General features: G+C 33.7%; 23 protein-coding genes, 5 long non-coding RNA genes and 1 pseudogene across 71 annotated transcripts; 9 read left to right on the top strand and 20 right to left on the bottom strand.

The window, feature by feature from the left end:
- Positions 1-10,302: 10,302 nt before the first annotated feature.
- On the bottom strand, positions 10,303-102,274 carry LOC105154724 (uncharacterized). Its single transcript, XM_011070433.2, has 4 exons — positions 101,598-102,274; positions 51,757-51,884; positions 18,923-18,980; positions 10,303-17,185 (listed from the first exon to the last, which is right to left on the bottom strand). Exons 1-4 carry the CDS (start codon positions 101,656-101,658, stop codon positions 17,046-17,048), a joined length of 387 nt encoding a protein of 128 aa, XP_011068735.1. The 5' UTR covers positions 101,659-102,274; the 3' UTR covers positions 10,303-17,045.
- A 5,238-nt stretch (positions 102,275-107,512) lies between these two features.
- Positions 107,513-122,523, top strand: Snx27 (sorting nexin 27). Of its 2 annotated transcripts, none has more exons than XM_011070438.2 (7): positions 107,513-107,918; positions 115,557-115,694; positions 116,333-116,557; positions 117,316-117,626; positions 117,695-117,933; positions 118,020-118,301; positions 118,845-122,523. In XM_011070438.2, the coding sequence occupies exons 1-7, from the start codon at positions 107,569-107,571 to the stop codon at positions 118,911-118,913; spliced, it is 1,614 nt and encodes a 537-aa protein (XP_011068740.1). In that variant the 5' UTR covers positions 107,513-107,568; the 3' UTR covers positions 118,914-122,523. The 2 variants fall into 2 exon arrangements, with proteins under 2 accessions (XP_011068740.1, XP_011068741.1); XM_011070439.2 differs by lacking the exon at positions 107,513-107,918 and adding an exon at positions 115,000-115,461.
- On the bottom strand, positions 122,519-123,363 carry LOC147911004 (uncharacterized). The gene is made up of 2 exons (XR_015546623.1): positions 123,275-123,363; positions 122,519-122,853 (listed from the first exon to the last, which is right to left on the bottom strand). It is a non-coding gene; the product is annotated as an uncharacterized LOC147911004 (long non-coding RNA).
- Positions 123,364-123,385: 22 nt separating this feature from the next.
- Positions 123,386-139,867, top strand: LOC105154725 (alpha-galactosidase MYORG). Of its 3 annotated transcripts, XM_011070434.2 has the most exons (10): positions 123,386-123,563; positions 127,057-127,340; positions 127,754-128,281; positions 128,841-128,929; positions 130,913-131,118; positions 134,363-134,499; positions 136,226-136,444; positions 136,611-136,721; positions 137,168-138,163; positions 138,273-139,867. In XM_011070434.2, the coding sequence occupies exons 1-10, from the start codon at positions 123,519-123,521 to the stop codon at positions 139,177-139,179; spliced, it is 3,522 nt and encodes a 1,173-aa protein (XP_011068736.2). In that variant the 5' UTR covers positions 123,386-123,518; the 3' UTR covers positions 139,180-139,867. The 3 variants fall into 3 exon arrangements, with proteins under 3 accessions (XP_011068736.2, XP_011068737.1, XP_011068738.1); XM_011070435.2 differs by lacking the exons at positions 123,386-123,563; positions 127,057-127,340 and having other exon boundaries at positions 128,141-128,281; positions 128,841-128,925; XM_011070436.2 differs by lacking the exons at positions 123,386-123,563; positions 127,057-127,340; positions 127,754-128,281; ... (1 more) ...; positions 130,913-131,118; positions 134,363-134,499 and adding an exon at positions 135,411-135,598.
- LOC105154727 (nucleoside diphosphate kinase 5) lies at positions 128,772-130,400 on the bottom strand. Its single transcript, XM_087411051.1, has 5 exons — positions 130,141-130,400; positions 129,644-130,024; positions 129,412-129,550; positions 129,207-129,295; positions 128,772-129,106 (listed from the first exon to the last, which is right to left on the bottom strand). Exons 1-5 carry the CDS (start codon positions 130,375-130,377, stop codon positions 128,996-128,998), a joined length of 957 nt encoding a protein of 318 aa, XP_087267177.1. The 5' UTR covers positions 130,378-130,400; the 3' UTR covers positions 128,772-128,995.
- LOC105154726 (uncharacterized) lies at positions 132,530-133,841 on the bottom strand. Its single transcript, XR_847233.2, has 2 exons — positions 133,755-133,841; positions 132,530-132,702 (listed from the first exon to the last, which is right to left on the bottom strand). It is a non-coding gene; the product is annotated as an uncharacterized LOC105154726 (long non-coding RNA).
- Positions 134,180-135,099, bottom strand: LOC147911003 (uncharacterized). Its single transcript, XR_015546624.1, has 2 exons — positions 134,951-135,099; positions 134,180-134,465 (listed from the first exon to the last, which is right to left on the bottom strand). It is a non-coding gene; the product is annotated as an uncharacterized LOC147911003 (long non-coding RNA).
- Positions 139,868-140,004: 137 nt separating the features above from the next.
- LOC105154735 (uncharacterized) lies at positions 140,005-201,599 on the bottom strand. 3 transcript variants are annotated; one of them, XM_087410744.1, is made up of 10 exons: positions 201,241-201,599; positions 200,742-201,034; positions 197,713-197,840; positions 197,193-197,328; positions 164,577-164,675; positions 164,239-164,411; positions 163,962-164,119; positions 163,364-163,775; positions 147,383-163,235; positions 140,005-146,645 (listed from the first exon to the last, which is right to left on the bottom strand). In XM_087410744.1, exons 3-10 carry the CDS (start codon positions 197,836-197,838, stop codon positions 146,476-146,478), a joined length of 17,127 nt encoding a protein of 5,708 aa, XP_087266870.1. In that variant the 5' UTR covers positions 197,839-197,840; positions 200,742-201,034; positions 201,241-201,599; the 3' UTR covers positions 140,005-146,475. The 3 variants fall into 3 exon arrangements, with proteins under 3 accessions (XP_087266870.1, XP_087266876.1, XP_087266887.1); XM_087410750.1 differs by lacking the exons at positions 200,742-201,034; positions 201,241-201,599 and adding an exon at positions 200,345-200,488; XM_087410761.1 differs by lacking the exons at positions 200,742-201,034; positions 201,241-201,599 and adding an exon at positions 199,657-200,022.
- Positions 170,648-260,948, top strand: LOC105154729 (atrial natriuretic peptide receptor 1). 4 transcript variants are annotated; one of them, XM_087410836.1, is made up of 22 exons: positions 170,648-179,672; positions 180,725-180,783; positions 245,405-245,516; positions 245,593-245,906; positions 247,101-247,269; positions 251,591-251,756; positions 252,149-252,223; positions 252,839-253,118; positions 253,659-253,768; positions 253,888-254,076; positions 254,226-254,446; positions 254,742-254,981; positions 255,191-255,317; positions 255,453-255,661; positions 255,833-255,983; positions 256,174-256,333; positions 256,559-256,719; positions 256,799-256,965; positions 257,203-257,349; positions 257,428-257,620; positions 259,728-260,001; positions 260,151-260,948. In XM_087410836.1, the coding sequence occupies exons 4-22, from the start codon at positions 245,828-245,830 to the stop codon at positions 260,435-260,437; spliced, it is 3,405 nt and encodes a 1,134-aa protein (XP_087266962.1). In that variant the 5' UTR covers positions 170,648-179,672; positions 180,725-180,783; positions 245,405-245,516; positions 245,593-245,827; the 3' UTR covers positions 260,438-260,948. The 4 variants fall into 4 exon arrangements, with proteins under 4 accessions (XP_087266962.1, XP_087266966.1, XP_087266964.1 ...); XM_087410831.1 differs by lacking the exon at positions 170,648-179,672 and having other exon boundaries at positions 245,403-245,516; positions 259,716-260,001; XM_087410840.1 differs by lacking the exons at positions 245,405-245,516; positions 245,593-245,906; positions 247,101-247,269 and having other exon boundaries at positions 259,716-260,001.
- On the top strand, positions 225,904-228,151 carry Ho (heme oxygenase). The gene is made up of 3 exons (XM_011070448.2): positions 225,904-226,220; positions 226,740-226,938; positions 227,125-228,151. Exons 1-3 carry the CDS (start codon positions 226,124-226,126, stop codon positions 227,582-227,584), a joined length of 756 nt encoding a protein of 251 aa, XP_011068750.1. The 5' UTR covers positions 225,904-226,123; the 3' UTR covers positions 227,585-228,151.
- Positions 228,318-231,209, bottom strand: DCP2 (decapping mRNA 2). Its single transcript, XM_011070446.2, has 7 exons — positions 231,081-231,209; positions 230,908-230,994; positions 230,631-230,776; positions 229,728-230,375; positions 229,472-229,649; positions 229,120-229,390; positions 228,318-228,927 (listed from the first exon to the last, which is right to left on the bottom strand). Exons 3-7 carry the CDS (start codon positions 230,672-230,674, stop codon positions 228,686-228,688), a joined length of 1,383 nt encoding a protein of 460 aa, XP_011068748.1. The 5' UTR covers positions 230,675-230,776; positions 230,908-230,994; positions 231,081-231,209; the 3' UTR covers positions 228,318-228,685.
- Pmvk (Phosphomevalonate kinase) lies at positions 231,700-233,343 on the bottom strand. The gene is made up of 4 exons (XM_011070445.2): positions 233,171-233,343; positions 232,716-232,921; positions 231,956-232,105; positions 231,700-231,876 (listed from the first exon to the last, which is right to left on the bottom strand). The coding sequence occupies exons 1-4, from the start codon at positions 233,326-233,328 to the stop codon at positions 231,752-231,754; spliced, it is 639 nt and encodes a 212-aa protein (XP_011068747.2). The 5' UTR covers positions 233,329-233,343; the 3' UTR covers positions 231,700-231,751.
- RpL29 (ribosomal protein L29) lies at positions 233,532-234,656 on the bottom strand. 2 transcript variants are annotated; one of them, XM_011070443.2, is made up of 4 exons: positions 234,542-234,656; positions 234,246-234,305; positions 233,964-234,028; positions 233,532-233,708 (listed from the first exon to the last, which is right to left on the bottom strand). In XM_011070443.2, the coding sequence occupies exons 2-4, from the start codon at positions 234,280-234,282 to the stop codon at positions 233,589-233,591; spliced, it is 222 nt and encodes a 73-aa protein (XP_011068745.1). In that variant the 5' UTR covers positions 234,283-234,305; positions 234,542-234,656; the 3' UTR covers positions 233,532-233,588. The 2 variants fall into 2 exon arrangements, with proteins under 2 accessions (XP_011068745.1, XP_011068746.1); XM_011070444.2 differs by having other exon boundaries at positions 234,521-234,628.
- On the bottom strand, positions 235,803-241,571 carry LOC105154730 (calcium-independent phospholipase A2-gamma). 8 transcript variants are annotated; one of them, XM_087410902.1, is made up of 10 exons: positions 239,910-240,530; positions 239,649-239,778; positions 239,067-239,469; positions 238,495-238,858; positions 238,017-238,229; positions 237,861-237,884; positions 237,541-237,749; positions 237,225-237,423; positions 236,942-237,142; positions 235,803-236,694 (listed from the first exon to the last, which is right to left on the bottom strand). In XM_087410902.1, exons 3-10 carry the CDS (start codon positions 239,367-239,369, stop codon positions 236,441-236,443), a joined length of 1,767 nt encoding a protein of 588 aa, XP_087267028.1. In that variant the 5' UTR covers positions 239,370-239,469; positions 239,649-239,778; positions 239,910-240,530; the 3' UTR covers positions 235,803-236,440. The 8 variants fall into 8 exon arrangements, with proteins under 8 accessions (XP_087267028.1, XP_087267047.1, XP_011068743.1 ...); XM_087410921.1 differs by having other exon boundaries at positions 240,083-240,530; XM_011070441.2 differs by lacking the exons at positions 239,649-239,778; positions 239,910-240,530 and adding an exon at positions 241,182-241,571.
- On the bottom strand, positions 260,654-269,233 carry LOC105154739 (zinc finger TRAF-type-containing protein 1 homolog). Of its 3 annotated transcripts, none has more exons than XM_087410990.1 (7): positions 269,060-269,233; positions 266,132-266,415; positions 262,664-262,902; positions 262,150-262,361; positions 261,738-261,898; positions 261,374-261,576; positions 260,654-261,267 (listed from the first exon to the last, which is right to left on the bottom strand). In XM_087410990.1, the coding sequence occupies exons 2-7, from the start codon at positions 266,390-266,392 to the stop codon at positions 261,240-261,242; spliced, it is 1,104 nt and encodes a 367-aa protein (XP_087267116.1). In that variant the 5' UTR covers positions 266,393-266,415; positions 269,060-269,233; the 3' UTR covers positions 260,654-261,239. The 3 variants fall into 3 exon arrangements, with proteins under 3 accessions (XP_087267116.1, XP_011068756.1, XP_087267114.1); XM_011070454.2 differs by lacking the exon at positions 269,060-269,233 and adding an exon at positions 263,293-263,312 and having other exon boundaries at positions 266,132-266,303; XM_087410988.1 differs by lacking the exon at positions 269,060-269,233 and having other exon boundaries at positions 266,132-266,539.
- On the top strand, positions 266,533-275,278 carry LOC147911002 (uncharacterized). Of its 2 annotated transcripts, none has more exons than XR_015546621.1 (3): positions 266,533-266,789; positions 266,989-267,328; positions 273,637-275,278. It is a non-coding gene; the product is annotated as an uncharacterized LOC147911002 (long non-coding RNA). The 2 variants fall into 2 exon arrangements; XR_015546622.1 differs by having other exon boundaries at positions 266,533-266,804.
- Positions 270,336-284,014, bottom strand: LOC105154736 (uncharacterized). Of its 10 annotated transcripts, none has more exons than XM_087410956.1 (10): positions 280,994-281,096; positions 280,800-280,926; positions 275,335-275,733; positions 273,652-273,874; positions 272,838-272,974; positions 272,527-272,748; positions 272,262-272,444; positions 272,049-272,177; positions 271,783-271,984; positions 270,336-271,709 (listed from the first exon to the last, which is right to left on the bottom strand). In XM_087410956.1, the coding sequence occupies exons 3-10, from the start codon at positions 275,461-275,463 to the stop codon at positions 271,636-271,638; spliced, it is 1,299 nt and encodes a 432-aa protein (XP_087267082.1). In that variant the 5' UTR covers positions 275,464-275,733; positions 280,800-280,926; positions 280,994-281,096; the 3' UTR covers positions 270,336-271,635. The 10 variants fall into 10 exon arrangements, with proteins under 10 accessions (XP_087267082.1, XP_087267080.1, XP_087267072.1 ...); XM_087410954.1 differs by having other exon boundaries at positions 280,839-280,926; XM_087410946.1 differs by having other exon boundaries at positions 280,800-281,105.
- Positions 284,015-290,911: 6,897 nt separating this feature from the next.
- Positions 290,912-296,356, top strand: LOC147911001 (uncharacterized; annotated as a pseudogene).
- Positions 296,357-303,187: 6,831 nt separating this feature from the next.
- LOC105154742 (endoplasmic reticulum metallopeptidase 1) lies at positions 303,188-324,428 on the bottom strand. Of its 3 annotated transcripts, XM_087410866.1 has the most exons (15): positions 324,340-324,428; positions 308,971-309,442; positions 308,107-308,659; positions 307,906-308,033; positions 307,681-307,812; positions 307,491-307,611; positions 307,103-307,408; positions 306,765-306,994; positions 306,437-306,617; positions 306,124-306,308; positions 305,861-306,016; positions 305,556-305,761; positions 305,373-305,485; positions 305,055-305,230; positions 303,188-304,820 (listed from the first exon to the last, which is right to left on the bottom strand). In XM_087410866.1, exons 2-15 carry the CDS (start codon positions 308,971-308,973, stop codon positions 304,656-304,658), a joined length of 2,655 nt encoding a protein of 884 aa, XP_087266992.1. In that variant the 5' UTR covers positions 308,974-309,442; positions 324,340-324,428; the 3' UTR covers positions 303,188-304,655. The 3 variants fall into 3 exon arrangements, with proteins under 3 accessions (XP_087266992.1, XP_011068760.2, XP_087266995.1); XM_011070458.2 differs by lacking the exon at positions 324,340-324,428 and having other exon boundaries at positions 308,971-310,324; XM_087410869.1 differs by lacking the exon at positions 324,340-324,428 and having other exon boundaries at positions 308,107-308,653; positions 308,971-310,324.
- Ttc1 (Tetratricopeptide repeat domain 1) lies at positions 311,185-313,500 on the top strand. Its single transcript, XM_011070456.2, has 4 exons — positions 311,185-311,736; positions 312,346-312,522; positions 312,595-312,780; positions 313,223-313,500. Exons 1-4 carry the CDS (start codon positions 311,476-311,478, stop codon positions 313,400-313,402), a joined length of 804 nt encoding a protein of 267 aa, XP_011068758.1. The 5' UTR covers positions 311,185-311,475; the 3' UTR covers positions 313,403-313,500.
- On the top strand, positions 315,119-332,272 carry LOC105154740 (putative sodium/potassium/calcium exchanger CG1090). The gene is made up of 9 exons (XM_011070455.2): positions 315,119-315,731; positions 321,907-322,323; positions 324,407-324,638; positions 324,993-325,105; positions 325,352-325,527; positions 325,612-325,838; positions 325,915-326,244; positions 326,323-326,556; positions 326,650-332,272. The coding sequence occupies exons 1-9, from the start codon at positions 315,714-315,716 to the stop codon at positions 326,847-326,849; spliced, it is 1,947 nt and encodes a 648-aa protein (XP_011068757.2). The 5' UTR covers positions 315,119-315,713; the 3' UTR covers positions 326,850-332,272.
- Positions 332,273-332,347: 75 nt separating this feature from the next.
- On the bottom strand, positions 332,348-338,216 carry LOC105154743 (hypothetical protein). Its single transcript, XM_011070460.2, has 4 exons — positions 337,575-338,216; positions 334,899-335,232; positions 333,898-334,377; positions 332,348-332,967 (listed from the first exon to the last, which is right to left on the bottom strand). The coding sequence occupies exons 1-4, from the start codon at positions 337,787-337,789 to the stop codon at positions 332,656-332,658; spliced, it is 1,341 nt and encodes a 446-aa protein (XP_011068762.2). The 5' UTR covers positions 337,790-338,216; the 3' UTR covers positions 332,348-332,655.
- Positions 338,217-338,358: 142 nt separating this feature from the next.
- htt (huntingtin) lies at positions 338,359-349,988 on the bottom strand. 9 transcript variants are annotated; one of them, XM_011070461.2, is made up of 16 exons: positions 349,419-349,988; positions 349,203-349,341; positions 348,957-349,137; positions 348,127-348,405; positions 347,907-348,048; positions 347,254-347,826; positions 346,572-347,170; positions 346,180-346,493; positions 344,784-346,091; positions 340,674-344,709; positions 340,396-340,601; positions 340,109-340,283; positions 339,621-340,034; positions 339,365-339,525; positions 339,203-339,290; positions 338,359-339,133 (listed from the first exon to the last, which is right to left on the bottom strand). In XM_011070461.2, the coding sequence occupies exons 2-16, from the start codon at positions 349,295-349,297 to the stop codon at positions 339,035-339,037; spliced, it is 8,670 nt and encodes a 2,889-aa protein (XP_011068763.2). In that variant the 5' UTR covers positions 349,298-349,341; positions 349,419-349,988; the 3' UTR covers positions 338,359-339,034. The 9 variants fall into 9 exon arrangements, 8 of the variants coding, with proteins under 8 accessions (XP_011068763.2, XP_087266916.1, XP_087266906.1 ...); XM_087410790.1 differs by having other exon boundaries at positions 348,957-349,140; positions 349,212-349,341; XM_087410780.1 differs by having other exon boundaries at positions 349,203-349,337.
- A 145-nt stretch (positions 349,989-350,133) lies between these two features.
- On the bottom strand, positions 350,134-354,955 carry MSBP (membrane steroid binding protein). The gene is made up of 3 exons (XM_011070464.2): positions 354,178-354,955; positions 352,327-352,476; positions 350,134-351,711 (listed from the first exon to the last, which is right to left on the bottom strand). The coding sequence occupies exons 1-3, from the start codon at positions 354,518-354,520 to the stop codon at positions 351,542-351,544; spliced, it is 663 nt and encodes a 220-aa protein (XP_011068766.1). The 5' UTR covers positions 354,521-354,955; the 3' UTR covers positions 350,134-351,541.
- A 5,248-nt stretch (positions 354,956-360,203) lies between these two features.
- On the bottom strand, positions 360,204-368,540 carry Oseg6 (intraflagellar transport protein Oseg6). Its single transcript, XM_011070465.2, has 19 exons — positions 367,930-368,540; positions 367,180-367,559; positions 366,205-366,415; positions 366,007-366,119; positions 365,502-365,919; positions 365,208-365,438; positions 365,011-365,136; positions 364,642-364,939; positions 364,374-364,572; positions 364,196-364,293; positions 363,770-364,052; positions 363,082-363,560; positions 362,694-363,004; positions 362,452-362,601; positions 362,078-362,174; positions 361,810-362,016; positions 361,422-361,708; positions 361,259-361,335; positions 360,204-360,844 (listed from the first exon to the last, which is right to left on the bottom strand). The coding sequence occupies exons 1-19, from the start codon at positions 367,945-367,947 to the stop codon at positions 360,718-360,720; spliced, it is 4,110 nt and encodes a 1,369-aa protein (XP_011068767.1). The 5' UTR covers positions 367,948-368,540; the 3' UTR covers positions 360,204-360,717.
- A 314-nt stretch (positions 368,541-368,854) lies between these two features.
- On the bottom strand, positions 368,855-385,376 carry Rae1 (ribonucleic acid export 1). Of its 2 annotated transcripts, none has more exons than XM_011070468.2 (7): positions 385,200-385,376; positions 371,537-371,849; positions 370,598-370,771; positions 370,176-370,247; positions 369,820-370,101; positions 369,243-369,437; positions 368,855-369,168 (listed from the first exon to the last, which is right to left on the bottom strand). In XM_011070468.2, the coding sequence occupies exons 2-7, from the start codon at positions 371,792-371,794 to the stop codon at positions 369,082-369,084; spliced, it is 1,068 nt and encodes a 355-aa protein (XP_011068770.1). In that variant the 5' UTR covers positions 371,795-371,849; positions 385,200-385,376; the 3' UTR covers positions 368,855-369,081. The 2 variants fall into 2 exon arrangements, with proteins under 2 accessions (XP_011068770.1, XP_011068769.1); XM_011070467.2 differs by lacking the exon at positions 385,200-385,376 and adding an exon at positions 371,927-372,201.
- On the bottom strand, positions 373,610-378,696 carry LOC105154773 (fidgetin-like protein 1). Its single transcript, XM_087410880.1, has 3 exons — positions 378,571-378,696; positions 375,617-376,064; positions 373,610-375,534 (listed from the first exon to the last, which is right to left on the bottom strand). Exons 2-3 carry the CDS (start codon positions 375,802-375,804, stop codon positions 373,758-373,760), a joined length of 1,965 nt encoding a protein of 654 aa, XP_087267006.1. The 5' UTR covers positions 375,805-376,064; positions 378,571-378,696; the 3' UTR covers positions 373,610-373,757.
- Positions 378,706-404,020, top strand: LOC105154749 (uncharacterized). Of its 5 annotated transcripts, none has more exons than XR_015546607.1 (7): positions 378,706-378,789; positions 379,263-379,316; positions 379,576-379,656; positions 380,401-380,448; positions 389,583-389,734; positions 395,920-396,102; positions 401,635-404,020. It is a non-coding gene; the product is annotated as an uncharacterized LOC105154749 (long non-coding RNA). The 5 variants fall into 5 exon arrangements; XR_015546608.1 differs by lacking the exon at positions 401,635-404,020 and adding an exon at positions 400,618-400,707; XR_015546617.1 differs by lacking the exons at positions 389,583-389,734; positions 395,920-396,102; positions 401,635-404,020 and adding exons at positions 381,509-381,651; positions 382,135-383,530.
- LOC105154748 (neuropeptides capa receptor) lies at positions 395,377-434,541 on the bottom strand. The gene is made up of 7 exons (XM_011070466.2): positions 430,189-434,541; positions 419,102-419,192; positions 417,796-417,995; positions 404,131-404,373; positions 400,430-400,772; positions 398,704-399,276; positions 395,377-395,521 (listed from the first exon to the last, which is right to left on the bottom strand). Exons 1-6 carry the CDS (start codon positions 430,463-430,465, stop codon positions 399,027-399,029), a joined length of 1,404 nt encoding a protein of 467 aa, XP_011068768.1. The 5' UTR covers positions 430,466-434,541; the 3' UTR covers positions 395,377-395,521; positions 398,704-399,026.
- Positions 434,542-436,089: the final 1,548 nt, after the last annotated feature.

Here is a 436,089-nt window from a genome sequence, read left to right as displayed (position 1 = left end):
ATAAAATTCTTATTTATTTGTGATAAAATTAATGTATATAATTTTTTCTACAGAATATGTCGAAGTATAATGTGATAATTTATTTTAATTGCTAATTTAGATTGAGTATTATCATTAGAAACCGTAATTATATTTACAGGTAAGTATGTATTTAATTTTCTTCAACAAAATACATTTTAACAATTAGCTATTAATTACCGAGGGAATAAACGTTAATTAACAACAGTAATAATATTCCGAATTCTGCGTTGGCAAAACTTCTTGTTGGTCGGAATGCTCAGGATTTCGTGAGTCACGAGCCACCGCGTGTTTTCATCGCGAAGTATTCAGCATCTCTGCAGTGTGTTGTTTTGCGCGTTAAATAATTCTGACGAGAGATCGGTGACCGAATGAGCACGGTTAATTGCATTAACTAACGACGCTAATGGTACACTTGGAGGCTTCGGGGGTTTCGTTACACAATGTGCCAGAGTGAAACAAGGTGGAAACTGTGATACGGGTCAGGTGTGTGTACTGAATACAGAGTAAGCACAAAAAACGTAATCAGTGGAACTAATTTGTATTTAGTATTCATTAGGGATTGTTTTTTAATCTAAATTTAAATTTATATTAAAACAGAAATTTTCATTAATGGAAATTATATACAGTGGCTGCAAAAAGTTTCTAGTCAATATATAATTTTATTTAAATAATTTTTGTCAATCTGTTTTTTAGTTTATATTGTAAATTAACAACACTCTTATTATAATCAATTTAACACGTTATTATTATTATTTTAAATATTCAAATGTATTAAGTAGGTATTTGTAGATTTTTATTTGTAAAGATTCTTTATTAAAGTAATATAACATTATAAAATTACATGGGAAACATTTGGCACCTACTATATATACAAGAGGAAATTCATGTTAATAAAAAATTACACGTGTAAAATTCCTCTGTGCATCATATAATAAAAATTGTACACATCAATTTCCTCTCCCTTGCGAATGCATAAAAATTAGCTTACAAATGTGATTTGTTCGCGTTGGAGTATTATATTCGCGAAATTTAAAAAGAAATTTGATATGCCTTTGGATACTTGTCTATCCCTACGGTATAATAGAGCTACAGTGAACGATGTATTTTCATGTAAAACATCGCTTTACGTTGTTTTGTCGCAAATAAAGATCCCGAGGGGTCGGATAAAATACTGCGGCGCGCGTAAAGACGGCGAGGGGCAGCGCTAATTGGCGACGTTAATGACACTCGCAGCCTGTGCTCTACTTTAATCTAATAACGGGAGTCCGCCCTGTAAAAGATAATCATTCCGCTTGTCCCTCGGGCAACGCCAATCTGTCGCGGCCATGGAAAAAGTTTGTACCCACAAAGCGGCGCGGTCGAATGCGGACATTTCACCGCGCGACAAAGCAGCTCAATTAAAGACACTGCGCTGTGCTTTCGCAAGTAAAATTTATTCGACATACAGGATCGTGATTTACATAGATTCATGTGTTGTATGAACTTTATTTAATTTAATAAATTGTCTGTAGATAAAAGTTCTATGATTCGGAATGACATTTGAATATGAATAAATTTGCTAAAAATTTTTTTTTTAATATAGAAGATTATTTATTGCAACAAATATCTGAATAGCTACGAACATCGCAGAATCTTGTATTTTTTTCCTTTTCATTTTGCTTTCTAGAAATGAATTCGAGACAGCGCAACGATATCTGGGCGATGTTATTCTCGCTTAATCTCCGATCACACATAAGATGAACATTGTATCATCCATGGTAGAATCATGATGGAAAGAAACATCATGGGTAAAACCATGGTACCGTCGTTGATGCGTTGACATCGATTTAAAATCAATTCCACGTGCTTTCGATAACGGTGACGTGAGTTTAACATCGGATGCTCCCGAGCGACGTGCCAAACCACCTACTGTCGTCACCAACAATTGCATTGACATTCATAACTGGTCAACGTCGATCCAGTCCGAATTAGGGATTCGCCTGGTGACCCGTAATGCTAGGCTACAACGATTGTTTCGAACCGATATGCTTCGTCATGGCCAGAAAATGTCAAAACGTGTACCGTTTCGTGCGAAGCTGTCATAAATGTGTGCCTCAGCATTCATTACGCGGCATAAACTGTATAATCTGTTGAAAAAAATGTCTTCTAAGTTGAGCTTTATCTTTTTAGATTTGTTTCTGTTTTATATATATATATATAAAGTGTAACAACGCGTGTATCTTTTTCTTTGTCACGCCGTTTTTGATCATAACTTTGCAGCATCCGTCTCTAAAACTATTAAACTGAAAGACATTCCCCGTGGCAGCCGATATTCCCGTCGGACGTAGGAATGCAACTACGACAAATCGAAATAACAACGGCGCAATTTCACGGTGGGTCGGCCGTTGTCGAGGTGCGCGTCATATATCGTCCGTGGAATAATTACTGTAGCGGAAGGACCGACGTCTCTCGCTGTCGAACGGACCGTCTGGAATTCCTGGATCGAACTCGCCGAGGCGAAGCGTCCATTCTGCGGATGCCAAGGTGAACGTACATCAACGGCAGTACCAGGGTGAGCAGTTGAGTACATGAACGCACAAACTCGCGCGCGCGCGCGCCCTTGTATCCCCTCGACGATTCCTGGAGAGGAAGTAGAGTTACGGCAGGTCGGATACACACGGCACCGGTCTATAAAGTAATAAAGGAGTCGCGATATGCTGCGGAACGCGCTGCAGGAAATACACACGCGCCACTGGGGCACAATCCTGGTGTATAATAGCACCGCAACGCGACAGCAAAGGCGTAAAATACACGTGGGAGCGGCCGTGGATAGAACGGGATTACGTAGGTCGGGAATCAGAGGCTGAATCGAATTATCTTTCAAAGAGTTTGGAGATTTCCGATTGTGATACTGTAAAGAAATTATTTTGTATATTATTTTTGATAATTAATATCATTACACTCTAAAAAATATCGGTATGGATTTAACATTATGCGGTACCTACATGTACCTATTTAATTCTCGTGTTGGTTTTATATTAAGGATATATCGGGAGTTATTTTATAAATGTGTTAATATTTATAGTTATTAACAAACTATATATGTATATATAAAAGTTCATAACATTCTGCTTTATTAAACAACACATTTTTATATTTATTTTATTTGTTATTTTTATTGTTATAAACACACTAAAATTTAAAAAATAACAATAAAAATCTAAATTCTTTTTATATGAGTACTTGAAGTATTCAAAATAACTTATGCAAAGTTTCATTGCAATTCCCTGATTAGTTACAAAACTTTTGAATAAATAAATATCTTGTTTATTTACTAGACAACTACTCCATGCATCGCTATGTAATCTTATATAAATAATTTTGAATATGTAAGATATTTATACTAAAAAATTGAGATTTTTGTTATTTTATAATTCATTACCGTGGAATTCATAGTATAGATTTAAAACCCATGATGTTAAATCCACATTATGCTAGTGTTAACATAACACAGTGAAGGTTATACAAACATCGCATGATGGTAAATCCACATCGATATTTTTTTTAGTGTACCAATAATTAATTAATCTGAGATTGAATGGAAATCAACTTCGAATGTAGCTATTATTATACGTATGCTATTTTAACATTAAACAGACTCTAAAAGTAATTGTTATTTTTAGATAAATCGAAAATTTTTCGATAAATCGTCTGCAATCTTTTTTGTCTAGTCCAAATTTTTTATTGTTTTAGGCTTACAAAAAAAATATGGAAAAATTTAGAGGTTTACTTTTCCACATCTCTATTATATTTACTAAAAATTTTTTGATATTTTAAGAGAGGAAACTGAACTCCGCTCTTCTCTTTATTCCAAGACATTTAAGAGAGAAACTTCTATCAGAAAATATCCCAGATTCACTGAAAAAAGAAGTGTTTAACTTTAATTAACATTAAAATGTTTTATACTTGTCTCTATTTTTTAAATACTTAAAGATGTTTTATTTTTAAACTTTTTGAATAAATACTGTTTATTCGGATTAAAAACACCATGTATTTTAAATCCAAATACAGTGTTTTGTTTATGGAAAAAATTTAAAACTAAAACATCTTTAAGTGTTTAAAAAATGGAGATAAGAACAGAATATTTTAATATCTAAAAATTAAATACTTCTTTTTTCGATGTTGTAGACAGTTAATTATCGCGTGCAATATCTTTTTATTGTTACAACCGTGTCGCGTTGAGATTAAAAACTTCTACAGGCAATATCATTTTGTCCATTACTTTTATACATGCTTAATGGTCAATTGAGTCTGACTAGAATTTTACACGAATCTCTTATCAACGTTTGAGATTACGTTTTTATAACAGTATTGAAAGATCAGAACTAAATGAGGATTCAATAATTTTATCGCGCAACGCATTCTCGCAAAATACGTTTTTTCGCACCGAGAATTTTAAACAAACGGTCTTCTCGAAATCTATTATTAATTTGGCAAAACGCACGGATTTCAAAATAGCGAAACTATTTTCCATTTCTCCTTCATGTATAATAAATCGTTGAATGTGAATAATATATTGGTATTCAATCGTATCCAACATTCATCATTTAGCCGGAAGCGTCATTAATTAATTAGCTGTCGAGAAGCAATGATAGTAGCGAAGCTGCGATAAACTAATTTGAATGTCGGTGTGGCGTTGAATATGGATACCATTATTCGACATTCTTCGCGATTATTAATCGGTGGTGTGTTTTTCGATCGCGTGCCAGAGATTAATTAATCCCTTTTTGTTGTTAATAGCGCAGAGGAGAAGCGTGTAAAAACACCCTCTGTGTCAAGTTGCTTCCAGCGTGAAAAAATAACGCTTACGGTGCTGATAGGTCGCCCGTTGTATAAAGGTACGCCATCAGTTTTTGCCTCCCCGTCAGCATTTTGACATTCACCGGTGATGTGTGCGGCGTGAAACATCAGGCCGCGACGTTTGTACACAAATTTTTATTTGTTTTACGCTGAAAAGTCAAAGCTGATTCTCACACTTTGTCCCAAAGCGTTTACTAGATTTTTCAAGTGTCTGTTTTTTGCGCGAACAGTTTCCGCTAACGTAGCCACCTGTCATTCGTTTCGAAAAGACAGATTTCGAACGACACACGCAAGATAATTTCGCCGATGTTGACTCGAAATAACATTGTTTTACAACTCAATGACGTACCGCATTCCAGGGAGGCGTGTCGGAGGCTTTTCGTATCCTCGCTTTCAACAATGTCTTCGCAATTCTCCTTTGTTACCTATTATATTGCACTGCAGTTACGGAATACAGCGGGGAATATACACGCAATACCGTAGATACAGTGCCACAGTTATTTCAGTTAACGATCTCCATTTTACGTCGCCACGATTCATAATGGCGAACGTGGAGTGCAGGGACATGCAAGAGTGTCAGAAATCCCAGATGAATTATTCTAATAATAGTACACTGAAAAAAATGTTTTGATTAATCTTTACAGGATGAGAACGCCATACAGTGGCGCTGTTCCGTTTTTCATTCCGTTTTGTTGTCATTTCTATATTTGTTCTGCCGGACTCGTAATACTAAAATTAAGTTAGATGATTACTAATAGCTACATATACTTGCAAATAAAAACTTACACCTCATTTTTATATAGATATTAATAAGCCTTATTCGCTCTATCGTATATTGCATATTGTAGAGTACACATCTTATTCGATTTATCATTTTATTCCATACAAATCCTCTCAAAGCTTTATACATACTTTATTATTATTATTTTTTAACGTTAAAACCATTTTAGTTAATTTCACAAAAATTAATTTTTTTCAATTGTTTTATTTAATAAAACAAATAAAGCATTTAAGCTATCATATTGGATCCATTTTTTGTTTAAATACCAAATTTGAATTTAGCTCCCGATAATTCCTTATAACAAATTTTTAGAAGATTTGTTTAGTTTTAAATATTGACATTACTGTACACTGTTAAAAATTTTATAATGAATTTAAATAACATGTAACGAAAGTTATATGGTTATGAGGTAAAAAGTGAATGGTTTAACTAAAAAACTAAGTTACAGTAGTAACTTAAATTATAATGAACGTGTGCATTAAATTTCATGCAAATCCACATAAAATTTTATGGAAAATACATTAAATTTTATAAAATTTTATGAAAAACATTAAATTTCAATAAAAAGTTTATTTGTGTATACAAATATATTTTTCAGTTACAAATACGTAAGCATAAAATTTAATGTAATATAATGTCATGAAAATAAATTCAACTTGTGTAACTTAAAAGTACACTAAATTTCATGATACTTTTAACAGTGTAGTGGACAACAAACCACTATAGTGACTCTTAAACAGGATTTTGCAAGGAATGCAATGAATTATAATAAATTTTGCTTAAGGAAAAGCTGTAGACTTAAAAAATAAACCCATCTGTCCTCTAAAGATTAGCTAACAAATGGATTACCCAACAAGAATTTCATTTTGATAAGACCAAATAGAAGAATTTCTAATTATCACAACCAGAAATTCTGTTATGATGACTAGAAATTTTATTTGATTTCAAAATACCATTCTTGTTGAATCCTTTATTTGTTGGTTTAATCAGAAACATTTTTTTCAGTGTAAACGTATACGATTAGACTGCAAGTTAAATATTCTCAAGATCTTTCGAAAATCATCGAGAGTGATAAATTATAACTGAGAAGCGAAATCTTGATTCTGTCCGTACGACGGACTGACCGCAGAATCCTTCGTCGCAATAAATTTCCGTGGCTTAGGATCAACGATCGTTTTACTCAGATTGGGCAGAGTGCCACGGAAAGACACGTAATTTCTGATAAAGATAAGACGGAAATATTAGCATATTTATTGAACGTCAGTTGTCATCCTTGGGATTTCGATTTTCGACACTAACGCGTCCCTGTCGCGTGGCGATTCTCTTTTGACAGCATGGACGTGTTCTCGAAGAGATATAATAATTTAGCGATTTTGAAAGAAAATCTCAATCTCTTCGCGTTGAAAGATGATCCGTCACTTTGTATTATCTAGCCCTAAGCAGTCTAATGAAAATATTCTTGGAGGCATAGACATACCTCGAACTAATATTTTGACTATAAGTGTATCGATTATTTCTGCGCATTTTATATTGTGATACTGTTTAACTTTTACTTGTTTGATCAAAACCGAAGAGATCGCAGAAATTAATTTCTTTTAATTGACTGCGATTTATTAATTTATTTTTCTATATTTTGTGACTTTTAGCTTTATATCGATGATATGTATTTTATACAGAAAGGAACAAAAAGGAAATTCCTTTGTAAATGATTATTATTTCTATGAAGAGACTGAATTCGTCTTGTGAAACTTTTTGCTTGGTATTCATATATTTTCATCACCTTTGGCTATGTCTTTGATCTACAAGCGTTAGGTAGCTTCTATGTGCTACATTTTTAATGTATCTTCATCGGTAAATTTTACTAAAATTTTACAATCTCGATGTACAAAGGGACTTTTATTAAATCGCTTTTTAGCAAACTTATAGCCGCTAAAAAGTGCGCAAACGCTGCAACGTTGTGTTACATCATTAATATGAACCGCTTATTTCGAAAGTGATATAAGCTTAGTTTTGAAACTGTAAACATCGGAGAGAGAGAGAGAGAGAGAGAGAGAGAGAGAGGGAAGCGCTAATATATACAATATAGTGCATTGGTTTTGGCGAGAATTCCTGAAACTTTAAAATTGAGTTTCCAACAGACTGTATCCAGATTTTCAATTTTGTTTACTTTAGGTTTTAGCATTGAAAAATCTTTGATGTCTTACTGCACTTAACTCGTTTAACAGTGCATTAGGAAATTGAAAAAAACGTCGATTTGTAGTGTTCTTTAACATTTAAACTGTCACCCACAAACATTTCCAATTTAAATGTAATCTTTAGAACGCACTTGTTAGTATGCATGCTGACTGAGGAAAATGCTTACTTTAAATACGTTTTTTTTTTACAAGCGATAGCAATAAAAAATTAAAAAATTGGAGAGGAAGGGAGAAAGAAAGATAATTGAAAAATGACATTTTTTTAATCGAAGTTTTTAATTAACAAATTTGCATTTGATCTACACGGAAGCACTTTTTAATGAGTGCACAGCGCAATTGACTGAATCGAAGATTCAACTCATCATACTCTTTTAGAATACGGAAATAATTTTTAATGAGCTTCATTACTTAGTACTAATATTTTTTGTTGCAATAAATATATAAGATGAATCTAAAATTAACATATTTATGGTATTGATTTTTGTTAACTCAAGTAATTAATTATTCAACAAGGAAACTGACAAATACTCACGTCATTTAATTGCTATATATAATATTTATGATCTTTATTTTCTGATCCCGAAAATCAACTCAGCTTACTACCAAAAAGCTTTCGCAAACACCCTTCGAGGAAATGATTAATTCGTTGGGAAAGCCAAAGGGGTTGAGATCGGTGTGGTAATACAGCGAATAGTTTATATCCCGAGTAATTCTTAACGTCAGAGTTAAGTGTATTTGACTAGGATGTCGATTAATCTCGGTTAAGTTGCTGCTGCGTAATGGAGAAGTACGCAGTGAGTTAGCATAGATCACTTAATGAGAGTGACGATGACAAATCCGGTTTAAAGGAGAATGCGAAAGTTAATTGTATTCATTACACGAATAGAATCATAACGAAGAAGACGGAAGTTAATTCTTTTCAGCTATTAATAATAAATTTTGCATTCGATAGCTGAATTAGAAATTGTATTTAAAGATGTTTGTTTTTAATTGAAATAATTAAGATAATAAATAAAAGATTTAATATAATAATTAAAATTGTATCTCCATTAGCAAGCAGATTTCGTCGCGTTTGAGGACTTACCAAAATAAACGATGCATTTCGTTGTCAATTGTTAACGACACTTATTAAAGAATCGGTACGCTCTGTGAAATCGTTCATGACAACAGAGCGTACAAATTCTAAAATAAATAACGTAACATTGCTCTCGATAGTGAAAGTTAGATAGCGTCGTGTCTGCCGCTGGTTTCCGCTGAAAAAACATTTTACAGTCACAAATCTGCTAGAAAAAAGTCAGACGAGTTCTAACAATTAAATTAATCCTCCGCCACACTACTCTTTAAATTCTTTGAAGTGAAATCTCACTCTAAAAAGTGAAAATTGAATCAGTCTTGAAAAAGAAGAGCTCAATTTTCAATCTTTAAGAGTGAACTTTCACTCTTCAGAAAGACAGTTTACTCTAAATGTTTTAGAGAATTTAGAGGATACAGAATGACATTATACTTGGCATACTAATTTGATTGCTTTTAACTTTCACAAAAATAAACGTAAAAAATGTTTTCAATGGAAACGCTAGACATTAAAGAACATTACAGTATCGAGCAAATATATGTATTTTTGTTAATAAAAAGATTATAAGCAACGGAAAAACATTCGAAAAAGAAAACCGAGTATGTGTCATATCTTTATACTAAAGAGTAGCAGCGGAGGATTAAGAATCTTTTAAAAATCCTTACCTTGTAATTGTATGTTCACCATGCTTATCGAGTGCAAATAATTTTCTGCATGGACAGACTGCTCCAGAAATTGGCTAGAATTTTTTTAAAAGGATGGAAAGTGATAATTTACAATTCACACATATATATACACACACATACACACACACACATACAAACAAGAATTAGAAGCTCCGGGTCATGTACGTTTTTTCGGAAAAGGGTAACTTTCTCGCTGCTTGATTTCCAGCATGTGTGAATTCTCACATGCTAGAAAAGTCGTATTGTTGAAGGCCACCGTCCTCCTCTAAATAAATCGCATCGGCCGATTTCACGAATGAACGATCAATCATGTCCGAGTGACGCTGTGCTTTCGTCGAGCACTTTACCGCGCTTGAAAAATAACACGATGTCGATCGTAAATAATCGTCGCCCTGATGGAATGGGAAAATACGCCATGGCGGTACAGCAATCTGTGTTAACTGTGAGCACATGGATGTTGGTGTCGAGAAAGGGAAGTCAAATGGAAATTGCATTAAGGCATCACCTCTCGATCGCGACTCGGAGCGGAGATCGATCGAGGGGGCGATATATAGATATCATTGAATAAACTTCAAATTGATTACATCCAACTATATCGTAATATACAATAAATTTATGTTTGCCTGCGTATATTTGCTGTCATTTCCGATAGAATGAGTATCGTGTCATTATTTAAGGCTAATAAAAGAGCATCGGGACATTCGCATATTCGGAGTATAGGTTTTATTATTGCTGTGTGTGTCTAATATAAATGTACAACTCGTCATACATATGATTCTGCTTACGTAACTAAATAATATAATGTAATATAATATATGTAATGTAATGCAATATGTGTGACGTAGTTTTATATAATATATCATAATATATAACATATGTATGTATATATATGTACATATATATATATATATATATATATACACACACGTATTTATAAATATATGTATATATATGTTTATATATAACTCTAATAATTATCGCGGAAATCACTCGGCTTAACAATTATTATTAATTGTAACTTTACATTATGTAGAGCGCGTTCGTGTCAATTTGATGATATTTTCCTTTCGATATCGTCGTGATCCAATCATTGATGTATGTGCCGTTCCATACATTATTTTGAGTTACACAAGTTATTTTGAGTTATACAATGATTGCAGCAATACTTTTTTTATCAACTCGATATCAATTTAAACTAGTGGAAATGTTCGATAACGCAATTTACTGCAAAATGTGTTTATCTCTTATGGAAAGGTCGCGGTTGAAGGCCGAGTGATCCGACAGCGATATTTTCTCATGATCCTTTTGCCGGCAGAAGCTGATAGAACTCGCAACGATTGAAGAGTTATTATCGAGCATTCCCTTCGCGATATAGTATAACCTTAAGTACTAAGAAATCACCTATGAATCGTTACAGTGTGAACGTTCGAGAGATTCTGTATATCAGCGCGCGTGTAGCTTGTTTCTCGATGACACGTTTCGCTATCTCTACAGAGTTTTGGAGCGAGACGAGATTCGAAACGTTCGAAATACGAGAGCTCATTTCGGGAAAGGAGGATGCTCTGGCAATTACCAGCCAATTTCGAATAATCCGTAATTTCTGGCACTTGTCAAAATATCTTTCGCGTAAAACGGGCTCTCGCCTCGGAACTCCAATTAATTATAAATTGTTATTAAAGAATTATGCTTCTCTGTGTACAGAATAAATTTGGATGCAACTACTAATGGGATAATCGCTCGTTGCAAAGTATTTTCGAATGAAGCCGTGATAAAAATTTAGTTCGCATAGCTTTAAAAATAGTCGCAGGAAAAATAGTTGAGAGGCGATCCGCGGGTGATGGTGATCGATCTTGGTGCTACCTTATAGTTTATAAAAATATATAGACGAGGCTTAAGCAAGACGTATCGGCGTTAAATAGATTCTCGATCAGCGCGGCTAATGAATGGAATTTGAACGACTTAAAGTCTTCTGATGTAATCCAGCGACGCGTATCTGACGTAATCCTCCCCGCCGAGGCGCCTAATCGCGCATGATTCGCGCGATTTCGCGATCGGAGTATTAATCGTCGGCGAAAAGGCCGATTATCGATCCTACGCTAATTATACTAAGTCGATGCGGGCCGGCGCTTCGTCAACGATTAATCTCGAACCGCAGCCGCCGATGGCTACCTTAATGCATACCTCTAACAATAACAATCGACGTTTAGATCGGCCGACGTTCGAGACGGGAAATAGATTAGCTTTAACGGTTATCCTAGAGACTCTTGTAATCTAACTTTAGATAAATCGTCTGCCTTTAAACTGCGAGAACAGATATTTCGACCCCGGAAGCAACACGAATGTCCAGAAGATATCTTGAAGAACGAGAACTGAGAGACGCAGTCTCGTTATTCGAATAGCGAATCGGATTATTCATTATTCGTTGTATGTATATATAACGCGAATAAAAATATGTAATATTCGTTTGCGCGACGAACAATGACTATTCGTTACTCGCTATGCGGATTGTATTTTAAATATTCTGTGCTGCTGTCTTTGTCTGTCTGTTAAGGTGCTGTCATGACTGTCGGAATTTCGGAGAACAGAATCTCAAAAAAGTAAATCAGTACAACCAATCAGATTAGCGCGTTACACGAATGCGCTAAACTTAAATGATTCTTAATGGTCATATTACTTTTCCGAGATTCCATTTTCCAAAATTTCAACGGGGAAGCAGCCTTAATCTTTAAAATACGATGTCTTTCGGATATTCGTGTTGCCAGGATCGATCACTAAACCCTTCCTCCTGTGAACAAACAACAGATTATCTGCTACTCGTGATCGCCCTCCCTGCTTATCCGCTAAGATGAATCTTGCTACTTGTTAGGAATTTTTTTTAGTTTCTTGCCTACCTGCTCATGATCCATTACGTTGATGTACGTACCGAGTGACACAAGAGGAACAGAACGAGATTCCCTTCTTCGTTTCCCAAACGGAAGGACTGATCCTCGTAAGTAAGTGTATCGTTAATTTCGATGGGAAGATACAATACGAATCGAGAAAAACGGGATTAATTCACGGGATTAATCATATATATAAAACAAACTTTCACCAATATGAAAATCTGGCTACGTCGAGGATAGTGCCGAGTCCCTTCGCGCCACCCGGTGTAATAGATTATCCGCGCTTTTAATTACAATTTATAAGGCTACTTTAAAGCAGTTACATAATAATCGACAACTCCGCTTGCTCGCATTCGCCTAATCGGTCGTAACTACTATATGTGTACTCGGTGTGATGCACAGTAGTTCATAATAGTAATGGTAATTAGTAGCAATAGTATAATAATAATAATAATAATAATAATAGTAGTAATAGTAGTAATAATAACATCATTATTGTTATCCTCACTGTTCCTCTGTTGAACGTTATCTGTATGTAGGTTATCCACGTTATTTATTTGTTCGATCCTCTTCTTTTCTTTTTTTTTCTCTCTCTTTTTGTGTGTTTTACGGCTAGGAAGTGCTTGCCGAGCGACAGAAGCAACCATTTTTGTTCGCGCTGTCGCTGCCGCCGGCTCCATTGCTGCATCAGCTCCCTTAAGTGTTCGATCTTTAGTAACGTCGATGTCGTTGACAACAATTATGGTCCAATATATCGATATCGATTTTCGCGCGGAGAACGTCGCCACGTCGTTTCCTTCTGCTCGAGCTATCGAACTGTCGGCGCTTTCTTTCACGAATCAGTAAGCTAAAACGTCCGTCTCAAGTCGTCCTAAAGAAATAGGATATGTCAGGACACTGTTGTCCCCTTGTTGTCAATTGACTCGATCAGATTGTGATTGGAATATTTCAATTGCGTATGTAATACTCTCCCGAACTCGTTGTAAGACAATGGACGAAACTGACTTGTGAACAATTCTTATGGAAAGTTGCGTTTAATGTTCATTAAGTATATGTGCAAAAATCCCATTAACTCTTTTAAAGTAGGTATCATAAACGTTCAAAATTGACTCGACCAGGTTGAAATTGTGATTGAAGTATCTTAATTATATATACTTCTCCGTATTAATCTCGTCGTAGGAATGTGGACGAAAATGACTTCTGAACAACTTTTGTGGAAAGATGCGTTTGATGTCCGCTAGGTATGCGAAAACCATCTAACTCTTTTAAAGTGTCACAAATATCCAAAAATGTACAAGGAAAAGGAATTAACTTCTGATAGATGTTCGTTTTATTGAAAGAGCTTAATGCATTTTCTCTGTAGGTAACACATCCTATTCCTAATTTATTAAAACTAATAATTTATTTGGTATGTCTCGAGACTAATGTCTCTTCCTTATTTCCTTCTGGAAAATATCTTTTATGTGCATGAAATGACGAAATATCCTTGCGAACGATGCAGAACTGACGAGTTTGAATTTCTTAATGCGTGCTTCGTCTTTCTGATATAATAAAGTTTTTATTATTCAAACGATAATCGGCTTTGCTAAAATAAAAGGATAAAAAACGGCATCGCGAAAGATCAAACTCTTTTTATCATCATGAATCAGTGAATTTTTCTTTCTAATGGAAGCTTTATATTGATACGATCGCTAGTATACAATCAATAACATCGCTATCAAAAAAGATCATAGGGTTTAACTGTTTTTAAAAAAATTGTCCAGGAAAAAGCAATGTTCCTGAATGATATTGGCATCCTGACACCTTTTTTGGGCATCAATAACTCATTAAATCGCATGGGTAACATTAATTGTCCTGACTCTTCTTGCTATGCCATTTTTACTTCCATTTTTCAAATATTCAAGATACTTTTTAAAAATTTATTATAAATCAAGTGAGTTATGAACTTCGCTTTTTAGAGCTATTTTTCAATATAAATGTGATTAATCCTTCTTTTAAGATAACTTTATGTCTATTTAAAAACATTTCAAGCATTGTAAATTATTCAAATTTATTGCTAAAATCTTTTTTTTTTTTGGCCGGCTATATTTTCATCGATAATTTCACTTAAAATCGCAAAGAGCCACGTTTTAATGGTTTAATAATAATTTAATGATTTAATAACAATTACGAGGCGGGTATTCTCCTGTGTGGCTTCGAAAAATAATAATATAATGAAAAGAGAGCGCATGACACGTCAAAATATTTATGAAATTCAAACACATCGTGCGACGTTCGTACGAAATATTGATATATCGGCGCCTGCATTCTTTAGTCGTCGCTTTTTCGGCTCACCAACCTATCGGTCGTCCCGATGTTATTAAACTCGCATGTACGAGGCCAGTGGGCGGACGGAAGAAGCGACGGAAGAAGCGTCGATAAAACGTCCGACGAAAAATGGGACGCCGAAACTTTTTGAATAAATTCAATCCGCCGTTGAAGGCCGACAGAATGCTGTCCCTCAACAGGGAGTTGATCCAGAGACCTCGGAGAAAAAAAAAATCATGATATAGGGAACGATGTACGATTCTCGTATCTGCTCTTTCATTTGAATGTTTTCTACCAGAAGATTTTTTACGAAGAAGATATTTTAACAATCTTGCTTTTTCTTGATATATTTTTTAAAATTAAAGTCATGATATTCTCTCCCAAAGGTAAACCCAATACGATATCATTATTCTCTCATCTAAAAGTCCATTTTTTCAAGCAAAGTTCTGTGGATCCATTGAAAGGAAGTGTTTAATTTAAGTAATTAAAATATTTTATTCTTGTCTCCATTTTTTAAACACTTAAAGATGTTTTAGTTTTAAACTTATTCAATAGACAAAACACTATATGTTTGGATTTAAAATACTATGCGTTTTAAATCCAAGTATGTAGTGTTTTGTTTATTGAAAAAATTTAAATCTAAAACATCTTTAAGTGTTTGAAACATGGGAATAAGAATAACATACATTACTTTTTACAGTATCGTAGATCGATTAGTTCGTGATAACTAAAAAAATTACACCGTAAAAAAATGCAGTCTGATAAACAGTAGGGAAAAAAAGCTGATCGTACATGAGAAGTCTCGCTCAAATGTGCGTCTGCAAAGTCGGATCGCACGAAAGCTACCATGAAAACGGATAAGCGCGGTACAATGATGATGGTGGCAACTATTTTCGGGCTCTTTGTCGTTCTCGAATCGCGTGTTGTACAAATATCGTCGCTACCACCCCGACTATTTCATCATCGGCAAGAAATCGCGTGCGGAGCGTGTATTTCCGAAGTTTTTCGAGACATTGCATTGGGTTAGATATTTTTTAAATAAAATTCCACACACGATTGTCTTGTTACTATATCGGGATAATAAAAAAATTATAACGATTTCGTTATTGATAACGATAGTTTTATGCGAGATATCACCTTATCTGTCATAAACGAGTTCTCGATTCTAAACGAGATTTGCCAAACGAACTTTCACTTAAATTCGATCAAGAGAACTTTACTGTCGAGGGCAGTCGATCCGTAAAAGCATGCGGAAGCGTGCGAATTTAATAGAGTGAGGGAGAAGTTGGCGTGATAACGCATCAAATTTAACGAGCCGATTTCTCCGCGTCACTTAACTCGGCTCGAGTTTAGCAAGTGCATTCAACGTTCACTGAATTGAGTCGGCTGTGATTGTACGACGTGGACACCGTCGCGCGAAATGGAAGGCGACAGTATGAATCGGTTAGACGTGACATTTAATCAGAGAGTAAATGCTTGGAAATAATTGTAGCATTTATTACATATGCATTACTTATAAATTTGTTATATTTTCTTAATCACTCGTAAGATTTCCCTCAATAAATTGGATTCTTTGGAAACAGAATAATTATTCTCAATGTTGGATTTACCTTTCAATATTATAGTTCCAATAAAAAAATAATATTTTAAAAAACGGACTGTTTGAAAAACGTACAGCGAGCATCTTAAAGATCGGCTTTGTGAACAGGAAATATATCTACAATATTATACGAACAATAAACGTACTTCATGAGATGTCAACTTTTAAGTAAGAAATACTACTTCAGCGTTTAATAAATCAATCCTTTGTCAGTTGATAATAGCAATAGGAATAACACATCAATGCTAATTTCCACAGCTGATCTGTTATGCAACTGATAAAGTCAACAGAATTGTTTTTCAAGAGACATTATGCATTCCAACGTTCGCTGATCACGAGTTTTAACTTTATTTTGATTAAGCACGTTCAGAGTAACCGATATCAAAAAGCACATCGTCGCAAAAGGGAAGATATGTTCAATTATAAACGATAACATAAAGTTTTATTGGACTTTCTGAAAGGACCAAAGGACGACTATCGACGTCTCCGTATAGATTCGCATATAGAAAGCCTCGATCGTTCGGCACAGATGTCTGAGATGCAAGTTGCAACGTTCCCTTCCCATTTCCCTCCCTAAGTACAAGTTTTTGTGATTCAAGTTTTGTGAAGGATGGCGTGTGACGTCCGCAGCGCAGTTCCATCGTCTTGCAGGACGACACGTATTAGCCACGAAGGCTTCGGCACACCACGAAGACCGCCAACGAGATCGCTAGGACGAAATACGTGCTGCTCGACGCTGTCAACGATGGGCCGGAATTGCAGCCATCCTGCTGGCAACAGTACGTCCTCGTGCTCCAGGCCTCTGAAACAGCCGATTTGTCGTCAACTTAATGTTCAGCAACTTAATCCGACTACCAAAAGTGTCCTTGACGTTCAAATCTCTTATCGACATTTTTATTTCAATATTTACTTTGTGTTTTATTCAATATTTATTTTGTGATTACTGAAAGAGAAACGATCCTTTTGTCTTAATTCTCTCGAAGATAAAATTTTAGAGGTAGCTCTTAATTAAGATGAATCCAGAATTTTTTTCAAAGATAAGAGATGGATTTATCAATTTCTTATCACATAAATTTTTTGATGAACACATCCATATTTTTAATAATGTGTATTTTCGTAATTTATTTACATATATATAATGGACGATAAATCTCGAAGAACAATAATAATCTTTAAGAGAATCATGGACTCCGAATTTTCTCAGCTAGGTTTAATAGTGGCAAATAATAAAAAAAGAGGAAAAGAGAAAGAAAAGTGAAGCATGCCATCAGAACGGAAGCGCCGCAAGATTAATCGCGGCGCTTCCGTTTCGCGATATGACAAAAAAAGAAGCGAGAGGAGATATAGAGAGGCAGTATCGAAGGACGAGTGGTGGAGAAATACGACGAGCAAGGAAAGGAAAAGTATGAAGCCTTCATCCACAGGGGAACAATAAAATGACGCGGCCCGATAACATGGCCACTCGCTGTTCGTCCGTGGGACCTTTAAGAGCGCGTGATTCGTTCTCCATCTTTTCGGCAGATCCTCTTATATTCTCTCTCAAGCGGTGGATAGAGCGAACAGAAAGAGTGCGCGATACGATGCGGACCATACGCCACTATATCCGAAATCGATGACGTGGCTCGGTCGATTCTTGTTTAAAAGAAAGAGAAAAAGAAAGAGAGAGAGAGAAAGAGATGTTCTACGTGTTTCTATCCGGCGCCACTTCTAGATATCGCTGTTCAACGGTACCGCCTTTTAGATAACAAACCTTGGCCCGAAGAAAACCGATAACACCCCGCGTCGTTTCACAAATTTTTTAAGACCCGTCGTTTTATCCACGTAAATTTCGGTAAATTTCATCGAGCGACTACAGAATAGACGCCGATTGGCCATCGGGCGACCGCGTGGTGCCAAAGAATTTACGAGCGGACGAATGGATTTAGTATCGCTGATACCGCGTGAAAAACATGCAAAACAGCTTCGCAAAAATGGATTGTAACGTTTATTTTTTTTTTTTATGACTACAGGCTTCGTTCAGAAATTTTATCCGAGTGCACCCAGGTATTATCTTATTCTTGTTTAACGGTGAACAACAAAGTAAAATGACACCTGCAGAAAAATACTGTACGCAATAATTATTTGTTTCAAGTCTACATATTCGCAAATCTATCGTAAGTTCACCACAAGCATCAAATTTATTTAAAATGTTCTAAATCCTAATAAGTTTAATATTTTTTTATTAATTTTAAACTGAGATTATTAAATTAAAACACATTCGATTTGCTATTACACCTACAAAGCCGTTTCTTCGATCAATTTGATAATATTCTTTAAAAGAAAATTAACTTTTGTTTTGAGTACATAATAAATGTTTCTTCAATTTGTAATAAATGTATTTTAAGATTACTAATATTCTTTATTAAAGACAACTGTTATTTAAAAGGAAAAAAGTAAATTGAACACAATCACTTAGCAATAAAATATTTTTCTGTCTGAGTGCATCTGGAATTTCTGAACGCGGTCCAGAATCTGCGATAATGAATCATGTCGCATTCACCTTTTTCCACGCACTTGTTCACGCAGTCCCGCACTATCGATCCTTCGCTGACGTATTTCTGAAACAAATGATAAAAATCGTTAGATCGACGTGAAACGACCGATAAAATGGCATTGAGCGCCAGTAATATATAACGGAAAAGCGGAAAGCGATGAGTATTGATAAATGTCGTTGTGCAATTTGCGGCTTTTTTTTTCGCACTACGCGCCACCGGAGCGGCGAATATTTTATCCGCCGCGGTGAAATGATACGCGCGTTTACGCATCGCTCACACACATACGACCAATAAATCTTCACCAGTTATCGAGTGAGAATCAGAGCGAACGTTTCATCTGTCAATATTGTTTTGCGAGATTCCCCAGCGTGCCCTGTAGCCACGCGCAAAAAAAAGAGGGGGAAAAAAGACACCCCCGTATTCGAAATTTTTTCGACGAGGAATGAAATATAACTCACGTGTCTGTAATGAGAAAGGAAATGAACGATGACAGTACAATTGCACTATAAATGTGCGAAATATCTCGCAACGTGGTTCTTTGAACGATTTCGCAGCAACTGATCGTGAGACCAAATTTCGAAAATTCCTACGCGTTTCGGATGCGGATTATTCTGATTTCTGCATCGCTGCAGAGTGGTGCAGAGTAGTCACATACGAGGCGGAGTTACAGAACGATCAGGAACGACAAGTACGTGGCTATGATCCTTCAGCAGGCCCTGATTGGTCAAACGGAAGTCCCTCGAAGTGGAGTATGTCATGTAGCACGGGATGATCGATACTCAGCGATTATAACGCCCCGAGGACGTCGTACATATTAAACCCTCTAACTGTTTCCTCTGCCCCCCCCCCTCTCTCTCTCTTTCTCTCTCTCATATATTTACCTCTCTATCTGTGTCCTCCCTCTAGTTATTAAACTCCTTTTGCTGATCAAGAATTTCGCAGTAACGAAACTCGCTATTAAAATTCCCTGACGTGACTGCTAAAATAATATGAGAATGAAAACGTTGATCGATACTCTTCTTTCCAGAGTTTGGACAGTAATCCTTTATGTCTTCTTTGTTTCTTTGAACTCTCATTCGCAGAATCAATCAGTATTTCTGGCTTTATTACATCAGCCGTATTGCGAGTACACGAGCGAAAATAGTACAAAGTATTCACCGATTATTAGTTTCATTTTGTACGAGTAACGATGATCTTTTGAAGATCGAACGTGTTTACTTGTCTGTATAAAATACGGATTTTTGGTGCCGCAGAAAATCTGGCGAGAATTTTTGTAAACTAGATCCAACGAGTAATAAATTCTTAATGAAGTCGTTCACTGCAAAGAATTTATGAAACCGTAAAACAATTTCGAAATAATGATGAACTTCGTATCGCAATCATCGATATATTGCGATGACTACAAACATAATGGCGGAATATTTTCGCAAAAAAGAAAGAAAAAAATTAAACAATGCAAGAAAAAGAAATCGATATTGAAATTTGTATAATCGCGGTTGAAATATAACCACATTTAGGGAGACATCACAAATGCATAATTACAAAATAATGAGCGGTATTTACCGAAGAGATTAACGAGAGTGAAAACCGCGGTAATAAATGTTAAAATCATGAAACTGTTTTAATTGCGAGTGTTTCATTGTGGCAATTTTCAAATAAGAATGAGCAGAAATTGTTTCGCACGTACATTCGTTCTCTGCGAGAGCCTGCGAGCAAATTCGCAATAGATATAGATTGTCGATCGATTTTCATCTCGCTCCCGCGAGACGCGATGGACTGTACATCGAAAAAACTTGTAGTCAGCACGTAGAATTAATTTATCCTTTAACTGTTCTGATGGGCTAGTCTACTATAAGAAATGCAAATATTATTCCCGAGGGATAGATTTACTCCTAAATGCCTCATCTGACAATTTCTTGTCCTTAGCAGGGATTATTGTCGGGATATTTAATTAAACGGGGCAAATAATTAACAAAGAGAGTCTTATTTTATCACAGAAAAATTAGATTTATAATTTTTTTGATACACTTAAAAATCGCGATTGATTCGAACAATTTTTATTCTCAAATCAGTAACGATGAACAAAACAAACGTGACTTATATAACGATTGCCTTCTTCTTTTTTCTTAACTTTCAGCCATATGTTTCTTTAACTAGAGTTTTCTTCAAATTATAATTTGTTCAGTAACACCTCCATAGCTCACCAAGAAAAATTTATGGAATAAATTCGTCTCTGCGTCGGAAGAATCTCCATTTCTCCTCTCGTGAATATTTAATCTGGAGATGCAAGCAGAGCAGAAAAAAATGAGAGAGAGAAGCGAAAAAAATGTTAAATGACGAAAGCAGGCGACGTTATAAGCCAAGACGAAATGTCTTCAGAAGAAAAATTCGCAAAGTATTTTTCAAGAGTTATTTTTGTTGCTTTTTTGTACGCGATTGCATGAAAGTAGATACACTTGGTGGCGAAACACAACCGGATTGGCTATGCGATACCAGTTTACTGCGTTTTTTTATTTTCACGCAATAAACTTTATCGACTCAAGTTTACAGCACAGATTTGTGGTTTTTCATGGCAAAACGCAAGTTTACAGCAGCCACAAGAAATCTATCTGCTATTACGATTTCCAATCCTAAAAAATGAAGATCGTCGATCAATTTTCTTTATTCGTTAATGATAGCATATCCTAAAGAGTTAAAGTTTAAAAGATTTAAAGAACAAAAGTAGAGATTAAATCCATAATCCAAAAGCTCTTCTTTTAACTCATCTATTTTATTAAATTGATCAAAAAGTTTTTTCATATTTCTGCGTAAACCTTTTTGCAAAAATACGAAAAGACTTTCTGACCAACCTGATAAAAATATCATAAAACACGCTTTGTTTAAGAATTTATTTAATCCACCTTTGTTCCGGATTCTTAATTTTGTATCAAATACCAAACTCGAGAGACAGAAGCAAGAGAGAGACAGACAGAGTGAATAAAATTTTTAAGTTATAAGTTTAAATTGTTTGTTAATAGCAGAAAAACACAAGTAATAAATGAATTGGCACAGTAGAGAATATAAAACACAGTAAAGAATATAAAACAATAGCAGGCAGAAGCGAATTCAAAATGTTGATTTATTTATGACCTATTTTTAAATTTTTTGTGTACTATTGTTTTTAATTATTCACCATTTCATTATTAAGGCTATGACACGCAAAAAAATTAAACAGTAAGATGTAAATTAATCAATATTTTAGATTTGCTATTGCTTTCGTTATTATCTTAAGCCGTAATCATATTAGCAATTTCGCAATAGTGATTAACAAAAATCGTAAATCACAATAGCGCAATCGCTAGTATAATTATGTCTATCTCTATTATAATCGATTCGCTTACTGCTTACGTCTTTTACTGCTTTATATTTTTTTTTGGTGTGCCATAGTCTTTATCAACATTATAATTGACATAAAAAAAGGTTTAAATATCAACAAGATATTGCCTGATAGTCGAATGTACAGCTAACTCTTAACTATCTATACTTCTCGTATATCAGAAAAAAGCTGTTCTCGAGTCTCGAGTAAAGACGCGAGTAACGATACCTGAGAACCCCGGAAAGTTGCCTATCACTATTCCTTATCGCTTCCTACCGGCTTCAAGTCACAGCTTTTAAGTGCTTCTCAGACACTTGAAAGGCGATCGCACCCGCTTTGCGTCGACGGCCGCTACTTGGAACCGGAAATTGAGAGTCGGCAATTGCATCGGCGGCCCGATAGAGAACGAAGAGGATGTAGCTGGAAAAGTTCGTCGGAGCATCCGGTGTGCGAGAATGGTTTTTCTGCTTATCTCGCGCTTGCCTCACGAACGAGTACCGACGTAACGCCAACACGAAGCGTCATTTGACGAAAGGAAGAAATTCAATGGGAATAGGAATCGAATTTCTCGAAAGCACTTTGCACCACAGTTCATGTTAAATTTCCATTTACGAGGAAATTGCTATAGATGAAAAAGACAAAGTTATATACATATATGTATAATGAATTAAGATGTAACAAATTATTCATATATCATTTTTTAGGAACTTTTTGCAGATTTTAAATATAGATAGAGCAAGATTCAAGAATAAAAATTAATTAATAAATAAATAAGTAACACATTTCGAAGAAACGCGTTTTATGACGAGACTTTTAAGATTTTAGACTTTGACAGTTTTATAAAACATCTATTTGTCATCAAAACTGGTCTGAGACTATGTTTATAATTGAAATAGAAATTGAATTTTAAGAAAAAAAAATTTTATATCATTTTTCTCATAAAAGAATAAAAAAGAAATTAAGTTTGTGTCAAACTTATTAAAAAATAAACACAAAACTAAATTAAAACTAATACATGAAATATATATAATATATATATATATCATAATTAATTTTTTTTTAATGATTCTTACTGGAACGTTACTAATGGCAAATTTAATTGGAAGCACTATTGAAGCCATTGTACACTGATTTAATTTGATACCAAAGTGAAATGCAAATATTTTGAATTATAAAATACATATTTTATCTAATAGTACAATAAAATGTATTGAATATTTCAGAATTTAATGGATTTCTATGTAAACTATGTTCATATGTAAACATATCTTTTTATCTTTTATTTTGTGTACAACGGTTTTAATGTGCACCAGTGCACACTGAGTGCATCTAATCGAATTCGTTATTAATTTTAAACACGTTTTTCTCAAAAAGTTTATTTTCAGTTAGATTTTTTTATACATATATGTGACTTTTTGTAACAATGGGAGTTATAAATCCGCTATTCTTCATCGGAGTGAATTGACGATAGGAATGTCTCTTAAATGTATAACTCCTGCAAATTTCACTTCTCGAAATTACGAGGTAACTGAACAATAGACAAGGCTAACGACACGCGACAAGAGTGCGAGCTACTTCGCACGAAGTAAGTGCGGGTGCCGCCGTTGAAAATTTACTTATGGGATAAGGCGATAAGTAGCGGCGCATTTGTGTCTTGGATAACGAGTTGAGTGCTCGCTCCGTTGGCGCAATTTATCGACTTCATCGATCTGAGCCATCATGCATCAGGCGACTTTCTTGCCGCTGTCGTCATTGTTTAGAAGTAACGATAAAACAATCCTTTTTTTACGCTATAATTAAATTTACATCATTCACATCACGTTTACTCAGCGCTTTAATTAATCTCGCATTATCGACCTGTTCTTCTTATTAAACATTCGTCAACATTTGCGTATCAGTAAACGCAAAATAGATTCATTATTCATTATATTTTCGGGCAATAATATCTAAAATAATAAATTAAATTTATACAACGAAATTTAATCTTTTGATGTATAAGCTTTTATACATGTATAAATATATGTTGTATGTACGTATTAATACATTTATATATATATATATATATATATACAAGGTGTATCTGAAATAACGCCCACTAATTAGTGTTATTCCTAATAAAAAACTGAGACGAAAAGTCCTCTACCATTTTGCAATTTTCGCAATATTTATTTTAATTGCTCAATGAGCAAAATGTCTAAAATCGATATAAAACAACTTTAACATATTTTTAAGAGTTTTTTAAGAAAAATCTTCAAAATATTTTACGGAAAGATATTTTAATATTGTCTTATACATCGACATTTTATCTGTTTATTCGGCAATATTTAGAAATTAATATCTCGTTAACTATTGCGAAAATTGCAAAATGGTAGAGGACTCTTCGACTAGTTTTTTACTAGGAATAGTATTGTATGGTTATTTCAGTTACACCTTGTATATATATATATATATATATATATATATATATAAAAGCTATTATAAATTGGAGGTACAAAATGTCCTCCTATTATTTAAGTAGTGGGATTAATTTTGTATTTCTGGGATTATTTTCGCAAAATGCTGGTATTATTCGCTTTAGGCGCGTTTGTAATTAATCCATCTTCCATAATCCTATATCAAATTCTCTTCCTTGATAATATTTGCGACAACGTTGTGTTTCAATGCTTATTAATCGGTATATCAAAACAAACAGACGTAACATGAGACTCGACCTACTTTAGAACTATGTATTTATTACAAAATTAGAAATCGCTCGCCTAACGACGCAAGCATAACGATTGTTGCGTTATGTTGCATTATGTAGGAATATTGTATTCTTTTACCCAGGTTAGCGTCGAAGATTACGTGGCATAACTCCCAAATAATAAATTATATTTAGTTACGCGCGTTATGACATTTTGGGAAAATGATGATGCCGCCAGCACAATCGGAGCACTTCCTTTTACGAGTATGTCAAAACAATAAAGATGGTTTATCATCATCGTTATTAATATGATCACCATCACGACTACGTGACATAAACGACGAGTTACGACAGCTGTAGCAAAATTATCATAAACGGTCGGATTCTGTACGTAAATGAGTACGAAAGACGTTTGCGTGAAGTAATGAAACAAAAATATCTGGGTAATGATAGAATTTAATTTGCTCTCAATTTCGCGTTAACGGCGAGAAACCTCGAAACGCACAAAAGAATGCATTTTTTAAATTATCAGACACCGTAAGTCGGTAAGAAAATATTTTTTTTAATGTGTAGACGTGTAATTATTCATTTAATTTTGTTGATCTGTTTAAATTTACTGTGCAATCATATCGTGAATATGATTCACGATATGATCAATATAATTAAAAAAAACAATTTTTTAATACAAAAATTTAAAAGAAGATCTTATTTAATAAGCAAATAGAAAATTCAAAGGGCGAATGAGAATCAATATATAAAAGCTTTTTTTTTTAATAATGAGTATAATTACGACCACATAATTGTACAAAAATAAAAAATTTGTTGTATATATTTTCTTACGGATGAATACTTAATGAGAATGCATTACATTACATTACATGTTTCGGTTGCCAGGTAGGATTGACACGGCAATCTTACATTTACAGATGAAATCAAATACCAAAGAAAAAATTTTTTTAATAAAATGTAAAAATAAATTACATCTTGAATCAAATCAGGCCCAAACAAATCAGGGGATCAAACATAATTTTTTCCCTAGAACGGAAATGTGAAAAGTGAAAATTTTTTATATGTGTGTAGACATATACATGCACGTATGCATATATACATGAAATACACTTTTCACGTTTCTGCTCTACAGAAAAAATTACATGATCGATATCTAGGATTAAAATGTTTTTATGTTTTGAATAAAATTATTTATTTGATAATTACATATCGTCTATTTCTGATCAGAAACATCGATTGTTAAAATAGCAAATAATGATTGGAAACTAATGAAACATCATGTGTCTCAAATTAGATAATAATTAAGGATGGAGAAATAGAAATCGAGAATAGAATTATCCACCGTGAAAGACATAATAGAAGTTTGAGACAACTTGGCAGACAGCTAGACAACGGGAGTTCAGGCTCAAGCAGTTTAGTTGTGCTGAAATCTTCATATGTTGTACGACATAATACAGCATATTCAACAAATCTCTTGTACTTGTCAGTTATATGGATCAGCAATAACAGTAAGATACGTTTCGCGTAAAATTATCGAGATGAATTGATCGACATAATTTCGTTTGAATATCTGATTCTCAAAGACAGAAAGGAATTATATAATAATGCACATAGAACATTTTCTATTCGTTCGCAGAAAAAATGAAACACATTTACATCTCAGTGAGCGTACCTCTTAGCTTGGATCGAAGCGTTTGTTGTTTTCGGATTTCATAAAGAGCGTCACGACTGTGGAGTGGAAACACGATCGTAAAGAGCATCGAATAAACTCGAGAGAAAAACCCGTAAACGAGTATTCCGATGGAAAAGAGCATTAAGAGCAAGTAAGAAGAGAAGCATCGTTTTATCCGACATGTAAAGGAGCGTAGGAGAGAAGATTTGAGAAAGAAACAAACAGATAGATAAAAGTAAGATAACATCTAGCTTGTCGCAGCAGACAAGCTATGTTATCTTACTCCGATTTTCTCCGACATGATGTCGCGAGCAGTATATAATGCGCCTCTGGTAATAAAGATGTACACTTGCAGAAAGATGTACCTATAATAATCGAATTCTGAGATCTCCCTTCAGGCATTATTTTTTTAATAATTAAATACATCCATCAATTTAGTAATTTCTATAAAATTTAATATAAATATATATTAATAGTAAAAATAACTAGTATATATAATATAAAATATCTATAATAACTATTTTATAATAAAATACTTATAATATTTAAAAAAAAAGAGAAATTCTATAAAGCAGATCTTAGTGCTTAAATCTTAGTGCACGCCAAAATCATTTTCAGTCTTGAAACGAAATATTATGAGAAATATAATATAAAATTTATATTAAATCGATAAATGTACCTTGTTTAATTAAGAGCGCTATAAAAAACTATCAGTCTCCTATAAAATCTCAAAGCGATTGCTCGCTCCTCCCGACCGATTTCGAATGAATGAAAAATCGAGATGAGTCATGTATCACGCTTTTATATCTCGTAAATCGTGAATACCGTATTCTATCCATATTCTCCATCAGCCTGTCCATCAACTATCAACGGGATATCGCCTGCAAATGGGCGCGCCCAACGTTAACGACGTGAATAACTAACTGACGAAAAAAAGGATAAATAAAATCAATCGGCGATCCGAGACTAGCGAGACGATAAACGAACCCATTCGGACGATGCGGTGAAACGCGACGATGATATCAATCTGGCGCGCAAGCCAATCGATCCTTTTTTACGTGCCGTCATCGTTTCTTTTTTTTCTCACCGCAACGGACGATAATGCGACCGCGTCAGAAACGCACGCCGAGCGTTGCGTCTCTATCCTCCGGGGATCGTTTATCTCGTTTTCGCGTGTGACAAGCTATAAAGCAGGGAGAAGTGTACTCAACGATGAATGCTCGACTAAACGACGGCGTTCAGCGATTTGTCATCACGCCTCGTTTTTGACTCCCGTGCTCTCTCTCCCACCACGATACGCCCGAATCTCGTTCGCTAAATCACGTACGTGTTAAACCCGAATCAGATTATGCATGAAGATTGATAAGATTGAAGATTAAAGATAGAAATTTGATCAATGAGGACAAAGAAATTTTAGTTTTGATTGGTCAAATTTCAATCTTTCAATCTTCAATCTCAATCTTCAATGCGTAATCTGAAAATTGCGAATTAAGGACAAAAAATCAGCCAATCAGAATCAAATGGATTAATATTAAAATTATCTGATTGGTCAAATTCTAATCTTCAATTTGCAATCCTCAATCTTCAATGTGTAATCTGATACTGATTTTATGCCTGTGTCATACTATGCATTGAAGATGAGGATTGCAAATTGAAGATTAGAATTTGACCAATCAGAACCAAATGGATTAATATGAAAATTATCTGATTGGTGAATTGCAAATTGAAGATTAGAATTTGACCAATCAGATAATTTTAATATTAATCCGTTTGATTCTGATTGGTTGAATTTTTGTTCTTAATTCGCAATTTTCAATCTCCATTGCATAGTGTGATACAGGCATAAGGCCAGTATCAGATTATTGAATCAGATTATTGAAGATTGAAGCTTGATCAATGAAAACATAGAAATTTTAACTCCCTTTGTTTTAATTGATCAAATTTCAATCTTTCAATCTTCAATTTCAATGCATGGTCTGATACCGACTTAATATCGATATTATATTAGCGATTGGAGATTGCGTGTACGTTCGCTTTTGCGTCTCTTGACCGATCAGAAAGGACTTGCTGGTCAGCAACTTTTTTTTGATTAATCAAGAAACCAAACGCGAACGTAGACGTAATCTTCAGTCGCTGGTATGATATCGGCATTGCGACTTGAATCGATCTTATTGATGAATTCGTGCGTCATCTTATATCTACTTTCGTTACGGCGTAAGATACCCTCGGGGGTAATTATAGAGGCTTTGTAGTACTGGGAGCAATTACTGGAAACAAACGATGATGTTACGCGTCACGAGTCATCGCGAGACACCGTATCGGAGCTTCGAGAACGATAATGTTGCTGCCAAGTCAAGCTTGTACATATTACGGTGACATTAAATGATACATTAACGCATCATTCCCTCGTGGAAACAGAATGATAAAGCGTTGCAGCGTCCGACGGTGCTTTAGTTAATAACAGCCAGGCACTTGGAGGTTTGCTATGTTTATATAGATAATCTCGTTGCTGTAATAGCAGCAAGTCGTTAACCACCTTATCCTTGTTGCTTTCCACCTTATTCCGCGTTTTCTTTACAAGCGACAAGATACGAGCAATTTTCCTTAAAAGGTGCGCACCGAACTGTGAAATTGCGATTCTGACGGGAAGAAAAGCGGCTATAATTGACGCGCTAACCGGCCAGGTTTATCACGTCGATAATACGATCCGCAGCAAAAACAGCGTTTGCTTACCGTATAATCTAATCTTAAATAGCTTATTTACAGCTTCGAAAAACTATCAGTTTTCAAAGGCTAGTATTCATAGTCGATTTTTATATTTAACTCTCCGCCGACAATATAAATTTTAACTCTTCCGTTAGCAATAGGTGTCTTTACGAAAGCAAATTTTTACATTTTTTTATTGTTCCGGATTCTATAAAATAAAAATTTGAAAAAATTCTGATATATTTGTCAAAGCTTTAATAACGAGTTTTCATCATCATAAAAGGCGGATTGTATTTTATTTATTTTTAGATTGAAATTTATCTACTAAAATTTACAATTAAAATATCGATACCTTAAAGATTTCTAGTTGTAAGCGAAAGGTTGAGAGAATATTTCAGCCAATCAGAAGGATGGTGATTCTCAAGATAAATAACAACATGTCACTATGTGACTAGTCAGTCATAACGTAATCTAAGTTTTAAATTATAAGAAATGAAATTTGGCATTTCCAATCATTGATTATTGACTCATTATTGCCTTATGATGACACATTACTAACTCACTTATAATTCGCTTTTGACTCTTAATCTATTACTAACTTATTGTAGAAAGCCTATTAAGTACAGTGAGATGTCATAAACTAATCACAGACTAATCACCATCTTAAGACATTATAATATAATAACTTTAGCTAAATGTTTTAAGATACTAAAGCTATTATATTATGTCTTAAGATGCTAATTATTGGGATAAGGAGAAAATAAAAATACATATCAATATGTCCAGAAAGACAAAAGTACAATCCAAAAATTACAATCCAATCTCAAAAGTCTTTCTTAAGACAGTCTTAAAATAAGAACAGACTATGTATACCGACTAGAATCTGTTTGATGTGTTTGCAATATTGACAGGAGTTGAAGACTTTCCTGCGGATAAAATTATTTATTCGATCTCTCTGTATATGCTATCAATTACGACAAGTCAGACAATAGCGCAATAGCGAACGATATTAATGGATTTACGATTATTACATTGAGATACGGTTATCAGGTCGAAGCGTTGACGTCCACAACTAGCGGCTGATTTAATCGCGGGCGATTCTACTGTTCGCCGGCTGACCTCGACTGTCGTTACTACTGCGCTTCGCCTCGTCACTCTTTACTCATCCGAATTGATTCTTTTCGTTCGATTATCTTTTATATATGCAAGTTAAAAAATATTTTATTTTATATATAATAAAAAGAGACATTTGCTAAAAACTACGTATTTTAAAAAATTGACTTTTATTATAATTATAATCAAAATCATATTAAATTTATTGGGTAATATAATTAAAATTATATCCAACAATATAATAATATTTATTTGCCGTGTAAAAATTGGAAGATGAATAAGATCGCGATTCACGCGTACACGACATTTCATATTTCATCCCAGTGTAAAATTAATATAAATTCACAATAGTAGAATGTAATATAGTTATATAATGCCTTTGTATGAATCTCTTTCACATTGTTCAAAAATGCGCATAGAAGCCACTGTATTCAGCGATTCATAGTAACTTATAGGAAACACGTATTGCGATCATATGTATCTTAATGCATATAAAGTGCCATCGGAAAACTCAATACGGTAAAGGGAAGGCCACGATACGCCTGGTGCCATATGATAAGCAATTTTAAAGTGGCTCGTGATGCATTATTTCGAGGATTTGCATTCGCAATATCGTTGCGTACAAACGCATGATTGCGCGAAATCGCGCCATTTCAAATATATATTTCCGCAATGCAAATGTTGCGACAAAATTTTTATAAATACACGCTTTAAAAAATGTAATAATGCAGTGGATTAGTTTAAAAATGTTAAAAAGGTTAAAAAAATATAACTTTTAGTCGATAAAAAATCGTAAATATAATAAAAATAGATTCCTATGTGGAGTCATCACTATCGATTTAGAAAAAGTGAGATAGCTTGAATCACATTTCTCTCTCTCTCTCTCTCTCTCTCTCTCTCTATCAAATATTTAGTTGAAGGGAGATACTGATATGATTCAATTTTTTCTAAATAGTGTATTTCTGTCTCTGTTGAAATAATACGGAGTATTATAAACTCGTTTTGTCATTTCTTTTTCTTTTGTGATGCGAAACAACTACATAATGTTCTGTTTTTGAAGAGAATGACGAAAGTTGTATTGTCGATTCGCGAAAATGTGAATTTTTGCAATGGTATTTGCTCGCTTCAGCTGAAACAGTTAAGTCTCTCCTAGTTTTTCGCAAGTTTTTGGCGGACTCACATTTTTCCGTTTCCGCGAAGTTGACGGTAATACTTTGTCGCCGATTTCCTCTGGGACTTTGAGTTTTATAGACGCAATGTACATTTCCCCGCCAACCAATGCTCAATTTGAGGATATCATTCGCAAATTGTATCGCGCAAAAATCATTCGTTTTATTACCTATACATTTCTTTCAAATATATATGCAGCCTATAAAGTCAGTCGAGAAGTTTTCTGAAGACTGCATCAAATTTAATATTACCAGATCGCTCATGTTGTACGGCAAACTTTCTATGTAAATCACTTTTGACATAAAATCGAATGTTATGATCATTTCTGCATGTGTATATATAATAATGTTATTAAAAGTTTCCGTAGAAAATAATTTCTTAACGTTACGATAAAATCGGACTTTAATATTTCAATAATTGCTTTATTCACCTGTTCCAAAGTTTATATACTTATTCTCGTTATCAATATGCGAACTTATAATAATTTTGTAACAATATACATTAAAAAATTAACACAATGTCATGACTTATTTCGAGCTATAATTAAATTAACTTTAAATTAGTATAATTAACAAACGTTTTGGCTTACAAATCCTTTTTGTAATATACATTAAGGTAATATTACATAATTACGGAATTGCAGAAAATCTGATCGATATATTTGCTTTCATGAATTCAATGAGTTTTGACAAAATATTAAATTTTATCATACAGCTACATTTTAAAATGGACACGGTACTGACAAGCGTTTACGAAATTATTAATGTACAATTAATTAACAAGCTGTAGACGTGATTCCCGTTAAATCGTGAAATGCGCCGGTTGGCAGACGAATTTCATTTTTATCTATATTCCGCTTGAAATTGGACATCCATCGGGACAGTTGCTAATGGACGTATAATTTTGTCGCTGCAGAGACAGAAAGAAAAATTGCCACTAGCAGAAGGCAAAGACATTTAAATATTCAGAAGTCATGATAGTCATCTTGAATACCTAGATGAATGGCATTTTCATGACAAACGAAATTTTTTCTTTATGAGATAAAAAAAATTGCTGTCAACATAAAAAAACGAAGACGTTTCGTTTAATGAGAAGAATAATTAATAATAATTGAACATAGAAATCAAATTCTGATAAAGAGATGAATGTTTATGTTCGATATATTGATTTGTCATCTATTATTTACATTATTATTTATATATTATAATTTTTATTATAAGTACAGATAATTTTATTTATTGATTTTTATTGCTCTGTTAATTTTAACTTTTTTATGCTTTATATCAACTAATTGACAAATTACTCGCTAATAGCAAATTTTAACTGTTACGCGTAAATAATTTCTAGTAAATAATCTCTGAAATTTTGTAATAAAAATTTGAATAATCTATTAATAACTGTATTTAAAAAAAATTATTAAATCTGAATTTAAAAAGCGATATCAATTTTCATTTTGATAAAAAAATAATAATTAGAAATTTATATAGGTATATATCATTATCGTAAATGAGAAAAAATAGTAATAAATTTTAGTTAAAGTTTATAGGACGTCCAAGCTATATATAAGTGCGATCGATCTTTCGAAAAATAACTTGTTGTTAGTATGCAAAAACGAGATAGGAAGAGAATTTTCATCAAAACGAAATAAAACTGATAACCAGCTCATCCGACATTATTTTCTACTTTAACATAATGGACTGACAATCTCCCTCTATTCTTATGAAACAACAGCACCGGGATGAGAACCGGTTTTTTGTGCAGAAACGATCTATCCTAGAAGTGCTACAGTGAAACAGCTATTAATATTGTCGTGACCCTGCTAATTTCCTGCCATATCCGTTTCTCACTCTACATTAACCACATTCCCTTATGATGCTTGGCAACGTAGATCTCTCTTTTAGGAGGGGAAAATAAGCAAGAATAAAGAAACACGATGCCAAAAAAAGTTTGAGCTTTTTCGCAATCACGTGATACTCCGAATCTTTGAAAAGATCAAAATAATGCACTTTTCTCTTCATAACGAATATCAAGAAACGCCAACTTCAGTGAAACTGTTGAGCAAATTCAGTTATAATTGCGTTTTAAGTCTGTATCATTCCCTTCATATATCATTTCCTTACATTCCAAAATAAAAAGCTTTCCCTACATTTAACATAATGACACTTAACTAGCAAACTATTAATTTTCTCAACCGACTCGTGCTATGTCACATGATAAAAGATAAATCAGGTAAAAAGAATTTCGTCAAGACATATCTTTGATTTATAAACTCTCGATGTATACAGGGTGCGTCACCAAAATCCGGACAATTTCTTTAAACAAAATGTTTATAATGAAAAATTAAATATTACAAAAAATCCTTTTACATGACACTTGGGGGATCCCTGTAGAGCACAATTATTCGATGTATCCCCCATTAATTTAAATGACGGCCTCTATTCTCGGTCTGAAGCGTGATGCATTCGCACCCTGTAATATAGCGCTGTCCATACCGACGAATGTTGCCTCAATAGCGGTCCTTAATGACGTCACATTGGGATGCCGAGATTTGGTTGAGACCTTTCAGCTACGCTCCATACGTAGTAGTCCAAGGGATTTAAATCTGGGCTGTTGGGAGGCCAGAATTCCTTGGACCAAAACATATCGACGTTGTCTGAGAGCCAATTTTGAATCAAATGACTCGTATGAGCCGTCCTGCTAAAAAATATATGACCTTCCGGACGCTACAATTTCCGTCCACGGCTTCATTACATCCATCAGAACGCGCAACGATTGCCCTGGGTCATTCGAAATCAGCGCTTGAGCCCTTTCAACGATTGCGGGGGTTCTCGCGGTGCATTCTTTCTCGCTGGCATAACCTTCGTTGGACTGTTTAAAGTATATTTTGCCACAACGTCATAAACGATTGATCTCGAGTATCCAAAGAATCAAATTATTTCCATTGTTGAGCGTCCAGCGCGAAGGCCTTCGATGATTGCGACTCTTCGTTTATACTCCGTACTTGGTTTCAACGTGGCCATTTTGAGAATATGACTGTTTACTAGAAGCATCAGGCTTTTCTTCGAGCACTCATCGCTTCATTTGATTTTTTTCCCTTTTCTTTAAAGTTTCTTTTCTTTTTGAATAGTTTTCAACATCTTCTCTGCATTTAGCGACCTTTCGCAGCATTCAGTGTGGAAACACGCCCGTATTTTATTTAACTGTATACTTAATTGTACTTTAAACTTATTAGAACAACAAGCCTTTGACGAGGACTCCGCAAAGAGCTATGAAACGTAGACGTTTAATTCTCTGGTTTCTTCTTAATGAATGGTGTTGTTCCATGACCAATAATTAACAAAAATACCTGTATATGAAATCTGACTTTCTCCTCTTTGCATTTTGAGGATATTGCATTTTATTTAATCGTATATTCCTGTTTTAAATTATGGGTAATTGAATTAATAATCAAGACATTTACTATTTTAACAACTTGCTCGTGCGTGTCCTTAGACCTTACTTAAACTTTATATTTAGGGATAATTAAATTTTATATTCTTCCATATTTTGCATATAATATTCATTTCGTTCTTTACTTCCACATATCTGTATAAACTCTTCATTATTTACAGATTAAACTTTTCGCCTTGATTAAAGGCAGTAATCAATTTCGTAAATTATTATTCCGTATCTTACTACAATTGTTAGATTGCAAACGATATTAATGACGCGGATTGAGTTTTCGGGAGCGAGAACGTGATATTCGACGCAAACAGCAAAGGAATAATGCACAGCAAAGATCTTGTGAAATATCACTGCGAGATACCGACTCACGTTCCTTGATATTTCATCCGGTTCTGGTATCCAGTAATGCATCTGCGGATCTCCAAGTATGCTTTGATACTACACCAGCCATGATACTCTTATGACGGTTTGCTGCTAATTGCACAATAGAATTTTTCCACTAAATAAACAATAATTATTGCATAATTTCTATTGTAATGTCGTGTTTTAAAAATTTAACACGCAGTGAGTGATATAAAGAATGCATATTATAAAATATAATAAAACAGACGCAAAATTTTATATGATCAGTGTCAGTTTAACACATACAGTACCTAAATATATAAATATACACAGAAATATATTAATACTCTAAAAAAGCGATCTCTATATAATTTTATTCTTATTGTGTTGATGTTAATATTAATACGAATATATAATTATGTGAATTTAACATCATGGATTTTATTACACCACACGAGATAGTATAAATTTTAAACTCTTAGTATTTATATTGACACCGTCATAGTGCGGATTTAAAATCCATGGTGTTAAATCCACATCATATTGGTATTAATATAACATTAACACAATGAGAATTATATAAACACCGCATAATGTTAAATACACACTGCAATTTTTTAGAGTGTGTATATATTCATATTTATATTACTACGTATTAAGACCCGCTTTGACCAAAAGTGGCTTTCTTCTTTCTTATTTATGTTTATACATTTCTTGGTCTATTTTTTTATTTAATATTGAAATATTATATATAAAATATTTCATCACCTACGAAAGATCGCGAACGTCTTTCAAAAGTGTAACGTCCAATGAACGGGAAGAATCTTCCGTTTCACTGATATAGCACATAATTGTATTACTTAATTAATAATAGAAATGTCAGACGCGTAATGAATCGACTTAGCTGGATAGTTAAAGTCTTGGACGACGTTCAGAGCCAAATTGTCTCAATTGTAAAGCCGGCATAAATATTCAAAACCTCAAGATGTCGATGAAACACTTAAGCTTCCTAAGGTAAGATTGCGTTTCGATAACGCTTAATGGTGCGACAGCGGCAATTGTGAACGATCGATTATCGTGGAACGGAGCGAAGACAACCCGTGAATACCTGTGAAGCAAGGGTGTTGTTTTACAACGTAGCTTCGCCTTCATGCCCCCGACGCGAAGTGTTAAATAGAGCACATCGTTTTAATCAAATGTTTGATCAGCGGATTTACAATCAAACGGAGGAGCGTGAGTCGAATCGAGTACCACATTCGTTCCATTTGCCTATCCCATCGAATATACAGGCGACATCTCGATCGGGCACGTCACGTTGGCTGGGAAACGTTGCGCTGTCGGATTAATTTACGTTAAATCGAGATTGATGGTCCCATGCTTGACGTTCAACATTAAAAGAAAACGCGTAATTTAAATTATCTTATTGACATCTATTTCAATTATTCTCTCTATCTTGTTAATTAAAAACACTAACCTTATAAGTTAAGTTTATTTCGTAGTTTATTTTGTAGTTTGCAACTCGAGAAGAGCGAAGTTATTAATTTTAACCGTCACCAACTCCAGAACAAGCTACATCATTTTGTCATCATTTTGATGTCAAATGACGTCATTTTGCAGGGACGTTTGTTTTATAGCTTTTTCCGGAACGTTAGAACGTTCTCTCTTAGCAAGAAAATAATCTTCATTAAGAATATGTCTCAAAATTTCATTAGGTACTTTCTACAATCTTGTAGAACTTGTTATGACTTTTGTTACAACTTTAATCATAATTAAAATTAACACATAATTAATATTTGATCGTAATTAACAACAAAATCTGAATTAATTTCATTTATCAAAGATTCGATTTCTAAATATTTATTGGATTTCAGAGTATATTATTTTCCAAAATAGAGATAAATTTAATGTGCGCAATGTAATTTTTAAATATTTATTTAACCCTTAGATAAATATATTCAAGAACATTAATAGCTTAAGTCGATCGTTTAAAGTAGATATCAGAGATGCCATGTCCTATAAAATTCTTTTATAAATACGAGAGAAGAATAATAATTGAATTTTAAAGTTGCACGTCTATTCTCATCTAAACGAGAGCATTCAAAAATGTCGAAGCATTTCTAAGTATCAATATTTTCACTCAAAAGTATTGGCTGACATAAGACATATGCTTTTCGAAGACGGTATTGACGCGCTTCCTTTTCAAGATATTGTCCCAGTAAAAGTGCCTTCGCATCCAATACCTCGAAGTTCTACTCACAAAATGAAAGAAGCTTCTGCAATCGCATTCATACAACAGCAGATTGGAATATTTTTCGAGGATTCATTTTCATTTTCTCGGAAATTTAACCAAATTACAAAAAATACAAAAGGTGTTCTTAGAAATTAAAAAAAAAATCTATTTATTCAAACGTTTTTTCTAAACATAAAAGATATACACATGCAAATATCTACATTTTATAAATATCTTTGTATTTTTACGTTTATATTGGACTCCTACTATTGTGATTCGCGGCGACATAGATAATTTGTGGAAACTTTCATTTCCATCCTGTAGATCCAAAATAAAAAATCAAGGTTCATTTCACTTATCAAACGTTTTTTTATGAATCACTAAAATGCCTTAAAATATGAAAATAACAAAATCTATCAAAAATCGTATGAATTTTTAATAAAAATCGATACTTTTACTTTAACAGGCTTTTCGTTATTTTTGCATTTTTAACAATAATTTAATATAAAAAACGACATTTAATGAGCAAAATAAACCTTGATTCTTTTATTTCAATCCTATAAAATGATAATGAGAGATCTCATAGATCACTGCGAACCATCATTAGTTGAATCATATCATAGTAACAAAAGCTTAATATAGACGCCAAAAGTCATTATGAAATATCTATAATATTTTTTACGTATAAAAAATTCAAAACGTTTGAATAAATAATCTTTTTTACAAAACAATTCCTTTAAAAAAAGCACCTTATTTTTGAGATTCTTAAACGAGAATCTCACCTTAAACGATACAACTATTTCGATGACAGAAAGCTATGTATGTAGTATCGTCGTGATTGACAAATGGATTTCGCTTCAGGTTACACGTTTTGTTTTTGACGTAGCTGCATTGACTGGAATAGCGCATAGACGAACGCTCACTTATAAGTTCGAAAGTCTGTCTCTTTCACTCTCTTTCTCTCTGTTCAGACTTATCGTCTGTTTTTGCAACTGACAGACAAACACATTACTCAACGAACTACACGAGCGCGTCCACGCGTATATGCAGCTAAACCTTTCGTTTTATGACGTGGAACCCGCGTTTGATAAAGTGCGCACACCCACTTTATATATGTACCTACCAAGCTTTTATTAACCCTTTCTCGTAAAATTTTTATTCCTCCAGCTATGTAACTCGCGCAACGAGAAAACGTTTGAAAGCTATTGATTATTCGCTCACCAATGATTTCATTTTCTGTTTACATATCGACGTTTCAGTAATGTGATCGAAAAATCGAATCGTAATTTTTAAAAACGTTATACTGTACTGAAATAAAATACTGTACAAATTGAGATATAAATCTTATCTTTATTTATATAATTCTAGAATAAAATCGATACGTATACTGAGAAAAATTTCTGATTGAAAATGGACGAATTAAAATTTTCTGCTTAAGTCTATTCACTCTAAAACAGTGCCGGGATTTAGTTGCACATTTCGGCCGATTTTTATTTAGGTTGCGGGTTGGTTAAGTAAGGGGTAGGAACCAAGTTAAAAATCAGATGAAATGTGCAACTAAATCCCAGCACTGTTCTACAAAATATCGGTGTAAACACTATGAGCTTCTATAGACGAGCGACTTTGTACGGAGCTATTTTCTGGCGCTACAGAAAAGTGTCGCGAATATGTTCATATGAACCAATCCGTGACGCGACAAGAAATGGATGCGTTCAGATGGGCGAATTCGTAGCGTGACTAACGCATTCGCAGCACTCCTCTGTCACGTCACAAATTAGCCCTTATGAACATATTCGCGACATTTTTCTGTAACGCCAGAAAATAGCTTCGTATGAACAGATCGGTGCTACAAAGTCGTTCGTCTGTAAAAACCCTATGGATACGTTCCACTTAACGTTCGCAATGCTTGCAAATATCATTTCTTTGTGTCATCAAATTAAACAAGGATGAAATAATGCATGCGAATGTTGCGAACGTTAAATGAAACGCACCCTATGCGGTGTCTATATAATTCTTTTCATGTCAGTATTGCTATTACTATCAACATGATGTGTATTTATAATCCTTGCTGTTTATATTAACACCATCATGGTATGAATTTAAAGACATGATGTTACAGTACAATAAGAGTTGTGTAACACTTTAATCTACATAAAAAGTATTAATTTAACACTTTACACAGATATTTTTTAGAGTGTTATTTAATTCTAATTAAGATAATCAGATGTTCAATTATGATCGATATGATCAGAATCCTATTAATTCGTTTTTAACAAAGAAATTTTTTTATTGCAGACATTGTCTTATTTTAGAAAGTTTTTTTCCTTTCAGACGCAATATTTCAGCGGTTTATTTTATTGTTTATTAGGAGATTCACAAAATTAATTACAGTAAGTTAGTAAAGTTGAGAACACAGGTGAAGCCCGATAAAATAATTTGCTCATTTTGAGACGTCACGTTCTTGTTCCCCGAACAAAATTGTTTTCGTCGAAGGAGAGGAGGCGAGCCGCATTAAAATGTCGAAAGTGTCTCAACGTCTTCGCGGTTTCATCGTCGCCGCGCGACGGCAAAGTATCATTTCTGTGGCGGTTAAAATGCATCGAAGCGCATCGCAGATAAGCAGCGCACCAACGGCACTGACAACTTTTTAGAATGTCCACTTCGCGAGACGGGAAGTGTAGATATTATGCGTGGATATTATTTTGAATTGCACATATGTGCGCAACGCGTGCCTTTATACATGTGCAAATGTAGACTGCACATCCGATAAGGACATAGGATAAAGGGAATGTTTTATGTATAAGATATCGTCGAGGGTGAAAGGCGAAACATCACGGAAGGAAGGAAGCGCAACAGAAGTCGAGAAAGTGGCATCGCGTCCAAGGAAAACGAATTCGACGGAGCGCGAAACCGCGAAAAAGCGGAACTAAGTCGGATGGGATTCTCGGATGGGATGTCGGCGAGTTGTACAGAATAGATGTGGACGTAGCTTTTCTTTTCTAAAGACAACAGTGTAACTGTGACATAGAGTACTCTTAATCAATCATATTTTTTAATAGGCTTTTCTTATTATCTTTAATATATATCTATACAATTAAATATTGTTTTGTAGATTTAAAGAATTAAATATTATTTTTTAGAGAGATCTTTATTTTAAATACGGAAATTTATAAATGACTGATGAAAAGGCGGAAAAAGAGAGAAAGGAAAAGCAGACTTGAAACTTTGAATCTATTTTACAAAACATTATGCGCTATCGTTACAGTATCAAATATTTAAAAGCTTTGCTGTAGAAAAACAAATTCTAAAAATGGTTAGGAGAAAAAAAAAGTAATAAATATTCTCTACTGCGGATATTACTTTTTGAATTTTAAGGTTAAAATAAGAATTCTATATTTTTCTCCTCAATGTATCCTACTTTTACTTCAGGATCTCACAGCGTTGGTTTTCAAAAAGAACCAACCAATCTCCCTGTTAAATTATTGAAAATAGAAAAACGGATATTCAAGGATATTCTAATTCAAAGCACTCTGCCGTTCGAATGCAGATGCAACTGAAGGTATTTTCTTTATTTTGTAAGTAAAGAAATTCAACGTATTGAGTGCCAAAGCACTTTTACTCCCACAATATCTGAGTTGCGCATCGATTCTATCTTCAAAAAATCTTATGTCAGCTGATATTCTTGAATGAATAGAATTGAAATATAGATTCTTGAGAATATCAATATTTTTCAATATTCTTATTTTGTAAATATAACTTTAATATTCAGTTATTCGTAACTTTGTAGAAATACATATTTATAAGATATATTATAGAATCTGATATCTACTTTAAATGACTGATAATTAACGTTCTCGAATATGTTAATCTAAGAAGAGTCATCAAACTTTTTGAGAGTGCAGGGACGCACACACACACACACACACACACACACACACACACATACACTTACATTTATCCATTCCCTTAGAAATTTTACAAATTTAAAACCAACTTTGACTTCAACCTACGGTTTTAGCCAAAGTGCGACACAAATAATTTATGTTTCACGTATCGTCCCTCATATTTCACTGTGAAGGGACGCAAGGGATTTTTCTCTCCCTCTCCCCTTATCCCTCTACTATTTTTCCTAATACCGGTAGGTTCATCAACCCGCGATATTTTACGGCTGTTATGTACTCTCGCGTACGTCATTTCAATTTCTGTCATGGTTGTTACCCACATACATTTCGGCCGAACAAACAGGTCGCGTGATTTACAGTTTAATATCTACGACTATCGTATGTAGAGAGGACTACATTTATTATTGGCCGGAGAGTAATCAGGAACTAGCATTAAGTTTATGTATTATGTCTGACCGCATTACATTCGTCGTTACGAACCGACCACGTTTTTATTATATATTCAGATTACGTACAATTTTCATACATGAATGATTTTATTATACCATACGTAAAACTCTTCTTGTTGACGAGTTATTGCGAACAACATCCAAGATAAATGTACTAGATAGTGGACAGTTAATGGACATGACTCAATTATTGGATGAAATGATAAGAATTTTAAATATTAAGCTTTTAATGATATGCACGACTTTACACTGACAAAATAGATTAATTGGAATTAATTGGATTAATTGGATTAATTGGAATTCTGGTTGAAAATGGACAAATCAGAATTTTTTTAGTTAAACCTATTAAAATTCTAGTCGAGATAACTGAATTAAATTCTGATTGATGTCAGAATTTTTTAATTTGTCCATTTTCAATCAGATATTTTTTTAGTGCAAATAAATTCGTTGTTTATAAAAATTTAATAAGGCGAATTTATTTCATACATATCCATTGAAAAAAAGGAATGTTTAATTTTAAGATATTAAAATGTTTTGTTTACTAATTGGGGTCATGTCCACTAACTTTCTGATACATTTACCTCATCTCCTTTATTTAAGAGGAAAAATGTACAAATTTTATCTCCTTGCCACGTTTACGATGTTCGTGCAACTACTATGCGTTTTCCGGGTTCTTTCTTTCGGCCGTCCTATCTCAGCAATTCCTTAGGAAACTGAATAATGAGCGAGCAAGCATTCAATTTAGCGAGGAATACCACCGGCAACGACGTAAGGATGCACTGTGTTGCTAGATTAATGGCGCCGTTGGGCGCGTAAGCGAACGAAAAGGTTGCCTCTGCCAAAGTTCTATTTATTCTGAACGGAATTTTATTTGTTACTGCCTGTGAAGTTGCGGAGAAAAAGTTACGAGGTCTGTAAATGCCGCTCTCGCGAAACGTCGGTTAATTTTAGCTCCAGTTCCAAAAACGGACCGAGAATCGGTTAAACTAAGGTTAAAGTTAACCGACATTGATAAAACTCGCTCTGATGGAACCAAAATAAATTCCTATGTGGTGTGTATGACATCTCATAATCCAGGATATATTTCTTCGGCATTAAAGAGACCGTTTCGTGGAATTTTGCAGGAGATGATTTATGTGCAATCTGAAAAAAAAGCTTCTATAAACAAACGACCATGTTGTACGCACATGCACAGCTGTTGGCACTCATATAATGTTAAATTATATGGTACTTGCGCCAATATAATCGATAACAGCTGTGATTTGGACAATGCCGTACTCAGCGTGGCGGAAAACGAATTCGATCATTTTCACCCTACATGACATTATATTCTGTACCGTTCATCCTTATCATCTTATAACGTATCGTTCATTCTATATCCTATAACATGGACGTAGAAATACTAGGCTATCTGTTCCTCCACGGCAGTGATTTTTCCGAGCAAACGACAATTTCGGCCGATTCGAAAATCATAAATTCCGGCCGCACCGTCGCCGATCGAGGACCGCCGACAAGGAGACGATATATCACGAGTCAAGAGGAGATCGATGCCACCGACGGTATCACGTTCTTCCTCCTTTTGCCAGGCGACGACGTAGAAGAAGCACCGCCCGTTTTCGCGGCGCAAACGAGCGAGAAAAAAACGAAGGGAGCTGCGAACTACCACGGAGAAAATCAAACAAAGTGCTCGCCAGTAATGTCGACGGAGGAAAAATAAAGTCGAAAGCGAGAATAGATAGAGGTAAAAATCGAAGGCACCGCTGCGAACAACCAAGGCAGCGCGAGCTGCCAAAAATATCGTGCAAACGAGTTTCTTCCGTGCAAGAACGCTCGTTTGGGATTTAGCATGTCGAAAAGACTTTCGGATCAATTCTCTTTCAGACGCAAAATGGATAAATTAGATTTGACTTGTAATAATATTTTCGTTTCCGCGATCTATTCGTAATGCCGGCTACTGCGCTATAAAGAAATGAAAAAGTGCATAGAAATGCGTTGCATAGAAATTATATGCAAACAAGTTGCTTGCACTTTCGAGTCCTTTTTTTAACGAATGATTTATGGTTTCGTTCTTTCTTCTCTTCAAGGCAACGTATCAGAGATATCATCGCAACGGGCAAAAAATTAAAATCGATTGCGGCATGAATCGCAATTAAATCGGCAGAGGTTGAATTATAGGTATACGTGTGCGTGTGGATGCAATTCGTCTGTGTGCAATTCTGCCTGTCATCTCGCCGCGCGCCTCGTCACGTTCGATGCAGTTTAAGCGCGCAAACTGTTACATACTTCCGCACAACGATTTATTGGCTCGAAAACGGCAGGCCGAATTGTTTCCTTTTTTTAAACTCTTTTTTTTTGCGATAAAAACGCCAGCGCAGAGGCGCGTTATGAAAATCCGATGCGGCAAGCGCTGCGGTGGTCGTTGCTCAATTATCGCAGTAAAGTTTCAACCCTTTGAGTCAGAAACATTCACTAAATTGGATGCTTCCTCATTACGTTATTTGTTGAATACAAGTATATTAATATATTATTAATTTAATCGTATATAACAATAATCGACACTTTCAATTACATTTACTCTTTCAAAGAAAGAGAGAGAGAGAGAGAGAGAGAGAGAGAGAGAGAGAGAAGTGTAAAGCTTTTAGTCATATTTAACGTACAGCAGAATGTAATTATGCTTGTCTATAATATGTTGCAATTATTCCCAATTTGCTTCTCAAAGCTTACTTCACGTGTCGATTATATTACTCAGAGACTTGCTGATGCACAAAATTGTGGGCAGCGAGCCATGGCGTCGACTGAATCACGTTTAATGAAGCGAGTAAAAAACTCGAAAGGGGTAGAAGGCATAAAAGCGGCAATTTAGTATTAACAATGCAGCAAGAGTTATGTTTCCGTTATTCAAAACTGAATTTCGAAAAAAACTCGTACTTGAAAAATAATCGCTAAAACTCCGCGAAACTCAATTATCGTCATTTCGAATATCGAATCTTTATTTATAATATTTAAATATACTTCGAATTGTTAAATCCAAAATTCATTTGAATAAGACGTTCCACCAATGTAAGATTAACTTTAATTTATTCTTCTAATGCTCGTTTCTAGCAATGTAATGCAATGTAATGCAATGTAATTTAATTTTAATTTACTTTAATTGTTTATTTTTTCTAGTTCTAAGAATTAAAAAAAGATGGAGAGAAAATTGAACTGAGATTAAAAAATCTGTATTGATAAAAAGGAGCATAATTTTAAGAATTTTAAAATAAACGGTAAGTTAAATCGAAATTAAAATTTATTTTACATGATAGAACTGAGTCTAACGTTCATCTCTATCAATATACATAGATTAACTTTAATCTCAGTTTAAATTGCTTTTTATTTTCTTATATATAGTTCTAAAAATTAAAAAGAAATAAAGAGTAAATGAACTCAAGATTAAAGTTTATATTGGTAAAAATGAGTCTAATATCCGTTTCTATCAATGTTGATTAACTTTAATCTTGGTTCAACCTACTCTTCATCTTTTTCTAATTCTTAGAACTAGATCTAGTTTCTACCAGACTAGATTAAAGTTAATCTACTTTAATAGAAACCGGTATAAGGATTTTTTTAATCAATCTCCGGTTAAGCAAATTGACAAATTGTTAATTCGCAGTAGTGCCATTTATCTTAGAAAAGGAAGAAAGAGATAAAACAAGTATAATACAAAAATTGGTGAAAGAAACCTTAAAGATTGAGAGATATGCCGATATATTAGATTTGTTCGCACTACTTGCACTTTTTGCATTCAGAATATTTCTGAAGTTCCTCTTTTTTCAGCTCTTTTTTCAGAATATATATATTTATTTTGTTTGCTTTAAATGCAAACATTTTTCGGAATTTCAAGCAACGCGATGGATAGGATAAATCTATTAGCATGCGAAGTCAACGGTGCTCGCGATTGAGTCGAGGCCATCGAGTCGAGAGACTCGTGAGAAATAATCACGCGAGATGATGAATCGCGGGAAGAACGGCATTTTAAGGGAAAAACGTACTCCATTTTCCGGCGGGACGATCGCGGTTCGAAAAAACTGGCCCGTGCCCGATCTCGCGGAACTCCTGACCGTGCACGTCAGCTGCAGTGCATGCCCCGTTTCGAACGTCTGTCGATTTATCATTCTGACCTTTGTCGTGATCTTATATAGAAAAAGAATGGCACATAAATGAAAGATGACACGAAAAGACATTTCAGCTTAGCATCTTGACGAGATTGAACGGCGACGTTGATTCAAAAATATTGGAAATACTTCCAAATTCCGTTGTGCTTCTAAATGTTTAATTCGGCGCTGTTGAACTTAAATTATAATAGCTGATTATCCTTCCACTTTGAAATCTATTAAGCCAAAAATCAATTGTTAATTCTTATCGAGGTTAATATGCTTCCACAATGACGAACACAACATTAAAGTAGAAAATCCAATGATTCATCGTCAAAGCTATAAGTCTCAACGTTGATTAAAATCTTGCGGTTTTCAAGAGAGTGGTATACAAAGAAATATAAGTGCTACCCTTCTCTTTCTCTTTAATTCTCTTTAATGAGAAAGCTCGATACGCAAACCGCCTGACGAAATCCACAAATAAGAGCTAATCAGAAATCAGCGGTAAAGCTTTGAATGTTCGAGAGTATCCCGAAAAAGATTGCTTATTCAAGAATAACAGGGTTGACTCTCTCTTTGCGAAGAATCGAAATATTCTCAAACGGAAATTGCGGAAATCTCAGTGGTCGTTTAGATCCAAGATAGTATTTCGACAATAGCACTATTCGGCGGCTTAATTGAATAGTATAAAGATACTATTATAGATTAATGATTCGGCACGTATCATTGATAGAAAAAGCTTCCCAAATTTTTTATGGAGCATAACAATTAATCTCGCAAACTATTTAAAAAAGAAATAATGGATACGTTTTTTCCCATTCGTAAATTTTGAACGTTTATACAAATTCATCAAATCAGAAAGAAATACAATGCTCGGCATTTACCAACCCGGTATTGCGAAAATCCGCCAATTATGAAAACGATCACGCTTCCCGTGATAAAGAAGATTCGTGAAAATGATCATGACTTTTAACCCTTATCCTACTAAGAGAGTCGTCAATTATCGAGCGATTCCTGTTCGTGCAAGTTTCTTTGCGTCTTTTGGTAATTATAAATTATACTATATTTTATTATTTTCCAAAATGAAGTGCCAATATTTATTCTAGAAAGTTGAAAGTATATTGGTGAAATTTTAGGGATTTTTTTAATCATTCTGAATAGGTAAAAAAAACGGATAGATTTTAGTGCCCCTGTTAGTATGGATGAGACACCAAATTGTACCTAGTAGGGTAAGAGTTAAATCAGAAACATCGTAAATTCACCTTGGGACCTTTTTGCGATCTTCCTCTGACGCTTTTCTAATCAAGGACAAAAAGAGATAATGCTTTTATATTATAATGTCTTCGAGAACGAAAAATTTCTTACGCAACTTTCCGTTAACTTCGTTTCATTCGATCCTGCGATTTTCGCCGGTGGACGAATATTAAGCGTTCGCACCCTCAAACTGAAATACACCACCGCTATCCAATCTCTATGCAGATGCGAGACGAACATGTCGGATAATGTGCGAGAAAAAAAAGTGTGCCATCGAACGGCAGATAAAGAGAGCAGCCATCCGATTTCGGTGGCAAAGCCAACCAGTGAATTCCCATATTCTTCCTCGCATTTTCGATACCCTCAAATTTATCTGTGGTACTTTCGTCAATACTCTGGGGCGTGAGTATCTTTGAAACAGAAAATCCGAATAAAATAGAAATATTGTTGTGGACTCTTCTGCAGGAAGAAAGTCGCACGATCGTAAAGACGTAGAAACTGCTGACTCTTTTAGATTGTTCTATCAACGAAACAAATCGAATGAGGGACGTTTGTATTTTTAATTTAAAGTAGAAAATGAATAGGGGGTTTATGTTACCGGGTAAGCTTGACAGTTCAAAAATAATTTTATCGAGACATATTCATTTTATCATATTTATTATAGAAACGGCCGCGATAAAAAGTTGATCATAAGAACGTTGATCATAACACTCAGGTATTCCATATCAAGGCTTCTCATATATAATAAATAGTCTCATAATAGTACATGCCTCTGCAACGTGAGAAGTATATTCATCATTAATAAGTAACGATGGCTGTGCAAACGCGAATGTCCTCCGTTATTTAAAAGAAGATTATTTTTACGACGAAAATGACATCACCAAGCTCAGGAGAGGAGTTAATAACTAACGCGGCTTCTTCGTGAAACTGTGAAATAGAATTTTTTAAAAATTCTCGAACAATTTTTCTTCATCATAATAAAACAATTTTTATTAGTAAAAATGTCATAAGAAATACTATACACATACAATCTCAAATATCATTAAAACTTTCACCAAGAACTTTAGACACTAAAGACTGATAAACCATTAAATGAATTTCATAAAAAATAACTCTTGTTATTTTGTTTAACTTATTTTGTTTAATTTTATTTAAAAAAATAAATAGTTATTAATGCATTCTAAACATCTCTATTTTTAGACAAACGCGTTGAGCAAACTAAATTTGCCGATTGGAGCTTCAGAGTAGCATTTGTTTATTAGATAATCAGCAGAAAAGCTATTATTTAAATATGACAATCATTATGATGGTTTACTTTTGCAACACAAATTTCAAATTTTAATCCATATACTCCCGTTTTAACTTGATTCGAGATAATTACACATCCATTGCGCGTTAATGGGACGTTGGATGATGATCGGTTTTTATCGATGTAATGGATCAAATAATTGGATCGAATTCAAAACATTAAACGTGCCAAGTTTCATCCACCAAATCGTTACTGATATCGTGGATTTTTGAGAGAAAAAATGAGAATAGGAGAGAGACAGATAGATGGATAGATAGATAGATAAAGCGTTTATTATAACATTCTAGGACAAATTTTCCAAAAACAAAAAAAACAAATAAAAGTAGCAATGGATCCAAAAAAAATAAATCAAAAATACATATATATAAAGAAAATAGAACAAACAAATACGTAGCAATAAATTACTTTGAAATTACAACAATTTCAAACAGCATAATACAAAAAAAATAATATAAAATAAAAAAAATGAAATATAATAATATAATGAAATATAATAATATAATAATATAACATAAAATAAAAGAAAGAAGAGAGAGAGAGAGAGAGAGGGGGGGGGGATACGTCTACAACAGAGCCGTATAGACTAGGTCTGTCACAGTCGATAACGCAGCTAAATGTTAATTAATACGACATGACATATGCAACTGGCACTAATTTGAAGGCCAAATCGGAATGCCCAACGGGGAACTAAGGGGGAGCAACACGAGCGTGAGCATAATAATGCAGCGCCTGCACTGAATGCACCTCAACGGCCCGGAGGCATCGAACTCCGTTCAGCCGCCGGGGATTGTCGGCTACATCGAAATCGAAGAGACTTCGAAGGCCGCTATCGCGTGCACGGAAAGCATTTAATTACTGAGCTCCTCGCCTGGCGGAACTCTTGAATTCAGTTTCACCGAAAAATAATCGACGAAACGTCAGCCATCACGAGACCGATGATCAATGTTTCTTGTCGGGTTATGATCAAACACAATAACATAGATCGTGTTATTTTTGCATCCTCCTTTGCTTTGTTATTCCTTTGGGAAAAGTGAAAGCTTATACAACAGCGGGATCAAAAGGGAAGAGACTAAAGCTTGAGATACAATTGAAAAGCATAGGCAATAGGAATAGGGAATAAAAGATTTCAATTTATCAAAAACTGTGCCTATACCAGAATACACAGTATGTTAAATTCTAGTTATTCTTTATTCTTATGCTTTTCAATTGTGTCTCAGGCATAAGACCAAGCAATTAGATATCGGGAATGGTTGTGACGTGATAATTCGAGCTCTTGATTGCGTACGTACACACGCATTCAAAGGGAATTAATGCCAAAGAAAACCTTATAATTATTATTTGCAGGATATAGTAAATGGAGAAATATAAAATAATTATACTGTGTAAATGAACATCAAATCTCGTTGATCCTTGTTGGCTGTCTCTTTCATTGGATGACTCTTTCATTTTTATTCTATTGAAACGAGATCGTAAAGGATAACTCAAATCGTTATTGGTCAATTTTTTTGAGTATTATACTGTTCGCGGATTCGGTATGTGAGCTTTTATGCCAGCACACTGAATCTTAAAATGGAATGAGGAGATAGAAAGGGATGACTAGGAAAGCGATAAAGAAAAGCTAAAGAATAAGGGATTTTTCGCGGATGAACGTCGCCTTACTTAGCTCTCGACAAAGCAACAAGAGGATTCTCTATCTATTATGCTTATTAAATCGTACCATTTTATTAAGACGATGAATGTAAACTTCGAAATTCATAGAGCCGCGAGAAAATGGTCCCATGCCATTTTACTCTGAAACGAGACGAGTTTCCAATCATTTCCTATTGTCGCAGACACAGACAGACCATCATCGACCTCCACCTCACTTCCCAATTCCGTAGAACATTCGAAGCAAATTCCAGAAGATTTCAGGAGATTTTATTATACTCAGAAATCTCATTTGCGTTCTAAACGTACATACATCGGCCATTGATCCCCTTATTCAAATCGCGAAGTAATATCGGTCGTCCTTATTCGAATAAATTCCTCGAGTTTATTCCTCGTTTTCACCTAGTCGATTTTACTTTTCGATGTGACGCAAATATTTTTCTCCCCTCATATTTGCTTTGAAAACGTATAATAAAATATTCAAGTTAATGAATGGATGGGCACTAGAAAGAGAAGCTGCGGTTTTTCTGAACAAAAATTACAACACAAAGTTATGTATTATTGAACAGAGAATATAGCTTTGTTTCCATCTCGAGCAGACATTGTTCTCTCTGTTGCGCGATGAGTGAGAAGGATCGAAAGGTTTAATAATGCAGTTTTACTTCAAGGTGAAAGAAGAACTTGTCTATCATAGCCAGCTTAAATTTAACATTATAATAATGAACTGTTCTAAAATTGTTAATTTCATTGTTTTACTATAAAATAACGATATATTGAGTAGGAACAGTAGCGACTCAAATTAGTTAAATTTGAGTCACTTTATTAGATTTAACAATGTAGTTATATGACGAAAAAATTCTTCAAATATTTATAACTCTGTCGCAAGTACTTCCCATGTGGAACGCAAGTTACTTTTCTAAATTAAAAAAATTCCTTCGATAGCATGACAATATATACCGAGCTTCTTCACGTTAACCGAAGAGAAGCCGGAAGATATTCTTCGAATAGATGTGCAAGCTTGCAAAAGACTCTCGAATCAATTTGTGCGGACTCATCTCATAAATCCGACATCAGGGAGTCTGCGAGAAGTAAATAACGTCGTTATAGGCAACTACTGGAAGAGTGTCAAGTGATCGTTGGCGCCGTATTGACGCTTATTTCCGCGAAAGAAATATTTATCTTTTCATGGAATATTTGAATTCGGCGAGCTTTTCCGTTTCCAGCTGTGCAAGTGTTTCAGCAACGCTACAATATTGAATGTAAGACCGTATGTAAAATAATTTTATTTTCTTTTTTATTTTCTTCCGACAATACTTGGCAGCGTTCTATAAAATTTACGTCGGCGATCGCAATCACAGTCCACAAAATATTTCATGTCACTTTTTTTCGGCGAATTAAATGGAAAAATAATTTATACTTACGATACACCAATCGTCCGAGGATGGGCATTCTATCAGCATGTGTGCGGTGGAATTAATGCACGGTGTAATGCTGCCAACTCCCTCATTGTACTGTCCACATTTGTAACATCTAAGACCGTGCGCGACACCTGCGATACATATATAACATTTAATCGTCAAGTAAAATCACATGGGAAGCGCGCCGTTGCCGCAAGAATAATTAGAATAGAAAGCTGAATGACGAGCAATCTACAATCACGAGATACTATTAAAGACGGTCGGCGTGTATGGAAGTTCGCGTACCTGTTAAAATTTAAGTGTCAGAAACTAATAATTCGGTACTAATTTCATGATTTATTACACTGAGAAAAAAATGCTGTTGATTCAATGAAATTCTATATTAAAATTTTATGTTAGAATAGTCTGTCAGTAACATAAGTGATTAATTCATGTATATTTTTATTGACATAAAGGCCTTGATTATTGAAATAATAACTTATGTCTTTATGTCAATAAAAATATACATGAATTAATGTTAGTGACAGTAGACCGTAATATAGACTTTAATTGAATCAACAGCATTTTTTCTCAGTGTAGTTTCATAAACATGTACATATGTTTAAAACTTAATAATATTATCGATTTTTATTTAAAATTGTGATTTTAATGTTATCATCCAAGTTTGATTATCAATAGAGATAATTGTAGAGAAAAAAGTGTAATTTTTCGGTAATATATAAGATATTATAGCATTAAAAGTATGCATACTTATTTATACAGCATTTATATATAAAAATCACAAATTTAATAATGTATTATCGAAATATTTATATTATCAATATTTATATAGTTAATAATCGAATTTTTATTAATTGTTGATAACATCATCGTTCTTCAATTATCCCGGGGCCCATTAATTATAGTCACGAAAATTTCCAGAACCGACAGTCTTTAACAGTATCTCAGTGCTACAATACAAATCGCACAAAAATCTACACTATTAAATTCATAATATCAAATTATACCTAATTTGAATTATTTTTAATTATTTCTATAGCTCGCCACTACTCTTACTCGATATGTCATTAATTTAAGTAAAACAATAAAATTAAATTAACAATTTAACTTAACTCAAGAAAATGTATTCCCTAAATCTGAATTAGTGGATATATATAATCACTGATTACCTAATGGCAATAGATAATAAATGAAATTCAAAATACTAAAAAACAAAGTTTGAACATTATATTGTATAATTGAAATACCAATATTTTTGTATGCCAGTTTCAATCTTCAAACAATGTTAGGGATTTCATGTTTTATTGGCTGCGTTCAACAGAAAAAACTTTGCAATTGTTGTAAAATTCTTGAATATTATTGGTTTCTACATTTAGATCAAGTGAGGAATTAAGGACAAGACCAATATATTAAAGAAGTTTACAACAGTTGCAAAGCTGCTTTCTCTGCCGAACGCAACCAATTCATTGATTATCAGTGGCATACTAAGGACTGATGTCAATAATTATCCACTGATTCAAATTTAGAGACTATTACATTTAATTGAAATTTAATTTATTATTATTTACTAAACATAATTAATATGAACTATATTTACTTTGTTTAGTAAAAACTAATCACAGAAATGGATTAATTTACATTTTGACACACATATTATATGTTAGTTAAAAATAACAAAATGTTATTTAATTTAAAGAATTCAGTTACCATTGCCGTTTTCATATCTAATAGTGTATTTTCCTGATTCTTCATTTGCTCTATATTGACTATATCGAGACGAAAATAATTTGCGACAGTTAAAATGCAGATTCGCAATTGGCTTCTCAACTCGACATTCACGATCCGATTCTTAATCCCGTATGTATGCTATAAGATTCGAAAATTGATGGGACCCATAAAATGCTTAATCGCGCCTCGTAAATGCGAAAACTCGGACGTTCTTCCCAGCGCATATTCCGTGCGCGGCGCGAGTAATAGCGACTTGGCTCGTTTCGCGAAGTTCGTCGAGTTTCATAATGCAAGCGACGCGCGAGGAAAAGTTTTACCGTGCTTTTTCGCGCCGGACCGATCGAACTCTTTTTCGCCGGCGAATATAATGCGCGTCCGTAAAATCAGAAATTTATGAGGTGGTACTAAGCGCCACCGTCGATTCCAGATGAGACGCTCGCTAGCAGAGGTCGCGGAAGATTCGCCACTCGCTAGATTAAACTCGCTCGCCTCTCATAATAAAAAAAAAAATAGAAATAAAAAGAACCAATGAAACAACACTACATTTTACGTGTGTCTTAAATGAAGTCCGCCAATTCAACTGCTTCTTATAAATTTCAAATTTATTCAATTTTCAAATTGCTTTAAAAAATTTATATATACCACATTTATTTATTATTTAAAAATAATTAACGTGTATAAAACTTTGATATCGTACGCTATTAATGAGAATTTTTCAATAGCCGATAAGTTTGCTCGACAAACTTGACGGACCTGGGTTAATTATTTCTCCGTTCACGAAATAAAACTTGCGACAGTTTCGCATTGAACGTTTTTTTTTATAAAAAGCAGAAAAACAAGCAGGATAAGATTAATAGAGGTAATGAAACGCTTTAAGTGTCCGTCGTACAAATATGCGGTGGTGGGTCCTTCATCGAACTTCAACAGTTCCTAACGCAGTTTGTGAGAGAAAGAGAGAGAGAGAGAGAGAGAGAAGGGGGGGGGGACTCTCTCAGCATATGGTCCTCTTAAGAGGTGAACCACCGTGAACCTCGTTAGAACTTTATGAACTTGCGAGTTCATCCAGGCCGATGTGTTTCGCAACACTGCTCGCCACAGTGTTGACTCGGTCCTCGACAAAGTATTAAGATCGTCCGTTTGCACACATTTATATGTCATAGTGCATTAAATTGAAACTGTAAGATAGACGAGAAAATGTCAGACAGTCTGGAAAAGAGATATATAACTCGAATAATCTTATCTGTACTATATCTTATCGCAAAGCCATGTACCTATAAGAATAACAGGATTTTATGTCAAACATCCCGACTTGTAAACAGGAAGCTAGCACAAACATAAAAAGAAAATTGCATTTCTTTTCATAATCTTATTTCTTTATTGGCTTACCGCAAAACAATGCAATGTAAAATACGCAATATACAGATCTGGAGCATAAGTTTCAGATCGCATAAGTTAGGCCGCAAAAATGATCCAATATAACAAAAAGCGAAACGAGCTTGATCTTAGCGACAATGCTATTACATGTAAAACCGCAACAAGAGCAAAAGAATGGATCAGCGTACGCCTCGTATTAAGAATCTTTCTGTCTGCCAGTGTTTTTCTATCTCCAATAAAATATTTTTACCGTATCTTGACTGAATATCCGCCTTGCGCCGAAATCGACTCAATAAAGAGGCAACTTTTCCAATTTTCTACGAATCGACTGTTCGGAATTCGATACACCAATCCAGCAAATCCTTAGCTCGATTATACGCTAACCGCTTTCCCTTAATCTCCCGGAAAACGCTTCACTAATACACCCCTTGCATATCAATAGACAATAGATATTCAAGAACATAATTCAGCAATTAATAATATGAACTTCAGCAATTAATAATATGAGTTTAGCAATAGTAGATAGAATAATAATAGTAATAGATAGAATAACAACAGTAGTAGATAAAATAATAACAGTAGTAGATAGAATAATAACAGTAGTAGGTAGAATGAATAATACAGAGCAGATAGAATAATAACTTTATACAAGAACACATGCTCAATCTTCTCATCCTATTCTTCTCCCCTTCTCATCCAGACCTACATTGCATAGTCAACGTTAAATAGAGTTAAAATTACAGCGATACAGAGTAACTTTCCTTATTAATATACTTTTCAGCCAACTTACTCATTACTGAATTAACTATTATAAGCTTTAATTTTGTTTGCTTCATCAAATCAATATCGATTTTTCAACTATTTCTTTTTCTTGTAATATTTTTTAATTTAAAAAAACGGTAATGTTTTATAATGTTTTTGATAAAAATAAAGAAAATGTTTTTGTTTCTGTATTATAATATGCCCCTAATTTATGTGCCTAACTGTATTTAATTCATTTTAACATATATATATATATATATTCAAACAAATAATAGATATAATTGTTTAAGTCAATATTGCATAAATCATTATTTCAATTATACATACAATTTTAATATACTCATTATATAACGCTCTTAGCTCCAATATAGGGTACACTAATAGGAACAAGCTTAAAATCTCACGGTATTACTGGACTCAATAAATCCTCTAAATTGTGATATATATCTTTCAAAAAATGTTTACTATATTTTAAGTTAAAAAAGAGAATATTATTTTTGGTATGATATACCAAATTATATTAACAATAATTTAACTTGATAAAAAATATATTTTTTCTTACTTATTTGTGTTTTTCTTTAAGGCTTATTTAAATACAAAGGATACACTAATAGGAACAGTTACTCAAGTTTATTCAAACTTGAATAAAATTGTTCCGGTGGAGTTTCGCTTCTGGGAGATTGGCAGATCTTTCGTCGCACTGGAATATAGATAGAACTCTGAATGGAATCTGCTGCAAGGATTCGGGGATTGTTTCGCTCAATATTGCGGACACGCGGGCGTGTGACGGCGTGTGGTACAGAGATATATCCGCGCCCTGGCGTACCTCCCGCCACGCGACTGCGAGGCGCGCGTTCGGCGGTGGAGACGCGACACGTAGATTCGACCCCGTTTTCAGGGCGGAGAAAGAAAAATATTGGTAGTAAATTTCACCGAGAGACGGACGTGCCTGTATCTTCCTGCTCGCTCGCTTGCGCGATCCGGATGATTTATCTCGTCTCGCTCATTTTTTCCGCGACGCGCGATAGAACCCGCATTCTCGCCGGATACGGCGCGTAGTATTGATAGCGTGACCAACGTGCCGAGAGATGTATTTTCCCCGTTGTCATTATTTCAGGGAGGGGTGAGACGTACGTGGCCGATGTGATCGGCCAGTTGCCGAAAACCGCGTTCGATACTCTAGAGATTGAAACGGTCGTCCGATGCAATTTCACAGACCTCGAAGAATTAATTGCCTTTTTATAACGGTATTGAAGTTTGCTGTTTTTTACAGTAACTTATACATTTTTACTATTGTATTTTTTTAAACACTAAACTTTTACTATTATATTATTTATACTTTTTTTATTATATTATTTATTTATTCATTAAAGATGCAGCTTGATTGTTTAAGGCCTTTATTTCCTAGCTGTTGTGTATTCACATTACGATCTTAAAAGTTATTTTCTTTAATAGTGTAATTTTTTTACTTTATATATTTTTTTACTTACTGAGAAAAAAGAAAAAAGATATGGCTGAGAATTAATTAAGCAGAATAGATGGGAGTTATAATGTTATCATTTTTGGACATGAATAATACAAAACCGACGGTATATCTCAATCAACGTCAAAAGTTATAACATTGTCGCAACGTACAATATCATAATTTTCACGCAACGTATCAACTATCGCGATACACTTTGTCATTAACCATTCATTAACTATGGTAGAACATCAAGATAGTTTACGTACATTTATTCGGCTTTATTATACGAACTAAAGGTTAGTTGATGTGCAACGATGCGATAAGATAAACTATCTACATTCCTCTGCTCTGCAACTTTGATATCCTCCCGCAAATATTTGCCTTCGATCAGACATAATGGAGTCTGTACCGACATGCAGCTTTACTGTGTGGAATATGTACGCAATGAACAATTTTATCGCAAATTTGTCTGATTTCTCAAGAGAGATTTAGACAAAAAATCCCTTGGAGAAAATATTCTAAATTATTAGATATATTTTAATATTTATAATGCTTGATGTAAAAAATTTTCTATGCTTTTTAATATGCTTATTAGCATATCATTATTAAATTAACGATCAATGTAATTTGTGATGTTATTTCCAACTTTATGATTGCATTTCAAGACAAACTGTATTCGAGCGCAATTTAAAAACTGAAAAAATATGTATTTGCTTTGCAAATTTACATATAAATATTATTAAGCATCAAAATCTGAAGAGGTAATCACTAGATGAAATATTGTCTCACAAATTACATAATTTCACTTGATTACAAATAATTTTCTTTGTTACACGTATAAAGTCATTTGCTAAAATAAACGATTTTATTTAATATTACGTAATGATTTTCGTGATTGCATATGTAATTATCGGATTATATAATGCATGAGGATGTCATATGAATTTTATGATTTCGGAGACATTGCTTCACTATTACATTAAGATGATTACCCCTCGCCAAAATCCTTTAACCAAAAATAGGACTCTTTTTTTTATCTGATTTTAAAAATTTATGTAATTATATTAGGTGTTGGAATTAATTCGTAGCGTTTTTTAATGAAAGAATGTTATTTATTTCACATGAGCATTAAAAAATACATTAATGAAAGTACTTCCCATCTCTTGTAAAACGCTACGAATTAATTCCGACACCTAATATGATTTACATTGATTAAGATGAAAATGATAGTGATTAAAACTACAAGATAAATTGTCTTATATAAGTGGTTGCATCAAATATTCACTTCGGCAATCGCCGACAATGGAATTCGCCGCTGTTTCGAAAACAATTTAAACTTCGTCGCCCGAAGTAATCTCAAGCGATCATCGAGGAAGAACTCGAACCGACGACGAGAGCAAAGTCCCTGACGAAGTCCGCGAGGATTTTGTTCGCTATTGACATACGAGTTAATCTGCCTGCTGATATGAAATAAACACATTAAAATTTCATAAATGGGCCGAAATTAATAGCTTTTTGCCCAAAATTATCATAATTACTCATGAAATATTCGAAAACCCTTGCAATATTAATATCTTTTGTATAATTGATTATATTGATGTTAATTGAAAATTCTTTTTTCATTTAAAAGTTAAGTATTACATTTTTATATTAAATATTAAGGAGATATACATATTTTAATAATTTTTGTTTTACGAAAAGATAATTTCAAGTATTTTAGCTTAATTTTAACTTATTGCGCTACTTCTATATATGGAATGGAACCAAAATTATTATTTTCCACATTATGTTCTATTTATAGTAGAATAAAAATATGATGTGCTTTTATGAATCATGTCACTCAGATGACAACTTCAAAGTTCAAAGAGGAAGAGTCACGAACGGAATTCTTTGCGGGAGAGGAAATTCGCAATTCGCGAAGGATCGAAACTTATAGTAGAGAGTAACATCATTACGCAAGCGAAAAGATTTTGTCGTCGTCGCAAAAGTATCTGAACGGAAATACCAATATCAATGCCGCAATCGGCTTTATAGTAAGCAACTTGCATCAAACGATGCTATCACATAAAGTACGTTTGAGAGAAAAGTTAGCCTTTCTCCGGCCACTAAAATTGCTGGTGTATCAACGCGCGGAATGAAACTGGATTATTGCTCTGACCAAAGAATGAAAGTAATTGAAGAAGTAAGTTTCGAGACGGAATGTCTTTCGCGGAAATATTCGCGCTCGTTATATTATAGAGGCTAGTCCTTACGGAAATGCAGAGAGCCAATACAGTAAACGCTTTCGTCAATTTCGGAAGTAATCCTCGAGATGTGATTTTACAAGTATCTTTCCAGATTATCGGATTCTTTAATGAAAAATCACTGTAAGTAGATATGTACATAATTAATGACGTTAAAAGTCAATGATGATAAGAGCAGAAGGTACTAAGAGGAATAACAATTGCACCAAAATGTTCATTTGAAAATGAACGAGCGATGGTCCGTAACTTTAATGAAGACAAATTGCTGTTATTTCTTCATTATAAATGTCCGTTGAGTTAGTTGTGCGGCTTCGTATCTTATAAGGAAGTTCAAAGAATTCTGAAACTGTTGGATTCCGAGCGAAGCATCTAAATACTCTCGACTCTTGGAATTTCTCTATCGAGAGCAAAAGCCCATCTCAGACTCGTCGACGTGGTATGACGCTTTAGGTATCCTGCTTGTAAGTTGCATCTCGACACGATAGAATTTCCTCTTTCGACCGATCGATCGGAGATTTACAGCATCCAATTTCCGTTGTCAATCAATGTTCTTTCCTATCATAATTATATTACTTAAACGTTACTTAAAATTCATAAAATATGTATAAATCTAATTTGAATAAATTAAAATTGCATATTAGATATGATTGAATACAATTAAGTCGGACAATGAATCTGTATATAAAGTTCAGAATTTTGTAAAAAGAAAGTAAAATGTAAGATAATACACTTCCTTTTAAAAAAAAATCAATATAATATACATTTATAAACTGCAAACGCTTCCAAGGATAGAGATATTTTTCTGAGAATATTAAAGACATTTTGACAAACGTACGTTGAAAAATAATCTCGCCATATCATTTTAAAGTTCAGTACACTAATAAACAAAAGGCAGACAACATAATTTATGTGATAATATAATTCACAGATGCGACAAGGTACAGCATATGATTCTGAAGCCATCGTGAGGAGGCTCCACAAAGCGGGATGTAAATGATCTGCAAGCGGAGAAACGGCGTCATTTCACGGGCAGTTAAGCCAATCGGGTATTCAGAGGCACCCAGATTCGATGTTAGTAGAAACGAGGAGATATCCGCAAGATACATCGTTGGCAGACGTATTTCCGTCGATAGAAATCGCTTTGGAGTTGCAGATGAATCACAGTGTGCGGCTATTGGAAATCTATTGGAAGGATCCTTCTATCGTTTGTGGGTTTACATTTTAATCAAAATTACGTCAATCTGATCCCGATTACAATGTCCTAGAAAGCTTAGCAAAATTCGCGTTCACGTTTTACAAATTGTACAAGATTGCAAGTAAAGCAACGATGCAAAAAACCATGTGAATTTTTATTTAAAAAATCATCGTTTACATAACCGCTGTTTTTCTTTTCTTCTTCCTGTTTTCATTTATTACATATTAATTGTTATATTAATTACTGAAGTTAAGTACCTCGATATTCATCAAAGTTAAATCTATTTCTGTACTCAAAATCAACCAATTTCGCGATAGGTGTCAACGGTAATGGCCTTAAAGGCAGTGATCTTTTAGTTAAAATCACCGAGACGTTGGTTGACCCTTATATTCAAATATGTCGATGAAGTGGTTCTTGGTAGGTCTGAAGCTTTTACATGGCGATATCTACATATAACCTGACCACCCATGTCAAGAGTCGTCCTTTTCTGAATTGAATTTGTCCTCCGAGAATTTCTCGCCTCAGCGCTCAACTGACTTTCGAGACGTGCCAATATCTAGCTACTTCCACATTTCTCGAGAAAAAGAAAACAGGTAATTTTGCAAACCAAAACGAATAATTAGCTGACTAAGCACTCGTCACGAAGAATCCTCGAAGAATGCAACGATGGGAATTAAAGAGGAACGAAGGAAAGGGTAAGTATCCCGACCGAGTTAGATCCGTGACTAATCTAAACCTCTGGAACTCATCCTTGGAGCTGCATGTGAATGCGCCCAGCAGCCACTTCAATAATTCCCGCGGGCTTTCCGAGGTGATCTTCATACTCTTCTTATCAAGAGTCCCTTGCATTGCCATGTTTCTCTATTTTCTACGCATCCTAGTTTTGTGCGCTTTAATAGTCGTAATAGTTAATAATAGCCGACTGCGGTAGTCTATTCTTTCGAAGTATTAATGTATTATTTGTAAAAGAAAAAGGATCACACAACAAGTTAAAAAAAGTCCACCTAGTTGGAAAGATATATTAGATAATAATTAATATTTTCTTGAAAGACTCAGCAAATTTTAACAAAATGCAGAGTTCTGAATAATAATAAGTTAATCCAGATCATTATAAATTAATCAAATAAATAAAGGAAGGACCAATACTAACTTTAGGTGACTAATAATATTTTAATAGTATCATTATCAAATCGCGATCATTTAATTTTGTGATATTATTATTTCAATTTTAGTCTATTGCATTTCAAGTTCGACATTAAGCGCAGTTTATATAATTAAAAGATGTATTTTTAGAATATATAAAAATATTATTAGGTACTAAGATCTGTAAACTTCGACCATTAGTCCTTTTCTTACCTATTTAAATTCTGCATATTTAAAAACTTTGTGTGAAGAAAAATGTGGAATAAATGAAGAAGCATGAAGAAGGAAAAAGATCTCTTTTTATAGTTACCGATTTAATTTGTTTCTTAGTCACAGTGGTTTCCCAAAATATAATAGTTGAAACTTATTTAACGGAATCTTTGTAAGATACGGTTTTCTCTGATATTTTGAAGAACTTGTAAAATCCATCCGCATTATCTCGATAAATGCATCGAGTAAACGGTATGTTTAAATCTGTAAATGTTAAATGCGATGCATTCGAGTAGTATTAAGTTTGCATCCAAGCGATATAAGATTAGCTGCGTCCGAGGCGCCATAAGCTTATCAGACATTGGGAAAGCAAGAGCACCCATAAAGCAACAAGGTTCCAGCATGACGTTACGAAAAAACAGTCGAACAGTGAACTATCCTTTCAGAAAATCTTGGAATTGTGAATTACGACATTTCCACAAGAGTAACACAATTTTTTCAACCGTTATTAATACGCATTTATTATTATATATCAGACGTTGGTTGATCAGATTTGAATGTTATTCACTTCGACACCCGTCTGATCGCGATCGGGTGAACCACTGGTTTAATGTCTGACTATACTCGATCTTGTACTACTTCTCATAATATATATACATATAATCGTCAAGTTTTTCACATAATGATATTTTGTTGTGATGGATCACTGGATGTTTCTAGATGTTAATCCTAGACACACGCATTATATTCCACACCAGTTTATGGAACATACACATTTGTCTGGCATCGCGATATGAATCGTTCCGAGTGTAAAACGACTCTCGTACACGTCTTTGTCCCGTTTGTGCTCGTACTGTTCGCATAACACGGTGATACCGCAATAACCACTATGCAAGGGTGCTATGCGATACCCCCTTCCGCACTACTAAGGATCGGGATGCACTCGCGTGCGCGTGCAATGCGACGATGCACGCGGACACATTCTGTCCTCTTCTCACGTGGAATTCCACGCGAGAAGTATGTTTACAACCCCAGGTTGTCACCGTATTATTATTCTTTGTGATAACGTCGCTTGCGTGCATTGCAGTCATTTATTAACGCTTTCTTCATTAAATTCATATTGACTAATAATTTAGTCAATCTTTTTTTCTATATCTTGCGACTACGTTATAAATAGAATTTATTTGTGTGTATTATGAATTTGGAAAAATTTCGCATTAATCATGTGGGAAAAGTGATTTCAGTCAAATTAGCTAAAATTATAATATTTGGTAATTTATAAGATGCTGGTGAAAATCTTCACAAACACAACCATAAAAAATGGACAAATTTTGTAGCATTAATAAAAGTTGCAGTTTTGGGTCTAATCGAATTAGAAAGTACCTTCACGTACATTGTTTGTTTTTTAACTGTACAGACATTTATACATATACTTACCATATGTATGTCTATACGTATTAGGTGTTGGAATTAATTCGTAGCGTTTTACAAGTGATGGGAAGTACTTTCATTAATGTATTTTTTAATGCTCATGTGAAATAAATAACATTCTTTCATTAAAAAACGCTACGAATTAATTCCAACACCTAATAATATTGTCAGACATATTAATGGAACAGCCATCGACATACAACGTTATGAAGACTCATATCACCCCTTCCCACCATTACACACATTGATTGTGGGGATATAAACTTCTCACTAATAGACATACATACAGTTATGTGTATAAATACTTATACAGTTAAAAAACTATCTGTGTACTGTAGACACAAAGAGATTTTACAGCTAGACCTAAAATAACAACTTTTAAATAGTGCTCCTGCAAAATCTATTTATTTTTATAATTACGCTTACTTTTTAAATTTTTTGGAGTTAGAATCTCATTCTAAAGAGTGAAAATTGAGGCAGTCTTGAAAAAGAGTTCACTCTTAAAAGAGATTCACTCTAAAAGTTTTAGAGGATATAAAGACTTAAAAATTAGTCTCTCATAAATCATAAGATATCAGTTCCAGTCGATTTGACTGAAATCACTTTTTTTTTATATGATTAGTGCGCGGAGTCTTTTTTAAATTAAACTTGTAAAAATTTGAAAATCCCGTTGCAATCAGCAGCCAGTATTCTTTAGTGGTAATAACTATTTATTACAATTTGTAGTGCAATTAACATCGTTGGGAAGTATACTCGACCATGGCACAGAAAGGTTGCAACACTTTTTTTCAATAAATTTTGGAATTCAGACTTGCTCGTAGAATTGTTGAACTGTTAAATGGTTAGAATTATTAGATCCATAAGTAAGAATCAATCACTCGGTGAGCAAGTTGTATTTCAAAACCCATCGAAAAAAAGTGTTGCAATCTTTCTGTAATCGGCTACACTTACATTCCAATTGCTTGCGAATTATATCTTACCACCTTATAAATTTATTGTTTAAGTACCAATAATCGGGGATACTCATATTGCCATTTTGCTTACATTTATTTTAATCTTGAAATCACAAAATTAAAACTATATTTATTTTCATATTTATATGCGCTTACTTCGAATTTATAACTAATCTAACTAATTCTGTATTCATAGAATGTTACATCAAATCGCGGTCCCACAGGGAGTTCATATGGAAATTGTCGTGAAATTCAGTTGATCGAAATGATGGATAATCATGTACCTTATAAATACGTGACACATCATAAAATATTCATAAGGCAAACATGTGTAAAATAATATTTACATAGTTAAATATCACTTATCATCTCTTCTTTTTGAAGAATCACGGTTCCGTGATGCATCATCGCTCTATATGCTTCAATTTTACTTCTGTCATTATCTTTTCCATCGCAAAAATAGGGCTCATGCAAATAACATTTATCCTCGAGATATTACATTGAAATTATTCAGCGATAGCACATAAATATCAACTCTTATCGACAGCAATTATTTCGCTTGGATGATTAACGGGACATAAAATGAGAGAACTGAATCGAATCGGACACAATCTCCCGAAGATTCTGAGCCGGAAATCCTTGCCAAATAAAAGCATCGTTAAGATAACTAACAAGATGCTATGGATTGCTGGGTGGATCTCATCTAGTTGGAAGCGAGATGGAGAGAGTTTGACGAAGCCGAGGATTTCGGGGTGGGTCGAGGCCTGGGTTGGGCAAACCGACCTAGATAAGTGAATAGTGAATGCACTCGGTGCACTAGGCGCGCTTCTCCATCCTGCATGTGTCCTCTGTGCCAAATGCCCTCTCTTGTGCCTTCTGCCATCGGCTCGCGGCAAGATAATATGATTTTGGAATACAAGTCGTTGGCACGATCGCTCAATGCGCATGTGACGACAGGAAGTGAAAAATTATGCACGAAAAATTGTGTGGAATTGAGAATACGATGAATACGAGAGAGACCTTAAATTCCGAATGTGAATAATTGAAGATTTGAATTATTGCAACGTGAAAAAATTATTATAAACAATAATAAATTAATCTAGATCGCTATATATGTATAAGTAAATTAAATAAGTAAGGAAAGGAGCCAATATGATTAAAATTAAATTTCTGTGCCCAATATATTTTTAATATTTTTATATATTTATTATCGGACTACAAACACAATCATAAATTAGTAACATTATTATGAAATCAATTTAATTATGATATTATTATTTTGGTTTAAATTTATAATTGTGCGTTTCAAATCCAGTATAAAGCGACATATAATTTATTTTACTAAAAGATATGTAAAATTTATAATCATTTAATATTAATATTATTAAGCACCAATCTCGTCTCGATCATATGAATTCTTTTCTTATTTAAATTATTATAATAACAGATTTTATTGTTGTACGTAGGTTTGTACAGTTTGCATTTGCGTCCTCAATTGAACATTACAATTGAAAATTACAATAATTAATCAAGAACAATATTAATGGCTATATAAAGTCAAACGCTGTTTTCAGTGTGTCAGTTATGAACAAATATATCTTTGATACAAAAAATTCGAACGTTTCGGTCCCATTATTTGGACATCATCAGCAATAATATAATATAAATGCTACCTAATTGGAGAGAATGATGTTAAAACGCTACTAATTGATTAATTATTGTAATTTAACATAAGGAGTCTTTAATTCAATTAATTATTGTTATTCATTTATGAACATTGCGATTTGCTTAAGAATACTTTAGCAAATGAAATATGACGGTTGAAAACTTCAACTGTCGGGCGATCTTCCTTGTGATGGAAATGGAAATGGATATGTTGAAAATCGTGGTGATCGCCGACGGCCAAGATAATCTTCCCGAGATTCAGTCAGCGATGGTAAATTAAGCACGGTTGGAAAAGATAAATGGTATGAGGTAACCCCCAAGAGATAAACTATCGAACGGCTCGAATGGAAAAGATTTATCACGCAGAATAGAAATACAATTGAAAACGCGTGACAGGGATAAAAAGATGTACGTCGATGGAGTGCAAAAGACTATAATACACCTCCGAAAAACGCGTTTCGCAGCGTTTTCAATTTCAGCAAATAATCAAATCGTGAATCACGTTTTATCAGACGATTAAACAATTCTTTTAAACATACGCGCTCGAATTTTCCGACGCAATAAATTCCCGATTCTGACTAATAAAAAAATCGTTTAACTGTTTTATGGCGATGCAACGCTCGTTCCTATACGGATGCAATTTGTTATACGTTTTTTTCTAAAATTACCGGCAGCCGAGCCCATAAAAGGGCTCTCTACTTTCACGGATTTATACGAAAATTGTCCGTGTTCCTCGCTTTAAAACATTTTACTCACAGCAACTTCGATTGTACGAGTTTGGCAAGATCTCCGAACGAGGCCTTGCAGAGGCGTCTAGGGGTTGCATTTCGCGATCGGTGGCGAAATCCGTTTGATCTCCGTTCCAACCGAGATGCGTCTGGCACATTCACGAGTAGAATCAGGGATCGCGAAGCCCTGAGAAAACATGAGCCGAAACTCCGGTCCGGATTGAATATAATCAAATCTGGTCGGTTGCACCTCGCGAACATTCGCGTCGGAACAAGTTTCACCGGGGGCTTCCCCCTGCTCCTTTCTCCGTGTCCGAAATTCAAAGTGTCAGATGGGAGGATATTATGGATACGAGGCGCAATAAAGTACGAGAGAAACCGGCGCAACTTCTCCGGCGCGAGACCAGCGAAGAAACAAATCGCAACTTGACGTTTATCTTCCGCGTCAGCTTGTCTAGCGCGCCATATTGTACGGTATCATCTTCTACGCTAGACAGAATCTTTAGAGAAATATACTGAATCTCCCTTGGCGTAGCTTGACCCTTCTCGCAATCCGAGACATTATTCTGAGAGGATCCATGAAAAATATTTAACCCGTCCACTGTTGGCACATGTCTAATAGGGGTGACCGCGAACGGGAAAATTACGTCTCCTTATGCGATTTGTCATAAGCCACGTAACTATCTCCTGGTCGTTCATTTCTAAGATAACGTGATATGAATTGTAATTTTAACATTTATTATCTTGTGCGCAACGCTGTCACAAGCAATATATTATTGAAATTGAAACGTCAGACATATTCGAGATTGTTAATTGGCCAAGGAATATATATAATATACAAGGTTGTATCTTATGTTTCTTGAAAAAGAACTTTGTTCAGACAACGCGGCCAGCCATGGTTCTGTTAACTATTAGAGGAAGGGGGCAATTAAGAACTGTCGATAATTAACCGAGTGACTCCCTTTGGAGATCTTTCACGCACGAGGAAGATGCGGCTGGAAGCAATTCCAAAGTACCGCGCTCATTAGAGTCGCCCTTCGGGGAGATTCTTTGAGAATGGTTCGTCTCTCTTCCTCGATTAACTCTCGCTTAGTTAATTAATCGCGATTCAACCGCCGAATATTACTGTACTTTCATCGACGTCGCATTTTCCTTATACTCGTAATTGATTCTACTCCTCGACACGTTTGAACATCAAAGTTTGCAAGAAAATTGTTCTTTCTATCAAAATTTAATTTTATTCTTAATTATATATAGTTACTTAATTATAATATTATATAATGCACAAAATGTAATGTAACGTAATCGAACCAAGAGTGTATAAAATTTTAATTGTAAGAAGAAAATTTTACTTTGTGTCGATTGCTAAATTTAGTAATATTAATAAATTAAAATTTATTAATATTAATAAATTAAAATTTATTATATATATAACAACAGACTTGATGTTGAGTTTTCAAGTTCACTGCACACTTATCACAAAATGTAATATCTCTTGCGATTGTCGAGAATGTCAGAAATCCGACAATAAGCACGTGTTTACAGATCGCTACAACAAAGCGGCAGAGAAAGGATAATCAGTTTGTAGGATTAACTCGTTTTTCAGTTGAGGGTAATTTGCATCGTGTATTTCAAGTGTGCGGCAGACTTTCTCGTTCCCTACGCTGTGCTTCGTTGCATTCTCAACGGAATTAATTAATGGCATTAGAGGGACAACTTTGCCTCGCAACGCGAGATACAGCTTGCGTTTACGATATTAATGGAGTTTATAGTGCCTTCGCGTGAGCGATGGTCGAGAAACGGAATGACACAAGTGCAGAGATGGCAGCGATACAGCCAGAAATCTGTTTTGCGCGCTTGTACTTCGTAAAAAATGTTGCGTAATGTTCAAAAAAATTCTGTTTGTCAGATAATCCCAGTCAGAAAAAACTGGTAACATTTATTCAATAAAAATAGCAGAACAAGGCTATTCGTTTATGCTTTCCAACGTCCATGTTTTTAATATATTTATTCTATCTGAAATTTCACTTGGAGTTAAATGAAAAATACAGCTATTATTAATGTAAATAATGTGTGTGTTGGGTAAGAAAAACATCTATATTTATAATAAAAACGTTTTCAAAATCAAATATTATTCAACAGGAATATATGTAAAATTAATAGCGGTTACGCACTCTTGAAATGTACGAGATGCTCATTACTACAATGTAAAAAGCTTGGTCGGTTTACATAATTTAATGAAGCGAGTGTTCCGTATGCACTTAACTACTCATTTCATTTTAAAAAAGATAAAAGTTACTTCTCTCGAATAAAAAAATTAGTAACACGCAGCACAGAATTCTATGTAGTAGAAATAAATTTTTTACTGTCATAAGAAATAAATAATATATCTATGTATAAATTTTTTAAATATATAATCTAAATAAATAATATTAATATTAAACTAATATTAAAATTATTATTAATAATAATTTTATTTTGTTTACGACTTGAACACAAAATTAAATCCCGCCTCAAACATTTTGTAAATTTCATTATAAAGTATTCATTATTCTAATTTAAATGCAATCCCGATTTAATGCAAAGCATATACAAATGGATGTCGGAAATCTCAATCAGACACAATAAGTTATTCGATTTGAAAAAAATCAAATTCTCTATACAATACTTACTTCCTTGGAAATTGACGGAAATCCAGAGTTTTTTCGAAGGAAAGTAGTATCTGGAAAAACTTTCCTCCGGGAAATTCTCCGAGAATCATTCCGAGGAAGACAAAATTTCGAAAAAGATCTTTCAGTTGACCAACGAGAATTTCACGGTGACGCGGAAAACGCGGTGCCGAAGGAAGTCGGTTCTTGAAGATACCAAGAGGTATTTTCAGGAAGATCAAATTCTGAAGGAAGAAAGCAGCTTTCTGTGAGCGATTTCTACAAGGACTTCTCTGTCACGAAAGTGATTGAATGTTTAATACTCGATATCCGAAATTCGCATGGACACTAAGAGGAAGATTCCAGAGCTACGATCGATCTTTATCTTCACGATTTTCTTCGACGGAGATTGTTATACCATCAAGCATCAAAATATGTGATACGTCTATAACGGTGATGTTGCGCGCGTCGCCGGCAATTTTCATTTTCACTTTTCAGAAATGCACGAAAACGGTAAGGACGAGCTGCAGAAGAAGGACACGAGTGAGAAGGGATAACAAAGAAAGGAGAGGATAGACGGGGATAGACAAATTAGCTCTTTACTGCGGCACGATTTAATCTGTGCTCGCCGCAGGCCTCTCAAAACCGCCCTCCGAAATTCTCTTCTATTTCGGTTCTACCATTCTCATCCTTTGGTCTCTCCTGCACATGCCTCTCCTTCTCGACCCTTTACACAATTCCTGCGGTAGAACTACGACGTGCAAATCTCCGTTTGAAAGTTCATCTTTCATCGGGTCGTTCTCGAAGAGAACATCGAAGACCAAGCCGATTCTCCTCGCTTTCTTCCAGAATGATTGATATCGAGAAGTGGACAGGTGGCTTTAGATCTCAAGCGCTATGGCGCAAAAAACCTCGGGGCAACATGGCATTTGCTCAAACGCTTCAAGACTTGAAAATCGCTGAAAGTGATTTTCAATCCCCCAGTTGTTTAATCTGGATTATGTATTATTCATGGAAAGAGACAAATGGAGACGGTGATCTTTCCAGTTTGCAATATTAACAAACGTATGTGAACTCACGACCTTTCTACTTTTCTAATAAAAAATGCATTTCGTAGGTAATATTGAAATGCTCCGAAAATATGAAACTATCCCCTTGTCTCTTTTCTATTTCCTACGAGGAAAATAATACGACCTTCCCATTATATTTATTGTGCGGTGACAGAAAATGCTGTCTAAACCTTGCATGAAAACATAACTTTTCTTTTACTCCAAATGATTTTTGTAGAGACTATGACTTACTGTTGTTTTATATCTCGCGAGTTATTAAAGTGATTCGTCATCTGTATCTTCTATTTTCTTTCTGTTTTTACTTTTATTTGAAATTCTCCTGCATCTTCTCATAATTATAAAATCGAAATATATTGTAATCATACAAATATATGATTGTATAATATATAAAAAAGGTAATATCTTATTCTACATGTAATTTGATACAGAATGTATATGCATATTACAGAGCATACTACAATTATAAAGCAGAGCATACAATTATAAAGAAAGAGATATAAATAATATTCCTCTGTTATGAAGATAAGAAAACGAGAAAAAACTTCCCCAGCATGTGACGCGCGCAAAAGATAGATTGTCTGGTCTCTAAAGACAAGGTCGAAGTTGCATCATCTGTCGCCAGAGAAGAAGCAGTGAAGCAAGCGAGATCGAAGTTGACATTGTCTGCTCGCTCGACAAGGAATCTGGTTCCATGATTGCGCTCGCATACACCGGAAGGAAACTTCCAAGGCTAATGAAAAATGAGTCGAACGGTCGGGAAAACCGTGGCCATTCTTCTCGCAGTCCCTGTCTATATTGCGTCCGTCGGGAGCTTCCCGTGCAAAAGTATTACTAGTAAACGACTGCGAGCAAAGATCGATGATTCGGTGATGTTTTTCCGACGCGCGTGTAACATCGCGAAATAACGTCTGTATATAATCAATTACGACGTCTCGAAGTCGCGACATCGTAATGAAAACAGTCGTTCGCTTCGTTATTCAACTGTAGTCGCATCTTATTGCTTGAGCAAAAACGAGAGCAATGATGAGAATAAGATCAGAAATGATCGCGAAGAGAAGAACATATTAATCGTTCAATGCTTTTGTACATTTTAAAAAATATCGATGTGGATTTAATACTATGTTTATATAATTTTCACCGTGTTTTGTGTGTGTGTGTGTGTGTGTGTGTGTGTGTGTGTGTGTGTGTGTGTGTGTGTGTGTGTGTGGTATTAATATTAATTAATAATAATCCCTGATATTTATGTTAATACCATCACGGAGTGGATTTAAAACCCATAGTGTTAAATTTATATTATGTTAATGTTAATACTAATACCAACACAGTAAGAATTACATACTGCATGGTCATGTTAAATCCGCTCAGATAATTTTTAAAGTATAACAAGAAAAGAGTACTAATCAAGTTTACAAAAAGAAAGAAATACGATCTGAAACTTTCTCGCGATATTTTCGACTAACTGGCGATGCAATATGTGTTTGTCAATGATGTGTTTGCCATGCTTGGCAGAGGTATCGTAATAGCCATAATTTTGAAAACATCTTAAGTACCCAGGTCACGTTTCATGGAAGAGGGACGCTGTGAAGAATGTCAAGCTTCTGATAGATCGGTTTGGAAAATACCGGAAAAGCCTATATTCTCCTTACAAATCCACTGCTTGAATCACGAGGAATCTTCGTTACTGGCAGCGCAGACTTGTAGTTAGTCTGTTATAAACCAAATGCGATCGATCAAGCGGACTTCGTACTGACAGCGCGAACCAAGAAGGATTGTCCGCGAATATTGGTAGCGTTACGAATGGGAACGATACATGGTTCAGACATCGCTTCGAAAGAGAAATGGTTGTGAAGCACGTGAGAATATTGGTAGCGATGATAGTCTACTTCTGTTGCAGGTATAAATCATTAATTAAGTTTCTGATCGAATTGGAAACAGATTGCATCGTGCATCATCACGATCGTATCTTCCGTCTCGAAATAACTTGAAATATTTTGTGAACATAAATCGTTAGCTGAATCGAATTTTTTATTGTGTCAAATGTCGAAGTAAAAAATGTTTAAGAATCTTATATTCGCTTTTTATTCGTCTTTATATATATAAGAGATAGTAGCGGAACTGTGAAAATCTGAGGAAAAAATTAAATAAAGTCCATTATTTATGAATTAATAGAAGTTTATTTAAAGAGTACTCGTTATTTGATTTGAAACTACAATAACTACATTCATATATTATTATGTACAATATATTATGAACATAAAAAGACATATTCATTTTAACACGCGATTGGATCGTTCGTGTTCTGCGCATTTCTTTTGAAATATTGGGAACACCTGGTTAAATAATATTCTCTATCCTTTTGTTTTTTTTAATATATAACATTACAAATACTTTTTAAAATGTTAGTATATAAATTACTTATTAGGTGTTGGAATTAATTCGTAGCGTTTTACAAGTGATGGGAAGTACTTTCATTAATGTATTTTTTAATGCTCATGTGAAATAAATAACATTCTTTCATTAAAAACGCTACGAATTAATTCCAACACCTAATAATAATTTTTGTATACTTATAAAAGAGATGAAAATTAATTCAGGGCATGACTCATTGTGTAGTAAAGGATCGAAAAATCATTGTGTATACAAAGCATAATAAATATGAATAAAAAAATTAATTTTATTAAAGCAATTTATTCACATATTTGCATGGGAATATGTTCAATTTTTTCATCTCGTCTTTTTAAAAGAGTTAACACAGTGTATCGCACGTATTTTTAACAGAATGGAAATATGAAAAACAGACTTTTATATATTGTATTTGAAAGTAATACAAAAAGTTTGGCGGTAATTTAGAACTTTAATCAAAAACTATTTTAATAAGAAACAAACATTTAAAAAAAATAATTAAAATGAAATAAAAATATTTTCATTTAAGTTATAAAATTGTATTGTTGAATGTTAATGAACTGAACTACTTTATATGTATATAACATTTACTTTTATTATATGGAAAATACAAATTTCCAATTTTAGTTTACAGAGAGTACACCTAATACCTAAGATTTGAAAAGTTATTGATTGTGTATTTACACACGGTCCAATAAGATTCTTATTGTTTGAAAAGTTAATGTTTTACTAAATATGTATTTTATATTTTCTATCAGAATATATTAAAATATAAGATTTCAAATGTCCGTATAAAATGCACAATACTACTAATTTTTCGATTAAATATACATTTTATACAAACAGTGATGATTTCCGTAATTGAAGAACTTCGTGTTAACTTTCGCCTGTGTGCCCGCCGAATCCGAAAGTTGGCGACGAGACCGTCGCGTCGGTACGTTGCGGTGTCACGGCACGTCGGAGAGAAGCGTCGACACAGTCATTGTCGGTATTGTGCCGGTAAGTCTGTCCGTGCCCTCGTACCTGCATACGGAAGTTGCCTGGTACGGCCTGGTGGTTAGATTGCTGAGATATTCCCAGCAAGCCACCAATGTCTCGCGCGAGTATTGTCGGCGACACGGGTAACAATGCTGAATGCACGTCGGATTCTAACACTCAAATGTGCTCTGTGTGCTAATGACTGGTTGTATTCGAGTCTTCAATTATATGATCATTAATTTTTACGGACTAATCGGATCGGGCTGTAAAAATATTTAAATATCAATGCAATAGCATTGCTACATAATAGCTTCAAAATGATATCTAGAATTAGATCACACTGTGCAATCACGACAATCAATCACCGAATAAAATTGATGTAGAATTGGGAAAGAGTCTCTGTTTCCTTTTTCAACGTGGATCTCGTTAAAGAGATACGTTCTATTGAACTTGCAACTTTATAGGAAAGAGAGCTACACTTGATATGTGCACATAAATCTCTTGATGAGCTCGATATAAGTATGTACCAAAATAAAATGATAGATCGTTTTGATATAATGCAATACATTCATTATATTAAAAGTCAGAAAAGCATCCCTCTTGCTTGAAACATGCAGGAACAAATACGGAAGAAAGAGAGAGAATCCGCGAGATTTAGTTCTTGCGGTTGACAATCGGTGAAATATTATAACCGTTTCTACTTGGAGTGTCAAACGGATGGTGCACACACCTTTTCATCGTGGCAAACAATCCTTCCTTTCATTCCTATTAGATGTAACGTAAAATACACGTATCCTCCACGTACCGTCGTCATTTTCCCACCGGCTATTTACGCTCGGCTATTGTTTGAGGCTGCTGTGGATTAATTTCCCGGTGCGCAACGGAAGAGACATCAGACAAGCGGCGGGTCGAAGGGCACAATGGATTAATTCGAGATTGTCTTATTCCGACAGCCGTAACGCGGCCGAAACGCGGCCCTCGCAAACATCCAATTCTGTTCTTATTCGTACCTTGAATTAATTGGATTTCTTTATTTGACAAGACGAAACTGGACACCATACGTTATTAGGCAGCATCCACGCCTAAAAAAGTAGTTCCTGCGCAAGTGAAGATGACATTTGTAAATAGCGCTTTCTAGAATTGGCTGCGTTCAGCAGAGAAAGTAACTTTACAACTGTTATAAAATTCTTTAATATGATTGATCTTTGCCTTTAATTCCTTACTGAATCAAAATGTATAAATCAATCATATCAACAAATTTTACAAAAATTGCAAAACTGCTTTCTCTGCCGCAGCTTCATTCCAGCAAAAGTATCTAACAAGAATAGCCCGTCTTCTTTGACGAAGGAAGGAATGTGATTATCAGAGAAGTCGTATACTGCGGTTGACACTCGCAAGTGCTTTCTACCGTTTTATCGCGCAAAGGGACACACCAATCCCTTCATACATCCCCGCATCGTGTCCTGAATTTAGAAGACGTCGTTTGTTCCCATAAAGCGACATAGAAGTATCGTCGGTGGAAGGAGCTTCGGATGTCGCGTTTGAGATATGCAGAATGCCGGCACGCAGCTATTCAGCGTCTCGCGGAATGTACAGGGGATGGCATCGGGACACCCTATATTTGGTAGAGAGGCAGTGTATCACGTCTTGCTCGAATATTTCCGTAATGATGTACGAGCGAGATACCACGAGGGGCGCACACCAAGACAGCACTTAGAAAGCTATTCGCCTAACACCCATGATATACTTCTCGCGCCGCATTGAGAATGTTCTTCTTCATGGTAGATCCTGCAGGAGATCCTCTATTCGAAACTGTCACTTCGAATATTCTTGCAACGCTCCCTTCAAAGCTTCCGTAAATGTATACAGTAAGTATACATTTAAACGAAATGTGAAATACGTAGCAAATGCGTAACGAATCAAAACGGGGGAAGAGGGACAATAAAAATTCTCTAACAAGAAATTCCGTTATAAAAGCGCAAGAAACACACACACGATCAAGTTCGTGTGTTCATTTTATATCTTGCGAATGAATATGTATGCGTACAGGCGTACACTTAAATACATTTACTATAAATATATACGCGCAGCATGAGTAGTAAAAAAAAAAGTTTTCTACCGAAGCAATCGCGTCGCACTTCGCGGCTTTAAATTCTAAAGAGCGAATTAAGAGGATATTGAGAGTAATGTGAAGTGGTTTTATAGAATTGAAAACATCCTTTCACATATTTAAAGTATACAACATATATAAACGGTAAATTTAAAAACGCAGGGAATTAAAAAGTTATATATATATATATATATATATATATATATACATATATATAATTATATTAAAAATTATATATATAATTTTTAATTTTTCTTTGTTTTTAAGTTTAAGTAGAAAGTATCTCGAAATTTATTCATGTGTATTTTAATCTGGGAATAGTCACATTTTTTTTTATGTAAATACCTGGAGTGTTTTTACCCTAAACTATTATTAACAACATAAATATTAGTGTGTGATTATACATTATATATTATTAATAGTTTTTCAATTTATTAGTATTTAAAAACTTTATGGATTTTCTAAAAAAAAAAGTAGAAACCAAACAAATATTAAATGAGTATGTTAAGTAACTTATTATGACATTATTTTAAAAAAATGATTTTAATGAATATAACGCTTTTTATTGTGAGTTTTCGATGGAATTTCATATTTAAATGTTCGTGAAGATTAGTTATTAGAAAAGAAAGAAAATATGTTAAACGATATCCATATAAAACAATATTTTACAATTAAAGAATCTTTCTAATCTGTAACGTCGATAATTTCGCGTTACGCTAATTATCTTATAATAAGAAATCGCATATGCCCATAATTTTAATATTGCAGTATCGCGGCAAAGTATGGATTATCGAGAGAATCTATCTGCCAGCTTTTTTCACTTCTCTCGCACATCTATCTTTTTTTCTCTCCGATTCCCTTGGCGGTACTTGTCGCCTGTCATTCCGAACGCGCATTTCCGCTATCGTTACTGTTGTTGACAGCACTTGAGGTAATAAAAGTAAGAGACAACCGCACGGCTTTCTTCGACTTTGCACTGGAAACGTCGAAAAATTCGGAAACACGCTATCTTGCCAATACACTCATAAAAACGGAAGAGTATCACATTTGCGACAAAATGGAACATTGACACGATTTCAACTTACAAACATTACGCTTGCAAAGTCAAATTGTGCCAACTTTCATCGTGAGAAGACGAAATTTAAATTTTTGACAGTATCTTATGCATTTCCTCGTTTGCATTCGAGTAATAACGTAGAACATCCCGGAGATTTTTCTTTTTATTCATATATGTACCTTTTACGTGAATCTTATCGCCAGATTAATTTGCTCAACTAAAATGACGAGGTACTTTCTTGAGTTACGAGTACACTGCGAAACATGATAAAATTTTAAAATAAATTTCTATAAATGGTTATCAAAAATTTCCAGCAAATTGTCGAATAAACTGCGATTTATAGAAACTCCAATATAAAAGATGGCATTCCACGAATATGTGGTACATATCCTGTTTTCCGCCTAAATGAATTATTGCAAAACTTTAAAATTAACAAATAACCCGCAGTATCGGGAGTTTTCAAAAGGAATGGAAGGAAGTGTTTAAACTTATATATGTGTATATATATGTGTATATATATATATGTATACGTACAAAGTAGAAGATCATTAAAATGTCTGAATGTTGAGCCCCGTATAAAGTCGGCGCATTTATCATCTGGCTCAAACTTCACCCAATTCTCGCGCAAAATCCCGCATGCTGTATTTCGCAGGGATCGTTAAAGATAGCCCCGGGTGTACGGATCAACTTTTAAACATGATCGCACAAAACCCGCTGATGTACCTCCGAGATTATTAACAAGCGCGCGTGCGCGAAAGGAGGCATAAATAGATTAATCGGAGCAAAACTTTACGACTATACCCTTGTGCCGCACATTTATAACGCCGTTTTACAAGCCCCGTGTGCAAATGCGACCGTGAATCACGCCGCATGACAACAGCGTGTCGTACAAGAAAGCACTTCATCGTCGACCTCATCGTTGATTTTCACTCCTTGTCGCTTCTAATTGCGCTATAATTGCCGACTACGAAGTCACCGTCGCGTTCAACTCGTCGCGGTGCGAAAATTACGATGCGATGTTCTTTTTACTTTTAAACAAGCCGTTTTATGAAATCGAAAAGATAATTAATTTTCAGGGTTTGCAACTATAAACTAGTACTTGCGTTATTAAAGCCGGATTGCATCAACGCTACTTTGACTCATATTCTGGATCCTCTTTTATCGATAAAGTCACTTTTTTAAGGATATAAGTTATGTTATAGACACTTATGTTTAAAAGCGCCTTTATCGATAAAAAAAGACTCAGAATATCTTTGGCTTTAAGGGAGGCTTGAAACTATGTTTGTCTCTGTCTCTCTTTCAGCTTTAAAATAAGACAAAAAGAATTTTAAGTCTCGCTTAAAGTGAAAGTAATATTGGTTCAATCAATTGGGCCTAATCAATTGGACTTAAAACATATAGGTAAATTTTGTAACAATATAATAAACATATGATACGTATGTGTGTATATGAGTATACCATATATATATATATATATATATATATATATATATATAATATTACATGGAAAGAATGGTTTTGCTGAAATATTTAAAAATTTAGCTAGATATAGATCTAAAAATAAATTTTGTTGTACTCTCAAAATAATGATGTAGGATGTTTAAGCTGATTGCTAGAATATCAAAATTTGTTATGACAATGCTTATCATGCTTGAGTTTTCTACACAAATATTTTGATGAATTAATAAATTAGTTCCGTAGTTAACTTTAAGTAACGCTAACAACGTGTATTTAAAATTCCATGCACAATTATTTTCCATTAATAAAGTTGACTTGTATTTCGAAAGCTATATAATAATTTACGGTTAGACAATTAACTACATTTTAGTTTAATTGAAAATAAACGTCAAAAAGGTGTATGCCACAACATGCTTTACTATTTTCACGACAAAACTACCACTGAAACAACTAGAATAACTTGTGAAATTTGTGGAGATAATATTGTGTTAAAAAAAAAACGTGTCAAGATTGGTTTAAAAGATTGAAAAGTAGTGATTTTTATGTAAACGCATTTTAATAAGTATTCTTTCATCGCGTATTTTGCTCGAAAAATAATGATAAATTTCAAGCCAAATACTTTTTTGAAATATTTCGAAGAAGCTGGTGAAAACTTATTTATACACTTAATCTATGTATAATATATCACTTTTCCTTATTTCATAAAAATGACATAACTCAAAAAAGTTTTTCGAAAGAAAAACTTTTTCCACTTGACAGAAAATTATTGATTAATCAAATAATGTCAGTAAAATGCATATTTTTAACATGATCAAATGTTATTTTTCATTTCACAACTTTTATAAAATTCAATATAAAATACAATTCTTCTTAGATTGTAACAATTTCGACAATTTTAGAAGTTAAATTCACTTTTAATGATTGATAGGATATATAATATTTACTTAACTTATTCATACTGATAATTCGAAAATTGCATTTTTTTTACAAGAGAGCGATGTATAATGTAAGAAATATAAAATCTTCACATTTCTAAAAAAATTAATTATTTTTTTTTAATAATATTTAGTCCCCCCTCCCCCCCAATTCTGAAAATTTTCGAGTCTCAAAGTTTTCGGAGAGATTTCGTTAATTAACGACGTTGAGCATGAGCAGGCAGATAAGTTTATTCATCGAGTAGGCTAACTTCACTAATTTTCAGCGTACAAAGGGGGAAACTTAGGGCGAGATAGATGGAATAGCCGGGAAGTGGACCAGATTGTCGACGTTGCTCGCCGGAAATTTTAGGTCAGGTTCCGTGCCAGATGTCATTGCACTTGACAGCCGCGTACGAATATAATTATGCCAATTTAATAAACCGATCCTGTGAGGTGAAATTGAATCGATCACAATGCGAAGTGGCTTGTCTCATCGCGCGAATTTAAAAGATATTAACATAATACAGTAAAGTCAGAATAATAAAGCTGAAAAAATTTATTGAATTTGACGCTATTGTTTTATGGTTGAAATATTTTAGAAGAGAATGTATAATAATTAATTACTGAATAAAGATTCTTATGATTAGAGATCATTTGAAAACTTTATAACCAGCATAGATCTCCAAGGGACGTCACTCTAAAGATGTCATCGAAGGCGTTCTAAGAATGTTCCCAAGATGTCCCTCAGATAAAATGTAAGTTATTTAGCTTTATATTTTGTTAATGTATATCACGATATCTCTTTTTGCATCACATAATACACTTCTTGAAAATAAATTATTTAAAATTAGATTAGTTTTCACTATTTTCTAGAAAACACGATACGATAAATCTTTCGAGGAAACTTCACAGGATGAATATCAGATAACGCAGAAACTACCAAGGGAAAAGCAGAGGAAAAAGAGGGATAAGAATGATTGTACGGATTTTCATATTCTATACAGAGAGAAAAAGAGAGAAAAGGAAGGTCTCACTTTATAGATTTACGCGCTTTCCTTTGAATGCTGAGGCACTTTAACGCCGGTAGTTAGCCTAACTATAATGCCTAACTACTTGTCAAGGCTTTCTTGGAAGATCTAAAGAACAGACTGTAAAGCTTTCATTATCTCGCGAGGATACTAGAAGATGAAAACAACACTGATACACAAATTATTTCTGAGCTCCAAAGAGAATTGCAATTAATCCCTCATGAAATTAGAGAAATTACTTTTAATCACGTAAATGCTATTTATTTATTTAAATAAATAGCAACGTTGATTTACTTGAAAACGTTTTAATTTATTCATTGAATTTGTTTCTTCTTGTTTCGCTCTTAACAACTCTCTTGAACTGGAATTTTATTTTATTACTAATTGGAATAAATAGAGTCCCTGTTCTCGGCGGGGTAGTATTAATAAATCTTTAACCATGGCAGCCATACAGTCAGAACGAATAATAAGTTAAATTGCTTTTGATTAACTTCGCTCAGGGTTTACGTAGACGTTCTACATAAAGCTTGACACATATTTGTCGCGGCACGTAAAATCTCCATCGCAAGAACTCATTCGCTACAACCATCTGGGTCAGCGGATATAATTGCTTTTGTCTCTTCGAGCATTCGAGGCTGACGTTAATCCAGGGCGTACCTCTACCGTGTGTCTATCTACGACGTAACAAGACTTATTCCGGGCTCGACCGTGCGTTGCTTTTTCATCAGCGAGGACAGTCGCAAAAAAATTGCGCCGTCTTCCCGCCGTCTTCCCGTGACGTCTGGCCGCCAGAAGTTCCTCAAGCACGGATCCTGAATCCGAAATCAATTGTATCCGCGATCTCGTCGGATTTCGAACGCGTGACAAATTGTTATTCCATATCCCCCTGTAATGCTGTTCTAAAGCCAGTTGTTTGCAATACATGTAATGTATGATGTTTGCAATTTATGTTAATAATTCTAATTAAACAAAAAACAAAACGAATAGTTAATATCATTCTGTAATGCGTGATGTTTGTAATTTATGTTAATATCATTAGAAAGTTTCTCATCTATCAACTTTATACTTTATACTTCATGAGTAATCCTTGAAGCTTATTGTTAAATTCAAAAGGGCACGCGATGAATGTCTTATCTTCCTCGTTCTCAACGATAATGAGAGAAAGGGAGCACGAAATGGTTAATTAAGGGGATGAGAAGCAGGTTTCTGCAATGCATTCGTGCTACACGAATGTACGAATGCGCGATGAAGAAATGAAGAAACAGATTTTTTATAAACTGGATGAGAAGAATTGATCGCAATGAAAAATGATGGGAAGGACAAGATGTCGAGAGATGTTGCGAGGAAGGAGCGGATCGTCTCGAGACATTTCAGTTGTATTGGGAAATGGAATAAGTGATAACTGAGATTTGCTCGTTAATAGAATACGAAATCGTAGCTACGCACATAGCGAGCGAACGATTCATCGACACGAATTCATGCCGCATCGTGACCTTTGAGAATAATAACGAAGAAATCTAAAAATTCTTATGCTGGAATTTGCGCTAATCAATATTATAATCGCAAGAAAGATATCGAAACAATAATAGTTTTAGCACTATCCAAATTCCAGATATGGTAAATGCTAAAGTCATGTTATTTAGTAAAAAGTCCAACTGCACATACTCACTTTTCACTAAATATCGTGACTTTAGCGTTCACTGTATCTGGATACACGATATAGCAAAAACTCTCTAATAATTGAGACAAGATCATTAAACATGAAACATGCGCTATGTGAATTAATTGAGCATTTAGTGAGAGATGAAAAAAGTTCTCAAGCAGAGTTGCGACGTAATTTTTGCACAAAGTTAGTGTAAGAAATTCCTTTTATTGATTTTTTTTTATCTTTTTGATTTTTTTCAAATGATAAGTTTAAGAGCAAAAGCATGATAAAATAATGAATACTATTATATATATTTTAACAAAAATAAATTAAATTAAAGAAAATTGAAAATTGAAGAAATTGCAGAAAATTGTAATTAAAAGAAAATTGAATTGTTAAACATTTTTGACAAAGAGATTTATAATTGAATGGATCCAATAAACTCATCAGCTCGAGAGGATTAAGATAAGAGCAAATCAGCCGATTGTCGTTATTTTATTTATAAAAAATCTTTGACAATGTAATTTGGATACAACAAATTGTTATTGTTTTCCGTAAACGACGCAATACTTGATCGACACTTTGTTTTTTGTATACTCTTGCCTTAAATTCTCCGGATGATGGGTTTATTAGACCCAATTAATTATAAATCTCTTTATCTCAAAAATGTCTATCAATTTTCTTTACGTTACAATTTTCTTCAATTTCTTCAATTCTTTTCTTCAGTTTTCTTTAATTTGATTTATTCTTATTAAAATATATTTAGCATTCATTAATTTTCATACAAGTTACTATATGTCATTATTATTCTTTAAAATTAATTAGTGCTTTTCAGTTAAATAAATAAATGCATGGGTTTGTAAACGTCAATAATTGTGTTACAGACGTGTTTTGGCGTCAGACTCCGGAAAATTAAACTTGGATGCAATATTATACATACGGAAGTTCTATAATTATAACAGTATCACATTGACAACTTTATAAACACTATCTGTCTTTTGGTCCATTGAGCATTGGACGCCTGCGGACGTCTGCGGAATTTCTTCGGATCGCTTCATTAATTCACAATTCGTCTTTCTTTCCACGGTTGGACACGGAAACTTGAAATCCGACAGAAGAAAAGGCACTCTTTTATTCGCCGCACGTAAAAGACTGGATTCGCGCGAAGTAAGTTGTACCACAGTTATGAGAAAGTTCACCGTTTCATTTGATTCAAAACCGATTGTGATTCTTCACACAATTAATTCACTTAATATTTTTCCTTCTGTGTCAGAAATCTTATAGAGATTCCTGAGAAACTGTTTGAATTGGATATCTTCGTCATAGTTGCACATCAATTCGGAAATGGAGATCATGAGTCTCCCTTTCACTCGCTAACTTAAATAAAACTTCATTGTTCTTGGAATTAACAGTGAATGTAATAACCGATTAAAAAAAAAAAAGAAGAAAATAGAAATCTATACGTGCTATCGATTCGTCATCCTGTTTAATTGTTCGATCTTTTCAATCGCGCATGAATAAAACTCTCTCATCCGACGCGATCGCGGGTTCGACGAGTTCCATCGCGACGAAATACCGTTGACAGAAGGAAGTCCGTACTGCCCGGGGATTAAAGACCCGGCATTGCCGTTTAATTTCCGTTCTATCAAAACATGCTGATGCTGAGAGCCGAAGAGAGCAAGGACAAGAGGGGAGAAGAACAGTCGGAATTATTAATGAAGCTTCCCATCCGAATATAACGAAAGTACGGCTTTTGAATTGCAGATTTCTTCGGTGGATCGTGAACGAACTACGACAATCCCTGGTTAAAGCCGTCAGAGAAAAATGTCACAGACCACCGAGCGAGATTACAGATGCGAAACGATTTGTCAGATTGTTTTACGTTTCTCACGGTGAGGACATTACTCTACCAAGAGATTTCGTCGCGAGTGCAGCTCTTCCAAACAAACTTATCCTCTTAATTAAAGAGAAAAATTATTATATTATAATTATATTAGTCAGTAACTTTGTTATATTATATTTACGAAATATATTTAAATTAATCCTAGAACATGATAGATTCTCTAGATTAATTTTTATAACTTTTAAATATAAATATACAAAGATTATTGAGTGATGTTTACATATATATTAATATTTTTAGAAAATATTTGTAAGTTTGTATACCTATATATTATAGTTAAAAAAAAGAAAAAGTAAAGAAAATCATTATTTACCCTTTATGTTCCTACATGGAGAAAAATGGTTAAATAATTTTTATCTTACAAGATCAGTAAAAATATCCTAACTATTGTGTTTTCGTCGAACTTATGACGAACTTTACTTGCTTGAAATTAGAAATATCGATGTAAAATAAATAGTACATTACAACTATAATAAATCTATTCAAGTGATATATTTTACAGAAAGTAAATCATATTATTTATCAAAACTGATAAATACAAACAACTCTCAGGACTTTACACACTTCTATTTTTTTATTGAGCAGTAAATTTTGTCGCTAAGGCAAAACTCGTTGATAAAGTAAATTCTATTTAGGTGTATGATAATTTACATAGATTTAAATATAAAGCATATCTTACAGCTTGACTATACATCGATCGCTTATTTATCAAAAAAGTAAATAAAATTATAAACAAAAAGTGAGCATCTATATGGACCTATATATAATTTCAAATTATAATTTAAAATTTATTAAAATTCTAGCACATATTACTTTACATTTTTCTGCGTAATATTTTAAAAAATAATTCCCTATCTTAAATTAATAAATGCACGAATGACTAAATTGTGTGAATCAAGAGTTAAGATGATCAATCAGATGATCTGCCCGAGATGATGGGTGGATTTATTATATTGTGTGTCTGCGGCGCTATCACATTTGACGCATATGAAAAATCAATGCCATCGACAATGCACGGGTACTTCTTATCCTGATCTTGCCATAAATAGTCATGGTGGCATCGATTAATCGATTCAGATTGTCTCCGGCTCTCTCTTTCTCTATCTATCCCTGTACTGCGATGAAACTTCCGAGTTCCGAGTTGCCGACCAGATGACATAACTTTGCGTAGTTTTTTCCCGGGACGAAATTCTCGCTCTTCCGAACAGAACATCGCTGTCACATCGACGCTGCAAAGATGTCAAGGTTCACCTTTGGTAAAGCGTTAATGTCATGTGATGACTGCGTCGCTTTCACGCTCGTGGGACTCACAGAACTTTAGTGAGATCGACGCGAAAGAAATCGCTCGCGCGTCCACACAAAGGAAATTATTGACGTGTGTTCGTAAGCTCGTTAGAAATTACGAGAGAGACGCAGGAAAGCAGGAGAAACCTGTCCCTCGTTCTTACGCGTAGACACTTGGAAGCATCTGCATGGACAATATTGATGACCGATATCGATGAGCGCGTGGTTTCTCGAACGGTTTCTGAACGGTTTTCATCGTTGGAGAATAGCGTCGATGAGAATAGCACGACGAGAGCCGGAGTTGATGGAAAATGTTAGGAATTTAATTCAGCTTACATACGAATATCCATTTTATTCGGCAAATCCAAAAAAAGGGGAAAAGGAAAACGAGACAGTATCGTACATGTAAAGCGTGCGGACCTATAATGTGTACGTGTACCACACACGTATGGTTTTGTTTAACTTTAGTATTCATTGAAATTTCAACCATGGAATATGGTTCACGGCGTGGCGCGCATCGTGGATTTATGAGCAAACGGGTCAAACCCCAACACACAACGCTCCAGATGATACTGGGGTGAGAAAAGGGCTGGAAGAAACCATCGGCCACAAAGACGTTATTAATATGAGCTCGCAAGCGCAGCCATGTGATCCGACTGGAAATTACTCGAAGGCTTCCCTCTCGACCTTCCCCATTTCATACAGCACAAGTCGCACCTTCCGAATGAATGTCCAATGTCTAATGTCTCACAGCGAAATAAAAATAAGTAATAAAATTTAGAGTCTTGGCAGAAGATTGACATATAATCTTAAAGCAATGTCTTATGACTTCATGTCTTTAATAACGCACAAGAACTATCTTATGACTTATGTCTTAAAGATATATAAATACAAAATGATTTTAAGACATAAGTCATAAGACAAAATTCTTGTGCGTTATTAAAGGCATAAGGCGTAAGTCATAAGACACTGTCTCAAGATTATAAGTCAGCCTTTCAGCTACGAATCTTAAAGCCTCGCGCATCAAATTATATACAGATATTCCTCTATGATCTTACGACTTACGGATTTTTGGACATATGACTGATATAATACGCTAAGGATTAGAAAAAGATGAAGAGTAAATTAAACCAAGATTAAAATTAATCTCTTAGTAAAAACAAGCATTAATTTACCTTTTTATATAATCTTGGAATTGTTTTCATATTCATAATGACTAGCAAGTAGCAATACAAATATTATTACTAAAGGAGAAAGAAGAAATACACAATGGATTTTATATTGTTTGATTTATGATAGATTATTATTATTATTATTATTATTATTACTATTGTACTATAGATTGTTATTGTTACTTTATAGATTACTATTTGACTTACAATCGAAGTTTTAAAATATAACTGTATTAAAAGTACAGGGATACCTATAGTAAGCTACTTTACATTTTACGTTGAACATAACGAAATGCAAATAAAAGGTGCATTAAAGTACTATGTCTTTCATAAAATATTATATATGTCGACTTTGTGCTGTCATTATAACGCAGGTTGAAGAAAATTCGTGTAAAGTACACTGTACAATATTTATTTCAATTTATAATCCGTTTTTGCACGTTCATTTACATGATCAGCGATTTTTATGAAAGACTGAACGAGTGAGTATCAAACACAAATTGACATTCTAGCAGGTTCACGTGAACTGACATTTTAATTAATTACCATAGAACAGTAGCGTAGAGGAGAGTTCTCGGAATCAAAGATCTCGGTAGTTCGCAAAGGCCACGACCGAGAACGGGGGCTCGATTGCCTGGTCGCGATTGCATTTTTATCTGGAAAATGACGAGGTAATCTGCGCTGACATTTCGTGAAAACGTTTTATGAGAATTCACAGCGCTGTTCTGACAAGTCATTCCAGTGCTCTTTCCTCGTCTCGCGTACGGAACAAAGTCATTCAGATAAAATATAGTCCAACGTCTAAGCATTTTAGTCATATCAATAAAAAATAAATCAAAATAATCTTTTGCATTTTATCTAATTCTCTTATTCGTAAGTATATCTGCGATCAGGCGTGAACAAGCTTTCTCTTGAGAAAGAAATTCTTGTAGATCTCTTTTTACATTAAAAGAAAAATTTCTGGAATTTACGACTGTAATTACATGCCATAATTATGGTACATAATTACTGCTATAAAGTTAATAATAACTATATATATAGTTATATTAATAAATATATAAGTATAATTGGCACCGATAATGACTATAATTATTAGGGATGCACTGGATATCTGGAAAAATATCCTTATTATCCGGTACTTTTTTACGATTGGATAGCTGGATATCATTAATCCGATATACAATATATAGACGGCTGAAATTTTATATTGAAAGTTTGCGTCACATTGATACAAAACTCTGTTCTTTTCAACTTTTTGTAACAATTTATCTTCCTTCTTTTCATGTTGGGGAGAAAAAAAAAGATAAACTGTGCAAGAAATTCAGCTCAGACTGCATTCGGGAAGTACAATATCAACAGCATCAACGCTATTGTGTTAGAGTAACTGTCTCTATTAATGTGCCTTTTAGCCAATTTACTTACTACTGAATTAATTATTAAATATTGTAGCTTTAATTTTATCTACTTGCAATCAATATCGGTTTTTCAACTATTTCTTTTTCTTATAATATTTCTTTAATGTAAAAAATATTAATATTTTATAATGCTTTTGATAAAAATAAAAAACATGTTTTTGTTCCTGTTAGTGAATCCTTTAAACGACGGCTCTATTAATGTGCCTCCAATTTGTGCCTATCCACATTTGACTCATTTTAACGTATAGTTACTAAAACAGGTAATAAATTTAAGCTAATTGTTTATGTTAATATATTACATAAATCATTATTTCAATTATATTTATTTAAAGTACACTCACAACAGGGCACATTAATAAGAACAAGCTTAAAGTCTAAAATCCAGTATTACTGGATTCACATAAATTCCTCATATCTTTTGAAAAATATTTAAAATATTGTATTTTAAACTCAAAAAATAAAATATTATCTTCGGTATCGTGTATGCATTAATAATTTAACTTGACAAAAAAAATATTTTTTCTTATTTATTTATGCTCTCTTTTATTTATGCTAGTTTTCTTTATGACTTACCGAAATACAAAAACACACTAATAGGGACAGGCACAGTAATTGAAACAGTTACCCTATTCTCTCTCTCTCTCTATTTTTATCATTCATTAAATCTAAAACAATTAAGAATAGGATATATAGAATGATGCAATAATAATGCTGATAGTTCACTGTTAAAAAGAATAAACCTAAAAACTTTGCTGTAACGTGATATAACTGTGTAAATACTCTGAGAAAATATCATAAATTTTATGATCAATTAAGAATTAAATCATAAAATATGGCACAAAGATAATTACGGAATTTTTTAAAATATGAATGAAAATTTTTGAAATATGTAGTGATAATGAAAAAAAATTGAATATTGTGATTTTACGTGAAAGAAGGAAATTGTAAGAGCGAAAACACATCAATTATTCTCTACTAAATCTTTATAGAACCATGAAGAGTAAACATTGATAATGAAAAAGAATATCCCAGTCTGAAAACTTTGATTTCAAAATACTTGAGTAGGTACTCCATCGTCTTCCATGCATTCGGAAAGACTTTTCAGTGCAAGAAAATCAGTTTATGCTCATAATTATGAAATAGATTGTTATCAGAAAATGCTGAAGTGTTATTGCTGATTATGAAAAATTTATTAACATTAAACTTTGATTACTAAGCATTGTTGAAACTTTATTTCAAACAACCCTGTTCTACAGTTAGTTAATTATATTGTTATTTTTTCCTTGCTTCTCCTTTTTTTAAATTTTGAGGAATTTGACAGTCTAGCCAGGAAAGTATCCGATATCCGGCCGGATAATTGTCCTATCGAATATTTAGCCAAATATCGGTGTTACATTCTTTTCGAATATCCAATATCCGATATCCAATAATTTTACTATCCTACATCCTTACAAATTGTAATCATTATTATCATAACAACAATTACAATTACATTTAACTATGATTTATAATTTTATAATTGTGCTTGGGACAACTACACGGAAAAAAAATGTTTCCTGCTGTAGCTAATATTGGTTTATTAAAATATATTTGCTGCCACAACTATAAATTTATAAACTACGGTGAAATGGTTTGCTGTTACTACTATAATATAGGTACACTGCTAAGACATTAACTATGATACCTATATTTTACCTATCCATATTTTTACACCTACCATTTAGTTATCACGCAGTTTTTAGTTACAGCAGCTTTCTTTTTTCAATATGTATTTTATATGATAACATGTAATTATAGTCACAAATATATATGTACCAAAAACTTTTCTTTCAATGTAGTTCGATTTATGATAAAAATATCGAGATTTTGAAGATTCAAGACACGATTTAACGGAGGCCGTTTCTATCAATATTTATCTTATACCTTCCATGTATCGGCGGTTTTCCCAGATAAATTTCCCAGATAAATGAAAGATGCGTGTAAAGCAACGTGTACCTCCTATTGAGAATCTCTTTCGTGAAATTTGTTGAAATCCTGTTCCATCATTCGTTTTGCGACCATGTGTATTTGAAGATCGTTCGTATCGTGTCACGTTTGCCGTTTCCTCGGCGGCCGGAGAAGCGTTCCGTTTTTCTCTTCGTTGCGACACGAAGTTCGACACGTAAGAAATCAAATGGAACCACCATCAGGGACGGTCGTTAACATTCACGAGCGAACGCGGCTCGTAAATCATTTTGACAAATGCCCGGGATGCCGACGATAAATCGCAGACGAATTTTTAATCCGCGAAACGAGCGGAAGAAAGGATTAGATGGCGGACAGGAATGCATGGGCGGAAGGAAGGAGCGAAGAAAATGGAGTTTCCCAAAGTGGGAATAGCCGAAAATAAGTTTTTCGGAGCAGCATGATACGCAAGAGGCGGATACAATGAGTCATACGATTATATTCTCCATCCATCGTTTTTTTTTCTCCTCTACCATACTTCTCGCTTCCGCTGTTGAATAAAAAGCTTCAGAGAAATATAACATTCATATATCAAACATACTTTTGTATTTTAATTATCTGTTGTATTATTTATAAGTCTCATTAACTTTCAAATAAATCACAAATTGCATATAAAATTGTATGAAATATATATTATGCAAATTTCCTCTGCTGAATATTCTCGAGCTGCAGCTCACGCGAATTCGATCTCGGGGGAGAAAAAATAATACTCATCAAAATTCACTTATATATGTCCAGAGTATCAAGCGAAATTAATTCGGCGAATGAATCTCGCGGGATTGATAAATGTTAACGTGTGCAATATGCAACTGTACAGTTGCTAACGATGCCGCTTGATCGAATTATTACGTGAATCACGCAACGTCCTACACTCAGCACAAGACAGAAAACCAATATAAAATGAACGTCAAACAGACGAGGTTGACGGTGGCGCGGTAGAAATTAACTTACAAGAATTTGCACGAACGACGAGGAACGTCGTAACTTATTGCGCCCCCGTGGATTCTAAATTAAGGCTTTACCTTCACGAGATGCATATATGCTTTCGTAAAGCTTATAGTCACCTGTAATGCAGTAAACATTGCTGGCACACGTTCTTCATTCGAGTATCGCACTAGTATCACGAAAATATCAAATTCTTCAAGAAACACGATGTGCATTAACGCCCGCATTATTAAAGAGAAATCGTTACATTGACAATAAATAGTAATCGTTCGATTATAGCCAGAAAATGCGTCTAGAAAAAAGTTTGCGAAAATATTTCTTCGATTTTCACGAAGTTCCATCAATAAGTCCAACCAGAATCTACCATAGCAAGTATATAGTGACTTTTAAGATACGTATAACCATAAAGGTCAAAACCATTGTTATCATCATTTATATAAAAGGCAATGGTTATATAGCATTAATAACAATGTAAAAATGGAAACTATCTATCGAAAGTAAAATATAACACAAACATAACAGTGTATATACAGAATCAAATTTCCTTTAACTAAAAAATTACTTAAAAGGCGTACACGCTTTGCTTTTTATGCAATTTTTTAATCAAAGAAAATTTGTATTTATAATTCTGTACATTGTTCTATTATATTCTATTATATTTTATATGTGTTATTTATATATACATTTTATTTTTTTAGTTAGTTTTTTAGTTAGTTTTTTAGATAATTTTCGTTTTTACGTTATATATTAATGTTGCAAATTATATTTTCTGTATAAACGATAATAACGATGGTAGCTGATCTTTAGAATAGATGAATCTTACGAGAATTAAAAATTGTTTATTAAGTGGTACAAGCTCAGACATGAGAAAATGACCTAATGATGAAACTAATGATGAAACTAATTAAATAGAATTTAATTACTCTACTTATTTACGCAAATTGTTTATTCTTAAGTATTTTCAGGTGCATTATTAATTAGAGAAAATTAATATTTAATTCTGTATACTGTTTATATACAGACAAATGTATATTATTTATTAATCTTACATTTTAAATAAATTTTTATGTTTCGATAATTCCTAATATACATATTTAAGATTCATTGAAACTGAATCTAATAGAAGCTATTACGCGTTTAATGAGAAATTAGCATTATGGATGTTTATTGTTCAGTGATAGGTATCGTATTGTCAGAAAGCAAGAAACCGCGAAATAAGTTCTATTCAGAGAAATTCGGTACCTTTAATCTGAAAATCTGTTGTGCGACGTCAGTAAGCGACAGCAGGGGCCATTATTTTCCAATTTTATGCCGTTTCGACGTGCAAAATAGCATCTTACAGTGTTGACAAGTAGGACAACGTCGTCGCGGAGAAAAATGGCTGCCCCGGGAAAAGATGCGACAACAAAAAGATCGCGCCGTGTGGTACCGCGAGAAGTATCTGAAATTCTCGCCCGGAAGTTTTATCAAGTTTTCGACCTGCTGGAAGTGGGGTCGCGGGCGAGATGGAACTGGAGAGCGGCGATGTGATCGAGGTTGAGAAGGGTCGCCACGAGAATGCAGCTCTTTCATTGCAACCCTCGCCTCGAACGCATCGTGGCTCCTCCATACCTTCGTTACGTGCACTGTGAATAACGCGATAAATTATTGTCGTCCACCTTCTGCACAAAATCTCCTATCAAGGGGTCACGTCCCGAGGTATCTCTGCAATAATTTCGCGAGGTCTCAAGATATTACGTGTCATTGTAAATAGCTTTTGCATTTGAGATAAGAGAGACGAATGAAAGTCGAATATCAAGAGTCCGAGATGTTAAATTTATCTTAAAATTTAAATATCACGGTAATACGCTTCTCTCATTACGCTTTACATCACAAATGCCTAATCTTCATGCCAAATACGTCATGAAAGGAATGCCAAGTTCTTGACATTTAATTTCCATAATATATCTCTCTCTCTCCATAATATATCTCTCTTAATTTACATATTAAAGCTTTATAAATATCTAAGTATCTAATATCTAATATCTAATCTCTCTTTGATTTCTAGTATTTTAATTATTGTGCCATTTGTGAAGAGACAGCAAGAACTGAAGCAAGAACTCAAGTTCCGATTTGCATTTACTTTAATTTTGTTTGATAAGCATATCTTAATTAATTGCAAATTGTACTTATTGCGTTATAGACTTTTTGCTTACATTTATTTTTGGAACCACTAATATTACTATTTTACTTTATTTCAATTCGAGTTATATATAGTTACCCATGTTTTTACAAAATCAATATTACAGAGCTGCTAAGGTTCTTAAGCTTCCCTATAATCAATCAAATCAAGTGTCTTCAACACTCTCGCAATTGCTATACCTCTGAAACATTGCCAAAATACGGCTCATTATCCAAGCATTACTAGATTCAGCACGATATTAAAGACTCATTAAGCAGCATATGGCCACCAATGGGACAGCTCGAGAGAGTGTCGAGATTGAGAAAGAGAGAGAGAAAGGAGAGGGAGGAAGATAGAGATAGAGAGAGAGAGAGAGAGAGAGAGAGAGAGAGAGAGAGAGAGAGGAGGCTAAATGGCGCGAAAATGACAAACGCGAAGGTCGAAAGCTTTATCAGAACTTTCGTAGCGCGTACGCACATCAAAGTCTTGGAGCTCGTGAGCCCTAAAATTAAACGGAAATTACTTTAAGCTAATAGGTATCGAACTACCATCGTGACGTAAAGCCGAAATTACGTGCTTGATTTTCCAGTTTCGTCTATTTAGCCGTTCCGCTTGCAAGGAAATATCCTCAAATCATTTCGAGAGTCGAGAGAAATCAGTTCAATCGCGAACTTGTTCCAGTGTAGTACGATCGCGCCTCTAATGTAAGTTATTTCATCAACAGCTGTGCGATTTGGTTAAGAGGATTTTAAAGAACACTATTTCGAGGTAAATGCAAAAAACAAGTGAGAAAAGTTCGCCTTTCGATATTGAGTGCCATGAATGGTATGCTCAATACGTTTGGCACATATTACTCTAAAAGATATACTTGAAAAATTTACAAGTAAAAAGATCTGCACGCGAAGAATGGGTATTGTGAGGAACACTGTATGACAGCGGTCTACATTTGAACTAGGTCGCGGGCGTTCCAGGCGGAATTGAACTCTTCGTCTCGATGCATTACTTCCGGCTTGCCGTGAAGTTTTAAGCCGTGTATACGATTTGTCGATACGTCAGCGGAGGCTATACTTTTTAACGCGCGGTTGATCTTTCAAACGAAATATTCGTCGCAGCAGTTTGAAGAGTAATACGTCCGAAAGTTTTATGTAACAACTTGCTTGCAATTTATTAAATTTAATATGGCAATTTTTAATGCACCTAAATATTTGCATATCGCTTATTTGTGCTAAAATAACGATAAACTCAAAAAAACAAAGTTTTCTAGAAAATGAATTTAACGGTTTGAATCGTTAAAATTTTGTAATATTAATTTTGTAATATTAATTTTTAAATGTATTGGGTGAGTGGAAAAATTCGTGCCCGATTTATTATTCAAACAGCTGCAATTTTGTTAAAAATAAACAAAATTTAAATTTTAAAAAAGGGTTTTAAAGCTTGAAGTCTCTACTTTTGAATGGTTGCTATATTTTTTGAAGTTTTTTTATGTAAGTTTAGTAATTTTTACATATAGAAAACTACGAGTTAAACAAAACGGGAAATTTTTCTTCACTTTGTGGACCTGTCACATGTCCAAGAAAAATTTGCAAAAATTTTTTAATTTCTAATGTAAAAGCTTAAATTTTTCCCTATAAAATCGTTTTTAAAACATGTCCATATGATTTTTCATTATCAAATTGTTACGAATTAAATAAAAAGAATATTTGAATTGCTCGTAACTCCATCAAAACCATTACAATTAAAAAAAACAGATTCTTAAATTCTCTCATCAGATAGAATAAAATTTAAATTTTATTTTATTTTCAACAAAAATAGCAGCTGTTTAAATTTTGAATAATTGCACGAATTTTTTTACACTTATTCAATATAATAATTTTGGAATACAGTTGAACCTTTGTAAAAGTCTTAACCTTCCATATAGTAATCGAAATGCGCATAAGTATTTATTTACTTTTACGGAGGTTGATCGATCCCGATAAGTTACTTTTATAAAGATTCGACTGTATGTTTTTTTTTTCTAACAACTAATATTAAAGGAATAAAACTATGTTCTTTGGAGTATGTTTTTTTTCTTTATATTCTGTTCTTTTTTTGTAAGCAACTTTAAAATGACAATTATTGAGTTATGCCATTACAACAACAAATGAGTGACATAATATATATACATTGTAAGTTACAGCAACATAGCTCAGCTATGCAACAGCAGCATAGACTGGTTTTATATATATATATAGGATATATATTATCTTTTTATATTTATTTTTTATATTAATAAAAATATTGTGAGATGAAATTAGTCGATTATTATTAGGTACGCTATGTTGGGGCTATACAAATGTCCTTACGTCATCGGGAACCGACGGCGTCATCGACAGGATTACAATAGCAAACACGTATGATGATAGAATGCATATATGACCACGATCGAACCTGTTATTCTACGTGAGCCAACAAAGTGTCACGAAAATAGATGTCGATATATGAATATCGAGGGCTCGACAAACTCATGATTATGGAAGACCTTCGGGAGCGCTGGGCCTTTCGTACCTGCCAAATAGTCAGGTTAAATTTATACTCGCCGTAGATGAGCTCATCTAAATGCTTCTCTAAAAGCCTAGCATATTCGCTCTTTGTGTATGGAAAATGACTGCGTGTCTAACTCGTAAATAAAAAGACTGAAAAGACATTCATCGTGCTCGCGAACGGTCGTATTCCTCTTTTTTTACATTCACTTCACTTTCATGATCTTCGATTCAATTCGAGACCGATCCATTGTTTCGCGTTGTACCATTTGCATCGGCGACATGGTACATTTGTAAACAAAGCTCGATTTCGTGATTTATTTATTTCTTCTATTAACAAGATAGAAGTATTCTCTGAGACTGAGATTTTTGCTGCTTCTTTTGAGTCGCTTGAAGAGAAGAAAAAGAAGAATATCTTGCTTTCTTAGATAAACGAGAGTCGTGCAAACGAGTGTTTGTTTGGTGAACGGAAGTGAACGTGATTCATTTGATGCTCGAAAACAAGCAATGGAAATGCTGAGAAGTATCTTCTTTTAAGCAAATTCCATACGTCAGTAATAAAGTCTAAATTTCTCCTACTTTGACTATTTACATTGACGAATAACGAGATAACCGACGTATCGCTAAATTATGAGGTAACTTTGAGGCTCGTGGTGATAATAAGTCATGTCGTCGAATGTCCGATAGCCAGCTGTCGGATTGTAGCTATGTTATGGCGATGATGTTCTAATTTCACTGAACAGTGGCCCGATTTCGCTGGCCGACAACAACGCTGACATTCGTGAATTCCACCGCAGGATTAACGGCTGTCATCGAGACTGTTACAAATCCGACGTCAGTGTAGGACGGTCCAATCGTTCATCTTCTTCAGAAAGAGATCGAAGAATTCGCGGGTTGAATTCTGCTGATTGAAACTTTGCAAGTCGTAAAACGCAAATAGCTTCAAGGGATGAGGAGACGGTGGCGTTCATTTAAAATCAAACTTGAGCGGTAACGCGGCCACGTCGGAAGGCAAAAGTGTTTGTCCGTTCTAGGAAAACATCGTAAAAGGTAAGAAAGCAGAATCTGCGTTTAATCCAGTTTCGTTGGAAGTGTTATATTGCCTCTTTTCCTTCTTGTTTTCCTGCGACAACGTCGATACTGACGAATAGATAGTTGTAAAGTTGACGTTCTTGAAAATAAGACCAGTACAAAGCCTCACGAACATAAAGAAATTATAAGAATTATCAAGAATGCCTTCAAGGAGACAGCTGCTTCTTCTCTTTTGTCTTTGTTCTCATTGCATTTAGAGACCCGACATATAGTATTAACAAACGTCTCTCAAACGGTATTAACATTTACAAAAGGAAACAGCATTTTATCCAGCCGCCCACATTGTGTACCAAGAGTTTAATAAACGTGAATACAATACAAGCCAATATTCATTATTCGTTGAGTTGAGAATATTTCTTCAGTGATCTCCCACAATATAATTTCAATAAATTTTTTATTTCATCAATTTTTAAATATTCAAATTTCTGGCTGAAAATGTCATTTCACACAGTAATTAAAATTTTAACGAAAAGTGCAGTAATTGTGAAATCGTTAAAGCTAACCTTGAGATCACTATCAAACAGAAGAGGTATGAATACTGCGGAGGATGCATGAACCACGAGAAATCATGATACGCACGATAATACAACGGCAATGAGTCAGATTATGCAGCTGCCTACTAGGCGGACCTGATAAGAGTGACGTATAGCATGATAGGCACGTTAACGTGAATCGCTATAAATTATAATTTCATGACTTCCGCAATTAATTCTCGAAGGAATCGTGAACATCGAGATATTAAATCGTGCGCGTGGAGGAGGTGAACAGTCGAAATTTCGACCCAAAGTCAAAGACTCGTTACAGCCGTCATCTTACAAACTGATGTCATCGACGCGGTTTCTGTTTTTATTTTTTATTTTTTATTTTTTGATCTCATTTTGCAACTTTCGGTGCATCATGTGTATACCTTCTCAGAATTAACAGCGTCGAACGCGCGGTACAAAGGAAACGGGTCGCGGCAATTCGGTCAAATGTATTTTCCCCGACCTATTTTTTCGAAGCTTCGTGTTTTTGACTTCGAGATACGTGAATATTCACGCGGATGTTTTGATTGCTTGCAATCACGAGCGATACCGAAAAGACAAAGTTTCCAAAGGTGCATAATAGTAAACACCGCGAGTAAAACCTCAGCCCGAGCCTCAGCCCACATTTTGACATTTTATCAGATACAAACGTATCCCAGTTTTACTACGAATCTGTGTATGTACCGCTTTTCTAGGATTCGAAAAAGCGACACTCAAGCGGACGTGTATTCGAGATCTATCAACGATTATGTGACAAAAAGATCCAAGCGAAGATGAAAAATAATTATATTTGATATTTAACTCCCTCCGAAGAAAGAAAGAAGGAAAGTACGGGTACAAATTATTATAATATCCAAATACAAAACCCAGGGGAAATAAGCAATCGTGTTAGCGGGGATCTCCCAGGACGGCGATTGCGAGCGGCGACGAGGATTAGGATCAGATTTACTCGGACCCTTTTGTGTAATCCCTCAACGCGAACGCTCGAAGTAATAAAGCGATTGCGCACCTTGTATACTTACGACGCCATATCGCTTTACTACTTCCAATGAATAAGGAACTCTAGAACGCGGGTGACACTACATTCGGATTACCAGCTTCCAGGAATGGGAGATTCGCACATAAGAGAGTAGAGATTCCATATTCATTCCATTTTCATCGCTTTATTAAATGTGTCCGCGGAAAAACGGACCTCCATTACGTGATTGCCTATGAGAGTCTCGACTCATCCGAACCGTGATTAACTGTTTGTCTATTCTACGCGATCAGCTACATTTGTCTCTCTTTGCTTATATAATCCCAAAATCAATTTAGAATTAATTAAAAAAGCTTTAATCTTAGAACGCTATCAATATGTAAATTTTACGTACAAGTAAATGAGATCATTGAATGTTAAGCTATACCTTTAGTGGTCATTAGGAGGTCCAATCTGCTATTCTAAACGTCAGGATAAGAGAAGACAAGAATTAAAAAATTCTATTATACGTATATCAGTTTAAAATCTCTGAAGAGCAGTTTAGTAAAGTAAAGAAGTATTATAACAGAAAATGTGATAAGTGATTTCAATTTTAAGCAGTTTTATGTATTATTTTTTATATATTATTATTTTTTTGTTGTTATATATTTTATTTAAACGTTATGAGGAGTTAAATTCAATCTTAAAATAATATGGAGAATATAGTTTACAATAATCGGATTACACATACTTTATATTATTTTAAAGTGGTTCTTTAGTAAAGTGCCGAAAATTTGGAATAACTTACCAGGCTCAAAAAGTCTGAAATTATATTAGGTGTTGGAATTAATTCGTAGCGTTTTTAATGAAAGAATGTTATTTATTTCACATGAGCATTAAAAAATACATTAATGAAAGTACTTCCCATCACTTGTAAAACGCTACAAATTAATTCCAACACCTAATAAATATTTGCATAATTTGGATGAAATATTAAAAATATGTATATCTTAATAAATTAATATGGAACATATAATAATAAATCAAAAGCTACATCTTTATCGAACGAAAATAAGATAAGATTATGTTTATTTTTCGAGATTAAATTTATATGCATTTTTATGCACATAAATATCTTTCCAGAATGGTAATTTTCCGTGAATCTATTACTTTTTTATGACCATTAAGATCGTAATTTTTTAAACTATTATAATCTCATTTTTGAAAAAAGTCTATGATAAGATTTGTGTGCAGTTAGTCAAAAAAGCGTCTGCGAGCCTTATCTGTCACTAAGTTACATTATCAACATTTTTTTTCTCTTTTACTTTATTGTTAATCCACCGTAGAATTTTGCACGTCAATTTCAATATTTCAACTTCATTACATAAAAAAATTAAACATTTCTACCGATAACTCGATTTACTAAAGAACGACTTTAATACTGAATTTTTGATAGTTTATTTCTTCTTTCTTTCTTTTCAAGTTAATAATTAGTTCATTTGTGTTTATAAAAGTTCAGATTATAAATATTTTGTTATTAAAAATATAAAATGTACGGAAATCAAGTGTTACATTAATTATGATTAATATTTCCTTGTACGTAAAATTTATCAATAGCAATATTGTACTCAACATCGATAGCATCTAGTTAACTAATTAGACAATTATGATACTGAAATCTTTAACTTTAACTGATTCTTTTTGTCGCGATAATAATCTTAACGTTATACGTTGGATGCATGGAATTTAGCATGGAAATTTCAGTCCGTGATATTGCTACTTCGTCAAAAGTTCTGTGCAAACATAATCTAATCTATCTTGGCTTTTATCCTCTTCTTCATCAAACGCGAAGAAATTACAACGCAGCATTTTGTACGATCTCAGAAGATCCGACTTTCCTCGCGCTGCACTCCAACAGCGTAATTATGTTGACCTTTGAGATAAATCATCGTTGGATCTCACATGCCGCAAGCAGATGTAATACCTACTTGCGAAAAGTCAGTTTATCAGCAAGATTACACTATTACTGCGGAATTGGACCGCTAGATACCGAATATGTATATATATTTTATATATATATATATATATATATATATATATATACGTAGAGCATATAGCACAGAACGTCCTTCCCGAAATCCCAATTTCATTGGGGGAAGGGGGCTATAATCCGTGCGCAAAACGCCCATCGATATGCATGTAACTGTGTGCGCATAATCGTTCGGTATGAGATAGATCGACGAGGGGAAAACGCGAGAATACATGTCCGAATGTGTTTGTGTCGAGGAGTTAATAAGTCTATTTCGAAATAATTCTTGAATTGCTGCAACAGTTCAAAAAGTTTACAATTATTAAGCATTTAATTCCGAATATTATTATGAACATAAATTGTAATCTTTTTATCATGTGTCAATTACGATTGATAAACAGCTCTGGCGATTTTTCACGATTATTGAATCGAAAAAGAAATTTCGTAGTCGATATAAGTAGATAGGTAGTAGACTAAAAATTTCTTACTTATGTATGTAATAATTATATTTATGACATTCTATCTTCTGACGATTCCACTGACAAATAATTTATTTGGTCATAATCCGACTTGCATTGTCCATCCATGGTATATTACTTTAGGAGACAATAAAAAATTTAATCTTTTTTTAGATCCATCTTTTTAACGAATCAATGCCATTCATTCTTGTTAAAATGTGTAGCAAGAAATTATGTAATGTGAAACTCCGCTTTAATTAAAACTATCCGGTGGACAGAAATGTCCAACAAAATTGTATATTTATTACAAACGGAAACATGTTTTGTGTGTGATTTTAATTAAAACAAGTTTCCATTATTAATTAGAAGCAAAAGAAGAAAATGCTCTTCTCAGCTAAATTGGAGGCTGAATTTATTCGCAAATTCTTATAAAATTATAATCTTTTTGTAATTTTCGTAATAATAAAAATGGTCCTTGAGTCATTATTAATTTCTCGATTGCGCGAGCGTATTGCACTCATATAAAAATGCATAGCGGTAGTTTTATTAAACGGCAAGTAATTATTAAATGTGCCATGTTAAGCATAACATTTCCGATAAACGAAGTGCGATAAAATTGCTTTAATAATTATATACTTGCCAACACTTAATTAAGTAATCTTGACAGCTCTGCGAAATAGCGACTACGATTAGTTGCTATAAAAATAATGTACAATAATTTTTTCTAATAATATCGAATGGTTGATATTTTAATAAGAAACATAAATCGACAGCTCAAGACGTTATCCTCGAAAATATTTTTATTACAACTACTTATAATTCTACGAAACTATTAATATTAATTAGAAAATATCGGACATTTTAGCAAGATATTAATGATGTGTCAGCAATCCGAATATTAAAAAAACTAATTCTTCGTGATATCCTACTGCAGGTACCTAAATACATCACACGCACACACATCGTGAACCCTCTCACAGCATGCAGTTTCGAACGAACTTTTGGGCATCCCTTAAACCTCATAACGCCCTAACACATTTTCAAAATCACAGATCAAACTGCGCATTATTTTGATGTAACGCAAATTCGCGTAGATCCTCGTCAATATTGATTTCCATAGAATATTTCACGTCTTTGAAAAAGAGATGATTTAACTTTGACGCAACACTCACCAATGCAGATGACGAGCGCCACGGCGAGAATCGGCGGGAAAGCCTTCGAAGACGAAAGCATGCTGCGGCCGGGATCTCAGCGAGAGTGGAACAAGAATAAACACCCACGGTAGAGACGAAGAGTTACTCGGTCACTTTGAAATGTCCACGCGGGGCCGAAAGTCGGACTGACGGTACCAACCGGAAGGGGCGGGACCGGAAGACGGTGGCCCGCGCGGAAAACGGAGAACGAAAGGAAAAAGGCACTACGAGCTTGGTGACTCGCTCGTTGATCACTGGTAACCCCGCGAATACGTGGTCCACACCCTCTATTAACACCAAGGATCGATCTCGATCCCCTACTGGATATGGATTTAGGACGCGAACAATTTTCCTCTTCTTCCAAAATATCCCTTAATAATATTGTCTTCGCGAACGATTGGCGCGGCACATCCGCGCTTATCTTTCTTTTGCTTCTTGCCCCCCCCTCTCTATATCCCCGCGCGATTAATCGACAGAGAACGTTCGCGGGTGGTACCCCGATTCGGGGTGAGGCAATCGGGGGCAGGAGGGTGGTTTTTTACAGGGAGGCGCGTTCTACCACCGTATACGTCTGTTGCGGCGCCAACGTCGGACTGACTTTCTCTACGTTACGGCCGCTCTGCAGCAGTGGCGGCGCGTCGCGCCGTTCCGCGCCGGACCGCGTCGTCGCGCGGGTACATCTCGCGTCACGTGTGCGTCCGTGGGCGTGCTCCGGATGCTGCGGGCCGCCGACGCCGAAGGAACCGGGGAACGTACTCGCGGGCCCCCTGATGAAAAGAAAAATCAAAGCGTAAATCGGATGTAATGGAAGAGTGAGTAACAGAAGCGTGAGCGAAAGAGGCGAAAATGGGAACAATGAAATGTAAAAGAAGCATTTACGCTTCTTTTACATTTTGATGTTTCAATTTTCGCTTCCTACAAGTTTCGTTTACGCTTCTGTTACTCTCCTATTATATTCGACTTACGCTCTGATTTTTATTTTCATCAGGGGACCCCTGGCAAAGTGAAGCGACCTTTACGTGTATCAATCTTATCCGTTGGTTTTGTCAAAAGATATTCAAGAAATTTAATTGTAATTCTATACATGTAAACAAATACGCGTTTCAAAGGTAAGGACGGGAGCATAGAGTCTTGCGTAACGCATAATCTATAATGCATAAGAAAATGAAACAATCCTTTATTTCCTTTCTTTTCATGTAACAAAAGACTCTGATTGGTTGATTTTCTTATGCTTTATGCATTATGTGTTACAAAGATCTGTGCTCGGTTTAATGGACTTTCTTCAAGTCATTACCTAATCTTTAAATCATAAGTCATAAGAAAATGACCAATTAGAGTCGATTAGTCTTCTCATATTTGATTTCGTGATTGATCGATTTCTTATGGCTTAAGATTTAAGATGGCTTAGATAATGAGTTATTGTAGAAAGCCTATAAAAGTTTTTATTTAAGAGTAAAACGCGAACAATAAGAACGCGTGCAAGTTTATATTCTCAAATAAAAGGATAGAGTTAAGAGCGCGCGCGAGTCTGCGTGCATTAGGAATTGTGTGTAAGAGTAATAATGTAAAGATGACAACACTTTTTGGAGCAACTTGCACTCTTTGCAATGATTTTATCTTTGCGCAAATCTGCACTCAAGCACGAACGTAAGAGTATGTGATCTCTTATCGTTTTTGAATGACATTCTAAACTCACAGAATGATACTCAGGTCGGGAAATTAGCCCGACGTGTCGCACGTTCCGTTCTTATCATATTTGCAGAAACTTACGACGAAGAGAAACATAATGCCGTCTTCTTAATTTATCAACATTACTTGACCCCTGAAATATTTGGATTAGTGTCGACTCGAGTGCAAATTAGGATGAATTATTCTCCTCGTAGCAATGATTTATTACAACAATTTAGAACTGTTAAAACTATTAAAATCTTAATTTACAATAATTTATAGTGTTGAAAGAAGTTGAAAGAAAATGATTAATCAAATTGATTTATTTTTCTAGTAATTAGTGAACGTAATTTTTCCGAAAAAATCCGGTGTATGTTAATTTAAAAAAAAAACACATAAAAAATTTTTAAATAATAATGTTTTGAATTTTTTGATCAAGCTTTAGTTTAAGAAATTAAATGCGTATTTCAATTTGGCTTCAAATTTATACTATAACTTAATTCTTTTATATTTTAAAATAAATAGAAGAGTTAAATGAGAAAAATGATATAACATAAAAGATATAAAAGAAAATAATATAAAATCCCTTTTTTTAAAACTCGACTTCTACTTCAATTTTGAAAATAACTATCTCAGAGCGGTTTTAGTGAAATAAATGGTTTATAGATATTAGAGCTGTCAAAACGTGAAAAACAAAAAATTTATAAGCTAGATCAGGGAACACGTAATAAAAAAATATTTAGTATACAAACAAAGTAATAGAAATTGAACATTGCATCGATCAATATTCTGTCGAGATTTATCGAAATAGATCACTATACTGCTCACTATTATTTCTTTCTGAAGAGAAATTATCCGTTTCAATGAAATAATTCTTCGTTACTTTTTATCGCGAAAATAATAAAGTTTATAGCGTAATTAAATTTAATTATTACAAAAATAACAAAAATTCCTTAACTCAGAAATACGCTTCTCCTGCAAAACACTCAACATTCATTTCGTCCTCGTAGAAATCTCATTTAAGAAATTTTTGCTCGAGCAAAATTATATGATGTCATTATATGTATTATAGCACGAAATAAAGAAAGTTGACAAGGAAAAACCAGGAAATGACTTTCTGAGTAAATTATATTCTTCTATACGAGAAGATATATTTCCTTGTCCTTCAACGAAGTTGTAAATTGCATTTGTGTTCCCCATCACGCACTGCAGTGCGAATACCGGTTTACATATCGAGTTATTGCAGTATGTATTCGCGTCCGTAGTTATTGGGGAGTGTATACAATGTGTGCGCGTGCATATAATGCGGCGGCAACATAGTGCCATGTGGCATCAATCATGGGATTTCCTGCAGGTGAAAGGCCAGTCAGTTCCCTCTGCGTGAATTCGCACCTCGCACCTCTCTCTCTCTCTCTCTCTCTCTCTCTCTCTCTCTCTCTCCCTCCCTCCCTCCCTCCCTCCTTCTCTCTCTTTCTCTCTCTCATTCCTCCCTCTCTCTTATTTTCTAAATTTAGCTATCAAAATTCTCTATCAAAATTCAGCAGGTTTTGAGTTTCTTGGAAAAAAAAACGGAAATAGAAAATGGCAAGTATAACGGAAATAACAAGAAAGAGGGATTGAATTTTTATTCAGATATACAATAGTATATATTTGTGGGAAAAATAAAAAAATTTTGAATAAGAGAATTATCTATGGAAAGTTTATAAAAATAAAATATTATGTCTAAATAAAAAATTAATCTATTAAATCTAGTTATTAAATCTAGTTATTTAGAAAAAGATGATAATTTTTTATGCTGTAAAAATATATTTAAATAATATAGATTTTTTGTTACATTAATATCATTTATCTATATATACGAACAATACAACATGGACAAAGAGCAAACATTCGTATCACTTCTGTACTAAATATAACGTTACTTCGATTGCACGCATGGAACGTATAACATTGTAAAAAATACAATATTGTAGTGACATTAATATTGTTGTCCGAAAGTTTTTTAGAGTGTAATAATTAAGGGAGAACTATATAGTCTTTGTTACTGTTTCAGCATTAGAAAAGTAAGCTAAAATTCTTCTCTCTCTCTCCTCTCTCTCTCGTAAAATTTTTCTACTTAAATCTACATCGTATTAGTGTTTATATTAACATCAACACTAGGATTATATAAATACCGACATAGTATAAAAATTATACCATTTTTTAAATCCATCTATATTTTTTAAAATATAATTAATATAAACTATATAGTGGACGATGGTTAACGATGTACTGAATATCCGTAGATAAAATGTGAAATAAATGATGAACAAAGATATATAATTACGAGCTAAAAAATATAAAAGAGGTGGCTTTTATTTTTAAGCAAGTTATTAATTGAATACAAAAATGCAGCGAATGCAATTTTATACTTTGTATAATTTTATACTTTGATTATTAATGTAGGAAATATTAAAATTTGTAAACAAAATTCTACAAAATACTTTTGCAATTTTTAAACATGTATATTAAATATTACAAGAAATAATGACACGTCTTCTTTAAGCACGAAGCGTCAGAAGCTTCCCCTGCGCAGTTCTGCGCAATTTCGTAACACGCTCATACGCCATATAATTATATATAAATAGTTTATATGAATAAAAAAATAATGTTGACAGGTACAAACAGTATTAAATCTTTTATTTATAAAATTTACACATGTACACATTAGGAATTAAATTTTGTAAATATGTATGTGATTGCAAAATTAAACCTCCCATATTTCGTAAGCTCCACATTGTTTTTCCACAGAATATTTACATTGTTTAAACATACTCAGTGAAATTATATATTGTTACATGTTATTTTTATATTTGTTCGTAAACGAATATTTGATGCAACCGAGCAAAATGTATAAAAAAAAAGATCATCGTATCTGTTCAAAAGAGCAAAAGTCGCTTTTTCTTTGTAGATTGTGATGAAACTTTATCAGAATATTGAGCTTTAATGCATAGGTGAGCGATGAAGAATTATATTGGCCTTCTTTTATTGATTAATAAAAGAAGATCAATATATTATAATTCGTCAATGATTGTTAAGCCATTGTTCAACATCTATTATTCATTGCATTCTATCTTTGTTTTAATAAACAAAAGAAGATAAAAGTAGCGCTAATAGCATCTTCCCGAACGCACCACAATACAAGAAAGACAGAAAAACATTAAATTTCAAATTAATAAAATAAAAAATTAAATTTCATTGTCAGTAATAAAAAAAATCGAAACACGACAGTTAAAAACATTTTCAATGATGTCAACATATTTAAAAAATGAAAACAACAATCATTGTTAATATTTCTCAATCATCTTCTGCTATCTATATATAAATATAATACAAAGTTGAAAATAAAAAGTTAATTAAATAGAAATGCCTGCATATGTTTTCATCTCTTGATCGCGTCTGAGCAGATACTTGCAAACGAGAGACTTGAAACTGATGGCAGCACGTTCTTGGTCTACTAGCAACCAGCAATGATTACTGTCGCAGCAAACCAGTCAGACCAGAACGAACAGACTGACTCCCTCTGTCGACTTCAGTTATACTACCGACAGAGGCGGTGAAATCAATAACCGCAAAAGATGAAAGGCGGCACGCCGACATTTGCAGATTTTGCAATTGATCCGTATAAGTGACGACACCTAAGCCCATCTGCGCGATATAATAATCAATATTGCAATGTTATTGGGAAAATTGAGAAAATTTAAGAAATTTTTTGAAGAACGTAAAAGAATTCTAATAAATTATTGGACAGCTATGATGTTCTCAACTTTTTATTAGAAGCATAGTCATTTAAGATTCCGTTATTTCCAAAAATCAAAGATTACATTAATTGTTTTATGTTACAATTTAAGAAAAGTAAATAATAACTACTAAAGCGTTCTATCGTTATAATTAATGTTTCAATTATTAACGTTCAATAATTAACGTTCTATTTATTACAAATTCTTCTTTATTATAATTCTTCTTTTTTACCATTACAACATTGTCGTATAATTACAAAAAACAGAACATTTAATTTATATCGATAGCAACAAGTATCGATATTTTGCTTGCGATTTAAATATCGTTCTCCGTTTCGGTTAAGCATCGATACCGGTTTCGACGCATCGCCGCAACAGCATCGATACCATTTTCTCGACGCTTTTATCCCTAGATCCAAGTGACTACGAGAATGGTGACAGCGAGAATGGTACCAGCGCAACGGCTGGTAGCGGCTACCGTGAATGGGCGGCCAGAGTGCAACATGGCGGACTGTGAGTCGGAGGTGCACCGCTTGCCAGCCGTGAACCAGGACAGCAGTACGAGAAACGTAGCGGCGGCCGTGACAATGGTGAACAACAACGCGCGCGTACCACAGCATCCGCCGGCTGCCGGGCCAGATAAGGACCCGGTCGGCCAGGGGCCGCGATGTGTAACGATCTACAAAACGGAGACGGGCTTCGGGTTCAACGTACGCGGCCAGGTCAGCGAGGGTGGACAACTGCGGAGCATCAACGGCGAGTTGTACGCACCGCTGCAGCATGTCAGCGCGGTGCTACCGCGGGGTGCTGCTGAGAAAGCCGGTGTCCGCAAAGGCGATCGTATCTTAGAAGTGTGAGTAGAAGGATGGTCCCTTCCACCCGCGTTTCCCGATCCGCACTCACCTCTCTTGGTGAACCATCAGAAGCGCTCGACTCCGACAGCCGCCTTGACGAAAACGCGATGCGCTACGACACGGCTCCAATGCGTCTCCAATTAGAAGAACGTTCTATGCTAAATTACATCAATTTGAATTGAAACAATTCATAACTGGAGCTCGAAGAATCAGACGCGAAATGCCGCGTTGGTCTTGCCGCGTTTCGGAATACTCGAATAAACATGCGATGTTGAATATATTTACGCGCAAATAATAAATATGAGACTGTTAGATGAAAAAAATTGCAAAATATATAACTAAGAAACAAAAATGTATAGATCAACACGCTTTGATACTTTAAAATAAAGCCAAAGTTTGATTTCTGTAGTCCAGCATGGGTTATAAATTACTGAAGTTATTTATTTTTGATATTTAATATTTACACATGGGAAAAAATGATGTATTAGCTATAACAATTATATAATTGAAAATAATCTTGTTTATTCAACAAAAGTATAATGTATTTGTTCCATTAATATTGTCATTAAATCAACAAAATTATTTTCAATTAGATTGCTATTAGATGTCATTAATACTGCATCATTTTTTTTCATGTACGAAATTTGTTTCTGCTTTTTGTACAGCATTTGTATTGTACTTGTCATCGTGATAGTGATACAAGAAGATACGCATATTAGAAACATAGCACATTTTTCTTAACAAGTTAATCCGAGACACAAATTTTTCATATCGAATACAAATGTTTCGATAAACTTAATGGTAGAAACGATAGCTTGATTCTGAACTTTCATAGATGCTATTTAATGCTTTAAAATATTATTTATTATCTTTTATAATATAATATTTATTTTCTTTGTCGAAAAAAAAAGTATATTATGCTTTAAATTAATAATTTTTAATTTTAGTAATTAACTATAAAAAAAGAAAAGAAAAAAAATTATAGTAAATAAAATCCAATAGAATTATAATATTCTGATTATAGTTTATAAAAGTTTAATTAGAGTTTATACAAAATAAATAATTCTGAACAATAATTATAACTTGTATTCCGTTAAATCAGAGTTTGATGTAAAACTTAAATATGAAGGAAACGTGAAATTTATTAACAATAATTTATAAATGGTTAATATTATATAGTTTAAATATTTTCTGCAACTCACGCGTTGTTCTTTTAATGATATTTAATGATATTTAAATGTCTTTCAATTTGTGAAACACAATTTTAAATGGATCTTTGTTTTCGCTTTGAACAATCGGAATTTCGCGTTTCGTTCGTGCAATCAATGCTAAAAGCTAGGTACATCCAAAGTTCGTGTTTATTTAAGATACTCTATGGAAATACATTAATCGCTTGCTAGCTATATACATATTCATCAAGGATCAGTTGCTTATATATCGTCGCTTGGCAACTAGCCCTGTTCGGTATCATATGTAGCTGCTCTTAAGGATTATAATTCTAACCAGCGCAGATATAAAAGGCAGATTTAGATGATCTCCCAATGTACTCTGAAATCCCGATGCACTCAGAAATCCTGCACTCAGAATATTAACGATCCTGCCACTCAGAATATTAACGATCTCCCTTAAATTAGAGAATATTTCAACGTAAATTATTTTATCTCTTTTCTAATCTTTTTTTTAGAAGCAGAAACTGATTCAATGGCATTGAGAATTTTATCGTATTCTACTCGTCAGGGATATCGACTGGTCGAAATATTTATCACGAGGTTTATCAGAAAATGCAGGGGCGTCCCAAAGATAAAAATTATACGTTGCGCGTAATTTTTAGACAGAATAATAGGAGAAGATTAATCATGCTACCCGATGCTGGCGAAATAGAGTTCCGAGAGAAGAGTACATGAGAACAATACAAAACATATATGTGAGCGTATCCCCTTTGCAAATTCTGATGTAAGAATGATAAAAACAAACGTGCACGATGCGTGACGAATACATTCAATCTGTTTGACTTCTCGTTTACAAAGCTTGACAAACATGGTAGTTGTAAAATCTGTTGTGCTCACAAATTTCTATTCGGTTCCCATCGTAGACCTCGGCTGGGTTTCTGTATCGCTTACCAATAGTTGTTGGCACTATGTGTCGCTGCACAGCTTTTTTATCATACAAAATATCTGCGCAATATGACACATACCGACAACTATCGATAAACGATACAGAATTGCACCCCTGGTCAATCAATTCAAAGAATTTCTCTCTATTTATTAACTGATTAGCTATCACTAGGAAGAGCCAATCTTAGAAAAAATAAATGTGCGAAATATATCTTCGAGTTTCATCTCGCCAGTTTCATTTATCACAATTTAATCCCACAAGTAATAAATAAAAGTACGTAGGGTTCAGCATTATTTCCCTCGGCTATGCTGTCAAATTCATAATGTCAAATTATAGCTAATTTAAGTTATTTTTAGTTATTTCTATAAGTCGTAATTGCGCTCAATGGGAGGGCAATTACGACTTATAGAAATACGACTTTACTTTTCCTAGTGACAGCTAATCAGTTAATAAATAGCGAGAAATTCTTTGAAATAATTGATTAACTAGGGCCTCTATTCTGTAATTCGTTAAGACAGTAACTCGTTACGACATCGAAGCGCAGCTTTTTATACCATAAAATATCTGCGTAACGATGCAGTTATTGTCTTAACGAGTTACAGAATAGAGTACTAACTCCTGTATTCTATAACTTGTTATGCAGTTATGAGTTTATAACGACAATTGCGCAACTTTTTTACCATATAAAATATCTGCGCAACTGTTTTATGAACACTTAACGGTTGCATAACGAATTACAGAATACAGAGGCAGGAATGCTATTCTGTATCGCTTACCGATAGTTGTCAATATCGTTATGTGTCATTAATTTAACTAAAACAATGGAGTTAAACAATTTGGCTCAAGAAAATGTATTAAATTTGATTCAAATTTAGTTCGTTATTTATTAAATTACATACATTAAATTGCGGACATTGTTACTTTGAAACCACAAAAATGGATTGATTTACATTTTCAAAATTAAAAATAACAAAATGTTACCAGAGAATGGAAGTAACTCGTTACTTGTAACGAAGTTATAGTTACAAGTTATTTTTTTGATAATTTTACTGGTAACTGCGTTACTTTTTTTGACAACTGTAACGGTAACGTAATTACATTTTTTTTTAAACGAATTTTACAATTACTTTGTACACGATTGAACATAAGTCACTCATAGCGCTTGAGACTAGAAAGACATCCGTCCATTGTGATTGGTAGCGTCGATTTTTAAAAAATAACGAAAACTTACTTTCTCAAGCAACGGTAATCGTAACAGTAACTTGTTAATTTTTTTACTCGATAACGAGTAATTATAACTTGTTACTTTTAAAAAGTAACTTTCCATTTCTTGAATGTTATTTAACTCAAGAGATTGAATTACCATTGCTTCTTTGACATCTAACCGTACAGCTTTAATGTTAAAAAGATCGAGTTACTGAATTATGATGAATGCAATGAGTGAACATCTTTATCGTTACGAGTTAACTGTTAGTTAATCGACTGTCTAAATTCGCTAGGTGCATTTACCATTTCCGTTGGCGAGGTCGTTAGCGCCATTGAATTTGCATACCCGATCATTAGCCACCCTGTGCGCACAGTAATCGTGTTTCGTTTAATTAAAAGCTAATTTGCTTAAAATACGCTCGGTTGAATTTATTTGCATAGAGTTTTATTTAATGATGTAGGTACATCCTGCAATGGTTCATCCTTGATACATTCGATTACTACGACGTTATAGGAGAACGAGAAGGTAAAGCTATACGTAGAATTGAAAGCTGATGACACTTCATATTGATCTCAAGAAATATACTTTTCACGTGACGCTTGTTTTAGATATGACGCAAATCGCGATGTCCAGGCAGATTAAATAAAGGGCTGCGTCGCGCTAAATCTGTATTTTGATAACAATAGAATCGACTTATGATTAAAGAAATCGAGGGAAGTAAATAACGACTTGATACTATCGATGTATCGCAAGCGTCATCTCACATTTAACAATAATCAAAATGATAAAGTAATCTACAATGTGCTCTTTGCTTCCTGTTTCTTGCTTTTTATTGCTTATCTTTTTCTTTCTTTACGACCGTTTTATCGACGATCATATTTCTTACCATATATTTCTTGTCCCCTCTAAGATTCTGTATAATTTTAACAACAATGTCGCTATTATTATATTATTATTGCCCAACTTTTTATCGCATATAATATCTGCATAATGATAATATTATATAATGTCACTGTCGTTAAGAGTTACAAAATCTCAGTGTTGAGGTTCATAAATTTTTATATCGGGTGATAAAAAATAAAGAAATAGAATAGGACACAAAAAAGCAAGAAGTTAAAGGGGATAAAAAGCAAGAAATAGAAAGCAAAGAGCATATTTTAAATTAAATTTAAGTCTAAATTTAAGTCTTTATTTATTACGTTTTCGCACATCGGCGATCGGCGGCAAGTATATTCACGGCCCTCGAAGGGCCAAGGTTCTCATAAACTTTGCGCGATTCAAGGACGCGTATCTTGTAAAGGATCGGTCAATATTTCAGCAACGTCGTTTTGCGCAGTTTCTCATCTTGCAAAATTGAAAGATCTTTTTCCCCCGCGGCTCTCGGCGGCAACCTACCGATGCTTGAAGGAGGCGGATTGGATGACCCGCCGAATATTCTCGCTCCGTCACGTCCTCCTCGAATATTCTTTTCCCGTTAATCACGGAGTATATCATCGCGTGAAACCGATCGAAACTCTTGCTTTCACTCGTCCAATTTTGCGGTTTCTGCCGTCTATACTTTATAGCCGGCTTGTGCCTACTGGCATTCGTCGCTTGCAGCGTAATTCGATATCTCAAAAGATTTTTGGAACGGCAAGTTGTGAAACTTTGGCCAATGCTTTTTTTACCTTTTAATCTTTATGTATTCTAACGATTTATTAAGAATTTTTTTTATGTTCCCTGATGGCTTGCGTAAGAGTTTTAACGATAATCGCGCTCCCTTTTTATCTTTATGTATTCTATATATGACTTCTTTTCTTATGTTACGTTATCATGCTATTATCCTTAAGAGGCTTCCTATGGTTTCCACAAAGTTATTTTACGCCTGCATTAAGCCCACTATTATTACACTAATTAAAGATTAAAGATTAAGGATTACGAATTAGAGATTAAAATTCGATCAATCAAATAATTTAAAAAATTACAATTCGTATTATACCGACAAGAATAAACTAATTAAAAGGAATAAACCTATTTTCAATCAAAGCGGATCTTAAAGCATCTTAGTGCTTAAATATTTCAGAATGAATTTATATATACATAAATTTTGGAACATATATCGACTATAATGTGACACGGATTCACGTAGCTTTTTCGCTGAAACGTGTTTTCGATCATCGAGGAAATCATATTCACCTGTAGCGTAGATCTTCAAGGAATGTTTTAAAGATATCCAGAGAACGTTCTTTAATATATCGTTTTATTTTTCTTTTATTATTATTTAGTGAACAACAAGGATAAATGATGCATTATGTGCTTTATGCGTACCTCGGAACGTACTCTGTGTCTCATAATAAGGACATTCCCAGAAACATCCCTCGGATAAAATGTGTTCCGTAGGCAGCAATAAAAACAGCTTTCAATCGAAAGTTAAATTAAATTAAACAATGGACACATCATAGTGTTAACTGAGATCGCTGGACTCGAAGGTTCGACGATGATTCTCGTTTTAACGAGCGACGATAAGTGAATATTACATAAAAGAAGCCGCACTCGCTACATGCATTCGATAAAACGAACAGTCATTCATTCGGAATTGCGTCAATTATTAAACTTCATTAGGAGTTCTATTAATTTAGGCGCGAATCATTACATCTTCCACGCTTTATTATCTCGGTCTACCGCAATTAGCGAGCCCAGCTGTGCTTCGCGAATGAGTTTTAGATAACAACATGGTCACGGCATTTGTAATCAGCTCGCGCGATCGCAGAGAAGGAAGTGATGCGCGTATCGCCAGACATAACACACGCATTTGAATGCTTATAAACACTGTGTGTGTGTGTGTGTGTGTGTGTGTGTGTGTGTGTGTGTGTGTGTGTGTGTGTGTGTGCGTGTCTATGTGTGCTTGCGAGAAAGCCCACACACTCGCCCACTGAAGCGAATTATCTTCTAACAGATTAGCATACATGTAGTGCCGTTATTGACCGATCGCCCGATCTAATTTAATCAGCTGAAAAATATCTTATTTCGGTACCATATGCAGGACTTTAATACATGCACCACTGAAAAAAAAAGAGTTTATATTTAACGGAGTGTGTACTTAATGCTGTTCGTTAATTCTTCATTATAATTCTAACTTCAACGCTTAGGGGCGGGATCACAGAGTTTTGCATAATGCATAACGAATAATGTATAAGAAAATGAACCAATCAAGGTCCTTCATTTCCTTTCTTTCTTTTTATAAAATAAAAAATTCTGATTAGTTAATTTTTTCTGCCTTATACGTTGTGCAAGCAGGAAAATTCTTTTTATAACAATAATAATAACTGTTGCATTTACAAATTAGACTTAAGCGATGCATAAAATTATACAGATAATAATAATAATAATAATACAAATGGCGTGGCTAGCAAAAGACGAGGCGATAGCGATACAAGATCTAATCAGAGAAATTCAAAGTATAAACAGATACTATTGAGTAAGAACAAACACAACAAATTTGTTATTTGCAAAATAAGAGAAAATATATTTTTCTATGATAATGTTCAATACAGAGTATATATGTAGCGATTAAATTATTGTATATTTAAATGTTTCAAAATGTCATTATATTAGGCAATCAAATATAAAACGATAAGCGGGGCATTCCGATGATCCCGAGCCGGAGAAGATAGATAACGTCTTACAATAGAATCCCACCCGATACACGCGATAGCGAAGTATATAAAGTACGCGACGCGCCTTCCCTCGCACGCAGACGTGGAAATCCGTGGTGGCAACATTCGTCGACCTCCAGGGAGAGTCGTGCCTCCGCGTGCAGGCCAATCGTGACGGTCCTTTCACCGATCGGAATTCGAAACTCGTGATAAAAAGGCCGATTATCGGTATTCTATTCCCTTTCGACTGGTTGGAACTGACGGTCGAAAGCTGACAACGTGCGTAAGCCAGATTGGCCGGATCGTGACCTCGTCGAAGGCCCGCCTTGCTCCTTTCGTCGCGGAGGCTCCGGTCCATCGAAGGACCGGATGTGCGTTGTGCGAGTCGCGAGAATCGTCATTCACTTGTGAATCTCTCGCGACAGCCCGGTGAACATTACGCGCAGTTCAATTCGTGATTAGCACACTATCACGCCGATAAGAGTATTCTGCGTGAAATATGTTGACGTGTTACATGACCGCGTTACAATGCGAGTGGATCGAGAATCGCAAACGGTGGAATTCCATCGGTGCGCCGCAATTGAGGTCGGTTAAAATTGTAAATCGCGTGTATTACGGTGTATCGGTGTCGACAGACATATCACGCGAGAGGTAATTAATAACGATGCTTCTATTTGCAGGAACAACGTCAATGTCGAAGGCGCCACTCATAAGCAGGTGGTAGATCTAATCAAATCGGGCGGCGATGTCCTCACCCTGACCGTTATTTCCGTAACGCCGCAGGAAGCGGAAAGGTTGGAGCCCTGCGAAGATCTGAGGTAAGAACAATACTTGAACAGTTCCGGCTTGAACGCTATTTCGGTAAGCGACAAGAAATCTTGCTTGGAACAGCTTGGTACCTTTTTCGACGATCTTATTATCGTAGCGATTATCTCACCGATATGACATTTGAAATAATAGCAACCTTGATGATTCTAATAACTAACAATTTCACGATTTATCTAGATTGTTCGATTAAAACTCACACGTATATATGTATGTGCTTTTAATCGATATATATTAAGATATATATGTACAGGGTGCTCCAAAATTGACAATAAATATTTAAAGACAGATTCTTTGTAATATGTATTTTAAAATGAAAAGTTTAATACAAAAATGCCTGAAGATGTTAAATTTTATTATCAAAGGTAAGAAGTTCAAGGAAGCATCTTCACTGATTATCTTGCCATTCCTGAATGCGCGAAATTCTAGCGCATTCTCTATCGTTCGTAGTTTTTAAACTTTTTCCATTTGAAAACTATCATAGTCTTGACATTTTCGTATTATAAACTTTTCGTTTTAAAATATTAAAAAGAATCTGTCTTTAAAATATTTAGTGTCAATTTTAGGACATCCTGTATATACACGAGCATACACGTAGTACAAGTATTAAATGTATTACATTTTTGTTTAGTTACGCATCGGTAGATTACAGCGAGAAGCGATCTCTGCCCATCAGCGTGCCGGATTATCACGTCCGCGAGAGGAAGCACGAACGTTATGTAGTCTTCAATGTCCACATGGCTGGCAGGCACTTGTGCTCGCGTCGATATCGGGAATTCGCGGCATTGCATATGGCCCTAAAGAAGGAGTTCATAGGGTTCAACTTCCCGAAACTACCGGGAAAATGGCCATTCCAGTAATGTCTTCATGCTTAATTTCACACATCGACGTAAATCGCATCAAGTTAATAAATAATAAATTCATTTAATATCATAGCGCATCTTATAATCATACGATTCTCGCACATTCAGCATGTTTTTCTCTTGAAAAACAAGATACATTTTTTATCCATATTATTATGAAAGTTTGCTTTTATAGCTGAATTAAGACGTATTTTTTTTTTTTTTTTAGAAATGACATCAAAAGCGAGAAAACACATATTTAATAAATGAAAAATTCTTGCAAAATATATTAAAATAGAATTACTTTTCAATAAAACAATATTTGCATTTTTGATTGGAAGTACACTTCTAAAATATACCGAAAATTCTTTTTTTATTTCGGAATAGAATTAAATTATTTATCATAATTTGATAGCTGTCATGTACCTTGTTTCGTTTTTTGATTATGTTATATGATATGATAATTCAATTTTAAATATATGATTAAGGAAATACAAGAGAAATTTTCGGTATTACAAATCTGTTCTATCGAATTGCAAATGTTTTATTTTGAAATATTTTAATATAGTTTGCAAGAGTTTTTTTGCTTTTGATATCACAATCCAAGATGATTGCAGTGGACAAGCATTAAGACCGACAGAAAAGTCTTAGTAAAATAGATGTATATCTATGTTTGAAATTTAGTAAAAGCGAGAGGGAAAGTTCTAGTATAATCTAGTACAGCAATAGAAAACAATCTTTCTAGAAAAGAATTCCTTTACTCTCATTACAGATTGAGTGAGCAACAGCTTGACGCAAGAAGACGTGGTCTGGAACAGTATTTAGAGAAGGTTTGCGCAGTACGCGTGATAGCGGAAAGCGATGCTATGCAAGAATTTTTGACGGATCGACTGGAGGAGGATGGCGATCAAGGTCCAGCAGTTGATCTCAAAGTTTTGCTACCTGATCGCGAAGTCGTCACCGTGACTGTTCCCAAGGCGGCGTCCGTGAAAGACGTCTATGACGCAGTTTGCTGCCGAGTAGGCTTGGACGCAGAAACCGCGAAATACTTTTATCTATTTGAGATTGTCGAATACAATTTCGGTATGCGTTTGTCATCTCATAAATTCTGAGTAAATTTACCGCAACTTAACATGACCATTGTATTGCAGAGAGAAAGCTACAACCTCACGAACACCCGCATACTTTGTACATTCAAAATTATTCGACTGCCAGCGCAACGTGTTTGGCGATAAGGAGGTGGCTTTTCACTGTAAATAGGCCTTTGAGCGAACAGGCATTGACTTGGATATTTTGGCAGACGATCGACGAAGTGAACAGAGGTCACATAACTGCTGGAGAAAGGCTGTATCAATTGAAAGCTCTACAGGATGCATCGAGAAAGCATGAGGTTCGTACTGAATGAAGGAAAAATCGCTTACAAATCTTAGATTAATAATACCGTTGCGTTTACGTGAAATCTTTGTGTTTGCGTAGTATCTAAAATTAGCGAGAGAACTCAGTGGGTACGGCGACATTGTGTTTCCACATTGCGCATGCGACTCAAGGAAAGAGGGCCATGTGATACCAGCAGTGGGCATGACAGCTTTCAAGTTGCATGCCGCGAAGGAAGATGGTACTCTGGAATCACAGGTGGTCGAATTTCAATGGAGCACCATCACCCGGTGGGAAGTGGACGAGGATGGAATGGCATTCTGCTTCCAATATACGCGCCAGGACAATCGTCCACCCCGTTGGCTCAAGGTCTTCACTCCTTATGTAAGTACCTGATAATCTTTTCACGGATCAATTCGCAACTCTGAGTTATGAAAGATATAGACTGCGCATTCCCTAATCTTGGGTTCTGAATTAGTTAAAAAGAATTAAAGATATTAATATATATTTTCAATTCTATCAGCATTTCTTTTCAACTCGATAAAAAGAGAAAAAGATAGATAGGATAGTTCATTTATTGGTCCCAGGGCAAACCCTCTAAGAACAAACTTATAATTATAAAAGTAAAGTGAAAATTGCAAAAAAAATATGTACAAAAATAAGCAAATAATTAAAAGAAAGTAATATATTGTATGAGAAAAAGATTTAAATATACAAAAGAGAAGAAATACAAAATAAAAAATATGTATATATAAAATAGAGAGAGAGTGAGAGAAATATTCTTCAATTTCCTCACTTTTTCTAAATCAATAATGACAACTTTATAGGAATGCGCAGTTTATTCTTATTACATCTGTGACTGCGACACGCGTAATTTCACGCGAACTCGCCACTCGATTCATTATTCTGGTGATGTTGTACTTGCAGTATACGTTCCTCTCGGATTGCTTCGATCGAATAGCCGAAGAAGCGAAATGGGATGACCCAGGGGAATGACGTAACGTACGACGCTAAGAGGTATCCAGTGTATAACTTTTGAGGGTCCTTTCACGGGTTATCTCGCACTCGTCTCTCCGTAGTCGAAATTTTTTCTTATTAGAATTAGGGCAGTCTTTAGAAACGGTTAACTTAGTATCTTTAGCACATCAATTTTTTTCATCCGTTATCTTTGCCGAATGTTTCCAATGCTGTACACTGAGAGAGCCCACCGTCATTGGAAAAATAAAATGTGTGTGTTGTGCGAATGTAGATATATATACATCCCAGTGAAACAGTGCTGTTATCAGAGAAACAAAATTCGATGGATTACTGCGACGCTCGCAAATAATCTGGAACGAGAACGGTATGTGATGTATAAATTTAAACTCGGATTTATCATTGATACTACGCTCGTCCATGATCTAGTGAGGAAATCTTGACGTAGACCGATATTCATATTCCATTCTTATTTCAAGATCGATTTTAAGTAATATCTTAAGATGCTAATACAGCTCTCTAATTAGATCTTAAGACTGTACTTAAGACAGTAATTATTAATTAAATTTAAATATAAGAATGGTCTATGAATATGTAGTTTGAATTCAGTATGCAAGAAAATAAATCTTTTTTTATGCATTAATATAGCTGGGATTTTTGTTTTGTCGATGAAACACCGTGCCGTTTTCTCCTTTGTTACGATGAACAAAATCGCGCACGCGATAACATATAAGAGAATTACATTAGTGTATAGATATACAGACTATTACTACGGGGATACGATCGTGTCCGCCTAGAGAAACTACCTATCCTTCTGGCCTATGAATTATTATGTATACAGCACGCAACTCGTTTTCTAACGAGAAAATCGATCGTCTTATGTAAAACGTTTCTCCTTTGCCTAACAGACCCGAAATTTTCTTTCAATGGATCTGCGTATCGATCGTGCGTTTAAAGAAACAGAAATAATACCCTGTGCATTTTCTAATGTATAATATTTTATAAATCAATCATAATCTCATAGTCAATTCGTTACGCAGGATATTTTAAAACGAGAGGCGCCGTTTTCGCACGTTTATGAAGAATCTCAATAGTATCGACAGCGCGTCGATTTTATCGCTGTGGTAGGTTTCATTCTTTGCAGAAGAGAAACACTAGAAATCTGAAACGTCTAAGAAAACAGAAGAAATAGATACATATCACATCTATCGACGGCTTTATTATAAGCAGAACCGAATTCTTGTTTCTTTTCTTCTTTTTAAACTATCCTGTGTAACAAACGAATTCCTAATGCACGTGTGACTACGGTATCATATGTCCCGTAATTGATATATAATGTTATCGATCAGTCCTCATTTTGTTAATTCATTAGTATGTATAGCGTATTAGCGTTGATAAAAAAATAGAACAAACTGTACATATTAATGTTAAAAATATATACTTTTTGAGAAGAAACTTAGTTGTGTACGTGTGTATGCGTATGTGCGTTTTGATAAGATCGATAATTACTTGATCGCAAGATTAATTATAACTGGGTGTCGCGTTGTGCTGAAAAACGAAATGACGATCTGATTATTACGCGAAATTGTGAGCGTAAATCGCAAGTGAATCGGAGAATTGTAATAACAATCGAGAACTATTTTTAAATCGATGTTTTCGATTCAGAAACTTTATCCCGGGCTACTTCCCTTTAATGAATTTATAAAGATACTGTACAGTAGAAAATGCAGCATTAATGCTCATCTCCGATTATATATAAGCATGTACGGAATTTAAAAAGAAAGAGAAACGTAAAAACTTGGAACAATAATGCAATAAGGTCGCGTGTTTTCCTCTACTATCTTATACGAAGAAAGAATAACAATACTCATTAATAATGTTAAAAGAGATATTGATAATAATAATGAGATATTAATTATAATAACAGCAAGTAAGAAAAAACATAAAAATAATATTAACACTACTCTACGCGTTGCGGGATTTTGCAAAAGGCCGTAATACGCGTTTTGGCATAGATATCCACTTACAGAAAGCGAATATTTGGAGCGAGCATATTATATGCCCATAATCAGTCATTTTTTTCTCTTCTTTTGTTCTTCTTTTCCATTCCTATGCATCCTGCCTTCTCGCAGTGCTTAAATCCACTCGTTCTAAACATGTCGCTTACTTAATTGCGAGCAGTTTTAGCAGATAATAAATAGAAAAATAAATATATTATTATCGTTAATGTTTTTAAACTTTATTCATGGAGTATCGAGCGCATGCGATGAATGGGAAATGTATGTGGCAATGTAAAATCCAAATGATGAGAGGAAAAAAAATATATATGCTTGCGACAGAGCATAGTTATGATACTGTTAATGATAATAGAAATATAGAACATAATATAGAGTAATTATATAATCGAACGCGCGAATATCCGAGTGAACACACATATGAATTGATCAACATATGATGTGATGTATTCGCGCGTGCATCTAGCTATTCGATCGAGTGAACAAGACGATAATGGTTTCTATTGTTTTATCGATAGAAAGAGAGAGAGGGGGGAGATGAAGGTTTTTCGAAGGAACTGTGCAAAATCTGTGAATTAGCAATACGTACGTCCGAAAATGTTATTATTGATGATAAATAAATCTTGAGTGAACCTTCGGGTAATCACCTAACTTTATATAATTTAGCATCCGCAAACGAAAGAATTAGTTAGTTATGCAATTCTGTTGAATAATGTGTCTAATAATACTTTTGCACGATGTGTGATTTCTGATCTTTTTGATCAAATGATGTCGCTGAAATATGAAAAACTCGAAGGTCTCATTGATTATTGTATTACCGGCAGCAAAAAGATTCTCTCGAAATACACATCGAGATCTTTCGTATTTTATTGATCGGATGAATAATTTTCGGATCGAAAAAGAAAGTCTGTGGCATCTCGGAGCAGCCACGTGTTTTTTGAAGAATGGCAATAATATTTATAAAAAGAACTGCGTGTGTGTTAATTGGTAGAATTAATTGGTAGCGAGTATTTTTCGAGAAAATCGGAGTGATCGCAGAGATACGTCCAAATTGAATTTGTGACTTCTGATGCGAAAGATCTGAAAAAATAGTCGGATTAATGATATTTTGTACAGTTTTGTACAATTATCTTTATCTTACAGTATTTTTATTACGATTCGGTAATTGCCTTATTGCAGCTTTAGTGATGTAAGTTGAACGAAAATTGTCTTTCATTTCAAGAAACTGTTCGATAAAAAAATTTTGCTTACTTTGTTTTTGTCGCTTTGGTGAAATATATCTCATTAGGAGATTAACTAATTTGTTAAATAATTTATTATCTCGTTAATTAGCATGTTCACGAGCCTGTCAAACACAGAATGGCGAATTAGGTAATATAATTTAATTATTGTTACAAGACCATATCATTACGGTTAACTCTTTAGGCATTAATTGAAATATTCTGTATAATCATAGTACGTAATAACAAATGCTCCAATTTACCGTATAACATCAGTTCGCGAAACATTTGCTGTAAAACTAGTATTTCGAATTAGCGAAAGAGATATTATTCGATTTCTTTATGGGCCATCTTATTGAGAAACATATAATAAAAACAGAAGAAATAGAACTATTATTTCAGCCTTTTTTAATGACATCTCTTACCTACTATTATAATAGTTATAACGCATAATAGGTATAACGCATATCATAGATAAAATAACATGATAGTAGAACAATCTGTGCGATACAATTGTTATTATGTAACGAGAGTAATTTCAAATATATCTGACGTAAAGCACACTCACACAAGCAAATAGTAGAGGACATCAAGATGGAATAACGTCGTGGCTTTCTCAGCGTCTATAGAAAAGGAGAATCGTTCAAGTAGAATCTTAAAAATGTTTGCAAAGTGGAGAGTTCTCAATAAAACCACCGTCGTCTTTTCTTCATTTTATCCATGTTCCTAAGCATATAGTAAAACAGAAGAAATAGGACTTTTGTTTATGTCTCTTTTAATTATGTATCCTACTATTGCTATAATTATATCATGAATAAAATAACGCGTACAATTCCCAGACATAAAATCAAACAATTTTGATTCGCGGGCAAATTGACAATAGGCTTCCATATAAAAGCATCACAAACGCCACAGTAGGAATTAAAATTGGAAATATTTTCGTTGGAAATATTCCAGCGAAATGCAGCCATGTAGCCCAGCAAAGGTGAATAACGCATGACGTCCCACATTATAATTACTATCTCGGATTAAAGTCCCCGGTCATAAACTATGTAAGCACAAACAAACTCGAAGCTGGTTGTGTATTCGCAAGATTATCATGTTCGTGCGCTAGTGTACAAAATGGTCTACACATTCTACGTTATACCTTTGTAACTGGTGTACGCAGGCTTTCGCGTGTGCACACGACCTCGTATACGCGATATTGTTACATGCAAGACGGTCTGAGAAGATATCGCTAAGTGGCCGCCGATATACGGAACGACAGATCAGTTTAAGTCCACCTGTCCCGCAAGGTGGAACTCCTTCGTAGAGAAATAGTTTATCGGTGATCGCGAATTTAATTCAATCGCCGGCTTGACCCTGAGAAAAGATTGTCATAGCCTGAAAAAATGGATCGTATAAAAAGAAAGAGGAAGAAGACAGGTAGTGAAAAGGTAGCTAATTAAGTCAAATTTTATGTGCGAATGAAATTCCTGAAAAAATTAAATTGATATTTTAAACATTAAAATTCAAATTATTTCTTTAATTTTTTTACATATTAAAATGTAGAAGATTAAATCTATTTTAAAATATTAAAATTTTAAATATTAAAGTACTTTTTTACTTTTTAACTTTAATAATACAGAAAATTTAAAAACATTTTTAGTTTTTTTCTATACTGTTATAATAACTCATGTAATATTCTATATAATTAATGACAACTTTTCTTGTATTTTAAAAAGTTTACATTTTATCATAATTCTTCCGCAGTAAATCTTCTTTATATCTCTATATAGTTAACAATTGAATTTCATTTGAATTTAATCACAAAAACGTATAAAATTATAATAAGTTAAAGATAAATATTATAATATTTGCTCGTAGACTATTATCTTAACAAACACAGAATGATAACTAAAGATTAAAATCTTTTTTGATTCGAAAAGATCAGTCTTATCGATGACGTATATCAAGATAACAGTTGAAAAAAAATGACAACCACAATATTAAATTATGATATGTTCTAGTTAATATTGAATTGCTATTAAATCCAATTATTACGAGGTCAATTATATAAAGCAATATAATAATCTAACTGATATAATAATATAATATAATATAATATAATATAACTCTCAATGAATAGATTGTTTTATATAATTATATAACTCATAATCCGCGTGTTTTATTTGATTATTTAACATTCATCTTATTATAATTTTTATCTTATTACTCATTCTGTTATTAAAAAAAACAATTAAAATAATAGAAACTTTATACAATAATAAATTATTTTATTTTCAATATTCCGTTTAATGTCAACTCTCAAATTCTTTTTTCATTTAAAGATATTTTTTTATGTTTATCTTCAAATTCTAAACATGTATCACTTTCTTGTATAAAGAGAAATACAACAAAAATGACTTGACAAATGATTTGTCAATACACTTAATAATAACTTCATCGTTTGCAAAATGCTGCATTATTTGCTTACGTACTAACCTAAATTCTTTAGAAATCAATTGTAATTCTTCGGACATAATTCCATATTTTACTGAAATCATCGACGCATCAGTTTCATTATCATTTTAATATGCTGTAGTAACAAGAATAAGTATCTAATTAAGAACTCTGATAATTGAAGAAAATGAAATACGTATCATAAAATGCATACATTCTCTCATATTTGTATTAAGATAATATTAATTTTAAATGTTTGCTTTGAAAAAAATAGTTTTATGCACGGAACTCGAAGCGAATTATAATTTGAGTATGCATGAATTCGCATCAAAGGAAATTGACGTTGCAGAGACTTTTCTGTTCCGTAACGCTCTGATGGATAATATTTCATGCCTTAACCAGCTCTTCTTATTAGTCATGACATAACAATCACTTGTTATAGATTTACGCGTCATTACGTAATGAAGTTAGCAGAAACAAATCAGACTGTCAAACCGTTCCACGTGATTCATCTGTCTAGTCTATTCGGCAAATCGGTAAATGCCGATGACTAAAAGCGTTAAATTTGTTTGAGGAGTTACAATTATGTTTCAGGCGAATGATTCACATTCAATAGCATAAGACCGATGTGCTATTACATTATTACGCTCTAGGATGAGCACGTGCCATCATTGACTCAAACTTATGGACGCTAAAAATGATCCATCGATTCGATCTAATGAATCGGTTGGAAGTTATCATCAATGAGGAATAGTGCATCATATTTTACTCCGGAAAATTATCTTTATAGATAAAAGATTTCGCAATAATTAAATAGAAAATTGGATCTCGCTGAAATGAATTAGTTTTCACACATAATGTAGTTCATATTATGGTGAACAAAAAATGTCATAGATATGAAACTCAATAATGGATAGTTTCTGATTAATCAAAGGTGCTCTGTGAGTTCAAATTTTACATCTTTAATACATAGCTCAAAAACGATCTAATGCACGGAAAAAAATATATGAGTGGTACAGGAAAGCTACAATTTACTGCATGAATTCCAACATCTGTAACTAAGAAGATTTGATAGTTTAACGAATCGCTAATATTATTCAACTGTTAACTTCGCATAAAAAAACTGACTGTCGTGTATGTGTGTGTATGTGTATATATATATATATAAAACGACCGTAGATTTGCTGAATCAAGTTTTTAGCTACAGTGCTTCTTTCCATATGGATAGAAAAGAAGGTGATATTATGGCATCCCAGTTTACACAATAACTTGATTAATAATCAATATTTAAGTTTAAAATTTAACAATTACGTTCGTTAAAATCAAAGCGATTCTGGACTCAAAGTTACAAAATATTTATTAGTTAGGACACTATTAATAAAAATATTGCGACATTGCATAATGACTTGAAGAAAAACATGAGTAATAATGTAGCCTTTCATAAAAATAGCCTTAAAAAATTAGTTTCGTTTAGAAAACAGTATCTGATCACAAAATTAACAAAAAAGTAATACATTTTAGAATGTATGCAAATAAATGTATGTACATTCACATAACTTCTGCATGTAAGATGCTCAGTACTAAAAATCTCAGTACTAAAAATAGTACATGTAATATAAACTATAGACTAATATAAACTATATATTAAATACTAAAATGTATCTCAGAAACGTTTCGAAATACTTGAAAGTAAAAATGCATTATAATAAGGGCTTGATATTATAATGAATATTGGTATATTAGCTCACAGTGTAACGGTGAGCTATTGAACAAATAATTCCATAAGTTAATAATTCCATCATTAAGCTTCGTTATGTAATAGCGGAAATATTAAGGGAGACCACAATATATACACTGGTCATAATATCACCTTCTCTATTTTCCATTTAGTGACACGAACATCTTTCTCTATTCAGAAAATAACAAAGATAGAAAGACGCTTGTATCAATTTGTATCAAATAGAAAGCTCCCGTTATTGAACTGTGTTTATAATATCCTCTGTTTATAATTTTATAAATTACATTATATGTATAAAAACTCATTTCACCGAGACTCTATATTTTCCATATAATTGGTGCGGGATCCTTTATAGTTTTATTCTTTATGTATTTTGCCATATCTCTACCAAGTCATTGAAAAATTCCAACTAATTAATAATTAATTACTCCAGAAGAATCAGATCTTTTTTCCGCGAAAAAAATTACTCCAGATAATTTTCGAATTTTTCACATCGATGTATCTTTCCCACGAATGGGCTTTTATAATTGGGAGACAGCCTTGTCCCGATCGGAATCAGATGCAAACAGAAAAAGAGAGAAAGAGAAAGAGAGAGAGAGAGAGAGAACGCATTCACCGCGGATAACTTTAACGAGACTTAACGAGTCTACTCATACAGACGGCTCCAGCGATCATCATTCTCGCGTTCCGCCTCTCCCACACTTCCCAGATCTCTGTGATCATCATCCCATCTCTGTTCTACGACGCAGAAAGTGCTGCTATCCATCGTCAATCCTTGGGACGTGAAGGTAGCCAGTGTTGATCCGATCGGACTGGCCGAACGACGGGGCGTCTCCCTGTCTGTCTTACCGTCACCCTCTAATCAAGACGAGAGTACCAATCAGGAGTGGTCGACCTTAAGCAGGGTCCTCAAGATACCGTCACCCTGGTACAAACCTGGTACTGGTTCCACCGATCACGTCAACTCTGTTAAACCCGAGGAATCGACGTTAATCGATCCTATCTGGTTGGATCCTTGGTGTTCACCGAGAAGGTATCTACAATTTTCTATCAATATATAAATAATAAATAAAAAATTGAATTTATATATATATTATTATCATTCGATACAAATGAAATTTTGTAATATGAATACTCTTTTGACGAAATAAAATAATTTTTTTCTTAAGAAAACCCTTAATAGTTTTAAGTCAAACAATTCTCTTTTTTTTTCTCTTTCTTTTTTAAATTTCGTATATTTTTAAACTTTTAATAAATTTATTTTTTATAACTTTAAATTTTATATAATCTTTAATTATATTAATATTTATTATTAATTAGGAAAATTTTTTGAAACAATTACAAATATGATAAAAAAAATATGTCAATAATTAATTGACGTAAATCAAAATCACCGTTACAGTTACATATTAATTATTTAATAATGGAATTCGTTGTATTTTGAAGGTCGCCCGCCAACAAGATTCACAATTCTTCATCGCCGAATTCATCTAAGGAAAGATTACGAGGTAGCAGACAGACAACCGGCGAAACAAGGCACGGCGATGAGGCGGGCGAGGTCGACAATGAATTAATCAAGGCTCCGCAGGAAATTAGCCGCGGCGGTTTCGATGATGTGGATGGTACAGCGACGGTGCGAGTGCGTTTCGAGATCGACGGAGCGAAGTCGAAGCGGAATGGAGTGCGATGTGAGAACGGACGGGATGTCGATGATGCACCGCGAGTGTTGAAGAAAAATCAGACTGCGAACGATAATTCGAGGCCCGAACGACGCGAACGGCGACCGATCGCTAAACAAAATCGCACAAGCGAAGTGAATGCGGAGAAGAGACAAGAGAACTCTTCGCGGCAAACGGATCGTGGTGTGAAAGTCGGTAAAGACGAGAAAGATGCGAATGACGAACTGGACTATTCTCGGATAAGCGGAGAGAACCCAGCGATTGTCGACATCGTTCAGCATTTGGTGGAATCCAGGTTGGTGGAATCCAATTACTGAAAATAATATGCGCAATACTAATAGTATCATTTTAATATCACGTCTTTGCCTCTTACTGTTTTAATTAAACTTAGATGAGATAAAATAAATAAAAAATAAAATAAACACAAGAATCTCTAATATCTTCGAAATAATGGAATAATAGATTAAATAATATTTAAAAATATCCAATATTCTTTTAATACTTTAATGCCACGGTTTCATTATACTCTCTCATTGTTCTGACTGAACCGCGAGAAAAATGAATTAGAATAAATTAAAAATAAAACAGAAGAAACATTAATGTCTTCAAAATTGCGGAATAATATTAAATAAAAAAAACTTTTATGAATGTACGATACCAAGTGAAAAATGATAATGGATGAAATCGACATCGAATCGACATCGATTTGACATCGATCTCATTATCATTTCTCATTGGATATTCTTTTAAATCCAATTATAAGTGAAAGGCGAAGGAAAAAGTAATACGAATTAATTTAAATTTTATTTTACAAGGCAAAATAGCGTAATATCTCTTTTTTTTTATGTTTCAAGATACAATCCACAAACCGCAGCGGAGAAGAGAATAAAAAGGATGCCATCATGTCGTCGTCAAGAAACTTCGAAGGAGATAGATCTAGTGGGTAAGACGGCGGTGTTGCGCGTTAAAGTGTAGAACAGGTCTGCGGTATGAAATGATTCGGAGGAAATTATGTTGGAATTAAAGCGAGATCTTCCGGTAGTTTAGGCTTGTTAGGGTTGTTTAGGATCAACCAGTGCGCTAACCACAATATAGGATCGGCCGGTTTTTGCTTGCAACACTGTAAAGAGTGATTTATTTAGAATAAATCGTAGAATATTGAATTGAAAAAATTATCTGCAAAATATATCATAAATTTTTGTCGATAAAAATTACTTTACCATTATCAAACCTTCGACAAGAACCGGGTTAATAGTTTCCCATAAAAAATCTTCGGCCATCTCATCTCTTAATATAGGTTCAATTATGACTGAAAACAAGTTGTGAAGAAAAACAGAAAAAGATTTCTAGATTAACATCGAAATAACGCTAAATATTTAAGAAATTAAGTGTTACAGAAAAATAAAACAGAAAATAACATTTTACATCTAGGAAAGAAAAAATGGATTTCTCTCTCGGCCTGTTCGCGATTGCAGCTGCCATGGATAGCATTCTTTAAGTTATCTCCCTTTCGACCATACCTCGCTCGAATGCTGTCAGGAAAATACAAACGCGCTTCTGTTACCTGAAACAATTCTTAAAATAAATCAAAAGGAATTGATTTTTCAAGTATCATTTGAGAATTCTAATACGTATAAAATTTGAAAATATGGTCAACCGTGGTTGGTCCTATAATCCTTTTCCATTCTTCAACAGCGTTCTGTTTTGCTAATACGAATACTATAATAGATCCTGAGGACATATATGCCACCAGATTAGGAAAATTTAATTCGCCGAAGCGATTGTTGTAAAATTCTGCAACTTGTTCAGGTGTCAGCTGTAGCCAACGAGTCTGACAAATCTCAAATCCTTCTTCATATATTTGATTCTCGATTTCCTTTCTGTAAATCACTGCTTCCGGCTTTATTATGGCCAATGTATATTCAATGTCTGGTTCCTCTTCAACAGTCTTCTTAATTCTGTTCGTCTCAAGACAGACCGATGACAATTTAAAACTCTCTTCAGAATAATCATATTTTGTGGGACAAACAAATTTATACTGCAATTATCAAGTAACTGATAGAGGATATCCATTATTTGTTTACGACAAATAATCTTTACAAATAATTTTATTGCATTTCTATTTATCGAAAACATTTCTAATTGATGACCTACTATTCTGCTTGATTCACTGGAAGATTGTGTATCTATTGAAAAAGTTTTCGTAGAATTATATATCGTACTGTTACTGGATTGTACGGAATCGATTGGCTGATCAGATCCATTGGAAATTGGTTCAAGGTTATCTTTTCCAGGACGATATGGTGTAGGACACTTCGAAAAAAGAGTTACAGTTTCTGGACCGATTTTTTCAATAGTTTTGTCGTGTTGCTTTTGCGGACAGTCACACATTTTTATCTCGCACACAAGTTACACTTTTTACAATTATTTCTATTGTGCTCGTTTACGTTTAAGAAAAAGATTTGATTAATTGGTATACAATCAATAAAATTTTCCTATTTGTGTCATTTATGTTTGCGAATATGAAAGGTTATATCAAACTCTTCGATATTTATTTGTTCTGCCACTGTCATGGTGTAAAAGCACTAACTTTTTAAAATTATTCCTGCAGTGATCTTTTTAATCTCCGATCGGCGTCGCTACTTCAATTATCGCCATGTTTTCTTAACGAGAGTTTGCTCTGCGATAAGTTAGCAAAGTTAAGAACATACTACTTGCGTAGGTACATTCATTTTTAATGCTAATGTCGTACGAATATTTATCCAGTGATAACAGCTTTGAATTATGCAAATTTAAAGATTATATTATTAACTGTTTAATATTATTTCTGCAAAATTAATTATTATTACGCTATGCTTTAAGGCGTGCTTGAGCATTTGTTAATTTAATAATTTTTATTCAATTATTCCTTTCGATTAATTTTCAGATTCTCCAGGCAAACCGAGCGATAATGCCGACATTGTTGTTAATGCAGCCAAGAAAGAGAATAACCAAGAAACTTCCAACGAGACGACGACGGTGAAAGTATTACCGGAAGTGACACCACTACGCACTACGAATATAAGAAAGACAAGCATATCCATGCCTAGCAAACTCAATGAAATGGACGATCTTCGAATAGACAGACAAAACGTAAGTTGAATTATATTAATATAAAGCGATTATATTAATATATAATTACTATTGCAATAATCTTTATTTTATAAAAATTCATATGTTTTATATATATATATGTGTCATTAATCCGAGGAATCTATTAAAACATATCGAGGAATTTTAACGACTATATAAGTTTATGTACAGTATGTTGCCGATTCTGTTAAGTTGATAATGATAAGCTAGAACTTGACAAAATTGGTAGCCAATCGCGCTTCACTCAGCGACGGTCACGTGAGCGCACTCAGTACCGTAGCATGAGTTTTTAGCGTTTCTTCCTTCAAATACTTATTCCTCTTTCAAATTTCATTCGTTGCCCTTTTGAAGGTATGTTTTTGCAAAGCCACTTCGATTGCTGATGTTGAAAATTGTTGAATTCTTTCCTTTCCTTTTTTAATTTTACTGACAGCTGGTTCCGTTATACCATAAGCTTCCGCTATTTCTCTTCCAGATAATTCTTTGTCAAGGTTTTCAATTACCTCCATCTTTGTTTTAATAGATAAATAATTCTTCGGCGATTTCTTTCCATTTGACTTCACATTTGTTTATTATATATTTTATTTTGGCATTGCTATTAATATCCCGCATCGCGTCGGCATTTTTGAAAATGTTCACGTACGCCGCTGCCGGTTCCAACTTCGCGAGTTTCCTCCATGCGTTTATCATTTATTAATAAAAAAAAGGTTAAAGGGAAAAAACTTGACAAAATCGGATTTGACAGAATCAGCACTGTAAATGTTAGAAAAGGACGCAAAATATACTGACAACAACAGAAATATTCCTCATATATCAAAAGAAAAAAGTGCTATTACATGTAAAATTTTTAGCTGTAATTGTAAGACCATAAAAAGCGATAAATTGAATGGCTACCGCGTCGAGATAAGTGATAAATCACGTGATTGTAATCATGAGTGAAACGTTATAACAATAATCAAAGCAGTGATCATCGTCGAAGATTCTGTTCCATGAAAGATTGCAAGCCTTATTATCAAGCAACGGGAAGACAATTACGTGATTTATCACTTGTCCAACGCGATAACCAATCAATTTATTACTTTTTATGGTCTTACGACTGAAACTTTTACGTGCAATGACCTTTACACTTTACACGCTCGCCTGAAAAAGGTGCCAAAAGTCATCAAACAATAACATTCCGCATATTTCTTATTCACTGACTAATCAGTATCAGTTCCTCTAATAACGAAGACAACATTATATTGCCTCTCTTCATTTTCATTTGTGAAAAGAAGCTCCATGATCAACTTAATTTCAAGTGATTAATACATCACGATTTTTCACTAAGGAAAAAATTCGATCTGTACTTCCGAGTTATAGTTGAAAATTCTCTTAATAATAATAATTGATGATTATACATAATCGGGGATCGTTATTTATAATTTTATGTTAACTTTATTATCGAGTTAAGCGTTTTACATTATATTGTATATCGCAAGAAAAAACGGAGAAAGAAGTCAATAAGTGGTATGGATCCGTATGAGTGGCACGAGACAGACGTCAAGGATCACAGTTTATATTTCTTGGAGAATGCCTTGGCTTTTGCTAGAAAAAGCAAATTGAATGTCATTCAGAAGGTGCGATTAAAAACAATTTGCAGAATGAAGGCCGATATTCATAGTTCATATCCTTATTTTAAAATAGTCTTAAGTAAGACTAATGTCTAAGATGTTAATATGATTCTGTGGCCGATATTCAGTCGATTCTTATAATATTTTAAAACTGTTTGTCTTACGTATAATTTTAAGATGTCATGAACCAAGCAGAGAATCATATATATAATTAGCATCTTAAAACATTATTTAAGACGATCTTAAAATAAGAACACACTATAAATACCGCCCTGTATTATTCCCTGGTTTATAACATTGATTTATAACATTTTAAGATTGTATTTAATTGTAAGATGATTTTAAATGTAAGAAAATCGACTATGAATACTGATCAAAGAATTCCAAAAATTCTATTGATTTAATAAATATCGCAGCAAATTAAAGAAAAAAAACTTTAGACAAACATTATATATGAATCTTGAATATTAAAAATAATAAAATCATAGTCATCTCTCTTTTTTATGATTTTTAATGATAGTCTTTTTTTATGATTTCTGACAAATCCAACGTTTCTTTCTATTAATCATCTATTACAATATTCATTCTTGTGTGTCACTTTAGAAAAAAACAAAAGATTTTTCAACAATATATGTGTTACATAACGTTTATCGTTTGCGAGTTACTCTGCAATATTCTACTTTGAAAAACAAGTAGTTTATTCGACATGAACGGTAATATTGTTTCGCAATATTATATTTCAGATTCAACTGTTTAAACTGTATTTTTTATAATTTTTTACATTTTCTTTGCCCTCTTTTTTTGAGATTTAATTATACATCTTTTATTTTAAATACACAAGATTTAAATAAAAGTGAAAAGGCAAAAATTTTTCATATTTATGAGATTTTTTTTAGTTTATCACAGATATTTGAGAAGAAACACAAACTTTCGGTAAGGTCAATAATCACGCGACGTATGATATCGATTATCAAGGCAATATATCAGCAATTTTTAATCGAACTAACGTAACGTATTAATACTTACATTCAAAGAGCACTACCATGCTATGTAATTAGCGTAACGTTAATATTTTTAGAACGGCGGTCGAAAAATGTCCTTGAGTAACGTTTTGCTACAAAGAGACGATACTGAGTGATACTGCCTAAAATATTCCATTTCTTGTTTGCTAAATTTTCTACTTGATATACGATGTGTAAACATTGCTGATAAAGAATGTATATGGTCGTTATACTTAATTAGTTATCGCATTTCATACGCTTAGCAATATTGTTTCAAATATTTCACATATTTCTGTTTGCAATTTTTCATTTGAAAAAAGAACATTTAAAACAAGTAGCATAAATTTAGATAAATATAAGATTCAATAAAATATTAATAGTAATGATGTCTTATCGGTAGTATTTCTTCGGGTCGAATGTCAATAAAAAATGAACACTACACATCGTTGCTCAATTTTAAATTAATTTAATGATCCATGTGGACGCAGATGAACCTTGCAACGACGTGATCGACAAAGATAATTTACAGTCTTAATCGACAATTGATCTGTTATATTTGATTTGTTTTATTGCACAGGACAAGTGGGTTAGTTATGCTTATTTACACCTGAATTTCGGATTGTGATGTTTCAGGGTACCGCTTCGAAATTTACGAGAGACGAGAGCGAGACCAGCAGCAGCGTGACTTTCAGTAACAGTGGCTCAACCCCGAATGGAAGTCCTCTGGGATCCGAAACTGAAGAGGAAGCAAATGATGAAGAATTGGCTAAGTGAGTGTTAGATTCAGATTGATTAAGATTAAGAGATGAATTGAGAAAAGAATAAAGTTAAAAACCGACTCTGTGTGTTTATGATTTTGATTAGTTTATGATTTATAAATTTGTATCGAAGATAATATGATTTCGATTAATTTAGTACTAGAATTTTAATTTGTTTAACGATAATTAAAGTTTTGTTAATGATTAATTGGCTTCAGTAGATTATTCACAGATGTGTGTGTGCAGTTCATATATAATTCAAGTGCTTTTTTATGAACTTTCAAGTCTTGAGTCGACGAATGATAATGTCGTAGCACAACATTGTTTACATGCTGCTAAGTTTGCCTTTCCAATAATGATCTGGTTTCGCACCTGTGTTAACTTGTTTCAACCGCTTAATAAATCTAAAAATGCTATCACCGAGTTTGAGATCGGAGAAACCGAATAGCTCCATGTAGCTTACTCGCAGGAGACGGATATTTCGCCTGCAATTTTCTCTCGGTGATATACGCTCTAAATGCGCAATTTGCATTGTAACACCCCACTAGACGCATACACGAGGTACTGTTTATCGTTCTCACTTGCGGTCGTCTTCTGACTGGGATAAAACAAACGTACCTATCTGACTGTATTCACGGTCATCGTAAGCATCATCGTCAGGTCCGACCTTCCTTCATATCGCTTCAGGGTTATCGCACTACAAGAGTTGGCTCCTCGTAATCGTTGGTTTCGGCTAACAGTCGCCGCTCGAACGCAATTATAGTTTCCTCGCTTTTTCGTATACATATAATTGTTCAAAATTTTCTATTTTTCGGACTTTTTGCGTCAATCATATGAGTGCATATGGAGTATTTAAAAATATTATGTTTGTAATTGTGGTTTTCGCATCGAAAAAATGTAGTTCAAAGATTATATAAAATATAAATTTAAAACCAATTAAAACATTAGCGAAGATTTTAGTTCAATAATTTAATTATCAATTTATTACATAATATTAATTCATTAATCTATCAAAATTCAATTCAAAATCACTAATAAAATATCAATATCTCTGCTAAGACGGTAAAATGATCCCCAGATACGATATTGGTAGCGCTGTATCATTGCAAAGGTACAATGATGTATATCGATATCTTCCGAAAAATCTGAAATAAAGAAACTTTATTTAAGCCCACTTTAGTTAAGCTATAATTTTTGCATCAGATTCCAAGAATAAAATTTTATTTATAATGTTATACACTGTATATTTTAATATTCGTGTATTTATGCATTTTTTTATATCTATATATTTTGATTCCTCGATATTTTTTGTATTATGTAGCAAAATTATAAATAGAATCTGATATAAGAGTAAGTTAGATCGTCTATATCTTTATATGTAATCGTTTGTCTTTATGATGTCACCCAGTCGGTATCAACTAAAAGTAACATAACATCGATAGATCTGTTCGCGTTGCATAACTTTTTGCGTTCAGTTCTTTATTTTCTTTATTTTCCATGTCTGAATGTATTATACAATATTTATCCCGTTATAAATGTAGAAGTTTTTAGGAATTTCAAGCAACGTGAACAAACCTAATGTTATTATATAATTTCGTACTCAATAATGTAACTGTTATGTAACAACATATGTTACATTACGTTTATATTGTTGAATGCGAAATTGTGTAACATTGATGTTATATTGCTTTTAGATTGTGTCGAATGAGTAATGTGAACTCGAAATTTTCTTTTGCAGAGTGCCACTGCAAGCTCCACCTCGAAGGAAAGGCAGAATCGTATCATCCTCGGTCAATGAAAAAATGGCAAACGACACTACGGAACTTTCGGGTGTGCAAAGCGCGACTTCCACGATAACCAGCGTGAACAGCATTAGCAGTCTTTTAAAGGAGAAATTGCAGTTATCATTACCACAAGCATTGCGTAGCAGTGCAAGACGTCAGAATGCTGATTATAGGTAAAGCGAAAGTTGCATAATTATTTATCATGTCGAAAGATCGAAGTCTTATAGAATTTAAATAATAGATATATTGAAATTTTTAATAAGAACTATACATTAATTATTTGTATCATAATGATTGTTTAAAAGCATTTAATAATTTTTTAAAATAATTTTTCTACAGGCTTAAAGCATTTGTTGGTATCTTGTTCCTCTGCATCGTTTTCCTTGTGGGTTTCGCTCACATTTATTACACTCAGCATGTCCTGCAACGAGCTTATTTTGAGAAATTTAGGTGAGCATCTATTGTGATCGATAAAATATTACACATTAAAATTATATATATTAGCGCATTATTGAAGAAGTGATATTTCGATAGTCGGCGGCATCGCTTGTCGTCTACTCTGAAATAACTTTCGGTCGTTTGCCTCTGCCAGGAAGCGCTTAATGGAATACATTAAGGCTCATTTATCGTGCTGATCTCGTGCCAGTCTCAAAATGCGTATTCAATTGGTAATCCAACGTGCATGCTTAACTTTTCAGGGGCTACATTATCTTAGAGTCGTGGGAGGGAGATCTCAGTACCGATTATATTTTACACAATAAATTTTTTTTATCACTGTACATAGAGCTTGATAAATATGATTATAAATATAATTTTCTTTAATTTTCTTCAGTATTTCTTACGAAGTTCAAGAAAGATTTCTCTTTAATAATTATTTATATCGATTTTCTTTTCAGATTCAATAAAAACGAAAGAGTGATGAGAGTCTACAGCAGTTCCGGAGCGGAGATCATTGCTGCTCGGCTTGGTGAAGGTATTTCACCGAACACAGGGGTGTATCCTTGCCTTCCTCATCATCAACGACAAGACTCAGTCTGCCTTGAGTGGCTACAGCAAACACGGCTTTACCTCGCGCACACGAAACGCGAGGGTATGTACTGCTATCACGTCACCTGGCAAAGTTTAAGTCCTTACTACAATCCCAAGGACTGCTTCGACTGGTCTTCGAAGAGAGGCCATTGGTATGGCGCCGGACAAATACAGAACATGGTGTATCCTCTGGAACGCGGTCGCCTAGAGCTGAGCCCGTTTATCACTGGCGACGTAAGGAAACATCCGTTTGGCAATGTGCTGAAAAGATACTTCCTGAATTCAAAGGGTGCTACAATCTTGGTGGATCCTGAAACACCACTTTATGTCTCAATTAACGCTAATCGTACCAACGACTTTTGTCTTCAGGCGAAACATGACGCCTTTGCTTATATTAATCATTTGACGCCGCTACCTCAGCTTAACTATACTATCTGCGCGACCGACAATATGAAGAGTTTGCACTCCTCGATGGCGGAGAAGTCTCTGTGGGACGGTTTGAAGCCCGATGAACTGCACGCCGTTCATTCTCTGCTGTCCGAACCAGTTTGGCAAATTTCGCCTATCAACGAAGCGGCTATTTACAACTATACAGAAGATGTGATCGCGCTGGGATTCCTTCGTCAAGGGCATGTCCTGTTGAGTGAGGAATGGCAGCCCAATCCAGGTGATTTCATCTTAGACGAGGAACGATTCCCTTCTATGGAGGAAACTATCAATATTATTCATCGCAGAGGATTTAGAATAGTCTTCAGCATCCAGCCGTTTATCTCTACAGAATCCATCAACTTCAAGGACGCTGTCGCTAATAGATTACTGATTTCCGAGAGAGGAAGCGATCCTAGGATTCCAGCGTTGACAAGGTTGTTAATCAAGAATTTATTTATAAAAATTATATATATTTTTTTATCGTGACATATTTTATAATCTGGCCGTGAGAAAATTTTTAAAAAAATTTATATTTAATTTCAGGTACAAGCAAAGTAACAGTGCCGGCGTGCTCGACATTACAAACAACAAGACCTTACCGTGGCTGCAGACTAAGCTCGAGAGCCTCATCATGAAATATCATGTCGACTCGTTCTACCTCGATCTGGGCACTGCTCAGGATATGCCGCATTACTACAAATGCGAGCAGCCTCTCACCAACCCTGACCATTACAAGACCATCTTTACCCGTTCGATACTAGGCACCATACCCGTAATCGGCGTTTCAAGCGCCATTTCCAGACCACGGGCACCTGTCTTCGTGTCTCTGCCTCCTTTCCCGTCATCCTGGAAAGCCATCAAGACCGTCATTCCCACCGTTCTCAGTTACGGCATGATCGGCTATCCGTTCATCATGCCAGGAGCGGTAGGCGGCGATGTGGCACTTCCGATGTCAGACAACAATCCAGATAATGACTACGAAGTAGATCTGCCAGATAAAGAACTCTACATCCGTTGGCTGCAGCTGTCCACCTTTTTGCCCGTGATTCGCTTCACTTATCTACCAAGCAAGTACTCAGATGAGTCGGTCCTGGAAATCGCCAAGAGACTGACTACTTTGCGGCAGAAAACGGTTACGCCATTACTGAAGAAGTACGCGAATGAAACTCTGGACACTGGTCTGCCTATTATCAGGCCACTCTGGATGCTGGATCCGGCTGATCCGGCATGCCACGTAGTGGTCGATGAATTTTCCGTAGGCGAAGAGTTGATCGTGGCGCCAGTGCTTTATTCCGGTAGTAGGCAGAGGGAGGTATATCTGCCGGCTGGAGTCTGGAGGGACGGTATCGACGGAAGCCTAAGGAAGGGCTCAAGATGGATTCACAATTACAGAGTAGCTGAGGATAAGATCGCATATTTCGTCAAAATGCCAGACAATACGAGATTCTGAAAGATACGATGTCATTTCACCTTTTTACATCATGCAGGATAATGTTGTCAAAGAATTTTGAGATCGATGATAAGATTTGTTCATATGCAAAATGAATCATCACGACGAACGATGTGCAATCGATTTGTTAGTATGACGAATACTGATCGCTTATCTACAAATTTTTATCGATTCGTCTTGAGCCTTTATTAAATGTACAAGATGAACTTGTTCCTCGGTAAGTCCCGAAAGTGCAGAAAAATAATCATGCATTAACAAATATATATCATTGAGTTTAAAACGACAAGAATTTTGCAAATGCGATGATGTATTAAATAAATGTATTTAAAAATTGCGATTATATTAAATAGATATGAAATCAATATTGTGATCTTTGGCAGAGTGCAACAGGATTATTATGTAGGGATAAATACTTAACGGCATGTAAAGCCATGAGAGATTTACACGTACATTAGAGATGCAATATTGCATTTGAAAATGCAATATTTAACAAGAATATATCGAAAGATTTGATAATAAAAGTATCCAATATTACTGTATTCTACGGATATGAAATTATTGTATCAACACTAGTATTACATTACAATGCATATCATAGGCCAAATATCGATACACATTTACATTAAAAAAACAAGAATCAATTGTAGATTTAACTTAAGCTGTCAATTATATTTATTTTACCTAACAATGTGGTTTTACATCTCTACTTTTCAATAATCCATTAGTAAAACTGATTTATATTATTTATAAAAAAAAAAGACATTTTTTAATGATATAAAAAAATAAAGAAGTGAATACAATTGATGAGAATGTATCTGAAGGCAGTTTTATAGAGCGCACGGGGCTATTTATTTTTCCTCCTTTTTTTCATTACAAACTTACACGACATATAAAACAAAATACGTGAGCATGCAGAAGCAGGATACGAAACTGGCGCGATTCCCGACTGATTTAACTTAACGATGCTGCAGTCACGAAAATATGTATCTCACGTCACGATCGTTGTAATTCGAACGTAGAGATTATTTTCGCGTGTTTGCAGCATCGAGTTCTGTACGCAGCGGGATCACGCCGGTTTTGATCCTTGTGCAAAAACATCTCAAACAGGCGGCTGATCTACGGTCGATCGACGAGGAGAAAATCAAGACGCGTGAGGCACACAGGCGACAAATTCTAAGGTATAGTGTATATTTATTATATTATCATTTTTATCATATAGCGTAACATCGTTATTTCTATAATAATAATAATAATAATAATCATAGCACCATGAACACTCCACAGTAAGTTTTTTTTCTTTTTTTTTTTTTTCTTTTAATTCGTTATTCGAAAAGAACGCGACGCGCCGATGCGCTGCGACGGGTGAGAACCGCGATCGTGTAATCGTATAATATATAAGGAACTCGAACAGCACTAAAATATCAGAGAATATCCAAGCAACGTTCGGCGGTACAATCACAGTTTCCTCGGAACGCTCCTTGAACGTTTCTCCGAGATCTTTATCGATCTCGCGAAGTCTCGCATTACTCTCATTGCGCAACAACGAGATTTTCGACTGGATCTTCCCTTTTATCTCTTTGCGCCAGGAAACGTGATTTCTGACTAGAGCTCATAGAATATCTGAGAAAATTTCACGGTAGAGGAAAGGCGCATCTTTTGATTTTTGTCGATTCGTGCCGTCTGTCCGGCTCGTGGGATAAGAAGCGATCGAGGGAAAAAAGCGCGAGCGAATCGAGAAACGTCGAGAGCGGAAGATCGCCATTTTCCTCCATTACCGGAACGACTGACAATTTTTCTCTTCTAATTAATAATATTATTATTAATTGTTCTTTAGAGGAAATCATCGATATCACCGTTCTCGCACCCGTCGAGCACCGCGATTTTAGGGGTTCGTAGAGGTGTTGAGACTCACGTTTTTCATATCTCTCTCTTTCTTTCTCTCTCTCTCTCTCTCTCTCTCTCTCCTCTGCTTTCTCTCTCTCCCTCTTTTTCTCTGTCTTTCTTTCTCACGCTCTCTATTATACTTCCTTTCTTATGTACTTTGTTCATATATTATATAGATATCTATATATATAATATATATATTCTTCTTCCCTCATATTTCCCGCTAATCTGTTTCGGTGAAAGCTCGTTCCTAATCATTTATTTGTTCTTTTTTTTGGTTATTTTTATACTTTTTATTTAAATTACTCCAATAAATTCATCGTTTATTTAATCTATCCTGCGCGCATCATCATCGATCGACAATAGCTTCTCATTTAATAGTTTATTAATTTATTTTGTTTTTGTTAAATTGAATTTCATAATTTTAACATCCTACCTAGATAACTGGTCATTATATTACTTGTCAATAAATAATACGTAAATACATAGGTACACATACTTCATCGTCATCATCTCTCTCCCTCCTTGTCTCTTTCTCTCTCTCTTTCTCTTTCTTTCTTTTACTCTTATCTTTCTTTCTACTTCTCTCTTAAATATTTTTCTCTTGCACATCAATTCTCTATCATACGTATGAAGGTATCGATAAATATAAAAATTCTCTATTCAAGTATATGATAGAAAGAGAACGATGATGATGATGATAATGACCCTCTCTCATGAACGTAATCGTAATATCAATAATATTAATAGTAATCGCAATAATAATAATAGTAGCACAATAATATTATATTATTCGCAAAAATAACAAGCATAATAGTCGTTAAAAATAATTGGTATGGTAATAATCGTATTTATAACAATATCGATCGTTCTGGTCTATCTTTTTCGATGTCCCTTACGCCTATTCTTTCTCTTTCTTCTATACGTTTCTTTCTATTACAAAATTCTCGCTCGTCTCTTACGCCGATCGGCGAAGTAAAATCTTGGTCGCGCATGTCTCCATAAAATGACATTGTTAGACTCTCGCTTTCTTGACGACTGATTTTCGAATGAACGCACCATTGCATCCGGTGAATGCGATAAAAAAAATGATTATGAAACGCAAACAAAGAATGAACAATAAATAATCGAACGAATGACAAAGATGAGCACGTAGGCGATAGATAAATATGTATGCGCATGGGAAAGTAAATCTCGCGATCGAAACAGAAAATCCTGTGTAACTTACAGGCGGTAAAAAACTTACGCACTAATCTATAGAAACTGGGCCCGAAGGCCACTCTATCGCTTCTCATTTGCAGCGACAAATCGCTTTCATCGCCGTCTCTTCCGATTTCACCGTATTTCAATATCGTCATCAACGATCGGTCTAATCGAGCACCATCGTTTTCGTGTAGGCACGAATGTGTCTCGTATAGAGGAGAGCTTTCTCCAACTTTCATTCGGCGAAATCCGCTTTTAATCATCAAGATCATGCTTCAACCAGATAACACAACGTACGAAAAACTTCCTGATCTTTTAGGCGTTCTCATTTTTCAAACATTACTTAGAATTCTCTCGATTCTCATAAATAAAATCATAGGATGTCTATTGACATGACAGTCTATCATTTTTGAGATATTAATTTAATTTCGTCAAAGTATTATTTGCGTCTGATCTCGCAAGAATGGTGAGTAAAGGTGTCCTCTATAAGTTACAGTTCGATATTGTGCTTAATCGCACTTGTCTCTCTGTTTTACTTCTTGTATATCAATTCTCCTTCTGACCTATATATTCTCCTGTAATTCCGGATAATCAACTTCTACGTACACGTTTGGTACATCCTTAAATCGCAGCTACAGTCACTTTCGCATCGAAACCGACACGTTTTGATTTCGATTCGAATTTAATTAATTCAAGGCGATACATCGACTCGACATGACACTGTCGGCATGCGACAATTGCGATCTAGGGGTACACACGCAGGGTCGGCACTAGATGGATTTTTTTAAGGTACAATTATAAGAATATTAAGAGTCAAGATATTTGGTACGACCCGGTTTTTCTTTCAATCTTTTAGAAAAGATGGGGAGTATTCCCAGACAGCATAAATGTCCAAAATTCATAAAAAAACATTCGAAAGGACTTAGTTTTCCAAAAGTTTTTTACATAGTACAGATAATTACTGTGTACATGCATTTTGGACTTTCGCACTGTTTGAGCAAAACTTAACCACCATCAACTGCCTCACGAAGACTCGCTGATAAACGCGTACTCCTGCATCAGGAAGTCACGGTATACAACTTTCGCTGTAAAATGAAAATGAATGGAAGGCCTGCCATCGACTTACTAAAAACAATCATACTTTATGTAGAATCTCAAATAAGCACGATGTTCGGCACATTTTCTTTCCACGTTATCATATCGTTGTAGTCATCTTCATCAGTTCATCATGCTCTGACTTAAAACATCTCAGTTAAAAAAATGTTAAGTACAAAAAGTTTGATCTTAGTCATTTCTCCGAATGTATAATATTTTCGCTGATTTCATAACCAAACCAGCGACAAACTGCGAAATTCATCTAGGAACGAATATTTATTTAAAGATCAACGATTGGCCTTCTTCAGACATTGTCGATACTTCAGAAAATAGCGATATTTCAGAGAACATCGGCCAAACGTTTCTCACGCAGCTGGGATTTAAGTACCGCAACAGATAGAACTTTGTTCGATCTGTCATTACGAAGACAATGACGTGATTTCTTATAGCGGAAATTTTAACCCGTTTCTTTTGATTACTTCTCTTCCTTAAGCCTTTCTTTTGACGTCACGGTTTAAGCGTCTCTAGCAACTCTTCCTTCAAGGTCCATCGGTCAGTTTTCTCTGCCATTATCGTTTTTCTTTTGAAGAATTCTTTTGGACAGGTTATTTTTCGCTTGATAGATCCTTTATCTTAGGAGTTTACAAATGTCTTCAGACATTTCCTCGAATCATATCTCGAGAAAACTTTCCTGCAATACCTAACTGTGAGATGGATGAACTGTAAAATTATTTGTGCGACGCTACAATTATTCGATTACTGTAAGATACTTTTTACTATATAGTTTTCATATATATAGTTTTCGTATCTGATACTTCTTTTAATAGGAATAGCGAGGCGATACGTAGCCGGGTGAAGATTTTGGATGCGGTTCACTTGACACTATAAATGTTTCGAAGCATTTGATTAATCAATCGGAAGAAAAAAATTTTATTAACTGATTTTATTAACCAATCAAAAAATGTTTCAAATTTGTAATATCAAATGAATCGCAGCCTTTATTTCTTTCATAAAACAATGTCATTATCCACCATGCAAATCTCGCACCAATATTATCAATGTCTGCAAAATCCATATCAAACTAAAGATCGAGATTAATCAAAAGAAAGAACTAATATCAAGTAATAACAAACTTTGCTTTCATTTGTCAAATCTTAATTCGAATCTTTAGTTTGATACAGAAATAAAAGATCGTCAGTGCTACGATCGCTGTTTTCTAAAGTATCATTCGTCTCACAATTTCAACAAGGCAATCAAAACAAAGGCCTTCAATCAAAGGTAATTTAAAGAAACGATCGAAGACGAATTGTTCGTCCGTCGGATGGACGTTTTTTTGAGACATGTCATCATCGCCCTGCACTCTCCTTACGACAACGAAACGCTCTACAGATCTCTTCCGGCATCATCCTCGTCGGACTCCTCGTCTAGCTTGGACCGCGTCGTCTGTATGATTGACGCAGCGAATCTATCAAGTAACCACCATTCCTCCGCGTATCTCTATTCTCTACGATATAGAAACACGACACACAGATAACTCCTACCCTAGTACTTCTCGATGGAATTTAGCTCCGTTTTACCTATGCACGAATAGACATTTATGACGAGAAAGGGGACCGTTAGTCACGTAACAACGAAGGATAATGTTTTTGCAGGTGAAACATGGATCGTTCTCCTCGTGCCTCATGTCTTTACGTATCCCGTTAAAGGATAATACGCAATCCATCGACGACACGAACGATAAATCCTCTTGATTCTTGCGCGTTCGTCAAACGCGCATTCTATCTTGTTCACGATAGCCACACTCAGTAGAATATTTATTTTACAACTGTTGGAAGTTTTCTTCGTTTGAAAAGGATTATTCCTTTAGACATAAAAGTATAATCCAAACTTGAAAATTTCTGACAATTGCAAGATAAATTCTGATAAACGTAGCCAATAGGTGTATTCTTTATCGATGAACTGATGCACATTGCAATAAATTGATGTGAAACAAATATAGTATGTTTCACTTCAACTTATTACATCATGTGCAGTTCAGAAAGTTCTTTGATAAAGAATAGACCTAATATATGCTTCCCCGCGTAAGTTAAAATGCGGTACTTCTCTTTTCTCTTTTTTTTTCTTTTTTTTTTTAACTGATACACTAAATACTACGCGGTGCTCTTGAAGCGGCAGCTGTGTCAAAGATATTAAAAGTTTTACTTTGATCTGCTGATCGAGGAGAGAATGCGGGCGAGGAGGTCTCGCATCGATTGTTCGATCCGTGTTCAGTGGATCGAAAATAGAAATATCCTAAAATCAATTTATAATTTTCGATAACTAGCACACAGATTGTCACAGAACCGCAGCGCTTATGGACCGTCGTCGCTTTGCGATCGATCGTCGCTCATGCAACGTCATAATCATCGCTTTGCTTTAGCTTCAGCGCAAAATCTTCGCAAAAATGTCTTTGACTTGAGCAGTGATCGATAAGATATTGCAGGCGGTATCAGCACACTACGGGCTGCGTACAGTGCAGAATGTGGAAATATAAATATCCGTTGATGAACGCCGCTGTTATCAGTTCAACATGAATCTTAATCAAATGTAAATTTCTCCCTATTAATAATCGGCTTCTTAGAAGTAAATAATTAATTTATACCTTGTATCCCCGTGCAAGAGAAGAAACCCTCGCGATCTCTCCCTTATTTTCTCTGTTTCTTTCTTCTCGTCGCCCGCATCGTCTCCTCGCGAAGGAATAAGGAGAACGTCCTAAATTAGATTAAACAATCCCAATTTGAGACCTGAGCGCGATTCACACAAAATCGGCCTCGCTTCCTCAGGATTGCCTCTACATTGTTCGACGGGATTTCTACGATCCTGCTAGGCCGCGGAGCTATGACCGCGAGGGAATCTCGAAAATTCGAAATGCTGTTCGTCTTCGGGTCTCCTAGAAGGGGGGGTCAGGAATCACCTGACGGGACGGTAGGTCGGCCTGAGCGCTCGACTCTTTTTCTCTTCTTTTTTTTTTCTATTTTTTTTCTCTTGTAGAAATGGGTCCGAAAATGCAGAATGATAACGCATTCCGGACGCCGCTCAGAACTCGACTATTACGGCTGAGCAGGCTGCCAATCCCTAGAACTCGAGCCTGTAGGCGCTGCAACTAGTCTCATGATCCTGAAGATTGATAGTACACCTGGATGCGGACGGCGATAGATCTATGTGGTTCGCCGCGAGCGCTTCCTCGTTATCGGCGACCCAATAGCCCAAAGTATCGGTGTCGTAGGTCGGAATCATAGTTACCTCTGAAAAAAAAATAAAAATAATTATTAAAAATTAAATTGGCAAAGGTTATAAGAATGAATAAAAGAAATAGTCAATAAAAGCCAAATGCAGATGTCGAAGCGCAATATTCATACATTTATTATTAAACTATTACATGAAAAATATATCTACAATAAAATGTAATGGTATTGCAAAGGAGCATTGTTTTAATCCTCCTCAGTGTAAAAATTAAGCAGTAAATATTAAATTAAAAGAGTTTGAAGGTAAAAATAAAATTATATACAGACACTAACAATTATAGATTATTATCGCAAGTATAAATAAATTATATTTTGTAAATTCTAATTGAATATAAATGATATGAAAACATGAAAATTATATCAAAATACACTCGGAACATGCAGTATAATTAATGTAGATATTATTCTCATTTGAATTAACATTCGAATATAAATATATTTATGATAAATCTTAATTAAGATTTAAATCTAATTAATATTTTTTTTGTCATGATCAAGATAAGTTTTGACACAATGATAAAAAGAAGTAATGATAAAGAAATAAATAAATAGTTAATAAATATTAGGAATCTCAATTAAATTGTCAGTTATCAAGAAAAATATAAGTAATATTGATCATTGTAAAGTTTGAGTTACATTCTTTAATTTTAAATAAAAATAATGTATAAACATAACAACAATTTATCATGAAAAGAAATAAATCTATAATGTTTTCAACACAATCTTAATAAACTTACCGAGATCTTTGTCCTCCCAAGTCTTTTTAGCTTCCAATAGAGCGTCATAGACTTCCCGGCTGGGCTCGGTACCGCTAAAGACATAATATCTCGCTCGTACTCTCTTGAAGAATTCTAAGGATGTGTAGTATGAATTTCCGTGATGGGGCACGTACGCTAAATCCATGTAAACCGATTGAACCTTATTTTTCGAATCTTTCATCTTCTTCTCGTTCTTACCGGGGCTTTCTGAACGCTTTTTGTTCTTGATATTCTCTGACTGAATCTTCTTCGCTTGTTTCCGTTCTTTTTTCGGTGTACTGGGTGCTCCTTTGTTCGATATCTCATTGGTCACTGGTGCGGGAGAAGGCAGCCTAAGAGGTTCTCCCCAATTTTTTACATCGAAATTCAAAGTATCGGAGGTTGTCTCATTTGAGCACGATGGAGATTGAGCAGAGTTCTTCAGATTGAATTTTTTGGGCGGTTTAGGAGACGGCAGCCCAAGAGGGGTTCCCCATCCCTCCAAAGGATCTTTTTTCGAATCACCCTTTGAATCATCTTTATCATCCCGGAACGAAGACGATGGATGATCTTTTTCATCGGTTGCTTCATGACGAAGGCTACCATTCGTGTACCTGGGCGCTATTCCGCTGCTGAAGGCCCCTCCGACCTCCTTCATCTCTTTATCCATCAGAGCTTTATCAAAGTCGAGATCGGCCTCGTCGATGTATCTCTTTGCGTCCGGTTTTTCGCCGTAATCACCGGCGGGCTCCTTTTCTACTGTGAATCGACTGTGAATGGGATCACTGCTTTTCTGCATACCAGTCTCACCGTGGAAGGTTTTCATAGCAGATATCTGAGGCGGTACCGCTGGCAGCTCACCGTAGAAGCTGCTGCTCATCGCGGCCACCGAGAATTCCACTTGTTTCTGCTCCTCTTGTTTATCAGAAGATGATTCATAGCGATGCATTGTTTGCGGTGAATATCCGACTTGCGAGGTTGAAGAAAGAGACGAACTGGGTGGTTCATCGTCAGAATAAGTATGTCGCTCCTCGCTGCTACCCCATGGGTGTGTCATGACTTTACTATGTGTGCTACTATGTTCACTCGATGGACTGGCCGGACCATGATCCTTTTCACCGGTTACATCGTCGGACCCTGGACCACGTTGCAATTCCGAGGATTTGATGCTGCCGATAATGCTGCTGATCGCGCTTTCCGCGGCATCTTTACTTGGCAGACGTTCATCTACCTTCACATCAGTCTTTTCCGCCAACACAACTGTCTCGCCTTTTTCATTTGTCGTTTCTGTGACCTCCCTGGTGGTCGTTACTATTTCACCTTCGTCGGAGACCGTCTTTGTAGTCGTAACGATAGTTCGGATCATCTCGCCCGATCTGAATCCTTCCGGTGTGCTCGTAGAGGATCGACAATCGGATCTTTTATCGGGCGTCGATCTACCCGATACGTGAGGTTGAACTACAGCGCCGTCTCTGATCAACGGCGACGTAGGAACCTCTGGCGTAGATTTGCCACTGAAGACGATATCCTTAGGCAACGATATATCCGGTGAAGACTTACCCGAATAACTTTTGTCATCAGATATAAGTTCTCGTATCAAAGGAGACACCGGATGTTCAAATTTGTCTGTGTCTAAGCGTTCTTTTATTGTAGATTCAAGTTTAGCTTCATGTTTGAGGTCAGGTGTCGATTTACCGGAATCGGAATAGAAGGCTTTTACGTCGGGCGTTGTAGTGCCCGATGTCACAGTCGTAATCGTTTCCTTGATAATTTTTTCCGCAGGTTTGGTACTTTCTGTCAATTTTTCTAATAATTTCTCGCCGGCCAAAGTGTCCGTGCTCTCTTTGACGTCTGTCTTTGTGGTAACTTTTCCGTCCGGTCCAGTAATCGTGGTTACAGTCGTCACGATTCGCTTTATATCGGCGCTGGCTGCGTCAGATGCATCTTCGTCACTCATAACCTTGTAGGTTGAACCTGAAGTAGGATCTGTGTAAATTTTCGACGGATCAGCTTGTGCTAATTCGTCATCTGCTAATTCCTCTGTCACGATTGTTCGCGTTGTTTTCGTAATAGTCTTCATATATTCGTCAGAATCTTCCTTCGAATCACTGATTTCTTCATCAGGGATGACAATTTCGCGTCTAATCACTTTTGTGATAATTTCAGGCTCGTCTTGCTCGATAATTTCGCGTTTAACAACTTTAGTGACTACTTCCGGCTCGTCATGTTCCATAATTTCCTTCTTAATAATCTTGGTAATTGTTTCGGGCTCATCTTGTTGAATACTCGACTGTTTAATTTCTTTGACTATTTCTTGTGGTTCAATTCCTTTCATGACTTCAGTTGTCTTTCCAGATTCCTCCTCTTTAATCACTTCATGTTTGATTGTCGTCTTACTTATAATAACGTCGCCATCCGATTCAGCCGCATGATCATCGGATGTAATTGTTGCCGAAATCCCCGCAGTTTCTTCAGGTTTGTCTTTATCGACAGTTTCCGTAATCTTGCTTTCTCTCAATATCGTAACAGTTTGAGCAGATTGCACAGTCTTCGTGTCTTCCACATCTGTTCTCGTTATGTGAGTAGTGGTCAGAGTAGATTCCGATAACTTTTCAGGCACTTTACCGGTTGGTTCGATTTTGGAAGCAGCGTCATGTGTAAATTCCGGAGTCGATTTTCCAGACAATGTGGTTATATGTGTCGTTCGCATCTCCGTCATACCACCAACGAAGGCCTTGTGAAACTGGCTCTCGTAATCTGGTGGATAATCGGATTTGTCCAACTGTTGCTCACCCGATTCTGGATACATACCCCTGGCATCATGCGGCAGTTCGTAATCTACATCCGTTGTTCCCTCGTAGTGATACATTGCCTTATCGTAGTCTTCTGGTTCTTCCTCTTGATAAATTTCCACATCGATCACAGATTCTCTTGGGATCTTCCTCTTTAATATAATTTCCTCCAATATCTCGAGAATAATATACCTGGGTAGAGAAGTCATGATGATTATCTCTTCGAGTATCATTTCCGTAATTTTCTTTCCTTTTTTTATATATTCTTCCTCCAAGAGTTTTTCGATTTCCATTCGCTTCTCTTCCGATATCAGGATCTCCTCATCTATATGCGGCTCTGATCGAGCTGGACTATCCTGAGTTGATTTGTCGGAAGGAATAGGTTCCGGACTTAAGCTGGGGCTAGCAGAAAGCGCTGCTTTCGAATCCCTGCCATATCGATCGCTCCCTGCAGGAGATATTTTGCCGTCCAAACTTTCGCCCTTCGTAGTATCGCCTGGTTTTTCATGACCGTGAATGTCCTCTTGAGTAACATCTTGAGTTACTTTTCCAAAATCCACGCTAGTTGACATAACAGGTTCCTCTCTTTTTTCAGAAATACCCAGATCTTTTTCTTCCGGTTCTCCTAAGTCGCCTTCAATTACGGTATTCCTAGGTATCTTTTTCTTTACAATGATCTCTTCAATAATTGTAACGAGAATGTATCGCGGCACAGATTTAACGATGACCATTTCTTCCAAGGCTTTCGGCGTGATCTTCTTTTTTTTCATAATGAATTCTTCAATAATATATTCTTCTACTTTCGCTCTTTCTTGCGACGCCAGCGGTTCCGTTTCGGATTCTTTTCCGTATTGAGGTTCAGAGGAAGTTTCGTCGTCTACAAAATCGAAGACTGCACTCCTAGGCATATTGTGCCGATTAATAATGTCTTCTATTATTTCCATCACTATAAATTGGGGCACCGAATACATCATAACTAATCTCTCGATCACCGTCAGACTGATCTTTCTTTTTCTCACAATAAACTCATCTAAAATGTGCTTCTCGATCTCCGCCTTCTTCTCGGCTGTCACTTTAATAACATCTTCTTCTTCATCGTCTGATTTCTCTATTTTGCTCGGTTGTCCGACGTCCGGCTCTTTAAAATCGGCAAATCGTTTCTCGCGGATCTTCTGCATTTTTTTCTCAATTGTCTCAGGAGAAGTTATAGGACTCTTATTATCTTTCTTACATTCATCCTTCTCATCAAGTGGTTTCCCCATGTCGAAATGTTTTTCCTCTTGAGAAAGTGGCTTCTCTGATAATTTGTCATCGAATAAACTGGCTGTTCTAGATCTGACCGGTGTTTTCTCACCAGCATCGAAAACGCTTTGCGAACGTGATCTATCCATCGGAATTTTGTCCACTGGCGAACTAGCTCGCGACGATTTAGCAGATTCGTCTTTTGAGATCTTTCCGGTATCCAAACTAGGCGAAATTGATTGTTCTCCTTTTGCTTTTGGTATTTGTGAATCTTTAATATCATCAAGTTTCTCACTAGCAACACTGGATAATTTAGATTTGTCATCGGCTGAACTCGGCGAAATTGATCGTTCTCCTTTTGTTTCTGGTATTTGTGAAACTTTAATATCATCAAGCTTCTCACTGGCAACACTGGATGATTTAGATTTGTCTTTTTGATCATCGGCTGAACTCGGCGAAATTGATCGTTCTCCTTTTGTTTCTGGTATTTGCGAAACTTTATTATCATCAAGCTTCTCACTAGCAACACTGGATGATCTAGATTTGTCCTTTTGATCGTCAGTTGAACTCGGTGAAATTGATCGTTCTCCCTTTGCTTCTGGTATTTGCGAAACTTTAATATCATCAAGCCTCTCACTGACAACACTGGATGATTTAGATTTGTCCTTTTGATCATCGACTGAACTCGGCGAAATTGATCGTTCTCCTTTTATTTCTGATATTTGCGAAATTTTAATATCATCAAGCTTCTCACTAGCAACACTGGATGATCTAGATTTGTCCTTTTGATCGTCAGTTGAACTCGGCGAAATTGATCGTTCTCCCTTTGCTTCTGGTATTTGCGAAACTTTAATATCATCAAGCCTCTCACTGACAACACTGGATGATTTAGATTTGTCCTTTTGATCATCGGCTGAACTTGGCGAAATTGATCGTTCTCCTTTTGTTTCTGATATTTGCGAAACTTTAATATCATCAAGCTTCTCACTAGCAACACTGGATGATCTAGATTTGTCCTTTTGATCGTCAGTTGAACTCGGCGAAATTGATCGTTCTCCCTTTGCTTCTGGTATTTGCGAAACTTTAATATCATCAAGCCTCTCACTGACAACTCTGGATGATTTAGATTTGTCCTTTTGATCATCGGCTGAACTTGGCGAAATTGATCGTTCTCCTTTTGTTTCTGATATTTGCGAAACTTTAATATCATCAAGCTTCTCACTAGCAACACTGGATGATCTAGATTTGTCCTTTTGATCGTCAGTTGAACTCGGCGAAATTGATCGTTCTCCCTTTGCTTCTGATATTTGCGAAACTTTAATATCATCAAGTCTCTCACTGGCAACACTGGATGATTTAGATTTGTCCTTTTGATCATCGGCTGAGCTCGGCGAAATTGATCGTTCTGCCTTTGCTTCTGGTATTGCTTCTGGTATTTGAGAAACTTTAATATCATCAAGTCTCTCACTGGCAACACTGGATGATTTAGATTTGTCCTTTTGATCATCGGCTGAGCTCGGCGAAATTGATCGTTCTCCCTTTGCTTCTGATATTTGCGAAACTTTAATATCATCAAGCCTCTCACTGGCAACACTGGATGATTTAGATTTGTCCTTTTGATCGTCGGCTGAACTCGGCGAAATTGATCGTTCTCCCTTTGCTTCTGGTATTGCTTCTGGTATTTGAGAAACTTTAATATCATCAAGCCTCTCACTGGCAACACTGGATGATTTAGATTTGTCCTTTTGATCATCGGCTGAGCTCGGCGAAATTGATCGTTCTCCCTTTGCTTCTGATATTTGCGAAACTTTAATATCATCAAGCCTCTCACTGGCAACACTGGATGATCTAGATTTGTCCTTTTGATCGTCGGCTGAACTCGGCGAAATTAATCGTTCTCCCTTTGCTTCTGGTATTTGCGAAACTTTAATATCATCAAGCCTCTCACTGGCAACACTGGATGATCTAGATTTGTCCTTTTGATCGTCGGCTGAACTCGGCGAAATTAATCGTTCTTCCTTTGCTTCTGGTATTTGCGAAACTTTAATATCATCGAACCTCTCACTAACAACACTGGATGATTTAGATTTGTCCTTTTGATCATCGGCTGAACTCGGCGAAATTGATCGTTCTGCCTTTGCTTCTGGTATTTGCGAAACTTTAATATCATCAAGCCTCTCACTAGCAACACTGGATGATCTAGATTTGTCCTTTTGATCGTCGGCTGAACTCGGCGAAATTGATCGTTCTCCTTTTGCTTCTGGTATTTGAGAAACTTTAATATCATCAAGCTTCTCACTGGCAACACTGGATGGTCTAGATATGTCCTTTTGATCGTTGGCTGAACTTGGCGAAATTGATCGTTCTCCCTTTGCTTCTGGTATTTGCGAAACTTTATCATCAAGCCTCTCACTGGCAACACTGGATGATCTAGACTTATCTTTTTGATCGTCGGGTAAACTCGGTGACTTTGAAACATCGGATGGTGATTTCGGTTCTGTCTTATCACTGATAATGCTTAATGATCTTGTCTTATCAACAAAATCCGAATCGCCAATTATGCCAGACGTTTTTAATTCGTCAACATCTATTTTCTCTATTGACTGTTTATTGTCATCTATCGGCTTATCAAAAATAATGCTTGGAGATACCGGTCTGTCATGCGATATAATATCATCTGCCTTAACGTCCATTTTTTCAGAAACTGTTGAAGGTTTCTCCTCCATAGCTTTTTCGTGCGGTATTTTCACATCGACGAAATTCGGGGATTTATCACCAGCACTTTCATAATGTTCTTTAACACTATCCTTGTCATCCGATGTCTTCTCATCGGACTTATCGCTAGCAACACTGGGAGATTTGCTTCGATCAATAGGTGGTTCTAATTTGTCAGTAACAGGCGATGTCGATTTTTCAAATAATTCCGCTTTCTCACTCGCAACACTTGATGATGTGGATTTATCACCTGATGGTTCCATCACGTCTTTAAGATCTGGTTTTTCCTCCGTAACACTGGTCGCTTTCGAACCATCGACAGATTTCTTCTCATCAGACTTTTCACTTGTTATGCTTGGAGATTTGCTCCTGTCAGGTTCTTCCTTCTTATCCGGAATTGGCGATTTTGTTTTTTCTACTGATTCTTTCTGATCAGATGTAATACTCGTGACACTAGGTGACTTGGATTTATCCAGCGACGATTGTTCTGTAATATCCGTTAGATCAGTACTGCTCGGCGATTTCGATTGATCATCGAGTCCCTTCGAATCAATCGTAGTACTCATTGCGGTAGCTGATTTTGATTTTTCATCGGATAGTTCTATGACATCCTTTAAATCCGGTTTCTCTCCAGCAATACTCGGAGATTTAGAATGATCAAGCGATTCCTTTTGTTCTCCTGTAATACTAGAAGATCTCGATTGTTCTACAGTGACATCCTTCAAATCTGGTTTTTCTCCAGTTACGCTTGGCGATTTTGATCGATCTGCAGGTTCTGCAACATCTTTTAAGTCTATTTTTTCTCCTGCGATGCTCGGAGACTTGGAGTGATCAACTGGTTCTTTTTGCTCGCTCGTAACACTGATGACACTTGGAGATCTTGATTTCTCCACTGGTGTTTCCGTCACATCCTTTATATCAGGTTTTTCGCCGGCGATACTAGGTGATTTTGAGCGATCTGGTTCTTTAGATTCGCTAATGCCGCTTGTTACACTCGGTGATCGTGATTTGTCTAATGGAGGTTGCATTATATCTTTCAAATCCGATTTATCTTCTTCAAGTTTCGGAGATTTCAACACATCTTTTGATATTTCAGGTGATTTCGCTACTGGAAACTGTTCCAGTTTGTCGTCTTTAGCACTTGTGACACTAGGCGATCGGGTTCTCTCGAAATCTACTTTTTCTACAGAAACGCTTGGTGATCTAGAACGGTCACTTACTTTCTTGCTATCTGATTTATCACTAGCTACACTGGGAGATCTATCTTTATCATGTGATTCTTCAGTCTTATCAATAGCTTTAAGAGAATCTGGCCTATCAAAAATAGGAGATTTTGGTTTCTCTAAATAATGTTCCGTCACGTCTTGAAGGTCTGGCTTATCCGCAGCTATGCTCGGTGACTTGGAACGTTCGGCCTCTTTCTTCTCATCGGATTTATCGCTAATCGCGCTTGGAGATTTAGCTTCGTCAATTGGTCCCTTTTCATCATAACGTTCACTCTCTAAAATAGGCAACTTTTCACTTACTGTTTCTTTCTCCATAATACTAGGCGATTTCAACTTATCATTTTCTTTCTCATCGACTTTATCACTTAAAATACTAGGGGATTTATCGAGAGATTTAATATCTTGTTCGGATTTTTCTAAAGATATTGGTAATTCTTTGTCTACAATTGGTTTAATTTCTTTAATAGATTCAGGTAATTTTTTGATATCTTTTTCAATAGCAATGTCTTCTTCAGTAATAGGTTCCTTTGCAAAATACATTTCAGATTTATCTGTGGGTGACTTCGAGAAAATTGTCTCAGCTGGTGAAACATCCTCTGAATGGAGCGAATCAGGTGTCTTTGAAACACCAATCGTTCCTTCTTTCTTAGGTTCTGGAAGCATCTTCTCGATTGGAAGTTTTGGTTTTTCAGCTAATTCTATTGGAGATTTCTGCATTGTTGTATCAAGAGGTGAAGGAGATCGTGATTTGTCGATTTTTTCAACTGGAGAACTAGGTTTCTCGATCTTTTCTTCACCTGGAGATTTCACTTTTTCAATTTTTTCTACATCTTCCTTAGTCGGAGATTTCGGTTCCACTTGTTCCTCTTTAGGCGACTTTGGTATATCTTTTTCGGCAATTTTATCTGATACCTCCAAATCTTTTTCCACAGGAGACTTTGTAATATCTTTCAATTCCTCTGGTACCTTTGGCTTATGCAATTCTGATTTTTCCAAACTGTCTTCAAGATCCTGTGAATCACGAGGACCAGCAGGTGACTTTTCCAAGCTGTCTTCTGGAGTAATCTTATCTTTACCTTCTGGCGCAGATTTGTCGGAAATACTATCCTTTTCGGGAGTACTTATGTCCGAACGTGAGTCTTTATCTAAAAGTAATGAATCTTTATCTGGTGTAGATTTAACAGATACATCCTTAAGAGAATCATCTGGAGTGACGGTTTTCGTAAAAGTTATGCTGCCGCTTGGACAGATCTCAATTTCCTCTCTGCCATCCTCGCTACATGCTGTAACCAGCATCCTTTTGACAGTGCCATCGTCAAATGGTTTTGGTGCTAATGTTTCTTGGCTCTTCTCTTCCTTAATTATTGGAGCTTCTTTAATTTCTGTGGTCTCTAATGGTTTAGATTTCTTATCATCTTCAAGTAATTCTACTTTTGGCTCTTGTGTAAAGCCTGTTGCATCTGCGAGCTTTGTTTCTGCCTTCACTTCTTCAGCAACTTTTTTAAGTTGCAATTCTTCGACTTCTTCTTTAACCGCAGGTTCAATTTCTTTCATTTCAAGTTTCTCGTCAATTATCTTTGTGCTTGGTGTAATTGATTTAGAAATATCTAGTACATCAATTGATGGTCGCTTATCGGAGAAATCTTTGGGCGTTTCCTTACTTAAGTCTTCGATTGAAGGCTTTTCTGCTTTGTCGGAGATTGATGGTGTCAATATTGTAGCAGTCTCTTTCTGAAGAATGTCATCCGTCTTTTCCTTAGCCTCGTCTAAATATTTCTCAGTAGTATCGACAATTTCCGATATTTCGGATATATCCCGTTCTACAGGTTCTTGTTTCTCGTCAGTTGGTTTAATATCCTTTGCAATCTGAAACTCTTCTATTCCCACCTTCCCTTTGGTTTCTTGCACGAACTTCTCGTCTGCTTCGATCACTTCACTTGTAGTATCTTCCACAGATTCTTCAATGTCTTCTTTTTCTTTCATCTCGCTCGCTTTCTCGGGAGATTGTACATCACGTACTTTATATTCCTGCTCGACAGCTTCAAAGTCGTCAATCACGTCTTTCTCATGTTCCTTCGTAACTGAAGACGGAATCTCTGAAATCGCTTTCTTCTTTATATCAGCTGTATCGGATATCCTTCTGGGTATACTAACAAATCCATCCACTTCCTTCTCGACATCCTCCTCTTCGGATGTGGCCGATAACTCCTCTTCAGCGCTCATTTCTTGCTCAAGTACATCTTCTTTCTTGTCTTTTTTTAACTCAATTGGACTTTTCTTCTCTTCAGTGCTGAGCACTTCTGCGACCGGTTTCGTTTCAGTCACTTTCTCAGTCAGTACTTGCGACTCTGGAATCGCTTCATCCTTAATAATATGCGATAATTCTTCGTCGGTTATACCAAGTATTGTATGTCTCGGTAATTTTCTCTTAATAATAATTTCTTCGATAATCTCAATAATGATTCTCTTAGGCACCTTCTTTTTACCACATATTTCTTCAAGTTTTTTAATATTAATGTTATCTCCCTTGGTAATATATTCGTTAATAATATATTCTTCAACTTCTGCTCTTTCTTGCGAAGTTATCGATTCCGTTTCTGGAATCTCTATCTCTGGAACGCTAGGTGTCTCAGCGACTAATTTTTCTTTCTCGTCCTCAGGTGTCTTTTTAGAAATTGCTAATAATTCTTTCTCCGTAACATCAAGTACCATGTTCCTGGGAATCTTTTTTTTAATAATAATTTCTTCGATAATTTCAATAAGAATTTGCTTGGGCACTGTCTTTTGAATAGAAATGTCGTCGATTGTCGATGCGGTAATCTTTTTCCCTTTAGTAACGTATTCATTAACGATAAATTCCTCAATATAAGACTTAAACACGCCTTCATCGATTAGTTTTTTTTCTCCGGTTGGAGCATCAGGAACTTCAGCAGCGAATTCTTGTTTCACAGGTATGTCTATTTTCTGTTCCTCTGTTATCTGCTCCTCTGCCGATTGTTCTGGCGATTCTTCCGGTGATTTTTCTTGAATTATTTCCGATAATACTTCTTCAGGGACATTTAGTATCATATGCCTAGCAAGTTTTCTCTTAACAATAATCTCTTCAATAATTTCGATGACAATCTTTTTAGGCACAACTTTCTTAATCGAGATTTCTTGAACGATTTCTATGGTAATTCGTTTTCCTTTAACAATATATTCGTTAAGGATATATTCCTCGATTTCCATTCTTTTTTCAAGTGTGACAGATTCCTTCAACCTCAGAATCTCTGGATCATCTATCACACTTTCTCTAGGAAGTCCCTTCTTCGTGATAATCTCTTCGATAATGTAAATCACGCGTTCTCTCGGAATGCGCTTCATTACGATGATATATTCGATCACTTCGATAGTAACCTTCTTCTTCTTCGTGATAACCAATTCTTCGATTATTTCTTCAACTGGCACTTCCTTGTTGAGAATTTGCTTGATATCCTCTGGCAATTCACGATAACCAATTTCCAGTCCTTCGTCATATATCTTGTCCGTGACAAATTTCGGCGAAGTTGGCGTAGAACCGGGAGTCACCATCACTATCTCCGCCTTCGCCGGCGAAATCTTTTGCTCGAAGCCGATCACGGATTCTTCGATCTCGTCCTCCAGCTTCTTCTCGAAAGATGGCCGTTTTGCTACTTCCTTCACGCATACGTCTTCGATACCAGCTTGCATCACATCTACCCGAGATGTATCATCCGTTGATTTTTTATGTTGATCGCAAATATGTTGATCGTCCTTTAATATCTCCTCACAAATTTTTTGTGCATCTCGTTTATCTTTCGCCACATCTTTTATAGGCGACGTTACTATATCGTCTTTTTCTTTCACCACTTTTACACAAGGTTCTTCTTTTACCTCGAGAGCGTCAGATTTCTCGTATGGAAGTTTGTCGGACTTTTCAAATTTCTCAAGCTCTTTATGAACCGGAAGTACTTTAGTAACATCAACTTGCTTTAGCATCACAATATCTTCGTGAGCAAGTTTGAGTTCCTCTTCTTCTAATTTAGCAACCTTCTCTGGAGATATTTTTTCACTTGATATAGAAGGCTTTCTTTCCGTCAAAATTGGGGAGATTTCTTCTTTCGATGGTTTTCTGTCCGTCGAAATCGGTGAAATCTCTTCTTTTTTAGGAGCTTGCTCGAATAATGTTTTGTCAGAAAGAAAATCGTCTTCTCTGAGAACCTCGGCGACTTTCTTCACAATTTCTATGACATCCTTGGGTTTATCTTCGAGCTCGATACCAGCAGTGCCAGCAAGGACTTCTCCGACATCTCTAACAGCTTCTTTCATATCTCTATATGGACCCTCTATTTCTTCTTCGTATTCCTCTTCGAATTCTTCATCTTTTGGTATAGCAAACTTGACTTTCTCCGGTTCTTTTATGTCGGGTAAGTGGCTCTCGATATGTGGCTTTATCTCTTCCAATTTCTCAGCCACCCCTTCCAAAGTATCCTTTACTATATCTTTCAGGGCGGATGGCGTTTCATGTATCTCAGCTATCTCTTCTTTAATTTTATCTTCCAAAGATTCCAATGAATCTCTTAAACTATCTTTCACAGTTTTGAATTTTTTCGAAGCTTCTTCCAAAAGTGCCTTTACCTCTACATCTTCTCCGATATCTTCTTCCTTCAAAAGTTCAATCTCCTTCGCAATTTCCTTGTCTTCAATTAGTTTAGTTGGTGAAACGACGTCTGGTGATACGTCTTTTGCAAGAAATGATTCCTCGATTTTAGCTTCTATTTTTTTAATTTCATCTAACTTATCAGTAGGAAGCTTTTCTTCAATATCCGGCACACTCTTCTTCTGTGCGTCCAGTATCTCTTCCTGTATAAATGCCGCAGTTTCCTTGATGGCAGCTACTTTCACGTCAACAGTCGTAGGTTTCGCCTCTTCAAATGTCTCGGGTTTGTCAATGGGCTTGCCAATTTTAGGGAATACCTTCTCCATATCAACCTCTTCCAAGACCGTCTTCTCTTGCACTTTTGGTTCTTTTGGAGAACTTGATTTTGAGGAAGATTTTTCATCAGAATCCTTCTCAGAATCCTTCTTTTTCTTGGTCAATTTATCGATACCTTTTTCAAATTTATCCGCCACCTTGCCAAAGAAACTAAAAACACCCTTCTGCTCTTTTACGGGCGGAATGGGCGATTCTTTATCTTCTTGCGCAGTTGGCGATAATTTCTCCTCTTTTCCCTTCTCGAAATCTTCCATCCTGTAGAGTTTAGGATCGACTTCTTCATGAACCGGAAGATCGGCGACCTCGTCTGGTGTTTTAACAATGTCTCTTTGCAAATTCGGCATCGCCTGGCGAACATCAAATACTTTGACTTCCGGCTTAGCAGCCGCGATAACAGTTTCCGGAATAACTTCTTTTTTCAAGAGCTTTGCAGGAGCATCTTTCTCTTTTACTTCTTCAATAACATGTTTCTCGTCAATATCCTCTTTTATTTCATCCAGTGGTATTCGCTCGTCTTCTGGTAAAGTCGGAGCAGTTGTAGTGGCTCCCGATTCTAGTGTCGAGATTCGCTCCTGAGACTCTTCCATCTTTTCGAGAATATTCTCTTTCTGATCGACATCCGGTTTTATGTCCGTATCGGTTGTTTTTTTCTCGGATGAATCTAATTTGTCCGGACTTAAACTGGATGGTTCTTTCGTGATGTCCTCGCTGTCTTTTTTACCGGAATCATCCTTCTCTTCGGCTTTCTGTACGATTTCGGCTGCGGATGCTATTATCTCTTTTACTTCTTCCTGTAATTGTTCCTTATGTTCCGAAGATAACTCAGCGATTTCTTTCTCTTCTTTATCCAAAATCTTTTCTACTTTCTTTTCGGGACTGTCATCTTTTCCCTTCTCCTCAGGTTCCTCCTTTTCGCCCTTTTCCTTCATTGCCTCCACGTCTTTTAGTACTTTTGCCTTTTCCGATTGAGCTTCATCGAGAACGTGCTTTTGTTCGCCCTCGCCGCTCTGAGCAGAATCTTCGGTGTAAACTTCTTCTTTCTCCACAATAAGATATTCGTCCTCTTCAGTCAATTCCTGACTTTCTTTTCTAGAACCTTCCTTCTTAGGTACATCTTCAATCTCGGCAGTAACATCCTCTTCTGTAATATCCTCCTCTTTCTTATCAGTGGCTTCAGCCGTGATTTCATCATCACCTTCAAAACGATCGTCCTTTCGAATTTCTTCGATTCTTTCCGCCTTTTGTAAAACAGCTTCAATTTCTTCCACTACCTCTCGCTCTTCTTTAAGATCTGCCAATACCTTACTTTCTATTGAATCTAATGATATATCTTCAGATTGTTCAATTAAGCTCTTATCAATCGGTTTTACAACTTCTGGTTCTATGCCAGATGGAGTGGAGACCGTGGATGAATCGGTAGTACCTTTGTCGCCCTTCACTTTACGAATAACACCGTCTTTGTCTGATTTTACAGAAGCGGTCGGAGTACTGCGAGTAGATTTCGCCGGACTACCCGGCATACGGGCTTTATTGGGACTAACCGGTTTCGCGCGACGACTGATCGGCTTCCTGTCCATTGGTTTAGGTTTTGCGGTCACCTTGACAACTGGCGCTGCAGAATCCTTCACGGCAGACTTCTCGACTTCAGATTTCTTCTGTTCCACCACTTTCCTGTTGTTAGCTTCCTTAGCACTCTTGGCTGGAAGACTTGGAGCAACCTTGACCGCCGGTTTCACTTTTGGTACAGCTTTCGATATCTCTGTCTTGGTTGCAGCACCATTCAGAGTCTTCTTCGGAGTAGTCGGGGAGGATTTTACAGCGTCTCTTTTCTCTGCACCAGAAGGTTTGGCTTTTTTCTCAATCAACTTCGGCTTCGGAGTTACTTCGCTTTTCTTCAATTCAACTTTCACCTTGCTTTCTTTTGGTTCTTTCTTTTTTGGTTCGGATTTGGGTTTCGGTTCCTTAGGTTCCTTAGGTTCCTTAGGTTCCTTAGGTTCCTTGATTTTTTCGGGTTCCGGTTTGATTAAATCAATCTTTTTCACATCATCTTCTCGTTTTTCGGGCTTCTCCACTTTAATTGGTTCCTTCTTGGGTTCCTTTTTCACCTCTTTCAGTTCTTTTTCAATTTTCTTACTCTCTTTTGCTTCAGTCTCGATCTTCTTATTTTCTACAACTTTTTTCATCTTCATTTCGGTCTTAGGTTTACTAGCAGGTATAATCGGCGTCGATTGAGGGATACTCTTGGATACAGTCTCGTCTGCGGCCTTGATGGACTTGGGCTCCGATGGTTCTCTCTTCTCTTTCTTTGGCTCCAAAATTTTCTTGGGTTCCTTCTCGATAAGACTAAGTTTTTGCTTGGTTGGCTTATCTCTGAGTGTCGCTAAAGAAACTGACGGTGACAGAGTCTTCGCTGAACATACCGGATGCTTTAAAAAGTCCAGATGTTTTAATCGTTCGAAACCTTCGAAGATCTTGTGTTGCGGCGTACTGCCGGGAAAGAGAATCCGCGTGATGTTATCCTCAGGATTTGCCGGCTGCCAAACTAGAAGCGCGCATATCGACACGAGATTCTGTATCGGGAATGTGAGATTGTTCGAATCTTTCTTATGAGAACCTGCAAACAACTTCGAATCTGACGTGTGCCACTTCGCCAAGAATTCGCGAACTTCGCGACTGTCCTTGCTCGGGCTGAGCACGTACATATCCAGCGTGCCATGGCCCACCTTGTGATAGAGGTTAATCGGATCGGGATCTCTGTAGCAAGGATGGGCGCGAAGATTAATATGTCGAAGATTCACCACCATCTCTTGACCAATATCAGTGAGGTTGAAAATGAGCGGATCAATGTCCTTATCGCCGTCGGGTGAATTTGATTGTCTTCTTTCCTACATTATGTATATTTTTAATAAGAAAATATAGTGATTTAGCGATTATCATGAAGAATTTTAATTATTATTATAAAATATACTGAATTTTCTTTTTAAAAAATGAATTAAAAACAATGACTACTTACGACTAAGTTACAGAAGAAATGGCCGATCTGAGGATAGACATGCATCTCCTTCTTCTTGCGAAGAACGCTAAACATGCCGCCGATGTTACTATTATTTATCCTAGTGACTAGAACAGCATCCAATCGGTCGAGATGCCTGGTGAAATCCCAAAAACATGCTTTCCTAGCAAAGCCGCCGTCGACGAGCATGTTGAAGCCGTTTATACCGAAAAGCGCGGCGTCACCTTGCCCGCCGGGGAAGACGTATAAGGTTGGATGGCTAAATCTAATGTTTCCAACGACGTCGGACGGTTCCATGAGCTGGTCCAGTGTTTGTGACACGAGGTACTGTCCGATGTAATTCGTAAAACTCATGATAGCCGGCACGCCGGCTGTGAGAACATCGTCGGGGTTTACTCTGACTCTGCAAGATCTGTTAATGAAAAGGACATGAAATATTTAAGAAAGACGTATTATGCAATATATTATTTATATTTTTCATTTTTATTTTTTATTTTTTGTGTGCAATATCCTATTTGTGTTATACATGAAATAGCTTCTATTATGTGATACAAATTAGAATCGATCATGTAGAAAAATGTGCAAGAGAGATATACACCTGCAACAAGCTTCTTTCGACAATCGATTTGTCGTCCAATCACCGACACCCGCGCAATGTATATCTACGGTAACGCTATTCTCGTAGGCACGAAGGACTCTTTGCACTTCATGTTCACTGAACGCATCCAGAAAGTCTGAGAGACTGAAGGTTCCATCCTGAATAACAAGAATTGTTTGTCGTTTTGTAATTCTCTGCTAATATTTCGCATAATTATTAATTAACGTTTCATTTTTGGCAAATAACAATCGAATATATTCGTATGAAGTGTAAATACCTGCAATATCCAGGAACCATTACCACCGAATGTGTATCCAGCGTGTATGATGTGCCGATGTTTCGTGAAGCTTGCAAGAAGATTGCGAATACACTGTAATAATGTATTCGTCTGTGGATGAATGAGAACTTCCGTTACGAGGTTCTCGGTAGCATATTGGATCAACCTTTCGCCTGAAAATTTCATTTTCATTAATAACTTATGTGAGTAATAATTAATAATTTCTACGAATAATAATAATTAATAATAATCTATAATAATAATTAATTAATTGTATAATATAACATAAAACATTATGTATAATATAACGAATCAACATGTTTGTGACAATAAATTACCATTTCTGGCTTCTTCGCCTTCGGGGGCTTGCGCTACTAAGGCCAATAATTCCTTCTCCAGATCTACGTGACAACTGTCCTTGTCCCATGATAGAAAACCTGTAACAATCAAAGAAAAAAAACGGTGATCGCTAAATATAGCTAAACTTTTGAACGGAATCTTCTTACTCTATACATGTTAAGCAGGTACTGATATCGGAAAACTTATGGAATCTGCATATAAATCACTGTTCATTTTCAAGATTGAGTGTAACGTTAGGTATTCCGGTGACATGCTCTCTCATGAACTTGGCCAAGCTTTTCTGAGCTCTGATATTTTGAATGGAAACTAGGTTGTTCTCGTTTTAGATCATCACTGTGTATGCGCGATTATGTTGAACTTAAGAGAAGTTAGCTTACCAAAATTCGCTATAAGCAATTATCTATCTTGAAAATATATCAATAACAGAGAAAATAATCAGGGGATTATGAATGTTATTCAACTTTATAATTTTTCTAAAAAAGCCTTTTTAAATATTGAGAGAAAGAGAGAGAGAGAGAGAGAGAGAGAGAGAGAGAGAGAGAGAGAGATTAAGAGAGATATTTTAAATATTGCTTAAAGTATTTTTAAACACCGAGTATATGTTTATAAGTGAATGGAATAGTAGGTCATAACTGCGTATAAATGTGTAAAACTACAATGATTTGGCTTCATAGAATAGGGATAGTAGCCATCGAGTGATGTAAGGTTAAGGTTAAGATGTTAGAGACTGTCAAGACCAGTTATAGATTGATTGATGAGAAAAGTAAATTAAGTATTACATTATAACACGCAATTTTCTCTGATGTTTTATCAACAAATATGTCGGATGTAGATTGAAACGGATATAAATAATAATACATCTTCATTTATTTATATTTGCGCTGGTTTACAATTACAATTGTGATAAAGTGATTTCGCGTTATGTTTAAAATTAAAAAATACTGTTTGTATAAAAATTAATGAAATATTTTTATTCAAGGCAGTTCAGAAACACAAAAATTTATATTAGATATAATAAGATAATTAATATCTGGTAAAAAAATTAAATAATTATTTATTTATAATGTATTATTATTATATTATTTATTATTAAAATACTTGTAAATGTTTCATTTAAAATTTTAGAATAATTATATTTTTACCATACGAATATGAAATTACAAATATTAATTACAAATTACGTTAATTACAAATTACGCACAGTTAATGTAAGAAAAGAAAAGAGAAAGTGCATCTCAAAACTTAATTGAATAATTAGGATGAATGAATCAGCAGTTGCAGTTTGTCATAAGGGTTGCTTGGGGCGGTCGTTTTATGACGTCACCAACACCGCACCCCGTCACGTGGTTCCTCACCAGCTGGCAATCGATCGTCGCACATCCTGTACCCACCCTCTATTGCCAACTTTAACGCAGAGATACTCCACTTTTGATATCATACAAAAAATTTCCGACCCTGTCAGTCATTTCTCGTCGAGATAAAAAATTTTAAATTAATTATAATGAAAACGAAAAAGAAAAAAAATAAGAAGATTAAAAATAAAAGAAATTATTCTTAATATGGCTAATATGACTAATACATTATTATTGTGCTTTATAAATATATTGAATGTATCAAATATATATTTATTTATTAAATTATAAGATATTGATAGCACGCAACATCTTATATGTCTAAAATCAATTCTCTACAATTTCTGTAAATCGATTTTATCACTCAATATTTCACGATTCAATTCAAGTGCAAGGTTTTTCTTAGGCTCATTTTCACATGCGAAAATATTAAAAAAAATTTCACCTGAAATCTTGTATGAAATTAAAGGATTGATGATACAGCATAATGGAACGTAACTCGTTGCCAAGGGAGTTCGGACTCGCTCTCGCGTAATTCTATACTAGCGTGTACACAGACAAGTCTGGTTCGAGACGTTGCTTGGCAACGTCGTAGTATCAATCAATGCCGAGGATAGAGAGGAGCTGGGGAAAATTAACGAAAAAGAAGAAAAAAGGAGAGAAAACGCGCGAGCAGAAGGCGTTAGTCGGTGCAACAAATTCCACGCGGCTTCCTCCCTGCCTCCAATTTTATCCCGCAATAAGTAAATACGTGTTGCATACTTTCCAGTAAACGTGGACGCTATTATTAGCAGTAGTTCAACTGACGAAATATATATCGCATTTTCGTGAAATTACATTCGAAATAGCGAATACGCGGAATATGAATTATGCGAACACACACACACATTGCCAAAACGAATCGAACTCGTTAATTGATCAATCAATTACATTCCAAAGCTTTCTGTGTAATTTCGGCTGTATTATAGTTTTTTAACAGTTAAATTCTTCAGTCGATTAAATAGATTAATGTTAACAAAAAAAATGTTATATGCAATAAATTGAAAGGATCGCAAGTCCATTACATCGAATCTTATCTGACATCAAAAAGTTACATTGTAGAGTAGAACACACATCGAGCTCAACATGTCAAACTGATCGGAAGCCCCAAAGCTGATACGAGAGAAGCCGTTTCTTAATGCTCACAGCTGAGTGCCGTTACTTAATTCTCACTGACCCCTACAGGTTTTGACTGCAATATCTTTATCAGAGGCATCACAATCACAACCGAGTCCGAAAATTTGCATAGAACAAATCTTCTTGAGCGAAGAGTCACGTCAGACTCGATTTTTTAAGATCAAGATATAAAACGTATCGGTCAAGATTCGAAAACAATTTTTTAAATGCAGATTTCGTGCTGCGTGCATGCAAAAATAATCTTTGCATTTATTAGAAGAAATAAATTTATCAAAATTGCGATTTTTATTCATAATCGCATCATGACGCAACTTTGTGAATTCTTATTGATCTATTTAATATTGACGGATTAAAAGAGACGGATTAAAATTTAAATCACATCTTCGCCTGAAACATACTTTATATTTTATTTACATTTGTAGCTTTTGCTTTGGATGAATAATATTCTTGCGAGAGCAATGCAAGAGTCAGTCTCTTTTTTTCTGTTTATTTACTAGAATGAATCTTCGAACTTCTAATTGGTATCAACATGTGACATATTACCTTATTGTATCGGCTGCTAATTTACTTTATTTTAATGATGACTATTTAATGAACTCGATTGTTCGAAATGGATAGTGTTAATCCATCGATGACTATCATGTCTAGTCATGGTAATCATTTAATCAATTAACAGAATCAAAATACCATTAATTAAACCGCATGAGAACATCATCAATGCGAATCGATTGTTCAATGATTCTTCAAGTACTAAGTAAAAATAGAATGAAAAACATCAAACAAATCAATTCTCGAGCATTCTCGGGCTTTAGAAATTCTTTTCCAATTTTCGAGACTTGTTTTTCAAGCTCACTAAATATTCACAGAGCGTTCACTTTTGTAAATTTATTTTATAAACAAACCGAAGATAAATATGGTTTACAACTGCAGTTAAAGGCAGCCTGGTCGTTAATTGAAACAGATGTTTTAATTAAATTGCCCACGGCTTATCTGCGAATTTCCGTTCGACAGAATGAGCCATCGCGCCAATCAAAGAAACCGTGCGGAATTTCAAGCTCTGAATCAAGTAAATCGTGCATTAAAAAAAAGCAAAAACATTTAGCTACGAGTTTCGATAAGTAAAACGGAAAAAAGTTGCGACGTTGAAGTGTGGCCCGAATGATATCTGCCGTCGAGTGGACGAAAAATGGCGCTGGATAATCCGTCAGCGATTTATCTCGCGAATACTAAAGGGCGCGTTCGTTCTACCGAAAATCTCCGGCTTTAATCCCATAATACGATATTTTGTCATCGTATCACGAGTACGCGAATACGTGTGAGCGCACATACACGCAGCACACATTTTCACGGAACAGTCCGCGGACGTCGACGTATCCAGCATATTCCACGGTTTCCTGCTTTAGAGCGTGACGTTCTGACACGCCACTTGTACCATACGCACAATGGGGATGTATCTAAATAGGCGATCGTCGTGTGAAAAGTGTAGGAGGACTATTCACGATCGACCGTGGTAATATATACGGCGCACGTCGCAATATATTACATTTACAAAAAGGGGAAAAAAATCCAAGGCCAGCTTTATCTAACAAGGTTTTCTCTTCGTAACCGCTAACTCGATCGTCCTCCCTGACCTATAATATTTCTGCTCCGAGCGATGTTTTTCTCCTTTCTAACTGGCGTCGCAAAAATAAAAATGTCGCAAATGAACGTGATTAGATGTAATTCGATGTAATCGTCGCTCGAGAAGTGTTCATCTCACCCTCATAAACTCACAAAGTATGTAGAAGAAATATTTGACACTCGATGTCCCTATGGATTAGCAACTTAAGCTAAGTATAGACAAAACTGCGTTTCCTCGCGGTAGCTCCCGCCTCGTGCATCCCTTAAAGCACTCGCGTTTCTCGATTTGCACTTTTCTTTTTTTTTTTTCTTGGGCCGACGACGGATGCCGCGAATGCTGGGTTTGTCCCGACTATGTTTAGAAATGGTTTCTCGTTGTCCTGCTCGCAATGTGCCTACATGTGTGTAATGAGTACACGTGCGACATAAAGTATCGCTTTAGCAGCCGGCAAAAGAGATCGTTACGCATGTAACCGTACAATTACATCAATCGATTCAAGTTTCTCTTCTAAAATGTAATAATATTTTTTTTTTTTTTTTAATAAAATACATCTAAATTTTTATTATAAAAATTTTAGATATGGAAAAGAAGCTATTTATATCAACGGCAAAAATAATTTTAATGGAACATCGCGCATCCATTATAAATATAAACATGCGCCAATGTTCCAATATCTTGAAAATATCGATTAAACTGAAATATAAGCGGACGTAAAGCGCCTTTGTAATGTAAGAGGGTCAAAAAGTTTTCTAGGCAAATCGCTGACATCGTTCTCGATTAATCTCTCAGGAAGAAATGTCAAAGAGGAGGTCGATAATGACCCATTATTTCGGTTTGGGTTTCGATAATATACGCATTATATAGATAATTCATACGCATTTCATTATATAGATATTACATGCCCAATTTCAGAAATAAATAATTATTTTGGAAATGATAAAGATGAAAATAACAAATTTTTCTTCGCGATAATTTTATTTTTATGTATACAGAGTAAATTTTGTTCGGATTTAATACGATAGAATAGTACGATACAGTTGTGTAGTACACGTCGATTTTGTCGATATCTAATATGTAAGTTCCGTGTACTACAAGGGCCTTTGATCGAGTGCGAAGTTTGACAGGCCGAAAGTAGATCCGGGAGGAGGAGGAAGAAGAGAAGAGAGGAAAATAGTAACGGATATTCAGAAATGCAGTGCACGACCTCGGCAGAGGGAGCATAGAGATCGACCTAGCTCACACACTCGTTGCTATTTATATTTCCAAGACAAGGGCGAAGACCTGGATCAAGGATTGAGAGTGGAAGTGACAGAGGTGTTTTTTTTACTCTGAAAGGTCGTCGTAAAAGAGGAGATGTAATGGAGGAGACATCATATCGAAAGAGACTATATTTGGTCGGAATTATGAAGTACATGAAATTTTTAAATTGACGATATGTCACTTTTGTAACACCCTTTCTCCTATTTTCTTCATTTTATTCGATCTTTTTTCTTCTCGAACGTTCTCATATCATGAAACGTTAGGAATGCAAATTACATTAATTTATAACATTTTCTCGCAATATTCTGCGTATCTCGAACGTGGCGCAGGTACAAAACAGTTTGTAGAATTGAAATAATAAACCAGCTAAATGTAGCAGGAATATGACGGATGCGCGGTATGAAAAATCGTGGTATTCTCCATCTCGGCCAATATTTTACGCAATACCGTGCACACGTGATATGTGAAATATTTAAAAATCATGCTTGATAACTCAGAGAGGAAAACATATTTTTATTCTGTTGACCTTTTGTATCACTGTAGCTCCACTGGTAAACATTTTCTATTGAGCATTTTGAATACGAAATTTTAATTAACAATACAATCATGCGGGAGAGACAAAACAAAAGATAAATAAAAAAATAACATCAAAATCACACACACACACACACACACACACACACACACATTTGTATGTCAAGTGTCAAATAAAATAATAATATTCACGCGATGAAACATCCACTTGTGGGACGCAAATTTGTACACCTGGACAATTCGAAATGCGTCGTCGCATTTAATAACTTTAAATTATAGAGATTGCGTCGCATTTGCAACATGACCGATTTATTCCGCGTTACATTATTCAGCAGAAATTGCCGTCCATCGGGATAAACGGTCGAGGCGCAAATGCGCTGGTACGCCAATCCAACCGACCCATAAACCAAACTGATAAAGCATGTACTTTGCGTCGACGATTTAATGCGCATGCCGATTATATCGCATTGCCAGCACCGGTCACCACTTCTTCGCCGGCCGACGTGTCTTCGAAATTGAATGCGATGACTCACAGGCGGGGTCAAAGCACGTGGATTTTCATAATTGCATCGAACAGAAATGGTGTGGCAAGCAGGCAAGTTTGCTTGTCTAGGCATGCATGACAGGATGTGTATCGCTATGCGAACGAGAGAGAGAGAGAGAGAAAGAGAGAGACTCGCCCACCGTTTGGATTATGCGTCTCTCATTGCGGAACTCGCTCGCGATGCCACTCCGTTCCCTCTCCTTTCGCAGTCTACCTTTCAAATCCTACTTAGCGGCAGGCTCGCGAGACGCACGAAAAATCCCGGTTCCGCCAGGATGATTAATGAAGGAAGCGGAAGAGAGCGAGACGCGTTGGCGTTGGTATTTTCCTCCAACAAATGTGACGGAGAACGCGGGGATCGTGTGCATTTATGACGACAGGAACGGCCGGAAACATGTCTGTACCGAGTGTACACCAGAACGCAATGTCATTCTACGAATAGGACCTCCCTTCAGTCGTTCCACGTGAGTTTTAAGACGTTCTCATTTTTCGAAGAATGTTTTAGGTCAGATATACCATAAGTCCAGATAAGAATCGAATTTCTACGTTGGAAACATTCTCACGAGTTGGAGAATTCAATGAATTTGTCGGAGTTTGAACGGAGACAATCATAATGGAGATATTTTGATGAAGAACGAATATACTTTCCCGAAATGGCATCGCCTTCGGATTTGTTCACTGATGTATGCCGAGTTCATTTCGCGCGAAGTCAACACTGTCGGAGAGCCAGGGTGGCAACGAGGGCGGAGAGATGAATGTGCGATGAACCGTGATTCCCAGGTAACATGACCCGTTTGTAGTTCAAGCGTATCTGAATTGCTTTGGCTTCACGAGGTCTGCACTTGTCCACACTTAGGGCACGACCACGTTGCGCAGATCGCTTATGTACGCACGTACGCACTGTTGCTCGCGATTAAACTTTACGACCTCGCAAGTGATCAGGGATTAAAGCTCTAATAATACATAATTTTGTTGAGTTCAACGTTCACTGCTGTACAAAAAAATATATTTATTTCAGGAATAATTACCTGATTTTTTTTACACAACTCTCTGATCATCTGGTGATCATCCTTTTATATTCTAATTAAAATCATTATTATTATACAAGATATTGTATATTATTGATTATTTTCTGATTTATTAGTATTTGAGAATTATGGACAGGGATTTAATTAATTTTCTGAAAAAAAAAGTAAATAGAAAATAGAAACCAAATAGATTTTAAACAAAATAAGCATGTTAAGTAGCTTATTATGACAGTAATTTTTAACAATTTCAATTAATATAAACTGTTTAAAAGATTTTAATTAATATAAAATTTTCGTATTACGGATTTCGATTTATTTGCATATTTAAAAGTTCGTAAAGAATATTCTCTAATTTTTCGGAATCTCATTCTTTACTCTCAAGAGAAAAATTGAACTAGTCTCGGAAAAAATAGCTCAATTTTCAATCTTTAAAAATGAGATTTTATTCTTCAGTGAAATTCACTCTAAAAGTTTTAGAGAATAGCTATATAAAAAATGAATATTAAATTATATGCATACAAAATAATATTCTATCACAAATCACATTTTTTTGCCACTGGAGTGTAAAAATATCTCAGATGATTTCATAATCAGAATATATACATATAAATATAAAGAGAAAATTTTCTCTTAATATCTATTGGCTACGAATAACCATTGTTGAAGTTCCAATTGGATAATCAAATTAGAATCTAATGAATTCTTTGCCTTTCTACAACAGAATTAGGAATAAGTTCAAGAACATTTATGTGTTAGACAAATGCTTTGGACAAATATTCTGAGGAATATAGACATCGAAAGAGAAGTTTGTACGTGCTATCGTAATTTACGAATTTGAAGGAGAATCATCAATCAAATGAAAGCTTAAAGAGATAGATTAATAATAATAGATCGACGTATTAAAAAAAGATTTATATATTTAAAACAATTTAATGGATAACAAAAAACGAATGTGAATATTCTTGATAAAATAATTCAGTTCACGGAACCAGTACTAAAAATGATGAAAAAAGAAAGAGATAAAGAAAAAGTTAATTTAATAATTAATCTAAAATTCAAGAAAGTGCCAAGCAAATGTCATATCAGTATGTGTAGAAAAAAATAAATTTCTAAATTTAATTAGACTTCCTAACTAAAATAAACGGCATCGCAGCTTGCAGTTAGAAATTGTCCTGTTACTATTAAGAGATCGTAAATCAATCAGAGGCGTTTCTCTGCTATCTTTCCGGCACTTATTGACACTGGTTGTACATGTATTGGTCTCGGGGTCAGGTTCAAGAACGAGGTAGTCGAGAGGCGAAGTCTCACGGCTGACTCGTAGAGTACGATAGTGAGAGAGCGAACTGCCGTGGCGAATGCCACGATAAAATTAGATACACTATATTCAGTTACATGCACGCACGCCGAAAGTGTAAAACGGTCGTTGTCGGCCAAATGTGCCTCTCGCTCTTATCTCGCGAAATAACGACCGGGTGCTTCATATGACACGCGAAATAAAAAAAATTAAACGAAAACGTGAATCCGAGAGCGAGAGTTTGCAACAAGATGGAATAACAAAATTTAATTTCGCTCGAACCGCGCTTGTGTCGGCTGATTGCGTTTTAATGAACGTCGTAATGGTTCGTAATTTATAACAGGTATTCCTTTAATGTAATTTCAAATTTAGAAATTTATGAGTATGCAAAATAGAGGTGGAATTTATCGTAATTTTGCCCGGGCGTATTATATCACATGGCAGTTTTCCGACATACACCCTCTATCTAGCTTCTCTCTAAACGTTAATTAACGTAGTCATGTATTAGGGTCGCAGATAATTATCATCGTACAAGCCACTTCGTAAATTATGCAGCCGTGATGCATCCGAGCTCTCAATTCTTTGAGTAGCTGGCTAAAAAAACTTCACTTATGTTCTTGCCTTGTGAGTAGGAGTATACCATTAAAATATCCAGTCCTTCCATATTCTTAACCTCATTTACTGCATATTATAAATTTCAGTAAAAAAAAATGTTATGCCTACACTGTAAAAAATAAAATTTCAATGAAGACAGTTAGTTAGAACTTTCTAAGACATGCAAAAATGTTAAAATTAACATTTTTGTGTTGATATCTACATCACTAAAAAAATTTAATTTCTTATATGTGTTTCTTATATGTATTCTTTGCTGATAAGCTTAGATGAAATTAGTCTTAAAATGTGATCTAGCTTAATCAATGAGAGTGAATATTTAATGTAACATTGTATTACTAAGTGTGATTTGATTGAGAAACTTAAATAAAGTTTAATAATTTTAATAATTAATTCTTAAGAAAGATTCATATATACATAAAGTTTATCTTTGATTTGATCAGAAAAATATCAATAAAAATTAATTCGTTATCACTATTTTCCTTTCATTTTTTTACATCTCGAAAATAATCAAACTGTATAATTTTTAATAAATCAATAAATTTAATTAAATCAATAAATAAATGTGCAATCTAAATTTATCAAAAAGTAAATTTAGATTGCGTATCATTTTTTAGGGGCAATTTAATTCAACTTTTTTGTTCATTAGAAGCACGAAACATTCATTAAATAAATTATCATATAAATTATCATTTTAACTAAAGCAACAATATTAAGTCTTAAAAATAACAATCGACCAAAACGTTATTTTAAACAGAAAATCAAGTACAAAATGTACGATAACAGCTTATTTATCAAAACTGATTTAAATAAAACGTTTACAACTGCTAAAAACACTAAAATCTGTCTATCGAACTTGAAAAACCTTAATTAGAGTAAACATTTCGCGCGATTTATTTTCTTAACATAAAAATATCAGAACGAAAAAAAAATATAAATTTCGTGTTGCTTGAAATCCCTAAAATTAAAAAAAATTAAATTTTTTATTTAAAACAAAATAAATATACGTTCGGAAGTTCGAAAGAAAGAAAGCGAAGAATGCGAAAAGTATAAACTATACAATAATTGATTATACAAATGTTGTTTCACGAATATTTAAGCAATTGAGCAATAATTATTCTTTATATAGAAAATTCTTTGTCTCTTGATTGACAATAACGTGATTTCTGAACATCAGTAGTAAATATTTTGAAGATGGCTCGAAGAATGAGTCAAAATGTAAATTAAATCTTATATCATTATACAGTTTTCTTACTTATATGTATGTATTTTTATATTAGGTGTTGGAATTAATTCGTAGCGTTTTACAAGTGATGGGAAGTACTTTCATTAATGTATTTTTTAATGCTCATGTGAAATAAATAACATTCTTTCATTAAAAACGCTACGAATTAATTCCAACACCTAATATTTGTGCTCTTTTATATTTATGCTCCATCATTCGTGCGTGAACTCGTACTTGTAGTTTCCAACATATTTTAAGTTTTTCGCGAATCCTTTCTATTTTATTATTTAATAATTATTTCTTTAAGGTCTTGTTAACTCATTACTACTTTCTCAGGTTGTGACATGAGAAAAGAAAATACATAATAAAAATTCTTACAAAACATATCAATGTGGAAATCTATTTCAATAAAACTTACAATCGATAGATTCGATTTGTATAATTATGTCAAAAATTTTCCTTTTGTTTCAATAATTAATAAATGACCAATTTTTGAAACTAAATTATGTATAATCAAAATTGAAATAAATTATGTTCATTATGACAGACTATCGAATTAATAATATATAGAAAAAATATGACTTAGTTTTTTCCCGAAATAAGAAAGTTTCAATATATTTTATAAATCTATTTTATCAATTACAAATGTATTATTTGATTAAAATATTTTATAAAAAGAAATATTTTACAAAAAGCATTCAAATATAATTGACAAAAGCTTTTATTGTATGTATTTTCTGTCACAATCTAAAATAGCAATGGTGAATGAACAGGAACTTTAATAACGCTTGCATTCAAATGTATCACGTATTGCATTTTTAAAGTTTCAATTTAAATGTAATTTGACCATCACTTTGAAATTGACAACGCGGGATGATACACGAATCATTCAAAATATTCGTCGAGGTATTCGTAATAAAAAACCTCGGTACAGATATCGTGTATTGAAAATTTATTTGTAATACAAGAAATGGAGTGTTCATTACGCGAACATTCATTACGCGATACGTTAAATATTTGTCGGGTGTAAATCTTTAAATAAAACTGACTCGTGTACAGCCTTGGTGTTTGTTGTGCCGCACGGACGTCCGTTACGCGTAAGTACACAAAAGGACGCTGCGCCGCACAGTATTGTCATTTGCACTGCGATGCTCGAGATACTCGAACGCGGCAGATCACATCGTGAGCGTCCATCGTGACCTGGCTCTGCATTATTCTTCTCTATAACTTCTCAAGACTTCCTTACGAGTCATTAGCAATTATTATCAACCCGCGAGATTAATCTTTAGCAAGATTGCAGAACAAGAGTCTATTTTTAAAGGCTACATTCCTTTTAGGCGAACTTTTAGCAGACACAGTCAACGTTTGTACTAATTGACATACGTCGCTTTCCATTTACAATTTTTTCAAACTCGATCAACACTTTCAATTAAATACGAAAATTCCTATATTCGGTTGAAGTAACCCAAATAGCACAGCAGCGCTTACAAAGCGTTGTATGCGTTTTTTTAATGCTTTGTTAATGTTTGTGAAAGCTGTGTGCTACTTGGGAGGATCTCAGTGCTTGTATATTTCTTGTGTGAATTTATATACATATCTATATATATGTATATAATATAGAAATTTTCGTATTTAATTAGATTTATTCTTATCGGTCTAAATTCGTATCACATACTATATCAACACTTTTCGATTCTACTCGGAAGGAAAGTCGCAGTGTGTTCAAATGTAATTTTTAAATGATATTACAACGCATCCATAATATAATATACATATATTTAAGCCAATTAAAATTTTGTAAAATTAAATATTAAAAAGTTGTACACACTGTCCATATATCATTTCACTTAATTAGCGAATCATGTTCAAATATGTTAATTTGTATCAATTCGTATTTCCTGAAAGGAAAGCAGCCAAAATCTTATAGCTTTTTCTGTGAGTAAGATTTGTTATAATTATTAATTTATTATTTTTTATTGTATTTCTTGCTTCAATTAATATGACACTATATCTGTTGACGTTGCTTGCACTTTTTATACTCAACATTTTTGTTTTCTCTCTTTTTTTCATCATGCGAATATGTACATACTTATTTTGTTTTAAATGCAAAAATTTTTTGAGATTTCAAGCAACGCAGATAAATTTACTATTTCAGCGTTATTATATGGCTTTCCGAATAGCTTTCCCATTTTGAAAAGGTTAATCGTTTCGCGATCAGAACGATGGAAATATCAGAACAGATATTTCGCGCGATTTAATTGTACGTATACAATAGAAACCAGAAGAAATAGAAAAAATTATAAATTATATATTAAAATTATATAATGATATACCGACATTCTTTTTCTGTACAATTTAACCAACAAGATGAAGATTTTTTTTTAATTATTGATACTAATGGCTAGATGGTTTGACATCGCGGAGTATACTTTTATTTTTCATCGACCGACCATATGTTAAGTTTTTATCATTTTGACAAATTTTAATGTATATATTGTAGTTATGTTCATTTTAATTAACAAGACGAAGATTCATCTCAATTATTGATACCAACAATTTTATAGTTATACAATGCGAAGTATTTTAATTTTTATCGTTCGACCTTATGTTATGTTTTTACCGTTTTTGACGAATTTTGTAAACATTGATAACGATCCGATCGTGATCGAAACGTCTGTTAGCATGTTATTAAAGTTCATAACAATTAATTAAGACATTTTACTACATTTTACCTTTTACGTTTTATGTTATTAAGATTTTTATCTTCCAATTTGTCTGTACGTAATAATTTCTGACTCGTAGCCCTTTTCTTTTAACTTTTTAAATTATACATATTTTTTATTTGCAACAGTTTTATTCTTTTCACGTTAAAATCGCATTGCGACTTGAATTTCTCTCTCGGTTTAAACACGATTTTCTCTATTTTCAGATTTAAAAATAGAATAATGCACCGGGATCAGAAAATTCGCGTAATAAAAAAAAAGCAGCGATATATCAATAGTGTATAAAATAATTCGAGTATTCCGCAAAATTTACACGTGTTCGATTCGAAATACGCACATATATTGCGTGCGATGTTAAATTTCATTTAACCGTGTGGTAGCGGAGTGAAGTTGTCACATATTCGCTAAAGTACTACCGTCAGTCCGTCAGTATTGTCGCGTCAGCGAAGAGCGAATCGTTGTCGCGTCAGGTTGATCGTCGACGGTATCGCGAGGCGGCTTTAATTAGTGAATACAGTCGTGATTAATCTCGTATCGTGAATTTATCAATCACGTAACAGATATTTATCTCTCACACGCCGGTAGCCTGTGGTAAACACGTATTGACGTATATATCGCGGGATATGTACGATCGGCGAAGCGATATGGTCGTCGCTCGATGATATCGAGCTTCGCAGATACCTATGTTCGATCTTAACTAGCATGTTTATTCACGAAAACCACGATGCGAGATAGCAATCGTTCTAAAACGCGAGCGCATCCCGTTTCTTATCCGAGGCGCGGAAAGCGAACATAGATTTAGGTTAGAATGGAAGATACATTGCCGCTGCGGGTGGTGCATGAAATTGGCAAGGCGCTATCTCTTTGATTTCCCGTTGCTATTCGTCCATTGTGATTCGGCGCCGCAGGTATCGGACGATATCGTAATGTTGATGATATGAGTTTCTTTCCATTTGGTGATGTAAATCGACATATATTTCGCGCGCTCGGTAAAATGATCCGTGTGAAGGTGCTGAATTATATTATTGTCAAAGGCATGAAGTTCTCGAAGAAGCATCTTCACACTAATCATCTTACCATTCTTCGAAATTCTATCCCTGTCATTCGTAATTTTTAAACTCTTTCCATTTGGAAAGTATTATAGCCTTGCATTTTCGTATTAGACTTTCTTAAATCTGTCTATAACATATTTATTTATCGTCAGTTTTGAAATATTGTATGTATAGTTCCTATACTTTTGTTACTCACTGAATGTCAAGAAAGATTGAACGATATTTGTATCGACGTGTGTCATTAATGTTCGTTTCTACGAATGTAGATTGAATTATTTAATCTTGGTTTAACTTATTTTTTTATCTTCTTTTAGTTCCAAGAATTATTAGAAAAAGATGAAGAATAAATTAAAACGAGATTAAAATTAATTCACATTGGATAATTTAAAAATAGAAAGCCATTAAATGGAAAGCCATTTGTGTGTTTTATCGTGTGTTTATTTTTTCGTCTCGGTATAATAAAATATGCATTGTTTGTCATTAAGGTCGAGAGTACCGTGTAAAATGCCGAGCGATCGTCGTTTTCTGCTTACTGTTACTTAGTGCTTTCGTGCGATCGTAATTATCCGTTTGTCGTGAGTGTATTGTCAAGTAAGAAAAAAACAAGAATGAAGGAGCTGGGAAGCATCGGGCAATGGCGGAGTAATCACAGGGTGAGAAATCTTGTTATCTATTTTATTATCTGGAGTTATTATACAGTAAAAAAACATTTTGTATTTGTATAAAAAAATGATTTACTCAAGTCCTTGTTTTATATTAAATTCTTAATGTATTTGTGAATGTTAATTTAATGTAATATTATTAAAATATTTTGTGTTATAAATTAATATTCAATATTTCTTAATGTTAAAATAATACAATTTATAAATAAGTGAACGAAAATATAAAAATAATATGTTTTAAAATGTACTCTAAATTTTTTGGAGAGAAAACTCATTTTCCAAGAGTAAAAATACTAACACTATTGAAAATATGTGAATTTGCACTCTCTTGAATAAGAGTGGAATAAAGATTCATTTCAAAGGAACGAAATTTTACTTCAAAAGTATAAAATCTCACTATTATATAAAAAGTAAAAATCTGCTGCTCTTATTCAAGAATGCAAATGTTTCACTCTTTTTCAATAGTGGCAGTATTTTAATTCTTTTGAAGTGAGATTTCACTCAAGAAATATATATTTAAAGAGTAAATTCTAAGATGAATAAATAAAATGAGTATTAATTTAAGGTATCATGACTAAATGTTGATTGAAAAATGTGCTTCTACATTTTACAAATTGTCAGTGTTACATTTTTGTATTAATTTTTTTACAAAATATTTGTGTTATCTTCTAATATATTCTTGTGTTATTAACACGAAAATTTGAATACCGTTGATAAATGAAATGTGTTAAATTTAACACAAATTTTCGAACTGCGTGTCTATTATCTATTTTATTCATTTATTATTTATTATAATATCTATTTTGTTTAAATTTGAATTATTTATAAAGAGAGAGAACTCTTGTATTTATAAAATAAAATTCCGAAAGAAAGAGAGAGAGAGAGAGAGAGAAAATGTATATACATAAATGTATATATATAATTATTTTATTAATTAAATATCTACCTGAAAGGCAAATAATTAAATGCATTCGATAATTATTTTACGACATATTAATTACAATATTTTTGGCACTGCTATAATTCAAATCTGTATTTTTCAGATTAACATTACAACGTTTGTGCAATGGTTACTACAACTCCGCTGCCACACATCGTACCGGTGAGTCAGTTGAAATATCGTTCATTTTAATATTCAGGATGTATAAAATTTGTATATAATTTATAAAAATTCCCAAAATCAATCCGCCTGAATATATAACATAGCATCATGTATAAATACAACTTTCTCGATGCTCCCCACGTTCTCGATCATGAATCATATCGACACAACTATGCCTCCCCATCATTTTGTCTCTATGTATATAATACACATATATACGCATGAATACATATGTCTATTGCCGTGTCGGAACACATAAAACGTTGATATACCGATCGGATCACGCTGCCGTGTGCTAAGCTCACGCATGTGCGTTCGCATGCGATATTTTCTCGCTCTCTCTTATATACAGACTCTTATATAGACTCCCGTCTATACGCCGCTCGCATATTTCCTCTGAGCCGCATTTAATAAAAGCGGAAAATGCACCTTTGCAACAAGAGGTTACGACTTATATCACTGAGAACAATCTCTGGTTGAATTAATTAAAATTTTGGTCGGAAGTAGACGAATCAGAATTTTCTGGAATAATTAATTCTTGAATAAATATAAAGTCTTTTTTTATGTACTTACCGTATCTTTTTTACCTTTATCTATATTACAAATTTTAGAAAAACTCATTGTTATGTATGTACTTGAAATAAGAATTTTTCTTTTGAAAAATATAAAATTCTTCGCACGCGCGAAGAAGAAACATTATATTATAATACATATATTATATTATAATATATATATTATAATATAATGTTTCTTTAAGCAAATCGAATTTATTTTAATTTAATAATCTTGATTAAATTTACTAGGATTCAGAATATATTATATTTTGAATAAATTTGATGCTTGTGACTTATGATAGATTTGTGACGGATATGTGAAATATTTTGAAATATTTGAAACAAGTAACTGTTATTTGCGTACAGTATGTATTTTTTTCTATGTGTGGGGATATGTTCGGACATTGCGACTCTTCAATATTTTGTGTCGCTCGTTTTCATCCTATATGAAAGGAAACAACATGACTCGCGCGCTCACAGGAAAACTCTGATTTAATCGCGTGAATATTATGTCACTTATCCTCACATACACTATGCTCGCAATCGAGACAGCGTAAAGTGCGCGTTAACCCTTTCGCTATTCCGAGCGTACACATGTTTAACCGTCTAGAATCGAGAGATACGGTCGATCAAGGTTCTCTTCGTCACGCCGGTTTTCGCGATGTAATTATTTCACGTTAGCTTACAACTTGCAACGTTGGAAATCAATGTCGCAACCGATTTTCGCCGGATTTATTTAATATTCTATATAAATTATAAAAGAGGGCGTACAACGCGCTAACGCTTTTTTAAGTCTTTAAAAAAATATCTGCGAAACTGTAACAACTATTATATAAATTATGTAACGTTTCTAAAAATATAAAGTGTATTTTACATATTGAATGAATGCAAAAATTTGTGTTCGATTTATTATTCAAAACTCCAGCAGCTGCAATTGTTACTCGTTAAAAATGAACAAAATTTAAATTTAAAAAAAAGTTTTAAAACTTAAAGTCTGTACTTTCGACAATTCACTTTTTCAGTTTTCGTGAGTTTGGTAATTTTTACATATAAAAAACTGAGCTGGATAAAATGAGAAATTTTCTTTTCATTTTATGGTCTCGTCACTTGTCAAAAAAATTACAAAAATTTTCAACTTCTTAATGTGAAAGCTTAAAGTTTTCCCTACAAAGTTATTTTTTTTTAATGTTTCTAAGATTTTTTTTATTATTAAGTTATCCGGATGAAATAAAAAGAACAATTTAACTTCGATTAAATTAAATATATAAATATAAATATAAATTCAGACAAGAGTCATACGCTGTTGTAGAAACGAAAAGATAGGAGAAGTAGATAATTCTCATATGTTGGTGATTATCTTCATTTTATTTCATTTCGAACGTTTCGGCTCACTTTGGAGTCTTCATCAGCGGTTACAAAACCTAAAAATACATCCATTGAGAGCACTTACAGATTGGCAGAAATGCAGCATTCATTACACTCAATGGGAAACGAAAAAAGAAGCTCAGAAATAACAATTCACAATCATATCAATAGTTAAAAAAGTTACACCGTATATTAGATATATATTGTTCTTCTGAATATGATTTCGTATGTACAACATGATGTGTCATTTAAAATTGAACGTTACAACTTGTCATGTCATATTGTAACGTTCAATTTTAAATGACACATCATGTTGTACACGAAATCATATTCAAACAATATATATCTAATATACAGTGTAACTTTTTTTAACTATTGGTATGATTGTGAATCGTTATTTCTGAGCTTCTTTTTTTCATTTTCCATTGAGTGTAATGAATGCTGCATTTCTGCCAATCTGCAAGTGACTTGCTTTCAATGGATAAATTTTTGGGTTTTGTAATCGCTGATGAAGACTCCAAAGTGAGCCAAAACGTTCGAAATAAAATAAAATAAAAACAACTACCATCTCAGGATTATTTACTTCTCTTATTTTTTCGCTTCTACAACAGCGTATGACTCTCATTAGCCTCATCTGAATTTTGCTCATAACTCGGTTATCGTATCGCAATTAAAAAAAACAGATTCTTAAACTTTTCTCTCGAATAGTATAATTGCCAATTTGAGTAAAATATTATATCCTTCCACAAAATTTTTTCTTTTAATCGGGCACTAACTTTTGCACTCACTCAATACATTGTCGTTAAATATATATAAAATATATTATAAAATACATTTTATAAAGATATGAAACGTAACAACAGTTTATAATATTTTTTTCATACTATTATTTATAGAAACAAAAATAGAAATGAGCAAAAAATAATTTTGAAATATATGAAATGAAACTTCATACGCTTGCTTGAACAATTTCACTGTCGTAAAACGAAGTAGAAACAGGCGTGTCCGACCAGATGATTCCTACTTCGATTTCGCCTCCTATTTACAAATGAGAGAGAAAGAAGAGAACGAATGAGAGCCACATAGAAAGAAAGAAGGCAGAAGAGCATCATCGAGGTGATGCAAAAGTGAGCTGTCGGGCTCGAAATAAACGCATGAATAAATTCGCGTCTCGCTTTCTTTCCGCTTGACCAAATCTAGTCGATGTGGGTGCCATATGAGTCAAACAAAATCTGCCGGTCAAGCCGACCAGTCAGCACGTTTGCACGTTTGTGCTCGTAGCATAGCAAGCGACTTACACACGCGAATAAACAAACAAACAAACGAATATATATGGAGAAATGTAGTCTGTGTACACGCGAAAATCTCTGATGGGGAGATCCCGCACGTGCGGGAACGGTAGGTCGTTAAGCCCACGCCCACGCGTTCGAAATCGAATTACGGACAGTTGTCATTCCATCGTGCCGTTGGGCAGCGAGGTAAACGTATTGTTCGTTGATCGGACTCGTGCGTACCAACGGAATTAAGAATCGCGCAAATCTAAAGTTAGATATATTATTCAGTTAACGCGATATTAAATGCATTATTCATCTCCGCCTCGACGACGAGTCATCTTCTGCACAAAGTCGCTAATACCGGATGACGTGCATCACGAATGCGCTCGGGCGAGACGTATCTCTCTGTACAGCGAAACGCGATCGTCGAGTATCGCATTGCCATTGTTGCCTCGTTCTCCTGTAGCGCGATATTCATCTCGAGATAAAATCACGCGGAGTATAGTATCGTGGGTGTGAGTGAGGAGCGAGAAAGCGTGTACTCTGCGGTACACGCCGTTCGCGTGTCATAAAGTGTGAACAAAGTGGAAAGCGATTATGATAGAATCTCAGTAGAAAACGCGCCAACGACGAGTCTACGTATACGGATTCTTTATTAACTCTTTATGTTTAAACGAAACGTCAGCCGAGACTTTGTCTCAGATGGTCAGATCAAGGTTACAATGTTATTACAAAGTGCAAACGTTAATGAAATTTCATTAGCATAGTAATGAATTTTTCTCTTTCTCTTTCCCCTTTTTTAACCCTCTACGTAATCCTGACTTTTTCTACATTTTTTGGAGTGAAATCTCACTCTAATAAAGTGAAAATACAGTCATTTTTGGAGAAGAGTAAATATACACATTTATTAAGAAAAATTAATCTCTTCTCTTTTGGAGTCAGATTTTACTCAAAAAGAATGAAAATTGTCTTTTTTAAGAAGTGAAATAATCTCACTCTCTTGGAGAAATTTAGAGAAGAAATTTAAAGAATCGGGTTTACAGACTTAACGCTACAAATGCTTTGAAGTATTTTTTGATTAGTTAATTAACGAAATTCTTTCTTCCAACTAAATACTTCGAAGCATTTGCAGTGCCAAGTGGTCTGCAATAGTAAAACAAAATTAGACTGGAAAAAATCCAAATTGCAGACGCAGGCAATAAAAATATGATTGCAGACGGAGGATTAAAAGTAATAGATATTATTAGTACGATAGAAATATAGGCGGCATCAATTTGTAAAACGTCTCATATTGCGTGATTTTTTAACTACATTCAAGATTTAATATAACTTTCCCATCTAAATCTTTCGCATATCGAAAAAAAAATGATACATTCAATACCACTGTCATTGGGTATCACAAATATGAACGAGAAAACATTTCCCTAATAATTTCTTCCTCTATAGGCCTCTTGACTTTGCAATTGAATAAATTCATTTATTTTAATATTTCACAATTTCATAACGGCGAGCACAAATTGAATACAAAAGGAATTTTTTTCTTTTTTTTTTTACCTCTTGGATGCTCGTCGAGCTATGAGAATCGTTCGCCCAATCGACGTTAGTGCATTCACGTAATAAATCTAATCGAATGAACATACAAGGAACAGATTTTATTTTGTGAAACCATATGAACGTAAATATAACACATCATGTGCGTGGATGCGTAATACAGTATACATATATAACAGTATCGTGTATAATGTTAGATAATATCAGGTGGAAAATAAACAATGTTATATAGTATTAAATAATATTAGAACGGTATATAATGTAATATACATAATGCAGCATTGAGAACTTTTTCTATACCGTTAGCCTTACCGATACTCACTAAAAATATACTTCATATGTAATAACATTATATCGGGTATTCTTAAGTAACGCCTCAAAGCTTTATCTCGGCACATTTTTCTCAATTAGATTTTATTATAAATATCCTTTTAATATAAAAGCAGTGTTGAAATTTTCGTTGGACAAAAGGTATCCTATATATTTATACACAAAACGAATTCATCTCCCCGATGCGTTTCAGAAATAATAGGTAACTGCATCTGATAACCGACAGTGGCAATTCTTAGTGATGACGAGTTCATTAATGTTCTCGCTGAATTGTGCCAACATGGAGAGTTTAAGTCAGTAATATAACCTAACGACCGTGAAAGACTATTTCGTCGGTTATATTATATTTTCCAGACAACATGTCTTCACGTATCCTTGCAAAGATTTCATCATCCCATGATTCACATCCATCTTGTTGCCAGTCTACGAATTAGCCGTGAAGACTGCTGAAGAAACAACAAAGGATCTCTGTTGCGTGCAATTGGTCGAACAATATTAAATCATCGCTAAAAGGATTAGACATTTTCCTCGTCGTTTTTCACAAAAGTATAGTTTCGTAGTTTGCTCAGCGCGGACGAGCGTGACGCGTTCGCTCTCGCACAGGATGCGAAATTAAAACTTTTAATTCTCATTAGGAACTCGAGACAGGATACACACCCTTCACTCCAATTATCCCTTGACCCGTGAACGACGACCTTGCTACCACTGCTCATTGAACGCGATGCTTTTATCTCATCTCATCTCATCTCATCGTTCTCTAAGTCTGTCACTGTAGACTGTGTCAGTAAATTATACCTTCTGTACATTACAGTATAATTTTCCATTTTGAATCGTCTGATAATTTAGCAAAGACCATTGCAAAGTGATATTCGCAAGTTTCTTATATTGGAACTTGCAGTAATGATACTTCTCACATTACTCTTCCACCTTTAAAAATTTAAGATTACCTTATCTCCTTAGATGTCAGTCTGTAACTGTTTTCATTAATTGTAACTTTATTGCGCGCGCCATGATCCATTTCGCCGATTAACTGGTCTTCATCATTCTCCCCTGTTTCTTCCCCGTTTCTTCATTTCTCAAGTACATTTGCACTCCCTGTACATTTGCACAATGCACTTTTCTTTATTCTCCTTCCTTCTCTCTCCCTGTTTCTTTCTTTCTGTGCTTTTATGTGCAGACGCTGACGCTCGGCTTCGATCGCACGTGGCGAGGAAGATAAAATGACATCGTTATTTCGGCTTAGCGACAATTTTCACTCAGAACCAGAGTGGATGGATTATTGATCGAAGTTCTGGGACTGCGGGGATGTGGCCGTAGGCAGGTACCAACATGCGCATGCCGCATCAACCTACAGCTACACTCTCGCCCTCTCTCGTTCACCCTCACTGCCGACGTTGCCCTATTCCTTTTTGCAACCTTGTTACCCTTTCGTCCTTTCACTGCCTCACGTTCCTTTCCTGCCTCCTCCTCTTTTACGTGTCTCCTTTTTTCCCTTTGCAAATCTTTCGCTCTGATATTGTACTACCTTTTGTCTTTCTTTCTGTCTCTTTCTTTCTTTCTGTTTGTTACCTTCTTCTCTTTTTTCCCTCTTTCTCAAACATTATTTATCTTCTTTTCTCTTCTCTCATTTTCTACACGATTTCAACTTCTGTCTTTTATTATTGAAAACTTACCTTTTCTTCGGACTTCTTAATTTTCTATCCGTATACTTTCATTATCTTTATAGGTATACACAATGCGACAGTAATTATATTATTACTGCAGTGGCACATTTATTTTAAACGAAAATGTTGTAAAGTCATTCTTTTGTATCGGTCCCTTTCTTAGCTGCCTCATGTCCTTTCTTTTCCATTCTTCTTTCTTCTGCCATTGTGCACTTTTTCGTTGATCTCATATCATCATTCTTGATATCCCACGTCCTTACTGAGAAAAATTTCTGTTGAAAATTTTGATTAAAAATGAACGAATTAGAAAATTCTGATCACATCAATCAAAATTCTGGTTATCTCATTAGAATTATAATAAATTTTACAAAATTCAGATTTGTTCATTTTTAACTAAAATTTCAATTAATGCAATCAGACTCTTTTTCCAGTGAGATACTATATTGTGTCTTTTTTTCATCCTCTTCTTTTTTGCGAAACTTTAATAACGTCATATTCCTTCGAATAAGAATATAATGTCACATTTTAAATCGAGATTGTTTTATTAACGATATAAATTTCATTCTGTTACTACCCACGATCCTTTCTTTATACGCGACAGACATAGAATATGCGTTAATACAAGTATAAGTTTGTATTTAATGAAATGCCGACGCGACGCGCATTCGCTAATTGCACGTGTTACCCATTAACATTGCGCAAATTTTATGGGAAATTCCAACTGGTGTTGAAATTTATCTGGCACGTTAATTTCTGCGAGTATCAATGATGGAAAATAGTTAACCTTTCTCATTTTACTTCTTTGCATTTTTAATATTACAAATATCATTTGAAGAATAATACGATTAATTGCTTTTAAAATGATCTCTTAAAGAGAAACTCGAATCTACATGCGCTTTTTATGACGTTAAAAATCCTTTTAATTTCGCAAATGCTTAGTTTATCGTTGTAAAATAACAGTATAGCGAATGAATAACAGTATAGCAGTATGAACGAATAATGTTCGATTACGTTGATTAGTATATACATGATTCAACACATTTAGAATACAAAAGCCACGCATCGATTTTTCTATACTTTACTGTCGATAATAAATCATACTTATTTATTAAAATATTTATGAAGCAGAAAATAGAAATTAAAAATTATACGAGCGATTTTTCTTGTTGAATATTTCACTGAGAAAAAGTTCTTTAATTTAAATATACTTGCTTATTTCAAAAGAAATATATGAATTTTCGTGACGTATAACAAAATAATGAATCTTATTTTTGTATTATAATTTTGACAATTTATTGTTTTACTTTGTAATTTCATAGATGATAGGAGACTTCATTCATTTTATCTAATACGATAGCATATGTAACTTATTTATACATTACATAATACATGCTTTAAGTACAGAAATTATTATTATTACGGAAACTACTTACATAATGTACTATGTACCGAGCAATTTAACTGAGAACAGTACACAATTGAAACTAATTTCACATTGTTCCGTATGTACATGTCTTGAGCTTCCTCCAGATCGATATCTTCTATAGATAATAAGATTTCCATATAAACTGTCCTAAATTTTAATGTTTAACAGCAAAAATTTACAGAGCCTTTAATTAAAACGACAGATTCTGATTTGAGATCGAGATATTTCACGTGTTAAGAGATATTTAACAAACAGTGCAGTCACGATGTGCTGTACATAAACACAACACACACAACACAGTTTAACTGATCATTATTTCGGAAAGCCGACGTAATCCAAACATTGTCGAGTATCATGCAGTGCACATAAGAGTCGTACGTACCAGGATACTGTTTTGCGTGTACATACTTATATGTGATTATCGCCAGACACGATCGATCATTCGACGTGTGAACTTTTGACATACAGGTATATACCGATGATAATTACGTGGATACTTAGAGGCGATGACCCGAATCTATATCTGACGAAAATATACGCGATGATTGATCGAGCATATGTGCAAAAAAAGGCTTCGTATATTCACCCCGGTTCTAAATTGGTATCGGCGATCGAAACTACTTTTCGTGAACTCAATTCTGAATGATTCAGTTTCGAAAAAACATGTCTCACGTATCGCAGTTTTAAATACGGTTCATATGTGTGAATATCATCGAAATTTCATCAGTTTTTCCTTGTCCCGAGAAGATTGATTGTATTATTTACGGCGAGCTATCACCATGTATTCACTTGACGTTCATAATAGATACTGTTCCCTAATAAAATATGCATCTCAGTCTGGTACAAGGTGCGTCACGCACGCCATAGAAACGAGTTGCGTGCGTGCAAAATTTCGCATGACACAATCGAAGTTCCACGAAATATTCGGACCCCTCGATTCACATTACTGTCATAAATTACTGTCATAAATAACGAATCGGCGTATCGATTGGCGAAATTATACGAGTAATTGAATCCAGCGCGCGCTTGGTCGACGAAACTTCTATCGCAAAAAAAAACTTTTTAACATGGAAATATATTTATAAAAAATGATAACAAACAGAGAGGAAGAGAGAAAAAGAGAACAGACAGAATGAGAGATAATGTATACATTATGAGTCGCTCTCTTCGTCTTTTATACGTATATTAAATTTGTAAGCTTTTATTAAGACGAAGGTTACATGTAAGAAAATTTATTATTAATTTGCGTAATCTTCACGGCTGCTTTGTTAACAGACATTAATATTAACATTTTTTGTTATTGATATTTCCTAGGTTAACGCGGTTATATATAAAACTATCAATAGCCAGAAAAAAAGCTATCGGTACAAGAAGTCGTGTACATAACGCTGAACCTTCATAACGATATGGTCAATGGCTCCGAGGACACGTTCTTATCCATTTTCAGTGTTAATAAATTCAAGGCAATCCATATTTAGATCGCAATTAGCCATAATAATCACTATATTATGTTAAATATACATCTATACATAAAATTATCATCAAATTATCAAATTTATGTAAGCATAAATATATTTGAAAATATATTTTTTTATTCGAGAATTTTTAAACCTATCAACATTGTATTAAAAAAATACATTAAAACTGAATATATCTCAACAGGATCAATAAAAGTGCGTTTCTTCGTTTTATTTTGAGTACTGTCTGATATCTATTTCTGTTATCCGCCATGACTAATGCCGATCTGTGAGAAACGATAAGAAAGAATATAAGGGAACGCCGTGGTGTCTTTTCATTTGTTCATAGAACGAATTCCGGTTCGCGAATAAAGAGGCTGACTAAGAGGCAACGCGACATCGGGGGCGCCTATCGTCCTCGAAGATCGGCGAAAGGAGAGGTTCCCCGAAATGCATGTCGTAGCTCTATAAATACAAACAGACATTTAAGGCCTGTAACCCTCGTCCGTCGAGCAGAGAATAGACGTACAACATGAGGTGGTGTGCACACGTGTGCACACTTTTACGCGCTTATATGAACAAGGATCGATCGAAAAGATCCCACGAATGTGATACTTTGAAAAAATAAAACGATATGCAGGTATCGTAGGAATGCTAACTTTTATTTTAGACTAGACAATCACCTACATTTAAAGATAAGTATTCTTTTTATTTAAAAAATATTATCTTATTAAATAAAATTTATAGTTTTACAAAATTTGACTATATATACACACATTAAATGTATATATCTTTTAAATCACAATGTACTGTAATAATTGTTGTAAGTATACTTATCAAAATCTATCGATATGTTTCCAATAGACAGCTCCGTAACATGGCCATTTATCAACTACTCGCTCAACTATAAATAGAATAAGTGTGTAGCATCACGCTATCAACAAAGTAAAAATATGAGCAAGATATACGTGTAACATAAGCATATTGAATTAATCATACTGATATTGTAGAGATATTTAATAGAATTTAATTAACAGAGAGTAATGGGAAAGAATGTAGAATTTGCATAGAACATGTTGTTTCTTACTATTCATATTCATAAAAACTTTTTATACGAGCACGCCTAAATCATCGGACGAACGGAAAAGTCCTTTCAGAAAGGTGAAGCGTTTGTCCCTTGAAAATAAATTGCTATTATTATTTCCACATGCATAGCACGTGGACCTAGCAATTCACGCTCAATGGCGGCTAGGACTAAATGGAATATGCGTCGCAAAGGATAATACCGGGCAGGAAATATCCCTTTCAAAACGCCACGCCGTACCCCCGCAATCTAATACCACGTATCCCGCGATATATTTCGTGATCCACGAACTCTGTGAACGCGTAAAAGCGGTCGCAATTTGCCTTTGAAAGGCTCGCTGGGGCGTACAAAATTTCTTCTTTGTCGAAACCAGAGATTCTCAGGACCTTCGACCTTTCCGAAAAATGGAATAATCCATAAGGATATCATAAAGCAGTTACAACTGCAAAAGCTTTGTTTTATGGTAGGTTATACTCTAAGTCATTAGCTTCAGTAAGCAATATAAATCTGTAAAGATAAAAGTTCGATCTTGTGTAAAATATCCTATTTCCGCCTTTGCACTTGTAAAGCTCCTTGAACGTGCAATTAGAATCTTGCCGAAGAACAAGAAAATAGTAGTGGATAAGCGTAGGTAGTAAAGCAAAATAAAAATTAGAAATATACTCGCGTGACGAGGGCTCAACGATCTTGAACCAGAGGATTCGTAAAAGCGTACGCGCGAGTTTTTGAGTGTATTTAAGGACACGGCGAGCACGCGGTAACGCCCGCAACATGCGGCAAATGGCGCGGCAAATGTCTCACAGGCTCGAAATCTACCGCTAAATTTACGCGAAGCAGGAGAGGAGGTCCATACGAAGATCCACGCGAAGAGAACGAAGTAAGAACAGCTCCTGCACTTCTTGATGAAGAAAAGAGCAAATCATATTGAAGCACGAAGCGCGGAGAATGTTTTTGCGTGGCTATTTTCCCGTGTAAGTCTAAAGTAAAGCGAATCTTAATGATCGTACGCGACTGCACAAGTAATCTCGAAGATCTGAATGTTGAACTTCGAAACATAAAGAAATTGGCAAAATGAAAAAAAGAAGAAGAAAAAAAAAGAGAATTAGATATGAGAGACATGTAATGATTATGATCATTATTATAAATATAATAATTTAAAGCTCCTGAATATAAGTATAATAATTTAAAGCTTCATCAGAAGCAAAGAAAACACAATGAAAATTATTGCACAATACATTAAAATAGAAATATTTTTTAATAAAATAATATTTGCATTTGATAGAGTACATTCGTAAAATATACTAAAATATGTATACTGAATTCTCTTTTTGTTTCAAAATAAAATCATATTTATCTTGATTCGACAGCTGTCATGTAGCTTGTTTCTTTTTTTAGTTAGACATAATTTAATTTCAAATATATTTGTTAACTACCGAAACACAAAAGGAATTTTCGGTATACATTTTACAAATAATACTATTCTATTCAATTGCAAATATTATTTTGTTAAAAAAATATGTTTTAATGTGATTTGCCAGAATTTTCTTTATGTATTTTTCTCGTTTCACACGTCACAATCCAAGATGGCTGCAGTGAGTAGAAGCTTTAATAATATAGGACCACAAAGAAAATTTTTTGAGAGCCAACTCAAAATAGATGTTTCTTATAGATTTCGAGTCGCTGAATCCCAATTCGTAAACCGTTTTGCTCTATCATGTCAGTTTTTCAGATAATCAAGAAAAATGATGGAAAAATCTATGAAAATTAAAACATTTGAGGAAAGAGCAAAAGTAAATTTAACATTAAAATACAGTCACAGAATTGATTTAAATATATTTTAGTAAATTTGACAAGTATAAGAAACAAAAAAATTTTGATTTATTAATAATGTTAGATATTATAGCCAAACATGTATAGAAAACAAATCGGTGTAAAACATATTATGTAACAAATAACCGATCTGCGTGAGCTATGAAAAATTTTTTCATCTCCAGAAATAATTATATCGTTGTTACTTTTGGAAGGTATATTAGTCACAGAGTTGAGCACAAAGTACATCAGTACGAATTTACGCGACTTGTATATAGACTATAATGTCTATAAACAGCGAAGCAAAATTTTTGCTTCTTAAACTTTATTAAACTTGCTAAAATATATTTAAATCGATTCTGTAAGTAACCGCATTTTAATGTTATTTACTTTTGTTGCAATTTCCTTAAATGTTTCAATTTTCACAGATTTTCCATCTTTTTTCTTGATTATATCTAAAAAAATAAACGTGATGGAACAAAACGGTTTACGAACTCGGATACAGTGATCCAAAATCTATAAAAAAAAATTTACTCTGATTTGAGCTTTTCTCCAAAAAATTTTTTTGTGCTCCTGTGTAACTAATTTTTCAAAAGAACAGATTAAATAAGTCTAGTTTTATATATATATATATATATATATATATATATATATATAATATATATATTATATATATTATAAATATAGCGAGTTTCGAAATTAAACCGCAGATTGATGATTTTGATTTCGTTATATTTACAGAATAAACGTACACTTTACGTTTATATGATGGAACACTTTAATACATAATTGGAGTACAATATTTAATCGCACGTTAAATTCCATGTATGTACGCTATATAAATATGGTTCGCTATTAACAGCGAAGTTACGGCGCTCACGTACATACACGCACACAGCGATGTTATTATCGGATGGCTTTTCGCGAAATCATCGTCGCAAATGCAAACGACCGCGGTGAGGCAGACTATAGAATTTGCGTGCGAAAGGATTGAAAAATTGTCAAATAAACGTTAAACGAAGTCGACAAGCGCGTCGTTAAAAATCATCACTGGCGCAATGCGGAAAACACGGAGTTCGTGCGTCGGCTTCCCCTCTCTCTCTCTCTCTCTCTTTCTCTCTCTCTCTCTCTCTCTCTCTTTCTCTTTCTCTTTCTCTTTCTCTTTCTCTCTCTTTCTCCTCTCTTTAAAAACGCAGTGTTAATACATTAATTTTGTTTTCTGAAAAGCTCTAGAAAAGCAATATATTACAGAATTCCATTATTTCAACTGCAGGGAACATAATGTTATACCAGTACCTTAGAAACGTGCATAAATAGAAATACATATTCCGAAGAAAAATTCTAATTAACAAATTAGTTGCACGTAATAAAAGATATATTGATATAAATTTTTCATTAACAGATCCTTTGATCAATTTGAAATCGATGTCCCTGCTATTATTGAAATTCCACAATGTACTATATTTATCTTTATCGAAAGGACATAACGTATGACATATTTTCTTTTTATTGGTCCTTTTATGCTTCCTTTTTATCACTTCTAATTTAATATGTGGACCACGTTGGCGTCGCTAATTATGAATCCCAAGCACATATTCGTATATAGCGATTGTAACGACAATTTCGTGACGATAATAATAATAATAGTAAAGCGATATAATATAAGAGATTACATAGTATTTCCTCTTAATTTTTTAATGCACTTAAAAAATTGTTATTGTAGAAAATATATTTTTTATTTAAAGTTAACGATATATATATAAGAACATTTCTTTACGTAAATTTTTTTTTCTTGATATTATGAATTTTTATAAGAATACATGACTTCTCTTGATGTATAATATTCGAAAAGATTGTATGATGCGGACTTTCGAAATTAAAAATTAAACACATCTATATAAGGAACTATATATATATATTGACTAATTAGAGTATAGCACTGTTAAAATTGCGCAAATAATATTGTAAAAAATTGTTTGAAATATTCAATTCTTACGTTTTGTGCGAGTGTAAAGGACTCCGCATAATAAAAGGAACAGAAAACAGAGAATAAAAATTTCAACTTATCAGAAATCATGTATTGTGGAATACACAGTTTCTAGGTTGAAATTTGTATTCTCTGTTCTCTGTTTCCTGTTCCTTTTATTGTGCGGAGCCCCTAAAGGTTCGTCCTTACTGAAATGGATCAGCGTACTGGCTTCTTCTTCTATTTAAAAAAAAAAAAAAAAGAAACTAGTATCGGCATGATTGACTTGAGTGAGAACGAGCCTTAAGGAAATGGAATTGTCTTATCGATCATGCATTACTGCCGTATAATTACGGTAAACCACAAACAAACGAATGTTCGCCATAAAAGCCAATTAATATCATAGTGCCACTTACAAACACATACCTTTCTCGAGCGATTGAAAGAAGCTTTATATCGGCACTGCCGACCATCATTCATACATGCCTGTGAGAAAAACGTATACGAACGCGGAGGAATTAGCAGCTCGATATCGAACATCTAATTGGCAGATGATTAGGAATAAACGAGTTGTGCGCCATGACGATTTTCTTCTCATATAAGAGAGAAAGAAAAAGAGAATACGCGTGTCCGTTTTACTATCCGCCTAGCAACCAACTGCTCGTCGAGCCTGTCCGATATCTCGAAAGGAATATAATCGGATGACGAGCACCGTTAGACAGACACAGTTGTATACACACATCAGGAAGTAAGCAATGCGACGGATATACGCGATCTTAATCCGGAAACGCGACGTTGTGATACGACCGCTGAAATGAAAGATGATTACGATCGCGAATCACTGCACTATTAACAGGATTTCCACAAAACTGGAAATCGAGGAAATCACGGAAATGTCAGGGAAATTGAAAACGAAATCAGAGAAAAGTAAGGGAATTTTGCAAAATTTTCTGGAAAATTAAAATTCTTGGTTTTAAAGAAATTTGACATACACAGTTTTGGAATACTATCAACTTAATAATTAAATGCAAATATTGCTATGTTAAATTGCTCTGCTGAATATTTAATCGTTTCCACAAATTAGGAAAATATAAAAAATTTCAAAGTATTATTGAAAACCAGGAAATTTTGTCTGTAAATCAAAGAAAAATTATGGAATTTTAGAATGAAGAATTTTTTACAACTCTGATTAAATTCATAATGTCGAATTTTTATAATTCGACATTATCAATTTTTCCTTGATTTATAGACAAAATTTCCTGGTTTTCAATAATATTTTGAAATTTTTTATATTTTCCTAATTTGTGGAAACGATTATATATATATATATGTCATTAATTTAATTAGAACAATTTAATTTAAAAAATATATTAAATTTGTTTCAAATGTAGTTTATTATTTATTAAATGCATACATTAATATACGTTAATATTTAAACTAATCAATTTGAAACTAACCACAGAAATGGATTGATTTTAACACACATGGAAATTGAAGATAACAAAATGTTATTTAACTCAAAGCATTGGATTATGTTTGTTCCTTTGATATCTAACAATGCAATACAATTACAAAATGCATTCTCAACCAAGCTTAGCATGCCATTTGTATCGTCGACGAACTATTGTATCCGATACATGATTAAATCTCGATATTTTCACAGAGATATAATAATTATTACAATATAATTATAACAATAAACACGTGTCTATCAGCTATAGTCGTACGCATTAATGCCGTTAGACTGATAACGCGTACCGAAGTATGAAGCCATATTTTGCGTATAGAAAGCTAAAAGGGGATTTTTTTTCATTATATGTCCCCACATATGTATGACTCATGTCTTTTTCTGTTACTAAGAATGATCACAGCAAAAAGCGTATATGGTTGCAAAATTTTAATTATAATTGCATAAAATAAACATCTTACCTTTTGCGAGGCGATTCAGGATGAGGTCCTTATGTTGTGCGGTATGAGGCTCAGGAAGCACCACGAGAAGGTAGCAGCCACTCAAGGGCGACGGTGGCGGATGTTGTTGCGGTTGCTGTTGCTGTTGAGCGGCCGCCTGCACGTAAAATCATTAGATTTATAAAGTACCGCAAATTCGCCTTCATTTTGATGCGAAATGCGGTCATTTCAAATTTATGCATTTGTATATATGTACTTTATTTAAGAAAATGAAGACGTCAAGTAAATAAATGTTTTTTAATTGTAATTAGTTTATTTATGACAAAAAAATATATGAATGCTTAATTTATGTATATTATTTAGTTTAATGCGGGTTTATTTGTTGTAGAACTTTAGTGCATGAAAGTACACGAAGGGAAACGTAAGTACAGTTTAAAAGATGAACCACCATGCATGAAATCGTGTACTATGTGCACTTCCGCCATATTGACGCAACATTTTAGAAATCATTTGCGATACTTTATAAATTCAATTACTTTACCTGCATCGGTACGGAGGTGCCAGTGATCGGCGTGCTTGGGGATGGAGACTGCTCGACGTTAGTCATTGTGGCGCTTTCTCCTTCTCCTCCTCCTCCACCCTCCCCGGTAGGCTCCGTGGTATTCATTGCTGTAACATCATACATCATGAGAGAGTCTTGAGAAATAATCTTTTTTTCTTTAGTAATTTTCTGCGTGCTATTTGTTAATCAATATATCTCTTAGGTAGTTATATCCATGATGTAAAAATGCCAAGTATTTCATTTCCGTGGATGCCAAGATTGCACAGTTGATGATCAATCAGAAATTAGCCAAAAATGTTATAAGCTAATATAAAAACGTTATTAGAAATTTATCCCAATAAAAAATTTATCCTAAAATTATATTCGACTGCCATTATGCGCAATGTTTTATCCTGATATATTTTTTTCATAAGTATGTCATATATCATCAACGATCAATGATTAATCTTAGAAACCCTGTAATTATAACAAGGAATCTGGCAGAGCCAATAATTTATCTTACAATTAGAGATCCTTTAATCAGAGTCTAATTATAACAAGATCTGGCGCCATTTCTCGTTAAAATCGTGCGAGTGAGAGAAGATATGTTATATCTCACTCTGCAGCAGTGCGAGAGAAAAAAAGATATATGCTATCTTAAAAAATGTCAAATCAATAAGTTATTATGTTATGTCCAAACTTTGATTTTGGATATCTCTATAATTGATCTTAAAAGAATTTATTTTTGAATCAATTTGAACATCCAGATATGGTAATTTTGATTGAACCGGTGAACACGCAATAAGAGAAATAATAGTTATAGATAATCTGGTTATCGACTGTCTGCTGATCGCTTGATAGGTGAGAAGTTATTTCACCATTAGATTGTAGCTACTTTCTCATTTAAATCTAATCGGCCTTTTAAGCGCCGCCACTTAATCTTCTTTTCACGACGGCTATTCAATCATTGACGCGATATACTCAGCTTTTAAATCTTAAGCCAAGATCATAATACTAAGAGTAAACGAAAAGAAAATTACGTTATCATGGTGAGTCTTGCGCGAAAGAAAATATAAAATAAAAAATGACTCTAATATCTTCGTGAGATTTAAATTTTCATATCCCGTTAGGGCAAAGCTCCGGCTTAACGTTATCATGGCTACCACTATTCTTTATTAGTGTAGATATTACACTACACGCTACACGCATGCTGCTAATTGCAATTAACATATCCAATGCGGTCAGTCGAGACGAAGAACGAAAGCTCCAGCCAGTCGATTCGTGTTCCACTATTGCTCTGATTAAATTTACTTTTGTCGCGCCATCGTACTGTCCGTCTAACAAATGGCTCCGTACGCTCATATGGATGCTCCATCTGCACTGCGTACGAAAGATGAGAGATGAAATGGAGTCGGAGCCGAAATAGAAGTGGCAAGGGTCGAGGAGAAACTTAATGCCAAGAGGGTTGACGGTACACAAAGTGCCGTTCTGCCTCCTGCCTCGCTCCTCTTCCTTATGTCGAAATGCGGCCGTAATTCCTCCTCCATACAAACTGCTAGTCTCGATATTACCCTTTAATGCTCGCTTTATGATCGACGAACATATGCACTGGGGAAACTTTATGATGGATGGTCAAATCGTTGAAAATTCTCGGCAAACTTCTCCAGTCGTGGTAACACAATACAGAATTCAATAACGATTCTATTCGTTTTCATAAACCTGCGACTACAAATTTGAGAAGGAGGACCGATTCCACTTCAGTTCCAAGAAACCTGTACGATGTTTATTGTTAATACAAACTTTTGAATAATTCCCAAGAATAGCTCTTGGAGTTTATTTCTCAATGAAATTCAAGTATTCGTAAGTCTATTCTTCTAACATCTACAACAATTCTCATAGCAATATATGTCGTATCTGGATTCAAAAATATGTATATATACGTACAAGAATTCAAATGGAAATCAAATATTACTAGCCGGTCGCCAAATCGAAGATCTCAAGGCAAAGGCTGCACACGGGCGGCCCTGCGCACTTTTCTGCAGTTAAGCCGAACGTCGATGAGATTCCCGTCGAAACCCTACGAGAGGCCGAGCTTTTTCCGTAGAAAGGGAAATCAGTTTTCCAGGAAGGGGGAGTCTGGGAAGCCTCATGTATTCACTGTGGAATTTGCAGGTCCGCGGAATTTCCAATATTTTACGATCGCGGGTAGAGGATCGTTGGGAAACGATCCAACGAGGAGATTGCTGCCTCCTCGACGAGTCGGCGCCGTGGTCGTACCGCACGCACGCACGTCGACGAAGCCGGTATTGCGCAGGAATTACACGAGCCCTCCGTATAACGTTATTACATCCTAACGGGCTTAATGCGCAGGACGGGCACAATGCCGGGTGCTCCGCATAGTCCTTAGATCATTGATCCAAATTCGACTGAAGTCAAGACGAGGGGAACAACCGAAAGTCTTACGTGGCCGAATCACGATCGATCCATGCGAAATGTACTGTGGTCATGAGGGGATGATGCCGGTACCTTCTGTTAGACATCAGGATAGATAGCACTGTCGATATGATTTTTCTGTTCGTTTGCTTTTAACCAAAAGATCGAGAAGATATCGAGTTACGAGTTATTCCCATACCAGAAGTAATGAAGATGACCGGCGAACGAGAATTGATTGCATCCCGGTGAAACTTTCGGGACGAAACCACCCCACCACGTACCGTACACTGCAGTGCAACCCCTTAGTAACAGATCACCCCCTCTCGCGAGACACCCAGCGATAGCAGTGACGGCGGTAGTGGCGGCGGGCGGTGTGCCGACCGATAAAATCCATACGTCATATGGCAGGCGAGGAAATCGTCAGCAGAAATTTCGTCAGGATTGCATACGCCTCAACCGTCCGTCTGTCCGTCCGTCCGTCCGTCGTTGCTATCGTGACCCGGTTAAATGGTAGGTCGCCGACACGGCGGCGAATAGCGGATTTCGATCGGTTCGAGTCTATCGAGCCCTCGGCCTTTCTATATAGTAGTACTCACCTGGTTACTCGTTACACTCCCCCAGCAGTATTCCTGTGTACCACGAGCCGGGGTAGCCTCGAACGAACCGAATTCCAAGTTCCGGAAATATCCTGGAGGGCTGTTACCACTGCGGTAATAATAGGCGAACGATGACGTCGTGACTAACGGGATGTCCCTCGATGGAAAGGGATGTCGCGCCTTGGAGACTGTCCGTCTCCAAGTTGTCAATCCCTTCGTCTGCTTTCTCGAGGCCCAATGGGAGATGGAGCGGGGCACACCTCTCTCGCTCCTTTCGCGCACCGCGAAAAGTACTGTACCAGATGCAGAGATCGGAACGATTGAGAATGGAGATTAAAGCGAGAGGGGAGGGGGGGGGGGGGAAGCAACGTAGAGAAAAGTAGTAGGCAAAGAAAGAAGGTAGGAAAGAAATAGGAAAGATAAGAGGGAACAGAAGGTAAAACAGAAAAAAAGAGAGCGATGAGGAATGATAGAACTCGTGTGAAGCACAATGACGTACGTTTGACGTTATACGTGTCTCTATGTATCGAGGCGAGTACAGCGGTGCTACAACACCGGGCGTCCCGAAGACGACGGGGGTTGCGAGCGGACGGGCGAGAGACCGAACGAGAGAGAGGAGGGTATCCGAGAGATAGAGAACTACACGGAGACCGGCGTAGAGAAGATCGACGGATGGCCTCCGGCGGCGAACGACGTTTCGTTGTTCAATACGGAAGCCTCTCCGTCGAGTGCACGTCGGAAAACGTATACGGACGCGAAATCCTCCTCTCCTCGACGGGCCCTGTCCCCTGCTGTCGACGGCGGCGAGAGCGAGGGCGACGGCGACGACGAAGGCGACGGCGACGGCGACGAATCTCACAGTGCTCGTTGCGGCCTCTCGATTATCAAAGCTCGGCAGCAACACTCGCGTTGCGGGCTGCCGGCTCTCTGACGGGAGAACTCGCGGCGCTGCGGCCCCCTGCGTCGGCGGCGGCGGTGACGGCGGCGTTGGCGGTGGAAAACCCTCTCACCCCCCTGTCGCGACGCACCTACCGACATCCCCACTAGTCGTGCGGCGCGATTGGTCGTCCGCGCAGCCGGGCCTACTATCGCCGCCGTCGTCGCGCCGGTCTATACACCGTCAGGGACGATCACCACGTATAGAACGCTTCTGGGTATATCGTACGTGACTGGAGTTTGTCTGGGTGTCGCGTGAACCGAGTGGCAAGGGCTGTTGCGGGGAGACCTGGGAGGAAAGGCGACTATCAGACTAGCCGGTAGGAACCGGTGAAATGACGACTAGACATAACGGAAGTGACGTAATGACCGTCAGATCAAAGAATTCCCGAAGCGATCGTAAGGTCTGGGCTTTCTCTCCTTCGATGGTGGTCGTCGCCAAGATATAAGAGCAGAGATAATGAGGATCAGGACTTACGTGCGCTTTGTACACACGCGCACGGAATCGGTAGACTCGCGCGTTGGGGATGACGGTGAAGATCAATCGACAAACGGGCGTGCCCGGGATTGTAATATTCGCGGATATTGTAACGCCTTGGAAGTTGGCTTAACGTAATGGTAATGGAGTCAGGAACGTGTGATAGATAGAGGCAATTAGCGGTCTTCGTTTTGGTTCCATTCTCATGATTAGAATGCGGCCGAAGATTATCCCGCGATTATCCCCCACAGATTTCGTGGGAGGTTCGGACAAACTGAATTACCTACTGTGTCTAATAGCGGATATTTATATTCTTAAATGCGATTCTGTTAGTCGATAACTTGCAAATTGACTGAAATGATCTTGTTAAATGGTCAAACTGAGTGACCTTGCTGGATTGTGAAAGACGGCATCCAACAGAACAAATGCAATTATGACAAGTGGAGACCGGGTGATGCATTACTCCAATAGATTACTGGACAAAAATAGGTTTTTGCCTTTGGCCATTTTATTTCCGTAAAACTAATTCATCAATCAACTTGGCATCCTTTACAAGCTGTACAACAAGAGGAACATGAAGTACGACTAAATGCAACATATAATAGCGAAAAATATAAATATCTATTTTAAAAGATAAAATATAAGCTGAATGATTTGTTCTTAAAATCTCATTGTTTACTTTTGTTACTTTATGCGGTTATCGAGGAATATTATTTTATCACAGATAAATAATTATACATATCTAATATAAATAACTCATATGATAAATCGATATGTTTATCATTATTTTTAAATGACAATTTTGGCTAATGTTTTTTTCTAATATTTATCGCAACATCAATGATTCAAGACATCAACAATTTTATGAGACACTTATGATTATGTAACTAACTTATCTTTGTTCATTCGCTGATTAGGAGTCACGAATTTTATCGTTCTGAAAGAAATATCTCTCTCCGCATGGATGACAAGCCCACGTAGTCATTTGGGCTTAATGAACATCCTCGAGCTCAATACACTTTCATACATTAACACATCATATAGATGGATTAATAGATAAAACGTTTATTGTGTCGTTCTAAGGCGAGCTCTCTAAGAACACATAAATAATCATAATACAAAGAACAAAGAAAATAATTTATAGAAAGAAGTAATGTACAGACGAAGAAAATAATGTAAAAGCAAAAGAAAGAAAATACACAACAAAGAAAATGAAATATAAAAAAATAATTTAAAAAATAGAGAGGAACTAAATAAAATATAAAAAACGATAAAAAAGTAAACAAAGAAAAATTCATATGTTTATATACTTTTAAATATATAAAAAATAATAACAGACAACTAAGTTGAAAAGAATAAAAATAAAACTAATAAGTGTCATATCGTATTTTATTGAAACAAAATAAGTTAGAATTTATTTGGCTTTATATATTTAAAAAAAATCGCTTTTCTCTCTCTCTCCCTCTCTCCCTCTCTCTTTCTTCCTCACAATCAGACAGAAATGTAGAAAGTCGATATTCTTTGTGTTATGTGCCGGGTGACAAGATGGTGACTGTCGAAAATATGGGAAAAGTATAGGATATTGGCGGAAGAGGTGAGTTTGGGGTTGCCATTCTTGTATCTGAAGAATTTCCTTCCGACTTGATTCCGTACGACAGCTAGAATAATAGTATCTGGAAAGTACTGCTGTAGGGGCGAAACTTCGAAAAGCGGATTCCGCTTTTCACGAGCGAGACTCGCATCGCCCTAAAGTCGGATAGGAACTCCTGCAAAAAAGAAAAGTATCGCTTCTCAAACTTTCCTTCGTTTCTCTCGCGTTACAATATTAAATTTAAAAATTATTGCCTTCACGTTCACATCTCATTCGCACCTTTCCTGATCTCCTTTCATCTAACGAGTGCCGCGTGTCCCGAATTCTAGATTTTACTTCGTTTCTCGATAAATACCATTCAGGTAATACGCCTAAGTGTGTCAATATAAGTCGAAACGGGTCGACGTAGATGAACGATGAGTTAAAACCGACTCGTAACATACGATAATTAATTACACGTTCGCGTTAGTTGACTAATGGAAGATTTCGCGGTACACCGAGTTCGCTAAATGGCAAATATTGAAGGTGCAACATCGACAGATTCATGATTCTACGTGACGATATCGATTTTGGAAGAACGCAGGAACAAGTTCTCGTCCGATACAAGTTTAATACCCCGGCCCTAATGGCGCACGAACATTGTTTATGCGAACAGCTCGATGATCATGGGTGCGCAGAAACGATGGTAGTTAAATATCAAGGGACAATTCGATAACGGTACAAGAACGTGAGATATAAGTCTGTTATAAGAAGCGATTTATCGCAGTCATGCTCATTTGTCGCATTGCAGTGAGGAAACGTACATTGTGCAATTCTTCGACTCTCGCACTAAAGGCGTCCTGACGGAATCTCTTAATGAACAAGCACGCACGTCAACTTCAACGCTTTGAAAAGCGCCCAACTATGTGATAAAACAAAAACATCACCTCGTTATTATTCGTAAAAATATAATACCGCAATGTTGCCCGTAATAACACGTTAGCAACTAAATAATTTTACATGCTGAGAGTATTTTTCTCTTCCTCTCTATTTAATTTATTTTAAAGATCTCGTTAGTTAATTCAAGTTCTTCTTTCTCAAATAGTTGCTAACATTATTAACTGTTTCCTCTCGACGTTTTCATAGTATATATTCTCAATTTTATGCAATTTTCGTAAAAGGATTTCTTTTGTTTGATCTCTACGCTCGCAAGAGCAAGATAAATTACTAGCTAAAAATTTTTTTCGACGTGACGTGCGAGTAAAACTGAATGTCTAAGTCCTCACAGGATCAGTCCTCTTTCGAGTAATTTTGCAGGGACGTAAACGTGACTATGAGACCAATGCATCTATTCATTCAGGTACGTTCATTATACTTTGCAACGCAACCGAAACATCGTCTTTCGCACGGTTCGTCAAAGATATTCTAACGTAATATCCGAAGATGAAGCTACTGTGTATAATTGACTGTAATAGCTCTTCAATCATCTGTTATATTCTTCCTCAATGTGATTCTCGCGTACGAAATGTAACCGCAATGACGTTTGATTTAAAGTTGCAGGGTATCGTGACTGCGTGAGATTACATAATCACGGAAATGAAAAATGAGAGATTCAAAATACAAATAAAGTAACATATACTAGAGCGATTAAAAAATATATGTAAAGGCTAATAGTCTATTTTTATTTTAAAATCATCTTAAGTAATGTCTTAAAATGCTAATTTGATTCTCTGATTGATATTCATGATATGATGTAGATGACATGTTAAGATTATACTTAAGACAGTCTTAAATGTAAGAATCGACTACGAATATGACCGATATTTTCACTAAAAAAAAAAAGGACGTTATTAAAGAACAAAAGTCGAATGGAAAATTTATGCACTAAAAGATACAGAGACAATCCGTATCTTCCGATACGCCCGCGCTTATTGGAAAACTCGTTTGCGCTGCCTCTTACTTATAACGCAAAGACAAAGTTAAATTTACGCTTTTCGAGAATGGTTGTTCTTAAAATCGTCCATTAAACTTCTCTTTAGCATTTAAGTTTCAAGTGATGTGCGCGATGCTCGTAGCTGCTTGAGTACGTGTCTCGCTTTTAAAGGGGATTGATACATTTTTTATCAAGTCGTATACGATCGGTAGCGAGCTTTTACTCTGTGCTATAGATAGAGAACTACGGCAGATATGCTTTTAATCTTTTTCTCAGAAATATGATTTGGTAAGTTGTGCATTATATGCGCGAGATCGAGAATGTGAATTAGATTAAGAACGCGAACGAGCTCTCAAGTTAGTTTTCAAATTTGGAGATGCACTAAGCGTAATTATACTTTAATAAGACCCCTTTCAAGGGATGATATATTTACGTAATCTATGCACACGCATTGCGGAAGTTTCCTAGCTCTTCGAAGTTTGTCGAGGTGAAATTGAAGACAAAGTCGAGACTCTTGAAAGGAGAATCTGCAACACGGTATCTGTTTATTATTTTATTATAGTTTTACAATATAATTTATTCATTGACATAATTTCCTTAAAATTACATTCTCTCGGTTTAAAAAATTATGAATTAAAGATTAAATATCTAACGATTTTTTTTCGATTATCTATTAAGCTGTAAACGATATTTGGACCTGGAGGCAATAAACGAGCGACGGTGGTCACGTATGCGCAATCTATGCGTTACTAATTGTGTCTGTGCTACTCAGTTAACTGTACTTTCGGGCGGTATCAACATGGTATTCGCAATAGCGGTTTGCGAGAGATTGCAATTCTGCAACCAGGGACGAGAGAAGATCTCCGGAACGAATGCAGTTTGCATCTGCTTTTCTGTTATCTCTTTCTTTCTCTCGTCCTCCGATTCTGCAGGCTCTTCTTTCAAATCCCAATGCGATACATTTACATACATCGTGCTGACACTGATGTGATGTGACTTACGATTAAGAGATTCTCCGCGACGTGTGATCGCGGTCGCTACCGATTTATCGATCCGTCGAATAATATCGATTGCCGCAATGTATCTTACATTTTCGATGCTGTAACGCGAGATTGCGTGCGAAAGTCGAAATGTAAATCAATCAATGTTTATCCATAGACTTTGCAAAAATTCGTTGCTCTGAAATTTCTATCATTTGCAGAAAATTATTTTAATTTTAAAATAGTTTTTCTAATAAATCTTACTTTTTCAGGCAGTTTTTTTACATTATTTTTAATACGACAACAGGGATAAATAATAAATTTCTAATATTTAGTGACGGTAATTCATATTCATAAGTATGTCGGATCAAACATATGGCATACAGGTTTGTCTTGTTATATAATTTACGACATAACTCGTAAATACAAAAGAATTTTACAAAAAGAATTTTTTAATAATTATTGGATGCAATAATATAAATATATTTATATACTTAAACTCGCTGTATAAATTTCACTGTTTGTTTTGGATTATGTAGATTTAAAATGTATTTTTTAAATATTTTTATACTACATTCACTATAAGAAAAAAAATGCGGAAATTCGCGTCTTGAATTTTCTTGAACATGTTTCAAGCAATCTCACTTTGTAAATGAGATTCTTGGCTTAAGCGTAGCTCCCGCGATACCATATTTCTTGAGAATTCCCGTAGTAATGGTCGCTTACAAGATGAAGTAGTAGTCAGGGCGTGGGACGCGCTTTTTACAGCCCTGGTTATACTGCGCGGTGCTAGTATTGACCGGCGCCTCTTACTAACCGTGTTGAGAACATCAGAAACCGAAGTATAGCAACCCCCTTTGCGCCTTTCTGCTCTTCCCGAAAGTTCGATCTTCCTTCGCGCTGCTTCCCTCTTTTACATGCAATATATCTACGCACCTGCGTTCTCTCCAACTGTAATCCGATAGTTTAGTTTAACAGGATATCTCTTTACGATTATTAGAGTCGATATCGAAATAATCGGACCCCTTTCTCTTCCTCCCCCCCCCCCCTATCATATATATATTTTTGCCTAATAAAAATATCAAGGCACTATTAATCTTTGAATAATCATAATTCCTCGAGAGGAAGAATTCCAAAGTTTTTCTCTTCGGAAATAATGAACTTGTAAATGGTCGTCTCTTCAATTGAATTTTAATTCAAGATCGATTTCCCTATATATCCAGTGACGAAAATTAAAAATTTGCGAGAACAAAGACAGTAGATACCGGATGGCAAACAAAATCTCGCTGAGGAAAAAAATCTATTTCGGTTTTCCGCCGGGAATAGAGAGACTACGGTCTATATTATTAAATAGCCACTGGCGTTGCCACTGGTCGCACCTGCATGTCACATGTACGGAATATTATCGCAGCGAGGCCGCTGCATCCGTGACGCATCTGCGAAATTGATTGCAGTCGGTCGCGCGGAAAGCGGACTGTTCTCTCCGACAAAGTAATGACGAGGCTGCGCCGTTAACGACATCGATTTTGCGAGGTAATCAGAGCAGATGATTTTAATTAATACACGATAACGAAATCCCTCCCACGGGATATCTGCATAATAAGCCTTCCGTCTTACGCGGGGCGAACACGGGAAGCGGGAAATGAGTCGGCGCGCTCGTTGCGCACCAAAATTTATCACGATTGCGTGATTACAAGGCGGTCCAGGCGTTAATTGCGTACACCGAATATCCCGTAATTTCCAGTTCACCGACGAGGAATGAGTTGTGTTACGTCGGGCGTTACGTGAAAAAAAAAGGATTAAGCCGATTCTTTGGAAGGAGGGAAAACGAAATTGATTTGTACCCTCGCGTGCCGCGGTTTATTTCATTTATTTTCTCGAATTATTCTTCCCTCGTCGGTTTCTTATTCAGAAAATCACCGTCTTAAAGATTTACCGCAATACTCCTCCACGATTTCGTAGCAATTCAGATTAGTAGAGTGCGCCTCATGTAAGAGATCGAACACCGTTTAGATAATTTTTAATTGGTATATTTAGGATGGAATGAAAGATATGTAGACGCATAGAAAATAGAATGAGACATGCACAGAAAAAAATGATTTTGTTAAAATATCTAAAAATTGTTTAGCTAAATACAGAATTGTCTAACTAAATATTAATTTTGATGAACTATCAAAATAATTTCGTTGAACTACCAAAATAATTATGTACAAGATGCTCAAACTGTTAGTATATCAAAATTTTTGTAGCATTGCTCATCGTGCTCGAGTTTTTTTACATAATTTTAATGATTAAATTATTTTCAAACTTATCTAGCTTTAATTTTTTAATACTCTATTATTAAGCATATTTATATTTAGCTAAATTTTTTATTTTGACAAAATCGTTCTTTTCATATGGATATCCATCTCATTCTATCGTAAACAAATCCCGAAAAATATTATCAAAATTGTTCAGTATCTTATTTGAAGACCTCTAGAGACTAGATCTGAGATTCATATGGCGCACCTGATTGCTGTAAAAACAACTATGAGCTCACATCGTGCTTATCATGCGCGACTTCTGGACGAATTAATTCGCGGATTAGTGTAACCGCCCGACCGAGTCCACTCAATAATTATCGTTTATACCTGGCGGCAATCATTACCAATTTCTAGCATGTATCTCTGGAATAGATTCATTTTCAGTGCACATACAATCTCTCACACAAATCTCGTTGCTCTTATTATTAAGCAGATTATTCGCAATGCTTCGAATATGAAATATTTACCGTTAATCCATCGTGAAGGTCCATATTGTTATTGAAGTTCGATGTCAGATTTGATGCGAATTTGAGTAATTGATGTAAAACTTTAGCAATTAATTCTTATCAACACTACCATGTTTGTACACTAAAAAAGATACTTAAAAATTTATTTGTAAGAAATATAGTTACTTCACTGAAATAAATCTTTATTTAAATACAACGAAATAAAATTGTATTCTTAGCAAGCAAATAAGCCTACTTTATTTTTTAAGTCTATTCTATTTTATTATCTTTTAATGAGATATATTTCACAGAAATGTATATTTCGTCATCGAAATCATTAAATTTTTTTATAACTAATAAATTATATTTCGATATTAAACGTCATAATATCTACTTCGCAATACTTATATATTTTTTCCTCAGTGTATAATAAAAAAATTGATCAAAATCGTTGTTACATAAATATAAATTATACACAGGTTACTAATTTTTCTATTTTAATCCGTAATTCCTTACAACTTCTTTCTGTTCGTGACGTTAAATAATTTTCAACGTAACGCGGATAAGTGTCAGGAAGGCTAATCTCTAGGAGAGTTATCACTCGCTTTGCTAATCTCGGTGCTAATTGCGACACGATCATCGCAGCACTGCGATGACCGCCGTCAGAGGCAGTAGGACAACTCGGTCGTCAGACAAAAGCCGCATTAAGCACGGTAGACTCTGCTGCATTCGTGTGATACGGGTCTGCATAGGTTTGTATTATCTAGAAACGGAAAATGGGGCACTTTCAGTAATAATTAATCACCACTGATACGCTTATGGCGGCACCACGATTCGAGAATGCACCTGTGCACGCAATTTAACATTATTTGAACGTCGCTAAGGAATTCCGCGATGGAGAATCAATATAATTCCGGTGCAATCGGACGCACGTTATACATAGCGTCTCGGGATCTCTTTCCGTATACAGATTTACTCGAGGCATTCGAGATCGGAAGAGAAAGAGAGAGAGACGCAAAAATTAAAATTCCAATTAAAGGAGTCCGTGACGGACGGCCGTGCCTGGCGAAGTGTAACAAGACACGAGAACAGCTTCATCGTTCGGCAGTTCGCCGTTAATACGTGTATGTTTATTGAGAGCGCGACGAAGGAGAGATATTATATTTGCATGGCGGAGGTCATTATCGCGCAGCTTGAGTCGCTCCTCCGTTTCGCGTCTCGTGTCGCAGACACCTTGGAGTCACCGAGCGACGCGATGCCTCCATTAATCGCGATTCATCCTTCCTTCCTTCCTTCCTTTTCTCCTTTGCTTCCTCCTCGCGCTTCCTCGGCTCTGTATTTAACTTGCCTTGCGATAAGGCACATTCGCAGTCTATTATTCCTTGAATAATTCGCGATCGGTTTGACTTGCAATCGAATGCGAAAATGAACGAATATGGTGACATCGTGTACAAGATGTTTCCGGCACACGTACGATTTAGCAATCAGGAAAAACATATCGCCGTTTGAGAAACCATATATCAAGGCTTGGTATGCGGTGCACTTCTCGGCCGAAAGTGCATTGCATGCCGAGCCCTGATCTATATTAATAACAAGGTATTTAAAAAAAAAATAGGTAGGTCACAAATTTCTAAAATTCTATATCTTTTCCCTAATTTACGAACATAATTTCCTGTCTTTCAATAATATTTTGAAATATTTGTATTTTCGTCTCGAGAAACCGTTAAATATTTCGTTGAGCGATTTAACATAGCAATGTAAATTATTTTAATGTTGCTGGCACAATTTTTTAATTGTTAAATTAGTACTTTAATATTCAAAAATGCGTATGTACGTATATTAAATTTCTTTAAAGTCAAGAATTTTTATTTTCTAGAAAATGTTGTAAAATTTGTTGACTTTACTTGATTTTCCTGACATTTTCAATTTCTCTAACAATGATTTCCCTGATTTCCAATTTTGTTCCAATCTGATAGATATAATATATAGTTTTGTACCAATCTATGTTTTAAAGCGAATCTCAAAAGCTCAAATTACTGAGATATCAAAGTTAGAGTTCTTTAAACAAGATATCGCGATTTAAATATACAATTATTAACTATTAATTAGCGAATCGCATTCTCACTTTCGTGTTATTTTTCATCCATCGAGTTTCTCCAACTGTAATAATTGACTTACAAACTTCCACAGTTTGTAATCTAATATTCAGCTTGAAAATAGAAATTTATTTTACTGATTAAAATGCATGTACGACAGCGTATAAAATTATCGGTTTGCGTCGTGCCCAACCGATTTAGTGTTGAATATGACTATTCATTCGAATTTCAATCTCACATGTTACACACGTATTCAGCGCTAATAGATTTGCGAATGAAAACTCGAGCGAGATCAAACGAGTGTGTTTGTGGTATTAAGAGAGAAACGTGAATCGACTATCGATACGTAAGTGATTCGTAGTAAATAAGGTAGAAAATTGAAAATTCATATTTCCCACGCAGGATATAAAATATTCAGACAACGTTGACAAGATCGGCAATAAAAATATTGTCCTACGTTAAATTACAACGCCGCGACCTGATAAAAATGCGCGTCGAGGTTTGAAAATAAAAAATATACGAGGCTTACAAAAAATAAAAAATTGCTAAACAATTTATAACGTAACGAACGTCGTAAATTTCTCACAGATATTTTAACGTGCACGTCGCGTTGCATGAATAATATCACGAGCGTAGCAGATTTCCGCGAACTCGAAAAATTTTTTCTATCAATCATCGTGAAATCTCGAAAAATTAATGGTGAAAGGATTGAACCGGGCAACGAGTTGAGAAAAATATCGTAACGCAAGACAACTGCCAGGAACAAAACGGGACGAGGATTTACCGAAGAGGGCAGAAGCTGGGCGTTTACGAGGCGCCACGACGACGGCGTCTCATCGATCTGACCAGCCGAATACCGCAGCCACTTACGATATATACCAATTGTGTACCACCGTTACAGAGGATCTACATATCTGCAGAGAGAGAAAACAAGAGAGGAAGAACTGCCAATCATCACTGCAAAAAAAAAAACATATCACAATCGATTTGTACGTTTTTTGATATCTACGCGTGGTTAAATCCTTTAAGCCCTGAACTATCGGTCTGTCAACTGTTAAATGGCAAAGACAAACGGATTTTCACCATATATCGGCTAATATATAGATATAATGTACTATATACATATCGCTTTTATATCGATTTACCAAAATACTCGAGCGAACCTTCCAAATGCTTTTTACTTTCAAAATCAAGATAGAAGACGCGATTACACACATCGCGTGACAAAAGTAAATTAGAACACATACCTTTGAACTCAAAGCTATTATTAAATTTATTGAATTTATTATTAAGTTTATTATCTCATTATATTTGTGTTATTTATTAAACTCGGAGCACTTTAGTAACATATATATTCTACATACATTCTCGGCCGCACCCGTCTGTTAAACTAAAAGGATGTCATTTTTAAACATGAAAACTGACACGCGGTATCAGTTAAATAAAATTGATATATCGATCGTTCTTGTACGACAAGTCGAAATACATCGAGAGTGCCATGCAGCCACATTCGCGTGTTTCGATAGGATGTTCGATAAAAAATAGCAAAATAGCCGGCATTTGCGTGATTCGCATAATATTACAGAAAAAAAATCCAAACACGATAAGCATATTATAATGAAACCCAGGAATTGCAACATAAAAATATCGCGATAAGATATTTTCGAGAGAAATATTCTGATACTGGTAGCAAAAATAAGCTGTTGATATGAATAACGATTAATGAGTTGTACATAAATTGCCTGAAAAAATGAGACACAGATTTGTTTCCTATTTGTTCATTCTACAATATAATATCATCTTAAATATCTCCGAAGATGGATGATTATTGTAAATAAATCAAATAGATAAAGGAGGATCAAATACGGTCCTCTGCTTTTTTTTTACGGTTAAGACTATATCTTGGTGCCTAATTTATATGTAAATTTTAATACGTTATAACATAATAATTATTATAAATACATTTTCCAGCTATATAAACTGCGTGCTGATTTCTATCAGACTTGAAACGCAAAACTGAAGCTGAAATAATATCATAAATTAAATAGATCGTCAATTTAGTAGTGGTGTAAATATAAGCATCTTAGGACACGGCAAAGAACTTATTGATGATTATATTAGGTGTACAAATAAGTTTCTGCCGTTTGACAAAAGACGGTGCTACTAGCAAGCTATGGTTAAAATTGTCTGATGTAAAACATTATATCGTAAGGTTGGACATCTGTCAACAACATAACCTTGAAATACTAGCGATTTTGTATCATCAGCATCATATATTTTTTTTTGTGCGAAAATGCCGAGTTTTGAGCCGAATAAGCGTCATTTGCGGGAACTTTTGATTCACTTCTTTAATTTGAAGAAATCTGCAGCTGAGGCTCATCGATTGCTTGTAGAAGCATATGATGAGGCTGCCTTAAGTGAGAGAAGTTGTCGTGAATGGTTTCAAAAATTTAAGAACGGTGAATTTGACGTCGAAGACAAAGAACGTAACGGAAGGCCGAAAGTGTACGAAGACGCGGAATTGGAAGTATTATTGAATGAAGGTTCATGCCAAACGCAAAAAGAACTTGCACTTACATTTTGACTTACATAAAACATTATGTATCGTTCTTTCACAATAAATGCTTAATTTTTGATAAAAAACGACGGAAACTTATTTGTACACCTAATAAATATAATAATTATTGTAAATGCAAATTGGAATTATCAGCAAAATTATTTTATAACAATGAAGTAACATTTTGTTTATATTTATACGCGAACGTCGCGAAAAAATGCTGCTTGCACGTTCGGTATGAGAACCGCAGCTTAGCTCAGACAGTTGGAGGATACATTCACGGCGATCCACCAACGCCCGTTTACGTTCTCCTGGTAGATTGCTTTACTTGATGGAAACTTGGGCACTCTCTCTCCATGATTCCCCGCCGAAGAAACCGGCGCGCTTCCTCTTTGTCTTGCGCAGGAATAACCTTATCGAGATTAATTGCGAGATCCACCCGACCGGTTTGGACCGGCGTGTACCAAATAAGAGCCCTTCGTATGAATCACTTATTTCATCGAAATCTTGTCCCTCGCGTTCTTCAAAGCGCAGTGGTTGGCCCAATCCGAAAATTTCGATCAAATTTTTTTTTCTTTTCTTTTTTTCTTCAATCGCATCACGATAACATTGTTATACGTCCATTCTTATCACGGCGATCTTGACACAAGACCGCTTGTATAAATGCTTATCATTAGATCGTACGATAATAATCACAAAGTCCACTCTTTGGAGTCTGGATTTCGATCACGAAGGAATTATGCAAATGATGATTTAACTGCACTGATCATTTTCACGCGTAATTCATAATTATAGCGTTTAATAAAAATCGTTGAACCCTAATTTATTTCATTTTTGTCACGTAATGTGCATTTGGGTTTTGTCTCAATTCCCTTCTCGTCTTTCCCCTCCCCCTTCCCCTCTCCCAGCCATAGATATGTATATATTTGCAAAGTGAGCGAAGTAAGAATGCGCTATTGCGACTTGTGCAAAGTGTGCATTGTGTTAGCACAGTCACAGCGTGATTCGCCCAGTCGATGTGCCTAGATCTGTCACTAGCGCGAAATGTCAACGTGACCGGGGAACCACTGCCGGTAATAAGCGGAATCAGACGTACGCCAACTCGTTCTCCTGACCGCCGGGTTCTGAACAGGCTGATATTGCTCAACAGGTTATTCCCTACGTGGCTTTCTAAACGCGTCGTGTCGTTGACGTCACTTAGCTAGTTACCACGAGTGACGGTTCTCAAGTCATAACACTCATCGCGACAGCATCTGTGTCAACTGGACACAATTCGATTACAGAGTCTGTCATCTTCTCGATCATATTTTCTCTCGAATCATGTCTGTATTGTTCGCTGCTGTATTATTCTTATGCTCTCTTTCGTCATCTCTTAATGATACCTGAAAATTTTCCTTAATCTGCAAAGACGAGGCGTATGAGAAGTACTGTGTTGGTGAAGTGTCCACTTCATGCTCGCCTAGTAATATCTCGGCGTTGTCGAACATTGCGCACATCCCTCAGATCCGCGCGCGCATATCACTACGTTGAAGCTACTCGCCTCAAGAGCGTCTGATCACATTCCTTTTTGAATCTACTGCATTGCGACTATCGGAGATTTTAATGCGATTGTTCGAAACGCAGCTGAAATTTTTGTAACGAGAGATCAATTGTGTTATAAATATATAGCTGTTGAAAAAATGAAATTAATTAATTTTAATTGCCGCCGTATGAGAGTAGAATAATCCATATAGGATTTTACAATCTCCAGTACTGGCCCAGTACTGACTGTCATAGTTCAGGTATTGGAGGCTAAGTACTGGATAATAACTTGAACCCAGCACTGGTTAAGTACTGGATGATAATTGAGCTCAGTACTGGCAGATGATACTAGCTCGGTCATTTACTGTTAATAACAACAAATTTAACTTAACTTTACTTTACTTTACTTTACTTAACTTTTGCTGTTAGTTGATAATCGTAGCGCTGACAAAGCGTTGGTTTAATTGTAACTACTGTGTATGGGAAAACTTTTTTTAACGATTAAGTAATTTTGTATATATATATATATAATTATGTATATATAATATATATATAATATATATATATATATATGTGCGTGTGCGTGTGCGTGCGTGTATAGTGAATGAATAAAATTTTATATATTAAAATCTTCACTATTAGATATCAAAAGAGTAATGATAACCCAATCCCTTAAATTAAATAATATTTTGTTATTTTTAATTTCCAAAATGTAAATCAATTTATTTGTACGATTAGTTTCAAAGTAAACGACGTCCAATTAATTATATAATTAATTATATATTTAGTAAATAATAACTAATAACGAATTTGAACTCATTAGTGTGCAGTACGCATATTATTGAAGTAGTGCATATTAAAATCACCATACATCGTATATTTAATCTAAGTGTAAAAGTAAAATGCCAAATTATAAAATACATATTTTACTTGAAACAATAAAATATATTTCACCCGGATTTAGTCCGGTGTTTTATATTAAACACATATTTTTATAGCAATTTGTGTACGACTGTTTTAACGCACCGAATATGTCCAGTCGAATTTATAATAAGTTTGAATAAAATTGAATATATATTCTTGAGTTAAATTATCTAACCTCATTATTTTACTTAAATATTGAATAGGAACAGTGACGATAGAAACAATTTAAAATAAACAATTAAAAATAACTCAAATTTATGAATATAATTTGAATTATGAATTTAACATTATAAGATGAACATAAATCTTATATATTTCTAATTTACGATCCTCAATACGCGATTCTCTTCAATTCTCGATGTAGAGAACAGATTATCTTTCACAGATAGCAGTTCGATACACCTAATCAACCATAAAACCGTGAATTAGCCACGAGCGAGTAATCCGTGACGAATCGCATGAAAGGAGATTATAAAGGAGATCCTACGATAACGTCTTTGCGTTGAAAGTTTGATCGGCATGACTCGACTCTAAATCAGACCGACGAACGGGATTTCGGTGTACGGTATTCCATCAAGATTGGACATACTCTCATGTGTACATATATGCAGACGTGTGTAAGCGAACGGTGCGCCGACGCGTCATGGGAAGACGACCGCACAAGCGCCGCGAATTTGCGAATCACTTCCTCGGTGGAGATGCTGCCTTGCTACGAGGTTCGCCAATTCGAAGGCCTGACTGTATTTCTGAGCCCTTCCTTCGTACATTGTCCGTGTGCATACAAACGAGTTGTTACACACAACGACCGCGCCGCCGCATCGCGCTGCGTCGATATCTTATCGCGAAAATGACGACGATGCGACGACAGGGACGATCGCGTGACCGATTAAGGGGATGGAAATAATTTCACACAATGTACAAAAATAATGTGTGAAAAAATGAGAAGCGACTCCCATGGTCTTGTTAGACCGATTAGACACGGCCAAGAACTTCCTTCATGAAACATGGCTCGCACGTCTGGTGCTTTCATTTATATATTCAATATCAGAATGAAGCAATTTTTACTGCTTAGTTGACCTTTACAGGTATCTCATAAATTCCATTGTTCGTTATCAGCTAAAAGTAATAATTATATTATATAGCTATAATAATAACAGATATAGAAACGTAGATTATAAGAATTTTAACAAGAGAGAGAGAGAGAGACTATATTTTAGAGAGAATATGCTTGATGTTACTGTTTAGAGCTCTATATATAAAAGAATGCAATCTTCTTATCTGAGCTGAATGCCAACAACTTTCCTATTGGCTATTTCGATTACCACTTTTGACCTGATGATCTTTCATCAAATAAGCACTTATATGATACAGTTATTAGAGCAAACATGGCAGATCTAACACTATTTTTATATATACAGCTGTAATTATTCTCCCCTTCAATTTCTTCAACGAGAATAGATCAATAGAGACATTGGTAGCGTTCAGCAGAGAAAATTGCTTTGCAACTGTTGTAAAATTCTGTAATTAATATATTACTGATTGCTCTTACTCTTAGTTCCTCCCTGGATCTGGACGTATAAATTAATCATATTAAAGAATTTTACAACAGTTGCAAAACTGCTTTTTCTGCTGAAAACGCAGCCATTATTGAACGAAAGACGCTTTAATGCCAGCGACACACGCGACGCGCGTGAGCGAACGATATCCGTTGTGTCGCGGTAAGAAGGCGCGTGGTAATGCGAATTTGCGAATCACTTCCTCGCCGAAGATGCTGCCTTGCTAAGCGGTTCGCCAATTCGAAGGCCTGACGGTATTCCCATGCCCTTCCTTCGCATACCGTCCGCGTGCATACACGTGAATGTCGCACGTGACGTTAATGTCGCCGCTGCGCCGCTCGTCAATATCTCATCACGAGGACAACGATGACGACGGCGATGTGGACAATTACACGTTCGGTTAGAAGGTAAAAATGATTACCCGATTAACATCAATTAACAATAACATAACATCAGTGTTATAATTTTATACTCAATATATTAAGGCTCGATTGCACCAACTTTGATTTTAAGCGAGGCTTAAAACTCTTTCTGTCTCTTTTTAGCTATAAAACGAGACAGATAAAGTGACATTGGTGCAACTAGGCCTAAGTGACTATAGTTTATAAGGTATCCTTAATCAGGTTTAATAACATCCGTAGTTATGAAGCAGGCCAATCATAGATCCTTTGAAGAAAGGAATAATTGTGATTGGTCAGTTTCATAACTATGGATGTTATTAAACCCAATTAAGAGTGCCGTTAAATATAACAGTTACATTACATCAATATTGTTGAGTGTGAAATTATAACGTTAATGTTACGTTACTGTTAGTTGATGTTTACTGGGTATGGTTTCGCATGGCACACATGATGTGTAAAAATAATATGCGAGAAAAACGAGGAGTGTAGATACGCGTTGGTCGACCGATCAGACATGGCCAAGAACTTCCTCCGCATGAGACACGGTATGCATGAGACATGTCTGGCGCCTCTGTCTCATTATTACACTTATAGTCGGCATAAGAATAGAACAGTTTTTACCGCTTGGTTGACCTTTACGAGTTTACGTAAATTCCTTCTTTCGTTATCAGCTAAAGTAATAATTTCTATACGTTACATAAAACGTTATATAAAAAATCTATATATTTTTAACGAGAGAAATAAAATAGAGAGTTTATTACTTTTCTAAAACTGTATCCTCTAAGAACAAACAAGTCAAAGCACGATATAAGGAACAAAGAAAATTGTTTATAAAAATTTACAAAAAAGAAAAAATAAATTTACAAAAAAACAAAAAAAACAATATATAGTCAAAGCACGATATAAAGAACAAAGGAAATGGTTTATAAAAATTTACAAAAAAGAAAAAATAAATTTACAAAAAAACAAAAAAACAATATATAAACATAGAGAATAATACGTAAAAGAATGACACGTTCGAAAATGATACGAAAAGAGCAAAGCATAAAGAATTGAATAGAAAGAGAGAGAGAGAGAGAGAGAGAGAGAGAGAGAGAGAGAGAGAGAAAAGGATATTTAATGCACTCCATGGATATTATTGCTGTGATTGTGATTACTACGAGAGCGAACCTATGGAAATGCTAGCGATTGAACGAGAAACGGTGTAATACGAGACGCGAGAGCGCAAGACGCCAAGTTGAAGCTGCGCGGGATTAATTAGCGAGTATGCGTCGCTAATGACAACGTGAGGCGTGTGTGATGCAGCGCGTCACTTGCGAGCGTGGTGTCACGCGACGCGCACGGTAAGTTTGTTCATCAGGAGAACAGATTCGCGCGGAAGGCTTGGAGGCGGTAGTACCCTTATCTCTCCCTGTCGGCAACGTTAGATAACTGCAATAGCGTAATAATGGCGTATTCCCTTTCGCCAACCATTATTGTTTAGAGAAATAATATACGAGTATAAAATCATCCGTGTATATATAGGAAACAATACAAATGGAAAGGATGAAACTTATGGAAATAATAAGGCACGGTAGTTTCGAAAGAAAATTAAGAAAGTTAAGAAAGAAAATGAATCCGACATTATTTAGGACATTTAAATATGTACCTATATCTATTAATATTTCTTTTGTATCTTACTTATTATTCTTTAATTCTTTTTAAATGTAACATTACATTGACATGCGTTTATTTGTTACACGATAAATGATTACTCTTGTAGCAACAAAACTGTATCTATGCGATGCATTTCCATTTTCGAAGGATGCAAATGTTCTACATAATAATTTAATTTTTTTTTTTTATATACATTAAATTTTACTGCCGAACGTGATAAAGAGATACTGCTATTTCGAGAGTAGTGAAATAGTCGGAGCGAGGCGTTGCGAGACAGCGCGAAAAATTACATATCTCGCTGTACACACCATCGCGTTTCCGTCGACAAGACAATCCCGCGATTCTCGCGTTCCGATGACAAAGGTGTACTTTTATTAACACCGATTTCTGGCCCTGTTTTTGTAACACAACGACTTCTCGGTGAATCTGATCTCCTAGTGATGTCGACTGGGTAACTTCAGTCAAGTGTGACCATCTTGTATAAAACGTGCCACTTAGAACATCCCGCGCGGATCATCGAAAACGTAATCCATTCTTCTATCATTTCACGAATCTCGAAGCAGTTTCCATCGAATAAAGTTGTAAAATTACGCGACATCGAATGTGACATTCGTGACGACTGCAATCTGCTAAATGCGTTTGCCGAACAATCGTCGCTCGTAATTTCTGTTACATTTATCTTGCAAGAGAAGCGACATCTTTTAGGCATTACGTAAGTCGTTTCCCTGTATAATGCAAGATTCAAAAATATATTAAAATATATTAAAATATAAAATATGCAATATTCCTCGATGTATCGCAAAGAACAACAGCGATTATTTCGTTTTGAACATGTAATCTAACATATTTAATAAATATAATATATTGCGCTCATATATATATATATATATATATATATATATATATATATATATATAATATTTATATAAGCGAAATATAATAAATCTGTAAATTTAATTTGAGTGTAGTTTTTACAGTTATAAAGTAAGTTTCTCGTTTCTAGTTTGTTACACACGCACACATAGAGACATTGCGTACAATATAATGTCTACTAAAACATATTTATTATAGTAATTTTATGAACAACTAGAATTATATAACTCGATTCGCTGTTTTTTACATCACGTCTGTTTGAACATTTCGTTAAATCTACCAAAATTACAAGCTTTTCCCTGAAAAATTTTATATATCGAAGCAGGAGAACAGAAACTCACTAAAGTCGCGTGACATCGATCCAAATAATTTCGCGGTTGCGACCTCCCGGTTAAAAAAGGAAGAGAATTTCATAATTATAAATAAAATATTGTCCAAATTTACATCCCCTCCGATCATCACGAGTCATCGCGGCTTAACAAACTCTAAAAAAATAGACAAAGGTATTAGACATACGACTAATGCGCTAATTTAAATTCACAAATTGATTAACGTGCTATGTTGAATTCAATAAATAAATGTCCGCACGCTTAACGTCCCCAACGCAGCACCTGAATCGCGAAATAACCGATGCGTATATATAAATATTATTACAACTAATATTTTTCAGACAAATGGTCGCCATTGTGATTTTCATGACGATTTCTTGTAAAATCCGCGTGTAAAATCCGCGAAGGTGAACGCCGGTCCACAGAGTAGATCTCGCCACATAGCGCGAATTGACGATTATTTCCTGGGACCACGTTCTAGATCCAAGTCTCTCTCTCTCTACGATATACAACGGCCATAATAAGAGTACGCGGTGTTAATAACGGACTCGGTAAAAAGCCGATTGACAATCAAGTGACAATACATTTCGTCGGCGATCAGGCCGGCATGCCGTCGGCGGAGCTCCATCGACTACGCGGCCGCTGAAAGATTCAGCAGTCGGCCCAACTTCAGAGCTATCAGGTAGTAGGATAGCATAAAACGCGATGCCTCTTGCCCAGGCCACTGCCGACGAGGCCGACGAGGCCGACGAGGGACTCCCACCTCCGAGAGAAGGAGTATCTCTCCTCCCCGCTGTGTAATATAATTTATCGTGCGTCATGAACGCAACAAGAACTCGGTAAGACCGGCAAGTCCAACGGGCGCACGAAACGCTTCGCAAGAAAAGTAATTGTGATAATAAATTAGGGGTAAGATAATAATAAAGACTGTTAGAGGAAATTTAGCATTAAGATGAGGAAGATGTTAACAGAATCTTAATTTCGAACTTAATTATTCGTAGCTCGTTGAAGACTTCGTAAAGATGACACGATCTCTCTCGACAATCTTGCCAAGGAAAGATGACTTCCGACTTCATCAGAGCGACATTATATCCATTTCCTGCTGATTGTAAACCGTAATTTGAATTTTACCGTCTCAATTTTATCAAGGTTTGACTCGAGTCGATGAATAATGCATCTTTGCGCTCGTGGAACTAGCTCGCGATAGTTTGCAATCTCGAAAGGGCGTAACGTAGGAGTGTCCAGAAAGATCGGCGGTACCAAAGAATTGCGGCCGAGCCGCAATGGATTTCGCGCGCACCTCGTTACTTAAGGAGGAAGCGGCCGCCGCGAAACCGCGTACCGGTCTGGGTGGAGTTACCCGCGGCGTTGTACCGCCTTTGACAAATACTTGGAAACAGGATAGCAGGAGCAGAACCGGAGAAAGAGAGAGGGTGAATCGCCGTTAGGAAGCGAGGAATCACGCAGTGATTACGATGACTCAATAAGCCTTGATATAATTACCGTATCAACGATCACCTTAATATTATTTCAAGTTTATTTCAAGTTTCACTTGGATTTATCACGAAGTGTTAAAGAATTCGTCTTTAAATTTTGATATTAAATTTATACTAGGTTTAATTATATTAAAATGAAAAATATTTTAAATAGCTCTCATATTTACTGTATATATGTTGTTATATATTCATATATATATTAATATATCCACGTGTCATTTTATTAATATTTATAAAATAGTATTAATAATCCTAGTCCGTGTTAGTAATTATTATTAATATATAAAAAACAGGGACAATAAGAAGCAAATTTTTACGTACTTATGTGAATAATACTTAGACAAGAAGAAAATACTGCTTTATAAATTCTAAAGAAGAGACTAATATCCATAGCTTGTGAACGAATGAAGCGGAGAATCTTAATTTCTAAATGTGACTGTATAAAAATGACAATAGAAAGTGACAATTTTTCGCAAGTAGATTCAGTTTCCACATTTCAAAATATATAAAATACGAATCTCAAAAATTTAGTGAGATTATCCCAACATGTCGAAAATTTGTTAGAATTAATTAATTAATAATTTAACGAAATTAATTTCTAAGATTTATCGAACTTATTTTTAAGTATTTAAACGGTAAATATCGTTTATAAACAGAATTGTCACAAAATTGGAAATCAGAGAAATAGGAGAAATGAAGAAAAAATACAGGATTTTACAAAAATTTTCTGTAAAATTAAAATTCTTGATTTTAAACATAATAATTAACATTTCTGAGTTAAATTGTTCTTTCAAAATATTTGACGATTTTCAAATCAGGACGAATATAAAAAAAAATTCGAAACATTATTGAAAGCTTGAAAAAAAAAATCATGAAATTTTGTCAGAAATCAGGGAAAAGTTATAGAATTTTAGAATGAAAAATTTGTGACAACCCTGATAAGGGATACGAGGCACGTCGATCCATCACTGCGAAGGCAGTGAAAAGAGAAGGAGTATGCACAGCCCACTTCCTTTCCACCGAGGAGTGTTCATCGAACGCGGTCGCTGGCGGTCGCCACGTGCCCGGTCTGATCCCGCTCGAACATGTTCCCCTGCGAATGCAAGTTTCGAGTGTGACCCGGCCTGGGGACATGGGCACGTTCTCGGCGAAGGTCAACGGACTCTTCCGTTGCTCCACTACGCCGTCCGCGGGACATACGTGGGTGTGTACACGTGCGTACTTACGTACGTATATACGTACGAGCGTGCGTGTGCCCGACGCCCGACGTCCGACGCCCGACGGCCGACGGGTGTCCGCCAGTTCGCTCAGCGTCGCATCGCGTCGCTCCCATGGAGTGCACTCGTTATCGATATGACCCACCACCACGTCATTGCGGGCGAACGCGCGTCGAGGGGATACCGACCAACGAACGGATCATGCTTCCCTACTACGTTGCGCGGCAGCTCGACATCTTGCGGTCCGCGCGGATTCCTTGCCGCGCGACGACGAGGTGAGCGCGATACCGCGGAATGCACGCGCGCACGCTCGGCGTCCCGAATATGAAACGCGCTGCTGCGAATATCATGGACGATGTATTTCGGCAGCTACCTTATTTGCCGCGTTATTGTCCACGATGGAACGATTTACCACAGCTTGCTTTCAGATCGCATCTTCTGCACGTAAAATAAAATCAGTCGCATCGATCCGCAGCGAGGAAGAAGAGAGAGGAGAAAAAAAGATTGCAAGGAGATTTAAAGCAGAGAAGAGATGAGTCTTATCGCACTCTCGTGTGCGCGATCAATCAGCATGATTAATCGGCGATCGATGACTTTAGGAGTCAGTTCACCGCGAGATAAAATGTATAAAAATTATGTAAGGAGGGAGAATAAAACGAAAAACAAAATTAATGGCTGATCTAAAGAGTAAAAGAGTAAGAGTTGAGTTTTTGAAAGATAGTTGTTCTTCTTTTATATCAGTTATTTAATTTTTATTGTGTAATTTGTTTATTAATTCGATGAATCTATTTTCTAAGATTATTGCTTTCCCCTCATTAAATATTTCATGTAATTTAATTGTGTATTTTTTGTGAAGTAAAAAATATGAGCCATTTTTTTCTCTTTTTTCTTCCCAATTTTATTCAAATAATAAAATGTTCGTGAAATACGTCATAATTAAAAAAATTCGCAAACTAATTCGTATCGAGTAAATATTTACAAAATTGCGAAATTGCAAAATTGAAGTTTCAACGATATTTAATATTAAACTAAATTTTTCGGTTATTTTTATCTCTTTTAACTTTTGAACTTTTCATTCAAACATTGACACGCTTTTTATTTTAAAAAATGGCGTAATTTTAATAATGTTATAGCTAAATAATATAAAAATGATAAAAATATTTCTATTTAAAAAAAAAATCTTCATAAGATTCAAAGTTTTATATAAAAATGCAAGAATAATTTATCTTAAAAATATTTTGTAAATAACTAATCTTATAAAAAAGACCTTACGAAGATAAAAAAGATGTACTTGACATCGCGCCATTGTATCACTTTATATTATAAATATTATAAATAATCATGCTTTGTGAAGGGGTACCTTGATGTTTTTGCAGTTAAATTCGAAAAAACGTATTTTGAAATTTTCTCTTTCAATATTGAACTATCCGATCAATTAGATCTCATTTTCTGCCTACAAAGAAGACTACTTTCTATTGGGTCATCTAAAAACCGCGGATACTTTTTAGATGACCCAATATTTTATAATAAATAGTAGATATTTTTATTCAAATTTTCTTCAATGCATCTTTGACTGGATTATAACTAAATTAACAAATCATTAGAGCTTCGTCTGAACCTAAACATTTCTACTTAGAACTGTCCGAATAATTATTTGATTAATTTTTCGGACTGATTAATCTCCTATCTTAAACGAAATGTCTCAAAAATCAAACAACTTCATAAAATAAAAAGTATAGAAAAAAATCAAAGAAATTGAAATCTGAGTTGTCTTGATACTAAATTGACAAAATTGATATCGTTAATTAGTTCGACTTTTGACTCGAATGAGACGACAATTTCGCGCCGATGGACAAGATCGACATCTCGTGGCGACGACTTTGCGGCGGAGTGCAGACACGTGACTGCTTCAGTGCGCAGGGGCGGCCGGGGATGGTCGTCGATGTTGCGGGCGCAGTGTTTTCACGACGTCGATTTTCACGTGACAGCCCGCGGAAGTGCGCGGGAACCCGGTCGTGTAATGGTGTGAGACCTGAAGCGGCATTAAGTACGCATACCTTACGACGCACGATAAACACATTTCCCGACGTTCCCTTATCACCCCGTCGAAATGCCGGAGGAGGAGAATTTTTGCAAGAAAATGTCAAAAGCCACCAGGGGAATACACGCAATCAGCGATGCCCTGGTGAACGCGAAACTGGCATTCGGTAAGGATCGCGAGATACCGTGAAGCTCTCTCGAGATATCGTAAATATCGGCCGTTTTATTTGAGTTTCGCAATACAAGCTTGGTTGCATACTGCAGCAGAGACAAAGATGTATCAACAAGATAACAAAAGCATGATAAACATTGCGTTATTTTTTCATGTTCTATATATAGCATTCATTGTTTGTGCTTTTAATGGTCACTGTTTGTCAATTTTTTAAGGCCAGTATTAATAGTCCTTATTTTAAGATCGTCTTAAGTAATGTCTTAAGATGCTAATATGGTTCATTATATTTTAAGACTGAGACAGTCTTAAATATAAGATAATATAATATGACTATGAATATTGATTATAAATCTTCTAGTATTATACTTGACAAGTATATTAATGTCTGAAGAATAAGTACTTGACTTGACGTTGAATGCTTTGAATATCTAAATGCTACATACGATTTTATTAACCTGTTCCATGCAACAAAAAGTCTGGTTCCAATGTAATGATTACAATACTCTACAATTAGGGTTCCTCGACGATTCTGTATGGGGTGACGGGCTTCTGGTTTTCTACGAGGTCTTTCGCTACCTGGAGGGTGCAATGATTAGATTAAGAAACACCAAAATTGGATTGCTTCCACTCAGTGAGCTTCAACGTACAGAGGCTTTCGAGCGCGATCTTGATCATTATTTGGGAAAAGGATGGAGAAAAAACTACAGTCCTAGGTACAAAAAAGCTGCATACAGTAACCATATGATAATGTTGTGAAAATAAAATCGTTTTATTTTCCTACGATTACAATGAGTAATAAAGATGTCAGTCTTTTACGATAGTATAATTAATATAATTTGTAATAGTAATTATTACAGAAAAGAAATCTTAATCCTACAAGTCTGTTTTACAAACTTCAGGGATAGCGTCACCAAATATCTGATGCGTTTGAGAGAAGTGGAAGACACGGATCCCACTTTATTAATGGCATATATTTATCATCTTTACATGGGTCTCCTCAGCGGCGGTATCATTCTACGTAAAAAAAGGCAGATCGTACAAAAGATTTCGCCTTTCAAAGCGCAACCATCGAGCGATGGTAATAACGTCACAGACTTTGGGCAGAACAGTATATTTCAATTAAAGCGTGAATTACGTGAATCGATGAACAGAATCGCGGAGACGTTGGATGAGGACACGAAAAATAAACTTATCGAAGAAAGTAAAATAGTCTTTGAATTGAATAATGAAATTATCAAAAGTGTGCAGACGGGCAGTCATGTTTTTGAAAAAATATTCTATTTTATTGGCCCAGTTTTATTGGTTCTTTTCGTCCTGATAATCGTCCTCAATATCCTTTACAAATACATTATACGTTAATAAAAATTAATTCAATTAACGCTAATTTAACGTCAATTTACTTAAAAAAAAAAGATGATAAATTTTTGTTCGGCCGAAAAGTGCTAATATCAAAATCGAAATGTATAATACTATGTTACTTACGCGCTGTATCTCTCGCCTTTCTATAATAATATATAAATGAATTATTACTATTATTTGTACAACATAATTTAAGAATATTCTGTTTCATACAGTTTATAATGTCGAAAATATTGAATTACCAAGATTTGGTAAAATTGACAAATTTTATCTAATATGTTTCAAATTTGCTTTTTAAATTTTATTTGCAATTTGCCTACAGCTTCCACGAAAAAGCGACTTAATATTTCTCTTTCTACCAGATCTTCCTCTATAATCAGTAACAACAAATTCAAAGTGTTGAATCTTCTTTAAATTTATCGTTATCATCACGTTAAGAATAGATATGTATATTAGATGACATATAAACAATACAATAAAGATATAGTACTTCGAGACTATTAAACTAAAACTAATTTAAACTTAAGGCTCCTGTTCATTTATCACTACTATTTCAGAATAAAAATTCTTGCAAAATATCTGGAACTTCCCTGCTTGCGAATGTTAAGTAAAACGCACTCTTAATAAATAATTTTATATGTGAAAATGAATTATGCAAAAAACGAAATAAGCTATTACAATTATGACAAACTATCAAATTAATAAATGATTTAATTTCTCTTTGAAACAAAAGTTTTTGTATTTTAAGTCTATTCTATCGATTAAATGTTTTATTGAAAAATATTTCTATTTAAATATAATATTTTTTGCAAACTTTTTATAAGTCTTGCTTCTGATGTCATAATCTGAATAGTAGTGATGAATGAATTAAAGCTTTAAATTTATCAATATCAATTTTATCAATATTATTTAGTAATATGTATGATAATGCATAAAGGTACATTATCGTACATGTAACAATTACATGCGCATTATTATTGACCAGCAAAGATAAAAGATAGAAAAAGTAACACAGATGAAGTTAATAGCTATCGAATTTAATTCGATATCTGTACTTCTCTTACGTTGGTAATCCATTTTTCCAAATTATTATATACATGACTACTTTAGAACTTTTAGTATCGCCTGAATATCAAAAGAGAAATTATCCCAAGTCTTTACGCGAAAATCAAAAGTAGAATAATTTTGTTTGTAATTCTTTGTTAAAAGTGGCGAACTATCATGTCCCAGACTTACGAAAGGAATCGGTGGAATAGTTTTAAAATCTTTTTGTAATTTACGCGCAGCTTCTCCGAACAGCATCGACTTGATATTTCCTTCTGGCAGACTTTTTTTGCGAAAATCTAAAAGAGAAAAATCAATTTCGAAATAGTATCATAACAATATTGGATTATATTATTAACGTTTATATTAAAAGATATAACATCCTTTACATAATTTAGATATCTTGTTAAATATATTATTTGTGATATGTTTTAAGCGAGATCTCAAATTAAGTAGAAGTAAGAGTTAGATTATAAGCAAACATAGTGTACCTTTTACTTCTTTTTCCAATGATTGCGCTTTGTAACTAAAGTCATTATATTTGATCGACTGAATCGCAGGATCAATTAGAAATGAGCACGATTGAGCAGGGCTGTCTATTAGTTGCTTAACAAGAGGTGATTGAGTCTCCTCCTGGTCTCCAAATAGATTTCGTTTAAATGCTGTCTTCGACGCGTCTTTCTTATTGTCATTTACACCACGGCGATTGCGAGCCGGAGAAGTGTTTGATTGACGGCCAACTTTAAAATCAGGAACTACATTCTATAAATGGAGCACATGATAATGTATATGAAAGTTTAGATTATAACATAAAAAGAATTACACATAACATATGATATTTACTTGTGGTGGACAAGTAGAAAAGTGATGGAAAAGCGACGCTGTGGTAGAAAAGTGCTGTTGTCGTTTGCTCTTTGAAACTGTTTCAACATCTCCCAACGATTTATGCCTTTGTCTTCGTACAGTTGCAATGGTGGTTCTCTCACGTTGCTGTTTCTCTTGAATCCACCGCTTTATCCGTCTGGACAAAAGAGTGACATACATGTAATACAATTTTTCATTAAATATATGGATTTTATAGAAAATAGCAAATAATTACTTGACGAACGGTACCACCATAAAAAATGCTTTTGGACTAACACCCATTTTCATTTTAGGGGTCATATCTTTTTTCGTGTTGGGCAAATCCGCTACGGCAAACCATTCAACATTCTTTATTTCTTTCCGCGTTTTTGGTTGAAACTTTGTATCCTTTTGCACACCCGAAATAATGTATAATCTCACAGTTTGATCGTTTATTGTAGATTCAATGTACTCGTTTTTATCTATCAAATTAGATATATCAAAACCAGTTTCTTCCAACACTTCTCGAATAGCACAATGGAACGGCTCCTCATCTTCATTTACTTTTCCTTTAGGAAAGCCCCAACTATTCTTTGCCCAGTAGCTTTGCACCAGAAGCACCTTAGTCATATCTTCATTTAACACAATCGCCCCAAACGTCGGCACATTCTGTTTGTACTCTCTCCATTGCTCGAGCACAGCATCAATGTGCTGCACGTGTGGTTTCAAAAATGGTATGTGTTGAAATATATGAGTAGCGAATTCTTTCATGCCGCATGATCTTAATTTAGGATATTCCTCTGTGCAGTAGAAGTCGAGATAAAACCAATGTGCCAATTCGACTTGAAAGCAAATTCTTACCAAATCTTTCCTCTCCTCCTCGGGTACATTGATAATGAATCGACTGCAGAATAATAATATAAAAATATTGTATAAAAATAACAAAAATGATTATGCTAAAATAATGCTAATTTATGGAATTTAACTATGTTATTGTTTTTTGTTAAATGTGTTATTATTCTCATTATATTGGGTCATCTAAAAAGTATTCGCGGTTTTTTGTCACTAGATGTGTGTTGATGGTCATATATCTAGTGACAAAGTACCGCGGATACTTTTTAGATGACCCAATATTTAGTATAATTAAATAGAAACCGACCTGCTGAGATCGTCGAGGATACCAGATGGAATTTTATGTTCCATTATTCTATTCGATAATCTTTAGAGTGGTAACCGATTTCCATCGAGACCCTTGAGGCACTTGTTATTACTGACAATCGTGTATGGATGGCAGCAAAAAGTACACTATATAAAAATTGACCCCAAAAATTTAGCGTAAAAAATAAAAATTAATAAAATTAGTAAAAATGTAAATTTGTACAAATGTAATATGTGATCATGACAAATAATACACAAAACAAATAGTAATTACTTACATTGACTTAACCTCAAAAGTTGTAGTACATTCGTGGTATGTATTCCGTCTTGATTGACACGATGTACGTGCTTGATTTAAAATCATTCTGCAAAATCGATAAATATCGTTTACATAATATTTGTAACTTACATAACTTCAAAAATTACATTCTAAGAGGTTAACCTTACTTACCGTACATATCAGCTGATTTTTATGTAGTCGCAAGTCGATCGCATAAACTACGCATGTATGATTATAAGAATTGGCCAATCACTGTTGAATATTCTCCTCATATTCAACTATGATTGGTCAATTCTTATACTACCCACACAAACGACGCTCACGCATTGTAGAATAACATAATAAAAGAATTCGTCTTCTAAAAACAACACTCCTGCCGATTTGTTTTTATCTATTTTTAGTATACACTTTTCGTGAGATGATGATCTCTACTACATACACACACAGTTCAGCTTAAACAAAAATAAAGATGCCACTTTCTCGAATTACTTTTTTATAAGACAGCGCATATTTTTGCATTATATTTTATTGGATTAGATCTTCAGTTCTTTTTTATGTTTATTTTTATAATTCCACAATTTTTATAATCGCCTTAATTTTTATAATTCTAAAGTCTCTAGCTTCTAAAAAAATGTATGTGCATAGAGCGAACCGTGCAGATAAGAAACAATTCATAAGAAACAAAACGTAAAATTTGCTGTCAAGTGAGACTTTCCATATTAGAATATTCTTGCATAAAAATTGTCATCAAATTATGATGCATTTTTTTTTTTTCAAGAAAAGAACAAAATTGCGAAACTGCACATTTATTGCACATTTGACAGGATAGAAAAAAATTTTTGCTAACTAATGAGGCCTAACAACTGCTGCAATATAGCTTCTATGTTGTTATCATCGTTATTCTCTAGCACGATGTCCCAATTACTTATGTCATCCAAGTCACACTCTGTTTCTGAATCGTCTATGCCTACAATGATTAAATTATTCTGAAGATCGAGTTTTTGCGGTTCCTTAAAATTATGATTATGTTATAATGTTATTATTACCTGGTGTATAAACCCAGCCACGTTTCTGCCTAACTTCTTGGGAGCAAACTATACGTACAATTCTACATGCATCCTCGAAGTTTTCTGTAAACCATTTAATGTCAGTTTTTCTTCTAATGTCACTTATTATCCACACTGGCTTGTCCCATGCTGAAAAATATATATGTATATTTATATATACTATAGAAATTAATATCTCTAGAAATTAACACACTTTTATGACTTAGTCACAATAAAAGAAATAAGAAACAAGAGAAATATATATATATATATATATATATATATATTTTAATAAAAAAAATATATTTTTTTTTTCTTTATTTTGTATATGTATACATATAACAGATTTCAACCCATCAGAATTCCAGTGTACCCGATTTCTAATAAGTTGAAATCTGTTAATCCTTATTCTTTTCATTACGATTGAGTCTATACAGGCATAAACCAGTATTCATAGGCTGCGTTCAGTTTGGACGCTTTCAGCATTTTTATTCTGTATCTAATGAACTATAAAGACAGAATGATAATTATAAGTGCTTAAAGAACAAATCAAATGTAGCCATAATCAGTTCTTATTTCAAGATTGTCTTAGGTAATATCCTAAGATACTAATACAGTTCTGTAATTGATTTATGATGTACTTAAGATCATAAAAAGATGTTAAATATATTTAATATCGCTTAAAACGATATTAAATATAAGAATTAAATATGAACATCAACTGTAATCTTTAATGAAAGATTCTTCAGTTTTGTTGTACCATTATACATGTCAATAGCAGCGCGACAGAAGTATCCATAGTCCTTCCTTCTTATATCCTCACTCCACTTGACCATTTCCAATCGATACTTCTCCTTATATTCCCCATGTCCCAGTAATTGATTGATGTCGAGACCCAGAGATTTTGACCAGTGTGTTTTTATAGGTCCTGATAAGCGTATAATTGTACTCCTTTGTGCACCTAATCTAAAAATCATGTAAACAAATATTATGTTAAGAAAAAAATTATATTAATAAATTATATTATTATTTAAGAAAAACATTAACTATATCAGATTAATAATAATTAATTCTTCAATTATTAAGCATAGAAATGTGTCTCTAATATAGCTTCATTTTATTTGACATTTTCATATGTTAATGTTCAGTTTTCTGCTGAGTAATGCCATTCTGCATTATCTTACTATAAATAACTTTAAAATATCGATATAGTACCTGTTGTACAAGATATCAGTAATGTAATCCTTTCCAGATTTCCTTTTACCGCTAAACAGTAAAATCCTCTCTGGTTTCATCGAATTATTCACGATTTTCATGATGTCGCGCGCCTCCAGCGCCTGCTCTGTGGCCATATTGACATAGGATATAATCATACACTATGGTAAAAATAGGTACAAGCTATGCAAGCACCGTAATTCAGAAACACCGAAAAAGAAACACCGAATGTACGATAACGAGTTCATTTGAGTTTTTACTCCTATCACACTTATCCACACTTATTGCTTTACAAAAAATTCACGTTTTATCTATTGAGATACATCAATATTGTAAAACTAGAGATGGGTAAAAAACTGACTTCTGACCTCAAATGTTTTTTTATTTATTTTAATAAAGTCATTCGTTTACACTAAATTTATTTTTTATTTTTAGCTTCACGAAGAGCTTTTCGTTGTGCTGCCTTCTTTAACTGGGCTTTCGGTTTCAGGTTATGTTTCTTCGCAAAGCGTTGGTTTCTCAAGAATTTCAGGTCCATCTATAAAGTGCATATAAAAATACATACATATAAAAGATACTTGTAGAATCAATAAAGTATGAATGGATGTCATTAAAACTTTAAATATTTTTCATTATTTTAAATATCGAAGATACATGTTGAGTGTATTATCTACTAAACATTTCGTTGCACATAATATTTTACATATTTTTTCTTTTACTTCTTAAAGATTACAGAAAATAAAATAATGAAATGAATGTAATATAAACAATAGGCTATATTGATAAAACTTACACCAAGTGTGCTTTCATGCCTATATCTCTTAGGCTTTTTAATACCATTTCGATGCGCCTTCCTGTCTGAAAAAAATACAAAAAATTAATAGTTCAGCAACAATAATTTACATGTTCATTTATAAGAGATTTTAGATTAAATATATTTACTACATATATATATAGATATTATATATTTATACATGTAAAATACTATCTAAAAAACATTAAAATTGCTTACTATTTAAAAATCCAATTTAGATAGATTAGATTTTCTGACAATTTATTTATAAAATATACTTACTCTGATTATGATTTGTGTGATTCTTGGACTTGGCCATCTTTTGGATTTATTTATTTCTACCTGTAACAATATTTGATTACTTCAAGACACTGTTATACATGCATATTTGTTGAGGTTAGGTGACTCGTGAAGAAAACTATTATCTCTCAAGACTTTTATGCATATAATATTCATAAGAAAGTGTAATTTTATATAATAATAGATTAAAAAAGTTGCAATTTTTTAAATGTATTTCTCGACTTTAATAGATTAAATGGATTTATATTGAAAATTACAAAATCTATAAAAACTCGTACACAGCTTTCGGAAACGGAAGCGGGAAGAAAACGTGATCGACATCGAATTGAAATGGTCGCATAATGAAAACGAACCATATAGCGATATCAGCGCCAAATGCCTTTTGCAATGTTTTGTAGTTTGTACAAGACTGCATATACACTTAAAAGTTTTTAAAATAATACCAATAATTTTGGAATAATATAGAATATAAAAGATAAAATGTAAAATAATTGTAAAACATAATTTCGGCAACAACAGGAGCAATAAGGAATATCGATTCCAACCTATGAGAAACCATGTATTCCGGTGTATTCAAAATTTGATAGGTTGAAATAATCTTTATTCGTAATTTTCCTTATTTCTTCTATTATTGTGGCTGCACTATTATTTTTTACAATTATTTTGTACTTTATTTTTTATCATCTCAGTCCTATTTTGCTGATGGCCAAGGCGTGCACTGTTAAAAATGTTCTTAAATTTCATTAAATTTTAAATTACACAATTTGAACTTAATTCCGTGATATTACATTATAAATTTAATTATTTATAACTAAAAAGTATATTTGTGTACATATACATAAAATTTAATGCATTTTTCATGAAAATTTATGAAATTTAATGTACTTTTCATAAAATTTTATTAAAAGTACATTAAATTTCATAAATTTAATGTACACGTTCATTATATTTAAGTAATTACTGTAACTTAATTTTCAGTTAAATCATTCATTACTTTTAATTTCTTTCATTTACATGTAAAGGAAGCTCGTGGTTACATTTCTAACAGTGTAACTTCTATTTCATATGCCTGTGGTGTACACGATGATTGTACAATCAGTCCACCTGATGTTTAAAACGTCGATTCCGATTTTTATTAGATTGCCTGTTGAGAGAATCTACGAGCGTTCGAAAAATTTTTCAGTGGAATTTATGGCATAGCAATCTTGTGCGCTATCGCTACGCCATTCTTGTCTTTTATATTCTACATTCTTTTAAATAGTATTATTTTAAAAACTGATTGTATAGACAGCTTGTTCAAACTGCAAAACATTGCAAAGAACATTTGATGCTGGCATCACGCCGCTATATGATTAATTTTCATTACTCGATCATTTCAATTCAATTCCAAGGGATAAAAAGAATAAAGATATTTTTGAAAAAATATTACTAAACATTTTCTGTATTTAAAAGAAAACATGTATTCATAAAATAACATGTATATTAGAATTTATCTCAAAATTTCTGAAATAAGATTAAACTTAAAATAATACAATCAAATTCTTATTCAAATTAATTTTTATTTTTATTTAATTTTTCACATACTTAATATGTGAAAATTAATTTTTATTTTAAATTTTGCATGCAAGCATACACATGTTTACAGTAAAAAAAAATATATATGAAATATTTAATACTCAGCACATTTATAAATTAATGATATTTTGAAGATACATTACTCTTATCTTATAATATACAATTTTACACATCTCAGGTTAATATATATGACAAACAAAGCAGAATTATATTAATCTTAAATTTTTGCACTACAAAGTATATCACAGTCAAACTCTGTACTAATAATGATGTACCTACATTAATCTAAAATAAATTTTTCATTTATAGATGTCATTATTAGAATAGATATTTTATTTTACAACAGTTAATTACTTTAAACAAAAAGTTAAAAAATATAAGATAATATGAACAAAAAAATATAACGAGACATTTAAAAATACGTATCTGTTATATTATTTCCTATTGTGTCATCCAAAAAACATTGTTAAGAAAGTATTATTTGAAAAATTTTAAATTGATAGCCACTGCTTATTAAAAAATTATACTATAGTAGATGTCTATGTGATTTGCAAACATAGATTGTACTATGGAATGTATATCGATATTTGAAGAGTCGCTCTTTATAAACCGGATAATTGTCTTTGCAATATAATCCAATCTACAATTTTTTGCTGGATCTGTCGCTTCTCCAGTAAAGCCGTAGCAGCCTTTTGAAATTTCTCCTCATTTCGACGTATGTACATTCTTGCGTCTTGTTCCATTTGGCTGATCTTGTCGGGTCGGATTTCAACCATCGATAACATTTCCGTTAAATAAGGATTAAATCTGAAGTAAATGTGATCAGGTAGCAGGTCATTGAGCATCGTATGCACAGCTGAAAAAATTGAGATCAATTTTTAATCATTGTCAATTATAATCTTTCTCTAATTTATTTCCAAATTTCTGCAGTAAAATTAGTTATATTAGGTGTTGGAATTAATTCGTAGCGTTTTTTAATGAAAGAATGTTATTTATTTCACATGAGCATTAAAAAATACATTAATGAAAATACTTCCCATCACTTGTAAAACGCTACGAATTAATTCCAACACCTAATACTTTATTATACCTATTAGTATTACCTTCTGTATCGGTGGCGCTATCCAAAATTTTATAAAACTTCTCTTTCCAGCTCGAGATAGCTACTTCCAAAGATTCGTTTCCACTGATATGATGTGGGATTCGACCTGTTCCGAATGATACGACACACTGGATTGGATTATTCGGCCACAACTGTTTGGCTTCGTGTATCGCCACGGCGCACGGATTATTTACCAAAATACCTAAAGCATTGTTGCAATCATTCTCGATAACGTTATGAAAATTTTTATATGATTCATGCATTCAGAATGTCGCGTAGCTTACCGCCATCCTGATGAAGATAGTCGCCGTATTTAAATTCCTCAAAGTAACTCGGTGCAGCAGCTGACGCTCTTACGGCTTCCCACAATTTATACTTGTGGGACCCCATATACTGGCTTTCCACTCTGTGCGGTAATGTGTAATTTCTAAACACGTAAGCCATGACGCGTTCGTGATTTACTACGGCGGATATTGCTGCAAACTAAAAATGCAAATGTCGTTAAAGGTCTTCCTACATTTAAATCACTCGTCTGTGAGATATGCATCATACATTTTATGTTCCGAGTTTCATCGACGATACATATTAAAATCTACACACCTTCGGTGCGTTTGGATCACGCGTAGTTTTGATAAGAATTTTGTCGCCTAAATGCTCCGTTAATAATTTTTCCCACAATGCAGTATCGTAATATGCATGACTCCATACTAGACTGCTCGTGCCTTTTATAGCACTCTGTGTAAACACTTTGGTACTCAAATCCTTATATAATGCTGAAACTTCATCCAATGATTTTCTCTTGTGTCCTCCTGCAATAATGAGTGAACGATAAGTTCGCGGTAAACAGAAACTTTACAAGACATTCCTTTTATTGATGGAATAACGTGCAGAACATGCTGTAAATCCACTTGAAAATTTACCTTCCGAAATATCCTTTGGCAATACTGCATGTAGATAACATAAATTAATTCACAAATGCATGTTACAAACAAAAAATTATAATCCTTTCTAATGTTATCTTATAATAATTATTAATAATCAATGAATATTTCTAGACTCATATATTGAGCAATTACCTAATACGGCAGCAAGAATAGCTCCTGTGCTCACGCCACATATGTAATCGAACATTTCATACGTCTTCTTTCCGGTGAGTTCTTCCAATTTCTTCAGCATCTCTATAACCAATACTCCACGAATACCGCCACCATCAATTGATAGGATTCTAATACCCCGACCGGGCAGAGGATCGATGTAACCCATTACAGCGAGTGCTTCTCTAATAGATGCTGTAAGAAATACATTGTTTGCATTCAGTAGAATGTTTATTTTGCATAATTTTGTTGAAAATTTTCTCCGCTATTCCTCTAAAAGTATAATCCAGTACAAAGGAAAGAAAAATGTAAATTTTGAATGATATAATTGATACGTCATCTTCTGTTATCATTGATAATTTTAGATGAATTTATTGTTCTGTTAAACGCGGTCATTGAAACTATACTAGAAAACAGAAAGGGACATATTATCGTTTAAAATTTATGTTTTTTTCTATACCTTTAATCTGTTCATCTTTCGCCTTCTGACGAGTCTGTAATAAAATTCTAATTGCTCCCTCTTTAATCGCGTAATGCCTCGCATCTGGATACTGATCGACATGCAACAATAATTCCTCTAATCTACGCAACTTCGAAGCATTTGACTCGGCCGATATGATGCTGTTCAAGACGTGACGTGTGCGAGAGACGATGCTGTGCTTCGGAATATTGCTGTGGATGTTCACTTTCCACTTTGGTATGACGACGGCACTTTGCGTAGCTTTAGGAGATAACTTGAAGAGCAATGTAGAAAGAATTTGCGGCATAGTCATGCCATCTTTCGATTCTACTTTATTATCGGGCGTGCCTTGCTCACGGATTTGCTGCAAAAAAATTACTTTTGTACTAAAAGCACATAAATACTGCTATTGCCTTTAGACTATGTTCCATTGCACGCATAGTACACATGAGATATTATTTTAGTATATTTTAGTATATTCTTGTTATTCGCAAAGTATTAAACAAAGACAAAATAATATATTATATACATTATATGTGCAACAGAACACAACTTAATTTATGAATAATTACCTGTTGTGTTTTTCGTTGCACAGTTGTTGAATCAGGATCGGTGAGTGATTCTGTTTGTTCAGGCGTTAGCTTTACATTATCTAAATCATTGCTGTCTTTATGTTTTGTATTTAAGATTTTGCTTGTAGTAGTACTGATAGATTCTGATGACAATTTTCGTATTGTTTCAAGCTGCGAATAAGTTAATTTCTGCAGGTTATCTAGCCAATCTTTGGAGATAATAATTTGATTCTTGTCACAGTTGGCCTTGTTCAGATAATCTTTCAATTGCGATAGAAGCTTCCACTGATTCTGCATGGACATTTTTGCTTTCTTTAGATCATTCACAGAACGCAGAAATCTATCAGCAATGCTCGTTACATTTCCACTAGCATCCTTGCCAGTTGCACTATCCGTAAGTTGTCTACAATTAAAACATTTCTTTTTCTTTATTTCTGACAAGTATAATTCCTAAGAATGACTCGAATTGCATTTATACTGATTTTGGCCATTTTCCAACAAGAGACACATGGGGTCTGTTTTTTATTCTTATACCAGACTGCACTAAAACTTTGTTTTAATTTAAAAATATTAAACACATACCTTTAAATTCCAAAAGTATACATTAGTTCAGCTGTAGAAAACAGATCTGTATTTGCAGAAATTAAACAAGAAATGATGAATTCATTGTGTTATACTATGTGTCTTTTACTGGAAAACATCCTTTCTGTATCTACAAAACATGAACGTACAAACTGTTGCAAATTAGAATTAATTTTAGAGTGACTTCGGCTTAAACTGGTCTTAAAATAAAAACAAAACTGAATGAATATTGGCCTAAGAAATACCAAAGTCGAAAATAACCTCCTTATTATTCCAGAACGTTTAGATAACACATACGTTTCTCGTCGCCTTTCATTTTGCGACCGCAATTATTATGCATATTTAGCTTTTTTACGAGATTCTGTATTAACTGATTCAGATTCTAAATGAAAATAAACGAAAACAGAATTCGGTTGCTGATGACACATTTATACCTGTCAAAATCAGCTGGTCATACGAGATATCGAACGTCTGTTTTTCTTTCGATCCTAACCTGACTCATGACTCACTTCGCTTAGTTTATACGAATTTTTTTATTCTGGAAATTATCTACTATAATAATTCAATTATCGTGTCACTATTTTGGTAACATCAAGAATAATTATATTGCACGTCACACGCATAAATGACTTGTAATGACAGTAGATCTATTCTTTTTAACTGAATTTCTCTTGTATGATTCATCTTTCTATTTTTTTTCACATTAGAAAGAAAAAGAGAAACTGTTGCAAGTTCAACTAAAAAAATTACTGTGCAAGAAGTTCAACTAAAAAAAAAAATTGACCCAGTATAATTTAAGGTGATGACGTAATATGCATTTCCGTATAATTTTACTGCGAAATGATGCAATTACAACTGGCGATGACGCATGCGACTTAAATCAATAATTTAAGCTAACTTCGATCAAGCTTTGATATAACGTATACCTAGTTCCATTGGATTAACTTATTTAATCTCAGTTCAATTTATTCTATCTTTTATCATTTTTAGGATTATCAAAAGATAAACAATAAGTTAAACCAAGATTAAAATTAATCTACATTAATTATTAAAAACAGGTATTATTAATTGACATGCCCATTATTTCTACAAAAGTAGATTAATTTTCATCTCGATTAAATTTAATTTTACTTTATTTTTTTTTAATTCTAAGAATTAAGAAAAAAAACAAATTAAACCAAAATTAAAATTAATAAACGTTAAATAGTTATAAATCAACCAGAAAAATTTACAACAAAATTTCGAGTTGTATATAATTTGTTATTCCTATCTGAATTTTTTTCATGTTACCAAATAAATATTAATATTATTTTTATTATTTCTATTCATGTTTATTCAATAAATCACAGGACTTGGACGAAATCATTCCAGAATCATTTCAATAGAATTAAATTTTCAATAATAAAATTAAAACAAATTTCTAACAAATTTATTATTCATTGTAAATCAAAGCATATGCAAATATATATATATACACACACACACACCTAGTTAATTCTAATAATTAACATCAAATATAATTATCTCACTTACCTAGTTAACAAAACACACTTTTGGCAGTGCTTTGCATGTCTATTAAAAGCCATTGTGAAGACTGCAAATTGCGATACTTTTATATCGACACCACACACTCTCTCTATATCCCTTCTTCCTCAGAGATATTTAAATCAAATGCCACGAGGTACAATTAAATCACATAATTCATTTAACGTTGTTTTACCACATTCTTCTCCGTAAATATTTCAGTAGAGCCAGTAGAAGCTCAAAATAATCAAAATTACAATTCGATTACAGAATTGAATCGTTTGATTGTCGATGATCAAAGAAATTAACAGATTCAATCAAATCAATTTTTACAATGACAGAAGAAGAAAGAAATATATATATATATATATATATATATATATATATATACTGATATAATATATGTCAGCGATATAATCAGTATTGATCGTAACGTCTCTTCGTTTGATACTAAACGCGGCCTGCACTCTCTCGATTCTTATATTACACGTGAAAGCAACACGTGATGTCTCGGTGAGTTGGCTTGAGTGGGCTCGTTTGCTATGTAAAATCGTAAATAGGATCGTACGACGCTGGCGGGCCAACCAGAGGTAGTCGCGTGACGCATTTAATAGCCTCCAGGTATCTCGCGGTGCAACGACACCGAGCAAAAAGGAGGATGGAGGGCAAAGAGTCAACAGGTTCTCGGTATCTAGTTGAGAGATGATCTCGTTACGATACGACCACGTTTGTTTACATCCGGTCTTCTGTTTGTATCCGATAGCCACTTCATAATCTCGTGACATGCGCTTCTCTCACGCAAGAAGACCAATCGCGTAAACATTGACACGTGCATCCGCTATTACGTGCGTCTCAATTATTTCGACAGCTCGGAAATGCTCTCTATTAATTTATTTAGTCTGACTCTTCGATTTGCTTTTTTTTAAAAAAGCTTAACTTGAACCGAAATGATTAACACGAAAATTAAATGATTAAATTGATTATTATTTGTTGTTGCAATTATTATTTTTTGCTATTATATTATTATTTGCGCTTTGACATTTGTGTGTTGATTCTCTTTGTTCTTGTTTTCTTGTCTGATGATTCATTTTCGTATCAATAGTGATGCTCTAATGTCCAAACATGTAAGCATCGAATTTTTCTTGTTCTGTTAAACGTCACAGAAAACATTATTGTATTTATTAGCAAAATATCAAGAAATAAAACTTTACTTTAAAGTAGCACAACTAAATGCGTACTCATACTTTCATTTATTAATAAAAAAAATAATTGGCATGAATGAAAAATTGTTTCAGTTTGCTAAATTTACTTTATATTTTTATTATAAATATTTAATATCGATATATCACAATGATGTCATATTGTGTAATGATTTTTCGAAAATACTACGATTTTGGCTATGATTCACTAGAATAACTGGCTATAAATGCTTTGAAGCATTCTTTTTGATTGGTCAATTAGTAACATTTTTTCTTCTGATTGGTTAATCAAATGCTTCAAAGTATTTATAGTGCTGAGTGGACTGCATTCATCAGGATATAGACATTGAAATAATTACAAAATCTTCAACTTTTTTATTTGGCGAAAAATGTTTACAAAATAAATATTGAAATTCCTTTAATCTTTAAGACATCGCTTAAAAGAGAACAAATATTGTTAAATAAGCTGCCAAAATTCTTGATAGAAAGAGTTACTGAAATAACAATTGCGTGATTGTTATTGACGTTTTTAAAAAACAAGTCAATGTATGCAGGACATAAAATAAAAAACAGCACACAATACTTATAAAATATTTACAAAATATTTTTAAATATTTATAAGATTTGTTTAAAAATATTTTGACGGTCTTAGATTGCACAGATTATAAACATTTATTATAGATATTATAAAATATTCATTGAAATGTTGTAGTAAATATTATGAAAAGTTTAAAATATTTATATAACATTTCAAAGAATAAATAGTAATAATATTTATGATAAATATTTATGATAAATATTTTGTGCTGTCTGGGACAAATTATATTGTATATCACGAGATTTATCTTGCCTAATATAAATTGCTCGACAATACTTATACGTATGTCATTTTTCAAATGAACAAACATGTCTCGGAAAACCATGATTTGGCTCGCACGTGTATCAAATGATGTACGTCATATCGTAAATCGAGAAGACTCGCTACGAAAAAGCTTGTCCGATTGGCTCGTGTCCAGATGACCTTGTTGGTCGATTGGCTGAGTTGTGAAGGCTCGTCGTATTGCGCTGTTTTTCTTTGACAGAAATGGCTCGCTACCTGCGACACCGTTATTTGTAAAGCCGCATCATTCACGTATTAAGCATCTGTCTTTTGATGAAAACTGAATCGGGGGAGAGGAGGGGGGGGGGATTTCGTGATACGCAATTACGTGATGTATCTTTCGAATTGTCAATATTAATATATAGTTCGATATTATGATATTCTATTTTATTTTGAGAATCATACGATTAAAATTAAACGATAATTACAAGATAATATAATGATATTAATAATAATGATATAATAATAAAAATGTTAAAACATGTATTAATAACAATGATATAATAATAAGAAATTTATTGTGTACTTATAATATTGAAATTGATAAATCGGATAATTACAAACAGTATGAAAGGAAAAGATGCAGCAAAAAAATAAGGCGCTAATAAAAGGTGCTGGCCACCTGTAGTAGATAAATAGAACACTAGATAGTAAAATCTTAACAAAATAAAAAATATGAAAATAGATATATATAATAGATATAAATAGATATATAAAAAATATAATAGATATGTAATAGATATATATAAAGAGTGAGAATCGAGTCTCAAAAAGAGACAATTCACTCTAAAAGTTTTAGAGAGTAACACGATTTTATATTAAATTATATATATTTTTTACATTTAATTTTATTTTAATACATATATAATTTAATATAAAATATTATATTAAATTATATATATTAATATATATAATTCTCTCTATACAATATAATAAATCTAATTTTTAGTTATTTAACAAATTATACAAAAGTGTATAATTAATGTTATAAGATTAATTATAATTAATTTATAATTTCATATCTGGAATATTCTCTAATATCATTTAATACTTTGCAATTAACCTTTCAAATATTACTCGCTTGAGATCTCTAAGCTTTATTTAAATTTGTTAAATGTATGCATGCTATTTATATACATTATTTTATTTAGCGCAAATTGTTTCACAATTAAACATTTTTTACATTTACTTTTATTTAAAGAATATATAGAATATGATCAATCATTATTTAATTATAAATCATCAAAAAGAACAATACAAAGATATAATGTAGGATACCAGAAACATTCTACGCACATTATTACGTTAAAAAAATCAAGCGAATAATGTAGGCTTAATAGATCTATTATATATATTATGTATCGTATATTAAGTTTCTCAAATATATTGTGTATTTTATGTATATCAATTTTCTTCCGATGATATCTGCAAAAACTCCGAAGAATCATAGATACATTCTTGATTCAATCCGACATAACTTTACATTATCCTCGCTATCAGACACGCTGTAGAACTTCGCGTACCTCTATATACCTGACAGAAGTATCATTACATCCTGAAAATCCCTCGGGGGTTTAACGCAGGCTCGTGCCATAATGCAACTTCATTCTGCTGAAAGGCTCTTGCGAAGCCACCGCTATCTCGAATCGATGCACTTCGACATGGATTCGCGTCTTGGATTTTCCAGACACGCGTACGCGTACAGAATGCTTTAGATCTAACGAGAATCGCCTTCGATATATCTTGGATCATACAATTGCATTTGTAAGGAAAAAATCACATTTGAGTCTAAGAAATCTATGGCCAATATTTATAATCGGTTCTTATATTTATAAGATTGTGTAAAGTACAGTCTTAATTAAGATGTTATGAACTAATTAGAAAGCCGCATTAGCATTTTAAAACATACTTAAGACGATTTTAAAATAAGAACCGACTATGAATGCATGGTTTATAAAGAAACAGGTGATTTTGTTACGATCCGCAACACCATGAGTGCAATCGGTACAATAAAATTGCTGTCAGGAATTGGAAGCGTGGCTCGGATTCGCTTCATTTATTTTCACGAGAATTGACACGAGATCCTTTCACACGTGTTCGCTAGAGAACGAAACCCGGAAATAACTGCAAGGCATTTTTCTTTTGTTTGAGAGGAAATCGGTTGAGAGGAAATCTTGATTGCTGTACAATCGATTGCTGCGAATCCACCCTTCACGGCTGCTGAATAAAATTCGAGGATTGAGAGAATTTATTTATTTTCATCTCGTAAGTTGTATCTGTACGAAGCATAATTAACGCACGTAATAACATTTTTTTTCTCTTTCTTTTTTTCCATTCGCAGGTGCCTCCGAGGGGCGCGTTTGGATTGCGCATTGCTCCGTGGGACTGTATCAACCCCTATATAAGGCTGAATCCTTCCTCGCGAAAGTTTAGATGTGGCTCAACGGGCGATCTGACGTGTGATCTCTTTTCCGTTTTCTTTTTTTATTTTCAACTTGACACAACTTGCACCATCACTCACGTGTGCAGATTATCTCTTCCTCTCTCCCCCCAATTCAAGAGAATTTTTCATCGTTATGTTCACGAAGCTTAGGTTATTCGTGCTGTCGGTTGTTGTTGCTTCGCAAGTGTCGTGGCTCGTGAGTGTACCGCGCGGTAAGATGTTTGTTCATTCCCCAAAGATATTTTTCATCGGGATAAGTAAAATCAAAGTACTATGTATTTTGTTGCTGCGCAAACTTTTCTGAAATTTGCAATTTTATTGCAATTTTTATTTAGTTAATTTTACTTAACTTAAGATGAGAAATTCGATGCGCGTGGATGCCTTTTAATAATTATATAGACAATAAATAATAATTATAGTATAATAATTTTGTTTTAATTTGTGTTTGCGCTATTTTTTCTTTACCGTTGCAATATACTGGTAACAGAAAAGAAAAGGATAATTTTCCTTAAAAAAAATTACTCAAGTGCAATTAAAATGCTTATAAATATTAACGAATTATAACAATCTATTACTTACATTTAAATGAGGTACTTCAAGAAATATGTATTCCACTGGCAAGATTTTATTTTTTGAAAAATATCTATGTCCATCGATTTTCTTTTATCAAAAGTTTACCGACATATTATTCAAAAGTGCTGATAAACATTTCAATATACAACCTGTATATCAATATTTTATTCTACTATTTAATAAACGCATTTGTTAAGAATATTTTGCACGATTTTATCGACGTGTTTCTTTCGAAATTTCTATCCCGATGGCGGGAATAAGCTCATTGAGTATGCATGGCTTGTAGTTTCAGTATTCTACGTCCCTTCTTGCTTTTCACTCTGTGTAATCGCGCGTATGAATAAAACGAATGTATTTTCTATGTGATTTCTCCAACAAATAGCGACACTTCAATGGTATTTTTGATGCGTAATCGCGCGAATTAACGTCTTGGCCTCATTTCAATTTCGAGTCTTAAGTTATTCCAGCAGTCGTAACTTTTTAATTATAAAACTTCCATTGTTTAATTTACAGAATATTTTATTTTATTTAATTTAAGCGCCTATAAAAAATATATCTAATATTTTTCTAATATATTATAGTATTTTATTTCAAGGAATATCTTGATAAGTAATATCTATAAGCAGCTTTGAAATAAATTTGCAGGGACTTTCAAAGTAATAGGTAGATCTCTCGTATAAATACTAAAAATAAAAGGGTATTATTCTCCATTACGTTCATCTTCAGTTTCAAGCCCTCGTTCAAACAGCATTACTTTTAATTAAGCGTTTGAATGGTTGTCGATATCTGCATTCGCGACTCGACGAATTCACGTCTTTTGATCCACTTCGCAGTGGATTACGGAAATCCTCTGCGGGTGTATAACGTGGGCGTACTTATGGCATCCCATCTTGACAGCCCGTTTGATCTTGAGCGATGTGGTCCAGCTGTCGATCTGGCTTTGGAAGAAGTGAACGAATTCCTGAAAGTTCACAACGTGCAGCTGCGCAAAGTCCAAGGAAGGTATACAATAACTTTATGCTCAATATTGATTACACGTTTACTTGGCTCGATTTATGCCGAAGTTATAACATCGATGTTATAACTTCGACATAAATCGAAACGTAGTATAAATTGTTATTATCGGAAAACAAAAGAAAGAAGATCATCTATCATTTCAGATGTTATCAATCAAAGCTGAAAAAACAACAAAGACAATTATCGAATTCATCTATCGAATTAATTTAACAATCGCGATCTATAATTTCCTCATTGCACGATAATAAAAAATATGTATCGGATGAAAGCTGCATAAAAGTTTCTCGTCGTAATTTTCTCTTATGAAATGTCCTTTTAATGGACCGTTTATTCGTAATACGTGGTTCTGCCATTTTTATTTGGCCATTTTATATTTTCTGCTGTTTTGTCGTCGTTGCTCACACATCAGGGGAAAAAATACGGTCGAAGAAGAATCGGGAAAAAATATAAAAATATATATATTATAAAAATATTTGAAATCAAGTCTAGAAATAGTCACATATAATGTCGACGTAAATAAAAAAAGAAGATATTTCATTACATCAGATAAAATATAATATAAAATGTCGTTATTTTCTGCATTGTGATATGTTATATCTCAGTTTCAGTCGTCTCGTTATATTTCATGCGTTATAATCCATTTCGCTGCTCACCTCTTTTGCGTCATTACATTGATACAATTGAACAGGCATTTGCATGGAAAGACGCGTTCACGATATTGACCATACAACTGCTCAATCCTCTCGAGGTCAGCGGGAAAGAAGAACGAATTATCTACAAGTGAAAATTATTTTTTACGTACGACACTTGTTATATCGATCATCCATTTCTCTTCATATAAACATCGTATAAAAAATGTATTCACGTGCATACAGAATATGTACCGCCGCGCCTATTACTCGTAGTTAAGCTTTATATTTAAGACTTTCTTAAATTTATCTTTAGATACTCTACGAATTATTTCATTGGCTGCTACGTATCTAAAGATAAATTTAAGGAAGCCTTAAATACAAGATGACTATGAATACGGGCATAAGTCTACGTTACGTGGTGTATATCATCTGTTGCGCGTGGATTACACATAGTTGTAATCACTATTTCAGCAACAGCATCGAAATGCCGCGTCTTTATAATGGCATTTAATTAACTGCAACATAAAATGATTAGATAGTCTTCTAATGAATTAATTTTCAATAAAAATTTTGACAATTTATTAATATTTACCTATATATTGTTTCTTGAATGTGAATTACACACGTTGTTCATTGAGAAGAAAATTTTTGGGATAATGTAACTTTAATTATATGTATTATAATTATAATTACTACTGCTATAATGTTAATATAATCTATTTACTATATAATGTATATCTATTTGCTATAATGTAAGTATCTTTATTAAGCATTTTATTAAATGTGATGTAAATTTACATGTAAAAAACACAATCGTTCTTTGAAAAATCTAATGAACTAAAAAATTCGTAAAAATTTCAACAATTTATTGACAATTATATATTATCTAGTGAATGAGGATTACACGTGTTAATCCACATTCAACAGATATTATTCATAATCACCATTTCACCAAAGAATTGCGTCTTTATAAGGACATTTAATTAATTGTAAAACGGCCATTCTTTTAATCTTTACAGGACAAGAAAGTCACTATAATGTAGAAATAATAATGCTATATTTTGGGGAAAGGAATAATGAAATAATAAATTATAACAAATTTTATTCAAGAAAAAATTGTAAGATTTTAAAAATAATTCTCTGCTCTCTTTAAAAGTTAATAATTAATTTTCTATAAAATTTCAACAAAGTTAATAATTAATTTTCTACAAAATTTCAACAATTCATTTACAATCATATATTATTTGTTGCTCGTGAATTAAACATTATAATCACGTTATAATTACCATTTCAGTAATAACATCGAAATGTCGCGCTTTTACACAACGGCGTTTAATTATGCAATGTAAAACAGTCATTCTTTTAATAAATTAATCCCCAACGAAAATTCTAACAATTGACAATTATCATCTGTTGTACGAGAATTCTCAAGTAGCGCCTGCAAAGTGTTAAAAAAAAGCGCTTAAATACACTTTTTTAACTCTTTGGAAGCGCTTTGTGCTACTTAAAGCTACGCAAAAGAGTAAGGCATCAATAAGATGTAAGCAATAGCAAATCTAAAATATTTATTTGCTTATTACTTACGTATTATTGCTTAAATTTTGTATGTGCCATAATCTTTATACACAGAAAGAATTTTTTCTTAGAATTTACCCTGAAAATATGACAGGCATGGGACAACATTGTACTTCGAAGAATTTTAATGTAAATCTCTTTCATTCATTAATAAGACTACAATAAAGTATAAAATAAGTTTGATCAATTTTATTGAAGTGCAAATCTTGGTAAAAATCTTTAAAATATTATATTGTACCACAACTACCATATTTTCAGGATAAATTTTAAAAGAATTCTCTCCGTGTATGTTATAAGCATTATTTCAGTAAAGAATTAACTTTCGACAAAAATCCCAACATTCATTTTGGTTGACGATAACATTTCGTACGCGGCGATGGTGACGCAATAATTAAATTCTTTTCTCGCAAATCAAAATTCCCCAATCTGCATTGTCATTGCAAACATTTACGAGAGATGCAGCAGGACCGCGACATTTCTGCGCGCCGCGCCGCATTCCCAACATTTTCAATTAGCGCAGATCGATGGGAATTCAATCATTGGCCATTCATCGGGTACAATTAATGCGCCATTATCTCGAGCTGTTGCTCGCGCAACGCGTCCCTATCCCGGTGTGTCGAATGCATCGTGATTATTGTTGCCATTCGTAGCTAATTGCTCGTACGCGCGTATACAGAATATTCACACCGAAATGCGCATTTCGCTCCTCAAGGACGCAGATATCAGCGAATACTGTATGTACGTCACGTGTAACTGCACAAGAGAGCGGGAGAATATGTATTCAAGCGAACCCCTGTATCGCATCCACCCCCAGTAATCCGATCGTATTATGTTTGCGCTTTAATACATGATGTATACGATCCATCATATACGTCCACTTTGTGCGTTTTCACAGATTGATATTAACCATGCACGCATATATTTCCATATCAATGCAGGATTGTACATTTCTATTAACGAAAATTGAATCGTTGTCGAAGGATAAGCACATGGTTTTTATTTAGCTAAAGAAATGAGTATTCTCATGTTTCAAAATTTATATCATTGACTACTTGTAAATATATATATATTATGCATCTTGTAAATATATTTAAAAAATATTAAAGTTATGTTGTTTTTCGAAAAATGAAATAATATCTCTGAAAATAATACACTTTCACTTTGCGAGAATAAAATTTCATAGGAAAAAACGATTTTTTATCTTATCAATAAAGGGCTAAATGTTCTATCAAAAATTCACTCCATGAGAATGTATATCAAATTTGAAATAATCTGATTTAAAAATGTGTTAATTTCATCGTTTTGAGATAACAGTTCACTCGTTAATTTAATTTATTTTCCTAATTAAAATTCATAATATAATAATAGGAAAAAATATAGAATACATTAAGTAAGAAAAAAATCCTCTTTTCAACCGAAATGAATCTTATTGCTTGTTAATATTCATATGCAAATTTACAAGTACATGTTTAAATTCTATAAATTGCGTTCCAATTCAATTTGTCGGACTTGAAACGCAATGATAAGCTGGAACTGGAAATAACATCACAAATTACATCAATTAATTTAATAATGCTAATAGGCAGCATAAATCACTACAAAGAATTTATTGCAAAAAATATATTTGCAAATTTGCAAAGAATTTATTGCAAAAAATGTATTTGCAATATCAAGCTCCAATTAAATTAATCCGCTTTGATCAAAAATAAAATTCCTCCTCTTATTTGATTTTATCGGTTTAAAATTTCATTTATAATTGTACACATATATATAATTTTTCAAAGAGTGCACAAAATTCTATTTCTTCAAACCTATACAATAATTTAATTCCTTAATATACAATCAGAATTTTTTGCTAAGTAGCCATAAATCAATTAAAAGTATAAGAGAAGCGGTATTTACGATTAAATCGTTAAACAATAAATAGCTATAATTTTATATTATAATTAAATAAAAAAAAACTTGTTGGAAAAAAATAATAAAAATCTTTTGCATCGTACTTGACAACATCGAGATTTAATAATTATTGTGTTAATTTTAATCACAAAATGTGAGATACGGATAGATATTCGTCAACGACGAATGTTCGAATTTCTCAGCTATCCGACCTGCAGCGGAGCGAGGGCACCCGGTTTAGCAGCGGACATGCATTTTCGTGACAACGTCATCGCATTCGTTGGACCGGCTTGCGCCTTCGCCCTGGAACCTGTGGCACGTCTCGCAGCCTACTGGAACAGTCCAATTATCACCGGCATGGGTGATCAAGTAAGTCGCACTTACTTTCGCGCTGCTGATACACGTGTCAACGTTTGATTACTAGCAGTAAATACCCAGTAAATTTTCGTCCAGTCAATTAACTTAGACCTTTGCATTTGCATAACTCAGCATTTAACATTAATTAATCTCGCAACAATGATGACTATTCTCTGAAGTCTATTCGATTAGAGAAACTCTATTGCGCCAATAATTGTAATTACAAAATTGCGTAAAATTGTGTTAAATTAGATTGATCCCCCATTTTTGCTTCCCCTACTTTGTACTAATGTTTTTGATGTCGCATTGTACGCTCTGATATTAAGACGAATCGCCACGTATTGTGTGTTAATACTCATTTATGTGATACTCATTACGTGATTATCGCTTTCTTGCGAACCAAGCCTCCCTCGGAAGGCGAACTGTCGGTCACGTCCGGTATCCTTGGAAGGATCCATAAATGGAAGAATGAAACGTCGGTAAGAAGCTGCGAAAGAGTCTTTTCGAATCTTTTTTTTTCTTTCTGTTGTTCCAATTGCTGCATTGTTTTATTGAGAAAAATTTCTGGTTAAAAGTAAACGAACCAGAAGATTCTGATCAATCAAAATTTGTTCATTTTAAATCAGAATTCCAATTAATGCAACCAGACTCTTTTTCCAGTGTAAGCATTCATGATAGTTAATGTTGCAGTTCATCTGATATTTTATTTTTTAAACGTAATATTATTAATATCCTAATTAGCTACGCGCTAATTACAACAGAGAACGGTATAAGAAATATAAATTCTCCGCATAATGTTACTTTAGCCCTCGTAAAATTCATTAAGCTCAGAATTATGATAATGATATCAAAGGTTTCTTCAATTTTTCATAATAATTACCACCATATTCTACTTAATTATTTATATATATCTAATATATTATCACAAATTATATAATAATTGATATGAATTTTTGACATATTGTTTTGACTATAGAAATAAACTCTTACATACTCAATAGAGTCTAGATATTTTTTCTCGTCGCGATCTCTTCCTATCGTCACAGGATGGATTTTTTGTCATAACATATTTTTCATCTTCTTAATTCTCGAAGGGAATTTTTAAAGACAAAAGCAAGTATCCCACTTTAACGAGGATGTCGTACTGTCAGTGCCGATTGCGGCTCGTCTTCGCTAGCGTGTTCAAGGAGTTTGGTTGGTCCCACGTCGCGCTTATACTGGACAGGTCGGACTTGTTTTCGCTGACGGTAGGGAAGAATCTGGAGTACGGTCTGCATAAGGATGGACTTTTAAAATTCGTAAGGGAGTTAGACGGAAACTCCGAGGACGAGTCATATCACCTTTACCTGCGCGACGCGAGCATGTACGCTAGAAGTGAGTGATCGCTTTTGTCTTATACTTGCAGGGTGTCCTGTGAAAGACTTAAATTAACTCTGAATTTTTTCTTAAATTAGATAAATCTCTCTTTTATGTCATTAAAGATATATCAAATGTACAGTCTCTAAAAAGTGCCTAAAATTGGAAAACTTTTCGAAAAAAATGAATGTTATATACATATTAAACGATTCAATAATTCAATATTTATATTTGACAATACAATTTTATAATTTAAATAAACATTTTCTCATTTTATCTTAATTATTGTTTAAGAATATGTTTATTTTTTACTGAAATAATTTTTTATTTAGATTTTAAATCGTCAAACATTTGTATTAAATATAACATAGAAAAATTGATAATTTTTTAATATTTTTTTTAGTTCATATTTTGTTAAGAAATACATATAATTGTAATATATCTTTAATCGAATTCTGAAACATTCAGTGTAAAAATATTTCCACGTGATGACGAAAAATCGCGATGCTAAGATGCTGTGTTTTTAACAGCAACTTAAAAGATAATAATTTTGAACAGTTGTGATACTCAGCGTTCGCGGAACGCTCGTCAGAAGATTTATGCTGGCTGCCCACGAATTAGGAATGACAAGAGGGGATTGGGCTTTTTTCGATGTCGAGATATTTCACGTAAGGCGCTATAATAAATGAGAAAAGACTATTCTAAATCCGTCATACATCAACGTGACAGCAACTGATTATCACAGTTGACACTCATTAGTGTTAAATCAATTTAAATAAATTTTAAGGGTTCGTACTGGGGCGATCATGACTGGGAGGTTGGGGATGAGGACGATGCCACTGCCAGGAAGGCTTACGAGGCTTTACTGAGGGTGTCTCTTCTTCAACCGACTAGCCCACGATTTCAAGATTTCGCCGATAACGTCAAGCATCGTGCGCAAACCAATTACAATTATTCATTTTTAGAGGACGAAGAAGTGAGTTTATTAAAATAATAATTCTATAATATAGAGTCCTAAGGACATAATAAAGTTGCTTTTTTAGACAAAGCATTTAAGGGTACAATATTATCAATCAAGAAAATTAATCCAAGCGGGTGAAATGAATTTCTTGCTTTTTTTCACAGGTGAATTTCTTCGTCGGAGCATTTTACGATGGTGTTTACTTGTTAGGAATCGCGTTGAACGAGACCTTGGCCGAAGATGGAGATATAAGGGACGGCATATCTATAACGAGAAAAATGTGGGACCGAAACTTTATGGGCATTACAGGTCACGTCAGGATAGATGACAATGGGGATCGTGACGCGGATTACAGCATTCTTGATTTAGATCCCATTACCGGAAGGTCACTTAAAATTCATGCCATTCGTTCCACGCGATTTTATCATTTATATCTATCAAGATGCATCTCGCAAATTCACAATTAGACGGTTTAGGAACTAGAATGTTTTTCTAAATTAAATGTCACAGATTATCTTGTTATTAAGGAAGACAAATTTGTTTATATATGTTAAAGGAAAAAATTCTATAAAGATATGAAGAGAGAATCAATTAATATAAAATTATCATTGATGTTGCATTTTTATAAAAAGAACACCACATAACAAAAATGCCAAAGATAAGATATTGACATCTTACAGATTCGAAGTAGTTGCTCATTATTTAGGATTAAATCGAGAATATAGCCCTATGACTGGCAAGAAGATCCATTGGCCAGGTGGAAGGGAAGGACCCCCGCTAGATATTCCAGAGTGTGGTTTTTTAGGAAATGATCCGGATTGCACGTCAAGAAGAGAAGCTTATACGTTTGTAGCTTACACAGGCATAGCGCTCGCTGTGTTTCTACTAATTGCGATTACAGCCGCGTGTCTATTATACAGGTATGCTTCATGTGATTCATCAAATTTTATATTTGTGCGATCCAGGAGTTTTGAATAATAATATGTAAAGAAATAAAAAAAAGATGTCGATACTAAAAAGTTCTGGCATAACAATAGAACGTAGAATTTTTTAATGTAAATATTTGTGAAGAATATAAAATTATAATAGAATATAAAATTTATCGACGTGAAAACATTTCTTTGCATAGACATTTGCGGTTATCTGCCGATCTCAATAATATGTCCTGGCGTGTGAGACCTGAGGAATTGCTTCTAGAAGTTGGGAAGCAATTCTCATCGAAGATAAATCTACACCAAGCGATATCCGACGCAAACGTGAGCGATAAATTATGAATATAACGTGCGCAGAACAATAAGAGATTGCTTAATTTTATTTATTATAAAGTAAAAATAAAATTATATATGATTTATAAATCGTAAAACTTAACTGATTCTTTTATTTAATCATAGAATTACGGATTGGAACAGAGGATACGTCGCGGTTCGCAGATTAGTTGCGAATCATTGCCGCCAACGACGGTTTTTACCACTATTGGGATATACAAGGGTGAGAGAGTAGCTATCAAGAAGGTCACGAAGAAGAAAGTAGTCGATGTGACAAAGAAATTGCTTTGGGAAATCAAACAGGTCAGGGACGTCACGTCAGAAAACACCGTGAGGTTTGTCTTTTAACAGTAGAAACAATTTTTCTCCGTGTTTTTCTTTCTCGTAGATAATAAAAGGATGACCATTCACAAGATTTCTTTGATAGCATAAATATTCAACAATGTAACGTTGCTGTTTTAAACTCAATTTCTTGCTATTTATTAATAAATTTAATTGCTCGCTAGATTTATCGGGGCTTGCCTCTGTTCGCCATCACCGACTGTCTTAATTCTTACCGAATATTGTCCTCGAGGATCGTTGAAGGATGTTCTGGAAAATGAAGCAATTAAGTTGGATTGGAATTTTCGAATGTCCCTGATCCACGATATCGTCAAGGTAGATGCAGGTGCAGAAGTTGTGTTTTTCGTTAAATTATTGAATGTATCTCAACATATTTAACTATTTTTATAATTTAATTGCATCTTAATTAATATTACATTAATTTATAATAGAGCGTTGTAATTAAATGGAACATCATGAATAAGCATGATGAAGCGAAAACGATAAAGAGATTGCTTCCTCGCAGGGAATGTCTTATCTTCATGCCAGCGAGGTTTCCGCCCATGGAAAATTACGATCATGTAATTGCCTAATCGACGGTCGTTTCGTATTAAAAATTTCGGATTTCGGTCTCAAAACTCTCACCACACCTTCCGAATTGATTATGGACGAGAGTTATTACATCAGTAAGTTGCAAAAAAATATAAACGATTTAAACTTTTTAAAACTTTTGAAAAGTGAATTGTCATTCTGAAGAGTGAAATCTCACTCTTAAAAATTAAAAATCGTTTCCACTCTTTTTCAAGACTGATTCAATTTTTATTCTTTAAGGTGAGATTCCACACATAAAGAATTTAAAAAGAATATATGAGTGATGTATTAAAAGTTGACAATAGAATCTTTATTTGCAGAATTACTTTGGATCGCTCCGGAACTCCTGCCATTAACGATAACACCCGGAAGCGCCGCGACGCAGAAGGGCGACGTTTACAGTTTCGCAATTATCCTGGAGGAGATAGTGGTCCGCGGTGGTCCGTACGAGATAACTAGGACTTTTATGACGGCGCAAGAGGTGTGATCCATTTCATTCTTTTTTTTTAACTCTAATTTTAACGCGATTTCTTTATTATTTTGATGCCTTTGCTACGAAGATCGTGAACAGAGTATCAGCGTCGGAGAATCCTCCTTTAAGGCCGGAAGTCACGCCGAAGGACTGTCCGCCGGATATACTCTCATTGATGGAGAAGTGTTGGCACGAAGTTCCTGACGAACGACCCAGCTTTCACACCATTCGCGGCATAATACGAGGAATCATGAAGTACTTTTATTTCAAATCAGGAGAACGATAGTGTATTTTCAATTAACTGCAATGACGACTCATTCACGTCATATCATGCTTTGTCTTTTAAATATATTTATATTATTATATATCTTGTTATCCTCTCTCCACGATTGAGTCGCTCGTATACCATTACCTTAAATTATATTATAGAAAATATAAATGTAAAAATATATAAACAAATATATTATACAAAAAATTGCATTCGCTTTTCAGAGGATATTGCGAGAATTTAATGGACGATCTACTACGGCGAATGGAGCAATACGCCAACAACTTGGAGGCGCTCGTCGAGGAGAAGACCGAACAATTGAGTTTGGAGAAGCGTCGCAGCGAGGAATTGCTATACCAGGTGCTTCCGAGGTATCGAAATCGTTCATCGTTGCTTTGTCTAGTTTCTCGGCATTTCACCCTTTTTAATAGTATTTTTTTTTTTTTAAGACAAGTCGCCGGTCAGTTAATGGCTGGGGAGATGGTGCAACCAGAGCAGTTTGAATGCGTCACTATCTATTTCAGCGATATCGTTGGTTTCACGGCGCTATGCGCGCAGAGTACACCTATGGAGGTCGTGGATTTCCTGAATGATTTGTACAGTACCTTCGACAGTATTATTGGATTCTACGACGTTTATAAGGTAGACATATAACAAAATAAAAAATAAGAGCATAAAAAACCACAGCACAAGTTATAGTTTGTGATATTTAATTATTATTACATTAATTAAAACATTAAACGTTTCGGCTACAATCTGGCCATCTTCAGTAATTCAATAATATTCTTAAAACGCAGAGTTACATCTAGTTGACATTAAATTCAACAGTCGAGAGTTGTAATTAAATAAACATGTTCTTTTATATGTGAAGATGCTTCATACAGTAATGTTACAACGCCAATTGTCATATCAAGAAAAGTTTTGATAATAAAATATTTAAACAGATTTTTGGCATGCCAATGGGTTCTCCTTTGTCCCCCATACTGGCGAACATTGTTTTACAAGATTTTGAACAAGAAATTATTACCAAGAATAACATTAATTCATCTTTTTATTTTCGTTATGTGGACGATATTGTATTAGCTATACACAAAGAAAAAGTTGAAGGAGTTCTAGAATTGTTTAACTCATATCATGAAAGGCTTAAATTTACTGTGGACTTTGGCGATGATAATGGCATACATTTCCTAGATGTTAAATTAATGAGACAGGAAGGAAATATCATCTTCGATATTTATAAGAAACCTACCAATTCTGGGAGATATCTTAATTATTTTTCGAATCATCCGTTAGAACACAAAAGGGGAGTTATTATTGGGCAATTTAATAGAATTCTATTCTTATCCCATCCTAAATTTCATGAAAAAAACATCTCTGAATTAATTCACACGTTTCTAAGTAATGGTTATCCTTTAAAGTTTATATTTTCTACAATAAATAATAGAATTAAAACTTTGGAAAACAGAACTAATTTAGATCAAAATCGTAAAGAAATTAATAATGAATGTGACTCTAATGTTACTTCAAAAAAATTTTTCACGATATCATATTTGCAAAGTTTCGGAAAAATTTAAAAAACTTTCACATGTGTACGGTTTTAATATAGCTTATAAACCTATGAATAAATTGAATACATTTATTAAGACAGGAAAGGATTCTTTGCCTAAGGATGACCAATGCGGAGTAGTTTATAAAATTAATTGCTTAAACTGTGAATCGTCTTATGTTGGCCAAACTAAAAGGAAATTAAAAACTCGGATTCGGGAAAACTCGGAAAGAACATAAGGCCGACATAAGAAAACCTTCTTCCGAAATTTCTGTGGTTTCACGTCACCGTATGAATGAGATGCATGAATTAGATTGGGATAATATAAGAATTTTAGATATAGAACAATCTTTAGCGAAAAGAAGAATTTCGGAAATGATACATATAAAAAGACAAACAAGTGGTATCAATAAGCAAAGTGACACGGAAGGTTTGCCTGAGGTTTATTTTCCTCTTCTAAAGAAGGATGTCTCTTTCCTTTAATAAACAATTCTAGAACTTTCTAAAATTTTTGACTCAGATATATAAATAGTGGTAAAATATATGATAGGACAAATAACAACACATAATGTTACGACAAAATTCTAATTGTGTAAAAGAAATACTCGAGATTCATCGTTTGGTTTTTTTGCTGTAAAACAGGTAATGATTCTATTTCTTTATATTCCGACTAGAAGATTTTAATATATACAATTTTATTTAAATTAGAATCTAGAAATTCTTGTTCTACACTTTTCTTGATATGACAATTGGCGTTGTAACATTACTGTATGAAGCATCTTCACATATAAAAGAACATGTTTATTTAATTACAACTCTCGACTGTTGAATTTAATGTCAACTAGATGTAACTCTGCGTTTTAAGAATATTATTGAATTACTGAAGATGGCCAGATTGTGGCCGAAACGTTTAATGTTTTAATTAATGTAATAATAATTAAATATCACAAACTATAAACTTGTGCTGTGGTTTTTTATGCTCTTATTTTTTATATGTGTTAATATTAGAACCACGTTAGTTTCAAGATATATAATATAACAAAATAAATTATAAATAAAGACACATAAATGATTCATTTTAGAAGAAAGAAACGCATTTGCACCAGAGTCATTCAATCTCCAAACTTGAACTCTAATAACAAATTCTGAAATGACTTTGAGAAAAGAAATGATCTTGAAATTGATTTTGAGATTGATTCACAGGTGGAAACAATAGGAGACGCATATATGGTAGCGTCTGGTCTTCCAGAGAGAAATGGTGACGAACATGCGAGGGAGATTGGACTGATGGCTTTGGCGATTTTAGACGCCGTCAGATCGTTCACCATAATACACAAGCAAAATACTCAATTGAGCGTACGGATCGGCGTACACAGTGGTCCAGTTTGCGCTGGAGTGGTGGGTCAGAAGATGCCGCATTATTGCCTCTTCGGCGACACCGTGAACACGGCGTCTCGAATGGAATCCTCCGGTCTTCGTAAGAAATAAATCCTGTATATTAGATAATAACAAAAAAAATACAATGTTTTAAAAATTGAAAGATTTTCCGTTAAAGTTTTTAATCCTATGTAGAAAATTAAATATAGAAATTAAATATAAGCTTAACTTATATAATTTGTTTCACAGCTTTGAGAATACACGTCTCCAAAACGACGAAGAATATCTTGGACAAGTTCGGGACATTCGATCTTGAGCTTAGAGGAGAGGTGGAGTTGAAGGGAAAGGGTAGAGTGACATCTTACTGGTTGACCGGTTGTTCGGAACCTGATTCTAGATTGGTCGTGCCGAAATATCGCAGGCTTAGTAGCAGCCAACTTGAGAACAATCTCAATCCATTAATCTTTCCACCGAATAATACAAATGGCTCAAAAACAAGCAACAACACCTTCATCAACTTGGCGGAATTATCATAATTAATATTTAGCTCTTTTTTAGGATAAAAAGATAAAAAGATTGCAATTGAAAATTATAGAGAAAAAAATATCCAATGTGGTACACGCGTCACAAATTAGAAAAGTAAGAATGATCATAGAGACACTACTTTTTGTTCGATACTGTTTTTCGATGTATAAAAACGATATAACACTACATTAATGTGAATTGGATGTAATAAAGTAGTTTTAGTCATATTACAATTATAACTTTTATTCGGAATTTTACATCAATAGCATTTTATTTATTTAAATAAAAGAAATACGATAGGCTCTTCATGGACAGGGGTATGTATAGTAAATTAATTAGCTAAGATACTGATCATTTAGCTTTTAACCTTGGGGTATAACACAATTAGTACGTACAATAATACAATAATTTATCTTTTAAGAATGATCTACATAAACTACTCTCTAATCTTTAGTTTATTCTTTTTCTTTTTAATGTAAAAGTTTGATGTAAAAGGGAAATATAAAGTAATTCAACCTCAAATACTTATATTACCTTTTTAGTGCTTTTTATATATGTCACATTGTATTAATTTTATACATATTTGTTTTCGTCAACATACTCAACATATATTTTTAAACATTACAGTGATATTAGCACTTCTCTTTTCGTCATCATTATCATTATCATGATCAATATTTCTCTCTCGCTACTGTAAACGATTATAAATCTCTGTGATCTCTATAATTGTTATTTGTCATTACGTCTAGAAGATCTCGTCGAAGATCGATTCCATTTGTGACAAAATCTTGACAATAGATACATCGTTGTAAGCTACTTAGACGCCAGGAACATTATTAGTCTGCAAACGAAAAATTACACGCTGTACATATGAATTACACTCTATTGTGTATTATATTGTAATAAAGTAACTCTACAGTAGCTCTTCTCTAGGATCAATCTTTTACCTAAAACTGATGGCTTTAGCTGCAAGAAGTCTATTGCATTCCGCCGTGTCCGGTAGAGGTAACGTAAAATACGGACTCTCGTTTTCTTGCTCGGTGAATTCGAATCTGTGAATTCTCGGATGGACCTTCATATCGCCGAACGGGCCTTTCAAGATCAAGTAATAAACTGGTAGCGGATAAGTAGTTTTTGTCTTTAATATCAGCTACGAAACATATTTTCATACTTAGATCACAATATCTATATCATTATCGGATTTATATTTCAATAATCTCTTTTACTCTTAACTCATATACACGCGCACGTATATGAATAACGATACTTAAAGTTTTCTATGAAATTATAAAGACATGCGGTTTTTCGTACTTGGTAAGTTATGTCTCGCTCTGAACTTTGAGTAGGATCGCGTTGATTACTGTTGATTCTGGCCTTTACTACCCATTGATTGTTGAAAGCGCCAAATCGAGAGGTTTCGTAAAATAGTTTGTGAATAAATTCATCAGTGCGATATGGCTTCATCTGTAAATCTACAAATGATAAAATTTTACAGATAATTGATAAATCTTCGAGCATCTGTAGCTACAAAAGAAAGAGAAGATACGATAAAAAAGTAAATCAAGAGAGTAAAATTAATATCATGATACAAAAAAGTTATTTATGCAATTGTAGTTTCCGTTGCTGCTAGGAAAAAAAATACATTTTCTATCTAATAATCTACAGATTATTTTAACATATTTTGTCTAACGTTATATAATAATGCTCAAGAATTGATACAGACCGTTGAACGTGATTTTCTCGTAGGACAAAAGATCAAAGACATTGTCATAGAGCCTACGTTCTTCCAAGGTACGAGCATCGATCTCACACAAAGCCTCCATCACGTCCGCACCCGTACGATGAGGATGAACGCAGTGGCTTTCATGTTCCGGAATCTCGTGATTCGGGCCTCGCCACGGACAACCGATTCTACTATATTTGCAACTAGATATCCTGTACAAGTAATTAGACATTGGATATGAGCATACACGTACACAAATATGTTGTACAACAGGAGAACATAGAAGGTTGAGAGACAACTTTTATGTAGGATTTTGGGATTTTTACATGCATTTCTAATGCAAGGCATATATTAAATTTTAGGAAACTTAGAGAAGTTATGTACACATAAATAAATTGCCTATGTATTTGCGCAGTTCACCTGTAATTATATTATAAAGAGATCAGTTGCATTACAGTTAGAGACGTCAATGAGAAATCCTCGTAAAATTGTAAATTTTGCCTTACGAATTTACCTTTCCTCACACATAGCCTCTTCATGGTGTTCTAAGGAATTTCGTGGGAATTCCTTCGCGCAATATTGACATTCAGCAGGTAACTCAGACACGGCTTTTTCGACTGCTAGATTTCGTGACGCGGTGGTTTTGCTGATTTCGATTCTGCAGTTGGGACATGTTGCCATCTCATCCCGCAGCCTGGCATCTGCGAGGACATGAGTGAAGCAACCAGCACACATCAAGTGTCCATTAGCACACTGTGAACATCATTGCAGCATGTATTATTAACGTTCTTGCTGTATTATTATTATATGCTGTGTTATTAATATTCTTTTGTTAAACTTTCTTTTTTTATATGTTAGAAGATTAAACACCTAATTCTCTCATATATGTACATTATATGCTCATAAACGAATGTATGTTATTTAAGATATATAACTTTCTAAATTACAAACTTTAATGACTTTTCATAAGAAACATATAGCCAACATTATTCAATGTATACATTAACAACAAATCGATTTTTTTTCTACTCAACATTTTGTTATGCATATTCATTTTCTGCTTCGCATTCTTATTTGCGTATACTACAGAACTCCCAGAATTAAACCCAAATAGAACCAAAAAATTAATGCTATGTATATTACCATCACTTTGAAGTTTAAACCTGAAACACAAAATCGTACGGATACTCATTAATCACAACTATCAACATGTATTTATCAAAATGGTCTGTTTAAGTTATCACGAGTACTCTCTAAGAAATTACTTTAAACAATATCAATATATCAATGACAGAAAGGAAGAAACAAGGATGATGACACAGTGGGACAAGTGAAAAGGGGTGTTTTATGCGAAATAACTAACTAATAACCTTTAAGAATATTTATTTTTGTTTTGCACTATACAGTTTGTACAGATCTTTGTCTTGTTTCTCTGTATTCGCTTTCTCTCCCTCACTCTCACTCTCTCGCTGTTGACTATAACTGATGGACATCGGTTTCGCATTAATTTAACAATAAGCCTTTATATTCTCATTTGCTCTCTCTGAATATGTTCCCTGCCTCTCGATAGTTTCTTATATTAAACATAGCGTTTCGTAAGATTCAAATATCATTTATTATATACGTTTCATAAGATTCAAATATCAAATATATTATATACTAAAGAACTACAAAGATCTAAAATCTTAAGTACTTCACTATTTTATCTAACCGTTTTAATAGAGATATAAGTGAAACACGGGGCTTCCAACCCCCGCTATTCTGTGAATCACAGAAACATCGTTTTTTATAAATGCGATAGATTCTATGTAAAAAGAAAAGGGGCAGAGTGTGTGTGGAGTGTTTGTAGAAATTTACAACTGAAAGAATACAATGAATATAAGTCTTCAGTGTTATAAATGAAAACGTCTACGTGCATCTGCATAAGGGACTTTACACTATGAGTTTACACACATGTCCGTTTAACATTAATTAAGAATATGAGAATAGCTGATACAACCTCTCGTATTACGTTACAATAGTTATTATAAATCCCTTTACGCCATATATTTCGCGTCGGTATTCTAAAGAAAAATGTATCGAGATGAAAAATTAACGGAACGGGTTCTAGGGAATATCAACAAACAGTTCACCGTGTATCCCTCTTGCGATCAACGTTCTAAACAAGTATGAGTAGCTGCATGCATACACACAACAACTCGAGAATGCTGCTTTACATTCTCTTTAAAGTAGCTCCTAGACAACTCATATTATTATACAACATGATACTGCACAATATTATTGATTATCTGATGGCTATATTGAGCTTCCAGTTTTGAACTGTTCAAAGAGAGTATCAATAATATTGTCAAAATAACTGTATAATAATATTAAGCGTCCTGACGTTGTTTAAGGTACCTATTTAGGGATTCCAAGAGGTATTACCTATATCTCTCTCTTCAGTAGTTGAAATTAATTATGAATACCGCGTTATACGCAGGCACAGTTATAATGAGGGAACCAATATAATTAACTGCGAAAATATAGCAAATGCGCACATAGAAAATTTTACGTGTAACTATTCATATTAGGAAAAAATGTTCTTTCTTAAATAAGTGAAATATTTGATCTCTCAAAGCAAAGATATGCGTATACGTGTCTTAGCTTTAATATTTCAAATCTGTGAATATATTGCAAAAGAGAAAATTTCTTTCGTACATCACACAAGTTTGCCACACAGCGATTCACTGATAAATATATCAGCAGCCATGTCTTTTGCTGCGTTTAGCAGCCTCAGCAGTTGAGAACACTCGCTGTTATTAATGTATTCTTCCGGATCATCCCCAATCAGACTTTAGATCTAGAAGAATACATCAATAGTAATGAGTGCTCACTCAACTGTTGAGTTTGCTGAACTCAATCATTTTTTTTTAATATAAAGAAAAAAATATAAAGTCACCTACCTGCGGAAAACTTAACATGTCTTGTCTTGTCTCAATAGACAAACTCATTATTCAACCTGTGTATAAAGCTCAGTTTATGAAAAACAGGGGACTGTATGATTATATTACGGCTATACTTTCGGGTTTTCGGCGTGTATTTTAGTATTGTCAACAAAAAATACATAAAGAGAGATCCATGTTTGGCACTGATCAGCTCAGTATCGAGATCCATGTTACGATTGTCACATTTAGACTGCCAATAACAAAATAGAAAAAAAATGTAACTATTCAACAGAGACGATTCATTAGTTCCATACCTAGATTGCAAACCACTTCGACTTGTCACAGCGAAAAAAAAATAAGGAAAAGTAAAAGATGGAATCGGAGAGAGAGAAAAAAAAGAATGTTTAGTAGAGGGATAAAGTTGAAAAAGGAAGAGGAGGAGGAGGAGGAGAAGAAACGCAGTTTGCTGTGAATAGTAAAGTAGCAATATAATAACGCGATGAAAGATTCTGCTTTTGCATGGCGTATATACAAACTTTCTCAGAATTAAAAGCGTACGTTCCAATACGAGATATTTGCAGCTTATAATCGATTCGGTCGCACTTCTTTCGGAAGGATCATCGACGCGGTATGAATAGGATGCAACTTGGGCGATGTAAGACAGAGCCTTCTCTTAGATGGACGACCACACTTGTACCTGGCGAGTATCTAGCAGGTTGTGTCCACGACAAACGACCTGGACTGATCTTCCGCAGAGGAAACGAGGCTCGTGGATCAGATCGCGCGACCATCTCGTCTCTACGTAATGTCGCTCTAAAAATCGACCTCAAACGGGTCGATGGACTGCCACACGAGTAGGACGACGCGGGATGTGAGGGGAAAGGTGGTATCGCACATTGCGATTGTCTGGCGCGTCTCGACTCGCGAATTTCAGACGTCATAAATTTGAGGACAGGTTTTTTTTCTATTTATCTTTCCGATAACGACACGAGCTGCTCGTTACATGCCAGACCTCCCAGGCAGAGGAGGTGGAAAAGGAGAAGGGAGGACCGACCTACCTGATAGACGGCCGCGCGAGGCAAATCGAGGCATACTGCGCAGCAGAGGATGCCGCCCAGACGGTGCTCCAGCTTCTGCTCCGTTTTCGCGGCGTCTTCGGCGCGAACTGTCCTGCGCCGCTTCTTGTCAGGCTCGTGGAAGTCCTCGGGCTTGTCGTGTTCCTCGCGTAGCGGGGCCGCAACGACGGCGGCCGCCGCTGTCGCGGCTACCTGCTCCACGACGCCGCTCGACGATGCGGGCTCGTTGCTCGGATCCGCCATGTTGCTTGTTTTGGAGTTTTCCCCTGAGCGAACGCGAGAAATGCGCAGATGTAAAGAGACGCCGTTCCTCCACCTCCTACACTTCTCTTTCTCTCTCTCTCTCTCTCTCTCTCTCTCTCTCTCTCTCTTTCGCTGTCACTCGTCCTGACCTGACGTAATGCAATGCGCGCACTGTTCCTTTCCGTCTCTCTTTCCCTTCCCTGCGTTTTTTCTCACCCTTTCGGATTTCGAATTTCGGGTTTCGGGATGTATTAGCAGCACCCGAAACCCGGAACTCTAGCGTGCCGGATGCTCTAGCGTGCTGAGTGCTGACTGTACCGCGACGGGAGCTAACAATTTTTTTTTCTTTTAGAATAACCCTGACATAAGTGCGAGTAACCTCGTACATATAAACACTGTACACAAAATATATGTACATAATATATACGTGTGTATATATATATATATATATATATATATATATATATATATATATATATACATACGTACATATATACATACGTGTGTATATATATATATATATATATATATCTGTATATATATATATATATATATATAGAGTATTCAAAATTAATTTAACTTAATAAATTGTGCAGATTTCGAGATATAATCCTTGATCTTCTTTCCAATCGTGCCTTCATACGGACGTTTCACGCGATCGCATGATGTATATACGTGGGGACTGAGGACAGATATCTCAGAATGAGGTTATGTCGCCCAAAAATTCTTCGCGATCGAGGTCCTGAAGTTCGGCGAATGTCGATCGAGGAGAACAATCGATTCTTATCTTATCGATCGAGCATTGGAACGTCGGCACGGGAATTCGCGGCTGGGAATTGATTATGCGAACGAGGCGGATGGATCATGGAGGATGAAGCAAAACTCGGATCCACGAAAGCTCGAAACGGGACGTACATCGCATATTGGTTGATGAAGGTCAGTGAACGCTACGTCGCTTTGTTTACGCGTGCCAAGGGATTTAAAACTGGGCTCAACCTGAATGTAAAACTACGTTGGGGAGTTGTCGGAGGGTTGGCCTCGAGAATGAAAAATTCGAAAAGTCAGAAGAACCGTATAAAATAAATAAATAAATAAATATATACATATATTTATATCACATTTGTATATATGTAGTGTATATGTGTGTGTTATGTAATATAATAATAAATGTATATATACACATGCACAATATATAATGTATAATATATATATTGTGTATGTTATGTGTATATAATTGGCCTAGTTTCCACCGAGGGTTTAATCCGGATCAGAATGTAAGAACCAACCAACTACAGTCGAGCATTCCTTTGCCGTTCGACTATAACAGTGGTTGGTTGGTTCTTACATTCTAATCCGGATTAAACCCTCGCTGGAAACTACGCCATTGATATGACTTATTTAAAATAAAAAATATAAAAAAGATTCCAAAAATTTATTTAAAATATATATTTTAAATATGACGGAGTCTCCGTATACACATACACGCACGCACACACACACACACACGCGCGCGCGCGCATGTACACGCACATACATACACATGCATGCACGCACGTACGCACAATACACAGATATGTGTATATAATAATATGTATTCATATATTTATTTATTATCATAAAATAAAACAACATTATTGAAACATAATTTTAGTTTGATAATAAGTTACTAATTAATTCTTAGTTCGCGCTTTAGAAAGCAAAGAGAATGATTTTTGAAAATATAAAGAACGTGGGTGAGATAAATATAGGCATGCAGCAACCCTTTCCCCTTTCCATATAAATAAAAGTGATCTCCAGACAGGAAACGAGATAAACTAAAAAGAGTTACAATAACGAAAAACACATATGTACATAAAAATCAAAATATACATACTGTACGCCAAGATGGAATAATTCGATCGAATAACTATTATTAGAATGAAGTCTCAATCGTGTAATAAAATCACGGACCAATCGATCGCTCGGGGCTATCGGAAGCACGACGGGGTCAGTGATCGAGCGAACGCTTTGTTTACATCTAAACGCGCCGTATTTTCGATAATCTCCTTCCCGGATTTCGTCTCTCTTTTGATTCACTTCGGTCTACATGAAGACGCAATACTAATTTCGCACAACAAATCGCGATGATAACGATAACGTGCCAACTAACTGATGACTCATTTCAGAAAGTCGCGACTTTTGTCATCAGTATCAAGATGTTCAAGATAGGATAAGAATGCTGGTTTTCAAGTGAAATGAAAAGAACAATCACTTGCGGATTTTGAAAAAATTCTATCGATGAATGGCTCAGACATTTTATCCTCCTTTATCCAATAACATGACCTTCAAGCTTGACTTCCCGAACAATAGTAATGCGTAGTATACGATCGGAACAAAGCGACTGTTAGACGCCCGCGTGGGATATACGAATAAAAGTATCGATCTACCTAGAAACAGCCAGCAGAAATCAGAGAAATGCATTAAAAAATTTTCTATTCAAAATTATGTTTAACAAATATATAAATTTGGCGGTGCATAAAATTATGAAACACATGAGCAACTTGCTCTAAATTAAATCAACAAGAAAAAAGTACGAGGCTCACGTTCAAGATAAAATCACAATAAAATGTGATAAAATGGGTGTCAACTTTAACTTTAACTGAATCTTTAACGTAATCTCGTACTTACCTGTAGCACTCTCGTATCCGGGCACCAAATTTTCGTCAAATTACACGGCCACTCAACGGCGATAACAGTGACTACACGATCAGAAGAATCCAGTCGCGATCGAATCGTCCACAAGTGAGATGAGAAGCTTGGATTATGGGGACACGCCGCATCTGCTGCACCAGATGCACCGTACAGAATTACGAGTCTCGACCAATCGCGCGAGGCTCAACGGCATGCGAGCGGGGCATACCGAGATGCATGGTGAGCCCGTGAGGGAGTCCATGAGGGCGTCAAGAAGGCTGCGTTCCTTGGAGAAACGCAAATCAATGACAAAGAAAATTCGCATCTGTCCTCAAACAAAAAGAAAATTAATGCTGAGATTACGCATTTAATTCCTAAATCAACGTTGTTTAGGAAATAGAAAATTGATGAGGGCATGAATATGGAATATTGAACATTCGCAAAATAAAAGACTTGCACTAATTACATAAAAAATTAGATCCTGAAAATGAGTTAGTTTTCATGTATAATGTAACCTATAATATGTATAATATAACTAACAAAAAATATCATAGTTGAGATATTCATAGTTGGTTCTTATTTCAAGATTATCTTAAGTAATATCTTAAAATGCTAATACGGCTCTGTGATTAACTTATGACACTTTGAGACTGTATTTAAGATAGTTTCAAATATCTATAAGAACTAATTATGAATATCAGTATATAGACACAAGACTCAAACATGAATAGTTTCTAAGCTAAATGATGCTTTCCAGCAAGAGAGATATAGTATATTAGTATAACATAGATTACTTGAGCTTTAACATTGAAAAACAACAAGGATGTAATGATTCACTCTATTATATTGTATTATCTGTGTTTTTTGTTGGAAAATGCACATAGTGTATTAAAGATGCTCTGCAAGCACAAGTTTTACACCACTGATACATTATAGCAAAAATTATTCATTATCGAACATTATGTCTATATCTTCTATTTATCACATTATAAGCTGTATTATATATGAAAGCTAACTTATTTCATCGGAATTAATTTTCTACACACACACGCGCGTGCGCGCACGCATTAACACACGCATGCACACATACAGTACACGCAACACACATACGGGATCCTTTATATAAAAATTATGATCAGGTTTCTTCCGCTTGACTTAGCATTTCAGAATTTCATTAAACAATAAATGATGGCTCGCACAATAAATCAACAATAAATCAGACTCGCATGCTCGATAATGCTGAGGATCAAGAAATAATCTTAACTTCGTCAAATACCTTCTTCCTTTTTTTTTTTTATTAATTCACTTCGGTATTGTTGTAGCCGATTTATGTCACATACTCGCACGTAATTATCTTCTTAAATTCACAAACAAATGCATAGTCAAAACTATATTTCAAAAAATTGGTCTTCAGTAACTTCTCGCATGCTGTTGTGAGAAATATTGGGACACATTCTAGATTTTTCTATATAACTGTAAGCGAAATAATTACATGCGAATACTGTCTAATTCTCTGTACATTCTGCCTATAGTTATTTAAAGATTCGCTGAAAAACAATTCGTATGTACCAAAGAGCCGAGACGCAACAAGCTTTTGGAAAACTCACTTCGCTTTATCCCTTTTCGCAAATATTATCCTCGATACATATAAAAATAATGCTCGTTCTTTGTTAAACAAATTTGATTAAGCTACTACAATACTATCTGTAACGGTGAAAGTTATTTGTCGCAGAAAGACTAACATCTTTAACCATCACATTTAACTGTACATTCGACTGTACGCTGCATGTGTCGCTAAACTGAAAGTCGAAAATATATATCGCCAATAAATTAGTTTTGTTAACCGTGCAAACCAAACTTAATTAATTTCGCAATTAGAATGTGTAGTTACTTCTCTATCATTTTATCACACTGTTTGTTATTCGTTAAATAATATTGTATTGTATTTACATAGACATCCTGAATCACGGTATTTATATATAGTTTTTTTCTATATATAGTCTTCTCTACGATCTAAAGAACACTATTATTTCACGCTGAAAAATTTGGAGAAATGTACAATAGCGTATCACGCTACAAAATGTAGAAGAGTAGAAAACTTTCGGTATACGCTGCTGTTACTTAAATATAAACATTTTCCTAGACATTACAACCGAGAATTCATTTTCCAGGCGGCTGTCGACTTTGTACTTTCCATAGTATTTCTGAACTATCTTTCGCTACATTGCGTTTAGTATTATTAGGAATTGACATATCTAATCTAGGTCGAATACAGAACGTTCGTTTCTCGCTAACAACAATGTTAATACGCTTTGAGTTATTGCTCGACATAAGTAGCTTCATTCAGGCCACGGCACGCTCACGATAGTCTCTTCTCAGTGCAATTGCAAGTCAATCGAGGATCACGATGGATTATTGTTCCATTGGATACCGTGCGGTATCATAAATATTTTTCTATGTACATGCATAACGTGTACTTAATTTATTAATATTTACAAATACACAGCTTCTTAGATTGCAATTTTCACCAATATGAAAGTCTCTTTTTAAATGCGAGTTTCTTCTAGGTTCGTTTACTGCTCGCTGAAACTGCGCTTCTGCCACATTTGAGATTTGTCATTCTTTCTCTGAGCAATAGTATTTACATCTGTAAATGAGACGGTATGGTTATGAATTTACAAGTAGAAACTTTATATAAGAAGTCTTACATATGACTTTACCTGTCGCATCGCGATTCATTTCCGTTGTCATATCACCACTTAATGATTCCGGTAACTTGATTTTATTGATTTGTTGCTGATTCTGCATCTCAGACACAGTCGTGAATATTATGTTAGTAAAGTTCTTCAGTCCGTTATATGATTGTTCCAACTGCTTTAACTTGCCAATTAATTCTACGTCGGTTGTGCGTACCTCGTTCATCTATAATAATTAGAAATATTGATGATTAAAATGCCGATCAGTAGAGTTTTGTTTTAATGTGCACCTTTTTTGTCAATTGTTGAATCGATGCTAGAACGGAAGCCTGCTCAGACATTTTAACGCACTCCCCTTGCAAAGACATCATTGTTGTATTAATGGCCGCCGTTGCTTCTTGAAGTGAAACTAATTTTTTCTGCAACGATAAAAAATGAGATGTAACAATTTGATATTCCAAACATGAATTTATTATAAAATCTACATATCACATGATACTTACGCGATCCTTATCTTGGTCATCGGCGACCCATTGCAATTTGCTCGACAGGGTTTCATTAACATGCGTTAAATTATTTATTAAATGAGATATCGTGAGGTTTAGTTTGTCAGTCTTAACTTGCGTTTCGTCAGTGCTCAATATTTGAGGCTTTTGAGTAATGTTCGACAATTCTAACATAGTATGCTACAAAAACACGGCGATGAACAAGTTAATTTCATTTCTACTATTTTCATTTCTGCTTCTATATAATATTGATCGTATTTACCTTAATACTGCTAATGTTTTGTTGCATAGTAGTCTGTGCATCCTGTACCCTCATGTTCGTCTCTTTTAGGGTATTCACTGTGGCCCCGAGATCCCTTATTTGACTACCAAATGTTGCAACGCTAGTTGACAACTCGTCCAAGCGTTTCGGCAAATTGGCCATCTCAGGCGCAGCTTGAAAGTATTCTTGTACTTTATGCAAGTCCTGCTGAATATGCGCCAACTGTAAAAGTATCGATCCAGAAGGGTATGAGTCATCCCGGTCAGTAACCGATCGCAATTGAATTATCGATGTTACTTGTGCGGTTTTACCTGTACCGTAAAATTATTTATCTGCTGTTTAAGATCGGACAGTCTGGAGAAAATTATTGTTTGGTTGTTTTGGAGATCTCTCGACAACGAGTGGCATTTCTGTAAAGCGTCTGGGACACCTTCGCTGCCCGCTATCACTGTAATGTAAAAGAGATTAAGCACAAAAGTGCAAAAAAATATAGAATTATGTGATATCATAATGATACTAAGTTCTGAAAGGTTCTAATTAAAAATATTTACAGAAATCGATTTTTCATTCGCATTGAAAAAATCTACTAAATTTTAATAAATATTTATTGGAAGTACTAATTAAATATTTCCTAAATGTAAACATTTATTACTTTAACTATTATTTTTTTATTAAATAAATATTTATTGTAAGTAAATGTTTAATTACTGTTTATGAAAAAAATATATATTAGAAGCTTTTTCATCCATTTCTTACGATACTATTTATGTTTCTGAACAGCGTATACTGAAAACATCATTTCAACATCATATTTGTGTTTTCAAGAATGCAATCATGATTATATAAGATAGTTATTAAGCACGTTACTGTAAAAAGATATTTGCTATCGTAAATTCTATATTTTAAGATTGAAACTGACGGAATAGCTCTACCCTAAGATTTAATAAATTTTTTATCTCAATGTAAATTAGATATTTAGATATAAAAACAATTATATTGCATATTAATTATATTGCATAAAACAATTATTGCATATAATTCAAGTTAAGTACACATATTTTCTTCTCTAATTATTAACTTGATTTAACCGCTTAATGTTGAACTTTGCAGATGCCTGACCAATACCTTGGTCTAACTCGGTTCGCAGAGCAGTAAGCTGTTGACGAACGTCGATGAATAACCATATCAGACTGGCGGTCGCTAATACTGAGGCACATGCTAAAAAAGCGTTACAAGCCTTAAGGAATCCGGGACAAACACGTCCCCTTCTGCCTCTGCATTTGCGTCCGTTTCTGGTAGAGACATTCCAATATTCCGAACGATCGTCGCTGCTGTCAGTCAACAATTCCTATAAAAATGTAAGAAAAACAAATGTATTTTCTATTAATCAGTATTGAAAAAATAATAACATAATCTTCATTTATATTACAGTCATCATTTCTTTTTATAACTCATATATCATTTCTTATTTTCCTTCTTCGCACTGAATTTTGTTTTAGATTTTTTAAGCACATTAGCGGAATATTTTCCATCAACGAGTCTGTCAGTATTCATATTTTGATTCACACTTTTATCTTATTTTCGGGGAACAGTGCAAACATTGACACAAATGGTTTCGAAAAAATAATTTGTTTTCGCGTCTTTGGTGTAAAATCTATGCTAATGCCAAATATATTTTTCATTATCTATGCATTACATATTTAAGGAGAATCTTATTTTATCTATCATTTATTTTTCATCGTTCGCCTCGAGAACTGCCTCGACGTTGTTCTTCGCGAAGAAAAAATCGATACCGAATTTGCGAAGAAGTATTTAGAAAGTAAAGATACAAATTTTTTAATTTGTACCTTTACTTTCGAAACATTCCTTCTTTACTTTCTAAATACACTATTTACAAATCTTTCGCTGAGAATTATTGACACACATACATCTTTATTTTTCGATATAGTTACCGCCATTCAAACTTTTATTAAGTCTGGAAATCTGCTTTTGTATTCCTATATCATAGAATTCTGCTAGCCCTTTGAACGTCATAATCTCTTCTTTGATCTTTATTACTCTATTATTGTCAAACTTCTTTCCGGCTAGATATTTCTTAAGACCGGGCATTCAAAAAAATTCATAAATAAATCATAATCTTTTTATAGTATAATATGCTTGTAACTCAATATGTTTATAACAAAATGTCATGAGATGATGTCGTAAATTCTCGGAAGGTCTGATGTTCATTGATGTTCACGGTAATCTATATTTTGGATTTTTACCTGACTGGGAAAAAGTTTGACGACGTTGAGATGAAAGAAGAGGTCATGACGTGATTCAAAAGACTGGCAGCAGATCTTTGACGCAGGAATAAAAAAATTTATATTTTCTTACAAAAACACTTATTAACTATCAATAAGTATTTTGGAAAATTATGGCGATAACTATGTCGAAAAAGAAAAATATATGTATATAAATAATCTCACCAAAACATGGAAAAAATAATTTTGCTGAAGTATTTAAAAATTTATAGATATAACGGAATAAACCTGAGAATAATTTTATTGGACCATCAAAATAATTACGTAGAAAACTGAAGCATGACGAGTAATATTGCAAAAAGTTTTAACATTATATAACAACAGTTTGAGCGTCCTACATAATTATCTTGATCTAACAAAATTATTTTCAGATTTGTATCCAGTTAAAATTTTAGATACTTCAGTAAAACCGTTCTTGCCGTAAAGATGTGAACAGATTTTTTAATAAATTTAAGAACTTTTGTATCTTTATTTTTCGGACATCCCTTGTAATTATTTTACTCACCTGTGAGCTGCGTTTCCCGGAATTCCGGCGGGAGATAGCGTGCGCCGGTGCCAAGGCGTCAAGTTCCTTCCTCTTCTTCATCTTCTTCGTCGGCTGACGAAGTGGCACCGTCACCGCTACCGAGTCCATCTCAAGCAAAACTGCGCCGCCTATTTTTTAGGATATTCTTGGCGAATTCCCGATTAATACACTTCACTTTCAATGTTTTTCGACAGACACTGCACGATCGCCGTGAATTTGGAGAATCGTTCCGTTATCATTTCTTAATTATTAGTTAACAATATTGCTTGACCGCTGACACAAAATTTGCACGACTTTTCGATACTTATATGAGCTCAAACGGTGCGACTGTTCGGAATTAATCGGCATAAAAATCTTTACTTCAGTCTACATCTTTGTCTGTGAAAATATCGAAAAATATTTAATTTAAAAAATATCGCTTTCTCGTTGTGCTTTCGAGGTCGTCCAGAGAGCCGATACACTTTAATTAATTCGCAATTCTCGTTCAAATATTAATTGTATCTCGTATATCTATGCATATTCGTTAATTGATCACTGCTTCTAAAATTAATTATATTTCACGGATAAGTGACTATATTACAAAATGTGTAATAATTGAACGATATAACGACCAAAATTATTGTTCCAATTAGCGTCAAAGCAAAGTTTCATAATACTAATAGTAATTTAAAATTGATTAACACAAATATTAATTAAAAACAACTGATATAAAGCTCATTAATGCAAACAAACATGTCAATGTAAGTGCTAAGATTTCAAACAATTTTTTCTGATAAAGAAATTAATTTTGAATTAAACGCTCTGTTAAATAAATTGTTAGATAAAAATAGGATTATAAATCATTACATTTAAATGTAATATTTTAATGTAATATTAGGCAAAAAATATAAGAATGAAAATTCTTGGTGGAAAATTGTATAATAATATTATAATTTTAATCAACGTTTCTCAACAACCTCAGCACTATTTTTTAATCTCATTGACATTTTCAATTCAGAAACGTCGATATTTTTATTAAATAATTTATTAAATAAAGATGTCCCACATATATCTATTATTACACTTCGTTATATCACGTTCGTGATAGTTGTGTATCTAAAGATCCAGATTTAAAACTCTCGATTAAAGTTTAATTAGCAGTCTATTATCGCAATGAAGCGATAATCGTAGCACATGATAAACAACGATACATTACAAACAGTGCAAACAAATCAACTGTCCAGAAACTCTTCACAATTTCATAAACAAAGTGAAGTATAATTTGGACGAGAGACGAATTTTATAAGCGGATAAAAAAAATCCTACACGTGATTGCGATAGAAATCAGGAGATTAAGCTTCAGATTTCAAGAAACTAAGTGGACGAACGAACTTTATGTACCGAACGTTACAACGACGCGTTTGTCACTGAGGCAAGAAGTTCTTATCAGTCGGCCGGTACCTGATCACCTTTGCATTCACACACGTATGTACATATATATACCGATCGAAAAGCTGGATTTGAATTGAACACGCGTGACATGCAACGATGTACAATGACTATTACATCTTAAATGAAAGAATGACCGCATCAAAATTGCTCAACGGCGAGAAAAAGGCAAAGAGCTGGCTTTGATAAGAGCAATCGTTGTCGTAACGTTAATCTTTCCAAGGCTCTCTTTATATTTGTACGGCGGTAGAATTATTTGATAAACGCGATAACGAACACGAGATGTACTTTAAATGTCATCACGCTCGTAAGAATCTGATATACATAGGTATTTTTCAAACGAAATTTAATTGTTAATCCTAGTTACGGCAATTTGATGATCCAATTTGATAATAGAAAAGTTAACCTCGCTTCGCGAGCGAAGAATTGGAATCGTTTATATCGTTTTCTGTTTTAAACATAGTCGTCCAGAACGGATCGAAGAAAAACGGAATATATAGTATCGAAATTAATTTTAGATAATGAAATCGATTAGATAAGAGAGAGGGATAAATCCGCGATTAACTATATTGATTAGAGTTATTTTTTGACAACTTCGAAAATTCAAATTCTTTCAAAGCTTCAAAGAATTTAAACCTTCAAAGTTAATTTCTAACTTCCGAAGTTTAAGATGCCTTTAAAACTTCGAAAAATTTATTTGTAGAGAAAAAATTAAAATATATTTGTATATTTTTTATGAAAATATATACATATATGCGTTACTGTTAGCTATATTAAATTAATAATTATATAATTTTGATTCTTCGTTTTTAATACTGAAATTTCAAAGTTCGATGTTCGAATGTCGAAACCTTCAAAATAAAGTACCAACCTTACTATTGATACTCTTCTTGCAAACAAAATATACAAGTACGAATGTCAACCGTATTGAACTTTTTGTATTTTTGTTTCGTAACTGAATTGATTATTTAACTACGTAAAATCAGCGTGACGATAATATTATCACGACATTTAACCTATTGACAACTCAATTGATATTACTATAATTATGTAGTTATTGAATGACGGAATTATTATAGCTAAAACGAAGCAGCGAAAATTCATTTGTTCAAAAATTCTTTCATTTAGTCTCCTCTTATTTTATGTCCGTTCTTATTTTAACGCGATTTTAAATTCAATTTAAAGAGTTTCGGGTGCGAAACCATTAATTCTATATGATGTGGGTCGGTCGCGCGATCGTCTGGATGGAAATACGTCGCGACACAATTACTTGCTCGCGGCCCTGAACTCGATAAGATACCGATGTGCGAGGAAAAAAGGCCATTTTGTCGTTCACATTTAAATACTGTTTCAAAGTAGCTATATATATATTATATATTATTCATCTACTATTAGATTATCTATGAAATAAACTCTTATTAGACTATCGATAAAGTAAAGTTTAAAGACTAAAAAAATATCACAGCTCTTCATTAAGGATACATCCAAGAAGGAAGATAAAAAAAAAGCAATGTCGAGGGAGAAACCGTTGCAAAACAGAATTGAAAAGTCTTGGAATTTTATATGAACGTATAAAATTTTAATGCACTGAAACTCCAAGAAGGCCTCCGGAATTTTGGCAAATTTACGATAAATACGGAAAGACGTCTACTGAGTATCTCGCGAGTCGACGACCACAAGCAATGTTGCATGCATACTCAATTAACGATAAGTAAGACGACTCGATTACTGTAATAATCGATTCCGCTTAATCGCCACGGCTGAAATCCTCTTTTCATTGATACCTAATTAAATCGCGTGATTGCATTACGTTATCGTGGACGCATTTTTTGCTGAATCATGTATCTTCAAATCTTCGTTTTATGCACGACGTTGCGTGTCACTTGAATTATATGTTTCACGACGAAGTTGCGATAACGTACAATGAGGACGAAAGAAAGGAAGCAACTGCGTATATCGGCAATGCTAACGACAAATATTAGATACCTTGCTAATTAAGCGGATGTTGGTTAGCCGTCTGTCCTCGCGCCGATATACGCAGAACTTTCGTGCGTAATAGCTGTATGACTAATTCTGTCGATTAATTAACATTTAATACCACATGAAGCATCAAGCCTTTCATCATCGGTATCTCTTACATACACTCTGCAGACTACTCGCATTTTAAAAGTCTATACGGAATGAACGGTTTTGCTAAAGCATCTAAAAATTTAATTAGATACAGATCTAAAATAATTTTATTATTTTAGACCATCAAAATAATTATGTAGGACGCACAAACTGGTTGCTGGAATGTCAAAATTTTTGCAACATTGCCCATTATGCTTGAGCGTCCTCTATATAATTATTTTAATATTCCAACAAAATTATTTTCAGATATGTAAATATCTAGCTAAATTTTTAGCTGGATACTTTATTAGAATTATTCTTTCTGTACATATAGATAGTCAGCTATCTTATCGAAGTACACTCGGTATTCAAAAGTATATATTGATCATTCTGATAAATATATCCAATTCAGTAAATAATAAATACGAAATCGATTATTGAATTGATAAACGAAAACGAAGTAGCTGATACAATACGTCATTACACGCGCAATCTGCACTTCATTATCTGAAGTAAATGTATTTAAAATAAATTACATACACTAAAAAAAATTCTAAATTTTAATGAATCATTTATTTGAATACCAACTAAATATTATATAAAGATATATTTATTTGATGCAAGAACCATAAATTTAATAATCATTTTTTTTATTGAGTAAATATTTATTTATTATAAATAAAGTTAGCAATTCAAATAAATATTTATTAAAATTCAGTACGTTAGTTTCTCAATGTACAGAATTACCATGCCAACATTTAAGTTTGATTGGCGCTTCTTCTTACTTAACAATATCCTACGTTTGTTAAATTCTGAAGAAAGAGAAAAATGCAATATTGCGGAAGTAAGTGTCGACGATATATCGACTCAACATCAGGGTTTCCGCGTGTCTGCTTAAATATTCATTGCATTTGCGTCAGTAAGGGAAATAGAGTCGCGATCGCGCGACAATACGCGTGCAAGCTCATGCCAATGGCACGCCTCTTTTTCCATTCATTTCTTAATCAGGAAAAGCATCTCTTCTCATATGAATAAATAAAAATCAGTCGAGAAAAAAAGAAAAAAAACGACGAGCCAATTCTCTCATGGTCAGCGCCAATGTTAAGTGATGATTCTATGACAAATAAATTAATAACGAAAATCGGAAACTATTTCTCGTATGCTCTCATAGAAGCTAATCTTTTAAATGTAAATCTATGTAAATGCCAGGGACAATTTTACGCTCCTCGTATATGCTCTTTGCATTCGTATATGCAAATCAATTTTATCTCGCTCGCTTTTGACATCATCTAATTTACCACTTCCAGTTTATTTTGCATTTGTGCTTTCTGCCTTTAATTTCCTCTTCTTTTTTCATTACTTAAGAAATTAATCTCCTACATTAATTTCATTCAAATATAAAAAATATTTTTCCAATCGTTTTTCTGTTCCAATTTCCATCTATTTATATTTATTTGTATATGCATTCTCTCGTGTTTCTAATTTTTTACCTACGAGACATTCAATCCATTATTAACGTGAGATATACAATATGGTTACATTTAATTTCATATTTAATAAAAAATACTAAGAATTAATATCTTATATTAATAATGGATTAAATATTTTATAGGTAAAAAGTTAAAAATCAGAAAAATATTGTATATCTTTTATTAATCCCCCGTTAATATATCCCTTATTAATTTCATTCATATTTGAATATCTTCGATCGCTCCATATCCGATTTCCGAAACCTATAATACCTTCCTAACATTTATATTTTATCGCATTCGAGTTCCACATTTAATAATCGAAGGATGCAAAATATTCGAACAAGAAGAAGACGAAGCAGAGGAATAAGACGAGAAACAGGAAGAATGAATATTAGATAGCAAGCTCTCACACAGAACACGCAGAACTTGACCTACGAGGGGGATGAATTATAGAAGCGATTCCTAATCGATTACCGCGCGGCGGACGGAAACGGGTGGACGGCACAAGCAGCGACGGCGACGTCGTCTCGTTTTTCTCAGGCAAAAATTCTCAAGGAATGATCTGCGAATTGTGAAGAAACACAACGGAGTCCTGGATGACACACTCACGAAGTGTCGTCGACAAATACCGGTAATATCGCGAAACGACGCGCGGCGTCGCGACGCGGCACTCTCTCGCCAGCTGCGCCGTCCGATATCGACTCGTTGAGGGTTGGTGGGCGACTGAAGCCCCACTGGAGGGATTTTCCTGATAACAACCGTACTGCGGAATATAGGGAATTTTGAACAGTGCCGCTGAGCGACGTCGAGCGCTAATTTGATAAGACCATGAATTGGATTTGATTTTTATTATTTTTATCACGACTGTGTTTAAATACATGTTCTAGGATTTCATTCGGGATAGTTAAAAAAAACATGAATAGTGATTGTGAATTTATATATCAAAAAAATGATACATACTTAATTATACTGAAAACAAATATTGTTCATTTGATTAAATTAATTTAGTCGTCATTATTTCTTTCATTGGAAAATGTATATATTTAAATCAAATATATAATATGTTTGACTTAAATACATACATTATACATACATTATATTAGGTGTTGGAATTAATTCGTAGCGTTTTTTAATGAAAGAATGTTATTTATTTCACATGAGCATTAAAAAATACATTAATGAAAGTACTTCCCATCACTTGTAAAACGCTACGAATTAATTCCAACACCTAATACTTTATCGAAAGAAAGGCAAATTAAATTACTTTAAATGAACAAATTTTCTTCTCAGTGTGAAAAAGCAATAATAATGAATTCTGTATTAAGGAAATGTATGCAGAAAATAACAAATTACAGACTGCAAATTACTACTTGAAACTTGAAAATACATAATAAAGAGTATTTATTAATGTTAACATTAAGAGTATTTAATGTTAATTTAATGTTAACATTAAATTAGTGTATATAATAAATAAATTTGTTTCTTCATTAATCAGATTTATATTAGATATTTAGAAAATACAGAAATATATAGCACATAAATTTATAATAATTTATATGAGATAATTTTAATAAATATCAAGACATTCTTAATTTATGTAATAAAGTTATTAAAATGCTTGTCTACATACTGTTAAAACATACACAAATTATTATATTATCTTTTGCATAAATTTTATTTTAATTATTCAATTATTAGAAACAGTGCTTAAAGTTTACAATTTCTCATGAGAGAAAGAGAGATTATAATAAATAATGAAACGTTATATACATCAACAGATACAAATAGATTTAATTAGAACCTTTCCTATTTTAATTCTGATAGCCAAATGCTATTTATCAAAAGATAAAGAAATTATAGTTCTCAAGTAAACAAAAATGACATTTACCTGATTTTATAGACATATCCATTTTCTTAATCTCGCCATACAGTATAGTTGCTAGCCAGGATAAAGCGATCAGCCAGAACGTGATCAATACAGCTGCTAACCACAAGGATATAATCCTTATATCCGACTTGTTACAGCCACAAGAATTGCTATGTCGGTTTCTAGACAAGATCCGTGATTTGTGCCGTCTGCAATTAAAAGATACCATCATACAATGTTGTAGTTATCTTAGCCCATATTAGATTAGAGATTAAGATTCGAATTTACCTATTCGGAACAGAGAAAACCAATATCAGTTTAATGAACTTTGCTCTGATTAGTCAAATTCCAATCTCAACTTCAATCGCAAACTCTAGTATGATATGATATATAAAATGTCATTTGTAGTAATATTCCTATTAAGCTCACTTTAGATGTACATAAAATTATATAAATGGAATTCTGTTTCAAATTCTGTCATGAATTACATTGTAGATCGTGTAAAGTAGGCTTTAAATATAAATATAAGTAACGTATTACCGCTTGACTTTCTTCTTTTTCTGAGGGGCAAGAATCAGGTCAGTGCTGTCGGAATCGCTTTCCGACAGCATATCGAGCAAGCTGATGGATTCTTTCGAATTCATCTTCTTCGGGGGCTTCTCCATCTTCGTCGGGAGCGTGTCACGAATCTCCGAGACCGTCGGATGATCGTGGCCGAACGCAACGTAACGTCATAACCTCCGTAAGATCCTTATTATCGTAACAGTCTCTTTTTTTTACAACAATGTATTTTCAATTAAGCTACTTTGGTTGATATTCTACCGCACTAATTCCTCAAGTATTTTGCAAATTAGGACGAAACAAAACACAGCAAGATACAACTCACGCACTCTAACTCGTCATAACCTATGAAGCATATCTGTTCCTTTTACGTGCACCTTCTACACTTTTCTTCGAATTTTTTCTTTAATTTTTTTGCCTCTTCCTTTTTGATTTTGAATAGCTAATTTAGACAATTCGTGTAGAAACCCATTTACCTTTTCGAATTTTTCCTATACCATGTAAACGTTTAGTAACTGTTGTACGATCAGCATTTAATTTTCTGGCAAGTTTTGAAATGGATTGTGCTGGATTTTCAACAATGCCTGCAATTCGATGTCTTCGAACTTTTTTGGTTGACCTGAACGTTCTTTGTCTTTCAAATCAAAATTATCACTTTTAAATCGTCGATACCAGTACTCACACGTGCTACTTGATAGAGCAAACTCGGAATAAGTTTCTTGCGATAAAACGATGAACTTCGGCAACCGTTTTTTTCGAATCAAAGCAATAAAGTAGTAGATGACGAAAATGCTCTTTATCACGTTCCATTTTCGATCACACTAAAAAGTATGGTTATGTTTTTCCATCATGGTGAGATCGAATATATTTTCTATCTGCGACGATATGAATGAATTTACTGTACTACGTTTTCTCCTCCTCTCGCTAGTTACTTCGAATTCTATAAATTACAGATTTACAAGTTCGAACTTGTGTTCGCACTATATATCGAATCGCTTCAAGTCCTTTGTAATTACTATCTAAACAAATATATAAAATGAGGCTCGAAAGAATCTATCAGTGAAAAATGTAAAAAGCCCATCGTGAAAATGTAAAGAGCCTACATCAGTTGTTCGGATGCACAGAAAATTCTTTATTTTCGTGAATGTAACAAAACGAATAAAATATATGTTTCGATTCAGGTCCTTATCAATATAAAATATAAATCGAAATTACATAAATAACGCAAATTCCAAGTTGATGATTCTCGAATTTAGTTCGTTCTTCTTTATTCAAATGTCAAATTAGTTATGTAATGAATAGCCCAATGATTATCAAAAATATTAATTTATACAATAATAATATAAAAACTTATAAAGTATGTAAAGTATACTTATAAATATATAAAGTAAAACCGAAGTCATATACATGCGTCACTAAGTAGAATCACATCGCTCATCAAATTGTCAGATTTGCTGTGTAGTCATTAAAAAAAAAAAACACAAAAACGAAAAATTAGAGAATTATTAAAATCATTTGTCTGAATTTTAATTATATCAACTTACATATAAGTGTTTTCTCGCGACTCGACGTAAAGGTCTTGTGGTGTCGACCAGTCTTTAAATAAGTACCTTTTCCTCTCGTCTAATATCTTGACATTTTCCCAATCAAAATCATGTTGATGACTAATTCTGTATTCTGTTATTACGGAATGCTGTGTAGTGTTCCAATTTATGTGATTTCTATGTTCATTTATGCGTCTTCAAACATCTACCTGTTTGGCCCACATATGATGCTTCACAATCTCGACAATCAATTTTATATACAATGTCTGTGTAAAATAGCTTAGGACGAACGTTTTTATAAACTGATGAATCCCCTATTAATCCCTTTATATGCTAAGTGTTAAGTCTTCTTTTAAAAAATTTTTGATCTTTTCTGATAAAAGTGCTATAAAGGGTATTATAAAAAACTTGTGATTAATTTTATCTTCATTATTGTCCGTTGTCTTATCTGTAGATGTGTTACCCTGGTTATTCCATTGTTTAAATTTTTTTGACAACCTATTTTTGATTTCAGAGAGTATGAGTTTCATACGTATATTGATAAGGAATTGAAGGAAACGTATATTTTATTCATTTTGTTACATTCACACAAGAAAGAATTTTCTGTGCATCCAAATAATTGTGGGCTTTTTTACATTAATTACTATAAGTTATGCTGCTTCGATTACACACAATTTGTTCCGAAATATTTTACGTGAACTACTCCGATTTCTACTTCGAGAATTTTACAACTCGAGCTGTGTTTAGATTCCGAATGCCACCCAGGTGTTATTTTATCCTTATTGTGTCTCTATCATGCCCTAGAGAACAGCAAAAAATCATTCATTTTACACTGTAAATACTTTGAAACATTCTTTGATTGGTCAATTCGCAAAATTCTTTTTACTGATTGATCAACGAAGTATTTGCAGCGCTAAGTGAATCGCATCCCGTATAAAGCCCAATTTTTCATTATCTGATTAACTTGTGGTTAAGCTTAATCTGATGTTTCACCTAATAGACTTCACTATAACATCGTTACAGTTGAAATTCATTGGATAAAATATCAGGTGAAGCTTAACCATAAGTTAATCAGAAAATAAAAATTGAGTCCTAACTTATGTAATTTAAGTTAACGCCGTGAGATGTCTCTGCATGCTATTTTTGACCCGTTTCTGCACACAGAATGTGGCAACACGCGGTGGTAATTGACCCGAGAGCGATGCATTCAGTATTACACCGCTCACTGAGCTCTTGCACTTGATTGGCATATATATTCTATTAGATAAAAAAATATAGACCAAGCACAGGTGCAAGAGCTCACTGAGCACTCAGTGAGCAGTTGTAATACTGAATACACTCATTTAGTTTATCGCTTTTCCTAAAAGCGAAAGAACTTCCGTTACACGCCAAGCGTTACCATCCTGTCTGCAAGAGTCATTTGATGTCGTGTGCGTTTAAAGCTCTAGAGTCTAGATATATCAAAGGCGCAAAGGTTCTCCATTTTTTACCTAATAATCACATCATATTTAAAAAATTATCATATGACAACAATAAGCACTTATTTGACCACTAAATAAAAAAAATGGCGATCGAAATAGCCAATAAGAAAGTTGTCGGCATTTCGGCTTAGGTAAAAGGCTACTTTGGTATATCTATAGAATTTTAACGCGTTCAGAAAATTATAAAAGCGCCAAAAATTATTAAAATCTAAAAAATAATTTATCAATAAGTCAGTGCGTATAATTTCGCATAACGCATAAAACTGATTCTTCATTAGATTCTTCATTACCGTAGAATCACAAGCGTTGTTGTCCAATCAGAATCAAATAACTTGACGTTGATTGGACGGCAATGCTTGCGATACTGCGATTAATGTAGAACCAGCATAACGCATAGAGCGTAAGAAAATTAATCAATTAGAGTCTTTTATTTCATGAAAAATAAAAAAATTAAGCACTTTGATTGGTTCATTATTTTCGCACGATTCTTATGCTCCTGTCCTTACTAATTCGCAGAAATTAAATTATTGTGTAGGGGTTTTCGTTGTTACCATACAGCTAGCACAGAATTTATAGCAATATCGCTGCAAAATCTCTACAATATTGCTGTAACACGCAATGTTGCAGAGTATTGCTGCAACTTTTGTGCAACTTTATGCTGTACGTATCAACATTATCCCCTTTTTTTATGCTCAATAATTGAGAATGGATTAAAATGGATTGAAATTATCCGTATTTTAAGTTTAATTGAATCTAATTGAATAAAAAAATTTTTCATTTTAATGGATCCAATTGAAAATTACATTTTTTATTCGGAATTTCGAATAGAACAGTATTTCCTATGTGCATAGAAAAAGCTGATATTATTTTTAGATTGAAAGGCATAGAAATATATATTATGTATTTTCATGCAATTCTTATAAATAAATAAAAATGCATTCGGATTGAAAAGGATTTATTTTAACCTTGCGTGTTTTTGAAAATCTGAATTCATTTCAATCCATTTTTATTTACTGAGGAAATTGTCGTGTAACCGGAACATCTAATATATATAATTATATTGAGCCTTATATTTGGCCAGTATTCATGACTGTTCTTATTTTAAAATTGTCTTAAGATGTTAATACGTGACCGTTTACGACATCTCAAGACTATATTTAAATTAGTCTAAAATATAAGAATCAACTATGAATACCGAGTTAAGACATCTTTTATCACATTATAAATTCCATTATATATGAAAACTCATTTTGTGCCCTAATTTTCCAGGTACTTTGTAGTGTTTAATTTGTACATTAAAAGATACTACTTACAATTCAACAAAACGCGATTCGGATACGACACAATATTATTATTTATTTTAATATTATATAATTATTTTCAATATAGATTCATGCTAAAGAAAATCAAAATCTGACGAGTCCTCTGTGTTTTTTCCTTGTTGAACTTTTTATGTTTTTTTCCTTTTCTCTTTCTTATCCCAATATCGTGTGTCACATCTATTTCCTTCCAAATGTATAGAAGATATAATATGAGTCACAAAAACTCTTATTTCGTTCTCCTCCTTCAAGAAAAAAGAATAATCGTCATTAGAAGCACAATTGTCTTTTAGAGAATCTATACTTTTCTGGCAAAAAGCATTATAGATAGTCCGAAAATAGAAATAAAGTGCAAAATAATAAACAATATTAAGTGAAAAAATAAAAAAATATTCCAATAATTATATTAGCGACGAGAAAATCTCTTTGTTTTTATTTTTCTTCTTGGTAAGATTTTTCAATGTTGCAAAAATATATTTGCCCTTTATTGAACATTTTTATTTTTATTCATTAAATATGAATGTTTGTGGAAACATTACGCGTTGTCGTCTGGCCGTTTGGTTGGCTGGATGTGACACAGCCGAATTTCAAACAACATCAGCTATGCCGACATCTTGCCTTCTAGACGTCCAGTTAAAGAAGAAATGAAAAATTAAAAAAATATGTATTAAATTATAATTTATAAATCTTGGGTCTATAATTTGCGTTAAATTGCGCAGAATTCCATTTATAATTTTACATATTGTCTTTATTTTTACGTAATCAAAAAATAATGTATCTAAATGAAAAAAAAGTGCTTGTAAAAGATGCGGCTGTCAAACTTTATATTACAAAATTTTAAAAGATTATTTTAATTTTAAAAAATTATATTAGATCATTAAATGAGAAATGTCCGTTTTTCGTATTACTATTAATAGCAACCTTCCTTTGTTAAAAATTAACTTAAATTTTAAAAAAGATTTTAAAGAGCTTAACATCTCTACTTTCTAAGGATCACTATGTTTTGAGTTTCTGTGAGTTTGGTAATTTTTATATGTATAAAACTATAAGCTGGATAAAATAGGAAAATTTTTTTGTCACTTGAGCTTCACACGTGCTCAAAAAAATTTTAGAAAATTTTCTATTTTTTGATCGTAAAAACTCAAAATCGCTACAAAATTGTTTTTTAAAATTATTCCTGATTTGTTGTTACTGAGTTATCGCGGTTTAAATAAAAGGAGCATTTTGACTTTAATTGCTCATAACTCAGTTACAAATCGTCGTATCACAATTGAAAAAAACAGATTTTTTTAACTGAAACTTTACTTTGTCGAACAGTGATTAATTGTCAAATTTTGTTTGAAAACATGCAGACACTTCGTATTAATAATAATACGAAAAATAGACATTGTTTATTTAATGACCTAATATTTAAGAATAAATAAATAAAAGTCTAAACAGGATTCTAGAAAACGTTAATTAACGTTCTGTGTTCGTACTTACTTGATTGATGACTATTTATGCTTCACATTGGAATTATATATTCACCAATCTTAATATTTAACAAAGAGAAAACATAATTGCGCGTAACACTGAAGAATATTAACAGTCAAAACTATAGTTTGATTAGTGATATCACGTGTATAATTCCGAACTCACTATAAAAAATTACAATCATAAAATTTTTCTATGAACTGCGAGCAGTATTAATCACTACTTGTACGAATTTTTATTGATATAGTTCGTCATGTTCCTGAATTTGTAATTCCGATTTTCTAGGAAACTCTCGGTGGATGGAGAATTAGTTTGCGAAAATTAAAAAATATAATATCTAAGTTTCTGGAAAGTCGGAGGTCGAATTGTTTGTCCACCGGCATTCGTCGATCCTTTAAACTTTATTGATTGATTTCGCACTACGACGTCGTTTTAAGCAGGTATGATTGCGCTATGTTTCCTAAACACTTTCTTAAATTCCATTCTCATTTTCTTAAATTCCAAAAAGATAGGAAAGAGAATGTCTAAAGAATGAAAGGTAAACAGCGGGGAGTTTCTAGTCGAGAAACATGAATTCATAATTCGATATACGGTGAAAAATTCGATAGTGACGACGATGGGACATCCGAGATCTAATCGAACACAAATATCGAAGGCACTTGCACCTTGCACGAGGTCGGAGATTCACCGAAGAACTGATAGCGAGGGCGTTCGATACCTTCAAGGAGACATGAACATAAGGACGCGGCGTGTACCTGTCTACACCAGGAGCGATCTTTAAGGAGGGGTTTAAAGTCTTCCGCCATTCCAACTCCATTGGCTGGAGTCGAGGTGTTTAGGGGCCGGCTTCTTTTCACGTCTCTCTCCATCGCAGATCTTCGCTTTCTATTGTCTCGCGGGGGCTAGAAGGCGTTAATGAAACTCGCTACATTCTGGTGCATCTACACCTATGATATTCCTTTAAGTTCACTTGACGATATTTTTCACGTAATTATTAATCACGATTAATTAATAACATCAATCCTATTTTTCGTAGAAACCGCGAAAGATGAAGAGGATTAGACTATTTGTGATTGAAAGTATTTTAAAGTTTACAAGCGTATCGTTGACGAAAGGATTAAAGTAAATCTCATAATAAAATCGATATAAAACAATAAATTAATGGACTCCTTATATTAAATATAACAATAAATAGTAATAACGAGGCGATAGGAGTCATCGCTAGAAGTAATTACACAAAGTATCAAATATTAAAATTCACTACATTAAACACTATGTTATATTAACTTAAAAAAATCTGATTCGAACGTTTCAGCTCATATTTGGGTTATTTCCCTGATGAAAATGAAAATCGAAGCGTAAGTCGAATGTAACGGGAGAGTAACAGAACCATAAACGAAACTTCTAGGAAGCGAAAATTGAAACGTCAAAATGTAAAAGAATGCTTCTTTTACATTTTATTGTTTCAATTTTCACCTTCTAGAAGTTTCGTTCACGCTTCTATTATTCTTCCATTACATCCAATTTACACTCCGATTTTTATTTTCATCAGAGAGTTTTAGCAGAAATGATGACAGAAAATATATTGCATTGTTGCATGTTTTCGTGATCACGTCTGTAATAAGATGAGTCTTTCTTGACAAAAACGTTCAGACCAAAGTATCTATCATGAAACATGTTGGAACGAATTCCTATTTCGGAATTATTTCGTTTTCCCTAGAAAACACAATAGAAATTTAGAGAATAATTCCGATCGAAATCCATTCCGACTTGTTCCATGAGTGCTCTGATTTTTTAGTTAATGTAACATAGTTTAATGTACACGGAAAGAATTTTCTTTTAAAATTTAAATGTGGTAATTGTAGTACAATACAATATTTTCAAGATTTTTACCATGCACTTCAATAAAATTAATCAACTTATTATATACTTTATTGTAGTTTATTAATAAATGACAGAGATTTAAATTAAAATTCTTCGAAATACAATCTTCATTTTATTTTTAGAAAAATATTTATAAGATTATGTATTTATAAAAAAAAAAGAATAGAGACCATTATTTGATCAGGTGCTTCTAATCTAATTGTATCTAATTGTAAGAAAAGTATGTGCAGGACATAAGTAACTATCATGTGTACTAAATATTAATTTATATTAATTATTCATTCGTCAAACTTGAACGATTTGACTTATTAAAAGAATGAAAAAGATTTACTTTAGCAATATAAAATACAATGAACTGTAATTCCTGAGAAATATTTCATTCAGATTACATTGAACGATTGTTTGTGATCCATGCGTAATGCAAACTTCCGCCAACGCGATAATTTCGGTGCCGATCATCGATACCTTCAACCGGAAGTGCGTCCAAAACGCGCTTTTCGATGAACCCCACCAGAATGAGAATCTCACTTGCGTTGCGTAAAACACCACTCACGTTCACGGGATCCTAATACTCTTCGTGACTTCCGGTACTGGGACGGACTCGCGCGCCACCGAAGGAGTCACGTGTTGCTGTCGGTGACCGGATATGGTGAAGAAATGGACGGCCAAATCGGCTCGGCTCAGCTCGGTGTTTCTCTCCTCATGCGAAACACGCGTAATCCGTGTACCAAATACCGAGCATCAGCCGGTGACATCATACCTATTGTGTACATAGTCGAGCGTTCACGTCCGTGGCTTATTTTACCGCGCATCTTCGCTTAGACTGTCGGTCATTATCATTCCACCATGGTGGCATCATGAACGGAGATATTGAAACCGGTATGGTTTCGGATTTCGACGCTTCAGGCACGCGAAAACCACGCTTACTCGCGACGAGTTCCTTTATCAAATTCAGCTCACATAATTGACTCGCGAAAACCGCAAAATTCGCTGAGATCATTAATTTATTACGCGATTTCAATCTTCGATTAATTATTTACCAAAAGACATTCTGAATTTCCTTGAAATGAATATAGATAATAGAAGTCTGTTTATAACTGAACTAATATATACTGTACTTAAAGAAATGAAATACTTAATGAAATAGATACACGAAAAGAACAGTTTTGCTGAAGTATCTAAAAATTTACCTACGCGTACAAGTCTGAAAATATTTTTAGTTGGTGTACCATCAAAATAATTATATAAGAAGCTTAAATTAACTACTACAATGTTAAAAATTTTGTAGTATTGTTATCAATATTTAAACATTATAATTATTTTGATACTCCAATAACATTATTTTTAGATCTGTATCTACCCAAATTTTTAAATACTTTAGTAAAATAAGTCTTTCCGTGTAAACGTTTGATATTTGGCAAAAGAGAGAAGGAAAATACTAGTATAATCCAATGCAACAATAAGAAACAAACCTTCTAATTCAAGATTGATCAGAAAACGCGATTGTTCAATACTGGTAGAAGCCAAGAATCATTGTAAATTCCAGTTTCTTTCACTTTTCCTTCTGGCAAGAAGTGAGCTTCTCTCTCTTTTAGTCTCTCGATTAGCAATAAAAAAATTCTTCGTCTCTGACATCGGCGGTGATATCGAGTCATTGCATCGTGCATTGATCATTCTTCGCACATCGCGAGGAATCGACGAATTTACATCGTATACGATCTCTCATGGAATCTTTTCACATAATGATGAATTAAATATCCAAAATTTCTACGTTTACGTTGATTTTTTGAGTACTGTAAAATGAAACCCAACTTGGTTCTGAATCCCATCGACTAAAGATCTGGCTAAAATCGATTGGGAGTCGACTGTTCCGCGATAAGTTTTCACGAGACTATCTGAGATGCGAGAAAAATGTTTTTGTGGGAAATGAGATACCGTAACATCTTTTTCCGATAGGTATATGTATGCTCGCCCAGGTCTCAGGTAGCGGAGGTATTCGACGTTATCAAACACCTGTATAAACTTAACACTCGTTGCAGAAGGTTTTGGTTTGGCACGCTCGTTACACGTATACACGGAAACAATGATTTTACTGAAGTGTCTAATAGAACACAAACTAACATTATATCAATATTATAATTTCCTATTAAACAATATAATTGTAATATAACACATATTATACATAACAGTTACTTTGTTGAGTAGAAAATTTGTAATATTCATATAATATTATTGTTAATTTGTGTTTTACGAATAAAAATTTAGCTAAATACAGGGAGCCTATTACAGCTCTTGAAACGAGAGAAAATTAGTGAGCGAATTTATTGAATATATATATTTATAACTTCATTAGTTGACACTGAATAAATATATTCACTTTTGTAATTTTCATCTCGTTACAAGAACGTCATAAAGCTCTCAGAAAATAATTTTACTTTGGCCATCAAAATAATTTTATGGGACGCTTAAACTGATTGTTAGAATGTTTTTGAAACACTGTTATTAATATTTAGGTATTCTACAGAATTACTTGACGATCCAACAAAATTATTTTTAGATACTATATATATCTATAAGCAATGTAAGCTAAATTTTTTAATACAGCAAAATCGTTCTTTATGTTCTATACACATACATACACACACATGTACTTTACTGCGCTTTATCGATGTGTGTGACGAGACATCATGTCTGTATGTACTGATATTTATATTCCAGTCGGCGAAGATTATTTTAAAACAGCAATAAAGATTCGAACAATCAGCTATTGCGATTAATTGTGCGTAAAACTCTACGCTGAAACAAATTTCGAATATTAAATTATCATTATTGTGCATAAATGTAAACCTTTTATTTCGGTTTTCAGGACAGATATATATTATCATTGGGAAAATATTCAATGGAATTTAAAGGCTGACAGTTTCATATATGAAGAATTTTGACATTGAGTAACCTGATAAAATTCTTCTTAAGTCGTCACAGTAATTGTGTGATTGATAAGTTTCTTTCCGAATCTTATCATCTATTTTGATTCTACTTATTTTTATTACTTCTTCTTTTCGCAGGCCAAGTATCTTAACTGGAAGAGTTTCACTCACCTCGCGGGATTCACGTCACCGGAACAAGAACTGCCTCGAGATATCTTTGAGATGGACATCTCGACACACGAGGCCTGTTCTTTTTAACTAAACTTCTTACACGGTTCTTCATCTTTCCTCTTTTTCTTTTCACTTTTCACAAGAGAAAAAGAGAAAAAAGAAACTGTGCAAGAAGTGAACTTTGATTAAAAAGAACAAACCTTCGACCTTCCATTTAAAAGAGAGGAAATCAAATGCTTTGATCAGATACTTTGCGAAATAGTAAACTCTTCGCTCGCGGATCAAGGTATAAACTTCGTCGTTCGGTGCAAGCGATTAGCAGGCACGACGAGGAGCCGACACGGTGTTCCGTCACGGAGAAAGTCATCGCTGGCAACAATGACGACGGCTGCCATCGCCGTCGCCACCACCACCACCACCACCAACCGTCATCGTCGTCGTTTGGTACCGTATTCACCGGTATGGCAGAAGAGAGGAAACGAAGAAAAAGGAGGGAAAAAAAGCGCCACTGGAAGAACAATTAATTTGTACGCGAAACACGTACGCGCGGACACGCACACGCGAATGACCGCCGCGATGGAACGCGCCTACGCGTTCTCCACCTTCTCCATCCGGTATATGGAATATTCGGCTGCCAATCTGCGGCGCGCGCGGATATAAATACATGTCGGGTGTACTCATCTCCTACCGACCGGGCTGTTTAATTAGAAAAATTCGTCGATAGATTTTCGCGAGTCCGGTCGCGGTCGAGACGAACCCCCCGCAAGATGAACGAGAAAACGCCGCCAGCGCGAGCTTGAACAGCTTTTGGCGTATTTTTAGGCTGCAGAAGGTGTTCCACGTACTACTCGCGTCGATATATCTTTATCGCTTTCATAGAAACAACGCACCGCGGGAAACGATAAAGATTAGGCGGAAATAATCGAAATAGGTTGCTTCTATTGCAAACGGCGGCACGAACAGTATCATGAAAATATAGAGTCTATTCTTTTTTCATATCCCAGAATTGAACTTCTTGAACGGTTTATCCTTTTTCTTTTTACATTAGAGAGAAAAAGCTAAAAGATGAGTCATGCAAGAGGTTTAGTCCTGGAATATGGAAAAAAATTTAGTATATACGTGAAACTCGAAAGATAAAAAATGGGAGTAGTTGGCGTTTAAGTATAGTCTTCAAAGCGAGACTTCTTAAAGATACCCCAGATAACAAAATATTTGTAATATGTCAACAAATTCTTATCCATTGTATTCTTTTTAAATTTGTTTTATACTATTATAGAAATACAGCAAGGAAGTATTTATCTTGTTATCACGATGTTATAATTATAAACTTGCTTTCTGATATATTTATGTCGATATTAGAGAAATAGCAGCTATGCTCGACTATTGTTGAAGGTTCATTAACGTTTTCCAGCAGGTGGAACCAGTCACAAAAATTATCATTATGATATTATAGAATACGTGATTATGATTTTATTTGTACAAATGAACATATAAGTGACAAATAAGGTGATGATTTCTTTATGATATTATTATGACTTTTGTGTTCTATCTGAGAAGAGATATAGATGAAACAGTGTAAGACAGTAAATTATTTCATCCTTGTTTAGCATTGACAAATGACAAGGAAGTAATGATTCACAGTATTACATTATGTCAACTGTGTCTTTTTATTAGAAAACGTCCATAATCTACAACACATATTTTGTAATACATGTTTTTAGCATGTTTGGCTATCCGGAATGCTATGATGACTCTCGCGAAATGTAGAACCCGATTCCTCTGTCTAACACCGTTCTTGCCAATCAATGGAACGCAACATTAATATAGAGTGAGAGAAAAAGGATTCACCGTCATTTCTCACACCGGAACAATGCTCAACATTGACGGGCGAAAAGGAACGACGTAGCAGAGCAAAGATCTCGGTAGAAGTAGGTCGTGCAAATGAGGTGGACTCTGTGGAAACGCATTTACTATAACTGAAGCAACCAGTCACGTGTTAATTACAGAACAAACGGCCACAGTTTTGTAGGGCGCAACGAACGCATCGAAGATTCGATGTGAGTGAGGAAGACGTGGAATAACAAAGGGAGGTTTTTCGCGACGATCGGACGAACGGAATCTAGGATTGAGAACGGGGACGTCGCGAAATATAGAAGTGCCCCAATTTTCCTTGAGATTGGAGTCAATTGTTGCTCGGATGGAAAGGAACATCCCAGCCGGCCATTATTAGCGTGTTAATAATTAAGAGGGGCGGTAATTAACTCCAGTTGAGACTTAAGTGATAACACGGCACACCTGCAGTCAACAAGTCATTTTACAGGGCACTCATAATTGCGTGGTGTTTCTAATTAGCGAAACGCTGATGGAAAAACTTCCACACCAGTTCGATCGGTTTGGCTTTTATCCAACCAGAGCAAAAGATTACGTCGAAATAACGTTAAAATGAATTATGTGACTGATCAAGAGACTTTTAATCCTTTATTGGAGCTATAAAGATTGAGTAGAACTATGTTCTACTCAAAGATGTTAAACAAGAATAAAATGATGCCTGCAGAGCATTTGAGCAGAAATCTGAATGTTCTATTTGAAGTACAAAATGCAAATGAGTGAATCATCACCTTATGGCGATGCAAATGAACGCTTTATGTTGATAATTCATAGTTCAACGTTTTTTACCTACAATTTAGAACCTAATCGTACAAATTGTACAATCTAAAATGTTTTGATTCAAATGACTCGTTATTGTAATAAAAAATTAATAACAATTTTGGAACCATTTTAATACTATTTTGATGTCTTCATGATTTTTTCGTTCTGCTTACATAGAATACAAAGTCACAATGATATCATAGACCATTACATTATCACGACTTATTATTTATCGCTTATAAGTAAACTTGCAAGTGAAATAAGATCATATAATGATATCCATGTGATATCATTATGACTTCTGTCCTGACGAAAGTAAAAATCGGAGCATAAGTCGAATGTAAGGAGAGAGTAACAAAAATGTAAATGAAACTTTTATAGAAAGCGAATATTGAGACAACAAAACATAAACACCTTTTTTTATATTTCATTATCTCAAGTGGGAGCACTGACACTTGTATAACGCATAATGTATAAGAAAATATCAATTAAAAATCCTTAATTTCCTTCTTTTTCATGAAATAAAAGATTCTGATTGGTTAATTTCTTTTTCTTATATTTTATACGTGATGCAAGAAGCTCTTATCCTTACATTCGACTTAGGGTCATCACACAAAAAATGACATAAACTACATAACTATTATAGGCATATATAAGGCTGGCTGTTGGATCAATAAACATCCGACATAAAAACGTCATATTGATTTATATAAGATTCTTAGTCTAGCGGCTTTATGCTATATGGTTATACAATTTACGTCATTTTGTACATCATAGCCCTTACATTTCGATTTTTCGCCAAGGTGTGTTCTGAATATCATTTTTGCACATCCATTCTTTTAGTTTTTATAATGTACTTATGAACAAAATCTAGAAATCTTACTCTGTTCACGTTACGACGAATGTAGATCCAAATTAAATGATCCGAGGGAACACGGCCTCTTCATCGACAACATCGAATCATCAGATGGGATACAGCATAACAATGAGGAAAACACGAAACATTCACAAAGTCACTCCGTGATTTGCGCGAATCATTTTATGGATCTTCAGAAGTGTTGAAGTGACACCTCGTTTAATAAAACGTTTAAATTAACGAAATAATTATCGGCCAATTTCGATCGTTCTTCTCTAATTAGCGACTTGATATTCATTGAGTACCACGAGTGCACGGCGATACCAATTGACACCTCGCGTTTAATTCGCGCACGTGAATCAAGTGTGCGATCAGTTGCGATAAGCTGACGCCGATTACGAAGCACCGGGTACGAGTGCGCTTATGTAACATTTTTATCGTTTTGCCGGAACATTCAAAACAGCTTGTCGCCTCCGCGAGAATCATTCCACGGTCGACCGTCGAGGTCAAGAGTGGCCTTTGAAATTTCCCGACTCAAGTCTATTCCGATCACGAATGTGGTATTATAATTAAGTAAAACTCATTGTCAATTACAAAAGATTGAAAAACAGCTCGCATGTGTGTATCAAGACAAATTTCTTTTTACGTTTCATTGTCGATAGGGCTTTTTAGTGGCTTTTTTATTCGCGCGAGGGACTCGGTATTTAAAAAAAACTCTTCTTTATCGCGACGATACCACGCCCGAAGCCGCGCGCCTTATCACGATCGAGCATACGTGAGGAAATCAAATGTCCCATGATACTGCAATAACACTGTCAGCGTGTTTATAAATCCGTATGAAAGGTACTCCTCTCGAGGTCTGACTTGTTCATAGGAATGCGTTGAATGTCGATTGAAAACGGCCGGACTAAGACATAAATTCAAAACAGTGAACAAGAATGGATCCAAGTGGATGCCACATTATAAATCCGTTTTGAGTTTGAATACTCTTCAAAGAGTAATCTCGATTACTCTTTGAAAGAGAGATAGGGGTATAGATATAGATATATAGATAGTTTAATTTTTATTACGCGTTCTAGGAAAACGTCCTTTCAAGAGTTGATCAGAAACAAAACTCAATAAATCATATAAATGTTATATCAAATCATCTACATAACATTTATATATTATAGTATGACCTGAGCTCTAGGTGTTTATATATCGAAAAACATGAAGAAAAGTCTATATCGTGTAATTTAATTAAATTATAATATATTTTTATTTTAAAAATATATTATATATAATTTAATTAAATTATGCGAGCAGAACAAAAAAGAAAGAGAGAGTGGAAGAATATAGAAAATAGTTATTTATTAGGCGTTCTGAGATTATGGTCAGTATTCATTGATGATTCTTATTTTAAGACTTTAATTGGTTCGTGAAGAACTTAAAATCTTGATTCTTGAAAAAAGAATTGACTATGAATATCGACCTATGTCTCCTCATCAAGTGCCAAGCATAACACAGTTAGGAGAGAAAGAAAAAGAATACATAAAGTTAAAAGAAAGAGAGAGAAAGAGAAATGAAGATCTCATATAGAAAGAATATTTTACTTACTCGAAGATTTGAAAGAGGCTCGGCTTTTCTAGATAATCACTCAATTGCACACAAATTTCCCGAGTTAAGTTCTTCCTCCTTACGAATACTCTTCTAATAATATTTTTCTAACGTGATTGATAGTGATTCACATAAAATCCATTTTTGTGAAAATGCACAGGGCAGCACGCAAAATCACAATCGTGTCTCAAGCACGACACGGAGATCAGTGTGATGGCATGACGGCCAACGATCGTTTTAACTAGGAAATCGTTCTCGCCTTACAGGATGCCGATGCGTCAATATTGACACATTTCTTACGAAACATAAAAGAACCGGGCTTTCGCCCGTCTATCTCCAATCCTTCTGTATCTGGAGAATGCCGAAAAATCCCCACAGATATATACTTCCGACGAATAAATTCTTCTTTCACAATTTTTAGGATATTTTAAATGTATCTCTATAATTATATTAAATATAATATATATAATTAAATATGTAGTCTCTTCAAAAATATCTCAGAAATATTTCAACTAAAAAGTGAAACATTTCATAAAAATTGCGAAATATGTCTGCAACGGTTCTTGCACATAAAACCTTATTGAAAGGTTGATAAAATATTATAGAAAGAATCTGCAATCTTTTTGAAATATTACCAAAAAGGGAACTTGCGTCTTACTTTTGTAACTACTGACTCCATAACGGTAACAAAATGACCCTAGATATATGTTTCATACTCTTGTATTTTAAATTGTGACAAATCGATTTTAATATTATGTATTCCGCAATTTATAATATATAATATAATCTATTTAATTAATTAATGTTTTCACATTCAGAAGAACAAAACATTGATTGAAACGTATGCGGGTTAATTTTGAATAAACAAATAACTTTGCGCACCAACAATCACATAGACTCTTAATTGACTATTTTATCCTCTTTTAGTTTAGAATTATCAAAAATGTTTCAGCTATTTCTAGTACTACAAAAATGATACTTAAATATATACTTGATTGATACTTAAATAATATTTAAATTTATTATGTCGACATAATAGAGTATCAATTATCATATATTTAAATATCATTTCTGAAGTACTTAAAATTTATTAAGAGTTTTTGTGATCTGTTTACAAAACTTATTGAAAGAAATAAACTTAAAATATTTCTCAAAAATAGTGATTATATCGTCAATTATTTTGATTAATTAATTATATAGTATAAGCACATATACAATCACTATTAAAAAATTACATTTGCAGTTTCCACACAGCATCATCATTCATGTACAAAAGGTTTTCGCAATTAAAGTCATAATAACATCAAAATGACTGATAAAGTTAAACTAAATCGATTGATTAAAAAAAAATCGCTTTTAGTAAACATTTTCGAATCATTTTAACATCATGATGCTTTTTTGATCTATTCAAATATGTTTTTCAATTTTTTGTATGTAATAGATTTTAGAAACATTTCTGTTAAAACATTTCATATGACATAATGCAGAATCCTTTCAGAATTGTTACACATGAGATATGATAGATTGAAACATTTCTAAAAATTTTCCGTAATAGTCGGTATTGTAATATTATACATTTAATAAATTATTAAATATTGACAATAAAACAATCTTATTTAGACCGTACATGTGAGAACACAACTAATAAATAGCGTGGTGACTTCTCTCATATGCCTGTGATGGCTGTGATACGCTGATTGTATGTACATAGTTCTACTATTTAACGTCAATTCCGAACGACGATTTTTATTAGAGAAGTTCTCTTGACAAAAATACTCTCTCTCGATGGTTTGCCATTGCCTGCCGAGAAGAGCTACGAGCGTTCGAAAAATTTTTTGGTTCTGCCTGGGAATCGAACGCGGGATCTCTGGCATAGCAGATGTCTCGTGCGCTGCCACGCATACACTTATATGTTTATAAATACGTATTAAACACATTTAAAAAAGATTAATAATTTATTCATTAAATATAATATTTATAAAATAAATAGCAATTAAAATATTAAATAGATTTTATAAATTAAATATTACTGACATTACATTAATTATTTCGATGTAATAATATATGTATTAATCATTAATAATATTCATTAATTAACATCATATACGTATTAATTAATATCAATTATTCATACTCAAATCGTACTCAATTCTTTCTTTTGGATTACTGGAAAAGTAACATGTCCTGTATAAGCATTATTGTCCATGTGACCTACGTTACGCGAGTGAAACTTAAATAACGTAACAAAGGTAGAAGAGTGTTGCTCAGGAAACAGGAAATTGATTCGGTGAACAAAAGATTTGTTGGATAACGAAGACAATCCTGTATTGATTAAACGCAATAAGTCGCGTAACAGTAACAAACATCAATGAGACTTGTTTGTGTAATAAAATCGAGAGAAGAAAAAAAATTTATTGAACATCAGTAAGACTGTATAAAAAAATTGAAGAAGAAGCAATTATTAATACGTCAGTAAGTATGAACTCGTATAAATACGTCAATTTATTAATATTTAATAAGCGACATATTAACCGGATTTAACTTTATTGCTACTGTACTTTACGGAAAATGATAAAATATAATTAAGGAAAATGAAGGAAATAGCTAGCATAATATGTATGTTAATTTTTTATTTCCTCTCTCATACAATATAATCTCTTAATCATGTAACAACAACATGTTACTGCAGTAACAATGTCGCAATATATATATATATATATATATATATATATATATATATATATATATATATATATAATTGAATATAATGCAAGCAGGAACATACGCCTGTGTACAAATAAATTAGCAGGGGAACAAAAAATAATGTACATTATTGTATCAATATGATCCACTTATCGAACGTTAAATTCCTCGAATAGAATTCCGCGAGTCATTCGTGATATTTTATCATTAAAGTGTCACCCTGCACGTAGAATAACGGAAACGATTATTAGGCAACTACAATTGTACACTTGTCACGCAATGGATGGATCCTTTTCCTTTGGCCGGTACTTGGCGTAAAACGAAGTTACCAAAGTACAGATATTCTGTATGAGTCAGGATGTGATGACGTACAAAGATACGTCTTTCATTTAGGGAACGATTACACTTGATAATCTAGAATTCTTGTTTTCATCGTAATAGCAAAGATTGAGATAAAGAACTTCGTTTTACTCCTAACAACAAAATAAAGATCCTGTTAACAAGCGCTCTACATTTCTCGCATTATAGTAATAACGCTTTGAGTACGCTTTGAATACCCAGGTGATTGCCTAAGAAATTATTTTACGGAACACATACTATCTTCGTAAAAATAAGATATAATAACGTGGAAATTAAAAAAAAAAACAAAACGATTTAGTGATTCAGTTATTCTCAGGTCATAATAAATGACTTGAGGTGCTAAAAATTGTCAAATATCGCTTAATTATAACTTTGTGTATAAGAATTAAGTATTACTTATTAATAGAATTGCGATCGTAAATTTGTGCAATTGAGATTAACGTTATTATTGGTAACGTTTGCTTTGTGCTGTAAGCTGATTAAAACGAACAAATTAATGAACAATTAGATAAAACAATCATAGTCTAGCACAGACATAATTCATTAAATATTATAAATATAAACATAAAAATGTAACAAAAAAAAAATAATTTGAATCACATACAAAAATACATATAACATAAACGTTTTTCAATACGCTTTAAAAATGTTTAATCCTTCATTAAAATTATATTTTGTTACTGCCTCTTTCCACTATATTATACATATAAAACTATTTTTTTTTATGATTAATTTTTTTTATAACATTGTATTATTTAATACTATTTTATACAACTTCCCTCCCGAGAAAGATTTTAGTGAAATCACGGAATTTAGCTATATTCGTATATCATGTCAAGCATTAATAAAATGAACAATTCGGTAAATTACGTGAAGTAGGCGTTTATTAAACTCAGCGATATGTCTATCGACTCGTAGAAAAAAATTTTATTACGCGTAAGCAATATTTTCTATTATTTTAAATTGTTAAATAGATACTATGCGATCTGTTACGTATTTAGTTTAGAGATAAAACTTTTGTGTTCACTAAATGACAAAAGGTGCTCGATTGTACGTTGAGAAAACTTGATGTTAATTGCGAATATTTTGAAAGAGATGTGAAGAAGAACTGTCTTTCAAAATTCCTATTAGAAGAATTAGAATAATAATTATTCTTAATGTGTGACAAAGATTTTCATTTAAAATATTATTAGTGCTTTATTGTGAATTCTTATTAAAAATATTTTTAATGTAGGCGAAAGAAAAGAAACATTTTCATTGAGAAAAAACATGTACAGAGAAACGGAAAAGTTAATTAAAGACAAGCTTGATACCTTTACTATAGTAAAAAGGTAGTAAAAAAAATAGGTCCTAAGTTACTAAAAATTGTTAATTCGTATATACAGGAATATTTATGTCAAGTCTCAACTTGTTTGATATGCTATTAAAAATATTATTTTTTATTTAGAACTAGAAAAAAAGAGGAATGATTCATAGATTGTGCAAGAATACAAATAATGAGCTCTTCTACAAAATGCTAATATTCATGGAGACATTCATTGGCATGTAAGATGTAAATAAAATATTCAAATTAAAGAATAGAATGCAACTTATTAGGCATATTCTACATACATGTGTGCGTATGTATCTGCATATATTTAAAATTTATTCTATTGTATTAGCCGAAATATAAAATTTCTTTGAAACGCATATTTGATTATCTTATATCTCGAGCAACTTTTATTCATTGTGATATAAACTATCACGACGTAAATATAAAGTACTATTATGTACTATGCACGTGCTGTCACTTAGTGACTGTCTATTATTATGGCTATGTTCCGATATACTCTGCCAGAACTGAAAAACTAACTATAGTACGCGTACATATAACTATAGTATACGTAATGCACTATAGATTTTCAGTACTGGTAGTGTATATTGAAACATTGCCTAGAGATTTTGGCATGGATGACAGCATTAAATCTGTATTTTAGACCAAATAGTAGATCAAACCGTGAATTTTTGCATTTATGTAAGAGCTCTCAAGCATTAAAGCACGTATTATAGTCTACAAACGTCTTAGACAGCACTTGCGTCATTTTTATAAAACATGTCGATAATACACACTAATGTGTGCGCGCTAATTATGTAATTATTCATCTAGTTATCTCATGTGAGATGGTACTTTGAACTAGTACTGATATTTTGATATTTTCAGTAAATTTGAAGCGTACTAAGAGAGCGTACGTCATGCAATCACAGAGTTTCTATATATCATAATAAAATTCGAGTTTTTAGATTTTAATGAAATTTCTCCTTTATCGGGCGATTTGTTTTCTTCGTAAAAATTATCAAATCGAAAGATAACGCATGGAATCAGTCTAAAGCTTATGATATGCAATATTATCGTACGCTTCTATGAAAAATAATTGTAGTTATCACCTTTGAAAGCGCCCAGGCAATATATTTTAATATCTCTCTCTCTCTCTCTCTATATATATATATATGAGTTTTTTTAGATATCTCTTTAGGATTTAAATCCGAATCAACGTCTTAGACTAGTTCGAAATCGTCTCTATTAATGATAATATATGCAAGTAAAAAAATTCATATATAAATTCGAATGGTAACGTTTTTATTCGTCCCATTTTCTATCGCATTTAACGTTTGTCGATATTCAAATTGTAATATCTTAGGAAGTATTTGAAGACTAAATCTAAGTATTTTCAAACGATATTACATCGTTATGGCATTAAACAATATTATATGGCATTAGGTTTCATATCTCATCATACGCCAAAAGCGTAGTACCATTTTATTGGACTACTTTGTTAATTCGCGAGAGACGATTTGCTATAGGACAATATTGCTTTGTTCACGTTTACCATATCAATTGTCCTCTCAGTAGTTTTTACATCTTATAATTCCCATGACTTATACGATGCCGTCCAGGGAGCGATGACAGTCCATGACGGGAACTGTGCCAGAAATTTTTTAAATCTCAAGGATTTTTGGTGTTCGCCATGTAAGAAGTGTCCAGCTAATGCGATGGATAAACACGGTCCTTTTTGTTCTGTAGATACCTGAACACAAAATTTTGTAATTTTTCGCGAGTAAAGCCCATATCTGATTAAAGATTGAAATTGAGATTGAGATTAAAATTAATCAATTAAAAACAAAATTATATCAAGTTTTAATAAATCATGCCTGATGATTGATCAAATTTAATCTCATTATCAATCTCAATTTCTCTAATCTGATACGGGTATAATGTGATATAACAAAGGAAAAAACATATATTTGTCTTGCAAACTTACATTCAGTTCAATAGAAAATGTAAATGGCACGCAGTCTGAGGCACATGCATAATAAATAAAGTAAGTCTCTCTATTGTTCCATCTTGGACCTTGCAATGGTTTCCCGTCAAGTATAGACCATTTTTCTAGATGAACACCTTTGTATGGAGACAAAATTATACCTATGTGGTCAGGACCTAAATAATTCAGAAGATATTTAATTTTTTTTATTATATCAAGAGAGAGAGAAAGAGAGAGAGAGAGAGAGAGAGAGAGAGAGAGAGAGAGAGAGAAAGAGATACATGAAATTTAAATTATTTAAACTTTTGAATATCTTACCTGTAACATTAAAGGTAAAATTAACAACATGCTGTTTCGTAGTCTTCGAAATTACCTCGAGATTTGTAGGAATACTTATGAGCGGAGCGGGTCCTGGTATCCAGGTAGTTTTCCTATAAAATGAGCCCTCTCAATTCGTGTCAAGTTTTATATTCGAATAATGTACTACTAATTCTGATATACCACAAGAAAGTTGTAACCGGCATTAAATATGGAAAACCGCAGTATAATTCCTTCTCGCAATCCTTGACTGTTGGCGTCGCAGCAGCTATTTCAGGTACTATCGATTCTATACTGTAAGGACTATTCATATCTAAATCCACTAACCAGTATCCCGTACCAAAATACCTATCACTACCATCTACATTGTAATACTGACGTTGACTATGCTGTAAATCAAAGATATAAGATGAATAATATATGCATACGATGAACCTATGCTATGTTCTATTAAACAAAAAGTTTCAGGAATGTTAAGATAACTGTACCGCAATCATAAATCGTTGTGGAGCAGGCGACAACCGATCACCACTGTAAGGGAATCCAAGTGGTGTTAGAATTAATACAGCAATAGCAATTAAGAAAATTCCAACAATCACACTTATAATTCGTTCGGCATTCTTTATTAGAAGCACTATTGGCAACTGAAAATATTGTGAGTTATATTTTACAACAGATTAAGAGACGATTGTACAAATTAAAGATACAAAATTATGTCGTGAAAATAAAATTAAAGCTATTAATATTTTACCGTGAAGCATAATAGATGGCAGAATGATAGTGACAGCATATTAGCTATTACAACTTCAGAATTAATACTGCCACCGGACCGTCCCATTATTGGAATGAAGAGATAGAGAGCACCGAGCGTTAAATAAAATACCTGTATATAAGATAAACTTAACGATCCCACTTGGTAACAAAGCCATTTCCAGTCTACAAAATTCATAAAAGTACATTCAATCAAATATTAGAATACTTTTAAAATAATTGACATAGAAGATTAACATAAAAAAATGTTAGTGTGTAAAAAAAAATTTATAGAAAGCTTTGAATGTCCTCACCTCTCCATTTGCTGAAGAAATTGTGTCGCGCAATATTTCCAAGTGATGGGAATAAAACCCAGTGGAGCGGTATAAAGCCCGATCGTATTCCAAATAAAACGCATATGAAGAGAATCAACATCCATATCAGGGAATACGCGTCATAGTACATATGATACAAAATCCATGCAGAACCAACTTCCTACAATCATTAGTATTACTTGTATGTGTTGCAATAAATCTTCAAACAAACTTTTAATCTAATTTTATCGATAACATTTGACATTCAGCCCAAACACGTAATTATTTAAGAATCGAGATTCAAGCAAAACTTATTTCTATTACTTACTTTTTTCTGCCTCGATCCGATCTGTAGGAATACGATCATCGATATAAAAACAGTTGGACAAACATATAAGAAAAACAGCCACGCCGGTCTTGCGTACCAACTCATCACTTTTCCCAGCTTGGTCAGGATCAGGCCGATTAATGTACAAGAAAATATAGATGCTAACCACGAAGCCATGATCACTCCGACACACATCAGCACATATTTCATGTACATCCATTTTTTAATATCTGTATCCGATAACGCAGAATTCGATATTACTCAGATTTCGAGAAAACGAGAACCGATTTGAGGTCTATTGGCGCAGCCGGATCTAAATAATAATTATATATTCTTACTTCTACGTGCACTCTGCATATTCAAATGGATAGAGTACCCAGCTATAATCATACTGGCGATATTAACTGTACTGGCAATGTATTGTGGCCATCTAATAACGAATGCACCCAAGAAGTCGAAGAACACGAGATTACCCCGTGTCTCTTGCACATCCACGTCCGATAAATAATCTCCGAATATTATTCCTTGCGTCAATGCAAGAATATTATCGCCGGTTCGTTGTAAAGCTCCCAGCGGTATTTGATCAACGTTATCAAATCTAGAATGGTATACATAGCCATTTTTTGACCATGCAAAGTCCAGCCCTGTATAAAAATTTTAGATATACTAGTAAAGATTTTTTCTAGCAATAAATTATCAATCATGTTATAATCGAATCTTTTTTACCAGAAATTTTTCCAAAGTCTCTAAATATTCGAAAGTCTGTATCACCAGGTACTATACCACTCTCAAATATTTCCTGAGCTAACGATGATGCATAAGGATATGGTACGGATTTGGCGTAAACCTGACAAAGTCATAATAAAAAAATTAAGTTTAATGCTAACAAATAGCAGAGAAAACAATAATAAAATACCTCAAGAATCCAAGGATTGTGAGGTCCAGCTTGAAACAATAATTCGCGACCACCAGCGCCACATGCCTCCAAATTTATGAATGTTCGTACATCCTTTGCCCAAAGATGTTGCGTTATGAAACCATGAGATGCCTACAAATAAATTGTGTACAGAATATGTTATTACGATTTTAGAACTAATCAATAAATCAGAACCCATCAAGATTAGATAGCGAATTAATATACCTGCAATAAATTTTCCTCTGCCCCATTAAATAAAAATATAACGCTGTGCTTCAATATTCTCGGACTTTGAGTTATTATCCGTAAAGTTTCTAGCATTACAGCACAACCAGCGGCGTCATCAGAACCACCTATTTTTTTACATAAATAATAATTATTTATGCAGATGAGACGTCGCTTATTGTGCATAGAGACGCTTATTACCTGGGCTTTCTAAAAACGTATCAAAATGACAATTAAGCAATAAGCTATGCATTGTAGGCCTGTGGGGTCCGACTTTGACAATAACGTTTTGTACATTTCTATAGACATTAGTCATGCCATCAAGAAACTTAAGTGGAAACGCGCTGCTGTGCTTTGTAATGTTAAGGAGGATCCTGTGATTCTCGTGCGCCGTTCTCATCACATTATTGATCGTTGTTGTTAGATATTTTACAGCTAGGACTTCGTTCTCGTAACTGCCGGCGATACGAGGTCCAATCGACGTAAGATTCACGATATGATTACGAGCTCGCTCGGCAACGAATTTTCCAGGATGTAATCCTTCCGTGTCAATAGTAATTGGATCAGGCAAATTCCTCTCTAAGACGATTATAATGAAGGACAAGAAGAGAAAGTACGTAAGAACAAAGAGAAGATGTTGGGTATCATTTGGCAGTATATCTTGTTTCCTCGAAGCAATTCTGTTTTCGTAAGGTAACTCAGTCAACGTTCTCTTCGACGTGTGCTGTCTGAGTCTCACTCCGTCTCTCTGAAACTGAAATATGATAATCACACTATATTTGTGTATACACCTATGCATAACAGATACACGGCGTGTTCCATTTTCTTTAACAAATTAGTGGAGAAAAAGAGGAAAAAAAGGAGGCAAATACGCTGTTAAGCTTTATGTCCACAATGCTAGGCTCCGAGATCTTGGATGGAGAAAAATTAACAAATCACATTTAAACATTTTGAGCAATTGGGTCATTTGACCTATGAGAGATTGTTCAATTCACTCCCCGTCTCGAAGATCTCGGAATGATTTCTAGCCTTCTAGCATCGCGGACATCAGGATTTCAGACTCACCATTTTAGCGAAGACCCTAATAACAGAAAAGGCACTTTATGCCGCCTGACTTTATGAGCGGGCTACTGCGTAAACGGAAACTCCACCGCGTTGCGTTCACTCGATCTCGATCTTGTTCGCCGCATCGGAAAACGTACAGTACGCGTCGCACCGTACCGGGCACTGCACTGACCACTAGCACTGACGCTACTGACTGTACAATGCACACATATAGGACGCAGACCGTCTTTGTGACAAATCGTAACTTCGTGCCTCTCGTTCGCGCAACAGAAACGGAACAACGTGGCCCGTACGATACATCATATACCCCCTCCCTTTCACTCTATCTTTTTCTTTCTCTCTCTCTCTCTCTCTCTCTCTTTCTCTCTCTCTTATCTTTTGTCAGCTTATTTTATTTTTGTATATCATTCTTTTATTTTACTTACTTTTTGTATTGTCATTCTTCACTGTAGCATGCATGTGTGAAACAACACTAAAAAAAAAAAATACTTTTTTTTTCTTAGAGGACACAGACCTATAAAAAACAAATTAAATTCTATTCTATTCTGTTCTCTTCCCTGCATCGATCTCTTTCCTTTTCTCTTTTATGCTCCTAATTCACACCAATTGCAATCGCGTCTTCAACGTTGCGCCGGCGATCGATCAATCATTCTTCACCGCGCTGAAATATTTACTCGCGCGAATAATTCATACGTTGTATCGCCGTAATGAATTCGCCTAGAAATTTCGTCCTATGGATATTTATCAAAAGCGGGTCTTCCATTCTTTCAGGATTTTTTTTCGCGCAATCTTATCAAGTGATTTTTATCAGCATATTTACGTTGTAGCCTTGCTCGTAAATAAGTACTTCACTGATATCACATCATACTACTCGTACTAATCAGTTTCATTTATACGATTATGACATGAATACAGCACTAACTTACGAAGCTCGTTGTAAATTGAGAGCGGCAATTCCTGCCTACGCTTAAGATTTTTTATCCCGCCGATTAGAAAAACAATTACACGTAATTGTCGAACGCGTACATGATGACTAATCATTCTTGATAGTGATATCCATTCTCGCATTTAAAATTCTGATCAGTAGAATTATGCAGGAACAAGTTACAAACATCAAAAAAGAAAAAATACTGTAATGAATCTTCTACAATAAGCCATTGACCATGAATCAGAGGTCAGAAGTTAAAAAGTAACAATTGTGATTGGTCAATTTGTAACTTCTGATTTATGACATTATTGTAGAATCTCATAAAATAAAATTTTAGATCTGTTGATTATTAACGTAGTAAATATAAATCAAAATCAATTTAGGATCTTATTATTATCTAATTATATATTCTTGAAAACGTAGAATATATTATATTGGGTCATCTAAAAAGTATCCGCCATCAACACCATCTAGTGACAAAAAACCGCGGATACTTTTTAGATGACCCAATATAATGACAATTAAGATATAGAACAATAGAGATAAGAAATAATCTGGAATTAAAATATAGATAAGTGAGATAACTCATTGTTACAGAGAAAACTCTTATTTCTAAATTCTACGGAACTACCAAATTAGTTGATGCCGTCAAATCTATAATCTATTATAAACTCCTTCAATGTTATGAAAGGTACCTGTTTTTTTATTCTTTTGCATTTAGGAAATACATATTAATAATTAATAGATGTTATAGAAAAAAAATTAATGAATAAAAAGCAGCTAGTAATTTGAATAAAAAACAAATGTATTAGCAATTACACGTCCATCATAATTATGGATTTTGTATTAGCAATTACATGTTCATAATTATGGATTTTTTAAAATTCGTTTAATGTTTAAAATTTTATAGAAAAAGGAAATAATACTGACGTTTAAAGACAAAAAAGATTTTAATTTATAAAAATCAAATTTGCAAATTAAAATAACGTTTTACAAAATATAGTTGCAATTAGTAATTAACTCATTTGAAAAAAATTAATTAAATTAAGTTAAAAGTTATTAATTTGTTGATTTATTTTTTATAGATAATTGTGTAGATAATTGTATTAATTATAATGAATTAATTATTATTCAAGCTTGATCTTATTTCAATCCTTTGTGACTATTTATATACACTTATTGTATTATATACTTAAAATGAAATAGATACATATTCATTATTTGATAAAAGCGAGATATCAAAGTTAAACATAGTTGAGCGCACCGATAGGTCTGTCATTTCAAGTGCAGAAAGTGCAGCTCAGTGCAGCTACTAAAACGGAAAGCAGCTGAGCGAAGTTGGCTGGAAATCAAATGATAAGCGCGATCTAGCATTCGCCACGAGAGACACAGACACTTCGGGCAAACGTCAAAGCGTCGCGTGTGTGTATGCATCTTCTTTTTTATTCAAAGACCAATTTCAGGTTATTTTCGTCGCACAGCTGATTTGCGTGTATATTCATTGATATCCTACACGCATTGATATATTTATTCTCATTTCTGTAAAATTCACTTCATTTAACGGTGGACACCAAACGATGGCGAGTTCGGACGACAAATCGCAGAGGTTACAGTCCAACGAAGAGGTCATAGAAGAACTCACCAGAGATCTAGAAAGTTCCTGCATCCGAGTAGACGATTCTTCCGATGCGAACGCGCGAGCGAAAGGCGATCCATGGGACGTCGTAGATAAGGAATGCAATGAGGATAGTAATGATAATGCACAAAATATAGAAGAGGATGTAAACGAGGAACTTCTTAAGGATAGAGATCTGTTACTTACAGAAAGTGAGCAAGAAGTATGTCTATGATATTTTTAAAGACATCTCTCTTGCAATCCTCCTTTACTTTTTAACAAGAGACAGTGTAATACAGTGATCATCTTCATCAAATACTTTTCATTTAGTAACACAAGTCGACACGAATATTATTTCATCTTGGCATTCTAATGAATAACAAAGATAGATATTTGTATGTCGATTTGTGTCATTAAATGGAAAGCATCTTTGTTTAACCCATCTTTGTTTAACTTTTCAATGGCATACATGGGTATTTGTATTCATGCCACTTCAAACAGTTTTTATTTTTCATATACTTGCGTGATATTTATAACTTTTTCAAACTTTTTTTCAATGTTTACATAACAGAATAATGTAATGGAGACCTTAAGAAACATGTTTGAATTTTTACAGAATTTTTCGAGCACTTTAAAAGCTTCAAAATCAGATCTGACAAAAGCTCAATTTTTACTTGATTCATGTGTGTTGCTCTAAGATGCTGAAAATAAGTATGCTGTTGTAGGATTAATATTGACAAGTGCATATAATGTGATTCATTGTATTACATCTGTGTTTCTGGAAAGAGTTGTAGTCCTATTTTCTATGTATGCAATTCATCTACTTTTGCAGGCATTGAAAAGTGAAGCAGAGACTCTAAAACAGGCAGGCAACGAGCTTTTCAAAAATGGTGAATATGTACAGGCGATATCGCAATACACACAAGGATTGCAAACTTGTCCTTTAGCATATAGCAAAGAAAGATCTATATTGTATGCAAATAGAGCAGCAGCAAAAGCAAAATGTCAGGTGATTGTCAAAGATGCATTCATTGATTAATACTGTGTGTTGTAGCTCTTATTAAGAAGTAATTGTTTTCAGACAGAGAAGGATTCGGCGATATCTGATTGTACTAAAGCCATTGAATTAAATTCAAGTTATGTAAAGGCATATATAAGAAGAGCACAATTGTATGAAGAGACAGAAAAATTGGATGAAGCGTTAGAAGACTACAAGAAAATATTAACATTTGATTCTAATCACACAGAAGCTAATCATGCTGTCAGGGTAATATATAATTATTATTTATTCAAAGTATGAATTTTTTTCTATAACGTGGCTTATAATAAAGATCAATTTTTTAAGAAAACGTGTTTAGAGTTTTGATTAATATATTTAAGTGATAATTACAAAAAAAGAGTAACTGTGTATTTTATATATAATACATATAACAATTTTTTATTTAATTTGTCTTTATTTTGCAATAAATTAATTTTATTTCTTTATCTCTTAAAAAATTAGATAAGTAAATTTCTTTTCTCTGAAGCTCAATTTTTACTTAAATTTTTACTTAAATTTTAAAAATAGCAACTTCAATGGTAAATATAGTGGATTACTTGTGAATATTAGAATTGTGCGCCAAAATCTAAAAGTTAAGAATACATTTAAAAAGCAAAATTATATTTTTATATTATAATTTATTAATATTACAATTTCTTGTTTTTTTCAGAGGTTACCTCCATTAATTAACGAAAGAAACGAGAAACTGAAAGCAGAAATGTTGGGTAAACTGAAAGATCTAGGAAACATGGTCTTAAAACCTTTCGGCCTTTCTACGAATAACTTTGAATTGGAGAAGGATCCCAACAGTGGTGGTTATTCCGTAAAGTTTCATCAGAACCCCATGTAACAAGCTAATTATATGTTTCTTATTCATAAAAAAAATTATGGATAAAATTTGTCCTTTACCTGTAAGAAATTAAGATATATTTGTATATTCTGCACGAATCCTATTATGGATTTTATCCCTCACTCTATAATTAAATATATATATAGACATTAATGAAGTTGATAGGATAAAGTAAAAATGATTTAAATCGTGAAAATTTCATCAGATTTTACACAAAAAGTTATTTTGATAATTTTAAAATATATTTATGTATCTTACATGGATCCTACCATGAATTTCATAGCTTTAATAATTAAATATAAATATTGGAATATCGACAGGATAAAATTATCCAAATCGTGAAAATCTGATCAAATTTTACATAAAATCGTTTTGACAATTCGCCACGCGAAGCGAGTTTTACTCAAAATATTTCTTTGTCGAGTTAATCGAAGCTCCAACAAGCAACATATATATCGCAAGTCGCAATGTCGGATATCTCGCTATATTTGGCACCAATGCTAGACCGGATATAGTCTATGGTTCAATAATACCGAGCTATATCGTCATCCCTGATAATTTTAGCCGCGGCTCTTCCACGAAGAGGTTGAACGACTTTGCAATCTCGAGGGCAACGAACGTCCTCGGTCACAGATTATAAATTATTGATATTAATTCAAAATTCAAAAGTGTGAATCACATAATTTAATAATGAAAATAAAAACATGCAATCGCTGTCTTTTCTTTCCGATGATAATCGTTGAAGAATGCCAAAATATCAAATATGTATCAATCTAATAGCGAATTCGATTGAGCCGCACTAGTACATATTAAAGCCATCGTACACAAATTGATATAAAAATGTGCATTTAATATAAATATAAGAATGGATTAAATCATGAAATCCTCAATATATTTTATTATATTATTAAATAAAATCTATTTTACAATTCGAAATATTTGCATTTTACTTTTACAAATTAAATTAGTGTATAACTATATTATGTACTAGTGCGTTTAATTCGTTTATTAATTACGAGGAAAATTTAGTACATCGAAATTATAGCAATTTTTTTATTCTATAGATATCTAAAAAATAGCATCGATTCCATCTCTGCTCCCCCACTTCCTCTCCCAAGTGAGCAAGTGCAATGAACGATCAGGAGAGTGCGGAGGGATGAACCAGTGACGTATCACGCGCAAGCGTCCGACGTCACCGTCGACGATACATTATCGGGATGTACGAAGAGGGAACGAAAGTGTGCGCGTAGGTGCGGATCAAAATCGGGGGCGCGATTTCCCGAATCTTCTTCCAAGCGCCAACGAATCGCTCTCAAACAATGTTATGATATCATCTCAATATGAATGAGCAATTTGAATATTAAATTAAATTAATTAGTAAAATTCATTCAAGATTGTAATAACGATTGAGCTGTACGCGGTCACTAATTGATGTGCCTGAAAAATATCAATAAAAGACAATGGGATCAATGGTGACATTTAATCGCGCGATGGTGAGCAGCCATCCCGGGCAAGCGCTAATACAGTAAAGGGACAAAAGGGTTGCGGGGCAGGAGGAAGGGCGAGGGCAAGGGCGAGGATGCGGCGCCACGACGTGTTGTTCGCGTTAAAGGAACGAGGAGGGGGTGCAAAGTAGGAAGAACAGGGAGGAGGAGAGAGCGAGCTCGGTGCATGTGAGGGAGAGGGAGCGGAAGCAAGCGAGAGAAGCGAGAGGGAGAGAGATACGTAGGTGATACACACACGCACGATGGCCGTGCGCCGAGACGGCGAGGCCAGGTCGCGACGGCGACAGTGAGGGGGACGGCCGAGTCGCAGCCGCGGGGCGTAAATACGTGTGCGCGGCACCGGGATGCCCGGTTGATCCCGGTGGGACACGCGCGATCGTATGCGGACACGAGGGATCGACGGAACATCGCTGTGGTGACGACGACGACGACGACGACGACGACGACGACGACGACGACGACGAAAACGAAGACGGCGCCGGCGGGCGGGTTTTCACGTTCGAATCGATAATTCGAGCGCGATCGTGGGCAGCGTGGCGGACAAGAGACTCCCTCAAATAAGGAGGACTTCGGACGAGTCTCGCGGGTCCACCCTCGCCCGCTCATCTTCTTCCTCTATCTTCGCCTCCTCTTTCCGTGGGATACGAATTACGTGACGAAGTGATAAGGGAGCTCACGGCGGCAGCGGACGCATCGTCGCTACCCTAGTTTTAATATCAGTGCCGCGCTACCTATATCCGGCGGTACACCCTCGGGTCTTCCGGCTGGAGTACGGTACTCGTGACACATAACAGCAGACGGCGACGATGCACGGCGATAAAGGGGTAAGCCGGATAACACCAAGTGCGGAATCCTTCCTGTCGGAAAATCGAGTCACCAGTTCGTTATCGGTTCCATTATCGGAGCAAGTGATAGCCTATCGCCTGACCCCCCCCTGCCCCCCTCGTCTCATCGATGTACCGAGGAAGGACAGATTGCTCCGGAAAGATCAAAAACGCGCGGAACGTACTCTCGGTTTCTTGGCGAACGACGATTTTCGGCGCGTATACGCGCAAACGACAGTTTTTCCTACGAGAGTTTCTCCTGTTTGAGCTGGAAATTGTAACATTCATTAAAATATCAAGTACTGCTTTGAGCGAATATAGTCTCTTTTACTTAATTTGTCTTAAGTTTCTTCAATAAGAAGTATGACTTATGAATATTGCTCTTAGATTCGCTCGATTTCGCGATCCTCCTCTCACACTTTCCGCGTCTAAAACGGGGCGGTTGCATTTTGCAGGCGCAAGTACTTGTAAATATTTATATTGCAAATGGATTAAAGAAAGAAGAAGGTGAGAAATGTAACTGGATCGAACAGGTCTATTCCTTGTGGATTTTCTCTTAAGTTGTTTGATGTAAAATGCAAAACAGAACGGATGATGTATAAATAATCTTGATTTTTTTCATAAACTAGAGAATTGTATTAGCAATTTTTTAACAATAATATTAAACTCGCGCGAATAGTAAGACTATAATGAAATGTTTTATGAAATGAATTATATTTTGATTCGCTTATAAAACAGAAGGAAAATTTTGATTATAGCGATTCTTCGAGTAAAATTTATGAAAAAGATTCTGAGAAATCGCTGATTCAATAATATTTTTTTTAACATACAAAAAAAATGAAAGGGCAGCCTCGTGTTACAATAAAAGAGTTTCTCATATTGAGATGAGCTCATATTGCTATTTGACAATCATGAAAATTTCCGTAAGTTGAATTTAATGACTGTATAGCGTGCAAACTTCACGCAAATAGAGTGTACAAATATCTAGTAAAGATTGATAACGCAACTTCTGTGCGAAAAAGCGGCCGCAAAGCGAGGACTTCCGGTATTTGACCAACATCGTATTCCTCGATCAGGATATTTATGGAATAAGTCAGAATTGATCGGAATTATTCTGTTTTCCCTAAAAATACGTAATAAAAATTTAGGAAATAATTGAATAATTCTGATCGGAAATCCATTCCGAATAATTCTATAATACGTATTCTATAATACGCAATTTCAAAGAGTCGATTGTATATCTTGAAATGAGATTAAAAACCTACAAAAATGAACAAATTCACTAGAATATTTATAATTTCATTAGCCAACTTCTAGTGAATTTGCTCTTTTGTTATTTTTATCTCATTCGAACATAATCGATCCCGTGGGGTGCGTTCGAAAACACTGCTCATATACCTTTGAGTATCATTTTATTCTTGTTTTTCATTTCGAATGCATAAATAAAACAAGAATAAAATGAAATTCAAAGGTATTCGAGTAGTATTCGAATAGTGTTTTTGAACGCAGCTCTGAAAACGAAATGAAAAAAAATTACAAAAGTGAGCAAAATTCATTTGATCAATACAATTGTAAATATTTTAGTAAATTCGTTCTTTTGTAATCTCCTACTTTGAAGAGATAAATAATCGACTCCCTGTATATATTGCGTCCAATTTGTAAAAGGATACGTGAATATGTCATTAATTAACGCATTTTCGTTCTTGAATCTCGATAAGTATATCGATTCCACAAATCATACACGTGCGGTCTTTATTGCGATATAGGTAGCATCGCACTCTTTCATCTCGATCAGATATTTTTATATATAAAAGAGAGATTTATATACGTATAAAAGAGAGATTTTTATAGCAAAAAGAGAAAGAGAGAGGTACAGGGGAATTATTGAATTTTTATATATTTCTCTGCGTGGGAGTTACTACATTTCATTAAAATATATTAATTGTCGTACGACATTTTTATCTCAACGCAATTTTTTTTATTACAATTTTTTATTGGAATTTACTCTTATATAAAAGAATCACTTGAAGAATTGAATGTACTGTTAGAATTGAATACCTGTCTGTCTTATAATTAATATCAATAGTGTATAGTAGTATCCACTTTGTCAGATTTTCTATTGACGCGCATTTTCTATTGACATGTAATGTTATTGACAGAATCGTCGAAATACGAGACACACTTTATTGTGGTTACGATTATTTACGGAGTGCGGTGTAATAATTTTAGCGTCGACATAAATTTCATGAAATTGATAATCGACGCAAATGTTAATCGCGTAACCAGCGTCGGGGAAAAGGGATTAATTTAACAGCTTATTCTTTCACATTGAAGAGAAAAGCTGATATAACGCCACTTTCCAGATTAATCTGAAAGTGATATTTACATAGAGAGCGCGTCGAGTGTGCGAGTCGCATTGCGAAAATTGTTTGTTATTCCATCACCCTATATATACAGGGTGTATCGAAAAGCCGAGCGGGGAAGATTGAAGACTTTCCAGCGACGAGATTTTAAAACGGCGAATAAGCTGACTCGGAAAGCCCGTTAACAAGTTTTATTGTGACAGAATTTTATTTACGAGAAGCTCGTAAGAAAATAAAAATCATGTTGAAAATCACGAAGCCAATAGCGAACCACCCTCACTCTCTGACCTCTTCCATGGAGAGAGTTTGCCCTTTCACAAGCACGAGTAGGACACCTCGTATATGTGGGTGTAAATTAATTTTGCCGACGGCAATTAGACAATCCGATATATACCGTAACGACTCTCGAATACGCTTGTCACTTTTACATTGTATGAATATTATTGCATGTACGCATTTGTAGGATTACACGTGTCCCACTATCGCGTCTGACTTTCATCCCGATTCGCATCTATACCGGATGTCCGTGTATATGTGTCTTTGATCACTAATGAATCATGCTCGTAGCGATTACGTAATGCGGCGAATTATCTCCGTGCGCGGCACGCCAATGGAAATCCTCTCGAGGGCTCTTATAACCATGGGACTCCAGGGCGGTTTTAATTATACCCACGGAAAACGTTAATGTAATGATTTTTCCGCGAATATTTCTCATTTACTTGTATATCTCGCATAATTTATTGCGTAGCATATGTATCCATTATATCGCGAATATCGAAAATTTCAAATTCGCGATAAAATTACGACAAATAGAGGATATACTGTGTACGGAAAAAAATATTTGGTTGAATTAACTGGAATTCTAGTGGAAGATGAACGATCCAGAATTCTGGTTAAGTCTACTAGATTTCTGGTTAAATCTACCAAAATTCTGGTTGAAATAATTAATTCCAAATCTACCAGAATTCTGTTTGAAATAATCAGAAATCTAGTAAACTTAATTACAATTCTGGATCGTTCATTTTCCATCACAATTAATTCAACCAATTATTTTTTTTTGTGTGGCTACTGAAAGTTTCCGACCACATATTTACATTGAGTAATTTTGTTGTATTGTTCAAATAAAAAATCTTTACAAATAGAGATCTACCTATTTAAGAATGTAGTATTTAAAAAAAATAAAAAATAAAAAAATTATGGAAAGATTACAGATTTTTTTATATTTAAACACAATATATAAGATAATAAGGCTTCAAAGAAATAAATCATAAAATTAATAAAAATGTGAACTGACATAAAATCATAGTATGTGAAATTATATTATATATATTAATGACAATAATGAATAACAATATTTCCATCCCAATTTGGGCTCTCTTTAGTGTAAAGCAAAAAGATTTACAAATAATTATTGAGCATTATGACGCAATAAATATAATCGGAGTGCGGAAATATGTTGTATGTTGAATAATTATCTGTAAATCTTTTTAATAAAACATTATTATTCATTATTATCATTATATGTAATTATAACACATAATGTGTAATTATAACATATACTATACAATTATAACATTATTATCTTGTGTCGATTTACATTGATTCATATTTTTATTAATTTTATGATTTTTTCCTATATTATAATATATTTGAAAATGATACAAAAAGTTTCGCAATAATTTTGAATTCGAGCTATAAATTATTTCAATAAAAAGTAGACATGTTTAAAAAAAAAATAATTAAAATAGAATGAGATTTTTATTTAAACTATAAAATTATGTTGTTAAATATAAACATTGTCGTGTATAAATATTTGACAGTATTTAATACAATTTTATAGTTTAAATGACGTTATTGAATTGTTTCATATGTATAAAACATTAATTTTTATACAGATATAAAATTCTATATTTGTATAATATAATAAATAATCATTTATATATATATATATATATATATATATATTATATTTTATAAATTTCTAATTCTAGTAATTTTTTTGCAGAGACTATACACCTGATACATTCTTAATATACGCGTACATAATATATTTAAGTTTGATTATAAAAATTGAAAAACAGATTGACAAAAATTATCGTAAAATCACATATCGGCATAAAATTTCCGATATCCATACGAGCAATTTCGCATTTGAAAGGTCATATTTTTATTTCAGTAAAAATGCCGGCGACCATTCGAAAGATTAGAGAGATTGTATGGCGTTATTGGGAATTCGCTTAAGCGCGATCAAAACGAACGCTCTGTTTGACAGGTTTACTTTTCTTAGAGGAACATAGTTTATGCATGCGAGAGAGACAAGTATCATCGATTTACCCAGTCGCGTTGTATTTAATGACAATACATACGGACGATAGTTTTGTTACTTAGAGGCCATATGTGTACATCTACACACGGCATATATATGTCTGAATAGTACGTGGGTGCCGTGTCATATGACGTCCATGATTTCCCTGAGCTGAGACACGCAACATCGATAATCATAACGAATGTGGCACAGGTGGAACTGTTTCTAAACACAGCCAGATTGGAGCTAGCAAACATGCCACTTAAGAAAAACGTCAATAAAGCGGGCTGGGACGATGTAAAGACTTATGGTCGAGATATGAAACGCCGGGATAAAGTCGGTCTTAAAGACGGGCGCTTTCGTGGGAGGGTTGCTGTCTAGCCGTTTCAAAGACGACGGGATATCGCGTCACCGAAGGTCGTTCGTGTCCTCGTAACGGGTGCGAGCTAACTCGATGTGACTTGATATAAAACTTACGACCGATACGAAATTGCTTCCATTTCCGCGTTTGTGTATAGAGCTCACTTTTCCCCTATAATTAGTTCGAGGATCTCAGCTCTTCGAACTGTATAAGAAAAAAAAAATTAAAAAGTAGAATCTTCTCGATATCGAAGAGACGTACTCGAATTATCCCGATTGAAGTTGCTTATTTTTAGGAAAGAGAAAGAGAAAGAGAGAGAAAAAGAGAGAATCGCTGTTTATTTTGCGTCCTGGAATTTATGCCCGAATTCATAACAGTCTATAGTATGAATTGTCAGATCTTATACTTAAGGCTTCCTTAAATTTATTTTGAGATACTCAGTAACCAATGAAATAAAGTATCTGAAGATAAATTTAAGGAAGCTTTAAATATGGGCCTGACTATGAACACGGGCATTAGTCCCTTCAAGAGCGAGACACATTATTGTATAGTTATACTATTAGACACAGAAATGCACGATCTAAAAGCCTTACAGTAATAAAGAAATAAATTTAAAACAATTTCAAATAAAAATAAAATAACAATATAAAATTTAAATAAATAGAGGCTTCTCAGATAAACAATATAAATATGATGAAACAAGAGAAAAACCGATTTGAGCCGACACAAGTTATTCGATGTAAATATTAGGTGTAGTAAAAAGAAATCCATTATTTTTACTACACATAATATATATTATAATTTAATTAAATACAGACGAACGTCCCTGGATTCTTTTCAGTATAATTGAATATGATGATAGCAGTTCATAGTGTTGCAAAATTAAGTTGTATAATAATCGAGTTCTCCTTTGTTTCGTCATATCTATATTGAAAAATAAAATAAAACAAAAATAACAGAGTACATATAGGTGTGACAGGGCAGTGTGTATATGTAGTCTGTGTAAGCAGACGAATCTAAACGAAAAGTATATATTTTATAAAAGTCGAAAATTTAATAACATAAAGCGAGAGGGGGGGGGGGGAGGAATAAAGCTAGAGAGAGAGAAATGCTAATCTACAATTACTGAACGTTAATTCGTTCCAGTTGCAGACAATGAGATGCAGATCGCGTAATCTGCAGGCGCGTCGCAGGAGGTGGCCTTTACGATTGGGCCTTTTCCTGATTTACGTCCTCATACAGTATGTTTCCTCCACGAAAGTTCCTTCTTCGACCGAGACGACAGTAATGCCGTCATCGAGTTCTGCGAAATGGACATCGGAGCCACCGGTATCTCCGATCATCTCCACCGAGGAGGAAGAACCGATAGAAGAAGACTCGACGGTCACCGAGGAAGAATCGAGGAAGACAGGCCATACGGAAAGATCTAAAACCGAAACGTCAAAGGGTCTTGGGCGCGCGAAAACCGAGACGGGCGTGAGAGATCTGTCTAAGGAAACCAAGATCAAGGAAAAGGAAACCGAGACACTACCGCCGAAACATGATCAAAACAACATCACCACGGTGAGTGCCACAATTTAAGTTTCTGTCGTGAAATACGAACAGTTTTCTTTTTCTTCTTCTTTTGATTAACAACTGACCGACCACACGAGGACGAAACGGATAGTAGATAAAATATACCTTCAACAGATAATTACAAAGAAGCAAAAATGCGAAGTCAAGGCATGAGTGTACAAAACACACTCGGTTAGCCAAACGGCTAAATGGAAAAATGGTAAATTTCACGAAACACGTGACAGTTTTTCAAATAAGAGAAAGGAAGGATCCTATTTTCGGTTGATGCGGATCTTGATGTTTACATAATAATAATATAATATTTATATATAAATTTACAAATACATTTTCTACATGCGCTCCAAATTGGTTTGTCGGATTTGTCGAAACGTAATTATATAAAAGGAACTTGGAAATAACATCACAAATTGCATTGATCAATTTAATGTTAGAATAAGCACTTTAAAATACTGTAAATAATTTATTGCGAAAAATATCACTTTTTCTTTATAGGACTGAAAAATGTATTGTAAATATACTTACATATGAATATTATTAAGCATCAAGATCTGCTTCGAAAATAGAATTCTTTCTCTTATTTGATTTATTCTTATTTAATTTTTACTTATTATTGATTACAGTTTTTGTTTGCAGAAAGTCTTATAAAATTTAATGTAGAACTTGTGATGCACAATAAACTTTATTGTATTTCTATCAGTACTTTATTGACAGAAATACAATAAAATAAAATAAAAATCTGCGAGATATAATTTTGACAAATTCTATTTGACTCTTGCCGTTGACATAACGTATTACGCTCTCATGCTCTATGAGAGGAACATGAGCTTAACATATCGCAATCAATGCTAATCGACAGCTATCTATCGTGATCTCTACTCGATTCTGCCGACGACGCGACAATTCGCTTGTTGGTGGTTTGCATACACCATAGATATCCTTGTCTCGCGGCGCAGATGGATGGATTTCGAGGAAACAAGATTAGAGATTGTCGCATAGATCAGAATTGAGATATGCAATACACAATGTGTAGTTGCGTAACACTGTCAAGCGTTATGCATCATATACTATTGTGGATTAACATGCATTACGAGGGTTTTATATTTTTATAAGGTTTTATAATTTTCTTCGAAGATACAGCTCGAATTATAAACGCATGATTAAGCGACATTAAATTATGACCTAAGTTACATTAACCCTGGAGTACTACTATGATTTTTTTTGCCTTCTAAAATCACACTGGGGTACAAAAATAAATTCTTTAGCATAGCATAGAATGCTTTGTATACATGTAGAAGGATTCAGTGATAGCTCAATCAATACGTTTTTTGATAAGGAAGAGAATGACGTTAATTAAATTCAATTTGCTTAACGCCATTCTTTTCCTTATCAAAGTTGAAAATTGGTTCCGAAAATTGGTTGTGCAAAGAAAGATTCTGTACGAACTTCATAGTTGAGTCTTACATTTAAGACTGTCTTAAATACAATCTTAAGATGTCGTAAGTCAATCCGAAGACTGTATTAATATCTTAAGATTATTTAAGACGATTTTAAAATAAGAATGGACTATGAGATTTAGAAAGAGACGCTATCCAACTGCACACACTATGTTATCTTTTCATCATGATTGAGTCTCGAACCAAAAATGTCGTCTGCTATCTCAGCAGTGTTTGAAATTTCTTTGGGGTTCATTTTTATTCCGGTATGGTACTGTAAGGTTAATAATGAACGATAATAATGACTTGAATGCTGAAAGACTTTAATCCTCCGAAGCTAACGTCAAAATCTGATATAGTTACTGATGATGGGTCTGTGAGAGCCATTTAATTTATGTTAACTAAAAGACATTTTAAATAATCAAAATGACATAATTACTAAGTTTACTTTAATAACAATAATTCAATTTTTTTACGAATGCATTTAATATAAAAAAATATAATTGAGTAAATTCAATAGACTCATTGTTAGCTTCGAAAGAATATAATTGAGTGGATTCAATAGGCTCACTTAGTTAGTTTCGGAGAATTAATTTGTTTTATCTTCTTTCGTTTTGATGTCGTTTTAAATGGAGCAGGTTGCTCCAACCACTCAAATGACTACGAGATATCCGTATCCCACGGTGAGACCGCGAAGAACCAATTGTTCGGCACCCGCCATAGAGCAGTTTCCACGACCGTTGATGGGCCCCGAAGCCAGAAAACACGGCGGGCTTATAATACACATTCTGGCTGCTATCTACACGTTCCTAGGTCTCGCAATCGTCTGCGACGATTACTTCGTTTCGAGTCTAGATAGGATCTGCGAAGGTAAGGCGAGTGAAAATCGCCCCTCACTTCCCCCAGGGATCACATTGAAATCAATAATTCCGTAACTCGCATTGAGCGAAATACAATCCTCTTGCAAACTTACAGCGTTACGCGTAACTTTGCAAGAGGATTGTATTTCACTGCGGAGATCTACCGCGTGGTTTGTTATTAAGAGTGTCTCGATTCTCGGTTTTTTTTTTGTTGGAAATAGAAGTTACTTTTAGATTTCCGAATATGTTTTCGATTTTGAAATAATTCAAGATGTGCGATCCTTGCGATTTTATTTTAAATAATTTATTTTTATATTTATATTATTTATAAATATTATAAATTCATATCTTTTATCTTTATCAGAACTGAGATTGTCTCCCGATGTCGCCGGTGCCACTTTTATGGCGGCAGGCTCTTCTGCGCCCGAACTGGCGACAGTTATCATCGGCGTGTTCTTCGCCAAGGACGACATCGGAGTAAGTATTACAGTCGTCTAATCGCGCCTTGCACGCTTCGCCGCGTTCATTAAACATCATGAAACGTAAACCACATAAATAACATTACGCAAGCCAGTACGCGAACAAATTATTTGTTTTAATCACAAGGGAAACTATTTTCATTATCGCGTCACATGAATCTGGCTGACACTCAACAGTAAGCCGGACATTCCCGTCTCGTTAGTTAACAATATAGAATTTGTCAATTAAATGCTTCCGTTTCAGGTCAGCGGCGTTATCGGCAGCGCTGTCTTCAATATAATGTTCGTTATATCGATCTGCGGCCTATGTTCCGCGACGGCCGCAAAGTTGAATTGGTGGCCTCTCTGTCGAGACTGTTTTTTCTACGCTATTTCGATCCTCGTGATGCTCGGTACGATTTACAACGAGTCTATATCTTGGTAAGCATCACCATATATTCAATTATGTCCGATTACGAAACGTCCGACGTTAAATCTCATAGTTGAAATAAAAATGTCTTTCAGGATGGAATCCCTCTTCATGTTAATCATGTACGCAGTTTATTGCGTGGCGCTCTCGTTCAATGTTAAATTGGAACGTTGGGCGAAATCGTACAATATTCCGTTCCTGCCGAAAGACGATGAACCCGCTGAGGAAAGCGCTCTAGTGAGCTACAGATCCTTACAGGAGGATCGATTATCCTACACTGGTCCTAACTCGCCGGTCACCGAGCAAATGAAGAATCAAGAAGGTAATTGAATAAAAATCTTGCCTATTCATATCTTCCGTTCTCTAAAGATCTGAATGTATCTTTCATCCTCTTTCAGGAAATGGCATTCAAGAAACGATTGAACAACAGCAGCAGCAACAACAGCAGCAACAGCAACAGCAGCCGCCGGCACCGAGGCAGCCTGAGTATTACAAAGCAAAAGAGCCCAATCCTAACGAAGTATCGCCCCTTGTGATGCCAACGGATGGTAGCAAATGGACCTTGTTCACTTGGGGCCTCGTGTACCCCATCCACTTCATGTGCCGGGCGACAATGCCAGATTGCCGGCAAGAAAAGTGGCGGAGCTGGTACCCTTTCACGTTTTGTATATCGATGATCTGGATCAGTTTCTATAGCTACATAATGGTGTGGATGATCACGATTATAGGTAACACTATCATTTGATCCGCGATTGAATCATTTTTCAGCAAATAGAATCTTCTTAGTAAAGTGATTGATTTTGCAGGCAGTACTCTAGGCATTCCCGACACCGTGATGGGATTGACTTTCGTTGCCGCTGGTGTGAGTGTGCCGGACGCCCTTTCCTCATTGGCGGTCATTAAAGAGGGTCTTGGTGACATGGCGGTCAGTAACGCCGTAGGTAGCAATGTTTTCGACATCTTGGTATGCCTCGGTCTTCCGTGGTTCATACAGACCGCTATGATACAGCCCGGCTCACACGTTAATGTTACCAGCAGAGGTACACGGATTTATCTATATATTTTTTAATCTCTTTATCTCTGCAAAACATACATATTTGTATTCTATATCGCTTATATCTCGTTCTTATCAGGTTTAACATATTCGACCCTTTCTCTACTGTCGACGGTATTATTCCTGGTACTGGCAACACACTTTAATGGCTGGAAGTTGGACCGACGATACGGCGTGGTCTTAATGATCTGGTACTTAATATTTATCGTGTTCGCGTCGCTCTACGAGCTCAACGTCTTCGGCGAGATGAATCCGCCAGTATGCCCTAGCATGTTTTAATGTAAAGACGCCTCGTTCGTTTCCGACCTTTGCTTTGCTCAAACGTGGAATGATCGTCCGGAGCAAGAATCGTTCCGGCCGATTGGTCCACGAACGATGACGCACGCACGGTCGTAGATCATCGTAAATGCTCAGCGACCTCATTCGTATGTCCCTTTCCCCTTCTTCCTACTTAATAACGAAGACAGCGAGAGACAGATGAGCTTAGAAGGTAGCTGCATGTCGAAAAGAAGCACGATTTTTAGCTTGCTGCGAAATTGTTGAAGCGACCGTTTGAGATTTTTAGATAAGAGCAAACGGCTTATGTCGTTGAGCTTTTTTTCTTTTTAGGCTGTTGTAGAGAATCTAGACAATATGTGCTCGCGCGTGAGTACACAGGCATTGTATTCCATTGGTGCTATTGAAAGCGATAAAAAAAAAGAGTATTTTGCTTGCTTCCGTTCGACTAACGAGTCTCGATTTCTTACAATTAATTGAAAGTACGGGAAACATGAATTTTTCCAAGCAACTAAGTTTTCGGACAGGCAATACGGCTGTTAAGTTGTAATTATTATCAGATGACGTATTGACAGTATCGGCAGTTGTTTGCTAAAATCAGAAAATCGGCATTAAATCGACCGTCGCAAAGTTCCAAACTTCTCCAATCTTAACTCTTAGCCACAGACCTCATTGTACGTCGCGCGAGATTTGTCCGAATTGATATAGAAAAGAAAATGTGATACGTTTTATATCATCCATATCGCGCAAATGCCTGAGTACCATGGAAGGGAAATGCGTCTTGACAATTAATCGTTTTATATCCTAAACATTAGAGTAAAAAGAATCCAGTAGAAGTACGCCTTGTTAGAATAGATCTTAGAAGCGTCATATCTGCGGCTAAATGTTAAGACTGTTAACGGTACTGTGCGAGTTGTCGAAAGTCGATATCATTGTGGAATTGTTACGAACATGAAATAATCGACAAAACGGGCGAGAGAACTCTCTCTGTAACTGTCGTCGCAACGTTAAGCGCGATCCTTATCCTATTATCCGACATGATTTCAGAATATAACACCTACTCGTATATTTTTAAAATATATTTTCTATCACGGAGCGCGACGTACTGCGTAAAATATGAGATAAAAGAAAATATCTTCGCGCATTTTTCAAGATGCGAAAGATTGGGATGTATCGATCTGTATATCGATGTATACAGGTTGTAGGCTAATGTTATATTTTGTTATATGACACATGTTTCAAATTTTGATTGTCTATAGAATAGAGAGATCTGAGAATCTCTCTCTATCCTGTAGCCAATTAACACGCTTGAAATAGTCGTACGACAAAAAAAAAGGAACAAATGTAATATTAGCTGTACAAGTCAGTTATGATTTAATTCTTGTTTAATTGAAATGTGCTTTTGTCCGCCATTCAAATGACCAGAAGAGACGAGACTTCGCGAGATCAAAGGAGATCCCGCGTTAGCGCGAGTGTAAACGTAAAATCACTTTTTTTCTAAAAGGGAAGCAAACAAAAAAGAAAGAGAAAGATAATGTTTTGAAGCGCAACGCAAAGAATAAATCGAGCGTATTATTCCCGAGTGACCGAGACTTAATTCGAATTCTTTGACATCGACGATATGCGGAAACTTCGCGAGAATGATGGAGCAAGCGAAATTTTATTCGTGACCAAAAGAGACGGAGGAAGAAAGGGGGAGGGTGCGAGAGAATTGGTTCTCCATGAGGGCGAATGAGCGCTGAAAGTGACAATAATTAACGCAGCCTTATCCGATGAAAGTATCTACAACCAGCACTATTATACTGCGCGTTCCTTGAGACTGATTCGCGAAGGGGTCACTTGTAAATGGGTGGACGGGTACAAGAGAAACATCCACCTACAGTGTAATCAGCATACCTCCGCTTCCGGGATCCTTTGATCTTTCGAGCGCGCTGGAATCGACGATATCGATGACGAGCTGCGGAATCGCATGACGGAATTCCCGCAGGAATTGCAAGAGATGGATATCGAAATTAAGAAAAAAATTGACTCCTTTCGCATTCCTTGTATTCTAAATTCGTTGTGATTGGCCGGGAAGCAATAAAAAAATCACAATAATATAAATTAAAATTTCAACAACATTAAATATACGAAGGCAGTTTGATAAATCAATGATTTCGTTTTAACTTTTTTTTATCAAAATTTGACTTATTTTTTTAATATAGTCTCCTTTTCAAAAAATCAGAATCGAATTATCGAACTGCCTATGCACGCGTACAGTGAAGATACTAAAGATAAAAATATTGCCCAAGAGATATTCGAATTGTATTCAAATTGTATTCAAATTACTTAACGAATAACTTGGATTAATACGAATGGATAGTCAATGTTCCTAAAAAACAAAATTATTTTATATATAGTACAATTATTGGCCCAAAATTGATCCAATATATCCCCAACATTTAACGAATGTATCCAATAAATTGTTAGAATTATATTTAAGAATCCTGCGAGCATTCTGTCGATACAGCTCGTTGGGCTGCATCTTTAATAAATCGGCTGTTTCCTCAATCGGATGATCGCGAGTACACAAGGATCGCGCAGACGCTTTAGTGTGATTATATAAATTTAGCGTACGTATAATATATATATATATATAATATAACGCGAAGAGAGGCTTAGATCGCGTAATGACTATTGACCGTTCAACGTGTTTGTTCACTACGTTTGTCCGTTATTGTTAGCGCGTTAGAGCGATTTATGCATATGAATATTATTATTATTATTATTATATATATATATATTCGCGTTGCGATGCGTTTGATGCCGATGGCGAAGGGACCGAAATGTATCTCGAGACTCTAAGTATATTCTGCGATCAAGGCGAAGATGAAAGTGTAGCCGAAAACGAGTGCCTCAGCATCGGACGCATCGACGCACGGCTTCCAGAATTTAGGAAGCGCCGCGCCGACCGAGTAAAAAGGCGCCTTAGATCTTCATTAAAAGCGGACCAGTCTCACCGTCGATTTCGTGGGCTCCGTACCGCGGCGTCGACCGCATAATTCGAGGAGGATACATCGAACCTGGCGAACGATTTCGTTCGCGCGTACGAAGAAACGAGGGGAGAATCGTTAGGGGCACGCACCATTAGGGGTTTCTTCGGCCTCCACCTCGAGAGCGCCCGCAAGTCGAAGGCTTTACGTGCGGTTAGCTACAACGATTCGTGGAAACGCGTTTATTGGACGGGATTGTCACAAAATTGGAAATTAAGGAAATCAAAGAAATGTCAAGGAAATTGAAAACAATCAAGGAAATCAGGGAAAATCTGGAAAATTAAAACTTTTGTAAAAAAGTTTAATATGCATATACAATTTTGGAAAACTGTATACTGTATTTTTACTACTGACTTAACAATTAAATGCAAGCAGTGTCAGCAACATTAATGGTAATTTACATTGCTATGCTAAATTGCAACAAAATATTTGACGATTTCCAAATCAGGATGAAAATACAAAAAAATTTCAAAATATTATTGAAGGCATCAGAGAAAATCATAATATTTTGTCTGGAAATCAGAGAAGTTATTTTAGGATAAGGAGTTTGTGACAATCCTGTTGAAGGTTTAATTCATTCTGGGAAAATCTTTAGGAAGCAAAGACTCGTAGCCGCCCCTGACGAGGAAAGCCGCGCAAGGGCCCCACGGGTCCGCACTTCGAGCATCAACGAATGGAACGTTAAGGACTTACAATTAGAGTTTATTAGAGGGTCTACTCGTCTAATTTCCGTCGATTTTTTTTTTTACCGTGCAGCCCGAAACCGTCGGCCGAAACGTCGACGATCGCTCGGGGAACCGGTGTCGTTTAGAGTCAATTCACCTGTGGCAATTATTAACAGTAATTAGGAGGGTTCGCGGGGTGATCTAGAGGATTGGGGGAATAGGAAATGCACGCGTCCCTCGTCTCCCGTTTCTCAGGACGCTGTCCGAACGTCGATCAATTCGAGGGTGTCCTTAATAGTGTAATCGAAGTCAATAATGTACCTTTTTAGACGTTCTCTCTTATAATTATAAATATTATAATTCCGTGAATTGCCCGTCCTTTTATGATGTTCCCATCACCTCCAGCGGTTCCCAGAGGATCGCATTCGGGGAAGCCGACGACGATATATCTATCTCACCTACATCGAGTACACTTGTACAAAATACAGCAGAATGCTTGCACAAAATGCAGGAGAACGTGAAGCAGTGTTTAACGTTAACGCAAAATAATGAAGGTAGAACCGAAGGGCGTCGGGCGTAGCGGAGATCAGATGTAATCGTGTTGTTGATCTACCGGAATATAATACGTAGATTTTATATCACGACATTATGTACTTAGGTTATATACATATTACCGTATATATACATATATATATATTACCTGATTAATTAAGTTTATACAGCCGTCTCTCCTCTACTTGCAGTATTATCCCAGTCTTCGTCGCGTATATACGTTTGAATACGTTCGTACCTGTTAAATCGTGAAGGAGAGAGCCCTTCCCCGTCCTCTGTTGTACGATAAGTAATTAGTTTCTCTTTTTCGGGATCTCCTCAACGTCTCGCTTCGCATTTTAATCCCGCTTTCTTCTTTGTAATGGCAGACGCAGTCGCGGTCGATGACAGCTTCGAAAGTATCATAATTATAACAAACACACTATTATATAACGTAAGACATATTAAAAAAAAAATAAAAGAACTGTATACAGCATAAAGAAAGTAGACATACAACGAATACAATTACATCGGCTGCCGCTGTAATAGCCACGCTATTTTGTCCATACCGCTTTCGCAGCAATCAGCCGTTGAGCGAAGTTCCATGATTCCTTTCCCTTTTTTGCGCCGTTCGTCGTACAAAGTGCAAAAAAAGCATGCGAATCCGGGATCTCTCCAACCTATGTCTCTTTCCATCGTTATTCAAATTTCCAGAAGTATATCCTAACGCGTCAATATATATATAATATATATATACATATATCTAGTCATAGCTTATTACAGCGTTATGTAAATAAATAATTGTTCTAACACTGTCGCATATATAAATATAAATATATATATATATATATATATATATATATAAGTATTATATATATATTTATAGATTTAAATATATATTATATATATACATATAACACATTTGGCAAATATATATACATATATATATGTATGTATATTGAGAGTATACGTGCGTAGTAAATACAAAGAGTTAGAAAGAGCCTAACGTACATATATCTATATATATATAGTAATAATAAATTTATGCGCCACGTTTCATCGCAAGGAGAGCTATGTACCGAGTGGAAACAATTTAATATTACACATACCTTGTTTAGCTTGAAAGCGGGAAAAAAGTAGATTAGTTATGTACTCTAATGTACTTAAAAAGTTTCAACAATAAAGCTATTGCTACCAATTGATCTCGATCTGAAGGAAACGACTAGTCTTGGTTTTAATTTTGAAAATCATGAGTAAGTAATAACACTAGAGGTTTTACGAATTAATATTTGTTTATAAAATTTCATATGTTTAAATTAAGTTACATTAGACATAGATATTTCAATAATATATATTTCTACGGTCTGTGCTCTTAACGCGCGATGATATTTGCGTTCGCAATTAGTTCCCAGCACTCTGTACATATCCATGATGTATAAAAATATATATATATATATATATAATCTATACAGATTTTACATATTTTATCGTTTGCACAATCAATGCATCATGGATCTTCAGAATTTATGATGGTGCTTAAATATATATTTAAAAAAATATGTGTACAAACTTCCAGCACATTTAAGAATCCGCAGTTTTCTGTTCCAATTGATGCTGCGACTGTTGACGTTCCTCATTGCGCGGCATATCGCAGCTCGACAGAGACTGCAGCTTAGGCGGACAATTGTCCAAAGTCGATTCGAGAGCGTACAGTTTGTCAAGTTGCTGGCGAATATGATTCAGACAATCCAGACGAACGATCCGTCTACTAGTGGAATCTCTATGGATCGTTAGACCGTTGAACAATAACTGCCAACCATTCTCCTGAAGTTCTCGAGTTATCTTCTCGAGGCTCTCTGGTTCCGTTTGTTCCTGCTGCACAGGCACATCATTCTGACAATACAAAAAACATTTATCGCAACGATGCAGGAATATTCGACCTAATAATATTCTCTTTTTGTAAAATTAAAAAAGATATTATTTAATAAAATTAAAAAGATATCTTTCTTGCTTCAAAAGTGACACAACTAAAAAAAATTAATTTTCTCAAAAAAGGGAAAAAGCTATTTTTCAACAATTTCAACTTGAGAGAAAATTCTTATTTATTAATAATTATATTAGGTGCGCAACTAAGTTCTCGCTGTTATTTTGATAAAAATTGCATCAAAATAACAGCGAGAACTTAGTTGCGCACCTAATATTTGTTAATAACTTTTGAACAAACAATAACCGTCATCTAAAATGTTTTAAAGGTCACTCAAAGCCATGACTTTGACAACATATATGAAGGTCAAGATTATCGGAGTGGTGTCCATTAATCCGAATGATTACCGAAAATTCTTGACTAATCAAATAATATCGGCAAAAAGAATATATTTTTAACATGATCAAATGCCATTTTTGTCATTTGATCATGTTAATATATTTTTCATCGACATTTGAGAGAAAGGGAAATATCAAAATTTTTTAAATTAAAAAATAGTTTTTCTCCTTTCACAACTCTAAAAAATTATTCTTTTATAACGATTTTGACGATTTTTTAAAAATAAAATTGAGTTAGTTTACTTTTAATCATTAATAGGATAATATTCAGTTAATAATTATATTCATTCATAATATTATCATTCGAAAATCATTTTTTTAATTATATCACTTTTGAAGTAAGGGACATAGAAAATCAAGGGGAAACCAAGAAAATTTCTTTTTTTATATGTTCTAAAACATATAAAAAAAGAAATACATATTTTACACGCATGTATGAGATTAACGAATAAATTAAGATGCATAAATTTGCATCTTAATGCATTATAATGCGTTATGTACTTTTGTGTCATCCTTGGTACCAAGCATACGGTCAATCGATTCCAGAATGCGAGTTTTAGTAGCGTGGAGATCCAGCTTTGCTAGACGCTCGGGTTCCCTGAGTCTATTAATTGACTGATCGATCAAGGTGGATGACTTGCTCGTTGCATCTCCAGTCTTTCTCGATTTCATCATTCTCGCGACATTTTCAGGTCTCCGTCTCTCGAGTCTCTTGTCATCCTCACTTATCGTTGCCTCGCCGTCTCCTCGCTTCAATTTTTCCAAGTCTTCGAGATTCAAAACGAGGTTCCTCATCTCCTGAGACTCGACATCACTTTCGTTTCTCGTTTCCGCGACATATTCACCGTCACCGATGCCAACATAGCGACGCCTCAGTTCAGGATCCAGCACGCGCGACTTCCTCGACTGAACAGCACGTGGGATATATTTCATCGACACCTCACTCTCAGCATCGGAACATTCTCGCTCGTCTGGCGATCTCTAGAAGATATCAGATAAATTCGAAAATAATCAGGATGATAGAAGATCCTCTTTGACGATTTTTTATGTAATAAATTACGCTAATTCTTCAAAGAAGCGTAGCTTTGCATCTCCATGTTTTGATAAATCTTTAAATGCTAACTTTTCTAGAATATTGCAGTTCATCAGGACGAGAAGCAACCTGATACCCAGTATCAATATCAAATTGCTTTTCTCGCTCTAATGAAGTGAGCTGCAATATTCTTGAAACGTTAGCATTTAACAATGTATCAAAATACGGAGATAATCTGCAAACCATGTAGCTTCTTTGAAGAAGCGTAATTATATAAAAAAATCATCAAAGGGGATCTTCTATCATCCCTATCATTTTAACAATGTATCAAGCTACAGAGATAACCCGCAAACTGCGTAGCTTCTTTGAAGAAAATAGTAAAAGCCTCCAAAAGTATTATCAAATTACGCCGCTTCCCTTTTTATTGTAGAGTATGGACAATTTTTCATTGAAGAGTGAGTATTAATACCTCAAGCTGTTTGCAATGATGGTGTTTTTTTAGTGAGCTCTTGATGGGTATCGCTCGTGCATACTTGCAGCAAGCCACGATATCTTCGTTGGTCAGTTCTGAGTTCGCAGCGTCTCCCTTCGTTCTAAACAAATATTTATCATGCTCGAATCTCCGCTGACGACGAGTCTGCAACGGTCTTTTGGTGCAACGAGGATGAGCATCTGTTTGATAATCGTGCCAATATAGTTTCTGCGTCAAGGGACTACTCTGTGATTTCTTGATGGCCGAGCTAATCGGTTCCGCGAAAACATGTTCACATTGATCTATCATCGCTTCAACGTTTTCCAAAGTCCTTGAAGGTAATCCCGATTCGATTAGAGAAGTTATTTATTTTTTCATTGAAAGTTAATAATCAGAAAGAAATATTATTTTGTTAACTATTAATGAAGCTTAATTATATCTGTGAGTACCTTCAACCTTTCAATGGAAAATAAAAAAAAAAGATAAAAATACCGTGGTGATTACAATTAAAAAATGAGTGAGAATTCTTGATTGATATGAAAAAGAGTATTTTCGTGTTCAGAAAATTTCATTCAGGGTCACCAATGGATGAAGATCTTGATAAAGAAATCGATATCGAGGAATTAGAAATCTACTATGTACAGTCCCGACCAAAAGTTTAGAATTACGATTATTTCACATTTTATGAAAAATTAGATATCTCGGCGAAAAAAAGAAGACTTCTCTACGAGACCATGCATTTTTAAAGACAAAGATAGAGCTTTAAATCCGCGTTTGAAATCTTCGTTACGACATTTTGTTCCTACATTACATGAAATTAAAAAAAATTGATATTTTTATCTTAACTTTAAACTACTGCAGTTTCATGAAACATCATCAAACATAATTTAATACAAAAGTATCTCAAAAAAGTATTTCAAAATAGATCTTCGTTTTGGAAAAATTTGATACGATCATTTTTATCAAAGATATCGAATTTTTTATGTAAAAACTCATTTTTTATAAAATATTTTTTAAGTTAAAAACTAAAGTTTACGGAAAAAAAGAGGAAAGAAGAAAAATGTTTGGTATAAAGTCCCGAACTCAGACAAATTTAAAAAAAAATTATTAAAACTTTTTTTCTTACTGTATACGACTTTTATTAAAAAGAATAAATTTTATTTACTTTATCACTTTCTGCAGACCAAAAGTTTCGAAACATTAACAAAAACATAAACTGACTTGCAAATTGCAACTGTTGCAAGTCAATTTTTATTAATAAATAATCTTTCTCTCTCTCTCTCTCTCTCTCTCTCTCTCTCTCTCTCTCTCACTCTTTCTGAGAGAAGATGTAAACTTTCTGAATATTTCTGAATATTTCTGAAAAATTTTTCAATTCGTATAAAAATTATGAGAAAAATTTTCATCAAGAGTAGGTATATAATGCATAATTGAGGGAATGGGCGGAATAAAGGCCTAATTACAAAATCTTGATATTAATAAAATTAAAATAACTTGCTATTTTTTTATTATACATAAATTGATACAATATTAAATAAATTTATATAATTAGGAAGTTACATGTTATAAATCTTCTCTATTACGATCAATATTACATGAAAAAGCTAATTGGAAAAAGGATTCAAGTAGAATTATGCCCTTATTCCGCCCATTCCCTCAATTATATTATACATATAATATAATTATATTATATTATATTGTAGGTACATTATATAATATACATATTTGACGAAGAAAACTTATCAATTTTTCTACGCACATCATTTATTAGTTATTTTAATAAGTAATTTTCAATTTTTTTCTAATAATTATATATTTTATTTTCGATTCCTTAAACGCGAAAAATCGCGTATGTTGACGTATAGGTGGAATCGAATTTATAGATCGTGAGTCAATCGCACCGCGTGATAAGCCACTCGACGACCCAAATAACTTATTGATTAAATAATTTGTTCACTTGTAAATAACTTTTTTTTTTTTAGACAATGGCCAATATTCATAGTCGGTCAGAAGATTGATCGCATTTTAAGATTGTCCTATAAGGTCCGATCATGAATATAACCCAAGTCTGAGTTTTTAAGATAACTTTTGTTTTGATGTGAGAAAGCATCATGTGAAAGCATGATACTAGACTACTACTGAAAACACAGTTTAATATTGTATTATTTTGAATCTGTTAAACTGAATAAAGATTTTGATAATTAAACCTAATTAATCTAACTTACCAAATTAATACATATAATGTCAAACACTATTGGTGTTTCGAAACTTTTGGTCTGAGATATTTAACTTTTTGTAAAATATGAAAAAATCGTAAGTGTTTTACAATTTTCAGCCTATACGTAAAGAATTAAAATAAAAATAAACAATATTTTAATGTTAAATTGTCAAGACTAAGAAAGCTAAGTAAAGAATTAAATTTATAAATACATAGATAAGAAAAGAAAAAAATAGTTTTTGATGGATACATCCGCATATAGATCTTAGATAGAATAAAAGGAATAAAAAGAGAACAGGGAATAATAGATTTTAATGAAAACTGTGTATCAATGTAGCAATTTTTGATAGGTTAAAATCTATTGCCTGTGTGTTTATTCCTTATTCCTTAGTTCCTATCCCTTATTCTTTTTGTTGTGTTCGAGCCTTTAATTAGCTGGAAATGTCTTTGTTTACCTTGGTTTACCAGGCGAAGAGAACCTTCGTCTCTCAGGCGGGCAGTGACACGAAGGACAATGCTTCTCATAGGTTCTCGTTCTCCTTTTATGCATCACAACATTGCGCGGCAAATCCTCGGATTCGTTTTGTCCACAATTAGAGCAGAACTCACCGTGACGATACAATCCGGTGTTTCTATACGCGTTCGCGGGTATTCTCTTGTACAGTTCCATAATTTCCTAAATCGTAGCCAAGACGGGGTGTAAAAGCTATCGGAAACTTAATCCTTTTTCAATTTATCCGCACCGTATTCAGTAGTTGTAATCAAAGTTCAGACAAGAATTCTTGTATCTGATGATAGTAAAATTCCACCAAGAAGATCGAACTGAACTCATGATATTACTAATACATAACTTCCATTTCTCAAAGAGTATACAATTTCGTTCAATTAATAATATCTTCGTGAGTTTAAAATCGTAAGCACAAAGAAATATAAAAAAAGTATATAGGTAATATGAAAAATTTGATACCATACATACTGCGTATAGAAAAAAAGAAACTCAAGGAACTTTGACGCGACTCATGCTTGTCCAAGTTCGATGCGAACGTGTTTCGATTCGAGTTCGTCGCAAAATTTGATGCAATCCGAGGAAATTCATTTACTGGAGCTGCATATTAAATCTATTTGGAAAAGTGAAACGTTATTATTTATAGCACGTGTAAAATCCTTAGAATTAATTAAAATTCCTTGTAACCTCTGAAATATTAACATTAGGATATCATATCAATTTTAAATTCTCACTGTATATAAACAATCGATTTATTGCACTGATAAAAATATCACAGACTTTAAAAATATAACATAGAAATATTTAAATTATGTGTGTGTGTGTGTGTGTGTGTGTGTGTGTGTGTGTGTGTGTACATATGTGTATTTCTGTTATCTAATGAATAACAATCGTAATAACTCAATACAATTACGAGTTGATAATTATATAATTTCGAGATAATTTCGAGTAATTAGAAAAATAACAGCAATTTAGGAAAAAAATAATATTATTTAGTATTACTTATAGGAAAAAGCATTTTAAGAATAATTTGAAAAAATTTTAGAATTTAAAGGGAGTTATTTCTACTTTCAATAATTTTACGAAATTAATGTATAGACAAAGATAAAGACTCAGAGACTTCTAATTTGTCAAAATACAAAATGACGCTGGATGATTATTGAAAGGGTCATATTTATGTGAACATTTGTGCCACACATTTTTATTTAAAAAATACTATTTATTGCAAAACAATTTGCGTATCTCTCTTCTGACGGGACATAATGTAAAATAAATATCATCATACATACAAATATACACGCGTGACGTAGCGTCAACGCATCAGAGATTGTACATCGTTTTTTACAGTCTGAGTTTAATATTCCGTAGGATGTTTTTCTTTTGAATTCTTCCGACTATGGGCAGTATTATCTAAAAGGAGGCTAGAATATCGCTAAATGGAGTTCCAGGTTCTTTCGCAGCAGCTTCGAAAGTTTCGACAAATGCCTTCTTTTGAGATTCTTTAGATAGCTAAAATCAATAAACCATCCATCAAAATAGATGTTAAAAATAGTTAAGAATTAAGTAACATTGACCTACTTTATGATAGAAATCCGAAGCAGCTATACACAATATTTTCTTGTCTTCATATTCATATTTTCCTATTCTCGACTGGATGTACGGAAATCTACCATGTTATAGCTAAGGAAAGATTACTTCTCCAAAGAAAATTACAAAGTTACGCCGGTGAGAAAAGGATACAAAGCTCTCAACCAATGATTTGTCGACGCACTTATGAAGAAACAGGACAAGCACCAAGTCGACATTGCCATCGGCAAGCTTTGAATGAAATTCGGTAAACTGAAGACCACCCAGTCTTGAAGGAGTTCCATTTCCGTGCAGGTGCACGCTTTCTCACAGACCTGGAGTAAAATCAGACCAAATTATACATTTGCATATTTTTTTATCTCGCATTTTAGTCGCGATATAATTCGAGAACTTCGATTAATTTACAAACTTTAAAAACAACAGCAGAGAGTAATCTCGGGTGCGGTTGTTGCGGGGACAAGAATTCTCCTATAACTTTAGTGAGGATCTCCGAAGGTGGGAAGAAGTCCCCGAGAAGGTACGACAGAACTGTGCATAGCACCTCCACCTCCATGGAATGTCCTTTGCGGATTTTGTCGAATATCGCGGAAATGCGTTCGATAGATCGAACCAACGTCTCTGGCTCCACATCTGGCAACGGTTCTTCGATATTAGGCTGATTCAGTCGATCAGCTGCTTCCGTATACATGCACGTCAGCAGAAGTTGTAATGCTGGTAATGCGAGCAAGGGACTGGGTTGCTTCAGCCGGTCTATCGCGACTTTAACGATCTGCTCGGCGACCTTGCCAATAACGCTTTTTGTCGCTACAAGCCTCTCAAGACCCTATCAAGATAAATGAGCAGTTTGCGTATTTGTATTACTTATGTATCAATCAAAAATGAAAAACATCGATATACCTGCAAAAGAGTTTGATGTAAACCGTATGAGATATTTTGAGATGTGACTAGAGAAAGAACTAATTTCAACACGGCCGGCGCTTCCGTGTCTGGTGGTGTGTCCTCGGCATGTTCCAATAAGAAAAACACTAGAGCCCACATTATTCCCTGATGCTCTTCACTCTGGCTTAAAATACTGTATCAGAGCAAAAACGAATTAGACAATGTTACAAAACGGCATCTAACAAATTAATAGATATCTTCAATACTTCTTTATCAAATAAAATTAAATTATTTTGAATTATCACCTATTTGAATCCTGCGAATCAATGTGCTTCTGTATATATTCAATAGCCAGAGGATGGATAATATTCATTGTTTCTTCGCATTTAGCCAGTACCGCGCTTTGCAACAAGTACAGAGAGCCATGAAGCGCGGACACTCTGGAAGCCAGGAATACCGACTTTAAATTAACATCCAATATGCGCTTTACTTTATCTAATGTGTCCAAATCCTATAAAGTGATATTGGTTAAAAAGAAGGATCTTTATTTCTTTATTATATGTATGAAATTCCTAGCGCGTACCAAAGGCGTTAGAACGGCGGCGGCTTTACATGCAGAGACAGCCAGATACTGATGCAAGACCGCGTTCTCCATTGGATGAACTCTCGAGACTTCCAGGCACACGTCCAGCATCCACTGATATTGAGATCTCTCGAGGAAGAGTTCTGAGATCGCCAGAATAGACTTTATGATCTCCGTCAACAATTGTACAGGCGTGCTAGCCTGCGGTGACGTCCAAATGGTGTAGTGCTCTATCAGAAAGCGCAGGCAGGAATCTAGATCAAGGGAGGCGGACATCAGCGCGTCGTTCCGCCTGTTCTTCAAATCGAGAACGGAAGCGTTCAACTTGTCCTCGTATAGATTGCACAACGACCATAAGTACGAGACCGACAGTTGGCTATACATATATTTATCGGAAACCGCAGTTCTCTCCACATTGCCTCGCTGAAATATATGATCCAATTTCAAACCGTTCTTGCTTTCCGTATCGTTCATGTATTCGTACTTCCACAGGAGCAGTTCCTGTATCGCAAATAGTTTCTGAGAGCTGATTTTATACACGGAAAGTTGGGGATCTCTCGGATGGTGGATCAGAGTGCTAGCACCAGGATTGCCAGGACATGGCAGTAGCAATGTTTGCAGCAATAATCTCGTTATCGCCTGAATCGCCAGGCTGCTCGCTTGTATCAAAGCCGCGACTTCATCCAAGGGCGTGTTTTCATTTTGCAGGAAATTGAGAACACTCAGGAACGCCATCCAAATCTCCTCGAATTGTGACCTGGACGTCCAACCCAATAAGTTTACTCGATAGATAAACTGTTCCAGGACATCCACCTCCTGCAGAAGATTAGATTCTGATGACATAAGCGGAAAGTAGCATTTGGTAGGACCTGAGCCGATGACGTGACAACCGCGTTTCCACATCAATGGAGGCGTTAAGATGTAAGAGTTTACTAATGGCTGACGACTTATACTGATGATCAGCGACTTTATCATATTGAATAGATATGGTGGTATGTTCCTCGTAGTGCCATCCGCCTGACACTTTTCGAGCCAGGCCACTATCGACGCCATTTGAATGCATGCCCGAGCGTAATCTTTCGTATTCTCATCCTGGAGAGCTGGCTCCAGCGCTTGGCAATCCATTGTCGGCAAGGGATCCACCGTCGTTAGTATACTTTCCACGATTTTCGTTAAAGAGATCGCCGCGGAACAAACCCAAGTGTAACGCGCATTGTCACCAAAAATCTTATTTGGGGCGGCATGCCGCAGAATTTCGGCCGCGCAACTTAGCGCGAGGTCCATGTCATGCGGTCTCAATTTATGGACATCTTTCCTATCCGAATAGATCATCCAATGTGCCAGTTCAAGGCATAGCATAGAAAATTTGGCGATATCCTCCTCAAATTTCATATCGATCTTTGCCACATTGTATTTAGCTAGTTTCGGTAATGTCTTCATGTAAACCTTGACAGTTGGAATTATTGTGAAGAGAATCTCCCAATACAGAGCGTCACTTAGCAACTCGGAGAATCTAATAGCATACTTTAGTTCCTTCCCACTACTGTTGTCCGCTTCCGGATTATAAATCTGATGGGGTTTCGGTACGAGATCGCAAATATAATGAATATGCTCCAACAAACACTGCTTGGCAGCAACATACAAAGGACTAGCATCGAAATAAAAATCCTTTTCGCTCTGTGCTTTTCCAAATTCCAACTTTTGGCACTTCTCGACAGTAAGGCGGGCTCCCAATATTACACAGTGTTTCAAGATCTTCAAATTGAATTCTTTACAAGAAAGAATGTTGAGACAATCATCAAAGTCCAAGTCCTTCAATAATTGAGCTAATTCCATAGGATTGTTACTGGCGCTTGCGTGGCAGCAACGTAATCTCACTTGAGACAAGAACCAATTTCGATCCAACTGAATGCTCTTCACAGTGGACGGATTGAACGGTCTACATTGATCAAGTTCTAGTGGTGACAGATCGTAATATTGTACCGCCAGCTTGTTCAATAAACTGACTAAGCCGCCGTGTTTTCTTGCCAATTTGGTGATTTGCAATATGTCCATGATCTTCACGATATCATCCTTCGACAACTGATCCTTCACATCCTCCGCGCTAGTAGTTAACAGTATTTCCACCCGTCGGCTGGCAATCTTCGCAGCCATTCTCGACAAAGCGAGATATTTGGTAGACAACAGCCGTGGTATTAAAGTCATTATAACCGCACCACTTTGCGAATGATGTGCACCCTCGATACACTGTAACAGGCGCTTTATAAAACTAGGTTGCGGTAAATCCGTACATTTCGTTGCCACAGCCTGCACCAATAGCCCACTAGCCGCCGGATTCCTGTGTATCGCCGTAGTCAAGAGATCCCTCACCGGAGATTCGGTAGCGACATTTATTGCCTCCTCTATGTGATTTACTAACAGCCACGTTAGCGGCTCTACATCGTTGAGATTCTCGCATATGTAGTCGCAGAATAATATGATGCCTCCTCTTCTAATAATTTGGATGTTCGTATTGCTGTTAATACAATCGCGTGTTTTCTTCTCGTTCGATCGAACATGATCGGACTTGCTGGTACCCAATACTTTCGACCAGAAGGACATTTCGTTGTATCCCAACAGGATCATCAGATATGCCCACTGGCACGTCACTGTTGGGCACACGTTCCCAATGCTAAGCATCAAGTGGTTTAATTCGTCGATAAGCAACTTTTCTTCGTCGGATACGTTGCGCCCCTGAATCATCTGCATTGTTGCGTTTGCCACTTTGCAATGACTGCCAGATTCAAACATATGAATGCACAATTGTAGAAAGAATGCAAACTGATGGACGAGATAGTTATCATCTGCTATGTAATCGGAGAAATCAATAAAGGGGTCCGTAGACTTGTGATTTATCAGACCAAGTAGACTAAACACCTTCGTGCTTATCAGATTGATCACTTTGAATATGAATCTAGCAAATACTTGCTCAGGTGGCATTTGGCGTGATTGGATGCTCGAAGCGTTTAATGGATCTGCACATTCGCGGGAAAAGGAACTCCGAAGTGGCGATAACAGATGCGACACGTCTGAAACGCATATGTTGAGATCCGACAGGCGCGCCAGCATTGCTTCTTCCTTCGCGCAGGAGATTAGGGACAGCAGTACGACGTTGATCATACCTAGCCAACGTTTCAATTTGAGGATTGGAGCGGTCGTAGGTATCGATGCGGTGAACAATATTTTCAGAAGTGGATCCACTGGCCGAAAGACTGTGGGCGAAATTGCTGCGAATAGTTTCACTAATGCGACGTGAGCCCTCTCGGATTCTATTCTGAGTTTTCCGGCAGCCAGTATCGGAAGCACGGTGTCCATTGTGAGTCTGGACCATCTTCGCCATTTCTCCTCGCCGTTACCATCCCCGCTAAATCTGGACTCGGCCAGACACAGTGCTAAAAGTTCGACTACTTCGTGATACTCCACCAAACGTAGTAGCATGGCTATTAACACATCTCTTGTCGTTTCTAACTCCCGTTGCTCGACCACGCTTGAACTTCCATTACGGATGAGAAATATATCCTCAATGACAGGCGCGAGCGCGGGTATACAATGGGAGATCGCCGGTTGCCCGCTCGCCATTAGACCATCGCATAATTGAATTATCTTTGGTATGCCTATTATCGCCTTGGAGTGATTTTTCTCATACGATAAGTGCACTAAGAAATTGAACATTCTCGGTAAGAGATCCTCAGTTTGTTGTACGTGGCCCTCCTCGATAAATTCAAACTGTTTTAATACGAATCCGATAAATATTTTGTCGGAGTCCAGCAGGCAATAATTAACCTTCAGTTGAACCAGCTGACTCAGCAACATTAGAACCTGGCACTGCAGCGCAATGTTACTTGTAACAGTGTACTGTTTCAGAGACTTTATAACCATTGGTTCGAAGAGTCGGATGAAGGATGCGACGGATGTTTTCTGATCTGAAGATCGTGCCAAAGTCTTAAACACTGAAGAAAATTTACGGTCACTCTTTCTACGCAGCAATCCTATCCATCTGGAAGCAAAAGAGAAGGCATCAGTGTGTCAGCCTGCATCAAGGTATCACTATCAAACTATTAGAATACTTACCCATTATCTGGCTCGTTTTCGCCTCTGCAATTATTCCCAATGCATTTTATCGTATTCGCCATTTGTCTGGCGGGATGTTGAAAGCACTGATTATAAAAACCTCTGACATCATCTTGTAATGCGTTGCATCGATCCACATTCTTCTGCATGTCCAGCTCGCTCCACTGCGCGCACATGTTCGTACCAAATAAGCATTTCAGCAGTTGCTGCACACATTGAACCGTTGCCGTTGGTGACAATACGACAGTGGTTTTTAGATAACATAACACTTCTTCTGCAATTCTACCTGCTTCGTTGACAGATGCAATTTCAAGGATCTGCGAGAGAACGTCCAATGTCGCGTTCAGCAAGGAAAGATACATTTCGCTGGCTTCATGTTGCAGAGTGACTGAATAATTGGAATGTGCTGCCTTCAGAATGTCGTATATCTTCATGTAATGCGGCATACCGACGAACGTTCCCATTTGCTCCTTCCCACCCTTCAAGACACCGATTTTTTCTCCCTTTTCTTTTGACTTTTGCTCCGACAGGATCTTCTTCCTAGGCGACAACGTTTGCGTGGACAAAGATGGCAATACGGGCTTAGCACTTGCCTGCATTAACTGCACTTCGTCGATGACGTGGACGAAGATATTGAGAACTCTCGTAATGTGTGTCAATAGTAGTTCCATGTACTTGTCCTTACACATACTCCAAAGTTTCATCGGGTCACTGCCAGTCTTAAAATTGCAAACGGCTAATCCAGAAGCCAAATTACCGGCGAGGAGGATCAAGTGTCGATGTGTGGATAAATCTAAGCTAATGGTCGATGACGTTAACAGTGGCAATGCCAATGATAAGAGACTGCTGCACACCGGAGAGGAAATCATCTCATTTACGAAACTAATATCATTGGCATCCGATCGATCGCTATTCTTCTTAGATTTTTTCAACAATGTCTTTGGTAAAATACAATCCCATCCTCTGACATAAACCGTAGTGGGATAAGTCTCGCTCAAACAAAAAAGAGTCTCGCAACAGCCATATATTAAATATTTTGAAGAATGCACCGTTAATATTTCTGTTAGAATGTTAACTATACGGGATAAAGAATATTCCAGACTAGAATCGTAATTCATCTCGTTATGATGATTCAAAAATACAAAGGGCTTGATAGACGTGTTTACGAACGGCTTATGTTTATCTTGGTAGGACGACAGTTCCGAGATACTTGATGTTATCGCACTTAAAAACTGTTGAGTATATTGTGTAGCCTTCCTTGTAACAGTATCTTCTTGAGGGTGTCGAAAATACAAACATGGGATACTCCTATAATAAAAGATATAATAAAAGAAATATAAAATGATATTATAATTCGAGTAAATAATAAAATTGCACAATTAGAAATGTATCTTACTTAACAATCGCATCTGACGCAGCGTGTCTCACTCTTTGGTCCTGATCACCTAATAACGCTATTATAACATCGATAAAGTGCTCTTGGAATAACGATTGTCTCGTTATGTGTTCTATTGTAATATACGATAATTTGCTCAATAAGTCAGCTAATTTTACTTTCACAAGAAAATATGGATTTTTCACAAGTTTTGGCAACGCAGTTAAGATGGTAAGACCGTATTCGTTGTTGATGGAATCTAGTAACTCTGGCAAGCAGAGGTTCAACGCGTCCAACGTTTGGCGGCAAGTTGTCGCGGAATCATCGTTCAAGCCCTATACATTCGACAGAAACAGATGTAAGTTAAAAACTCTCGAGACTGGTGTCGTCCTTTATAAAACGTATAAACTCACTTTTAAAAGTAACTTTATTGCATCTTCCAATAATATATTTCCACGTCCTTGTTGAGCCACACACTCCGTTTCAAAGTTCCGGAAGGAGCCACCATACTGAACAAATATAGACTTTAAAAAGATTCCAATTACCATCGTTATATTACCCCTGATCTGAGGATCTGGGTGATTGGCAAATAGCAAAATGTCTGCAATCAATTGGTTTGTTTCATTGCAGCTTGACTCTTTGGCTACGGTCATTGTAAACAAGTGTGGATAAAGTTTGAGAATGTAACCCACGCATGTCAGAGCGAGAGCTTTTACACTAACACGAAATAACTTGTCCGATATCAATTGCCCGGGTTTCCCAGCCAATAAAAAGGACGACACCAAGTAACGGCAGCAAAACTTAACGGGCATATCCGAGTCTGTGAAACTTCCAACGTCCACTTCGTACAATGCGAAATCCAGAGAGGACTTCTTAGGGGAAGCAAACGATATAGTGTTTTCTTCTGAGTAATCTTCCTCCTTTGAATGTTCACTTTGCAGGCTTGGATAAGGTGTTTTCTCGGATTTTTCCATCTCGCTTTCGATATCACTGCATTCCTCCGCAATCGAATCTAAAAAAACATTGAGCTAATAAATTGAAAGCTAATAAGCAAGATTGTTATGCAAGTTATCGAATTCATATGTTCGTTCTTACTGTCAGTAGTTTCAATTTTCAAATGGCAATAACTTTCTAATATCCTTTCTTTCGCCTCCGTAATGTTGGTCATACATTCATTCTGTGTTTGTGGATTACACGTGACTGGTAATGTTGTTTCCGTATCTGCGATCCACTCTGCATTTGGAGTAATCTCCGGAATATCAGGCTCGTGCAAGTTTAAAATAGAATCCGAATTTGCACCATAAGCAGTACTCGCGCTGGAAAGACTTGTGTGACCCAGCGAGGGAACGCAGGCATTTTGATTTAATATTATTCTGCTTTGTGTTATGCCTTCTGAAGACAATAAAACAGACACTAGTGGTTTTGGAGGCATTTTTAGAAGTTGTGTCAAAGTCTCTAAAGCTGCGTTTACAATATTATGATCAGAATGCCATTTTGCATAGTGCAAACACAATTCATAAATGTGTAACAGACTATCTATCTGTTGTATTTCAACATCTTGAGGTTCCGAGGGTTTACATACGTAAGGTAAAATCACTCTGAGGCATCCAAAGACGCCTATAACAGTAGAGGAATGATCCTCGACGTTTCTTCCTAATGTTGTTATATCTGATAAGATAAATACTATTAATAAACGAATGTTTTTGCATTACGAATGTTACGCAGCGCATCGTAATTATTTAATGTACCTAATATATAATCCAACACATAATTAAAAAAAAACTGTGGTTTTCTGCAATTTATACACGTTGTCAGAATCATACTAGCTGCTGCCCTACGAAAAACTGCCTGAGGAGAGGAAATATTTTCAAAGAACGCTCTCAACAAATTCTGAAACAAGATTTAATTTTTCCCAAGTTTGGAAATAGCTTTTAATGTGTATAATTGCGATAATATCAAAATGCTTACCTTGACGTCCTTGTCTGTCATAAATGGTCCTAATACTTTAAAAATTAATGGTAATGATTGCGATAACGTTTCAATTACAGTATCCTCTGATCGATGTGCAATAATCACTATACATGGGATTAGATTTGATACGTAAGCTTTGCCCCTTGAAGGACGTATCATGTGACTTAGCAAACCAAATCTCCAAAGAGCAGCCCTCAATATGCGTGCAGGTCCGTTTCTTTTTATTTCATTATAAAGCTCTATTTGAATTTTAACGATATTACTGTCGACCATTGCCTAGCAAAAAACATTAATTGAATTGCTTTTAAATATTGATTTTCTTAATGTATGCTTTTTTTGTTTTATTTATGAATACCTACAACTTTTCTGACTAATGATAAATTCAGTCATTTGTACTATATGTGAATGTACACTAAAGGCTACTTTATATAAAGTATCTAAATACAGTAGCATGATGTAATTAATTTTGACAATAAAATAATATATTCTGTTAAATAACGGAACAATATTATTTTTAAGCATTTAATCGTATCAAACATTTATATGCTCTTAATATTTAACTTTGCTAATTTAATAACTTCTAGTAAAATAGCTTCTAATATATGCTAATCCAATCCACATCAATTAAATCTAACATAATATTAATATTATAATTTTGCTCAACAACTGTTATATAACATCATGTGTTACATTTATATTGTTGAATGTAAAATTATAATATTAATGTTATATTACTTTTTATTACTATTAGTTTGTGTCGACTAGAAATTTAATGTAATACAAGGGATTAAATTTGCTATAATAATAGGGCTAAAGTATAATTGTACCCTGATAATTTTATTAAGAGATTCATCTGCAATCATCCTGACATCAGACTCATCGTCGTTACAGAGTGCTAACAAGGTTTCAATTGTGGCACTGAGAATCTGTGGAAATTTGGTGTTCTGCCTGACAGTCGGCGAACATATTCCTTCGACGATGATGGCACAGCATGACACCTTCTCCTTCCTACTGTTGAAATATTAGCGTTTATTAAGAAGCAAATCGTCTGTCGTCGCTAGAGAAGTATTTACCGTTCATACCTTGCTCCAGGATCCGACGGAGTGTCCAACTCCAGTAACCCATTCAGCGTTTCCACGGCCTTCAACACGCCGTTTAGGTGAGCCATGCTGGATCTTTGAATGACCTTCCTCGGCTTCTTCGAAGGACTACCTTAAATAATCGTGCGACTGGTGAATGACATCCTGCCGCTTCCTGACCGAAAATCTGATAGATCGTGACACACTCACATCACAAACTACATCGCTACATGCTGGCCAATGCTGGCTGATCGTCAATCCATTGAACCATGAATGTGGAAGTGCAGATTGGTGTAGATGCAGAGTGTAGATTGTGCATTTTTAGAGTAGTATTCTTAGAATACATAGAGTCTGTGTTCGAAAATACATCATTAATTTATCTTTATTCAATGAATAACAAGGACAAAATGATACTTGGAGGGCTTAGAGACACTCGATGTGCATTCCCGAACGCAGCTATGATGGTATTGGGCGCGTTCAAGTCTGCCAACTCTGTTGTGGGGGACAAGAATGCCACCTGTTGGCTGAGATTCTGCCGCGAATCGTTAACGTTACTTGTTATTGTAGCGCCGAGAAAACAGCATAATCAAAATTTGTCAATTATCGGCAATAAAATGTAATTGTATTCAAAACGAAACAATCACATGAATGTCACAAAGAAATAAAGTAGCTCAGTTAAGAACAAATCTATTAATATTTCTAAATTAAACTTTACTTCGAATGCTTGGAATAAGAATCTTTTTTTTATAATTAGACTGCTTTCATTTTTAACGTTACTTCTAAAGTCACATAAATTAATTTATCTTTGTTGTCTCTGTCGTCTAAGCTACAACAATTACGCTCGTTAAGTAATATATACTCATAATATTGAGAATGATCGCTGCTTCTCGAGAATGGAGAGGAAAAATTCTTTCCAAATAATTAATTAGAGAATAAAAGTATCCATATATTCTTCGTGTACATGACGACGATCAAACTGAACGTGCACTCGCCGTTGAATTAATATAAACAATAATAAAACTTTATTTGCCACAATCAATACTATCTAACCATGTTAAGTTATATACACCATTTTTTCCAGTAACTAGCACAACGCGTGATATACAATAAATATTTTTCTTGTCATTTTAAATGCTAACAAGAAAAATACAATTTGACTTATATCGTAGTTTTAAATTATACACAGGAAGTGCATACAAACTTTTCACTTGTATGTAGAAATATAGATATATGTATATATTACGTAACTCTAATATTAATCTTTATTCTTAAACTTATTTTCAAATATAACTATTTACCAAAACCATATTTTATTGAATAAAGCCATTATTTTGTTTAATAAATAGCATTAATAAATCGATGCGCCGCAATGTCAAAGAGACAATGCTACGCGAAAGTACGCGAATATTGAAATTTCATATACTTGTTATTTTCATCTGTGTAAAATAAACTATTAAAAACGCACGCGTTATGCTGAGTTTTCCGGTACTACTTCAGCAATTAAAACTTTTACATGAAAAAAAAATGCAATTTGCCTCATCGAGATAATCGCGAGTGAGAGAAAGATCTCTGAATCGGTATACCATATTTTCCATCATTTGATAATAATTACATTTCTGATACAATTACATATTAAAAGTGTAATATTAATATAACTCTATCTTTAGCGCTTGGTCAGAATTAACGAGCGCCATTCGGATCATTCGCAAGCTTATTATTCCAAAGTATATGTCTTTGTATGATCTTTCTCTCTCCCATCTCTCTCCTTCTCTCTCCCACAATTCAACGACTTTCTTAATTCGCGATTCTGCATGAACATGAGAGGATTTAAATTCCATAAAGCAGACTTAAAACTAAACTTCAAATGCAACGTCAGCTTTATCATATCGCCGTACTCGTGCGGGTACAGGCGCGTACAGTCATCGCGTGTTGTACAGCGAAATACAAGTAATTCAACAAGAATCTACAATGGAATATGTTTGTTACATGTCACTGATTCGGCTTAGCGTTTTTTGGTAGAAAATCTTTTGTACATATATAAAAACATTAAAAGACACAAGCATCAGCACGCTGATCGGCGAACTGGACGCCCAAATAAAGTCTTCACGTAGTATAATCACCAGCTTTTTTGGAAATGTGTTTTATGTATTTCCAATGCAATATTAAAAGCCGGCATTTCGCCTCTTTATTCGGTTACCGTTACCAAGTAATAAAATATTCGGCCGAACGTCCAGAAATATATTCATGAGCGACAATTTCAAAGATTTCTGTAACAACAGCGTGTGCGTAGTGTGCTCCTGTAACAGTTCTGCCTCCAACATACGATCATGCGGTCAATCGCTCTTTGTCTTTTCGGTGGCCTCGTTATGATCCGCTTTTTTCTCTGCATCATAGCTTTCCGATTTTGTTTCAGTCTCCCGTTGGCTACCCTCGTCCTCTTCGTCGGAATAATTTGTCGGTGCTTCGCCAGGCTTTAATAATTTTCCAACGTAATCATATCTCTCTGTAATTAAAACAAACGTCGTATTTGTAATATTATCATTCTTCTAAATAATTTATTTATGTGTCTCTATTTATTTTAAACATCTGTAAATTAAAACGGACATACGGGACAAAAAAAAGCCTTAAACCGTGCTCTCATTCATTATTCATGAAAAAGCTTTAATATTGACTTAAAAATAGAATACATTATTTCATTAAGAGCGAAGAAAATATCACACTAAAAAGAATATTACATAGAGTTTCAAGTTTGTATCCTATAATAAGATGTTGCAATATATGGTTATATTTGGTTTGAATGCTCATCCGCTTATCATCATTCTGCCTTTAACATTCATTAAATACAAAATAAGAATGGAAGTGCTGAAAGTGCTGAAGAAGTGCGAACCGAACGCAGCCTATATCATTTTAGAATGTGTGCTCTACATAGATAACACTTCCAAAAGAAAGTGTTTTACTACTGAGAATTAATATTAAAATCGAGTTTTATATTTACTCCTTACATATATAAAATATGTAAATATATCAGTGCAGTGTTGCGAAATAGCGCTTTATCTCTTATTTATTACTATTGAAAGAACTATCGCTTATTTAACATATTACGCACGAATTTGTTTACCTTTAAATTGTTCTTCCCACTCCTTGATAGAATTCATTTCTGTAGTGTTGAGGTCACTTAGATCGTCATATTTATCCGTCGCAGAGGCCACTTCAAACCTTGCGAGTGCTCTACTGGCATCTCGACCACCAAACGCTTCATAGGGTCCACCTATAGGAATAGCAATATTTAATCTGTTGGAGTTTTGAGACATTAAGTAATAGAAAGTATAGATGGATTTGTGGATTGAAATTTGTAAATCAAGTTTCCTCCTTCTACTAACAATAACTAATTTAAAAATAGAATTCCATACTCATTTCTTACATGTATTAGGTGTTGGAATTAATTCGTAGCGTTTTTTAATGAAAGAATGTTATTTATTTCACATGAGCATTAAAAAATACATTAATGAAAGTACTTCCCATCACTTGTAAAACGCTACGAATTAATTTCAACACCTAATATAAATTATACAATCAGTGCATTGTTACAAAGTAGCTCCATCTCGCATTTCTTTTTCTGTTGGAAGAACTATTATTGAAAACGCATAATTTGAATTGTGCATAAAAACTGAAGTAAATAAACTTTTCTTCATAAGAATCCCCATCTATATCTATATAGAAAATGTATATTAAGCATAAGATTTTCGAAGGATGTTTACGCACATCACGTACAATCCCTTTTGACTAAAGGCACGTAACTGATTGGATCTTTACATATCGTTTGCGTTCAGCGGAAAAAAAGCAGCTTCGCAAGTATTGTAAAATTCATTAATATGATAATACTGCATTTAGCAAATTATTTATTTTACAACTGGTGAAAGTTTTCTTCGTTTCAATTGGATTATATTTTTATATCGAGAGGAATATATTCTATCTAATGAAAAAAACTGCCAATAATTGTAGAATATACATTCTGCTGAACATGAGCAATGGCTCAGTTAAAAAAAAAACAGTTTTGTAAATGTAGTAAAATTCTTTAATGCAATTGATTCCTGCCTTTGGTTCCTTATGGATCTAAATGTACAAAATAATCATATTAAAGAATTTTACAACAATTGCAAAGCTGTTTTCTCTGCTGAATGCAGCTATTAGTTCATACATCTAAATCCAGTAACGAACCAAGGATCTATCATATCATGAAGAATTTATAAGCCGAGCTGTTTTTCTGCTGAAACACAGCCTTATCTTTATTAGAAATTAAAGAGGATGTAAAACAAGTGTGGGACACTCTTTCGTGTGCTAATTCAAATGATCTCAGCTGCAATCGCTTATCAACTTTATGACTTTGCTCGGTGGGCTTATAGATTCCGAAAATAATTTTCCAGTTCTGGAGTTTCGCCAACCATAGGCCCTGTTCTTTCAACTGAACTCTTTCACGTTCACCTTTCTTCCTTTTTCTTCATAATAGTAGAAAGATGAACCGTGAAAAGAACAGGCTTCTTACATCCGTTCGTGCTACATACTTAGACGCGAGACCTCTCACCAGGCTATACGTCACGGAACGTGATAAACCGCTATCGTTAGCTTAGTATCGCGGCGCAATTGGAGAGGCACAATTGGTCGTGACGATCGCGAGACTTTCGCGATTTTATTTCTGCTCGTGTGGAGTATGATATCATCGGACACTCCTTCTAGAGATTAATAAAAAAAACGAAGTCCAATGAAGTCTGAGAGAAAAAGAAATATAGATTGAAAAAAATGAGAATGAGAGAGAAGGGAAGAGGAAGAGACGGAGAATTAAATCATGATCAGGAGGAGGGGGAAGGAGAGGGGGAAAAAAAACATCGTTCGATCGCCAACAAGCGCGATAGAGATCGGCGGGTGAAGGAGAATTGATCCGCTGATGCGGAATGCCCCGGCGACGACTCACCAGGGCCGTAGAACCTGACGCCTCTGGCGACATCGTACACGCTGCCGTTGACGGCGACGAGTATCCGGCCGTCCGAGCCCTTGCCGTCGTATTTGGTCAGCTCCTCGATCGTAAAATCGCGGCGTAGCTTCGGCAGCTTCTTCACTTCCTGCACAGGCTCCTCGGGCCGGGTGCGGCTCTTCACGATCTTATACACCAGAATAGCGATCACGCCCACGAGGGCGAGATTCAATGGGTTCTTGACGATCTCGGCAATAAAGTCCGACAGGAACTGCGACTGTTGTTGCTGCTGCTGCTGCTGTTCCGGAGCCGTGGCGGCCGGCGAGCCGCTCTTCTCGGCCATCTTGACCAAAACCAAACTGAGTCTATCAGTGAGCGAGCGAGGAGTGTAGAGGAGTGCCGTCGAGGAAGACGAGAGGTTACGATCAACCGCGCCGGGTAAGAGACCGAAACGCGGTATGCGCGCTCCCGAGATTCCGAACTTCTCTACGTGTGCCGTACGTGCGTGCACGCGCAATGATGCGTATACGTGCGACGCGTGCTTGCCGACCGATGTACAATAGAACAGAGGGCGACTGAGAGAGAGGGAGAGAGTACACAGGGAAGCGGGGTGGCGGGAAAACAGAGACGATCGTCGGAAATCCGCGGACTAATATCGGCCGACTAGGCGCCGCTCGCCGACGAGAATGACGACGACTCGAACGTCTCGAACTCGAACTCGGCGCGCGCGATGATAATCATACGATACGAATGATGCGTACCGGTGCGCCGTACGCGCATTACGTAGTTTTCTTGCCCCTCCCACCTTCCCGTTTCTCTCCTTTCCCCCGCTCATGTGGCATGTGGCATCAGGCATGTGGCGTATGCGGTATGAACGGCGTGACGAGAGAGGCGTGAGAGAGACGAGACGAGAGAGGCGTGAGAGAGACGAGACGAGAGAGGCGTGAGAGAGACGAGACGAGAGTCGCCTTTACTCGCCTTCTACGTGGCTGCATCGCGATGGTGCGTTGCAGGGCCGTACGCAATGGAGACTATAGGTTTGTTTCTCTTTTAGCTCAACTTCCTACACGGTTCATCTTTCCACTCCAACGTGGAGAGAAAAGGAAGAAAGGTGAATCGTGCAAGAACTCCAGTTAAAAAGAACAGGCCTTATAGTGGAGATTTTGTCAAAATCTCACGAGAAAGAAAAAGATGCTTTCTAAATGAATTAAATTTCTGAAGAGTGAAATCTACTCGCACTTAAAATTAAAAATTGAGCGATTCTTTTTCAAGACCGGCTCAATTTTCACTCTAAGTGTGAGATTCTACTCTAAAGATTTTAGAGTATATATAATTTTTCGCTGTATATATATATATATTGTATATATTACCTATTATTCTAACTAGTACTCTGTTTCACTCTGTAATTTTAATTAAGATAATAAAATAAGTTAAAGTGAAATAGTATATTATACAGGGTGATCTACTTAAATCAATCATCTGAAATATCTCGTTTATTTTTCATGATATAAAAAAATTTTTCAAATGAAAGTGGAAGAGTTTCGAGGGATATTTTGGTCATATTGATTTCTTTTTTAAGTGGAGGTGTCAAAAAGATATGAAGGTATTTCCACTTTTTTAAATGAAATTGTATGATTTTTTTTTTACACAATATGATTCTTCTAATTATTCTGTATATAAAAATATTAAGGTAATATCAAAAAATCAATGACGAGATATTTTACATTTTATTCTGATACATAAAAAATGTTAAATAACTCGTAAATTATTAACTTTTTGATAATCGTACCTTAATACTTTTACGAACAGAATAATGAGATGAATCAGTTGATGGAAAGAAAACACATAGTTGCTTATTTAAAAAATTATCCATTTTGCATACATATTTTTTTAAAGCAACGATAAGTTTTTTTTTACACTAACTGATTCATCTCATTATTCTGTTCATAAAAGTATTAAGGTATGATTATCAAAAAGTTAATAGTTTACGAGTTATTTATAACATATTTATTATTTTATATCAATATGTGTCAGAATAAAATGTAAAATATCTCGTAAACTATTGGTTTTTTTTATATTACTACCTTAATACTTTTATATGCAGAATAATTAGAGGAATTATAAAAAAAATCATACAATACGTTCCCCTCGAAACCGTTCCACTTTCGTTTAAAATATTTGTTTGTATCATCAAAAATAAGCAAAATATTCAAGATGTTTGATTTAAATGGAGATTAACCCTATATATAAGGAGAAATTATATGTATCTTTTTATAGTAGGATTTTGACAAAATTGTTTGTGGCCGAATTCTGATACGGTTCCAAGTTCCAAGGATCGCGAGGGATAGCAAGGCTGAAAAGATTTGTTCATGTTGCGCTTCCTAAGCAGAACACAAGTCATCATGACAGCAAAATGACGTGACAATGTACTTCAAAATACTAAAAGTCACTTTTCAATCATTTACGATTTACGATTCATTTTAACGTTATTTTTTGTGACTTGTTCTGGTTGGGTTCTTACACTCGGAATTTTCTTTTTCAATGTTAAAATATAAAATTTATCTCATTTCAGATACAAATATTTTTAAAGATTTCAAAAGTAACGCCAATGAATTTACTTTTGTATGTCCCAGTCCGACTTGTCGATTTATATAAAAATTACTTTTTCTAATTAGACCATAAATGAGCTTATAAATTAATAAAGCTTATAATAAAGCTTATAAATTAATTTATGAAATATAAATTAGTTTGCCGATTAATTCTTTGATTTATTAATTAGTTATATTTCACTAATTTGTTAATCAGTTCTAATTCCTTCTTTTCGTCTCTTTCTATCTTCATCTATTCGTTTTTTTAATTACATTTTTTAATTTTCAAATCTGATAAACCGTGTAGCTCGTAACCGTAAGTTTCGCGATTCCTGCTTAGAGAATCATTGTTATTAACGATTATTAATTATTAATGCTGAGTATATTAATATGATACTAGTAATATATGGTATAATGTAGCAAAAAACTGAAACTTTGCATCCTCGTCATTGACGTAACTGACGTCAACGTACACGTAGATCATAACATGAAACGATGAATCTTCACAGCTCCATAATTCAGCTTTTTGAGCATTTATTTCGACATTTCGCTGACATTTTTTTTCATTTAAAGTTTAAACTTCAAAATGTTTCCAGTCGACAAACTGAAACATCTACGTTATAATTTCGCACTCAACGATATAATAATACCCGTTTTCATTAATGTAGATTAACTTCAATCTTGATTCAATTACTCTTCATTCTTTTAATTACACCTGGAAAAATATAAAGACTAAATTGAGTTGAAATTTACATTGGTGAGACCATGTGAATGTGAGTATATTATTTAAAAAATGAAAAGTAAATTGAACTGAGATTAAAATTAATCTACATTGATAGAAATAATAATCTATATTAATATAAATATAACTATATGTAATACAAATATATGATGTTACATAATAGTTATATTGTTGAATGTTGTACTCTGGCAAAAATAAAAATCGGTGCGTCAAATGTAAGAAAAGAGTAACAGAAAAGTAAATTAAATTTTTAAGGCCCAATTCCACAATTCACAGTTAACTCTTAACCAAGGTTCAACTTATTCATTGTCTCTTTCCAATTCTATAATTGGGAAAAGATGAAAAACAAGTCGAACCTCGATTAAGAGTTAACCGTGAGTTGTGAAAATGAGCCTAAGAAGCGAAAATTGAAACAACGAAAAATAAAAGAACGTTCAAGTTTATGCTTCTTTTATTCTGTCTCCTTAATTATATTCGACATTTAACTTACACTTCGATTTTTATTTTCGCTAGGGGAATTATAACATTGATGTTATCTTTAGTTGATATCGACTGGGTTAATCATATCAAAGTACAGGGTTGGCCATATTCGACGGAAAGACCTTGAACCCTATTAAATGATTTTTAAAATGAACAGCAAAAAATGTTTTTTCCCATGATTGAAAAAAAAACATCTTTCCGTCGAATATGGCCAACCCTGTATATATAATCTATATTTCTGTATACTCATTTTCTACGAAGCCTAAAATGTCGAAGCCTAACGAAGCCTAAATGAGTGTACCGTTTCTCATTTCCTCTCTCCTTGTCGAGTGAGAAACAGTTATGTCACGACAGGAGAAAAAAACCTTGAGAAATTATCGTTTCTTGTGAAATTTTCTTATATAAAATTTCATGATAAAATTATACGAGGATCGTTTTCTCGCCTTGTTATCACACGTGAGCTTCGTTTCAGGGTCTCGATGTATTGTCAGATGTCTATATCCAGTAATTTACGAGAAGAAAAACGTATATAATTATGCGCATCGATTCTTCAAAGTCATGCTACGCAAAGTCACGTGCTCTAGATATTTCCCATGCATACATCTGCGCCGTCGCGATTAGGTTAGCCCCACCGCAATTATGACGGTCACGAGACCGAACGAATACTATTATGATTATAATAGTATCCTCGTTACTTTTACTCTCTTTTTTTTACTTTACGTAACGCAAAACAACTCGCGAAACGATAACTTTATCCATCCTAAAATTCCTATACTCGCTGTAGATCGTTCATACACAGCATAAAATATTTTATGTAAATCATTTTTTGGAATATTTCCATGAGATATTACAGAAATATTTTGTAAAATATTTTAAAATATTGCACTAAAACATTTAAAAAAAAAGTATTTTAAAAATATTGTACAAATATTATAAAAACAAGAATATTTTAAAACTTAAATTTCCTAGATATACTTGTATTTAAAAAATTTTTGAAATATTTCTAATCTTGTAATAAAATATTTTGAAAATATTTATAAAATATTTCATGCTTTGTGAGCAGTAATCACAATTGTTCTCTAGCAAAACAAATCACGAAAATGTTCAAAATGATATTAAAATGAATCGTAAATGAAAGTGATTATTGGTAATCATTTTGGCGCCAGTTTGATATTATGATTTGTGTTCTGCTTGGGTTGACGCAATTGTCTCAATTTTATTCAAAATATTATTCATTCGTATCAATAGTTGCTTTCCATTTACACCACTTCTTAGATATGATAATTCTCACTTGTGATGTCATAACTCAGTTGAATGCGCGTTCCTTTTACATTCTAACAAGTGAGATTTAATTGAGTTTTTACCTATAATCTGCACAAGATCGAGATTGTATGTGAGTCTCGTAAATTCTTTAAAAGTCAGGTTCGAATTTGTGTTGTAATGTGATAACTTTTTATCAAACTAAGCAAATAATAACGTCATTAATCTCTGAGTATGAAATATCAGCTCACTTCAGACTCAGTTTCACTTGTGTGTAAATGGAAAGCAATTAATGTCTATCTAAGCAGACTATTTACGTTTAACAAACATTTAGCTAAAACGTTTTTAATGTTTCTATGGTATATAAAAATATTAAATGTTAACGTTATTAACGTGTTAAATATACATTTGTTATAAATCTAATAATAGTTCAGCGTGCGCGCGTTTAAAAACAGCATTTTGAATTATTTTTATAGTTAAAAAAAATGTTAAATAGACATTACAAATGCTCTAAGCCTGTAGGCTTATCTTCAGACTTATCAATTTTTATACTTCCAATTCTTAGAATTAGAAAAAAAATAAAAAACAAAATTGAGATTAAAGTTAACTTACACACACACGCACGCACACGCACACATTAGTAGAAATTATACATATAAACAATTTCTTCCTTTAATTCTTTTCAAAATGATAAGTTTTTCTTAGCGCTGCACTGCAGAACTTTTCCTTTTGCCTTCGCCAAATTCCAAACAAATACCTTTTTTATTTTAAGTACAGAGAGTATACATCAAATTTAATTTGACTATAAATATAGTTTTCGCTTATAAAGATATAAACAAGCTATAAACAAATAAAACTGGGTTGTTCTTTACAAGTTCCTTTTGTCTTTCATTTTTTCCTACAGCATCCATTTGTATTTATCTTGTTTCAAATGAAAAAACTACGAACAACAAATCTAATATTTTGTTCATACAGATTTGTTCGATATATTATGTATTAGAATCAGTCATTTTATTTATGGCAATCATCTACATTAAAACGCAGTTGCGTAGCAAATGACAATAAGTTTTTTTATACATGTAATATATATATAATATAATCTACTTATACTCAGATAAATTGTACTTATAGTGGACGGCACTGTTGTATCGAGAATACTGACGCTTTGTCAATCGCTTCTAAGTCGATAGAAATAGCCTATTTACTACCGTTACTGTTTGTAGATAAAGCCGCTGTCTCCTAATTACATTGCGTTTACCTGAGATAATGCAATAATAACAAGACAGCTCTGATTCGCGCAACACATGTGCAAATGTCTATATAAACTCTGTCTCTCTATTGTACCCTTAGTTTGTGTGAGCTATAGTTGCCTCTTGTACACTTAAGTACTTTATATATTTAAAAGTACATTTATGTACTTTTAAATATATAAAAAGTTTATACATGTTTGAACTTTTATAATCTTACATGTTAAGCCTTTATAATCACTTTCTCCTCTTGGTAATCGAGGTATGGACGGATATCGGTGACGGACGATACGGCTTCGGAATTAACTCTCTCTGAGCACATTGGACAAGTCTCTTCGGATTCCACAATTCTAGATGTAACAAATTATATTGTAATAGATAATCTAAGTATTTACACTCTTTTGTGATATCTTGGTGAAATATTTTTTTAATTTTTATAATAAATTTCATAATTTTTCAGAATAATTTTATAACCTTTTAAAAAATTGTTCTTCTAAACACTTTTTAAAAGTGTCTAAAATCCTTCATAAACATAATTTCTAAAATGTTCTGAGATTTCTCCAATTTCTATAATTTTTGATAAAATTTGAAAAAATTTAAAGGATATTTTTTTCAGAAATTATAAAATGGGAAATTCTAGAATATTTTAGAATTCATATATATAAATTCTAAAAAAAGATTTTCTCAAAAAGATATAGTACTTCTCTGAAAAATGTTTCAACTCACATAAAAATTCTGAGAAAAGTTTTGATTAGAATATTTACCTTAGAAATTCACTTCTGATGGCTGGGAAATCACACTGGGGGCATACTGTAAAATCATCCTCCACAATGTGTCGTCCCTGCAAACAATAACGATAGAAACTTCACTGGTATTCTTTTATTTTACTTTTATTTTCGTTAATAAGTGACAATTAAAGAGCTTTACCGTTGCAATGCAAAAAGGTATGGTGTTTTTACACTTATCACAGGTTACTTCAGTCTCGGGAAGTCTACTTTTGCAGTATGGACATGGAGTAAGAGGCTCATCCTCATTCTCGATATCCTTCGTTCTCGGCGGTTTCCTAACGATTGCCTCGATCTTCTTACTATACTTCGCGTCGATTTGTCCCCGATATTCAGGGCGCATCAGCATCGCGGCAAAATTGAAAGCTGCGTTTTTTAAGCCCGCCCGATGGCATTCTATTACAGTCGAAGTTAATATCGGTACAATATCTGAAATATATAATGTATTTGTGTCATAAATTGAACATTTTCCGAGTATTTTCATTCGTATTAATTACCGCATTGCGGACAGCGATTCTTGTTATACTAACGTGAAGGAAATTTTGATATATTATTGGCAACCCTTATAAGCATTCGGGCGCCTCGTAAATGATCGCTCCTCTTCACGTGCAATCTCACCAGAATGTAGGAATGAAGGAGTCTTAAATTGGTTTGCATTTCCAAGGGTATCGTAATTTTATTTCTCTTCAATTCTTGGTACATACCGAACAAAACGTCGTGAGCGTTTCTGTAGTTTCCTGCAATAAAAAATCCATAATTGCAGCGCTACGCGTTTTCGATATGGACATAAATACATACCATTAACTTGCTCCTCATTTGCAATTATAATCGCCGTTTTAGCCGCTTCTTTATATTGCTTCCTAGCCATATACAATCGAAATAAATATTTCGGATCCTAAATAAGGGATACAAACATATTAGAATTCATTGTATAATACTAAAAGTAATATTTTTTACTTAAAAGGAATAAATTATTATAAAAATAAAGAAAATATTGAAAAACTAAAGATTTCGTCAATATAAAAAACATAATTATTGAAAAGTTAAAAAAATTCAGAATTCTATCTTTGTACAAAAATATAATATTTATCTAAAAAAAAATAGAAATGATCAATAATGGCCACTCGATACTTCTTGTGTTTTAAGCAACATTTACATGTAAATATAACAACCTTTGGTACTCCATCGCCACCTAATAAGAAATCTATCAATTGATTAGCTAATTTATCATCCTTAGAAGATGCGATAGCATCTATGGCGTAAGTAATTGCTCTATCGTCGTCTGGAACTAGTTGAGCAGCTTTTAATAAATGTCGCAAAGCCTAAAAAAAGAAATCCGTCAAAATATTGTATAAATTGATACTGTATAAATAAAATTGATGTATATAAATAAAATTTGATATTGCAAATTTACCTTCTGATATTCTTTAGCGTGGAAATAGTATTTCCCAGCTAAAAGATTATTTTTCTGAGACTCGAAATGCATTGCGAGGCTTCTAAAATCTTCTTTCCGGACATTAGTGTCATCGATCGTGTTTACCAAGATTTCTCCGTACAATTCCATTTTGCCGTGCTGATTGGCCAATTGAAAGGCTTCATCGTGACAGTTTGATAGAATTAAGAATTTAATAGCTGAATTATAGTCATTCATCTTTTGGAAATATTTTGCAATCATTTTTGCACCTTCTATGCTTTTAGTTTGTTGAACAACTTCAACACTACGAGCTGTGGAATAAATAATATAATTAAGCATGTCATCGAATATTACTAATATATCTTATGAGACAGTAAAATATATTTACCAGGATTATTTAAATATTCCAAATTAATTCTGATTATATTATCGTAATCCTTGGCGGTTTCATATGCTTTGGCAGCTTCTTCATATTTACCCTCAGATTCTTTGGCTTTTGCGTATTGTATATTAATTTTTGCCGATGATATTTGCGGTAGGAGCTGTCCCACTTTGTGCCAATTTTTTAATTTTATATATGCAGAGGCAGCTTTGTCGAAGTATTCTGACTTTTCGTATAATTGCGCAGCTTCGCTGAATTGCTTCATTGATTCTAAAATCTCCGCACATTCTTTCCGTAGTAGCCTCGAGCTTTCGTTATCCATAGCTATTCCAACGCCTTTTCTGCTGTCACCACATCTTATAGACATTCTCGCTATTCCCGCTAAACATTGAGTTCGATGATGAGGATTTTGCGCAGCCAAAGTGGACGTATTGTAGTCGACTAGACCGCGTTCGTAATTTGTTAAAGCTTTTGGATAGTTTCCTCTACACAAAGAGATATATTTAGTAATTATTATATATTTGTAATATATATTTGTAATATGACAAATTTGTTATACATATTTTTATGAAATATTTTATTAAAGATAAATAATTGGCTAATAATAAGTTGTAATCATTATATATTATCATCACATATAATCTAACTTTATTTTTAATGAAGTACTTAATGGTATTAATTTAAAAAATCTTACGTGAACTCCAATTGTTGGGCGTATTCTCTGGCGATAAAAGGGATTTCGTCGGGTTTTAATTTTTGTGCCAAACTTAATGCTTGTTCCCACTGCATTAAATCTCTCCTTAGATATAAGGCCTGTACAGGCTCAGAAGATTGCAGAAAGTATTTTTCGGCTTCATTATAATTTCCTAGTAATATACATGCATGACCGCACAACAAAGCCAATTCATCTATATTCTCCATAGTTTGTAATGTCCACACCATTGCTGCATCTTCCATTTGCCGATATACGCGAATAGCTATAACATACGATCAATTCAATTAACATATTTCAATAATACAATATATTATATAATATATAATATATTATGTAATATATAAAATTAATGATTATATAACATTATACAATATCATAATCATATAACAATAACATTACACTTACCAAATTCGACATTTAAATTTGCAATAGCGCTTCGTCCCAGTTTTAGCCATGTATCTTTGTCGTTCAATTTTTCGCAACTACTCCATGCTTGCTGAAATCTAAAAAATAATTCGAAAGCATTCTTTTAAATATTTTATATACATTTCTCTACTTTCAAATTGGATTATGTAAAGCTTACCGTCTGCATAAAATTTGATTCTCAAAAATCTCATTAATTTTTTTCGATTCCACGATATTCCCTACTTCTTCGTGAGATGTTAATGTTAATTGTATTAATTTACTACCCATTGTACTCAGCGTTACTTCGCCAGAGTACATTAGTAAAGGCACTGAGTCTGATGGCAACTTGGTCGTATTTATTTTTATTATTTTGGTACCTGTTCATGGCATAATCAGGTATGAGACTTCATAGTAATAATGTATAACGCTCATTCAGGTTTACTTGCCTTCAATAAAGTATTTTACGAAAATGTACGTTACAATAATGCTTTTGTTATACACTGCAAATATAGTACGTTCAAATATGTTCTGATCCCAGAGAATATCATCAATGTTATCAGGACAATCAGGCACAGCAATGGCCGCTTCGTTTATCGGATCAAATACATAAGCATCCAACTTATTATCAATAAAACACAATTGTACTCCATTCGCATCTAGATATAGCTCCTTTATTCCATTGTTATGTATAAATTCAGTACATTGATGAAATGTTTCCAAGCAAAAATATATAATGTGACCCATCTAAAAATTAAAAATAGTATAGTCTTCTAATTTATAACATTATTCAAAATTATCGCATGATTCTAACTTACATCATTACCATAAACTAGAAAATCAGAGCAAAGTGCGTGACACGTTATTCTACTGTGAGAAGAATTTGAATCTGGAAACATCTTTGTATCCTTCCCGCTATTTATTAGAGCCTGATCGGATTTAATCTGTACATAAAGAATTAATAAGCCTGCCTTGTTTTTGAAATTTTTACTATTAATTAAAAATTTCTAATTACCGAATGCAACTGCAGTTTCCCATCGAATAGTGCCGATACATATGTCTCGTTCAAGCGTATACTATCTATCGTAGCTAAATAGTCCCTTTCGAAATGTATTTGATCATAATGGCTTATAGACAAATCCCAAAAGAGCGCTCTATTATTTAATCCTACTGCTAAATGTATTGGTCCCACTGCTAATATTGCCGGTTCTATTATAGTATTGATTATTTGCGGACTCGGTTTGTCCTGAAAATATAATTTGTCCTGATAAAAAATGTCTACTCTATTATTATGCATTAACGAAGATACCTTATCTAAAGTATAAAGATGTACAGCCACTTCCATCAGACTCGTTAGTAATGCTATTCTATTGCCGCAGACGCTGGTTAATTTTGGAATCTCTATCAAATAAATTAAAATATTGCCGACGTAAGTTACAACTGCCAGCATCGTTCCGTCCGTCGACCATTCGATATTGCTAATTCCATTCTCATTGGTCACCGTGACCAACGTCTCGGTTTCCTCCAGATTCTGCAAACTATGTACTTTCAACATACTGTCGCCACAAGTAGCCACTTTACCAACTGCTTGACTCAGCGCAATATCTGACAGAGAATCTCTGTGATTCTTGATTTGAAATAATTCTTGACCAACTTCCTTTATATGTGTAGATATCGCTATAAAGAAACCAGCTTCGAATCCTACTAATATGTAACCGTCGCCATACCTATAAAGTGGAAGTGCATGTACATCATAATTGATATAATAAATCAGAGTTTATTAAAATTATTTGTTAATACTAGCAAATAATTACCACTTGTAAGTTACAATTAATCCATAACGTTTCTGAAATGCCAATTCAATAGGGTTTTCTGGGTCCAGAATATTGTACAAGAATAATGTCGTTTTACTAACAATAAGGGATACCTAAACATATTTTTGAATATATAAAAGTAACAACTGTATATATTTTATAGATGTTTTTCATAACGAGTGTTATAAAATCATGTACCGTGTTTTCACCGCCTATTCTGTGATCCATTTTCATCTCGCTAAATTGTATATGAGACGGATCGCCTTGAAGAGTTATCTCTCGACGAGTGTTTCCTTCGCTCGTACTGATAGTCAAAACCTTGTCCTCACTTGCCAAGGCAAGAAGACCATCCATCGACCATGCGCCACATAAAATACGCTTTCTATGTTTTCCCAAAATAGGTATCCGCCTGTGTAACACAAAACAATTAAATGAAACAATTTTAAAATATTTTACACATTGTGAATGCTTTCTAGCAAGAGATACAAATAACACAGTATAATACAGTGAATTAGAGATCCTATAACAAAGTCTGGCCATGAATGATTTTGTTAAAAATTCTAAGAGAAAAAAGTATGTATACTGTTCCTGTGTAGATATAGGGTGTTTGAACGATAAATCTTTCGCATAGGGGCAGAATGGACTAAACTGAGAAGAAAAGTCCTCTATCATTTTACAATTTCCACGATAATTAATGAGTTATTAACTTATGAAAATAGTCAAATTCGTCCTACCAAATGCAAACGCGCGACAGGATAGGATCGTCCAGCGCGGTGAAACGCGTGTTCGTCGTCGCTAGACATGTTGTTTACAAGCGGCAGTTGCCATCGCACATTATGTCTAGCGTTTTTCAAATACTTTGTATTATTTTATTTTAACTGTCTCACTTTGTAACTTAAGATTATAAAGTGAGACAGTATAGAGTAAGTAAATGAATTAGGGTCATTCATACACTACACTAGATTAATATGAATTAAAGGCTGCTTTATATATGTAAAATATGTATTATAAACACAATGACATAATCAACTTCAGACTCTATTATATGCTGTTTATAATAAATCATTACATTCTTGTTGCTAATGTTAAGTAAAGATGAAATGATTACTATATTATAATGTCTCTTGCTAGGAAACATTATTTATAATTTGTTTGTTATGGTTGATATCATACTTGGCATTTATGTGATCGTAAAGCACCAGATTTCCTTTCTGTGTCCCTATAGCCAGTAGACAACTCTTTTTTGCCCACATCATACAAGTAAGCCCATCCCTCACACCCGCATCTATCTGGGCCTTTTTCCCAGTTGTGGCGTCCCATAGAATTATAGTTGACGAATTCTGCGATATTATTGCTAGTAGATCCCCATCTGAATCCCAGCCAAAGCCAGTGCATAATCCGGAAATTTGTATTCGTTCCTGAATATCTCCTTGTCTATCAAAAATAGCAACGGTGGAATCGCAACCTGTCGTGGCCAAATGTGTACTATTACCAGGGCGCCAAGAAATATAAACGTTACCACTGCCATGGGGTTGGTCTAGTCGATAAAGGACCTGTTATTAAATGTATACAATTAAATAAACATTTCTTTATAGATTTGTTTTTTTTTATAGTTGAATTAGTTGAACTATACTTTTGAAAGTTACTGAAATAAGAATATGTGCTTGATACTTGATTAAAATGAGAAAAAAAATTGTTTACTGCAGAAATAAAAAATATATCCCATATACAAATAGTAGAAAACCAAAGCATAAAATTTGTGTAGCAGATCAAATAAGACGAACAGGGATATAAATTTGATGGTCAAAATAGAATATATTTTTCCCTTTTTATATCGTTAATTTTTTTTTTTTTTTTTGTATCATTAACATTTTTATTAAATAACTTCATATAGAGTACAGCTGTCGATGCTACATAACCTACCTTCTCCGACGACATCATAACGCGGAGAATATGTCTCTCACGGAGAAATTAGTCGATTGGCGCATTTAAATGATAGGTCTATATGGCATCAGAATGTACATAGCTTAAATATTGATTTATTAAACAGTGTCGCTTTCGCGTGCCGATATATCTCATACGTCGGCCATATTGTTTATATTTCTGTGCATTTGTATTCTATATCGCTTTTGATTGATTTGTGTTAAAGTCACTAGATTTCTAAAGTACCGCGAACTCATATCCATTTTGACGCGAAACGCGACCATTTCGAATTTATGTATTTATATATGTACTTTATTTTGGAAAATAAACCTGTTAAGTACGTAAATAAATGTTTTTTGATTGTAATTAATTTATTTATAATAAAAAAATATGTATAAATGCTTAATTTTTATTATTTAGTTTAATATAGGTTTATTTGTAGAAGTTTAATGCATGTGTGTGAAAATGCACGAAGGATCTGATTGATGTCGGTGGTTCTGATTTTTTTTTAGTAAAAGAAGTAATTTAAATTCGACTTTGTTAGGAATAGGTCATATCATAGCTAAATATAAATGTTAACTAAATAATAACAATATAATTACATCACCTAATTAATATAATTATATCAGCTTCTTATATTTCTTCAGTAATATTCAGAACTGTTAGAACTATCTAGTTTTACTATTATTCAAATATAACACGTTATTCAACTGGAGAAAGGAAATTATATTGTAAAAAAAAAAAGCGTACACATGCACTTTTTTTAAAAAAATGCATTTTATTGGTTTATTTAAAGGAAGGTTTATTTAAATATTATCTCACTTTACGAATTATGGCATTAATTTACCATCCAATATCTTAGAATTCATCATCATTTCAATTCAGATTCTTGTGCAAAGATAAATAAACAAATAATACACAAATATTATGTCAAAACATACTTCGTAGTATCAATTCTTTATGTCACACTATACAAAGAAAAAACCAATAATTACTATTTTAACTGTATTTTATATTACACGCATGTTAACAGTTGTAAGTAAAAAGGAAGTATCAATAGTATACTTTTTGAATGAAAATATATGAATGTTATAATAATACACCTTGTAATACACCTAAATTCACACACTGTTTCGCTCGAATGTCATCAGCTTAAGGCGTAGCCTTCGGTTTCAGTTCATCGTAACATGGTCTCAGGAAGATCTGATTTTTCTTCGCTGGATTATAGTACTCATGGCCCTGAAACATTTGTAAATTAATAACGTTGCACACAGACCTTTCAATGATTATCGTACTTCAAACGACAACGATACCTTTGACCAATCGTAAGAAACAGCATAGGCGAATATCTGCCCATTGTGATTAAAACAGCAACGTGTGATGGGTTGCTCCATCGTTTCGGAGGATTTAAGCTTAGTACGTGCATCTTTATCCCAAAATCCAAAAGTACCATCGCCGCCTACAGTCGCTACGGTGCCATGTACCGGGTGGAATGCTATATCGTTTACCTGTCCACGAATCGAAATTATTGGGCATTTGTTTAACAATAAGATAAAAAATGTAAAGCTTGTATTAGACTACAAATTAGAATTGAGAATAGATTGAAATTTGATGAAAGCAGAACTTTGTTTCACTAATATTGATATTAGACTTGTTCTTTTTAGCTTTCTTGTATGTTCAGCTTTTCTCTTTTTCAAAAAACACAGAGAAAAAGAGGAGAGATAAATTGTACAATAAGTTCAACTAAAAACGATCTATACATTTTTTTCTTTGTTCTAATTGGTTAAATCCAATTTCAGTCTTAATCTGATACAGGCTTAACATGATCTTAATTTAATTTCATTTTAATGGAAAGTCTAAATAAAACCAAAATTCTAAATCTAAACAAACCGCGTAGATATCTTGATATCCATTAGGTGTGCCATTGGTCCTGTGGCACTTAAACGTAAAGTTCTCCTTTGTACTGAGATTCAGATGATGAATCGCAACACGTCCTTCTGTGCTTCCTATTGCGAAACCGGTTGGCACTTTTTTCTTGTCCCTAAAGATCGCCACACAACGGTACTGATACTTTAGGCTCAACTCGACGGGTTTAAATTCACGTGGAGTGGTCTCCAGATGATAAACTATTAAACCACGTCCAGCTGTTCCCACAACCGCCATAGGATAGTCCTGTGATATTATTAATATCAATAATGCTACATGTCAGCATAATGTGTTTTATTATATGGTTTGTGTGTACTTACAACATCCGAACAATAGCATCTTTCAGGCAGATTGATGATCAATCCAGGTTTAGGACTGCGCAGATCCCAAAACTGGAAATTTTACATTGTGATAGAAGAATTAAGTAATATCAAAAAATATTTTAATAATAGTGACTAATATTTAATTATGAATTCCATCACACATTTCACACATTCCATTCACTCACACTATACTAAATTAGTGCACATAAAGGCAGCTTTAGACTGCTTTCTTTTTATAATCAATACATTTTGTTAATTTCATGTATAACAGCTTTTAATACGTATCAGCATAATGTAATTAAGACAAATGATTGAATTTGCTATAAGAAAACTGACGGACTGATAAACAAAAAAAAATTAATTAATAAACAAATAACCTGTAAAATATAACAAAAATAAAAATGAAAATTGAATATTACCTTTAGCGTCTTATCCCAGGAACCAGTCATTAAACAGGAATATGAAGACGCCTTTATCCAGTGACATGTTCTAATAGGCGCATCATGAGCTGCCACTTGTACGCTCTGATTTGTAGCCAAATCCCAGCACTTTGCTGTCTTGTCACAACCTGCCATGAATACTTTGGTTCCATCCTAACAATTATTAAATAACTTATTACATATTATAAGATAGCTTATTATTATTATAAATGTGTAATATTTAACGTCATTTAGTCATCCAGGTAGTATGGAACATTTCAGCAATATTGTAGCAACCTTGCAACACAGCTACGTGTATTACGAGAACGTCCATACTATCTGGATAGTCATGTTCACCATATATAAGATCTATTATATATATATAAGATCTATTTCTTCAACTGAACTTCTTATATAAATCATTTTTCCTTTTTTTCATTCCATTAGAGATAAAAAGAAGAGAGATAAAATATCTTGAAAAATATTACATGCAAATATAATAAAAAAATCTATAATAGTTGCTTTTTCCTTTTGCAAAAGTGATATTAAGTTTAAAGTTATGCGAGTATTTTATACTTAACAACATTAAATTTACTTTTTGTCATAACAGGTTTGTAATTTCCATTTTTTAATATAAGTTAGTAAGACTTAGACATGATCTTAAACAGTTGAATCTCATTTGTCAAAATGAAAAGAAATATATATTCAATTGAGTCACAATATCACAAATGTAAATGACTTAGGTTTTGATAAAAATGAAAAGCAATCAATATGTATAAGCAATCAGTAACATATACTATAGTATTTTATACATTTTCATATTTTTTGAGAATACGATGATCTATAATTGCAGGTAAATGTTGAGAATATCCCGTCTACCTCAAATCTTAATAAAAATACATTCAATCAATCTAATTGTATAATTATCGAAGGGCTTACATCACTCCAGCATACAGCTAAGACTGGCGCTGCCATACTCTGCATGGATTTTGGAACAGTCTTGCCCGATTGCTCTACCTCCCAGCAACGAACATTACAATCCCAGGAGCCGGCCACTAAAAAGTTTTGTTGTATGGACGCCGGACTAAACGCCAGGCTCGAGACCGAGTCGTCCGGCGGTGAGACAACTTCGAAGTCTTGCATCGGATTCGATGTATTCGATGTTCCTGTCCTCAACGAGTTGCTTTGATTGAACATTGTTACTTGATTAAATCTCACTTGTTTCTCGAAATGCTTGCGAATTTCACGATTTCTATTAGAAAAATATCAGTGATAACAGATTAGCTCTACGCAAATCGTTTGAAATGCAAAATGTCTGCGATTATTTACTTCTTGTTTATGCTACGCAGGTAAGAACGGGCCCTCTACATCGTCCACACTCGGAAAGAATCCAATCTGAATAATTCGAATGAAAGAGGCTGGAAATATGGAGTGAACGCTCTAACTTGCTCTAGCTAGCTGACTCTGGACTTAAATTGGACTGGATGAACTGGATCTCGCAAGATCGCAAACAGTCGCAAATGACGAATTTAACCAAACAAAAAGCCGATCAGTCTCCAATAGTTTGCTCTCCATTATTTGTTCTTGATTATTGCGCGCATGCGCTGCAATATGGCAAGAAATACAGGTATCAAGATAGGAAACAACCTAAGTTAGCCTGCTCGCCAAGCAAATAAATATAGGCTGCGTTCCGTTTCATGAATGAAATCGTGCATCATTTATCCTTGTTTAATATTCGGTAAATAAAAAAGATAAATAATGCAGCATGCATTGTTGTTATTTAATTGCATTGGTTGTTACTTAAAGATTTAACCAATTATATTCAATACCACAAGATTTAACCAATTATATTCACTCGATAAGCATGCCTAGTCGCTTTGACGTCTTGAACTCGCCCAATTGACAAAGCGGCTAGTCTGTCCGCCGAGTAATTAGTTGTTACTTACAGATCACTTACATCTAACCAATCATATACAATCGCTCGATAAGAACGCCTATCCGTTTTACCCAATTACCAACGAAGATTCACATTGCATGCGATATTTTGTTACGATTTCATTTATCATATTAGATACAATATATTTCGTTTCACGCATGATGCGCATGAGGCATTATTTAGGGCCGGTTGTTCCATTTTTTGGTAAATTTAATTGTGAGATAAATCTGGTAATCCGCGTATGTGATTGGGTAATCGTATTGCTACTTACCCAATAGGTAAAATTTATCAAAAAATGGAACAACCGACTTATCCTTGTTGTTCACCAAATGTTAAACAAGGATAAATGATGCATCTTCCCAAATGTTTAAATAATTCACTGTAAATTATTTAGGCATTGAGAAGATCTAGTTTTGATCGTTATAGACTTGAATATGCTTATACTTAATATTTAATTTCATGTTGATTTTAATAAAACCTTATTATTGATAAATGATGCGTGGAACAGAATGCACCCACTATACATGTAACAAAAATTTTTAAATGATAATACGGCTAGAATAAAGTTCGAGTTTTTAGAAATGTTCTATTCTGTAGCCAATTATATTTGAAAAACTTGTTATTTATTTGAAATTCTACTAATTTAATTTTAATAATTTTTTATATTATTTTGTATTACTATAACATTATATGTATATTACAAAATAATATAAATATTATTATTCATGATTATAATGTAAAGATTATATTCATTTATATTTATTTTAATGAATCTATAAAATAATTATATAATATAAAGAATACAATTTATATAATATATTAATATATTATACCGCTTTTATACTATAATTATAATATATATACCGCTTTTAAAATTACACAATATACAGAATTTTATAATGGTAAATTTGAATGATTAGCAAATGATTGAATTTGCTATAAATTAATTGCAGATTAGTCACAAAGCAGACCGTTTGTCTGCTTTGACAAATATTTAATTAATAACTAATATTTTAATCATGATGTAATAATTAGAAACGAATTACAATTCTAAAAAGAGAATACTAAAAAGAGAATTTATTTTTGCAAAAAATAATGTATTTATTAGAAAACTTGAAGTTACAAAAATAACACGAGAGAATTTCTTTTTGGTAATTTATAACATTATTATTTATAAATATTATTAAGATAAAAAATATAATTAAGTTATTTGCACATATTGCATTAGGTTTTATAACTTTGAGCAGTGCCAGAACCATAAATACGATCCCATTCGATATAAATCTTTAAATCCGACTGAGACACACTGGGTCGCACGTTGATTAATGCCTGTTCAAAATCACTGTTTGTTATGTGTCTCACTTCCTCCATTTTTATATCTTCAAGTTGACTGAAGGGAATGCTCCGGATTGGTTCCATACTTGCTTCTTTACAGAGATTAGTCATATCGGCGCCGGAATATCCCGCCGATTTCTCCGCGATTTTCATGATAGCTTCCTCATTAAGATCGTGATTCACCGACATCAATAAATTATTTATTATCTGTTTACGCGCTTCGAGTTCTGGCAGAGGAACATACAACCTCTTGACGAGACGTCTTCTTGCCGCCTCGTCCAGTTCTTGCGGTCGATTGGTTGCACCAACGATTAAAATACGATCTTCCTCAGATGTTGCCGCGCCGTCTAACTGCACCAGGAATTCCGTCTTTAGCCTCCTGGAGGACTCGTGCTCCGTCTCCGAACGCTGTGTCAACAACGAATCAATCTCATCAATGAAGACGACGGACGGCTGGTGAACCTTGGCCACTGCAAATAACGCGCGTACCATCTTCTCGCCGTCGCCGATCCATTTGGAAGTCAGAGAGCTCGCTGAAATTGAAAAAAATGTAGACTTGCTCTGCGAAGCTATGCATTTGCCGATGAGAGTCTTTCCTGTTCCGGGTGGGCCGAACAGCAAAATCCCCTTGGGCGGGCGACGGAGACCCGTGAAGATATCCGGTCTTAACATAGGGAACACTACTACCTCCTTGATAATTTTTTTTATGTACTCGAGTCCTGCGATGTCGTCCCACGTTATCATTTTACCTGAATCCATGATCTCATTTTTGATCAACTCGATCATATTTGGATCAATGTTCTTCAGCCTTTCATCCTCTACTTCTTCGTTCGCTTTACCTTGTGGCGTATTGTAACTTTGCGCCGACTCTTCCTTATCGCGTTTGAAAGGACAGACGAATTGGGAATTAGCCGCCCCTCGGCCGCCCAAAGTCTTCTTTGGCACAGACTTGTTCTTCTTCATCTCTTGGATGTATAATTCGTCCCTGGCGCTTCTAAAGGAATCAAAATCGATTTTTTGCATATTGGCGCTTTCACTGATAGTCTGTGGAGGAGCAGTTGGTTTTAATTGTAGTACATGAGGATTTATTGGTCTGTACGAGCTTTTATCATTCATATTATTATTGCTTAACTTAGGAGACACTTTTTGCACAAATCTATCCAAATTCTGATAAGAAGATTGACCATTTGTTTGTACTTTGGAAACATTCTGTTTGGCGGAACTTACATGCTTATTAAAATTTCTAGGAATGTTTGTGAAATATGTAGATATATTTTGTTCACTGTGTGTGTTATTAGACTTCAATGAAAGTTTTTGACTTGAATTCTGACTAGAAGCTGCTTGTAACTGCGAACAGATTTTTCTATTTCTTTCTATGTCTTTCTTCTTTGAGTTATTCATTAGTTTCTCTATATCCCTATCATTGTAAGATCTTTCTTTACAAGGTAGAGTACTGAGCTTCTGACAAGTCAAAGGTTTTATAAAATTCAATGTAGCGTCCACATCTTCTAATTCTGACTTCCACTTTAATGGATCATTTTTTGGGTCCAATATTTGAGATTTAATTTGTTTCCAGTAATTGTTTACTCCGTTCTTATCCTTTATCAGGCTGTGATAATCTTTAAGACTCTTTCGAAGCAGCACAGCTGCCATATCTTCTGAATTGCTGTACAATAATAAGAAGATAAAAATGTATGATAAATTTAACATAACAGAAAACTATGGATGTATGAATGTATTTTACTTACGACAATTTTGTTGTCATATACTTCACAGCAAGAGACTTGCGTTCAATATCTGCGACATCGAAACAGTCCTTGTCTTTTTTTGAAAATATCAGAGAATGATAAGCAGCTAAAACATTATTTTTCTCGTCTTTCGAATTTGATGGAGTACACTGTGCATTTGCACTGACAGAATCTGTATGTCTATTCATACTTGATGATCGATTCAAAATTGAAGAGGAGAAATAATTATCAAGATATAATAATGTATCTAAAGGTAGCTTTCAAGAATTATCGTGATATAAGCATCACCACGTCTCAACAAGTTCATTTGGCTAAGATTGAATATCTCTACATATGTCAATAGAACACCTGTTGCAGCATAAAATATTGCATGTAGAGAGTACACTCTCGAAGGCAGTTTGACGTGTGTCGAGTTGCCACTGTGTGGTTGGCTGTTCAAACCTGTTAACTAAAGACGATTACGAATAACTTGTAAAGATTCAAAAATGCCGATATAATATCGTTCAATTTCTGGTATCAATTTGTATATGCGAAAAAGAACTGGTTTTTCGTTTCATTTATCCGTAAATAAACGATGTTGATAAGTTTAATATCTAACTACTTAGAACACAATAAGCCTGAAAGAAATATGCCCTCGTTTGGTTTTCGTCTATTAGCGCCTCTACAAAATATGGACATGAACTATGTAATTATGTGCACGAATATTTCTGATGGTAACATGATTAATTGTAAGACTTGATATCCTCTTATATTTTCTAAAATCATTCATATATGTGTAAGCTGACTGCTAAACATCGACATTTAATCAATGTCTTATCGATATTTTTTGTCTACGACGACGAACGATCCGAGTTTCCAAGAAGAAATGAGCTTTTTTCCAGCGCAACGGTTCTTTATATATCTTATTGGAAAGCTAGTGGTCACAAATGAGCGTTTAGATAGAATAAGCGTAGTGAGATACCGTGCTCATTGGTCGGTATGCGAGTGGTGGGGATAAAGGCTTGCGAGGTAGTATAAATTAATAGCCGTACTTTCGCACTTTTGCATTGCAACATTTCACTGACTGCGGAACCTCACGTTGCGCGGAGTAACGCAACCTTCGTTTCGTATGATTCTTTTATCAATACGGAATTATTTAATTCCTATTGAAAAACGAAACAAAATTAGACTAGTTAATTAACAAGATTAGTTAATTAATGGAAAATGACTCGAAAGGATCATCGGAATTTGTCGAGATATTATTATTGTATATTCAAATTATTAAATTATTTGCTTTAAGAACTATTGATGCTCTCGAATGATTTTTTAATATCTTATATATTCTAAAAAATACAATATTTTCATTATGTTATTATTAATATTTGTATGCTACGTGCGCGTGAAACTTATTGGCATTTATTTCCCATAATATTTAAACATTGCGTAAATGTAAATTCGACACTAGAGTATGTATATATATATATATATATATATATATATTAGGTGTTGGAATTAATTCGTAGCGTTTTACAAGTGATGGGAAGTACTTTCATTAATGTATTTTTTAATGCTCATGTGAAATAAATAACATTCTTTCATTAAAAAACGCTACGAATTAATTCCAACACCTAATATATATAAAATATATATATGTGTGTGTGTGTGCATATTATGTGTACAACTTCGCTAACGCCTTTTTTTTCCGAAATTGGAGGCTTGTAAAAAACTGGTTATACATTTATGATTCAAAGTATTGTCGCTGGCCACTACTTTCTCCCATTTTTCGGGCAGGGTACGAATCCCGCGTCGAAAAAACAGGTCATCTTTTGAGGCGATCCACGAATCGATCCAATTTTTTACTTCTTCATAAGACCGGAAGTGCTGGTCAGCCAGGCCGTGTGCCATTGATCGAAACAAATGATAGTCAGAGCAACGTCTGGAGAATACGGTGGGCGGGGTAAGACTTCCCATTTCAACGTTCCCAAATATGTCTTGACTACTTTCGCAACATGGGTTCGAGCATTGTCATGCCGCAAAATCACTTTATCGTGTCTTTCGTTGGATTGCGATTATCTTTCAATGCTCGGCTCAAACGCATCAATTGCGTTCGATATTAATCGCCTGTGATTGTCAATTTTAACAGCTCATAATACATTACGCCGAGCTGGTCCCAAAAAATACAGAGCATGACTTGGAACCGTGAATATTCGTTTTGGCCGTCGATGTGGAAGCATGGCCGGCGACTCCCCATGTTTTTCTGCGCTTGGGATTATCGTAATGAACCCATTTTTCGTCCCCAGTCACAATGCAGAAATCCCTTCCGTCTTTGCCTTTCAAGTAGCTGTTCAGAAGCAAACAATTCCGTTCAACATCTCTCGGCTTCAACTCGTACGGCATCCAATTTCCTTGCTTCTGAATTATTACCATGTCTTTGAGGCGTATTGAAATAGCTTGTTGAGTCACTCCCAATGATCGTGTCATTTCTTCTTGATTTTAACACGAGTCTTGATCAGTTAGTGCCTTCAATTCTGCATCTTCGAAAATCTTCTCTCTTCCACCGCTATGCCGGTCTTCGACGTCAAAATCATTGTTCTTGAAGCGTTGAAACCACTCACGACATGTCCTTTCACTAATAGCGGCCTCACCATAAGTATTTGAGAGCTTTCGATGAGCCTCAATAGATTTCTTCATATTGAAACAGAAAATTAAAACCTCCCGCAAATGACGAGAATTTGACTCGTATACTGACATTTTCAATCGAGAATAACTTTATGATGCAGACACAAATGGTCTAACATTTCAATGGGGGACGACTTACCTTTCTTATGTTGACAGATGCTCAAATTGTATGACGTCTATGATCTATTTATTTTGACCACTACTTACCACTAAAGCCATCTAAGGAAAACGGCGGAAGCCAAGTTATACACCTAATACATATATACAGTATTTACATACATATAGTATTTACATACATTGATAATTTGACCGAATGCGTATTTCGCAAAACTCATTCGGCCGAAAATCAAGAATAATGCGACGCGTCACTTTTAACGCGTGAAGTTTACCGCACGCGAGAGACGTGGAACTGCTTCGCTGTCTTGATCTCATTTTATGCTTCATTTGCAAACCGCGGCGGACACAGGACTGACGTCGCGACGGACCGACGGCTCCGGAACGACACTTTTCAATTGGTAAAGAAACTTATATTAACTTTATACTTTCCATTTATTGGAACATTCAATTGACACAAACATCGATTTGGTTCTTGTATATTAGATTTTAATAATTCATTAAAATGCGTATCTCATAATACTTGTAGTGTATTCTGCCGACAAAAAGCCAAAAATATATATCGCGCGAATAATTGCAACGATGACATTACGAGTCGTGGGAATTTAATTATAATATTAATGTGTCTATTCTATTATAATGTAATGTCCGCGTGTAGTATTTATTTGTAGTATATACAATATTTGTAGCTGAAAAGTGCATAAACGCGAAATTAAGACCACGACGTAGTGTCGCGCAGTGTCGCGTCGTTGCGTCGCCGCGCTGCGTTACCGGCGCGGCGACGCGTCGTCACTTTTAGCACTTGAAGTTAACCGCGTATGAGAGATGAAGTCACTTCACTATGATGCTATGTTAATTTATGTTTTGTTTGCAGATCGCTGCGGGAGTAGGACAGCTAAATGATTGTGGATCAAGTAGCGTCGTTTTAGTAAGTAAACGAAACTTGCATCTAACTTATTTATATTCATTTCCTATAATATTTAAATATCGCATAATATAAATTTCGGTATTGATATTGATAATTCGGTTGAAAGCGTATTGTACAAAATACTTATTCGGTTGACACATATAGTCGCTATTGGCATGAAATTGACTACGTGAAGATATATGTAATATGTTATTATTCTAATGACTAATTGTATAATTGCTTAATTGTAACTAATAATTTACTTGTTTTTCCAAAACAGATGTTACAGCGCGAAGAAATAATAATAAATGAAAGAACAAAGGAAATAGAAGCCTAAGCGATAATCAAAGATGATGGATAGGTAAACATTTTACTATTTTATTATTTGCTACTGCAATGGAAATAATTATTTATATGTCTAGTGTAATACAATATTTTAAATTTATGTAATATATTAAGTACTGCATATAATACTATTTAATAAATAAAATTTTTATATTATATTTTAAGATCTTGAAATATTTAGCAAAATATTTATAATTAAATATGAACAAATATGTATAAAATATTTCAAAATATTATAAATATTTATAATTCATATAAGATTCATTTTTTATTAAATTTTATATAAATTAAAATCACATATAAGATTACTTTCGTACATAAATTTAAAATTTTATTATTGCATTACACTCTTCGATGTTGTATATCGTGCAAGCGTTGATAGAGATTTGATAACTTGTGAAGAAGTAAAGAAAATAATTTGATAATCTGAGAAAAGGAGGAAGCTTAGGAGATGCATCGCACGCCGAGAACTTTGCTGTAAGGATTATTGCTTTATTAAATTAACCTTTTTTTCCTATTTATTCGGATTATTTGAATTCGATGATTTAAAAATAATAATTAGAGAAAATAATTAATCTGAAACAATAAAAAAGTTTATTTTTGTAAAGATATTTTTTTAATAATGTACAATTATTTTAATACATAATTAATTGAAAAGTGATTAAAAAATTCTATGCGTGTATAAAAAGTATCTTAAAATTTTTAAATAATTAATTATTTTGAGCGTTATTTTAATTTGTAGTTTGTTTGTTTGTTACAGAATCATTGTAATTACATGGCCGATAATTCCATTCTTGCGCATCGATCGGTGAGTAGTAAAACACTTTATGAATGAAATAATGAATTTGTGAAAATTATGTCAGATATACATTTATAATTAAGTCAGATATATTTATACATTTATGTCAGATATATATTTATATATCGACGTTGTTGTAATATACTACAAGTGAATATACAAAACTTCATAGATCTATTGCCTTAATTGAATGAGTTATGAAACATTATGATAGATATTTAATCTTGGATCTTTTTTTAATATTTGTGTCTTTGATATGCAAAAATGATTTTGTTGAAATATTCAAAAATTTAATTAGATATTTACAGACCTGAAAATAATTTTATTTCACGATCAAAATAATTAATTATGTAGGAAATTCAAACATAATGAACAAAACTAATAAATGTATATTAGATATAAAGGTATATTAGATATAAATCATCTAGAGCATTCTATATAATTATTCTGATATTTCAATAAAATTATTTTCAGACTTGTATTTAGTTTAATTCTTAGATATTTCATCAAAACCGATTTTTTCGTGTACTGTGCTACTGTGCTTAAAGCTACTTGTACAGATATGAACATAAAAAGAAAACGGGAAATAAAAATTATTGCTTATTCAAAAGAAATAATTTTAACAGATACAAAATAAAGACTAAAAATATGTACTCTTAACATTATAGAAAACTATTGTTGATTTTCAATAAATTAAAAACACATCCATCAAAAAATGAAACCATAAGTATTGGTATATATTAAACAATAAAATATCATAATATATCAATATCTATTAATTTTTATTAAAATTTCTTATAACTTTTTCGATTTTATATTAATATTTTTAATTTCTTATTTGATACGCGATTAAGAGAAATATCATTAAGAAATATTCCCGGACATTATAATAAACCGACGGAAATTAAATTAAGCAAATTACAGAGAAAATTTCGAATACATATACCATAGATCTACTTTGTAGTTGAAAGAAAAATTAAAAACTATAATACAACTTACTAAAGTATATATAATGTACTGAAGTACATATAACATGTTTTTTTAAATTTATCACTTGCTTTTTTTTCAGTGAGAAATGACAATCGATGTTGAATCGACGTCGATTCGACGTCAATTTGATGCTTTTGACGTCGAATCGATATCGATTCCATTATCATTTCTCATTAAGTTCAGAGGCTTATAATGGCGAGTGAAGGACTTGACTTTTTTAAGGTACCCGAATAATTTTATAGAGTTGCTATAGATCTAGAAAACTGGCAAAAATCAGGAAAATTGAAATTGGTTATAGAAAACTGGGAAAAGTCAGAGGAAAATGTTCAAAAGGAATTTTGAAATTTGCTTACAATTTTTTTAAACTAATCCTATTCCAGATAATTGTTATAATTTTTTAATATTATCTCTAACATTTATAGTGAAATACGTTCAACACTTGCAAAACTTTTTAAATAAAATAATTAAATAAAATTTTAATAAAATAATTAAAACTTATACTTTAATCAGTATTTTTATTTGTTCGCCTTTTTCGTAACTGCATTCTTTTTTCCAATACTAATTTATTTTTTGTTGGCTTGAATTTGCACTCAAAATTTTAATATGTTACTAAAACTTTTTTGCGTTGTTTTTAATAATATATGTTGGTTCTTTTCTACAACTTTTCGCTAACTCTTTCTTGATTATTTAATTTTTCTATTGCAGCTCTTTTACGGTACGTGCAAAAGACAAGGCGATTTTTTCGAGGATTCTTTTCGGGTTTAAATCGAAATTTGCTTACGAGATACGGTCCAATATGTGAGATCCTTGCAATACGTACCCAATTCCCGTCACGTTTACCGGTCGAGCTTGTCTCGTAAGACTAGCGTCTAACAAGCCGATAAGCCGAATTAATCACGATTAACGCACGAGGGATGTCAAATTCAAACATGTCATTAATTTTATATGTTTTATTTAATGCGCTTTGAAAATGCGAATGATATTATCATGTATTTTTATATTGCATGCGATCGATTTTGCGTCGAAATTCGTCCATTATTTTACTATATATTATTTTTTTTGCTTAGAATTTTATTAATTTTATAAATTTAAATTTTTTCTAGTAACACATATAACACATTGCAAAAAATTAAAATTTCTAATGTATATAATATTTAATCTCTATAAACAGGGTGTACGTTTTCCCATAAGTTTTGACCAATCGCTTTTGTGTAGATAGGACGGAAAACTAAATGACTAAACTGAGTCGAAAAGTTCTTTACTATTTTGCAATTTTCGCAATGGTTAACGAGATATTAATTACTAAAAGTCTCTAAATATTGTTCTTCAATAATTTTTCACTTAAATATTATCAACTTCACAGAAAATTTGCAAGAGGCAAAAATCGTTTATTTTCTTCTCATAGAACTCTAAGAATTTTTTTTTCAGAATTTTTTATCAACTTTTTAATACTGCATTTTCTTATTTTTAACATCATGAGTATTAAAAAATTCTGAAAAACTTCTCAGAACTTTATAAGAAGAAAATAAACAATTTTTATCTCTTGCTATTTTTCTATAAAGTTAATAACATTTGAGTAAAAAATTAATAAAGATCAATATTTAACGATTTTTAGTAATTAATATCTCGTTAATTGTTGCGAAAATTGCAAAATGTGGTACAGGACTTTTCGACTCAGTTTAGTCTGCTCTTTTATATAAAAGCGATTGGTCAAAACTTACGAGACATCCTGTATATACATATATATTGAAACCTTTTGATCAGAACGAGAACATGTAAGTAGAATGCAATAAATATATTTTTTCTAAACTTAAATATAATTCCAAATTTAAATAATGCGTCGGAGACATTTTGTGCAATTTTTATAATTTGTATTAATTTTTTTGAATGTTATTTTTCTTTATCTCATTTTTCGATATGATCTCTATTTTTCTATACGATCGACTTGCATATTAATTCGAATCAAACGAAATATTGTCGACGATGATAATAAACCGACTGTAGGAGAAGTTTTTCTCCTTATTGATTTCTAGTTAAAATACAATCAAAGTACAGTCAGGTTTAACCAAGATAAGTTCAATCTGGTCCGAAGAAAGAAGAAGGAATACAATATAAGGAATAAGGTAAATAGTTATTGACCATGTATAAGGTTCAAAGTGATTTGTTTATTTGCTTAATTTAACACTAGTATCTTAGATGTTACAAAGTGACAAGTAAATTTAATATATTTTTGCGAAATTGTAAATTTTATATTATAACTGACTATAGAATTTGCGAAACGTCTTATTTTATCTCGCTCTTACGATAAAACATATTTACAAAGTATATAATTAAATATTTATTAAACGAATTTTTAAATTATGTTTCGTATTAAATATATTAAATTATTAAAAAATAATTAGACGCGTTATTTTGATGTTTATATGTGTCATTTCTGCCTCAACAATGGGACTTCGTTGCTATATTATCTCTTGCGTCAAATGGACGTTAATAAATATTGTGATTCATACCGATGGACAGTCGTAGTGATTCAATGTGGAAAGTTATTTTCCGTCAGTTTCCTTAGGATCTGTCCGAAATCTACTTCGGTGTCTCGATGAATCTGGGGATTTCCGTTACAGGACTGAAATTGATTTTCTTTACAGTCCTTGGAAGCAGTGATTTCAGAAAGAAATAACAATGACAACGATGTAAATTAATTAATTTTTTTTAAGTTGAATCGCGAAGTCGTTTAAATAATATATTCTGAGAGAAGAGTTCTTCTCTTTAAATATTCTTTCATTAATTAATATTAATGCTGTTTTGATTAAAAAGGCTTAGCAGATTGATGTAGCTGATAGCAGTTGTTTATAAAGACTGAATTACACTCAGTTGTGAATAAATCACAATTTGGTCACGACTTCTTTGAGAAAAATATTGTTACAAATGAATATATCTTTTATTTTAATTTTTAGTTTCTTTTAAGAAACTATTTTCAGGCACTGGTCATCCCTCTAATCAACAACAATCTAATGAACATTAATTAATTTTTAAATATTCCAGAACATTTGTTATAACACACACATAATTATATTTTAAATATTTTTAATTGTTTTATATAATAAAATATATACGCAGTGTATACATTATATAAGAAATTTTTAGCTTTTATTTACTTGATAAAATTGTATCAAAGAGATTTATACTTATTTGAATTAATTATGATGATGAACATAATTAAAAATGTGTGGGCACTTATTAAATTCGAGACGAATCGATTGGATATCCCGATATCAGTAAGATTTTGATAACTTTAATTATTTAAATATTACATTTAATATAAATAATTTATTAGATTAATTCTATTAATTCATTGAATACATTTAATGAAATTATAGAAGAATAGAAAACGATGTGAATCTTATTCATTAAATATTTGATTATGAAATTAATTGAAATGTTATTGTTATCGGTTCGATTCGCCTCGAACAGTTGGTACCTGAGAATTTTTGTACTCACACATTTAATAAATTATAATAAAAACGTATGTATTTTATTATTTTAAAGTATAATCATTTGTAACCACTTTTTAGTAGAAATCATTCTATCCGTATCCTTTGATAATAAAAATATATATTTGTAATAGTGAAAGATATATTTTCTCGCGAATCTTGATCGCACGTATTAAAGAACTGAGATGAATATCAATTAAATTACCATTGAAATATTTGAAAATTGCATTACACTTGCATTATGCAAAGATTTAGAAAAAGTGACAGTTGTTAACTCACTACTGAAATAGCTGCTATCGGGAGCAATTCAGAAAATCCGGGATTTATTTCCTTCTGTAGTGGAGTTCTTGATGTTCATCAGATCACTTAACTTTCCTTTGCGGATTAATCCCATGGAACTCGACAGAAGTAGAGCACAGCTTGTTCTCTAACATGTAGATCGTTCTTCTTTGTGTCGGACTACTCAATGAATCACTCGGCGGAAAGACTTGATCTAGTCGAATTGTTAGATTATCCTCTATTGAACGCGGTGATAAAGTCACTTAAATTTTGAAAAACGCCTTGATGATGCGCATATTTAAAATCAGAACGTCTTTAAGACGATTTTCAAACTTTATTTCTAGATTTTGACATGTGTTGTTTGATTATTGTTAAAATTTGTGTCAACGTTATCTCGTTTTAAGCCTATCTCATTTTACAGTATGTTATGTAAATCCTGTATAAAAACATAGGTGAAATAAGTCTTAAATTTTAATTAATTGTAGTTGAAAAGAATATTCGACTATGATCGGTCAATTTCTTAAGACTTAAGATTTACTACACCTATTGTATTTCGAGACTGAAGAAAAAAAGGTCCGCCGAAAAAAACGGGAGTGGTGGAGGGCCTTTACAAGGTTGATCCGCTTTTATCGGAAATTTCTGTTTTAATTTAAAGATATTACTTCATTTATAAAGGAAATTGTAAAATCTATTATAGTTTAGATAGAATGCATAATAACTGCAATGATATTTGATAAAAGAGCAGAGTAGCCTTATAAAAAGATTTATATATATATATATATATATATATATATATATATATATATATAAATCTTTATATATATATATATAAAGATTTATATATATATATATATAATATATGTATAAAGAGACTATAAAAAATAAAATTACAATATATGTAATTTATACATATGTGTATATATATATATATAAAATGAGATTTATATATACATTGAGATTTATTATAGATATAATCTGAATGTTTTATTAATTTTCATTATCATATATTGTATTTTTTTTATTAAAAAAATTATAATAGAAAATAAATTATATAATAAACATTAAATTAAAAAAATATAAAAGTATGATAAAAGTATTCAAAGCAGGAATGGGAAGTATATTTGTAACGACGTTACAAGTATATTTCCCATTTCTGGTTCAAGAAAAGAGGATCGCCGATTACAATCGGTGAGGGTAGTGGAGAGCCTCTATAGTCGATTCAATTTTGTTTGTTTAAATTGTTGAACTTTAAATTATTACACTTAAAAATATTTTATGTTTAGTTAGTGGCTTGATAATTTCAAACATATTCAGTAAAAACGAAGCAATTTACATAAAAATATTATGTTGCTTATACAATATAATAGCTGTAATGTTATAATGTTATAATTTTGTAAAATTGTTTTATTTAATGTTTTATGAATCTATATTATATTATAATAATATTTCTATTATATTGTATTCTATACATTGCATTAAATTATTCATTCTTAATACATTTTTTCTATTAGGTGTTGGAATTAATTCGTAGCGTTTTTTAATGAAAGAATGTTATTTATTTCACATGAGCATTAAAAAATACATTAATGAAAGTACTTCCCATCACTTGTAAAACGCTACGAATTAATTCCAACACCTAATATATTATATTTCGAAAAAATAAAAAAAATTAAATGTAAAAGAATAAAAAATAAAAAATTCTATGCAACAAAAAGGTGATGACTAATTAAAATCAGCGAAGATGGTGAATGGCCTCTATTTAATAATTCGTTTTTACTGAATTTTATTTGAATATTTTAATTGAAAGTATATAATTTTAGGAAAATTTCAAATTTAGTCAAGGTTTCTCTCATAATAAGATCATAATTACATTTGATTAAATACATTTGATCATAATTACATTTAAAATTAAAGCTGTTTATATGTTATTCTATAATAAATGTTAAGCAATGGCATTATTCTTGATTTTTTTCATTTTTACATTCTTTTCATAAAAACACTGTTAAATAGAAAATTTTGGCTGTTTTTATATTACATTTTGAACATTTTTTAAAATTATTTTAATTTTTAATTATTATTTATATAATGTATTATTATATTTGATTATATTTTGTAGCACGGAATAAAATATAATAATGAAACAAAATCGATCTCAGATGTGTTACCCACCGGAAATATCCATGACTACGTAGTTCTGTGTGCATATTTTGTACACATTGAGGCGTCAGTAGATTCTATTTGTAACACAGATATGTCCTCTTTCAAATTTCTCTCTGTTAATATCTCGATTTAAAAAATATCCTATTAAACTGAAAAAATATGTATATTTTTTATATACTTGTGAAAAGTTTAAATTTCATAGTTTATAATTTATATTATACTTTTTTCTTTCTAAAATTTTAATTAAAATAATTTATATAAGTGAGTTTTTTTTTTATTTATTATTCGTCATGATTATCAATTCGCAAAATTTAGTATATCTAATAATTTAATTTTTCATTCTCAATTTGTAATTAAAAATATTTTTTTTACAATTACTTATATATTTATCAATTGCAATTTTCAACTTTTTTTATACAATTTCTTCGACAGATGTTATCTAATTAATTCATTTTTAATTTCTCGAAAACGAATTAAAAATATAATTTCTGTTCCCAAAAAACGCATGATCCTTCTAAGAAGAAATATAGCTTTTTGACATTTAATATATTATATACCTTATCTTTTGGAGCTTAACATTCATTCAATCGTTCGAAGGTAGTGACGCAACACATTTATTATGGTGGGAGTCGAGATTACATAAACGGCACGTATAATCACGCTATTACGGTCTTCCACGTCAAGCTAAGTAAAGTCATGTTGCGTTGTGTTGTGTGGAGGAATGTAGCTGTAATCTAACCCGACTTCAGATCGTACAGCCCTTCCTCTAGAACTCGAAATATCCTAATCTCTATCGAGAGATCGGAAGACAGAGCGAAATTTGATCAATAGCCAAGATGTTTGAAAGGATTGTTAGAATTTACCAATGCGCGAAGTATTAAATTATTGATTATTGTTAAATTAACATTTTTATATACGCGCGGCGCTATAAATACATGAGAAATTTTTCAAGAATTGCTTCAAGAACTATTGAAGCTCTCGAACGGTTTTGAAATATACAGATTATAAAAATATTTAATGTTTATTAATATTTATTATAAAAATATTTATCTTTATTAATTTATACATATATATTATGTACGTGAAACTAAAGATTATCGTAGTAATTTTCACTCTCGATTCATGTCATAAAATTAAAGAAATTATAAGTTACAGAATTTGAACATTTCATAAGTATAGATATATGCTGTTAATTCTTTATTTTACGATCAAATTAGATTAATTTGATTTTACTTTGACCTTAATAAGATTTATACTTTTAATAAATTTATTCATTATTATTAATATATGTAAAGCTTATTTGAATACTTGAAAACTAAAATATCCAAAAGAATTAAAAAAACATCCGAAAAAGTAAAATATCCGAAAGAAAGTTTCTGCTTTTTTTCTTTCTTATATAAAGGAGTACAATGTTATTAAAAAAATCATATTATAATCATGCCTGCTTTCGCTTTGAATTGTTTCTCGGTAATGTATGCATTTCCGAACTTTTTAACGCCGTCGAAACTCACATAATTTGCGCGTCTGTTATAATAATAATAATAGATACATAATGCTATTCTACTCATATAGTTATCTGTTCATAACAACTATAATTCATACAGTGTGAGCAACGCAGTTTGCATCAGAATAGTACCTGCGGCGCGTACTAGTTTCGAAACATTTAATTATTAGCTGTATAAACTTTGTAACACGTTTATGCCGTTTATCCCTGTTCCCTCGGTAAAGCCGTATTAACCATGGTAAACCTAGTTCGCACCTCTTCAATAGATTCCACTTACATATGATAGCGAAATGTCAAAAGTGATGTAATCGGATAGTATCGCGAATGGAAATCAGGTTTGTTCTATGAAAATGTAATTAAATGATGACGAACAAGGAGAAAAATATAAAATTACTCCAAATTAATCTTTAAAAATAGTGAAACAATATGAAATAACGATCAATAATACGAAGGAGAAAATAAAATAAAATTTTTTGTTTCATAAATTATATATATCACTTTTTGCTTTAATGTAAGAACAAATTTCTTAATGCATTCTTGTATAAACAAAAAATTATCCGAACAAAATCGAGGATTGTTTTATCAAACTGTAATTAAATGTCATTCATGCAAAAAAATAGGAAAACGTGATGTTAAAAATGTTAAAATAAAACAAGACAAGATAATCATGAGAAATAAAAGGAGGAGAAGAGTAAAATGAAATTTTTTTTATTTTATAGATCAAACATCGTTTCTACGCATTGGAATAAATTTTCTCTCCAATATATTTCCGTTTATCCGTCCTTACGACGTACGAGCTGTCTCAAACAGAATTCTCTGCATGACCAGCCACAATTGTTCGCCATCTCGTTATAGATCGTGATGATGACAGGTACGAACGTCGTGGAAACTGCTACGTAGTGAGTATAGTTGTATTGTTTCATTGGGATTACATCCGATCGCCACCGTGATCTCATTTGTGCTCGGAGATTGTAAGACTATCTACATGTACAGTGTGTGTTTCAAACTTTACGTTTATTTCTTATAAATTATCGTTAATCTAAAATCAGTCTTTTGATAGCATCTCTTAAAGCCGCGAGCACTGCTATTTTGACTAGCAAATTTGTTTTCGAACCAATGAAGAAGTTTGTGAAGTTAAAAAATCCGGAGCTTTCAAAACATCCTGTGAAAATATGATATACGATCTGAAAATGTCAGCAACACATTATTGTGACGAGCAAAAATATAAGAAAAAAAAGAGTTATTTTTTTATCCATGCTTTCTATATAATACTTAAAAATAAATTCCGCCTCTCATTTTCTTTTCTTATTTAGAGAAATAATGACACCTTATGTAATCAATTATTAAAATCATTATTATTTTAGTTAACCCGTTCTATTGTACTTATTTTTATTTGAGAAATAGGAAAATGGATATACGATGCAAAATTAATTTGTCACATTTATTTATTTTGTATATATTTTGATATATTTTATTTGTTATAAAGTGTACATTCGTATTTCAAAATATGATTTGCAAGACGAACGGTGATATTGTTATCGAATCACGTGAAACCAATAAATAACCAAAGATTTATATAAGTCCCTCTTAGTACAGGAAGGAAAAGTCCACAAGTTCTCGGAAAAAGTAAATGCTTAATGATTACATGAAGATTTTTCACGGTTGAGTCAGTTACATTAAAGTTGAAATTTCAATCGTAATAAGAGCTTACCGTAAAACTCGTGAGAATTTCGCAGACCGTGCATTCGCGTTTACAATGGTAACACGATAAGACAAACTTGACGTATCGAACGTCAATAACGTTCTCGCGACAGTAACTTCCATAACATGCTTATGCAAAAAAGAATGACATCTCCCTTTCAGACGTCACAAGTGTGCTTCTAAAGTATTGAATTTGCGAAGCGAACAGAATGGAAATTTTTCAAAAATATTAAAGATATTAAACATGACAATTTATCATTTACTTATTGAAATTTCTTTGCAAATAGAATGTCATATTTTGATTCTTATTAAAAAAATTAATCATTTAATTATTTTTACAATATTAATTAAATAATTAGAAAGACGTAAAAAAATAATTTAACTAATAATCTTTCGAAATTTCGAATGTCTATGTTGACTTCTAAAACAAATAAAAATTGTTGTTAAAAAATAAAATTTTTTAAATTAAAAAGTAAATGATTTACTTTTGTAACAAACAGGAAAATTAATCTTTTTATAAAAAATAATCTGGAGTGAAGAGACGTTCTTTAGAAAAAGGAATGCAAGAAATATAATAGTAATTAATTTTTTGAAAACCCTGAATATAATATTTTAATTATTGTTTAGGCTTAATTTAAGCTAAAAATAAAGAGACAGATATAAAAAGATATAAAAAAATGTTGAACTAATTGTTTTCTAAAGTCGGCAAATAGGATTGAAGAGTAAATTAACTAGATTGGTAGAAGTTAAAAGCTAAAAAAGAAAGAGAGAGTTGTGCTAAAAGAATTTTCTGATTCACGCTACTTTCTCGAAAGAAAGTTGTCGTGTCCAATACCAATTGACCTGATTGGCTTGAGCTTACTCGACTCCATGGGATTTAACGGTTGCTATACACGCAACGATATATATACTTAAATTAGCAATAGTGATTTCTATGACTTAGTAGCAATCAAACATCGACAATAATGATATTTAGATTTGATCTTTAATAAACGATCAAACATCGACAATAATGACATTTAAATTATACAAGTTTGGAAATTTACGCCATTGTTCCAAAATTGGCTTAATTTCCGATGATTAATTTTATCTCCGATTAATTTTCTACCTGTCAATCTATAATGTTTTGTATATGTAGTTGTAGAAGATAAACAGTGCTTATTGGCCACTATATAGTTGCCGCTTTAATTACGAACTTCTGTAATTGGAGTAATTTCAGTAGAAATGAATGTGTAAGGAAACTAATAAAAGTTTAAGATAAGGAAATATATCAAGAAATAACCTGCAAAATCAATTTGTAATAATATATAGCAATAATTTTATACACTAAAAAAAAGGATTGGCTGCTGCAGCAAATTAGATGGTAAAAAGGCATATCATTTTTAATTAGCTGCAGCAACCAATTTTTGCTTGCAGCAGTCAATTTTTGATTAGTCTATCTGCAATGTCAGTATAGGATTTCGATGGTCTAACGCAATCAAAAATTAATTGCTGCAATCAATTAAATATGCTATGCCATATTCAGCCAATCTTTTTTTTCAATATGTAAATGGAAAAAAGCTTCTTTTTAATATCTTTCTGTCTAATCATATTACTCGGATATTAAAAAAAAATATTTATAATTTTACTGAAAGTTTCTATTTGCTTCTGAATTTTATATCGATTTTCTAGTTTCTATGATAAAAAAATATAATTTACTGTGAACTGAATTAATTTATGAACTATAAATCTATTCTGTTATATTGAGCGTGTATTATACTGAACTTTTCTGTGATGAATGACCTGTTGATTCGGAAATATCGAAGTGGATAAGTACTTATTAGAGTGTGTACGAGATCCTGTCTACGAGTGATCCTCTTTAAGAAATGAATGATAATTTTTATTCTCTGAGTAATATGTATTGTTAAAATTGATAAATATTTGTAAATAATTGATAAAAATGTCAGAATGATTTAGATAAAAAAAAGAAGTATTTTTAGAATGTGCAACTTATTTTCATTGCAAATTAATATTTTATATAATCATGCTAAAAAAGTATATGTATATTAGTATATGTATATTAATATGAGATATTAATACGAAAAAGATATCTCTAAAAGTTTAATATAAAACATTTATAAATTTTAAAACGCGGATATACGTGCTATAAAAATTTTTTCACTTTTCCTATTTCTCCCATCTGTGCACAATTTAATTTTTGCATGTAATAGACTTTTTTGTGTCCTCGATATCAACTTTGATTAAGGTTTTTTATTAATCATTAATAAGTTAACTAAAAAAACCTTGTTTTTCGTTCGAAGGTTCAACCATTAAATTCGAAATTCCAACACGCTTTTAGGATATTTTACATTTCTCTTTACATTCGTGATTTATTAACCTACTTACATTTCTCACATTCGATTCGCTCGAACGTTTTCACGAAAACAAGTGTTAACACAACTATTAAATGTCGAGGTCTTAATTAGAGAAGGCACGGGTGATCGATAGCCGACCTTTTCGACAGTTGGCGATTGGTCGGTGGCAACATGGAAGTTATTTAGAACTTCGTAAATTAACGAGCAATGAAGTTGTTGCTGTAGTACTTCGACTCGACGCAACGTTCCAAAGTCTCGATTCCCGCGGGAAGTAATGATTGCGCAATTAAATCTTTTGGGACAGATGCGACATGCCGACTGGTTTAATTTGCTTAACGATGAGAGCTGTTAGGGCTTCGAAGGCTCTTACATTTGCACCTTATTATGTTCCACTGTTAAGTAGCGATTGGTTTACGAGTGGGCATGAATACGGCACGGAATAGAAACGCAGTACTTGCAATTGCAGTGAATTATACACACACACACATTTTGTTCGTGAACTGCTATATGTTAGAAATTTATATTACCAATGTTCTCCAATTATTTTTATTGGCATATTGATTGTTAAGGATTGTATCAGATATATAATCTCTACAAAAGTGACTGAAATTGGAAAATAAATGTCATATATCTACGTAATAAACAGATATATTTTAAAAAATCAATATTAATATTTAATTATACTATTTCATAGTTTAAATGAAAATTTTTTTATTTCACATTAATTATTTTTTAAGAATATGTCTACTTTTTATTGAAATATTAGGTGTTGGAATTAATTCGTAGCGTTTTACAAGTGATGGGAAGTACTTTCATTAATGTATTTTTTAATGCTCATGTGAAATAAATAACATTCTTTCATTAAAAAACGCTACGAATTAATTCCAACACCTAATATAATTTTTGATGCAAGTTATAAATAGTAATTTTTTAAAATTTTTAAATACATTATAGAAAAATCTGTAATTATTTTATAATTTTTTCATTTTATTAAAATACATGTAATACGTTCTTAATATTAGAATGATACAACATTTTTAATGTTTCTTACCTCTTTTATTTTGAAGTTCGCACACATAATTCTCTTTTGAAAGAGAGAGAGAGAGGCATAATTACGATAATAAACATAAAATAACGATTTTATCTTAGAATTTTAGTGAATGAATTTTCTATGATTTGTTTGAGAAAGATACGCAAGGGAAGTATATAATTAAACTTGCTTTAATTAAACAGACGGAAATAATGCGCGAAGCAGCGAGCGCAGAATGATCTCTTGAGGAAATTCCTTGCCCTTAATGCATATCCTTTACATGCGTCCCGTCTAGGGCGTTAAATTTAATACCTCTGTGAGATAATATTACCAGTTTCCTAGAAGATTCTTTTGGGGAAATTAATATAAAACATTGGACACACTCATTAAAGCATAATTATTTGAGATTAAAAAACATCATAATTATATATACATGTAAATCTAATATAAATATATATATAACATATATATATATACATACTATTTAGAACATCTATTTAAAAATTTATCGATTATTTGCGAAATAAAATTATTTAATACTATATGTTAAATTCGTAATGTCAGATTATATCCAGTTTGAATTATTTTTAATCATTTAATCACGTTTCTATACTCAAAATGTTGTTAATTTAACTAAAACAATGGAATTAAACAATTTAATTTAAAAAATTTATCAAATTTATTTACTCAAATCTAATATATTAAAATACATGTATTAACAATATGCAAATGGACGTTGTTTATATTGAAACTAATCACAGAAATGGATTATTTACCACATATGGAAGTTATTTTGCCATATATGGAAGTTAAAATTAACGAAATATTATTAACTCAAGAGTTTGAATTGTTCCTTTGATAAACATCTAACAGTGCCCATTCAATTAGACGTTCCTACAAAATAGTTTTAGGAATAATGCCATCACGATGCTTGCGTAATAACCGTCGCATAATAGGTCTTACTAACACGCTTTTCGTTGAAATGTTATTTGTGAAAACTGAACAAGCAACACAAGTACAGCCTGGCTTTTAACTTGACGTTCTGTTACGGTACACTTATCTTAGAATTGTCTTGTACTTCTGATAAATCTGATAATTTAAAAAACTTAAAATTCGAAAGAATATTTTCTAGCATATATTGGTACATAATAAAAAAACATTTAAAATTAATTCTTTTGAGGATGCATAAGTCACAGTTTTTGATTTAAAAAAATAGTTCTCATGGTCTACGATTTTTATAATTTTTTTATTGGTAAATGACATTACCGAATGATAAATTCTAGTTGCATTTTCAAATCTTCAATTTTGCGTTTCTATCATTTACTGCCGGATTTGCCATGTTACGTTATTATTAAAACGTAATTATTGAAATTTCACTTTGTTACAATAAATAACGTTTATAGCGCAGAATTAATGGATAAACAGCAATTACTAGAAAGCAAAATTTTATTTGTCATAATGCATCGTTACATTCACGATGTACAGATTTTTAAATCTTGAACGAAGCCGCAGCGATTGGTCCAGTGCAGAAGCCGGGCTAATTTTTTCACGCAAGAACAGGGTTGCCATAAAACTGGAAATCCGAAAAATGTCAGAGAAATTAAAAACAATCAGGGAAATAAAAAAATAGTCAGGAAATTTTGTAAAATTTTCTAGAAAATTAAAATTTTTGATTTTAAAGAAACTTAATATGCTTACATTCACGCAGTTTTAGAATGCTACCAACTTAACAATTAAATTGAAGTGGACGTCAACAACGTTAATAATGATTTGCTACGTTAAATTATTCTCTTAATAATTGAGAATAAATTGCTTTCTTAATACTCTCTAAAATAATTGATGGTTTCTAAATCAAGATAAAAATACAAAAAATTTCAAAATATTATTGAAAGCATTAGGGAATTTCAAGAAATTTTAGGATGAGGAATTTGTGACAACCCTGAAAAATTGATCGAAATTTTGTGTTCGCAGCATGCGGATGAGCAGAGAGCTAAAAAACATTCCACGACCAGACTGTCCGTATGCAGATTAGTGAGCGTTCATCCCCGATAATCGATACATCTCAGCGATAGTTCATTTTACTCGGGAACGTTCTGAAAATGAAAATCGCCCGATCACAATGAAGTCCCCGGCGGCGTGTGGATACGAACTCTGGTGAGTTTGATTTTATTTCTTTCCCTTTCTCCCCAACTGTCTCTCTGCCTGTTCTCTCGTTCGACCGCATTTGAATTCTTTACGCACCACTCATTTTGTACCTGAGGCACGAAAAGTAATTTCTCTACCAGCATTCCCTCAAGATTACGTACTGTGAGCAATCTTCTGTACCGAATACATTATAAATTCTCTTTTCTCTGATTCCTTTTATCCACCTCGTACGCGTATACATACACAAATACAATACACATTCGCTCAAATATTTTTTCCTCTCATGAGGATAAGCGCGAGACAATGAAGTTCTCGTTTTCAAAAAACACAATACGATCTTATGTAAACCGCACCTTAATCGTGAGACTTCGTTTATCCTGTAAAAGCTTTGTTCTAATCGAGACGTAGTCTCTTTTGAGCATTACACATACACAAGGCGCTTATCGAACGCGTGTTGGCTAAGTCCACAGAAACTGTCCGAGACGTCTTATCTGTCTCGGTGGGATATATATTGAGAATCCGATAAGTATCAGCCCTTTTCCGACAGAACTCGAAATCGAGGATTTCCGAGAGGAATTTACTTCCCTCCATCTTCGCTTTCCATATATCGAGTGTTTATTCCTCAAGAGTCCGGGCGATTCTTGAATTCATTTGAAAGTAGATATGTAGTTCTCTGTCGATATGTCGCTCGTGTCATTTTGTTCTTTTAGATATCATCTGTATTTCACGTACTCTTATAATATTTTCGCATTTGTGAATTTATAATAATCGTCAAACAAATTTATAATAATCTGCAGGCAAAGTGTCAATAGAATTTTCAACGATCTCGTAGAGAAGTTTTATGAATGACAAAATAGAGTTACAAGACGAGAATAACTTTAATAGATCATGCAAATACTTGATATACTGTATAGTCGCAGAGAATCTAAACATAAAAAGTGATCGTATAATATTGTACTATATGATAAGAATAGCTGAAGGATCTAAAAGTTTAATTCTATAAATAGAGATCTGAAAATAATTTTGTTGAACATTAAAATAATTATGTAGAAAAATGGTTGTACAATGTCGAGATATGACGTTGCTCATCATGCTTGAGCCCAATATAATTATTTTGGTAGTCCAAGAGAATTATTTTAAATCAGTATTTAGTTAAAATTTTAGGTGTTTTAAACAAAATCCATGTTTTTTCCATGTTAGATATATAAATAAGTTCCCATTGTTTTTTTTCTCAAAAATGTACAAACATTTCAATCAAATTTATTTTTCGAATCACTTTTCGCTATTTTACAAACAGCATACGGATGCCGCAACGAAAGAATTTATGTGATTTATCATTCACATTCTTTATCTTTTTTAATTCTGTCTTTTCGATACAAATTATCTATCAATCTTATATACAACATTGTCTATAAATTATTCTGAGTATCACAAATTATTCTGGTTGCTTCAGTAATGGTTTTATCATGATAAAAATAGTGAAATGTACAATGACTACGTTTACACAGCTCGATTTACGCCGAAGTTATAACATTCATGTTATGAAACTGACCAATCACAGTCATTCTATTCTTCAAAGGAATAGCTATGATTGATCAGCTTCATGACATCGATATTATAACTTTGACGTAAATCGAGCCGTGTAAACGTAATAACAGACACACTGAAAAAAATTTCTGTTTAAAAATGAACATTCTGATTACATCAATTAGAATTTTTATTATCTCAATTAAAATTATAATAGACTCAAATAGAAAATTCCTATTTACTCACTTTTAACCAGAATTCGAATTAATGTAAATTTTTTTCTTAGTGCGAATATATATCTTTTCAAAGTTTATTTATTTATTTTCAATTAAACTAAAAATATAATTAATTGTCTAATTGTAAATTATTATATAACTTTCGAAATATAGGTTGGTTAATCTTATTAATAGAAAAATAATTGGACGCGGAAATGTAAATACACTGTTGTTTGGACTATCTAAAATTGACTATAGAAACTTATTTATATAATTGAAATAATTAAAAAGAATTTTTTTCAGCAAAATTATTTGCGCGGCTATTTTATTCGCGAAATTTGATTCTTTATTACTACATAAAAATAAAAAAATATTATAGATATATTATATAAATTAAAGTTATAATCTAGATACTACTGATAAAATAATTATTGATATTAGAAACATCTAAAAATATGATTTTATTAATTTTTGTTGAATTATATTTAAAAGTTTGAAAGGCTATATAATAATATTAGATAATTTATGAATTACTATTGTGATTAATGTGAAATATATCAATTAGTATTGCTTAAATTCTGAAGCATCTAAATTCCTTCTGCACTCAGAATTGCACACACTAATTGTAAAATTTATTTGTTTCCACATCAGATTAAATTTCGTCATGTAACTGGATTTTGCCATTTGTATATATATTTTCTCTATTATCTCTCTCTCTATTAACGCGAATTTACTAATAATTTTGTGTCGTATTAATTAATTTATTTAATTACTCACAGAATTTGTTTAATTTCGTAAAATCTTTACTGGAGATTGCGACTTTACGACATTCAATATTGTAATAAATTATAAATGTAATATAACTTACTGATATTGCTAAATTTTTCTTGAACATATTCGCCACGAACACTTCACAATTTTGTTTGTGAGATTTGAAAGCGTCATTCAAACACAACTTTCTACAAAACTCGATTTCTTGTCCCGGTTACAAACACGCTCCTCAGGGAAGATATCGCGACACGTTTGCCTCTGGAAGTTGTCCTTCAATGTAGGATAATACGCAGCGTCCGGTGTGTCAATCTCATCATATACGCGAAAACGACATGGCTGCTTTTTGTCGAGGTCACAAGTGGTCCTTATAATCCTTGTGCTGCAATATTTCTTCCTTTTTCCGTCGGAGTAAGCCAGAGATCAGATACACGTCTCATTTGCTACTATCGGTGAGATGCCGTCTCTTGTTTCCTCTCCCGACCTAAATTTGGTCCTGCCGTTACTTGAATGCGCGACGAAAGGAGATTTTGTATCTTGTGGCTGCATATCAGGAGTAAGAACGTCGCACGGAATCCTCTCCATGTCGCAATGACTTACGTCGTCATCTTCGTCGTCGTAACGCAATCTTATCGGTGAACGAAGCATCGCGCTTGTGTGCGACACGTTACATCTGAAAATGAACAAAAATTACACTTGTCTTAATTATAATTGTGGATTTCGATTCTGGTATTTTTTAACGTTTGGAACAAAATTACTGATTGAGCTTTGAAATAACAAGAAAATGAGCTGTAGTAAATATTAATTCACTGACAGAAAACAATGATTACATAATTGTCATAATTTAACTTAATTTATAATTATTTTCGGTACAAATATATATTTTTGTATAGAATTATATATACAATATATTAGGTGTTGGAATTAATTCGTAGCGTTTTACAAGTGATGAGAAGTACTTTCATTAATGTATTTTTTAATGCTCATGTGAAATAAATAACATTCTTTCATTAAAAAACGCTACGAATTAATTCCAACACCTAATATATATATATATATATATATATATATATGTAAAATTAAATTATATACAATATATAATTATTATAAATTAAATAATTACTATTAACATTAAAGCAATAACAAATAATAACCATAAAAGAACAAAACTCTTTATCATAATTATTTTACTATACAATTATCAAGTCATAAATATCAATCACTTTTCTCTCAGTGTTTTGTATTTCGAAACTAAGTTAACTATTGAAAATTGTTACATACAGTTGGAAAATTTATATTTAATTCATTTATCGAATTTAATACTTTCACGTATTTTAATCGATTTACTCAAATTTTGTATTAATTTAATATAAGAAGAATATATTAGAAAGTAACACAAATATTATGTAAAAAATGAACACAAAATGTAATTAATACAATTTGCAAGCAAATTGTGAAAGCATATTTTTTTAGTAAAATTAATATTTATGATATGTTAAATTAATACGTATTTTATTCATTTTTGTAGAATTTATGTTTTAAAATACATTATTTTTGTATTACTTATTATTTATTTATAAATTGTTATTTTGACACTAGAAAATGTTGAATATCAATTTAACACAAAATCTTTAAATAACGTAATCACATTATTTTAAGTTAACACTTAAATATGATAAAAATTTAATACAAAATTTTAACAAGAACTTGAGTAGATTGCTTTGAACACAAATACAAAATGCTTTATTACTGTGTATTTTCTATAAGTAAATAATCTCGATATTGATAAGACTGACGGGAGGATAATTAATTGCGCGAGTGCTTACTTGATGCTACGTTGATAATGCACACTTCTTACGCGAATTAGCTGGGATCCTCTTCTGGATCCACATCTGCACACCGTGCTATCTTTCATACTGCTGAGATCATCCCTGGTGATAATGGGGCTCGTTGGTGTGCAGTACAATGTCTTTTTAAATGCCAGTCTGTACTTAGCACTCATCACGTTATACAGGATCGGGTTCACGGTGGTGCTGAAGTAATATAGGCAACCACCGAGTGGATACAGCCAATCATTAATGTCACTGAAGGCCGACATCTGATACACGTACAATAAGCGCTGAGCGTGAAAGGGCGCCCAGCAGATAAAAAATGTTACCACGACCGCACCTGTGAAATGAAGCCATCGGTATCTTTCATACAGCCATAGCGTTGTTTTCACTTCTCGAGGATAAGAGAGAATGCACGAGGAATGCCACGTGGAAAGGATTCAAAAATAATATAAACGTTTTTTTTACTTCCCATGTAACTATTGATTTTCTAAAAAAACTTAATTTCCAAAAATAATTACATAATTCTCTAATAAGATTTTAAATTAAATGTTTCCTAAAATAAGATCTTCTTTAAACATAATTAATGATTAAATAAGATGTTTAAGTTTAAAATTAATGGGAAAGTAAAGATATCTTCAAACGTTTTTATTTGCTGGAATCATCAATTTTTCATGAATCTAAAAGTACTTCGAGAACGTAAAAATCTGTAATATCAATTTATCGATTTTTCGTACTATTCCGACTATTCCGTACATCCATAACGAATGCAGACATGGAAATATTGTTTTATTTATTTCTTGTCTCAATTATGGAAATGTATTCACGTAATAAAAAAAAAATATATGCGTTCTCTGTTTCTGTTTTTTGAGATAGCGAAATATTTATGGAAATAACAGAAATGGAAAGGATACAATGTTTACTATCAGCGAGTATTTTCAATTGCTTTAGAATGAAAAAGGATACGAGATTTGAAACTGTACATCAAATAAGAGAATTTATGCGCGATACTGAGAAATATATTGGAACAATAGAACACAGATATTCATGGAAATTTAAATGATATTCGTACTTCTGTTATATCGTGCGGTATGCTTTTACGTATTGCTGTAATTTATTATATCATCACGCTTGAATAGTTTACGAGCTATACTTTGCTTTCGTGAATCAGCAAATTTATGTCAACGCAAACTGCTTTATAGATTTTACTCAGTCCTGTTATCTTCGTGGCCATGGAAATAGGAAACCTAAGCAGCTTGATGATTAATTGATGCTGCAAACGACTTCCTCTTTATCTTCTCGGAAATATGCTGCACGGCAGTTTACAAGCGCAACAACACAGACATAGAGGAATGACATTCATTGTTAGGAAGTTGACCTTACGCAAAAGAAAAATTATTTTCAGTAGTAATAAAAAACTAGAAAATAATTTATTAAGCATTTAAACCCTATTTAATTTGAATTACTGCTTAAAAATTGTATCAAAAGAATATTTATTGTTAGTAATAATCAAGTGCAATTTAAGTAAAATTTAATTATACTAAATTTTATCAAAAGAATTCTATTTATTCTATATTTTATACACGAATTTAGAAGATATACACTGAAAAAAAATTTATTAAATCTTAATACATATTTTTTCAATAATACTAAACATTTACTATGAATTATTCTAAGTAAATGTTTAGTTCGTATATTATTGAAAAAATAAATATTTACTCAATAAAAAGAATAATAAATTCTTTTAATACAAATTAATGACCATATAAATTTTTATACCATATAAATATGTTTACCATATAAATATGTTTACATTTAGTAAATATTTAGTTAGTATGATCAAAATAAATATTATAATTTAGCATTTTTTTCAGTGTATGTATGTGCAGAAACTCCGAATGTTTTCTTAACATTTAAATTTATTCTTCCGACGTAAGTCATATTTTCTTTCTGAACGTATTCAATGAAAAATTGAGAATACCGGAAATTTGAAAAGTCTCTTATACTGTATGGTTGTACCGCGATTGGTGCACTTTCATCTCTTTTTAAAGACCTGTTTTTTTAAGAATAACATTTTTCTTACGAGGAATTATACTTGAAGCATTGTTAGTTATTATACAACGTCGTATCTCTAATAAAACCAAATCAAGGAATTTGTAGCATTATTTTTCCTAGCGATGTATAGCGCGATGTATGTATGTAGCGATGTCGGATAAATATTTTATTGCTATAATTATCCATAAACTTCAAGTAAATTTTAAGATTGCATCAACTGAGGAATCGAGTGGAAATGCACAGATATTTCTTAAAAAAAAAAAAAAAAAAAAAACAAATAAATATTAGAATTATAGGAGAATAAAAGGTATCTCGTTACAAAGTTGATATGAGAATGGGATAACTTTGGGCCGACACCGGTTACCGGACTAGAAAAGCATCCGATATTACGTCAGTATGTTATAGAATTTTAATATCCGCCGTCATGAAATGCACGCGTGAGAATGAAAATCATGTGGAAAATCATAAATCATGTTACCGCATGGAATTTTGACACCTCTGTAATAAGTTTTTGAAAACGCAACGTTCGCTATACAACTTCTTACAGTTTATCGTATGTTGGAAATATTGAAGCACTCTGATAGAAGCTTGGACAAGACGTATGTTGGAAAAAATATAAAGGAACGACATACTTTTTGTCGAATTTTTTTGCCTTGCTTAAATAAAATTTCTCGTTATATTTCACGCGCAGTTATGAAAATTTTATAACTTTAATATGATATTATAAGGTGACTCCGATATTTACACTTCAGAATTTACGTAACAAAGTATGCTATATAAGATATATGAGATATACAGCAAAAATGCCAGGAGATTTTAAAAAGTTTTTTAAATATAAAAAATAAATATTTTATGTTTTTAATTTTTTTATAGTAGCAAACAATATAAAATTTTTATTGGTATAGTTAATGGATGGTTTATTTAACTTAAATATAAAAATTGAATACTTGATAAATTAAGTTTGCAATACAGTGTGGTATAATGGAAATAAAAAAATTTGAAATTAATGAGAAAAATATTAGATACCTATATTTTTCTCATCTTATATCATCATATTTATCTCATCATATTTAAAATTATTTTTTTCTGTATTGTTACCTATTGATAACAACGCAGGTAAAAGAATTCTAAATCTATAGATGAGATCTTACCGGCATTATACAAGTTTAAAGGGCTCAAAGAGGTTAAAACAAAGAAATAATTATAGCAAATGCCATAAATTAATGTTTATATTAAAATTTTAAATGATGATCAACAACGTGCATAAAAGATTTTTAGTCAAGGTTGTATATATCGAAGTTACCTCAATATCATTCAGAAATATACATGCGATATCTTTTAGAGCATTAATTTATAAACAAATTACGTCCACTTTGTGTCGAGCTCAATCAATTCATTTGATTTCATTCCTCTTAACAAAAGAAATTGATAAAACGGCAATGATACGAAATTCTATTGCGAATGATTTATAAAACATATGAAATAATGCCTAGTAGTCTCAGGGATGAAAAATAAATGCGATCGAAATAAAACGCGGGGTTAGTCCGGTGCTATAAATTCGATAGGCCACATTGCACAAATTCTATGTGTGTCTTGTGATACGAATGTGACGTTGTGGTGTTCCGGAAAAGACGGAAATTTACTGAGCATTCGGATGATGGCTTTTCGTGATTGAGCCTGCCTCGTTTCTCCGTGAACGGAACCCTCGATGCTGCGTCCGAGACCGTTGCTTTGTATTCGTAGGCCCATCCTCACGTACAGCACCGCTATGGACAACATTGGTACGAAGAAGAATATGAGACAGCTGAGTTCATAAAGCGGGAATTTCGGCATGTTAGGCAGTAACATGGCACACATTGCCGACTCCTCAGAATGACGACCAGACCCTGCAAATAAATGTGAGAAACACATTTTTCTTCTATTTTTCTGTTATTATTATTTCCTTCATTTTCGCTCTATAGATAAACTCTACGAAACAGGTGAAGCTTTATTAATCTTTTTATATTAATGAAAAAATTAATAATTAATTATTACTTGGTAATATTAAGTTAAAAAAGATTTATAATCTTTTCAATGAAATTATAAAATCTATAATTTTTGAAACGGGATCAGAATTATGTCGCGTACATAAATGAAAATCTTATAGTATATGTATATATAATCGTTAGTAATTATAAAACTGCTGGATTATGATGTTTTTTTTAAAGTTTATTTATAATTACGTGAATGGTAAAAATCTGTACATAGTAATCGCAGACAACCATAAATTATTATTGAACATTTTAATTCAATGAATTTTAGAGAATACGCCGGTTTTGTTAATAATCAGGAATATAAATTCTCTTGTAAATGGCATTTCGTTATAATCTTTCAACTACGTATTGCAACTGTCGGATTAAAAGCTTTAAATTATATCAGTACAGAAGCATATATGCAACATATTATAATATGTTCTGACTAATTAATTCGCGATTGAATAATCACTTATCTGTGCAATGCAGAATAAAACGCATTTAAATAGTTTAAACGGAGTTTTGAATATATAATTTGAAATAATCATTCACATGTTTTATTATAAACTATTATAGATACAAGAGTAGGATAAAAAATTGATCTTTGCAAATAAATTTATAAAATACATAAATATATACATTCTTAAAATATTAATATATAAATTGATTTAAATATCAATTTAAATTTAACTTAAATATTTTTAGAACAAAATTATAAAAATTTAAAAATTATAATATAATATCGTATATATGTATACTTTAAATTATCTAGAAATAAAAAAAATTTAATTAACTTACTTTAAATTATACATATCGTAGATAAGAAATTAATTGTATCTTATTTTATTTTGCATATAAAAATTACTTAAAATTCGTAATTCGTAAGTAGAAACTAGAATTCTATTTATTAATTTACGTGCGGTGTAAAAATATTCAAGAATTAAAAAGATCTTCAAAATCATTATGTAAGTTTAAATTTACTATGCTAATATTAATTTTACGTAATCTATTTTATGGCACTTCAAGTTTTAAAAATAAAAATAATTTGCTCATTATCATTTTTAGATTTTGAAATCTTAGTGTAATTAATACACGAATTATCGAGATAAGTAATTTAAATATAATAAAAAATTATATGTAATATTATAATTCGTTTATCAACAATGTTTTCAGTATTTTTTATGAGATTCCTTAATTAAATATTTTTTTAACAAAATTTTTTGCAAAATATATTTTGTGCTGACTGCCTTCTTTGCTTGACTAAAGTGCAATTTATTCGTTACTATTTTTGATAGAGAGTGCGAAATAATATGCAAATTGTCGGGTCGAAAGATTTAAGGGTGCGTTCCGAGTTACGCATGAAGCACGTGACGTATCTTTTATCTTTCTTTATTACTTGATGAACAACAAGGGCAAATGATGCATCATGCGTTTCATGCGTAACTTGGAACGTACCCTAGATATTAAAAAATATATATCATATATAATTTTTATTAATAGTATTTTATACGTTTCGCAAGAATACACATCTCATTTGATCGGATGTGTAAAAATTATGTAATCCGTATTTCGATCGTGATTAATATATTGTGATTCTAATTAGGTGTAAATGTGATAAATGAATCTGTAAGAAGGAAAAGGATAAGAGGAATGAGAAAAAGCAGACCGAAGAAAAGATCTATGAGATATCGCCGATTTAATTAAGACACTGTTGGTACATTGTATTTATGAATGTCAAATTATCTTTTCTTTTAATTTAAGATAATGGATCTATGAATAATATTATAGATTTATCTTTTATAGATTTTGTCTTGAACATTTTATAGATTTAGCTTTTATAGATTTTGTCTTGAAATAGAATAGGCTACGATAGATTAATGATGTTATTTAATCCTGTAATATATATAATCGTTAATTTATGAGATACATACTTGAATGTATTTAAAATAGAATTTATTAATAATCAGTAAGCTATCTACTTGATCATTTATTGGCATTTTAATGCAAAGAGTTATATTTAACAGAATATATTTTAACAGAATATTGGGAATACAAATTAGTTCGGTCCGTTTTTTTGTGTTCAAAAATGCATTTATTTCAAAACAAAATGAATGAACAAATTAAAGTATCGTTCATCACTGGCTATTACTTTTTCCCATCTCTCAGGCAATTTTCGAATTCCATCTCGAAAAAATGACTCGTCTTTAGAGGCGATCCAATTTTGGAGCCAATTTTCGATTTCTGCGAAAGAAGTGAACCGATGACTTGCCAAATCGTGCTGCATCCTTTGGAACAACCAATAATCAGAAGGAGCAATACGGCTATAAAACATCCCATTTGAGCGTTTCCAAATATTTTTTTACGACTTTTGCGACATGAGGCCGAGCCTTGTCATGAAGAAAAATAACTAAAAACTTTATCATGCCTTTGCTCGTATGGCTTCCGGGCGTTTTTCTCGCAATGCACGATTCAAACGAATCAATTGTAGCCGATACCGATCGCCCGTAATGGAATCGCCAGGTTTCAGCAGCTCATAGTAAACAACACCCTTTTGGTCCTATCAGATACAGAGCATGATCTTCGAACCATGAATGTTCGGCTTTGGTGTTGATGTTGAGGTCGATGGCAACGATTGACCGGGCTTAGCGTAGCGTTTTTTCTTCTTGGGGTTGTCGTAGAATATCCACTTCTCATCTCCAGTCACAATCCGATGCAAAAAAACCTTTTCTTTGTTGTCTTTGAATCAGCTATTCGCAAATGAAAAATTGCCTTTCAACGTCTCTCGGTTTCAATTCATAAGGCACCCAATTTCCTTGTTTTTGAATTATTCCCATGGCTCTCAATCGTGCAAAAACGGCTTGTTGAATTACTCCCAATGATTCTGCAAGCTCCTCTTGCATTTGACTCTGATCTTCTTCGAGTAATGCCTCTAATTCTTTGTCTTTGAATTTTTTTGGCTGTCCAGAGCGAGGTTTGTCTTCAACACTGAAATCTCCTTGAAACGTCGAAACCATTCCCTACATGATTTATCAATTGGAGCAGTGTCACTATAAACTTCGACAAGCATTCGATGGGCTTCAACTGCACTTTTCTTCCAATTAAATCAGAAAATTAGAACCTCCCGCAAATGCTGCTTGGTTAACACAAAATTCGATATTTCAAACACAGTAAAAATCAAAGTTTTTGTATGAAACTCAAAGCGATATGAACTGAATATTACTAGCAGATGTCTAACCTCTCTGAAAATGCCAAAATCAGCTGTCACTATGAACTATTCACAACAGTCGGAGCCATCTTTTGGAAAACGGACCGAACTAATTTGTACTCCTTGTATATGATAATTATATAACAACTCCTTGTATATAACAGTTATATAACAACCCTACTTGTATACAATTGTTATATACAATTATATACAAGATCAGTTGTTTGAAATTAAAAAAATATTAATTCTTTAGCGTAAATAATAAAAAAAAATATTTTACAATAGAATATATTAAAGTAAAAGAAACAAATTAAAATGGAATTATATTTGTGAACAATAAATTATCGTCAAATCTGATAAAATTAACTGTTATATATAAATATTTTTTACAAATATTTATTACCCAGACAAGAATTTCAGAAAATGCAATCGAAAATAAATCATGATACAATAATGATATTAATAATATAATATTTGGAGAATTTTATCAAATACAAACTGTAATTGAATTAATTTTATTACTTAAAAAATGTTATAACAAAAAATATGTTTAAGAAACAGTATAAGAAACAGTTTAAGAAACGTTTGATATGGCGTCTCCCGACTGCTTTTTTATAATTTTAGATTAATATAGCACAAATAGAAAAGTATCTATTTTTATACTTTTATCTTTTGTTACATGCGCACGCTACATATATATCTTCCTTTTCTATATTACATACGCGTCTATAACGTTTATTAACGGTTTATATTAATTCTTTATAATTAATATTATTTGAATCTTTTTTTAAGCTTTTAATTTAAAAGGCTCTTTTTTTGCCTTTAAAATGTTTTTATTTAATATTTAATTTTTAATTTTTATTTTTGCTTGTTTTACTTCATACTTTTAAAAGCAAAGTGTGTATATTTGTGAATTTCTATATCTCATGCAAAAACATTTTATATTTTAAAAAGTTTAATTTTTTATCTTTAATCTTCATTTTTTAAAATTTTTTACTTTTTAAGTTACTTGTTTTTATTGATTTTCGTTTTTGAGTTTTAAAATTATATTTTTTTATTTTACTTTTAATTATATATATTTTTAATAAAAAAATTTTTTTAAATTTGTTTTAAGATTTCCGTCTATATTGTAATTAACTTCTGGTAGCAATCGAGAGTATATTTTAAAAAAGAAACCAGATTTTTAAGCTTTTTTTAAGTTTCTTCTTTAAATTTTTTAAAATTCCTTTTTTTTCTAAACTCAATTTATGACCAGAAAGAAACCGACAGAGGACATGACGGCCCAAAACCTGCACGACTTATAATCACAAAATGCTGCCGCGCACTACCGCCCTTTGAAGAAGTGGATGTTAACTACACAACACAATATTCACTTTTTTGCAGTGCTCTGATGGAAATAAATCGCTGAAATCGTTGAAATTTTAATAATAATTTAATAAATTTTAGTTATTTTACCGATTTTAATTATCTATTTCCATCAGGAGCAGCGCAAAAAGGTGAATATTATTGTGTGTGTGTGTGAGTATAGTTAGTAACATTCACTTCTTCAGAGGGCGGCAGTGCGCGGCAACATTTTGCGGTTAGATTTGAGCCATCATGTCCTCTCTCAGGTTTCTCTCTGCTTATGATGTGTGCTATAATACCATAACTGAGAATTATTAAAATTCCTTACTGACAATACATCTCATTGGTTAATCGATTTAGTTCTTAGATTCAGCCGACATCCAAAGAACGTGCATACAATGAGAACTCATTCCTAATTAATAAAAAACTCATGTGAATGAAAAAATACTTTTATTTACTAATAATTATTGATAATTATATACTATAAATCAAGCTTGGTCAATAAGCCAAAAGTTGATAAGAATATACATTGTAGTTATGGAAATATGCGATAATAACCGATCGTCTCGGTAAAACGTATACTCCGTTTGTTTTCGCCAACCTTCAGCAACAGTCGGTTGTCGTAAAAAGTAATAAATAGTCGGGAAAATAAAAATAAAATAAAATTATAATAAATAAAGGATATTAGTAAATATATATTTAAGATATATAAAAATTTTTCTTGAATTTTTTTTAGATCTAAATAGTATTTTCATGCAGATACACATTTTAAGGATGATAGATTGACAATGCGTGTAATACATATTAAAGGAAAGACCCCTATGAGATACTGAGTTCATTTTGGGTAAATACTAGAAGTCTATAGGCAAAATTTAAAATAATAATAGGTCATTTTGAGGGGAATTTAATAAGCTTTAAGATAATGTTATGTAAAATTTAATTGAAATTTTATTTTTTTTTAAATTAAAGAAATGTAAAAAGTGAGCAAATTGCAAAGTCAAAAATTGTTTTCCTAATTGAGATGCTCCGAGAAATCGATAATAAAACGCAAAAGTCAGTATTGCAATTCAAAAACTTTATTTAATGTTTCTAAAATGTAAACAAACAGCGTGAAAAATAATCATGCGGTGGATTATGTTCAGAACTCGTTTTCAGGTAGTCAGAACAAAGCATTGCAGAAATAGGCACTTGATGTTCATTCTGATGTCGGTTCCTTTGTTCGGTTGTCCTTTTTATTGTTGTACAATAACATTAGAGAAAACATTGTATATAATGAAAAATAAAAATAAATATCTAATAAATATGATAGGGAAAAATTGTTATAATTTATATTTAAATAAAATAGCATTATTTTCTTCTAAATAAAAAATAATTAAAAATTATTTTTTAAATAGAATTTAAAGTCTGCGTTTGGCTTTTTTATATTCTCTCTGTTTCTATTTTCTTTTAGAGTTAAATACTTATTACCTATTGTTTTTTTTATATACTTGACATCGCAACACTACCATGTCGCTTAACATAAATAACAATACAAGAAAATACTAAAAATTTTTATTTATTTAATCTTAATTTAAAATAGAAGATAAACAAGAAATATTTCACAATATTATATTAAGTGTACAACTTTGCTTCCGCCTTTTTTTTTCGAAATTCGAGACTTTATTGTAAAAAATTGGTTATACATTTATGATTCAAAGTATTGTCCATCGTTGGCCACTACTTTCTCCCATCTTTCGGGCAGCGTACGAATCCCGCGTTGAAAAAACTGGTCATCTTTTGAGGCGATCCACGAATCGATCCAATTTTTTATTTCTTCATAAGATCGGAAGTGCTGGTCAGCCAGGCCGTGTGCGAAACAAGTGATAGTCAGAGGGAGCAACGTCTGGAGAACGGCGGGTGGAGTAGGACTTCCATTTCAACGTTTCCAAGTATGTCTTGACCACATGGGGTCTTCGCAACATGGGGTCGAGCATTGTCATGCCGTAAAATCACTTTATCGTGTCTCTCGTTGTATTGCGGCCATTTGTCTTTCAATGCTCGGCTCAAACGCATCAATTGTTCGATACTGATCACCTGTGATTGTTTCAATCAGTTTTAACAACTCATAATACACTACGCCGAGCTGGTCTCACCAAATACAGAACATGACCTTGGAGCCGTGAATATTCGATTTGGCCGTCGACGTGGAAGCATGGCTGGCGACTCCCCATGATTTTCTGCGCTTGGGGTTATCGTAATGAACCCATTTTTCGTCCCCAATCACAATGCGATACAGAAATCCCTTCCGTCTTTGCCTTTCAAGCAGCTGTTGTCAAGAAGCAAATAATTCCGTTCAACATCTCTCGGCTTCAACTCGGCACCCAATTTCCTTGCTTCTGAATCATTCCCATGACTTTGAGGCGTTTTGAAATGGCTTGTTGAGTTACTCCCAATGATCATGCCAATTCTTCTTGATTTTGACACGAGTCTTGATCAAGTAATGCCTCCAATTCTGCATCTTCGAAAACCTTCTCTCTTCCACTATGCCGGTCTTCGACGTCAAAATCATCGTTCTTGAAGCGTTGAAACCACTCACGACACATTCTTTCACTAATAGCGGCCTCACCATAATATTTGAGAGCATTCGATGAGCCTCAGCCGCAGATTTCTTCATATTGAAGCAGAAAATTAAAATCTCCCGCAAATCACGAGAATTTGGCTCGTAACTGATTTTCAATTAGAATAATTTTATGATGCAGACACAAATCAACTAATGTTTCTATGGGGTTATGTTGACAGATGTCCAAGTTTATTGACGTCTATGATCTATTTATTTCACCACTCACCGCTAAAGCCATCTATAGGAAAACGGCGAAAGCAAAGTTGTACACCTAATAGTATAATATGTACACCTAATAGTATAATTCAAATAATTTATTTATCGAAGCATGTGATGTGATCGTATTTTCTGTATAATCTATCAATTTTTTCTAGTCTTTCTTAGCCTATCCATTCATATTTATTAATAATTCGATATAGGTATATTATTTCGAATGATATGATAATAATGTGAAATGAAATCTAATAATATCTAATAAATAAATTTATTGTGAAAAATGTTTTATATAGAATATATTAAAATAATTTACATATTAGTTATATTAAAATACTTGACATATTACAATATTACAAGAGCACTTAAGATCCAGCTAGATCAAAGATATTTATTCCCTATTGATTATATTTACACGTGTACGATCCTATGAGATTTAATATTGTTCAAAACATTACTTTTTAAATCTTTTTTATATTAAAAAGTTATTTTGACATTATAATAACGAGATATATATTTTGACGTAAAAAGTAAAATTCAAGTATATCAAAAATGTAAAAGATTCATACTAATATACTGATTGTGCGGAAAGTCCGGTTCAAAGATGGACATGTTTTGTCTCGGAAAAACAAAAATTTGTAATGTAGGATATCCTGAAATATAACATCTCTGAAATTTTTAAAAGTAGATGAAGTTACGAGAGCTCACATTATCGAAAGTATAATATTCTAAAATTACGCATCGACCTTATTTTTACGATTACATAAAAGAAAAAAGATATAAGAATTGTAAATTGAAAATAGAAACTTGATCTGAATTATATCGAATTATATTGTTTAAAATGGGGCATACGTACTATCTGTTATTTATAGTTACATAAAATATAATATTAGGTAACAATAATAGCAACTTGTAATTTTTAACAATGTAACATCAAGGAATCACAAGGATTATAAATTACTACACCTAAGGCGAGATATATCAGCAAATTAGTGAAGTTCACGATAAAAATTAAATTCTGTACAGATATGTTTTTGTATATATATTGCTGCCATTATAATTAATTTTCTACTCTTTTGACGCTGTAAGAGTAACATATATGAGACATATATTTTTTAGACGTTATCATAACTTATTTTTTTTTAGCAACATTTTATTAAGGATATATTTTTTAACAAAATGAAACTATTATAAAAAAATACAGATTTTTCTATATTGTATTTGTGTGAAAATAATACAAAAAGTTTGGCGGCGATTTGAAATTTGAATTATTTCAATAAGAAGTAGACATGTTTTTAAAAAATAATTAAGATAAAATGAGAAAATTTTTATTTAAATTATAAAATTGTATTGTTAGACATGAATATTGACATTATTGAATTGTTTCATATGTTACATATAACATTCATTTTTATACGGAAAATATTCCAATTTCTGTCATTTTTTACGGAAAAAAGTTATATACATAATGCATTCTTAAACACAGTGGTCAACTTGTACATTGAGACAAAGTCACATGTATATTTATTTGTTTTATTATAACACGAATATTATATAATCATGAAAATACGATTGCAAAATTGATTACGTTAACACGTGTGAAGCGTTTCTCGATATTACCAGATTTATGTACTTGTTGCCCACGACTGGACGATAAATTTCTCGCGTGATGTAAATTTATCAATAACCACGATTTTCGCCGATCGTCATTATCGTTCATATAACAAACGTTGATGCATGCCATGAAAGGCTTCTCTTTGTACAATATAATTGCACGCGCTTAGTATAATCGCCATTAAACGCGACGCTGGTTTCTCATCGAATTTCTGAACGACCCCGTTCGATATTATCATGTCTACTGCATATAGTGTGCCTAAAGCTTTTATATTTCACAAAAATTAAAAATCTATCTCAATTTTCTTTCTCGATTCACCTATATTTTCTGGAAGGCGATGCGACCGAACGCAAAGAATTTTTCACGATATATTTTTTATCTAATTTCTGTAAAGGATCAAATTTCATTAATTCGCTGATGCCTTTGATGAAACTCACAATAAATAGATATGCACGAAAAGAATATAGAATTTTGCTGAAGTATCTAAAAATTTAGTTAAATCTGAAAATTTTGTTGGATTATTAAAATAATTATGTAGAGTAATCTTAGTTAATCTTAGTTACTCTAAACTGGTCGCTACAGTGTCAAAACTTTTTTGAATTGCTTATCATATTTGAGTTTTTTAATTATTTTAATGGTCCGATCAAATTATTTTCTGATCTGTATTTATTCAAATTTTTAAATACTTCAATAAAGAAACTAATTTATACTGTGATGCATAGCTTCGTGTAAAAGCTACGAGTAATAAACGGATCAGAAGTTCGATTTTCACGTAAGCTACGTCCTGCAAAGTAATAAAGGATTGGGCTATCAACTTATCCTGTAATAAACCTTAAATTCTAGTTACAGTTATTTCTCAGGTATTTCCGATCGAAAACCGAGATACAGTTATCTCGGTTTTTGATCGAAGATTCTGACTTTTTTAACAAATCTCTAGCAGATAGAAAAAATCTCCGATTAACCACTCAAAATTTTGATGCATTTAAAAAAATGTATAAATGACCATGGTCAATTTTCCTCTGATTTCGAAAAGAAATCTTCGATAGGCCAGATTTGATGACATTTTTTAAGAAAAAAAAACATTAGTTAGAAAGTAATAATGTTGATTGATCTTCAGTAAGATAATGATAATTTACGAATTTAAAAATGTAAAATTTGATGATCTTTTCTTTAGAAAGAATATAATAAATTGAATAATATACTTAATCTTGAGTAGTAGATCGATGAATATGTGTAACATTAAGAGAAAGGTATAATAACCGTGATTCTAATTCTAAAAAGTCAAGACTCAAGATTAGGCTCAAAATTAGACTTAAAATTAGACCTCAGTTTTGTTTATTAATATCAAATTCAATTAAGTGCATTAGTACGCACTATTAAAGTCATTGCATATTGATTTAATTTGGAGATAAAAATAAAATGTAAATATCTTAAATAATAAAACGCAATATGTATTTACGAAATAACACAACAAAATGTATCGTTGTTAATCGTCGTAAATCATCGTTAAAATCATAACACAAAAACAATAATAAATAATAATTCCATTTTCAAGTGAAAACTTTTTATGTTTGTTTTTGTCTAGTGGGGTTTATATATATATATTTAAATTAAACATATATTTTTACGTTGATTTATGTACGACTTTAATGGCATCAGTATGGACTGTTATCTCCAATCGAATTCATTATAATTAAAACTCATTTAAAAAGATAGAGGCAATGGAAGAGAATTCTAATGGCATTCTTTAATTTTGAGTTTGAAAAGCTCGTATTATAAAATGATTTTTATTGATTTTTAAATTCAGCTCTTTACAATTTATATCGAGTAGAACTTGCAATATGGTGTTGCGATCAAAAGGCCAAAGATAATTGTCGTGCTGATTCGCCGTAAATCTGCGGTGAAACGATTTATATGATATATTCAGTTCATATGGTATATAACTCTGTGTGACCACAGAAGTGGTTCATGTCACAACATGTTGCAGTTTGGACAGCTATAATAGGATAGCTGATATATAATTCAATACCTACTTACACGGATCAAAATCTCGGCAGTACGTAATGAGTATTTCGAGATTGAAACAAATGCTCACAAATTCTCTGTAAAGAGAACACTTATCTTTTTCTTCTATTGTTACTTTCTATTTCCTTTTTTTATGTAAATAATTGATTTGTCGCAAAATTTTTATAATCTATAGTTAATTTTTAATTAATCTTCCTTTTTTTGATCAAATGAAATTATTGGACTTTATCTAAGTCTTTCTCACTACTTACACAATATCGGTTTTAATTATTTTGTTTCTTAATTATGGAGCTCCATGATAACTTCAGTAATTATTTGCAATAATAAAGAATCTCATAGCAGCGCAAAAGTAGTTTGGATATTGATTATTAAAATTAAGAGATAACTCGATGGTGTCATTTTAATATATTGTTTTATTATTATTTAAAATTTAAATGAATGACATATTTAATTTCCACTTATTTATTTTAATTTTTCTAGATAGGAAAAATTAGAATACATATTATAGGATATTTCTTGTAATTTTTCTTCGCGCTCTCATTTTTTATGCGTTCAAACATGCTTATATTAAAAACATTTCTTATCGAAAAAGTCATTCTTAGTTTATAATTATTTACTTCACCGTATCTATGATCATTGAAATTGGAAAAGCAATGAAAAATGTGCACGAATAATTGGACGAGCATTTGCTTGAAACGAGTTTACTCGTCGATATCCCGCAAGTGTACTCACGGTAAGCAAATAGACCAGCCATAATTATACGTAGATTGCAAACTCGCTACATACTCGCTTCATGCATCTATTCTTCTTGTATTCTTCCTCAAATGAGGATCTGTCTTTAAAAGATTAATAAAAACAGTAGATTTCTTTGAAGAAAGCCTGAGATAAAAATAGAATTGATATGAATTGAAAAAGATTGAAGAACAAAGATCGGACAGAGTGAAAGAATTGCAAGGAAATAGGAAGAAAAAGAAAAGGAATGAAGAAAGTTCAAAGGATTGAAGAAAGTGGATTGTAAATAGTAGATTATAAAATTAGAACGCAGGTATTTAGAAAGATGAAAAGAAAAATTAACAAGGAAATTCAAGTGAGAAGAGTGTAACTAGTAAAAATACAGATGAAAAAAAAAGGAAGACAAAGAAAGATGAGACGGAGATGAAAGAAGACTTAACGAAGTAATTATTTCCTTAATAAAAAAAATTAAAGAGACAGGATCAACGAAGAAGAATTACAGGAAAATTACAAAAAGAGATTCGAAGTTAGAGGGGAGCACAGGATAATTAACGAAAGAAGATCAAAACAGACAATTAAAGCAGAATTGCAATATTATTCTATGTTTATCTAACCTCTGCATTTTACCTTTAACATGCAATGATTTTTTTTTATTACTACATATGATGGGTCGTTCATGTTTGAATTAACTTTTATCATCTTTTAATATACAATATAAAAATTATTGGGTGAGTGTTATATATACTTTAACTTGTATTATATATATTGGGTCATTTAAAAAGTATCCGCGGTTTTTTCATTCAAAAATTGAACAAAAAACCGCGGATACTTTTTAAATGACCTAATACTTCAATTTTCAGAAAGTATTTGTACGGTTATAAATTTAAAAAATAGAACAAGAGATTATTATTAACTAGACTATTATTTAACTAAGTGCTCTTACTATTTTAAAGAAATATAATTATTTTAAAGGAATAATATAATATTTTAAAGGATTAATATATCCATGAAAGTTTTTGGTTTTTGGTTCCTCTTTCAAAAACTGGCATTTATGAGTACAAATTAATTTGACAATTTCGAAGTGCGCGAGTCGTCTAACTTGGTCATGTAACTAGATCATTTTCTATTTTAGACAATCTTCAATTTCTCAGAATTCAGAACAGAAGATTTTATTTTATAGACTTTTTTAAATGCTTTTTATATTTTATGCTTATAAAATTATAAAAATATTTACAATAAAATTATGAAAATATATAATTTTATATTTTACGCGTATATAAATAAATGTATTACATATATAGAAATTGAAACTACTAAAATCTTTTTTACTATATATCTTTTTGTAATTCTCTTTTATACTTCGCGCATACATGAAATCAAAGAGAATCAGAAACTATTACAAATTCTTTCAGATCTATAATTTTCTTTTATATATTTGTGCTCTTGGAAGTACTTATATCAATTCTTGTGAAAAATCTTAAAACTTTTATTTACGGTACTTATATCGCTGGTAGAAGCACTCAACTAAATAATAGATAAGTTATTAACACAAGAAGTACTCACTTGGCGGATACTCGATGTAATTGACGGTGGTATAAGCGGCGAAGGGTAGAGCGAAGATGAGAGCCAGTAACCAAGCACCTAAGATGAATCGTACAGGTCGTTTCAGCCCGCTCATGGCATACAAGTGCAAGGGATGGCATATAGCCAGATACCTCTCCAATGAGAATACCACTATTGTTAACACCGACACGTAAGATGACCTTAAAAAACGTACGAACTAATTTTGTAGTTGCATTATTATGTGAATTCTTTTAAATTCTTATCTTTAACCCTCGACTATATACAGCAACTGGTTATTTGAACCACCGAAATTTTTGAACGATTGTGCGATTTGTACGATTAGTACTATTTTAAATTAGTCGATAATTAATAGATAAGAAAACTTTGAACCTTCCTCTATCAGTCGCCGTAAAACAAAGGTCTACTTGCGTTCTATATTTGAAACAGCTAGATATTTTAACTTAGATATAGTTTCCATAGCTGTAGTTGTGAGGGTTAAAAAAGAATGTTATTAATATATGACTTTGTAATATATTCTATAATAAATATATGCATGTCTCTGTTCTTACTTTTGTATCTAAATTTTCAAATATTTTACAATTTTCTTGTAATTAAAGCTATTTTTTTTTAATTATGAAGCTAATAATTAAAAAAATATGAAACTGAACTCTAAAACACAAATCATAAAATATTTTTAAATTTTATTGATATATATATTTACATATATAATTTCTTCTAATAAAAATATATCTATAAAGGAAATGTGTAACGATGTTTTTGAAAAGGAAGATTATTTCAAAATAAGTTTATATTTCGTATGTTTGTAATTGCTACAAGATCTCAGTAGTTTCTGTGCTTCTCCTTTGTGCATTTCTTGAAGTTGTATATAGGAGACCTCATATATAACTTAAATGTAAAATAATCAAATGCTTTGAATAACTACTAATGGTTTTGAAACTTCGTGTAGTAATTTGCTCTACAGCTATATACTTTAGCACATGCATTCCTCTTGCATCAGTTATATATTTCTAAGCTCAATTGTCTGCAATCTATTTTGGAATACAATTTATTATGTAACTAAGAAAATTAACATGTCCATGCACTTGCTGTTTAAATTTGTTATTTGTGGTCTTTTTTATTATTCTTATTTATATATAATAAAAATATGAACTATCAATTGCGTTGCATTTAAAAACCATAATTTGGATTATAGATAGATAGAAAATTATTATTTATTTCTGATTAAATTTGCCTCAATATGTTTTTTAATTTTATTTTTATTTGATAGCTTTTTATCTGAACTTACATTTCTGAAACGTACGCTCGTATTTTGCACAAACCCACTCCAAGTGTCCATGGATATTGCTGCCAAAATACGCTTAATTCATTAGGCAATCCTGGAAGCAAAAAAAATATTTTATCTTATATAAATCGATTATTATATCATGTGTACAAGTTCATAAAGATTGGACCCAAACTAGAAATAATTAATCGATCAACGTCGAATTGATGATGATTTATCCTCGATCGACATCAAATCGATGTTGATTCAACGTCGATCGACGTTTATTCGATGTCGATCGACCAATCATTCCTGGCTGGGAGAAGACTGGCATTGGAAAGAGCGATTGTGTGGTGTATAATTTGTTTGTTATTCCTATGTCACTATTTTGAGAGACGTAGTTTAAAAACTTTATTTTTACACGGAAATAAAACTACAAAAGGTCTACAAAATAATTGCTTACGTAACGTTGCTTTATGCACTTCTCTCTGGGATCATTAATTACCTTCATTGATATACAAAGGACGTGAAATGTCCACAATTTTCAAATAGAAAAGTGCCATATACATAAAAGTAAAGCTTCAGAGTAATATTAGATCCTTTGTTAAAAACTAGCACAGATATAATTGTAAATGAATCATAACGAACACGCGTAAGTGAAAAGATACAAGAACAGGGTAAATCAGAGATTCAATTGTCGTGATTATAATTTATGCATAGAACTCGAATCACTAATTACAAAACAGAGCACAACTCGCGTTACAATTTTTCGCTTCGGTGAATTTAATAAATAAATTTTCTGTTAAAATTTGTTAAAATTGTTCTCATAGTATGAAAGACACTAAATAGAGAATCTAGATATACAATTTAAAGTTGAGCAAATTTTTTTTAATAGGTATATGAATAATATTTAGTTGCAATAAAAAGTAATTAAAAATGGTATCCTACATAAAGGATAAAAACCTTGAATTACAATTTTTCTTGTAATAACCGAACGAGATTCCGATATTAATTGTGTTTACAAGCGATGCATCAAGTGATGATATTACCTGTCATCGCAAATATTTCATGATTCACTAAGCGTTATTTGTGTCCGAGGACACTGCGCATGTTTCTTACATTTTTTTACGCTTGGCAACCATAGAGCATATCTATGTAATTCACGCTTTTATATTGGGTCGTATGCATACGAAATGTTGGATTTAAAATGAAAAAAAAATTTTCCCTTGCATTTGTTTGTTACACACAACATGTTATATTAGAATATCATAATTCTCTTACATTTTGTAAAAAATACTTCAGTGTTTGCAATTTTTCCAGTCACAGTAAATAAAATGACACACTAATATCATTTTATTATTTTATTGTTGAGTATGATGTCATAAAATTAGTTTAAAATATAAATATTGTAATTATGAAGATCATTACTTTATGAAGAACATGAATCTTTTGAAGTTATCATTCTTATATTTCTGTGTCTTTATGTTTACGATTTGATTAATCGATAGAATTTCTGTAACAATATGAGATGATTCTATTTTATTTCTAAAAAAACGTTAAAATTATCAGAAAATAAATATCATGTAATGTACTTCATATATTATATGTATATGTATATATATATATATATATATATATTTACACACACACACACACACACACACACACACAAAAGACTAAAATATGTAATATATGTTGTAAAATCTCAATTTTTGTGATCTCAAGATCTGAATATTTTTGCAAAATAATGAAAAGAATTTATTTACATAAAAATATAATGAAGCTATAATGAAAAACCACTAGTAGATAGTAATTCTACTTATTCTTTAAAAGATATAAGTAAATTTCAAATAGCAAGTAGTATTATTGACTAAAAAGGAACATTATCATGATAGATACAATAGATATTTGTAATAATTGCCGAAAAAGACAAATTCTGTCTAATACTTTAGGTCATTTTATATTCTGTTTTCTTGAAGATCACAGATAATTTTTGATATAAAACCGACATTTCTATGTAACGATCTGATATGACAAATTAATACGCAGGTAATACTTATATATGACAAAATAAAAGCAATAATCTAGTCGCTCGTTTAGCAAAATTGGCCTTTATGGCAAAGAATAAATTTTATATTGATCACATTGTGGATCACAAGAGAAAACTGACAATTTCTGTGAACTGACAGTATCATAAAGTATTACCTATTTAATATGCATCACTAGACACTGTTTGCTCCATTCTTACTCGTCTTTAGCGTTGATGTTGAAGTTTTCGATTTCAAAGATATATTAAGTTCATGAATCATGCAACAAACACGTGACGTTTCATTCAACGATTTATCGCGATGCCTTGTATCGGATATTATTAAAACGTAACTATATCATGAAATAACGATATGATTCAATGATGAAGTTTTAGCTTTTCGCGGACAGCATTAATGCTATGTCATTAAAACTTTGATCAAATCCCAGTGCATTAGTTACTTTCCATTTACAATTCTCACTTATGATGTCATAATTCAGTTGAATGCGCGGTCCTTTTGTATTCTGATAAGTGAGAGTCAACTAAGTTTATACCTACAATCTGCACAAGATCGAGACCGTGTGCTTTACTAAATATCTCATAAACTTATTTTAAAAGTAAGATTATAAACCTGTGTTGTCATGTAATAACTTGTTACCAAAATAAACAAGTAGTGACGTTATTAATCTGTATTAGTATGAAATATATACTCAGTTCAGTTTCACTTGTGTGTAAATGGAAAACAATTTTGTATTCGTCCGATACTAACAATATACATATTAATAAATATTAAGAGTTATCAAAAATATTACGAAACTTCTGTTTCTTAATAAATATATTTTTAAATGTATTTATATTCTATAAAGCAAATTGCATGAATTACAATATTTAAAGATTCTAAAATTATTATTAGAAAGTTTTAATTTTAAAACTTTAAACTCTAAAAATTTTTAATTCAGCAATTTGTGTGCTAAAACCATTCCTTCTTAATTAATTCCAAACCTTCAAACTATCTTCAGTCTTGCAAATATTTACTTGCGCATCGCTTATTTTTCATTATTTTTATAGTTTGGAATGCTCATTTTTTTTTATATTAACATTACTCTAGATAGAAAAATTCATCCATATAATTAAAATTTTTTTACACTTTTTTATGTCTATTTTAATTCTCATTATTTTATTATAAAAAAAAATATGAATATTAATATTAAATTTTATTAAACGTTATTTTAAGCTATCAAAATTTTAATAACAAACTGTAACTAAACTCAAAAAGCACTTGGATGAAAATTCATCCACAGTAATATTTTAGGATTAAAGATTCGCAATATACATTTTATCCAGGGATTTTATTAAATTTATGTTATTGAAAAATAAAGAAATAGCACACAAACAAGAAAAATACATAATAAACGTAATAAAGCTTGATGCATATTGTTACGTGAATCTTTTACGAAAGTGTTGCTTTTATCAGGTTTTATTTAATGACTTGGGATACTTGTGCGCGTAATCGAATATCGATATAAGATCGCTGCAAATTGCAATTAATCGAAGATGATGGAATTGTATTAATCGCATTGTGCAGAGTCGTCCATTTTATCCGACTTCAGAGATCACAAAATCCATTAACTAGCGGTTAATATCGAGTACGTGACAAATCCTCAAATCACGTGATAGAACGTGTTTCCGCATAGACGTTGGCTTTCACTAGGCTCAATGAAGGGCCCTTATTAGCGCATCATTAACGAAGATATCAGGAGATTCGTATTTGAGAAGTTTAAAGTTCACAATTGAAAGCTCAAGGCTCATATAAGTAACGTAACTCTTCACCACAATATAAACCCGAAACTTTCCACATAAATTGAATATCTTCACGTCGAATTTCATAAAAATTCCTGACTTACGAGTTCCTTTTTACATTAATTTTATTGAAAAGTTTAAAAACAATATTTTTCCGTGAAAAATATTGAGAAAGGAATGATAACAAAAACTATAGACTCGTTTATCGTGTTTGTGCGATTTCATGTACTCAAGATAAATATCGTACATTTTTACTGTTTAATTAAATTTCCAATTAATTTCTTTAATTCTAACTATTCTCGTATTACGTAAGATATAATGTAATGTTGTAGTAATCGGAGAGATCTGTGAAATCATCCTTCCGTCGTAAAAGTGAAATTTTTTTCTCACTGGAGAATACTTTATTAGATACGAAGTTCTCGTATTTTCTTAGCAATCTGATATGTGGTCGATCAAGGAGAACGTTGAAATGTAATATATAATATATAGGGCATAGTATACATATATATATCTGGATTTGACGGAAATTCTTTTAACTATAGATATCGAAATGCAACACAATTATTTGAACTAATTCTTAACTTATGAGCAACTGAAATAAAGTGACTTTTGTGAACTAAGCTTCAATGAATCAACCAGAAATTCTTATATTATTATTCCTGCGAAACATACGCGAGTCACTTGAAACATTTCATACCTCTTGCCAAATATCACGTTACAGGAAACAGAGTTATCCGCTAGATTATATAAATATTCAGAACACATGTGGAAACTTTCTACGTTTATATGAGAAATGAAACTTTTCTAAGATATCATTTTTCATTCGCCGTTTTTCTTTGCTGCGTTACGACTTTCGCGACACTTTCTTGAAGTTTCTAAAAGGTACTGATATATAAATTGAGCGGATTCTTAAACTCCGCAATAGTGAACTCATCTGAAGATATCACTCTAATTTTGTAATCGCTGGAGAGTCATTAAGAAAGTTTTGCTATTTTACTTGTAGTTTGTGCAAAGAATTATTTGGTCATTAAGTATGAAATATCCGTTTTTCGTATTATTATTAATACGAAATGTCTATACGTTTTTAAAAATAAATTTGATAGTTATCCATTCGATAGAGCAAAATTTCTGCTTTAAGAATCTGTTTTTTAAATTTTTAACGGAGTTATAAATATAATTAAAGTTAAAATGCTTTTTTTGTTTAAAATGCTTTTTTGTTTAATAATTAATAATTTTGATAACTCAGTAATAAAAAATCTTAGGAACAATTTAAAAAATGGTTTTAGGGAAAGTTTTGAGCTTTTTCGTTAGAAAGACGAAATTCACAAATTTTTTTTAAGCACGTGACAAGCGCACAAAGTAAATAAAAAATTTTTTATTTTATCCAACTCAAAGTTTTTTACATATAAAAATTACTAAATCCACAGAAACTCAAAAACATAGCGGCCTTTTGAAAATATAGATTTTAAAACTCTTTTCTTAAATTTAGATTTCGCATTTATTTTTAATAAAGTTACCACTGCTATTAATAATAATATGGAAACCGAACATTTTATACTTAGGACTGATTACAACATTACTTTAACTTTAAGCAAGACTTACAACTCTCTCTGTCTCATTTTAAAGCGAGTTTTAAGCCTTGCTTAAAGTTAAAGTAACGTCATGATACAACTAGACTTTAATAATCTATATAATATGAAACGTATTTTTGTGCAAACGTACTCTTGTATTTAACATAAATTTCAATTGCCTTGTCACGTGTATGAAAGTAATTAAAAAAAAAGAGAAATGGCATAAGCCAGTCCAAAATAATATATAGTTACAACTGCGATGAATGTTAAACTGCGATGATTAATTTTCTACTAGATTTTTACTTAATATACGTAAAAGTGATTTTAAGGATAAATATATAACACTTTTATAAACTCTTTATTATATTTCTCCTTAAAATCTCCTTATTATATTATTATATTATATTATTATTTCTTTTTAAAATTTCTCTTTTTTTAATAAATTCATCACGTAACAAGACAATTGAAATTTATATTGAATACAAGAATACGTTTGCACAAAAATACGTTTCAGAATAGATCGATAGCAAATTAGAATATTATAAAACGGGATTAGAATTATAAATATTCTTTAGTATTTAATATAAATTTCAACTGCCTTATTATATACGTATGAGTCTTTTTTAAGAGAGAAATATGATTTTAAAGAAAAGTGTATGGAATTTTTACGAATTTCATATATTTCTCTTTAAATTTTTTTTTAGAAAAAAAAACTCATACGTAATAGAAATTTTGAGAGAAAAAGCGATTTTAAAAAAAATACAGTCTGTTCAATAAGAAAGTGTCTGCCATAATCAAAAAACTATAAACATTTAGACAGTTTTTTATTTTTTTTTTTGAAGTACACATTATTAGCTATTGCGCAATTACCTACCCTAGTATTTTGTCCAATCACCTCCATTACTGATTATTGCATGACACCTTTTTTCCATACTTTCGACGAAATTATCTGCATATTTCTTTGGCAAAGATCGCCATATCTTCTTAATTTGAAATGACAGCTGCTCCACCGTGTACACTGGCTTTCCTTTGAGTTTCATCTTCATGTACGACCACACATTTTCAATGGGATTAGCATCTGGGGACATTGCCGGCCATTCCATTCACTAAAAACACTGCCTCGTACCGCTTCAAGAATTTGGCACTCATTGTAAAAATAATAAATTCGCTGACGTAAACTACACAATGTGCTGGTAGGATATATTGCGCAAAAGAGCACGAAATAAAGGTTCAAACGAGTTCAGGAAGATATCGCTACGGTCGCTCTTTGTAGAATAATGAGTATCACGTTCTTATTGAACATAATGAGCATCACGTTCTTATTGAACAGACTGTATATAAAATTTATAAAAGTACCATATATAAGTAGCTTTCTTTTTTTAAGAAAAGATTATATATTATAACAAGACAGTTGAAATTTATTTGAATATTGCACAAGAATATGCTGTTATAATTCTCACGATTTGCTAACGTTTTGACAAAAGTCAAATAATATACAGTTACAAAGAATGTTAAATTAATTTTCTGTCCAATTTTCACTCAATTCAGGACATCTATAACGCGCGAAAATGTTCACATTCACTAATGCTTGCATTAATCTCATAGTTGAGAAATTCATACAAAGACGTACAAAGGTACATACATAAGTGACATATAAAATAAGGCCGAACAAACGCGAAATATACAGATTGCATTAAGGGCGAACAGTATTTGAAACTTCGGACACAACTATCATGAGAGAATATACGGCAATCGAAGAATGATAAAGAAAAAACATGAGAAGGACAGGATAGAATCAAAGTAATCTCAGTATCGACTACGTGACTTTAATTGCAAAGTGCTCAATTATTTATGTTTCTTATTTACAAGTTTTTATCGTATTTTAATGACGATCCTGACGTTACGGCATTGCTAATTACGAAGCAAAACGTATCAATGTTGATTGCACGTTAGAAAAAGAATCGTTTTTCTATTTTAAGAAGCGGAAGTCGACAATAATATTATTCATTGCACTGGAATATTCATTAAGCAACGAGTCTGCATGTTCGTTTATCTTCACCTTTGTTAATTGAAGTCTGCATGTTCGTTTATCTTCACCTTTGTTTTTTTCTAAACCTGACAAATAGAATCTCCATTCATGTTGATCTCTGAAGGATATTGCAAAAAAATTAGACTTTATAAAGTGAAATCTTTCTGGAAGACAATCTTTTACCGTGTACCTACTCTTCAAAAATTGGATTTGCGAGAATAGAAAATAAAATCGATCAAACAATATTTGATGTGTATAGGTATCTATATAATATAAAATAATAGTTCTGCAATATCCGAGTACATTGATCGTCAATCACTTTTGTAAAATTGACAAATACAAGATCCGTTCAGAAATACTATATCCAAGTTTATAAAGTAAAAGTATCGAATTATATGGTAGAGTATAATACCAACAATGTATTAAATCAGAAATGATAGGAAATAATTTAATGCTATTATGTATTTCTATATTGTATTCATTTTGTGTTAAGTACAATTGTTCCATAATCAGAAGATGCTTTTAAAATCAACATATCATCTTTATAAAGTTAATGAATGTTTTTTATTCCATTTTTCATTCCAACAATTAATACGATGGCACAAGCGTTAGGCATAGGCGATTAGTTCAAAAGAAAAATAAAAATAGAAAACAAAATGTTTTTTTATCTACTGTATTCAAACGAGAATATTTTCATTTACGTTTATTTTAGAGATCAATAATAATTGTGGGAATGAAAAATATTTTCTTTAATGAATATTTACTTTAGAATATTAATAATGGATTATGATTATTTATTCATTGAGAGACGACATTATGTAAATCAATATCCCAGCTATCAATCATTGGCAGATACTGCTCGTAATCCTGACAGATGAACTGTTTAAGACAGCACTCAGAGAAATATCAGAGGAAACTTTATTCTAAAGATTGGGGGCATAATTTATTTATTTATCACGTGAAGGAAAAGTTGACGATTGATGTCGATGCCTGAGATCGTCTGTAAAAGTTTCGTATGCGCTTTCTCTTTAATATACGCGAGGGAAATGTTTGCACTGCAAAAAAAAATGTCTCCGGAGAAATCAGTAATAAAGAAATACGATTATCGTTGATTCTCTAATAGCTACTGTTCGATGATTATCCTCGATAAATTTCTGCGGTTCGTCACGTTTATTGTAGGAATGTAAGTAATAGATAGTCTGTTCGCTCGCGCGCGAGGGAAGCGTGATATTAAATCCGAAAAATATAAACAGCGTCGAATAGAGAATTTGAGAAAAATGAGAAAAAGCGTTATGAAACCTAATATATCACTTTTGAATTTTTAAAAATATCTTAGAATTTTTTAAAACATGGATCATGTTCGATTTAAATTAGCGTAGTCTATTAATCCTTTATTACTCGCGTGGGGAGTCTAGCACGGCCCACGTGAGTTTATAAGGTATCTCTCCATTTATAAGATCTAACCTTATAAATTCGCTAAATGTTACAATATATACATTATATACATTATTATATTTAAAAAACAAATTATATGTTTTACAATTAAAAAATGTTTTTTCTTGCATTCATCTTTATTTAAAGAACGATTTTATCTAAAGGATCTATAGAATATTATAAATTTTTATTTAATTCTAAATCATGAAAAAGTACAATGAAAATTGAAATGTAGTATTGGGGTATGCCCTAATTACACAGGTAATTATATTGATAATTATGTAAAAGGTAATTACGTAAAAAAATTGTGCAAGTAATATAGAGTTGATGCAAAAATGTCGAAGATAAAAAGTGGCGCGTTAAATTTTTATGTTGATTTGCAACACCACAACGAAAATATCGAAATTAATCCTTGGTACGTAATTCTCAACCGTATAATTAACACGTAATGAATAGGACGCGGTGCTGTGTATACCTTCATTATCGCATACATGGTGAGATTCATTATGATGATTATCGCCCGCGCGAAGAGACAATGCAATAGTTAGGTTACAGTAACTTTGTTTCAGAGAGAGCAGCGCCTATTCTTCAGTCGCTCAAGGTGCGGCGGTTTTGACTGCGACAATATCAATAGCTGATTAAATGAATCGTCGCGAGCTAAAATTCATTACGTGTATAATAATCACGATCAAAGCGACGATAAACAAAAGTGGATGAATTCTTAATGGGTCGCGGTGAAGTGATGTTTACAGGATAAACCATTGTTGTCGTTAACAATTTAACATAAATGTACGTGTTTTTTTTCTGCCACATTATAAGTCATTATCGTGAAAGCCCGGTATAAATGATTACCTACAACTTAATGCGATTACTACTAATTGGATGAACAGAATAATTATTGCATCCTAGGGTGAAGCTTATGGCTAATTAATTAGAAATGTCAACAAAATGCGCTTAATAAAATATAAAGCCGAATTACAAACACTACACGAACTCTTGCAACGTGAACGAAATGACAGGTATGGAGCAGTTGATAGGAAAAGTCAAATAGGAAAACTTTAAAGCTGAGACTGGCACATAACTGTGTATCGGATCGAAATACCAAACGAGTCACACTTCCACAGATATTATTCTAGCTGCGTGTATGATGTCAAGTAGAACGAGACGAGATAAATCAGACGCCGCGCGAAGTGGCGATCTTCTGACGAATCGAGTGTATTGAATAATGTAAACCTATGCTGCGAGCACAGAAAATTTTCAAGCAGAAAGAAATTTCTGTAATAAATCTGAGAAAATATAATTTAACGGATTACAAGCATTACATTTTAAAGAATTGGAAACAATTTTTCGAGTAAGCAACTATACTAATTTATTTATTTATACTAATTTATTTACTTATTTTAAGTGACTTAAGTTATGCAGAAAATTTTATGCTATAAATGATAATAATGAAAATTTTATATTCTATATACTTCAATAATCCAAATCGATAACTTGCATTTTGTTGATTTTAAATAGAAAAGAAATTAAAATTTTCTATAATTTATGTAAATAGCTTGTATTAATCAACTTATTGTGTAACTTGATAATTTATTGCGATAAGAAAATTAAATCAAGAAATATAAAAGTATATTACAAAAATAATGTGTAAAAAATATTTTAATAACTCAGTAAATATTTGTTACATCTAAAGCGACGTTCACTCTTTATTAGTAAAATTAATATTATACAATTTTCAAATATATTAAAGCTTTACACATTACAGAATAAATTAAAATTTTAATCATACAATTATAACTTTTAAATGAAACATGACTGAAACTTCAAATAATTTAATTTGCATGTTGAAAATGTAAAGGTACTAAGAAATGAATTTTTATTGTAATATAATTTCATAAAAATTTATTAAAGGCATTTAAAATTTTTAAACATCTTCGAGATCCAGCAACAATTTATTAAGTAATTTAATATATTATATTAATTTCGCATTTATTTATCTTCCTAAATTATGAATTAAGTAATAAAATAAATTTTGAATAATATACGCGCGTATTATTATTGTAGAAATCATAAAAGAATAAAAAAATGAAAGATCTTAAGAACTGTATTTTCCAATTCAAATCGACTTTTTAAATTATTATTATCTTTATTATTGATTATTAAGAAGTCTCTATTATTTACTATTCAATTTAGCATATAGAAATTTATAATTAAAGACAGAAAATAATTTTGACAATAACTGCCGACTTACCGAGAATCAAGAGAAGCAAGTCGGATATCGCCAGATTGAATAGATAATAATTAGTGGCGGTTTGCATGACGGGATTTCGCCTGATGACAATGCAAGTGACCACGTTGCCGAACACGCCGGTGACAAAGATCGCTACGTAGACGAAAGTAATCGGCAACACGAGCTTCAATGGTAGATGCTTCGGTCCCCAGATTGATCTTACATATTCGGACTCGCTTAGGTTCATCAGTTCCGAAATGTTGTCGATCCTTAAAAGATATCGGCCCGAAAATTCCATACTTCGCGCGTTTCATTAGCTCGGTCGATCGCTTTTCCCCATCAGTAGTATCACTGATCAGATCGTTCGTTCACCGTACGCTGATTCTATCTCGGATAAGGAGGATTTTATCTCGTTTCTTCTTCTCTTGACAATCATGATTCTACACTATATTAAATTCTCATCGAACAACGCACAGAAACTTAACGATATTGTTCTCTCGGTTTTTAGCACATTAAATCGAACATCGCGAATTGTTAATCGACTCATTGTTTCTCAAAAATGATAGTTCTCACTAATCAATTTCAATCGCTCGGTTTCGTGGATATTTTCGAGAAAGAGTCTGTTTATTTTTTTTTTTTTTTTCCGGGGATGAATAGCCGCGATACGCGCGAGAAATATATAACGGGGTGGAAAAGTGCTCCATTCGACTGACTGTGAACAAGTGACGACCGCGGAGCGCTCTGGTCTTCGCTATCGGACCACGCGCCCATCTACCACGCATCCAGCCCTTAACTTCAACCCCCTCGAGAGAGCACGCTGCGCCACCCGTCCAATAGAATCCCGCTGATCGCCGCGTGCAAAATATTCCAGATATTCGACGCATATTGTTCTAAACGACATCCCAGTGAGAAATAACTCATCGAATTGATGTCGAATCGACATCGATACGATGATTTCGACGACAATTCGATATCGATTCAACGTCTAATTGACGTTATTTCTCTTTGAGATGGTGAAACTCTGAAGCAATTCTGGTTAAATGATATTGAACGATTGATTTTAATCAAACGGTCGATCAGATCCGAAGGATTTTATACGATGTTATTGACAGTACAATTAAGAAATTCTTCTACGTAAAACAATAAGTTGAGAACGAGTAATAAAATTTTTGTATATTGAAAGTTTGTTCACCAAAAAAAGATAAATTTAAAACTCTAATTGTAAGTTAACGATTCATTAAATGAGGTATATAATATTTTTTATAATAAAATTATTTACAGATCTTAAGATGCTTAGCATTAGAATATCCTTCTAAGACGCCAATAAATATGTTATTAAATTACTTGTCAATTTAATTTGCGATATTACTACACTAAGAAAAATGTTTTGTTCTATGAATCAAAATTTTGTTGTAACAATAAAAATTTTTTGAAATACAAAATTCGAATACAAATTTTTAGTTAAAATATACCTAACAAGACTGTAATCTTATATGAATTAAATTTTTAGTTATGAACTAAGTTTAGTTGGTATAAACAAATATTTTTGATATTTACGAAACAGAGAAATTATTTTGCAACTGAATTTTATATTTTTTGTTATATAAACAAAATATTCAGTTGCTATTAAACAGTTCTTTAACTAAACAGTTTTGCTAAAAGCACTACATTTTTTTCCTAATGTACTCTAGTTCTGTTAGAATTGTTTATTTCAAGATTAAAAATTAAATTTGGTACGCAGTTTACGGGATTAGATAGATATATAAATTTACACTGAATGATTTAAGCATTAAAAAAATCCAGCTTGACTGTTTAAAGTTTTTATTCCATTTAATTTTTGTTCACATTAGGATCTTAAAAGATATTTAATTTAAAAATTGTTCATTAAATGTATCATAAATAAACCGATTTATATTAATCCTCATAAAATAAACTTTCCTGGCAATCTTATGTGAAATTGCATTGAGCTTTATTTCTAGCTTGTCGCACAATCTTTATTTGAGCAAAAGTGATTCGAGACCGTTAAATGAGATTTTAAAAAAAGAAAAATTCGTCTTTTTAGGATAGAGTTTTTTTAAATCCATTTCGTGTATTTTAGAATGAAATTCATTTCTTTAGATTTAATGTATCAATCTTTGCGTTTCCTAAAGATATTAAAAATAGTTCGGTTATACTATTTTTGCCTTTTAACGTCTGCAATTCCCATTCTATTTATTATCAAAATTCAAAGTTTTAACTTTCGACAACAACTGATACACGTGATCAATTATTATTTTGTTCGTCATTTAGAAAAAAGAAAATCTAATAATTGTGATAATACTTTTTTACACATAAAGTAATGAAAAAGTAAAAGGCTTTTTGATAAGATATAATTTTATATACCATATATGGGAGGGGGGGGGGGGGGAAGGTATTCTTTTAATTGGCGATTGTATGACAAAACGTGTATCCAATGAAATAGAATTGGATCTGTTTTTCCGTGAATGTTTCTCATTTTGTGCAACAAACTTCTGCTTTCGGTATTGCTCCGCTTTATTTACTGAATTGTTTAAATCGCTCCGCTGCACGTACCGTTCATTTGTCATATTATTCATTTCACAGTGTTGTTTTCTTGTATTATTACCGTTATTTTAGCACATGAAAATAACATATCGTAAACATACTACATGTATATATTATTATTATTATTGTTAATTTACTTTATCTATATATGAAGATTATATTCATGATTTTATTGAATATGGTTTAAATGTAATTTATCGAGAATTATGCACGCCTATCATGTGCTATGTTACGTGATATTTATTACCAAAATCACTTCACAGATGACGTTTTAATTCTCATACGAGCAACTGTGTATAATGTGCATATTGCGGATCGTTAATGAGCATGTAGATGTGTAATATGAAGTACAGAACTGTTTACAACACTAAGGGCCTCTTTCATCAACTCTAATTAACTCTAACATCAATGGTTAATTGCTGTTGCCAATGTGAGAACAAACACAATTTATTTCAGAAGTGGAAAAGAGAGAAGTTCTAATATATTAAACTGTTGTAAATATTTTTACAAATTAAGCTTTGTTTTCCATTTCTAAAATTAAAAAGAAATGTGGAGTAAGTTGAACCTCGATTAAAAAGTTAACCGCCAATTGTAAAATCGAATTTTAATCGTCGATTAATTTAATCAAAGATTGGTAAAAGAGACTAATGCCCAATTTCTCCAATATATGATTAATTAATGTCGTTTCTTATTCTTTATTTTTTCTAATTCTAAGAAAAAGATAAACGGTTAAGTAAACAAAAATTAAAGTTAATATTATACAATTTACATTGGTAGAACTGAGCTTAAGACTATTTTCAGACTTGACTTACCTCAGATATGTCACCTTAGACGTGTTTGCAACGAGAAACTCCCGTTCGTGATACATCAGACGCACGCGTTAATTATGGAAATGTGTTGAATGTGTATCGTAACCCGCAATCATTTTTCGATATATGAAATTTCCTGAATACATTTCACAGAAAGTTGTAGCAGTATTTGTAACATACAGAAATGTAAAAATACTAACTAAAGTTGAGAGTTATGCATTTTTTTATTAATTATAATCGGAAATTGTTAACGCTTTAGGTTGACAATTAAAAATATTACTTTTGACGCTAATTTTACGTATCGTTATTAAAATGTTCCGTTATTTTACCGCGTTGAAAGAAACTATACCTCGGTTTTTTAAATATATTTATTTTTATTTTTTAATTTATTCTTATTTTATTATTTTTTAATTATAAGTTTATGTATAATGACAAATAATATATACTGCACTATTCTCGATGCTGCTTTACGTCAAACTTCTATTTAAAAGTCCTAAAATGAATAAAACTTTATTTTGTAAAATGATATTATTTTTTGTATCTAAATAAACATTTTGAGAAAAACATTTTATGTATTTCGCACGAGTTATTTCTCGTGTACGTAATGACTAACTCTCGTGGTAACTAAAAATGTCAAATAGAATTTAAAAAAACAGATATTCTAAAATTCGAAGAGAGAAGGATTCATATGTGCCTTATATAGTTTTATTCAACGTTTGAAACAATTGTTAGCTAAATGTAATACAATCGTTTTTCTTTTTCTAAAATGATGTTAATGTCTCTTATGAGTAAAAGCGCATTTTAACGTCATGCTTTTTAACTCACATAAACGGATATTTTTCAATAATGGATATATATATATATATTATTTGCGAGACTCATAGATTATGCATTCTAAGATTAAATAAGTTTACAAAACTCGGCAAAGCTACGTTGAATCTCGATCAAAATGAATTTCCGGTTGACACATCGCGAATTCGCGAAACGTAGCCGGGCGTGGATGAGAGAAGTTATGCGGAAATATTAATTTATGTGCCAATATTTATGACGGCCGAACGCGCCGCGAATATTCAACTCGATAAATTTACTCAGACAAGTCTCCGTTCTCCGCTCGTGCATATCGTATATCATTAATTACATAATAAGGATACTTTAATTAACTCAAAGAACGTTCAAAATCAAGTTATCAGTGGCATCTCTACTATATAGAGATCTCTGTACAGAGATGGGATTTATTTTTTAATCACCTCTTTCACTCAATCAATTCTTTGTCACTTATTTTTAGGAAATTCTGTTCACACGAATTATATTCGCTTAGACGTCTATTTAGAAGGATAAAAGCAATGAAACCGAAATGGTTTCGGCGAATTAAATTTTCCATGCAACAGACGCAAAAAGTGTTCCATTGTTTTTAATTATTGCTCTTTTATCGCTATTAATAAATGAGACGCTTGCCGCATGGCTCATATTAATGAAGACTTATTTTAAGAAAAAGATTTATATCATCTTTTAAGTAATTTTATTTTCTATTTATTGGGAGATATAATAAGAAAATGATTTATGTATCTTTGTGAGTTTTAATATAAAGCTTTGCTATAAATTTAAAACTGTATTGCATTCTTGTTTTTGCATATTATAATATTATTACGGTGACAGCTTTTATATAAAAATTTTTGCGTGTTTATGACATCGAGATTTAAGCTAGTTGAAATTACGTCGGTTTCAACAATTGCTGTCGCGTCGAGAAGTGATCTCATTGAGGTCGACACGGGGATTTCAGTGAGTTTCAACTGCTGGCATAAAATTATCATCCGCGCGTCGATCAAAGTAGCTGGTCGCGATAGGTCGTCGTGATTTTGTTTGTCGGACAATACGCTTGTAGCAGTTTTTATCCTTTGAAAAAGCCTGAGTGAAGTTTCTCGTCGGTTTAAATGGCATTCCGCACCCTCAGAGAAACCCTGTACGACACGCACGAACGATTTTTCCATTCCTCTTTTCATTGTTCAGTACATTCGAGCGAATCTCTTCTTGAACTATATGTCCGCAAACATTACACACTTCAAGAACTTCCATAAGATTGTCGATAAACCATGAATATCATTCTCCATCCGCTACATATTGCTGCAAGTTATAATTCTTTTATAAGCAAAATTATAAAATCATAAAACCTAAATTGTAAAATTATGGATTTTAGACAAAATGCCTAAAATCGATAATTTTATAGAATTTATAAGTAACAAAGAGGAAACAGGAAAAATTAATATTGCATCAATTAAGAGAGTTAATTGATATTTTTATATCTTGTTCTTCAATTTTTTAATTTACAACTTTAACTCTTAGATAATCTTAATTTTTATAATTAAAATAGGATAGACATATATATATATATATATATATATATACAAAGATTCGAAATGTTTTTTTTTCTTGTAACATATACAATTTTAAGGATAAGCTTAGTAAAAATTGAATAAAAGATACTAGTTCAATAATGGTTCACCTTTAATTGAGTCATATATATAATATCAGAAGATCGCTTTATAAATTTCGT

This window comes from Acromyrmex echinatior, chromosome 1 (genome assembly GCF_024713525.1).
Source record: "Acromyrmex echinatior isolate Ae372 chromosome 1, ASM2471352v2, whole genome shotgun sequence".
Taxonomy (NCBI): Eukaryota; Metazoa; Arthropoda; class Insecta; order Hymenoptera; family Formicidae; genus Acromyrmex; species Acromyrmex echinatior.
The sequence above is the reverse complement of the archived record's forward strand: the minus strand, read 5'-3'. Positions and strand labels throughout refer to the sequence as shown.

Coding starts and splice junctions, on each gene's coding strand:
- LOC105154724 (XM_011070433.2), bottom strand. CDS start 101,658: ATGCTTTCGTCTTCGAAGGCTTTCCCGCCGATTCTCGCCGTGGCGCTC. Junction 18,981..51,756: donor CCTCGGACGATTGGTGTATC/GTAAGTATAAAT, acceptor CATTTGTTTCAG/AAATACGTCAGCGAAGGATC. Junction 17,186..18,922: donor GAACAAGTGCGTGGAAAAAG/GTGAATGCGACA, acceptor CGGCTGTTTCAG/AGGCCTGGAGCACGAGGACG.
- Snx27 (XM_011070438.2), top strand. CDS start 107,569: ATGGCGGACTGTGAGTCGGAGGTGCACCGCTTGCCAGCCGTGAACCAG. Junction 115,695..116,332: donor GAGCCCTGCGAAGATCTGAG/GTAAGAACAATA, acceptor ATTTTTGTTTAG/TTACGCATCGGTAGATTACA. Junction 117,934..118,019: donor ATGCATCGAGAAAGCATGAG/GTTCGTACTGAA, acceptor GTGTTTGCGTAG/TATCTAAAATTAGCGAGAGA.
- LOC105154725 (XM_011070434.2), top strand. CDS start 123,519: ATGGATCGTATAAAAAGAAAGAGGAAGAAGACAGGTAGTGAAAAG. Junction 136,722..137,167: donor GCTTATTTTGAGAAATTTAG/GTGAGCATCTAT, acceptor TTTTCTTTTCAG/ATTCAATAAAAACGAAAGAG. Junction 138,164..138,272: donor AGGATTCCAGCGTTGACAAG/GTTGTTAATCAA, acceptor ATTTAATTTCAG/GTACAAGCAAAGTAACAGTG.
- LOC105154727 (XM_087411051.1), bottom strand. CDS start 130,377: ATGTGTGACTGTCCGCAAAAGCAACACGACAAAACTATTGAAAAAATC. Junction 130,025..130,140: donor CCAGTGAATCAAGCAGAATA/GTAGGTCATCAA, acceptor TGATAATTGCAG/TATAAATTTGTTTGTCCCAC. Junction 129,551..129,643: donor GGATTATAGGACCAACCACG/GTTGACCATATT, acceptor GAATTGTTTCAG/GTAACAGAAGCGCGTTTGTA.
- LOC105154735 (XM_087410744.1), bottom strand. CDS start 197,838: ATGAATACCACGGAGCCTACCGGGGAGGGTGGAGGAGGAGGAGAAGGA. Junction 164,676..197,192: donor CCTGAATCGCCTCGCAAAAG/GTAAGATGTTTA, acceptor TGATTGTTACAG/GTTTTCTATCATGGGACAAG. Junction 163,236..163,363: donor ATTTCTTCTGTAACTTAGTC/GTAAGTAGTCAT, acceptor TACATAATGTAG/GAAAGAAGACAATCAAATTC.
- Ho (XM_011070448.2), top strand. CDS start 226,124: ATGCCGGAGGAGGAGAATTTTTGCAAGAAAATGTCAAAAGCCACCAGG. Junction 226,221..226,739: donor GAACGCGAAACTGGCATTCG/GTAAGGATCGCG, acceptor CTCTACAATTAG/GGTTCCTCGACGATTCTGTA. Junction 226,939..227,124: donor AGAAAAAACTACAGTCCTAG/GTACAAAAAAGC, acceptor TACAAACTTCAG/GGATAGCGTCACCAAATATC.
- DCP2 (XM_011070446.2), bottom strand. CDS start 230,674: ATGGAACATAAAATTCCATCTGGTATCCTCGACGATCTCAGCAG. Junction 230,376..230,630: donor ATCCTCGACGATCTCAGCAG/GTCGGTTTCTAT, acceptor ATTATTCTGCAG/TCGATTCATTATCAATGTAC. Junction 228,928..229,119: donor ATTGGAAAAAGAAGTAAAAG/GTACACTATGTT, acceptor TTTCTCTTTTAG/ATTTTCGCAAAAAAAGTCTG.
- Pmvk (XM_011070445.2), bottom strand. CDS start 233,328: ATGATTATATCCTATGTCAATATGGCCACAGAGCAGGCGCTGGAGGCG. Junction 232,106..232,715: donor TGCTATTGACATGTATAATG/GTACAACAAAAC, acceptor TATATTTTTCAG/CATGGGACAAGCCAGTGTGG. Junction 231,877..231,955: donor TGGCTGGGTTTATACACCAG/GTAATAATAACA, acceptor TAATCATTGTAG/GCATAGACGATTCAGAAACA.
- RpL29 (XM_011070443.2), bottom strand. CDS start 234,282: ATGGCCAAGTCCAAGAATCACACAAATCATAATCAGA. Junction 234,029..234,245: donor TCACACAAATCATAATCAGA/GTAAGTATATTT, acceptor TATTTTTTTCAG/ACAGGAAGGCGCATCGAAAT. Junction 233,709..233,963: donor GGCATGAAAGCACACTTGGT/GTAAGTTTTATC, acceptor TGCACTTTATAG/ATGGACCTGAAATTCTTGAG.
- LOC105154730 (XM_011070441.2), bottom strand. CDS start 241,234: ATGGCTTTTAATAGACATGCAAAGCACTGCCAAAAGTGTGTTTTGTTA. Junction 238,230..238,494: donor GAAAGATGAACAGATTAAAG/GTATAGAAAAAA, acceptor TATTTCTTACAG/CATCTATTAGAGAAGCACTC. Junction 237,143..237,224: donor CTATCTTCATCAGGATGGCG/GTAAGCTACGCG, acceptor ACAATGCTTTAG/GTATTTTGGTAAATAATCCG.
- LOC105154729 (XM_087410831.1), top strand. CDS start 245,828: ATGTTCACGAAGCTTAGGTTATTCGTGCTGTCGGTTGTTGTTGCTTCG. Junction 251,757..252,148: donor TCACCGGCATGGGTGATCAA/GTAAGTCGCACT, acceptor TTGCGAACCAAG/CCTCCCTCGGAAGGCGAACT. Junction 254,077..254,225: donor CATTTTTAGAGGACGAAGAA/GTGAGTTTATTA, acceptor TTTTTTTCACAG/GTGAATTTCTTCGTCGGAGC.
- LOC105154739 (XM_087410990.1), bottom strand. CDS start 266,392: ATGGCGGATCCGAGCAACGAGCCCGCATCGTCGAGCGGCGTCGTGGAG. Junction 262,362..262,663: donor GAGGCTATGTGTGAGGAAAG/GTAAATTCGTAA, acceptor TTACTTGTACAG/GATATCTAGTTGCAAATATA. Junction 261,268..261,373: donor GCTAAAGCCATCAGTTTTAG/GTAAAAGATTGA, acceptor TTTCGTTTGCAG/ACTAATAATGTTCCTGGCGT.
- LOC105154736 (XM_087410946.1), bottom strand. CDS start 275,463: ATGGACTCGGTAGCGGTGACGGTGCCACTTCGTCAGCCGACGAAGAAG. Junction 272,975..273,651: donor GCGAACCGAGTTAGACCAAG/GTATTGGTCAGG, acceptor TTTACATTACAG/TGATAGCGGGCAGCGAAGGT. Junction 272,749..272,837: donor TAAATAATTTTACGGTACAG/GTAAAACCGCAC, acceptor ATACTTTTACAG/TTGGCGCATATTCAGCAGGA.
- LOC105154742 (XM_087410866.1), bottom strand. Junction 308,034..308,106: donor TACGTTTTTAGAAAGCCCAG/GTAATAAGCGTC, acceptor GTAAAAAAATAG/GTGGTTCTGATGACGCCGCT. Junction 306,995..307,102: donor TATGCAGAGTGCACGTAGAA/GTAAGAATATAT, acceptor TATCGGATACAG/ATATTAAAAAATGGATGTAC.
- Ttc1 (XM_011070456.2), top strand. CDS start 311,476: ATGGCGAGTTCGGACGACAAATCGCAGAGGTTACAGTCCAACGAAGAG. Junction 311,737..312,345: donor TTACAGAAAGTGAGCAAGAA/GTATGTCTATGA, acceptor CTACTTTTGCAG/GCATTGAAAAGTGAAGCAGA. Junction 312,523..312,594: donor CAGCAAAAGCAAAATGTCAG/GTGATTGTCAAA, acceptor AATTGTTTTCAG/ACAGAGAAGGATTCGGCGAT.
- LOC105154740 (XM_011070455.2), top strand. Junction 322,324..324,406: donor ATCAAAACAACATCACCACG/GTGAGTGCCACA, acceptor TAAATGGAGCAG/GTTGCTCCAACCACTCAAAT. Junction 325,106..325,351: donor TCGCCAAGGACGACATCGGA/GTAAGTATTACA, acceptor CTTCCGTTTCAG/GTCAGCGGCGTTATCGGCAG.
- LOC105154743 (XM_011070460.2), bottom strand. CDS start 337,789: ATGGAACTGTACAAGAGAATACCCGCGAACGCGTATAGAAACACCGGA. Junction 335,233..337,574: donor TCTTCGCCTGGTAAACCAAG/GTAAACAAAGAC, acceptor ATTACCTTCAAG/GACTTTGGAAAACGTTGAAG. Junction 334,378..334,898: donor ATCATTGCAAACAGCTTGAG/GTATTAATACTC, acceptor GATATCTTCTAG/AGATCGCCAGACGAGCGAGA.
- htt (XM_087410771.1), bottom strand. CDS start 349,297: ATGGCTCACCTAAACGGCGTGTTGAAGGCCGTGGAAACGCTGAATGGG. Junction 349,138..349,202: donor CCTGGAGCAAGGTATGAACG/GTAAATACTTCT, acceptor TTTCAACAGTAG/GAAGGAGAAGGTGTCATGCT. Junction 340,284..340,395: donor GATTCGCAGGATTCAAATAG/GTGATAATTCAA, acceptor GCTCTGATACAG/TATTTTAAGCCAGAGTGAAG.
- MSBP (XM_011070464.2), bottom strand. CDS start 354,520: ATGGCCGAGAAGAGCGGCTCGCCGGCCGCCACGGCTCCGGAACAGCAG. Junction 352,477..354,177: donor CGTCAGGTTCTACGGCCCTG/GTGAGTCGTCGC, acceptor CTATTCCTATAG/GTGGACCCTATGAAGCGTTT. Junction 351,712..352,326: donor GTGGGAAGAACAATTTAAAG/GTAAACAAATTC, acceptor TTTTAATTACAG/AGAGATATGATTACGTTGGA.
- Oseg6 (XM_011070465.2), bottom strand. Junction 366,416..367,179: donor TACGATCACATAAATGCCAA/GTATGATATCAA, acceptor TGTGTTACACAG/GCGGATACCTATTTTGGGAA. Junction 360,845..361,258: donor ATCAGAAGTGAATTTCTAAG/GTAAATATTCTA, acceptor TGTTACATCTAG/AATTGTGGAATCCGAAGAGA.
- Rae1 (XM_011070468.2), bottom strand. CDS start 371,794: ATGTTCAATCAAAGCAACTCGTTGAGGACAGGAACATCGAATACATCG. Junction 370,102..370,175: donor GATGCTATTGTTCGGATGTT/GTAAGTACACAC, acceptor ATAATATCACAG/GACTATCCTATGGCGGTTGT. Junction 369,169..369,242: donor TTTCTTACGATTGGTCAAAG/GTATCGTTGTCG, acceptor CAAATGTTTCAG/GGCCATGAGTACTATAATCC.
- LOC105154773 (XM_087410880.1), bottom strand. CDS start 375,804: ATGAATAGACATACAGATTCTGTCAGTGCAAATGCACAGTGTACTCCA. Junction 375,535..375,616: donor TATATGACAACAAAATTGTC/GTAAGTAAAATA, acceptor ATTATTGTACAG/CAATTCAGAAGATATGGCAG.
- LOC105154748 (XM_011070466.2), bottom strand. CDS start 430,465: ATGGAATTTTCGGGCCGATATCTTTTAAGGATCGACAACATTTCGGAA. Junction 419,193..430,188: donor CTTGCTTCTCTTGATTCTCG/GTAAGTCGGCAG, acceptor TTTTGCTTCCAG/GATTGCCTAATGAATTAAGC. Junction 417,996..419,101: donor CGAGCGTACGTTTCAGAAAT/GTAAGTTCAGAT, acceptor ACGTTTTTTAAG/GTCATCTTACGTGTCGGTGT.